Source organism: Bufo bufo, chromosome 3, assembly GCF_905171765.1.
Source record: "Bufo bufo chromosome 3, aBufBuf1.1, whole genome shotgun sequence".
Classification (NCBI taxonomy): Eukaryota; Metazoa; Chordata; class Amphibia; order Anura; family Bufonidae; genus Bufo; species Bufo bufo.
The window spans coordinates 580,542,048-581,118,763 of NC_053391.1; the positions used below are offsets into that span (position 1 = coordinate 580,542,048).

Genomic DNA, 576,716 nt, shown 5'->3' on the forward strand with positions numbered 1-576,716 from the left:
CCTCCCTCACTCCAAAGACCTACTGATAGGGAACTGAGATTGTGAGCCCCATTGGTGACAGTCTGATGCAAAGTCTGTAAAGCGCGCGGAATATAGTAACGCTATATAAGTCGTACAATAAATAAAAAAATAAACATATGCTGTGGGAGATTTACTAAGATAAACGCATCAAAACTTAAAGGGCTTCTGTCACCCCACAAAACTCTTCTTTTTTTTTTTTGGATAGTTACATTCCTTATAGCGCGATATAGGAGAATATAATCTTATCCCTTACTTTCATGCGGCCGTTTCTTTAGAAAACGAAGTTTTATAATATGTAAATCCGGTCTCTACCAGCAAGTAGGGCGTCTACTTGCTGGTAGCCGCAGCAGAAAACCGCCCCCTCGCAGTGTTGATTGACAGGGCCAGCCGCGATCTCCTCCTCCGGCCGGCCCTGTCAGTATTTCAAAAATCGCGCGCCTCTGTTCATTCGGCGCAGGCGCTCTGAGATGAGGAGGCTCGTCTCCTCAGAACTCCCTCAGTGCGCCTGCGCCGATGACGTCTTCTCTTTCGGTGATGTCATCGGCGCAGGCGCACTGAGGGAGTTCTGAGGAGACGAGCCTCCTCATCTCAGAGCGCCTGCGCCGAATGAACAGAGGCGCGCGATTTTTGAAATACTGACAGGGCCGGCCGGCCGGAGGAGGAGATCACGGCTGGCCCTGTCAATCAACACGGCGAGGGGGCGGTTTTCTGCTGCGGCTACCAGCAAGTAGACGCCCTACTTGCTGGTAGAGACCGGATTTACATATTATAAAACTTTGTTTTCTAAAGAAACGGCCGCATGAAAGTAAGTGATAAGATTATATTCTCCTATATCGCGCTATAAGGAATGTAACTATCCAAAAAAAAAAAAATGAGTTTTGTGGGGTGACAGAAACCCTTTAAGTTGTAACAAAAAACTGGCATATTTGCTTTGTACAAAATGTTTCAGATATTTTTAGCGCCTTGCTTGACATGTAGGCATGGCTTAGCAGGAAAGAATCATGACTTATAGAGTGGCTTAAGGTGCGCAAAATTATGCCAAAATTTTGGCGGAAAGTAAGGCTTCTTTCACACTAGCGTTTTTCTTTTCCGGCGCTGAGTTCCGTCCTAGGGGCTTTATATCGGAAAAGAACTGATCAGTTTTATCCCCATGCATTCTGAATGGAGAGTAATCCGTTCAGGATGCATCAGGATGTCTTCAGTTCAGTCTTTTTGACTGTTCAGGACGGAGATAATACCACAGCATGTTGTACGTATTTTTACCTCCGGCCAAAAATCCCGAACACTTTGACTGAACGCCGGATCCGGCCTTTTTCCCATTGACTTGCATTAACGCCGGATCCGGCGCCGTGTGTTCCGTCAAACCGGATCCGGCTTTTGCATGTTAAACCCGAAAAATGGGAAAGAAAAGTTAAAGTCCATAAATGGCGGATCCGCTTTTTCTAATGCATTTTTTCATTGTGATCAAAATCCTGATCAGGATTCAAATGTAATCTGTTTTCACACGTTTTTCCGGATCCGGCGGGCAGTTCCGGTGTCCGAATTGAACGCCGGATTCAAACAACGCTAGTGTGAAAATAGCCTAAACCAACCAATAGTTGGTGTAAGATTAGACAAAAGTGTCTAAAGATGCAACAAATGTATCATCCAGCCATAGAGCCAACATCTCTAGACTGTGTGGCCTGTTTACATTGTCTAAATATCAGACAGTTTTAATAAATCTGCCACATTGTGTTATGCCTATTGCAGGGCCTGAGGGCTGTGGAGCATGACACAGAGATTTAAAGGAGGTTTCCAGTACTCAGATATTGATGACCTATGTAAAGGATAGGACATCAGCATCAGATTGGTGGGGGTCCGACACCAGACATCCCTATGGATTGGCTGTTTTGGGCAGACACCATTACTGGAAACACAAAAGTGTTGTTTCTGGTGTTGGCATCCTGCAGCTCAGTCACTATTCAGTTGAATGGCAGCTGAGCTGCAGTACGCCGGCACAGCCTCTGCACAGTGGACGGAACTGTCTGCCTCCAGTTCTGTACACCAGGGGGCGGACTGGCCATACACCATAGAGGGAAATTTCCCGGTGGGCTGATTACCAGGGGACCGGAGAGCCCTCCTCATGGCTGCTGGCCGGGTACATACGATCTGATGCTCTCGGCATTAGGGCTCATCCAGATGACCGTATGCCGTCAGCAAAAATGCGGACCAGTTTTTTTTTGCGGATTAGATGTGGACCTATTCACTTCTGTGGCGCCCTTTTCTTCTGTTCTACGGCTCCGCTAAACAAATAAAACATGTCCTACACTTGAAAATCAAGACGTGGCCCATTGAAGTCTAGGGGGTCTGCAAAAATGTGGAATGTAATCCGTTTTTTTGCGGACATGCTGAACTGTCCATAAAACAACGGATCTGCATTTTTCCGGACAGCATACGGCTGTCTGAATGAGCCCTTAATTAATGCTAGGAGCATTAATGGCCAACGGCTGCAGGTGCCATCCTCACTGTATCACTGTCCTCAGGATGGTGATACAGTTGAATACTGTGGTGTGGGCGACAGTATTTTGTGCTGCACTGTAGTATTTGGTTCTGCTGGTGCTGCATTTTGTGCTGTACTACAGCATTGCAAGTCCCACCTACTTCTGTTGTATCGCCCCGCCTTCTGTCAATATGGACCCACTCACAACATGCGGCCACTTTTAGTTTTTTTTTTTCCAGGGCCACTATCAGTTCCCAGCCCACCCGTCCTGTACACTGTATAGTCTTGGGACAGCAAAAAGATAATCTGTGTGTCATGCTCCGCCTCCTTTATAACCTGTACTAGTGATAGCAGTTTTGCCTGGAGTCTTCCTTTAAGTCTCGCTCAATGGGTTTCCATTTCATTCACAGTTTTTAACATCTCTTTGCTGACGGTTAAAGGGAATGTGTCATCAGAAAAGGACCTATTGTTTACATCAGGTTTTTTATGTTATAAACTTTTTTTTTTTATTGTGGAAATGTAATTTTTAATATTCCATGTCACTTATATAAAAAAAAAAAAATAAGACCTGGCAATTCTCGCACTGGCCACTAAGCCTAATAATACAGTCCTGATCAAAAGTTTAAGACCACTTGAAAAATGGCAAAAAAAACATATTTTACATTGTTGGATCTTAACAAGGTTCCAAGTAGAGCTTCAACATGCAACAAGAAGAAATGGGAGTGAGAAAAAACATTTTTTGAGCATTCAATTTAATGAAAATAACGATTAAACTGAAACAGGCTGTTTTTCAGCTGATCCAAATTTTAGTACCACATGCCTTTAAAAGGCCAAATCTGTGCAAAGATGTGGATTCATTGTCATTTTCTGTCAGGTAGTCACACGTTGTGATGGCAAAGGCAAAAAAACTCTCCCTTTTTGAACGTGGTCGGGTTGTTAACCACCTCAGCCCCCAGTGCTTAAACACCCTGAAAGACCAGGCCACTTTTTACACTTCTGACCTACACTACTTTCACCATTTATTGCTCGGTCATGCAACTTACCACCCAAATGAATTTTACCTTCTTTTCTTCTCACTAATAGAGCTTTCATTTGGTGGTATTTCATTGCTGCTGACATTTTTACTTTTTTTGTTATTAATCGAAATTTAACGATTTTTTTGCAAATAAATGACATTTTTCACTTTCAGTTGTAAAATTTTGCAAAAAAAACGACATCCATATATAAATTTTGCTCTAAATTTATTGTTCTACATGTCTTTGATAAAAAAAAAATGTTTGGGTAAAAAAAAAATGGTTTGGGTAAAAGTTATAGCGTTTACAAACTATGGTACAAAAATGTGAATTTCCGCTTTTTGAAGCAGCTCTGACTTTCTGAGCACCTGTCATGTTTCCTGAGGTTCTACAATGCCCAGAGAGTAGAAACACCCCACAAATGACCCCATTTCGAAAAGTACACACCCTAAGGTATTCGCTGATGGGCATAGTGAGTTCATAGAACTTTTTATTTTTTGTCACAAGTTAGCGGAAAATGATGATTTTTTTTTTTTTTTTTTTTTTCTTACAAAGTCTCATATTCCACTAACTTGTGACAAAAAATAAAAACTTCTATGAACTCACTATGCCCATCACGAAATACCTTGGGGTCTCTTCTTTCCAAAATGGGGTCACTTGTGGGGTGGTTATACTGCCCTGGCATTCTAGGGGCCCAAATGTGTGGTAAGGAGTTTGAAATCAAATTCTGTAAAAAATGACCTGTGAAATCCGAAAGGTGCTCTTTGGAATATGGGCCCCTTTGCCCACCTAGGCTGCAAAAAAGTGTCACACATCTGGTATCTCCGTACTCAGAAGAAGGTGGGGAATGTGTTTTGGGGTGTCATTTTATATATACCCATGCTGGGTGAGAGAAATATCTTGGTCAAATGCCAACTTTGTATAAAAAAATGGGAAAAGTTGTCTTTTGCCAAGATATTTCTCTCACCCAGCATGGGTATATGTAAAATGACACCCCAAAACACATTCCCCAACTTCTCCTGAGTACGGAGATACCAGATGTGTGACACTTTTTTGCAGCCTAGGTGGGCAAAGGGGCCCATATTCCAAAGAGCACCTTTAGGATTTCACAGGTCATTTTTTACAAAATTTGATTTCAAACTCCTTACCACACATTTGGGCCCCTAGAATGCCAGGGCAGTATAACTACCCCACAAGTGACCCCATTTTGGAAAGAAGACACCCCAAGGTATTCCGTGAGGGGCATGGCAAGTTCCTAGAATTTTTTATTTTTTGTCACAAGTTAGTGGAAAATGATGATTTTTATATATTTTTTTTTTTCATACAGTCTCATATTCCACTAACTTGTGACAAAAAATAAAAACTTCCATGAACTCACTATGCCCATCAGCGAATACCTTGGGGTCTCTTCTTTCCAAAATGGGGTCACTTGTGGGGTAGTTATACTGCCCTGGCATTCTAGGGGCCCAAATGTGTGGTAAGGAGTTTGAAATCAAATTCTGTAAAAAATGACCTGTGAAATCCAAAAGGTGCTCTTTGGAATATGGGCCCCTTTGCCCACCTAGGCTGCAAAAAAGTGCCACACATGTGGTATTGCCGTACTCAGGAGAAGTTGAGGAATGTGTTTTGGGGTGTCATTTTACATATACCCATGCTGGGTGAGATAAATATCTTGGTCAAATGCCAACTTTGTATAAAAAAATGGGAAAAGTTGTCTTTTGCCAAGATATTTCTCTCACCCAGCATGGGTATATGTAAAATGACACCCCAAAACACATTCCCCAACTTCTCCTGAGTACGGAGATACCAGATGTGTGACACTTTTTTGCAGCCTAGGTGGGCAAAGGGGCCCATATTCCAAAGAGCACCTTTAGGATTTCACAGGTCATTTACCTACTTACCACATATTAGGGCCCCTGGAAAATGCCAGGGCAGTATAACTACCCCACAAGTGACCCCATTTTGGAAAGAAGAGACCCCAAGGTATTCGCTGATGGGCATAGCGAGTTCATGGAAGTTTTTATTTTTTGTCACAAGTTAGTGGAATATGAGACTTTGTATGAAAAAAAAAAAAAAAAAAATCAGCATTTTCCACTAACTTGTGACAAAAAATAAAAAATTCTAGGAACTCGCCATGCCCCTCACGGAATACCTTGGGGTGTCTTCTTTCCAAAATGGGGTCACTTGTGGGGTAGTTATACTGCCCTGGCATTTTCCAGGGGCCCTAATGTGTGGTAAGTAGGTAAATGACCTGTGAAATCCTAAAGGTGCTCTTTGGAATATGGGCCCCTTTGCCCACCTAGGCTGCAAAAAAGTGTCACACATGTGGTATCGCCGTATTCAGGAGAAGTTGGGGAATGTGTTTTGGGGTGTCATTTTACATATACCCTTGCTGGGTGAGAGAAATATCTTGACAAAAGACAACTTTTCCCATTTTTTTATACAAAGTTGGCATTTGACCAAGATATTTCTCTCACCCAGCATGGGTATATGTAAAATGACACCCCAAAACACATTCCCCAACTTCTCCTGAGTACGGCGATACCAGATGTGTGACACTTTTTTGCAGCCTAGATGCGCAAAGGTGCCCAAATTCCTTTTAGGAGGGCATTTTTAGACATTTGGATACCAGACTTCTTCTCACGCTTTGGGGCCCCTAGAATGCCAGGGCAGTATAAATACCCCACATGTGACCCCATTTTAGAAAGAAGACACCCCAAGGTATTCAATGAGGGGCATGGCGAGTTCATAGAAATTTTTTTTTTTTGGCACAAGTTAGCGGAAATTGATATTTTTTATTTTTTTCTCACAAAGTCTCCCGTTCCGCTAACTTGGGACAAAAATTTCAATCTTTCATGGACTCAATATGCCCCTCACGGAATACCTGGGGGTGTCTTCTTTCCGAAATGGGGTCACATGTGGGGTATTTATACTGCCCTGGCATTCTAGGGGCCCTAAAGCGTGAGAAGAAGTCTGGAATATAAATGTCTAAAAAATTTTACGCATTTGGATTCCGTGAGGGGTATGGGGAGTTCATGTGAGATTTTATTTTTTGACACAAGTTAGTGGAATATGAGACTTTGTAAGAAAAAAAAAATAATAATTCCGCTAACTTGGGCCAAAAAAATGTCTGGAGCCTTACAGAGGGGTGATCAATGACAGGGGGGGTGATCAATGACAGGGGGGGTGATCAATGACAGTGGGGGTGATCAGAGAGTCTATATGGGGTGATCACCACAGTCATTGATCATGCCCCTGTAAGGCTTCATTCAGACGTCCGGATGCGTTTTGCGGATCCGATCCATCTATCAGTGCATCCGTAAAAATCATGCGGACGTCTGAATGGAGCTTTACAGGGGGGTAATCAATGACAGGGGGGTGATCAGGGAGTCTATATGGGGTGATCACCACAGTCATTGATCATGCCCCTGTAAGGCTTCATTCAGACGTCCGGATGCAGTTTGCGGATCCGATCCATCTATCAGTGGATCCGTAAAAATCATGCAGACGTCTGAATGGAGCTTTACAGGGGGGTAATCAATGACAAGGGGGGTAATCAATGACAGGGGGGTGATCAGGGAGTCTATATGGGGTGATCACCACAGTCATTGATCACGCCCCTGTAAGGCTTCATTCAGACGTCCGGATGCGTTTTGCGGATCCGATCCATCTATCAGTGCATCCGTAAAAATCATGCAGACATCTGAATGGAGCTTTACAGGGGGGTGATCAGGGAGTCTATATGGGGTGATCACCACAGTCATTGATCACGCCCCTGTAAGGCTTCATTCAGACGTCCGGATGCGTTTTGCGGATCCGATCCATCTATCAGTGCATCCGTAAAAATCATGCGGACATCTGAATGGAGCTTTACAGGGGGGTGATCAGGGAGTCTATATGGGGTGATCACCACAGTCATTGATCACGCCCCTGTAAGGCTTCATTCAGACGTCCGGATGCGTTTTGCGGATCCGATCCATCTATCAGTGGATCCGTAAAAATCATGCGGACGTCTGAATGGAGCTTTACAGGGGGTTGATCAATGACAGGGGGGTAATCAATGACAGGGGGGTGATCAGGGAGTCTATATGGGGTGATCACCACAGTCATTGATCACGCCCCTGTAAGGCTTCATTCAGACGTCCGGATGCGTTTTGCGGATCCGATCCATCTATCAGTGGATCCGTAAAAATCATGCGGACGTCTGAATGGAGCTTTACAGGGGGGTGATCAATGACAGGGGGGAAATCAATGACAGGGGGGAAATCAATGACAGGGGGGTGATCAGGGAGTCTATATGGGGTGATCAGGGGCTAATAAGGGGTTAATAAGTGACGGGGGGGGGGGTGTAGTGTAGTGTAGTGGTGCTTGGTGCTACTTTACTGAGCTACCTGTGTCCTCTGGTGGTCGATCCAAACAAAGGGGACCACCAGAGGACCAGGTAGCAGGTATATTAGACGCTGTTATGAAAACAGCGTCTAATATACCTGTTAGGGGTTAAAAAAAACACATCTCCAGCCTGCCAGCGAACGATCGCCGCTGGCAGGCTAGAGATCAACTCTCTTACCTTCCGTTCCTGTGAGCGCGCGCGCCTGTGTGCGCGCGTTCACAGGAAATCTCGCGTCTCGCGAGAGGACGCGCCGGCGCGTCCAGAAGGAATAAATCAACCACCTCCAGGACGCGTCTGTGCGTACAGCGGTCCGGAGGTGGTTAAACTGCATAAGCAGGGTCTCTCACAGCGCGCCATCGCTGCTGAGGTGGGACGCAGTAAGACAGTCATTTGGAATTTCTTAAATGATCCTGAGGGTTATGGAACAAAAAAGTCAAGAGGAAGACCCCAAAAAATTTCATCAGCACTGAGCCGGAGGATCCAATTGGCTGTCCGTCAAGACACTGGACGATCTTCGACCCAAATTAAGGCACTTACTGGTGCTGACTGCAGCCCCATAACCATCAGACGGCATCTGAGACTGAAGGGCTTCAAAAACAAAAAATGTCTTCAAAGACCTCGTCTCCTTTAACGCCACAGAACTGCTCGTTTAGACTTTGCAAGAGAGCACCAAACACGGGACATTCAAAGGTGGAAGAAAGTTTTATTCTCTGATGAGAAAATGTAACCTTGATGGTCCTGATGGTTTCCAACGTTACTGGCACGACAAGCAGATCCCACCTGAGATGTTTTCTACGCGCCACAGTGGAGGGGGCGCCATAATGGTCTGGGGTGCTTTTTCCTTCAGTGGAACAATGGAGCTTTAGGAAGTGCAGGGGCGTCAAACGGCCGCTGGCTATGCCCAGATGTTGCAGAGAGCATTCCTCATGACTGAGGGCCCTCGTCTGTGTGGTAACGACTGGGTTTTTCAACAGCACAACGCTACAGTACACAATGCCCGCAGGACAAGGGACTTCTTCCAGGAGAATAACATCACTCTTTTGGCCCATCCTGCGTGTTCCCCTGATCTAAATCCAATTGAGAACCTTTGGGGATGGATGGCAAGGGAAGTTTACAAAAATGGACAACAGTTCCAGACAGTAGATGGCCTTCGTTCCAACCATCTTCACCACTTGGAGAAATGTTCCCACTCACCTCATGGAAACGCTTGCATCAAGCATGCCGAAACAAATTTTGAAAGTGATCAACAATAACGGCGGAGCTACTCATTACTGAGTTCATGTTTGGAAGTTGGATTTCTGTTTTGGGGGGGTTTAGTTTTTTTTTGGAGGTGTGGTCCTAAACTTTTGATCAGCTGAAAAACAGCCTGTTTCAGTTTATTCGTTGTTTTCATTAAATTGAATGCTCAAAAAATGTTTTGTCTCACTCCCATTTCTTCTTGTTGCATGTTGAAGCTCTACTTGGAACCTTGTTAAGATCCAGCCATGCTAAATATGATTTTTTACCATTTTTCAAGTGGTCTTAAACTTTTGATCAGAACTGTAAGAACCACTTCTTGGTCTGTACAGATCATTTTATGGCAATTATGTCATTATCATTACAGACAGGATTACGATAACAGATATTATATAGATAGATAGAGAGAGAGAGTGATAACACAGGATCCACCATCCACATTAGGTGATATCACAGCTTATCTACTCCCTCCTGACCTCTGCACAGGTCACAGAGCATGCCTAGAAAACTATCCCATAGAAGTCAATGAGGTCCTCTCCTGTCCATTGTGTCTACACAAAACATATGTAAAGCATATCTTTAAATGCCGTTAAGAAAAGCACAGGGAATTAGGATGCCCCCATAATCATGTTCAGGTACTTATGCACCTGGCCAACAGCTGCAGGTGCCATCCTGAACTTAAAGGGGTATTCCCATCTGGGACATTGGGGGCATATGGGTAGAATATGCCCCCAATGTCTGATAGTTGCGGGTCCCACCTCCCACCACTTATACTTAGAAAGAAGCCCGTAAAATGCCAGACGGCACACCACGCATGCGCAGCCGCCCTCCATTTAATCAATGGAGGGCAGCCATACATGCGCGATGCCCCCTCCGGCACTTTGCAGGCTCCGTTCTAAGTATAGGTGCCTCCAATGTCTGAGATGGGAATACCCCTTTAACTGGAGGTTACTGGGAGATTGCTTTGAGTCGGACCTTGCGCACCTGTAATTCGCACACTGGCTCCTGGTATTGCCCATACGGCCCAGGTAGGTTTAGCGTTAGGTTCCCGAGCTACTTGAGAAACCTTGGCGCGGTGCTCGGGCTCAGACATGTCCTCCAAGCAGGATATGTTGGCTAATTCTCAATTTTACACCAGTACAAGGGTTATTAAGACCGCATAGTGCACCTGTATTTGTTTTTGTTATGTCCCTTTAACAGTATCAACATCCTCAGGACGATGATATAGTTGAATAATGTGGTGAGGGCAGCAGTATTTATTGCTGCACTGTGGTATTGGGTTCTGATAGGGCAGTATTTAGTGCTGCACTGTGGTATTTGGTTCTAATAGGGCAGTATTTTGTGCTGCACTACAGCATTGCAAGGAAATAGAATACAAAAATCTACAATCAGGAAAAAAAATTTGAAAAATAGGAGATGTGTCACTATGTAGTTTTAACTGGCAGAAAACATTTTTGGTGACATATTCCCTTTAGGGCTCATGCACACGTGTGTGACCCGTGCCCTTACTGCGGACCGTAAATAGCATTCCGCAACGCACGGGCACCGGCCGTGTGCCCGCTGTTTGCAGATCCATTCACTTGAATGGGCCATCGATTCACAACATTCAGTCCGCACTGCAAAAAAAATAGAACATGTTCTATTTTTTTTTAGTGCGGAGGCACGGACCGAAATCCCATGTAAGCTCTCCACAGTGCTTCCGCTCTGCACCGCTCACCGCACATGTTCATGTGCATGAGCCCTTAATGTAATCACAAAAAAACTGAATTGTAAAAAAATGCAATAAATGACAAAAAGAAAGCATTTAACTCACTAAAACAGGAGGGGAGCGAGGAAGCATTAAAAAACTATAAAGAAAAATAGAATATGTAAAAGACAAATAAAAGCAGCCAAACTAGAGACCGAGAGATTAATTGCCAAAGAGAGCAAAACTAACTCTAACACCAGGTTCTTCACCAATACACCATTAGAGGCCCACCTGATATGGCCTTGGTCACTAGGGGCATTGTTACATACCAAACTCTCAGCGATACCCCCCTAATAAAACTGATTTTGTAAAATGGAGGGAAAAAGACATAAGAGTGGTGGGAGACTTGTGGAACAAACAGTGCAATCGCTTTTACTATTTTGAGGAGCTCCAGGAGACATTTCATCTGGGTCAGACTCAGCACTGGTTAGCTTACCTCCAAATTAGGAGGTTCATGGGAGATAGGGTGCATGATCCGGGAGGAGTCTTTGTCCCCAATCATCTGGATCGTGTGTTGGGTTCGGGTGAGAGGAAAAAAATCCTTATCAGAGCTATACGTGGAGCTCAGAGACTTCAAACAGAAAACGTGATGGAGAGGGTGTTTTTGCACTGGAAGAAAGATTTCCTTCACATTGACATTCCGTCCGCTTTACCGCGGGGGTTGGAACAAGATATGCAAAGTGGTCTTTAACGAAATCTGGAGAGAAACACACTTTAGAATGTTACATAAGGCCATATACAGGTTTCAACACTCTTCCCACAGCCAGGATCAATCCCGGTTAACAGGTTGTCCGAAATGTAACCTTAAGGGCTGTTTCACACGAGCGGATGCCGTGCGTGGCATCCGCTCCGTGAAAGAGTGCAAAGACCCGATGCGGACAGCAGAAGCACGGAGCATTACCATGACTGATAATGCTCCGTGCCTCTCTGTGATCTCTTTACTACGAAATCACAGTGACAACTGTGATTTCGTTGTAAAGAGATCACACAGAGGCACGGAGCATTATCAGTCATGTTAATGCTCCATGCCTCTGCAGTCTGCATCGGGTCTTGGCACTCTTTCACGGAGCGGATGCCACGCACGGCATCCGCTCGTGTGAAACAGCCCTAAGGGCTCGGATTTGTCCCAAGGGGTGTGGTCTTGTCTGAAAACGAGGGAATTCTGGAAATTGATCAAAAGCCACATCAAAACCCATCTAAAAATATCCATACCATTAACACCTGACCCTTCAGATGGCAAATATTATCCCCCATTAATCCACATCATTATCCTAGCAGCCAAACGTTGTCTGTTCAAAGTATGGCTCAGACCTCGAGTCCCGACGGCAACTGAAGTGTACCAACACATTAAAAGATACTTTGACATGGAAAGAGTTGAGGCAGAACAAAATAAAGGGAGATTTATTAAAATCTTTTTAACAAGATGGAAAAGCTTTATAGAAGTAGTATACTCTGATACAGAACTGAAAGTTCTTATGGAGCCCTTTACGTATTCCGAGTGGTACCTAAAAAAGAAAGTGGCAGGGAGATTGGGGAGACTTCAGGTTGATTAAAAAAAGAGAAACTGTACGGAATTAGTACCTAATGTGGGAGAAGAAGCATCTACAGTTGCAAGAAAAAGTATGTGAACCCTTTGGAATGATATGGATTTCTGCACAAATTGGTCATAAAATGTGATCTGATCTTCATCTAAGTCACAACAATAGACAATCACAGTCTGCTTAAACTTATAACACACAAAGAATTAAATGTTACCATGTTTTTATTGAACACACCATGTAAACATTCACAGTGCAGGTGGAAAAAGTATGTGAACCCCTAGACTAATGACATCTCCAAGAGCTAATTGGAGTGAGGTGTCAGCCAACTGGAGTCCAATCAATGAGATGAGATTGGAGGTGTTGGTTACAGCTGCCCTGCCCTATAAAAAACACACACCAGTTCTGGGTTTGCTTTTCACAAGAAGCATTGCCTTATGTGAATGATGCCTCGCACAAAAGAGCTCTCAGAAGAACTACGATTAAGAATTGTTGACTTGCATAAAGCTGGAAAGAGTTATAAAAGTATCTCCAAAAGCCTTGCTGTTCATCAGTCCACGGTAAGACAAATTGTCTATAAATGGAGAAAGTTCAGCACTGCTGCTACTCTCCCTAGGAGTGGCCGTCCTGTAAAGATGACTGCAAGAGCACAGCGCAGACTGCTCAATGAGGTGAAGAAGAATCCTAGAGTGTCAGCTAAAGACTTACAAAAGTTTGTTGCATATGCTAACATCCCTGTTAGCAAATCTACGATACGTAAAACACTAAACAAGAATGGATTTCATGGGAGGATACCACAGAGGAAGCCACTGCTGTCCAAAAAAAACATTGCTGCACGTTTACAGTTTGCACAAGAGCACCTGGATGTTCCACAGCAGTACTGGCAAAATATTCTGTGGACAGATGAAACCAAAGTTGAGTTGTTTGGAAGAAACACACAGCACTATGTGTGGAGAAAAAGAGGCACAGCACACCAACATCAAAACCTCATCCCAACTGTGAAGTATGGTGGTGGGGGCATCATGGTTTGGGGCTGCTTTGCTGTGTCAGGGCCTGGACGGATTGCTATCATCGAAGGAAAAATTAATTCCCTTCCCACGTTTATCAAGACATTTTGCAGGAGAACTTAAGGCCATCTTTCTACCAGCTGAAGCTCAACAGAAGATGGGTGTTGCAACAGGACAACGACCCAAAACATAGAAGTAAATCAACAACAGAATGGCTTAAACAGAAGAAAATACACCTTCTGGAGTGGCCCAGTCAGAGTCCTGACCTCAACCCGATTAAGATGCTGTGGCATGACCTCAAGAAAGCGATTCACACCAGATATCCCAAGAATATTGCTGAACTGAAACAGTTCTGTAAAGAGGAATGGTCAAAAATTACTCCTGACTGTTGTGCACGTCTGATCGGCAACTACAGGAAACGTTTGGTTGAAGTTATTGCTGCCAAAGGAGGTTCAACCAGTTATTAAATCCAGGGGTTCACATACTTTTTCCACCTGCACTGTGAATGTTTACATGGTGTGTTCAAAAAAAACATGGTAACATTTAATTCTTTTTGTGTTATTAGTTTAAGCAGACTGTGATTGTCTATTGTGACTTAGATGACGATCAGATCACATTTTATGACCAATTTGTGCAGAAATCCATATCATTCCAAAGGGTTCACATACTTTTTCTTGCAACTGTATGTGTTGGGGGTGGGGGGGTAATTAACTGTTAATTTCATTACTTTATGTGCACTGTACTATTTTGTTTAGTAGGGTGATTAAATCTCATGTCTGAGCCTTTCTGTTTCTGATGCAAAAATGTCTTGCTATATACATGTACGAATATGTCCATTATTTTATGTAAAATCTTAATAAATATTATATTAAAAAAAATAAAAAATAACTCTAAAATGTTTTTCAATTATATAAATGTTAAAAAGTATAAATCTGAAGGTGTCTGCCCTCTATAGAGTAATGAGGGGGGAGTTGGAGAGAGCCATGGGGAGAAAGCAAAGCTATTAAATATTTTTTTATCCACTGTATTAACTGATGAAAATAAACTGTCAGATAAAATGCAGAATGTAAAAGTAAATTCCCCATTAAAAGTGCCCTGTCTGACCCAGAAAGAAGTACAGCAGCATCTTAAAAAGATTAAAATAGACAAATCGCCAGGACCAGATGGCATACACCCCCGTATCCTAAGAGAATTAAGTAATGTCATAGCCAGACCCTTAATTCTGATATTTAAGGACTCTATATTGATAATGAGTGTTCCACAGGATTGGCGCATAGGGCTACTTTCCCACTAGCATTTCAGTTTTTCCCTGATGCATTCTGAATGGAAAAGGATTCACTCAGAATTCTTCAGTTTGCCTCCGATCAGTCTCCATTCTGTTCTGGAGGCGGACACCAAAACGCTGCCTGCAGCGTTTTGCTGTCCGCTTGACGAAACTGAGCCATCTGTAACATAGCCAAGACGGATCCGTCATGAACTCCATTGAAAGTCAATGGGAGACAGATTTGTTTTCTATTGTGCCAGAGAAAACGGATCCGTCCCCATTGACTTTCAATGGAGTTCATGACGGATCCGTCTTGGCTATGTTACAGATAATACAAACGGATCCGTTCATGACGGATGCATGCGGTTGTATTATTGTAACGGATCCGTTTTTGCAGATCCATGATGGATCTGCCCAAAACGCGAGTGTAAAAGTAGCCTTAGCAAATGTGGTGCCAATATTCAAAAAGAGTCCAAAAACAGAGCCTGGAAACTATAGGCCGGTAAGTTTAACATCTGTCGTGGGTAAACTGTTTGAAGGTTTTCTAAGAGATGCTATCTTGGAGCACCTCAATGAAAATAAGCAAATAATGCCATATCAGCATGGCTTCATGAGCGATCGGTCATGTCAAACTAATTGAATCAGTTTCTATGAGGAAGTAAGTTCTAGATTTGACAGCGGTGAATCAATGGATGTCGTATATCTGGACTTCTCCAAAGCATTTGACACTGTACCACATAAAAGGTTAGTATAAAAAATGAGAATGCTCGGACTGGGAGAAAATGTCTGTATGTGGGTAAGTAACTGGCTGAGTGATAGAAAACAGAGGATGGTTATTAATGGTACACACTCAGAGTGGGTCACTGTCACTAGTGGAGTACCTCAGGGGTCAGTATTGGGCCCTATTCTCTTCAATATATTTATTAATGATCATGTAGAAGGCTTGTACAGTAAAGTATAAATTTTTGCAAATGAAACTAAACGGTGTAAAGTAATTAAAGAGGACCTTTCACAACTGTACAAAATAAAAACTAACTAGATCAGTGAGCAGAGCGGCGCCCAGGTGTCCCCCTGCACTTACTAGTATGTCTGGGCGCCGCTCCGTTCGCCCGGTATAGGCTCCGGTGTCTGCGCTCCCTCTGACTGATTTTTTGTATGAGGCGTGTCTTGCTGCAGCGCTGGCCAATCGCAGCGCACAGCTCATAGTGCACTGCGATTGGCCAGCGCTGCAGCAAGACACGCCTCATACAAGAAATCAGTCAGAGGGAGCGCAGACACCGGAGCCTATACCGGGCGAACGGAGCGGCGCCCAGACATACTAGTAAGTGCAGGGGGACCCCTGGGCGCCGCTCTGCTCACTGATCTAGTTAGTTTTTATTTTGTACAGTTGTGAAAGGTCCTCTTTAACACTGAAGAGGACAGTATACTGCTACAGATGGATCTGGATATATTAGAGGCTTGGGCAGATAAGTGGCAGATGAGGTTTAACACTGACAAATGTAAGGTTATGCACATGGGAAGGAATAATGCAAGTCACCCGTACATACTAAATGGTAAAACACTGGGTAACACTGACATGGGAAAGGACCTAGGGATTTTAGTGAACAGCAAACTAAGCTGTAGAAACCAGTGTCAGGCAGCTGCTGCCAAGGCCAATAAGATAATGGGTTGCATCAAAAGGGGCATAGATGCCCATGATGAGAACATAGTCCTGCCACTTTACAAATCGCTAGTCAGACCACACATGGAGTACTGTGTACAGTTCTGGGCTCCGGTGAACAAGGCAGACATAGCAGAGCTGGAGAGGGCTCAGAGGAGGGCAACTAAAGTAATAACTGGAATGGGTGGACTACAGTACCCTGAAAGATTATCAAAATTAGTGTTATTCACTTTAGAAAAAAGACGACTGAGGGGAGATTTAATTACTATGTATAAATATATCAGGGGTCAGTACAGAGATCTCTCCCATCATCTATTTATCCCCAGGACTGTGACTGTGACGAGGGGACATCCTTTGCGTCTGGAGGAAAGAAGGTTTGTACACAAACATAGAAGAGGATTCTTTATAGTAAGAGCAGTGAGACTATGGAACTCTCTGCCTCAGGAGGTGGTGATGGTGAGTTCACTAAAAGAGTTCACGAGGGGCCTGGATGTATTTCTGGAGTGTAATAATATTACAGGATATAGCTACTAGAGAGGGGTCGTTGATCCAGGGAGTTATTCTGATTGCCTGATTGGAGTTGGGAAGGAATTTTTTTCCCCTCTAAAGTGAGGAAAATTGGCTGGTACCTCAAAGGGTTCTTTTTGCCTTCCTCTGGATCAACTTGCAGGATAATAGGTTGAAACTGGATGGACAGATGTCTTTTTTCAGCCTTACAAACTATGTTACTATGTTGCTATTACATCAAAAGTCTGAAGATCAGTACAGACATAATACTGTTTACAGCGGTATCCAGTCTAGGAAGATAATCCTGTGCAAGCTCAACAACCCGGCTATGAAGAGATAGTAAAAGGCACCAAACAGCTCAGTTCCATCCTTTAACTGCCACCAGCCATATCCTCTGTTAGAAGCTGTGACAGTAAGTTTACATTCACATGACCGCACCGTGTTTTGCGGTCTGCGGATCAGCAAAAGACGGATGCCGGACGTGTGCATTCCGCAATTTCCGGAACGGAACGGGACGCCCATTATAGAAATGCCTATTCTTGTCTGCAAAACAGACAAGAATAGGACATGTTCTATTTTTTTGTGGGGCCACGGAACGAAGCAAAAAATGTGGCTCAGATGCGGACTCAAACAACGTTTGTGTGCATGAGGCCTTGCAAGGAGAGAACTGCAATGGAAAAGCCAAGTCCCCTGAGAAAGGACACGCCACCTGGGCTGCCAGCTTGAAAGCTAAAAGGGGATGTGAATGCACCCTAAGTAGTATGCTGATATTAAGGGGTTAATCTAAATTTTCTTTGCATCGCCATTTTCTGATAGGTTTGTTTTTTTGCAGGACGAACCGTAGCTTTTAGTGGTACCATTTTTGTGGTTTATGCGACTTTTTGATCACTGTTATTCTGTTATTTCTATCTAGAACCTGGGATCTTTTGATCCCTTGTCCCATTCACCCTAATAGAGATCTATTAGGGTGAATGGCATTCTAACACGCTCCCTGCTGAGCTGTGCTTGGTGCACAGCTTAGCAGGAAGCTTACTATGTCAGGCCTGGGAAGATTCAGAAGCATCCAGGCTGCCATGGTAACCAATCGGAGGATTTTTATTTCACTGCAGGGGACCGGAAAGGGAGCCGCATCCAACTGCCTTAATTCATAGATACCGCAATCGACGTTGCGTTCCCCGTCATTGCGGCCAGGTGCCTGCTGTATTATACAGCTGGCATCCGCCACATATGGAGCAGGCTCACTGCAGCAGCCCGCTCCATACAATTCCCGGTGCATAATGCCGTACATGTATGGCATTATGTGTTAAAGGGTTAGAAAATCACAGCAAGTATGAAAAGAGGTCAAGCAGTGTCCAAGTCTACATATGTTACAATCTGCAACGACAAAGGGTAATACAAATAACAAAAATCATAACAAGCATAGCGCTTGCCCTCTACCTTAAATGACACATAAGGCCTTATTCACACAGTCAGTGTTTGCTCAGTGATTATGAGCCAAAACCAAGGCTACATGGAAAGATAAGGTATAATGGAAAGATTTGTAGCTGTTTACCATTTTTATTCTTGCACTAGCAACGTGATTTTTTTTCTGCTTTTTATTTAATATCTTATCCGTATTTTAGAATTTTTAGGCTTATAAACTGAAAGAATTGTATGTTTTTCTAGATTTTAGCTGTTTTTTTCTAGTAATAATTTAATATTACCATAAAAGAGACTTTTTATTTGTGTTCAATCTTGTCTACCGTAAATTTCAATATATTACATGTGCACTTTCAGGCAATGGTACAGTATGAGGACTATTCACGCAGGAAACTGTTGTCCCTCAACAGTCGGAAGAGACTATTGGCGGCTTTTATTTTTTCTTTACATTATACTTTTTCACTGGAACTGGGAACAGGGGAAATTTGCCTAGTTGTTAGACCCAGCAGCAGCTTCCAAGAACTGGAATCCCAGCAATCATGTAGCCCGCACATGACTACTGGGATGCATAGACATAGTGGCAGTGCCATCCATACAGACTATGTAGTACCGTACTGTACTGAACACAGCCGATCACTGCACTTCAGTAATACAGGTATTTTACTAGTGAAATGCATTAGGGACTGTAATTTGGGGTCCCCAAGGCACAGGCAACATCTGTGCGGAATCCGCAGACGGATCCAGACCTATTCAACTTGAATGAGTCCGTGATCCGTACGCACCACAAAAAAATAGAACATGTTCTATTTTTTGCGGTGCGGGGGCTCGGACAGAAAACCCACTGAAGCACTCTGTAGTTCTTCTGTGCCTCCTTTCTGCACCGCAGCTTCTGGACCCATTCAAGTGAATGGGTGAGCAGAGAGGAAGTATAGGTGTGCTCAAACCCCGTCACACCAAGCACGGACCACGCCGAGAACCACAGCGTTACTTGAAATAGAGAGAAAAAGGTCCAGCTTGGTTAAAAATATTACCTTGATTTTTCAGTGCAAATAAAAGCCAGTTACAGTCCAGTCTACGCGTTTCGGATCAGAGACAGTAGCGATCCTTACTCATGACAAGGAGGAGTAAGGATCGCTACTGTCTCTGATCCGAAACGCGTAGACTGGACTGTAACTGGCTTTTATTTGCACTGAAAAATAAGGGTAATATTTTTAACCAAGCTGGACCTTTTTCTCTCCATTCAAGTGAATGGGTCTGCATCCGTGATGCGGGGTGCACACGGCCGGTGCCCGCATATTGCGAACCTGCTGTTTGCGGGCTGCAGTACGGGCACGGCCGTGTGCATGAGCCCTTACAATGTACCTGGAAAGACCATTGTATGATGGATATATTGTAACCTGAGTGAGCGCTTATACAGTCCTATAGACCAAGGGCTTAAGGTTGAGTGTGCCCTTTAAACATGCATGTCAAGTGGTGTGAACTGCTGCATTGATTGATCTGGATCTATGAATGCAATTATTGGAGAATAGTGAATCGTTTCTCCTGATTCATTATTTGGACCGATTTGCATTTTTCCATACAATACAATGGGGGGAAAAAATGCACAAATCAGCACAAATGGTTCTGTCCTTATCTGGCTGTATATGCACGTAAAGCATCTTTATGAACAGCTATAGGACTTTTGGGGGAGTATATTCAGGTTGCGAACTGCAGACCAGCCGCTACTTCCGAATATACCACTGTAAAGGAAAACCGGACCGAGAAGAGTCCCCCCACAGGAAAGCTGACGCTTCAAAATGAGCGTTCCCTCAACCAAGATGGCGGCGTGGGTGTCCACTGCGTAATTACGTCACGTAGCGTCTCGCTTTCCTTTGCTGGAAAGACCTAGCGCAGCGCGCACGTGACCGCCTCATCCGGGTCTTCGCGTTCTTTCACAGTCGGCCCAACATGGCAGCTTCAGGTGAGTGTGTGAGAGGAATACAGGGTCGCGCCCGGTACCTCGTGCGGAGCTGTCCGCTAGACCCGACACTTTCCGTGCATGATGCTTAGTGTGCATCGATGCGGCCCGTGACTTTTCCGCCCGTCAGGACGCGCTGGAAGCGCAGTGCGTGGCTTTAGACACGCTGCAGTATAATCCCCGGCCTGGGCCAGGCCGCACCCTGTCTGCGTGCGGCAGTCGCCGCGGGACCCAGGCGGCTGTGGCCGGCATTCGGCTGCGTTTTATAGCTGTGGGTTCGGGCAGCTATGCCGTGTTCTCTCCGCTGCCCCCACTGCTGCCGGCCGCATTGTGCAGAGCAGCGGGACCAGGCTCACAGTGAGGGTCCGGGGCTGTGTCGCGTCGATTACATAAGGTGTAGGACACGTATCCCCCCTCCGTCAATGGTATGATCTGACTGGAGGCTAGGCGCTACATATCGGTACCTAGACCGGGGATGAACCACGTGGCTCTAGGAGGGGGGTAATCCTCGCTCATCTTGTTGTGGCGAGCAGGCCTTGGGATATAATGGCGGTAAAGGTCAGTGGCTGTGAGGCCTAGCACTGAACCCCCGCCTCCGGCAGCATACAAGTGACTGGACGTGAGGAGGACACGTCAACACTGGCAGGTCTCTGGAAGCAGCAGTCCTTCAACCTGTGCTCTGCCTGCTGTTGTGGAACTACAACTCTCAACGTGTCCTGGCAGCCATGGCATGCTGGGAGCTTCACAACATGTGAGGTCCCCTCTGCTGCATTGTGTCCTGTGTGTGCTCTACTGGGATCACTGACAGGAAGTGTAGAAAGAGGGTCTGCGTCATGAGGACCCTGCTCCTCTCTATGGACAGTGGGATGAGTGCAGACCTTTACTCTGACCACGGTAATGACCCGTTACGGATGGCAGGAATGTCACCCGTGGTCCTCTAGCTGTTTCAAAACTACAACTCCCAGCATGCCCTGATAGCGTTTGGCTGTGTGGGCATGATGGAAATTGTAGTTTTGCAACAGCTTGAGGACCACGGGTGACATCACTGCTTTAAGGCAGTGTATGACGCCAAAAAGAGCTCATTACTGTAAAATAAACTGAATTACTACAAACTTCAATTTTCTAAACTGCGTGGACGCTCAGATGTCGGGCCATGTCCACGTGGAGCTGCTCCTGTGTAAGGCCATGCCCCCCCCCCCCCCATAGGAGGAGCGCCCCCGTGTTGGTAGTAACATAAAGGGGGGTGAGCCGTCTGGATCCGAATAATATACAGGCCTCCAGCTTTTGTTCCAAAAATATCTCATTCTGTAAAATACATAAGCAGTGCTTTATCCTGTGAATGCATCATCACCTTTTAAAGGGGTGGTCTGACCCCAACTGTACGATCAGCTAAAACTGGGAGTGCTGTTCAGCGGCGTGCTGTCCCAGCTCTGAGGGGCATGGCTCCTGCAGACCGGCAGTGTGACATCCTGTCATTGCGTGCGCTGCTGCAGCAGCCTTTCACTGGCTTCAGCGGTCACATGTCCTCAAGCAGCACGTGTGCACTGAGGCCAGTGAATGGCTGCAGTGGTGCATGTGACTACTGTTGGCACTGGGAGCGCTGGAATGGAGCGCAGGTGAACAGGTAAGTGGCTCTTTATTAAATTTTTTATTTTTTACACACATTCCGGGCCTAAGGGGGTTTTAGCTAAAAAACATGCGGCTGTTCCGTGCATTGGGGACCGCAATTGCGGGCCCGACCCATTTTAACTTGAATGGGTCCGTGGTCAGTCTGCACCGCAAAAATGACCTGTCATATTTTTTTGCGGTGCGGAACAACGGAAAGAAACACCACGGAAGCACTCCGCAGTGCCGGCACCCGACCTCTCAGCGGTAGCTGCGATCCGCGGTAGTTAACCCCTTGGGTACCGCGGATCGCAGCTACCGCTCATAGGTCGGGAGCCGGCTATGTGATTCTGCAGCCAGCTCCCGCCTCCTGTATATGAATAAATGAGAGATTTATCTTCATTGGTGACGCAGTGCGCCCCCCACCACCATTAATCATTGGTGGCAGTGGCCACAGGGTCCCCTCCTCCGATCAGAGACCCAGCAGTGTAATCCTGAGGCTTCGATCGGTTACCATGGCAGCCAGGACGCTATTGAAGCTCTGGCTGCCATGATAAGCTCCATGCTGCTGTGTGCACAAAGCACAGAGCAGCAGGGACAGTGTGAGGTCCTATTCACCCTGATAGAGATCTATCCGGGGGAATAGGACAAGGGTTCTAGTCCCTAAGGGGGCTAAAAGTTAGTAAAAAAAAACAAACACCAAAATATTAAGTATAAATGAAAAAGAAAGATTTACAAAAAAAAAACTACACATTAACAATAAACATTCATTTTCAGCAGATTTGTGTAGGATTTTTTATTTTATTTTTTCAAAAATGAAAATTTACAGAATATCGGTATAAATTATCAGCTATCGGCCTGAAAGTTCACAAATTATTGGTATCGGCCCTAAAAAAATCAATATCGGTCGATCCCTAGTTAATATATATACGTCGCAGGGAAATGATGAAAATGGAGATTTGATCAAATCCCTAAGGGAGAAGATCAATTCACGGAAGATGTTTAAAATAACATCTCTGTGGGGTGATTTCCCTAAAGAAAGTAAGTGATTTGGTTCAAATCCCTTAACTGTCTTAGTGAAAAGAGGAAATAAACAAGTACGGAGTCCTGGAAAAAAAAGAAAGCAGTCGAAGGACCTTTGATTACCTCATAGACATGTGACCAGTAATATTGCTATGTTACTGGTCACATGGTGATGTCATCATCAAAGGTCCTTTATCCCATAGCGCTCACAGTTTGCTGATAAAAGGCCCTAGCGACGCCCCTGATTCTAGGTATATACTATTCTGACAGGGGGAACACAGCCTGGCATATTTCTGTGGGGGGCACACTTCTGGCCAAGGGTTTAGATATAGAAAAAAATCTAACTCTGAGCGAAGTTGTATCTGAAGAACAGTTTAATGAAACTATCAGGACGTTTTTGAACAAGCGGCATGATAAAGAAAAACCTTTGTGGACTCGCGAAAGGATAGAAGAAGCTATCACAGTCATTGAGCAATTACAATTAGCACCACTACTTACACTACGACGGACACATAAACAATACGATGTTATGGAAGTAGGTACTAAAAAATCTTTGATTTTGAAGAGAGAGTGACTCCGATCCAAATATCTAAACAATATAATTTCATATTATATTATCAAAAATATTAAACTTTTCAGTAAAACAGTTAAGGGATTTGATGATCAAATCACTTACTTTCATTAGGGAACATCATATTCCATGAATTGATCATCTCCCTTTGGGATTTGATCAAATCTCCATTTTCATCATTTCCCTGCGATATATCTATATATACATACACCAATCTGCGCAGCCCCTCCTGCTCTATAACATGCTGCCTTCAGCTTAGACACAATGTTCAACATGACAGGTTTCTGTAAAAAAAAAAAAAAACAGTATTTTTGAATTATTTTAAATAGAGCTGCATGGACTCTGGTGATCGCTTCATATCTGGATCGGATTATTAAAGGGGTTGTCTCATCATAGACAATGGTGGCATATCGCTAGGATATGCCCCCATTGTCTTATAGGTGCATATCCGGCACCATTGACTTTCACTTTTTTTGTGCCTGATGCCGTATCTTCAGTTTCCCTTGCCGCACACAAAAACGCTTTTTGTCCAGTATGGGAACGCAACAAACCGGAAGGGAATGCATTCTGATGCGCTCCGTTCCGGTTGGTTCAGTTTTGTCTCCATTGACAATGAATGGGGAGAAAACTGAAGTGTTGTGCTGCGGTTTTGAGACTCCGTGCTGGATCTCAAAACTGGACAGCACAACGCTGATGTGAAAGTAGTCTTAATTGTGTGAACATTCCCTGACACTGATCCGGATTCTGGTAATCTTCTGCATCATGACATCAGTAAATAGCCTAATTTGGCACAGAGGATTGATTAGGTGGGTAAGCACTTCTTACTCCTTTCCTTGAAAAAAATAAATAAAAAATACAAATCCCCATATTCAACATGCACAGACAGAAGTCTTGTTTTTTTTGCTCTCCAATGCCTCCCCCCATCCGGGGACAGGGACAGGACTGCTTTAACTCTTCATATCTTCGGCAGTGGGCCTGGTCTTATTTGAAAACTAACAATCAATGCTTAAAAACAAGACCAGGGCTGCAGCACTCGCTGCTATACATGGGGAGTTATAGACTTTAGAAATCAGGTCAGGAGTGAACTGTGGCCACGGCATTAAACACCAGTTCAGTAGAGGAGACTGGAGTTAACAACATCATACATCATTATAAAGTTGTGGAGCCACATTCGGGCTGTGAGGTAACACACACACACAAAGTGTTTTTCCCAGAATGAACACGTAATTTTCAACAGAGTTTCAACGGAGTTTTCAGCAGTCTTTGATGCAGTTTTTTGAGCCAAAGCAAGAAGTGGATCCAGCAGAAAGTATAATGATCCCGTTACATGGACTGATAGGCCACTTGTGTTCCGAGACTTGGCCTGTGTAAGGCCAGACACAAATGAACGAGTGGTATTATTCTGGCGTGTTTTTTTTCTGGTAAAAAATAAAACTCTAGGCACGGCTGAGCCCCCAGAAGTTAGGTGTGTCCATCCAAGAAAGCAGATGGGATGTCCAGATTTTGAGGAACAGGTTAGCCTTTTTTGAAGGTTATTTAGGGTCATCTGAAAAGTATCACCATCTTCTCAGTGGTCTAGTTCCTGGGATTTTTCATCTCTGTATAAGTATGACGTCTGTCTATAGACTCCATATTAAATTACAAGCTGGAAATATCATTAAAGAGTGTGTCATTCACAATAGGGATCGACCATTATAGGTTTTACCGATATTATCGGCCGATATTCAGGATTTTGAACGTTATCGGCATCTATTTTGCTGATATACTGATAACGTATGGGGAACAAGGATGACAGCGCTCTCCGTGTTCCCTCAGCAGCACAGGGGAGAAGGAAGCAGTGTTTCTCCCCCCTGTGCTGCTGCGCCACCAATGAAGATAACACTCTCATTCATTCAAATTCAACAGTAGGCGGGAGCTGGCTGCAGAATCGCATAGCCGGCTCCCGACCTCTGACAGCAGCTGCGATCATTGGTGGCGCAGTGCGCCGGCCCCCCAGTATTAATCCCCTCCTCCTCACTGGCTCCGATCTGTTACCATGGCAGCCAGGACGCTATTGAAGGCCTGGCTGCCATAGCTCCCTTGCTGCTGTGTGCACAGAGCAGCAGGGACAGTATGAGGTCCTATTCACCCTGATAGAGAGGGTGAATAGGACAAGGGTTCTAGTCCCTAAGGGGGCTAATAGTTAGTAAAAAAAAAAAAAACACCAAAATATTCATTTAAAATGAAAAATAAAGATTTACAAAAAAAAAATACACGTTAACAATAAACATTCATTTTCAGCAGATTTGTGTAGGAATTTATTTTAATTTTTTTCAAAAATGAAAATTCACAGAATATCGGTATAAATTATCGGCTATCGGCCTGAAAGTTCACAAATTATCGGTATCGGCCCTAAAAAATCAATATCGGTCGATCCCTAATTCACAACTGAAGAATGATCTAGTGCAAATGGAGAGTTCTTTTAAAAATACAAGCTTGTGAGGACATAGATGAAAAGCTGGATGATATTTAGAAGAGAATGTTTGTGTTACCCCTAATGGATAGTCCATGGGCAGGGCTTTATCTTGGAGTGTCGGCCATTGCTGGTCGCTTCAGATAAAAGCACAGAGATAATGTTCAGCTTTGTAGTTTCTGCTTCTTAGTATTTTCTCTGCGCCCTAACTGTTAAATTGGGAGTCTTCTGCCTTTTTCAACAAACATTCGTCATTTCTGTTCTGCTCAGTTTCGAAAATAACAAAATTGCTGGATTTGGCACGTAACTGACATGAACGGACTCAGCCCTATTTCACCTTAAAGGGCTTCTGTCACCCCACTAAACTCATTTTTTTTTTTTGGGTACTTATAATCCCTATCCTGCGATATAGCTATACATTATTTTATTAATCATTTTCGTTCTGTAGATATGCAAAAAAATGTACTTTTATAATATGCTAATTACCTGTCTACCAGCAAGTAGGGCGTCTACTTGCTGGTAGCCGCAAAAAACCGCCCCCTCCTCTTGTTGATTGACAGGGCCAGCCGCGATCTCCTCCTCCGCCCAGCCCTGTCAGCATTTCAAAAATCACGCGCCTGTGTTCATTCTGCGCAGGCGCTCTGAGATAAGGAGGCTCGCCTCCTCAGCACTCCCTCAGTGCGCCGATGACGTCACCGAAAGAGAAGACGTCATCGGCGCAGGCGCACTGAGGGAGTGCTGAGGCACGCGATTTTTGAAATGCTGACAGGGCCGGCCGGAGGAGGAGATAGCGGCTGGCCCTGTCAATCAACAAGAGGAGGGGCGTTTTTTTGCGGCTGCTACCAGCAAGTAGACGCCCTACTTGCTGGTAGACAGGTGATTAGCATATCATAAAAGTACATTTTTTGGCATATCTACAGAACGAAAATGATTAATAAAATAATGTATAGCTATATCGCAGGATAGGGATTATAAGTACCCCAAAAAAAAAAAAGTTTAGTTTGGTGACAGAAGCCCTTTAAGGACTAAAAAAATACCAAATTTACCAAAAATGGAAAAAATTGCAAATTTCCAAGTTTCAATTTCTCTACTTCTACTTCTATAATACATAGTAATACCTCCAAAAATACTTTACATTCCCCATGTCTACTTCATGTTTGGATCATTTTGGGAATGATTTTATTTTTGGGATGTTACAAGGCTTAGAAGTTTAGAAGCAAATCTTTAAATTTTTCAGAAATTTTCAAAAACCCAATTTTTAGGGACCAGTTCATAATAGAAACTAGGGATCGACCGATATTGTTTTTTTTAGGGCCGATACCGATAATTTGTGTACTTTCAGGACGATAGCCGATAATTTATACCGATATTCTGTGAAATTTTATTGAAAAAAAATAAATAAAAAAATCCTACACACCTGCTGAAAATTTATATTTTTATTGTTAATGTGTATTCTTTTTTTTTTTTTTTGTTAATCTTTCTTTTTACTTAATATTTTGGTGTTTATTTTTTACTAACTTTTAACCCCCTTAGGGACTAGAACCCTTGTCCTATTCTCCCTGATAGATCTCGATCAGGGTGAATAGGAGCTCACACTGTCCCTGCTGCTCTGTGCTTTGTGCACACAGCAGCATGGAGCTTTATCATGGCAGCCAGGGCTTCAATAGCGTCCTGGCTGCCATGGTAACTGATCGGAGCCCCAGACTTACACTGCTGGGGCTCGGATCGGAGGGGAGAGGTGACCCTGTGGCCACTGCCACCAATGATCAAAACTGGGGGGGGGGGGGCCCACACTGCGCCACCAATGAACATAAATCTCTCATTTATTCATATACAGGAGGCGGGAGCTGGCTGCAGAATCACATAGCCGGCTCCCGACTTCTATGAGCGCTAGCTGCTATCCGCTGCACCTGAGGGCTTAACTACCGCAGATCGCAGCTACCGCTCATAGAGGTCGGGAGCCGGCTATGTGATTCTGCAGCCAGCTCCCGCCTCCTGTTCAATTTGAATGAACGAGTAAGTCAACATCATTGGTGGCGCAGTGGCCACAGCCCCGCCCCTACTCTTGTCTTCTCTCCTCTAATTGGCGGCGGCAGCAGCATCATCACAGGGGGAGGGAGACACTGCTTCCTTCTCCCCTGTGCTGCTGAGGGAACACAGAGAGCGCTGAGAGCAGCGCGATCTGTGTTCCCCATACGTTAACGGAATATCGGCAAAATAGATGCCGATACGGATAACTGTCAAAATCCTGAATATCGGCCGATAATATCGGTAAAACCGATAATCGGTCGATCCCTAATAGAAACCAATTTTACAAACTTTGTTAACCCTTTAGGTGTTCCACAAGAATTAATGGAAAATAGAGATACAATTTCAAAATTTCACTTTTTTGGCAGATTTTCCATTTTAATAATTTTTTTCCAGTTACAAAGCAAGGGTTAACAGCCAAACCAAACTCAATATTTATGGCCCTGATTCTGTAGTTTACAGAAACACCCCATATGTGGTCGTAAACCGCTGTACGGGCACACGGCAGGGCGCAGACGGAAAGGAATGCCATACGGTTTTTGGAAGGCAGATTTTGCTGGACTGGTTTTTTTTTTTTTTTGACACCATGTCCCATTTAAAGCCCCCCTGATGCACCCCTAGAGTAGAAACTCCCAAAAAGTGGCCCCATTTTAGAAACTACGGGATAGGGTGGCAGTATTGTTGGTACTAGTTTAGGGTACATATGATTTTTGGTTGCTCTATATGATACTTTTTGTGAGGCAAGATAACAAGAAATGGCTGTTTTGGCACCGTTTTTTATTTTTTGTTATTTACAACATTCAGGTTAGATCATGTGATATTTTTATAGACCAGGTTGTCACGGATGCAGCGATACCTAATATGTATGCTTTTTATTTATGTAAGTTTTACACAATGATTTCATTTTTGAAGCAAAAAAAAAAATCATGTTTTAGTGTTTACATCTGAGAGCCATAATTTTTTCAGTTTTTGGGCGATTACCTTTGGTAGGGTATGATTTTTCCGGGATGAGATGACTGTTTTATTGGCACTATTTTGGGGTGCGTTTGACTTTTTGATCGCTTGCTATTACACTTTTTGTGATGTAAGGTGACAAAATTGTTTATTTAGCACAGTTTTTATTTTCAATTTTTTACGGTGTTCATCTGAGGGGTTAGGTCATGTGATATTTTTATAAAGCCGGTCGATACGGACGCGGAGATACCTAATATGTATACTTTTTTTAATTTATTTATGTAAGTTTTACACAATAATATAATTTTTGAAACCAAAAATGTTTGTGTCTCCATATTCTGAGCCATAGTTGTTTTTTTTTTTTTTGTTTTTTTTTTGGCGATTTGTCTCAAGGGCTCATTTTTTGCGGGATGAGGTAACTGTTAGATTGGTACTATTTTGGTGGGCAAACGCCTTTTTGATCGCTTGCTGTTGTACTTTTTGTGATGTAAGGTGACAAAAAAAAATGGTTTATTTAGCACCGTTTTTTATTTTTTTTTACGGTGTTTATCTGAGGGGTTAGGTCATGTGATATGTTTATAGAGTCTGTCGATACGGACGTGGCGATACCTAATATGTATACTCTTCCCCCCCCCCCCCCCCCCCCCCCTATTTTTTACCAATTTTTTTTTAACTTTATTTGGGGAAAATGACGTTTTTGTTTATTTATATTTGAAACTTTTAATTTTTGGGGGGGAAACTTTATTTTTTCAACTTTTTTTTTTTTTTTTTTTGTCCCACTTTGGGACTTGAACTTTGGGGGGTATATTCCTTTACAATGCATTCCAATACTTCTGTATTGGAATGCATTGGCTGTATGCTTAATACTGTGTGTATTACTCATACAGCTTCCGGCCTGTGAGATCCAGGGGGCTGGATCTCACAGGCTCTTCACCGGAAGGCAGTGCGATGCCTTCCTTAGACATCGCGCTGCCTTCCATGCCATCGGGTCCCACCCATAGCCGCATGTGGACCCGATGGCACCGCCGCAACCGCAGGTCTGAATTGACCTGCGGTTTGTGGCGATCGCCGATACTCCCCCCGGCGTTGTGACAGGATGTTCCCATTAACCCCTGCCACGCCAAGTGATCAAAAAAGTCGCATGTACGCCAAAATAGTACCAATCAAACAGTCGTCTCATCCCGCAAAAATCATACCCTCCCCAAGATAATCGCCCAAAAACTGTAAAAACTATGGCTCTTAGACTATGGAGACACTAAAACATTTTTCTTTGTTTTAAAAATTAAATCATTGTGTAAAACTTACATAAATAAAAAAAATTGTATACATATTAGGTATCGCCGCGTCCGTGATCTAACCTGTCAGAAGAATGTTGTAAATAACAAAAAAAAAGTGCCAAAAAATCTATTTCTTGTTACCTTGCCACACAAAAAAGTGTAATATAGAGCAACCAAAAATCATATGTACCCTAAACTAGTACCAACAAAACTGCCACCCTATCCCGTAGTTTCTAAAATGGGGTCACTTTTTTTGGAGTTTCTACTCTAGGGGTGCATCAGGGGGGCTTCAAATGGGACATGGTGTCAAAAAAAACAGTCCAGCAAAATCTGCCTTCCAAAAACCGTATGGCATTCCTTTCCTTCTGCGCCCTGCCGTGTGCCCGTACAGCAGTTTACGACCACATATGGGGTGTTTCTGTACACTACAGAATCAGGGCCATAAATATTGAGTTTTGTTTGGCTGTTAACCCTTGCTTTGTAACTGGAAAAAAAATATAAAAATGGGAAATCTGCCAAAAAAGTGAAATTTTGAAATTGTATCTCTATTTTCCATTAAATCTTGTGCAACATCTAAAGGGTTAACAAAGTTTGTAAAATCAGTTTTGAATACCTTGAGGGGTGTAGTTTCTTAGATGGGGTCACTTTTATGGAGTTTCTACTCTAGGGGTGCATCAGGGGGGCTTCAAATGGGACATGGTGTCAAAAAACCAGTCCAGCAAAATCATACGGCGCACCTTTCACTCTACGCCCTGCCGTGTGCCCGTACAGTAGTTTACGGCCACATATGGGGTTTGGCTGTTAACCCTTGCTTTGTTAGTGGAAAAAATGGGTTAAAATGGAAAATTAAATTCTCAAATTTCATCCCCATTTGCCAATAACTCTTGTGCAACACCTAAGGGGTTAACGAAGTTTGTAAAATCCGTTTTGAATACCTTGAGGGGTGTAGTTTATAGAATGGGGTCATTTTCGGGCGGTTTCTATTATGTAAGCCTCGCAAAGTGACTTCAGACCTGTAGTGGTCCCTAAAAATTTGGTTTTTGTAAATTTCTGAAAAATTTCAAGATTTGCTTCTAAACTTCTAAGCCTTGTAACATCCCCAAAAAATAAAATATCATTCCCAAAATGCTATAAACATGAAGTAGACATATGGGGAATGTAAATTTTTGGGGGTATTACTATGTATTACAGAAGTAGAGAAACTGAAACTTTGAAATTTGCTAATTTTTCAAATTTTTTGGGTAAATATGGTATTTTTTTATGCAAAAAAATTTGCTTTTTTGACCCAATTTTAGTACAATATGTGACAAAAAAACAATCTCAGAACTGCCTGGATAAGTCAAAGCGTTTTAAAGTTATCAGCACTTAGTGACACTGGTCTGATTTGCAAAAAATGGCCAAGTCCTTAAGGTGAAATAGGGCTGAGTCCTTAAGGGGTTAAGGACTCGGGAAACATGCCGTACCGGTACATCATGCGTCCCTAAGGGGTTAAAAATACCCCAGTGACTATATTGGGGTTCGCTGGCTTTCCGTTCGGGACACTACTACTTTACCAAAGTCCTACATATATGATTTTTTTGTCCCGCCTTTTTGAAGGAATCTCCGACGCAGACCTCGAACAGGGCCTCCAGTGCAGGCGTTCTCAAGTCCTAAGCTCCATATTAGCTGCTGACTGGGGGGAAAGTCTGGTCCATAGCTGTATCAAGCCAAGTAGTGTAGTCTGAATAGACAAGCTCTTGCAGGGGGTTGGCATACTTTCTTGCTTAGTGATGCTTTTTGAAAGATCAGATGTGGAAGTGCTGATGGGCTTTTTGTATGGCATGCTGCCCTGGACCTCATGTGGTAGGCACTCTGCGTGCCAGTATACCATGCTTTGTTGTGATCTGTATATCAGGTAGGTACTGTCCCCTAGAAGCAATGATTCCAAGGGAGAGTAGTGAGCATAGTTCCATACTTTTTTTTATTTTTTATTATTCGTATTGAATAGCAACCTTTTGTGAGTCAAGCAATCAAAAAAAAAAACTTTGTGTACTTTCACAGTAGCCTTTTTCTTTTCCGGCACGGAGTTCCGTCATAGGGGCTCAATACCGGAAAAGAACTGATCAGTTTCATCCCCATGCTCTCTGAACGGAGAGAAATCCCTTTATGATGTCTTCAGTTCAGTCACTGAACGGCGTTTTGGACGGAGAAAATACCGCAGCATGCTGCGGTATTCTCCGTCCAAAATTCCGGATCAGTTGCCAGATCAGGCAATAATTTACATTGAAATGTATTAGTGCCGGATCCGGCATTAAAAATACTGCAATGCCGGGTCCGTCCTTCCGGTCTGCGCATGCGCAGACCGGTAAAGATGTGAAAAAAATAATAGAAACAGATCTGTTTGTCCGTACGACATCCGGAGGGACGGATCCATTCTTGCAATGAATTTGTCAGACGGATCCGATTCATCTACAAATGCTGTCCGCTAACATGCAGATTGTCGGATTCGGCAGGCAGTTCCGGCGACAGAACTGCTTGCCGGATCACTCTGCCGCAAGTGTGAAAGTAGCCTTAATACTACTGAGTGCATGTGGTCTTTGGGTGAATGCAGATTAGGCATCACAGATCCACAGCAATTTGCAGTATATGTGTGGTTGCGAATTTGAAAAGCACATCCATTTATAGTTGGAAAAATCTACATGGAAAAACTAGCATGCTGCGGATTTTCAAATCAGATTTTTTTTTTCTACCTCGTGTGGTTCCAAAAAAAAAAGAATGTATCTAGGTGCTGTGGATTTTTCCACTGTAGGAAATATATTGAGCCAAATGTGTGAATGTGACCTTAAATGGTCACTTTCAACAAATGTGTAGATCAATAGTGCAGGTGACTATAAGGAACTTTGTAATATATCTATCTTATTAGAGATAAATGTCTTTTTCCGTTCACATAGCTGTATAAAGGCTGGCAGTGATCGGAACCCGGATTTCTGAAAAATTTCAAGATTTGCTTCTAAACTTCTAAGCCTTATAACCTCCCCAAAAAATAAAATTACATTCCCCATATGTCTACTTCATGTTTGAATTGTTTTGGGAATAAGTCATCACAATTTTTGGGGGTATTACTATGTATTACAGAAGTAGAGAAACTGAAACTTTGAAATTTGCAAATTTTTCAAATTTTTTGGTAAATTAGGTATTATTTTGAGCAAAAAAAATTTTTTTTTTGGACTTCATTTTACCAGTGTCATGAAGTACAATATGTGACGAAAAAACAATCTCAGAACGGCCTGGATAAGTCAAAGCGTTTTAAAGTTATCAGCACTTAAAGTGACACTGGTCAGATTTGCAAAAAATGGCCAAGTCCTTAAGGTGAAATAGGGCTGAGTCCTTAAGGGGTTAAGATGGCATACAATGCAGGAATAACAATTTGGAAAAAAAAAAATACAATTCCTCCACCGTTTTATGGGTTTTGTTCCCACGGCGTTCCGTTTGTGGCAAAACTGACCTGCACTTCATTCTCTGGGTCAGTACGATTACAATGATACCACATATGTATAGCTTTTTATGTCTAAATAGTGTAAAAAAAATATTAAACTTTGGAAGAAAATAAATAATTTTTTTTCACCATATTCTGACCCCCCCATAACTTTTTTTTGTTATATCTACTGAGCTGTGTGGGGGCTAGTTTTTTGCAGGACAATCTGTAGTTTTTACTGATACCATTTTGGATTGTGTGTGACTTTTTGATCACATTTTATAAAAAAAAAATTTGGTAAGAGAAGCAATGATAAATGGCAAATTGGCCATTTTGACCCTTTTTTCCGTTAAACCATTTGCCATATTGGAAAAATATTTTTATATTTTAATAGTATGGGCGTTTTTGTTCGCGGTAATACCCATAATGTTTATATATATATATATATATATATATATATATATATATATATATATATATATATATATTTTTTCTATGGTAAGGGGGTGATTTAAACTTTAAAAAAAAAATTTTTTAGATAAGATTTTTTTCTAACTTTTTTTAAATGATTTTAAAGCTTGTATTTGAGCCTTCAAAATCCTTTTTTTTTTATTCTGAACAATCATGTATTTTTTATTTTTTTAGATCCATTATTTGTACATAATTACTTATTTCTTATGTTGGTTTCCCACCTGCTGGCCAAAATAAGAATTGCAGCCTCAATACCCTAGGTCTCTTCAGAGAGACCCAGCACATTGGAATCAATTACCGACATCCTCATTGACCACACCCTTTAATTGCTGTGATCTCGGTTGATCACGGTATCTAAAGGTTTTAATGACCACGATCGTGATTGGCCAGGGGTCTCTTCTGTTTGAAACAGCGGCGACCCACCGGCCTGCTGCACGCACGAGTGGGCTTTGTTTGCACTTGGCTCCAGCGCCGTACATGTACAGCGCTGGTAGCGAAGGGGTTAAATGTATGTGTGCCCAAGTGGCCATCAGAATTCTGAACAGAGCTTTATTGCCCCCCGACACACAAAGCAATATTTCCCATATTGTATATTTTCCCATTAACATGAAGCTGTAATAGTATGGTTCAGAGGTATATTATATAGTAACACCTTAGTGCTTGTCTGTATTTATTGTATATGTAGAGTGATGTCCTCTTCATCAGTGTCAGGATTTTAGTGCCACTTTATAGAGGTTTGTTTTCCTGCTATAAATGACTTATTATTCTCTAACCCTCCAGCTAAGAAGAAGAACAAGAAGGGGAAAACTTTGACCCTCACTGACTTCTTGGCAGATGATGGGAACAGTGGAGGAGGAGGAGGAGGAGGAGGCGGTGGTGGTGGCGGCGGCGGCGGTGGTGGTCTTGGTGGTCTAGGCGGTGGCGGCAGCAGCAGCACCTATGCCCCGAAGCCAGTCAGTTGGGCTGATGAGACTGATGATCTTGAAGGAGATGGTAAGTGTTTCTGCATGATCTGAGCAAAGAAACAGACTATCTACTGTGTAAAACACGTAAAAACATGTTCATCCACTAGATATATACACTGAGGTTAACAGGAGCTGACCAAAAGCCTTAACCCCATCTACTCTTGGCCCCAAAATTAGTGACCTTGACCTCTCCACTCCATTAAACACCATGGTAGGTTTGATAAGAAAAAAGTTTTTTTTGCGTTGTCTAAAACTGGGGTGCGTCTTATTATTATTTTCATATACTGTATGCCCGATTAAGGATCAGAATTGAAAGTGACCACCAAGTGCATGTCCTGGTCTGCATTACACATGTCCCATTGATTTCTGTGGGCACTGTGTAATGCTTACTTTCACCTTGTTGTTGTGCTGTAGAGGAATTGAACACTTAAAGAGGTATTTCAGTTATTATAATATATCACATATACACAGAATAATGGAATAAACGGAGAGAACGGTTGGGCATGCTTGGAGCCTCTCTATCCGAGCTCTGTACTCCTGACAGCTCCCTTCATTTGGGGGGCTCCATGGAGTACAGCAGGCATCCTCAAACTGCGGCCCTCCAGCTGTTGCAAAACTACCATTACCAGCATGCCCTAACAGCCTACAGGTATCAGCCTACAGCAGGGCATTGTGGGAGTTGTAGTGTTACAACAGCTGGAGGGCCGCAGTTTGAGGATGCCTGGAGTACAGGGTCCCCCTTCTAGTGATGGGTGAGCATTACATTCGTAGGACTCCCACTGATAATGGGCTAATAGTTAACCCCTATCCTGCCGATTAGGGAATACCGTTACATAACTGGAATATCTCTTTAATGCCTTGTTTCCCCACAGATCCCAGCTGATCGCTGGGGGGTCCCATCAGGGGGAGACTCTGTGATCATCTTATTAATGGACCTTGAAGGTTTCCATGGATTAGAACAACCTCCCCCCCCCCCCCCCCCCCTTTAAAGAGAATCTCTCTATTTTCATTTTACTCAAATGTTTTGTGTATAATAGGTTTTTATTTCATTAGTAGTCAACCCTATTTTCAGGCATTTGCAGTTTAGTCATGGGCATGTTATGAAGAAGCAGCCTAGCATTTTCTCTACTGCGCTGGTGTTCAGGGCAGTAGTGGTAGAACGACAACATCTTTGATGCTGTTGTGTTTTTGCCCCTACAATGTGTTACCATGGCTGCCAGGGGGACTAACAAATTCCCCATGCCTGCCATATGTGAAGGCCTGTTTGGCCATGGCAGAGGCATTGCCAATATACCGATTAGGAATACTTCGTAGTATAGAGCAATCAAATGGTTGCAGCCCCCAGTCCCCCTAATAGGACAAAAAACAAACTCAAAAGCATAATAGAGACCCCTCCCAGACCCGCATGGTCTGCAATCCTAAGGACCCTTACAAATGAAGAATGGATTATTTATAAAGTTGTGAGCTGATCACTGAGGATTCAGCTTCTCTAACCCCCTGCGGTCTGCCGTTGTCACTAGTACGTTTCATCCACAGAAGCCAAGCAGGAGATGTTACCTTACAGGGTGGCCACTGTACAGAAACCCAACTTGATACTGTAAACGGTTGGTATAATTTTTTAAGGGGCATCTACCACCAACTTTATGCTGGCCTCCCTGAGGACTCCCTCTGTGAGGACCGGATCATGTTATGCCGATTCCAGAATGTAGTTCTCCCATTTATAAGATACTGGGGTGGCGTCATGCTGACAGGGGGAGTCCTCGTATTCATGAGCGGTGGATTTCGCTCCCCTCACCCTCCTCCTGATAATAAGCTTTATTTATAGAGCACCAACATATTCCACAGCGCTTTACAATTTAGAAGGTTCATGTACAAATTAGACATCACTGAGTTACAAACTACAGTAATGCACAGATGTGTACCTGAAGTTGCAAAAACGAAGTTTGATGATATATTCTAACGATGTGCAAGTGCTTATGGGCATTCCCTATTGCTGTAAGTGCCCATGCCCTCCGGAGACTGCTGTTGATCTGTCCTCCCATTTCTCGCTGTAAGACAGCCCATTGTGCTTACATCGCTTGCTCTGCTCCCTGAAATCCCACTCCAGCTCACTTCACTGCTAAACCCAAGCATACGCCGAACACTGCCCACTGTGCGTAGCTGCATCAATGAACTGACTGCGCACGCCTGGGTCCAGCAGTGAAGTGAGCTGGCGCAGGATTTCATGGAGCAGTCAGTGACGTAAGGACAATGGGCTGTCTTACAGCGAGATATGGGAGGAGAGATCAATGGCAGTCTCCTGAGAGCATGAGCACTTGCATGTATGGGGAACGCCCCTGAGCACTTTCAGGTCATTAGAATATATCATCAAACTTCTTTCAAAATCAGATACACAAAAAACAAATTGCCTACAGGGCAATGATGACTGTTTAAAGGGGTTGTCCAGGTTCACAGCTTCTTCTCCCACTCAGCCGCTGTGACTTGAGCATCGGAACATTTCATGCTCTGATGCTCTTCCTTGCCCTGCACTGTATCGCGCTGGGCTGTCTGTTTTGCCTAGCAGTGTTCCCGGTAACGCCACTGGCAATGATGGGCAGGCTTTAGTGCTGCCATAGCCATTTTGCGGGCTAGGGCAGCGCTAAAGCCCGCCCATTAGTGCCGGTGACGTCACCGGGCACACTGCTAGGCAGAAGCCTCCACCTAGCTTACCCATGGAGAGCCCGGTACGTCACCAGATCTCCAGAAAATTCCCTTGCCCTGGGGCCCTTGGAGCTAAGTGGGGGAAGGGGATATGTCCGGGTTCTGTTCTGAACCCACACAACCCCCTTGATATGTGTAAAGTAGGTGACAGACTGCCTTTAAAGGGGTATTTCCATTTGTCACTTTCATGGCATATCTACATGATATTCTGTAAAATTCCAATAGATGTGGGTTCCATCTCCAAGACTGTCATGTACCTTGAAAATACATCCATGTTTGCTTGCTGCAGTGTATGGAGAGGTTAGCCATGCATGTGCGGCTCTCTCCATTCACTTCTAGTTCCAAGGACAGGCGAGCAACTTTTTTTTTTACTTTGCATACCCCGAATAAAGCTAAAATAAGAAGAAAAATATTTCTTAAAAAAAAATTATGAAAAACCCTATGTCATGAAAAAAAATAACAATTTATTTTGGTATCCGCAGTGTGCGAATTAAGGCCCTTTCAGGCCTGATGATTAAGGGGGATACATTTTACAGATTTTAATTTTTTTCTCGCCAATTTTGGCAAATTTAATTTCTTTTCAGTCTCAACCACATGGCATAGCAATGATGATGATGGATACAGAGGACACGCAATTGATCGCTCCATCCTGCCTACGGCTCCTCGAGCTGCACGTGAACCTAATGTGGACCGAAGCAGACTCCCCAAAAGTCCTCCTTTTACGGCTTTCCTTGGAAATCTTCCGTATGATGTTAGTGAGGAATCCATCCAAAAGTTCTTCAGGGGACTTAATGTAAGTGCTGCCTCTTACAAAACGTAGCGTTGCCTAATGATGTAAAGTGGGGATGTTTCTGAAAGTTCACATGTGGAGTAAATTGTCCGTAATCTGGAATTTGTTCATCTTTTGAAAAAAACGTAATTAAAAGGGGAATGATGTTACTCTGTAGAGTAATGCATCCCTGTAAAGTGGACATGTTGGTTCTCAATGGGAAAAATGACACTATGCACATTTAGATTTAGTATACCAATAAATATATAAATTTTCTACATCTCTTATGCAGACATTGTTTTTATGGTGTCATGTAATCCTGCAGTTTTATACTTTCTTTCATTTGTCCCCTAGTTTCTGCTAACATACATTTGGTAAGTTAGCCAGAAGTTGGACATATAGAAGGTAATATCACTGCACGACAACAGGGGTGTGGAAATAAAATAAATAAAAACTACTTGTCGAAGGACTAAAGCGGGGGCTCAATCTACTTGTCCCTCATGACAATCTACTTGTCCTGATACAAAAAATAATTTTAAATCAAAACCATATTTCAATGCACCACCACGCTTCCTTATGCAGGGAGGTGGCTGGCTTGCGTTCCAGTCTTTGTGATGTGAAATGACTCTAAGTTTAGTCCTCGTTCACACCAGATGATTCTGTCCAGAATGCACATCGCGGCCGGCTCACTATGTTGTGGGGCAGGAGGGGGCGTGACGATCCATTGAAATGAATGGCACCACAGCCGCAGGCGATCGGATGCATGGGAATCGTAAGGCACAATTATGCCTGAGGTCCGGTCAGAATGCTGCTTGCTTGTTTGTTTGGACTGGACAGCAGGCATAATGTGCCTTGCGATCCTGTGCAGCCGATCGCATTGCAGCCGTTGGGCATGGTTATGGTGCCAATCACTTCAACAGACCACTACGCCCCCTCCTGCCCCACAATATAGTTAGCCGGCTGCAATGCGGTGCAGTGCATTCTGGACAAAATCAGGCCGGAGCGCACTGCCTCGTGTGAACGAGGCCTTAATGTGATCACAGCTCCCTGTCAGAGGTCGGATGCCGGGAATGTTTCTACAATGTTTGCATTGGTGGGCAGTGCGCCCTTCCCCTCGCCCATCATTGGTGGCAGCGGCAGTTCCAATCGGAGTCCTAGCAGTGTAATGCTGGGGCTCCGATCGGTTACCATGGCAGCCAGGACGCTACTGAAGTCCTGTCTGCCATGGTCAGTTACTCAGCAGCATTATACTTACATTCGCTGTGGCCGCCCGGCGCTCCTTCTTGTAACTCACAGGTCTGTGCGGCACATTGCTTATGCTTATAGCAATGCGCCGCACAGACCTGTGAGTTACAAGAAGGAGCGCCAGGTGGCCACAGCGCATGTAAGTATATTGTTGCTCAGTAACTGACCATGGTAGACAGGACTTCAGTAGCGTCCTGGCTGCCATGGTAACCGATCGGAGCCTCAGCATTACACTGCTGGGACTCCGATCGGAACTGCCACTGCCACCAATGATGGAGGGGGGAGGGCGCACTGCCCACCAATTATTTTAATACTAGGAAAGGGGGGGGGGGTAGGCCGCACTGCCCACCAATGCAAACATTGTAGAAACATTCCCGGCACCCGACCTCTGACAGGGAGCTGCTGTCTGCCATTAACCCCTCAGGTGCCGCGGATGGCAGCGCCTTGTCAGAGGTGCGTCCCCATCACCATGTGAACACCTCGGGTTTTGAATATACCATCGGATCAGAGTTTTCTCGCCCAGTTTCCTTGGGGGACACAGAAGACCTTGGGTATAGCTCATCTCCCTAGGAGGCGTGACACTAAGTGAAGACTGTTAAGCCCCTCCTCCACAGCTATACCCTCAGCCTGGAGAGAGAGACTGCCAGTTTTTGCTTAGTGTCCAAGGAGGCAAGACACTCCCTGCTCTGCAGGGCTGCTTTCTCCTTGTTTCAATTTTAGTTTTTTTTTACTTTTTTATTTTATTTTTGTTCCAGATCATCAGGGATAACAGAGACGCACTAGACCTCTCTGTTCTCCCGGGGTTGAGCTGCGCCAGTGCCGGTCACCCGCACTGCTGCCTCCCCCACAGAAGGCAAGGTGGATCAGGGCAGCCTCGCTCCCCTACATCCCGCCAGCGCAAGGGTCGCCCGCACGCCAAGTCCCTCTCCCAGCGTCCTGCCACTACGGTGCCAGTAGCTGAAGGGGCGACCCTGCTGGAACGGACCGAGGGTGAAGACGACTATGGTGAGAGAGAGGCTTCTCCAGCCCTACGTCCCCCGTCCCCCCCGGTCTCCTGCGTGCCTGACCCTATACTGGGCCTATGGACCCTTCTGCCCATGCTAGACCTAGGCTGGCTCCTGGGCTGTCGCAGAGCGACATTCTGCTCCCTCTCTCCTGGCCTCCAGGACATTGGCACCCTTCTCCCTACAAGAAGAATGCCTAGGGAGCTGCGGAGGTCCGCAACTAGCTGCCCCTGATGGAGGGGTTATGCAGGCGTCCACCCTCACAGACCCGGTCTCAGGGTCCCCCTCCCTCTTACCGGCCACTACTTCAGGGCTAGAGGGCCCGCGCCTTGCTGCCACTGACCCTCCCTACTCTCACGGACACCGTTCCAGGGGAAAGGAGGTTGTAGCTGCCGGCCATATGGAGCGCTGTTCTAGGCAGGTGCCCGCTCCAGGGGTGAAATGGCTGCCGGGTGCAGGGTCCTCACTTCCGGACAGCTGGGTGGGCACCGCGGCCGGCAAAATGAGCGCTTCAACAGCCCCGGCCGACCGTCGGAACAAAACTTGTGTTCCACTTCAAGGCCGCGATCCCGCTCTATCCGGGTCCCCGGCTCGCGGGGTGGGCACCCGCGGCCGGTATGTGCCGCTCCGTAGGCCCGGCTGGTACTTTAAGTACTGTGCGGCCCCGGTCATCCGGGCGCCGCTAAAAATTTAGGCCCCGGCTCTTACGGCCCGCGGGGTGGGCACCCGCGGCCGGTATGTGCCGCTCCGTAGGCCGGCCGGTACTTTAAATACTGTGCGGCCCCGGTCAGCCGGGCGCCGCTAAAAATTTAGGCCCCAGCTTCACGCCCTACTAGGCCGCAAATTCAGGCCTCTGTTGGAGGGGGCTGGAACTTCTCCAGGCGCGAATTCTTCCCGCCTGGAGGTTCCCCCGCCCCCAGAGGATCGCAGTGCCGCCCCCCAGGCCGGATCCCTGTTAACCCTTTGGGTACAGGCCGGCTTCCGATGGGCCTGTATGGGTGGATCTGTGCCCTGTAGGTGGCCCCCCCCCTTTTTATTTTATTTTTTTCTGCCTCAGTGAGGCTGTGTGTTAAAAAAAAAAAAAAAAAAAAAAAAGAAAGTTTTTATTATATATATGACTTGTGGGCTGCGCAGGACGCTGCAGCCTCATCTCAGAGTGCTGCCTGTATACATGCCCCCCTTCCATAGGCGGCATGGTGTCGCGCTCCCCGGCTGCGGCGCTGCCAGGGTCTTTTTTTCCCCTTCTAGGTGGTTTTCTTGCCCTTTCCGCGCTACGGCGCTGGTCAAGTGCATGCCTTTTCTGTAGGCAACATTCGTCACCCTCTCCAGTTATGGTGCCTGCCATGTGCAGGACCCCCCTCCTGGGCGGGATACTGCACTCTCCCTAACTGCGGGTTGGCCTTGTGCATGATCCCCCTTTCATTGGCGGCCTACTGCAGTTTCTCCGGATACAATGCTGGCCATGTGCACGACCCCCTTCCATAGGTGGAACACGGCACTCTCACTGGGTTCGCTGCTGGCCATGTGCGTGCCCCCCTTCCATAGGTGGAACACGGCACTCTCACTGGATTCGCTGCCTGCCATAGGCATGACTCCCTTCTGTGGACGGCATTCGGCACTCTCACTGGATTCACTGTCAGCCATGTGCATGACCACCTTACATAGGCGGTATGATGTACTCTCATTGGATTCACTGCCGGCCTTGGGTATGCCTCCTTCCCGGGTGGCGGCATACATACACTCCCTCGGTCGGTGGTTGTTCTCTCGCCGGTACATTGTTGGCCATGTGCATGACCCCTATACATAGCGGGGTGCTTGCACTCTCTCTGGATCCGCGGCCGGCCATATGCATGACCCCTCTTCTGTGGGCGGTGTACGCACTCTCACTGGATTCGCTGCCGGCCATGGGCATGCCTCCTTCGGTGGCATACACACTTTCTCACCGACTGCTCGCATTCTCCCTGGATGCGATGCTGGACATGTGCATGACCCCCCCCCCCCCCCTTCCTTTTCTGGGCGGCATACTACACTCTCACCAGATACGTTGCTGGCCTTGAGCATGGCCTCTAACATGGGTGGAACGCTTGCGCTTCCATTGGATACGGTGCTGGCCTTGTGCGTGACCACCCCTCATTCCATGGGTGGAATTTTGCACGCTCACAAGATTCAAGGCTGTCCTTGTATGTGCTGTACTGGACTTGCACATGTTCCCCTTCATTGGCGGAGTAGTTACACTCTCACGAAATTTCGGGTTGGGTGAATTGTTGCACACTCACTTAATGCTAAGATAGCCCTGTGCATGCCCCCCTTTTTCACTAGGTGGACCTCCTGCGTTCCTGCTGGATACTGTGTGGCCATGTGCATGGCGCCTTTCTGGGCGAAGTATGGTATGCCCTACTTCTCTGACGTAGGTACGGCCTTGGGCATCACCCCCTTTTTGGGGCAGGCCTTTGCATTCTTGCCCACTGCAGTTTGCCAGGTACATTTCCCCCCTTTTTCGGGGCGGTCAGTTTGCGTTCCATCGCATACCATACTAGTCTTGTGCATAACTCCTTTCAGTTTGCACTCCCGTAGATACTGTGGCACTCTGTGGCTGGCCCTCTTCGCTGAGTGATATTTTTGCAGTGAGCGGACGTTCTTGTGCGTTGTTTCCTTCTCGTCCCGTAGGTGGGTTGGCCTTCTCACTGCTTACGGGGCTACTCGTACGTATGCCTCCTTTCCTCCTGCGACATACTTTTTCTCTTGGGATACGATGATTGTCGCAAGCCTTGCACTATTCTCTAAGGAGATCATTCTGTCCATCTGTGTAAGCCTAAGGTGTTGTCCAATAAACAACAAATGAATACCTTATATTTAAGTAGACGGGCTCTACTGTTCGCTACTGCACAGAGCTGGGTGGTACTCATTCATTTCGTTGGCCCATTTGTCCTTCCGCGGCATTGTTTCCCTGTGCTAGTGGTCGCATGGTCGAGAGCGCTGTCTGCAGCGCCCTTCGCATTTTATGTTGGCTCTGGCGGGACTACGGTCCCCTCGCCTAATACCATTTCCTCCTCTTCGGGTGCAGTGTGGTATGATTCTTTCCGGATTGGCGCCCTCGGTGCTTCAGTCTGATCTGCTACCAGGTTCGGGCCGCTATTCTTGGGAAGGTCACCCAACTTCTCTTGGGTGCTCGCTTATACAGGTCTGGGGGACCTCCACCTTGGGTTCTTCAGGGTATTCGCCTTCTGCGAGGCGGTGAACCGGGCGTCTCTGTGTAGCGGTGTTCTGCTTTTGAGCTGTCCTATGGCCTCTCTGTTGCCCACTCCCCCTTTCGGTTGGAGGGTGTTATACCGGCCTCTGTCTCGCCTGCCTTTTCTCGCCGGCTCTGTTTGGCTCCCACTCGGTACAGATCATTCCGATGTGGCATCTGTTCCGGCCACGCTTCAGAGGCTGTTCCTTCACTGCCCTTCCCTCTGGGGAAAGCATGGTTGTTCATGTGGATGGTTCTGGTGTTCCTTTTGAGTCTCCCTTGTCCACACTGGCTGTACTAGCTGTGTGCCTAGTTACCGGGTCTACCGTTTTCTGTCCTCCCGCTGGGTGCAGATTGCGTTTTTTCCATTTTAGGCAATGTTTCTGCTTTGGATTCACCTTCTCGGTAACTTGGGAGGACTACCATTTGGTCAGGATTGTCTTTTAAATCTCCCACACCGGAACTGTAGTCCGTCTTCCTGTGGTGGCTACATTGGCTTCGGCTTTAGCCTGTCTTGTCCTGGCGGTTGCTGGGCGGACCCTTCGGTTCCTGTCCGTTTGTCCTTCTGCTTCCCCACTCTGGGGGGATACGGGACAACCTTGCTCGGGGGCCGACGGGACCAGTTCTACCGACTGTTCTACCCGTGTTACGGGTCTGCGCCTGATCATTGGGTTTTCACCCGCTTGCCCAGGCAACTCTAGTGGGCTCGCTAGTGTTCGCTTCTAGCCGAGTTTTTCGTCCAGGATCTGTGGTAGGACTTAGGGTTTTACCTGGGGTTCTGTGGGAAGCTGGGCGTTCCCCCACTCTGCCTTTCTCCATGGTTCTGTCTTTCTCCAGTCCGGCCTGGACCTGGGGCTGGGACTCTGTTGCTTGAAGTATCAAGTGTCATTCCTGTCCTTCCTCTTTCAGCGTTCCCAGGCCCTCTGGGCCTGTCAGGAACTTCTTCCATGGAGCGGCTCTTGGGTTCCTTTGTACTGTCCTCCGGTACCGTCCTGGGAACTACATACTAGGCTCTTGGCGCTCCAATTTTTCCTTGGAGCCGTTACAGAAGTTCCCTCTACTAACAGTTGGGTTTCTGTAGCCATCGTGTCTCTGATGGGTGCCTGAGTGGCGGCCCTTCTTGTTCCGAGCCTTCTGTCTTCCCCCAGGACAGGGCTGTTCTCCATTCCGTCTCTTCCTTCCTTCTGAAGATGGTGTTTGTCTTTCATTTCATTGAGGCAGTCGTCCTCCCCTTCCCACCCCAGGGAACGTTGGAGATCTCCGACTCTTGTCGACATTCGGTCTCTTGTGTTTCCAGGAGGTCCGCGCAAAGGGTTGACGGCCTCCAGGGTGGCTTTCCTCCGCTTTCTCAGAGTGGCTCTTGTTGTGGTTGCCGCACCAAGGGCAGGGTTCTGCTTTTGGTGTCACCATTCATTTGGCCAGAGTTGTCGGTTTTTTCCTGGGCCGGAGGCATTAGGCTTCGGCCATGCATTTGTGCAAGGCGGTCACTGATCTTCCTTGCACACCTTACCGAGTTCTACAGGGTGCATACTCGGGCTTCGGCGTATGCTGTTTCGGGCCGCCTGGTCTGCAGGCGGGGGGTTTTTTGATGCCTTCGGGTGCTTCGCCTTGGTGCTGTGGTCCCTCCCCCTTTGGACTGCTTTTGAACGTCCCAAGGTCTTCTGTGTCCCCCAAGGAAACTGGGCGAGAAAACGAGATTTTTGTATAACTTACCAGTAAAATCTCTTTCTCGCTCTTTCCTTGGGGGACACAGCACCCACCCATTCTTTGTTCTTCTCTGACTGTTTCCGAGTTTGTTTTACCCTTTGGGTAGTTGGCTTGTTGGTTCCAATTTTTGGACTTTGCCTTTTCTCACTACTTGGACACGCAACTGGCAGTCTCTCTCTCCAGGCTGAGGGTATAGCTGTGGAGGAGGGGCTTAACAGTCTTCACTTAGTGTCACGCCTCCTAGGGAGATGAGCTATACCCAAGGTCTTCTGTGTCCCCCAAGGAAAGAGCGAGAAAGAGATTTTACTGGTAAGTTATACAAAAATCTCGTTTTCTCCAATCCGATGGTATATTTAAACTACAAGCGTCCCCATCACCATGGGAACGCCTCTCCACGCCCAGCTAGTCGCCGATCCACTGCTCCGGTAAACCAAGCCATCTCAGCCCTGCTACTTGCCCGCAGCAGGGCTAAGCTACTGAACAAACTACGTGCCCGGCGCCCGGAACTGCATGTCCCAGGCGTCGGGCGATACGATTTTCACACCCCTGCGACAAGTTTTTTTTTTTCCCCTCTGTTTCCATGGAGAGATACAGGGGGAGACTTATCATGATCGGCACTGTGCTCCGGACATGATATCCCCTGCACTGTTGGAAGATGCACCAGATTTATGGCGAGGAGCAGGCCTTGTCATGAATTCGATGCATCCTTCACCAGTCTGTGCGCCTAAACAGAAATATGACAGTTCTTCTGGCTTCATTTTTGCGTATATGAAGATAAATTTGTCATGGCTGCTGGCCACTTTTCAGGGGGATGATAAAGGAGCTGTAGAAACAAAACAGTTGGTAATAATTAGAAGGGTTGACCAGCCTTGGAGCATGTGGCGAAACCAACCTCGCCACTGGGTTTTCGAGGGGCCTGGCTGCTGGCCTCTTGCCCCAGGATTATGGGCCCTCTCATCAGCCAGGCCTCATTTGACAAATTCCACAAAGGACTTGAACTAACTTGAACTCCTGGTCTAATTCGTGCCTATTTGGGATGTTAAATGTCTGTGTATTGAAAAGGATTGTGACATTGTATGTTTAAATGGTGATTTCTGTCCTGTTGTTCCCACATGTGTATTGGTGATTTCCCTTTGTCCTGAGAGATAATTGAATTGCTCCTCGGGTGTCTCCAGGGCAGAGAGGAGGAAACCATGATGCATTGTGGGGATGTGTTGTGTCTGTGTGTCCTGAGTGCTGCATATCTGTCCTGTGTCAGTCTTCATTCTGGTCCCCTAGGGGTGTGTACACCAGATGGGCTTGGTTGTTTTATACCTCCCTGTGGGCGGACCTGTATTTGCAACAACTGTAATAAAAACCAGGCTGGGTGTGCCAGCACCTCAGACCACTGCTTGACCCTCAACACAGAGCCTTGTCTCGTTATTGGGGGGATCCGCTGTATGCTGTTAGAGACTGATTGCCAGGAGTGTAAGCTGATTCCTGTTAGTCCCCTAGCAGCTATTCGTGAGGTTCCAGTTTGGAGTGCTATTTTGTATCCAGTTCGGGAGTTTGTTGTTCTGCAGTAGCTGTGCCTGTCTCTCAGAAAGGGGCGTATCTCCTAAACGGATTTTAACCCCTTGTCTGCTGAAACGGTCCGTAACAGAGCAGACAACCCCTGCTGCCCTGGGCATTGTGCACACAGCAGCAGGGAGCTGACTATGGCAGCCATGGTTTTAATAGCGTCCTGGCTTACACTGCTGGGGCTCCGATCGGAACTGCCACTGAGGAGGAGGGGAGAGGGAACCCTGTGGCCACTGTCACCAATGATTAATACTGGGTTTGGGGGGGGGGGGGGGGGGGGCGCACTGGACCACCAATGAAGATAACTCATTAATTCATATACAGGAGGCGGGAGCTGGCTGCAGAATCACATAGCCGGCTCCTGACCTCTATGAGCGGTAGCTGCGATCCGCGGCACCTGAGGGGTTAACTACCGCAGATCGTAGCTGCTTGTCATAGAGGTTGGCAGCCGGCTATGTGATTCTGCAGCCAGCTCCCGCCTCCTGTATATGAATTAATGAGTTATCTTCATTGGTGGCGCAGTGGCAATAGCCCTGCCCTTCCTCTTGTCCTCCCTCCTCTCATTGGTGGCAGCAGCAGCACAGGGGGGAGAGAGAGAGACACTGCTTCCTTCTCCCCTGTGCTGCTGAGGAAACACGGAGAGCGATCCGTGGTCCCGATTCGTTATCGGAATATCGGCAAAATAGATGCTGATACCGATAACGTTCAAAATCCTGAATATCGGCCGATAATATTGGTAAAACCGATAATCTGTCGATCCCTAGTCCGCAAATCTGGAGATGCGGAATGGTACGGAACCCTACGGGAGGACTACGAAGTGCTTCCGTAGGGTTTCGTCCCGTACTTCCGTTCCGCCAAAAAATAGAACATGTCCTATCTTTTTGCAAAACAGCAGGATCGCGGACCCATTAAAGTGAATGGGTCCGCGATCCGCGGCAGCTGTCCCTCGGACGGTGTTCGTGCATTGCGGGCCGCAGCACGACTATGGGGCACACACATTCGTGTGCAGGAGGCCTTATACACACGTAGGCTCGGCTGAACATGTACAGTCGTGGCCAAAAGTTTTGAGAATGACACAAATATTAGTTTTCACAAAGTTTGCTGCTAAACTGCTTTTAGATCTTTTGTTTCAGTTGTTTCTGTGATGTAGTGAAATATAATTACACGCACTTCATACGTTTCAAAGGCTTTTATCGACAATTACATGACATTTATGCAAAGAGTCAGTATTTGCAGTGTTGGCCCTTCTTTTTCATGACCTCTGCAATTCGACTGGGCATGCTCTCAATCAACTTCTGGGCCAATTCCTGACTGATAGCAACCCATTCTTTCATAATCACTTCTTGGAGTTTGTCAGAATTAGTGGGTTTTTGTTTGTCCACCCGCCTCTTGAGGATTGACCACAAGTTCTCAATGGGATTAAGATCTGTGGAGTTTCCAGGCCATGGACCCAAAATGTCAACGTTTTGGTCCCCGAGCCACTAAGGGCTCTTTCACACTTGCGTTGTCCGGATCCGTCGTGCACTCCGTTTGCCGGAGGTGCCCGCCGTATCCGGAAAAACGCAAGTGAACTGAAAGCATTTGAAGACGGATCCATCTTCAAAATGCGTTCAGTGTTACTATGGCAGCCAGGACGCTATTAAAGTCCTGGTTGCCATAGTAGTAGTGGGGAGCGGGGGAGCAGTATACTTACAGTCCGTGCGGCTCCCCGGGCGCTCCAGAATGACGTCAGAGCGCCCCATGTGCATGGATGACGTGATCCATGCGAGCACGTCATCCATGCGCGTGGGGCGCCCTGACGTCACTCTGGAGCGCCCGTGGAGCCGCACGGACGGCAAGTATGCTGCTCCCCCGCTCCCCGCTACACTTTACCATGGCTGCCAGGACTTTAGCGTCCTTGCAGCCATGGTAACCATTCAGAAAAAGCTAAACGTCGGATCCGGCAATGCACCGAAACGACGTTTAGCTTAAGGCCGTATCCGGATTAATGCCTTTCAATGGGCATTAATTCCGGATCCGGCCTTGCGGCAAGTGTTCAGGATTTTTGGCCGGAGCAAAAAGCGCAGCATGCTGCGGTATTTTCTCCGGCCAAAAAACGGTCCGGAACTGAAGACATCCTGATGCATCCTGAACGGATTTCTCTCCATTCAGAATGCATTAGGATAAAACTGATCAAGATTCTACCGGCATAGAGCCCCGACGACGGAACCCTATGCCGGAAGAAAAGAACGCAAGTGTGAAAGAGCCCTAAGTTATCACTTTTGCCTTATGGCACGGTGCTCCATCGTGCTGGAAAATGCATTGTTCTTCACCAAACTGTTGTTGTATTGTTGGAAGAAGTTGCTGTTGGAGGGTGTTTTGGTACCATTCTTTATTCATGGCTGTGTTTTTGGGCAAAATTGTGAGTGAGCCCACTCCCTTGGTTGAGAAGCAACCCCACACATGAATGGTCTCAGGATGCTTTACTGTTGGCATGACGCAGGACTGATGGTAGCGCTCACCTTTTCTTCTCCGGACAAGCCCTTTTCCAGATGCCCCAAACAATCGGAAAGAGGCTTCATCGGAGAATATGACTTTGCCCCAGTCCTCAGCAGTCCATTCACCATACTTTCTGCAGAAGATCAATCTGTCCCTGATGTTTTTTTTTGGAGAGAAGTGGCTTCTTTGCTGCCCTTCTTGACACCAGGCCATCTTCCGAAAGTCTTTGCCTCACTGTGCGTGCAGATGTGCTCACACCTGCCTTCTGCCATTCCTGAGCAAGCTCTGCACTGGTGGCACTCCGATCCCGCAGCTGAATCCTCTTTAGGAGACTATCCTGGCGCTTGCTGGACTTTCTTGGACCCCCTGAAGCCTTCTTAACAAGAATTGAACCTCTTTCCTTGAAGTTCTTGATGATCCTATAAATTGTTGATTGAGGTGGAATCTTAGTAGCCACAATATCCTTGCCTGTGAAGCCATTTTTATGCAACGCAATGATGGCTGCACGCGTTTCTTTGCAGGTCACCATGGTTAACAATGGAAGAACAATGATTTCAAGCATCACCCTCCTTTTAACATGTCAAGTCTGCCATTTTAACCCAATCAGCCTGACATAATGATCTCCAGCCTTGTGCTCGTCAACATTCTCACCTGAGTTAACAAGACTATTACTGAAATGATCTCAGCAGGTCCTTTAATGACAGCAATGAAATGCAGTGGAAAGGCTTTTTTGGGATTAAGTTAATTTTCATGGCAAAGAAGGACTATGCAATTCATCTGATCACTCTTCATAACATTCTGGAGTATATGCAAATTGCTATTATAAAAACTTAAGCAGCAACTTTTCCAATTTTCTATATTTATGTAATTCTCAAAACTTTTGGCCACGACTGTACATGTCCTGAAAAGGTGTTTGGGAGAGTTGGAGGCCCCATACACTTAAGCTGGTCGTTCGGGCCTGTCTAAGCTGGTTTGGCTGACATCTGGTCAGCCTTGCCATAGGACACTTACTAAATACTCTAATATAAAAGGTGTGAGTTTAACATTTTCTTTTCCCCCATTTCATGCCTTAGGTAGAGCTTCCCGTGTGAATAATTTCTATAGCGGGAGATTTTGTAGCTTTGCCTTCAGTTCTGTGTATTTTAGCTTTGTATGAATGAAAGGAATGATGTACACTACATGATAGGCCTTCATCTAAAGATCATGGTAGTGCTTAAAGGATTGAAGCCACGTTTTTCATTTGGTACCTAAATGACTTAAGTGTTTTTCTTCCTCACATGCAGATTAGCGCTGTCCGTCTACCCCGGGAGCCAAGCAATCCAGAAAGATTAAAAGGTTTTGGCTACGCAGAATTTGATGACCTGGATTCTCTTCTGCAGGCTTTGAGTCTTAATGAAGAAGTAAGTAAGGAATTGATGCAGTTTTCAGAATTCTCTACAAGGAAGATAACGTGTGCCAATTTGAAACTAACTAGCGGTGCTCTAAATGAATCGTGGCATCTTAGAAAATGTGTAGGAGCGATGACTTCCTTTTTCTCCAGATCTAATTCATAGATGCAGTAACTTAAAGGTGTCTCCGTTCATTTAAAGTTCATTCAGTTCATAAAAAAAAACTATAATGGGTTTAAAAATGAGGCTAGTTTCACACAGGATCAGCCTGCGGGGGTTTATCCTGCCTAGGTACGCCGGAGCCCAAGGATTATAATAGAAACCGCTGGGGATCTGGCCAGAGAAAAAAACGGTGCAATGCCGTAAACAGGCTGGATCCCTGCCTGGTCCTGTTTTATTCTATGGGGCCTGGCTATGCCAGATACGATGAACTCCAGCAGGTTGTTCCTGCAGGCTGATTTTAACGTTAGTGTGAAACTAGCCTACTAAACATTACCTCGCCGATTCCTGCTGCTCTCCACCTCCTGTTCTCAGGCTTGACACACAGGAAATGGCTTGGATTGCCTGCTCAGTATTTGGAATATGTGAGTTGGCCCTTTAATATTGGGACTACCAACCTGAATATACCCAGTCAGAGTTTTGTGTTATTATGTGGACACCATTTAGGTGAACTGGCATCCATACATGGAGGTCTTCCATCGGCATTCTGGCTCTTGGGAGTAGAGGTAATGGTTGAGTGGGATTATAGGGACAGTGGGACTGGCATGTCCTGACTGGACTAACCCGTTAATAGCTGTATTTAGCATAGTAGCTTCCACTTTGTGGAAATTACTGGTAGTCTGAACTCGTGAACTAAGGAAATCTCCTTCCACGTGTCGGATCATTTTTGGCAGGATCACCAACTAGTCAAAGGGGCCCAACTGTGCGTTAGCTGTATAAAGATAGAACTGCTGAGTAGGCGTATGGCAGAGATAAATGCATAAATCATGAGTTTTACTGAATCCTCTTCCACAAAACTATATATCTGCTCAGCTTCTCCTGCTCTATAACATGCTGCCTGCAGGTTGCACTACATTTTGTGTTCACAGGTCCTCTTTAAGAGTTTTTTGTTTTTTTGGGATCGACCATATGATTCCCTCTCAGTAAATAATTTTTTGTTGGATTTCAGACTCCCAGATGGTAAAGCGTCCTCCCTACATTTCTAATGGACTTGTCTCTTACAGCCCTGCAGCTGACATCTGACCTTGTGAATGATGTCTTAACTGCCCAGTCATGGAAACTTAAAGGAAACCTGTCACCTTGATTCTGTGAATAGAGCTGAGGACATGGGCTGCTAGATGGCCGCTAGCACATCCGAAATATCCAGTCCCCATAGCTGTCTGTGCTTTTAATGTTTATAAAAAACGATTTGATAGATATGCAAATTAACCTGAGATAAGTCCAGCGTGAAGGAGCCCAGCACCGCCCGCATCCTCAGAATCTCCTCCTTGTTCCCCGACGTCACAAAGCTAGAGTGCTGTAAAATCGCGATGCGTGAGCTAGCGCATGCGCAGTGTCGGCATGGTGTTCCTTCCCTGTGCTAGCATCAGACTCAGAGAACAAACTGCGCATGCGCTAGCTCGCGTATCGCAAGATCAAGGCGCTCTGGCTTTTGGACGTCGGGGAGCAAGGAGGAGAGTCGGGGGATGCGGGGCGGTGCTGGGCTCCTTCATGCTGGACTCATCTCAGGTTAATTTCCATATGTTCGTTTTTTTGACACAATAAAAGCACAGAGAGCTATGGGGACTGGGTATTGCGGATGTGCTAGCGGCCATCTAGCAACCCGTGTCCTCAGCTCTATTCCCAAAATCCAGGTGACAGGTTTCCTTTAATCCATGATGCTCCTGACTGCCTAAAGAGTTTGCAGCTCAGTAGTGAGTGTTTCAACTAAAAGACTCAACTCCAGCACTCACGTCAGAGGTCACGTTCTGTGGGCTTGTGTGTAGGGGTGGGCGATATGGCCAAAAATCTATATTGCGATATAATTTTAAGCATGTGCGATATATATCGTGATATATTGTTTTCTATATTGGGGGGGGGGGGGGGGGGGTTTAAACTTTTTAATATTTTTTTACTTTTTATTTAATAACTATTAGCCTCCTTAAGGGCTAGAACCCTTGTCATATTCACCCTAATAGAGCTCTATTAGGGTGAATAGGACTTTACACTCTCCCTGCTGCCCTGTGCTTTGTGCACACAACAGCAGGGAGCTGACCATGGCAGCCAGCCACTCATGTGCCCCCCAGCCTCTCCCTCTTATCAGCCCCCTCTGGTAACTCAAACCCTCCCTCCCCACTATTAATCATTGGTGGCAGTGGCCACAGGGTCGTCGTCCCTATCATTGGTGGCAGTGGGCAGTTTTCGATCGGAGTCCCAGCAGTGTAATGCTGGGGCTCCGATCGGTTACCATGGCAGCCAGGAGTCACGCTACTGAAGTCCTGGCTGCGATGGTATGTTAGTGAGCAGCATTATACTCGTGGCCGCCGGGCGCTCCTTCTCATAGGTCTGTGCGGCGCATTGCTAATGCTATACGCATTAGCAATGCGCCGCACAGACAGAAGGAGCGACCGGCGGCCACGGCGCACGCGAGTATAATGCTGCTCACTAACATACCATGGCAGCCAGGACTTCAGTAGCGTGGCTCCTGGCTGCCATGGTAACCGATCGAAGACCCAGCATTACACTGCTGGGACTCCGATCGGAACTGTCCACTGCCTCTAATGCAAAGACTGAACGACATTGCCGGCACCCGACCTCTGACAGGACGCTGTGATCCGTGCGATTAACCCCTCAACTGAGGGGTTAATTGCGGCGGATCGCAGCGTGCAGTCATAGGGGCCAGATATGGCCAGTGTTCTGCCACTTTTCTATACCCGGACAAAAGTCTATACCCGGAAGTGATGTAGCTGCACCGGAAGTCACGTGGACGCGTTGGAATCAGTTGGAGGAGGGGGTGTTCTGCCAGATTACTATACTTTAGCCGAATGCGCTTGCGCTGCGTGCCCACCCCCTCCTCCAGCTGATTCCAACGCGTCCACGTGACTTCCGGTGCAGCTACATCACTTCCGGGTAGCTCCGTGGTCATATCGCGGTTCGGCGATATGCACAAAATCCATATCGTGGCACAAATTTATATCGCATATCGCCTATATCGCCCACCCCTACTTGTGTGGCTTTTCGGGAGCCCCGTCCCTCTGAGTGACACCTGTAGCGGTCTCCTTTTAGGACGCTAGAAGCAGGGCACTTGACATGTGGGGATCTCCTGAGCACTTGTGATCACAGTGCCAGGATTATGAACACTTTTGATTTCTGTAGGTATGTCTGCACCATTCTCCCAGTCACCTACACCCTAACTGCTGACAGACTCCCTTTAAGGGTATGTCTACATGGGTTGGATACACTGCAGATTTGTGTGTGTAAAATCCACACTGTTTTCTATTACTATCTCATTATATGCAATTTTAAGAACTCAAATGCTGCGAAAAGAAGTCTGCAGCCTAAATTGACCTGCAGTAGCAATTCTAAATCCATAGCATGTCAGTTTATGCTGGAGACGTTCACCACGGGTTTCACCCTTTGCAATACAAGGCATATCCATGCTGGTTACCTATTAAGCAGGGTTAGCCTTGGTAGATAGATTTTTTATTTTTTTATTTTTTTGGATTAAGCCTCATGCACACAACTGTATGTATTTTGTGGTCTTTTTTAGTAGTCCAATAGTAGAAATGCCTATTCTTGTGCGCAAACAGACAAGAATACGACTTGTTTTATAATTTGCGGGACAGTGAAAAAGCGTAATTTAAAATTTTGTGTGTGAACAACATCTTGCTGTTTTTTTATAACCTAAAGCCAGGATATGTCTGACTTTGCACACTGACCAATCTCTTATTGCAGTCTCTTGGAAACAGAAGGATACGAGTGGACGTGGCTGATCAATCACAGGATAAAGGCAAGTGCTTCCACTTTTTTTAGAATTAGGTATTTGAGTTGTTATAGAACAGTTGACAGGTTTTTAAAGCAGGTTTACCATGAAAATGAATACAACATAGTTGTAGTTAAAATCTCAGAAAACCTCTTAGGCAAAAATTTGTCATGTCATTAAGGCTACATGCACACGAACGTTGTTTGTTTCCATGTCCGTTTTGTTCCGTTTGCGGATAGGATGCCGACCCATTAATTTCAATGGATCCTCAAAAAACGCAGACAGCACACCGTGTGCGCCAGAATTATTAAGAGGCACGCTGCTCGTTATAATTGTGGCGCATCTCACACTAGCGAAGGGCAAATTAAGACATACGCATACATCGCCAGTCTTAATAAATGTCCCCTCCGTTTTACTCTGAAATGCTGCGGTACTTCAGAGTTGAACTAGTTTGAAAGTAAACTGGGCATGGGGAAAGTCCGCTTTGTGGTGTCTCGTTCTGCTTGGCTTCCTCCCTGTACACAAATGGAGAGAGGTTCGTTAGTCAAGAGATGCAGAGGGTTAGAAGCCACACAGCAGACCCTTCTCGTGCCGAACTCCTTTTTAGACCAGTGTTTAGCACTGCAGCAATTTAACAGGTTCACTTTAAAGGGATTCTGTCACCAGATTTAAAGGGAATCTGTCACCTGCTTTTAGCATTTCAAGCGGTCACCATCGCTATGTTCACTAAAGTACCTTTTCTCGCCCAGTTTCCTTGGGGGACACAGAAGACCTTGGGTATAGCTCATCTCCCTAGGAGGCGTGACACTAAGTGAAGACTGTTAAGCCCCTCCTCCACAGCTATACCCTCAGCCTGGAGAGAGAGACTGCCAGTTTTTGCTTAGTGTCCAAGGAGGCAAGACACTCCCTGCTCTGCAGGGCTGCTTTCTCCTTGTTTCAATTTTAGTTTTTTACTTTTTTATTTTATTTTTGTTCCAGATCATCAGGGATAACAGAGACGCACTAGACCTCTCTGTTCTCCCGGGGTTGAGCTGCGCCAGTGCCGGTCACCCGCACTGCTGCCTCCCCCACAGAAGGCAAGGTGGATCAGGGCAGCCTCGCTCCCCTACATCCCGCCAGCGCAAGGGTCGCCCGCACGCCAAGTCCCTCTCCCAGCGTCCTGCCACTACGGTGCCAGTAGCTGAAGGGGCGACCCTGCTGGAACGGACCGAGGGTGAAGACGACTATGGTGAGAGAGAGGCTTCTCCAGCCCTACGTCCCCCGTCCCCCCCGGTCTCCTGCGTGCCTGACCCTATACTGGGCCTATGGACCCTTCTGCCCATGCTAGACCTAGGCTGGCTCCTGGGCTGTCGCAGGGCGACATTCTGCTCCCTCTCTCCTGGCCTCCAGGACATTGGCACCCTTCTCCCTACAAGAAGAATGCCTAGGGAGCTGCGGAGGTCCGCAACTAGCTGCCCCTGATGGAGGGGTTATGCAGGCGTCCACCCTCACAGACCCGGTCTCAGGGTCCCCCTCCCTCTTACCGGCCACTACTTCAGGGCCAGAGGGCCCGCGCCTTGCTGCCACTGACCCTCCCTACTCTCACGGACACCGTTCCAGGGGAAAGGAGGTTGTAGCTGCCGGCCATATGGAGCGCTGTTCTAGGCAGGTGCCCGCTCCAGGGGTGAAATGGCTGCCGGGTGCAGGGTCCTCACTTCCGGACAGCTGGGTGGGCACCGCGGCCTGCAAAATGAGCGCTTCAACAGCCCCGGCCGACCGTCGGAACAAAACTTGTGTTCCACTTCAAGGCCGCGATCCCGCTCTATCCGGGTCCCCGGCTCGCGGGGTGGGCACCCGCGGCCGGTATGTGCCGCTCCGTAGGCCCGGCTGGTACTTTAAGTACTGTGCGGCCCCGGTCATCCGGGCGCCGCTAAAAATTTAGGCCCCGGCTCTTACGGCCCGCGGGGTGGGCACCCGCGGCCGGTATGTGCCGCTCCGTAGGCCGGCCGGTACTTTAAATACTGTGCGGCCCCGGTCAGCCGGGCGCCGCTAAAAATTTAGGCCCCAGCTTCACGCCCTACTAGGCCGCAAATTCAGGCCTCTGTTGGAGGGGGCTGGAACTTCTCCAGGCGCGAATTCTTCCCGCCTGGAGGTTCCCCCGCCCCCAGAGGATCGCAGTGCCGCCCCCCAGGCCGGATCCCTGTTAACCCTTTGGGTACAGGCCGGCTTCCGATGGGCCTGTATGGGTGGATCTGTGCCCTGTAGGTGGCCCCCCCTTTTATTTTATTTTTTTCTGCCTCAGTGAGGCTGTGTGTTAAAAAAAAAAAAAAAAAAAAAAAAGTTTTTATTATATATATGACTTGTGGGCTGCGCAGGACGCTGCAGCCTCATCTCAGAGTGCTGCCTGTATACATGCCCCCCTTCCATAGGCGGCATGGTGTCGCGCTCCCCGGCTGCGGCGCTGCCAGGGTCTTTTTTCCCCTTCTAGGTGGTTTTCTTGCCCTTTCCGCGCTACGGCGCTGGTCAAGTGCATGCCTTTTCTGTAGGCAACATTCGTCACCCTCTCCAGTTATGGTGCCTGCCATGTGCAGGACCCCCCTCCTGGGCGGGATACTGCACTCTCCCTAACTGCGGGTTGGCCTTGTGCATGATCCCCCTTTCATTGGCGGCCTACTGCAGTTTCTCCGGATACAATGCTGGCCATGTGCACGACCCCCTTCCATAGGTGGAACACGGCACTCTCACTGGGTTCGCTGCTGGCCATGTGCGTGCCCCCCTTCCATAGGTGGAACACGGCACTCTCACTGGATTCGCTGCCTGCCATAGGCATGACTCCCTTCTGTGGACGGCATTCGGCACTCTCACTGGATTCACTGTCAGCCATGTGCATGACCACCTTACATAGGCGGTATGATGTACTCTCATTGGATTCACTGCCGGCCTTGGGTATGCCTCCTTCCCGGGTGGCGGCATACATACACTCCCTCGGTCGGTGGTTGTTCTCTCGCCGGTACATTGTTGGCCATGTGCATGACCCCTATACATAGCGGGGTGCTTGCACTCTCTCTGGATCCGCGGCCGGCCATATGCATGACCCCTCTTCTGTGGGCGGTGTACGCACTCTCACTGGATTCGCTGCCGGCCATGGGCATGCCTCCTTCGGTGGCATACACACTTTCTCACCGACTGCTCGCATTCTCCCTGGATGCGATGCTGGACATGTGCATGACCCCCCCCCCCCCCCCTTCCTTTTCTGGGCGGCATACTACACTCTCACCAGATACGTTGCTGGCCTTGAGCATGGCCTCTAACATGGGTGGAACGCTTGCGCTTCCATTGGATACGGTGCTGGCCTTGTGCGTGACCACCCCTCATTCCATGGGTGGAATTTTGCACGCTCACAAGATTCAAGGCTGTCCTTGTATGTGCTGTACTGGACTTGCACATGTTCCCCTTCATTGGCGGAGTAGTTACACTCTCACGAAATTTCGGGTTGGGTGAATTGTTGCACACTCACTTAATGCTAAGATAGCCCTGTGCATGCCCCCCTTTTTCACTAGGTGGACCTCCTGCGTTCCTGCTGGATACTGTGTGGCCATGTGCATGGCGCCTTTCTGGGCGAAGTATGGTATGCCCTACTTCTCTGACGTAGGTACGGCCTTGGGCATCACCCCCTTTTTGGGGCAGGCCTTTGCATTCTTGCCCACTGCAGTTTGCCAGGTACATTTCCCCCCTTTTTCGGGGCGGTCAGTTTGCGTTCCATCGCATACCATACTAGTCTTGTGCATAACTCCTTTCAGTTTGCACTCCCGTAGATACTGTGGCACTCTGTGGCTGGCCCTCTTCGCTGAGTTATATTTTTGCAGTGAGCGGACGTTCTTGTGCGTTGTTTCCTTCTCGTCCCGTAGGTAGGTTGGCCTTCTCACTGCTTACGGGGCTACTCGTACGTATGCCTCCTTTCCTCCTGCGACATACTTTTTCTCTTGGGATACGATGATTGCCGCAAGCCTTGCACTATTCTCTAAGGAGATCATTCTGTCCATCTGTGTAAGCCTAAGGTGTTGTCCAATAAACAACAAATGAATACCTTATATTTAAGTAGACGGGCTCTACTGTTCGCTACTGCACAGAGCTGGGTGGTACTCATTCATTTCGTTGGCCCATTTGTCCTTCCGCGGCATTGTTTCCCTGTGCTAGTGGTCGCATGGTCGAGAGCGCTGTCTGCAGCGCCCTTCGCATTTTATGTTGGCTCTGGCGGGACTACGGTCCCCTCGCCTAATACCATTTCCTCCTCTTCGGGTGCAGTGTGGTATGATTCTTTCCGGATTGGCGCCCTCGGTGCTTCAGTCTGATCTGCTACCAGGTTCGGGCCGCTATTCTTGGGAAGGTCACCCAACTTCTCTTGGGTGCTCGCTTATACAGGTCTGGGGGACCTCCACCTTGGGTTCTTCAGGGTATTCGCCTTCTGCGAGGCGGTGAACCGGGCGTCTCTGTGTAGCGGTGTTCTGCTTTTGAGCTGTCCTATGGCCTCTCTGTTGCCCACTCCCCCTTTCGGTTGGAGGGTGTTATACCGGCCTCTGTCTCGCCTGCCTTTTCTCGCCGGCTCTGTTTGGCTCCCACTCGGTACAGATCATTCCGATGTGGCGTCTGTTCCGGCCACGCTTCAGAGGCTGTTCCTTCACTGCCCTTCCCTCTGGGGAGAGCATGGTTGTTCATGTGGATGGTTCTGGTGTTCCTTTTGAGTCTCCCTTGTCCACACTGGCTGTACTAGCTGTGTGCCTAGTTACCGGGTCTACCGTTTTCTGTCCTCCCGCTGGGTGCAGATTGCGTTTTTTCCATTTTAGGCAATGTTTCTGCTTTGGATTCACCTTCTCGGTAACTTGGGAGGACTACCATTTGGTCAGGATTGTCTTTTAAATCTCCCACACCGGAACTGTAGTCCGTCTTCCTGTGGTGGCTACATTGGCTTCGGCTTTAGCCTGTCTTGTCCTGGCGGTTGCTGGGCGGACCCTTCGGTTCCTGTCCGTTTGTCCTTCTGCTTCCCCACTCTGGGGGGATACGGGACAACCTTGCTCGGGGGCCGACGGGACCAGTTCTACCGACTGTTCTACCCGTGTTACGGGTCTGCGCCTGATCATTGGGTTTTCACCCGCTTGCCCAGGCAACTCTAGTGGGCTCGCTAGTGTTCGCTTCTAGCCGAGTTTTTCGTCCAGGATCTGTGGTAGGACTTAGGGTTTTACCTGGGGTTCTGTGGGAAGCTGGGCGTTCCCCCACTCTGCCTTTCTCCATGGTTCTGTCTTTCTCCAGTCCGGCCTGGACCTGGGGCTGGGACTCTGTTGCTTGAAGTATCAAGTGTGTTTCCTGTCCTTCCTCTTTCAGCGTTCCCAGGCCCTCTGGGCCTGTCAGGAACTTCTTCCATGGAGCGGCTCTTGGGTTCCTTTGTACTGTCCTCCGGTACCGTCCTGGGAACTACATACTAGGCTCTTGGCGCTCCAATTTTTCCTTGGAGCCGTTACAGAAGTTCCCTCTACTAACAGTTGGGTTTCTGTAGCCATCGTGTCTCTGATGGGTGCCTGAGTGGCGGCCCTTCTTGTTCCGAGCCTTCTGTCTTCCCCCAGGACAGGGCTGTTCTCCATTCCGTCCCTTCCTTCTGAAGATGGTGTTTGTCTTTCATTTCATTGAGGCAGTCGTCCTCCCCTTCCCACCCCAGGGAACGGACACTTCACCGATTTGGACGTTGTTTGGACCTTGCAGTTTTTACTTGGAGATCTCCGACTCTTGTCGACATTCGGTCTCTTGTGTTTCCAGGAGGTCCGCGCAAAGGGTTGACGGCCTCCAGGGTGGCTTTCCTCCGCTTTCTCAGAGTGGCTCTTGTTGTGGTTGCCGCACCAAGGGCAGGGTTCTGCTTTTGGTGTCACCATTCATTTGGCCAGAGTTGTCGGTTTTTTCCTGGGCCGGAGGCATTAGGCTTCGGCCATGCATTTGTGCAAGGCGGTCACTGGTCTTCCTTGCACACCTTACCGAGTTCTACAGGGTGCATACTCGGGCTTCGGCGTATGCTGTTTCGGGCCGCCTGGTCTGCAGGCGGCGGGTTTTTTGATGCCTTCGGGTGCTTCGCCTTGGTGCTGTGGTCCCTCCCCCTTTGGACTGCTTTTGAACGTCCCAAGGTCTTCTGTGTCCCCCAAGGAAACTGGGCGAGAAAACAAGATTTTTGTATAACTTACCAGTAAAATCTCTTTCTCGCTCTTTCCTTGGGGGACACAGCACCCACCCATTCTTTGTTCTTCTCTGACTGTTTCCGAGTTTGTTTTACCCTTTGGGTAGTTGGCTTGTTGGTTCCAATTTTTGGACTTTGCCTTTTCTCACTACTTGGACACGCAACTGGCAGTCTCTCTCTCCAGGCTGAGGGTATAGCTGTGGAGGAGGGGCTTAACAGTCTTCACTTAGTGTCACGCCTCCTAGGGAGATGAGCTATACCCAAGGTCTTCTGTGTCCCCCAAGGAAAGAGCGAGAAAGAGATTTTACTGGTAAGTTATACAAAAATCTCGTTATTTCCAGCAGTCTTCTTTTTACTTGATTTTGTTTTGTCCTTTTGGTATAAAAGCGCTTTTTATGATATGCTAATGAGGGTCCAAGGTGCCCAGAGGGGCGTTTTTTCCCCTCTCCGGTGCCCAGTGACGCCCCCCTGCAGTGCCCAAGAACGCCTCCTGATCCTGAAATAACCTCCCATAGCCCGGCAAACGGTTCCGCCCCCTCCCCACGTCATAGTCTACCTTCTAGAAATGCCCCGTCCTTTCTGTTGGAGGCCAGAAAACTCGCGCAGTACCGCCTGCGGCCTGCGCGATCATCAACTTACTCAGGGCAACAGCGCTCAGGTTACATCACTGGGCTCAACGCATGCCCAGTGAGACTTTTGAGGCTGTTGCCCTCAGGAGGATGATGATCGCGCAGGCGGTACTGCGCCTGCGCGAGTTTTCTGGCTGCCGACAGGAAGAAGGACGGGGCATTTCTAGAAGGTAGACTGACGTGGGGAGGGGGCGGAACCGTTTGCCGGGCTGTGGGAGGTTATTTCAGGATCAGGAGGCGTTCTTGGGCACTGCAGGGGGGTGTCACTGGGCACCGGAGAGGGAAAAAAACGCCCCTCTGGGCACCTTGGACCCTCATTAGCATATCATAAAAAGCGCTTTTATATCAAAAGGACAAAACGAAATCAAGTAAAAAGAAGACTGCTGGAAATAAGGTACTTTAGTGAACATAGCGATGGTGACAGCTTAAAATGCTAAAAGTAGGTGACAGATTCCCTTTAACCCTATTAAACTTCCTGACATTAGCGATGTGCTAATGTCAGCTGAACCTAACTAGCCTATTCCTACTTTTATCTATGCCCCGGTTACTCCAGAAATATAACTCTTATAATATGCTAATTAGCCTCTAGGTGCAGGGGGGCAGCGTTGGTCTCCTACTGCTGACCCGGTCTGCCGTGTAAATCTCGCGCCTACGCCGTCCCGTTCAGTATTCGGCGCAGTGAGTGAAGGGCGCTCATTTTTTAGCCTCAATAAATTTCCGCTGTTTCCTCATATCAGAGTGCCGGTCTATACTTTCACTTGCATTATATTCTTTCTGACTGGGTGAGTCAGCCTAGACCTAGAGCACCTTACATATTGCAATAACAGGTGAGCCACCACATTTTTCTGTTTCAGCTTCCTCACTGCACCTGCGCTGAATACTGAACGGCGCAAGATTTCCCCAGCGCACAGGGCTGGTGTTCTGTCATTCTGGTGGACCTTATCGAGATGTGAGTCTCCTCTAGCTGATCTCACACCCCTGGAAATCCACCATTTAGCAGCCTCACACACAGTCGCACACTCCTGCAAATCCTCCAATCACTATCCTGCGGGTGCAAATGTAGGCCGGAGGAGAACTGCATGCAGCTTAACCCGTCCTTTAAAGGCATCGCCTGCAACTCCCTCATGGCCGTAGATATCGCCATGTCTGAGGCTCGGAGTCTGTGCCCACAGCACTTCGTCTTGGGGCAGCGCCTGCTCCATGGTCAAGCTCATCGGCATAACCAGCCACGGCTTCCCCTGGATCCTGGGCACAGTGATCTGCTTTTCTACAGGCAGAGGACATGCCCAGGACCCGCCTACATTTGCACCTGCAGGATAGTGATTGGAGGATTTGCAGGGGTGTGTGACTGTATGTGAGGCTGCTGATTGGTGGATTTCCGGGGGTGAGAGATCAGCTAGAGGAGACTCGCATCTCGATAAGGTACACCGGCATTAGGAGACCAACGCTGCCTGGTCCTGTCAATCTAGTGTGGCAGGGCGTGGCCAGGGGTGGGAGAACGGAGCCTCTAGGAGCAGGGGCGACGCCCCTTCCCCTGCACCTAGAGGCTAATTAGCATATTATAAGAGTTATATTTCTGGAGTAACCGGGGCATAGATAAAAATAGGAATAGGCTAGTTAGGTTCAGCTGACATTAGCACATCGCTATTGTCAGCTAATTTAATAGGGTTAATTCTGGTGACAGAAGGAAACCCTTTAAAGCTTTTGTCAGGGACTTAAAAAAAAAATAGCTAAGACAAGGCGAGGTGATAAAGGAGAAATAAAAAAAATACTTGTTAAATCTTCCTTGGTCATTGTCATTGTTTGTCCTGTAGTGATAACCTACAAGTGACCAGTGCAGCCAATCAGTGGCCTTGTGCTGTACATGCTAGCAATACCACCAATGACTAGCTGCACTGGTGGCGCTGGAAGGACGTGAAATTGAATATGTTTTGGGGGGTTGCTTTTTTTTAATTCCTGTTACAACTGGACAACCCTTTTAAATATGACAGTCCACCCTAAGGCCTCTTTCACACTTGCGTTGTCTGGATCCGGCGTGTACTCCATTTGCCGGAAGTGCCCGCCGGATCCGTAACACCGCAAGTGAACTGAAAGCATTTGAAGACGGATCCGTCTTCAAAATGCGTTCAGTGTTACTATGGCACCCAGGACGCTATTAAAGTCCTGGCTGCCATAGTAGTAGTGGGGAGCGGGGGAGCAGTATACTTACAGTCCGTGCGGCTCCCGGGGCGCTCCAGAATGACGTCAGAGCGCCCCATGCGCATGGATGACGTGATCCATGCGATCACGTCATCCATGCGCGTGGGGCGCCCTGACGTCACTCTGAAGCGCCCCGGGAGCCGCACGGACGGTAAGTATACTGCTCCCCCGCTCCCCGCTACACTTTACCATGGCAACCAGGACTTTAGCGTCCCGGCAGCCATGGTAACCATTCAGAAAAAGCTAAACGTCGGATCCGGCAATGCGCCGAAACGACGTTTAGCTTAAGGCCGGATCCGGATCAATGCCTTTCAATGGGCATTAATTCTGGATCCGGCCTTGCGGCAAGTGTTCAGGATTTTTGACCGGAGCAAAAAGCGCAGCATGCTGCAGTATTTTCTCCGGCCAAAAAACTTTCCGTTCCGGAACTGAAGACATCCTGATGCATCCTGAACGGATTTCTCTCCATTCAGAATGCATGGGGATAATCCTGATCAGGATTCTTCCGGCATAGAGCCCCGACGACGGAACTCTATGCCGGAAGACAAGAACGCAAGTGTGAAAGAGCCCTAAGACTTTCTTACTGTGTATGGTGGGGGTGATTTTGTAAAGCATTCAGCCTCTGCAGTACTGTATGGGATCAGTGTGCCTACTTGCAACATTTCAGCATTTTTCAGATTTAGCTGGTGCATCCATCTGGTTTACACTGCCACCTTTGAAAACCGTTTTGGGTAGTGGTTTAAAATATATTTTCTTACATGTTTTCATTAATCCTGACTTGTCATGTGTACAGAGCGGGAGGACCGTGGTGGTTCCTTTGGCAGGGATCGAGATCGCAATAGAGATTCTGACAAGACAGACTCTTCTGATTGGAGGGCACGCCCCACCACAGACAGTTTTGATGATGGTCCTCCTCGCCGTGGAGACGATAGCTACGGAGGAGATAGTAAGTTGGAATGTAATTGAACAGTTTTGGTATTCGCCTGCTTTGCCAAAGCACGAAGACATAAATTTTTATTTTATTTTTTTACAGGGTATCGTAGTGACCGCAATGACCGCTATGAGTCGTCTGATCGGTATCGTGATGCCCCACGTAGGGATGATCGATTTGATAGAGACAGGGGAAGAGACCGTTATGATGACCGTGATCGCAGAGATGTTGACAGAGGTGAGTGCCGTTAAGGATTCTTGATTTTATTGTGATCGACCTTATATTTTATCATTGTCAAATGAACCTTTATAATACCCTATAATGGTATTCATCAGTTCACCCTACAATCATGATGGTAATGGTGATTATCGGGTCAAAATGTTTTAATGTTTTTATCAGATTTCAAATTCGTATGCCTATAGTACCACTCCATTCAATTTCTGTGGTACTAAGAGAAACAGCTAAGCACCAGTCCCAGAGGCTTTGAATGGAGCAGCATCGCACATGGCCGACAACCTCTGCATTCGAATTCCTGCTCACTGCTGTTGAGCAGTGAGGATTAGATGCTTGGGACCCCTGGTTTAGTGACTGGTGAGGTTCCAGCTGTGGGACCCCAGCAATTAGACAGGATAGGTGATTATTAGTGGGGAAAACTCCCTTAGTGTCCCTACACACATGAATTTGCACTGGTATGGTTTTTTTTGTGGTTTGTAGCAGCGTTTTGTGGCAGTTGAAGGATGGAGCTGAGCATGTGCTTCCATCTCAATGAGCTCAACAAATTTTGAAAAAGGAACAAACGGCAGGTGGCGCTATACAGATGATTTCAGTTAATAACTCTGGCTATACTACATTGTTAATTATATACTGATAATAATTATCTGTAGTTACTTAATAATAAAACGTAGCTTTTAATAGTTGCCTAAGGGCTCTTTCACACCTGCATTGTTGTGTTCCGGCATAGAGTTCCGTCGTCGGGGCTCTATGCCGGAAGAATCCTGATCAGGATTATCCTAATGCATTCTGAATGGAGAGAAATCCGTTCAGGATGCATCAGGATGTCTTCAGTTCCGGAACGGAACGTTTTTTGGCCGGAGAAAATACCGCAGCATGCTGCGCTTTTTGCTCCGGCCAAAAATCCGGAACACTTGCCGCAAGGCCGGATCCGGAATTAATGCCCATTGAAAGGCATTGATCCGGATCCGGCCTTAAGCTAAACGTCGTTTCGGCGCATTGCCGCTTCCGACATTTAGCTTTTTCAGAGTGGTTACCATGGCTGCCGGGACGCTAAAGTCCTGGCAGCCATGGTAAAGTGTAGCGGGGAGCGGGGGAGCAGTGTACTTACCGTCCGTGCGGCTCCCCGGGCGCTCCAGAGTGACGTCAGGGCGCCCCAAGCGCATGGATCATGTGATCACATGGATCACGTCATCCATGCGCATGGGGCGCTCTGACGTCATTCTGGAGCGCCCGGGGAGCCGCACGGACTGTAAGTATACCGCTCCCCCGCTCCCCACTACTACTATGGCAACCAGGACTTTAATAGCGTCCTGGGTGCCATAGTAACACTGAACGCATTTTGAAGACGGTTCCGTCTTCAAATGCTTTCAGTACACTTGCGTTTTTCCGGATCCGGAGTGTAATTCCGGCAAGTGGAGTACACGCCGGATCCGGACAACGCAAGTGTGAAAGAGGCCTTATAATAAAATAATTGGCCCTAAAATAGTTACTGATAATACGTATACTCAAAGTACAATATATGGAGCTACTGTCGAAGTAAGCCCCCACTATATAATCAAATCCTGGAAGACAAAATCACATCGTGGAGTAGGAATAGAAGTGCACGGCTGCAATTTGGATGGAAGACCATTTGTCCTACCACTCCGTAGATTGGTTCCTGTGTGCAGCAGTTTCTTCTCGGAGACTTGATGTAAATAATCCTCGGGAAAGTGGAATTGCTGCAAAAGGATAGGGGTCCGGACTACATCTCCCTAATGCCCTACAGGGGGGTGCTATACTGGCCATGATGGCCTAACCACGGAGCACCCGCCCTGACAAGTAAGACCCTGTCCGAAACCTAACCCTGGAATTGATTGACCCTGGTTAGCCCTCTCCTACTGGATCCCTACATGCATGTTTCGCTTTGAGATGAGTACAAAGCTCATCAGGGGAAACATAGGGGAGCTAGGCAAATCACCAAAAGGAGAATTGGTTAGCCGAGGTGCAAACAAAAAGATACTAACTGTGCACCTTGGAAATCAAAATGATGAGCCCCGAGTCCTGATATGGCTTGGGTTGGCAAATCTAAGAGGAGGAGTGGACAATAGATGAATGCCCTCTTCCTCCTAACAGGGAATTGCAGTCATCCGCGGGCTCTATTGCGGATGACCAATTCACTGTTAGGAGGAACAGTGCTTTCTGAGTGTGAGGTGAGCTGCAGGGAGACAGTCACCCTCCCTCCCACCCCTGCAGCTGACAGAAGTTGATTTTTACCTTTTTATTTTTTTAATCCCCTTTGGCTGCGTAGTGGGAGGGGGTATGACCTAACCGGGTCAGGGGCGTCCATTAGCGTGGGTCTGAGGGTGGGTTGTTTTAGGTCTGTCTTTTGAGTATGGCCTGAATTGCCACCCTACCTGCCCCCTTAACTGTGACATCCACAGCACCCTGCCCCTTTAAAGCTGACCTACAGCAGTGAAGAAAAATGGCTGGGTTGTTAAGGAAACCTGGTGTAAAACTGTGTATGTGGAGACTAAGGGTCTGCGAGCTTCTATTGGCTGATAAGGGTCATGTGACCAGGCTTCTATTGGCTAATGCATTTTTTTGGGGAATATATCAAGAACGGTACGTGCTAGAGAGCTGAGACCCGGTCTCAAACCTTCCTGGACACCTGATGTACCTGTGTGCCAAATTTCGTGATTGTAAATGCGATGGTGTAGGGACAACCCCTTTTAAATTTCAGCGCTTGGATTTATTTTTATTTTTTAATCCTCTACTGTATGTGTGGCAGCAGCGTTCTCCTCTCTCCTGACTGAAATCAGATACCAGCTCAGCTGAGCGTATAGAACGGAAATATAGCTTTTGGCAGTTATTGGTGTGTGGGCACCTTGGATGTCCAGCCTCGTATCAACTTTTAAACGGTCCAAACACACTGATGCGGTGTTCCGTCTCCTGAGGTCACCACTGTCTTTACCATACTTACAGCTCCACAGGTAAACATCTGGTATGGATGGGGGTTACGTGTGCTGCTGCTACCAATAACTGTCCACAGCAGTGACGTGTCCCCCAAGAAGCAGGTCACTAGATCATATGCTGGTTAGGGGGACAAGGCACCTCTGCGTCCCTGTTTCTCATAATCCGTCAGGTTTTAGATTTTCGTACTGCTGATCAGAACATGAAAGAAGGTAACTTATAATTGATACTGATATTTGTGCCTGATGTATATATGGAAATGTGCTTATAAGCATGGATTTGTATCGGTGTTAGCCCATTAAAACAAGAAAAAACATTAAAGCATAGATTAACATTTTACTGTCCAATAAAGGTAATTTCGTAAATTAAATAGGCAAATTGTATTAATTCATCAATTGTTGTTGATTTTTATAGGTTATGATTCCCGAGGAGGTGGCAGGAGAGCATTCGGGAGTGGATACCGTAGAGATGATGATTACAGAGGAGGCGGCAGCGGTGGTGGTGGTGGTGCTGGTGGTAGTGGTGGAGGAGACCGGTATGGTGATAGGTATGATGACAGAAGAGATGACAAATCAGACAAGTGGAATGGCTTCTCCAGAAATGAAGATCGGAGGGAAGAAAGAGGAGGTATGTTATACTGCATGTCTTTGTTAGCTATCCTTAAAGGGGTTGTCTCACTTCAGCATATGACATTTATCATGTAGAGAAAGTTAATACAAGGCACTTACTAATGTATTGTGATTCTCCATATTTCCTCCTTTGCTGGACTGATTAATTCTTCCATCACATTATACACTGCTCATTCCCAGTGGTTATGACTAGGGATGAGCGAATCATAAAGCTGAGCGAGCATAAAACTTTGTTAGAATACTGTACTGAGCGAGCACTCCGGACAGTGTTAGTGTATTGGCTCAGATGTGCTGGACTTATTGCTTCGCGAAGTCTTGCAAGACTTTGTGTAATAACTTCAGAAATTAATTTCTACTGTCAAAAACCTTTTACCGAACTTTCGGTTCCAAGTGGTACCTTGGAACTGAACCGGAGTTCGGTAAAAGGTTTTTAACAGTAGAAATGAATCGGAGCGTGTACATTTTAATGCTGTACTAAGTCGGATCTCAGTACAGTATTATTCTGAAGTTTTGAATGAAGAGACTTCGGATGTAGCATCCGAAGCTTGGTCATCCCATCACTAGTGACTGTATTTGAGTTATCCCCTCCCTTCTGATCCTCAGCTGTGTCATGTGATCAACACTCTGACTTTCCAAATGCCACAACATCTTGTGTAGACAGGAAGCCAGTTACTCTTGTATTCCTATGGGAACCTCAATGTCAGTCTCATAGGAATGAATAGAGAAGTAACTGTCATCCTTTCATGTGCCAGTTGGAGATCAGAGTGTTGGTCACATGACACAGCTGATGAACAGGAGGGAGGTTATAACTTAGAAATAGAGTCACTGATTAGAAGATTACATTCACTACAGATTACATCATGGACCTTTCTAACATGTCTGAGTATGAAAATTTTCGTGGGAATGTGTCTTTAATGGCTTAGCCGGCTGTGCTATCCAGGCTGTAATTCTGCTCACTGTTATAGTAGCAATTAACCATCTCTTGTCTTTGTATATATTAGGTCCAACTCAGAGGCCAAAGCTGGTTCTCAAACCACGTACTGCTCCAAAGGAGGAGGAAACCAGTGGAGCTCCTGCACCAACTAGTCGAGCAGCTTCTATTTTTGGTGGTGCCAAACCTGTAGACACCTCTGCTAGGGAGCGTGAGGTGGAGGAACGTCTGCAGAAAGAGCAGGAGAAACTGCAGCAACGTCATTTGGATGATGATCGGCCTCGACAGATAGAGAGGAAGCCAAGAGAAAGGTGTGGAGTGAAATAAGACCTGTTCATTGTGGATATTTTGCGTGGTGTAAATTTGTTTAGACTTTATTCTGGGCAATAGTTAAATTTTTTATTTTTCTTACATTATAAAAGTTCTTAGGCTACTTTTACACTAGCGTTTTTACTGGTTCAGGCAGGGTTCAGCAAAAACGCTTCAGTTACTGATAATACAACCATCTACGTCCGTTATGAACGGATCCGGTTGTATTATCTTTAACATAGCCAAGACATATCGGTCATGAACTCCATTGAAAGTCAATGGGGGGCGGATCCGTCTTCTATTGTCAGAGAAAATGGATCCATCCCTATTGACTTGCATTGTGGGTCATGATGGATCTGTCTTGCTCCGCATCCCAGGACAGAAAGAAAACTGCAGCTTGCTGCGGTTTGCCCTCTGGTATGGGAACGCAACCAAGCGTAACGGAATGCATTTTGGAGCATTCCATTCTGTTCAGTTACATTTTGTCCCCATTGACAATGGACGGGGACAAAACGGATGCATTTTTTTCCTGATATTGAGACCCTATGACGGATCTCAATACCGGAAAAGAGAAACGCTAGTGTGAAGGTAGCCTTATTCATGTATTCCATTATGTAGGCATCCAAGTTGGCGCAGTGAAGATAACCAGGAAAGATCTAGGACTGGAAGCGAGTCTTCTCAAACGGGCAACAGTGGACCATCTTCAAGAAGTTAGTAAACTGTATTGGACATAAATTGGTTCACCAGTTTGGTCATTTTCTATCTGTAGCTGGTGCTGAATTGTACCTCAACATTACACTCCAGTGCATTTAAATGACAGATCTGCAATAGTCATCTGTTGGTAAGAAGTAGATAACAGTTGGGACTACAGGTTTAGACTACACTGTTTGTAGTCTGTTACCATGGAGATGTGTAGGCTTGCACAGGAGCAGAAGGCACTTTTAATCAACCATCAGCAAAGTTGCTTCTTTCATTTTAGATGCACGAGGGCAATAAGAAAAACTGCCTGTCAAAGTGCACAGTCTCTAAATAATTATTTTGAGCAAAACTGAAAAATAAAAATCAGTAATTCTGCAGCCCCTGTGTTCTTCCCATCACTAGGTGCAGATCCCACCTCTGGAACCCTGAAATGAAGAAGAGCACAGGGCTTGCTCTCCATTCATTGCTATCGGACATCCAATAGCAGACAATGGAGAGCAAGACAAACAAGCCCAGCCACCTACCTCTCAATTCACTGCTATTGGACAGCTGAGCCAGCGCTTTGCTATTTTCGGAACTACCACAGCAGTGAACGGAGGGTGGCCATGCCTGTGCGGCTTCTCTCCCTTCATTTCATGGGCACCATTCTAGAGTTAGGTGCTGGTCCCACCTCTGGGACCCGCACCTATATGACATTGATGTAATATCCTAGTGATATGCCATGAATGTCCCTGATTGCTGTTACAGCAGTAGTAGCACCAATGGTTTTATTTGAAGATGTACACCAATAAAGCTAGAGTTTTTAACAGTTGGAGCTGGACATTCTACTTCTACTTGGGGAGAAATATATCTTTAACTGGTTCAATTCTTTGCTCCACAGTCTCACGAAGAAGGGAAAGTGAAAAATCTGTAGAAAATGAAGTGTTTGGAAAAGAGGAGGAACCTTCTAATACAAAATCCAATAAATCTGACTCCCTTGTCCCATTAAAAGTAATGCCTGCTCCTCCACCAAAGGAGAATGCATGGGTGAAACGTAATTCAGCGCCTCCTTCCAGTCGCTCCCTCAGTTCAGAGTCCTCTCAAAGGCAAGTATTACAAATGGCTGCCACAGCTTCCTGTCTTAAAGCAGATTTTTTTAATTTATTTTTTACTTGCATTAGGCAATTAACGGCTATGTACACCTTCAGGAACAATTTTTTATGATTGCATTTTACTCATTTTGGAGCTAAAATCATTGTAAGAAATAAAATTTATTAAAAATATTCGGCCATTCTGTCAAAAAGGGTTAACTCTCTAGCTGTGTGAATCATACTTTCAGTTTGTGCTAGTCATAAACACTTAATTAAGCCACATTCTTATCAGTAAGATAGGAATTGAGCTATAATGAGTTCTTTATAAGTTGGAGAGAGCGAGCCTTTGGCCAAGCTGCCTGACAGGAAACGGTAAAATACAGAGCCTGCTACTAGAGAATATCAACGCTGTACAGAGAAATGGGCTCCAATTTTTTATAAAGACAAATTGAAAAAAATCTTTTTAGCTCAAAATGAGTGCAGTGCAATAATAATAAAAACTTGTCCCCAAAGCTGTACATGGCCTTTAAGCTTCAAAAATTCAACATGTCCTGAAATACTAGGATGTAGGAGCTGTAGAAGATGTGTGAACTGACGTAAATTTATTTTTTAGTAGAGGAGAAAGAAACGATTCGGACAGGCAGCAGCCTGGGACAGGGCAAAGAGGAGGTAATCAGGCTTCTCTCTACCTTATTGTTTATTGGTGTAAAGTGTAAATGGGTGAAACAATGTGTGCTTATTATGTTACAGCAGATGAGAACAAAGACGATGATGATGATCTGGAGAATCTATCGAGCACCAGTGGACGGCCCATAGGAGAACGCGGTAGATCAACAGAGCGGTGTGTAGTCTTCTTTTCTTTTTTTTTTTTTTCTTTCTAATTTTAAGTCTTTGTTACAAGTAGTGTTAGTGGTACATTGTCCATTGCTGAAAGCATAGCGAGTGAATGATAAAGAAAAAGTTAGGGGCACAGAGTAAGGGAATGGATGCATACACTGATCAGCCTTAACGTTGGGTCTCCTGAAAAGCACTGATTATCTCACCTGTCAAGAGGTGGGATTTATTAGACCGCAAGTGAAAAGTCCTATTTTTTAAGTTGATATGTTAGAAGAAGGAAAAAGTTTAAGGATCTGAGTGACTGACAAGGGCCAAATTGTGATGGCTAGACGAGAGGGCTTCTTAGTTGTGCAAGTGCTGCTTCCCCCTAGTTTTTCTGATCACCGGGGGTCCCTATTAATGCTTGGTCACCGATGGAAAATCCTTTTGATCATCTATGTAAATTTGCTCTTACATTGATGTGAACTTCAGTGTGTGCAGAGTACTATGTAACCCTGTACTGTGTTGTGCTGATATACTTGTGTTAACATACCACACCTCCATGCAGCACCAGTCTTAGGCTACATTCGCACGTCAGTATTTTTCTATATCCCGATTTTCGGTCCGTTTTTTTGCGGATTTGTTGTTCCTGAAAATGTTTCCGTATGTCATCCGTTCTTTGCGGATCCGCAAAAAACGGAAACATGTATAAATTTCAATAAGCAAATAAAGTTGTTTGGATTTCTTTGAAAAAAAAAAAAAAAATATTAAAATGTAATTTCCAGGAACGGAATCCGCATAAAACGGATGACATACGTAATGACATCCGAATGTCTTCCGTTTTTTGCGGATCCATTGACTTTGTATTGTACCAGGATCCGAATTTTGCGGAAAAGAATAGGACATGTTTTATATTTAAACAGACATGCGGAACGGAACAACGGAAACTGACAGCACACATTGTGCTGTCCGATTTTTTTTTCCAGGACCCATTGAAAATGAATGGGTCCAGATCTGTTCCGCAAAAAACGGAACAGATCAGGAAAGAAAAAACGGACGTGTGAATGGACCCTTAAATAGAGTTCAGATCACCGTTATTTTTCTGCTCTTCTGATCCGTTAGAAGAACATTAGAAAAATAACAGTAAATGAATTGATACTGTGCATCAGTTATGCACATTTGTCATCCGTTTGATCCATTTCCATCTGAGATCCATATTTTTTTTAAGATGGGGGGGGGGGGGGGGGGGAAGTACAGCGTTCAGGACTTTTTTTTTTTCATCTAAAAAAAAAAATCTCGGGTGGAAATGGCTTAAACGAATGCCAAATGTGCATGACTGATGCAGAGGATCCGGTTTCTTTTTTTTCTGTTGCTCTGATGGATCAGAACGGAAACATAACTGTGATGTGAACTCTCCCTTAAAAATTACAGACTACTACTAAAAAAAAAAACAAGGTCCAGTGCTCGTTCATATCACACCATCATAACTATGTAGACTATAGATTGTGTTATCCATGTCAGTAGTATAACAGTAGTGTGAAAGAAATGGCTGATATAGGACAATCCCCATGCATGTTTCTGTGATAGGTTAACTCGGGTTTTGCTTTTTTTTTTATTTCCAGGAAAGAAAAGGATCCGGATTCAATGAACAGAGATGAGCAGGAAGCTGTAAGTTGTTCCTGGTGATGCCACCCGCCCTGCTTCATCCTATAGATATCTAAATGCATAGTTAATTAACTGGTTAAAGACTGTCCGCTATATATTTACAATGTTCAGTCCAAGTCCCTGAAGCTTGCACCATAGTATATTTACATTGCTGCCTGATGGCTTACTCCACTGTTGCGGACCCTGGTGAAGACTGAAGCTGGAAATGTTCACTGCTTCTCTATTCTCATGAACACATTGCTCAATAAGTACTGGGTGCAGAACAGAGGCCTCTGCTTGTCCCAGTGATCTTGATTAAACCTTCAGACATCAGTGGCAGTAGTTTAATAATGCTTATTACTAGCTGCATGCAGAAGCTGTTACCAGCACCTGTGCAGATAGTAATAGACACTGGCCAACCCCTTTTAAGTTTTGTGTTGAGTAACCTTCATCAAGGTTAGAGTTTAGGTAAAAGGACTCTGTATAAATCTGTGTGAAGTAAGATCCACTGAGTGGCCATCTGATGTCTGATCTTTAGGATAGGCTATCAATATCAAATCAGTTGGGGTCTGACTCTCGGCACCTCAATCGATCAGCTGATTGAAGGTGCTGCAGCGTTCTGGTGTTTACCAGGAGTGGCACTGTACATTTTGTAGTGACTGTCTGGTATTGCAGCTCTGCCCTTCAGTCTCACTCAAGTGAATGAGCTGTAATACCATTCATAGTTGCTATAAAATGCATGTAGAAGGGTGCTGATATAAAGCAGGCACCACATACAAATCTAAACATACTGGGTGCTTCCCATGTGCAACAAGCAATCTGTATTAGCAAACCACAGTACAAATGAACATGCAAAGCACACCAGGCCAGAAAACCTTAAAAAAATACAATTTTGTTAATGTCACTGGAGACAGAAATCAGCAAGTTAAAACACTTTAAAATACAGAGTTCATAAGGAGCGTCAATTAATAAGCAACTCCTTCAAATACCACAGCACAAGTCCCTGATAAGGCAAAAATCTATGCAAGGCCTAGAAGTGCCCAGTGCAAAATGTGCTGACAAAACATCATAATAATTTGACATCAATGGCAGATGCTAGAATATCCCAAATCTAATAAATGGTCCTGTAATATAAAGACAGCAAAAATAAGTTAAACCGTGATACAAGCAGAAGAAATAAAAAGTAAAGAGCAGCTTTATATAAATAGTGTATCGATGCTAACGCAGCTTCATCAGGGGTAAATCAACAATGGAAAGTGATATATATATATATATATATATATATATATATCACATACATGTACATACACACACACTGTATAGGCACATAAAATCAGATACAGAGAGGCCAATGGATGTGGCCGATTGCGTCCGTATCAGAAGACAGTATGCACAAGCTCATCACATAATGAAGATGGATAGTGCTGTGTAAGGGACTCGGACATCCACCAATCTAGTATTGATAGCCTACAAGTCCCAGGAAATCCCCTTTAAAGAGGACCTTTCACCACTCCTGACGTGCCTTTTTAAATAGCAGGAGGAGCTGAGTGAATTGGTTATATAGTTTTATGGGAAAAGATTCAGTAAACCTCATTCTGAGCTTCAAAGTCCAGGAGACGGTCCTATCGGTGATTGACAGCTATCTCTATATACACAGTCATAGACGGGAGGCTGTGAATCACTGATAGGACCGCCTCCAAACTTCAAAGCTCAATTAAGTGCAATTAAATGTATAAATTACAAGTTCTACTGACTTTTCCCACAAATCTATATACCAATGTGCTCAGCTCCTTCTGTTGAAGATGGATAGTGCTGTGTAAAGATCAAAGCAAAGCTTGGAGTTCTCAAGCCTCACTCTGGCTGTATGTATTTTGCAAAGAAGTACTATTTGCCCTTTAAGAGTAATATTGTGAGATACAGCTACGTCTGGGATGGGTCACAACAGTGGCCCCTTCAGTTAGCCTATAAGTCCCAGGAAATCCCCTTTAACCGCCTAACGCAGGATCGCGTTCCGGAGGCAGCAGCCCTGCGCAGAGTCACGCATATACGCGTCATCTCGCGAGACGCGAGATTTCCTGTGAACGCGCGCACACAGGCGCGCGCGTTCACAGGATCGGAAGGTAAGCGAGTGGATCTCCAGCCTGCCAGTGGCGATCGTTCGCTGGCAGGCTGGAGATGTGATTTTTTTTTAACCCCTAACAGGTATATTAGACGCTGTTTTGATAACAGCGTCTAATATACCTGCTACCTGTTCCTCTGGTGGTCCCTTTTGTTTGGATCGACCACCAGAGGACACAGTTAGCTCAGCAATATGTAGCACCAAACACCACTACACTACACCCCCCCCCCCCCCGTCACTTATTAACCCCTTATTAACCCTTGATCACCCCATATAGACTCCCTGGTCACCCCCTTGTCATTGATCACTCCCCTTGTAAGGCTCCATTCAGACGTCCGTATGTTTTTTACGGATCCACGGATACATGGATCGGATCCGCAAAACACATACAGAAGTCTGAATGGAGCCTTACAGGGGGGTGATCACCCCATATAGACTCCCTGATCACCCCCCTGTAAGGCTCCATTCAGACGTCCGTATGTTTTTTACGGATACATGGATCGGATCCGCAAAACACATACGGACATCTGTGGAGCCTTATAGGGGGGTGATCAATGATAGGGGGGTGATCACCCTCCTGTCATTGATCACCCCCCTGTAAGGCTCCATTCAGACATTTTTTTGGCCCAAGTTAGCGGAATTTTTTTTTTTTTTCTTACAAAGTCTCATATTCCACTAACTTGTGTCAAAAAATAAAATCTCACATGAACTCACCATACCCCTTACGGAATCCAAATGCGTAAAAATTTTTAGACATTTATATTCCAGACTTCTTCTCACGCTTTAGGGCCCCTAGAATGCCAGGGCAGTATAAATACCCCACATGTGACCCCATTTCGGAAAGTAGACACCCCAAGGTATTCCGTGAGGGGCATATTGAGTCCATGAAAGATTGAAATTTTTGTCCCAAGTTAGCGGAAAGGGAGACTTTGTGAGAAAAAAAAATAAAAAATCAATTTCTGCTAACTTGTGCCAAAAAAAAAAAAAATTCTATGAACTCGCCATGCACCTCATTAAATACCTTGGGGTGTCTTCTTTAAAAAATGGGGTCACATGTGGGGTATTTATACTGCCCTGGCATTTTAGGGGCCCTAAAGCGTGAGAAGAAGTCTGGGATCCAAATGTCTAAAAATGCCCTCCTAAAAGGAATGTGGGCCCCTTTGCGCATCTAGGCTGCAAAAAAGTGTCACACATCAGGTATCGTCGTACTCAGGAGAAGTTGGGCAATGTGTTTTGGGGTGTCATTTTACAATATCTTGGTCAAATGCCAACTTTGTATAAAAAATGGGAAAAGTTGTCTTTTGCCGAGATATTTCTCTCACCCAGCATGAGTATATGTAAAAAGACACCCCAAAACACATTGCCCAACTTCTTCTGAATACGGCGATACCACATGTGACACTTTTTTGCAGCCTAGGTGGGCAAAGGGGCCCACATTCCAAAGAGCACCTTTAGGATTTCACAGGTCATTCACCTACTTACCACACATTAGGGCCCCTAGAATGCCAGGGCAGTATAACTACCCCACAAGTGACCCCATTTTGGAAAGAAGACACCCCAAGGTATTTCGTGATGGGCATAGTGAGTTCATGGAAGTTTTTATTTTTTGTCACAAGTTAGTGTGGAATATGAGACTTTGTAAGAAAAAAAAAATCATCATTTTCCGCTAACTTGTGACAAAAAATAAGTTCTATGAACTCACTATGCCCATCAGCGAATACCTTAGGGTGCCTACTTTCCGAAATGGGGTCATTTGTGGGGTGTTTGTACTGTCTGGCCATTGTAGAACCTCAGGAAACATGACAGGTGCTCAAAAAGTCAGAGCTGCTTCAAAAAGCAGAAATTCACATTTTTGTACCATAGTTTGTAAACGCTATAACTTTTACCCAAACCATTTTTTTTTTTTAGCCAAACATATTTTTTTTATCAAAGACATGTAGAACAATAAATTTAGAGAAAAATTTATATATGGATGTCGTTTTTTTTGCAAAATTTTACAACTGAAAGTGAAAAATGTCTTTTTTGCAAAAAAATCGTTAAATTTCGATTAATAACAAAAAAAGTAAAAATGTCAGCAGCAATGAAATACCACCAAATGAAAGCTCTATTAGTGAGAAGAAAAGGAGGTAAAAATCATTTGGGTGGTAAGTTGCATGACCGAGCAATAAATGGTGAAAGTAGTGTAGTGCAGAAGTGTAAAAAGTGGCCTGGTCTTTCAGGGTGTTTAAGCTAGGGGGGCTGAGGTGGTTAAAGAGGACCTGTTACCACTCCTGACATGCCTGTTTTAATAGCTTCATTCGTCCACTATGTAATAATTCTGGAGCATCTATTCTTATGACTCTATAGTTTGCCATTCCTTTATTTCTGCTAGAAGTTATCAGTGAATTGCTAGCAGTCTGCAGTAAGGGTACAGAGGGGTGGTAAGAAGTTAAGGGGCGTCCCTGCACAGACTCACTCTATCCAATCAGTGCTGGTTACCACATCTGTGTACCCTTACTGCAGACTGCTAGCAATTCATAACTTCTAGTAGAAATAATAAAGGAATAGCACAACATACAGACATAAGAATAGATGCTCTAGAACTGTTATTACACGGGGAATGCATGAAGCTAATAAAACAGGCATGTCAGGAGCGGTGACAGCTCCTCTTTAAATAATGAACCTAAGTACCTAATAGTTGCAGTTTCACAGATCATAATAGTTCTGTAAATTTTATAAGCTGTAATTATGGAGAAAGGTTTGCTCTCCTTTACAATACCCAAATGGAGCTTAAATTTCCCTCCTCATCCCTTTCTCATTTCACAGTTCAAAACAATTTGTGCCTTTCCTCCATACAGATCGGTGGCCATACTTGAATGGCGTTACATTGTGCAAACTTGTCATGTAGCGAATAATTCCTTGGCAGCTTTTTACGGATTCACTGTGTCAATGACGAAAAGGAATAACCTCATGTTTTGTTTAATTTTGCAGAAATTCAGCCAAGTAAGCAAGTACGCAGCTTTGTCCATGGATGGGGAAGAGGAAACTGAAGAATACGCCGACTAACATGGAAAATGTGTCCATGGATTCCTTACTCCCTTCTCCTTTAATCTCCCATATGTCCTTTTCCATGACAGCCATTGGCATAAGCCAGAGCAAGACAAGTGACACCCCTTCCGGCTCTGTCCCCCCTCAGAAATCGAAATCCAACTTTGACTCTTCAGACAATGATCTTCAGTTAGAAACGCAATGAGCTGTTTGTTCTCTTGCATGCTGCTGCAGCTTTATACCGTGTGTGCGTGAGTAAGGAAGGGGCATAAATGCAGTGTGTGTTGTAGGGGAGCTCGATCACAGTTACCGCTTTAATCAGGGAGGGCAAGTAATCCAGATCATAACGAGGAGTGCTGCTGATACAGAGCACTTCCCAAGCCAAATCTGCCGCATAATACACATGTTATTAATTTTATGCCAGTGAAACCATTTATTTTCAGGCATCAAAGATGTTTCAGTATCAATCCTAAGTGGCTACCAGAGCTCCCATTTTTAAGTCATTTACCGGCATCCAAAAGAGTCAGAGTCAGTGGAGTGGATGTGCTGGAGGTGAATGGCTTTTTTTTTTTTTAGTACGATATAGTAATATAAATCTGATATGAAGCCCTATTTTACAGCTTCATTAGTGACTGGGATCTCTTCAGGTCCATGGTTTGCACGCAGTTGCCCGAATCCCGTCATCCTCGGTGCACCAGAGACAAGTAAGGAGCAAGTGCAAACCTGTTCTTTCCCTATACATAGGAGACTTCCCCTCCCGCCCAGGCTTTGTGTGATGCTGTGGATTTCAAGGAGGCTGCTGTAGCAGTGAACATTTTGTCCACAAAGGAAGTAATTTTTTTTAATATATTGTACCTGCAGCAGGCAATGATGCATCTGCATATTGCCTTTCACACTTTTGGCAAGCCCTATTTGGTCAGTCCTCTATCCCTCCTCCCATTCCCTTTTCATCAGGCCTTCCCTAATTTATAACTAACGTTCATCAAGAAGCTGCGTTCCCCACTCACGAACCAGCTCGAGATAACTTCGTTTAACATTTTACACTTCAGAAAGGAGTGTTACTCAAACAAAATATATAATAAAAACTTGTAATTTGTAATCTGCTTTCTGGGAGATGTTTTATTATCATGTAAAGTACCTTACCAGCCCTCTCATTTTTTATTTTTATTTTTTTTCTGTTTCTCAGCTCTGTCCCCCTACCCTCAAATAAACTAATCTTTAAAGTACGTTGTCTGCTTTAACCATTTTGTCTGCTGTGTAGTTTTATCTGATCTGTTCTAACATGTTTGTTTTTTTTTCACAATATATACTGTATGTAATATATGTACATATGTTTGACGTTGAGCTTTTAATAATGCATGTACTAGCATGATGATGATAATGGGGGGGGGGGTTTCTTCTGTATTCCCTGTAAAGAGAGACCTGTCCACCCTTTTGATAAGGCTCATTTTAGTAAATACATTCCCCGTTCTACACTATGCTGATCCTCTGTATTTCCTTTTGGAAATCCATGAATGAACTGGCACCTGGATATTACTATTCCTCTTGCCCATAGGGCATGTCCCTATACAGTTTGGCGCTGTCTGCAATAATTGGCAGTGTCGGGGTTCCTAGAGACAAAACGCTTTGAGAAGGGCAATGGTTGTTTTCATACATTTCCAGGAGGAATAATAGGAATGCTGCCCTGCAGAGTTCTTAGAGATGGGAAGTATTTACTAACAGACATGTCAGTAGATCTGACCGATCCTCTTAAAGGCGTTTCACCAAGAATAAATATTTATAGTTAGAAGGAATGTCATCAGAAAATGACCTATTGTTTAAACCAAGTTTTTGTTAAACATTTTTATTTATTTTTTCTATGTCACGGTCTGTATTTAAAAGGGAGCCTGTCACATTGGACGTGGTGTCTGAGCTGCAGGCAGTATGTTATACAGCAGGAGGAGCTGAGTGGATTAATATATATTTTTATGGGAAAAGATTCAGTAAACCTCATTCTGATCCTTGAAGTCCAGGAGACGGTCCTATCGGTGATTGACAGCTATCTCTATATACACAGTCATAGAGGGGAGGCTGTCACTGATAGGACCGCCCCCTGGACTTCAAAGCGCAATTAAAAATGTATAAATTACAAGTTTCACTGAATGTTTTCCCACAAATCTATATACCAATGTGCTCAGCTCCTTCTGCTCTATAACATGCTGCCTGCAGATTACTTTGACAGATTCCCTTTAAATAAAATCCTGTATTTTTTTTTGCCTAGAATCGGCTGGACAAATACCGCTGCGCATCTATACACATCCCTTTTCATCATTATCACAGGCTGGATTATAATGACAGATAACACAGGATCCACCATTCACAATAGGTGATTTGTCAGAGCTTATCTATTCCTTCCTTGTACAATGACCTCTGCACAGGTCACAGAGCATGCCTACAATACTCTCCCCTAGAAGTCAGAGTCCCCTCCTGACCACTGTCTGCCGTAAAGCATACCTTTAACTGCTAAGAACAGCTCAGACAAGATGGCTGCCCCCAGGATCATTTATTAGGAAATAGTGTAAGAAAACTTATAACCAGAAAATAAAAACAGATTAGAAAAAATGCTTTCTGTCACGATCTGATTAGAACAGGCAGAAAAAAATTATAGGCGACCCATTACCTTTAAAGAGGACCTGTCACCACAAAATGCAGTATGTGGGCAGCATGTTATAGAGCAGTAGGAGCTAAACAGATTGAGATGGTTATTTGGGAAAAGTTTAAAAAAATTTGTTTTGTTATACATTTTATATCACTGCCCCATGTACAGTTATCTGTGTATACACGCTTACACAGAGAAAGCTATTAATCACTGTGCACAGGTGAAGTCAGAAAAAAATGATGTTGAAATCACATGTTTTACTGAATCTTTTTCCTCAGCTCAGCTCCTCTTGCTCTATAACCTGCATTTTGTGGTGGCAGACCTGGGTAATTAGTTTTAAGCTTAGTGTCTGTACGAGGCAGAACTCTCTGCCTTTGTTATATCAGTCTATTATTTCTTGGAAGCATGTGACCTACCCATCCTTGGCAACCCCCTGTTTTTGCCAAACTGGGTGGATATTCATTTCAAAACTCCTATTTCTAGCCTGTCATTCTGCCTCGTTGTCCACAGGACCTAAGTCTTCCTTCTGCTAATTCAAGGGTCAATTTCTTGCTCTTTTTTTTTTTTTTTTTTTTTTTTTTGTATTGCTTCAGGTTTTATTCTTTCTCCAGTGGGGGTTGGTGGATTTTTTTTTTTCCTTGCAAACTTGACCATTTGATGGCCTTGCAGTCACTCCAATCCTCTTTGGCATTTCTACCTGGTCCTTGAGCTATATAGTCTCTTCTCTTAGTTTTCTTGGCAAGTTTTCTCCCTGGCTCCTGCTTGGTTGGTAGCCCATTTTGTTTGGTCTCCATTTGACATGTGCCTGACTGGGCAGTCCTTCCCGCTATCATGCATTCATGGGGGTGCAAAGAAAAAGGGGGTCAGTTAGCACATCCCAATGCGCAGGGGCACGTTGCTATGGCTGAAAACAACACTGTAAAACAAAACATGCAATGCAACAGCTCTCTGCAAACCAAATAAAGTACAAAAATGCATAATAATTGCTAGTGCTATACTTATAAATTAGACATGCTTGGCAAATACATTTTGTACTAAATTATTTGAACCCGTCAAGGCGATCTCTGTAAGACTGGTTCCTAACATTAAATTCTACCTGTTATGTGCCACAACGGCTACCATACAATTCAGGGAGTGTTGGTTCCACATGCATGCTGGGCCTGCTTTAATTTCTGTCATCTTTGGTGCCAAAATGGCCTCCATTATATCCAAGGAATGCAGGTACCAACATGCATGCCGAGCCCACTCCACAACACTCCTGGTGCCAAATGTATGGTAGCCGTCATGGCACATAACAGGTAGAATTTAGTGTTAGGAACCCGTCTTACAGAGATCGCCTTGACGGGCTCAAAAAATCTTGTACAAAATGTACTTGCCAAACATCTCTAGTTTATAAGTATAGCAATTAGGCATTTTTGTACTTATTTGGTTTGCAGAGAGCTATTGCATGTTTTGTTTTACATCCATGGGGCTGATCTGCATTCTGTTTGTAGCTTCAGACCTCTCGGTCTCAATCAACGCCGTCCCCTAGTCTGACTGTCCTTCCCTCTTTCTGTGCAGGGTTCGGGGCAACTATCTGATTGGTTTTGCTGAGTAAGGCAGGGCTCATCCTTGTTTTATATTTTGGGGTGCCAATGTGCCTATCCTCTACAGGTGTCAGGCCACTCTGCAGTGTCCCCTATGACATGAACAAATATTCATTTTGTACTTGCCTGTGAAATCCTTTTCTTGCTACGTTCATCGGGAGACACATCTTTCACCTGGGTTTTATTTATGGTCCAACCTTTTTGTGGCTCTGACCCTATCTAGAGTTTTATATGGTTTTACTGTCTGCCTTCTGTTAGATTCTCCCGGCTTGCAATACAAACTGACTAGTAGCAACCACTATACCCATGATCTTCTGTTTCCCCTAATGCAGTGAGAAAAGGATTTTTTATAGGTGATTCACAAAAACTTATTTTTGTATTTACACTTATTACAGAAATGCTTTTATCTGTAAATGTAAGAGTAATGTTAGAATAGATAACAAATATACCGTGGCTCACCCAAATCCAAAGTATGGTTAAGGTGCTCTGCTTTTTGATTCAACTGATCATCCCAATATAAATGCAGTATATAATTTTAAAAACAGGCACTCACCATCTAACAGTTTAAAATTATTTAAAATTTATTATGATAAAATTACACAAATATTTACCCCTACAATATTCTGCGATTAAATGTTTACAATATTCGGCGATAATAAATATTCTGCGATTGTTTCAGTATCGAATTTCAACTCTTTGCAATCAAGGAAATTAAAATTTCGAACTGTGCAATGTGAATAAATCAATATAATATACAGGGTGGGCCATTTATATGGATACACCTTAATAAAATGGGAATGGATGGTGATATTAACTTCCTATTTGTGGCACATTAGTATATGTGAGGGGGGGAACTTTTCAAGATGGGTGGTGACCATGGTGGCCATTTTGAAGTCAGCCATTTTGAATCCAACTTTTGTTTTTTCAATAGGAAGAGGGTCATGTGACACATCAAACTTATTGGGAATTTCACAAGAAAAACAATGGTGTGCTTGGTTGGTTTTAATGTAACTTTATTCTTTCATGACTTATTTACAAGTTTCTGACCACTTATAAAATGTGTTCAATGTGCTGCCCATTGTGTTGGATTGTCAATGCAACCCTCTTTTCCCACTCTTCACACACTGATAGCAACATCGCAGGAGAAATGCTAGCACAGGCTTCCAGTATCCGTAGTTTCAGGTGCTGCACATCTCGTATCTTCACAGCATAGACAATTGCCTTCAGATGACCTCAAAGATAAAAGTCTAAGGGGGTCAGATCGGGAGACCTTGGGGGCCATTCAACTGGCCCACGACGACCAATCCACTTTACAGGAAACTGTTCTAGGAATGCTCGGACCTGACACCCATAATGTGGTGCACCATCTTGCTGGAAAAACTCAGGGAACGTGCCAGCTTCATTGCATAAAGAGGGAAACGCATCATCATGTAGCAATTTCGCATATCCAGTGACCCCCTTAGATTTTTATCTTTGGGGTCATCTGAAGGCAATTGTCTATGCTGTGAAGATACGAGATGTGCAGCACCTGAAACTACGGATACTGGAAGCCTGTGCTAGCATTTCTCCTGCGATGTTGCTATCAGTGTGTGAAGAGGGTTGCATTGACAATCCAACACAATGGGCAGCACATTGAACACATTTTATAAGTGGTCAGAAACTTGTAAATAAGTCATGAAAGAATACAGTTACGTTAAAACCAACCAAGCACACCATTGTTTTTCTTGTGAAATTCCCAATAAGTTTGATGTGTCACATGACCCTCTTCCTATTGAAAAAAAAAAAAAAGTTGGATTCAAAATGGCCGCCATGGTCACCACCCATCTTGAAAAGTTTCCCCCCTCACATATACTAATGTGCCACAAACAGGAAGTTTATATCACCAACCATTCCCATTTTATTAAGGTGTATCCATATAAATGGCCCACCCTGTATATTCAACAAAGTGTCCCTTAGTGCTTAGGCCTCTTTCACACTTGCGTTGTCCGGATCCGGCGTGTACTCCACTTGCCGGAATTACACTCCGGATCCGGAAAAACGCAAGTGTACTGAAAGCATTTGAAGACGGAACCGTCTTCCAAATGCTTTCAGTGTTACTATGGCACCCAGGACGCTATTAAAGTCCTGGTTGCCATAGTAGGAGCGGGGAGCGGGGGAGCGGTATACTTACAGTCCGTGCGGCTCCCGGGGCGCTCCAGAATGACGTCAGAGCGCCCCATGCGCATGGATGACGTGATCCATGCGATCACGTGATCCATGCGCTTGGGGCGCCCTGACGTCACTCTGGAGCGCCCGGGGAGCCGCACGGACGGTAAGTACACTGCTCCCCCGCTCCCCGCTACACTTACCATGGCTGTCAGGACTTTAGCGTCCCGGCAGCCATGGTAACCACTCTGAAAAAGCTAAATGTCGGCTCCGGCAATGCGCCGAAACGACGTTTAGCTTAAGGCCGGATCCGGATCAATGCCTTCCAATGGGCATTAATTCCGGATCCGGCCTTGCGGCAAGTGTTCCGGATTTTTGGCCGGAGCAAAAAGCGCAGCATGCTGCGGTATTTTCTCCGGCCAACAAACGTTCCGTACCGGAACTGAAGACATCCTGATGCATCCTGAACGGATTACTCTCCATTCAGAATGCATTAGGATAATCCTGATCAGGATTCTTCCGGCATAGAGCCCCGACGACGGAACTCTATGCCGGAAGACAATAACGCAGGTGTGAAAGAGCCCTTAAACATATTAATAATCAAATAATTCTGTGTGTACAGATAATATAAATCTTATCCTATCAAAACATACAATGATAATATAAAGTGATAAATTTCTTCCCAAAATAATTGTCACTGATAAGTGATGATATGGGAAATTACTTATGTGACGAAAAAGTTATTTGCAAATTTGATGTATAAAATTCGATGTAAGCGGATAAATCGCTTGGGAGGTCAGGTATCTAAAATAAGGCTGGCGTCTGGGGCGTCCCCCTTGCACAGCCTCTTACCTGTTCCCTCCGTTCACTGCTCAGCAGGCTGGGTCTCTAAGTATCTGTGCTCCTGCGATAATTGCGGTATATCGATATGTCACTTATTGTTCACCGACACTCGAATTTTCCAGCTATATGGAGCATAGACCTTAATGTCTTCGCTGCAGGATAGCAGCTGTAGCATAACTTCAGCCCAAATCAGATGCTGGTTTCACTCTGGTTCAAGTGTAAAGTGCTCAGTGCTCTTAAAGGGCCCAGTGTCCTATATAGAGTCTCAATCAGAATATAAAGTATAATCACTTTGTGGTGGTCTTAGGTGGGTAGTTGTAGATCCAAACACGACCAGACGTGTTTTGAGGTAACAACCTCTTCCTCAGTGGCTCTATTTTCAAATGCAACTACCCCCTTCTTATATAGTCAGTGACTTTCTATCCCACCTAAGACATGGTCTGGAATCCAATGATTTCCATCCAATCACCGAAAATTTATTCCTCACCTGTTGTGGGGAGATTTTTGCTCCATACGGAGGAATTTGTTTTAAAACAGAAATATTCTTTCGTCACGATTATATAGAGGTTCAAAGTTCATATCTCTTACATTTGTAATACATTTTCCATTTAATAAAAGTATATATAGGGCCTGTTCTTCAACTCAGTACCATATATATATATATATATATATATATATATATATATATATATATATATATATATATATATATATATGATGAAAAAGGGCAGCACTCCACTGGATAAAAATAAAACAAACTTTATTTACCCATAAGGCTGTAGCCTTATGGGTAAATAAAGTTTGTTTTATTTTTATCCAGTGGAGTGCTGCCCTTTTTCATCTTCTATAATTCGTTGGATTGGCTTTTATCCACACTGGGCCTGTGCACCCTTTTTTCTAATTTTCATTGTGACGGTGCTGCCATCCCCTTTTTTTCTTTATATATATATATATATATATATATATATATATATATATATATATATATATATATATATATATATATATATATATTATATTTCATACAATATACCCCTTTTATATACATATCTATATGAATTTCTCTTTAAAAACTTATAAAAATATAAAATAACTCTAAAACAATGGAAAGGAGCATCAAATAAAACATTTTCCCCAAAAAACGCACTTGCGTTTTTGATGCATTTTTTACCTAATGTGGGTTGTTGTTTTTTTGTTTGTTTTTTTCTCTTAAAATTTGGTCCATATTGTTTACCCTAACTTCTTTAAGGAATTTATCAATCGCCAATCATCATAATATATCGTCCGATACTTATAGTTTTGTTATAGCATCAATCACAATTTAAAGCAGCATCAAATACAACAATTCCCCCAAAAAACGCACCTGCGGTTTTTCTCCGTTTTTGATGTTTTTTACTTATTGATGCGTTTTTTCTTTTAAATTTCAATCCATATTATTTGCCCCTACATCTTTAAGGAGTTTATCAACCGCCCATCATTATAATATATCATCCGATATTTTTAGTTGGCATTTAGCAGCAATCGCAAAGTAAGGGAGCAAGGAGGAAATTGTCCACATCACTGATGTTTATTCTGGACTATACTTTATCTTGACTTTATATAAGCTCTCAATTTTGTGTTTTATATTTCAGTTGTGTTGAATTAGGGGAGGGATCCCCCAGCCGAGGAGAAATCCTGGTGCTGATAAAACAGCCAGACTCAGGATGTCTCATCAGCTGAGGGCACCCATCCCCATTCATAGGAAGCCAAATATTTCGACATCAGAATTTAGGCCTTTTGGTACAAGCGTTTCGAAATCAAAGATACGTCTAGATTCTTGGCGCGACATCCTAGCCGTATGGTCTCCGCCTCTCCAGTGTGTATCTATTTTTTCAAACGCTGCAAAGATCATACCACTAGGGTCTTTATTGTGAACTTGTTTATAATGTAACGACAAGGAATGTTTGTCGTACCCATTCTTAATGTTAGTTACATGTTCTGCAATTCTTTTTTTGAGAGAACGTTTTGTTCTTCCAATATATTGTTTTTTGCACTGGCATTCTATAATATATAAGATGTTTGTTGAACTGCAAGTCAGGAAATTCTGTATCTTCCATGTAAAGTTGTTACTATATGATTTGATTGTCTTTTTTTTAGGGAATTGGCTAATTTTGCAAATATTACATTTCCCACATCTAAAAAAAAACGTTCAGTCTCAACCAATTTTGCAGATTTGGGCTCTTCTTTTTATTTTTAATAGTTGGAGCTATTTTTAAGGACAGATTTGGTGCTCTTGTATATGTGATTGTTGGTTAGTCACTCAACAAAGGTCCCACTAGTTTGTCCTTCAATAGATGATGCCAATGCTTGGCTAGAATTCTCTCTATTTTCTTATGATCTTTATTGAATGGTAGTATCATTCTTAATTTATCTTCCTTACTCTCATTTGCGTTTGGTACCATTTTATCTTCAAAAAAGGCCCTTCTTTCCATATTCTCCACTTTTGTGATTGCCTTATCCAATAAGTCCTGAGGGTATTTCTTTTCCAGAAACTGTTCTTTCATACAGAGTAATTCCGTATGAAAGTCATTTTCCTCTGTACAGTTTCTTTTAATTCTCCTGAATTGTCCTACTGGGACCTCCATCAGCCATCTCGGCAGATGACAGCTCGAGAAGAGGATGGAGCTATTTTTAGATACTGCTTTTTGATAGGTACTACATATTAGTCGATCTATTTGTACTTTAATTAGTAAGTCCAAGAATTCTACCTGTACTGTACTAATGTTAGCAGAAAATTTAAAATTGTATGTGTTACTATTTATATCCTCAAGGAATAGATCCAATTCTTCTTGAGTATCTCTCCAGATAAATAGAACATCATCTATAAATCGGTGCCAGAGTACCAGGCTCGACCCCAGCCTTGGTGATATGTTCTCCCACTCCCACTGTGCCATGAATAAATTTGCATAGCTGGGGGCGAACCTGGTACCCATAGCTGTTCCCCTTATCTGGAGATAATAATCCATACTGTAATGTTAGAATAGCACGACTGAATGCTTCTGTAGCGGCCTCTTCATTACTGCAATTGCACTTGCTCAACATCTCCTCTCACAAGCAGGTGAGACATTGCAGCTTCAGCAGCAATCGGCTTATCACAAAAGGGTGCACTTTGCATATTGAAAGGAACAGAGGCAAGACTGAACATGTGTGTCCACCTTAGCACATTTAGGAAGGTGGACACAAAGATTATTTAATAGAGACAGTAGGTGGCGCAATTCTGGAATATCGCAGTAACGCAATTTAGTATAATCCATGTGTGCGCATGGAGCAGGATGCTGCTACATAGTGTTTTGCTATTTTATAGTTTTAAAACAAAAAAGTTTATAATCAGCTGGATAAACAGCCAGGTCCATAAATATTGGGACATCAACACAATTCTAAAATTCTTGGCCTTATACACCACCACAATAGAGTTGAAATTAAACGAACAAGATGTGCTTTAACTGCAGACTGTCAGCTTTAATTTGAGGGTATTTACATCCAAATCAGGTGAACGGTGTAGGAATTACAACAGTTTGCATATGTGCCTCCCACTTGTTAGGGACCAAAAGTAATGGGACAATTTGCTTCTCAGCTGTTCCATGGCCAGGTGTGTGTTGTTCCCTCATTATCCCAATTACAATGAGCAGATAAGGCTACTTTCACACTTGCGTTCGGGGTTCCGCTTGTGAGTTCCGTTTTGAAGGCTCTCACAAGCGGATCCGTACAGCTCCAATGCATTCTGAGTGGATGCGGATCTGCTCAGAATGCCTCCGTTTGGCCTCCGTTCCGCTCAGCAGGCAGACACCCGAACGCAGCTTGCAGCGTTCGAGTGTCCGTCTGGCCGTGCGGAGCCAAACGGATCCGTCCAGACTTACAATGTAAGTCAATGGGGACGGATCCGTTTGAAGTTGTCACAATATGGTGCAATTTCAAACGGATCCATCCCCCGTTGACTTTTAATGAAAAGTCTGGACGGATCCGTCTGACTAACTTTTACACTTAGATTTTTTCAGAAATATAATGCAGACGGATCCGTTCTGAACGGATACCATAGTTTGCATTATAGGAGCGGATCCGTCTGTGCAGACACGAGATGGATCTGCTCCGAACGCAAGTGTGAAAGTAGCCTAAAAGGTCCAGAGTTCATTTTAAGTGTGCTATTTGCATTTGGAATCTGTTGCTGTCAACTCTCAAGATGAGATCCAAAGAGCTGTCACTATCAGTGAAGCAAGCCATCATTAGGCTGAAAAAACTAAACAAACCCATCAGAGAGAAAGCAAAAACATTAAGCATGTCCAAAACAACTGTTTGGAACATTCTTAAAAAGAAGGAACGCATCGGTGGGCTCAGCAACACCGGAAGACCACGGAAAACAACTGTGGTGGGTGACTGAAGAATTCTTTCCCTGGTGAAGAAAACACCCTTCACAACAGTTGGCCAGATCAAGAACACTCCAGGAGGTAGGTGTATGTGTGTCAAAGTCAACAATCAAGAGAAGACTTCATCAGAGTGAATACAGAGGGTTCACCACAAGATGTAAATCATTGGTGAGCCTCAAAAACAGGAAGGCCAGATTAGAGTTTGCCAAACGACATCTAAAAAAGCCTTCACAGTTCTGGAACAACATCCTATGGACAGATGAGACAAAGATCAACTTGTACCAGAGTGATGGGAAGAGAAGAATATGGAGAAGGAAAGGAACTGCTCATGATCCTAAGCATACCACCTCATCAGTGAAGCATGGTGGTGGTAGTGTCGTGGCGTGGGCATGTATGGCTGCCAATGGAACTGGTTCTCTTGTATTTATTGATGATATGACTGCTGACAAAAGCAGCAGGATGAATTCTGAAGTGTTTCGGGCAATATTAACTACTCATATTCAGTCAAATGCTTCAGAACTCATTGGACGGCGCTTCACAGTGCAGCTGGACAATGACCCAAAGCATACTGCAAAAGCAACCAAAGAGTTTTTTAAGGGAAAGAAGTGGAATGTTATGCAATGGCCAAGTCAATCACCTGACCTGAATCTGATTGATCATGCATTTCACTTGCTAGAGCCAAAAATGTTAGAATTGTGTCCATGTCCCAATATTTATGGACCTGACTGTAGCTACAGACTGTATTCTTTGTGGTTTTGTCTTTGATTAAACTCCCCCCCCCCCCCCCCCCCCCCCCCAAAAAAAAAAAAGCTCAGAATAGTGTAATATTATATTATACATTATACTTTACCAATCCCCAGTGCATTGGACATAGTGGTTATCTATCTCAGGCAGTTATTGGCTGAGCTGTCATATTTCCATGTTGAGGGGGATTGGTACTCAGAGACTGGCAGAGGGCAGAAGGAGTGTTGTAAGAACTGTTAGTTGACTTTTTTTACACCATTTGGAGTCTTTTAAAAATTAAAGTCAACAGATACACCCCCCTTTAAAAGCTAGCCATACAGATACAATTCAGCTTATTGAAGACTATTGCACCATTGGTGACAAAAAAAAATTGTCCCAAGGCAGCGGACTTGTGAGACTGAAGAAGGCATGGTGCTGTTAGCTGTAATGTCTAGGGCTGAGGGACATAAGAGAAAAAATTTAAATTTACTCACCGAAATTTTTGTTTCCTGGAGTCCGTAGGCAGCACATAACGAAAGGGTACAACCAGGATAGAGACACATTAGAAAGCAGTAGACTAATTAATTGGCAATTAGCAGGCTATATAGGATAACACATGACACCAGAGCCTTGTATTTGTATGCAGCAATGAATTTATTAAAAGGGGGGGGAAGTTGTGCTGCCTACGGACTCCAGGAAACGGTGAGTAAATTTTCATTGTCCTGATTGTCCTTGGCAGCACATAATGAAAGGGACTTGGTAAGCAGTACTCATTGGGAGGGAGCACTGGCCGCCACTTATAGCACCCTTTTACCCAAATGTTGACCCTTCAGCTGCTAATATGTCAAGTCTGTAATGCCTCATAAATGTGGACCACGTAGCCGCTTTACAGATCTGATCAAGAGAAACCTGTGCCAATTCTGCCCAAGATAAAGCTGTAGATCTCGTAGAGTGTGCCTTTAACCCGATAGGGCACTCTAGGCCAGCAGCCCTATAGGACTCTTCAATTGCACGCTTGATCCATCTTGCTAGTGTTGCTTTACTAGCTCTCTTTCCTTTATTTGGTCCTTGAATCTGTAAGAATAATCCTTCTGATTTTCTGAAGGAGGCAGTACTTTGAAGATATGCCCGCAATGCTCTTTTGACATCCAATAAATGCCAATGCACTTTTTCTTGAGGATCTGAGTGAAGAACTGGAAGAGAAATCTCTTTGTTAAGGTTTACCACTGATGCTACTTTCGGGAGAAAACCTGGCATGGTTCGTAGAATAATACAGTCGCCCATATCTTTAAAATATGGTTCTTTATGTGAAAGAGCTTGTAGTTCACTAACACGTCTGGCCGAAGTGATTGCGACCAGAAAGAGTGCCTTCATAAATACATGCTTCAGAGGAGAGGATTCTATTGGCTCAAAGGGTTCTTTTGACATAGCAGACAATACCACAGACAAATCCCAGGAAGGGACCGGCACACTGGCAGGAGGTCTTAGATTTTTCAAAGCTTTAAAAAAAATGTACGCATTATTTGATTATTTGAAAATTTCCCTTTGTAACTGAGCATTGATCGTAGTGAACTGTACTTTCAAGGTGTTTGTTTTTAAACCTTTACTAAAACCTTGAAGGAACTGCAGAACAGATTTTAAATCTTCAGGAAGAGAAGAAGTTCATTGGCACCAGTCGTTAAAGGTCTTCCATACTCTATTGTATATTTTAATAGTTGTTGGTTTACGGGCTGCTAGCATGGTATTAACTAGCTCAGAAGAAAAATGTTAATGACTGCCGCTCAGCCTCCAAGCTGTAGGCTGTTCGGATTGTGGTGAAGAAATCCTCTTTGGATCAGCAAGTCTGGGTGAGGAGGGATTTTCCAGATTCTGCCCTTGGAGAGAGATCGGGCTAGAGCAAACCATGTTCTTCGGGGCCAAAAAGGAAGAACTGCTATGACTTCTGCATGATCTTCCCTTATCTTTTTTTTTAGGACTTTCGTTATAAGGGGAATCGGAGGAAATACATAAATCAGGCCCTTCTTCCAACTGGTTGACAGTCCGTCTATTGATAATGCTTGGCAGGACCGATGAATGGAACAGAATTGGTTGAGTTTCTTGTTCTGATCTGTTGCCATGGCGTCGAGACAGGGTTTCCCCTAGAGAGATACAATGCTGTTGAAGACTGTCGGATTTAAGCTCCATTCCCCTGGCTGTAGAGGGGTGCGGCTGAGTAGATCTGCAGAGCAATTCAAAATTCCCCTTATATGGATAGCTGAGATGTCTTTCGTGAACTTCTCTGCCCAGGCCATGAGGATAGCACATTCCTTGGAGAGACTGTGACTCCTTCTGCCCCCCTGTTTGTTGAAATAATAGACAGTTGGTAGATTGTCTGAGTGAATCAATATTTTGAACCCCGAAAGATGTGTTTGAAAATGAAGAAGGGCTAGCCTCGCTGCTCTCAACTCCCTCCAATTGGAGGACATTAATGCTTCTTTCTTTGTCCACTTCTTCTGTACCCATAAATTGTCTACATGAGCACCCCAGCCCCAAGAGGAGGCATCCGACGTGAAGATTTTTTGGGGATGGGGATTCAGACCCCTGCTTTGCTTTAGGTGAGGAGACGAAATCCACCACTTCAGGTCCTGGCGTGTTGCGGTTGTTATTACCATCTTTTTGTCCAGGGAGCTGTAATTTTTGTTCAAGCTGGTTAGAATATTGTTTTGTAAACTTCTGATGTGAGCTTTGGCCCAAGGGACAGCTTCTATAGATGACGTTAGGAGACTTACCACCTTCATTGCATGACGGATAGAGATCTTGTGATTGGACAGAAGTTGATGTACTCCCCTGTGAACAGATGATATTCTTTGCGGAGATAGTTTGATTGTCATTTGATTCGAATTCAGAACATATCCTAGAAATTGTATTTGTTGAGATGGTATTAGAGAAGATTTTTCTTTGTTTATTAGGAATCCATGAGACTGGAGCATTTGTATCGTGGATTGTAGATGGAGGTTCAGTTGTTGGCTGGAACTTGCTATTAAAAGCCGATCGTCCAGATATGGGATACACATTATACCTTCCAACCTTAGCCCTGCTGTTAGGACAATTGACACCTTCGTGAATACTCTCGGAGCAGAAGTTATGCCGAAGGGGAGGCATGTAAACTGGAGATGTGTAATACAAGTTGTCGTCTGAACTGCTATTCTCAAGAATTTTCTGTGGCTGGGGTGGATCAGAATATGTAAATAAGCGTATGCCAGGTCTATTGATGCCATATAATCTCCCTTCTTCAGAACCATTAGAACTGATTTTATAGATTCAATTTTGAATTTCTTTTTCACCAAGAACTTGTTCAGGAACCTGAGATCAATGATTAGCCTCCATTTCTTCCCTGGTTTGGGTACAGGAAATACTTTGGAATATACCACCCTGAAATGCTCTTCTGAAGGCACTGGTTCTAATGTTCCCTTTTGGATAAATTCTTGAAGTAGATGGAAGACAACTTGATCCCTGGGATGATTTATGTAGTATCGAACTGGGGGAAAATGTGCGAACTCTAGTACATATCCGTCTGTGGATGTGAGAGACCAGACGGGATAGAATAGCTTCAATCTTGCGCCAACTTTTGGCTTTAGGGTGGCGTCATAATTCAGAGGTTTTTTGGTTTGATTTCTTCTTATATTCACACCTTTCTTGTTTGCCCCGAAATCTTCTTTGTTTAGAAAACTGTTGTCTGTTTCTGAATCTAGGAGATCTTCTCCTTTGTGAGCGAAAGGGCCTAAAAGATGGTCTCTTTTTTGACTCTGGAAAAACTGAAACTTTCCCTTCGTTCAAGGATTCAAGAATTTTTTCAAGTTGCGGACCAAACAGAGATGTTGGCTGAAAGGGAAGACTACAGAAGTGATTTTTGGATAATATATCCCCTGGCCATTGTTTAATCCAGAGCGCTCTCCTTGCAGTATTGGAGAGGCTCATGGAGCTTGCTGAGGATTTTACAATATCCAGAGGAGCATCACACAAAAAATCTGAAGCAGCTTTCATTACTGGAAAACTTTTTAAAATCTCTTCTCTAGACACCCATCTTCCAGATCATGTGATAGCTGGAATAACCAGATTCTTAAAGCTCTGGCCACTGGTACTGAAGATAGGCCAGCTACACAGGCCGCTGAAGAAGAAGCATAATCTCTTTTTAATAAGGTTTCTATTTTTCTATCCATGGGATCTTTTATGAGGGATGCTTCCTCCACTGGAAAAATTGCTTTTTTAGACAGACGGGCGACTGCTAAATCTACTTTGGGCACCGAAACCCATTGCGCAGAAAATGTTTCATCCAATTTATAAATGGACTTTTGTCTGGAACCTGGATTTGATTTTCTATCAGGTGTATACCAGTCCTGTTTAATCCATTCATCCAGGACTGGATGCCCTGGAAACACATTCCCTTTAGTCTTGGGGAAATAAGAGTTTATCTGATTTGGATTTTCCTGAGGTGTCTTTATCAGACTCTAATGTATGTTTTACTGCTTTAATTAATTCATGTATTTTTTCTTTATGAAATATAAAAAATGCATCAGGATCATTAGAAGACTTGTCAGAATAGATTTCTCCTTCAGACAGATACTTGTCTTCAGAGGAGGAAGAAATTATCTGTGGAGGTGGAGACTTGTTTGTATGTCTAGGCTTTTTATTTATAGACCTGACTTCATCAAATACTGAAGTAAGTTGCTCCTTAAACCACAGAAGAAAGTTCCCAGACTGGATAGACGTAGTAGGTGGCAGGCAATCAGTGCAGACATTAGTGTGTACTTCGTCAGGAAGAGGCTGTTCACATTTCTGACATAAACGATGCCTAGTTTTTCTTTTCCTTTTGCTGGATTCCTCCTGTGAGGCAGACATCTATAGTTAAACATACAAAGAGTCAATTAGGATGTATACAGCCAGATCCCTGATATATGCAAGGACAAAATCAACATATAGAGAAATTAATCCTGCAGAGTAACCATAGAGATGCAGAGCAATAAAAGAATGGATCACTCCTAAACTCAAAAGAGTCAACAGCCTAATAGCAGGAAAAACAGGCACACTTAGTAACCTAGATGGCTGTGAGTTAAAACACAGCCAAACACATGCTTAATGGTTGTAGCAGCAGAGGCAGAAACACTGGTTAAAAAAAAATCCTCTACTCTAACATCCTGCAGCTTGCAAACAATACTTCAAGCAGTCGACCCCGGGATCCCAAGAGTCACCATACTTACTGCAGTAAGCAGCGGGTGAGAGGTTCTGGCTCAGCGCACAGGCATCCCGCCAGAGTAAGCTTAAAAGCCTAACTTCCAGGACGCGCTCGTTGGGTGTCACGTGCACGGCCTTAGCTTCCCCCAGCTGCCCCTGCACATAGTAAGACACCAAGCCGGAATATACATCGGCTGTGGAACGAGGCACTGACCGCGGGGATCAGAAACTTCAAATAAGCTTAATTTTAATGTTTAACGCCCCCCCCCCCCCACTGCCCTCTTTGTTATCTGCCGGCGGGTGCAGGGAGTGCGGCAGAGAGGGCGGGCAGTGCTTGGGGCAGCGGGCAGGCATGTGATCATCCGCCCGCCCCCTCTCTCAGGCTGCTGTGCCTTTTGAGCCCCCGATGGGAGAGGGAGGGGGCCCCCCTCCCTCCCCATCACCCACTGCTCTGCTGTGGCAGCGAGTAATGGGTACCATGGCAACCGGACGTCTTCACAGGCGTCCGGCTGTCCATGGTACTGATCAGAGGCTGTCCATGGTGCTGATTAGACTTCTGCTAAAAGCAGAAGTCTAATCAGACTTCGTAAAGTGAAAATACAGTACAGTACATTATATAGGGTACTGTACTGTATTATACAGACATCAGACCCACTGGATCTTCAAGAACCAAGTGGGTCTGGGTCAAAAAAAGTGAAAAAAATGTAAAAATCAAAAAACACATTTATCACTGATTAAAAATGAAAAAAAGAAAATTCCCTACACATGTTTGATATCACAGCGTCCGTAACAACCTGATCTATAAAACAGTCATGTTACTTTACCCGAACGGTGAACGCCATAAAAATAAAAAACTATGATGAAATTGAAATTTTGCCCACCTTACTTCCCAAAAAAGGTAATAAAAGTGATCAAAAAAGTCGTATGTACGCCAAAATAGTACCAATCAAACCGTCACCTCATCCCGCAAAAAATGAGACCCTACCTAAGATAATCGCCCTAAAAACTGAAAAAACTATGGCTCTCAGAATATGGAGACACTAAAACATGATTTTTTTTGTTTTTGTTTCAAAAATGAAATCATTGTGTAAAACTTACATAAATAAAAAAAAATGTAAACATATTAGGTATCGCCGCGTCTGTAATAACCTGCTCTATAAAAATATCACATGACCTAACCCCTCAGGTGAATAAGTTACATCACAAAAAGTGTAATAACAAGTGATCAAAAAGTCATACACACCTCAAAATAGTGCCAATCAAACCGTCATCTCATCCCGCAAAAATCATACCCTACCCAAGATATTTGCCCAAAAACTGAAAAAAACTATGGCTCTCAGACTATGGAGACACTAAAACATGATTTTTTTTTGTTTCAAAAATGAAATCATTGTATAAAACTTACATAAAAAAAAAAAAGTATACATATTAGGTATCGCCGCATCCGTGACAACCTGGTCTATAAAAATATCGTATAGATGAGCAGGCACTCTATTTATGGGCTCATGGCAGGCAATTTTATTAAATATTAAAATGGAGTAAAATAGGCATAAAAACTCACAAAATAGCAACAATTGAATACAAATAAATATTCTAGCAGCAGTATCAATATATATAACAATTCATAAATAACAGTATAATCAGTTGATAAATAACGATTGAAGGATAATAGCAGATATACGCAACATTAGTATTATATAAATATAAATATAAAATGCAGGATTATCCTTTAAAATGAAGCTGGTGGAATATAGTTCAATATAGCAATCCCCATGTAATGTGATCCACTTTTTGTTCAATGAACAATTGGCTATATGATATAGCAGCAGTGTTCAGTTTTGGCTGTTTGAGCGCAACTGTGATTAGTCACTGAGTGACTCTTTAGTCTTTTTCTACCTCTTCTTATACAAAAAGATGCAGTCTCATTTTTAGTGCACATTAGGATGTTTTACTCACGGTTCAGCTGTGGATAGAGGCGGCGTCCCGCTCTTGTTCTAAGTACAGACTGACCTTTCTAGTTCGGGACCTCCGGTAATAGCTTACTTCAAAAGTCGGCGTGCCACATGGTATGGCGGCGTCTCTGTTCAATGTTTGCAACGCCCCTTCAGTGTTCCGATCGCCTTATCACTTTTTTAGCTGCCGGGGTTCCGCTTTATAGGTATTCGTGAGTATCTTTAAATGCAATTCCTCCTGAAGCGCTCCAGTGATATAATTTCAGTATTCATATGCTTGTTCACCCAAACATGTTTCAGAGCTTAAACTCGCTCCTTCCTCAGTGGTCAAGCATATTGTTCGTCATGATTCCCTTTTAACCTGTGTCGGTCTATCAGAAAAGCCGGATTTTAATCCGGAATAGTGTCTTTATTAAGTCCATTGTATGAATTGTCATTCTCTATTTGGAAATATTTGAATCATTTATTAGTTGCTCCTATTCTTAATACTGTTGTTCATAGATTTTAGTTTCATATATAGTCATTTTGTAAGTATAAAAATATACATTTTTATTTAAGGAAAATAAAAGTATTAAAACATCGCTATAAAATATCACTATAAAAATATCAGGGGATATGTCAATATATTCATTATTAAGAGAAACATATGTGGCCATGAACGAATATAATCTATGAGTTATAAAATATATAAAATATGAAAATTAATTTATGCATATAAAAATTAGTTTTGCATTTTATAAAATAGGTATACATATAAATTTTATAAAGTAGGTATATATATAGATTTTCTAAAGATGTAAATAAACTTCTAGATCCTGTGTTGTTTTATGGGGGACCCCTAGTTAAGGGAAGACGGGGCTACTAATTTAAAACAGAAACCACCGTCGTCCATCAACCAGGGGCACCCCATTTTACAGGAAACCAAAAATCTCGAGTTCAGCATTCAGGCCATTAGGTTGAATGGAATCGAACTCAAAGATTTTTCTTGATTCCTGTCGGGACATTCTGGATATGTGGTCCCCTCCCCTCCAGTGTTTGTTAATTTTTTCAAATGCTGTGAACACTAGGCCAGCGGGGTTCTGATTATGATATTGTTTAAAATGTCTCGACAGGACATGTTTTTCGTAACCTTTCTTTATATTACTGATGTGCTCAGCTATCCTGATTTTCAAAAGTCTTTTCGTGCGGCCTATATATTGTTTGCCACAGGGGCACTGGATCAAATATAATACATTATCTGAATTACATGTAAGTACGTCATTTATTTCAATTTTAAAATTATTTTGTGTGGACTGTACTTCTATTGTTTTTCTTGGAAAAGTTGTTTGTTTGCAGTTTGAACATTTTCCACACCTAAAGAACCCTTTTAGGTGGTCCCAATGTTGTAGAATTCCTTTCTTTTTTGTTATAATTTGTTTTGTCGTCGGTGCTATTTTACATCCTAGATTTTGTGCCTTTGTATATACAAATTGTGGATTTTTTGATATTAATGCACCTATTGTTTTATCCTCTAGGATATGATGCCAATAGCGTCTAATGATTCTTTCCACTTTTTTATATTCTGGGTTAAAGGGTAGAATAATTCTTGGTGTTCCATCTTTTAAGTTGCTACTGACACCATCTTTATTTATTTTATTTTTATTTTTATCAAAAAAGGAATTTCTCTCTTTTTTTCTTATTTTGCATAGTGATTCTTCCACTGTCTATTGGGTAATTCTTATCTAGGAAACAAATTTTCATATTCTCAGCTTCCTTCTCAAACTGTTCCACTTTTGTACAATTCCGTTTAAGCCTGCCAAATTGACCTGTTGGAATATTTAGCAACCATCTAGGAAGATGGCAGCTGCTGAATAAAATATAACTATTCCTCGATATTGGTATTTGGAAGGTGCTAATTATGTATTTTCCCTCTTCATTCCGTATTAATAGATCCAGATATTCAATTTCCATATTATTCAAATTACTAGTAAATTTTAAATTAAGTGTATTCATATTAATATCATCTAAAAAATTTAAAAGTTCCTCTCTTCCACTTTTCCAGATAAAAATAATATCATCTATAAAACGTTGCCAGAGCACCAGATCTGTCCCCAGTCTTGGACCAATATAGGTGTCCTCCCAATCTGTCATAAATAAATTTGCATAACTGGGGGCAAATCTGGTGCCCATGGCAGTCCCCCTTGTTTGGAGATAAAAATCGGATCCGAAATAAAAATAATTATGTGACAGGATAAAATTTACCCCGTCTTCTAAAAAACCTATCTGTTCAGTATGTAGTCCACTGTTTTTCTCTAATTGACTTTTCATTGCTGCCACTCCCTGTTCATGATTTATTATAGTATATAGGGAGTTCACGTCTAGCGTCCCCATAATCCAATCAGGATTACATTCCAATTTTTCAAGGGTTTCAATAATTTGTGTACTATCTTTTATATATGACGCGCTTTTCTTTACTGATGGTTGCAGCATTCTGTCTATGTATTGTGACAGATTAGAGGTTAAGGATCCGATCCCTGAAATTATGGGATGACCAGGGGGATTTTTAGGGTCTTTATGGACCTTTGGGAGACAATAAAATACTGGCAGTCTCCGTTGTGTTTTAGTAATAAAATCATATTCCTGCTGTAGTAAAATATTGCTATTTAATCCTTTTTTGCAATACTGTAGGAGTTCCTGATAAAATTGTTCTCCTGGGTCCCCTTTTAGTTTGGTATAGGTGTTTGAGTCTGTCAATTGTCTCAGACATTCGTTATTATATTTTTCTGCATCCATTATTATTATAGCTCCTCCTTTATCGGCTGGGCGTATTACCAGATTTTCTTGTTTTTGGAGCTGTTTAATTGCCTGTTTTTCTTGATTCGTTATATTGTTTTTAGTGTTTCGTCCAATTTTCAGTTTCCTTATATCTGAACTAACACACTGTCTAAAAGCTGCAATTTCCTGACCTATTTCTTGTCTAGGAAATTTTTTTGAAGTCTCTTTTAATTCTGTGTGTATATACCTATAATTTTTCTCCACCTGTTCTAAGATCGGATTTTTTAGAAAATATTTTTTCAGACAGATTTTCCGTATGAATTTTTCTACCCCAATGTAAGCCTCAAATTTATTCATTTTCGGTGTAGGTGCAAATTTTAAACCTTTATTTAGTACCTTAATTTGTGCGTCAGATAGTTTTATATCACTCAAATTAATGATAGCATCTGCTCCTTTTATATCCTGTGGTGATAGTTTCCTTCGTCCTCTCCGTGTTTTCTTCTGTTTTTGTGTTGTGTTTTTTCTTTGTGATAATGCGTGTCCCCATTGTCCCTTATCGGTGTTAACCACTGTGTATCCTGTGAATATTGTGTTCTGTTCGGTTGGTAATTCCTGTAATGTTGGTGTCTGTGACGTAGGTTGTATTGTTGTTTCAACGGTCTAGAAGTTTATATACATCTTTTTAGAAAATCTATATATATACCTACTTTATAAAATTTATATGTATACCTATTTTATAAAATGCAAAACTGATTTTTATATGCATAAATTAATTTTCATATTTTATATATTTTATAACTCATAGATTATATTCGTTCATGGCCACATATGTTTCTCTTAATAATGAATATATTGACATATCCCCTGATATTTTTATAGTGATATTTTATAGCGATGTTTTAATACTTTTATTTTCCTTAAATAAAAATGTATATTTTTATACTTACAAAATGACTATATATGAAACTAAAATCTATGAACAACAGTATTAAGAATAGGAGCAACTAATAAATGATTCAAATATTTCCAAATAGAGAATGACAATTCATACAATGGACTTAATAAAGACACTATTCCGGATTAAAATCCGGCTTTTCTGATAGACCGACACAGGTTAAAAGGGAATCATGACGAACAATATGCTTGACCACTGAGGAAGGAGCGAGTTTAAGCTCTGAAACATGTTTGGATGAACAAGCATATGAATACTGAAATTATATCACTGGAGCGCTTCAGGAGGAATTGCATTTAAAGACACTCACGAATACCTATAAAGCGGAACCCCGGCAGCTAAAAAAGTGATAAGGCGATCGGAACACTGAAGGGGCGTTGCAAACATTGAACAGAGACGCCGCCATACCATGTGGCACGCCGACTTTTGAAGTAAGCTATTACCGGAGGTCCCGAACTAGAAAGGTCAGTCTGTACTTAGAACAAGAGCGGGACGCCGCCTCTATCCACAGCTGAACCGTGAGTAAAACATCCTAATGTGCACTAAAAATGAGACTGCATCTTTTTGTATAAGAAGAGGTAGAAAAAGACTAAAGAGTCACTCAGTGACTAATCACAGTTGCGCTCAAACAGCCAAAACTGAACACTGCTGCTATATCATATAGCCAATTGTTCATTGAACAAAAAGTGGATCACATTACATGGGGATTGCTATATTGAACTATATTCCACCAGCTTCATTTTAAAGGATAATCCTGCATTTTATATTTATATAATACTAATGTTGCGTATATCTGCTATTATCCTTCAATCGTTATTTATCAACTGATTATACTGTTATTTATGAATTGTTATACATATTGATACTGCTACTGCTGCTAGAATATTTATTTGTATTCAATTGTTGCTATTTTGTGAGTTTTTATGCCTATTTTACTCCATTTTAATATTTAATAAAATTGCCTGCCATGAGCCCATAAATAGAGTGCCTGCTCATCTATACTTTATTTTAAACCTACTTTCAAAATTGACTAGGGTGAGTCAAATTGAGCAAGAGCACCTTCTCCAGAAAACCAGTGGAGAGCCGCCTCCTTCTGTTATATACCTATAAAAATATCACATGATCTAACCTGTCAGATGAATGTTGTAAATAACAAAAAATAAAAACTGTGCCACAACAGCTATTTCTTGTTACCTTGCGTCACAAAAAGTGTAATATAGAGCAACCAAAAATCTTTTCCTTCTGTGCCCGTACAGCGGTTTACGACCATATATGGGGTGTTTCTGTAAACTACAGAATCAGAGCCATAAATATTGAGTTTTGTTTGGCTGTTAACCCTTGCTTTGTTACTGGAAAAAATTTATTAAAATGGAAAATTTGCCAAAAAATTTTAATTCTCAAATTTCATCTCCATTTGCCAATAACTCTTGTGCAACACCTAAAGGGTTAACAAAGTTTGTAAAATCAGTTTTGAATACCTTGAGGGGTGTAGTTTGTTAGATGGGGTCACTTTTATGGAGTTTCTACTCTAGGGGTGCATCAGGGGGGGCTTCAAATGGGACATGGTGTAAAAAAAAAACAGTCCAGCAAAATCTGCCTTCCAAAAACCATACGGCGCACCTTTCCCTCTACGCCCTACTGTGTGCCCGTACAGTAGCTTACGGCCACATATGGGGTATTTCTGCAAACTACAGAATCGGGGCAATAAATATAGCATTTTGTTTGGCTGTTAACCATTGCTTTGTTACTGGAAAAAATGGATTAAAATGAAAAATTTGCCCAAAAATCTAAATTCTGAAATTTTATCACCATTTGCCATTAACTCTTGTGGAACACCTAAAGGGTTAACGACATTTGTAAAATCAGTTTTGAATTCCTTGAGGGGTGTAGTTTCTAGAATGGGGTCATTTTTGGGCGGTTTCTATTATGTAAGCCTCACAAAGTGACTTCAGACCTGAACTGGTCCCTAAAAAGTGGATTTTTGAAAATGTCAAGATTTGCTTCTAAACTTCTAAACCTTGTAACATCCCCCAAAAATAAAATCTCATTCCCAAATTGATCCAAACATGAAGTAGACATATGGGGAATGTAAAGTAATAACTATTTTTGTAGGTATTACTATGTATTATAGAAGTAGAGAAATTGAAACTTTTAAATTTGCAATTTTTTACAAATTTTTGGTAAATTTGGTATTTTTTTTATAAATAAAAATTATTTTTTTTAACTTTATTTTACCAGTGTCATGAAGTACAATATGTGATGAAAAAACAATCTCAGAATGGCCTGGATAAGTCAAAGCGTTTTAAAGTTATCAGCACTTAAAGTGACACTGGTCAGATTTGCAAAAAATAGCCTGGTCCTTTAGGTGAAATAAGGCTGTGTCCCTAAGGGGTTAATGACTGCAATTGGCATTATTGCCAGTCACGGTGATTAGCAGAGGGTCTTTGCTGTTTGAAACTGAGGAGATTTGCTGGCCATGGCGCCCGCTGCAGGCGTAAGTGGGCGCCATGTTTACCCAGCGCTGTACATGTACGACGCTAGTAGCGAAAGGGTTAAAGGGAATCTGACACCATGAACTTGGACTATTATCTTCAGTATAACATGAGTAGTGTTGCAGATAAAGAGTCCAGAACTCCCATAGAGGTCAATAGAGAGGTAGCTGTGCTTGCGTGGTGTGCCCTTGTTCACTTTGGGGGCCATATTCTAGAGGTATCTGACATTGGTTGCATATTCTATATTTAAAAGGAACTGCATCATCAGAAAACAACCTTTTGTTTAAATCACATAAACTTTTTTTTATTTTATTCCAAATGGGGTGAAATTGCAAAAAAAAAAGCAATTCCACCACAGTTTTACGTTTTTTTTTTATTTACGATGTTCGATGTGCAATAAAACTGTCCAGTTACTTTTATTCTACAGGTACAGTACGAATCCGACGATACCTTATATGTATAGTTTTTCTTGCGTTTTGATAGTGATAAAAACATTTAAAAGTGGGAAAAAATCTGTTTTATTTTTTTGTTGCCATATTTTGACCCTTATAACTTTTTTGTAGTTATGTGTACAGAGCTGAATGGGAGCTCATTTTTTGCGGGGCAATCTGAACTTTTCATTGATACCATTCTGGGGTGCGTATGACTTTTTGATCACTTTTTATTGAATTTTTTGTAGAAAATGAAGCAACCAAAAAAGGCGAATCGGCCATTTAGATGCTTTTTTCCATTTTGCTGTTTGCCGTATGGGGAATATATTTTTATACTATGGGCGTTTTCGCACATCGCGACACCCATGATGTGTACTTTTCAAATTTTTTTTTTTTATTTTTATTTTGGGAAAAGGGAAGTGATTTGAATTTTTATGTTTTTTTAATTTATTTTTTTAAACTTTTATTTTTATTTTTAGCGCGCTCAGATGCGGTGGTCAAGATTGACCATGGTATCTGAGGGGTTAAATGTCCGCGATCGGCATTACTGTCGGTTGCGGACATGAGCCGCGGGTGTCTGCTATAAAAAGCAGGCGGCCACCCGTGGCTATGGCGCCCGCAGCGCTCAGGAGCGGGCGCCATCTTTAAAGACCAGCCCGATGACGTACATGTACATCATCGGGCGTGAAAGGGCTAAAGGGGTTTTCCAAGATTTTACTACTGAAGACCTGTCCTCTGGATAGGTCATCGATATCTGATTGGTGGGGGTTCGACACCCGGGGGGGTTCGACACCTCGGCAGGATCAGTTGTTGGGAAGGCATCGGCGCTAACAGTAGTGCCGTAGCCATCTCTCAGTTAAGTCTAGGTCATGTGACATCAGGTTCATCGGTCACATGGCCTAGGCACAGCTCAGCCTCATTGAAGTAAATGAGGCCAAGCTGCGATACCAACCACAGCCGATATCAAGTGGACGGCACTGTGCTTGTTGAGGACAGAGAGAGCTACTGTAAGTACCACTGCCTTCTCAAACAGCTGATCAGCAGGAGTCTCGGAGTATCTCGATCAAATACTGATGACCTATTCAAAGGATTGGTCATCATCAGTGGTAAAGTCTCGGAAAACCCCTTTAAATAAATGTATATAATCCTGCAATTTACTTGCTGGTCACTAGGTCTAATAATAGGTCATGATTTCCTGTTCTGTACAGGTGATTTGTTATCACAGGCAGAATTAGGCCTCTTGCACACGACTGTATGGCTTTTTTAGTGTTTTGCGGTCCGTTTTTTACGGATCCGTTTTTGTTTAAGTAGTGTTTCTGTTCCTCTTGCGTTCCGTTTGGTTTCTGTTTGTGATTTGTTTTTTGCAGATCGGAAATGGAAACATACAATAATGTTTAAACAGTAAGTACATAAAAAAATTGGGCTGGGCATAACATTTTCAATAGATGGTTCTGCAGGAACGGATACAGAAGACATATGGATGCGTTCCGTATGCATTCCATTTTTTTGCGGAACCATTGACTTGAATGGAGCCACGGAACGTGATTTGCGGGCAATAATAGGACATGTTCTATGTTTGAACGGAATGGAAATATGGAAACGGAAGGCATACGGAGTACCTTCATTTTTTTTGCGGATCCATTGAAATCTGCGGGAGGCTTAACAGAGACAAGTAAAGATCCCCTTACACAGATTATTGCAAATGAATGTTCGTACTTATGCTCGTTCATGATTATAATCCTGTATAAAGGTGCTGCTGATCACCCTGTGAGTGCTCGTTCATTGGGTGAAATCATTGTTTATGCTGACATAAATCATCCTTTCTGGGCAGCAGATTGATGTTTGCACAGCATGAACAAGCATTCGACCAGAAACAATGAATCTGTATGGGGACGAGTGATTGCGGTAGAGATAATTCATCCCCATGCAATGGAGGTGATTGCTGTGTGTAAATGCAGCTCTCACCTACCCTGATGAGCAGGCAATTAGCATGAATGATCGGTTATTTTATGGTTCAATAAGATTTTATTATTATTATCAATTACAATCATAAGAGAACATCCCAAATTGCAGTATACATACCGCATACAAAGATACATTGCGACATGCAATCATGAACAGCAGTACAGCATAAAGGACAAGGTATAAGCACGTATCTGTATCTGTATAACAAACAGTCAGCTGACAAAAAGTCAGCGGAAACAAAGGCCCTAAAGGGCTTAATAAGGCCTCAAACAAATGATGTATAGGCCAATAATTCTAGACAAACTTGACATAAAAGGGGGGAAGACAGGGTGACACACAAGAGGAGGGGGGGGGGAGAAATCATGGGTCATATCTAGAGAATAGCTAGGTACTATTAAGGAGGAGAATCAGGGAGAACCCCAGATGCCAACCAAACCGAAAACGACATAGATGATCTAAACCTGGACCATGGCTCCCAACTCCTAAGAAACGCCGGAATCTTGTTGTGATCAGAGGCATACATCTCTTCCCTGTGTAACAGCTCATCCAGTGCAGAGGCCCAAGTGATCCTTTTAAAACTCTCGGTTGACTTCCAATTGCGTGGGATAATTTGCCTCATGGCCAGCATAAAGAGCCGCAATGAACCTTTCTTAACATGTGAGATCCGCCCCGGGAAAATAGAAAGCAGAGCTATGGAAGGGGAAAATGCAATGGAGGCCCGGAATAGAAAATTATAAAGCTTGAAGACATCTTTCCATAATGGGTTAAGCCTCGGACAATCCCACCATATATGGGTCATAGTCCCCCTAGCACCATGGCATCGCCAACATAGTTCAAAAACCGAGGGGTAGAACCGATGCAGTTTCTCCGGTGTCCGATACCATCTGGTAAGTATTTTATAGTTGAGTTCTTGTAAATTACACGATATAGAGATCTTATGCGTGAAAAGCAAAGAGCGTTTCCATTGATCCCCAGTAAAAGTATCACCTAATTCTGTCTCCCAATCAAGCATAAACTTGAGTTTGGGGTAGGAATCTCCAGATTGGCTGCCCTCAGTCTGATCGGTTATTTTAGTTAAATAATCGTTAATTTCTAACGATAATTTGTTTTCCCTTAGTCCTAACAGCAGCACAGATGGAATTTTTAATGAGCCCAAGTAATAAAACAATAAAACATTTAAGTATCCCCTATAAAGGAGGGAATCAACCCCAGCCCACTGTGTTATAGCAAGAAGAAAACTAGCCTTACTAGGGTGGGATATTTGTGTGCTGCTGTTAGGACTAAGGGAAAACAAATTATTGTTAGAAATTAATGATTCCCTTACGTCCTACCAGCAGCACAGATGGGAAGATAGCAAGAAGAACCCCTAGGGAGGGCCCTCATGCTTGGCAGAATCAAGTATAGTCTGCCCAAAGGCCGAGTATTCAGCTAATCTGGCATCCAGTCTATAATGTTGATTCAGAGCTCCGGGAGGCAGACTTGCATATCATGTCGAGAGGAAGAAGACTCCTCTCATCAAAAGAAGTAGCTACGGCCCTGGTAGAATGGGCCTTCACAAACTCCGGAGGGTCTAGAGATTGGGAAACAAAAGATTCCCTAATAGCCTCCTTAATCCAACGACTGATGGATGGTTTAGATGCCTTATGACCTTTAAACTTACCGGCGCACAGGATTAGAAGATTTCCATCTTTCCTGAACTCCCTTGATCTATCCACATAGATCCGGAGGCATCTCGAGACGTCCAGAGGATGTCTAACAGGTTCCTCGGAGGGAGTAGAAGGTGTAGAAAGAACCGGGAGGGATATCACCTGGTTGATATTCTTGAACAAAGGAACTTTAGGCCTAAAGTATGGGAGAAACCTTAGAAGGACCCGATCTTGCAGAAAGATAGTATAGGGCTTGTGTGCTGAGAGAGCTTGAAGCTCAGAGAACCTCTTGGCCGAAGTCACTGCAAGGAGAAAAACAAGTTTCCATGTGACGAACTTGAAATCCACATCCTCCAAAGGCTCAAAGGGGGGAGATTCTAACCCCTTGAGAACTACTCATAAATCCCATTGAGGAATGGGTCTCAGTACTGTAGGCTTTAATCTTTCAGCTCCTTTAAGGAACCGTTTGATGAGCGGGTCCTGAGAAAAAGACCTGTTGAGGCAAGCTGAGATGGCTGAAACTTGAACCCTCAGAGTACATGGAGCAAGGCCCTTGTCAAGGCCATCTTGCAGGAACTGAAAGATAGCAGAGAGGGGCGGATCTGCAGACACCACCTCCTTTGAGGTACACGAGGATGAGAATATCCTCATAATCCGTGAGTAGGCTCTCTTGGTAGAGTCCGCTCTTGAATGAGACAGCGTTCTCAGGACCGACTTTAAAAGCCCTTCTATTCTAGGAAGGGACTGATGAACCTCCAGGCTGTCAGATTGAACCTGTGCAGATCTGAGCAGAGGTGAGTGTCCCACGACACCAGGGTCTGCTGAGGGGGGAGCTTCCAATATTGCCCTCGACTAATTTGGGTGAGCTGGGTAAACCAGGATCTCTTCGGCCAAAACGGTATGATGGCTATCACTGAGGCCTGATCCTGACGGATTTTCATCAATACCCTCAGAATCATGGAAGATGTAAGCCAGCCTGAACCTCCAGGATATTGACAGAACATCTATCGCCAGGGGGTTGTCCTCCTTGTAAAGGAAGTAAAACCTCTCTACCTTGGCGTTGAACCTTGTTGCCATAAGATCCACCTCTGGCACCCCCCACTTAAGTACTATCTGCTTGAATATCTCCGGATGTAAAGACCACTCCACTGTTGGAAGACCGTGGCTCAGCCGATCCGCTATCATATTGAGGGAGCCTCGAATGTGGATCGCAGATAAGTGGAAAAGGTTCGACTCTGCCCAATCCAGAATCACCCCGATCTCTGATAAGAGGGGAAGTGATTTTGTGCCTCCCTGCTTGTTGATCTAAAGCACCGCAGTCATATTGTCTGACTGGACTTTCACCGCTTTGCCCCAATTTAAGGGGCGAAGTGAAGGAGGGCTAGCCGGATAGCTCGAATCTCGCGGAGATTGGATGAGAGAAGTTGCTCCTGAGGAGACCAGGTTCCGTGGACTGGAGAGTCGTTTAGGTGAGCGCCTCAGCCTACTTGGGACCAGGGCCGTCTTTAACGCAGGGCAAAAGGGGCAGCTGCCCCAGGCCCAGTTACTCCTGGGGGGCCCAAGGCAGCTGCCTCTTGAGCCCTGCTGGCCACTGGAGGACCTTTCATGGGTCCATATTTTATTAACTAAGTAGCAGGACATGTAGGGCATACATGGGGGATGTCCCTGCACTTACTATTATTTCTGGGCGCCACTCCGTTGCACCGCTGTGGCCCCTGTTACATTCTCCTGCATTGTATGCTAAGTAACAGCATCGGAACACCAGGGAGGAGACATCAGATTTCCTCCCTGGGCGTTCCTTCTCCCTTGTAGGAACAAGTAGCAGGACATGTAGGGCATACATGGGGGATCTCCCTGCACTTACTATTATTTCTGGGCGCCGCGCCGCTGTGGCCCCCATTACATTCTCCCGCACTGTATGCTAAGTAACGGCATCGGAACACCAGGGAAGAGACATCAGCTTTCCTCCCTGGGCTGTGTCACATCCAGGGAGAAGGTGAGTTTTTTTCTCCCTGGCTGTGACGTTCTGCGCTGCGATTGGACAGCGCTACAGGGAGAAGGAACGCCCACAGAGAAAAGCTGATGTCTCCTCCCTGGTGTTCCGATGCTGTTACTTAGCATACAGTGCGGGAGAATGTAATGGGGGCCACAGCAGTGCAACGGAGCGGTGCCCAGAAATAATAGTAAGTGCAGGGAGATCCCCCATGTATGCCCTACATGTCCTTCTACTTAGTTAATAAAGTATGGACCCATGAATGCGGCAGCGGCACTTGTGCTCTCCCTCTTGCCCAGGGTCCAATCAATATTAAAGACGGCCCTGCTTGGGACACATCTGTTGTCAATATGATCCTGGTTGGCTGGGTCATAGACTTCCCGTCTGAAAGATGGAACCACCATCTGAGGGAATACTGAGTTCGCTAAGACAGGGAGCACAGGGAGTTTAGCCCGGCGAGCTGCCATTCCATTTGGAGAGGACCTCCGACTGTAGCGGGCGGAGGTGCCAAAGAGCCCAGGGGACTGCTTCCACAGACGCTGACATGAGCCTCAACATCTTCAGGAGGGTCCGAATTGGGACTCGCCGAGGAACGGATAGAAACTCTGCCGTGTTCTGTATTCGGGATCTTCTTTCTGGAGTCAACTGGAGAGACATCCCGACGGAGTCGATTATGAAGCCTAGATATCTTATTGAAGTTGACGGGCTCACGCTCGACTTCTGCCAGTTGATAGTCCAACCCAGGCGGAACAGAAAGGAGATTGCTACATGAAGATGGTGGGCTAGGACCGCTAGAGAAGAGGCTTTTAAAAGCCAATCGTCCAGATAAGAAATTATGGTCTGTCCTTGAAGTCTTAAAGCCGCCACCACAGAAACCACCACCTTGGTAAAAGTGTGAGGGGCAGAAGAAATGCCAAAATGACGGGCAACAAATTGAAGGTGTCTAATGACACCCAAAACCTGGACCGCGATTCTGAGATATCTCCTGGAAGCAGGATGAATCGTGAACCACTGACCTGATGGTCTCCATACGAAACTTCACCTTCCTTATATATCGATTGAAATACCTCAGATCGATAATTATCCAGAGATCCCCTGACGTCTTGGGAACCAGAAAAACTGGTAAGTAGATCCCTAAGCACCGTTCCCATGCCGGAACCTCCTCCAGAGCCCCCTTGCAGATGTAGTCCTTAATGTAAGCCTCCAGAACCGACTGCTTGGCAGCCTGTAAGAGCTTGGTCTTGATGAACCTGTCCGGAGGAAGAGAGATAAGACTGATTAAATACGGGACCCCCAACGGGAAGATGAGGCAGAAGAATGGGGACGTTTTCTGGCAGGAGTAACTGGAGTCATCCAAGAGCCTCGAGTAGGCCCTTAGTCAGGAGTTGGATCTTTTATCCTTGGCTCCTTCGCGAGAGCGCCTCGAACCTCTTCGCTGCGCTCCCCAGTCCCTTTGGGCTCTTGACTGCTGCCCAGACCTACCACCACGGTTATCTGTGCCCCGCCCTCGAAAAGACTGCTGGGGAAGACTCTTCCCCTTCTTATCCAACAGGCCTTTCATAATTTTATCTAGCTCCGAGCCGAACAAACGGTTGGGCTCAAAGGGAAGGCCACATAAATTATACTTAGAGGAGTTGTCAGCGACCCAAGGCTTAAGCCACAAAGGCCTACGGGCCGCTGACACAAGGGCCATGGATTTGGCCGCCAATTTCAGCTGAAGCTGCGCGGTATCAAACAGGAAATCCGTTGCCAGGTTAATAGTCTTGAAAGCAGCCAGAATGTCGTCACGAGACACCTTCTGATCGACGTCCATCTGAATCTGGTTCAGGCGAGTCCAGAGGAACTTAGAGACCTCAGTAGCAGCAATGGCTGTAGAAGCGGAAGCTGCGGCTGCCGTATAACCTCTCCTCAGAGTGCACTCTGCTCTCCTGTCAAGGGGATCCTGCAGACTAGACCCATCGTCTGCTGGAACCAGAGTGCGTTTGGACAATTTGGCAATAGCCATGTCCACCTGGGGAATGGAACCCCATGATTCCACCAAGGATCTAGCCATCGGAAACATGGTTCTAAATTTCTTGGTTAGAACCGGACCTTTTTCAGGTTTCTTCCACTCTGTACGCATGACAGAGAGGAGGGTCTCATCCACTTTAAAGACACAAAGTGCCCGACTGGCGGGATCGGAGGGCTCCCCGGGGTCAACATCATGGTCCCCCGACCTGATGGATTTAAGTAACTTTTGTTACTTCTCTGGAGTAGGGACAGCTATCCTCCAAAAGAGCGCTACAATCGTAGCAGGATAAATGCTTCCTCTTGGAACCCGTCTTTCTGCCTTCCGAATCCCGTGGAGAAGACATCAAATTGCCTGTTACAATTACCTGTAAATGTTAAGGAGAAAAGGCAAAAAGGCACACCGGCGGAAGCTGAACATGAGGACCAGAAGTATAAGGCACCAATAAGTGGAAAAACACTGACTTATAGAGACTCTGGGAGCTAGCTTGAGAAGCATGTGCAGCCAGAGACCAAACTGGTGCACAATGCTTCCTTAAATAGGGAAGGGGTTGGGCCCAAAAACAAGCTCCCGCCCCCAGATGGAAAAACTCCAGATGAACTAAATAAAGGTTTTCCCCAAACCAGATAATCACTCTAAATCCCTCAACAGGGGGAAAGAACGCCGAGTATAACATAAAATCCTATGCGAACGCGAAACCGGGAAAGCACTCCGTCACTTCCGGAAGATGGCGGTGCCCAGTGGCTGCAAGAAAACTGGACCGAGGACGTCGCCAATCCCACCGCAGCAAAGCGCAGCTGCCCTGAGCCGGCAGCTTTCTCAGGTTGCTCAAAGCAAAAGAAAGGGCAACAGCCCGCTGACAAAACGAAAAAAGATCCCCCCAAGAAAAAAGCGTGGATCACCGCCTAGTCCACCTGTCCGGGAGGACAGAAAAAAAAACAGTGGGCTGGGGGTGATTCCCTCTCTTATTGGGCATACTTAAGTGTTTTATTGCTTTATTACTTGGGCACATAAAAAATTTGGCTGGTCCTACCAGTCCACGGGAAGGGGGGGAGGGGGGGGGGGGGGGTTAAACCCATCTGTGCTGCTGGTAGGACGTAAGGGAATAGGTCATTTTATGATTACACATTCCCCTTAGTTACCTTAGTTGTGTCCTTAGTGGATTAATTACATAGTAATCAGATAAACAGCCAAAATTATAAAAAAATATATATATATATTTTCCATAAATATTGGGGGTCATTTACAAAGATTGGCTTTTCCCCCCTGCGCTGGCAGAGAAAGCACCTAATTTCTGATGAGGCCACTGGCAGTCCGGGCGCCTGGAGTAAAAACTACTCTAGCCCCTGACCGCTTTTATGCCTGTTTTTAAGTAGTAAACGATAGTAAATGTGTTGAGTCTGGTGTTTTGGCCCCCGTCACTCCCAAGTGGCGAGCATGGTGGAAAAACACCCGTGCAACAAAATATTGTCGCATAGGCATTTAAAAAATTCCCAAAATGTCTTGCAACTTTTTTACACCAAAAACTGGCATGGCGCACTTTGTCATTTTTTTGTAAAATGATCCCTTTCTGACAGGTGGATCCCGTTGATAGATTTGGTGCACTTCACTCCAGTGCAGATTTAGATAAAGAGTGGCATGTGAAAAACCAGGCTTCATAATTCCACCCCCACCGTGTTTTGTCTGTGGCTCGCAATTAATAATTGAGAATGTGTGATATTTCTGTGCATTTGGAGACAGAAGTATACCGACATAGTCATACTTCATAATTCCCAGATTATAAAATCTCAGACGGAGCACTGACCCTCATTGAAGAGACACAGCAGTGTATGGAATCTTACAAAATGCCAATCTTTGATAAATGACCCCCCCAGAGACTCTAAAAACAGTCAACAAGTGCACTGCCGTGTTTGGCCACAAGATGGCATCTTATCACTATCATTCATATCAGAATTCAGGTTGTGGTCATGCAACAGAATGATGTAACATGCAGAGTCGCCGTGTCACTTTTCTATTTGGAAGTGCCCTCTACACCATGCTACGCCTGCCCAGTTTTCAACCACAGGTTGCCTCATCTATAGACATCATGCAGGATCCCCTGGCTTCCGTCCTACCAAAACCTCATTGGCACATAGCACATTTTAAGTAATGAAAAACAGATTTTCTGTGCAAAGATGGGAATGATCTTCATTTGTTCTCAGAGGCAGATAAACTGTGAAATATGTAGAAGGCCTCATGCACACGACGTCAGTGATTTGGCTTCAGTGGTCCGTGTCTGATTTTGCTTCAGTTGTGTTTCCTTGTGTCTTCCTTTTTTTTGTCTGACAGGGGGAAAAAAAGGAAGGTTAATGAAAAGTGTAATTTTATTGCACCAAGGTCTTGTAGAAAAAAACGCGGACACGGATGACATACCACGACATTTTTTTTTTTTTACGGACCCATTGACTTGAATGGGTCCGTCCTCCGTTTTCCACTGACAAGAATAGGACAGGTTATATTTTTTTGACGGACTAGATCACGGATGCGGAGAAAAAAAACGGAGGACTATCAGTTTTTTTTCACAGCTCCATAGAAATGAATGGGACCTCTGCTAAACTGTGAAAAATGACGGAACGGACGTGGATGCACACAATGGTCGTGTGCATGAGGCCGAAGGCTCACAAAGAAAGGAAAGGCAACAGCCAGGGGCGGACTGTGAACTTAAAGTGGCCCTGGAAAAAAAACTAAAAGTGGCCCCATATTGTAGGTGGGTGCAAATTGACAGAAGGAAGGGCCAACACAAGTAGGCGTGGCCAGCAATACCATATTGCCCACAAAATACCAACCCAACAGGGCCAAATACCTCAATGCAGCACAATATACTGACCCAGCAGCACAAAATACCTCTTCAGAAGCTGCACCTCTGTGGTGGCCAGTGCCAGCTGCCACGTTCTGTCCTCCTACTCCAGTTGCCTAAAGATGGCAACACAGTTGATTCCAGAATCAGGAGGACACCTGTTACCCGCCAGGTACATAACTACTTGACGCCTCCAGCTTTAATTTACTCTAGGAGCGACAGATCCAGACTCCTATTTCTAGCCTGTCATTCGGCCTCGTTGCCCACATGTCCTAAGTCTTCCTTCTGCTGATTCAAGGGTCAATTTATTGCTTTTTTTTTCTATTGCTCTAGGTTTTATTTTTTCTACAGTGGGGGATGGTGGATTTTTTTCCCTGCAAACTTGACCATTGGATGCCCTTGCAGTTACTCCAATCCTCTTTGGCATTTCTACCTGGTCCTTGAGCTATATAGTCTCTTCTCTTAGGGCTCTTTCACACTTGCGTTATTGTCTTCCGGCATAGAGTTCCGTCGTCGGGGCTCTATGCCGGAAGAATCCTGATCAGGATTTTCCTAATGCATTCTGAATGGAGAGAAATCCGTTCAGGATGCATCAGGATGTCTTCAGTTCCGGAACGGAACGTTTTTGGCCGGAGAAAATACCGCAGCATGCTGCGCTTTTTGCTCCGGCCAAAAATCCGGAACACTTGCCGCAAGGCCGGATCCGGAATTAATGCCCATTGGAAGGCATTGATCCGGATCCGGCCTTAAGCTAAACGTCGTTTCGGCGCATTGCCGGAGCCGACATTTAGCTTTTTCTGAATGGTTACCATGGCTGCCGGGATGCTAAAGTCCTGGCAGCCATGGTAAAGTGTAGTGGGGAGCGGGGGAGCGGTATGCTTACCGTCCGTGCGGCTCCCCGGGCGCTCCAGAGTGACGTCAGGGCGCCCCAAGCACATGGATCACGTCATCCATGCGCATGGGGCGCTCTGACGTCATTTTGGAGCGCCTAGGGAGCCGCACGGACTGTAAGTATACCGCTCCCCCGCTCCCCGCTCCCCGCTCCTACTATGGCAACCAGGACTTTAATAGCGTCCTGGGTGCCATAGTAACACTGAAAGCATTTGGAATCCGGATTCATTAACTTGCCTACATGGCTGGCTAATAATATTTAGCTCTCCTCATGAAAACCAATTAGTAGGAAGGCAACTTCAATACTTTTCTAAACCTTAAAAGTCTATATGGTTAGTGGGATATATACGGCATAAAATATATATTCTAAATTATATATATATATATATATATATATATATATACACACATCGATACACTGTTATACATAGATGACATATTATATAAGTCATTGGTTAAGATATGTTGCAAATTTAAATACACCACACAGGAATATATAGAATATAATTATGAAGGCATGAATGGGACATTCATACACCCAATGCTTTCTACAAAGTAGACCTCCCTAATGATTTTGTAATGAAGTAAAATAATACATTGCTATTCAAATGGTTGTTTCTCACAGATACATGTCTGTAGGGCCCATTATAGTATTAACGGATATACTACATCTGCTCACTATAATTTTAAAAGACAATATACTCTATGTCCCCACAAACATGTTCCCAAACTGAACTCAGCATAACCTCATCTCGGCCTGTTTCAATCCTATAGAGAAATATCAGACTCTGGTTCAATCTGTGATTACACTTAAAGGCAATGGGCATTGCTATTTAGACCATAATATCTTTAGATAAGATTGTACATTTATGAAAATGCACGACAAATCCCCCTTCATTCCAAAATATTCCACAAAGTGAGAATATATTTGGAATGTCAAAACTTTTCATATGTCTTCTTCATGGCTCACGGCGCGCAGACTTTGTCTATGGTGTTTTAGCCATAGTTTACCTAAAGTCTTTTTGAATAATCTTATCCAACGCACTGTTTTGGATGGTCCGCAAACTCAACCATTCCATAGATCCTGCAAAACAGGATATAAGTTCGATGAATGTTTGTTTTGATTCTTCATCTCCGCATGTATACTTAGTAAGTTACTTTTCAGTGAACCGATCTCCAGTTCCAATGTTTTAATGGAGATGGAATTGGCAACGGTTACACCTGTGGCAATGACAGCGCCCACTACGCTAAAGATTATAGCGGCAACAATGACAGAAATAAACCGTCTCGGTCTTTGACTCGTAGAAAGCTGCTCTCTGGTCAAGGTCTTTCTCGCTTGTTCCAGTATTTGCGTAATCCGTTCTTGGGAATATCCGATATGCGTTTGGTACCAGGTTTGGATCTCCGGTGACAGGATCTCAGACATGTTGAATTGTTTTTCGATGAAGACGCGTGGATCCAGGCTGATGTAAATCTTCTGGGACAAAATCCTCTTGTTCGTCAGAATGAATCCCGCGGTGTCCTGCAGCATGATTCCGGATGAAGGACCTGGCACAACAATCGGTTCGGCGTGGAATTCTTTCCCCAAGATTAGGATGACATAGATGATGGCAATGATCTTAGTCGGCATCTTGCGCCTAAAATATTGTATGACAAAATATGAGTATATGCATCTTTCACTTTTTATCCTGTAAGAAAAGAGTTAATGCTATCATATATTTTTGATTGGCATAGGTTCTTTTCTTGAACAGGGTAAGTTCCTTATTTTAGAGGTTAGTTAAGAGATGTTTAGTTATAGAGGAAACACATGTGAGAATGGGTTAGTATACACGTTTGTTCATACAATACCAATCCTAATTTTCGTCTTTAGCTGGAACTGTAAAATCTCTTTACCTCTTCTCCTCAGACTCCTATCTCTCGAAGTCGTGAGCTAGGATGACAAACACGTAATTGATTAATGTGCACCCATTTTTCCACAAATTCATCCCCCTTAGGGATTTTTATCTTGTATACCACTGGTGACAACTTTTCAATAATGACATAAGGTCCTTTCCATGAAGGTAAGAATTTTCTCTCCTTCACTTGATCCCGAGCGAAGTTATAGAGATAAACCTGATCGGAAATTTGATACTCCTTCTGAGTTGTTTTCAGATCGTAGTATGTTTTAGCACTCACTGCGGCTTTCTCTATATTCTTCTGGGCAAACGCAAAAGCATGCTGAAAGTGCTTGCGTAAATTTTCCACATATTGATGCGATGTTGTAGCATTTATCAAATTATGATCTGTTGTCCTGTATAATAAATGCTGGGGTAACACCATCTTCCTTCCTGTGATCATCTCGAAGGGAGAAAGTTTGGTTGCTGCGCTTGGGGTGGCCCTGATGGCCATAAGAACCAAAGGCAGTTTGACATCCCAGTCCTTACCAGATTCATTGACAAATTTTTTTAGAACGTTCACGATGGATTGGTTGTAGCGCTCCACTCCACCACTAGAGGCTGGCCGATAAGCTATATGCAGCTTCCTTTTTACCCCCAGTATTTCCCACATCTTTGTCATCACTTCACTAGTAAAATGACTTCCACGATCGGACTCAATGCGTTGGGGAAGACCAAACCTGGAGAATATGTGGTTAATGAGCAGAGATGCACATACGCTTGAACTGCATGTTTTGCACGGCAAACATTCTACCCATTTTGTGAACAAACAAGTTACGGTTAACATGTATCTGTTGCCTTTTGATGATGTGGTTACTGGTCCAATGAAATCAATTTGGATGTCTGACCATGGCATGGACATCCCCCTTTTCATCAGTGGTGCCCGATGAGTGGGTCCTTGTGGCTGGAACTGAGGGCATATTAGACATCCTTGACAATATGTTCGCACGTCTTGTAACATATGCGGCCAGTAAGCGTAGTCCCGTAATAACTCGTATGTTAGTTTCTCACCTCGATGTCCAGCTGTTGGGGCATCATGGGCATGTTGTAGCATCAGACCTCGATACGCTGCCGGTACTACCCATTGCGTGATACCGTTCTTTGAGGTCCTTATCAGCAATCCATCCTGTAATGAGAATTGGGACTTACCCTTCATCAAAATCCGTAACTCCTCCTTACCATCACAGTCTTCTGTATTTATGGGACAATTCTGTGGATCCAGAATGTGGTTATAAAAGAGACCAATAACTGGATCCCCCTTTTGGCCTGCAATGAGATCCTCACTAGGGGAATCTTGGCTCCATTGCAACACATTAGCTTCAGTTCCCTTTTGGGCCTGACTTCTTGTCGTTGCATCCACTTGGATAGTTCCCATGAGGTCATCAACGTCAAAGACTTCTCCGTCAATGGCTGCTTGTTTGGCGAGGGAATCTGCTAGGTCATTCCCTTCTTTATCCATACCTGGATACTTTGAATGACCCTTTACCTTTTTCCAGTAAATTGTAAGACCGTGGGTGGTAACCATCTCGTCAATCTTACAAAACATCTTACCATGCTTGACTGGCTTGTTGTTGCTTCTCATCATGTTGGATCTTTTCCATCCGGGGAAATATTCCACAAAGCTATTACGAATATAATCAGAATCTGTGATGATTACAAACTCCTTAACATCATATTTGATAGCCATTTGTACGGCTTTGTACACAGCAGTAAGCTCTGCAACCTGGCTGCTTTTGGAACCAATTTTGTATCCAACGGATATCTCTGGGAACATATTATTCCACACGATTCCGACACCTGCAACCAGCGTGTGTTCGGATCCTACATCGGTATGGAAGGAACAGCCGTCTACATATACACACGGTAATGATTTGCAGTACTCCTCTTCGTAAGATTTATATGGGGATGATGATTGTTCCTCCAGGAAGTCATTCTCCTGCGACTCACCTTGATGTTCCGCATTGGTACAATCATGGAGTTCAGCTAATCCTTGAGCAACTGGGTTCTTATTATTTTGTTTATACCTGATCTCCAACGGCCATCCCATTAAGGACATCGTCCAGGCGGTTATCCTGCTATTTGACAGATTTCCATCCCTTATCCGATCACTCTGCAAGTATTGCAGCGGTTGGTGTGCAGTCTCCACAATGATTCTTTCACCTTGGATAAAACTCCTGAAATATTGTAAAGCCCACACAGTTGACAGTAAGGCTTTCTCACAGCTATTGAATTTTACCTCTACTGGTGACAAGGATTTGCTGGCATAGGCAATGATTCTGTTCCGGTTTTCCTGTTTTTGGAAAAGGACTGCACTCATGCTTTTGTCAGTGAAACCTGTTTCCACGAAGAAAGGTTTTCCCCCTTCTGGATAGGCAAGGCATGGAGCCTGGATAAGTTTGGCCTTGAGTTCATTCACAGCTTGCTCATGACGCTCACTCCATTCCCATTTTACTCCTTTCTTCAGTAACTGCAAAAGAGGTTTTGTAATTTCGGCATAATTATCTATAAACTTACGTGAATAGTTCATCATGCCCAAGAATGATCTCAACTCCTTGAGATTTGTAGGTGACTTGGTGTTGATCACTGCTTCCACCTTCTTCTTCTGTGGGTTGATTCCATCAGCAGTGATTTCGTGACCTAGGAAATTGACCTTGGCACGACACCATTGAGCCTTCTGAAAAGAAAGTTTCACACCAGCTTTCCTCAGCTGGGTTAGTACATGCCTCAGTTCTACAATGTGTTCCTCAAAAGTTGTGCTTTTGATTAGGATGTCATCCACATAGGATAAGGTACCTCGTTCAGTGGCATCAGGCATTGCCTTATGCATGAACACAGCAAATTCATGGCCCGCATTTATGTACCCGAAGGGCAGTCGGGTCCATGCATATTGTTGCTTTCCAAATGTGAAGGCCAATTTGTACTGATCCCTCTCGTCAATTTTAATCGTCCAGTATCCTTGTGCACAGTCAAGGGCGGTGAAGATTTTTGATCCTTGAATTTGTGCCAAACATTGGTCAATATACGGCACGGGCCATCCGGACATGTAAACACGTTTGTTTAATTGTCTTAGGTCCGAGCAGAGACGAAATTGACCATTGGGTTTGAGGACCCCAAGTATCGGATGATTGAACGAGCTGTGTATTGGACGGATAATGCCCCTCCTCTCCAGGTTTTTAACGATTTCCGATAGTGACTCGTAAGCCGCCAGCGGAAGTCGGTATTGTTTGACAAAGACAGGGGGTGCATCTGGATCTGTCTGGATCCTTGCAACATGTATGTCTGTTTCTCCACAGTCATAAGAATCCTTGGCGAACATGTCCTGGAACTCTGTGAAGAGCTCCTTTAGCTGTTGACGCTCTGACTCATCGGAGCATGCATCAGCTATAGAGACTTGTTCCTCCACCCGCTCCTGAAATTCTGAAAAGATTTCCGGCTGACTTAACTCGTAAGCTTCTTCAAGCTCACTGGTTAAGTCATTTTGGGTGTAGTGTACCTTATCCTTTCCTTGCTGGCAGGATTCGTATTCCCTCTCATCGATCTCATGGTTGAAAACCAATGATGATTCTTCGATGTGGCATGTACCTTCTTCAGAGCTGAAAGGATAAACAGAGTGTATATTGAATAACCCCTCAGGGGTTGAGGAAAAACTTTGTTCTACTACCTGTTCTTCCGTCAGGTATTCATCAGGAATAAGTCCAATAACATCATTCTGGAATCCAAAAGTGTAGTATTCTGATTCCATAGCTAAACCAATTACGGTGTCCTTTTGCAAAGATATGCTATGGGGAATCATATTATGGACTACCATCTGTAATGGAACCTGATGGACGTTTATCATAGGAGTAGGCTTTAACTTTAGGCCGAGTTGTTGCATCCGGTTGGATAAACAGATCAAGGCATCTGCATTCTTCAGTTTCTGTCCCTTCTTCACTTGAATGGGGAGAAGAAACGGTTTGCATCCTTCAGGGATTTCAACCTCTTCAGCAACCTCAATACTTACGGCGTAGGGCATCTGTTGTCCCCCTCTCAAAGCTTGCTCTACATCCTGGAATCCCTCTGGGTCTCCTGGTAATCTGGACCATAAGGTTTTATTCACCAGATCAATCTGTACAGCAAATCTGTGTAGAAGGTCGTTACCTATATACATTTGGTATCGTGGTCCATTTATCACGATGAAAACGTGTTCCGTGGTCTTATTTCCTATGGAGATAGACAAAAGACATCTTGCAACCACATTATGACTCTGGGAATTTCCATCCAGATCATGAACCCATTGTTCCTGTGGAGAGAAACTTTTAATCATTTTAGGATTGGGGACCTGTTTTAAGAGTCCTAAGCTTATGTAGCTGGCTTCGGATTTCAGATCCAGTTTGGCATATTTCACCCGGGTTATATTGTTCACTTGTATGGGAATCAATAAATTGTCATTGACCTTTTCAATCCGTACCATGGATTGAGTATGTTTGGTCAGGTCCGCGACTTTGTGATTTCCTCCTTCAAGAGAAATAGTTAATACATCATCATCCAAGGTTACCTTTTCGATTCTGTCCCTCTGGATGGTAATGATGTGAGCGGCACCGTTGACAGCTTCCTCGGGCTTACCATTGTTTAGGATCGTGACATCCGGCATTTGATTGTTCCTGAAATGAACTTCAATCGAGTTAGGCCTCTCTTCAATCACGTGACAACTGCGTTGTGTTTGTGCATTGCAAGAGAGTTCATATGCAATGGGTGTCTTCACCTGAGTCCAGACTGCTTCATTAATGAAGTCTATTATGGTACTCAACCTTTTCATAAGGTCAATTCCTATTATCAGCCGATCATATGGAAGATCCACAATCAATGTGGGGTGTCTAATGGTCTTTTTGCCAATTCTAAATGTCAACCATGATGTACCTTTTACCTGTAAAGCATCTCCACCTACACTTATCAAAGAGCCATCAAATGATCTTAATCTCGGCTTCTTTGTCGTCAGATCCAGAATCTTTTGGAAATAACTATATGATAAGATGGTGGCTTGTGATCCGGTGTCGAGTAAACTTTTGATTGGTCCGATAAGTTCATTTTGGAGATATGATTCCACAAAATATCGGCCGTCAACCTGGAATAAATCACACAAGAAATTAGAATGTTTACTCATATGATTCCTCTGTAGGGTTTGACCTCTCTGCAGCTTCGTGACCTCTGCATTCCTGTGTCTCACAGGAGAAGTTGGAGGAGCAGCATCGGCCCCCACCCTTGGGGAAAACTGGATTATATCACAGTTTACAGCTGATTCATGACTAGAGGCTGGAATGATGGGATCACACTCTGGAATAGACGCATGGTCGCAGGGATCGACACGATTAGACTGTAAGACAAATAAAACATTAGACACCTCCTCCCTGGCCCCAATCTTAGGGTCAGGGGTACTGCAAGGAGAAATGGTATTAGTAATCACATCAGATTCTTTCACATCCATCTTAATAGCCTTGCAGTGGCCTGGGTTCTGACCCGGCCCAAACTGCTTTATGATGTTGAGCTGGGACCTGGAGTTGCCCCTAAAAAAGGTTCAGGCTGTTTTCCTGGGGATACCTGGGACAACTTTCTCACAATGTCATTCAACTGGGCCACTTGTTCTGCCAGCTGATCAAACCTGTTTGGTTTGCGCATATTTTGGTTTTGTGAGGCGCCCTGATTATTGGTGGGTGACCTACTCCTAGGTGAGTTTAAGGGTTCCTGCCTATCTTCCCTCTGTTGTCTGGGCCTGTTATTCCAGCGTCTGTAACCCTGGGAATCCCTATTGTAATAGGACCTATATTGGGGACCATTATTGTAATATGGACGGTAGTTAGACCTCCCAGCACCAGAATTATCCCCCTCTGACCCGTTGGGATTTTGGGGCTTGGTTTGCTTGGGTCTTACCTGTTGTTGCTGGGTTTGTTGGACAGGACCTGTAGACTGAGAATACTTACGTGGCTGTGTTTCAAATCCCAAGCTAGGGTTTACCTTAGCTTCAGCTATATTTTGCTCTGGGGATTTTTTAAATCTTCTCTCACCTGTTTCATGGCATTCACTGATATTATACAGCGTGGTGGCAGCCGTCACCAACCTATCCAAGGGAGCTTCAATATCCAGATCTCTGGCTAGGCTAAGTTTGATCTGGGTTGGCATAGCATCATAGAACAACTGCTTAAACTCTTCAGATTCCCAGTTTGGGGATCTATATGCTAACCCATAGGCATTTTTAAGGATAGAGAGGAATTCACGGGGACTTTGATTGGGCCTACATGTAAGCTTATATATGTCTCGTTTTGCAGCAGTAATGGTTCGGTAAGGTCCGAATTCCAGTTTAACTTCATGCAAAACACTTGGCCAATCTTGAATTCCTCTCTCCCTAAAAGAGGTAAAGTAATGACGATATTTATCATCAAATGCCCATGGAAGGAATCTGATTCTGTCAGCATCAGAGTATAATTTTAAAGAATCCATAGTGGATTCATACAGTTCTAAGTGATTCGCTATCTGAGAAGAACCTTTCTTAGAGAACTTGGACACAGTGGTATTTAAAAACTTAATTATGCTGGATGAATTTTGATCCTTTTCTGAATATTGGTAATTTTTCTTCCTAGAGACCACCTCAGCATATGATGGTCGCCTGGGACCCTGATCCTCTTTGTGGGTAAACACCTGTCTGCTTGGCAGGGAGTAAGATACATGCTTTCCCACATCACTATCAGACTCACATGCGCTTTCCCCACTCTCATGAGACACATATTGCACAGGTGATTTAACCCTAACCCTAATATGTCTATCCAAGGGAATATGAGGAGAGACACTTCTAGGGGCTTCCATATTACTGGCACCTAGTAAGGTGGTTACAGTTTGCAATGCCTGGTTCAATTGGGTTAATGCCTCCTGTGTTATCACACCAACACTTTCAGGTTGCTGAGTGTCTTGGATGGGGCCTGCTTTAGGAGCATGTGATGACATGTCTGGATGTTGGGGAGTAAGACATGGAGGGTCAGGAGATCCCACAGCGTTAGATGGATCCCTTTCAGCATTGACTATATTATGGGCTGATCCATCTGTCTGCTTAATTTTGGAATACTGACGATATAAATCCTCTAAATCATTTTTTGCCTTTTGGTATGCATCATGGCTGTGACTAAGGTTGTACTCTAAGTCTTTGATCATCGCTTCTGCGGATTTTAGTTCTGATTCCATCTTGGATACGTATCTTTTTGTACCCATTATAGACTCATACCTATCTTTAGAAAGAGTACTGACCTCAAACAATGCATACAAAACAGGTGGCAATGCAGATAAGAGGTGTTGGTCCCTCTTGGAATTATCATTTGCCAAATCCATATATGTCAGGTAACTATCAACCATGCCACCTAACTTCCATATATCCCCACGTTCTTCATAGGCTCTTGCCTGCAGCTCATTAGTCCATTCATCTATATTTTTATCTAATTTCAAACGGGAATAAACATATCCGATAACCTTAGATATTATCTTTCCTGGGTCAGATGGACTATCTGCTATAGCCTGGCTATTACCTGGGCCGCTGCCTGTTACACTCATTATTCTGATCAATAAGCAATACAGATAACAATGACAAGCTAAGAAGAAGTGTAGAATTTTTCACTATTTGCATAAATAATTTATAGAAATATCTCAAGTTCTCGCTGGGGCCTCCATATATGTCAAGGTATATCTTTTATATAAAATATAAATATTTTATATAAAAATATAAAAATTAATAAAATAATAAAAAATGGAAATCAGTCAGGAAATCCACTAGGCGGACATAAAACGCCTTTCTTTTATCTTGAGACTCTAAATTTAATTTATGCAATTAATGAAAACAAAGGGGCAATCAATTATGCAAAATATATGTAACAATTTATTTATAAATGAGTAAAATTCCAATATAAAACTGACATAAGATCAATGGATAGACAAATTGACGCAGTACCAATAAACCACCACTAGATGGTGGTATAATCCACTATCACTTTCTCACCAGCACAGAATTATTAAAAGTAACATATGATAAGAAATAAATGATAATTTCTTTATCAAACAGACCAATACTTAATACATCAAGACAAGCTCAGGATTTTCTGTTTACCAACAGGTTATAACATGACAAAATACAGATTAATACAAGAACAATAAATGTTGTCCCTTGACTCTGTCTCAGCCTATGACAATCAAAAATATAAATGATATTAATATGATATTATATCCCACTCAGCAACCAGACTATGGAAATATAATTTCCCAGAGTTTTCCTCTACTCAGATAATGTCTAATCTCCCATTAGCAATATGCATCTTTGCTAAGAGGACAACTAGCATTAGGGAGGTGATTAACACTATACGTTCCCACAATATGGAAACACTTGACTATACGCTGAGAGGAATATCTTAATAATATCACAAGCAAAATATAACATACGTTACCAAGTCAAGGATGGACAGGTTTCGGGTGTAATCAGTTCTCAAAACTCTTCCAGTGAACAAAAATTAATCCAAGTTTCTTTTTGTTGTTGAAGTAAATTGTTAGTTGCAGTTGTTTCAGTTGAAGAGTGTAGATAGATGGATAGATAGCTAGATAGATAGATAGATAGATAGATCCCCCCTAACCTCTTACATGCATAGTTTATACCCCATGTTATCTAAGAATTCCTCCCCTTTTAGATTAGGGATCTCCAATCAGACAAGATGGGTGTGTTCGTATGCAGATACCAATGATGTCATTTTAACCCTTGGAACACTGGTGAAAATGCCATACTATTATCAATTTACCTCTAGATGGCACTGTTGTACCACATGACAATTTCAACATTAATTCTAAATACCTAATAATATATTCAGATGACCCTTTTGACCTCCCCCAATATGCATCAGTATTAAGGGTTTCTTCCTGACATTTTAATTACCCCTAATCTAGACATGTTGGAGTCACCATCTCCTACTGTCTTCTTAGGGACAATGGACAATGGTTCCTTTTACTTAACATCCGGATTCATTAACTTGCCTACATGGCTGGCTAATAATATTTAGCTCTCCTCATGAAAACCAATTAGTAGGAAGGCAACTTCAATACTTTTCTAAACCTTAAAAGTCTATATGGTTAGTGGGATATATACGGCATAAAATATATATTCTAAATTATATATATATATATATATATATATATATACACACATCGATACACTGTTATACATAGATGACATATTATATAAGTCATTGGTTAAGATATGTTGCAAATTTAAATACACCACACAGGAATATATAGAATATAATTATGAAGGCATGAATGGGACATTCATACACCCAATGCTTTCTACAAAGTAGACCTCCCTAATGATTTTGTAATGAAGTAAAATAATACATTGCTATTCAAATGGTTGTTTCTCACAGATACATGTCTGTAGGGCCCATTATAGTATTAACGGATATACTACATCTGCTCACTATAATTTTAAAAGACAATATACTCTATGTCCCCACAAACATGTTCCCAAACTGAACTCAGCATAACCTCATCTCGGCCTGTTTCAATCCTATAGAGAAATATCAGACTCTGGTTCAATCTGTGATTACACTTAAAGGCAATGGGCATTGCTATTTAGACCATAATATCTTTAGATAAGATTGTACATTTATGAAAATGCACGACAGACATGAATAAATAGCAATTTTGTGCTTGCCTGTGAAATCCTTTTCTTGCTACGTTCATCGGGAGACACATCTTTTACCAGTTTTTTTTTATGGTCCAACCTTTTTGTGGCTCTGACCCTATCTAGAGTTTTATATGGTTTTACTGTCTACCTTCTGTTAGATTCTCCCGGCTGCTCCTACGGCTTGCATACAAACTGACTATTGTCCAACTCTTAGGCCTCTTTCACACAGGCGTCCCGGATGTTCCGGATGCGTCGCGTGTGCATTGCAGGGTGCGGGATAAAAGACTGAATGTGGTACCCAGACCCGAACCCGGACTTCTTCACTGAAGTTCGGGTTTGGGTCAGATGTTCTAATAATTTTATTATTTTCCCTTATAACATGGTTATAAGTGAAAATAATAGCATTCTTAATACAGAATGCTTACTAAAATGTGGATTGAGGGGTTAAAAAAAAAATATATAAATAACTCACCTCATCCACTTGTTCGCGCAGCCGGCATCGTCTTCTTTCTTCTTTCAGGACCTGCAAAAGGACCTTTGACGTAATCGCACTCACCACGCAGATCCTTCTATCTTTATTCAGCAGCACCTGCGCTGACGTCACCACATGGTGAGCGCGCTTACATCATCAAAGGTCCTTTTGCAGGTCCTGAAATAAGAAGAAAGAAGACGATGCCGGCTGCGCGAACAACAGGATTAGGTGAGTTAATTTTTTTGTATTTTTTTTTTAACCCCTCAAGGCACATTTTAGTAAGCATTCTGCATTAAGAATGCTATTTTTCCTTATAACCATGTTATAAGGGAAAATAATACAGTGAATAGACTTTAATGGGCTCCGGAGTTGCTCATCCCTATCATCTCCTAGCAACCATGCATCTCGCTTGCGGATGCTTGTGATTTTCACGCAGACCCATTCATTTCCATGGGGCCTGCATTGCGTGAAAAACGCTGAATATAGAACATGCTGCGATTTTCACACAACGCACAAGTGATGCGAGAAAATCACCGCTCATGTGCACAGCCCCATTGAAGTGATTGGGTCCGGATTCAGTGCGGGTGCAATGCGTTCACCTCACGCATTGCACCCGTGCGGAAAACTCACCCGTGTGAAAGGGGCCTTAGTGGCAACAGCTATACCCATGATCTTCTGTTTCCCCTAATGCAGTGAGAAAAGGATTTTTATAGGTGATTCACAAAAAACTTATTTTAGTATTTACACTTAAATAAATGCTTTTATCTGTAAATGTAAGAATAATGTTAGAATAGCACGACTGAATGCTTCTGTAGCGGCCTCTTCATTACTGCAATTGCACTTGCTCAACATCTCCTCTGACAAGCAGGTGAGACATTGCAGCTTCAGCAGCAACCGAATTATCACAAAAGGGTGCACTTTGCATATTGAAAGGAGCAGAGGCAAGACTGAACATGTGTGTCCACCTTAGCACATTTATGAAGGTGGACACAAAGATTATTTAATAGAGACAGTAGGTGGCGCAATTCTGGAATATCGCAGTAATGCAATTTAGTATAATTCATGTTTGCGCATGGAGCAGGATGCTGCTACGTATAGTGTTTGCTATTTCTGGAAGATTTACGGATAGAAGCATTTTATAATAATTTTTAAAACAAAAAAAAATGTTTATAATCAGCAGGATATAGCTACAGACTGTATTCTTTGTGGGTTTGTATTTGATTAAACTTTTTTGCCCCCCAAAAAAGCAAAGAATAGTGTAAAATAATAAATGATACTTTACCAATCCCCAGTGCATTGGACATAGTGGTTATCTATCTCAGGCAGTTATTGGCTGAGCTGTCATATTTCCATGTTGAGAGGGATTGGTACTCAGAGACTGGCAGAGGGCAGAAGGAGTGTTGTAAGAACTATTAGTTGACTTATTTCACACCATTCGGAGTCTTTTAAAAATTATAGTCAACAGATAAACCCCCTTTAGAAACTAGCCATAGAGACACAATTCAGCTTATTGAAGACTATTACTTTGCACCATTGGTGACAAAAAAAAAAAAATGTTATCCCAATGAAGAAGGCATGGTGCTGTTAGCCGTAATGTCTAGGTAGGAGGGCTGAGGGACATGAGAGAAAGATGATGAATTCTGTTTTCCCCATGTTGAGTTTTAATAAGTGGGAGGAGAAGAATGAAGATATAGCTGATAGACCAAGAATCACTACATGAAACCCTGTGGGTCTTCCAAAACTGGCTTGGATTTGGCCGTAATCACCATTTTTCATGGTCATTTGTAAACACGCAGATTCCTCTACTTGAATAGTTTCATGTTCCAGAAATCAATTCTAATGAACTACACTCCGTGCTTGCCCCACAATGGATATTGGTTGCTGAAGGAACCAGTGATGACAAAAGACCACAAACACGACCAGTAAGGCCTCTTGCACACAAACGTTTTTTTTTCCCGTTTTTTGCATTCCCTATACGGAACTATTCATTTTAATGGATCCGCAAAAAAAATGGAAGGTACTCCGTATGCCTTCCGTTTTGTAATTTCTATTTTTACGTTCCAAAGATAGAACATGTCCTATTATTGTCCACATAACGGACAAGTGTAGTGTACGGGAACTGTAATACCCGTCACTACCAAAGTGTCACTTGGTGTGCTGTCGTCCCTCCTTAACTATGGAGAAGTTGGTATATGTCAGTTTTATAAAATGTCATGTAATGTAATGTTATGTATTTCCCTGTTACTGTGAAACTTGCATGTACAGGCCTGCAGGGGTGTCATTCCAGCTTCTAGTCGCTAGAGGGAGCTAGAGAGCCCTAGTTTATATAAGGCCCAGACAGGGAAGCAAAGGCCAGTCTAGACCACAGCTCAGAAGTTTCTAGAGCCTGAGGAAGTGTCCAGAAGTTGAGAAAGACAGAGGAGGTACTGATTAAAGCTATAGCCAAGGATATAAAGCCAGAACTAGGTTATTGGGCCTTGGTGAAGATATGCTATATTCCAGGATCAGACAGAAATAGAGTGCAAGCTCCTGTGCTGCAAGTCCTGTGTTCAACACTCTGTAATCACCTTGCTGTAACTGAATTGCCTGCATCGACCGAATTGCAAAATCGACTGTATGCCAAGGAACTGCGATTCCAATATTGTCTCTGCTTGAAAATTACTAAAGTTGGAGTTCTGTTTTAATACTACGTTTCCTCAACTTATTCCTGCATCCGCAAACGGCGTGCCACCGTTTACTTGGCACTGGCGTCACAAACTATTTCTACCTATACCTGCCCTTGCAGAGAGTCAGCTGTACCCGGTTAGTGTATATTGCACTACATCACCCAGAAACACCTATTGCACCCAACTTGAGTACGCTGCACCTCTCTTTTGGCGTTCCACGAACAGGATACGCACGCTTTCTAGTGCAAGAAGGGTGAACTTTGTGCCTTATACAGTTGCCCTGTGACCAAAGTGACAATTTGCCTTTTTATTGCAAGTGGACTGTGGACTGAAAATCCTACCCAAAGTGTACTCAAAACCTCTAAAAAGCGCTGTGCAGTATTGCGCTATCCAGAGGAAGAAAATCGCCGCATTGGAGTGTGGTTTTGTGGACTTTTAACAATCCTGCTTGCTGTCAGTGAATGGACAGCGTTTTGCTAAAGATGGCCACCAGCTGCCTGGAGTAAAGTTTCCCGCGCCGCTGAGAACCTTCGTGGGCGGATCCCTGCAAAGACATAGAGAGTCCCGCCCTCTTCATCATCGCACCGCCGCGGCCCTGTTTCTTCTACGTCATCGGGTGCTCAGGACGTCCGGAACCTCGCGAGACTTGGCCTGCCAAGACCAGCGATAACGGTAAGCACTGGTAACCGGAGGGAAGGGGAGTGTACCGGCCCCTTTAGTCGCCAGCGGCCACCTCTCAATAGACTACCATGTCAGAGCCAGGAGTGCCTGAGCAGCCGGCCCCAGGAGAGCTTGCGGCTCCTAATCATCCTACAGCCCCCAGCATGATGCCCTTTACCATGCCTTACTACTTCGGGGCCCCATGGTTCCCTCGTTACAGGGGAGAGACCCATACCCTAAGGGACTTTAAAGAAAAGTTGCTGGCACTATTCCGATTGTACCCTATAAATGCCGACCAGCAAATGGAAATCCTGCTGGCACAACTGGAGGGAGCTGCCCGTAGAGAAGTGTTATCCTGGCCGGCTCCTGAGCGGAGTACTATAGAACAGATATTCACCCGCCTCAGGGCCACTTTTGAAACTAGGACTGCCTCAGAGATAAAGATGCATTTCTTTGGCAAGAAACAGAAGTCCGGTGAGTCCCTCCGTGACTATGCCCTATCACTTCAGGAGGCTTTAGGGGCTGTACTCCAGATAGATCCCAAAGAGGCTGATAATCAGGACCAGACCCTAAGGGAACAATTTATCAACGGGGTGTCTAGTGAACAAATAAGGACCCAGTTAAAGATGCTGTCTGCCCAGCACCCTAACAGTACCTTTCTGGACTTCAAAGAACTGGCTATAAAAATTCTGGGGTCCGCAGTATCTCCTGAGTTGAGCACCCCACCTGAATCATCAGCCTGCAGGCCAAAACCGCTTATCACTAACCGAGCTGAGGCCGGCCAAGCTGTTCAAGTGTCAGCTACTGATACTATTGCCATGCTGACAGAGCAAGTAAATCACCTCACTAAAAGTCTAGAGAAAGTGTGCAGAAAAATAGAGGAATGGGAAAAACCCATAATGCTAGAAGAAGAGTTCCTGTCACCTCCTAGGCCGTTCCCACCTCCATACCAAGAGACTCACCCCAGGGATCCTGGGAGGCGTAATAGAGGTCGCAAGAAGCCCGTGTGTACATACTGCAAAAAGCTGGGACACACAGAATCCACGTGCTGGCAGTTAAACGGGCAACCCCTGAGGCTGAGGACCAACCCTCGGGAGGTAGAACACTAGGTCCAGAGGATCCAAATTGGATGCCACGTTATGTAGGATCCCATCCTAAAATCAATATAGAGATCAACGGGATCCCCTTTGAAGCCCTATTAGATACTGGGTCTCAGGTCACTACTATTCAGCTGCCTGCATTTGAAAAGTTCTGGGACACCAACCAGTTGACCCAACCGCCTGAATCCTGGGTGGAAATTATCGCCAGCAATGGCAAACCAGTAAAGGTTCATGGATACTGGGAACCCACCCTGCAGGTGGGAGAAGTAACCCTGCCTCAACAGGGAGTGATCGTAGTGCAGGCCGGTGACAGAGGAGGACATCCTGTCATTCTAGGCACCAATGTCTTCAAAAACTGTTATTCAGAAATACTTGCTGTATTACATCAGACTTTGCCCACTGCTTCCTCTGCATCCAGGAGGGTGATTCAAAAGACTATTACTGTGTTAAGTGCCCAGCAGAGGTTTGCTAATGGGAAAGGAGAAATTTGTACTGCCAAGATCCGTGATAATAAACCTGTGACTTTGCCTCCTAATTCTCAAACTCTTTTATGGTGTCGTGCTGTCCTGGGAGTCCAAGGCCGAGATTATCCAGCCCTGGTGGAACCGATCCAGATGGAGGATTATCCTTATGTGAGAGCTGCCAAGTGCCTGGTGAACGTCTCCCAAGGTAAAGTACCTGTCCGTCTGATTAACCTGAGTAATCATCCTGTTGCGCTTACTAAGCATTGCAGTGTTGCCCAGCTGTCCCAGGTGTCCTTCCAAGACGTCATTCGTCTTCCAGTGACAGAAAAGCCGCCAGCTGCAGTCAGCGGATGTTCGCCGGTGACCCAGCCACAAGTGCCCTGGTGGGAAGAGCTCCATGTAGGGGACGAGACTACCCCCCAACATCAACAAGAAGGGATTCTACAGCTTGTCAAGGAGCACCACCAGGCCTTCAGTAAGCATGCTACTGACTATGGAGAGGTTAGTGCCATACAACACACCATACCTACTGGCTCTCATCCTCCTATCAAGGAGAGATACAGACCCTTACCACCTACTTCATATCAGACTGTAAAGGAAATGATCCAAGAGATGAAAGACTCTAATGTGATCCGGGACAGCCGTAGTCCGTGGGCTGCACCCCTGGTTCTTGTAAAGAAGAAGGACGGTAGTATCCGTTTCTGTGTGGATTATAGGAAAATTAATCAAATAACCCACAAAGATGCATACCCACTGCCCCGCATTGAGGAGTCTCTAACTGCTCTGGGCTCTTCTGCCTATTTCTCCACATTGGACTTGACCAGCGGCTACTGGCAAGTACCCATGGCCCCCGAGGATAGGGAAAAGACTGCTTTCACTACTCCCATGGGCCTGTTTGAATTCAATTGTATGCCGTTCGGGCTATGTAATGCCCCAGGAACTTTCCAGAGACTAATGGAACGGTGTTTGGGTCACAAAAACTTCGAAACAGTGCTGCTGTATCTAGATGACGTCATTGTGTATTCAAAAACATATGAAGACCATCTGAAACATTTGGCAGAAGTATTTGAAATCCTTATCAAATATGGCTTGAAGGTAAAGCCATCCAAGTGTCACCTGCTCAAGCCTGCAGTAAGATACCTGGGGCATGTAGTAAGCGGAGAGGGAGTGCAACCTGACCCTGATAAATTAGCAGCTGTCCGTAATTGGCCGGTTCCTACTACCGTCAAAGAGGTGAGGAGTTTCCTTGGTTTTGCCGGCTACTATAGACGTTTTATCCCCCATTTTGCTCAAATAGCTGATCCTATCCAGGAACTCTTGAGGGGGCAACCCAAAAAGAGTCCTAGAACTCCTGTGCCCATTGAGTGGAATGAGAAAAGAGAGATCGCGTTCCAATTGCTAAAAAAGAAACTGACCGAGCCTCCAGTGTTAGGTTATCCAGATTATAGCAAGCCCTTCCATCTCTATACTGATGCTAGCAAGCGAGGCCTGGGAGCTGTGTTAGCCCAGATCCAAGAGGGAAAAGAGAGAGTGATAGCATATGCAAGCCGCTCCCTGAAAGGAGCTGAGAAAAATGACCAGAATTATAGTTCCTTCAAACTAGAGTTCCTGGCATTAGTGTGGGCGGTGACAGAAAAATTCAAGGATTATCTAGCCGCCACCCCGTTCATTGCATTCACTGACAATAACCCTCTGGCGCATCTAAATACAGCTAAATTGGGGGCCTTGGAGCAGAGATGGGCCTCTCGCCTTGCCAACTATAATTTCTCTGTAAAGTATCGTGCTGGACGTACTAATGATAATGCTGATGCTTTATCCAGGCTTCCCACAGAGACAGCTCCTGATGATGTGCGAGATGCTTGGGAAGATGTAGAGATGCCGGCTTTCTATAACAAATTTGCTCAACAGGATCAGGCTCGAGCTACCAATAACAGAGCTGCAGTTCCTTCACCCTCCAGTAGGCCTGATCCTAAAGAAGAAAGGTGGGTGAAACTACAGTCTGAAAGTAGAGTGCTGGGTGAGTTGTTGGACTTCATTACTAGTGGCAGAGCCCCTGAGAGGATTCGGCGGAAGAGTGCAGATCCTGAGCTCATCAAACTGTGGAGACAGAGCCATCAACTCTTCATACAAAAGGGCCTATTGCTACGGAGAAGCCTAGACCCAGTGTCCAACTAGAGAGTGCACCAGATTCTCATACCCCGACGAGATGCAGGTATGGTGTTGGAGATGTACCACAATCAATCCGGTCACTTTGGGGTCCAAAAGACTGTGCCTTGAAACGAAGTGAGCACCATGATCAGAGGGCACCACTGAGACCCATTGTAAGTACCCGTCCTCTTGAACTTGTCGCCATCGACCATGTAAAACTGGAGCCTAGTCGCTCAGGGTATGCTTATGCCATGACTATTATTGATCATTTCACAAAGTTTGTTGTAGCAGTGCCTGTGAGAGACCAAACAGCCAAGACTACAGCCGAAATGTTCTGGAAGCACTTCCTCCTGCCCTATGGATGTCCAGAAAAGATCCTCACCGATCAAGGACCTGCTTTTGAGTCCCATCTGTTCCATGAACTGTGCCGCTTACACAACTGTAAGAAGATCCGGACGACGGCCTACCATCCTCAAGGTAACGGATTATGTGAAAAAATGAATCAGACCTTGATAGAGATGCTGAGGGCCGTGCCTCCTGAGAACAGAGGAGATTGGCCCAGTCTGTTGCCACAGCTCATGTTCACATACAATCATACCATACATTGTTCCACCGGGTATACCCCTTTTTACTTGATGTTTGGGCGCCAAGGGACATTGCCTGCTGATCATTCATTGGACATACATGTACCTGATTGCATTAACCCATTACCTAACACCGACTGGGTTGCTGAGCACCAAAGGCGATTGGATGCAGCCAAAGCCATTGTTCAGGAACGTATGGACCTTGCTAGAGACCGACAGCAGAGAGACTATGATCAGGCAGCCCATGCAGAACCCTTGACCATAGGGGCCGTGGTATGGTTAAAGAATAACCGTCGTACCAGCAAATTGGACAGTAAGTGGGAGCGAAGTCCCTATGTTGTCACTGCAATCCCAAATGTTGGAACTCACACTTATGAGATCCCCCGGGAAGACAAGGGATCCCAAATTGTACACCGAAACCGGTTGAAGCTCTGCCTGACACCAGAACCTAGAGCCGAGAGTTCCGGATCTGAATATCCTGTGTCAGAGTCAGCAATACCGCCCGAGGATCCTATGCAGGCTGTCAGTAATCTCAGGTATGACGCTGATCCCATGCATTGGCTTCTGACACCGTGGTTGAACTTGCTGGTGCCTGCTCCGGCACCTACTGTAGTTTCACCTCCAGAAGAGCCGGTTCAAGATGCCCTGGATCCAGTTCCCCCTGTAGTGGATATTGTTGTTCCTGTTGTTCCAGTTGTTCCTGTTGTTCCAGTTGTTCCTGACCGAGGTCTCACAGATGGAGACCCTCCTGTTGCTCCTCTCCCTTCTACCTCGTTGCTAAGGGAAGAGGAGACCCCTGTGTTGAGAAGGTCTACCCGGATGACCAGGGGACGCCCGCCAGTCCGTTTAGGAGACTTTGATTATTCTGGTGGTGTCTCCTCCCAAACAATTGCCACGGGCAATACCTTACTTGACATTTGTGCACAAGAATGGACTCCTCCACGTGAGCCCTTGCCTGTGATACACCCACGGGAAACTCCTGGGTAGTTCCGTTATTTTGCTGTCCTTTTATTATGCAACTTCATACTAAGGAACCGTGCCCGGAGACAGACTCAAAAGTACCTGAGCCTCTGAGATTCTTACTCTTTTAAAAGTAATGTGCCCAGAGATGGACTCCACCGCATGAGAGCCTCTGTGATTAATAAGAAATAACCTGGGTACGGACTCATGTTTGTTCTTTGAGCCTCCAAGAACTTTTATACTGTTTTATCCATTTTGCTGTTCTATTATGGACTTATTCATTGTCATGGACTATCCTGGTTATAATGTTACGCTGTGCCAGGTCAGCGCCCCCGTTACATTCACTATCCTGAGAGAAGAGAACGACGCCCCTTGTCACTACCCTTCACCTTTGCCAATTGGACCTGATGTAAATGTAAATGCAGATGAATTACATGTATGTATGCCTGCATGTCTCTATTTTCTATTTCAGGTAGAGATTCCAGTTGGGCGACCCATGATGGAGTACGAGGTCGTACTCCGCTTAAAGCAGTGGGGTATGTAGTGTACGGGAACTGTAATACCCGTCACTACCAAAGTGTCACTTGGTGTGCTGTCGTCCCTCCTTAACTATGGAGAAGTTGGTATATGTCAGTTTTATAAAATGTCATGTAATGTAATGTTATGTATTTCCCTGTTACTGTGAAACTTGCATGTACAGGCCTGCAGGGGTGTCATTCCAGCTTCTAGTCGCTAGAGGGAGCTAGAGAGCCCTAGTTTATATAAGGCCCAGACAGGGAAGCAAAGGCCAGTCTAGACCACAGCTCAGAAGTTTCTAGAGCCTGAGGAAGTGTCCAGAAGTTGAGAAAGACAGAGGAGGTACTGATTAAAGCTATAGCCAAGGATATAAAGCCAGAACTAGGTTAATGGGCCTTGGTGAAGATATGCTATATTCCAGGATCAGACAGAATTAGAGTGCAAGCTCCTGTGCTGCAAGTCCTGTGTTCAACACTCTGTAATCACCTTGCTGTAACTGAATTGCCTGCATCGACCGAATTGCAAAATCGACTGTATGCCAAGGAACTGCGATTCCAATATTGTCTCTGCTTGAAAATTACTAAAGTTGGAGTTCTGTTTTAATACTACGTTTCCTCAACTTATTCCTGCATCCGCAAACGGCGTGCCACCGTTTACTTGGCACTGGCGTCACGAACTATTTCTACCTATACCTGCCCTTGCAGAGAGTCAGCTGTACCAGGTTAGTGTATATTGCACTACATCACCCAGAAACACCTATTGCACCCAACTTGAGTACGCTGCACCTCGATAGTGCTGTTCTATCAGGGGCCAGCTGTTCTGTTCCGCAAAAAAACGGAATGCACACGGACGTCATCCGTATTTTTTGCGGACCGCAAAATACTGAAAAAGCCATACGGTCGTGTGCAAGAGGCCTAAGAGTGTTGGGAATGGAATAAATATCTTTTCGATGAATACTACTGTATTCTTCCCTGTCCTTCAAACCACACATCCAAACCGTTACCATCATCTGCCACTTTTAACTCCCTCCTTATGCGCTCCTCATCCCTGAGTCAACTAAAATGCTAGTACACATCCTCGTCATCTCCGGCCTGGACTACTGCAACATCCTCCTCTGTGGCCTCCCTTCTAGCACTCTCACTCCTCTCCAATCTATCCTCAACTCTGCTGCCCAGTTAATCCACCTCTCCTCTGCCAGTCCCTTTACTGGCTCCCCATTACCCAGTGAATTAGGTTCAAAATACTAACAACATATAAGGCCGTCCACAATCTGTCGCCTCCTTACATCTCCGACCTGCTTTCCCAATACACGTAATTTCCCATCCTCACAGGAACTTTTCCTCTTGTCTGTTCCTTGCACTATCGCTTACAAGATTTCTTCCCCTCACACTCTGGAACTCTACCCAAGAACATCGGACCCCCCCCAACACCAAACCTTCAAAAGCAACCTGAAAACCCAACCTGGGGTGGACTTGCCATAGAAATTACAGAGAATTTTCCGGGTAGGCTGATGCCCATAGGGCCGCCAGAGCCATCCTCACTGCTGCTGGGTACATACTACTGGGGTAACTATTGGGGTCATTAGTAGGGCTCATGCACATGGCGTGCCCGTATTGCTGTCCGCAAACAAAGGGTCTGCAATATACGGGCATCGGCTGTTTGTGCACCGCATCACGGATACGGACCCAAGCACTACAGAGTGCTTCCATGGGGTTTCTCTCCGTTCCTCCGCAACGCAAAAAAATGTAATTTGTTAAATTTTTATGCGGTGCGGATGAATCACAGACCCATTCAAGTTGAATGGGTCTGTCTGCATTCATCTGAGGAAACCGCATGGATGTTGCCTGTGCATTGGGGACCACCAATTGCGGGTCCAATAGGTGAGGATCCTAAACAGGGGACCCCCTCTATTAACTAGAATTTATTAATGGTTTATAAAAATGTTTTTTCTAAACTGGACAACCCTTTCTATTCGTTTGTTTAGTCATCTATGCGCCCTCCCCCAGTTTGGAAATGACCTTTTATATATAGTGCAATCTGTCTAGTCGTTTGTGTGAAGGCCAAACTATGTTCTTGTCACGAGAGTCCATGTTTCTTAAACCCCTGGCTATGAAGTAAATGCACTTTATTGATGGCATTGCTTAAAGGCTTTGTGAAGTATACAAAAGCCAAGACAACATGGGCCCTCTCTTTAAGCCCTTGTATACCTGAGGTTTTTTCCTTTTTGTGTTTTCATTTTTCTTCCCTATATTCCTTGAGCCATAACTTTTTAGTTTTCCGTTCACATATCCATATGAGGGCTTATTTTTGGCGGGACAATAAGTATTACAACGATACCACATATGTATATTAATTCTGTACCATCATGTTTCTTATAGATCCATGATGAGAGCAGAATTGCTAATTTCTTATGTTGGCCTGCCACCTGCTGTCCAAAATAAGAATTGCAACTCCATTACCTGTGTCTCTTCAGAGAGACCCAGGGTATTGAAACCAATTACCGGCAACCTCATTGGCCCACAGAGGATGCTGTTAAGAAGCCCAGAAGCACTTGCTACAGAGTTTTCGAGCTTTTAGATGCTGGGATCACACTTGATCATGGCACCTACAGGCTTTAATGACCGCAATCGGCATTATTGCCGGTCGCGGTCATTAGCGGAGGGTCTCTGCTGTTTGAAACTGCGGAGACGCGCTGGCAATGGCGCCCGCTGCACGTGTGAGTGGGCGCCATGTTTACCCATGGCTTTAGCGCTGTACATATACGACAATTGTAACGAAAGGGTTAAAGGGAATCTGACACCATGAACTTGGACTATTTTCTTCAATATAACATAAATAGTATTGCAGATAAAGAGTTCAGAACTCCCATAGAGGTCAATAGAGAGGTAGCTGTGCTTGCATGGTGTGCTCTTGTTCACTTTGGGGGCCATATTCTAGAGGTATCTGACATTGATGGCATATTCTATATTTAAAAGGAACTGCATAACTGCATCATCAGAAAATAACCTTTTGTTTAAATCACATAAACTTTTTTATTTTAGAATTTTTTCCCCTGTTACTATCTATATTTAACCCTTTCAGCCCCAGAGTTTTTTTTTTTTTTTTTGCAGTTTGGTTTTGCGCTCCCTGCCTTCCCAGAGCCATAACTTTTTTATTTGCCTGTTCACATAGCCATTTGAGGGCTTGTTTTTTGCGGGACAAGTTGTACTTTCTAACGCAACCATTTAATATTGCATATGATGTAGTGGGAAGCGGGAAAAGGATTCCAAATGGGGTGAAATTGCAAAAAAAAGCAATTCCACCACAGATTTACGGGTTTTTTATTTACGACGTTCGATAAAACTGACCAGTTACTTTTATTCTACAGTTCAGTACAAATCCGGCGATACCTTATATGTTTAGTTTTTCTTGCGTTTTGATGGTGATAAAAAAATGTTAAAGTTTTATTTATTTGTCGCCATATTTTGACCCCTATAACTGAATTTGGACGCTTTTTTCCATTTTGCTGTTTGCCATATGGGAAATATATTTTTATGCTATGGGCGTTTTTTTTCTTTTCTTTTTATTTTGGGAAAAGGGGGGTGATTTGAATTTTTATGTGTTTTTTATTTATTTATTTTTTAAACTTTTTTTTTTTTTTTTACACTTTTTTATAGTTCCCATAGGTAACTATAACATGCAATCATCTGATTGCTAATATCATAGACTCCAATGCACAAGCATTGGAATCTGTGATGATTTTACTAGTTTCCTATAGAGCCCTATTACAGGTAATGGCTCCATAGGAAATACTATGCAGCAGCCTCCTGTCATTCACAAAGACAGGGGCTGCTGCACACAAGCTTCGGTCCCACCGATCGCCACACGGGGGAGCCGGAGCATAACCTAAAGCGCACGCTTTCGGTTTTCAGCGTACTTGGATGCCGTGGTCAGGATTGACCACGGTATCTGAGGGGTTAAATGTCCGACATCGGCATTACTGCCGGTTGCAGACATGAGCCGCGGGTGTCTGCTATAAGAAGCAGGCTATGCACCTGCAGCGCTCGGCAGCGGGCGCCATCTTTAAAGACCGGCCCGATGACATACATGTACGTCATCGGGCGTGAAAGGGTTTATGGGGTTTTCCAAGACTTTATCCTGAAGACCTGTCCTCTGGATAGGTCATCAGTATCTGATTGGTGAGGGTTCGACACCCGGGACCCCTGCCGATCAGCTTTTGGGAAGGCATTGGCGCTAACAGTAGTGCCGTAGCCATCTCTCAGTTAAGTCTAGGTCATGTGACATCAGGTTCATCGGTCACATGGCCTAGGCACAGCTCAGCCTCATTGAAGTAAATGAGGCCAAGCTGCGATACCAACCACAGCCGATATCAAGTGGACGGCACTGTGCTTGTTGAGGACAGAGAGAGCTACTGTAAGTACCACTGCCTTCTCAAACAGCTGATCAGCAGGAGTCTCGGAGTATCTCGATCAAATACTGATGACCTATTCAGAGGATTGGTCATCAGTGGTAAAGTCTCGGAAAACCCCTTTAAATAAATGTATATAATCCTGCAATTTACTTGCTGGTCACTAGGTCTAATAATAGGTCATGATTTCCTGTTCTGTACAGGTGATTTGTTATCACACACGACCGTATGGCTTTTTCTGTATTTTGCAGTCCGTTTTTCAGGAATCTGTTTTTCCGTTTTTTGTTTCAGTAGTGTTTCTGTTCCGCTTCCATTCTGTTTTGCTGTTTTGGTTTCTGTTTGTGATCCGTTTTTTGCGGATCGAAAACGGAAACATACAATAATGTTTAAACAGTAAGTACATAAAAAAATTTGTCATAAAATTTTCAATAGATGGTTCTGCAGGAACGGATACGGAAGACATATGGATGCATTCAGTTTTTTTTGCAGAACCATTGACTTGAATGGAGCCACGGAACGTGATTTGCGGGCAATAATAGGACATGTTCTATGTTTGAACGGAATGGAAATATGGAAACGGAAGGCATACGGAGTACCTTCCATTTTTTTTTGCGGATCCATTGAAATGAATGGTATGTTAAAGCCTTACACAGACAAGTAAAGATACCCTTACAAAGATTATTGCAAATGATGATCCGTGGATCCACAAAACACACACAGACGTGTGAATGGACCCTAAAGGTGCCACTGATCACCCTGTGAGTGCTCGTTCATTGGGTGAAATCATTGTTTATGCTGACATAAATCATCCTTTCTGGGGGCACTTTACTCCAGTGCAGATTTAGATAAAGAGTGGCATGTGAAAAACCAGTCTTCATAATTCCACCCCCACCGTGTTTTGTCTGTGGCTCGCAATTAATAATTGAGAATGTGTGATATTTCTGTGCATTTGGAGACAGAAGTATACCGATATAGTCATACTTCATAATTCCCAGATGATAAAATCTCAGACGGAGCACTGACCCTCATTGAAGAGACACAGCAGTGTATGGAATCTTACAAAATGCCAATCTTTGATAAATGACCCCCCCAGAGACTCTAAAAACAGTCAACAAGTGCACTGCCGTGTTTGGCCAGAAGATGGCATCTTATCACTATCATTCATATCAGAATTCAGGTTGTGGTCATGCAACAGAATGATGTAACATGCAGAGTCGCCGTGTCACTTTTCTATTTGGAAGTGCCCTCTACACCATGCTACGCCTGCCCAGTTTTCAACCACAGGTTGCCTCATCTATAGACATCATGCAGGATCCCCTGGCTTCCGTCCTACCAAAACCTCATTGGCACATAGCACATTTTAAGTAATGAAAAACAGATTTTGTGTGCAAAGATGAGAATGATCTTCATTTGTTCTCAGAGGCAGATGAACTGTGAAATATGTAGAAGGCTCACAAGGAAAGGAAAGGCAACAGCCAGGGGCGGACTGTGAACTTAAAGTGGCGCTGGAAAAAGAAAAAACTAAAAGTGGCCCCATATTGTAGGTGGGTGCAAATTGACACAAGGAAGGGCCAACACAAGTAGGCGTGGCCAGCAATACCATATTGCGGCACAAAATACCAACCCAACCGGGCCAAATACCTCAATGCAGCACAATATACTGACCCCGCAGCACAAAATACCTCTTCAGAAGCTGCACCTCTGTGGTGGCCAGTGCCAGCTGCCACGTTCTATCCTCCTACTCCAGTTGCCTAAAGATGGCAACACAGTTGATTCCAGAATCAGGAGGACACCTGTGGTTACCCGCCAGGTACATAACTACTTGACGCCCCCAGCTTTAATTAACTCTAGGAGCGACAGATCATTACTTGCCTGGTATCGGCCCACCGGTGAATTTCCCTGCAGAGTCTATGGCCAGTCCGTCCCTGGCAATAGATTCTTGCAATAGCTTCATGAGAATGAGAGGTCCTACACAGTGATTGACAGCTAGCTGCGCTTAGTCAACACCCACATGACTCCTAAACATAGTAAAATCTGAGATTTAAATGAATAAATCACAGGTTTTACTGACTCTTTTCCCAGTCTGCTTAGCTCCTCCTGTCTATAATATGCAGCCTGCAATATGCACTGTACGTTCAAGATGACAGGTTCCCTTTAAGGAAGACTTACAGTAATGACTTAATTGAACTCCAAACTTGTGTAAAGAATGTCTTCTGGACAACCACAGTGAATTAGCCCTACATAAGGTGAAGCTGAGAGCTGCATCTGCTCAGTTCTTGGACTGCAAGAAAACAAAACACGTCCCACGGCGCGAATTACCGTCTACCAGTCACCAGGGTCAAGAAGGAATCTTTTAATGCAGCAATACAACGATTTGAGATCTTTTTAAATGGACTGTTATTAGTGCGTTTTTCTGCTTCATACAGCATAGATGTGGTTGGAATGTGCACATCGGCGGTCTATTATGAGAACCTGCCAATATGCACATTATATGTGTCATTGTTCATCTAGACAATATCCAAAACTCCTCCCTTCTGACCTTGTGACCTCCTTAAGGCGGTATGTTTGTATGTATAAATGTGTGTAGCTTTGTGCTGTTACACTTGTGCAGCTCTTTTGTACCTGATGAAGGGGAGTGATTCCCCGAAACGCGTTGTATTGCTGCATTAAAAGATTCCTTCTTGACCCTGGTGACTGGTAGACGGTAATTCGCGCCGTGGGACGTGTTTTGTTTTCTTGCACTACTATCTTCTTGGGGGCTCCAGGCTTCTCCTTTTGAAGATCCCTCGTGGTCCCGAGGCTGCAGACCGCCATATCCAGACGTCCAGGCTTGTTTGAAAATACCTACAATAGTGTTGTGCCTATATCCACACAACCACACAAGGTGCGCCTTGCCAATTCTTTTTGTTCACCATTATACACCCACAGAATTACCCTATGGTGCGCCCATCTGTTTCTCTACAGATTTAAAACCAGCCTGCTACATCACAGTTCTTGGACTGGTACACTAAGGGCTCATGCACATGACCGTTGGTCCACATCCGATCTGCGTCTTTTGCGGATTGGATGCGGACCCATTCATTTCAATGGGGCCGCAAAAGATGCAGGCAGCTGTTGCATGGAAGACTATGGGAAATATTACTCCCAGGACAAACAAGCATTTTCTTTTGCAGTGGCGTTTTTCACCCCTGAGTCAAAAATTCTTTTCTTTTATTGCAGCATGCTCTGGTTCTGGCTTTTTTCTCCCATAGATTTTCTTTTCTTTTTTTTTTGTAGCCACAAAAAGAAAAACATAAGCAATGTGTGTTGGCATTTTTCATGACATCAGCATTCATTATGTACAGCTCTACATAGGAAGTGGCACATACTTTAATCTAAAAAAAAAACTAAGCAGGCAAAAAATACCATTAAAAATGTCAATTGGTAAAACACACTATATGGGTAAAAATGCATTAAAAAAAAACATACAAAAAATGCTCAAATCAGGTGTTTTTATGGTTTTCTAATTCTTAGTCCAAAAAAACCATTAGGAGCCATTCTTCAGTGAAGTTATCTGTTGGCGCTGCACCCCTTACCTCCGCAGCAATCATCTGTGACTCAATTACACCGACAATACACGGGGATAATACTGACCCATTGGTCACAACTACACAGCACTAGGGCCAGAGCCTCCCAGCATCAGTTAACCCTTCATACGGCCTAGAATACTCAGGGGTCACAAGGGAACCTTGTTCAGGAAGGCTGCATCATATTTCTTATGACAAGAAATGCAAGTAGTAGTGCAAAAATAAAATAGGTGGTAAGACAAGCCAAGCACTGTACTGATTACCGCCCTGTCATATTATCCGAAAAATCTTGTGTGTAATCCTTAGCAACCAAGACATGCTTACATGTTTCCATTTACCAGATTATACTGGAATGATTGCAAAATGTGATCGCCTGTCAAGGGTCAATTATACTAAATATCCCCCTTTCTAGGAAACAGGCGCTTCTTTGTAAACCAACTACTTATGTCTCGCCTGTATCCATGTTGAGGACTGGGACGATGTCTTGTGTACAGGCAGGGGAAGATGTGACCATCTGTGAAGGAGGAGCGGTGGCTTTTGTGATAGCAGAGGATGCCATGGATTCTTGGCTATGGAGGAGAGTAAAACAGCTGTGGAATTTGTTCTGTCAGCCCCCCCCCCCCCCTTTCTAAATCTGTACCTTGTCTTAATCATAAGGGGCCCAACTGTGTCAAAGGATACTCGTATATCAACTCACTCCTGACAGCTTCTGTTCTAATACCAATGCTTAATACAGCGGGGAAGTCTTTACTGTGTTTCTGCTCATTGGAAATGATGTGATCACCATAGAACAGCTGCAGGTAATACAGGGATGATTTATTATGATATAATACACATATCCCACCTTTCAGCAAGTGGATCATCTGAACAGGACACATCTGGAAAAACACACGAGTAGCTCCTCACCAGGGCAGATCCGTGTGGTTTATAATAAAGATAATAATAATAATAATAATCATTATAATCGGGCCCAGTTAGGAGAGTCGGGGGACTTCTCCCCCTGCTCCGATCCTTTCGGCCAAGTCTGGCCACATGTGACAAGACCTTTTTCTGCAGCAGAGTAGCCAAGAAAAGTCATTGGGAAGTAGAAAGTTATCAATTAAAGGGACATTTCCGACAGAAAGGGGTATTTTTATTCACTCAATATTCATAGAAAACAATTTCTAAAGAAATTTTAGGTACCACATGGAACGGAAACCGAGTTCGGTAAAATGTTTTTAAAGGGAGTCTGTCACCACAATTTGCCCTTATAGACCACTTACATAGCACTATAGCATAACTATAGATCAGTCAAATGGTACCTTTGTCTTTTTGTTTGGATGTTCACCAGGGGCAAAAACAGAGTTTTATTCCTATGTAATTGAGGGCTCGCAAGTGCCCAGGGGCGGCGTTCGGGCTGTAAGTGCCCAGGCCGCTCTGCCTACTTCTTACATAACCCCTCCCCAGCCTGTTGCTTGGCCCGTCCTGTAAGCCTCTTACGTCATCCAGTGTACTGGCCGATATCCCGCCGGCGCATGTGCACTGCATGGAACGATGCTGCTGCCCACAATGGTCATCACAGTGCGCATGCCGAATCAACTTTTACACTCCAGAAATACATCCAGGCCCCTCAGAATCCTCTTCTATGTTTGTGTATAAACCTTCTTTCCTCCAGACAACGCAGAGGATGTCCCCTTGTCACAGTCCTGGGGATAAATAGATGATGGGAGAGATCTCTGTACTGACCCCTGATATATTTATAGATAGTTATCAGATCTCAACTCAGTTGTCTTTTTTCTAAAGTGAATAACCCTAATTTTGATAATCTTTCAGGGTACTGTAGTCCCCCCATTCCAGTTATTACTTTAGTTGCTCTTCTCTGGACCCTCTCCAGCTCTGCTATGTCTGCCTTGTTCGCAGGAGCCCAGAACTGTACACAGTACTCCATGTGTGGTCTGACCAGTGATTTGTAAAGTGACAGGACTATGTTCTCATCACGGGCATCTATGCCCCTTTTGATGCAACCCATTATCTTATTGGCCTTGGCAGTAGCTGCCTGACACTGGTTTTACAGCTTAATTTGCTGTTCACTAAAATTCCTAGGTCCTTTTCCATGTCGGTGTTACACAGTGTTTTACCATTTAGTATGTACGGGTGACTTGCATTATTCCTTCCCATATGCATAACTTTACATTTGTCAGTGTTAAAGAGGACCTTTCACTAGTTTAAAAACTAACTATATCAGTGAGCAGAGCTGCGCCCAGGGGTCCCCCTGCACTTACTACTATGTCTGGGTGCCGCCCGGTATAGGCTCCGGTGTCTGCAGCTCCCTCTGTTGTACTGGGCGGAGTTTTTGTATTAGGGTTGTCCCTTGCTGCAGCGCTGGCCAATTGTAGCACACAGCTCATAGCCTGGGCCTGAGACTAAAAATCCATTGATATGCAACACATTTATCAAACAAAAAAAAAAAAACAAGCACAAGACATGACAGACTCTCCAAAATTGAGTCAGATGTTAATACATCACCCGCATAAGCCACTTTCACACATCAATAAATTTAGACAGGCGCTGGATACACCGAAGTTATGTAGAGTCCGGCGCCTCTCCATAACTTCGGGGAACCACCACCATCTATAGGGGTTGTTAAGACCAGCGTCTAAAATGCCGGTCTTAATAAATGACCCCCTAAATTTGTCATAAGTGCCTACTCCACCAAGAAAACAGGACAAATCACTCCACATTTCTGGTGCATGCCATTTGATACATTATATCCTTAGATAAGTCATCTAAAGATGCGCCAAATTTATCACAGGGGCTTAGGATGATAAATGTGGTGCAGGGATAGACACTTTGTCCAACTTTACCTTTTGGTCCACCCTCTATTAGGCTAGGTCTACACGACGACATTTGTCGCGTGACATTTTGTCGCACTAATGTCGCGCAACAATTTTTATAATGATAGTCTATGGTGTCGCACTGCGACATGCGACATGCTGCGACTGCGACACGACAGTCGCAAAAAATCCATTTGAGATGGATGTTCCTGCACAGTCTGACATTATCCAACCAGTGGTGCCAGTGTCAGACTGTGCAGGGACAGACCCATCTGTACCCTTACTGCAGATTGCTGCAAATTCATTTATAAACTGCTAGTAGAAAAAAAATGAACAAAAAGCTTAATAAAAAAATCTATGTGTGCATGAACCCAGAATTGTGGTATTACATGATGTCTAGAAATAAGCAAAGTATTAAAAAATTTGATTTGGCGGCGGCCGGCCTGTCGTGAGCAAATGGATTAGGTAAGTATGATTTTTATTTATTTTTTTTACACTATCTCAGGGAAAATCACAGCCATTATTGTCTAAACCGCTGGTAGCAAAAGTGAGCACACCTCTAAGTGAAAATGGCCAAATTGTGCCCAAAGTGTCAATATTTCGTGTGGCCACCATTATTTTCCAGCACTGCCTTAAAGGGAACCTGTCACCGGGATTTTGTGTATAGAGCTGAGGACATGGGTTGCTAGATGGCCACTAGCACATCCGCAATACCCAGTCCCCATAGCTCTGTGTGCTTTTATTGTGTAAAAAAAACAATTTTATACATATGCAAATTAACCTGAGATGAGTCCTGTGTGTGAGATGAGTCAGGGACAGGACTCATCTCAGGTTAATTGCATATGTATCAAGTCGGTTTTTTTACACAATAAAAGCACACAGAGCTATGGGGACTGGGTATTGCGGATGTGCTAGCGGCCATCTAGCAACCCATGTCCTCAGCTCTATACACAAAATCCCAGTGATAGGTTCCCTTTAACTCTCTTGGGCATGGAGTTCAGTAAATCTTCACAGGTTGTCACTGGAATCCTCTTCCACTCCTCCATGAGGACATCACGGGGCTGGTGGATGTTAGAGACCTTGCGTTCCTCCATTTTCCATTTGAGGATGTCCCACAGATGCTCAATAGGGTTTAGGTCTGGAGACATGCTTAGCCAGTCCAGCACCTTTACCATGGCAGAGGTTGTCTTGGAGGTGTGTTTGGGGTCATTATCATGTTGGAATACTTCCCTGCGGCCCAGTTTCCGAAGGGAGGGGATCATGCTCTGCTTCAGTATGTCACAGTACATGCTGGCATTCATGGTTCCCTCAATGAACTGTAGCTCCCCACAGCCGGCAGCCCCAAACCATGACACTCCCACCACCATGCTTGACTGTAGGCAAGGCACACTTGTATATCTCACCTGGTTGCTGCCACACACTCTTGACACCATGTGAACCAATACGTTTATCTTGGTCTCAACAGACCACAGGACACGGTTCCAGTAATCCATATCCTTAGTCTGCTTGTCCTTAGCAAACTGTTTGCGGTCCTTCTTGTGCATCATCTTTAGAAGAGGTTTCCTTCTGGGACGACAGCCATGCAGACTAGTTTGATGCAGTGTGCGGTGTATAGTCTGAGCACTGACATGCTGACCCTCCACCCCTTTAACCTCTGCAGCAATGCTGGCAGCACTCAAATGTCTATTTTGAAGAGACAACCTCTGGATATGACACTGAGCATGTGCACTCAACTTCTTTGGTCGACCATGGCGAGGCCTGTTCTGAGTGGAACCTGTCTTGTTAACCCAGTGTATGGTCTTGGCCACCGTGCTGCAGCTCAGTTTCAGGGTGCTGGTAATCTTCTTATAACCTCGGCCATCTTTATGTAGAGCAATAGTTCTTTTTTTCAGATCCTCAGAGAGTTCTTTGCCATGAGGCGCCATGTTGAACTCAAGTGACCAGTATGAGCGAGTGTGAGAGCGATGACACCAAATGTAACACACCTGCTCCCTATTGACACCTGAGACCTTGTAACACTAACAAGTCACATGAGACCAGGGAGAGAAAATGGCTTATTGGGCACAATTTGGCCATTTTCACATAGGAGTGTACTCACTTTTGTTGCCAGCGGTTTAGACAGTAATGGCGGTGTGTTGAGTTATTTTGAGGGCACACCAAATATACACCATTATACAAGCTGTACACTGACTACTTTACATTGTATCAAAGTGTCTTATCTTCAGTGTTGTCCCCTGAAAAGATATAATAAAATATTGACAGAAATTTGAGGGGTGGACTCAGTTTTGTCAGATACTGTATATGTGGATTTGATTCGGCATTACATCTCACCATTTACCAATCTGGAAGAAAGCCATCCGCACTGATTCTTTGTAAAACTCCGTTCACATACGATGTTCTATCCTGTGTTGCTGATTTTCTTTTGCACAATTTGTTCTGTAAATCCACAATATATTTTCAATGATGGAGATTGCATTAATTTCCCAAATAAAATGAATGAATGAAAAGTAAATAATGAAGATAGGCCTGAATTTTACAGGTTATTATGTATGGAGATATGAATGCAATCTGCCCAAGACCTAGGTGCAACGACTTTCTTAAGATTTGAAGGTCGCCAGGAAATAAATCTGATATCCTGGAGACATGAGTTCTCCATAGAACTGGAAAAGACTCGCTAAATGGGTGTAGCTGGCAATTGTGTGCCGACGTCATGTAAAACAATGCCCTTCTGACAAATCAGGACAATGCGGCCTAATTATAGAAGCTCAGACAAATGGACTTTTATGTGGCCAGTGTCATAATATTACAACACTATGAAATTAATTCCGAAAGTGTATGTCAGCAAGCAGGCAGCAGAGGACAATGTGACAATTGTCCATACCAATCTGCGGTTCTCCTTTCCCGTGAGACAATAAAACATATTAGTCAACATAAGGAATACAAATTAAGCAGTAAAGTCACTAATTCCAAGGAAAATATTACAATCCATTCTGCTCCAGTGCACCAAATGCTGACCCGGCACTGCGTGTAGTTGGCAGATCTACGTAAGAAACTGGCAGTCACTACTGGAAACACATTAAAATGCCATACCTTACCAAGTGCCTCTAAATCCTTCTCAGTCCTTTTTTTCCTTTAGAACTTTTTATCTTGGACCGTTCTACATATAACAACCTACATCGGTAACTATCTCGCCACTGGGCTAAGAATTGACGGCTGATGGCCATAGGATGTCACTATAGATGTCACTGACGTCATTCACACAATGGTGAAGGAGAAGGTGGGGGACTTCACAGAGGGTAAACCCTGTAGCAGTTGCTATGACCCAGCACTTAAAGGGATTGGGGATAAGGGAATAACAACCCCTGTCCATATTCCCTATCCGGTAAGAGTTACTCCTACTGACCTCACCTCCCGCTGCTCTCCTTGGCTTCCCTGCCAGTCCGCCCGGCATCTTCACAGCTCCGCATGCTGGCTGATATGGATTGCAGCCTCCTGTGACAGTGTTGAGCTATTACTGCTGTTCTCTAGCATATTCCCTGTAGCCCAAAGTTACTTGAGGCTCCATTCACACGACCGTATTTTTGCTATGCGTCCTATTTGCGTTTTTTTGCGGATTGGATGTGGACCCTTTCTTTTTAATGTTGCCCAAAACAATGTGGCAGCACACTGTGTGCTGTCCACATCCTTTGCTCCGTTCTGTGGCCCCGCAAAAAAGACAGAACATGTCCTATTCTTGTCTGTTTTACGGAATAGGCATTGTTACAATGAGTCCACAAAAAAACGGATGCCACATGGACATCACACGGACAATATCTTGACCTTTTGCCTTCATTCCACCAGCCATGTCCTCTTCCTGTCTGACTACGAATTCAGAATATAGATTTTTTACTGTGTCCAGGTGTCACCAGCTAGTGACTTGACAGCTGTTTCTCTTCCCCGTGGCGAACACCAGATCCCTCCACAGGGGTTAAAGGATGAATACCAGGGATACCCTTTGACTCCTCTCCCAGGTTTAGGCCTCTTTCACACAACCGTATGGCCATTTCAGGCCCCTTTCACACGGGCGAGTATTCCGCGCGGGTTGCGATGCGCGAGTTGAACGCATTGCACCCGCACTGAATACCGACCTATTCATTTCTATGGGGCTGTGCACACGAGCGGTGATTTTTACGCATCACTTGTGCGTTGTGTGAAAATCGCAGCCTGCTCCTCTTTGTGCGTTTTTCACGCAACGCAGGCCCCATAGAAGTGAATGGGGTTGCGTGAAAATCGCAAGCATCGGCAAGCAAGTGCGGATGCGGTGCGATTTTCACGCACGGTTGCTAGGAGACGATCGGGATGGAGACCCGATCATTATTATTTTCCCTTATAACATGGTTATAAGGGAAAATAATAGCATTCTGAATACAGAATGCAAAGTACAATAGCGCTGGAGGGGTTAAAAAAAATAATAATAATTTAACTCACCTTAGTCCACTTGATCGCGCAGCCCGGCATCTCGTCTGCATAACATTTTCAATAGATGGTTCCGCAAAAAACGGAACAGATATGGAAGACATACGGATGCATTTCCGTATGCATTCCGTTTTTTTTGCGGACCCTTTGACTTTAATGGAGCCACGGAACGTGATTTGCAGCCAAATATAGGACATGTTCTATCTTTTCACGGAACGGTGATACGGAAACACGGAAACGGAATGCATACGGAGTACATTCCGTTTTTTTTGCGGACCCATTGGAATCAATGGTTCCGTATATGGACCGTATACGGAACGCAAAAAACGGGCCGCAAAAGTGAAAAAAAAAACGTAGTGTGAAAGAGGCCTTAGTCTGAGGTTTGATTAAGCTCTATTCACACAACCGTATTTTTGGTCCGCACCCGATCCGCATCTTTTGCGGATCGTACGCGTTCCTATTCAGTTTGGTGGGGCTGCAAAAAAAAACGCAGACCGTACGCCGTGTGCTCTGCGCATCTGTATGGCCATCCCGCAGCCAGGCAAAAAAGAAAGAACATGTCCTATTCTTGTCCATTTTGTGGACAAGAATAGGCGTTGTTACAATGGGGCCTGCGAAAAGTGTTGGGTGCACACGGACGTCATCCGTATTTTACGGATCAGTGATTTGCGGACTGCAAAACAGATACAGTCATGTGAATGCCCCCTAACACAGAGGGTTCGCACCCACTTGATAACCGTGACAGTGGCCATTCATTTGAATGGACCCTATGGTATATAATGTTACACTTCCTATGTAACAGCTGTTATGGAGAGTTAGAAACGCCTTGATTTAAAAAGGTGTGGTCTTCACGAGACAAGCGTTTTAAGTTCTCCGTCCAACTCTTCACGTCAGCAATGGAGTGAGTCACAGTCTGCTCAACTTTCAGGGACCATCAGCTAACACAGTATCTCACAGGGAATGACCTCAGTGCTCCCAAATGGTGACGTCACTAGAGATGGCCTTGCGGTTCGCCCAGCAGTCGTTTCGTGGCGAACTTTGCTCATTCACTATTCGCCGAACGGGTGATCCTATGGCGATATTCGCGCCCGCCACATTCTTTTACATTGTGAAGAACTTTGACCCATGACACATCCATCAGGTGGGACAGGACAGCCAATTGAGACATTTCAGCACATGGACATACCCCCTACCTTATAAATAGACCTGATCTGGGCGCCATTTTACATTCAGTCTTTTGCCAGTGTAGGGAGAGGTTGCTGTGTGGAGCAGGGACAGACTGTTAGGGACACCAAACGCTAGCTAATAGGGCCACAAAAGTCCTTTTAAGGACTGGTATAGGTGTGCTATTGATAGGTGTGACTTACTGAGGGGTGTAATATACTTATAATATACTTTCTAACATAGAAAGTATATTTTAGTGCATTTGTATTGTGCAGCAGTTGTGTGCGGTTCTGCTGCGATACTGCAGCTACACAGAGTGACAAACGCTATTGGAACAAATAATTTCTACTGGTGTGATTTACCAGTTGCCCCCAAAAAAACTGATTGAAGCAGGGGTGTGATATACCAATTACAGTCAGGTCCATAAATATTGGGACATCGACACAATTGTAACATTTTTGGATTGGAAATAAAACAAACAAGATGTGCTTTAACTGCAGACTGTCAGCTTTAATTTGAGGGTATTTACATCCAAATCAGGTGAACGGTGTAGGAATTACAACACTTTGCATATGTGCCTCCCACTTGTTAAGGAACCAAAAGTAATGGGACAATTGGCTTCTCAGCTGTTCCATGGCGAGGTTTGTGTTATTCCCTCATTATCCCAATTACAATGAGCAGATAAAAGGTCCAGAGATCATTTCAAGTGTGCTATTTGCCTTCGGAATCTGTTGCTGTCAACTCTCAAGATGAGATCCAAAGAGCTGTCACTATCAGTGAAGCAAGCCTTCATTAGGCTGAAAAAACAAAACAAACCCATCAGAGAGATAGCAAAAACATTAGGCGTGGCCAAAACAACTGTTTGAAACATTCTTAAAAAGAAGGAACGCACCGGTGAGCTCAGCAACACAAAAAGACCGGGAAGACCGCTGAAAACAACTGCGGTGGATGACCGAAGAATTCTTTCCCTGGTGAAGAAAACACCCTTCGCAACAGTTGGCCAGATCAGGAACACTCTCCAGGAGGTAGGTGTATGTGTGTCAAAGTCAACAATCAAGAGAAGACTTCACCAGAGTAAATACAGAGGGTTCACCACAAGATTAGAGTTTGCTAAACGACATCTAAAAAAGCCTTCACAGTTCTGGAACAACATCCTATGGACAGATGAGACCAAGATAAACTTGTACCAGAGTGATGGGAAGAGAAGAGTATGGAGAAGGAAAGGAACTGCTCATGATCCTAAGCATACCACCTCATCAGTGAAGCATGGTGGTGGTAGTGTCATGGCGTGGGCATGTATGGCTGCCAATGGAACTGGTTCTCTTGTATTTATTGATGATGTGACTGCTGACAAAAGCAGCAGGATGAATTCTGAAGTGTTTCGGGCAATATTATCTGCTCATATTCAGCCAATTGCTTCAGAACTCATTGGACAGCGCTTCACAGTGCAGATGGACAATGACCCAAAGCATACTGCAAAAGCAACCAAAGAGTTTTTTAAGGGAAAGAAGTGGAATGTTATGCAATGGCCAAGTCAATCACCTGACCTGAATCCGATTGAGCATGCATTTCACTTGCTGAAGACAAAACTGAAGGGAAAATGCCCCAAGAACAAGCAGGAACTGAAGACAGTTGCAGTAGAGGCCTGGCAGAGCATCACCAGGGATGAAACTCAGTGTCTGGTGATGTCTATGCGTTCCAGACTTCAGGCTGTAATTGACTGCAAAGGATTTGCAACCAAGTATTAAAAAGTGAAAGTTTGATTTATGATTAGTATTCTGTTCCATTACTTTTGGTCCTTTAACAAGTGGGAGGCACATATGCAAACTGTTGTAATTCCTACACCGTTCACCTGATTTGGATGTAAATACCCTCAAATTAAAGCTGACAGTCTGCAGTTAAAGCACATCTTGTTCGTTTTATTTCAACGAAGCAAATGCTGACCGGGTGAAGGCGTATGCTCCAAAGACAGGATCCGTTTTTTGTGGGTTATTGTTCTGATGGATCAGAGGAAGGGCAAATTAATCAGTGACGTCCACACAAACCTACTGCTGACACCCTCTCCACTCTGTCGGGGGCTCTACTTGTATAAGCGTGTAATAGAACAGGCATCTATGTGGAATCAGCTGACAAGGGTGTAAAAGGAGTGCACTTCCTCTTGACACTAAAATCGACCTATTAGGGCTGTTTCACACGAGCGAGTCCATTGCGGGAATCACGCTCCGTGTGCGAGTGTGATCCTCCGCTCTGGACTTGCAGGAGCGCACGGCATTATCATGATTTATAATGCTATGTGTCTCTGCATGGCCTTTTTTCCACAGAATCATAGTGACATAAAGCCGTCACTATGATTCTGTAGAAATAAGGTCAAGCAGAGACACATAGCATTATAAATCATGATAATGCCGTGTGCTCCTGCAAGTCCAGATCGGAGGATCACACTCACACAGAGAGCGTGATTCCCGCAATGGACTCGCTCGTGTGAAACAGCCCTAAGGCAGAGTTCATACTTGAGTTATTAGGCCAGTTTTGGCAAATTTAACTATACATTCTTATCATTTTAATCAAGTTTTGGTTTAATAAAATCAATGCTAAAATATTTAATAAATTTAATAATAAACATTATTCGCGTTCGCGAACCGTCCGGGCCGATATTCGTCCATCACTAGACGTCACTAGTTCTGAGCAGCAGGTCTCCATTAACCATGCCCGATTTCTCGAATTGCCTTTAAAAGGGTTTTCCAAGATTCTATTGATGACCTATACTCAGGATTGGCGGGGGTCCAGGTTATCGGCTGTTAGAAGAGGCTGCGGCCCTCCAGTGAGTGCTGTGGACTCTTCCTAGGAGAAGCCCAGTTGCATTCAAGTGAATGGGGTTGAGCAGGGGCGTAGCTATACGGGAAGCAGGGGAAGCGGCTGCTTTGGGGCCCGAACTCAGAAGGGGCCCACCCAGGAGAAGGTCTAATAGATTTTATTGTCAAGGCCGCCTCAACAATATTATAAAATGAAATTATATACAGAGACACTATAGAAAAGTGACGGAGCGGCTGCTGGGCATCTGAGAGAGCGATCTTTACTAGACACGGGAGTCATGGGGCTGCGAAAAAGTTGCTCGGGATGGGCGGGGCCCATTAAAAAATTTGCTATGGGGCCCAGTCATATCTAGTTACGCCACTGGGGCTGAGCTGCCATACCGAGCACGACCACTATCCAAAGAACAGCGCTGTGCTTGATAAACTGGTGAGTGAGGAGGCTGCGGCACTCACCTGGTAAATTTTCCCCATTGCTTACACATACATGGTAAAAAGTGGTTTGTAAGTTACATGTGTAACATCCCAGAGTTATGTTACTAAACTCTTTTTCCCCAATACATCCTGTTAAGTGTATGTATAATGTCATCCTGTGTAATTTATATCACATCCTCAGTAATGTGCATTATCCAAGCCTGTTACATATAATTTGCTGCAATTTTCATGTTCACCAGCAGGTGGCAGCAATGTATTCAGCAGGTCTTAGTTCAGTTTAGTATATCTCGACTGGAATAGTTCATTCTAGTCTAGCTCCCCCCTCTTTGAGCAGAAGTGGGCTGGCCCATGTCCTGTCTCATGGGTAGGAAAAGGAAGTTTAGTTAGTGTACCAGCTACCCCTGCTAGGGAAATGCTGTGTTGGTAGGAGCTCCCAGAAATAGGGATCCCAACCCAGGATCTGTCTCGGCTGAGACCAAAGATCTTCACCCCCAGTCTGAGCCTTCAGCCTCAGCTGGTTGACAAGCAAGCAGCACCTCCAGAACTACAGATCTCCAGCACGAACCATTCCCTGTGAGCTGAACTGTGAGTAATTATCCAGAGACCAGGAGAAGCCAAATTCCTCCTCAGCTTGTCAGGCCCACACCAAGCAGAAGATAGATAGAGCAGAAGACAGATTCCTGCCATATTCTCCAGGCACATAGTATAGGAGCAGAAGAGATATTGATCCCTGCCATACATTGCCAAATATCTGCTGGGACCTAAGACTAATGCTGTATCTCATATGGATTAAAGCTGCAACCAGTAAAGACAAGTTGAACTTTATTACAAGTCTGGATCTCATTCATTATTACCAAAATCCCTCAATTACTCCTACTAGCAACACTCATTTATTGCAAGTGAGCCAGGATCCAGGAGTCCAGCCGTACCAAGGTAGGAGACACCGTTGACACTACACAGAGACATTACCCCCAGTCTGGCATTCCTCACCTGGTACGTGAGTTGCAACACCTTAAAGGGCCCTGTGTTAGTACCCTGCGCACGCTGCAATTGGCGTCACGAACAAGAACTATAGACTATTATACCCATATCCGGACCCATTGCATATTTTGGCGCCCGTGTAACCGTACCACGGTCCTGCTCATTGCATTAAGTGGCGTCACGAACAGGATCGGATTAAATTGTGTGCCTACCCCTGTCCAACAGAAGCGGATCCAATTCTGCGCTAAAACGGACCTAATCGCATGTTTCACAGTATTGCAAGAGCTGCAGATTGTGCAAAAACATTGAAAATGGACTTTATTACTTTTATTGCGGGACCAGAAAACGCTGCATTGTGCGCGTCAGCATTACAAGGGTTAATCGGCCATGTTTCCCTCATGGTGCAGCATCTTTATGACTTTCAAGAGCGCGAAGATATCGAATACATGCCCCTTCAAGAAGTTATTCTAACCGCCCCCAAGAGATGGGAAGAGAAAAGAACACCCTCTCAAGAGCGCGAAATTAGCGAATACGCCCCCCAGAAGCAGGAAAACGTAGTAACGCCTCCTCAAGAGCGCGAAGATGTCGAATACACCCCCCTAGAAGTGGGAAAACTAAAGACTGCCCACCATGAGCTTCCTATTGTGAGCCAAGGGGATAAAGACTCCTCCCTCTGGGCTCCACCCTTATCTCTGGCATTCTGCTTGATCAAGGAGGCAGCAAAGATGGCGTTTCCCCAGCCCAAGTGGAATCAAAAGGCTATTGGTGGAGAGCCAGTCTATGAAGAGTACCTGCCAGAGATCCAAGTCTCGCAACTGGTGAAAAAGAGTGGACCCTCCGCCTTTGCCACAAGCCAGGAGGCAGTGGATCCCTCCGCGGCCAAAAAGACTGCATCACTTACCCTGAGCAGCGCTCCTGATGTACCAGAGGAGACCGCTGTCACAAATCCAGTTCCCGCGGAGGAAGACAAGACTCAGATCAAGTCCCTGGAGGCTGTGGATCCCTCCGCTTCCAATCCTGTCAGCACAAAAGGAGAGACGTCATACCAGATGGCTGCCGACGCCGAACCTGCTCCCGCGGAGGACGCCGCTGACGTCGCTGCGCAAGCCTCTGACCAGCCTGCACCGCAGACGGAGATGGGACCCCTTGATGACTACCAGGAGGCACCGGAACCGGCCGCGACAACAGGTAGGAGCTGCCGCGCTCCCTGAGGCCCCGGCCCGGTCCGCATCTGCCCCTGCACTGCGTCCCTCGGCTCCGGAAACTACCACCAGGCCTAGGCCTGCTCCGCCAAGGACCCTTACTGGTGCGGCGGAGGCGGCTGGTGTTTCCACTCCGCCGCCCAGCTCCACTCCCATTAAGCCAGGGAGCCTGAACCCTGAGGTGCCCCGTGAGATAACTGCCTTTGCCCAGACGGCTTGGGAGTATAAATCCGCCGTCGAGGAATGGGTGAAACAGGTAGTGGATGACCCCCAGCCAGGAGACCCCAAGCTGACTAGACGGACTGGAACCGTCCTATGGTTCTCCGTTGAGAGGGGAGTCGGGTTCCTACAGGACAATTACTCCGGATCGGAGGTTTTCGTGGGCCGTCGCTCAGTAAAGCGACACTACCTGCCGCAGGCCCGTCATAACTTGTATGTGGGGGACCAGGTGGAGTATACCCCCATGCGCTCCGTACAGGGTCCCTTTGCCGCTGGTGTGACCCTATTGGACAAACCACTCACCCCTGCAGTCACCCCAGAGACCTGGCAGGAGGACCCAGGCTCTTCGGGCAAAGTGAGATGCCTACAAGAGACCCCGGATGGCAGAATGCGATTTAGAGAGCAGCCCCAGCCTGAACCTGCTCCACTTATACCTGACCTGGCCGCGCCACCAACCCTGCGGGTAGGCCAGATTAATAACTCTGTATTAACATTCAACCCCAAGGTGCAGCCGTATATACTGCCTTGGAAGCAGCCTCAGGCACCTACTACATACTTGCCAGAGCCCCTTCAGCCAGAGGTGCTGACTCCCTCTGTACCGGCTAGGGATTCCGGGTTACAGCTGCATTTTCTAGGCTGTCTGCACAGCCAATTCAACAAGCCACCACTAGAGGTCAGTGGCGCACTACCACAGCTGCTACAATGAGCTACCAGAGGCAGGAGCGCCCTCTTATGCGCTTTAGTAGCTCAAGCAGCGAGGAGGACATGGACTCCCTCCTCTAAAATGTGTCCTACTACAAAATTAATGACATTTGGGAGCCACGTCATGGACTACTCCTGACGGGTGAGGACCTGTTGGCGGTTGTGTGTTTTAAAGTTTTTTTTTTCCAGGTTGCCTAGTTAGTCCTCACCCTGATGGTCATGCTCTGTAAGGACTCCCCCCATCACCATTTAACCCCCGTATGCCCAAGTTCATCGTTTTATCCCCTTTCTCAGGTTACTTGATAGCCTTGTGCTCTTAAACATTTTATACCTCCTTGGATTACAATTAACTCTTTTAGGCTACTTTCACACCTGCGTTAGGTGCGGATCCGTCTGGTATCTGCACAGACGGATCCGCACCTATAATGCAAACGCTTAGATCCGTTCAGAACGGATTCGTTTGCATTACCATGAACCAAAAAAATATATATTTTTTATTTTTTTTTGTTCATGATAATGCAAACGGATCCGTTTTGACTTTACATTGAAAGTCAATGGGGGACGGATCCGTTTGAAAATTGAGCCATATTGTGTCAACTTCAAACGGATCCGTCCCCATTGACTTACATTGTAAGTCTGGACGGATCCGTTTGCCTCCGCACGGCCAGGCGGACACCCGAACGCTGCAAGCTGCGTTCAGGGGTCCGCCTGCTGAGCGGAGCGGAGGCTGAACGCTGCCAGACTGATGCATTCTGAGCAGATCCGCATCCACTCAGAATGCATTAGGGCTGGACGGATCCGTTTGGGGCCGCTTGTGAGAGCCTTCAAACGGAACTCACAAGCGGAGCCCCAAACGCTAGTGTGAAAGTAGCCTTATCCCTGTGGAGTACAATTGACTTTTAAAAGTTTCCAGAGGATTCTACAATTTCAAGCACTTCCAGGAAAAAGGACTCAAGTTATTGTTGAGCCTATCCTTGCAAAAAAAAAATTTGCACTACTTTTATAAAAATGTTTACCGCAACATAAAAGCTTGCATCCAAAGAAAAGACTCAAACGTGATACCTGAGCTCTTTGTGATGTCCTATTTAATATTTTTGCACTTACAGGGAGTGCAGAATTATTAGGCAAATGAGTATTTTGACCACATCATCCTCTTTATGCATGTTGTCTTACTCCAAGCTGTATAGGCTCGAAAGCCTACTACCAATTAAGCATATTAGGTGATGTGCATCTCTGTAATGAGAAGGGGTGTGGTCTAATGACATCAACACCCTATATCAGGTGTGCATAATTATTAGGCAACTTCCTTTCCTTTGGCAAAATGGGTCAAAAGAAGGACTTGACAGGCTCAGAAAAGTCAAAAATAGTGAGATATCTTGCAGAGGGATGCAGCACTCTTAAAATTGCAAAGCTTCTGAAGCGTGATCATCGAACAATCAAGCGTTTCATTCAAAATAGTCAACAGGGTCGCAAGAAGCGTGTGGAAAAAGCAAGGCGCAAAATAACTGCCCATGAACTGAGAAAAGTCAAGCGTGCAGCTGCCAAGATGCCACTTGCCATCAGTTTGGCCATATTTCAGAGCTGCAACATCACTGGAGTGCCCAAAAGCACAAGGTGTGCAATACTCAGAGACATGGCCAAGGTAAGAAAGGCTGAAAGACGACCACCACTGAACAAGACACACAAGCTGAAACGTCAAGACTGGGCCAAGAAATATCTCAAGACTGATTTTTCTAAGGTTTTATGGACTGATGAAATGAGAGTGAGTCTTGATGGGCCAGATGGATGGGCCCGTGGCTGGATTGATAAAGGGCAGAGAGCTCCAGTCCGACTCAGACGCCAGCAAGGTGGAGGTGGAGTACTGGTTTGGGCTGGTATCATCAAAGATGAGCTTGTGGGGCCTTTTCGGGTTGAGGATGGAGTCAAGCTCAACTCCCAGTCCTACTGCCAGTTTCTGGAAGACACCTTCTTCAAGCAGTGGTACAGGAAGAAGTCTGCATCCTTCAAGAAAAACATGATTTTCATGCAGGACAATGCTCCATCACACGCGTCCAAGTACTCCACAGCGTGGCTGGCAAGAAAGGGTATAAAAGAAGAAAATCTAATGACATGGCCTCCTTGTTCACCTGATCTGAACCCCATTGAGAACCTGTGGTCCATCATCAAATGTGAGATTTACAAGGAGGGAAAACAGTACACCTCTCTGAACAGTGTCTGGGAGGCTGTGGTTGCTGCTGCACGCAATGTTGATGGTGAACAGATCAAAACACTGACAGAATCCATGGATGGCAGGCTTTTGAGTGTCCTTGCAAAGAAAGGTGGCTATATTGGTCACTGATTTGTTTTTGTTTTGTTTTTGAATGTCAGAAATGTATATTTGTGAATGTTGAGATGTTATATTGGTTTCACTGGTAAAAATAAATAATTGAAATGGGTATTTATTTGTTTTTTGTTAAGTTGCCTAATAATTATGCACAGTAATAGTCACCTGCACGCACAGATATCCCCCTAAAATAGCTAAAACTAAAAACAAACTAAAAACTACTTCCAAAAATATTCAGCTTTGATATTAATGAGTTTTTTGGGTTCATTGAGAACATGGTTGTTGTTCAATAATAAAATTAATCCTCAAAAATACAACTTGCCTAATAATTCTGCACTCCCTGTATTGTACCAGTTACATGTTATGCAACATTTAAGATAACCTGCCCATTGTGTGTATTCTTCTCCTAGGTGCCGCAATGTGAATTTATGCACTTATTGTGATGTTTGCAGTTACCATTGCACTTAACAAAAAATGTAGTAACTTACTAAGTATGCCGTATTTAACAGCTCTTGTTCTCTCCCCCCTTTATACGGACTGTCTTCATACGGACGCTGAAAACTAATGGCCTACACCCGGTGATATATACCCATAGGTACCCAGGGTAGGACCAAGTGGTAAGTCCAGGCAGGTCCAGTAACTACACAGGTACCCCCACTGCTTCGGGAATCGTTAGAAGTCCTAGACTGCTCCTTCCCGCTTGTTTCATGTTCGGGATTGTTCCCATCCTGAGGTGTCTCATTTCCAGGAGATCCCTGGGATTGTACTACCCTCCTCCTGTGACATTGCCAGAAGTATACGGAGACGATAAATACCTCCCCTTCTGAGCCTTTTTGCCTAAGGTAAGGCGCCTAAAACCTTAGAGCCACAATTTAGCTACCCCTTAGTCACCATAGTGATCGTGCTTTAAGCCAAATTTCTCAGGCTTTGGTGCCGGGAAGGGAATACAGGATAAAGCCACCCTTTCATTTGCGGGCATTCCATTACATAATGGCGGGACTACAGAGTAAAGACACCCCCATGCTTTCTTTGGTGTTTATAGCGCAAGACACTTCAAAGTCAGTCAGTAAAGGTTTTGCTTTGTGCAGTATTTAGGTTACCTGGTTATACCAAGAGAAGGAAACTGTGTGTTGGACACCTTACTCTAGCGGGCAGGAACCTGGGGAAAGCCGTTTCATGTTTTGTCTATGTATGTCTTTATATGTAATTCACGCAGCACTTTGTATTTATTGGGTACCCAGAGCTGGTTCCTCACCCTCCTAAGCATAAGCCGAGGGCGGCTTAACTCAAAGTAAAGGGGAATGCAACATCCCAGAGTTATGTTACTAAACTCTTTCTCCCCGCTACATCCTGTTAAGTGTATGTATAATGTCATCCTGTGTAATTTACATCACATCCTCAGTAATGTGCATTATCCAAGCCTGTTACATATAATTTGCTGCAATTTTCATGTTCACCAGCAGGTGGCAGCAATGTATTCAGCAGGTCTTAGTTCAGTTTAGTATATCTCGACTGGAATAGTTCATTCTAGTCTAGCTCCCCCCTCTTTGAGCAGAAGTGGGCTGGTCCATGTCCTGTCTCATGGGGAGGAGAAGGAAGTTTAGTTAGTGTACCAGCTACCCCTGCTAGGGGAAGGCTGTGTTGGTAGGAGCTCCCAGAAATAGGGATCCAAACCCAGGATCTGTCTCGGCTGAGACCAAAGATCTTCACCCCCAGTCTGAGCCTTCAGTCTCAGCTGGTTGACAAGCAAGCAGCACCTCCAGAACTACAGATCTCCAGGACGAACCATTCCCTGTGAGCTGAACTGTGAGTAATTATCCAGAGACCAGGAGAAGCCAAATTCCTCCTTTAGCTAGTCAGTCCCATACCAAGCAGAAGATAGATAGAGCAGAAGACAGATTCCTGCCATATTCTCCAGGCACATAGTATAGGAGCAAAAGAGATATTGATCCCTGCCATACATTGCCAAATACCTGCTGGGACCTAAGACTAATGCTGTATCTCATATGGATTAAAGCTGCAACCAGTAAAGACAAGTTGAACTTTATTACAAGTCTGGATCTCATTCATTATTACCAAAATCCCTCAATTACTCCTACTAGCAACACTCATTTATTGCAAGTGAGCCAGGATCCAGGAGTCCAGCCGTACCAAGGTAGGAGACACCGTTGATACTACACAGAGACATTATCCCCACTCTGGCATTCCTCACCTGGTACGTGAGTTGCAACACCTTAAAGGGCCCTGTGTTAGTACCCTGCGCACGCTGCAATTGGCGTCACAAACAAAAACTATAGACTATTATACCCATATCCGGACCCATTGCATATTTTGGCGCCTGTGTAACCGTACCACGGTCCTGCTTATTGTACATGCGTCTAACGTGAGTGTGAACACTGGTTTGTACATGCACATTCTGTCTATGGAGAAATCTCTTCTCTTACGACATCCCATTTGCAGCCCCCTGACGGTATTTTCCCATTAAAGGAATATCTGAACTGATCTGCGATGCCTGCCTGGAACCCAGAAGCCAGAAAATAACTGCATGTTATTTCATCCTAAGAAACTAAATAGTTATTTTGGGTTAAATCCAATGTACAAAGTAGCCAAGGACTGGATCTGCAGAGATGGTGTAAACTCCCATGCTGTGAGAGAGGGCACTGAGAAGACAGGAGGGTACACACTGGAGCTACAGGACCGCTGCCTGGAAAATGGGCAGTCTGTGTTTCCTGGCTGCTGAATTCCTTCGAGTTCAGTAAAGGTCTTATTGCACACTTTTTAATGTATTAATGAATTTTACGGCTAGGACACCCGAACAATTCAATCACCCTCTATACATACTATGCGGCTGTTTGGTACTTACACATTGGTTTATTCAGCATATTTCAATAAATTTTGATTAAAAATCACGGAAAAAGATACAAAACATCCTGCACGATATGATAGTAAATATGCGGATGTGCATGGCTACATTTATAAAAGAAAAATATCCTGAGGATAGGTCATCAATATTAAAATCCTGGAAAACCACTTTAAACTTGTTTGTATTCCAGCCTGTGAACATGGATGCATTTTTATACAGACCACTCGCAGACAGTATTCATTTATTTTGCACACTTATATAGCGCTAGTATATTCCACAGCGCTTTACAGACATCACCATCAGACTGTCCACAATGGGGCTCACACTCTAAGGTCCCTATCAGTATGTCTTTGGAGGGTGGGAGGAAACCCACGCAAACACGGGGAGAACATACAAACTCCATGCAGATGTTGTCCTTGGTCGGATTCAAACCTAGGACCCCAGCGCTGCAAGGCGCCAGTGCTGCCCACTGAGCCCCCGTGCTGCCCGGTATCTGTGTACTGTCTGTTTTTCTGAAAGAAGATGCCTTTGGACTGTGCATTAGGCCTCATGCAAACAAACTTATTTTCTTTCCTTGCCTGTTGCGTTTTTCTTTTCGGACCGTATACGGAACCATTCATTTCAATGGGTCCGCAAAAAAAATGGAAGTGACTCTGTGTGCATTCCGTTTCCATATTTCCGTTCTGCAAAAAAATAGAACATGTCCTATTAGGCTCCATTCACACGTCTGCAAGTGTTGTCCGCACCCGCTCTGCAATTGTGCGGAACTGGTGCGGACCCATTCATTCTCTATGGGGTCGGAAGAGATGCGGAGAGCACACTATGCGGAGAGCATTTCCGGAGCGCGCCCCCGATCTTCTGGTCCGCAGCTCCGGAAAAAAATAGAACATGTCCTATTCTTGTCCGCAATTGCGGACAAGAATAGGCAGTTCTAATGGGGTGCCGGACGGGTGTATTGCGGATCCGCAATTTGCTGATCTGCAATACACTATGGACATGTGAATGGACCCTTAATCGTCCGCATTATAGACAAGGATAGGACTGTTCTATTAGGGACAAGCTGTTCCGTTCCGCAAAATACGGAATGCACACAGACGTCATCCGTATTTTTTGCAGATCCGTTTTTTGCGGACCGCAAAATACATACAGTCGTGTGCATGAGGCCTTACGTTTACTTTTTGCTGACAGCTATGTAAGGGCAGATTTAGATATTTTTATACACGCAATAAAAATTGCATTGAAAGCGTTTAAAAATGCTCTGCAGTTTTACCAGGTTTGCTGTGCTTTTGTGGTGTTATTTACTGTGCATTTCACTTGTATAAATTGCACTTCCAATAACTATATCACTCACTGTGCGTTTCCAGCAGTGTTTTTACCACATGGTCAAAGTCATTTTATGTAGCTGCTGTATACCCTCAAGTCAATAGGCAGCTATAGCCAAATTAATAGGGGGCCTAGGGGACCATAAATGGTTGTGGACCACTTCCTGTGTGCCTATATTTCTGGATGGATGGCGGTCGTGCTGCCCGTGACTAAAAAAGTATGGCCAAGTTGTATGCCTAGTAGAGGCTGTAACTACTAAGTTGTGTGCCATTACTTGATGCCACCACTGGCCGAGCTGTGTGTCAATACTAAAAGCCAACAAGCTGTGTGCCCAATTGTGGACTGTAACCACCAAGCTCAGTGCCCCGTTTGTAACCATTATGCTTGTAGACCCACTCAGAATAAATGGGGTCATTTATCAAAATGGTGTAAAGTAGAACTGGCTTAGTTGCCCATAGCAACCAATCAGATTCCACCTTTCATTTTGGACAGTTCATTTGGAAAATGAAAGGAGGAATCTGATTGGTTGCTTTGGGCAACTAAGCCAGTTCTACTTTACACCATTTTGATAAATGACCCCAAAAATTGTGTTACTTTAAACTTTGTCTCAAGTACTGTGTCTGCTATAAAATGTGCTAAATACATTAATATAAATGTATTCGCCTGTCCACATTCCTTTTTTTCTTTTTCTTTTTTTTTCTTCTATCTTTGGCTAAATATAATGCATCAAAAACTGTGGGGCAGATTTCCTAGTGTTTTGGGAATTTTGATGCCATCTTAGTGCTCTGAGATGTCAAGCGTTGGACGAAAAGCTAGCTCTAAAGCACGTGGTCCCTTTAAATAACAACCTCAGCTCTGCTACATCTGTCATACTAACACATGACAACCCTGATAGTACAAAAGGATAGCTTTATTCCAGTGACTGCTACACATCAGGCTGTAATGAGGTGACTGCGCCTCTAGACCGCCCCCAGGAGGAGCTCTGCCCTCTGCTCGCAGCACATCTAGCACACACACACACACACGGCTCTGCTGTGTCGCACTGCTGCGTGGTGGCTTGTGTCCTGCATGGGCTGTGCGGGGAGCTGTGAGTTGGAGGGACAGGGGACTGGTCGTGCCAGGAGGACGATGCATCTGACTGAGGTACAGCTTGGCACCTCTGCCAATAAGAACTAACTCCTAATTTTAACCTGTTTAATGCTGACAAGTTCTGAGGAGGAGAGGGAATGGCAAGAATTGGATGTTACATGGACTGTGCATGAAATTCTGTGTTTTCCATAGGACTGCAAGTAAACCTACTACATAAAATCAACAGTTTTTATGGCATTCAGCTCTGCTACATCAGTGTATGGCATAATGTATGTCGTTAATTACTTTCGTCATCCATAATACAGCAGATTCCAGTAAAAAGAAAATGTAGCGTTTAGTAAGGCGGCACGGGCTGACGCGTTTCGAATCAGTTTAGTAATTCTTCCTCATAGCATCATTCTGCGTCCTCAATAAATTCCTGCGCTGGAGCCCAAGTGCCAGGTCATGGATGATGCTGTCTCCACTACACCAAGCGTTTCGTGCACTGACGACTACTGGGGTGTAGTGGAGGAGCTAACGCATTCTGGTGGGGGCTGGTCTGTGCCCCCACGGCCCCCCTTCCCCCCCGACTCGCAGGTGATAATTTAGCCAGTCCAACCAATAATAATTGCTGAGTAACTGGCGATAACCAATAAAAATCTGTTTTAGGCCTCCTGCACACGACCGTAGGTTTCCCGTTGCCGTATTGCGGACCGTATTTGCGGATCCGCAATATACGGGCACCGTTCCGTGTGTATTCCGCATCACGGATGTGGACACATTCACTTCAATGGAACGGAGATGCGGAACGGAACCCTACGGAAGCAATACGGAGTGCTTCCGTTGGGTTTCGTCCCGTACTTCCGTTCCGCAAAAAGATAGAACATGTCCTATCTTTTTGCGGAACGGCCGGATCGCGGACTCATTAAAGTGAATGGGTCCGCGATCCGCTGCGGCCGCCCCGCGGACAGTGTTCGTGCATTTCAGCTCGGCCTTATCAGTCAGATAACTGGAGTCATTTTTGGTCCTAAAATTTCCTCACAATCAGCAAGAATTTTCCATTTAGGACAAAGCAGATAAAATACGACTTCCCGTGTGGAGATGGTTGTGGTCATAGCAGAAGTTTTCTTTTGGTCATAGGTGTTACATGAGATAATTGTATATGTACTGTGCTGTATATGTATGGCACAGCGATCTCTCCCGATCCTGCCGTACGTATGCATGCTCAGCTTGGCCGAGCATGCGTACGTATGGGAAGAAAGAAGAAAGTCACTGCCAGCCCACCTCTGTCAGCGGCTTATCCTCTGAGAGCGAAAAGATCGGGCAGTTGAAATCCAACATGCCTGATTCTGATTCCTCCGACCTCGGTGTCGGGGGAGAGTCGGCATACCCCATACACATTAGATGGTCAGCTGAAATGAGTAGGTGTGCCGACATATAGTTACATAGTTAATAAGGTAAAAAAAACATAAGTCCATCAGGTTCAACCAAGGGATAGGTGGGGATGTGAATAAACACATTGGGGTCGTTTATCAAACTGGTGTAAAGTAGAACTGGCTAAGGGTACTTTCACATTTCACACTAGCGTTAAAGTTTTCCGGTATTGAGTTCCGTCAGAATCCTAATGCATTCTGAATAGAAAGCATTCCGTTCAGGATACATCAGTTCAGTCCCTCTTACGGTATTTGGCCGGAGAAAATACCGCAGCATTCCAGAACAATTGCCATTGGAATGTATTAATGCAGGATCCGATACCAAGTGTTCTGGAAAACCGGATCCGGTTTCCCGGTCTGCGCATGCGCAAACCTTTAAAAATGTGACAAAAATAAATACCGGACCCGTTTTTCCGGATGACACCGGAGAGACGGATCCGGTATTTCATTGCATTTGTCAAACAAATGCTATCCGTATGCATACGGATTTCCGGATCCGGCAAGAAGTTCCGGCAATGGAACTTTCTGCCGGAATCCACTAATGCAAGTTGGAAAGTACCCTTAGGCTACTTTCACACTAACGTTTCTTTTTTCCAGTATTGAGATCCGTCATAGGGTCTCAATACCGGGAAAAAAAAAACGCTTCCGTTTTGTCCCCATTCATTGTCAGTTTGTAACTGAATTGACAATGAATTGTCAAATATAACTGAACAGAACGGAGTGCTCCAAAATGCATTCCGTTCAGTTCTCATACTGGAGAGCAAACCGCAGCATGTTGCGGTTTGCTTTAAGTCCTGGGATGCGGAGCAAAACGGATCCGTCATGACCCACAATGCAAGTCAATCCGTTTAACTCTTACACAATCTGACACAATAGAAAACGGATCCGTTCCCCTATTGACTTTCAATGGAGTTCATGACAGATCCGTCTTGGCTATGTTAGAGATAATACAACCGGATCCGTTCATAACGGATGCCGACGGTTGTATTATCAGTAACAGAAGCGTTTTTGCTGAACCATGACGGATCCAGCAAAAAACGCTAGTGTGAACGTAGCCTTAGTTGCCCTTAGTAACCAATCAGATTCCTTCTTTCATTTTCCAAAGGAGCTGTCCAAAATTAAATGTGGAATCTGATTGGTTGCTATGGGCAACTGAGCCAGTTCTACTTTACACCAGTTTGATAAATGACTCCCATCTAATGTGTATGGATGCGTTTGATCTAATGCAGGGATGGTCAACCTGAGGCTCTCCAGCTGTGGCAAAACTCCAACTCCTAAAAATGAAGAAACTTTGCATGCACTTCAGCCACTCGTACAGCGCCAAGCACAACCTCCATGAGCTACAGTGGCAGAACGGCATCCCCCGACATAGGCTGATATGCGAAGTTTCCACCCGTTGAAATTCCACCCTCCATATGTTGGACCAACTGTACGAACAGAGAAAGGCGCCTACATCTCACGGCCTAATGAGCCCTGTGGGGGCTGAACTGGAGGAGCAGGAGGAGGAGGAGATTGAAGCACAAGCAATGTTTAGCGAAATGGGTGTTTTTTCTACACAGGTGACAGGAGAGGAGGAGCAGGAGCAGCCAGAGGAGCAAGAGGGAGATGAGGAAGATGAGGCAGATGATTCAGACACACCATGGCAGTATGCAGTGGAGATAGAGGCAGGGAGTCCCTCCGAGTCACTTGCGCAAAAGGCCCGCTGCATGCTCACTTGCTTGCGTAGTGACAGCCGAATTGTCACCATCCGGCAGAGGGATGACTACTGGCTCTCCACCATGTTAGACCCTTGCTACCGGTCCAAAATGGGGGCCTTTTTTTTACAGAGGGAGGACAAACTGAACTACTATAGAGACATCCTATGTAGTCAGTTGGCCGCTGCCTATCTGCGCCACCGTCCATCCTCTCGCAGGTCTGACCGGGGGCCCTCTGCGCTCACGTTCCACTGCCATGGCAGCCTGAGTCTAGAGTCGCTGATGAGCAACTTTCTTCTCCAGCATAGTGAAGAAACTACTCACCAGCTGCTAGACATAGAGCAGAACCTTAATCAGCAGGTGGTGGCATACTTGGAGGGCATCCTACCAGCCGTCACTGAAGATCCACTGGACTACTAGGCAGCCAAACTGGATTTGTGGGAGTAACTGGCCAAGTTTGCCCTGGAAAAGCTGTCCTGCCCGGCCAGTAGTGTGGCATCAGAGCGGGTGTTTAGTTCGGCGGGGTCCATAGCTAATCCAAGGACAACTCGCCTGTCCACACAAAATGTGGAGAGACTGACCTTTGTCAAGATGAATCAGGCGTGGATCAGCCAGGATTTCCACCCACCAATGCCTGATGCATCAGATTAGATCATCCATGCTGCCTCACCCAAACCTTGACAAAAGAGACCGGTATCTTCTGGCTACCTGCCTCAGCTACTATTCTGATGCTGCCACCCGCCTGATGCCACACATCTGATGCCAAGTTCTCCTTCTTACACCCACCATCGTCAGCGGGTACTGTTATTGCCACCCACCTCCCCACTCTGTCACCGGGTCACTCTGTGGTCTCCTCATGCTGCTGCTTCTGCCACCTCCACACTATGTCACCTTGCCACTCTGTGGTCTCCTCTTGCTGCTGCCACCGCCACACTATGTCAACTTGCCACTCTGTGGCCTCCTCAAGCTGCTGCTGCCACCTCCACACTATGTCACCTTGCCACTCTGTGGTCTCCTCATGCTGCTGCCACCTGCACACTATGTCACCTTGCCACTCTGTGGCCTCCTCATGCTGCTGCTGCTGCCACCTCCACTCTGTCATTGTGCCACTCTCTGGCCCCCTCATGCTGCTGCTGCTGCCACCTCCACACTATGTCACCTTGCCACTCTGTGGTCTCCTCATGCTGCTGCTGCTGCTGTCACCTCCACACTAAGTCACCTTGCCACTCTGTGGTCTCCTCATGCTTCTGCCACTTCCACACTATGTCACCTTGCACTATTTATTTGACCCTTCTTCTGATCTGTCAGAAGGAAGGAAAAATTAGACGCACAACGGATCCTGTCTGTGTAGCAGCTGTAAGGCCTGTATGGTCCTATCAGAATTAGCTTATGATTTGGAAGCCAAAAGCAGGAGTGGGTACAAAACACAGAAGACATGCAAATATTTCCTTCACGTGTCCTGTTTTTTTGGCATTAGCAATACTGATGGATTACTGACCAAATGCTGACCGAGTGAAGGTGGATTCTCAACAGACAGGATCATTTTTTGGGGGGTTACTGTTCTAACGGATCAGAGGAAGGACAAAATAATCAGTGATGTCAACACAAACTTACTGCTGACACCCTCTCCACTCTGTCGGGGGGCTCTACTTGTATAAGCGTTTGATAGAACAGGTTCTGTAGACATCTATGTGGAATCAGCTGACGACGGTGTAAAAGGAGTGCGCTTCTTCTTAACGCTAACATCGACCTGTAAGGCTGAGTTTATATTTGCTCATCTCTAATTATAATTAAAAATCTAACAGAACATATTAAAGGGGTTCTCCGGGAAAGTAGCAAAATTAAAAAGCATCCCATACACTATTAAAGGGGTTGTGTCACAGCAACAAGTGGCATTTATCATGTAGAGAAAGTTAATACAAGGCACTTACTAATGCACTGTGATTGTCCATATTGCTTCCTTTGCTGGCTGGATTCATTTCTCTATCATATTATACACTGCTCATATCCAGGGGTTACGACCACCCTGCAATCCAGCAGCAGTGGTCGTGCTTGCACACTGTAGGAAAAAGCACTGGCTTCTCTTGTGGCTGGAACCATGGGAATGCACATAGGCTGGTGCTTTTTCCTATAGTGTGCAGTCGACCACCGCTGCTGGATTGCAGGGTGGTCGTAACCCCTGGATATGAGCAGTGTATAATGTGATGGGAAAATGAATCCAGCCAGCAAAAGAGACAATATGGACAATTACAATACATTGGTAAGTGCCTTGTTTCAACTTTGTCTACTTCACGGCCGCTGGCTGGGTACATCTGATCCTATCAGCATTAATTAACGCTAGGAGCATCAGGTACTTTTGCATCTGGCCAGTGACCGCAGGGGCCCTCCTAAATTCAACTTTGTAACTGTCCTCGGGATGGTGATACAGTTGGATGCTACAGTGGGGTGGCAGTGTTTTGTGCTGCACTGTGGTATTTGGTTTTGCTGGGGCAGTAACCCAGCTACAACATAGGGGCCACTTTAAATTCCCCCTGGGTGAGTTGCTGGCTTTGCCCCTGCAGCCACGGGGTTGTGTCCTCATGAGATAATAAGAAGTGATGCAACATCCTGTGTCACATGACTGAGCAGTGTATCGGCACAAGGGGGTTCGGGAGGATGGAGGATGCAATTAGACATGAAGATCTCAGCAAAACTGACTGTACTATTTAACGAAATGAACTTTTACACCCTACTTAACTCTTTCAAGGGGTTGTCCCACCACTTAAAAGTAAAAAAAAAAGGTTCAGAACGTTTTACACATAATAGAAGAAGTTGAGCTCCCCTTCCTGATCCAGTGCAGCTCCCTCTCCTACACTTCCCGTCCTCCACCGATCTCTACTTCCTGGTCTCACCTGACATTGAAATTTGACTTCCCAGCCAATCAAAGGCTGAGATGGTTCCACTGCGGCAGATGATTGGTTGAGAGCTCACACTTCCACCATGTTGACAAGGAGCAGGAGGTACAAATAAGAGCAGTGCTGGAACGGGAGTGTTTTTATAAAAATTGTAGGCCACCAAAGCTCCCCAACCTTTGCATCTCATGTGAAAGAAACATAGCTCCAAAGGTCCTGGTGTGTTCTTAAAGGGGGCTCCTATCCCAAACATTTAAGGCATAGCCACAGGATATCAGCTCTGAAACATAACCATCCAACTCATCCAGCCATAGACTGGAGAAGTGACCAGTCTATGTGTGGATATAGTCAAGTAACCCACACAAGCCCCCCAAAAAATCTATGGACCTTGACTATGACATTATTATTTCTTGATAATGTTTCAACTTCATGATTTGTTCATTCCATATTTGCTTCCGGGTTCAATGATGGGATCCAACCTTTTTTACAGTGTCACCCATTCATTTTGGGATTTCATCAATACTTCCCAACCGGGACCATGATGTTTTGTTTTATTGGCAATTAATTTTTGCGGGACAAGTTGTACTTTATAATGGCACCATTTACGGTTGCATACCATGTAGTAGGAAGCGGGAAAAAATTCCAAATGGGGTAGAATTGGGAAAAAACGTAATTCTGATACAGGTTTTTATTTTATTTTTTTACATTGTACACTATGCAGTAAAATTTACCTGTTATCTTCATTCTCCAAGTCAGTACGGTTACAACGATACCACACTTGTATAATTTTATTTGCGTTTTACTACTGAAAAAAAAAATTAAACCTTTGAGGAAATTTTTTTTTAGAACCATATTCTGACCCCTATAACTTTTTTGTAGTTATGTGTATGAGGCTGTGTGAGGGCTAATTTTTTGCGGGACGATCAGTTCTTTTCAGTGATACCAATTTGAAGTGTGTGCGACTTTGTCATCACTTTTTATAAAAAAAAATATTGGGTAGTTAAAGTGACAAAAAATGGCAAATTGGCATTTTTTTTTCCTGTTACGCCATTTGCCGTATGCCATTAATATTGTTATATTTTAATTGTATGGGCATTTTTGCACGTGGCGATGCCCATGATGTTTATTTTTTTTTATTAAAGTATTTTTATTTTTATTTTAAGGAAAGGGGGGTGATTTGAACTTTTTTTTTTTTTTATATTTGTAAAAACTTTTTATTACTTTTATTTAAGTCACCTTGGTTGATTATAACTGGCAATCATTAGATTGCCTATTGTGTTTATTGATGTCTATATAGACATCATTGAACACCTCATTTGCACCATACCAATACAATGCTGCCACCTAGTGGCCTGTATTGGTATAGTCATCTAATAGGCTCTGAAGCCTGCTTGAGGCTTTAGCCTATTAGCGCAAGGTAACAGGTTCCTCGATCTCTGCCGGGGAACGCTGTTACTGGAGCGGAAGTGCGTGACCTCCGCTTCCGGAATGCGCAGATGCAGTGGTTACATTTAACCATGGCAACTGAAAGGGAAAATGTATGAGATCAGCCTTATGGCTGATCGCATATACATGTACTGCAGGTCTCTGCTATTTAAAATTGCAGAAACCCGGCAGCTATGGAGCCCACTGCATGTGCGAGCGGGCGCCATGTTTGGGGACTGGACCTCCGCCGTACATGTACGGCGGAGGTCCTTAAAAGGTTAAAGGGGTTTTCTTGCACTTAAGGTGGGTTTACACTGCACAATGTAGCAGCCGATTCTCAGGAAACAAGCGTTCCTTTCGACAGTCAGCTGCTCGCTCAGTGAAGGAGACCTCTGCATTTACATGAAGCAATCTCCTTCACAGTATGAGGACGAGGGATTGCTATTACTTGTCCCCATACAGAATAACGGTTTCTGAGCAGCAGATTGCTGTTTAGACCGCACAAACTACTGCCCAGAAGCCATGATCGGTGGTGCCTGCACGAGCGACAGGATCACCGTTCATTCATCTTGTGATCGGCGGCACATTTACACTGACAGATTGTTGGGAACAAGCTTTCACAGGAATGGTCGTTCCCGATAATCTGCCCGATAATTGACTCAGGTCAATCCACCTTTAGATATTGAGGACCTGTCCTCAGGATAGCTCATCAGTAGTGTTGAGTAAAGTGAAGCATTCGAAGCAAAATTCGGTCCAAAGTTTTCCTAAAACAGTGAATCTGAATTTCCTTGTGATACGTGGTAATGAATCAGGTTTTCCTAAAATGGTGGCTGCACATGTTACAAAACTAAGTGTAGAGGAGACAAGCTTGGGAACGCAAGATCACCCATAATGTCATGCAGTCAGCCAATCCACAGATAGCGATCCTCTGTGATATCACAGCCCTATGAAACCCTCAATCCTGTGCGGTCTCCGCCATTGTCCTGTGAGCTGAGCATAGGGAGAGGCGTGGCAAGTGCTCATGTGCTGGAGACAGTGTTTCTGAAAACAATTGATAGAAGAATATTGGAGAGAGAGAGTGCAGGGAGAGTGCAGGGAGAGTGCAGAGAGAGTGCAGGGAGAATACAGGGAGAGTGCAGGGAGAATACAGGGAGAGTGCAGGGAGAGTGCAGGGAGAGTGCAGAGAGAGTGCAGGGAGAATACAGGGAGAGTGCAGGGAGAGTGCAGGGAGACTACGGGGAGAGTGCAGGGAGACTACAGGGAGAGTGCGGAGAGACTTATGCTGCGTCAGTTTTATTTATTTATTCCTACATTTACTTATTCCTACATCAGCCATAAACTAAGATATGTAATTCAATACCAATAAGATGGAAGCATTTATTATTCCTTTGCCAGCATACTAACCAATACCATCCAGGCTGCACCCCTTAGGGGGGGGAGGTCGTAATGATGACTATCCTCATCTTTTGGATTTACTTCTTCCCAATCATCCTTCAAAGTCTCCATGTCCTAGAAAAGTCAGCAAGATGCAGAGGAGAAACTGGATGTTCCTGATGACATATTCCCATCCAGGGGCGTAACTACCATAGCGGCAGACCATGCGACTGCTATGGGGCCCAGGGCAAGAGGGGACCCAGTTGGGATCATCCCCTCTTCTACTGGGGGTGAAAACTTTGTCAGGACTCTAAAGAAACAACTTTTAGCAAATGAGGCAGTGGAAAAAAAATTGCCCAAGGGTCTTTGAAAGGGGATTAGGCGGAAACCCTTCTATCCTGTGTGGGGGGCCTGGTTTGATCCTTGCTATGGGGCCCTTACTTCTCTATGTAGACCACATATTAGATGATGTGGAAAAGGAGGAAAAGCAAATGGCAAGAGAAGGGCTCCCACCTGTAGGACAGAGAGAAGTGGGTATGCCAGAAAATTGTGCCACCTAACCAGCCAAACCCCATACCAGCAACAGCCCCTGTTTAAAGGTGCTGCGCAGTTATTAACAATTAAAAAGGACTATACAGTGCGTTCTTCATTATTACATGAAAGGCATCTGTAGGCTAATTGGCCGCAGTTCACCGCAGCATGGCTGAAACCTACCTGTGTAGCCATACCCTAAGGGCTCATTCACACGGCCGTATGAACGGATCCGCACCCGTTCCGCAATTTTGCGGAAGGTCTGCGGATCCATTCATTTCTATGGGCCCTCAAAAGATGCAGACAGCACACCGTGTGCTGTCCGCATCCGTTATTCCGTACCGCGGCTCCGCAGAAAAGATGTCCTATTCTTGTCTGCAATCGCGGACAAGAATAGTCATTTTCTATTATGTTTGCGGCCATGTGCGGTCCTTAAATTGCGGAACGCACATGGCCGGTATCCGTGTTTTGCAGATCTGCAAGGCACTACGGCCGTTTGAATGGGCCCTAAGGCTGAGAGGCCTGAGCATAGCTGATTTATAGAGATTTGTGACAAATTAATTCGTAGCGAATCAAATTTCTTGGCAAACTTTGGCAAAGCTGCTGAATTGTATTTTTCACAACTTCGCTCATCTCTAGTCATCAGTATTAGGCCCCTTTCACACGGGCGAGTAATCCGGTGACCCGAACTTCACAGAAGTTCAGGTTTGGGTCAGTTGTAGTGCAGATTGTATTATTTCCCCTTATAACATGGTTAGAAGGGAAAATAATAGCATTCTGAATACAGAATGCATAGTAAAATAGGGCTGGAGGGGTTAAAAAAAGAAATAAAAAAATTTAACTCACCTTAATCGACTTGTTCGCGCAGCCGGCATCTCTTCTGTCTTTATCTGTGAGCAATAGGACCTTTGATGACGTCACTACGCTCATCACATGATCCATCACCATGGTGATGGATCATGTGATGGACCATGTGATGAACGTAGTGACGTCATCAAAGGTCCTATTGCTCACAGATGAAGACAGAAGAGATGCCGGCTGCGCGAACAAGTGGATTAAGGTGAGTTAAATTATATATATATTTTTTTTAACCCCTCCAGCCCTATTGTACTATGTATTCTGTATTCAGAATGCTATTATTTTCCCTTCTAACCATGTTATAAGGGGAAATAATACAATCTGCACTACAACTGACCCAAACCTGAACTTCTGTGAAGAAGTTCGGGTCTGGGTACCACAGTCGGTTTTTTTATCACGCGCGTGCAAAACACATTGCACCTGCGCGATAAAAACTGAACATCGGAACGCAATCGCAGTCAAAACTGACTGCAATTGCGTTCCTACTCGCGTGAGTTTGCCGCAATGCACCGGGACGCATCCGGACCTTAATCCGGACACGCCCGTGTGAAAGAGGCCTTAGATTGGTGGGCAGTGATGGTCAATTCGCAGCGTTCGCCAGCGAACACATGCGGGCTGCCATCTTTAGACTCACCCGTCTGGCGATGCACAGGTAAGCCCTTACCTGTGCCTGTGCCGGGAGCCGGTCTGAAAAAAAACGCAGTCACCGGGAGCAGGCAGTTCCGAGAACAGCCCGATAAAGGCCCCCGGGGGCTGTTCTCGGAACTGCCTGCTCCCTGTGACCTACCAATGAGATGTTTGGGGCACTGGAAACCATACAACGGATGGAAGGCTCTGTCCGCTGTGTAGTTTCCCGTGTCGTCACTTGAATGAGAACTGTGCTGCAGTACCCGGCATGACCACTACGCCGTGGACAGGTCCTTGTGCTCCCGGCTCAGTCCACTGTATAGTTTCTGGCAACGGGGACTCCACAAAACAGCTGATTGGTGTGGATGCTGGGTGTCCAACCCTCAGAGATCTGATATTGATGATATTAAATTCCAGGATGAACACAGATGTGGCCTCGGATAATGGGATAAATTCCTAATCCCTGCTGCAGCGGAGCTGTGTACTTTTTTTATTAGGAATATTTTTCTAGCGCTCACTTTGTTCTTATCCAGATGCCTGACATAAACATCTTACACAGAGAGGCCTTTTTAATAATCCCTCCGGCTCATAAATATGAATAACAAGAATGTGGATGGAGAAGCTCTATCCTGGTGGGTGTATGATTCAAAAATGTGGAGCATTCAGAAAGCTGAGAAAGAACTGAAGGCCCCTGTTTTTGGCTTACCCTCTGCTATTTCGTGTGTATACTTAGAAAGCCATTGCGGTCAGTGACGTTTTTGTAGGGGTTCTTCAGGAAGGAGCGAGGTTCGGTGGCAGCCCCTGTATATACACAAGTTTCCATCATCCTACATAAAACCTTGCGTCATGTTAAGCTTCTTGTCTTTCCTCTGTAAACACTCCTGGCAGAAGGTTGTGAGTAGATGAGATAGTCTGCTGTTCCCGGAGTTGACTTTCCTAGAGAATGCATTATAGGTCTATTACTTCTATGGATATCATTTATATTGTAATAACAGCTACCTCCCCAAAAAACGAATGTAGACTTTAGTTTCTTCTAGGTAGATCTATGCCTTTTATTCTATGCATGTAGAAATTTTGATAAATTGGCTTAAAGGGGTTTTCCGGGACTCACCCGCGTCACCTGCAATGCTAGGGATCCTCGTCCCTGTCACTGCCTGCCCCCTCCCGACACCGGATGTTTTAATCTGCGCACTGGGAGAAGCAGCGGCTGCCGTGCTGGGACCAGGAGCGACGTGGGGAGCCAGGTAGGTAGAATCAGTATGAGGGGCGGGGGCATATGGTGGGGCATTTGCAGGCTCGGATCACCCCTTTAACTGTCCCCAAGTTGTGTGGATCGACCGATTAGACACTTGGTCACGAAGCGCATTTATTTGTAAGTAGTGGGTGCAGTGACAGGGAGCGGCGATTGTGCCATCCCCCATGTCATTGTACCCCTCAGATGCCGCGTTAATAGATGATTGCGGCATCTGACAGTAATAAGACAGTGTAAAATAAAAAAAATAAAAATAAATCATACTTACCTCCTCCGTTTGTCTGTTTGATCACGAAAGTGGCCACCGCCTTGATTGGAGATCTAGCAGGAAATCTTGCGCGGCCCGTGATGATGGGTGTCACCGCACATGGGATTTCGTGCAAGATCTTCAATCAAGATGGTGGCGGCCGTCTCTTCGTGCTCAAACAGAGGAGTTAAGTATGATTTATTTTTATTTTTACCACCATTCAGGGAAAATCGATTCGCTACCACGAAGTAAGAGGAAATTCGGCAAATTGAATTTTACATGAGATTTAGATCAAAGTCAACACTAGTTATATCCAGAGACTAAAAACCTGATCATGTCCAAAGGACACATGCATCAGAGCAATCTCTTGTAATGAGCCGTCACTTGTAACAAGCAGTTTTCCATTCACTGACAGCAACCATATCTTGAAATGGAGAGGAGCTGAAACGAAAAGTATCATAATAACTAGGTTACATACATTTTCATAAGAAAACCTCTCTCGATCATAGATAGTGTCATTTAGTCACTATCGCGTTGAGTCATCTACACACAACCTCTGCCACTAGGTGAAATCAGAATCATAGCACGTGCAAGGACTTAACAGGGTTTTCAGAGATTTTCATTCTGATGACCTATTCTCAAGATAGGTCATCAGTATCTGATCGGGGGGTCCGCGGTCGTCTCTGTGCTTACCAAGCACACCGCCGTACGTTGTATAGCGGCTGTGCTTGGTATCGCAGTTCAGCCCCATTCACTTCTATCGGGGGCTGAGCTTCTCCTTGGAACGTTTCATCACATGTCCTAGGAAAAGCAGAGAGTAGGCCGCGGCGCTCACAGCCTGCTCAGACAGCTGATGACCTATCCTGAGGATAGGTCATCAGTTTAAAAATCTCGAAAAACCTCTTTAAAGGGAATTTGTCACCATAATCCTGCAGTAATACATGAGTAATACCGTACATAAGAAGTCCAGATCACCATCTTGTATTTTTTATTTTCCCGCTGCCACCTGTTCCACGGCTGTCAGCACTCAAAACTGTGCAGAAATACACAGTCCAGACTGCTGTGCTAACATAATAGAGAGGACTCATGTGCGCATGCACAGCAGTCCTGACAATGTATTTCAGCACAGCTTTAAGCCCTAGCAGAGGGTGAACGGGGCGGTGGGAAAATAAGAAGCAATGCAGACTCCTTATCTGCAGTAATAATCATGTATTACAGGAGATAATCGTCCAAGATCCTGCTTTAAACCCCTGTAACAATAAGGCCATACTGACACCACATTTAATCTTTCCATGAGAGGTATAATTAGATAGTATTTCCTTATGTACACCTCCAATGAAAGTCTAGTGCATGCCAGTGGATAGGCATAAAGTGGATTGAATGCTGTGGACACCTTCGGGGCAATTTTTTATGGTTGCATTTTACTCATTTTGGGCTAAAAATAGTTTTTAGTTTGGTCTTTATTAACAATTTTCAGCCATTTTGGAGATACAGGGTTTAAAAATTGGTCTGTGCAGAGAATCACTTCTCAGTCCCATCAGCTGTCGGCTCAGCCTTATCTCTGATCCCCTGACCTCACAAACACTAATTTAAGCCATATTCTTTCTTATCAGTTTGATAAAAGTTTAACTATATGAGCCGTCAGCTGACGGGTCTAAGAAGTGATACTCTACAAACAGACTGAGTTTTAACCCCTGTAACTCAAAAACGGCAGAAATTAGTTTTTTTATAGATTTTTTTTATAGATTTTTTTTTTTTGCCCAAAATGAATAAAATGCAATCATAAAAAAAATGCCTCAAAAGGTATCCATAGTCTTTAAGATGCCCACAGGTTCCCATTATAAAACTGCATGGTGTATTTTTTAGTTTTTTTTACTGGGTGCCTCTGTGTGGAACTGCATCAACTACTTTGTGCAATAAAAAAACAAAAGGTATGCTAGCACATACTGACAGTAGGAAATGTACACTGCAAATGTGTGAGCATAGCCAAATCTGATAATATTATAATAAATGACTCCTATGTTTTCCCTGTATCTACTCTTATCGTTGTGGGGGTGGCAGGTTATAAATGACAGGATGCAGACCTATGACCTGCTTCTCCAACCCATTGCTAACCCCATACATTCTCTAGTTCTATAGTTAGTTTACTTTACTGGTGATGTTACTGAGTATAGCTGTTTCTCACGTTTCAGCACATTTTATTTTTAAGCTGATAAGACAAGGAAAAATGCGATATGTTAGGGCCCTGCCTCGTTTCATGTCGGCTCGGTAGTTGCATTTACATGCAGCAATGATTGCTGCTATATGGGGATGAATGATAATTGCTGCGATTGTTTATCCCCATACAGGTTCACTGCTCAACGGCAGCACATCTCTATTTGCACAGGGTCATCTGCTGCAGACAAATGTGGGTATTCAGTGCCTTTGCTTGTTTGTCAGATGATTGACGGCACATCTGGGCAATTATCTGGAACAAGCGTTTGTACCTGCCTGATCCTATGGCCTTGTAAAAGGGTCCTTAAAGGAATTGTGGCGAGTTCTAAAGTTATCCGTGTCCACAGAATAGGGGATAACTCACGAATTGGTGGGGCTCTGACCACTGGGACTGGAGGTCTGACCCTAATGGAATAGCTGGTCGAGCATGCTGTTCCATTTATTCTTTGGGACTGCCAGATATAGCCACGTACAGTGCTCACCTATTTACAATAGTCCCCTAGAGAATGAATGAGTTCAACCTGCTGCGCCATTAGGGACACTCGTTCTCATGATCTGTGAGGGTCCCAGCGGTTGAACACCCATTGATCAGTTACTTATTTGCCGATCCTGTGGATAGCTTTGAAGCTTGACACAACCCCTTTAAGTGCAAAGACTTTTTCTTTTAACAAATGGAAGATATTAAGATTTTCTACGGTGCATTTTAGGGCCCATGGGGTATTTTGGAGCTACAGTATGCCCAGTCTCTGGCATTTCTGAGTCATTTTTACTCATTGACGTCAATGGGGGAAACTGTAGAAAACACATGCACGACTTGGAAGGCACATTACAGTTACAATGTAATATTAGGGTTCATGTGCAATACCCCAAATTTGGGGGTACCTGCAAATGTTTGTATCTATTGAAATGTTATGCATTTTTTCTTTTATTGGTCATGTGTTCCAACAAGAGGAGGTCATGGTTGGCAGGAACAGGGCTAATCACCCTGTTCCTCCTCTCTTGGTACAAGTGGGCTGTTCCTGCTCCCTGCCAGGAGAGGGAATTCCAGTTCAGCTAGAGAAGGGCGAGGTGATTTAATGATAGTGGGGGAGTGAGGAAGCAAATGTCAGAGCTCCTACTCCCAGGAACTGTATCTTATTCCCCTGTGAGACCAACACTCCATAGAGATCAGAAAATTCAGCTTCAAGAAAGCATCAAAGAGAAAGGACAGCAGAGTGATTAGCGAAATCCAGCTTTGCCGACACTGCTGCAAAGTGTAGGACAACAGCTCAGACACCACCACCTAAGCTAGACTAACAGCAAGCCTGTACTACAGTGGACACCTGTTTCCACCAGTGTTTGCTAGTGCCAACCTATGTCATCCAACTCTCCACCATACCTGCTTATCTGGTGCCAGAGAAACTACACTTCATTTTCACTGCTGCTGAATGTGCCACATTATATTTTGCACAAAGTAAAGAGTGAATGTTTACTCCTGGCCTGATTCTTCAAACTACACTTTCACTGCACCGATCCCCAGAAAGCAACATTCTTTGCATCAGCTCCTCAGGGGCTAAGCTCGCTGCACATGTACATAAAAATAATCTCAGGATGTATTCACATGTTTCTGCAGTTTTTAATGCAATTTTTTGAGCTACAGCCAGAAGTTGATCCAGCAAGAAGTATAAAGCTGGCCATACACTTTAGATAAATGTCAGCAAACTCCACTGATTTCAGCAAGATTGGCCGCCCATGTAATTGTAGGCAGTCCTCCTGACTCTTTACAAAGGCAGATTTGGGGGAGATAAGGATTGGCCCAATCCTTTTGTTCTTGAGGAGGTAATATGCTGCCAGAGGTCTCTGGCAACAGCACTCTCCCCAACTAGGACATATGCATGCCCAGCTGAGCCAAGCATGCATGTGTATGTGTTTGACTGATAACTATGGTCTGGTTAAGTCCTTCCTTTCACTTCCCCTTCCTTTTAAATCCACTTATGGCTTTGGCTCAAGGAATTGCAAGAAAAACTGCCCTACAAACACATTTCCCCCACCCCAAAGGGAAAAAAAACCACAAAACACAAGGCAGATTTAGGGTTGTATTACACCAACAAATTATCTGACAGATTTTCTGGCCAATCATTGGTCAGATGGCCTATTACACACACAGATCTTTTGTTATACACACCAACTATTGGTCTGATTGGACAGATATTGGTCAGATAATCTGTTGATGTAATACAGCCCTTACTAACCCTATAGATGTAAACTTAGGTTGTCTAGACATGCACAAGATTTATCACAGTAGAAAACTCTGACTCTGACCTCTGACTTTTTAACACTATGATACAATAGAACCGTGGATTTTATCTTAGAAGTCTCAGCGCCAGATTATCAGTTTGGATGTCTGGATGATCCTGTAAATTTGTGCAGGGAAATTTGTTTATATCAAACTGTTGGTAGGCTTAAGCTAAGACAGAATTTTATACCAGAATTTGGGGCTAAATATTGCATTATTAGACCACACCTCTTCATTTGAAGCCACACCCCTTTCAGTTAAGCCGTGCCCTGTCAGAATAGGAACAGGTGATTTTTCTAAACCTAGATGCATCAAATTGTGCCACATTTTGGTGAAATTCCTGCCAAAATGTAGGTGTATTGACATGTGGGCCGCTATGTATGAAACCACCCTATATTCCCATTTGTTGTGCCTGTTCTTCTACCTGGACTGTTCTTCTACCTGGACAAGACCTATAGAACAGTTCATCCGTGATCTTCCAGGTTCACAAGTGAAATGTCAGTGGAGACTGATAGTGGTTGTAACTCTACGTAACAATGCAGAATTATATGCTATTAGCGTCTATGGGAAGCTGGTGATACATGGGTACTGGGTTATGATTTTCACCCAGCTCTTTTCCAGCTATAGGACAAATTAAAGGGGTTGTCTCATGAAGACAAACCCTGCTTATATGTCCTATTAGAACAAATGGACCTGTTGTATGAGCGTGAATGGAAAGCCACTCTACAAGGGCACCTCTTGTTCTGGCAGATTCGAGCCATCTTTCTCAGTGACTGCCATGCAATACTACATTTCCCCTGCAGAGTCTGCTGCGGATATCCCAGCGAAATTAGTGCTGGCGACATTCTAGAGGGTTGTGTGTGATAAACCCACCCAAATACCAGCTGAATAGACTATCACAAGACTTCACACAAGAGAACAACTCATGGACTTATCTTTTTGGGTAAGAGATTGTACTGGCATGAAAAGTTGTTATATCCTACTTGACCCTACTTGAAATTCTGCCTGATGTCCCGGAATATACAAATCATATCTTCATTGTAAGGACAGCTTTATTGTAACTCTATACCGTGCAACGCGCTGGCTCTGCTACATTTGCTTGAATGTTCTCATTGTCTGCCTTCTGTTAATAGCGCATTTCATTTGTATATGCTTGACAGACTTCACATTTATAGTCCATTGACTTCTGCACATATTATGTGGAGTGTTGTAAGCAAAAGTTTGGGTTCTGCTTAAAGGGCATCTGTCGGTAGATTTGTACCTATGACACTGGCTGACCTGTTACATGTGCGCTTGGCTGCCCAAGGCATCTGTGTTGGTCCCATGGTCATATGTGCCCGCATTACTGAGAAAAATTTGGTTTTCATATATGCAAATGAGCCTCTAGGAGCAATGGGGGCGTTGCCGTTACACCTAGAGGCTAGACTTTCTCTGAAACTGCCATGCCCTCTGCACTTTGACAGGGCCAGGCGGGTTTACATTTTCACCGTCTAGCCCTGTCAAACAAAGTGCAAAAGAAGTGGCAGTTGCAGAGAGAGCAGAGCCTCTGGGTGTAACGACAACGCCCCTATTGCTCCTACAGGCTCAATTGCATATATTAAGCATAATTTTTCTCAGCAATGTGGACACATATGACCATTGGACCAACACAGATGCCTTCAGCGGCCAAGTGCACATGTAACAGGTCAGCCAGTGTCATAGGTACAAATCTGCTGACAGAGGCCCTTAAGTCTTAATTTCAAATATCTTAAAAAAATGTATTCATGGGACAGGACAGGAGTTCATGCCTGGCTTAGGCTACTTTCACACTAGCGTTCGGAGCGGATCCGTCTGATGTTTCATCAGACGGATCCGCTCCGATAATGCAAACGTTCGCATCCGTTCAGAACGGATGCGTCTGCATTAAAACTTAGAAAATTTTCTAAGTGTGAAAGTTGTCTGAGCGGATCCGTTCAGACTTTACATTGAAAGTCAATGGGGAACGGATCCGCTTGAAGATTGAGCCATATTGTGTCATCTTCAAGCGGATCCGTCCCCATTGACTTCCATTATAAGTCTGGACGGATCCGCTCGCCTCCGCACGGCCAGGCGGACACCCGAACGCTGCAAGCAGCGTTCAGGTGTCCACTCACTGAGCGGAGCGGAGGCTGAACGCTGGCAGGCGGATGCATTCTCAGCGGATCCGCGTCCACTGAGAATGCATTAGGGCCAGACGGATGCGTTCGGGGCCGCTCGTGAGCCCCTTCAAACGGTGCGCACGAGCGGACACCCGAACGCTAGTGTGAAAGTAGCCTAATTTAGATGCTTTTGTAGGGAAACTAGGACATATACATTTTATATGCAATTTATAAAAATAAAAAAAATCGCTATTAAAATGAAGAGGTCGACCAATGTACTTTATGTTGTACTTGCTGACCATTAGCAAGATTTTTTATTTTTTTTGCTGTCAATGAATGAAAAAACATGTTGAAAACTAGTGCATATATCTGAGAAACTGATACAACTGTAACCGGTGTAGACAATCCTCTGTGAGCAGAACACATCAACAGCATCTGTACACATCTCTCTGCCGGCTGGTTACAATGTATCACTATGGAGTGATACATTGGTAGCAAAATATTAAAGAGATTTGTGCAGGACTGCTGTAGCATCCTATTCCAGTAAGACCAGTAGATGGGTCTTCTTCCTTTCTTCTCTGGGATTTCTGGAGGCCTTGTCCCCCTGCAGCTTGTAAGAAGTTGTGGCAGAAGTCCCTGCAGCGCTCTGTATATTGTTAATCTGCTCCCCTCTGCTGTGTGTGTACAGTCCCTATAGCTCTGCACACTGTCACTGACCCTCCGCTTCCACTGGGGAGTGGACTTTCATTGACCTCACATCAGTGGTCTGCATCTTCTCACTTTACTGTCCACCCCCCAGTGATCTGTCCTGTGTCAGTATCCGAGCCTCTCCATATTAATGTTGCCTTTAATGGAAATATATTGAATTTTTAGGTTAAGAGATATTTTCCCAGTGTTTTCTTAGACAGGTGTTAGAAATACTCCTTACGGTTGTGTCACTAATAGTAATACATGAAAAGATGATCACTGTGAAAAGCGAGGATGCTGCTATTTCCCTAATATAAAAAAAATTATATCTATCTGTATATCTATTGAGGTCATAACTGTAGAGCAAGCTCTGGACCCTCTGCCCTGAGAGGACCCAAAGGCCCGTGGCTGAATCTACATCAGGTTTCTATCATCCTCTTAGTAGATCTGTTTAACAGATACCACAAACCAGGGCTGGGACAAGGCCATTTGGTGCCCAGGGCGAAGATGGCAAACTGCGCCCCCCCCCCCCCCCCCCCCGTTTTTAAGAAAAAAATTAGTTTGTTATTTGTATTACATTATTTTCTTACTTTTTACAGTCTGTGTGTGAGTAGCAGCTAGTGAAGGCAGGCTCCTCGTGGCTTGTTCTTCACGCGCCGACACAGCTCCCTGTAGGCTGCGCGAGTCCTCCCTCTCTCACCTCACACCTCGCCTCCGGCGTGAGCCGCGTGACGTCACACGGCGCACGCCGGTGGTATCAACCAAATGAATCCTCCATGGGGGGGGGGGGGCGAGGAAACGCAGAGGAGGAAAGGGAGCCCGAGCCAGGAGCGCAGTCGGCACAAAATTCATAGGGGGAGAGAAGGAGCAGCGCTGACATGGCTGGTGTGGACGGTGTAGGCGGGTGCAGGAGCGCACTCAGCACAGCAAGCACAGCAAGTGGCGCTTGGCTAATGTGGTACAGTGAAGCTGTACACTGCTGGCACTTCACCTGCGCCCCCCTCCTGTCCGCAAATGGTAGCGCCCAGGGCACCCGCTCCTTCGGCCCCTGCCTTGTACCGGCCCTGCCACAAACAATGTATGCCACCCATTTTCTATAGACCTCAGTGTTAAAAAGGTAACTGTCACAGTTTTTTTGCCAGACACAGACGTGTGATAGACTGCTCTTTTTTGTCTGCAAAAAACAAAACAAAACGGAGAGAGTGACAAGTACATTTTTTTTTAACATTGAAGTCTACAGGTGAAACTCGAAAAATTAGGATATCGTGCAAAAGTCCATTTATTTCAGTAATGCAACTTAAACGGAATTGCATTAATGCAACTTAAAATTAGAATTTTGTGAAAAGGTTCAATATTCTAGGCTCAAAGTGTCACACTCTAGTCAGCTAATTAATCCATACCCCCCGAGCAAAGGGTACCTCAAAATTGTGACTTTGGGGTTTCATAAACTGTAAGCCATAATCATCCAAATTATAACAAATAAAGGCTTGAAATATCTCGCTTTGCATGTAATGAGTCTCTCTCACATGTTAGTTTCACCTTTTACCGTATTTTTCGCCCCATAAGACGCACTTTCCCCCCCCCCCCAAAAGTGGGGGAAAAATGCCCCTGCGTCTTATGGGGCGAATGCTGTCATTTTACATCGCAGACTGCGATGTATCAGCTGGAGGGGGGAGGGAGGAGGGGCCGGTGTCATGCAAATGTGGTGGGGCCGGTGCGGTCACTGTACTCCGGCCCCACCGCTCACTCACTGCTTTATTACCTAAACCTTTTATAATAATAGCTTTCATTGAAGTTCCGATCCCCAGCCCCATCTGTACTACTTGCTAAATGTCCTGTAGCAGGCAGAGCAGGGCAGGCGGCCGGCCGTAACTCACTGACATCACGTGCCTGCGCCGCCTACTTCATTCATAAAGTAGGCGGCGCAGGCACGTGACATCAGTGAGTTCCGGCCGGCCGCCCGCCCTGCTCTGCCTGCTACAGGACATTTAGTAAGTAGTACAGATGAGGCTGGGGATCGGAACTTCAATGAAAGCTATTATTATAAAAGGTTTAGGCAATAAAGCAGTGAGTGAGCGCCGCGGTAGGGCCGGAGTACAGTGACCGCACCGCCCCCGCCGCATTTGCATGACACCGTCTCTCCACAGGTTTACCGTAGCTCCGGTATATTAGGGCATCTGTGGATGCCACTATTATGGGGTGGGGGATATGTGGATGACACTGTTATGGGGGGGGGAGATCTGTGGATGGCACTGTTATGGGGGGGTGATCTGTGTATGGCACTGTTATGGGGGGTGATCTGTGGATGCCACTATTATGGGGTGGGGGATATGTGGATGGCACTGTTATGGGGTGGGGGATCTGTGGGTGACACATATATAGCAGTGCCATCCACAGATCCACCCCCCATAACAGTGCCATCCACAGATCCCCCTCCATAACAGTGCCATCCACAGATCACCCCCCCATAACAGTGCCATACACAGATCACCCCCCATAACAGTGCCATCCACAGATCACCCCCCATAACAGTGCCATCCACAGATCACCCCCCCCCCCTTCATAACAGTGCCATCCACAGATCACCCCCTCCCATAACAGTGGCATCCAATTCCACAGATCACCCCCCATAACAGTGCCATCCACAGATCACCCCCCCATAACAGTGCCATCCACAGATCCCCCCTCAGATTCCCCCCCCCATAACAGTGCCCCCCTCAGATCCCCCCATAACAGTGCCATCCACAGATCCCCCCATAACAGTGCCATCCACAGATCCCCCCATAACAGTGCCATCCACAGATCCCCCCCATAACAGTGCCATCCACAGATCCCCATAGTAGTGTCATGCACAGACCACCATTTGTTCGAAACCCACCAAAAGCACACCTTTTGGTTAAAAAAAATTTTTTTTCTTATTTTCCTCCTCAAAAACCTAGGTGCGTCTTATAGGGCGAAAAATACGGTAAGTTGCATTACTGAAATAAATGAACTTTGCACGATATTCTAATTTTTCGAGTTTCACCTGTATATAAAATGGATGCCCTTCAGTTGTCATCCATTTTTTGTGCATCTGTTAAACGGATCTGCTAAGTGGATGATAGAAACATGATGTGAACCCAGCCTACCTGACACATTAGGGAATGTCACTGTTTATTAGATATGTACTTTGACATCACTGTGCATATTATATTGGTATTACGTCTGTGCAGTGAAACCACTGTTTATTATCCACTGACTGTGACATCATTATGTACAATAATCCTATCCTGTGAATCATTATGTGTATTATCCCTGTTGTTATGACATTGCCCCTGTTTTGTGATATCACTGTGTGCATTTATCTTGTATGAGTTTATAATGTCTGTGTTGTGACGTCACTGTGTTTTTTGTAGCCATTAGCTTAGTTTATTATCCCCATCACTGTATCCTTCCTATGGCTTCATAATGACCGTGTGCTGTGACAGCAGCGGGTGTGTAATTTCTGCACTGCTGCGTCACTGTGACCATTACTCCCCTGCTGTTACTTCACTTCTGTTGTGTGACATCACTGTCTTTATTATGCCTGTCATGTGACATCACTGTCTTTATTATGCCTGTCATGTGACATCCTTGTCTTTATTATGCCTGTCATGTGACATCACTGTCTTTATTATGCCTGTCATGTGACATCACTGTCTTTATTATGCCTGTCATGTGACATCCTTGTCTTTATTATGCCTGTCATGTGACATCACTTCTTTATTATGCCTGTCATGTGACATCACTGTCTTTATTATGCCTGTCATGTGACATCCTTGTCTTTATTATGCCTGTCATGTGACATCATTGTCTTTATTATGCCTGTCATGTGACATCACTTCTTTATTATGCCTGCCATGTGACATCACTTCTTTATTATGCCTGTCATGTGACATCACTGTCTTTATTATGCCTGTCATGTGACATCACTGTCTTTATTATGCCTGTCATGTGACATCATTGTCTTTATTATGCCTGTCATGTGACATCACTGTCTTTATTATGCCTGTCATGTGACATCACTGTCTTTATTATGCCTGTCATGTGACATCCTTGTCTTTATTATGCCTGTCATGTGACATCCTTGTCTTTATTATGCCTGTCATGTGACATCCTTGTCTTTATTATGCCTGTCATGTGACATCACTGTCTTTATTATGCCTGTCATGTGACATCATTGTCTTTATTATGCCTGTCATGTGACATCACTGTCTTTATTATGCCTGTCATGTGACATCACTGTCTTTATTATGCCTGTCATGTGACATCATTGTCTTTATTATGCCTGTCATGTGACATCACTTTTTTTTATGATATCATTGTAGAAAGTACATGGTGTGTGATTGCTGTGGTTCATACATTTTGCCATTTTCCCCCTATTTCGGCAGAATATAACGTAGTTTTTTGGTGCACAGATGTTTATGACTATAGATTACATCAGTTTCCCGGACAGAAGGTTCATTGATTAATATGACGACCAAATGTTCCAGAAGAGGTAACCAGCGGACGGAGGATGTGTGTCCACTCACTGCTATCTTCTTTTCTACAAAGTGACTGAAATGAATCCTTATGTCCCTCTTCATGTCCATGTCAGACGCAAGGGGTGCTGACAAGAACTTCTGACTATCAAGCATCACTCAACAGCAATTGCTTCAGAGCTGTGACTGATGTTAAAGGGGTTGTGTCACTTCAGCAAATGGCCTTTGTCATGTAGAGAAAGGACAGACTGAAGGGGGAGAGTTTAGTGTATTGTGATTAATGTATTTAATCAAGTAATTAATGTATTGCGATTGTCCATATTGCGTCCTTTGCTGGCTTGATCTATTTTTCCATACTTCTCATTTCCATTGTTACGACCACCCTGCAGTCCAGCAGTGGTGGACGTCCTTATACACTATAGGGAAAAGCACCTATTTCCTATAGTATGCAAGCACAGCCACCGATGCTGGATTACAGGGTTGTCGTAACCATGGAAATAGGCAGTGTATAATGTGATGGGAAAATGAATCCAGCCAGCAAAGGAGGCAATATGGATAATCACAATACATTAGCAAGTGCCTTGTATTAACTTTATCTACATGATGAATACAATTTGCTGAAGTGAAAGAACCCCTGTAATGATCATTTTCTTTTCTCATAGGGAAGGGTAGGCTCCACCATGTGCTGCAGATACCACTGACCAGAGTCCAGCTAGGCTTTCCTTCCTTCACTTGGCGTAAAGATTCAGTTTGTTGCCGTAGTCCTGTAGCTATATACAATGGCCAAGGCATAGTGGCTTGTTGGCGCCCCTCCTGGTACCCAGGACGCATGCCCCATCCACATCTCCTTAGGAGCATAGCATGGACAGATATCTGGCCTATTTCATTATCTAAATTTTCTTAATGTATGTATAATCAGAATCACTCCCTATATAAAATATAACTGAATGCCTGTTCAGCCAACAGCCACTCCTCTTGACCCCCCTGTACACATGCACAGCCAAGCATGCATGTGTTCTCACCGAGGAGATAGGAATAAACCTCTAAGAACCAAAGGATCAGGCATGTAGAAATCAATCTGAAATACACTTGCCAATGGTGAGAGTTGTGATACCTGCATACACTCTAGATCAGGGATCAGCACCTTCTAGCACTCCAGCTGTTCAGAAACTACAATTCCCAGAATCCTCCTTTCAATTCTATGGAAGTTACAAGAACAGCCGAGTAAATGTGCATGCTGGGAGTTGTAGTATTACAGCAGCTGGCATGCCGGGGGTTGCTGATCCTTGATCTAGATGGTCGGCTGATTGTGAAAAAATTGGCTGGTGGGCCAACGTGCATCCGATGTCTATGACAAGACTACCACAAGTTTCATATTTCGTAAAGCTGGCACATGTCCCATGAAGTTTTCCCTCTACGTTCCATGCTCACAGGCCAGGAACCTGTGATCTCTATGACGGCTTCCATTGAGTTATCTCCTGACACTGGAGCTTCCAGATGGAATGATGTAATAATGAGATGAATGAAGCCTGGAACCTGTGTTCTCAGACTCTACAGCTGTATTCCTGCTGGGCCTCGCAGGTCATGTGTAACACCGCCCCTATCTGCAGCTGGACTGGAGAACCATTAGGCCCCTGGCGGAAAGCTCAACACTTGAGTCTTCATCACTGGCAAACAAGATCCTCATTCCTCCAGGCCTCCCATAATACAGCACAAACCTCCCATGTATTAACGGAACGTAGATCAATTTTTTTTTACAAATCTGGATAACAAGATTTATAGTACGGTGAGACCATTATATAAAGCATTGTATTGCCAGCAGCTTGTAGTTGGTGATAATGGTGTTGTTTTTAGCAGATGTTAAAGACGCACAAATGAACATGATTTTTGGGGCAGATGTTATATATTAGCATACTTACCTGTTCCCCAAACACTTGGTTTTGGCTCCTTCGGTCCACCACTGTGCTCGCCATGCTCCGGTTCCCACTTGTAAACTTCCAGCATGGACGGGGGTCACGTGTTGCTGCTTCAGGTAAAGACTGGTCACAGCAGTGGTGTCCCCCCAAGTGGAGCATCACTGAGTCATGTGCATCACGTCACTTCAAAAATATTTTATAAACTGGAGAAGCCCTTTAAATTGAGCTTGTCACGTTGAACATGGTGTCTGAGCTGCAGACAGCATGTTGTAGAGCAGGAGAAGCTGAGCAGATTGATATAGAGTTTAATGGGAAAAGATTCAGTATAACCTGTTTATCATTGACTTAAAGAGTAACTAAACCTTTGTTCAATTTTTTTAATATGTTGTCCCTAATGCCCTAATAAAACTATCTCTAATATACTTTATTAATCGATTTTCTATTTTTATGACACTTTTACTTCCCCTAAAGCGCATAATTCTCTGTGTGCTTAAAACTCAGTACTCCGTACACGGCTGACAGTTCAGTGGTACAGAGTACACATTTTATCAATGGGGATAGCTGAGTGGAACAGGCTCCTGCTTCTGCCTGCTTCGCTAAGCTAAGCGCTGACATGCAGTTCTCTTAGCTTAGCGGAGCAGACAGAAGCAGGAGCCCGCTCCGCTCGGCTGACTGGCCACAGCAGGCAATGGTGCACTTTAGGGAAGTAAAAGAGTCATAAAAATAGAAAATCGATTAATAAAATATATTAGAAATAGTTTTATTAGAGCATTAGGGACAACATATAAAAAATTGTGGCAAAGGTTTAGTTGCTCTTTAAATTCCTGCTCAGTCTGGCCTTTAAAGTCAAGGAGACGGTCCTATCAGTGATGGACAGCCTTCATCTATGACTGTGTATACAAAGATACATTCACAGTACCGACTATAACCCGTCGGGGGGTAATATATCTCGTGATGATCTTCAATTCAAATATATTCGCAAGAAACCATCCTACAACTTAAAACTTAGCATTTATTCATGTTAATCAAATATAAAATTGCCCCAAATAGACCATAAGTTAGCAAAAATAAACAAACATCACACAAAAGGATAAAAAAAAGTTAATGCAAAATCAATGCTCCTAGTGGACAATGTAGAAACAGGATCTTTACCATTTAACAGAAACGTACCAAAGAAAACCAAACAATAACACAAGATACAATCCACAATAATAAATATAGTACTACAATACTAATGATATTCAAATAATGGGATGTGTGGAATCACCACTTCCCTGTCCCAACGCGTTTCGCCTGAACCTTTGGGGGGGCTCTTCAGGGGACACTAAACAAAGATTGTGGAAAATATTCCCAATCATTACAAATGCTCAATCACCTCCTTGGGCATATTATAAGCCTAGAGTTGAAAAAAAGACATATAAACAGTGGTCACTTGATAGGACCACAAACCCCTCCTAAATACATATGTGATCTCTACTTGCGTGTCCAGGGGCGGTAATCATAGGATGCTCCGCCAGCTGGATGTCACATATGGGCATAGCCTTATATAAGAGGCACCTATGTAGAGTTTCCTAGGAGGGCAAGGGAGCGGATGACCCTAATGAGAGGAAGCAGCAGCGCCCCAACGACGTTGCTGTGATGGCCCTGGTGTCCTGGCGTCCTGTATACATAGATAGCTGTCAATCACTGATAGGACCAACTCCTGGACTTAAAAGCCCAGAAAGAGCAGGAATTTGAATGAATAAATTGCAAGTTACACCCAATCTGTTCCACAAAACTATATATCAATCTGCTCAGCTCCTCCTGCTCTATAATATGCTTTCTTCTTGTTCAAAGTGACAGGTTCCCTTTAAGAGTTGCCTGTATTTGTGTTTGACTTTGGGATCTCTCTAATACCTTTTGTACTTTTTTCTTAAATGTCTTAGTTGCTTTCCCCTAAATGACTACAAAACTAGTACACAGTCAGGCATAAGTAAATGCTTCCCTGTGGGAAATCAGCTCCAATCATGTACTTGAACACTTGACCAGAAGCCTGCAGATGTCTTTTAAAAAACAAAACAAAAAAAAACAGACCACAAGGCCAAGTTCACACATCAGTCATTTGGTCAGTTATTTCCATCAGTGACTGTGAGCCAAAATAAGCAGCCTACTCAGAGGTAAGGTATAATGGAAAATGTCTGCACCTTTACTGCGTTTTTTACCCAAACCTGGTTTTGGATCCCAATTACTGATGGAAATAACTGACCAAATACCTGAAGTTTGAATTTGGCCTAAGAGTTTTAATGTGTCTATATGAGTAAGGCCTTGGCTACACTGTGACTTTTTGTAACACTACTAATTTATTTTAACTATTAAGTGACAGCTGAAGTCCATAAGATTGCAAACAGCCTTATGTTTTCCTTTGGACAGCAGCTGTGTCTAATGATGATGAGGATTAAATGATCTGCTTTAAAGGCATTGAATCAATCACTTCTTTGGATCTTACCCTTGAATCACATGATGTTTTTTCTGGATTTTAAGTGTTGTAAGAAGGTACAAGGAATCATCGTGGATGATAGGTACGTGTCACCGAGGTTCCTGGCCTCGGTGCAGTAAGAGACGGTTTTTATGTGTCAGCACCAGCAGCAGTTGCTGTTTGACACCTTGGTACTTAGCATGGCTGTAATAGCTGATTCGAGACGGCTCTTACTGGAAGTAGTCAAAGTGCTGGGTGGGTGACTACTCCCCACGTTCCAGGCTGGGATTTGCCAGGCATAAAAACCAGCCAGCACTGCCAGGTGGAGAGGATTACCTCCGACTGACTGTGGAGCTCAGGAGGTCTGTGTGCTGGGATCTGAGGCCTGTGCTGGGCTGGAGAGCGGAGACCCGTGTGTCAGGGGAACAGGCCGCCTAAAGCCTGTATTTGAACTTTCTGAGGTAGAACGGCCACCAAGGTGACTTTTGTTTTATTAACTTGCCATTGGGTGTGAAGTAACACCAACACTGCAAAGTGACGTTTTGTTTTTGGCATCATGTGTGAATAAACAATGAAGTTTGAATTCCGAACTTGTATTTTGCCTCTGTACTGCGCCCGCTTATGCTAACTACCAGAGCGAATCCCCACAGTGTATAGACCAGGAAACTCCCCTAATTTTATGTCTAACATGCCCATGGATTGTCATTAGCCAAATGTATTCCAAACAGAAAGTTTTTTTGGTATATGTTTGGCCGGGGTATCTCTATTCAATAATCTATATTCTATTCAGTATAACTGTATACACAATATGTATACCACATAATTGTGCTTAATGGAAGTGAATGACCGAAGTGTGCATCTTCACCATTTGCGCTGATTCACATGGCTGTATCCGTTTTTGTGGACCGCAAATTGGAGATCTGCAAAACACGGATACCGGCTGTGTGGGTTCCGCATTTTGATTATCCGAACATCCTATGAGAAAAAAGCTTATTCAGGTCTGCAAAAACAGACAAGAATAGGACATGTTCAATTTTTTTCCATTGAAATAAATGGGTCTGCATCCGATCCGCAAAATTACGGTCGTGTAAATGGTCCCTTTCAGAAAGTCTTACCAAATCTAAAGTGCAAAGTTATGTAAAGTTCCCCAAACTGAATGCCTATCACTGGTTGGGGAGCACAATATCTGTGAGCAATCAAAAGGAAAAAGTCGTAGCATCCATAGACTTATCATGTGGCTCCTTTATTCACCCAGATACTATGATTGTGATTTAACCCCTTAAGGACTCAGCCCTATTTCACCTTAAGGACTTGGCCATTTTTTGCAAATCTGACCAGTGTCACTTTAAGTGCTAATAACTTTAAAACGCTTTGACTTATCCAGGCCAAAAATCATTTTTATTAATAAAAAAATACCAAATTTACCAAAAATTTTTAAAAAATTGCAAATTTCCAAGTTTCAATTTCTCTACTTCTATAATACATAGTAATACCTCCAAAAATAGTTATTACTTTACATTCCCCATATGTCTACTTCATGTTTGGATAATTTTGGGAATGATATTTTATTTTTTGGGGATGTTACAAGACTTAGAAGTTTAGAAGCAAATCTTGAAATTTTTCAGAAATTTTCAAAAACCCAATTTTTAGGGACCAGTTCAGGTCTGAAGTCACTTTGCGAGGCTTACATAATAGAAACCACCCAAAAATGACCCCATTCTATAAACTACACCCCTCAAGGTATACAAAACTGATTTTACAAACGTCGTTAACCCTTTAGGTGTTCCACAAGAGTTATTGGCAAATGGAGATGAAATTTCAAAATTTAAATTTTTGGGCAAATTTTCAATTTTAATCCATTTTTACCAGTAACAAAGCAAGGGTTAACAGCCAAACAAAACTCAATATTTATGGCCCTGATTCTGTAGTTTACAGAAACACCCCATATGTGGTCGTAAACAGCTGTACGGGCACACGGCAGGGCGCAGAAGGAAAGGAATGCCATACGGTTTTTGGAAGGCAGATTTTGCTGGACTGTTTTTTTGGACACCATGTCCCATTTGAAGCCCCCCTGATGCACCCCTAGAGTAGAAACTTCAAAAAAGTATCCCCATTTTAGAAACAACGGGATAGGGTGGCAGTATTGTTGGTACTAGTTTGGTTGCTCTATATTACACTTTTTGTGAGGCAAGATAACAAAAAATAGCTGTTTTGGCACCGTTTTTATTTTTTGTTATTTACAACATTTATCTGACAGGTTAGATCATGTGATATTTTTATAGACCAGGTTGTCACGGATGCGGCGATACCTAATATGTGTACTTTTTTTATTTATTTATGTAAGTTTTACACAAAAAAAATCATGTTTTAGTGTTTCCATAGTCTGAGAGCATTAATTTTTAAAGTTTTTGGGCGATTACCTTAGGTAGGGTATGAGTTTAGCGGGATAAGATGACGGTTTTATTGGCACTATTTTGGGGTGCGTGTGACTTTTTGATTGCTTGATATTACACTTTTTGTGATGTAAGGTGACAAAAAATGGTTTATTTAGCACAGTTTTTATTTTACATTTTTTACGGTGTTCATCTGAGGGGTTAGGTCATGTGATATTTTTATAGATTCGGTCGATACGGACGCGGTGATACCTAATATATATACTTTTTTATATTTATGTACGTTTTACACAATGATTTCATTTTTGAAGCAAAAAAAAAAATCATGTTTTAGTGTTTCCATAGTCTGAGAGCCATAATTTTTTCAGTTTTTGGGCGATTACCTTGGGTAGGGTATGATTTTTGTGGGATGAGATGACGGTTTTATTGGCACTATTTTGGGGTGCGTGTGACTTTTTGATCGCTTGCTATTACACTTTTTGTGATGTAAGGTGACAAAAATGGTTTATTTAGCACAGTTTTTCTTTCAATTTTTTTACGGTGTTCATCTGAGGGGTTAGGTCATGTGATATTTTTATAGAGCCGGTCGATACGGACGCGGCGATACCTAATATGTATACTTTTTTTTTATTTATGTAAGTTTTACACAATAATATCATTTTTGAAACAAAAAAAAAATCATGTTTTAGTGTCTCCATATTCTGAGAGCCATAGTTTTTTCAGTTTTTGGGCGATTATCTTTGGTAGGGTCTAATTTTTTGCGGGATGAGATGATGGTTTGATTGGCACTATTTTGGGGTGCATATGACTTTTTGATCGCTTGCTATTACACTTTTTGTGATGTAAGGTGACAAAAAATGGTTTATTTAGCACAGTTTTAATTTTTTATTTTTTATGGTGTTCATCTGAGGGGTTAGGTCATGTGATATTTTTATAGAGCCGGTCGATACGAACGCGGTGATACCAAATATGTATACTTTTTTATTTATTTATGTAAGTTTTACACAATAACAGCTTTTTTAAAACCAAACAATTATGTTTTAGTGTCTCCATATTCTGAGCCATAGTTTTTTTTATTATTTGGGCGATTGTCTCAGGTAGTGCTCATTTTTAGATTGGTACTATTTTGGTGGGCAAACTCCTTTTTGATCGCTTGCTGTTGTACTTTTTGTGATGTAAGGTGACAAAAAAATGGTTTATTTATTTACCAATTTTTTTTTTACTTTATTTGGGGAAAATGATGTTTTTGTTTATTTTTACTTGAAACTTTTAATTTTTGGGGGGAAAACTTAATTTTTAACTTTTTTTTCACTTTATTTTTTGTCCCACTTCGGGACTTGAAATTTTGGGGGTCTTATCCCATTACAATGCATTCCAATACTTCTGTATTGGAATGCATTGGCTGTATGAGTAATACTGTGTGTATTACTCATACAGCTTCCGGCCTGTGAGATCCATGGGGCTCAGGAAGGCATTGCACTGCCTTCCATGCCATCGGGTCCCCCCTACAGCCCCATGGGGACCCGATGGCACCACCGCCGCCGCACTAGGTAAAAGTCGCAAACCGCAAGTCTGAACTGACCTGCGGTTTGCGGCGATCGCCGACACAGGTGGGGGTTCACGGGACCCCCCCCCCGCGCATTTAGCCGAGGTGCCTGCTCAATGATTTGAGCAGGCACCGGGTTCCGATCACCACCTGCCAGGCGGCGGTGATTGGAAATACACATGACGTACCGGTACGTCATGGGTCCTTAAGGACTCGGGAACCATGCCGCACCGGTACGTCATGGGTCCTTAAGAGGTTAAAGGGCATCTGTCAGCAGACTTGTACCTATGAAACTGGCTGACCTGTTACATGTGCACTTGGCAGCTGAAGGCATCTGTGTTGGTCCCATGTTTGTATGTGCCAGCATGGCTGAGAAAAATGATGTTTTAATATATGCAAATGAGTCTCTAGGAGCAATGGGGGCGTTGCGGTTACTCTTAGAGGTTTTGCTTTCTCTGCAACTGCTGCATCCTCTCCACTTTGATTCACAGTGCCAGGTGTGATCACATTTACACTGCCTGGCTCTGTCAATTAAAGTGGAGAGGATGCAGCAGCTGCAGAGAAAGCAAAGCCTCTAGGGCTGAGTTCACACGAGCGGATGCCGTGCGTGACATCCGCTCCGTGAAAGAGTGCCAAGACCCGATGCAGACTGCAGAGGCACGGAGCATTAACATGACTGATAATGCTCCGTGCCTCTCTGTGATCTCTTTACTACGAAATCACAGTGACAACTTTATCTCACTGTGATTTCTTAGTAAAGAGGTCACAGAGAGGCACGGAGCATTATCAGTCATGTTAATGCTCCGTGCCTCTGCAGTGTGCATCGGGTCTTGGCACTCTTTCACGGAGCGGATGTCACGCACGGCATCCGCTCGTGTGAACTCAGCCTAAGAGTAAGGCCTCTTTCACACAGGCGAGTTTTCCGCGCGGGTGCAATGCGTGAGGTGAACGCATTGCACCCGCACTGAATACCGACCCATTCATTTCTATTGGGCTGTGCACATGAGCGGTGATTTTCACGCATCACTTGTGTGTTGCGTGAAAATCGCAGCATGCTCTATATTGTGCGTTTTTCACGCAACGCAGACCCGATAGAAGTGAATGGGGCTGAGTAAAAATTGCAAGCATCCGCAAGCAAGTGCGGATGCGGTGTGATTTTCACGCATGGTTGCTAGGTGACGATCAGGATGGGGACCCGATCTTTATTATTTTCCCTTATAACATGATCTTGATTAATCTCTCTAGCTTGGTAGAGCTTGTAAAGAGCTATTATCAATTTGTCTGCCCGTGTACCTGACTGTTCATGTGCCACTTGCCCTGAACTTTGGATTGTTTGGCGGATTTGCACAAACCTCTACCAGCCCTGACCACTTCCTGTTTCCTGACTACATTTATTGCCTCATCCCTTTGGTGCTTTAGTGTATTTGACCCCAGTGTGTCAGCTGCCCACCACATAGGGACTATTCCAAAAAGGAGTGGCCTGTTGGCTCCACTGCAGCGAAGGCCAGATGTCTGCATAATGGTTAAAGGGTGAATATTAAGGGACTGCCAGGATAACGCCCTCAGGACTAGCCCAGAGTCAAACCAGTTAGTTGGCACAGTGGGACCACACTCTCTGCCCATAACAGTTTGCAACAATGTGTATATCCATGCAGGCCTGGACTGGTAATCTGCCCTACCAGGTAGTTTCCTGGTGGGACCGTCTGTCAGAGTGCTACCTGGCATAAAAGACAGGAACTGCATTGGCAGTTCTGAGCCTAGGAAATCTCAAGGACCTGGGATGACATCATCATCACCAGTTCTTAATTTCCTAAGAGAGTACAGAAACTGCACTGATAATCTGTTCAATTCGAGGTCAGGACAGTGCAGGGCCTATGATGATGTCAAGTATGGGAACTGCAAAAAAGAGAAATGTAAATGGGGACAGTGTTACTGCCAGAGTAGAAGGGATGTTGAGGAGGTCAGTTTTACTGCCAGTGAGGGAGGAGTGGTGAGTACCCAGGGACAATGCTGCTGCCAGTGGGGGAGGGATGGTCAGAGGACAATACCACTAGCATTGGTGTTAATGGTAGGGACAAAGGAGAATACCACTATGAGTGGTGGTGGTCAGGGGAAAATATTGTTACCAGTGGGGGAGGAATGGTCTGGGGACAAGACTGCTGCCCGTGGGGAGGGGTAGTCAGAGAACAAGACTCAGTGCCCTAGAAATTAAGCAAATCAATGAAACTGCCTGCACGATTGGGCAGTTTAGTTGACACTGTGGATGGTGGAATTGTTCATATGAACGAACCCACTATCTGCCGAATAGTGGCCGTTTGTTATCTTATGTGTATGGCTACCTTTAGTCTAACAGTTAGTCATATACAATATATTATCTTCTTGTTGACCCCATTCATTATAATGTCTTCTTGTTCCACCCATACATTATAGTAATGTCTCCTTGTGACCACAATGTGCCACACCATGTAATGAAGCCTGGACCGGGGAGTAAGTGGTGAACAGGGCTTTTACTCACCAGCATCACCGCTCTTAGGCTAAGTTCCCTGATCCTCTTGTGCAACATGCGCTGTGTCACATACCAACTTACTGCGCAGTGTAATGTGTGCCGGATACCCTGGCCGGGACATGTTGTGCATCAGCGCATATAACATAATGCCTACGCGGCACCTGTCAGTGCTTTCAAGTGTGACCGGTGATATTACCATATTGCGGTTTCTAAATACCATGGTATATCGTAGATACCGATATACCTACCAACCCTACACTGTAGTATTTATTTGGCCCTGTTGGGGATATATTCTGTGCTGCACTGTGGTATCGGATGCTGCTGGGGAGGAATTTTGAACTTTATCATGGTATGTGGTGCTATAATGGAGCTTAATGTATGTTCCTGACCATGTGATTAGGCAATCCTGTGTTCAATTCTTATTTCCTCTTTTGTATTGATGATTTAAGGGCATGACCAAGTAAAACAATGTCTGAGGCAACATGCATTACACATCACTATTTTTTACATGTGTGCGCTTGTGAGGTCTGTCCTCCAGGGTTGTATTGTAAATCCCAGTCCAGCCCTATGTCCATGTCTGCAAAATGATTGTGCAACTGTAGTTCAACCATCAACCAACTTTTATCCAACATTCTGAATATAGTTTTAAAGGGGTTGTGCGTTGCTTAGATCTAATATTGATCACCTATCCTGGGGATTGACCATCAGTATCTAAGCACTGCACAACCTCTTTTACTTCAGCAACACCATGAATCTTCGCACCATTATAGAAATTGGACCTCTGGTGATTGGAAAACTGTTGTCTTCTCTAATGAGTCACATTTTCTGCTTTATCGACGGTGAGAAAGATCAGAGAACAAACACCCTGCAGCCATTGCTGAAAGAACAGAAGCTGGCCGTGGCAGAGTTATGGTCTTGGGAATGTTTTTGTTGCATTCTCTGGGCCCACTCATCCATATGGAAGGCACTCTCAACTGATTTGCAAATGACTCCATACTTGCAGATCACGTACACCCATACATGCTGATTGTCTTCCCTGGGGCCGATTAGATCTTCCAGCAAACAATACGACATGTCACAAAGCTAGAAATGTCTGACATTGGTTGAAAGATCATAACTAATATTTTCAAGTACTACCCTGGCCCACTGATTCCCCAGACTTGAACCCAATTGAGCATCTGTGGGACCATCTCGATCATGGTGTTCGCTCTATGGATCCTTCCCCATGCACCCTTTAGCAGCAGTGGGATGCACTGTAGTCAGCATGGCTCCATATACCTGTCCGTGCTGCTGTTACTATGGATATTAGCTGGTGGTCATAATAATGTGACTCGACTGTGTAAATATGAGAAGTAGTAGTGTTTACGGTATGTTACTGCAGTAATGGAAATCCCCAAAGGTAAATTGGATTTAGAAACAGTTGGAAGCCTCTGTTCACATTTGTACTATAATTTCAGTTTTTCTGCTTCGAAATACCACAGCATTCTTGATTTTGGATGGAAATATTTTGTTTTGGTAAGCCACAATGGTTGCAAAATGAAAAAGTCAGAATTAGATCCACATTCTTTTTGGTGAACTGTACAGTTATTGTATAATTTTCAATGTTTCTGTCTGTCCTGACCTTGGTCACAGAGTCAGTGTAGTGCATCCAGTAAAGATCAGGCTGAGATGAGAAGCAGTCCCTTTATGAACTTTGAACCAGGGTTGCCAACCGTCCAGAAATTTCTGGATAGCCTCTAAAGCTAGGCAACTTTTTTCCTGTGTCTGTGAAGGAAATAGATGTGTCTGTGATATTTTTTGAGGCTGGTGGTACTTGATTAGAATATTTCAGTGGTAATTATCATCCTTTTACAACTCATAGTAAATGCTGGTAATGAGTTCTTATCTGTATATTGAGCTATAGACATGATTACTTATAATCTTTAGCAATCCTTATGGTTTTCCAGTTTGTCCGTAAAATATGCTGGCTGTTTGTGATTTGGGATAAGTTGTCCAGAAAATAGAAAAATTCTGCTTGGCAACCCTGTTTTGAACCCATAATGGGTCTGTTAGGTTTCCATTATGGTGGCCATCATTTTGGCTTTTTCCCAATAAAATATAACAGAGTTTCCAATGAAAATGTAAAGAGAGCCCACAAAGTATATATGAATGAACAATTCTGTTTACAACCTTGAAAACTACCAGAAGATGTATGTAAAGTGCAGACTACCTGGTAGTGGGTATTGTTACCAGTGATAGACTATCTTATATGAACCTTCCTCAGATCAAGCAGAGATTGAGTCCCTTATTTGTTTCTAATGTTCTGATAGAAATGTTTTGAGTACCGGCTCTATTTTGAGTGAAAGTCAGACATCAACTATATACACTCACCTAAAGAATTATTAGGAACACCATACTAATACGGTGTTGGGCCCCCTTTTGCCTTCAGAACTGCCTTAATTCTACGTGGCATTGATTCAACAAGGTGCTGATAGCATTCTTTAGAAATGTTGGCCCATATTGATAGGATAGCATCTTGCAGTTGATGGAGATTTGAGGGATGCACATCCAGGGCACGAAGCTCCCGTTCCACCACATCCCAAAGATGCTCTATTGGGTTGAGATCTGGTGACTGTGGGGGCCATTTTAGTACAGTGAACTCATTGTCATGTTCAAGAAACCAATTTGAAATGATTCGAGCTTTGTGACATGGTGCATTATCCTGCTGGAAGTAGCCATCAGAGGATGGGTACATGGTGGTCATGAAGGGATGGACATGGTCAGAAACAATGCTCAGATAGCTTGTGGCATTTAAACAATGCCCAATTGGCACTAAGGGGCCTAAAGTGTGCCCAGAAAACATCCCCCACACCATTACACCACCACCACCAGCCTGCACAGTGGTAACAAGGCATGATGGATACATGTTCTCATTCTGTTTACGCCAAATTCGGACTCTACCATTTGAATGTCTCAACAGAAATCGAGACTAATCAGACAGGCAACATTTTTCCAGTCTTCAACAGTCCAATTTTGGTGAGCTCGTGCAAATTGTAGCCTCTTTTTCCTATTTGTAGTGGAGATGAGTGGTACCCGGTGGGGTCTTCTGCTGTTGTAGCCCATCCGCCTCAAGGTTGTGCGTGTTGTGGCTTCACAAATGCTTTGCTGCATACCTCGGTTGTAACGAGTGGTTATTTCAGTCAACGTTGCTCTTCTATCAGCTTGAATCAGTCGGCCCATTCTCCTCTGACCTCTAGCATCCACAAGGCATTTTTGCCCACAGGACTGCCGCATACTGGATGTTTTTCCCTTTTCACACCATTCTTTGTAAACCCTAGAAATGGTTGTGCGTGAAAATCTCAGTAACTGAGCAGATTGTGAAATACTCAGACCGGCCCGTCTGGCACCAACAACCATGCCACGCTCAAAATTGCTTAAATCACCTTTCTTTCCCATTCTGACATTCAGTTTGGAGTTCAGGAAATTGTCTTGACCAGGACAACACCCCTAAATGCATTGAAGCAACTGCCATGTGATTGGTTGACTAGATAATTGCATTAATGAGAAATAGAACAGGTGTTCCTAATAATTCTTTAGGTGAGTGTATATTGTGACAAACTGAGAGGTTTGGTCTGGGAAAACAGGTATTTTCCTCCTAGCATGTACTGCTGGGCTGATTTACAGCCAGGTGAGGTCAAATACTGGACCGGATTTTAAATGCCGGTCTGGGTTTTGGCAGCACCTGGCTGTCCTTAAATAGGCAGCTGGGCTCAGAAGTCATGTCTCTGTGTTGGGATCTGGGAGCCTTGTGTCTGGATGAAGGATTGCTTCCTGTTTGGCGTTAAAACAGGTTGGTGCTGCTATAAGCAAGGACTCTTTGAGGCAGAATTGCTGTATGGTGTGAATTACCATCAACACCGTAAGGTGACTTTTTGTTTGAATATGACTGCTTGTTTTGTCACTTGCCTAAAGTGTGAATAAAACACTGAACTGTTTGATCCAAAGAACTTGTTGTTGCCTCTATACTGCGTCCGCTAATCCTGTCTACCAGAGCGAGTCCTCACAATATCCATAGGACAAGAGGTTGGCACCCTTATAAGCATGGTTGTCTTGTAGTACTGAGATCCTGGGTTTGATTCTACTAAGGTCAACATTTGCATGTTCTCCTTGTTCTTGGGTTTCCTCTGGGTTCCCAGTTTTTTTCTCACACGTCAAAAACACGCAGATAAGTTAATTGGTTTCTATGAAGTTGCCTCTTGTGTGTGTGTGTCTAGGATAGGGAAAGTAGATAGTAAGTCCCATTAAGGACATGGACTGATGTGAATTGTATTCTGTACTGTAGAATATGTTGTTGTCGGAAAGAGAGAAATCCACAGTTCATTGCTCTATATGGCAGATCAGGCTCAATCTGCCTAGTTTGTCCTGGGGAAGAATTGAAGATGGATAGTATCCAAAGGCATGGGCAGGCCTTTTGACGACACACTGCTGAGGGTATGTTTCCCGTCTCTTGACTTTATTGCTGTCACTGATGTATTTTTAGCATGTTGTGGAAATGTCCTCCTTGGAAAAAAAAACGGTGGTCTATAGTAGGAGCAGCTTCTATGCTCAGATGACTTATTTGCCATAATTTACTGTCCTAGGCCAAGTTTACTAATGTACTGGCCTACAGTATAATTGTTATTCAGTGACCGCCTAATGTACCGCCAGCCACATAATCACTTGTTCTTTTCTTTAAGGTGAATGCCTCATTTTTGGGGCCTGTACTCCCGTGGCCTAAAATAAAAATTTTCTAGACTCCAGCAGGGCACATTTTTGAGAGTTTCCCTTTAAGACACATAAAAATGGTTCCTGATTAAAATACATATTTCTTGTGGGAATTTTTGCCATTGTTCCCCCTCGGGTATGTCACTGTCCATGTTGTGGGACTATTTGTGCACTTCTAGAAAGTATTTGGTGACTGCAAATATGACCTGAAGGTTTTTCAGGTTCGCCTGCCATTAAAGTGAATGGGGCCAGCCGTGAACGCGCGGTTCGCGAACATTTGATCGAGAACGCTCGTTCGTGAAACTTCCCAGCCGATGTTCGTCCATCACTACTAATGTTTACAGAGAGTAGTCACAGGTGAGCTAACATATATAGCATTTATTATGGAGAACATCTTGTAGCTTCTGGAACAGGACCAGAACATCCGCGCCAGGAAGCAATTTTTTTCTATGTAAAAGCTTAATATTAGAAATATGGAGTAGGAGGTGTAGACCGGCAGGGCATTGACCCTCTGCAGATCCTTTAATTACTCCCCTCCTCTGGTGCAGGCGTGGGGACATAGGACAGACACGCTATTATCTGATGTTAATATAGAGTGCTGGAGTCAGCCCAGTGCCAGTTCTGAGGGTGATGACGAGGAGAGAGCTTGCAGCACGGAGAGAGCGACGTGGGAAGGAAAATGTGAAGGGGAGCGAGTGGAAAATCAAAAAGGGAGACAGAAGGAAATAATTAAAGAACTTATGAAAGGACGTTGTTGTGTGGTATGAACCCTGGAGGTGTGCTGCAATCTATGTGTGAAGGTGCGTAGTGTACGGTATATATACGCTGTATGTACAACTTTGTTTGCTTTTCCAACCTCTGCAATTTTTTAAGCAAACACCTTACATGCAAAAAGTGATGAAATCTTAATGTTTTATTTGAACTAAACATATTTGATAGTTTTTTGTTGGGTGGAGGGGGGTTACATCTACAGGTTTATGTGGCATTTCATGAAAGATAGCATTATGACATTTCCTACCATAACACAATTTAGACATGAGCTAATGGTTGTAGCTGTATACTGAAACCCCCACTGATTACCCAATGGGTCTTGAGCCCCCTGGTACTGAGGAGTTTAAGTGGAGTGATGGTCATGCATGAAAAACTACCACTCCATTCAGTGTCTATGGGACTGATGGAGATAGCCGTGTACATGACCATTGGAACATGATGGAGGGGGCTCTAGATGCCTGTTCTTGTGATCACTGGTGGTTTCATTAGTGGAGCCCCCGGCAATCATACATTTCTCACCTACCATGCAGAGAGATAACCCCTTTAGGGTCCATTGCGGATCCGCAATACACCCGGCCGGCACCCCCATAGAACTGCCCATTCTTGTCTGCAATTGCGGACAAGAATAGAACATGTTCTATTTTTTTCGGGAGCAGCGGACCGGAAGATCAGGGCCGCGCTCCGGAAATGCGGATGCGAACAGCACACTGTGTGCTGTCCGCATCTCTTCTGGCACCATAGAGAATGAATGCGTCCGGATTCTGCGGAACGAATCCGGACCCATTCTACGGACGTGTGAATGGACCCTTATGTTCACACCTCTAAAATCTGACACTGATGCTGAAGCCACATTCAAAACTTCATCAACGGTTTTCCCATTGACTCCAATGTAAAAATCTCAAGCATGTGCACACCTTGTACAAATGGTAGAGGTTTTTTCAGTAGCTGATTGGAAGAATGCTGGAGACATGTTACTTCACTGAACCAGATTTGATTGTGAATTCCATAGAAGTCAATGGGGAAGCAGAAAACCTCACTCAAAAACTCTTCCAAAATGCTTGTAATAACTCCTCTATAACCACCACCAAATTCAGATGTGCCACCAAAATACACCTGTTGTCAGCAAGTGATTCTGCTACAGATTTTTCTGCTTTGGATTTTAGCTGTGTGAACATACCCTAAAGGTGCCCATAGACAAACAAGTAAAGTCAACCAAACCTACCGAATTTGACAGGATCAGCTGACTATCTTTTGTGTATGGAGGTGTTCCAACTTTCCCCTTTCAGATGATATCAGAGGACTGAAGAACTGGGCATGCAGAATTTTGGTCTGAGTAGAGAACACACTCCACCCAATGTGCATATGTATTTGGGAATCAGGAACAATACATGAGCTCCAGCTATTAAAAGTGTATGGGCAATTTTTTTCTTCTTCTCCCGAAATTGTCCTCTTATCACAAGCACAGGTCTATAATTCACTGCATCTCATAAAACATGTGGACAGCTTATGCTTAATGATGGTAGTAAGAAGCACTGGAAAAGAAGGCGATAGATGACGAGCTTTGTTTTTTTACAAGTTTCAGTCCTTCTGGAGTTGTGCCCATCTGGATTATGTCAGCTCTGTAAGTGGACAGAGGTCATAAATCTAACAGGCAATACATCTTCGTGTAAAGTATGACTAATACAGCGCGGTTACACTATAAGGTTTACCTAATCCATGTTATATGGAAACATACAAAATAGTCTATTGCAGCAATTTGTCATCAAGAAGGGTGAGGAATTCATAAGCGCATTTGGATAAACATTCAGGTCCTGGTAAGAAATACAGATGATCAAACGTGTTAAAACCTTTAATTTGTCACTTATAGATTTATCGATATACTGTATGATGTGTTCAGCAGGGAACTGGAATCTGTATCTAGGTAGAGGTTAGAACTAAGCATACGTCAAGCAATGGTGTACGCTGATGACAGGCGGCCCCATAACAAAGACCAAACTGGACTCCCCCCATATCATGGAGCTGGTTTTTGACACCCAGTACGGTGTGACCCCTAGACACATTAATTCCATGACCCCCCTTGTTTTCAATGCAGTTCCTCAGTAGATAGGGGAAGTGCTGAAAGGGTTCTCGCCATGTATTAGAAAAGGGCATGTGACCAGCCAGAAGTGAGACCCCTTTGCCCGCTTGGCATGTGCAACCTCTATGGAACGTAGGTCCATGTGTCTAAGCTATATATTTAAAAGCAAAGATACAAGGGTAGTATATAAATGCTGTTTGTAGTGTTAAATGGTTGTTGCAGTGCTGAATCGGGAAAAGCGTTCCCAATAATTGCCCAGTCGTCAGCGGAGATGAAGCCACACATTTACATGCAGCAACCACTGTACGGGGACAATAGATCGTTCCTGCGATTAGTTGTCCTCACAGAGAATCATTGTTTTTGGACAGCTGATTGCGGACAATCTGATGCCCAGAATCAGTGATTTTCGTGCTGGCTGAAAAACACGGCTTGCACCGGTATGGTAGGTTAACATGGAAGTTTTTGTCTGTGACAAAATCTGCCACGTATCCCACGACAGAAACCACTGCGCTGTGAATTTCCATGTGGACCCACTCTAGGTTTTGCTCCATTGAATCCCGCTGGGGCACCACGAGGGGTCATGACTGTGCGTGGTAATCGTGCCAAGAATGGACCTGTACTTTCTTGAAGTGGTCTTGAAAACGGCACGGCAAATACCCTCAAGCCCCGAATGTTTTGACCTAACGACGCCCCTGGTCTGAACATACCCTCACAGAGGCCAATTATCGGGAATGAGCATTTCTACATATACTCTTGATATTTAGCCTGATGACCAATCTGTGTAAAAGAACTGTAAGGCTATGTTCAGACAGCAACATTGGCAGCATAAAAATCTGTGGCAGATCAGTATTGTAATTAGCCGCTGAAATCTTTTTGGGGATGTGAATAACTCCAAATACACTCCAAATACGCCTCCTACTCATCAATATATTTTACCTCCCATCAAATCTGCATGAAAAAAGTAAAGCCACTTCACAAGCGTTTCTAATCGCTTAAAGTTTTTTTACATGGAAGTTTTGTTGACGGTTTTTTGAATGTGAATTATGCAGCAAAAAAAAAAAACGTTTTCCGCTACTGGCAGATTTTGTTCACATTCACATGGTCAGTGTTTGGCCAGTATTTTACATCAGCATTCATAATCCAAAACCAGGAGTGGAACCTAAAGAAGAAACACAAATACCTGACGGTGTGAAAGTGGCCTTAGAGACTTTTTGGTTAGTGTGCAGTTCTGCGTTTAAGACAGGTAAGGGCTGATGCACAAGTCCTTATTTTTGGTCCGCATCAGATCCACATTTTATGCTGGTCAGATGTGGACCCATTCACTTCACCCCTGTACTGTCTGTATCCATATGTCCGTTCCACCGCCCCAGGAAGAAATAGAATATGTCATATTCTTGTCAGCATTGCGGATAAGGATGGGGCAGTTCTATAGAGGGCAGGACGTACCGTTCTGCAAAATGCACGAGCTGGAGAAGACACCGGACATGGAGCAGAGCTGCGGCGCAGGAGAGGTAAGAGAAGTTTTTTATTTTAGTCTGATGGGGGTCTGAAAGAAAAGGGGTGATCTGAGGTCTGATGGGGTCTGAAAGAAAAGGGCTGATCTGAAGTCTGATGGGGGTCTAAAAGAAAAGGGCTGTTCTGAGGTCTGTTGGGGGTCTGACATGGAGGGTTGATAGCGTTCTGACATGGAGGGCTGATATGGGGGTCTGAAGTGATGTCCAGATATTTATGGGGTCTGATCTAAGGATCTGATATGAGGTCCTATGAAAAATATTATTTTCTTATTTTCCTCTTCTAAAATCTGGGGTACGTCTTATCATCAGGTACATCTTATAAGCAAAAAATACAGTATTTTTTAATGCACTAAAAAGTTTTTAATTATATTTAGCAGTTCTCTAGACCTGGTGTCCTTCTCTCCTCTGATACAGCAGACTCCACTGCCCACACACCGTCTGCGGGCTCTTCTGCTCGGGTCCCGACTGTGCGCGCTTCTTTTCCTGTCAAGCTGTATAGTAGTAAACTAGGCAGAACAGGAAGAGAAGGGCACATACTGTATCTTTCCGGAACCCAGGCAGAAGAGCCCGCAGACCAGGAATCTTCCTTCCACAGGATAGTACAAAGAATGGATTACCTAAAATGCCTCTTTAAGCTGGCCATACACATAAGATTAAAGGGAACCTGTCATCAACTGTATGCTGACCGTACTGTGGGCAGTATGAAGTAGTGACAGGAATGCTGATCTCAGCGGTGTGTCACTCATCAGCTAAAAGTAAGTGGTTGCCGAGAACCAGCATCATCATCATTGCAGCCCAGGCCTTGAAAAGAGTCACATCCACCTGAGAAGAGTCCTGGTTATTCATGAATTCCTGCTCCCCTGCCCACCTGCTGATGATTGACAGTCTTCTACCTAGTTGTCTCCCTTTCTCTCTAGGAGAGAACTGCCAATCATCACCACATGGGCGAGAGAGCAGGAGATTATGGATAACCATGACTCTTCTCAAGTAGATTTGACTCTTTTCAAGGCCCAGTCTGCAATGATGATGATGCTGGTTCCCGGCAACCACTTACATTTAGCTAATGAGTGACACACGGCTGACATCAGCATTTCTGTCACTACTTTATACTGCCCTCAGTACGGTCAGCGTACAGTTGATGACAGGTTCCCTTTAACCACCTCCGGACCGCCTAATGCAGATTCGCGTTCCGGAGGTGGCAGCCCTGCGCAGAGTCACGCATATACGCGTCATCTCGCGTGAGCCGGGATTTCCTGTGAACGCGCGCACACAGGCGCGCGCGCTCACAGGAACGGAAGGTAAGAGAGTGGATCTCCAGCCTGCCAGCGGCGATCGTTCGCTGGCAGGCTGGAGATGTGATTTTTTTAACCCCTAACAGGTATATTAGACGCTGTTTTGATAACAGCGTCTAATATACCTGCTACCTGGTCCTCTGGTGGTCCCCTTTGTTTGGATCGACCACCAGAGGACACAGGCAGCTCAGTAATATGTTGCACCAAGCACCACTACACTACACCCCCCCCCCCCTGTCACTTGTTAACCCCTTATTCACCCTTGATCACCCTTGATCACCCCTGATCACCCCACATAGACTCCCTGATCACCCCCCTGTCATTGATTACCCCCCTGTCATTGATCACACCCCTGTAAAGCTCCATTCAGATGTCCGCATGATTTTTACGGATCCACTGATAGATGGATCGGATCCGCAAAACGCATACGGACGTCTGAATGGAGCCTTACAGGGGCGTGATCAATGACTGTGGTGATCACCCCATATAGACTCCCTGATCACCCCCCTGTCATTGATTACCCCCCTGTCATTGATCACACCCCTGTAAAGCTCCATTCAGATGTCCGCATGATTTTTACGGATCCACTGATAGATGGATCGGATCCGCAAAACGCATACGGACATCTGAATGGAGCCTTACAGGGGCGTGATCAATGACTGTGGTGATCACCCCATATAGACTCCCTGATCACCCCCCTGTCATTGATTACCCCCCTGTAAGATCCATTCAGATGTCCGCATGATTTTTACGGATCCACTGATAGATGGATCGGATCCGCAAAATGCATACGGACGTTTGAATGGAGTCTTACAGGGGTGTGATCAATGACTGTGGTGATCACCCCATATAGACTCCCTGATCACCCCCCTGTCATTGATTTCCCCCCCTGTAAGATCCATTCAGATGTCCGCATGATTTTCACGGATCCACTGATAGATGGATCGGATCCGCAAAACGCATACGGACGTCTGAATGGAGCCTTACAGGGGTGTGATCAATGACTGTGGTGATCACCCCATATAGACTCCCTGATCACCCCCCTGTCATTGATTACCCCCCTGTCATTGATCACCCCCCTGTAAAGCTCCATTCAGATGTCCGCATGATTTTTACGGATCCACTGATAGATGGATCGGATCCGCAAAACGCATACGGACGTCTGAATGGAGCCTTACAGGGGCGTGATCAATGACTGTGGTGATCACCCCATATAGACTCCCTGATCACCCCCCTGTCATTGATCACCCCCCTGTAAAGCTCCATTCAGATGTCCGCATGATTTTTACGGATCCACTGATAGATGGATTGGATCCGCAAAACGCATACGGACGTCTGAATGGAGCCTTACAGGGGCGTGATCAATGACTGTGGTGATCACCCCATATAGACTCCCTGATCACCCCCCTGTCATTGATTACCCCCCCTGTCATTGATCACCCCCCCTGTCATTGATCACCCCCCCTGTCATTGATCACCCCCCCTGTCAGGCTGCATTCAGATGTCCGTATGATTTTTACGGATCCACGGATACATGGATCGGATCCGCAAAACACATTCGGACATCTGAATGGAGCCTTATAGGGGGGTGATCAATGACAGGGGGGTGATCACCCCATATAGACTCTCTGATCACCCCCCTGTCATTGGTCACCCCCCTGTCATTGATCACCCCCCTGTCATTGATCACCCCCCTGTCATTGATCACCCCTCTGTAAGGCTCCATTCAGACATTTTTTTGGCCCAAGTTAGTGGAAATTATTATTTTTTTCTTACAAAGTCTCATATTCCACTAACTTGTGTCAAAAAATTAAATCTCACATGAACTCACCATACCCCTCACGGAATCCAAATGCGTAAAAATTTTTAGACATTTATATTCCAGACTTCTTCTCACGCTTTAGGGCCCCTAGAATGCCAGGGCAGTATAAATACCCCACATGTGACCCCATTTCGGAAAGAAGACACCCCCAGGTATTCCGTGAGGGGCATATTGAGTCCATGAAAGATTGAAATTTTTGTCCCAAGTTAGCGGAAAGGGAGACTTTGTGAGAAAAAAATAAATAAAATCAATTTCCGCTAACTTGTGCCAAAAAAAAAAAATTTCTATGAACTCGCCATGCCCCTCATTGAATACCTTGGGGTGTCTTCTTTCCAAAATGGGGTCACATGTGGGGTATTTATACTGCCCTGGCATTCTAGGGGCCCTAAAGCGTGAGAAGAAGTCTGGGATCCAAATGTCTAAAAATGCCCTCATAAAAGGAATGTGGGCCCCTTTGCGCATCTAGGCTGCAAAAAAGTGTCACACATCTGGTATCTCCGTACTCAGGAGAAGTTGGGGAATGTGTTTTGGGGTGTCATTTTACATATACCCATGCTGGGTGAGAGAAATATCTTGGCAAAAGACAACTTTTCCCATTTTTTTATACAAAGTTGGCATTTGACCAAGATATTTATCTCACCCAGCATGGATATATGTAAAATGACACCCCAAAACACATTCCCCAACTTCTCCTGAATACGGCGATACCACATGTGTGGCACTTTTTTGCAGCCTAGGTGGGCAAAGGGGCCCACATTCCAAAGAGCCTTTCGGATTTCACAGGTCATTTACCTACTTACAACACATTAGGGCCCCTGGAAAATGCCAGGGCAGTATAACTACCCCACAAGTGACCCCATTTTGGAAAGAAGACACCCCAAGGTACTCCGTGAGGGGCATGGCGAGTTCCTAGAATTTTTTATTTTTTGTCACAAGTTAGTGGAAAATGATGATTTTTTATTTTTTTTTCCCTTACAAAGTCTCATATTCCACTAACTTGTGACAAAAAATAAAAACTTCCATGAACTCACTATGCCCATCAGCGAATACCTTGGGGTGTCTTCTTTCCAAAATGGGGTCACTTGTGGGGTAGTTATACTGCCCTGGCATTCTAGGGGCCCAAATGTGTGGTAAGGAGTTTGAAATCAAATTCTGTAAAAAATGACCAGTGAAATCCGAAAGGTGCTCTTTGGAATATGGGCCCCTTTGCCCACCTAGGCTGCAAAAAAGTGTCACACATGTGGTATCTCCGTATTCAGGAGAAGTTGGGAAATGTGTTTTGGGGTGTCATTTTACATATACCCATGCTGGGTGAGATAAATATCTTGGTCAAATGCCAACTTTGTATAAAAAAAATGGGAAAAGTTGTCTTTTGCCAAGATATTTCTCTCACCCAGCATGGGTATATGTAAAATGACACCCCAAAACACATTCCCCAACTTATCCTGAATACGGAGATACCACATGTGTGGCACTTTTTTGCAGCCTAGGTGGGCAAAGGGGCCCACATTCCAAAGAGCACCTTTTGGATTTCACAGGTCATTTACCTACTTACCACACATTAGTGCCCCTGGAAAATGTCAGGGCAGTATAACTACCCCACAAGTGACCCCATTTTGGAAAGAAGACACCCCAAGGTATTCCGTGAGGGGCATGGCGAGTTCCTAGAATTTTTTATTTTTTGTCACAAGTTAGTGGAAAATGATGATTTTTTTTTTTTTTTTTTTTCTTACAAAGTCTCATATTCCACTAACTTGTGACAAAAAATAAAAACTTCCATGAACTCACTATGCCCATCAGCGAATACCTTGGGGTGTCTTCTTTCCAAAATGCGGTCACTTGTGGGGTAAATACTGCCCTGGCATTCTAGGGGCCCAAATGTGTGGTAAGGAGTTTGAAATCAAATTCTGTAAAAAATGACCAGTGAAATCCGAAAGGTGCTCTTTGGAATGTGGGCCCCTTTGCCCACCTAGGCTGCAAAAAAGTGCCACACATCTGGTATCTCCGTATTCAGGAGAAGTGGGGGAATGTGTTTTGGGGTGTCATTTTACATATACCCATGCTGGGTGAGAGAAATATCTTGGCAAAAGACAACTTTTCCCATTTTTTTATACAAAGTTGGCATTTGGCCAAGATATTTCTCTCACCCAGCATGGGTATATGTAAAATGACACCCCAAAACACATTCCCCAACTTTTCCTGAATACGGAGATACCAGATGTGTGGCACTTTTTTGCAGCCTAGGTGGGCAAAGGGGCCCATATTCCAAAGAGCACCTTTCGGATTTCACTGGTCATTTTTTACAGAATTTGATTTCAAACTCCTTACCACACATTTGGGCCCCTAGAATGCCAGGGCAGTATAACTACCCCACAAGTGACCCCATTTTGGAAAGAAGACACCCCAAGGTATTCGCTGATGGGCATAGTGAGTTCATAGAAGTTTTTATTTTTTGTCACAAGTTAGTGGAATATGAGACTTTGTAAGAAAAAAAAAAAAAAATCATCATTTTCCGCTAACTTGTGACAAAAAATAAAAAGTTCTATGAACTCACTATGCCCATCAGCGAATACCTTAGGGTGTCTACTTTCTGAAATGGGGTCATTTGTGGGGTTTTTCTACTGTCTGGGCATTGTAGAACCTCAGGAAACATGACAGGTGCTCAGAAAGTCAGAGCTGCTTCAAAAAGCGGAAATTCACATTTTTGTACCATAGTTTGTAAACGCTATAGCTTTTACCCAAACCATTTTTTTTATTTTTTTTTACCCAAACATTTTTTTTTTTCAAAGACATGTAGAACAATAAATTTTGAGAAAAATTTATATAGAAATGTATTTTTATTTTATTTTTAAATTACAACTGAAAGAGAAAAATGTCATTTCTTTGCAAAAATTTCGGTAAATTTCGATTAATAACAAAAAAAGTAAAAATGTCAGCAGCAATGAAATACCACCAAATGAAAGCTCTATTAGTGAGAAGAAAAGGAGGTAAAATTAATTTGGGTGGTAAGTTGCATGACCGAGCAATAAACGGTGAAAGTAGTGTAGGTCAGAAGTGTAAAAAGTGGCCTGGTCTTTCAGGGTGTTTAAGCACTGGGGGCTGAGGTGGTTAATATCGGCATAACCTGCCAATTTCAGCAGGACCTGTCAATCATCTAATGTATAGGGGCTCCCAACTCTCCCCAAATGACAGATTTTTGGGGGAAAAAAGGATGCGGTGGTTGAATTTCAACATGTCCAATCTTTTTGTTTTCAAGGTAAATAAGACACCACCAGAGGAGACTGGCAGTGTTACTGCCTTCTCTCTATTCAGAACGTGTGCATGCTCCAACATGTATGTGTATAGAGAGTCAGGAGTGTGGGAACATCTAAGGGTACTTTCACACTAGCGTTTTTCTTTTCCGGCGCTGAGTTCCGTCCTAGGGGCTCAAATCCGGAAAAGAACTGATCAGTTTTATCCTAATGCATTCTGAATGGAGAGTAATCCGTTCAGGATGCATCAGGATGTCTTCAGTTCAGTCTTTTTGACTGATCAGGCTTTTCAGAAAACCGTAGCATGTTGTATTTTTACCTAGGGCCAAAAATCCTGAACATTTTGACTGATCCGGCCTTTTTTCCCATTGACTTGCATTAAAGCCGGATCCGGCGCCGTGTGTTCCGTCAAACCGGATCTGTCTTTTGCATGTTAAACCCGACAAATGTGAAAAAAAAGTTAAAGTCCATAAATGGCGGATCCGTTTTTTCTAATGCATTTTTTCATTGTGATCAAAATCCTGATCAGGATTCAAATGTAATCCGTTTTCACACGTTTTTCCGGATCCGGCGGGCAGTTCTGGTGACTGAATTGAACGCCGGAATCAAACAACGCTAGTGTGAAAGTAGCCTAAGTGCATGGCCAGCCTTAAGTGAAGTTCTCAATGCAGAAATCTTGCTATAGCTGTCTGAGAATTTTATGATCTAGAAGAGGCTGGACCACACAAGAACAGTGTGTGGACCATAAAATGTAGGGTTCTAACACTTTCTGGGACTCACATATTTCAAGTCTTCAGAAACCAGATACAAAAAGCCCAGTGTTAGCTTCTATGTGTTCTCTGTCCATTCAGCACCTCTGTGTAACGCAGGCGGCAGGGACTGCACCACACCTATGGTCAGGAGTTATACTTACTAAAAATATTCTTGGGGGAACAATTATCCTTTATTAGATCTGAGCTTTCTTACAGTTCATGGTTACGGTTACATCTAGCCTTGCTTTTCTGATAGAAATGAGTCGTGAAATGCATCATTCTGATTTACTGCAAAAATTCTGTTTTGAATGGATTTTTACTATGAACAACCATTATATTCTGCTTTATCATTACCGTGCAGTATGTATAATGACCGTGATCAGCCGCAGGCAGGTATAAGTGCTCGTGCTCTGCACCTTGAGTATTATACTATATTATACGTATAGTGTTATACATACAAGCATCATACAAGTGTTTGTATTTGGTCAGTATTTTGGAGTGAAACCTGCAGAGATACACAGAACATTTGCACCTTTCGTATTTTGGACCCTCTCCTGGTTTTGACTTGCAAATATTGATGCAAAGTGCTGACCAAATACTGACCGTGGGAAAGTGGCCTGAACTAGGAAAGAGGCACCATGAAAGGCTTATTATAGTCCTACCACGTGGGACATCTTCAAAGAAGACCCAGGAGAGGTAGGAGTTACAGTAGGAGGGTAGAGAAGGAGTCACTGATACTGGGCAATGCTGAGAATTCAGTTTTGTCAAGATACCTTGTTTGATGCATTCATGAAATGTAAAATGCTCCTAAAAAGTAAAATGACGCTTTCCCTCAGCCTTAAAGGGGTCATCCAACCCTTTACCAAGTGAAGACTTATCCTCAGGATAAGCGATCACTATCTGATCAGTGAGGGTTTGACTCCCCGCACCACCGCCTACCTTCAGTAGGAGTAGCTCTAGAGCAGGGATGGTCAACCTGCAGCCCTCCAGCTGTTGTAAAACTACAACTCCCTCCATTCCCTGCTGTAGGTTGTCTGGGCATGCTGGGAGTTGTAGTTTTGCAACATCTGGAAAGCCGCAGGTTGGGCATCACTGCTCTAGAGTAACCAGCTCTGTCCACTGCACAAGAGACAGAGCTGTGTAGCTCTGGTGCAAACCTCTGGCACCAAAGCTACAGCAGAACAGTTCTTGTAATGAGATGGACAACCACTTTGATGAGGATTGAAAAATAACCACCTTCTAAAGCCAGGAGTCTCACCACAGAGAGAAGGTTGGTTTATTGGGATGGCCAAAGGGACACTTGCTCGGGTGTCGCCACCACCCAGTTTTCCTTTGTGCTCCTGCTCATATACTCTCATCGGCAAGACATGGGAGTATTAAAAGATTGAAAGTGTGCTAATCCTTATGACGTGAGGTATGAGCTCCACAGTCTTGCCTACACTGCTAGCTGTGCATGCTTACTACCTTAGGGAGAAGGACATAAGTAGCTGCCAGATACCTCTGACTCCACTTAACTCATGATTGAACCAAAGATCTTATGTTAAAGTACAACTCGCTGAACCCCAACAGAAGACATTGGAGGACAGTGGTGCTGTACCCATACACATCCCATCCTGGTATCAGATCCTGTTGACATCTGCAACGGGCACCTCTCCCCAGGACCCTCTATATCACGTCCCAGGTGTAGGAAATGCAGAGTGGTATGTTGTGGCCTAAAATGTCTCTTTATGTGTGTCACGGTGCTCCTACCTGGATACCGCTGGACCCCAGGCTTTTTGCTCCGAAGCAATAAATAAAAGGGATAATTGAGGGATTAAGGAAGAACTTGAGTCCAGACCTTGAGATGAATTTCAATGGCAGCTTTACTTGAGTAAACGTTTTTCCAAAGCAGATTTCAGGCTTTATGTTGGTTCCAGCAGCGTTTAACATTAAAATGGCAGGCAAACTCAACTCTGCTACATCTGTTTCTCTCTGATTCTGCTGTACCGACAGGCTGGCTGTATAACTCAGCTTCTTCTGTATGCTGCACTTCACTTTGTAGTCTGACTCTAGGTTATGCCAAGGAACTTTCCTCCTGGCTCCTGAGGCTTCAACCTTTGGCCTCAATGGCCAGCAGAGCTTAAGGTGCTCTGACTGGCGTGGGCACGTCCAGCAGAGACGTGCCCCTGCACACCCTTCCCCTAGCTCGGAGTAAACTAGACTGACTAGAACTTCTGCCCCACCCTTCCTGCAGGAAGTAAGACTCGTCCACCTCTCTCCAGAGGGGGGGGAGGGGGGTTAGAATAGAATGGAAGGTTCCATTCTATCTAAATATAGCTCTGCCATGTTTTCTGCCACCTGCTGGTGAACCAGGCACATTACATGAACAGTTACATACCATTAGAAATGCACAATATGGAGGACTTGGAATAAATGCATAGGATGACATGAGATTTGACCAATAAAGACAGTAGCAAGGTGCAGAGGGAGGCGTTACACATCTCGATTATTAAATGCAAAAGTTATCCATCTTATGGCACTACTCCACAGGAGGAGGCCTCCACTAAAGAATTTACCCCTTCTCCGAGCTTGATTTGGCCATGCACATATGAGCTAAAGACTCTACACAAGTAATATGACACATATTACTGGCAGGGGACGAGCACGTGAAGCCCTGGCTGTATGGTGGGTGCAAATGACATCTCCAGCTGGCTCTAGCCTAGAACTTTATGGAAGTTATGCATGATGTCCTATGGCCAGGTGTGCTATTATATTGCGCCCTACACAACCTGTCCATAGATTTAGATGTGACTTTACAGACAATGTGTAGCTACTGCTTATATCATGAAAAAGCATGTTATTATGGGGGCCATAGAGGAATGCAACCAAAGTTGTCTAGCTCCAGACCCAACATATACAGTAGTGTATTGTTTGCTGAACCCATCATTTTTGGCAGGACTAACCTTCAATCTAATGTGTATGGGAAGCTCCTGACTCAGATGATGTTGGGAGAGAGAATCCTTTTGTTCTCCTGGGAGACAAGCCACCACCAGAGGTGTCTGACGCCAGCTTTCTTCTCTCTCCACATTGAATCACTTTCATGCTTGGCAGAACTAAATATCTAAATGTATGAGAGAGTTGGGTGAGATAGAAGTTAGCCGACCGAATATTCGGTCTAAAACCATTGAATGTATATGGGCATCTTTAGGCTAGTCATACACATTAGATAGCTTTTGGCCAAAAATTGACTGGCAGCTATTCCTACCCAGCCCAATACACGTGCACAATTGTCCTGGCATGTTTGTTTTCTCAATAGGGAGAGAGAAAGTAGCCATTTAAAGTGGCATTCCTATCTCGTACATTGGGGGCATATCGCAAGGATATGCCCCCGATATCTGATAGGTGTGGGTCCCACCTCTGTGTGGACTTCCTCTATTAATTTCTATGAGACTGCCACACCTATTAGACACTGGGGACTTATATGTCCCCCAATGTATGAGATGGGCCAACCACTTTAGAGAAACCTCTAGCAGTGGCTTATCTCCTTTGAAACAAAAGGATTCTACATATTGAAATCCAACTGCCCAGTCCTTGTTTCCTCTGATGGGAAGGTTGGGACACCCCTCTAAATATTTGATGGTCGGTTGGGTCCGATGAAATCAGCGTGTTCGGCGGATATTCATAATATAGATGGCTGCCTTTTGTGTAGATGGAAAAACTGATGTAACAGGGTACAAAGATGTTGCACCCCCCTTCCATGAGTCAGAAATTGTGCTGCCAGTTCTCCGCACACAGACGACATCCTAGTTACTAATAGTAATACAGTTATTACTGCAGTATCAACTGCAGGAATACTTCAGAGCGTGTCCTTGTCCTAACATCCCTGGTATGAACTGGGCTAAAACTGGATTTAGCTGCCATGACCTCCATTCCTTCTCTGTTCTCTTGCACATTCCTTCTGTTCTCCATGTCTTCCCTGCCCCCTCCCGCTCTCTGTCCAGCTGCCGGACTCTCACAGAACATTCTTGTAATATCAGGGGACCTGTCTTTCGCTTATCATGAGAGTGACGTCCGGGAAAGAGAAGGAGGACGATGTTTCTTTCCTAATCCATGGGACAATGTTTGTGTCGTCCTCTGCTGTTTCTTCTTGTAATTCCCACCTTCACAGGATGACTTTCAGGAAGAGAAGTCTTGTATTTATAGCGAGCGGAAAATCCCTTCCTAATGCTTGCGGCCACTTTCCAGAAATATCCCTAGTTAATCAACAATTTTTAGGCACATATTCCAGAAATAAAAAACCTTCTCCTACCCATAAAGCACTGGGAGCAGACATATAAAATGTATTTCCGTGCTGGTTAGTCACTGCGGCTTGAGTCTTCCTAAAGTTACCCTGTTTTTTCGGTTTTCCTTTTATGACTGAGGAAATTACACGAATAGCATTTCCACAATATAGCCTTGAGAAAATAGCTGCTTTCCTTCTGTTGATTCGAAACGACATCCGTGTCCCCTCCTATCCCTTAATGGACTTATTAGTGTTGAGTGAATTTCAGGGAAAATTTGATTTGCCGCAAAGCCGAATTTTCTCGTGCTTCGTGGTAATGAATCGTTTCACCTGAAATTGCAGTAAAAAAAAAATCATACTTACCTCATCCGTTTGAGCGCGAAGAGCTGGCTACCACCATGACATCACCACGCCGGCCGACATCACGGGCCACACAAGATTTCACGCTGGATCTTCAATCAAGATGGCAGCCATTGGCTCTTTGCGATCAAATGAATGAGGTAAGTATGGTTTAATTTTTTATATTTTTTTATTTTACATAAATTTTTTCGATATTAATGTCAGATGACATGATCAGCAATGAACATGGCATCTGAGGGGTACAATGAGGGTGGGCGGCACAATCGCCATTCCCTGACATTGCCCTCGCTACTTACAAAGAAATATTTTTGGGGTAAAATTCGGCAAATCAGACAAATTGAATTTTCCAATACTTTGCTTATGTCTTACAATGTCTTATTACAGTTACAGCCAATAAAAGTTCAGCTGTTCATACAAATCAGACGTCAGCCGACAGCTATTCCTACTGACCCCCGACTCCTCATATACCTGCATACTCGGCTTGGCGTGCAATGGACAGAGAAAAATAAGCCACCGCCAGACACCTCTTACATATAAACTTCTCATAGGAATAACAGAAGAAACACTAAACATAAAGTGATAATAACAGATGCTCCAGAATTGTTATTACATGGGGAATGTGCAGTGAGCCCCCCAGGGGGACAGCCAGGAGGAGGGGAGTAGTAGTCATGGCACTGATAGGAATAGATTCACGGTAGCTGTCCGCACTCCAAGGCTCCCTGGAGCTATGCAGTGACTGGAGGACACAACCCTTCTTCTGCTCGGGGCACACACTGGTAATGGGGCTCCGGCCTGATTGCGGCTGGGGTTCCCTTGATGTTAAATGTGTGTGGTGATGGGGTGCAAGGCAGCAGTTGCAAGGCCGGCGGAAGGATGATGGAGTCAATGACCAGGCCCATTGGTTACATTAAATAAGTCTCTCTTTATTGAATAGAATTATAGGAGTTGCAGTATATTGGGCAGCTATAGGCACGGTTCTGAGGTATATCACAGAGTAAGCTCTTCCCAATAGCTGTGTATAGGCAGCAACAATAATGGTAGTATTCCCCCCTCCTCGAGTCTCCCTCTGTAGAAACATCTTTCCAAATAACCACAGGAAGGTAATTCCATTCTCATTATCTTTTTCTGCCATTCCCAGGTGCAGGGTACAGATCTTAGATCTGGAGGGCCAGTCCATCACAAAGTGTGGTGGGAGCCATACCTTTCCAAAAGGTGCCATTTAAGTGCCATTAACGAGCGAATACCTTAGCTGTCTGTCTCCAGGCACAGCCTCTGAAGTGCTTCTCTACCATCTGTGAATGTCTGTTCTCTTTCCCTCAGGGGTAGTCTTTCCGTGAACCAGGCTTCTCTCCAGGCCTACTTCTCAGGAGCTCACACAGGCACATGTTGCCCCGACACTTCCTCTACTGTACCAGCCAGGGAGTAGGTCCAGCCTGTCTCCTGGCAAACTAACTAGGACTGCCAGTGTTAACTACTTGTTGTCCATACAAAACTATTTGGGATATACATAATGCAAGGAGAAGAGTGCTTTAACAACAAATCCTAACATTTAACTCCTGCCATAAAATTAACTCTTAGCAGTGATTTGCTGGTTCACTGCAAATGCAAGTAGTTACTAAAACAGGCACGCTAGGAGAAGGGACAGATCCTCTTTAAAACTCATCAGTAGCAGTACACCGATTCTATGTGTAGCCATAGTTTTATTTTTTGTATAATTAAAGGCTCATGCACGCGGACCAAAAATACGTTCATGTGCATGAGCCCTAACAGTTAATCCGCTTTTCCAAAGTCAGTGCTTGGTCAGTGATTTTCATCAGTGATTATGAGCCAAAACCAGGTGCGGATCAAAAACACGAAACAGGTTTTCATTATACCTTATCTCTGTGCAGCCTCCACTCCTGGCTTTGGCTCACAATCACTGATGGAAATCACTGATCAAACCGTGACCAAACACTGACTGTGTGAATTTTCCAATACAGTTCCTCGCAATTTTAAAGATCTCTTCTTGCAGTGAGGTGATGTGCTGGATCATAATAGATTGATCTTCTTATCATTAGTAGGTTGGGTGCCAAAATATCAGAAAGGCTGAGATGCGGATACAGTGTAAATACAGGTATGCGTTCCCGTGTAAAACAGATCCATTTTATAGGGAATTGCCTGAACAGCTCCTTAATATGGCTTAGGGCTCATGCACATGAACATATTTTTTTTTCAGTTTCCATTCCGTTTTTTTACAGGTCTGTATGCGGAACCATTCATTTCAATGGGTCCGCGAAAAAAACTGAATTGACTCTGTGTGCATTTAGTTTCTGTATGTCCGTTCCGCAAAAAAATTGTCCGTTTTGCGGACAATGACAGGCATTGTTACAATGGATCGGCCAAAAAAGCGTATCCAACACGGATATCACACGGAAGTCATCCGTTTTTCTTTGCGGATCTTTGTTTTGTGGACCGCAAAATACATACGGTCGTGTGCATGAGCCCTTACTTAGTAGGCAGCGTTATAACAAGGTTCAGAGTGCTACCAGTTCTCCCAGTCCTGGCGGTCGTCTTCCCTTTTGTGGATTGCTGGGAAGCATCAGTTGTGGTTTGGGGCTCATTCATAGGCCTGCATACGGCGGGTCCGCAATACACGGAACACCGGATGCGGATCAATTTACTTGAATGGGTACACAAATCCGGACAAATGTGGTGCGGAACGGATCGGAACCACGGAACGGAAGCACTACGGAGTGCTTTCGTGGGGTTCCATTCCGCAAAAAGATAGAACTTGTCCTATCTTTTTGCGGAATGGACGGATCGCGGACTCCGTTCAAGTGAATGGGTCCGCGAACCGCATGCGGCTGGCTCACGGTCGGTGCGCGTGCATTGCGGACCGCATTTTTCGGTCCGCAGCACGGACACGACCATCACACGTTCGTGTGAAAGAGGCCATATTTGCACAGTGTAGTGAGTGGTCTGATCCTCTAATCGAATCCTCTAATGACTCCATGTTTCAGCGAGACCAGTAACAATGACTCCTATCAATAGAAGTCATCAGTGCCGCTACATATCGAACAATTAATGAAGTGCTTCCTGTCACTGCGTGTAGGAGAGGGATCCCATCAACGACTTCCTATCAGAAACTGATTCAGTGTTGTTGAATGATTTCCTGTTTGGAAACTGCAGAGTAGTCCTCCTTTATCTCTTCCTGCTGGAACCCCGCTGCGATCCGCTTGGTTGTCACATGCAAACAACGCACAAGACACTTTCAAATCTGCAACATGTCTCAGAAACCATTAATGACAATGATACCATCTTGAGCACCCTTGATCACGTCCCAGAGCTGTATATTTATGGAACTTTACATGCTCCAATTGAAAAGATCCTCTCAAAGATTATGAAATGGGTTTGTAATTAAACGTTGTATACTTTATTATATTGGGAAAAGTTTTCTAATATGACCCTGTGGAGGCAAGATAGTTTTGTCAGTACTAGCCCCTCCGTCAGGCCGCCGATGCTGACGTCTCTGCTGCAGGCTTTTCCGCTCAGGTCCCAACTGGATGTGTTCTCGAGTCTTACCATTCAGCTAAAGGCTTATGCACACGACCGTATGTATTTTTCGTTCCGCAAAACATCCGTTGTACATGCAAAACGGACAAGAATAGGACATGTTCTATTTTTTTGCAGAACAGTCTTTGGGACATACGGATATGGAATGCACACAGAGTAATTTCCATTTTTTGTGGCCCCTTTGAAATAAATAAACGGAACGGACACAGACTAAATATACATTCGTGTGCATGAGCCCTAAACTTGTTGCCTCCACAAGATCAGAAAACTCATTTTTTTTTTTTAAAAGCCTGGAGAACCCCCTTAAAGGGAACCTGTCACCAGTTTTATGGTGTCCTAAGGGCAACATAAATAAGTGACTGATTCTCTTAGCACAATGCTGGGTCACTTTCTTTAATTGACCCAGTCAATCTGCCAACATCTTGTATTGAAAAGCTCCAGCTGATAATGATGAGTCCTGAATATTCATGAGCTCCTGACTCTCCCCACCTACCTGCTGCTGATTGACAGTTATTTTCCATATGACTCAGCAGCAGGTGGGCAGGGGAGTGGCTATAGTTCTGAATTAAACACTGGACTCAATGACATCACGCTGGACTCAAATCAGCTCATTAGCATGCGGCATGCGGCATCTTTGTGTGTATATTATGAGATAACCATCTGTCACACCAGTAAGTGAATACATCTAAGGTACTTTTTAGTAGTTAATGATTGTATATAATTAGTTAGATTATAATCAAATATCCACATGACAGGTTCCCTTTAAATTCCTCACCCTTTTCAAAATGTCTACTTGCCGTCAGTGAATTTAAACATTCTTGTTTGCATCCAGAGGCTAAGGCTACTTTCACACTAGAGTTTCTATTTTCCGGTATTGAGATCCATCATAGGGTCTCAATACCGGAAAAAAAACGCTTCCGTTTTGTCCACATTCATTGTCAATGGGGATAAATCGTAACTGAACAGAACAGAACGCTCCAAAATGCATTCCGTTCCGTCGCATTCCCATACCGGAGAGCAAACCGCAGCAAGCTGCGGTTTTCTTTCCGTCATGGGATGCGGAGCAAGAGAGATCTGTCATGATCCACAATGCAAGTCAATGGGGACGGATCCATTTTCTCTGACACAATCTGACACAATAGAAAACGGATCCGTCCTCCATTGACTTTTAATGGAGTTCATGACGGATCCGTCTTGGCTATGTTAAAGATAATACAACCGGATCTGTTCATAACGGATGCAGACGGTTGTATTATCAGTAACGGAAGCGTTTTTGCTGAACCCTGCCGGATCCAGCAAAAACACCAGTGTGAGAGTAGCCTTAAAGGGGTTCCACAGTTTTTTTTAAACTGATGATCTATCCTCTGGATAGATCATCAGCATCTCATCGGCGGGGGTCCGACACCCGGGACCTCTGCCGATCAGCTGTTTGAGAAGGCAGCGGCGCTGGCAGTAGCACCGCAGTATTCTCGGTTTTTACCGCAGGCACAGTGACTTCACGACTAGTATCAATGGCCTGGGCGCGGCTAAGCTCTGTTCCCTTGAATGAAGATTAGCCCCGCCCAGGCCATTGATACTAGTCGTGACGTCACTGGTTTTGCGGTAAACAGCGAGAAGGCCGCGGCGCTACTGCCAGCGCCGCTTCCTTCTTAAACAGCTGGGGCGGGGGTCCTGGGTGTTGGATCCCTGCCGATCAGATGCTGATGATCTACCCAGAGGATAGATCATCAGTTTAAAAAAACTGCAGAACCCCTTTAAACTAATGGCATCTTAGGGGGTCACACATTTGTATCCAGGGAAGAGAATTGTCATTGAGACAAAGAACAAGGGTTCAGATTTACTAACTGTGTAGATGGCGCGCCGTCAACTTAGACAGGCTACCTAGAATTATCAGAGTGGTCCGACTGGATTTTGCTGCAGGAATAGACTCTTTTGTCCAGCGACGTGTACGGTATATACTATTGCTTGGCTTACCTTGAGACAGAATTGTAGTGCAATTTTGATGCAAAATGTTGACTTTTAGGCCATGCCCCTTTCACACAAAGCCACAACCCTTCCTGGTAAGCCCTGCCCCTTCCAAGTAGGTGTAAAAAATTGATGAAACCCTAGTTTCGCACAAATGCGCCAATTTGCAACACTTGTTAGGCTAATTACACACTAGGCTACTTTCACACTGGCGTTTCTGGGTCCGCTTGTGAGATCCGTTTCAGGACTCTCACAAGAGGACCAAAACGGATCAGTTCAGCCCCAATGCATTCTGAATGGATAAGGATCCGTTCAGAATGCATCAATTTTATGCGTTTGGTCTCCGTTGCGTTTTTTAGACAGTCATTAAACGCAGCTTGCAGCGTTTTGGTGACCGTCTGACGATGCGGAGCCAAACGTAATGTAAGTCAATGGGGACGGATCCTTTTTTCACTGACACAATATGGTGCAATTGAAAACGGATCCGTCCCCCATTGACTTTCAATGTAAGTCAAGAGGGATCCATTTTGACTTAGACTTTTTTTTGAATGAATAATGCAAACGGATCCGTTATGAACGGATACAAGCGTTTGCATTATTGGTGCGGATCCGTCTGTGCAGATACAAGACGGATCCGCAACGAACGCGAGTGTGAATTACATTTCTGACTCTGTGTGGCTGTACCCTTACAGTAGAAGCAAAATGGATGAAAATTTTCACAATCTCATCCACACACTGTCCCAAAAAAAAAAAAATCTGCAATGGAAATGGTGGCTGAATTGCAGCCAAATCTGCGGTGGAAGTTCTGGAGGAAAATGTGCCCATACCCTGAAGGAGTATTTGAGTATCAAATTTTAGCAAGCAGAGATCTTGAAAACTGTTAGAAATGGATACATAAAGTATATTTGAAAATTGCTTACTTTTTCATTATACAAAAATAAATAAATGTATTTTGCGAAAATTTGCTGAGTTTTTGTTTCATGGAAGTAACGATTTCATAGTGATGCCAGCCTGATATATCTTACAGCTGCCCTGGTGAGAGTATCTTCTGACAACGCGAGGCAGCTATAGTCTAATAGGAAAATCCGTACATGTGTATTTAATGACTGTTCCGTGCGGCAATGTGCTCCACATATGTTTTCAGTTTATACTTTGAGATCATGATCTCCTGTAGATATGTCTTCTAGTGATAACTCAATTTTCATATTAATACTCTGATTTTATAGGTAGACACTTGTGATGTTCTCCATGATTTACTGTATTACAGAGAAATTCTGTGAGGCACAAAATGGTGGAAATGGTGAGTGTCTACCGATCCGCCCATAGGTCTTAAAGTGTAACTGCCATTTCCGTTTATTAATAATATTGTGTACGGACGGCAATATTTTTGTAATATACTTTTGTAGGGAAATGTGTTTCTTTGTACTAGAAAACAGGGTGTAAAAGAGTCTTCTCAGCAAAGCTCTGACTGAGCCTTAGGGCTCATTCAGACGGCCGTATGCTGTCTACAAAAATGTGGATGCGTTATTTTGCGGATTAGACTTAGGCCTATTCACTTCTATGGGGCCCTTTTCTTCCGTTCTACGGCTCCGCAAAACAAATAAAACATGTCCTATACTTGTCAGTGAAAATCAGGACGTGGCCCCTTTGAAGTCTATGGGTCCCCAAAAATGCGGAAAGAAATCTGTTTTTTTGCGGACATGCTGAACTGTCCGCAAAAAAAGCGGATCCGCATTTGGCCTTCTGAATGAGCCCTTAATAAGGAGAGTCTTTCTTCAGTCTTCAGCGGTTTACTGAGCACTAAAGACACCTGTGTGGAACAGGTCAGATAGGCACGGGCACATGTACATAGTCAGGGCCTGGGGTAGTGACAAGAGACAGGCTGGAAGCCTCTGCATGTTACACACTGGTGTCTTCAGCGCTCAGTAAAATGCTGGACAGAGGGCCTGGTCAAGTAAAAGATTGATATAGTAGCACCAGTTGCATCGGTTAGGATCCATTCTCTATCCTTTCATGACATCTTTCATTTGGTAAAGTATTTCTTATAATAACTGATTCACTTTATCCTCTAGCAAAGGGCTCCTCAGCTCTCCCTATGTTAGGACATTGGTATGCTATGATTTCATGACCTGTTTTCTGCGTGGGAAATGTTTAGAGTCCCTCATTGGGATTTTTAGCCAGATTCAGGTCAGCTGGCCTGAAATTTTTGGAAACCACTACTACACTATAAGATATAAGCTCAGTCTGGTGCATGGATTAAAATATTTTATCAAAATGTATGTAGGTAAAAAAGATGTGCCATTAATTATGCAAAACTTTTCCCACAATCAAAAAGCATTAAAAGAGTTAAAACAGCTCATAAAGAGCTAAACAGGTGTAGAATAGTACATGGCCATGACATAGTCTGTAGGCTAGGCTGACAGCGAAGTTCTTAACGGGATAGTTAGAGATATCACGCCCGCTGTTGTCCTTGTCCTGGAAGCAGCCTGTCTGCCCCGGCTGGTGGTATGACGGCTCTTTGCTGATGCGCTTGTTGTTGTGTCAGCCTGAGGAGAGGAAGCCTTGGATGGCCCTCATGTAGGTGATTCAGGGCTTGTCGGAGGTTTGGCAACCCCTCTTCAGGGAAAAATATCTGGGAGAATGTGGCGGCCCAGAGGAACAAGTTTAAAAACAAACCATTTGACAATTTCTTAACAGATTTGTCACCTTGAGTCAGCCTGGTGTGATTCTGTATTCAGCTACCTTGGTACTACCTTGTAAAAAACAGGGGTGGGGAACCTTTTTGCTGCCGAGGGCCATTTGGATATTTGTAACATTGTTTGCGGGCCATACTAAATTCTAAACTTAAAAATTGGACTGCTATATTTGGATAAGCATATAACTGACTTAGGGGTAAGTTAGGGGTAAAAATTGTGCTTCAATAAAAAAATAAAAATCTAGAGCGCTGTATTTTTGCAGCACAAAATGGCGCCTGCCCTATATATACATTACATATTGTACAGGCGTCATTTTGACCACACATAGCAGTCGAATCTTTAAGTTCAGAATGTTATTTATTTAGTTCTTTATTTGGCATTAATGACAGGTAGCTTATCCCAGGGGGGTCCAGAGAGGGGTTCACCCAGCTTCCACTCTGCCACTGTCCCTGCCTCTTCCTTCGCAACTGTCCCTGCCTCTGTCCCTTTCTCAGTCTCAGATCTGCCCCCCCACCTCCATCAGCCTCCTATCAGAACTCCCAGTCTCAGATCAGCCCCCATCAGACCCCCCTCCAGCCTCAGATCAGACCCTCCCCAGCCTCAGATCAGCCCCCATCAGACCCCCAGACTCAGATCAGACCCCCAGCCTTAGATCAGACCCCCATCAGACCCCCAGCCTTAGATCAGACCCTCATCAGACCCCCCCAGTCTCAGATCAGCCCCGATCAGACCCCCCCAGCCTCAGATCAGACCCTCATCAGACCCTCCCCAGCCTCAGATCAGCCCCCATCAGACCCCTCAGCCTCAGATCAGACCCCCCCCCAGCCTCAAATCAGATCCCCAGCCTCAGATCAGACCTTCCCTACCCTCAATTAGCCTCAGATCAGCACTTATCAGACCATCCAGCATCCAATCAGACGATTAAAAAATAAACTTACCTCTCCAGCTCCAGACGGCGCTGCCTCTTGGCAGATTCACTTACCCTCCCTGGTCTTCTTCCCGCCGTGCTGTAAGTGGTCATTAGCATTTTCACTATATGTTATGGCATTGGGACGGGGACCACATGAATTGATCCCGGGGGCTGTATGTGCCCCGCAGGCCAGAGGTTCCCTACCCCTGTTGTAAAAGGTTCTCTAAGACCTCTCTGGGGACAGTTGTTTTGGTATCATAGACCTCGCCATTACTGTTATCATGTAAATGTTGGGATCAGTTATGATTATTATGTCTATGGCTAATAGCAGGACCTAAGGCACCTCCAAACTAGTAATAACCAAGTGTCTGCTGACTCCATCTCTTTACCTAAGGATGCAATACATCACTCATAAGAAAGGAAAAAATATTTTTTAGATAACAAATATAAAAAAGCCCTCATTATCTTCATCCAATGATGGGTTTATCTCGTCGGGTTTTTGTTTAATTGCTAAAATCCATTACCAGCAAGTTTTTGAAGAGTTGTTTGTTTTACTAACCTCGGCCATCTAAATTAAGTACTGGAAGAGAGCCCTCGACACATGCCTTCCATAAGTATCCAGTGCACCAAAAAATAGACATCCCAGTAATGGTTCTAATTAAATACAAAGACTCTCTGTATATAATAGAGAGCGCTGTCAGATAGGAAATAGAATCTGGACACAAAGACTGGGCAAGAACATACGCTAAGAAGACTACTTCAACTCAAGAACATACACACATGCTAGATGGATGGATGTATAGATACAGTAGATAGATTTTTGATTTTCTGCATTTGATTGAATACCTTTAGACTGGGGCCACACAGCAAAGTGTCAGGTGACAGCAGATATCAGAAAAGTCGTGCAGTAAAAAAAAACATTTGTGCGACTTGTTTGCAACACTTTGCATTGTGGTCTATGATAGCAAAGTCTTGTGTGACTTGCATCTTGCAATAAAAAATACAACAATGTTGGATTTTCAAGCAGTTTTGCAGTAGGTCGTGTGTCGCACTGCAACAGCAATCACAATCTTCAGATGCCAAGTCGCCCAACACATGTAGCCGCAGCCTAAAATCCCGCACCTATATCGGGAATAGAGCCCCACAAGGTGGTGGCTGGAGGACTCTGGTCTGGCCACCACCAAGTGTGCACCGCGCATGACCGGCCACCGCTCCCATTTAGTTTTATGGGGCCAACGAAAAATAGTCAAGCCAGCGCTCAGCTTTTTTCGGCGGCCCCATAGAAAATGTATGGAGGGCGGCTGTGCATGCGCAGTGTGCCCTCCAACACTTTCGGGGTTCCATTCTCGATATAGGTGTGGGTCCCAGAGCACCTATAAAACAATGGGGGCATATCCTAGAGATATGCCCCCATTGTCTGTGACAAGACAACCCCTTTAAGTCTTACCTTTAAAATACTTAGATGCCTGCGTAGGGAAAATAGGACATATAGCAGCCATGGCTGACAAGTGTCATTCCGTGGGGGTCGTTTAGAATCTTCCATGTATCTAAGCCCCTTCTCTGCCCTCAGATCACAGTCAGGTTGGTCATGCGCTGAAGAAGACCTGAAGAAACTAACCAGTCTGGTTGCGTCCTGACAATCTGCATAGAACACTGTAAGTGTAGTGGTGATTCCATAACCACTCTCCCTGTGTTCTTAATAAAACATAGAAAAGGAGCTTGTATAGAGAATTCCTTTAAGGCTACTTTCACAGTAGAGTTTTTGCTGGATCCGGCAGGGTTCAGCAAAAACACTTCCGTTACTGATAATACAACTGTCTGCTTCCGTTATGAACGGATCTGGTTGTATTATCTTTAACATACCCAAGACGGATCCGTCATGAAGTCTATTGAAAGTCAATGGAGGACGGATCCGTTTTCTATTGTGTCAGAGAAAATGGATCCGTCCCCATTGACTTGCATTGTGCATCATGACGGATCATCTTGCTCCGCATCCCATGACGGAAAGAAAACCGCAGCTTGCTGCAGTTTGCTCTCAGGTATGGGAATGCAACCAAACGGACCGGAATGCATTTTGGAGCATTCCGTTCTGTTCAGTTACATTTTGTCCCCATTGACAATGAATAGGGACAAAACGGAAGTGTTTTTTCCCGGTATTAAGACCCTATGACGGATCTCAATACCAGAAAATAGAAACTCTAGTGTGAAAGTAGCCTAAGATGACAAAGTATTTACGTGTTCAGCATAAATGGTAACCTTATCACCTGAGGAAACAAGGGCTAGGTCTGGGAGGATGAGACATTTTACACGGCTCCTTAATCTTAGAGACGGTTCTTTCCTGTTGTATGAAGGCTATGTGCTTGTAAAGTGCAGCACAAGTCCGTTTCTTGTGGCTTCTAAATGTAGTTTTACACAGTATACTCTCCAGAGATGATCTGATATTGATGGGCAGTACTTGTTCTTGTTATGTAATGTTATTTAATGTTATTTAATATGTTAATGTCTTGTAATGTAACAGCATATCACTGTATGGATCAGTCAGGGGTTAATGGATTTAGAGGAAGAGTAGTAAAATCCCTGTCCTGACCTGTATACTGTACATACATTGCTATCTGAGATTTGAACTGTCAATTGTTTGAACTGTGTTTTGGTTGCACTACAACTCACACTCTGCACTTTAGTAAGGGGAGACTTATTTTCTACATTTGGTCTGGCTAATGTCTCCAGCACCTAACGCTGGCCACTGCACCCACATCTCCTGCCTTGCACCCTCACCAAACTCACAACACCAAGGGCACCCCAACTACCATCAGGTAGGAGCCCCAACATCATGGTGTGCTCTGGGGGAAGAAAGGGTGTGCACTTCTATCACTGCCTGGCCCCAGGGAGCATTGCTGTGAGGATTGCCACTGTGATTAATTATTGCTGCCACTACCACTCCAATCCTCCACACTGCTCCTTGGGGCTTGCAGCAGAAGATCTAGCCTAAGAATAGGCCTTCAATAGTAAGGTCCCGGAGAACCCCTTTAAATTCTTCTGTTATACTAACTACTCTATTTTGGAAGGTGCAATTCAGTGAATAGAAAATCAGATTCCACTAATCTGCCCAACAGACGCCATCAGCAATTGCTAAATAGCGTTTCGAGTGATAGTAGAGTGCAGTTTTGAGGAAGTTGAGTTCTCTACAGCTGCCCTGCCACTATCACTACTTTTCCAACAAGCTACATTCTCTAAAGGAGGCAATCAGAGGGGCCGGTGCTGCTGAGGTGAAGGCAATACAGCCCCTGTAAGTGACACCTATAGTAACAGATAGCAAGCACGTGGAATTTGATTTCCCCTGTCTCCAGTAAAGTACATTTCTGAATATTTACCATATTATTGTCCATAAGACGCACCTAGGATTTAGAGGAGGAAAATATGAAAAAAAGATGTTTCATCAGATCTCAAATCAGACCCCCAATCCACACCAGACTTCAGATCAGACCCCCAATCTTCATAAGACCCCCAAATCAGACCACAGATCACACCCCTAATACAGACCCCGATTCCTCATCAGACCTCAGATTAGACCCCATCAGACCTCAAATAAATTAACTTACCTCTCCTGCTCTGGACGGAGCCGCCTCTTGTGAGATCCAGCGCGTTCTTCCTGCACTCACCGCTCCCTGGTCTTCTGTCGACGCTGCAGGTCAGAGTGCATTACATCCTGACACTGTAAACAGTCAGGACATAGCACAGTGGGTATCCGGCAGAAGACCAGGGAGTGGTGAGTAGAGCCAGCACCAGGAGCGCTATATTCACCGCTCCTTGATCCTACTGTGTACTAATGAGCGCTTCCATAATGGAAGCGCTCATTAGAATTCGCTTTATAAGACGCACTGATATTTTCCCACCACTTTTGGGGTGGAAAAGTACATCTTATGGAGCAAAAAATATGGTATTTTCATTTTGGTTGTGCAGATCGACAATAAAAAGTTAGTTGTAAGTTGTCAACTTAGTTTTTGGCCTGAATATCACGTCACCTTATGGCCACAACAATTTTTATAGATCCAAACATTGGTATTAAGATGGATGATGAGAAATGATAAGTTTAGTGCAGGTTAATGCTTTGTGGTCAGTATTTCATCAAATAGCTGTCACACCTGTGAAATGAGTGGAAATGTAAGTTCACGGTTTTTCCACCTGAGTGAAGCCCATTAGTATTCTATGTGGTCATTTCTGAGTTAATTTGCCTCTTATAATGCTAATGTCAATTGCAAAACCCTTCTCCTGCTGCTTTGCCTTTATATCAGTCTTTACTGTAGTTCTCGCATTGTATTTATAAACCATAAAGACTAGAATATACGGTTCAGCTGGTCCCTTTGTGCCACACTTTACGCACCCCGCTCTTATCTTCGGTAAGAAATGCTCGTATACTTGTCCGCAATGTATGGGTGCCTGGTGGATGCAGATGTTATATTTAAGCCGAGCATACTGGGGCAGCATGCAAAGCATTGCTGCATTATTTTTAGAAAATGCTGTTGATTGATACTTGAGAACCTTTTGTTAGGTCCAAGAATATGTCATTACAACCTTCCAGTGTGATCCCCCACGTAGCTGCATGTATGGAAATGGAGATGGCAGTGCAGTGGTTAAGTTCCATGCTTAAGTTTAGGTGGGGAGGAAATGTGAGCTTTGTCTTTCAGGAAAGGCTAGTTCCCCCCATCATGTCCTTCCCCCCAACATCACATCCTCTGTCCGCCCTGATCGGCCACCACTCCCTGCACAGCCCCCCCACACTGACTACACACACAGCTCCTCCAGAGCGCAGCCTGAGGGGTGCTGAACATTAACCATGAAGCCTAGGAGGTCTTTTCAGGAGGTGCTGAGAGGGCTGAGCAGGAGTTTCAACTGTGTCACGGTATGGGGGGGGTCTGTAACTAAAACCTAAGGGCACAATGAGCATGTACATGTGTTTGATGCGTTTCTGGGATAGAAGTGTGAGAGGAGCCTAAGAGATGGAGATGGAGAGTCATGAAGTGTGCAAGGACATAGTTGTCTCCAGTAGGCTGCATGCATCTCAGCGCCTTTAAACTTCTAACAAAGTGGCTGGGAAAATGATGCTCTAGAAAACTGATGGAAGGAGGGATAACGGTATGTGCATGTAATGGGATGTATTCGAGCAGTCTCATCGTAGCTTGTGTTCATGGCTGCAGTGTGTACTACTACTACAACTGGCTTTGTAATATATGTTATAGATGCAGACTTCAAATTTTTTTTTGCCTGTGGTTAAGGGAAACAATATGGGTTTGGCACGCTGTTTCCATACATTCAGTCACGTAGACGTCATACATAGTTCCCAGTGGACACACAAATCCCACATCCATGTGACACCACACCACCCTCCAACTACAGTCCATAGATCAGCACATGCTGACCATATTGAGGTCTATCGTGGCCATAGCTGGGAGAAGGAACTGTGGGAGTATATCCACCAGGTGCTGAGAGCCAAGGCATCACCATACCACTTTGCGTTGGCCAGGGTATTAATTTAGATACAGGTTTAGGGCAGAAAAACAAACCTTTGCCCCAGGTGAAAGAAAGTCTCTTAGTCTATGATAGTATTTATCATGCTCATCACATAAAGGACTGCAGTTATGTCATGTATCACCTGCCTCAATGTAGAGCAAATATCTTTTTTGAGGACTATACTGCATGGGGGTGTATGTGTTTATGTACACACGGCAATGAGTTTATGGTAGATGTCATACAGTAATATATCTCCATCATATGTTCCAACATCTGGACCTCCCAGGGTTCTTCTGGATTAAATCTAGATCGCCATAGGAGTATGGACCCCTAAAATGAGATCATATTCTGGTCATGTGAAAGTGGCCTCAGGGAACTGCTTTTAGAGACTTCCATGTAAGTAAGTCTTAAAGGGGTTGTCTCGCTTCAGCACATGGCATTTATTATGTAGACAATCTTAATACAAGGCACTTACTAATCTACTGTGATTGTCCATATTGCCTCCTTTGCTGGCTTGATTCTTTTTTCCATCACATTATACACTGCTCATTCCCAGGGGTTACGACCACCCTGCAATCCAGCAGTGGTGGCTGTGGTTGCACACTATAGGAAAAACCAGCGGCATCTGTGGTGGCCGGGACCGTGGGAGCCCACATGTGCAGCAGCTCCTGCCCCGGCCACCTCGTATCTCCTAGAAATGAGCAGTGTATAATGTGATGGAAAAAAGAATCAAATCAGCAAAGGAGGCAATATGGACAATCACAGTACATTAGTAAGTGCCTTGTATTAACGTTATCTACATGATAAATGCCATTTGTTGAAGTCAGATAACCCCTTTAAGACTTTAAAAAGTTTTTCTTAAGATTCCTGATTTTGATGACTATTGTCTGGATACAGCATAAATATCCAATCGGTGGGAGCCTGATACCCTGCACCCCCACTGATCAACTGTTCCCTGCAGCCTCTGGCACTGGAACTAGCACTTTGAATGGAGCCAGAAGCACAGTTCAGTTGAAAGTGTAGTAGCTGTGCTCCTGGCTCCATTCAAAGTGCTAGGTCCAGCACCGGAGGCTGCAGGGAACAGCGGATTGTGGGCATGCGGAGTGTTGGACCCCACATATCAGATATTGATGACCATCCTAACCCAAAGATAGGTCATCAATATTAGATGCTGGAAAAAACACTTAAAGTGGCTATACACCTTGCCCATTACAATTGTTCAAACTGGCTTTGTGTATTCTATGACATTGGGCATTGGACAAACGATCCTTGTGGGAATAATTTTTCTCAGGAAGATCATTTGTGAAATCCAAATATTGGCCAAAAACATGACCGAATGCTCTCCAGACAATGACAGTGTGTCATTGGCCAGCTAAAGTGGCCACTTTTTGCGGATTCCACGTCTGGGATTCGCTTTTATCTGAAGAACAGGACCGCTCTTATACCCAAGTGGTGTCAGCCCGTCTTCTGTCTCCTTTGCTCCTGAGACAGCACACCAAATTGCAATTTGAATGAAATAAAGAGGTTCTCTGGGATTTCCATATTGATGGCCTATCCTCAGAGGACAGGTCATCAATATGAGATTGACGGGGCTTTTTGAGGAGGCCGTACACTCACAGTGAATTGGTGAGCTCAACGGCCTCTCCACAGTTTACCAAGCATAGCGCCATCCATTGTATAGCGGCTGTGCTTGGTATTGCAGCTGAGCCCCATTTACTTGAGTGGGAATGAGCTGAGCCTAGGCCATATGACTGAAGAACATGCTCACGGAGCTCCACAGGCACTTCATACAGCTGATTGGTGGAGTTGCTGGGAGTCAGACCCCAGTGAGTCTGATATTGATCACCTATCCTCAGAATAGGCCGTCAATATGAAAATACCAGAGAATGTATTGGTCCAGCTGCACAGTGCATCATAGACTATAAACTCGGTATATGCGGCTTTGAGATTAGGAGGCCCTTTATCAAGCTCTACTGAGTGCTTGTGCGGCTTCTCAGTCCACTTCGAGGGAGGTGCCACATATGCACTGAGTAGATTTTGTAAGAGGGCTTCCTATTCTCAAAGCCCGAAGCATTGCATATACCGTAATTATTGTCTTTGCGCTTATGCACTGTTCAGCTGGACCAATAAATTAGGGATTCTCTGGGATGCTCTTATTGGTGTCCGATTGGACCAATAGATTCATTCATTCAAATTGCAATTGGGTGTGCTGTCACATATTGGATTATCAAAAATGGGACCCCATCATATGCTGCAGTGAATGAGGTATGGCTCTCTTCATTCACTGCAATAGAACTTCCAAAAATAGCCACAAAATAGCTTAACTATTTTCGAAAGACCCCTAGAAGAGAATGAAGAAAACCATGCATGCTCGGCCACCATTCAGTGGAGCGTGCCAGCGTCCCAATCTTGAGATAGGAACAGGTTCAACACCTATCGGATGGGAAAACCCCTTTAATGGGGTTTCCCAGGATTTAAAAAAAAAAAATCAGCAGGGAGCAGGGGACTGTATAAAATAAAGAAAAAAACGTACTTACCTGTGGCCAGCAGTGGTCGCGTGCCATTTAGTGTCCGGGTCACCACTACAGCCAATCACTGGACTGAAATGGTTGAAGTCATTCTTTCTCATCACCTTTTCTCTGGATGAACACCTTAAGGGTTATACATTTGCTGTATGAACATATGAAACTAAGTGGCAAGGATAACTACAAGCTCAGCTAGTTATTCATAACGATTTAGGGACTTTTCTGTTAAGAGCAACTTCTGTCGGGAAATCTATGAAAACTGGGTTTATCCTTTAAAGTATTTTACAGCTCTCAGAGCCTAGAGCAGAGCAGGGTATAGGAGAATATAACATTGACAGCATGGTATGTGTCAGGGAGCTATGCAACATATACCGCTGCACTCTCCTTATTCTATTTATCATTTTTGATGCAGATAAACTAGGATCTTAAAGGGGTTCTCCAGGATTTCAGAACTGATGACCTACCCCTAGAATAGGTCAACAGTATTCAATAGGCTAGGGTCCGAGTCACTGCATAAGCACCCATGGGCAGTTTGGGAGTAGCTATAGCTTTGGAAATGGGTGCCAGAACTGCATAGTGTAGTGGACTGGTTAAAGCAGCGCTGATTCTATTCACTTTAATGAAAGCAGTGCTGTAGTAACCAGCTCCATCCACTAGGCAATGGACAGAGCTACTCCCGATCAGACACTTGCCTATCTGATATTATTGACCTATCATAGGGTAATGTCACCAGTTGTTAAATCCTGAAAAACCCCTTTAAGGCCCTTTCACACTTTCAGGATTTGATGATGGGTTAAGTGCAGTTTCTGTACCTAAATTCCCACCAAGTCCACTAACATTCCACATCCAGGGGATATTTTACAGCCATCCACATGTTCCACAGATTTTTGCCTGTCCGACAGGAAAAAAAAATGCAATTGTGCATTCTTCTGGCAAATCCAAGTCTTGCAATAGCCCCATGAATACTCTTGCAGCTCTGCAAGCCTCAGATTAGCCTCAGATTCCTGCCACAGATCATCTTGGAAATACACTGAACCTGGGAACATACCATGTATTTTGTGTGGATGGTATGATTTTTTTTTAATGTGAAGTACCCAAAATGTAGTGATGGAATGGAAATATTGGGAGACCATCAGATTCCTTAATACACTGGATTGTGACAATTTCGTTCCTGTCCAGTTTTTCTTTCCATGGTGAGGGAAGTTGGTGCATGTTTTGCTCTCTGATGCCCTGATCAACCATAACTGTAAGAGGCATGTGACCTCCACTACTAGACTGGACTTTGTTGTCTGGGTTGAGAAGCTCGATCAAGTCCCTAGTACACTTGATGCCAAGCAGCCTCAATTAATACATGACTATGGAAATGGCTGCCTGCTTAGAGAAAGAGCCATGTACTACGCGTGTGAGCTTTTTACAGGGCCATTTAATTTGCAACTTCTTTAAGCCAAAACTTCATCATATAGATTCCTGGGCAGTATGGTGCACACGTGTCGAGGACCGCCTGATGTTCTTTTTATAGATGAAATAGCTGAGAGGTCAGAAGCAGTTACTCAATAGATTTTCCTGTCCAGATGATGGCAGAGATACCTGTGCGCGTCTTATATGAATACTTTCTGACACGTCAAGCCCATCATGCGTGTTATTGCCTTCCAGTCTAATGTTTATCACTGACACATTAACCAAGGCTCCCCGGCAACGCAGCCTCCAGGTTCATACAGAAGTTATCTGTTAACTGCTTCTAAGATCAACAAGGCCAAGGGGGGGAAGGTTTATACGATGTTACTTTCGTTTTTAAGAGTCATTTAGTATCACACAAGGATGTCTGGTCCACCAAAACTCAATAGACGATAAAATAACCCATCAAAAATTACTGTCCTTTTATTAAAGGGGTTCACTGGGCTTTCTGAAAATCCTCGAGTCTTTAGACCCAGTGGATGACAAATTGATTCCTCTTTTCTTATCCTTGTGTTGTGCCCCTGATGCCTCCGTCTCCGCTGTGCTCGGACTGGCTGTGGGCTCTTCTACTTGGGTCCTGATTGGATGTGTTCCTTAGTCTTCCTGTTCAGCTGCGTTTACATTATGCCAAATGTTCCTACAACCATTCGTTCCCGATCATTGTTATGTGTAAACATGCCCCTCGATCAGTAGACCAACAAGTTAACAAAAAATTATTGTTTCTTAGCAGCATTTCTCCTTGTGCAAAAAGGAGCTGCTACCAACCAATGGGGATGAACCATTGTTGGTCCTACTACACTATGCATGCTAAAATGATTATTATGTTTAAATTGGGCTTATATGGTTTGTTCCAAGATATTAACATACCCCTATCCAAAGGATAGGAAATAAGTATCTGATCAGTGTGGGATCCAACTACTGGGACACCACTGATAAAGAAAATGGGTATCCTGCACATATGCCCAACCGCCACTCAATTTATTCAGCCAATTTCAGAGCAACCAGTAGTCATACCTCCACCAGTCAGTTACCAATTCCATGTTCTGTGAGCAGGGGGTAAGTTTATATCTTGGGACAACCAATTTAAATAAGCACCAAACAAAATGCTGTATTGTTGATTATTGGTCGTTACGGGCAGGAATTGCCTGTGTAAAAGCCTAGAATCACCCTTTGTTTCCCACTAATGTTAAGAAGAACAATTCTACTCTGTTCTCTGCAAATAAGTGAAAATATGGGAAAGAAGGAAAGATTTATATGACAAGAAAAAAAACTGAGAACATCTGTTGGCCATGCTTAAAAGATATTCTTAGTCACTGCATGTTATTGGAACAAATGTAACATTTAACAAATTCAGCTGAAGGTCCCATGTGGATCGGTGTTGAAGCGCAATTATTACAATTTCATAAATTGGATTGTTTTTGTACCCGGGGAACGTGAGGTCCAGAAGAACCAATGTGTGTCTGTTCTTAGTGAATTTAATGTGTCCCCAGGGCAGGTTTTTCTTGTATACTGTGCAAATACATGGGGAGCTTCATTGATGCATTTATGCTAGTCTTCTAGTTTAACTACATAAAAAAAATATGGGCCAGGCGAGATGACTGTGCAGGAACTTGGCCCTGTCAATTGAAAAGGAGAGGGAGGGGATGGCAGAGGAATCGGGATCAGCAAGGGTGTACAGAGTGGCTTGGACCCGCCCTCAGTGCACTTAACTGCTCATCTGCATGCTGGTTAAACGTATATTATCTCCAGAATGAAGGGATGGATGACTAAGTGAAAAGTATTATTACATTCAACTGAGCTAGCCCTACAGGGCATTGTGCCTGGGTTGACAGTGAATTTCCTCATGACAGGCTCCATTTAATAAATGTCCCCCAGTGTTCCTTGGGACTTTGAAAGTTCTCAAGTTCAGTGGGTTCATAAGAAATCACTTTGTAAAATAAACTTTATATCGATTTTGAACACAAACCATGGATGTTGTCATCTTGGTTTTCCATGGCTACCTTAAAGGACATGTAGAGATCTTGGGATCGATTTACCTAGGTTGGTGTTTCATACACCAGTATAAACCCGATACATACTGGAGTGAAATAAATTTGGCACATCTTTTGGCAATTCAGAAAATCAAAACTAGATTTGCACTATCATTTACACCAGTTTCTAGAGTAAATTATTGTAAATCTGTTTTACCAGTGGCCACTAAGCCCAACCCTCATTTAAAATAATGGTGAGAGCGGCCCACTTTTTTAAAATAAAAAGTACTAAAGCAGTGGAGAATCACAAAGTCAAACATTAGGTAGCTCTTTGCTGACCAGTTATTCTAAAAACAGCTATGTCTCCCAACCCCACCATGAACATGCATGCTCCAATCAGCCAAGGTATGTATGCTACATCAATGACCTCTCTCCTAGCCAACCAGTACCTTGTCCTGCACTGACAAGGGGCAGGAACCCCAAAACATCTGTCAGCAGCTGTCCATGGTTCCAGGAGCCTAAGCCCGCCTTCTTCAAGAGCACAAGCCTACCTCTTCACTTGTTCCCAGTGGGCGGACTGGAAGGCTCAAGGAGAGGTAATGGGAACAAGTGAAGAGGTGGGCTTGGGATTTTGAAGGAGTCAAACTTGGGCTCCTGGCATCGTTAATCACACGGCTCTGGGCACTTTGAGTCTTGTTAGCATACCAAAGTTCATTTTATGGCGCTCAGAAAGATGGATAACCCTGACAAAGGTATAGTTTTAATGATGGTGGACAGAGCTACATTGCATTGCCCTTGGTTAAATACAGTGAAAATAAGTGACAGGTTCTCTTTATGCCTAGGGAGAGGGGACACTTCTGGCCATAGCTTATCTCCCTGGGACATGTAGAAGATCTAGAATGGATACCCAGTTTTTCTTTCCTGTGATGGAACTAAGAAGCTTTCTCAAGCACAATATTTCTTCAGCTGACTTCAGCCTACTCTGTATAGCTAGCCTAACGGTACTTGTACATGCTTACTAAAGTTCATGCATGTATAATGTGTTTATTAGCACACGTAGTATACACTGCTGCTGACAGTGTTTTTACATGTATACAGGAGTAAAACTATTAGGCCCCTTGCAGACGAGCGTGTCCGGATTAGGTCCGGATGCGTTGCATCTGCGATCAGGGAAAATCGTGCAAGTAGGTACGCAATGCGTTTTGCACGCGCGTGATAAAAAACCTTAGGTGTTCTGTATATTTTATTATTTTCCCTTATAACATAGTTATAAGGGAAAATAACATTCTTAATACAGAATGCTTACTAAAATGTGGCTTTAGGGGTTAAAAAATAAAATAAATTTACTTGCCTCATGCTGTTGTTCGCGCAGCCGGCATCATCTTCTTTCTTCTTCTTTCAGGACCTGCAAAAGGACCTTTGAGGACATAAGCGCAGGTCCTGCTGAATGTAGATAGAAGATTTCCATCTTCATTCAGCAGGACCTGCACTGACGTCACCACATGGTGAGCGCGATTACATCATCAAAGGTCCTTTTGCAGGTCCTGAAAGAAGAAGAAAGAAGACGATGCCAGCTGCGCGAACAAGTGGATGAGGTGAGTTAATTATTTTTTATTTTTTTAACCCCTAAAGCCACATTTTAGTAAGCATTCTGTATTAAGAATGCTATTATTTTCCTTTATAGCCATGTTATAAAGGAAAATAATACAGTAAATTGACTTTTATCAATTTACTTACATCATCTCCTAGCAACCATGCATGAAAATCGCACACTGCATCCGCACTTGCTTGCGGATGCTTGCGATTTTCACGCAGACCCAATTATTTCTAGGAGGCCTGTGTTGCGTGAAAAACGCAGAATATAGAACATGCTGCGATTTTCACGCAACGCACAAGTGATGCGTGAAAATCACCGCTCATCTGAACAGCTCCATTGAAGTGAATAGGTCTGGATTCAGTGCGGGTGCAATGCGTTCACCTCACGCATTTCACCCGCACGGAATTCTCGCCCGTGTGAAAGGGGCCTTAGGCCTCCTGCACATGAACGTGTGCACCCTGTGGCTGTGCAGCGGCCCACAAATCACGGGCCGCAAAGCATGAACACCGACCGTGGGGCAGCCGTAGCGGATCGCGGACCCATTCACTTTAATGTTTCCGCGATCCGGCCGTTCCACAAAAAGATATGACATGTTCTATCTTCTTGCGGAACGGAAGTACGGGATGAAACCCCGCGGAAGCACTCCATAGTGCTCCCGTAGGGTTCAGTTCCGTGCTTCCATTCCGCACCATTCCTTATCTCTGGATTTGCGGACCCATTGAAGTGAATGGGTCCGTATCCGTGATGCGAAATGCACACGGAACGGTGCCCATGTATGTGGTCCGCAAATGTGGTCCGCAATACGGCAACGGGATACCTACAGTCGTGTGCAGCAGGCCTTAGTCTTATGTTCAGTTTAATGCATTTTCTGGTTTCCTGAATGCATCTTAAAATGTTATGCCTCCTTTACAATTGCATATGAAAGTATGGATCAAATAGAGATGTGCAATGTGTTCATTTTTTGTTCCAAATTGTATTCGTTTTTGTTCCACACTGTTTTAGTTGCCCTTTTTTTGTCTGTATTTGTTACCTTTTTTGTGAAGAGATTAACAATTTTTTGCTGTTGTAACGTCGCTAAAATATGGATATAAAAAAAATAATGGAATGTGTGCATGGCAACTATAAAAACACGGAACATGGGTTTTTAAATTCAACCCAGTGACTGCTACGGTCCAGTATCTGTTGGAACATGCTGTGTATTGAAAAAAAATCCCATGCAAATAAAAAGGCATGTCTAAAAAAAAACAGAAATGTCAAATACATAAGAGTGAATGAGCCATTGTCTTACTTTACAACTACACAGCTCAATTTATGATTAGGCGCTCTCTATAAGGAGATATAGTGTTCCCAGAAGAATGTATTAAAACGTTTTAACAGGGTTTTTCGGCAGAATTAATTTGTTTCTATATGACTCACAGTGGGTTACTAATAAAAAAACAACGTATTCCCCCTTACCGTTCCCCCACATCTGCGGTTCTGATTTCTGCTGGTTCCTGTGGCTCTCCACTTGTCCTATCTCAACACAAAGGAAATGCTCAAACATATCCCCTGACTTATAAAAAGCGCAAAAAGGGACAGAATATTTTTTTTTACTTAAGCAATGCCTCTAATGGCTCCCAATTCTGATCTATACATGCCCAATCTAGCTTTGTGGTTCCCTACAAAGTACAGGTGAAACTCGAAAAATTTGAATATCGTGCAAAAGTCCATTTATTTCAGTAATGCAACTTAAACGGAATTGCATTAATGCAGCTTAAAATTTTAATTTTGTGAAAAGGTTCAATATTCTAGGCTCAAAGTGTCACACTCTGGTCAGCTAATTAATCCATACCCCCTGAGCAAAGGGTACCTGAGATTGTGACTTTAGGGTTTCATCAGCTATAAGCCATAATAATCCAAATTATAACAAATAAAGGCTTGAAATCTCTCGCTTTGCATGTAATGAGTCTATCTCATATGTTCGTTTCACCTTTTAAGTTGCATTACTGAAATAAATGAACTTTGCACAATATTCAAGTTTTTGAGTTTCACCTGTAGATATGTCCCCTTAGTGTCACTTCACAATAGCTCCTTTAGTGCCCCCTTTGCAGTGGAATTCTCCCTTAATGCCTCCTTCACAGTAGTGATGCCCTCTTAGTGCCCTCATAAGTAGTTATGTACCCTTAGTGCTCCCTCTCAGAAAGAATGCCCTGTTAGTAGTTCTGCTCCCTAAGTGCCTCCTTCACAGTAGAATGTTCTTTTAGTACCCCCTCACAGTAAGAATGTGTCCTCATACAGTAGAATGCTTAATTTGTGCCCCCAGACAGTAAGATGTCCCTTTAATGTCCCTTCACGATAGTGCGGCCCCCTTAGTGCCCCAAATTACAATAGTTTGCACCCTTAGAGCTCCCCTCACAATAGTGTTGCCCCATTAGTGCCCCCTCACAATGGTGCTGCCCCCCTTACAATAGTGAACTCCCTGTAGAGTTAATAAAATGAAAGAAATAACAGTCTCCTAGCCCCTCTCTTCTACAGGCCAGTGAATGGTGGAGCAGGGAGCTGATAGCATCCCTCCTGGACTGTCCCACTGGATCGGGAATGGTGACCCAGCAGTGACCCATCTCTGTTGGGCCGTTCATCCAGTGTGTCGAGCTGGAACCAAGAAATGGAGCACAGCAGGGACTAGTGACAGGACAGCACCAGGTGAGGTTAGGTGTGGCTTCTTTTTTATTTTTAACCCGACTGTGAGCTGTTTATAAAAAAAATATATATACATTTTATATCCCTAGACAACCCCTTTAACAAAATAAAGGTGTATATTAAGGCAGGGGTCATAATCTTGCAGAACTCCAGCGGTTGTGTAACTACAACTCCCAGCATGCTTTATTCACTTATATGGTAGTTTAGAGAACAGCCAAGCAAATGTGCATGCTGTGAGTTCTAGTTTCAGAGCCGCTAGCGTGCCAGCGGTTGCTGACCCCTTGTTTCAAGCTTCATGCACACAGCAGTATCCCATTTTTTGCTGCATGTAGTGCTATTCTTCACAAACATGGCCAAGAATAGGACCTGTGCAGATCAGGCACACGGATCTGTAAACAAAATACGAATGTGTGCATGGCCCCTTAGAAATGAATGGGGAAGGGGGCTGCCACATGTTCAGGTTTTTTGATGCAAGTTTTGAAGCAAAAATCAGGTGTGGATCTTTAAAATAAAAGAAAAAGCATTAAAGGGCTTCTGTCACCCCCAAAACCCTTTTTTTTTTTTTATGGCTTGTTAAAATCGCTATTTAACGACTATTCCCTATATAGGGATCTTACCTTTGTCTGTGGCTTCTTTTCATAAAAAAAGGAGGAGGGGGCGTTTTTTTTGCGGCGGCTACCAGCAAGTAGGGCATCTACAAAAAAAAAAAAAAGGGTTTTGGGGGTGACAGAAGCCCTTTAAGGACATATCCTACTTCTCTTTTTTTTATTCACTCGTGATTTTGGCTTCAAAAACAGCATAAAAAGAACCTGAACGTGTGGCAGCACCCTTAGTTTTCAATCCATAAAAAATACAGCAGAGTTAAAAAAAAAAAAAAGTGCATACCTGCTTCAGAAAATTCTATGGAGATTTAAAAGTGGAGTACAACTGATGCACCCTAGGGCCAGGGCAGTGACTAGAGGGTGCCCCCTTTCTTACTTTGGAGCACATCCTTATGTCAGTGCTCCTGCCTAATGATAGGTGTGGTGCCCTTGGTCTTATGAGTGTTGTATAGGTGCAGGGCAGGAGGTGTAGGTGCTGTGGCCAGCGAATGGTGCTGGAGTCAGTAACCAGGCTGATTGCTAAAAATTAATATCTTTCTTATCAGAGTTTTAGTACATCCAACGAAATCAAGGCACAGTTCCAAGGCAAGTCACAGGGCAGTCTCTTCCCAATAACTGTATATAGGCAAACAGTAATAATGATGATAATAGGAGTAGTAGTCCCTGCTCTTCTTCCAACCACCTTGCAACCTTTCCAAGATGATCACAGGTTCAAAAATGTGATAGGCGTCCCAAACTACAAACCATCCACACACATAGCAAGAAAGTGTGGTAGGTGCCAGAGACTACAAACCATTCACATGCAAAAGGTCTCACAATCAGCTCTGCAATTTCCATCTGAGGGATGCAGATTGTCAAATGGTCGGCCAAACAATTATGTAAGTGTGAACGGTGCTGTTATCTGTTAATACTTTCACAAGCAGTAAAGTCTATAGCCATACACAGCGAATAACTTGCTAGCACGCATAGCTTAGTTCTGGACAGTCTTTGGATATCTGTTCCTCCTTCCCTCAGGCATTCTCTCCTGGTTCATTTGATGTTATAGTTCCTTGCTTTCAGCTTTTCTCACCAGCAACAGCCAAAAGGGATGTTCAGCCAGGCTGTGAGGCTGCTGCTTCTCACAAGCAGACCCATACTGGAATGGCTGCTGCCTCTCTCTCTTCCAGGCCAAGCTAAAACTGAAGTGACTGATGCAATACTGACTAGAAAGCTCCTCCTTCAGAGGGGAAAGCCAGTTCCCTCTGCTGAGTCTACATAGTGCCACATACAGGCAGCTTTTGAGAATGCATACAAAGCATGAACAGGTTAAATAATGTCAAATCAAGAACAATTTGCAAGTACCCTGCTCTCGGGAACTGCATATCTCATGCAGATTTTTCAGCTTTGCTGTGGTTTTCACTTATTGATATGCAATAGGTTAAAGTTGCTAAGTCTGCATTGATATTTTTGGCCATCTCTGCAGGGGAAATTATTCCCTGTTCTGAGCTGCCAGTAAAAAAGTAGTTTTGCAGAGTATTTGTATAAAACAATTAGTACTTGAAGGCAGGATGTTATGTCTATACAAGATCTTGTACACCTGCCATCTCACACTTGACATAGTCCATAAGCATACATGAGTAGAGTCACGCTCAGTGATTTTACGTCCATTTTCTATCAGATTCTGTTGAATGGGCTTTGGTTATCTGAAGCAGTAATTTATAATCACAACTCGTCTGCATTTCTGATGGGGATCAGAAGAGAAGATAAGGGACAGTGCAAGTTGAGGGGACTTTAAGGGCTGTTTCACACGAGCGGATGCCGTGCGTGACATCCGCTCCGTGAATGACAGCCAAGACCCGATGCAGACTGCAGAAGCACGGAGCATTAACATGACTGATAATGTGATCTCTTTACTACGAAATCACAGTGACAACTTTATCTCACTGTGATTTCGTAGTAAAGAGATCACAGAGAGGCACGGAGCATTATCAGTCATGTTAATGCTCCGTGCTTCTGCTGTCTGCATCGGGTCTTGGCTGTCATTCACGGAGCGGATGTCACGCACGGCATCCGCTCGTGTGAAACAGCCCTTTACTTTTCCTGTGGTACTCAGGTGCATGTATTAAATACCTTTAGGCTACCTGCACGTTATGTATTTGTATGCAGAAAATCTACACCAAAGCTGCTGAAAAGACACACATAAATCCACACTATTTATTGTGGTATTGGTGAGTTTTTTTATGACTTTTTTTTTTGCAGATTTTCTATTTATGTTAACAACCCCATTGGAGTCTATGGAGAAAACCATTATGTATAAAGTGTGGAATCACGCAAATTATTGACATGCTGCAGATTTTAAAGAGGACCTCTCATCTGGATATCTATAATCTAGTTATTATACTACCTTATAGTGCGTCCCTCAGTGATGTCTTGGCAATTATTTTTTTTTCTTACGAACCCCATTGTTCTCTCGCGAGAACTTGAGCTCCTTCTCCCTGGCTAACATTGGGGCAATCTGATTGGATGCGCTCGCAGCCAGGGAGAAGATAACCGCGCCCAGGAGGAATACAAGTCCCCGCCTAGTATAACCGAGCATATAAGGCGCCAAAAGATACGGGGACCACAGCAGACGAACGGGGGGTTCTTTATAAAAAAAATTGCCAAGACATCACTGGGGGACGCACTAGTATAGTAGTATAAGGTAGTATAATAATTAGATTATAGATATCCAGGGGAAAGGTCCTCTTTAAAATCCACACAGCAGGTTAATTTGTTCACATAAGTGAATGGCAAATCTCATTCACTTTGCAGGTACTGTATTATGCTGTAGTTTTACTGCACAAAATCCACATGGAAAAAAACACACGTGCTCCACATCTCAAGCAGTTACCCTAAAAGGGACTGATCGTATTGAACCCGCTGCTCTGTCTTTGATTGATGAAGACAATGATAATTTTAAAGAGGACCTGTAACCTCAGCTGAAATGTCTGTTTTAGTAACCACTTGCATCTCTATGCAATAACAATTTTAAAACATCTATTCTTATGACTCTATGTCGGCCCGTTCCTATATTATTCCTTCTAGAAGTTATGAATGAATTACTAGCAATTTGCAATGAAGGTATAGCTGGATGTTTCCAGTTAGGGGATATGCCCCTGCACAGTATGACATTAACTGGTCACTGCTATCAGTGGCACACTACGCAGGGACACCACCCAACTGGTAACACCTATCTGGACTTTCGCTGCAGACTGCTAGCAATTCATTGATAACTTCTACAAGGAATAACAGAGGAATGGCACAACATACAGTCATAAGAATAGATGTTCCCGATTTATTACATGGGGTTTGCAAGCAGTTGCAGAAACAGACATGTGAGAAGAGGTGACAGCGCCTCTTTAGACAGATCAGTCGAAGAGACAGTGGAATGTTTAGTCAGTTTTCCTGGAGTCTGCATTGCTGTATTTTTCACCGGATGTCTCAAGTGTTTACAAGGTTTCGGGGATCAAGGTTTCCCCTTCATCAGGAGCAAGAATGATGAAGGGGAAACCTTGATCCCCGAAACGCGTTGAGCCATATATTATACAATAAGGGTGATTTGATCAGAAGCGCTGTGCCTCGCTGCCATCATTCACTGAGGCTCTACACACGATCCTGGCCAGGGGGGAACCGTCACAGGTGTCATGTGCTTATCCTGCCGATGACCCCCCAGTGAAGTAAGTGCCTACTGGATGTTTCCCATCCATTTTATCTCATATTTCTTGTTTTTAACCTCTTGTTTTTAACCACTTGTTTTTAATCTCCTGCTGATACCATTGCGGGAAGTGACCTTTGTCTGTCTGTCTGTTTTAATCTACCTTGTATTTTGATTTTATATTGTGTACTACTGTACCACCAAGACATTACATTTTCCACCCACTCTCAGCTTGGTTTGGCGCTTTCATACATTTCTCCATCTCCCTTGGTCAGTTGAACTCCGTTCAATTGACCTCCCCCCTTGTGTATCTCATTTTTACATAGAGTGCCTTCATTGGACACTTCTTTAGCTGCCTTCCTTGCGCTACTCGGACTGTACCACCCTGTACCACCACTGTCGGCGCCTACTTTCACACACTCTGGGGATTTTTCCAGATCCTTGAGTGGTTGAATAAACTTCCCTTTTTTCCCTTTTTTCTTCCTATTGTTCTCAGATGGAACAGCCTGCCAGAATCACTAACTCCGATGTGAAGGTAGCCTAATACAGCGCCACATACCTCTTACATCCAGTGACGTCTCCTTTGATCTAGATGTTCTCTTTCTTCATCTTCTCCATTCAGACCAGACCACCATGATGATTTATTTCAGCCATCTCTCATCTCTGCAGAGTTTGACAGACATCTTAGTTTCCTACTTTTCCTCCCACCTTCTCAACATCCCATCATGCACCCCCAATACTGAGACACTGTACCCCCCAAAACTATACTGTAGAAACAGATAAACCCCCAGAAAATACTAGTTACACACAGATAGCGCCCCCTTCAATAATTATTGGAACACAATGCTCTAAAAAGTAACTGCACCTACCAAATAGTGCCCCTGACACTAATATTGTAACCATAATGTGCCCCAAAAATACCTCTGCTAAGCTGATATTGTGCCAGGGTGCCCCCACAGTAAAGGTGCTCCCCAAAATCCCAGCAATAGTATTAATAATTATGTGCCAGAGTGTACTTAGTAGTAATAGTGCTCATACAGTGCCCCCAACAGTAATTGTGTCCCAAAAGTAATAATGCTGCCATAGTCCCCCAGTTGTAATAAAGCCCCCTTATAATGTGCAGTACAAAAAATGCCCTATTATGTGGCAGTAAAAAAAAAAACTCCTCTTAGTGCCCCCAGTAGAGCCAATGTCCCCAGAGTGCCCTCATGTGATCAAATGACCCATACTGTGTGCCACTACAAAAACACTTAGTGCCCCCAGTTGAGATAAGGTGCCCATAGTGCCCCTATAATTTGTGAAAGTATAAAATACTCCTATATAGTGCCCCCAGAAGATGCCCCCATAGTGCCCTTCATAATGTGCCAGTATAAAATGCCCCTATAGACTGCCCCACATAGATGCCCCCATAATGCTTCTCTCCCCACTTCCCCATAGTGGCACCAAAATGGGTGCCCCCCATAATGTGTGCCAGTATATAGGGCCACCAGTAGAAGCCCCCATTGTGCCCCCCATAATATTTGCCAGTATATAGGGCCCCCAGTAGATGCCCCCATTGTGATCCTTCCCCCACTTCTCCATAGTGTCCCCCCACAATGTGCCTTTATATAGAACCACCAGTAGATGCCGTGATAGTGCTCCTCCCCCTTCTCCATAGTGCCCCCATAATGTGCCAGTATATAGGGCCCTCATTAGATGCCCCCATAGTGCTCCTTCCCCCACACTTCTCCATAGTGCCCCCCATAATGTGTGCCAATATATAGGGCCCCCAGTAGATGCCCACATTGTGATCCTTCTACCCATTCTCCATGTGCCAGTATATAAGGCCCTAATTAGATCCCCCATAGTGCTCCTTCCCACCTTCTCCATAGTGCTCCCCCATAATGTTCCAGTATATAGGGCCCTCATTAGATGCCCCCATAGTGCTCCTTCCCCCCCTTCGCCATAGTGTCCCCCCATAATGTGCCAGTATATAGAGGCCCCCAATAGATGCTCCCATAGTGCTCTTTCCCCCTTCTCTATAGTGCACCCCCATAATGTGCCAGTATATAGGGGCCCCCAATAGATGCCTCCATAGTGCCCCCCATAATGTGCCAGTATATAGGGACCCCCATAGATGCCCCCATAGTGCTCCTTCCCCCCTCCTTTTCCATAGGGCCCCCACCCACCTTCTTGCAATACTATACTAAAAATAATTAAAACAATAAACACTTATACTTACCTCCATGACACTCTCAGTGATGCGATGCAGGCCTCTTCTGGCCTGTGTCCTGCTCTGTACGGCTCAGGCGGCGCGATGATGTCATCGCACCGCCTGAACCGGCCTCTGATAGGCTGCAGACGTAGTGCCTGTAGCCTATCAGAGGAACGGGCAAGGGAGACGCCTCTCCCCTGCTCCCCACCGTTCATCTGTATTGCCGTCCGGACGATGGCGATACAGATGAATATAGACATGAGCGCTTCCACAATGGAAGCGCTCATCTCTGCCTGCCACTGCCACCGCCACTGGGCCCCATAGTGGCCACGGGCCCTTGGTCCATGACCGAGTGCCTGAATGGTCAGTCTGCCCCTTGTAATACTCGAGAACAAAGGTACCCATTTTTTTTATACCTGTAAGTCACCCTCCATTGGTTAAAATATGGGCTTTTTTTGATCACTATGTCTTGTACTTTTTGTGGCGAGGAGCTGATCTTTTCAACTCCCTGTCACTTCAGTAGGATCGGGCTGACAATATGCTGGCCCATTCTGAGTAATGGCAGAGCACTATATCGTGAGATTTGTCATTAAAGCGGAGGACGCATATATACGTCCTAGCAGCACAATGCATTGACAGGACATATAAAAACAGATGGTGGGTGTGAAGGGGTTAAATGTTAATTTTATTTATTTACTTATATAGCACTGATTTATTCTGCCTCACTTTATAGACATTATCATGGCTTGTTGCCCCCAGTGGGGCTCACAGTCTAAGTTCCCTATCAGTATAGGTAGATTTACATGGCCCAATTTTCAGGCAGATTATCGGGAATGAACGTTCCTGTGAATGCACACCAATTATCGTTTCTGGACAGTAGAGATGAGCAAAGTTTTGAAAAATTCGATTCGGCAACTTCGCCGAAGTTCAACAAGAAATTTGATTCATTCCAAATGAATTCATCATGAATCGCTATAAATCAGATATAACCAGGCCACTTTGCCTTAGGGTACAGCCACACAGAGTGGCCGTGCTGCGGTAAAGAACCGCGCGGCCAATTAGCCCGCAGCTGCCTTTCATTTAATAATGAAGACCGCACTGTATAGTTGGTCTTCATAGTTAATGGCCACGCGGTACCTTTAATGAACTTTTAAACAGGTGCTATATCCACTTCTCGAACCCAACGCTCTTAGCACTATGGGTGATCTTGTGTTCTCTACACTTAGTTTCACTTTGTAACTCATGCAGCCGCCATTTTACAAAGACCTGATTTGTTACCACTAAGCGCAAGGAAGTTTGGATTAGTTTAGAATTGACGTTTTCCTAAACTTCGGACCGAATTCTGCTTCGAATGCTTTGCTTCGTTCAACATTACTGGGCAGCAGATCATACTGTCTAAACAGCGATCTGCTGCCCAGTAACAGTGCAACTGTATGGGGACAATCGATGGCGATAGCGACCCCCTCGTCCTCATACTGTGAAGGAGATTACTGCATGTAAATACAGAGTTCTCCTTCACTGAGCGAGCAGCCGAATGTCGGGAAGGAACGCTTCCTTCCCAACAATCAGCTGTTGGATCGGAGCGTCTATACCCACCTCATGTCTTTCGAGTGTGGACGGAAACGAGTACCCGGAGGAAACCCATACAAACACGTGGAGAACATAGAAACTCCATGCAGACCATGTATAGTAATTACTAGTATTATGTCTGTCATTTACTTCATTAGTTATACAATAGGGATGGATAAATGAATGTATAAAATACAATAAGAACTCCCTTAGAAATGTTATTGCTGTTAGGTACCCTCGTGAAGAGTTACCTGACTTATTCTCCTTGGTTATATATTACCATATGGAAAGATTTAGCACCAGCGAGGTTGAAGGAGGTCAGGTCAAGACATTAAAATATGCCTGGCAGTTTTATAGCATTCATGTGCCTGCGTTTCCCTACCAGAATTTCATAAAGTACGTTCACAAGAGCTTAAGAAACCAGATCCTGAAAAGCAAAGCACTGGAAACATTTCAGAGGTTTTGGGGTTATTTTTTCTTTCTGAGATAAAATTCTGTATAAAAGTATCCAAAATTTTTGCTCATGTAAAAGCATATGATGAAAGGCACATTATGCTGTGAATTTCTTCTATTTATTTTGGGTCATTTACAGGATTTTTCAGGTTCAAAATTTCCACTTGCGTAAGGAACAACAGTTCATTTCACATAACACTTTGATGTATAAAATGTGCAGGAGAAGTCTCCCGACATTTCTCATATATAAATTGTCTCTGTCAGGATGGTCTGTTGTTCTACATTGCCCCAAAAGTGTTCATAAGTGTTGGTAAATGTCACTTACCATGTGTTCTACAAACTGAAAATACTCCTAATGATTATTGCCAGATTTACTAAGGCTACTTTCACACTAGCGTTCGGGTGTCCGCTCGTGAGCTCCGTTTGAAGGGGCTCACAAGCGGCCCCGAACGCAGCTGTCCAGCCCTAATGCATTCTCAGTGGACGCGGATCCGCTGAGAATGCATCAGTCTGCCAGCGTTCAGCCTCTGCTCCGCTCAGCAGGCGGACACCTGAACACTGCTTGCAGCGTTCGGGTGTCCACCCGGCCGTGTGCGGAGGCAAGCGGATCCGTCCAGACTTACAATGTAAGTCAATGGGGACGGATCCGTTTGAAGATGACACAGTATGGCTCAATCTTCAAACGGATCCGCCCCCATTGACTTTCAATGTAAAGTCTGGACGGATCCGTTCAGACTACTTTCACACTTAGAAATTTTTCTAAGTTATAATGCAGACGGATCCGTTCTGAACGGATGCAAACGTCTGCATTATAGGAGCGGATCCGTCTGATGAAACATCAGACGGACCCGCTCCGAACGCTAGTGTGAAAGTAGCCTAACAAAGTATTGTAAAAGCCAATTTTTTTTCTAATGTCCAGTGTCTACTGCTTGGGAAAAATAGGATGAGCTATGTCGTATTCTAACATGCCCGATCATTTGTTCCCCTAGAGGTAAGTAGAGTGGGAGGCTTCTGGCAGCCACTTACCGCTTCTACTGTCACGGATGGTGTACAGGAGACAAGACAATACCAAATAAACAATGTCTCTCTGGATCCACAACTAAGGGACAAAGGGAGACCCCTGCAATAGACCTGCCGCTCTCCCTCACTGCTCAGCCTATGCGAACACCCCAAAGGTGGATGGGCGCATATCCACGTTCCTCGGCTATCTATTACCTGAAGACCCTACAATAGTGAAGGGACACGACCACCGGCTCCCTACACTGACACGGAGGGAGTCAGGGTCTCCTGGATCCAGAAAAGACAAAATCATAAATACATAACCAGCACTTATCTTGCAGACGACTGAGGACTTGAGGACTGGAAACAGCATGCGCACACACTCCAGGAAGTTGTATCAGCCGCACACTACTGCATTATGGGGAGGCATTTAAAGGGCAGCAATCAATCCGACTGCATGACAGCTGAGATAGACTAACGAGATGAGAAACTAAACCAAAACAAAGAAATTCAAGGAGGAGGATCTGAAAAGCTCCTGTGAGCGTTTCTCAGCTGTCTGGCTGTGACAGTACCCCTCCCTCTAGGAGTGGACTCCGGACACTCAGAGCCCACCTTCTCAGGATGGGACCTATGGAAAGCCCTGATGAGACGAGAGGCCTTAATGTCCGTCACTGGGACCCACATCCTCTCCTCAGGACCATAACCCTCCCAATGAATGAGGTACTGGAGGGAACCGCGGACAAGACGAGAATCCACAATCCTAGAGACCTGAAATTCAAGATTTCCATCAACCATAATCGGAGGAGGAGGCAAAGGCGAGGGTACAATAGGTTGAACATAAGGTTTCAATAGGGACTTATGAAAAACATTATGGATCTTCCAAGTCTGAGGAAGATCAAGACGGTAGGCAACAGGATTGATGACAGACAGGATCTTGTAAGGCCCAATAAACCTAGGACCCAACTTCCAGGAGGGAACCTTCAATTTGATATTCTTGGTAGACAACCACACCAGATCACCAACATTCAGGTCCGGACCAGGCACACGTCTCTTATCCGCCACACGCTTATATCTCTCACTCATGCTCTTTAGATTATCCTGAATCTTTTGCCAAATAGATGACAAAGACGAGGAGAATCTGTCCTCATCAGGCAAACCAGAAGAGCCCTCTCCCGAGAAAGTCCCAAACTGCGGATGAAACCCATATGCACCAAAAAATGGTGACTTATCAGAGGACTCCTGACGACGGTTATTTAAAGCAAACTCAGCAAGGGACAAAAAAGAACACCAATCCTCCTGATTCTCCGCCACAAAACAGCGCAGATATGTCTCCAGATTCTGATTGACGCGCTCCGTCTGGCCATTCGACTGCGGATGGAAAGCAGAAGAGAATGACAACCGAACCCCCAAGCGAGAACAGAAAGCCTTCCAGAATCTGGAAACAAACTGCGTGCCCCTATCAGAGACTATGTCTGAAGGAATCCCATGCAATTTGACAATGTGGTCAATAAATGCCTGCGCCAGCGTCTTAGCATTGGGCAAACCAGGAAAAGGGATAAAATGCACCATTTTGCTAAAACGGTCCACCACCACCAGAATCACAGACTTCCCCGAGGAACGAGGCAAGTCCCTTATGAAGTCCATGGACAGATGTGTCCAAGGACGGGAAGGAATGGGCAAAGGAAGGAGAGGACCTGATGGCCGTGAATGAGGGACCTTGGCACGAGCGCAAGTCTCGCAAGCTGCCACAAAACCCTCAACCGACTTACGAAGCGCAGGCCACCAGAATCTCCGAGCAATGAGATCCAGTGTGGCTCTTGCCCCCGGGGTGCCCAGCAAGGACCGTATCGTGGTGTTCTTTAAAAATCTTGTGTCTCAAAGCGAGAGGCACAAACAACCTCCCAGGAGGACAAAGATCAGGAGCTTCTGACTGGGCTGCCTGCACCTCTGCCTCCAATTCAGGAAAAAGAGCAGAGACCACCACACCTTCAGCCAAAATGGGACCCGGGTCTTCAAAATTCCCACCTCCCGGAAAACAATGTGACAGGGCATCTGCCTTCACATTCTTAACCCCAGGGCGGAACGTAACAACAAAATTAAACCTTGAAAAGAACAAAGACCATCTGGCCTTTCTCGGGTTCAGACGCTTGGCTCCCTCTAGCCAATAGTGCCATTCCTCAAAAGCCAACTTGATGGCCAACAATTCCCTATCTCCCACATCATAATTTCTCTCTGCGGAGGAGAGTTTCTTTGAGAAAAAGGCACACGGTTGCCATTTGGCAGGAGAGGAACCCTGAGACAAGACCGCACCCACCCCTAACTCAGAAGCATCAACCTCAACTATGAAGGGTAACGAAATATCAGGTTGTACTAGGATGGGAGCGGAAGCAAAACTCTCCTTGATATTAGAAAAGGCCTTACGCGCCTCTACCGACCAGGAAGAAAAATCTACCCCCTTTCTGGTCATATCAGTGAGTGGTTTAACAACAGAGGAATAATTCAAAATAAATTTCCTGTAATAATTAGCAAAGCCCAAAAAACGCATCAGCGCCTTCTGATTCTCAGGAAGCTCCCACTCAAGCACAGCGCGGACCTTCTCGGGGTCCATGCGAAAACCAGAAGCGGAGACAAGAAAGCCCAGAAATTGGATCTCTGGAACCGCAAACACACATTTTTCCAGTTTCGCGTATAATTTATTCTCCCACAGGATGAGCAAGACCTGACGTAAGTGTTCCTTATGAGTCTTGAAATCAGGAGAAAAAAATCAAAATGTCATCCAAATACACTAATACAAATTTTCCCATTAAATGATAAAAAATGCTGTTGACGAAATGCTGAAAAACGGCTGGGGCATTCATCAAACCAAAAGGCATAACCAAATTCTCAAAATGGCCCTCAGGGGTATTGAAAGCCGTCTTCCATTCGTCTCCTTCTCTGACCCTAACCAGGTTGTATGCCCCTCTTAGGTCTAATTTGGAAAAGACTTTAGCCCCAACAACCTGGTTAAACAGGTCCGGGATCAGAGGAAGCGGATAAGGATCACGAATAGTGATACTGTTCAGCTCCCTGAAATCCAGACAAGGTCTTAAAGAACCATCTTTTTTCTTAACAAAGAAAAAAACAGCGGCAACAGGTGACTTCGAGGGTCGTATGTGTCCTTTTCTCAGACTCTCAGAGATATAAGCACGCATAGCGACCCTCTCAGGTTGGGAGAGATTGTATAAACGAGATTTAGGCAGCTTGGCGCCTGGGATGAGATTAATAGGGCAATCATACTCCCTGTGCGGAGGTAAACCCTGAACTCCACTCTCAGAGAAGACATCCAAAAATTCAGAGAGGAAAGGTGGTACAGTCTTAGTAGAAACCTCAGACACAGATGTTATGAGGCAATTCTCTCTGCAAAAGTTACTCCAACCATTTATTTGCCTCGCTTGCCAATCAATGGTGGGGTTATGTTTAGTGAGCCAGGGTACCCCCAACACTAGAGGAGTAGGCAAATCGCTAAGGACGAAACATGACACATCCTCAACATGAGCATCACTCACAATTAAACGGATATTGTGAACTATGCCCTTTAAGGATTTCTGAGAAAGTGGAGCTGAATCAATAGCAAAAACAGGAATATCTTTTCCCAAAGTGCATACCTGGAAACCATGAGTTATTGTAAATTGATTATCAATGAGGTTGACAGCTGCTCCACTATCCACAAAAATCTCACAAAAAATGCTCTTGCTCTCTAGCGCCACCCTAGCAGGCAGGACAAAACGGGAACTACAAGCAAACGGAAAACCTTCAATTTCCACCTCAACCCTGCCAATAGTAACAGACGGAACATTTTTAAAAGATTTTTTCCTTTTTGTCTCTTTATTACTCCCAGAAAACTGCCTGAATCTCCTAGAGGGACAAACATTTGCCAGATGATTTATACCTCCACAACAAAAACAAACTCTCCCCTGCGGGCTGAATCTTCTATTGTCAGAGGCAATCAACCCCAGCTGCATGGACTCCTGCTCAGAAGGGGCTGACAGCGACTGAGACCCCTGTGCACAGAATGAGACCGCTGAACTGTCCCGGGACTGAGTATGACAGGAAGGAGAGATCTCTCCTCTCTCTCTAAGACGCCTGTCAATACGAACAGCCTGAGACATAGCAGAATCCAAGGAGGTAGGTCTTTCATGAAAGGCAAATGCATCTTTCAATCCCTCTGAAAGACCATAGCAAAATTGACTTCGGAGTGCAGCATCATTCCAACCCGTATCTGCTGCCCATCTCCGAAATTCTGAACAGTATATCTCTGCGGATTGTTTACCCTGGCATAACAGACGTAGTCTAGACTCAGCCAGAGCAATACGATCCGGATCATCATATATCTGACCCAGGGCTAAAAAGAATTCATCCACTGAACGAAGGGGCCGTGCCCCCTCCGGCAGCGAAAAGGCCCAGGACTGAGCGTTACCCCTGAGCAGCGATATAATGATCCCCACCCTCCGTTCTTCATCACCAGAAGAATGGGGAAGAAGGCAAAAATGGAGTTTGCAAGCCTCTCTAAAACGCACAAAATTCTCACTACCCCCGGAGAACGTATCCGGAAGCGAGATCTTAGGCTCATCACAAACTCCATGAACGCAAGCTGAACCGGTCACTTGAAACTGAGAAAAAGTCTTACGGAGATCAGCTACCTCCAAAGAAAGACCCTGAAAGCGTTCAGCCAAAAGTGAAACCGGATCCATGCTTGAGACGGTTTTGGCGGCTGATAATGTCACGGATGGTGTACAGGAGACAAGACAATACCAAATAAACAATGTCTCTCTGGATCCACAACTAAGGAACAAAGGGAGACCCCTGCAATAGACCTGCCGCTCTCCCTCACTGCTCAGCCTATGCGAACACCCCAAAGGTGGATGGGCGCATATCCACGTTCCACGGCTATCTATTACCTGAAGACCCTACAATAGTGAAGGGACACGACCACCGGCTCCTTACACTGACACGGAGGGAGTCAGGGTCTCCTGGATCCAGAAAAGACAAAATCATAAATACATAACCAGCACTTATCTTGCAGACGACTGAGGACTTGAGGACTGGAAACAGCATGCGCACACACTCCAGGAAGTTGTATCAGCCGCACACTACTGCATTATGGGGAGGCATTTAAAGGGCAGCAATCAATCCGACTGCATGACAGCTGAGATAGACTAACGAGATGAGAAACTAAACCAAAACAAAGAAATTCAAGGAGGAGGATCTGAAAAGCTCCTGTGAGCGTTTCTCAGCTGTCTGGCTGTGACATCTACCTATTGCAGTAGACATGAAAGCTTGGCCATAGCATTTCATCAAGTGTAAGAGCTCTGAAACAAAGAATGACATTTCAAGTCCAATTTCTTGCTGATGAGAATGTCTGAAAAGTGCTCAAGAAAACGAAAGGTGGAGAACTCAAGGTGTTCTGGGGATGGGGGGGGGGGGGGGGTTGTTGTGTATTTGGCTAATTTGCCCTCCCTATAATCCAGACTTGTATACGCTCCTCCCCTATGTGAACCTACCAGCCATTCAGCATAGCTAAGAGGGGTCATCTGACACAGTCACCTCCTTCCTTGACTACCTTTGAAGAATGACTGCTTTGAATGAATCATACTAATAATGCACACTTCTTCAGTCTCCCTGATTTCACAGTTCATTCGGCAAAGACAATTATGCCCCCTTAGTTAATTTTTAATATTGCATTATTTTAACCCCTAATCCACAAAGAACTTGTCTTTGAAAACAATTCCCTTAAAGAATAGCTGTGGGAGTGTAAAGTTTAAATCGAAATTACTTTTGAATAGACCATGCAACTCTTTTGTATATATTACTATGGAAACAATGAGTACAATTAAACCAGTTTATAAGGGTATTTACAAGCCCATATTAAATGCCTGCCGCACCTGAAATATGTATTGTTTTCTGTAAAAGAGTTAGATAAGCAAGCAGTATGACGTTTTATTCTGCTTCTTTAAGTGGCCAGGGCAAGGCATAAATGGGTTGTTCGTGTTCAGAGCTGAACCCGGACATATCCCCTTCTTCACCCAGGAAGCCCCTCTGAGTGGAGCATCGGGGCATTTCAGGGTCCTGGGCTTTTTCAGCAGATCCAGTGACGTATTGGGTCTCTCCTAGGCGGAGCGATAAAGCCTGCCCATTAGTGACGGTGAACTGGTACAGTGCCAAGTGATTGGCGCAAGGCAAATGTGGTGTCCATATTCAAAAAAGGATCTAGGTCCTCCACAGGTAATTATATACCTATAGGCTTGGAAAGTATAGTTTGTAATTGAATTTAAAACTAGTTGAAGGACCGTGTCCAGAGAGTTGTGGTCAATGATTTCTATTCAGAATGGTCCGGGGTTATAAGTAGTGTACCCGAAGGTTCAGTGCTGGGTCCTCTATTATTAAATTTATTTATTAATGATATCGAGGACGGGATTAATAGCACCATTGCTATTTTTGCAGATAACACTAAGCTGTTTAGTACTGTGCAGTCTATGGAAGATGTCCATAAAATACAAGCTGACTTAAACACTCTGAGTGATTGGGCATCAACTTGGCAAATGAGGTTCAATGTGGACAAATGTAAAGTTATGCATCTTGGTAGTAATAATCTCTGTGCTTCATATGTCCTAGGGAATGTAACACTGGGAGATTCGCTTATAGAGAAGGATTTGGGTGTCCTTGTGGATGGTAGATTAAATAACAGCACACAATGTCTATCAGCTGCTTCTAAGGCCACCAGGATATTGTCATGCATTAAACGAGGCATGGACTCGCGGGGCAGGGATGTAATATTACCACTTTACAAAGCGTTGGTGCGGCCTCATCTGGAATACGCAGTCCAGTTCTGGGCACCAGTCCATAGAAAGGATGCACTACAGCTGGAAAAAGTACAGAGGAGAATGACTAAACTGATAAGGGGCATGGAGGGTCTTAGTTATCAAGAAAGATTAAAATAATTAAATTTATTTAGTCTTGAGAAGAGACGCCTAAGGGGGGACATGATTAACCTATACAAGTATATAAATGGACCATACAAAAAATACGGTGAAAAACTGTTCCATGTAAAATGCCCTCAAAAGACAAGGGGTCACTGCCTCCGATTGGAGAGGAAAAAGTTCAGTCTCCAGAAGCGTCAAAGCTTCTTTACTGTAAGAACTGTGAATCTGTGGAATAAACTTCCTCAGGATGTGGTCACAGCAGGAACAGTGGACAGTTTTAAAAAGGGTTTAGATAAATTCTTAAAAGTAAATTACATTAATGCTTATGAAAACGTGTAGAAATCTGAGTCTCACTTCCTTCTGGGATTCGCGTCCCCACCTATCCCTTGGTTAAACTTGATGGACTTATGTCTTTTTTCAACCGTATTAACTATGATACTGCTAGGCGGAAGCCTCTGCGTAGCAGAGACCCGATACGTTGCTGGATCTGCTGAAAAAGCCCTTGCCCTGCGCGATTCAGGGCAGGGCATGGCAGAGCATCGGAGCATGAAATGCCACGATGCTCCACTTAGAGGGGCTGTATGGGAGCCCACTCTGCTGTTTCTGTAACCCCAGCCACCTTTGGCTGCCACCATAAATGGCTGAGATGGCCCTTTATTGGAGCCTTTCAGAGTTTCATCATAAATCTTATTACAGTGAACATTATTGTTACCATTTAAACCAGCTTAAAATAAAAATGTGAACAAACCCTTATGTGCACTTTATCCAATGGGCAGACTCTACTGCGGCTACCTGCCAGGGAGATACAGGGCAAAGTGTTTCCTAGTGTGGCTATTTACAGATAGAACAGAATATAGCCGTCATTCCGTTGACTTGCATTATTTGTTTTTTTAGCATTTCTTTAGCAGTTAGTTTTTTAGCATCTGTACACTTTACTTTGATGGAAACAATCAGTAACTGCAGTTTTGCTGTCCCAGCTTTTATTGTCAGTTTAACTTTCGTGATGAATACGTTGTGCTCTGCTGCAGCCAAGAGAGTAAAATGATTGTGATGTCATCTTGTGCACTCAACGTGTTGAACAGCTGTCCCCAGGAAAGAGATTTCCAAACCGCAGAGCTGGATGGGTTGTTCTGACATGAGCACCTGCTCAGCAGAGATCACTGCTCCTTCTGACTCCATTCACATGGTGTCAGAGGTGTCCATTCATGCTGCTATTTGTTAACGTGAGAGGAATAGGTCCCAGAAGAGGAAGAAGAGAAAAATGATTTCCTTGTTGTTACTGCTGGGACAGGTTACCATAAGGGATATGGACTAGTGTGAATTTCATCTTAGCTGGCGAGTCCCTATTTTTTTTGTTTGTGATGGGGCCACTTGACAGTGAGAGCACTCATTAGAATCTGTAATTCCTATTTGTTTCAATGGTGACTGTGAATGCTCAAGCACTTAAAGGACCAGGACTAGTATATACACAGCATACATAGCCTAACATGTTCAGGGTTTTTTATGCAGTTTTGGAAGCCAATATCAGGAATGGATCATAAAAGGATGGAAAGTATTAAGGACAGATGTTACTTTAATCCACTCTTGGCTTCAAAAACTGCATGAAAGAACCTGCAACCTTTGAGGAGTAGTGGCCATTCACATGTGCACTGCCCTCTCGTGGAGTGGGCCACATGGTCAGGTTTCCTGATGCAGTTTTGAAAGCCAAAACCCAAAGTGAATTAAAAAAAGAGAAGTCATATCTGCCCCTTTCATTTCTCTACATTTATGATCCATTCCAGGTTTTGGCTTCCAAAACTACATCAGGAAACCGGAAAGTGTGGTCATACCCTTAAAGTCTTAGGAGTTATAGAAACAGCTGACTCAGCTTGCTCTGCTTTTCAATAGCCTTTTTAGACTCCAGTAAAGAGAGACATGTGGCTGCTTCTCCTTCACTTTCTGCCTGGAATGTGCCTGGCAGTCACCCATAGCAGAACAGGGGACACCTGTGCTCCAGACAAGTATGGGTCCCAGAGGTACTGTAGGACTTAAGTGTCTAAGATGAAGAGTTACACAACATAATCTGTTTCATTTCCTCACCATTTTTAAGATTTCAGTAAGATTTCAGTATGGAGCTGTGCCTTGTAAACAGTTCAGTCATCTGATCGGAGGAAGTTAGACCCCCACCGATCTAATATCCATGACCGATCCTAAAGGTTCCTTTAAAGACGATGATTATAGGACCGATTTTTTTTGTTACAAATTCTCCTTCCCAGGAATCGTTCATTCGGAAAAGACAACACTGATGCGGATGTCTAAATCATCATGTCTGGGTAGCAGATCTTACTCTTGCTGCTGCTCTCACCTCCTGTGATGAGTAGACAATTATTGGGAGTGGTGGTTCATTCCCAATAATTACCTGCTTCGTGAGCCTTAAATAATGTTATTCCTTCTGGTAATTAGAGGTCACTAGCCATTCCCTAAGTAAAATCCAAAATTAGACTATTTGTATTATAGTAACATAGTAATAGTTTATAAGGCCGAAAAAAGACATCTGTCCATCTAGTTCAGCCTGTTATCCTGCAAGTTGATCCAGAGGAAGGAAAAAAAAACTATGAGGTGCAAGACAATGTTCCTCATTTCAGGGGAAAAATTATTTCCAGACTCTAATCAGGCAATCAGAATTACTCCCTGGATCAACGACCCTTATGTTCATGAAGACTGAAGACTTCCTACATCCGTACCAGTAAGGCTACGTTCACATCACCATTCAGCCTTTCCGTTCTTCTGCTCCGTTTAGGAGCAGGAGAACGGAAAGGACAGAAAAGGCACATAACTGATGCCAAACTGAGTCAAACGGAGCCCTTAGGACCCCATAGATTATAATGGGGTCCGTTATGTTTCCGCTCAGAAGATGATTTTTAAGCGGAGACAAAAGTCCTGCATGTACTACTTTTGTCTCCGCTTAAAAATCTTCTGAGCGGAAACATAACGGACCCCATTATAGTCTATGGGGTCCTTAGGCTCTGTTTGACTCAGTTTGGCGTCAGTTATGTGCCTTTTCCGTCCTTTCCGTTTTCCTGCTCCTAAACGGAGCAGGAGAATGGAAAGGCTGAACGGTGAAGTGAACGAAGCCTAAGCAGTAGAAGCAAAATACCAATCATCCTGTACAAACAATGCTATACATGTAAAAATTTACCATTGATATGGCACATGAGTGATACCAGTATGTGTACAAACATGCTGAGAAGATTAAATGATATCTGTGCCTTCATTGTGATATGGATTATATCATAATTTATGCGTTCTACTGTCATCACTCTAGTTTAAAATAAAAATACACGTATGTTCTAATGGAGGACACACCTACATCTGTAATGCATTGGAAACTGGTAATGTGATCTGCATAAAAGGACTTATATCCTCAATGCATCTCCCCTAAAGCGGTCTTCCTGGAGTACAATATTGATGACCTATCCACAGAATAGTTCATCAATATCTGATCGGTGTGGATCTGACTTCTGTCACCCCTGCCGATCAGCTGTTTCAGTGCTGCAGCCCCCTCTCATTATAACAAGCACGGCACTGTACATTGTATAGCGGCTGTACTTGGGATTGCAGCCCAGATCCATTCACTTGAATGGGACTGAACTGCACATAGACCATGAGACCAATGAACGTGATGTCACTGGCCTAGGAAAAGGCTGCAGCCTCTTAAAACAGCTGATTGGCGGGAGTGTCGGGAGGATTCCCCCCTGATCTGATAATGGTGACCTATCCTGAGGATACGTCATCAATATTCTGCTCATGGGAATCCAATTTAAATTACATCACTGGGGATAAAAAAAATTTTTTTATGAAAAATGATCATCAGAGAGTGATATGACTTTTTTGGTGACCAGGCAACAAGAACTTTCATAGATATTAACAGAAAACCATCCAAAAAGTTTGTTGCTGATACTAAATGCATAACAATATACCTAAAAATGACATTCAGAATACCATAAGATACTAGGGTAAACCTTGGTTTCTTTGTTCTCTTCATTAGCTATTGTCTACTTCCTTGTCATAAACCTGATTGGCACCACATTGAGATGGGTCCACAGGCATAATGATGGCTATTTAAACACAGAGTCCCTATCACCACATTAAAAAGATTACAGTTTCTAATACCCACTCTGATGTGATGAGGAACTGTGTATGCACTGTGTATAAACTTCAGAAATAATAACCTTTAATATCCATGGGCTAGGATATTAAAAGCATTGTCTATTTTTGAGTCTGCCATTTGGTTTCGAAGGTCTCCAATGATAAGTTGACCACAGGGATGTCCCACTGCTCAGAGAGGTCCAACTCCTAGCACTTCCCCAATCGGCTCTTTTCACAAGTGGATGGAGCTGTACTGGCGCCAGAGCTTGTGAAAATAGATGATTGGCAGAAGTGCAGGTAGTCAACGCTCGGCTGATCTGAAAAGTAAGTCTCGGTTACCCCATTTAATATACTGTTTCGGATGCATGTCAGTGGCTTTTCTAGTGATTAGTGATTATGTGGGGTGTATGAAGTGGTCATTTTTGATGCATGTGACCTCATCAGGTCCAGACAAAACTCAGCCATTGCTTCCAAGAACGTATTTGTGGTGTCTTCCCTTTAAGAATCATCTTATTTAGGCTACATGCACACGAACGTTGTTTGTTTTTTGTGTCCTTTCCGTTTTTTTTGCGGATAGGATGTGGACCCATTCATTTCAATGGGTCCGCAAAAAATGCGGAAAGCACAACGTGTGCGGTCCGCATCAGTATGTCCGTTCCGAAGCCCCCCCAAAAAAATAAAACACGTCCTATTCTTGTCCGTTTTAGGCATTGTTACAATGGATCCATAAAAAAAACGGATGGCATACGTATTTCATGCGTTTTTTTTTCTGTGGATCTGCAATTTGCAGACCGCAAAACACATACGGTCGTGTGCATGTAGCCTAAGGGTCCATTTACACGTCCATGAATGTGTCCGCACCCGTTCCGTCATTCTCTATGTCCACATCCGCATTTCCGGAGCACTCCCCGATCTTCCGGTCCGCAGCTCTGGAAAAACATGTCCTATTCTTGTCTGCAATTGCGGACAAGAATAGGCAGTTCTATGAGGGTGCCGGCTGGGTGTATTGAGAATCCGTAGTACACTACGGACATGTGAACGGACCCTTTTTTTTGCGGGGCTACGGAACGGACATACTGATGCGGACAGCACACGGTTTTTTTCGGACCCATTGAAATGAATGGGTCCACATCCTATCCGCAAAAGAAACGGAACAGACACGGAAACAAACAACGTTCGTGTGCATGTAGTCTTAAACTGTGAACATTCCTTAGGGTCTTCTAAATTTATGATAAACTGTATCATAATTTGTAAACCTATAATTTCAGCATGATGTTGTTACAGAAATTCCAATATTTTGTCTCCCACTGATGCTGTTAGACTTGTGGTCTCTGGTCTCATGTTTAATCTTGATGTTGTTTCCTCTGCAGCCCACGGGGGGTGAGCGTCACATATTCTATGAGAAAGTCCTGAAAAAGAAGAGGCTGTGCGCTGCTTGTAGTGAGCCCGTCGTATCCCAAGGCAGTGTCTGCAGAGGTAAGTAGTGACAACTATTACTAATCTGGGGGTGACGTCACATTTTGGCACAACTGGTGAAACTATACAAATGAGGTAAACCTCTGGTCCAACATTTGACACAAAACTGACTTGAAACCAGAATCTTGGAAAACCTGGAAAAGAAAATGGTGAAATGAGATGACAGAGACCCCTACAACTATTCGTTGGGGTTTATTTTTCTGGAGAATATTTACTAATGTAATTTTGATGAATAATCTGAGCACCCAAGTCTTTTCTACTGCTTTTTGCTAAGAGGTATCTCCCTCTTGGAAGCGGCTCTCTATGAGTTTAAAATCCAACTCTCCAACAAGCCTTTGGATTTGACAAGAGAAAACAGCCAAGCCAGATATCCAACCACAGACAGCTGTTTCAGGGTACTTGCCCCTCATCAGTACGGAGTAAGATTTTGGCTGGGTGCGATGCTTTGAATACGGCTTTGGCAGGGTGGTGAATCTCTTTAAAGAGACCAGTTCCAAGAGCTGGAAACATCTCCTTGGGAGATACCTCTTTCCATATTTGTTTCTCATGGCACATTGCCAATAAGTCTCCATACAGGGCTGGTCTCTTTAAGGAGATTCAGCATCCTGCCTTTAAGCTACTGCTTTTTGAAAAGAAACACAAGATGGTGCGATATGTCATTTATTACTGAAATATGTTCCCTTGTGATTTCTACCCATGTGAGCATCCTTTAATGCTATGATTCTGAATCAGGGTTCTCCGAGAGTACAGAGGGGGGGTGGGGGGGGGGGGTTCCCACATGAACATTGAATACTCCTACAATTGTGATGTTAGCAGAATTCTCCTGGATATCCCCATCTTGATCCTTTATGGCAATTCCAAAAAATGAAGGTCCAACTTCTGAGACCTCATCTATGTGGAGTATGGGACCCCTGTTTGCTGGACGTAGTGTAGAGGAGAGGAAGTCACGCATGAATATCTCTCTGTTAACTTCTATGGGAGTCCCAAAGACAGGCGGGCAACAGCACTTGGCTGTTCTTGGAACTCCCATAAAAGTGAAAGAGAAATACTGCCTATATATTTTATAATTCAGCCATATGACTAGGCTTTAAAGAGGCTGTCCACTTTAGGCATTCTCTTTTTACTAGAAGAATTCAGATACGAAGCTGATATGAGTGATCATATTAAGTTATTGAAGACGTGATGTGTAGCACTAATGATGTGTGTATCCATCCCACTTACAGTATGTTTTCAGCACATTTTAATAGATTTACTTCAATGTTTTTAGCCAAGAATTGTGTTCAACTGTATAAAACGGGAATGTGCCCCACATGTGAAGTGGTCCCTCGGGTCAGAATATTTATTCCATGAAGGGTTTCAAGCGGAAAACAGTGTACTTCTCCACCTGTTTTTATTTATCTATATTCTTTCCTGGACCTCAATGTACAATGAATGAAAACCATTCTCATACATTTTCTCTGGGGCTTTACCTCACCCTTCCTGCAAGAGTTAGAATTCAACTGTTGGGGATGGAATTGCCTAATGTTTCCAAATACCGTTTTTTGCTAAGCAGCCTTGTAATGCTTACACAGTCAAACGGCTTGTATAAATGATCAGTAGGCAATCAAACCACCACCAAGTCAGATAAAGTTGGTCTAACTGAGCTGAGATGGTCAACCATGCCAGTACCATGGTGTTACATTGACCAGCTGTATGAAGAATACCCCTAATGGCATTCAGTTTGTCATTAAAGGTGTCCCAAAAGTTATAAGGAGAACTGATGAGTGTCAGAATAACATTCTCAATGCATCGTCATTGCCAGTATCCTATACCACCATTGCTTGTGGCCTCTTCTAGCCCTTCTACCAACAGTTTTCAGAAGGGACTGGAATTTATCACATCAACTAAACTTTTTCCAGTTCTCAGTGGTTTAGCTAATTGCAAATTGTATGTAACTGCAATCACATGATGTGTGACAATTAAACCATCAATGTAGACCATAGGTACCTCACCTGCCTCTCTACCATGTGACTATACTTTTAGTTGAAGTGTAATGAAGGAATAGGCACATGTGAACATTTACTTCAGTTTCTCTTAGACCAGTAGAGAATAGTTGTGTGAGCAAGAAAACACCAAATCATATCCATTACCAAAGCATGCAAGGGTTTCTTTAAAGGTTTTGTGTGTACTAATAGGATGGTGGCCATTTTCTTTTCTCCTAAAGATTGCTCCCCAGACAAAACGAGACATTATAACTAATAAAAGGTATTTGGGAATATATTTATAATAAAGTAATATTTAAGTATTTTAATTTTCTTACTGTAGTTCCTGGAGAACCCCTTTAAGATGGCCATACACATGTATATGGGTTGAAACTTCCAATTTAGGCAGGACCAGCTGCCCATCTAACGCCAGGGGGGGATACGAATCAGGAAGTTGGATTATAACTGCCTGATCCTTTGCTCTAGGGGAGATAAGTCGCTGCCAGTAGAGTGTCTTGATGTCAGCACCTTGTAATACTTTCTTTTTATATACTATGTCAGAGATAATTTTTGGTCCTGGCCAGAAGAAGGTTGGGAGGGTCAGGTAGACCAAATTGCTGAATCTACTGATAATGCATCAATCAATCTCCTTATGGACCTAAATAGCAAACCTGTCAGTGATAATGTTCAGGGTTTATTCTTCAGGGTCTAACTATTTTAGATGTATATTTGGTGGAATGTCCTGATGACCTCCCTCATGACTTTGTCCTTAGCTTCGCAGTTTGGAAGTGCAGCTAAACCTCAGTTAATGAGTAGCACTGAGATTTGTAGGACTCCAAATTTAGGTCAGTCAGTCTCAATTGAGCCCTTTGTGAGCCAAAACCTCTGTGGTCAGTAATACGAGCAGGGAGTTCATATTGCAGGGTAATGTCACAGTGTCACATAGAATAGCGACTCATAGTTAAGTTGTTGACTTTTCCTGTAAAATATAAATGAGGAGTTTCCAGTTTTCCCAGTAAACCACATATAGGTATGACTCCTAGCTTTGGGGATTTTAATGTTCGGCTTTACGTATGAGACACAAATAGTAATACCGAGGCTTTCCTTTAGCAACAGATGACATTTGTGCCTCACACTAAGCGCTCATGCACATGGCCTTAGCCATTTTTGCGGTCTGCAAATTGCGGAGCCGCAAAACATGGATACCGGCCGTGCACGTTGTAGATCGGTATGTCCTGCCCTCTGTTAGAACTGCCTATTCTTGTCCGCGAAACGGACAAGAATAGGATTTTTTTTGTTTCGAGACTGCAGAGCGGAATTACAGATGCGGGCAGCACACGTTATGCTGTCTGCATTTTTTTGCGGCCCCATTGAAATGAATGGGTCCGTATCCAATCCACAAAAAATGTAGATCGGATGCGGACCAAAAACACAGTCATGTAAATGGGGCCTAACACAGTAATAGGTCCCTGTATAGACCATTCATTTATGTCAGTGAGAATTTGAGGTTCATAGCCATAGAGCATCTTGGATATCAGGGTGTATTTTGTCAAAGCTCGTCACTTTACTGTGAAACTTGTCGTATACCTTAATCTCTTTATACATTATTATTCTTGAATGATATTTGACAATATAATGGTTCTTCCATCGAGGGAAGAATCAAAATGTATTATAATGGTGGAAGTACCATCTCGTGCTGTCTCTGAATTCATCATGACTTCCAATTGTTTTTAGCTTAGGATACGTTTACTGGTTCCATATGGTTTACTTGTACCTGCTAGGCCCCGAGGCAAAATCTGTAACAGGATCCCCAACTATGATATATCTGTTAGGCTGACCAGCCATCATGCATCTCTCTTGACAACTACCATACACATACAAGCCGGGCCTGGCTGGGCAAGCGCGTGTCATGAAGAGAAGAGGGGAGAAAGTCTCACAATGGCTTATCTTACCAAGAGCAAAAGGTTGAAATCCAATGTGTGCGGCCAGGTTTAAAGTTTTAAGGGCAGATTTATGAAAACTAGTGTAAAGTAGAACTGGTTTAGTTGCCCATAGCAACCAATCAGATTCCAACTTTCTTTTGTTGGAGCTCCTTGGAAAAATGAAATGATCAAGCTAATTGGTTGGTATGGACAACTAAACCAGTGTCTCTTTACACCAATTTTGATAATTCTTCCCCTATGTCTCTTCCTATGGCGTAGAGTGACTTTTAAGTGCCTCAAGACAAATACAAGCTCTGCACCCCCTTTATTTAAACCAGGGTTTCCCAACTCCAGTCCTCAGGGCCCACTTGCAGGTCAGGATTTAGGAGTATCCCACAGAATGAACACCTGTGGTAAATCCTGATGGATGGACACTAATTATATCAGCTGCCCAATACTAAGGAAATCCTAAAAACATGACTGGTAGGGGGGCCCTGAGGACTGTAGTTGAGGACCACTGATTTAAACCACTGCTTGGTGTATTGTAAAATGTCAGATATGAAGACTTTGGGGAAATTTATCAAGTCCTGCACTCCAGAAATCTGTATTCAAAAAGTCACAAAACAGGGCTTTTATGACCTTTGAGGTCACTTGTGCCACATTTTTGCTAATTTTTGCATTTTTATATCACTCACTCCAATTTTTGAAAAGTAGGTGGGAAAGTGGGTTTGGTTAGCTATGTTAATGGGTTTTACTCCAGATTTATGACTGGAACATTCTTAAAAAGTCCTAAAGTCACTCCAGTAGGGGTTTGTGGAGTCATATTTAACCAACAATGGCCCTGATTTATATAGTATATTTATATGACTTATATAGCACTGACATATTCTGCAGTGCTTTACAGACATTATCATCACTCGCTTTCCCCAATGGGGCTCACAATCTAAGGTCCCTATCAGTATGTCTTTGGAGCGTGGGAGGAAACCCACACGGGGAGAACATACAAACTCCCTGCAGATGTTGTCCTTGGTCAGATTCAAACCCAGAACCCCAGCGCTGCAAAGCACCAGTGCTAATCCTTGAGCCACCATCACTCCATAATTCCGGCTTCAAAAATTCACACAACATGGGTTTTGTTGCATATGATCCACATTGTGTGACACAGACTTTTAAACACAGTACAATGTAACAGCAATGTCTATATAATGTGTCTTATGCTCTGCTTTTCTCTTTCTGTTTTCCAGTCTGCAAGATTACAAGTCACAAGAAATGTGAAGGAAAGGTGAGGATGATGGCCTCCAGACTGTCACATTTTCTTCTTAAATAGGACATGTCACCTCTCCTGACATGTCTTAGGGCTCTTTCACACTTGCGTTGTTCTGTTCCGGCATAGAGTTCCGTCGTCGGGGCTCTATGCCGGAAGAATCCTGATCAGGATTATCCCCATGCATTCTGAATGGAGAGAAATCCGTTCAGGATGCATCAGGATGCCTTCAGTTCCGGACCGGAACGTTTTTTGGCAGGAGAAAATACCGCAGCATGCTGCGCTTTTTGCTCCGGCCAAAAATCCTAAACACTTGCCGCAAGGCCGGATCCGGAATTAATGCCCATTGAAAAGCATTAATCCGGATCCGGCCTTAAGCTAAATGTCGTTTCGGCGCATTACCAGATCCGACGTTTAGCTTTTTCTGAATGGTTACCATGGCTGCCAGGACACTAAAGCCCTGTTTGCCATGGTAAAGTGTAGTGGGGAGCAGGGGAGCAGTATACTTACCGTCCGTGCGGCTCCCGGGGCGCTTCAGAGTGACGTCAGGGCGCCCCACGCGCATGGATGACGTGTCGCATGGATCACGTCATCCATGCGCATGGGGCACTCTGACGTCATTCTGGAGCGCCCCGGGAGCCGCACGGACGGTAAGTATACTGCTCCCCCGCTCCCCACTACTACTATGGCAACCAGGACTTTAATAGCGTCCTGGCTGCCATAGTAACACTGAACGCATTTTGAAGACGGTTGGGGGCCACATTGTCAGACTGAAGGAATCCCAAGGGCCGAAAATAAAAGTTAAAAGGGTATTACCAACTAAGATACTGTATTTATGGCGTATTGTACATACAGTATATACTATAAATGTCTGGTTACACCTCCAGGTTTCCCATCTAATGAGACAATGCATGAAAAATGCATACGAGCAGCCAGAAGACATAGACATACATGTCTGTCACCAGATGGTTGGGGGTCACTCAGAATGATATCGAGGGATGCATGTGGCCCCCGGGCCGCAGGTTGTGGACCCCTGCACTACAGTCACTTATCTCATCTTGGTCCATGGCTGAATTGTAGCTAAAATTGTACTGTATACAGGGCGCAGGTTCATGTCCAGCTCAATGTGACATCTGCTTTATTTCTACCTTCTTTCTGTGACGTATATCCAGAATAAGTAATCGCCTGGTATGTAAAACCCCATCCTGTTCCACAATACCCCTCTATCTGTGCTGCTGCTGACTTTAGAGAGCTGATGCATGGCATGTTAGAAAACGTACATTACACATCCAGTCTATTTGATGCCTTGTACACGTCCAGCACATTTCTTAGTATTTATGAGTATTCCTCCCTATCAGGATAAGGCGGAGAAGCTGGACACTCTCTATAGGGAGAGCTGCTGTGAATGGCTCCTCTGTCCGAGCCAAGGGTGAAGGGTTCCCCGTCTGCCCATAAACCTGCGCCCTGTGGGTCTGAACTCACCTAGTAATACGCCCGTTTATACGTTCTGCCAGATAAAGATCCTTTGTGGCAGCTACAGGAGTCTTATATATTGGTTTTCCCAGGGCCGTCTATATATAAACTTGAGACCTGTGAAGTTTCAACCCCCTGAAGTTTGTATGTGTCTGGATAAAGATCTTTTGTGCCATTTTTCCCAGGGCTGTGACTCCTTCCATACGTTAGTTTTCATACGTATTTACATGATTCGTTTCGGTGGAATCCTAAAGAGATGTGATTGCGTTTAGTGTTAGAAGAATCCCTCTAAAAGTGTCCCAGGATCATAAAGACACATGAGACTCATGAAGCAAGGATTCTTCATTTTTAGATTTTAGTTACTGTTTCATTTGGAATACTCTTTACCTTGGTTTTCGTAATTTCCCTTTATTGTGGGGATTATATAAGAATAAGTAAATATGCAGTTTATTGCCCAGTGATTGGGTACATTATCATATATTGTTTCTAAGGCTACTGGTTTATGAGATGTCCACACAGGACAAAAAAATGCTGCAGAGTTGACCTGCGGTGTGGATTCTTTGCGTGTTTTTTTGTGTAACTTGCCTCAAATCTGCATCATATTTTCCAGAGGATTTTACATCCTGTATGGACGTACCCTTAGGCCTCATGCACATCACCGTATGTGTATTGCGGTCCTCAGACCGTGTGCATGCCACCATTTTTTTTGTTGCCTTCTTAGAAATGTCCGATACTTGTCTGCAAGACGGACAAGGATAGGATATGTTCTCTTTTTTTGCAGGACCGCAGCACGAACGTACGGATGTGCTCAAATGTGCGTAGTGCTTCAGTAGGCTTCCGTTCCGCATCTCCATGATTGCGGACCCATTCAAGTGAATGGGTCCGCATCCATGATGCGGAATGCACACGGCCTATGCCCCTGTGTATTGTGGACCCGCTGTATGCGTGTCCAAGAGGCCTTACAGAGGACATGTCGGGTTTCTGCATGAGAACTACTCATGAGCTCTCTGTCTTACGATGCTGCTTTAAGTGTCATCTAGAGCCCCACAGTGCCAAAGCTAATAAAATGCTTGGTAGAAGGTGTAAAAAGTTGGTTTGATTTGTTTGGCTCTATTGTTCGCTAAATGGTATAACAACGTTAGGGTTTTATGTGTCTATCGTATGCGAAAATTCAGGATTCCCAAATGACAACTTAAAGGTCATCTGTCAGCAGATTTGTACCTATGACACTGGCTGACTTGTTACATGTGCACTTGGCAGCTGAAGGCATCTGTGTTGGTTCCATGTTCATATGTGCCTGCATTGCTCAGAAAAATGATGCATTAATATAAGCAAATGAGCCTCTAGGAGCAACTGGGGTGTTGCCGTTACACTTAGAGACTCAGCTCTCTCTGCAACTGCTGCGCCCTCTGCGCTTTGACAGGGACAGGCAGTAAAAACATCATAACACCTTGTCCTGTCAATCAAAATGCAGAGGGCGCAACAGTATTGGTTGGTACGCTGGCACCGGAACAATAAAGGCTTCCTTCTTATTGGTATTTAATTACATATCTTAGTTTACAGCTGATGTAGGAATAAGTAAATATAGGAATAAAAAAAAACTGAAGCAGCATGTCTCCCTGCAGTCTCCCTTCTCTCTCCCTGCAGTCTCCCTGAACTCTTGTCACGTTCCCTCCCACACGTTCGGGTGTGGGAGGGAAACACCACACCGAACATAGGAGGGAAAGGGGTGGGGAATAAGGCCTGGAAACTAGGGAAAGGAGATGGACACCTCCTAGAGAAAACCCTAATAAAAATCCTGACTAACTACCAGTAACAGACCCCAGAGGTAGGTGAGTTCATACACCGGAATACCTAGTGTCCTAACTCACCCTATAGGACCCTGATACTAATGTCAGGACTGAGACAACCTGTTCCTCCAAAAGGAAGGACGAACAGGAGTCTTCCTCAGGCCTTAATACAAATAACAGGGAAATGCAACACACAAAATAACCCAAACAAAATACAAAAGGGAAAGAAAACACTTAACTTTAAGTGGCTATGGCAACAACAGGAACTCAGCCGAGATCCACACACCAGCTATTCACAACTCCAACCAAAGCAATGAACTGCATAGCATAGTGGGAGAAATAACAATAAATAGAGAAGGTTAAATGACCATAATAGCCACACCTGGGGAAAGAAGGTGTGGCAAGCATTAGAAACACAGACGTCATTTGATCCAAACGGAAAACATGTCAAACCACGTGTTGCTAGTCTCACTGATCTCCTGCCACCTGTCTCAGGAACGTCCATGACAACTCTCCCTGCAGTCTCTCTCTCCAATTTTCTTCTATTAATCGTTAATTAATATTGATGACCTATCCTCAGCTGGTCGAAGAGGAGGCCATGCTCCATGCGAGCGCAGCTTTTCTTTGTTTGTTTACCTGCTCGCCGTCGACATCGCAGTGGTGAGCAGGTGTAATTACAAGCCGTCCCATTCACTTCTATGGGACGGCTTGTTCCTATTCAAGTGTAGAAGAACGAGCTGTCCCATAAAACCAGCTGATCGGTCATCAGTATTAAAATCACAGAAAAACCCTTTAAGATAATCTAGAAAAACAACTGGAACAATGAATGGGGAGATCTCTGAACCCATGTGAAGTACAGGGCTGGTTCTAGATTTGTTAGAAAAATATCCTATGTGATGTCTGATTTTAATTTTTTACATCAATCATGGCATAACCCCTTTAACCACTTCATTACTGGTGAGTTTAGTCATCCACCCGCCTTCATTACCAAGCCTATTTTGCCAGAATTTCTGAAAGTCATAACTTTTTCTATTTTTCAATCAATGTAGCCATATAAGAGCTTGTTTTTTTCACAAGATGAATAGTATTCTTTCATGGCACCATTTTGGGTACATACAACTTATGGATTTATTTTAAAAAACTCTTTCTTTGGGAGAATGGCAGAATAAAAACTACAATTCCACCATTGTTTTCTGGGTTTGAACCTAGCAGTGAAATAATGTGTTGTGTTGTTAAGCCCCTACAATAACGGTAAAATTGGGACACCTCGATTGCATCCAGGGGGAGCAGATGGAGTGACAGAGGGAGCTACATTCCTCTCTCTAACTATTTGGATGTCCCATTTGCAGTAGACTGCAGCCTCTAAGGGGTTAATTTAGAAGAGCTGTCCAGCTCCTACTCCCCTGTGAACACTGATGTAATTCAGCAGCGTACAAAAGCCATCACAGAAACTTCAGCTGCTGTTTACAAAAGGCACTAGAGAGCGAACAGGAGACCACGCCAATGCTTTCCCTTTCTCCAGCACTGGTCCATTCCTTCCGCCGCTGTTTCTTTACTAACGGCACCGGTGACATCAAGGTAAATGGAGCCCACTGCAGCCAAACACTATCCGCAGTCGTCTGCCGCAGAGGACAGGGATTGGCTGCAGTGGTCACAAGCTGTATGCTGGCACATCACCTCTGCAGTTTGTAAACAATCTGCAGCAGAAGGACTGGACCAGCAGCACAGAGATTTTGAATTATCTCAGACAACCTTTTAACTTGACTTTTTCAATGCCGTTACAGCTAGAGGCTCTGCCCTCTCTGCAACTGCTGTGCCCTCTTCGCTTTGATTAACAGGACCAGGTGTGATGATTTTTTTTACTGCCTGGTCCTGTCAATCAAAGTGCACAGGGCGCAGCAGTTACAGAGAGAAATATTCAATACCAATAAGATGGAAGCCTTTATTATTCCAATGCCAGAGTGCCAACCAATACCATCCAGTCTGCACCCCTTAGGGAGGCCAGGTCTTAATGATGACCATTCTCATCTTTTGCTGGATTTGCTTCTTCTAAATTATCCTTATTGGTCTCCATGTCCTAGAAAAGTCAGCAAGATGAAGAGAGAGGAGGAGCTGGGTGTTCCTGATGACATATTCTCATCGATATTAGATGATGTGGAAAAGTAGGAAAAGCAGATGGCAGAATAAGGGCTCCCACCTGTAGGGCAGGAGAGCGCTGGGGTTGGAGAAGTGGGTATGCCAGAGCTGATTAATATTTTGTGTTTACTGATATATAACCTGCAGGGGATTGCAGGCAAGAACAGCAATAATATGCATATTGTTCCCCCAACCTAACCAGCCAAAACCCATACCAGCAACATGTGCATTAAAGGTGCCGCGCGGCCATTAACAATGAATGAGGACTATACAGCGCGGTCTTCATTATTACATGAAAGGCAACTGTGGGCTAATTGGCCGTGCGGTTCTTCACCACAGCATTACCACAACACGGCCGCTCTGTGTGGCCATACCCTAAGGCAGAGTGGCCTGGGTATATCTGATTTATAGCGATTTGTGACAAATTTAATATTAACAAATAGAATTTCTTGGCTAAGGGTACTTTCACACTAGCGCTTTTCTTTTCCGGCATAGAGTTCCGTCACAGGGGCTCTATACTGGAAAATAACTGATCAGGCATATCCCTATGCATTCTGAATGGAGAGTAATGAAGACTTGCCTGAATGCTGGATCCGGCATTTTTCCCCATAGGAATGTATTAGTGCCGGCAATCAAAATACGCAGACCGGTAAAAATGTGTAAAAAGATACAAGACGGATCCGTCTGTCCGCATGACAAGCGGAGAGACGGATCTGTTCTTGCAATGCATTTGTGAGACGGATCCGCATCCGGATGCGTCTCACAAATGCTTTCAGTCACATCCAAACCGCAAGTGTGAAAGTAGCCTAACTTTGGTGAAGCTGCCGAATCAAATTTTTCTAAACTTTGCTCATCTCCACTGGCAGGTTAGGGGGGGGGGGTTCTTTCTGCTGCAGCTCTCTCCCTGTAACCGCCACAGCTTCTAACAGAACATATGGCTGGCGGGCAGTTCAAGATTTAAACTGAGCGCGTTCAGCCAGACTGCGAGACGGACCAAAAATAAGGAAAAGAAAAAACAGCAGGTGGCGCTATACAGATACTATTTATTGAATAACTCACTTGCTAAACAAAATTTTTAATTACATGCAATTACAAAAGTATTCACATCCAGGTGCTGGTTTGAAAAATGTAACATGTTTCATGCCACAACCCCTTTAAGTAGAAAATATGTTTGTTTCATAGCATCACTCTTACTCCCCGCTTGCAGGTACCCCCAGGTTGCTCCTCTCCCCCACCAGCTGACATGGTGAGTAGTTTACCCTTTTATCTCTGTTTTATAGAAACTTGTAGTCCAGGATGGCAGAGACGTCATGCAGCTACACGCTGAGGCTCTTAGAATTAGGCTCTGCCAATAATATAAAGGGTATTTGGGTTTCAGCAAATACATATTCTTTGTATAATGAAAAGCTATAAAACTTTCTAATACACTTTATTTATTAGTTCTTCACAGTTTTCAAGATCTGATTGTTGTCATTGAGTAGGAATACTTACGGTACGGCCACATGTGGCGTAAATTATGTGGATTCTTCACAGTGGAATTTCACGTGGAAAATCTAGCGCTGCCGTCCAAATAGGGGTGGTAAGCCCGCACAATGTCAGACTAAATGTGGGCTGCGTCGCTGCAGGGTTCCAATATGGGGTTAATTGCCAAAAACACCCCAATAAAATAGGGAAAACCTAATAATAAGAGAAGAAAAACAGAACCCGCGCTGACTTGTTGAGTGGTTTAGTGAAATAGGGTAATAACACAATAATGTGAAGTTTGTTTGGATACCCAATATAAACAGACTAAATATTCGCTGACTCCTCGATTCAAATAGTTAAATGTCTCAATAGTCTATGGCAGATAAGAATCCAGTAGTCGGATACAGTGTATGCATAAAAATAGGCAACGGACACTTACTGGTATGCGCACTGCCAGGCACGTATGGTGCTATATTTAGATTCGTACGGGATCCCTGAGGAAGGAATACGCTTATTCCGAAACGCGTCAGAGGTATTGTGGACCCAAGAGGCTTCCCTAGCTTCGGGTGTGACGTCACACGAAAGGTTTCCAGGACGACGAGTAACCATCGCTTCCCTGCGCCCGAGCTACCGGCCGGAGCTACGCGCGTGACACGAGGTGAGCAGAAGATAGGACTGGGAGAGACACCAACAGGAGAATTGTAACCAGGGACATACGACTCTAACTATAGCACCACGCGTGCCTGGCAGTGCGCATACCAGTAAGTGTCCGTTGCCTATTTTTATGCACACACTGTATCCGACTACTGGATTCTTATCTGCCATAGACTATTGAGACATTTAATTATTTGAATCGAGGAGTCAGCGAATATTTAGTCTGTTTATATTGGGTATCCAAACAAACCACATATTGTGTTATTACCCTATTTCACTAAACCACACAACAAGTCAGCGCGGCTTCTGTTTTTCTTCTCTCATCTATTGGAAAAGTGTATGTGAGATGTGCCTAATTTATTAAGAGGCAGATGTCTCTTAATACAGTATATTAGGCGCATCTCTGCCCTGCCGTGCGCCAGAAACTCAAATCTATGCCAGCTATGGGCTGCTGTAGACTTCAGCTAGAACTTACCCCAACTAACTGGCTTAAGTTATAGTAAATCCAATGGGCCGCGCTAAGCCCTGGCCATCCAGATAAGTCCCACTCATATGTTATGATTATTCTGATTTTATTTGTTCCCATTAGACTTAGCAGTATGTGAATTGCAACTTTTTAGCCAGGGAAACATCAGGCCGTGTCATATTTGCAAAATCCCTATGTGAAATCCCTCAGATTGGGATGCAAACTGCCATGTATGTACTAACATGTGTCCTGTCATGCAGAGAAGAAGAACGGCTCCCGGCCCGTGCATCCAGCACATGGTAAGGAGGAAGGGGATTAATCAATACAGGGAAAGCGGAGGGGCTGGCAAGGAAAGGGTGATGGAAATGAGCAGGACGTGGCTGCGTTTCTGTGTCAAGTTTATGTTGGCTGAAAGTAAGGAGAAAGTGACACAGCCAGTTCTAGAGAAGACGATGAGGAGGAGGAGGAGGGGTGGGAGGAAGGAAAATTCAGGGACGCACTCTGGAATAATATTTCTTAAATCTATATATATTCTACACATGTATATATGATATGGATATTTACTACACCCCTGTAAGACGCCTGACTTAACCACAGCATGACTATGTATTTACATGGTTACATAGTTAATACGGTTGAAAAAAGACATAAGTCCATCAAGTTCAACCAAGGAAGAGGTGGGGATGTGAATTTAAGATAAAAGGAGCAAGACCCAGATTTCTAGAAATTTTCATAAGCATTAATGTCATTTACTTTTAAGAATTTCTCTAGGCCCTTTTTAATACTGTCCTCTGTTCCTGCTGTGACCACGTCCTGAGGAAGTCTATTCCACAGATTCACAATTCTCACAGTAAAGAAGCTTTGATGCCTCTAGAGACTGAACTTTTTCCTCTCCAGTCGGAGGCAGTGCCCCCTTGTCTTTTGAGGGGGTTTTACATGGAACATTTTCTCACCATATTTTTGTATGGCCCATTTATATATTTTTGTATAGGTTGATCATGTCTCCCCTTATATATTTCTTCTCAAGACTAAATTTAATTCTTTTAATCTATCCTCATAACTAAGACCCTCCATGCCCCTTATCCGTTTAGTCGCTCTTCTTTGTACTTTCACCAGCTCCAGGGCATCCTTTCTATGGATTGGTGCCCAGAACTGAACTGCATATGAGGCCAATAAGGAACGCTATTTTAATAAAAGTGCAAATGGTGCAGCGGGGGTATGCCCATGACATAAATTACCCTACCACATTTGCTATATTGAAAGCTCAGAGGTTTAGAACCTGTTGAAGCCTCTTTGGATCAATAATGAGCTCCTCTAAACAGTGAACAGCTGCTTTTGTCTGGTGAAAAATCGGACTGTCACAAAATATGTTCCCATTTAAAGAATACAAAAAAATCCACACAGGGAAACATTTCTTTGCTTCCAGAGATCCTGATGTGTATAACAAGGGGGATATATGGGGTGGTATGTAAAAAGAAAAAATTACACCACATAAAGTTTAAAAAAATAATGAACCCTTTTAAAGAGGTTCTCCGGGCTTTTAATATTGATGACCTATCCTGATCGGCACCCACGTCTTCCCTCCATACAGCTGATCGACGTGGGTGCCGGTTGTCGGACCCCTGCTGATTTGATATAGATGACCTTTCCTGAGGACAGGGCATCAATATTAAAAGCCCGGAGAACCCTTTTAAGTACCACTCTTTGCCACCATTTTACAATTTGCATAGAATTGATTATCTTTTGTAAATACATATCATCATTGATATTGACTGACCCTGATTACAGCCTGATGTATTGCCCAGAGCTGCATTCACAACACTGCAAGCTTCAGAGCTGAAATCTTCTTGCATTTCTAATGGGCTGCCCAGAGCTTGTTCTAGTGATTTTCTTTCTGGAGAGAATTGTTATCACCAACCCTGTACTGTACAGTAATATTATGTAGGTAAAACTACTGCTGGCTATAGACATTAGATAGCTGTTGGAGGCCCTACATACACATTAGAGTGTCGGCCTGTTCCACTCAAAGCAGGGGATTCAGCCAAAATACATCTAATGTGCATGGCTAGCTTATCGGTCCCACTACATTATAGTTTCTTTGACTATTTCCAATATCATCCGACAGAAGTGCGAATGCAGCTTGAAGTACACTACAGAATGTAATTTAGGTTTAGTTCAAGATAATGAATGAAATACATTTATAAAGTTACCAAATATTTTTGTGTGTATACCTGTAACATTATGTTCTGGGTTGAACATATTCTTTCCTGACTACAGCTAGTTGTTATTCAGGACCTCCTGGATTTATTCCACTTTTTGTGCTGTTGTTGCTCCTGGATAAACACCACAAACCACTTTTCTCATTAGAGTTTTGCAATCCTGAGCTGAACAAGAGAGAAACAAGGGGAGTGGTGGCTCCGCTGAGAACTGTATAGCTTATTCACTGTGGAAATAAGAAACAGCATTACTGTATGTTACAGCACCCCTGCCAGCCTTTATATGCTGTGCCATCTGAGAAGCTTTATATGATTTGATATGAACTAAACCATTATAAATCCACACTCATGCTGGGCTTCTAAGGCAGTAGGAACCAGTGCCCAGCCTGCCCTGCTCTCAACCAGAGGTTGATGGTCATCCCTGCATACAGGCACAATCACTGAGTGAACAAATAATGGATAGATTAGATAGATAGATAGATGCATGACACAACCCTGACTACATTTGCAGTGATCACATACCTTTTTGTTCATGTGATATGCTGAGTTGCTATGTTGTTGTATTTTTCAGGGTTCCACCAAATCTCTCAATGTCAAACAGAGGAGCTCTCTGCCAAGGTGAGGGTCGATCCTTCTTAAACCCCTGGGGGTTGATCACTGATACTGCTCTGAAGGTAGATTGATCCTTATTACTGCTGTGAGGGTAGATCCTTCTTACTGCCCTAAGGGTTAATTCTTCTCTCTGTTCTGAGGGGTTTTTTTTGTTTGTTTTTTGTGTCTCTGAGGGTTGCTAATTCTTCTCTCTGAGGGTTGATCATTATTACTGCTCTGAGGGATGATCCTTCTTAATGCTCGGGGATGGGGGGGGGGGGGGGCTAGATCCTTCTTGCTGCACCAAGGTTTAATTATTAATGCTCTGATGGTAGATACTTCTTTCTGCTCTGAGGGTTCATTCTTCTTTTTTTTCTGATGGTCGATTCTTCTTACTGCTTTGGGGGTAGATCCTTCTTACTACACTGAGGGTAGATCCTTCTTGCTGCTCCAAGGTTAGATGCTTATTACTGCTGTGATAGTAGATCCTTCTTACTGCTCTAAGGGTAGATTTTTAATTCTTTTTTTTTGCTCCGAGGGTTTCTCATTCATACTTCTTTGAAGGTAGATCCTTCTTACTTCTCTGAGGGTAGATCCTTCGTACTGCTGTGATGGTAGATCCTTCTTACTTCTCTGAGGGTAGATCCTTATTATTGCTCTGATGGTAGATCCTTCTTTCTGCTCTGAGAGTAGATCTTTATTGCTGCTCTTAGAGTAGATCCTTACAGCTCTGGGGGTGAGTCCTTCTATCTGCTTCGAAACTAGACCATTATTACTTCTCTAAGGGTAGATCCTTCTTACTGCCTTAGTCCTATAAAAGAAGCAGTCTACTTATGTTTGCAGTTCTGCTTGTAATGCTAAATTCCACCATTATAATTAGGGATTGAGGATCATTCTGCTGTGATCTCTTCAGGCTCCTTGACTTCCTATTTCTAAAAATAAAGTGTGACAGGTTTTTACTGGAATTAGTAAATCTACTGTACTTTCTTTAATACAGAAGTTTTAGCTTGGACCAAGTGATTCAGCGCAGCTATGACCTGGACCTGACGTATATCACTGAACGTATCATTAGCGTCTTCTTCCACACCATCCTGGAGGAACAGCGATATCGAAGCAATCTGCGGGAGGTGGCAAGCATGCTGAGATCCAAACATGAGGATAAATACCTAGTAAGAGCTTTTGGAGCCCATCACATATAAAACTTCACCCCTCGGTATTTGTCCTTGAGATACGACCTTCAGTAGAACCTGATCCATTAACACTAGGTCTCTGTTTAGGACGCCACCTCGACTGAGATTTCACATAATATAACTATTGCAGCGAAACATGGCACAGCCCTTATAAATGCAATGTTATGGTAGTGCCATGTCATGATTTGCTGTCACAGTTATGCATTTTGATGTCTCAGTGGAAGCCACGCAATGACTCTACTTTATATAGAGGCTTGGCGTGGATAAGGAGAGGTTTTTTTTCTGCCTCGTGGTTTTTGCCTTCCTCTGGATCAACAATGTAGGTTGTATTCATTTATATTATCAGATACAATTGCTAATATTTTACTTTTTCATTCTTGATTCAAATTATTTTTTTTACAGTTTTTCAACCTGTCAAGAAAACGACATGATATTAGAAAGCTCAACCCAAAGGTAAAGGCATGACGCTCAACTGGCCGAGGGTTGTCACAATTTACAGAAATGCTATTCACATGAACTGTGATAAAAGATACTGGGGCAGATTTACTATCGTAGTTGAGATGGAATTTTGTTGCAAATGAATTTATCCAAATTTATTATTGATTTGCACCAAAAAAGAACAGATGGTGGTATAAGGTCCCATACACATGACCGTATCCATTTTGCAGCCCACAAATCATAGATCCACCAAATACGGATGCGATCCGTGTGCTGTCTGCATTTTTTGCGGACCCATTAACTTCAAAGGGTCCATTTGCTGAAAATTTCTATCTTTTTGCGGATCAGACATATGGATGAGGAAAGCACATGGATGATCTGTGTGCTTTCTGCGTCCGTTTGTCTGTTACTAGTGTTGATCGAGCACCAAAGTGTAGAACACCTTTGGGATGCTCGGGTACTCTACCGAACACCCAAGCACAATGGAAGTCAATAGGATAACCCGAGCATTAAACCAGGCACCCCCTGCTCTGAAGAGGGGAGGGTGTCTGGTTCACATGAAAAGTTCAGAAATTCTTGGAAACCCAACTGAAATGGTTCGGGAACAGCATGGGGAGGATGTCTGGATGCATCTTGGACTCCCAGGTCGCTGCTGGAAACGATGAAGTCCGAGTAGTAAGCCACTTTTACAGACTGGCAATAATATGCACAAAACCGAAGATAAAATAGATTTTAGAGGAAAAATTGTTATGAAAGATTCTTTCCTGTATATTTACTTGTATATAAAGTGCAAGTGCTGGCAAAAATTACAAGGAAGAGGCACTCCGATATAACCTGTATATCACATAAAGGAGGGCCTCATTCACATTGTGGTACAATTGTTCAGGTAGTGGGACTCCTACACTCATAAAGCCTATGCACTAAGTGAAAGGGCTGCCAAAAATTACAAGGAACCGGCACTCCAATACACCCTTTATTACACATGAAGGAGGGCATCATACACACCCTTGAAAAATGATGATTGATGGCCTGCTCGTGACCCTCAAAAACATTAGGAGCAAGGGCCTGCTGCTGACCCTCTAAAATATTAGGGGCGAGGGCCTGCTGCTGATCTGACCATCTAAAACATTATGGGTGAGGGTCTGCTGCTGAGCTGACGATCTAAAAAATTAGGGGTGAGGGTCTGCTGCTGAGCTGACGATCTAAAAAATTAGGGGTGAGGGTCTGCCGCTGAGCTGATGATCTAAAAAATTAGGGGTGAGGGTCTGCTGCTGAGCTGACTATCTAAAAAATTAGGGGTGAGGGTCTGCTGCTGATCTGACCTTCTAAAACATTAGGAGTGAGGGTCTGCTGCTGATCTGACCATCTAAAACATTAGGGGAGAGGGTCTGCTGCTGATCTGACCTTCTAAAACATTAGGGGTAAGGGTCTGCTGCTGAGCTGACCATCTAAAAAATTAGGGGTGAGGGTCTGCTGCTTATCTGACCTTCTAAAACATTAGGGGTGAGGGTCTACTGCTGATCTGACCTTCTAAAACATTAGGAGTGAGGGTCTGCTGCTGAGCTGACCATGTAAAAAATTAGGGGTGAGGGTCTGCTGCTCAGCTGACCATCTAAAAAAATAGGGGTGAGGGTCTGCTGCTGAGCTGACCATCTAAAACATTAGGAGCGAGGGCCTGCTGCTGATTTGACCTTGGAAAAAATTATGGGTGAGGGCCTGCTGCTGAGCTGACCATCGAAAAAATTATGGTTAAGGGTCTGCTGGTGAGCTGATTCTTTAAAACATTAGGGTCGAGTGCCTGCTGCTGATCTGACCATGGAAAAAATTATGGGCAAGAGCCTGCTGCTGAGCGGACCCTCTAAAACTTTAGGAGCGAGGGCAGCCTATTAAGCATGTTGATATGATGGAGGAGGAGGAGGACGAGAAAAGGATGATACCATACACCCTTTTTTGTGGTGGAAGAGGTGCATGGAAATACAGTGTATTCAATACATCATAAAAGCCAAATTTAAAGTGCCTTTATGTTCAGCCGCTTTCCTCTGGTGGAAGTGAGAAGTCAGGGGCAATCCAGGCCTTGTTCATTTTTATAAGAGTCAACCGGTCAGCATTTTCAGTTCACAGTTGGATGCGCTTATCAGTTATTATGCCCCCAGCAGCACTAGATACCCGCTCAGACAAAACGCTAGCGGCAGGGCAGGCCAGCACCTCCAAGGCGTAGAGCGCCAGTTCATGCCACGTGTCCAGCTTGGACACCCAGTAGTTGTAAGGCACAGAGGGATCATTGAGGACCCAGACACGGTCTGCTACGTACTCCTTCACCATCTTCCAAAATGTTTCCCTCCTTGTGACAGTAGGCCATGCATCAGCATGAGGGTGCTGGCGGGGTGTCATGAAACTGTCCCAGGCCTTGGAGAGTGTTGCCCTGCCTCTGTTGGAACTGCTGTGTGTTCCCCTCGTCTCGTCTCCTCGGTTGCCCAAGGAACTACGTACTCTGCCGCCAGCGTTGTCAGCTGGAAATTTTTGGAGCAATTTTTCCAAAGGACCTTGTGGTATTGCACCATTTTGCTAGTCCTCTCCACCACAGGAATGAGAGATGAGAAGTTCTCTTTGTAGCGGGGGTGAACAACCAGTAATCGGTGTTGGCCAAAATGCGTTCACATGTCCACAAGCCTAAATGGCAACATTTCCAGGGCCAGCAATTTGGAAAGGTGCGCATTTAGAGCTATGGCCTGTGGGTGGGTGGCTGGGTATTTGCGCTTTCGTTCAAAGGCCTGGGGTATAGATATCTGTACACTGCGCTGGGACACAGAAGTGGATGTGCTAGCTGATGGTGTTTGCGAAAGTCCAGGTGCAGGGCGGGAGGCATCCGGGCCTGCGTCTTGGACAGGGGATTGGCCAGCACGTAACACGGGAAGAGGAGGCAGTGGTGTGACCCGCAGACACTGATTGTGGACCCAGGCGTTCAGCCCACCTATTAGGGTGCTTTGATGCCATGTGGCGGATCATGCTGGTGGTGGTGAAATTGCTAGTGTTCACGCCCCTGCTCATTTTGGTACGGCACAGGTTGCAAATTACAATTATTTTATTGTCCGCACTTTCAACAAAAAAGTGCCAGACTGCGGAACACCTACCCCTTGGCAAGGGAGATTTTCGCAAGGGGGTGCTCCGGGGAACAGTTGCAGGCCTGTTTGTTGCGGCCCGCCTTCTTCCTTTTGCCACCACACTGCCTCTTCCAGCCTGTTGCGTTGCTGCGGATCACTCCACCTCTGTACTGCTGTCCTCACTCGGCTTGCCACCTTCCCAGGTTGTGTCAGTGATTTCATCGTCCACCACCTCCTCTTCCACTTCCTCACTCTGATCATCCTCCTGAGTTGTTCACCTAACAACCTCACTTATTGACAACTGTGTCTCATCCCCATCATCAACCTCTTGAGAATAATTGCGGTTGACTTATTGGCAACTGTGTCTCATCATCATCATCCAACTCGTGAAACACTAATTGCCGTTCCCCACCGCCATCTTCTTCTGACTGTGGATGCTCAAGAGTTTGGGAATCAGGGCACAGGATCTCCTCATGTCCCTCTTCAAACGGGCTTGGCGAGAGGCCCAAATTAAGGAATGGCGATGAAAAGAGCTCCTCGGAATATCCGAGTGTGGAATCACTTGTTTGCAAAGACTCTCTATGGTGGGAGGAAGAAGGATCAGGGCAAGGAATCTGTTGATCAGACTCTTGGCTACTGAGACTGGACTTTGTGGAAGACAGGGTGGTGCTTAACCGACTGGAAGTACTATCTACTGCAATCCAACCGACCACCTGGTCGCACTGGTGTGACGTCGAGAGTGGTGTCCTACGCCACCCTGCAAACTGGGACATAATGCTAGGTATTGTGGATGAGTGTGTTTCTTGTGCTCTGGCAGCAAGCACAGTTTCACCGCGCACAGGGCCACGGCCTCTGTGTGCATCAGCAGCAGCATGGCCACTTCCCCGTCTCTTACTGCTTGCCTTCCGCATATTAAATGGTATATATGCTTGCAAGTATGTCACACGTACAGTAGCGCAGGTTTTGTAAGTGTATGCGCAAATAAATTAGACTGAATGTCACTGATATTTAGGATGGGCAAACGTTATACAGGAGATGTAGCGCAGGTAATGTCGCTGTCACCAGCAGAGAAAAAATTAGACTGAATGTCACTGATATTTAGGATGGGCAAACGTTATACAGAAGAAGTAGCACAGGTAATGTTGCTGCCACAGCAGCAAAAAAATTACACTGAATGTCACTGATATTTCATATGTGCTAACGTTATAGTGGAGATGTAACGCAGGTAATGTTGCTGCAACCAGCAACAAAAAAATTTGACTGAATGTCACTGATATTTAAGATGGGCAAACGTTATACAGGAGATATATATAGCACAGGTAATGTCGCTGTCACCAGCAGTGAAAAAATTACACTGAATGTCACTGATAGTTTGGATTCGCTAACGTTATACTGGAGATGTAGCGCAGGCAATGTCGCGCCGGTAATGCAGCGGCCAAACAATTGCACGCAATTTAGCGCAGGTTGCGCTAAAAATATATATTGCTGCCAGATACAACAATAGTCCTTAAAAGGACTTTTGGGTCTCTAACACCAACCCTGCCTAACAAAAATATAAAATTCAATTGAATCAATTCCCTACACTATCTGTCCCTTCTACAGCACAGTTCTCCCTGACTAAGGCCTCATGCACACGACCGTTCAGTTTTTTGCAGTCCGCAATCCGCGGATCCGCAAAAAACAGAAGCCTCCCATGTGCCTTCCACAATTTGCGGAACGGAAGGCCCATTGAAGAAATGCCTATTCTTGTCTGCAAAACGGACAAGAATAGGACATGTTCTATTTTTTTTGCGGGGCCACTGAACGGAGCAACGGATGTGGACAGCACACGGAGTGCTGTCAGCATTTTTTGCGGCCCCGTTAAAGTGAATAGGTCCTCACCCGAGCCGCAAAAACTGCGGCTCGGATGCGGACCCGAACAACGGTCTTGTGCATGAGGCCTAACACTGAGCCAAACCACGTGTCATCGGTGCTTTATAGCACCCGATGACTCGTTTTGGCCAGCCAATCACTGCAATGCCAGTAACCAACATGGCTACGGCATTACAGTGAGTAGCAGTACTTACCTGCATGTTTATTGGCTGCGTAGCAGACAACAAATGTGCGGGGAGGAGACTCAAGCATCGCGCTCGAGCACACGCGGTATTCGGCCAAACACCGCGATGTGCCGAGCATCGCGATTCTCGAGCCGAACTGGTGTTCGGCTAAGCATGTTCGATCAACACTATCTGTTACGCAAAAAGATAGAACATGTCCTATACTTGGCACAAAATGCTGCTGATGTAACTCAGACGTTATTTTTAATTTGCGAACCATAAAGTTCATATGGTTCTGTGCAGATAAAAGAGTGTAACATGCACCAAGATGTGCCAGATTTATCGAACACCACTCACCACTGTAACAAAATTTTCTGCTTTTTCTTACTGCCAGGTCTACGTTTATGTTGGCGATCAAATAGACCGCATTAATAAATCTTACCCATTGTGTTTCTCTTTCATTAGTATTACTCAATATATTTTATTTCTTGTGTTTTTTTCCCATATCCCACCAGCCCTCCACCCTTCAACATAATCCCCCAGCCTCACCACCACGTCCTCCCACTCCCACATACCGCCACTACCACAAAAACACATTCACATTCGTCAATAGGTTTTCATACAGGAAATATGTGAGCTGCTATATGAGACTGATCTGCCTGTGAACCTTGTGGTGGCTGCTTTATCTTGAATTGATGCCAAATCAGCTCTTTGTGGTTGACCAGCCGGCCTTGTCTGTGACCTTGGCTCCTGCACCTTCTTCAGACACAGCACCTCCTGTCTTATGTTGCCTTTATTGCTTTTGACTCCACCAAGTCTCTTCTTTCTCAGAATGGGAACACCTAGAGCTGAGAGCTGCTTTAGCTTATAGTAGGTGGTCCATTGTACCAGTGATGGTTTGGCAGTGATGGTGGGATTCAGACAGTCTCTTTTCTTATCCAATACAGTATATGTTGTATATATACATACCAATATATTGTAATGTTTTTCAGGCAACACCACCTCAACCAATACTCGGAATAACTACATAAGTAAACTTTCTTTATGGTCTCTTAGGTTCAGGAGTTTTTCTGGCCAGACTGCCATGCCCCACCTCTCGATGTGATATGCTCCATTTGTAAAGCCATTGAGGCCTGGCTCAACAATGACCCACAGCATGTGGTTGTCCTGCACTGCAAGGTATTGACTAGGATGGTACAAATGTTATCCATAGACAAATAAATATAGGTCACTACCGTCACTTTGCTGTAGAATGTGTCACTATGAATTGGTAACTTCCTTTTCTTTCTTTTGCCAGGGAAATCAGGGGAAGACAGGAGTGGTAATTGCATCCTACATGCATTATAGCAAGGTGTCTGCAAGGTATTCTTTGGTTGATTTCATTTGTAACTAAATTTAAAGATGAAATTACATCCAATTTCAGAAGGTTTCTGATCATTCAACAATATGTAATATAAGACAGAAGAAATAGTGGTAGGTTGTGGTGGCTCACTAGCAAGTAGTTAAGGTATGGTGCTGCAAGCTCATATAGAGGGAATCACCCCACCCTCTTTTAAAAGGCAAATGTAACAATAGAATAATGAGCGGGCACTCATACACTTGGCAACCAAATTGACATATGCAGAAAATATTTATTAAATCCCCATAAAATACAAGTTATAAAATTTATAAGAACAATGTAGCAATAATATACAATATTACAATCACATATATTGTGGTAGATATAATCGATACTAGTATTCGATAAATTGAGTGGTAGAAAATTCAATGTTAAAATATTCAATAGAATATTCGATACCACTCAATAGTGTCGATAAATTCAATAATATATATCACACCAAGAACTTCAAGTATATGCTGTTGTTTGGGAAAGAGGGGGTATTATCTTCTAGCGCTCTATCCCAATTTGAGAAACTGAATGTCACTGAAAATGTTGTAGGTGTATTCACTGGGAGCGCAATATGTTCATAAAGTGTCCACAGGAATCCTGATAATGTGAAAAGTCTCTTATAGCATATCCTTTTAAGGTCGATATGAGCTTTGAATTGTAGAAAACTTTAAATCGATATTTGGCTTACCGTCTAGCGTCTGCTGTCTCCCTATTGCTTCAATGGAGCTTTAAATATTTGCCGGCTTATTCAGTCGCTCCATACAGCAAGCTGGTTTGAATTTCATGGGAGTTCCAAAGATCGCGGGAGTTGCCACTCTGTTCCGCAATTTCCTTAGGGTACAGCTTTCGACGATGAGAATAGTTGATCCTCTACTGTAGAAATTTTCTTCTGTATGGCCATACAGTATTATCGGAGGCTTTTCAATGCAGGTACATCACTTGTTTCACCATACGCGTTTCGGGTAGATTCACTCTCCCTTCCTCAGAAGAACCCAGAGTAAACGTGTAAGACAGAATATGAATTATTACTACATTTTTTAAAAGTTATCCAACATCCTTATCTCATTCACCCGCATACAAAACTGAATATCCTGCACCATCTTTAGCATTAGCAGATCAAACTAAATGACTCTGGCTTCTCAGGCTTCTGTGTATGAACTGTTTTGTTTCAGGCATTGTCACAATATATTTAGTTGATTCTATTGGGGACATATTGTTTCTCCTCAGTCTTTCAGATGTAGACTTGCTTTTGGGCTTTACCTTGATACAAGATCTAGCTTTGGCTTATGAACATATGATCGGACAATAAGGACCCCTTCCATAATGGCAGGTTTTATGGGTCATGAATTAGCAAAGCTTCTCCACACCATCACACTACCACTGTAGTTTATCTTGATTTTGCCAGTCGGTACAATATTCTTCCTGTTATCACCCAGATAATTCACATTTGACTCATTTGTCTATAGAACATTATCCCAAGAAATTTGGAGACCAACCAACTGTTTTGTTTTTAGAGATGTGAGATGAACTTTGATGTTACTTTTGGATAGCAATGGTTTCCACCTGGCTACATTCCCATAAATCCTGTTATGAATATTCTTGTTTTGGTGTCACGAGCAATGACCATAGCTGAGGTTTTTGCATGTTCTTTTGTGATGTTTTTGTGACTTCCTGAATGAAATGTTGTTACACCTTCTGAATAATTTTGGCAGGCTGGTCAACTACCCTTTCAGGACACTTGTTCATCATGTTATAATATGCAGTCGGGTCACATTACTATGACCACCAGCTAATATCCAGAATAACCATTGTATGCTGCATGGACAGCAGCTAGACGGGCTGGGAGTGACTCAATAAGGTCCTGGTAGGTGGGTCACAGGTATCTGGAGCCTTGCTGACTGCACTGCAATGACTACTGGTGGGTGCACAGGGGAGAATCCATAGAAGGAACACGACAATTGAGATGGTCCCACAGATGGTCAATTGGGTTCAAGTCTGGGGAATTAGAAAGCCAGTATTATACTTGGAAATGTTTTTCCTGCTCTTCCAACCAATGTCAGACATTTCTAGCTGTGTGACATGTTACTTTGTCTTGCTGAGAGATCTCATCCACCCCAGGGAAGACAATCAGTATGTATAAGTGTACATGATCTGCAAGGATGGATTCACACCCAAATCAGTTGAGAGTGCCTTCCACATGGATGAGTGGGATCAGAAAATGCCATGTAGACATTCCCCAGACCAGAACGCTGCCACTACCAGCTTGTGTTCTTCCAGCAATGGTTGCTGGGTGTCTTTACTCTCCATCTTCCATCAATGTAGAAGCACAAAATGTGACTCATCGGAGAAGGCAACCCTCAGCCTCAGTGGAGGTACAATTCTGACACTGCCATGAAAATTGAAGATTGAAGCATTTTCTGCCGATACAACTTCGTTTGCAGAGATGCAGTGACCATCTGTCTCCTTCAGAGCATGCCGCTTATTCACATTGGTGTCATTGGTCCACACACAATACACTTTCACCGATAGTGTTCCTCTGCCCCCTTTCTCCATATAAAATACCCCTTCCTTTGGCCTCAGTAGATGCCCCCATAGTGCTCCCAATAATGTGCCAGTAAGAAGTGCCCCCATAGATGCCCTCATAGTGCCACCCAATAATGTGCCAGTAAAAAGTCCCACCAATAATGTGCCAGTAAGAAGTGCCCCCATAGATGCCCCCCAATAGATTGCCCCCAATCATGTGCAAGTAACAGGTGCCCCCATAGATGCCCCCCAATCATGTGCCAGTAAGTAGTACCATATAAAATAAAATAAGCACTTATACTTACCTCCATCAGACTGGCAGCAATGCGATGCAGGCCTCTTCCGGCTTGTGTCCCGCGCTGTACGGCTCAGGCAGTGCGATGACGTCATCGCTCCGCCTGCCCCGGCCTCTGATAGGCTGCATGGCCTGGGGCCATCGCCTCACTTTGCCTAATTGGCAGTGCAGCCCTGCTAGCGCTACCTGGAATTTTGCACCTGGGGCAATGCCCCCCCCATGCTACGCCACTGGCCAGCGGTGCTCAAGAGGCAGCTGCCTTGGGCCCCCCAGGAGCAACTGGGCCCAGGGCAGCTGCCCTTTTTGCCCCGCGTTAAATACGGCCCTGGATGTATATGGCCAGCTAAATGTTTTTTTTTGGGGACTTTACATTCACATCGATGTGTAGAATACTTAGCATTGCAGCCACTTTGCACTGCTAAGCAAGGGTGGTCCCACAGATGTAACCCCCGCCATGTATACAGGGGAGCTCCTGACTCTCCACTGACAGATCATGTCGGGGGAGAGAAGGATTGGACAAAGTGAATATGTTCACCCAATCCTTTTGTTCTCCCAGGATTTAAACTGCCATTAGATGTGTCTGACAGTGTTCAGTTGAACCTAACATAGATGTGTATGAGGGAGTTGGGGGAGATAGCTATCTGCTGAACAAACGTTAGGCTGATAGCTATTGATTGTGTATGGGGGCTTTTACACAAGCCAGTTCCACCTCTGTGAAAGTAGTTATTGTATATCTGGATACTGGCCTCAGGGTTATTTTCATGTGATTTTACTCACAACTAGCTACTGTTTTCATTTGACTCTAGTTGTTACCATTGTAAATTAAATTAATCTGACATGTTAAAATGTCATCCGAGGTCATCAGCATCAGAATGAATGGCCTCCCATTGTCCAACTATTATCATTATCATGAAAGAATGATATGCTGTGTATCACCACTCTGTACTATCATAGGCATAATAATCACATTGCAATTTGAACCTTTGCAAAAGCATAGCATGTAAACCCAGACCTGAACGGAGTTATAGTTGGGGGAACCCCAGGGAGCATTACCTTTAAGACTGCTGGATTTACTTCAAGAAGAAACGGCACTCCCATAGCTACATCAAAGGCCTCTCACCCAGGCAACCAGTGCCCCTTCTTGTGTAGAGATGGGTGTCTCTTCCTTTTGGAGGACAGTCTGGGTCAGACATTGATTTACAGGGAAGGTCACATCAGAGAGACAGATTTCGTCCTTTTTTTAAGGAGAGCTGATTTGCTGCCTACCTTTTCTTAGGAAGCATTGCCTGTAAAACTCCCTACTCCAACTGAATCTCCATAAGCTGATGTACACACTATACCAGATGCCATGAATTAATATGTATCTAAGGTCTATTGCATACTGTATAATAGTCATTGGCAAATGTGGTCCTTCTGCTATTGTATTTCCAAAAATGCCTTGCCAGCAGCTGGAAGATATAGGTTATACATAGAGTCAGCGAAAATCCTAGATGCCAAGTAAATGAACAATTTCATAACCGCATGGACTGTTTTTCTTTATAAAGTAACATATTCTATTTCCATGATGTTGCAGTTTGTGTTCATTTTGTCATTTTACTTTATGAATTGTTTCCACTTCGTGCTTCGTCCTGTATCTCCCTTCTTCCCTTCGCTGTCAGTCACACGCATGGTTTCCGTTTCCTGTTTGCAGTGTGGATCAGGCACTCAGCACTTTGGCCATGCGAAAGTTCTGTGAAGATAAGGTCTCTTCATCGCTTCATCCATCCCAGCGCAGGTCAGTGCAGAAAAACTGGTAATGTCAGTAAACCCGAGAACCGTAGCATTATTCACGACTCACACCCAATTGCAAAACACTTCAATAATGTTTTTCTACCGTGCATTTGGGAAATCAGGACCTTTTCCTGTTCTAGAAGAGAAATATTCACTTGCCCGATTTCCTGTTATCAGAAGCAGCAGAATGCTTTTCACTGAACTGGTTTCCTGTGATACAGATTGGCAGAATAAATCTTGTTTCCTTACAGGAATGACAAGGAAACTTCTAGTCAAATGGTGTAATATTAATCTGATCTGATGGCAGTTCTCTCAGACCTGAAGTCTAAAGAAAAACTAAATGAATACCCCATAGTACTATATGATTCCTAGTTTTTTCAGTGTAGGTGAGAATATCAAGACATTTTGATCTTCAGAAGAGTTGGATATTACCCAATGAGCCTCTCAACATGTCTCATAGACCTTATGAGTTGGCAGGGGCACACATACCATTGTTGAGGTAACTAGGAGCAACACACTATATGTGCAGGGTCTGCTCTCCTGAATATAGATGCCCATAAGGCATAGGTAGGTTTAGAGTAGGACCTGCCTGACTGATACCATCTTGGTGTGGGTAGGCGAGCACAGATGTGTTTTGATCAAAATATATTAGCTGAGAGTCTCAGATTTTAGTATTAGAGTGAGGGTTTAGTCCATATATTATGTTTGCATCTATTGTTTTAGTGCATTATTTTTTGTGATTTTTCTTTCATTAATGTAGCCATGCACATCCGCATATTCAGCTATCATATCGTGCAGGATGTTTTTTCTCTTTTTCTGTGATTTTTGATTAGAGTCATATAAAGAAGTAAGGACCACTATGATGAGCCCCATACTCTCGATAAGTTACGTGATAAACTGGCCCACATACTATTCCCGCACAGGGGCTCCCCACTGTCTATGTCTGTCCCATGAGTTGGTGATATATCTACACATTTGGTCAACTTATAACATACAGCATCAAGTTATCATCTTTATCATACATGTTTATCCACCCTTAAAGGAGATTTATGAGATTTGAAGAAACATGGTGCTCCTGTCATATTGACTGTTGCCCAGGGACTGTCGCTGAAATTTCAACAGTCTCATTTTAGGTAATAAGCCGGAGCTGCAATATTAGACACAGTTCATGGGACTTTGGAAGGAAGTAGCCATGTTTATCTTGTCTTGTACCTGCCCTTTAAGCCAACCATTTTGGAAAGATGTGTTGTCGATGTCAAAGGTTGCTGAGACATTTGCCAATTCTAAGACCTCATCTACACAAGTATGGTCACCTGATTCCCATGTAAAGATATACAATAGTGTTATATGCAGACTTCAGCAAATGTTTTATTCACACCCAAGGTTTGTGAGATATCGTAAGACCTTCAACAACCTGTGCTAATATTGCAACTCATGCTTAATGGTTGCAAACCTTTTATTGTTAATGTGAAGGTGAAGAACCAGGTACATTGCACAAAGGCTTTCCAACCTATTAACCATTTTGTTTTGCTTGTGAAGAAACTGTGAAGAAAACAGTAATATTTATTAGCTTTCTAAGTGTAGAAAACCACTATTCTCAACATGGTAGGACTATAGCCTGGAGGTGTTTTGCATTCCACATAGATGGTCTCAGGTTCAAATCCCAAAATATTTATTTTCTTCAGTTAATTTTTTCTCCCTCATTTAACAAATAATAAAATTTATAGAAATACAAATATTATGTGTATGGCAAAATAGTCTGATGAAAGTAATGCTGTACCTGCTAGGCTATAAGTAGTGTATATTATATCATGCTATGAAAGGGAGGAGGTAAGTGTACAGAGCACAGGGGCATTACAAAAGCAGTGCTCCAAGGACTCAGTCCGGCCCCCTGGTGCTCGAATTTGCTAATTTGCATATGAATAAAAACAAACACTTATCTCTACAGCTGTTTAGCATACGGACAAAAGAAAGGTATTATGCTATGACAACAAGAGATGAGTGAATTTTTAAAAAATTCGATTTGGCCGGTTCGCCAGATTTTTCTGAAAAATTTGCTTCGATCCAAATTTAATCGTGGCGAATCGCGTAAAAAAACAGTTATTTCCAGGTGCAGAGAGCCTTTAGGGTGTAGAACACTGCGCCTTGCAGTAACACGCATAGGGAGTGTGCGGTGGTAGTAAAACAATACTGTGAGTCAGTATGACAAGCACATGACAGGCGTCGCTCTTAGAATCACTGCACACTTCACTTATTTGGGCAGTCACGGGTCCAACACTGACCAAATAACTCAAGTATGAACTCAGCCTTACAGGTCGATGTTTGCACCAAGAAGAAGCGCACACCTTTTACATTGTCGCCAGCTGATTCCACATAGATGTCTACAGAACCTGTTCTGTTACACGCTTATACAAGTGGGGCCCACCCGGACAGAGTGGAGAGGGTGTCAGCAGTAAGTTTGTGTTGACGTTACTGATTATTTTGCCCTTCCTCTGATTCGTCAGAACAATAACCCACAAAAAACGGATCCAGTCTGTGGAGCATACTCCTTCGCTCGGTCAGTATTTGCTCAATAATCCATCAGTATTGCTAATGCCAAAAAAACAGGAGTGGATGTAAAACAGAGATGACACGTGAATGGAATATTTGTATGTCCTGTGTTTTGTACCCACTTCTGCTTTTGGCTACCAAATCATAAGCCAAATATGATGGGACCATACAGGCCTTACAGCTGCTACACAGACAGGATCCGTTGTGCGTCTCATTTTTCCTTAATACTGACAGATCAGAAGAAAGGTCAAATAAATAATTATGTTAGCCAGGCCGAAAGGCAAAATAGCGGCCCAGTCTTGAATTGGGGAGGGTGGGAACAGCATGAGAAGTCCACAGAGTGGCCCTATGACATAGTGGTGAGGTGGAAGTAGCATGAGTAGGCCACAGAATGGCACAATGAGAGAGTCTGAAGGTGGCGGAAGCATCAGGAGGCCACAGAGTGGCAAGGTGACATAGTGTGGAGATGGCAGTAGCAGCAGCAGCATCATCAGGAGACCACATAGTGGCAAGATGACATAATATGTAGATGGCAGTAGCAGCAGCAGCAGCAGCATCAGGAGGATACCATAGAGTGGCAAGGTGACATAGTGTGGAGTTGACAGCATCAGGAGGATACCACAGAGTGGCCAGGTGACATAGTGTGGAGTTGGCAGCAGCAGGATACCACAGAGTGGCAAGGTGACATAGTGTGGATATGGCAGCAGCCTGAGGAGACCACAGAGTGGCAAGGTGACATAGTGTGAAGATGGCAGTAGCAGCAGCAGCATCAGGAGGCCACAGAGTGGCAAGGTGACATTGTGTGGAGATGGCAGCAGCATGAGGAGACCACATAGCAAGATGACATAATGTGTAGATAGCAGTAGCAGCAGCATCAGGAGGATACCACAGAGTGGCAACGTGACATAGTGTGGAGTTGGCAGCAGCATGAGGAGACCACAGAGTGGCAAGGTGACATAATGTGGAGATGGCAGCAGCAGGATACCACAGAGTGGCAAGGTGACATAGTGTGGATATGGCAGCAGCCTGAGGAGACCACAGAGTGGCAAGGTGACATAGTGTGAAGATGGCAGTAGCAGCAGCAGCATCAGGAGGCCACAGAGTGGCAAGGTGACATTGTGTGGAGATGGCAGCAGCATGAGGAGACCACAGGGTGGCAAGGTGACATAGTTTGGAGTTGGTGGCAGCATCAGGAGGCCACAGAGTGGCAAGGTGACATAGTGGGGAGTTGGCAGCAGCATGAGGAGACCACAGAGTGGCAAGGTGACATAGAGTGGAGATGGCAGTAGCAGCAGCAGCAGCAGCATCAGGAGACCACATAGTGGCAAGATGACATAATGTGTAGACGGCAGTAGCAGTAGCAGCAGCATCAGGAGGATACCATAGAGTGCCAAGGTGACATAGTGTGGAGTTGGCAGCAGCAGCAGCATCATCAGGATACCACAGAGTGGCAAGGTGACATAGTGTGGATATGGCAGCAGCAGGAGGATACCACAGAGTGGCAAGGTGACATAGTGTGGAGATGGCAGCAGCATGAAGACCACAGAGTGGCAAGGTGACATAGTTTGGAGGTGGCGGCAGCATCAAGAGGCCACAGAGTGGCAAGGTGACATAGTGTGGATATGGCAGCAGTATGAGGAGACCACAGAATGGCAAGGTGACATAGTAAGGACATGGCAGTAGCAGCAGCAGCATCAGCAGGATACTACAGAGTGGCAAGGTGACATAGTTTGGAGATGGCAGCAGCAGCTGCATCAGGAGACCACAAAGTGACCCAGTAACAGAGTGGGGCGGTGGGTGGCAATACCAGAACCCGCTGATGAAGGTGGGTGAAATAAGGAGCACTTGGCATCAGATGTGTGGCATCAGGCGGGTTGCAGCATCAGAGTAGTAGCTGAGGCAGGTAGCCAGAAGAAACCGGTCTCTTTTATCAAAGTGTTGGTGTTGCACCATGGATGATCTAGTCTGATGCATCCGGAATTGGTGGTTGGAAATCCTGGCTGATCCACCCATGATTCATCTTGACAAAGGTCAGTCTCTCCACATTTTTGGTGGACAGGCAAGTTCTCCTTGGGGTAACTATGGCCCCCGCTGCACTAAAAACCTGCTCTGATGCCACACTACTGGCCAGGCAGGACAGCTTTTCCAGGGCAAACTCTGCTAGTTGCGGCCACAAATCCAGTTTGGCTACCTAGTAGTCCAGCGGATCTTTAATGTTGGGTGGCAGGGTGCTGTCCAAGTATGCCACCACCTGCTGGTTCAGGTCCTGCTCCAGGTCAACCTGCTGCTGGTGAGTAGTTTCTTCACTATGCGGGTGAAGAAAGCTACTCATCAGTGATTGTAAACTCAGGCTGCTGCTGATGGAGCTGGTACTGCTCCTGCCACCTGACCCCTCCCCAGAAGCCATTGCAGTTGAACGTGAGCGCAGAGGTCCCGGTCAGACCTGCGAGACAATGGATGTGTCACGACCGCTAGCCCAGCAGCAGTCGTGTCGCACCAGACGGAGGGGAAGGGGGACCCTTATCTACTGATGGGAAATAGAATGGCCACCCCTGACTAACCCTAAGCTGGCACCTGTCTGCCCTGATACCCTAGACGGGGTGTGAACCCGTGCGGCGAGCAGGATGCCTAAACCCTCAGTCGCCCTAACAAGACTGGACTGGGGAAAGGCCGATGGGAGTGCTAGTCACCATCACTCACGTCTAGGAAAACAACAGGGGAAGACAGCAACAAACAAACAACAGCAGAGATAGACTTATCCAGTCACGAGCAGAGAAGGCGATCCCAAACACGACAGTCCACGCCGGACAAGAGCTCCACAGCAACACCATCAAACGATCTCCTTCCAAGGTCAGAGTAGCACTGGAAGTAAGGACTATATCTGGCAATGACTGCAAGTGAAACTGAAACTAATATAGTAGCTGGGAGTGGCAGACAGGACTCACCTGAGAAGGATGCCTACAAACTCCCAGTCAGGACAAAAAGGTTCACAAGGCAAAACCTGGATGACATACCCTGAACCACGGAGCAAACTCACAAGCTATCGCGAGTAGCAAGTCGCTGCGACCTTCTCCTCCCAGACCTGTCTGGATCAGTCACAGTCGTGACAGGATGATGGCGCAGCGGCCAACTGACTACATAGGATGTCTCTGTAGTACAGTTTGTCCTCCCTCTCCGTGGGTGTAAAAAAGGCCCCCATTCTGGACTGGTAGCGAGGGTCTAACAAGGTGGAGAGACAGAAGTCATCCCTCTGCCGAATGGTGACAATTCAGCTGTCACTACGCAAGCAAGTGAGCATGCATCTTGCCATTTGTGCAAGTGACTCAGAGGGAATCCCTGTCTCCATCTCTACTGCATACTGCCACGGTGTGTCCGAGTCCTCTGTCTCGTCTTCCTCATCGCCCTGTAGCTCCTCTGGCTGCTCCTGCTCCTCCTCTCCTGTCAGCTGAGTAGAAAAACCACCCATTTGGCTACACATTGCCTGTACTCCAATGTCCTCCTCCTCTTCCAGTTCAGCCCCCACAGGGCTCATGTGGCTGTGAGATCGAGGCGTCACGTCTCCTGTCCCCTGACCAGCCATAGTTACCAGCATCTGTTCCAGGACATGAAGCAGTGGAATGACGTTGTTCATTCCGTAGTCCTGGCGACTGACAAATAACGTGGAGTCCTCAAAGGGCCTGAGCAAACGGCAGGTGTCACGCATTAGCTGCCACTGGCTGACATCGAAGTTACACAGTGGAGTACTCCTGTCTGCTTGGATCATCAAAAAATCATTGATGGCCTTTCTCTGTTCATATAGTCAGTCCAACATATGGAGGGTTGAATTCCAATGGGTGGAAACGTCGCATATCAGCCCATATTGGGGGATGGCGTTCTGCAGCTCAAGGAGGTTGTGCTTTGCAGTGTACGAGTGGCTGAAGTGCATGCAAAGTTTCCTGCCCATTTTTAGGATGTCTTGCAGATGGGTGGAAGACTTCAGGAACCGCTTGACAACCAGATTGAACACGTGTGCCATGCAGGGCGCATGGCTCAGCCTTTTTTTTGACGCAGCACAGACACCATGTTCTTCCAGTTGTCGGTTAGCATGGTTCCAATTTCAGTTGAAGCGGAGAAAGCCAGGATTCGATTTCTTGATGCATCACATGGAGCAGTTCCTCCCCTGTGTCACTCCGTTCGCCAAGGCAAACCAGGTGCAGAACAGCGTGACACCGCCGAGCCCTGCACATGTGATATGCTGGAGGGGCACTTTGACTTGTCCCTGCAGTGGAGGCTGAGGACACGGTGGAGGATGAGGAGGCAGAGGCGGACATTGTCACAGGACCAAGGGCGTGACAACCTGGAGGCGGAAGCGGCGTGTCCTGGCCAAGTTGCTGGTGTGGCTGTGCAGGAACCACATTTACCCAGTGGGCCGTAAAGGACATGTACTGTCCCTGACCATAGTTACAGCTCCACACGTCGGCGCTGCCGTGCACTTTGGCAGACACCGACAGGCTTAAGGACTGGCCCACCTTCTGTTCGACATATTTGTGCAGGGCTGGTACTGCCTTTTTCGCAAAGAAATGACGGCTTGGGATTCTCCACCTTGGCTTGGCACAAGCCATCAGTTCTCTGACAGGTGCAGAGTCCACCACTTGGAAAGGGAGGGACTGCAGGACCAGCAACTTGGACAGTAGCACGTTCAGCTTCTGCGCCGTTGGATGCGTGCACGCATACTGCTGTCTCTTGGCAATCACTTCGGTGATCGATTGCTGACGGAATGACTGATGCGGAGTAGGAGCAGGAGCATCTGGACCAGCAGAAGATGGGAATGACAGACAGCTCCCTTCGGCTGAGATGGAGCCTTGACTGGCTGAAACCGGGTGCGTGCCAGCGGTAGCTGAGGCAGGCTGGACCACCACATCGGGGCCATGGCTCTCCCAGGCCACTGAATGGCGATGCTGCATATGTTGACGCAGGGCCGTAGTGCCAACATTGGCACCCTGGCCACGCTTCACCTTCTGCCCACATATTCTACATGTGGCCAAGTTAACCTCCTCTGGCAGCTTAATAAAAAAACTGCCACACGGCTGAGTAGGTGATTTTTTCCCCCAACAGTCCGGACTGACTGACTGCTACTGCCGCTGCCTCCGTGAACCCCTGCACCACTACTTCCCGGGCAGGTAGGCTGCTGCAAAGCAGGTGGTCTACCCCAGGCACTTTTGGCTCCCGACCTGCAACTGCTGCAACCCTGCTGCTCCCAGCCATGCTACAAGGCAGCTGGCTCAGCCTCTGCCTCACAGACAAGCTGCCACCCTCTTTTCCTGATGATGATGAAGCCCCTTCTGCACCCGGCTCCAAAGTGCAATCGGCGTCATCATCATCAAGTAGTGTCTGCACGTCACTGATGTTCTCCTCAACGGTCTCTGGGTCAGGAGCCTGACCGCTCGCAACACAAGCTCCTGCGCCACTCTCCTCATCACTACTTGCCCTCCTAGCAGAGGAAGCAGCGGATGCCTCCTCCAGATATTTTTCTTTTTTTATTGAAATACGCCCCTATACGCTTTCACCAGAAATAACTACAACGGTGAAGTGCGTATATATTTTTCTATTTTTACTGTAATACGCCCCTATACACTTTAAACAGAAATAACTGCAACAGTGCAGTGCGTATATATCTTTCTTTTTTTTACTGTAATACGCCCCTATATGCTTTCAACAGAAATAATTGCAGATGTGAAATGCGTATATATTTTTCTTGTAGTTCAGAAATACGCCCCCTATACGCTTTTACCAGAAATAACTGCAACAGTGCAGTGCGTATATATTTTTCTTTTTTTACTGTAATATGCCCCTATATGCTTTCAACAGAAATAACTGCAACAGTGCAGTGCGTATATATATATATATTTTTTTTTTTTACTGAAATACGCCTCTATACGCTTTCACCAGAAATAACTGCAGAAGTGAACTGAGAATATATTATTGTTGTTGTACTGGAATACGCCCCTATACGCTTTCACCAGAAATAACTGCAACAGTGCAGTGCGTATATATTTTTCTTTTTTTTACTGAAATACGCCCCTATACGCTTTCACCAGACATAACTGCAACAGTGCAGTGCGTATATATTTTTCTTGTTGTACTGAAATACGCCCCTATTCGCTTTCAACAGAAATAAGTGCAGAAGTGAAATGCGTATATATTTTTCTTGTCGTACTGAATAGGATACTAAGATATAAGCCACTAAAGACTTTTCAACATAACACTTGCAGCCCAATAACAAAAAGCTGGAATGACAGAGCTGTCTAATGACCATTTGGAATCCCAAATAATCGTTCCCTGCACTTGTAAATCACTTTCCTATCAATGTCCCTAGCGCCCTCGAACATCTCTCCCTGCACTAAGATGCTGTGAAATGATTCCTCCCTATCCTTTCCCTGCACTTATAAATAGTTTTTTCTGTCCTTTTTTTTTCCACAGTGAGGTTTTTCCAGTTGCTGTCCCTAGCGCCTTCACACGTCTGTCCCTGCACTCTGAACGCTGGAAAATTACAGAATCTAAAATGACTGCCGTATTTATAGGGCTGTGACATCACAGGGCTGGCTGGCTGCTGATTTTCTGCATGCAAGGTGATCCCGCCTTCCCAGAGTTCCTTACCCCATGTCCTCAGTCCTCACACGTGTAGCCGCCATTTTAGGAAAATTGCGATTCGTTACCATGAAGCGTGAGGATATTTGCATTAGTTGCGAATCAAATTTTTCCTGAAATTCGGATCGAATTCCACTTCGTCAGCTCCAATTCGCTCATCTCTAATGACAACCCTAGGGTTGATCATGCCGACAGAGGCTTTTTAATTTCTGATCATCATAGAAGCCTAATACAGTATATTCTCATACATAGTCTACTTTTATCTGCCTGATCTCCAGCAAAAAGCAGCCCATACATGGCTACATTTAAACAATAGATTCATTTGCACTTGCAACCAAAAAGTTCCTAGTAGGGTAGCAGGCAAGGGGCGATATTTGAAATATCCTGACCAAATCACTGGGCCAATAATTGTCCTGTTTACCTAGAAATTTGTGCACTTTGTAACTGTTAAGCAATAAAAACTCAAGGCACAATTTTTTCTCAGTTTTCTTTTATTATTTTGAGCTTTAATGGAATATCTTCTTGATCGATATTTTTATATAGTTGTCTGAACTTTTAATGGTCTGAACTCTTACATCGATTACTACAGGGAACATAGGATTAATTGTCAAAATTTTCTGACAATGCTAGGAATATTCAGAGTGCTGCATCCAGGCCGAAAACTATGAGAAATTTTGGTCATACCTAGTGCAGCGCCTGAAGGGACGCTGCATGACTTCTGTTTGCAGTTGTTTGAATCTCTGTGTTACGCACCATCCCCTGTGGCCCTGCACTAGGCATAACATAATGAAGCCGTTATATTGGCCAGCCTTGTAAGGATCAATTTAACCCAAACCAAGAAGCATTGTGATATATATATTTTTTGCTAGATGGCCATATATTGTAATAAAACTGATGGGTTGTACTGATATTTCCTATAGCAAATTGTTAAATTTATTGGAAATATGATGTATGTATGTTGTACTTGTATCGTCTTAAGAGACTGTTAAAGCAAGTCCTCAGCCTGTTACACCACATGGAAACAATTTCATCTTTTGGGACTATAATTTAGTTAATAGCCTCTCTGTGTAAATTGGCTAATGTCGAATTTTTCCTCACTTATTAGTTTGCGCGCTCATTTTGGAATATCTTATTACTGTTTTAAAGAAGGTCTGGCTGTTTTAGATGGAGTCTCTCTCTCCTTTTTAAAAATGTTTAATTTGTTAAATATTTTATTTGGCTTTATTTTAATGATCCTAAAACTTTTTTATTTTTTTATTTACATATCGCCATGAATTAAGCATGGGATTTTCTATACTTCTGCAATGATTTTTCTATATGTCCCATATTCTCCACAAAGTATTATTTTCCATCTAAAATAATGGATCTCAGATGGAAATAGCTAAAACAGGTGCAAAATTAGCATAACTGAGCATAATGGATGCTTAAAATACAGGATCCGTTTTTTTTTTTTTGTCCTTCGCCGGATCAGAAGAAAGGAAAATGAAACAGTGATGTGAACCCGAACTTACCATGCTGAATAGCTTAGATTGTTGTCACCCACTTTCATTGATGTCTTTTCCTGCAGGTATATCAATTATTTTGGAGGATTGTTATCAGGGACCATAAAAATCAGCAGTGACATGTTATCATTACAGTATGTGCTGCTACCCGTTATCCCAGCACTTCAGAATGATGGAGGTAAGTTTCCGTAGCATCAATTCTAACTGACAGATCATAGTATAAAATATTACTGTCCATAAATATATGTTATTTCACTAAAGCTACAGAGATCCTCTTTTAATGACTGAATGCCTTTAGAATATATTTCTAATGTTCCATTGAATATTAGAGGGGTTGTCTTAACTGGATAAACCCATCTCAGGACGAAGACGTATTGTGATTAGGGTCTAGCTCCTCCAGCCTTTGTGATCAGATGATATCACTGGAGAGAAGCCGCATGTGGTGGTCAGAACATGTCGCATCCATGTAAAATATGGTTATTGTGACTCCACCAGTGTAGAAGCTACACTTTGGCAGCAATCTGATCAGGCTCCTAGAAGGAATCTCAATAGGCAATGTAGGTAAATTGTAAATCTTACTGTGGCAGGCGTAGCACTATGAAGTGCCTTTTGTGCTGTGGCATTAGAAAAATGTTGGTATCTCTGACTTTTAGTCTAACCAGACTGTCTATTACTCTGTAATTCCTCTAGCATCGTTCTATAGAAACAGTAGGTTTAAAGAGCACACCAAATGCTTGAAATAACTTCTTTATTAACTTCAACTTTTCTTCATATAACACTGCTGCCTCCACAGCAGATAGTCCATGTACATAACACGTGTTGAAAAGATATCACAAAATGGTGGTATGATTAAGATGGTGGTTCAACTGTTCAATATTGTCATTCAACATAAAATGGTGGATATATTTCTCTCTTGAGTATCTTACTCTCACTTTAAGTTATTTAAGCACTTTATGATCTCTCTGAGAGGTATATCTGAGTCTAACAGTTCTACTAACTAAACTGGGTTTGCAGTTTGCAGTAACTATTTGCAGATTGGTTGAGTATGATCTGGTATGGTTGTATGCAATTTGGATTGCAATATGGAATTTGAATTGTGAACTTTGTAGTTTGCAATTGTATGTTTGCAATTGGTGGAACTGTAAGTAAACACATATATATCTAGTTCAGTATACAGTTCTAAACACAATACTAACAATATGAACATTATATAACAGTTTTAAATACCTTTATTGGCCTCGTGTTCCCATAAAACTCAGCTCTCAGTGGAGTGAATGTCTCTTCAGCACCTGTCTCTGGTGAATAATGATTCTAGCAGCAGGAGCTGGGGGAATTCCCAGACAGGCTGTGTGTGAGGCTGGCTGTGACTGGTGAAAACTCTTGCTGTGTGAGAAGCTGGCTGTGATTGGTCTAGACTTCTGCTCAGCAACAACAGATTAACACTATACTTTCTGTTGTTTCTGCTGTGTCACTGAGCTTACCTTTCATTACCAAATGAATATTGAAGGCATATTATCTTTTTCTGCTTCTGTGAACACAAAATATATAACAGTTAAATGACATCCAAAACATGATGTCACAGTAAATAACTCTGCTTTTGTCTTTAACACATAAACATAGGAACTGTATTAAGGTTATTAGCAGGTTTAGCTGTATACACATCTAAGCTATACTAGCAACCTAGGACAGGTCCTAGCTGGGCAGCTACACTTACTAATAATATAATACCTGACTTATATGTAGCTTCTCCTCAGGGGCGTAACTATAATTCATAGGGTCCCATAGCAACAAAAAAAAAGGGGCCCCACCACCTGGTCTAAGAAAATTAAAACAGCAGCATAAGGAGCATTAATAAATGTATGTATAATAGCACAGTATATCAGAAAACTCACATTATAACAAAAAGCCACTGTATTCTTATTCCCCACAAAAAGGTACAATGCTCTTATCTTGCACCTGATGGGTCCCCCAACTTCTGGCCACCATAGCAAATGCTATGGCGACTATAGTTACGGCCATGCTTCTCCATTTATTTCTATGGGAAATAGCTGGGCAACTTTAGATGCCATGTGATGCATCTGTTGGGAAAAGTTACAGCATGCTGCAAATCCTGGATTCTTTCACAGGCAGGACAACCAGTACAATAATGCCTTATCGGCAGTGCTGCCAGAATGGATGCCCAGAGCAATGGCAACTTTTCTCCCACAGCATTAGGGTACATACACACTCCGCTGGTAGATTTCCCAACAAATCTGTAGCAAATTCACAGCAAAATCTCATCCATTTTGCGTCTACTGAATTCCCTCAGGAGGTCTATACGGAAAAGCATTTCTACTCCATGTGGATGCACCCTTAGGCCCCTTTCACACGGGCGAGTATTCCGCGCGGATGCAATGCGTGAGTTGAACGCATTGCACCCGCACTGAATCCTGACCCATTCATTTCTATGGGGCTGTGCACATGAGCGGTGATTTTCACGCATCACTTGTGCGTTGCGTGAAAATCGCGCATGTTCCCGCAACGCACCCGCACCATTTCCCGCAACGCCCGTGTGAAACCAGCCTTAGTGCTCCTGGATAGCAGAAGTTAAATCTATTGTGCCAGACTGCTGCAGGGCATCAGCGAATTTTGTCTGGCTGCACGCTCTTTCACATTGGTTGGTTTCCTCCCTTAGGTATAAATGCTATTCTTACTTGAAATAGGTAAAAGCATACATCTATAAATACTTATTCTATTTAGTCTTTTATTTTCAGCCTTTTAGTTTTATTTGCTTCTATTCTCACTTTTTTTTTCCAAAAATGACTGTAGAAATTGGACACCGTTGTCATCAATATCTAAGAACAATTCTACCTCACAGACAGCTTTTGTTTTTTCTCGTTCATGTCATACTATGCAGTGTTCGGGTACTTTCATAATGCATTTTGCAGTGCAGAAGTTTTAGGCAGGTGTGAGAAAAATTCTACAAAGTAAGAATACTTTGAAAAATAAAAGTGTTAATACTTTATTTTTTATCAATTAGCACAATGCAAAGTGAATGAATAAAAGAGAAATTTATATCAAATTAATGTTTGGGGTGCCCATCCTCTGCCTTCAAAACATCATAAGGTCTTCTAGGTATAGTTGCGCAGAGTTTCTGAAAACACTCAGCAGGGAAGTTGTTCCAGTCATCTTGGAGAACTAACCACTAATCTTCTGTAGATGTAGGCTTGCTCAAATCCTTCTGTCTCTTGATGTAATTGGATAATATTGAGATCAGGTCTCTGTGAAGGCAATGTCATCACTTCCAGGACTCCTCGTTATCCTTTATGCTGAAGATAGTTCTTGATGACATTGGCTGTATGTTTGGGGTTGTCCTGCTGCAGAATACATTTAAATGTATGAAATGTTTGAAAACATTCTTACTGTGCAGTATTTTTTTCATGCCTGCCTAAAACTTTTGAACAGTACTGTATACATTGGGAGAATTTCCCAACATATACCTCCTACAGAGGCTTACAACGGATGATACTATAGCCACACATGTTAAAAAAAATATGTATACTGTATGAAACCACCTTTAGGTAGGCAGGTTATTTCCATGGCATTGACTTTGTTCATTCTTCTATATCTATCAGATTGCCAGGGAGGTGCCTGCATGTTTTCATGGCTGGACTATTGGGAAACTAGGTCTATTCTGCATGCGGTGCTAAGTTTCTCTGTAATTGTTCCACTATTAATTTCGGCTTACATGGTGCTCATTATGCATTTGTCTTAGGCACATATGTTTCTCATAAATCCTGCCTTCCCTTGACATCTGCTTCCCAGATCCATAGCGTTAGCCTCAACCGTATTAAAGACTCCACCTTGGCCATTGGATGTTGTGCCAGACATTGACTCCCTCTGCTCATTGCCATGTGGAATTGAATACTTTCTAGCATCCAAAATTAGTTTGGAAAAACAAAACCCTAAATGAATATCACCATGCCAAATGTAATCCAAACATATGCAGCTAAGGCTTGTTTCCATACAGCTAGAATATAGGATGAGGGAGCAAGTTCCAGACCTGAGTCACTCCACTTCCCTTGTGGTCCACGCATACCAATCATCTTCATGCAGATGTCAGACATCTGCTTAGTGTTAGCCTAGCATGCAGTTCAGCAGTTGCTTCTTTTTTAATCTCATGGTCATGAACTAATTTGCCATTTAACATAATTTTTTGACTTTTTATTTATATGAGTATTTGCTATTCATGGCTCTGTATTATCTTGGAACCATCCTTACTCCATAACTATCGAATTTATTTGTTATTTTAGTTCAGATATCCTCCCAACTCTCTAACAGGCCATTTTGTTTGGCTAGTTATTGGGGTTATTTCTAAGAAGTAAAGGAAAGCACCTGCCAAATATTTCTGATGCTGCTTATCTCGGGTAGAAGGAACAGTGTGTCACCTAACTGTAGACAATGGAATTCCTTTATCATGACCCACTGCACCCCATTTTGTGAATTTTAAAAGACTGTGCTACTAAATCTAGGCATATGCGTCATTTTTACGCCGTCCTCACCACTAGGGAGTGAAGTGATGGGCGTTGGGAGAGATTAAGGTGTAAGTGGGGCCATTGAACCCGGCAAATTCACATTTGTGCCTGTTTCCAGCAGTAAAGGAGGATTGAGATCTACTCTAGTCAGGGGCTGGAGTAAATTTCAGTCTAGGCACACAGACTGCTGGAGGATGCGCCTAATTTGCAACAAGGCTTGCACCTCGTCATAAATAAAGTGCAACCTCTAGCAGTGTAAAATGCTGGTCTTTAATAAATGACCTCAATTAGACAAGATTGATTAAAATGCCAAGAATAAGCTTATGTCTCTGACCGACTTTAGACAAGATCAATAAGGAGGTATGGAGACTTCAAGCAGTGTCTCTAGGGTAGAAATGTGAATAATAGCAGTAAAAATGAAATGGGTAGCTATGTAAATGGCACATTAGAGGCAGTTTTCTTACAGGGGTTGGCCGGTTCAAGGAGAGAACTGGATAACACAGGGGATTTGCCTTTAATAAAGAAGTGATCATTACTTACTGGACAGATCCCGGCCAGGCTTTGTTTACCCAGCTGCAGAGGTGATGTCACGTTGACAACACATGACCACTGCAGCCAATCACTGACCTCAGTGGTGGACCGAAGAGGTCAGTGATTGGCTTTCGGGGTCATTTGTTGTGAACATGATGTTCTGCTGCATCGGGAATACAGATCCAGTTATAAGAAGCGGAACAACAGCGCAGGATCTGCAAGGTAAGTAATGATCACTTCTTTATTACAGGCAGATTGTTCCTCCTGCCTAACCGACAGGATCAGTTAACAGGTTGCTGTTTTCTATGGATAATAAACTTGCAAACACAAGGCACCTTAAGGTCTCATTGACATGACTATATTACAGGTCCCAGATATAGTAATGTTCAATGATCTCCTCATAGAAATCAATAGGCTTTACCTCCATATGCCTCCAATTTGATATAAACGCATATGGAGTTTTTTCATGTACTTACTTAACTTTAGTTAAAGTCGCGCTATCCCGTGTACTACTACTTACTATCAATTTCCCGTACCGTAGCAGGCAGAGCGGCCGGCAGCGTAACGTCACTCACTCAAGTCACGCTCCTGCTCCGCCTGCTTTATTCATAAAGTGGGAGGAGCATGCGCGGGATGTGAGTGAGTGACGTTACAGCTGCCGGTCGCTCTGCCTGCTACAGGAGCTTGATAGTAAGTAGTAGTACACGGGATAGCACTACTTTAACTTAAGTTAAGAAGAGGTTAAGGATTACAGTTGACATATGAATACTGCTGTGAGCGGCAAGGCCCGGTGTAGGAGTACAGTGACTGCACCAGGCCCCACAACGATTCCAGCAGTTGCCTGCCTGCAGCCCCTCCTCCCTCCCCCTAAAACATCGCCGCGCTGTGCAGCATTGCAGCCGGCGATGTATCAGTGTTAGCAATGTAAAAAGGGCAGCATTCGCCCCCATAAGACCGGGAAAAAAGTGCGTCTTATGGGGCGAAAAATGCGGTATGTGCAGTGCTCCGGCCTAGCCCCATTCAATTGACTAAAGCTGAAATGCAACACCAGGCACAGCCTATGGACAAGAGTGGTGCTGTTTTGGAAAAGGGTAGCTCTTTTTCTAACTCCTCTAATTGCTTGTTCTAGAATATATTTCAGAAAATAAAAAACTACCTTATGACTACACTAAGGCCTGACTTATTTCTGATGCAATTACATTTTTATAATGTTATATTGACCCAATCTAAGGCCCGATTGTCCCTTGTGCAGGTTACTCGTCACTGTATTCTGCTATTTCCTATTGATGCCGGGAGTGGTAATGTCTGTATTATCTATGTGATCAGTGATTGACTGAAAAATAATGGTGGGAATCACTGTACTGTAATGGTTACAGGAAATTCTCATCCAGTGGAAGAAGTCAAGACTCCTGGCTTTCTTAGCTACATTTTCAGAGCAGCTTTATGTACTTAGTTCCCACAGAAAATCTGATAAATTCAGAAAATAGCTTCCCCAATACATCAAATGTATTTCTGATTACCCATGATTTCCGCTTCCTGACTGTTTTAAGCCACATGTGCACAGGGTCACTAGAGTGTTTTATGTAATGGAGCCATAGGTACTCCATCTGACGCTACATACTTCTAGGAATATCTCCATCATTAACCCCTTCAGGACCCTGCCATTTTTCACCTTAAGGACCAGGTCATTTTTTGCAAATCTGACATGTGTCATTTTATGTGGTGATAACTTTAAAACGCTTTTACTCATCCAAGCCATTCTGAGAATGTTTTCTCGTCACATATTGTACTTCATGACAGTGGTAAATTTGAGTCAAAATATTTAATTTTTATTTATAAAAAAATACCAAATTTACCAAAAATTTTGAAAAAAATCACAATTTAAAAAATTTCTATTTCTCTGCTTTTAAAACAGATAGTGATACCTCCTAATATAGTTAAGATTTTACATTTTCCATATGTCTACTTCATGTTTGGATCATTTTGTAAGTTACATTTTCTTTTTTTTTGGGACGTTAGAAGGCTTAGAAGTTTTGAAGCAAATCTTAAAGTTTTTAAGAAAATTTCCAAAACCCAATTTTTAGGACCAGTTCAGGTCTGAAGTCACTTTGTGGGGCTTACATAATAGAAACCACCCATAAATGGCCCCATTTTAGAAACTACACCCCTCAAGGTATTCAAAACTGATTTTTACAAACTTTGTTAACCATTTAAGGTGTTCCACAAGAATTAAAGGAAAATGTAGATGACATTTCAGAATTTCACTTTGTTTTGCAAATTTACCATTTGAATTAATTTTTTCCAGTAACAAAGCAAGGGTTAACGGCCAAAGAAAGCTCAATATTTATTACGCTGATTCTGTAGTTTACAGAAACACCCCATATGTGGTCGTAAAATGCTGTACGGGCACACAGCAGGGCGCAGAAGGAAAGGAACGCCATATGGTTTTTGGAAGGCAGATTTCACTGGGATAATTTTAAGTTGCCATGTCACATTTGAAGCCCCCGTGATGCACCCCTAGAGTAGAAACTCCCAAAAAAGTGACCCCATTTTGGAAACTATGGGATAAAGTGGCAGTTTTGTTGGTGCTATTTTAGGGTACATATGATTTTGGTTGCAAGGTAACAAAAAATAGCTGTTTTGGCACTGTTTTTATTCTTTGTTTTTTACAATGTTTATCTGACAGGTTAGATCATGTGCTATTTTTATAGAGCAGGTTTTTATGGATGCGACAATACCAAATATGACTTTTGTTTGTTTCAGTTTTACATAAAAAAGCATGTTTTAGAGTCTCCATATTCTGAGAATGTCTTCGGTAGGGTCTCATTTTTTGCGGGATGAGATGACGGTTTGATTTCGGGGTGTGTATGACTTTTTGATTAATTGGTAATACACTTTTTGCGATGTAAGGTGACAAAAAATGACTTTTTCACACAGTTTTTATTTTATTTTTTACGGTATTCAACTGAGGGGTTAGTTCATGTGATATTTTTATACAGCAGGTTCTTACGGACGCGGCGATACCTAATATGTATACTTTTTTGTTAGTTATTTAAGTTTTACACAATAACAGCATTTTTTAAACAAAAAAATTATGTTTTAGTGTCTTCATATTCTGAGAGCCATATTTTTTATTTTTTTTTTTTTTTTTTTGCACGATTATTTTATGTAGGGGCTAATTTTTTGCAGGATTAGGTGACGGTTTGATTGGTACTATTTTGGGGATAAATCACTTTATTTGTATTATTTATTATTATTATTTAAGTAATAAAAAATGGGGGAAATGAAACGTATTGAGCTCTTTTAGACGCTGTATGTGGGAGTTTCAGAAATGCTGGGGCAGTTGGTTTAGGTCTTTGGAGGACTTTTATTTTTTTTTGCTGGGTTGGTCATCAGTATTATTGACCGGTATATTCTGCATTTTGTTTTGTGGTCAGTTCTCTAGACTGGTCATGTTCCAGCTATTGTGAGTTATTCCATCTACCCATATTTTTTGCACATTCGCACTAATTATCCGATCTGGACTACCAGTCCCAGTCGGTACGGCAGGCAATACTGCATAGTTGTGTGATGATTTTTTCTTAATATGTTGTAATCGTAATACATTTCCCCCGTTTTTAATTACGTATTAATAAAGTCATTCTTTTAGTGCCTTTACTCTCCATGATTTATCTATAATTGAGAAGTATACCTTTGATATAATTTCAGCAGCAGTGAAGTACTATTTTGGGGGGCATACACCTTTTTGATCGCTTGGTGTTGCATTTTTTGTGATGTAAGGTGACAAAAAAATAATTGCTTTAGCACAGTTTTTATTTTATTTTTTCTATGGCGTTCAGGTGAGGGGGTGGATCATGTGATATTTTTGTAGAGTCGGTCGTTACGGACGCGGCAATACCCAATATGTCTGGTTTTCTTTTTTTCTATATATTTTTTTTTTATGTGTTTTATTTTGGGAATTTTTATATATTTTCTTTACTTGAAACTTTATTTTTTCTATTATGAAAAACACTTTTTTGTACTTTTTTAACTTTATTTTTCTCCGAAAAAATGGTGGATGGAGTTGTAGAAATTTAAAGATAATGGCGCTCTCACTAACAATATGATAAACAAATAGAAAAATTTGAGAGAGCTTAAAATATAACTTTTACTAATAGTTTATATAAAATATATAGCGCCACAAACAGATACTTGAGATATGGCTAGAATGTATGGAACAGTCTTACCATTCAGACGCCCCCTGATAGGGATCGGCCTAGCGTGGTGGAAATAATACCGCGTCTGGGCCGAAGGTTAGATGTAGTCGTGGGTAAGTTCAGCTGGTAGACTGGTGCAGGGAACCGTTGTCCCGAATGTGCCCTAATGGGGGAGGGGGCAGCGCTGTTGTTCACCTGCCTATCTACACAGAGTTCCTACCCCGCAAGGGGCGGCCCTGTCCGGATACCTTACCCTAGATAAGGCGGGTATCCCTAATGTTGCCCTATAGGGCAACATTAGGGATACCCGCCTTATCTAGGGTAAGGTATCCGGACAGGGCCGCCCCTTGCGGGGTAGGAACTCTGTGTAGATAGGCAGGTGAACAACAGCGCTGCCCCCTCCCCCATTAGGGCACATTAGGGACAACGGTTCCCTGCACCAGTCTACCACCTGAACTTACCCACGACTACATCTAACCTTCGGCCCAGACGCGGTATTATTTCCACCACACTAGGCCGATCCCTATCAGGGGGCGTCTGAATGGTAAGACTGTTCCATACATTCTAGCCATATCTCAAGTATCTGTTTGTGGCGCTATATATTTTATTTTTCTCCCACTCTGGGAATTTAACTTTTGGGGTATGATCCTCTCTGCAATGCATTACAATACAACCTGTATTGTAATGCATTGGCTGTCAAATTTTATGCTGGCAGCCTGCCTGTGAGACCCAGCCTAAGGGCTGGATTTCACAGGCTTCCATAGAAGGCAAGCTCTGATGCCTATGGAAGGCTTGCCTTCTCTGCCATCGGGTCCCCATCACTGCAGCGCGGGGACCCGATGGGAAGCGAAGGGCACCCATCAGCTTTGACCGCGGCATACAAGGGGTTAACACGCTGGCATCTGTGTTTTCACCGATGCCAGTGTATGCAGCAGGGGCCCGTCTGTCAGTGACTGCAGCGTCCGTGCCGCTGAACGGGCAGGCGCAGCTGCACCTGCCCGATCAGCCCGCCGTACATTTACAGCGCTGGTCCTTAACTCATGTCCACCAGCGCTGTACATGTACGGCGAGGGACCTTAAGGGGTTAAAGGTGCCCATACACATTAAGGGCTCATGCGCAAAAAAACAAATCCGCAAAAAATACGTATGCATTCCGTATTTTGTGGAACAGAACAGCTGCCCCCTAATAGAACAGTCCTATCCTTGTCCATAATGCAAACAATAGGACATGTACTATTTTTTTGCGGAACAGACATACGGAAACGGAATGCACACAAAGTAACTTACGGTTTCTTTTTGCGGACCCATTGAAATGAATGGCATATGGTCCACAAAAAAAAATGGAACGGACACGGAAAGAAAATACATTTATGTGCATGAGCCCTAAAGTTGATCGGAAGCACAATTTCAAACAAAATGTTCGCTGGATGAAACAAACGTTTTAGCTGACCGGATGACAGACCAGCATTGTCTAGAAGGAAGTTGTCTGTGTTGTGAAATGTTTGTCTGATGAGAGATTTTTCGTTCAAAGAAAGATCATGGGCAAAAGATGTTTCTTTGAAAGAAAGATATTTCATCCATCTCCCAGTTTCGTTGAACGTGTACGACCAAATTGAACAACTGTAATGGCCAATATGGATTAAAAAGTGTATGGCTGCATCTGCAAAGAGATTGTTCACCAGGTATTTGTTTCTTGAACGGCTGTTCAACCATCAACCAACTCCAGCTGCTGCTGATCAGACATGACCTTCACAACTGTATATCCACTGGGAACATCTTAGTCACTTTGCCCACTGAGATGGCCTTGTTTGAACCCAGATTCGTCCATTATGAATTCCAGCATCAGATCTATATGCAGCCAATATCTTCTCATATGTTTGCCATCTGCAGCAATAAACCAGTGTTATTTCACTTGTGTCATAGTCATTCCTTCATTCTGCTGTATCAGTCCAGCACATTCCTGTCCATGCCACATAAAATAACAGGAATGCCAGGGATTGTCTGTCTCTGCCTACAGTACAGTAAATCCCCATTCCATTGATAATGTTTTTGCCATTCTCTTCCTCAGGATATTGCCCCTTTCTGAAGATCTATCAATCCATGCAGCTCGTCTACACCTCAGGAATTTAGTAAGATTCATTTCTGTATCTTGGTACTGTGCAGTGTATAATACCACCCAGGACTAACGCTCCCTGTCTTGTCTCTAGCTTAAGTCAAGGAGATGGCACTAATAAGAAGCGCCAGCTGTGTATTAGCTTGGAGCCTGCCTTGCTTCTTAAAGGTGATATCATGGTATGTTTGAGTCACGCTATGTATTGTGGAATGTATGGTTACGGATAGTTTAGGCTCTGTTCACATGTGCGTTGGAGAATCCGTCACAGAAAAGAATAGCATAGCATGCAGCACTTTTCTCCTGGCACAACAATAGACAACATGACAAAGACAATGGACCCTATTATAAGTCAGTGGGAGCTATCAAGCACAATCGAACTCCATCGAGTAACAGATCCATGGATCCTTCTTCCTTCCTCTTTGTCTCCCCATGACAGCTTGAGTTCCTTTTGTCTTATCCTATGACAGAGCGGATAAACTGAATTCACAACACAGATGTGAACTGAGCCGTACATCTTATTAGTGATGGGGTTTTCTGAGATCTAATCATTTGTATTCATTATATACAGGTGAAATGCTATCATAAGCGCTGCGAGCCTCACGAGAGGGAAGTCTTGTTCAGACTTCAGTTCCATACATGTACAATTCACAACACTCATCTCTGCTTCAGTAAAGACCAGCTGGACTGCGCCTGTACAGGTGAGAAGTAGCGCCTAACATCCCGTTGATATGGCTGTATACCATCTCTTAAAGGGACCCTGTCATCAGTTTTGACAATGCTAAGCTGCTGACAGTAGTAGTTATGGGAGAGCAGTCCAAACATACCTTTTTGTGGAGCTTTCATTATCAGGAGTAGTGAGAATATTTACCTTTTATTCTGCTAGATTCTGCTACTCAGGTGCAATGGAGGTGGAGCTTCATTATGAAGTGATTTCTGCATCGAGCTGCTTCAAAGACGGTCCCTTCTGCTCTCGGTGACAGCTGTAGTGGTCTCCTGGTTGGATACTACAGCTGTCAACCAGACCAGGGAGGAGGGGGGTTCTTAGGCAGTTGATTGCAGAGAGCAGATTAAACTTCCCAGTGATTCTGCACTTCCAGTGCACTTGTAGGAGCAGAACCTGGCAGAATAAAAGTACATATTCTTACTATTTCTGATAATAAAAACTCTAAAAAAAAAAAAGGTATGTTTTTACTGCTCCCCCTGGCTGCTACCTAGTGCTGTCCTTTAAAATGACCCTTTGATTCTTCATAAAAAAAATCACATGAAATACTTAATGCAAAGTTAAAATACCTGGTATACTTGCTTTTCATCTTTCTGCTGCGGTTCCTCCAATTCTGTCGCCTCTTCATTTAGGTAGGTCCCTTGCACCGGGTTCTGGCTGAGTCTGCATAACCCAGTCAAGGAACCTGCAGGGAAGAAACAGGATGGACACGGTGTCATGACCAGTGCAGGTCTATCTGACAACAGGGGCCTGTATCTCAACATTTAATATTAAACGTTTATGGAGCACCAGAAGGGCGCTTTAAAGGGAACCTGTCACCTCCCAAAAACATCCCAAGCCGGCAGCAGTACCTGAGAGTAGCCAGCAGCGGGTTTGTAAAGATCATTTTCTTCCTGCAGGCAGATGAAGCAAAAGCTGTAAAAACTTTCTTTAATCCCCTGCCGACGCGCTTCTCTAGTCAGACTTGAAGTCAAGGGGGCAGCGGCCTCCTTGCTTCAAGTCACGGTAACCGCGCCCCCTTCCCTGCCCCTTCGCTGTGACTGACAGCCGGTAGTTCGGCAAAGCCAGCCGAACTGTCGTGCATAAGGGCTGTCAATCACAGCGAAGGGGCAGGGAAGGGGGCGTGGTTACCGTCACTTGAAGCAAGGAGGCCGCTGCCCCCTTGACTTCAAGTCTGACTAGAGAAGCGTGTCGGCAGGGGATTAAAGAACGTTTTTACAGCTTTTGCTTCATCTGCCTGCAGGAAGAAAATTATCTTTACAAACCCGCTGCTGGCTACTCTCAGGTACTGCTGCCGGCTTGGGATGTTTTTTGGAGGTGACAGGTTCCCTTTAAATAATTTCTTCCAAAAGTGGATTCCACAGAAATTTGTGGTTCTAGGGCGAGGTCTCAGGGCTCTGGGGCATATTAAAAAAATATATATATTTAAAGCAACCGTCCCAGTACCTCAATCTCAGCGTCTAATCTTCTCCACAGCCCACTCCCTCTACTTGCGTGTGGCAACTGTAGTGTCTAACAAGGAGACTACTACACCCAACACTCACAGCAGAGGGGAGGGACTGTGGAGCTGATCATGCACTGAGTCTGCAGTACTGCAGGCCTGCCCCAATGCACTTTTTCAGTCCACTTGTGGGAGCAGCACCTGCGGGATTCAGATTTCATTTTTCCAGCACTATAAGCTGGGAAAGAGGGATGTTTTACATACCTCCCAACTTTAGAAAATTGCAAAGAGGAACAATATGTGCAACGCATATCGCGGCAGTTTTTTACATACCAGGCCACGCCTCTAACTCCACCCAATGCATAATTACTGACTCCGTCACAACTGCAGCAGCTGGGGATCGGTTAGGTGACTATAAGTTTCTTTATTTGTTTACAGCAGGTGGAGCCCCTGGGACAGTTTTCTTCTTGTGCTTCACTGTCCATATAAATATTAGCACATAAATCATCAGATTGTAGATATTCTAAGGTCCAGATTGCACCAAATAATGATGTTATGGTCTAATATACAGGTAGAAACCATACAGATAGTTTAGTAAGGAGCAATTTAGTAAATTTATTAATGCACATTTATGCATTAATTCCCCAGGTCAAAAAGAGGGACATTTATGGATAAAAGAGGGACAGAGGGACTTGGGTCCAAAATATGGGACTGTCTATCCAAAAGAGGGACACTTGGGAGGCATGGTATTACCTCCTGTACCTTTGTCTGTCAGCAGTTTTGCATTAACAAATCTGCTGACAGGCTCCCTTTAAAGGGAACCTGTCACCATGAAAATGTACATTAATCTGCAGGCAGTGTGTTATAGAGCAGGAGGAGCTGAGCAGATTGATATATAGTTTTGTGTGAAAAGGTTAAGTATATCTTGTATTTTATACATTTAAATTCCCGCTCATTCTGGGCTTTGAAGTCAAGGAGGCGGTCCTATCAGTAATTGACAGCCTTCCCTCTATGACTGTGTACAGATATAGCTGTCAATCACTGATAGGACCGCCTCCTTGACTTCAAAGCCCAGAAAGAGCAGATAAATACTTATAAGTGAATAAATATAAGTGAAATACAAGTTATACTGAATATTTTCCCACAAAACTATATATCAATCTACTCAGCTCCTCCTGCTCTATAACATGCTGCTTTCATCTCAGATACCATGTTCAACCTGACAGGTTCCCTTCAATAAATAGTAGTGGAATTATTCAATGGAATAGGTTTCCACATAGGCCTCATTGACATTTGCACCTCTTTGGGCCCACTGGTTTTGGTCCTGATACTAAATACTAAAGTACGTTAGTGTGAAGCCGAGAGTTTTAAGATCAACAACTTAATAAACCGTTGGCCATTTCTGTAATCCTGAAGTTAACTGTGTTTACAAAGGGATATCCTTAAAATGGAACGCAGACTTCGGAAGAGAGGATGTGGATCAGTGACAACTGTGGGATGTGAGCTGGATACCTCTATGTTTTGCAACGTCATATGGAGAATTATATTAGATAGACAAAACTGCTGTAGTGGTTGGGATTATTAAAGTCTATCTACTGCAGTATTGTACTGCAGCTGAGATATGGGGAGATGTTTGTTTAGCAATCCCTGTGATTTCCTGATAGCTTTCTGCTGATCTTCTTGGTATGGTATGACAGCACATTCCTGAGTGGTCCTTTCCCATATAATTAATGACTGCCATTTATTTTCCAAGATGACAGATTTCCAGATGATGCAGTGGTAGAATTTATATTTTCCTCTGGACAAGACAAAGTTAAAGGTAAGGATACCTCTTAGTCGTAGTGTCTGTTTCCATTTGTTCCTTCTTGGTTCCAGACATGCACATGTCCTTCCTGTATAGATGACTTCATCATATATGATTAGACCATGGAAGCCCCCAATATTTCTTTATGATCAACTATGTAGCATTTCTAAAAACATCTGTCTCCCACCTCCTCACCACTTAGATGTCTGTCTGCCTTCTAATTCCCTCCTTTGTCTCTCTATCTCCCACATTAAAGGGCGAGAGGTTTTCCGCAAAGACCCCAGTGTTACAGTGGATTACGACATCACAGATCCACTTGTCCGTTATGACTCCTATGAGAACCTCAACATAAACCACGAGGACAGTCTGGAGGGTGAGTGCACCGCATGTCATATGGAACATCTGGGCCAAATAAGTGTTTAATGTGAAGGTCAGAGGTCTCATTATTCCATGTCACTTGTAGATATTATCTCGGGGGAGCAAGGCGACATGGATTAGTCACTTCCTTTGTAAGAGTTTGCACTGAAAACATTCCCATAGACTGCTTTACATGATAGTTCTGGTTAATATTAGTGACGTAAAACTGCTGTGGGTTTTCGTTAGACTAATGGGTCCAAGATTTTTATGTATGTGAGACAAGTCAATGACTCGAAGACTGGACAAGATGAATGTGATTTACTGTTATTATTGAGTACAGAGGTAAAACCGGAAGTGAATAGATCAATCTTGAGGCATAGCTTGAAGTTTCTAGGCCTGATGGACAACCTGTACTATGGCCTCCTATATATCACATGGTATCTGTACCACTATCCTAACACAAGGGTCCAGGACAACCTGCATCACATGCAACCTCTGCCTCCTATATGTAAGCTACTGATGTCAGCAATCTATATTTTACCAGAAATATATACATTAGCAGTTTCATGTAACTATCATGTATTGCATGTAAATAGGTTCTCTACCCAAAGGAGAACTATATCATATATGTGATATATTTCTAAATCAGATATTAGAGTGGAGGCCTCATTTCTGCAGTTAGAAATTTTTCAGTTTTGTTTTGATGGACATTTTTCACAGGACAAGAGGAAGTGTCACCGTATTGGTGATTTGCCTTAAAAACTGATCCTTTTGTCAGCATGTTCTCTCAATACCAAAGTCAGAGTTCTACTATCAGTTGCTTAGAGAGGATAATTCAAAGCTGACAACCAATATGGTTGTAATTCTTTTTTAAAGGCTTTTTTGATTTTATATAAATAATGCTTATAGGGTTTGTCTCATGAAGACAACCTCTGTCCATATGTTCTATTAGGCTCCGGGATCCCCTGAGACCCCTCTGTATGAATCAGGATGGGGCACCCAACTGTGGTGGACTCAAGCAGTTCTTGTATTAAATGGATGGCTCGTCATCTGAATAGCCGTCATATGATGATACATTTTCCCTGCACGGCCACTGCAGGGAAAATACCCGGCAGACCATGGCTTCCTATGGCAAAAACAACTGTTTGCTGGAGTTGGCTGGAGCAAGACCACTGCAAATTTTGAAAGGGATTTTCAGCTGATTGAAGTACTGGCTATGTCCTTCTGAATGTAAGCAAATGTATTCTCATTCATAGACAGGAAACAAAGGTATTGAACACAGTGAGGAATTGATTCACAAAGTATAGTTCATTCACCGAGTGATAAGCTGTATTTATCACCCTCTTAACAACTGTATCATATGCCGTAACTGTATACAATAATGGTAATGAATAAAAAATTACCAAACTTTGTCTACTGATTTACTAACATGTGGTAGGTTTACATTTCAGGTGGAAATGTATTTTCGTACTAAATAATGAAATGTATGACTTCAGTAGGGACAGTACACCCTAAGCTCCATGCCAGTTTCAGTTTTTTTTTAATTCTCTCATTCTTTTGTCTAGATCTAAGTCACACTCGCGGCCCATTGGATGGTAGCTTGTATGCCCGTGTGAAGAAAAAGAGCATGCCTTTGACTTCTACTAATGGAAGCCCCGAACAGCATGGACGTCTTCTGTCTGTTAGTAGTGATTCTGGACACTCTTCAGCCCCGACTGAGAGGTTGGAAGAAACTCCACAGAAGTCTTTGCCAACAGCAGCCGAGCAAGAAGACCTAGAAAAACTTTTGGGCGGATTTGGAGTTAATGTAAAGAATGAAAGAGAGCCACAGTACTCACAAGTGGTGAAATGTGAGGACATGGGGATCCAAAATGGACATCAAAGGCAAAATATAGAGGAAAGACCTAGAGATTTGCAGCATCAAATGCACCAGGAAGGAGTAAACCAAAACTTCCATGCAAAGATAAATGGGGATTCAAGGTTTCAGTACTCACCTCAGTGGTCTGGGCCATCTGATGAAGGAGCATCTCAAAGTTTGCCCTTAACCTTAACATCCTGGGAAGAGCAGAGAGAATCCCCGTGTGAAGCTGTCATTTTGGAAGATGAAATAGGACAGTTTGGTGGCCTGGCTGTTTATCCTGGAAGGAGAACTTTATTGTCCAGACATTGTTCCTGCAGAGTAGGCTATGCTGGCCCTAATATTGAGGGACCACCTAACAGATCTTTTTTCAGGCCAGAAGGCATCCTTGATCCTCGGGGAGCCCCAGGAACAGGTGCAATGCTGCAAGGCCACTATCCAGGCATGTATGCAGATCAGGAGAGACGAAGACTATATCGCTCATTGTCTGAAGGACCACAACATTACACCAAACAGACGCAAAGCCCACCAAAGAGAGGAAGTTTAAGAGAAAATCGCCAGTACATGTGTCAACCTATTTCACATGAACCTCTTTTGCCTCCAATGTGCCCATGTTCTCATTGTCAAAGTTCAGCTTGCTATCCTGTGCCTAACATGTGGCCCATGGAGGGAGGCAAGATTTCAACAATGCAACCTTTTCATCGAGGAGAGTTTCCGTTACATGTATCACAGTCTTATGGGCAAAGTGTACAGCCCAACCATGACATTCCACCTCCTTTTCAGGTTCCTCCTGCTAAAATGCAGTATGGATTCACAGTTCCTCATGGTGAAGACTCGCTACACTTTAATCACTTTGCTGATACTGGATATGGGCACGCCTACCCACATTTCTTGCACCCTTCTTATCTCCAAGCTCACTGCCCACCTAATGGTTATGGCATTCATCCTTTTCCTAGCTGCATGCCCTCATGTAATCAGACAGGTGGGCAGTCCCCTCCAAACTCTGTATCTCCCATTGTTCCATCCAATTACACCCCTCGGAGAATTAGTGAGGATACCATGTCTGCAGGGAGCCCTGGTGAATTGCCATCCCCAAAGCAACAGCAGCAAGGTAAGGGTGATATGTGATGCACCACATAAAACCACCTTATACATGTTGGCCAACTAGAGGATTCTCCAGAGGGACCATGCTCAGATATAGTATGTGGATTAAAGGAGTTGTCCCACCTTGCCATTTTCAGGTGGCCGGGCTTACGGAAACTGCTGAGCGGGCCGGCACTCCACTGTTTCAATAGCAACCATTGCAGTGAATCTTGTTCTGCTACACTGTTTACGTAGCTCACTATAGCGCACCATTTACTGCAATGGAAGCTATGGAAACAACAGAACGCTAGCCCGCTCAGCAGTTTCTGTAGCTGTCAATGGTTAGTCCCATCATCCCATGGAAACAGCAAGATGGGACAACCCTATTAGGCTACTTTCACATCTGCGTTTTCCTTTCCGGTTTTGAGATCCATCATAGGATCTTAAAACCGGAGGAAAACGCATCAGCTTTGTCACCATTCATTGTCAATGGGGAAAAAACTGAATAAAAAGGAACGTAGTGGACCAGAATGTATTCTGTTCCATTTTGTTGCGTTCCCATGCCGGACACAAAACCGCTGCAAGCAGTGTTTTTGTGTGCATCATGGGATATTGATCAAGACGGATTCGGCATGAAACACAATGAAACACAAGTCAATGGTGCCGGATCGGACACGAAAACAACGGATCCGGCGCCCATTAACTTACAATGTTTTAGTGCTGTCTTGTTCATTTTGGAGTACATTATACATAGTAAAAAAAGTATGGGGGACAAACAGGCACCTTCTATTGACCTATTTAAAGGCATTGTCTGGTTTTATCAGCACTCGTTTTGTCATGGAAAAATGAACCTAACTCCAGAACTGTACGGCCTTGAACTGCAGATCCTGCAAATCTGTCAAATGCTATAAAGGAAAAATTTCTATAACCCAGATTTTGGGGAAATGTTGATTCTCCCGTCCGTAGTGCAAAGTCTGTAACAGGCCCCCACCTACCATGTGGCATTTATACTGTTGTCCTCTTCTGTGGCAAAGGGACCTTTGGGTCTCCATTTACGAGGAACCTGGGGCAACTGCTACCTCTGCGCCCCTGGTCACAGCATGACAGGTAGCATTGTATTAGAGTTAGTCTGTCTGCCAAATACAGGTTCCTGGACATCCCATCAGTTTATGGACTGTAATTTATTTACATTATAATAATGATAGAAAGAGAGAGAGAGTTTTAAAGGAACTGAACTGAATTTCCATACAACAGTATGAGATCATGCTTAAAATTGTCTTGATTCATATTTCCAGAAGATAAACAGACCACTGTGAGGGCAGGGAGCTCGCAGAAATGATAGAGAGCCTAAATTATTCCGACAGTTCCAAAAACCGCATGGAGTAGAATGTCAGGATCAGGCAGCTGGATTGTGCAGACCATGTCCTGCATCTCCAAAGCATCCTGCAGGTTTGAGGGTTTGGAATAAAGTCAGCGCAGCAGAACACATTACAGTGAGGATTGTTCAGTAGGGATTTGGAAAGAGGTGAAATGCAACAAAGTGGAAATGCAGAGGTAATGTATGAGGCTGAGACCTTGATCTTCGGGTCCTTCTGAGGGATAATTTATAGAGTGTGCAGAATACCTAATTTTAAAATGCAGCTTTTCTCTTATAAGTCAATAAAAACCTAGTCTGGCAATTAAAAAATATACATATTAAATACAAAAGTGCACAATATGTGGGTAAAATGCTCTGTTCCTTTATGGAGGGGTCCAGGTTGGCTATATACCTAGCAGATTCCTATGTATTCAGCAGGCTCTGTACTGATATCTATCACCTCTACAAGAGCAGGCTGCCCTAGCTGTTGGTATTGTAGCTGGGCACCTATTCTAAAATAAATTAGATCACTGGAACCTAATCCTATACAGGTCCTCTCCTACATGTTTCACCGCTTCTTCAGGGAGACATTTAGCAGCAGTCTAACATACAAGGCATCAGAATGATAGTGGTTGTTCTGTAGGCACTATAGGTCAATATTATATGGACTCCGTAAGGCACTTTTAGCACTGCCTGGTAGTACTATGTAGATACGGTATGGCACTAATATTTGAGAAATGTTATAACGTTTGTTACTCTTCAAAACCACAAAAAGTGGAGAGGGGCACCTTAAACATGTTTTACTTTACAAGTCTCCAACTGACATTGATCTGACCCTTAAAATCTGCATGGTGCTTTATAACTTCTAGTAGCATTAACACACTTTTTAAAAAGACTCAATGGACCTCATGTTCTAAAACTGTCTCAGGAAAAATGCCTTCCAGATTATAGCTCAATGCAGTTTATATAACCTGAAATAATATTGATACAAGAAGTAGAAGTTGAGTTCTGATGTTAAAATTTAGCAAAAAGAAAAGGGCAGAAGAAAATCCTCAGTATAACTGTATGTTGAGGTTCAGACTGGCCAGACAGAGTACCAGAGGATTAGTCCCCATCCATACATTGGGCCCCAGCTCTAATGCAATAATGGGCCCCAAAGGTCCAGGAGAAAAATACCACATGGAGCTTCCTTTGGAGATAATTACTTGCCACTAGAGTCTATTTCTTTGATTGAGAACCTAATCAACATTATTGATGTTATAGGGGTTGGACCCTGAGAATAATTTCCTTTGGTGGTCCCAAGGAACCCCCAGTCCAACACTGTGTATATTCATCATAGCCTAGCGGATGGCAGTGAATGTATAGAATGAGACAGCTATACACTGTGTAATGGCATGCGGTATTAAATATAGGACAGGAGACGTCTCCCGCTGCCACTTACTGAGAGCAATTTACTCATTTACTCTGTAAACCAGAAAACATGACTCCTGGAAATTTCCTCTCCTCCTGTTTGCCAGTTTATTGTGTCAGTGTCCAATGTGAAATTTCTTTTCCAAGCCTAGGGATTTGCCAAACCATGGAGCATTTATTTCCCTCTGAGGATCACTGGAGATCTGTTCTCTTTGGCATGATCACATAAAATAACTGTAAGTTGCCAGTTCTGTGATGTGTAAAATTCTGGCCCAGGGTGTTAAATAGCGGTTCAGGGCGTATTGCTCAATAGACTGTTATTAAAGGTCAGCACATTATAGTGACACACTTACAGCGCCTATAATTACTGGTAATTGACTTGAATTTTTCTAATTCTGGTGTAATCATGCATATACTCAATGGTAGGATTGATATTTTAATGATATTTTCCAACATTTGCCATAATTATGGAAAGAGTTGTTCTCTTTAACTCCTTCACAGTCATTAAAAATGTAAAAAAAAATGTAAATATCTCACGTGAATATACTTGCTGTATAATTCAGGTTCTCCAAGTAGAAATTTAGGGGTTGTCCAGGACAAAGAAAAACCTGAAAAGAGGAAAGGAATGTGAGCAAATAATTATTACTCACCCAGAAAATTCTATGCCACTACAGTGCTCCTGACGGTCTCTGTTGCTCAGAGGTGGAGCTTTACAGGGGCCCAGTAGGTAAGGTGGCCAAATGCCACCCCAGAGGCATCTAACTACTGTTCATTAGATTGCATGTAACAGGTATTCCAATTTTTTTTATATGGATGACCTATCCTATTAGCTACTCGGTGGGGGTCCAACAGCTGGGACCCCCGCTGATCAAATACTGATGAACTATCCACAACTGTGGTGTTGTTAACGAGAAACTTGGACTACTATGGATCTTCTGCGATGAATCCAGGTCCTGTTTGGAATCTGACGAAGGTCTGGTTTGAGTATGAAGGTCTGGTGGTGAGCTCTTCAATCCTGCCTTTGTGGTGGAGTGACACACTGCCCCAACTGGTGGAGTGATGATCTGGGGAGTCACCCCTGGTAGTGATGCGAGGGACACTAACATCTCAGTTATATGTGCAGGACATCCTGCAGCCACATGTGTTGCCTCTAATGGCAGAGGCTCCAACTGGCAGAATAATGCTCGCCCACACACAACAAGGGTTTACCAGTAATGTCTCTGCTTGAATGTAACACCTCCTGGGCCTGACAAGTCTCCAGATTTATCACCAATTGAGGATTTATGTGTCAAATTAGGTTGCCAGCTTTAGCTACCTAGGAATGTCCAGGACCACCTACAGGCCTAGCTGCCTGTAGGGCAGATGTGCTGCAGGATCCCATACCGAACCTGTATGCCTCCATGCCAAACAGTATTTCACCTTGTATCCAGGCTAGAGGCGGCCCAACAGGGTACAAGAGCCTCCTTTCAATTGTACCCTTTCTTTCCAATATTAGACACAAATAAAGTTTCTGTGCGATATCAGGAGCGGTTAAAGCAGCAATATTGTAATCACATCTATCATCATTACATTCACACATAGAAAGTTTCATTCCATCCCAACAACTTCTTCTTGGTGCGAGATGCCCAATCATTGGCACCAATAAAAGGCGATAAATAATCAGCTGATGTTATATTTGGATAAAAACGTATATTGATGCTGACAATAATGTACAGTAGATGAAATGTGTTCATGTTGAAGATCAGTTGGGCAAATATCTGTAAACGAGCCCAATTGACTTGCTATATTGTCGATCAGCGCTTATTACCAGTAGAAATCTGCTGATGTAGAAGAACCCTTAGAAGTCCATGGAGAAGTAATATGAATAAAATGACAATTGCTTGGTTGGATTTATTTTTTTCTCTCTGTAAATTTTCTACATAGTCGACATGTTCAATACGGACGTCAAAAACATTATAGTTTCCACAGTCATTCCCTGTTCTGCCAACCTTCAACCCATGACTCACCCGTGAGCTGCCAAAACCATTTACGAGTCCCATGATCTGTCCAGCACTTTTCACTGTAAAAACTCCCTCCCTCCCATTAACTTTATGCTGTCAGCTTTACCATTAGCTCCACAGCAGGGGTGCATGCAGCACATTTTAAGAGGGTTGTGTACCCCGACCAAAGATCTTCTCTTAATTTAAACATTTTTTTCTAGATTGTTTTTGTGTAGCTATTCGGAGAAGGTAAGACGATTTGGATAAAAAGCTTAAAGGGGTTGTACAGGGTTAGATTAATATGGCCACTTTCTTTTAAAAAAAAAAAACAACTAAACATTGCCACACCTTTCTACAGGTTGTGTGTGGTATTGCGCAGTTATATGAAGCTGAGCTGCAATACCAGACAGGACACATAGACAGGTGTGGCGCTGTTTCTGGAAGAAAGCAGACACGTTTCTCCAACCCTTGACCTTCTCTTTAACTTCCTCCTCTCACAAATGGTGGCACTAGACTTATAGGGCTTAACAAATATTAAAGTGAAAGCAATGGCAGTGTCTGATCTGTCACATATCAGACACTAACCGTGCCAGATGGAGACGGTAACTAAAATGCATTCCATCTGGTTTCCATCATTTCTGCATGGTTTTTGTGATGGAACATGTGAGTGAGGCTTCTATTACAGGTGAGGATACAGGCTATAATGAAAATAATTATGCAGCTTTCGGACTGATATACTTTTAGTTTAAACCATTTTCAGGATTCCTGCTTGCTGTCATTTGTTGAAAATGTTGCGCAGAGGTTGTGATCCCCCAAACACAAGGCCCGCGGGCCAAATCCAGGACCAATCACGTCCCGGCAGCTCAGCAATCACGACGACACAGAGCGCCACAGCTAGCCTCCACGCTATGTAGTGCTACCGTAGCAGGGGCGTGCTGCTTCGACATGACTGCTGAGCGGCCGGGATGGTATTGGTGAGTTCAGATCATTGCTAGGAACCATTTTCTTTTTGTGCCCACGTGGAGCAGGAGTGTTGAAGGAGGTAAATACAACTGGTGGCAGTAGGCTCTGTGGGGGCAATATGGCAGCAGGTTCTGTGGGGTCAATATGGCTCCAATATGCTCCACAGTACAATGAGAATATTAACTCAAAAAAACACGTGACATATGGTTCTGACGTTTCGATCCAAACTCGGACCTTGGTCACAGAGTCACCGGAGGAAGAAGCTGGAGGAGTAGAGAAAACCGGTGGAACAGTGATGTGGCGCTGTGGGGAGACTGGAGACTCCAGCATGACACACGCTCCTCCCCGCAGCTCCACATCACTGTTCCACTGGTTTTCTCTACTCCTCCTGCTTCTTCCTCCGGTGACTCTGTGACCAAGGTCCGAGTTTGGATCGAAACGTCAGAACCATATGTCACGTGTTTTTTGAGCTGATATTCTCCTGATATTGCAATTGTTTGTATGGAGAACTTGCAATAAAAACATATTTTACTTGCATCGAACCAAAGAGTGTGCAGTGGTACTTCAATAGTATTATACAGCTGTGTACTGTAGGTTGAATGGCCGAGATCTGACTTTGATTTTACATGATCTTTTTGTTGTTTTTGTTCTCCACTTCAGCCTCTGAAAACTTTAAAGGGGTTGTCCGAGATTTACCTATTGATGACCTATCGTCAGGATAGGTCATCAGTGTCAGATCGGTGGGTGGCCGACTCCCGGCACCTCCAATGAGTAACACAGCTTTTTCCTAGGCCAGTGACATCACGTTCATCGTTCACATGACTTAGGCGCAGCTCAGTCTCATTCAAATGAGATTGTCATTTTGGCTGGAGCTACCCGGAGACTTTGGTCGCAGTGACTAAAGATTGCTGTGTAACACTGCAGCCTCACAACATAATAGAAGTGACTGAGGTCACAGTGTGCCCAACAAGTTCCCACGACCGCAACCCCAAAATCGCCAAAACTTCACTTGCATTAGGTTATGAGGCTGCAGTGCTACACAACGATCTTTGGCCAGGACAAGTGCTGTGTGATCACGGTCGCTGTGTAGCTTCAGCCTTACACAACGTATCCAGTATTAAACCTCCCAGTGATGTGACATCTGCAGAATCAGAATGTGCTCTATAAATAATGTATTGCATTTGTGACACTATTCCTGTCTTAGTCACAGCAATTCTGGTAGTTATGTTGTTATAGTGTTGCAGTCATGGTATACTTATCAGTAGGCTTCGGTGTAGGCCTTACACATCAGTATGCCCCCCATTATACACAGGCTGCCCATGCATACATGCAGCAACTCCAACGTGTTACCTGGTAAATCCTCAGACAAACTTTGTAGCCACCTGGTTCTTTAGCTGTGGATAGGGTTCCCAGCCCCGTCAACTTTATGTAGTAAAATCACAGCAAGAGTATTTGGTGTCACACCATCTACTCCAGGTGGCCTTTATGCCCCCTTCTGCCCCAACTGGTGTTACTTCCTCTGAACTTCTCCCCTCCAGCGGCACAGTGCCTGACGAGGGCTGAATTATCGTTCGAAAACGTTCGCACTAAGAGAGCCGCATTTTTACGTTTTCTAAATAAAAATACAATCAACTTTCGCAAATGCTCTTGCTGTGATTTTACTGGTAAATCCTGTGATAATACCCTTACTCTGCAAATATGGCTGACTTAACATTAAAGGGGTTCTCTGGGTTTAGATATTGATGATCTGTCATCAGGATAGTTCATCAATATGACATCAATGGGGGGTCTGACTTCTGGGACCTACGCCAATCAGCTGTATTAAGAGACTGAAGTGCTCTGTGAGTGCTTAGCCCTCTTTCTAGGGCACTTGATGTTACGTCCATCGGTCGCGTGTCCTTGGTGTAGCTCAGCCCCTTTCACGTAAATGGAGCTGAGCTGCAATACTAAGCACAGCCGCTATACAGTGTACAGCGCAGTGCTTGGCAATCTGCGAGCGCCACGGCCCCCTCAATCAGTTGATTACAGGGGTGCCAGGAGTCGGACCCCTACTGACCTCATATTAATGACCTATCCTGAGGATAATACATCAATATGTAAATCCCAGAGAGCCCCTTTAAAGGGGTTATTCTTTAAACAGTATTTATAACCTATCCACGTTGAGACCCTCCATTCTCAGGACCACTGGTAGTCCACAGAGATCCCAAGAATGGAGGGTCTCTGTGCCCCATCTCTGCATAGAGCAATAGTTTGCTTGTCTATCCAACACTTCACTAACTTCTTTTGGAGTGACAGCACTCAGTCCCGTCAGTCCCACAGAAGTAAAGCTTCGGGCCGACATGCATACGACCACTTCATTCAAGACTTGAGGACCTTCCATGCTTGGGAACTCTGTGAGTCCCAGTGGTCAAACCCACAGCAATCCCACATTTATCACCCATCTTGTGGTTAGATGATAAACACTTTTCATGGGATAGCCCCTTTAAAATGTAAATAGTAAATACCAAAGTCTGTGATCTACAGGGTGGTCATATCGACATATATTGTAAACCCAGAAAATGTCTACATCCTCTGTGCATTGGTGATTGTTTGACATTTAGGGTACGTCTACATGGCCATTTTGGTTGTGACAGCTGTCGTGCGACCAAAGTTCACAGTGTAGAGGGGCTGCCATAGGAATGAAAGGAGTCACAGCCTAACTCGCACATTTGCTGCCACGCCCCAAAAATCCAACATTGGTGTGTTTTTTTTGCGATTCACGTTTCATTGTCGCAGCAAATGTGCACTGTGACCCCATTCATTCCTATGGAAGACCTGCTACACTGCAATACTTGAGCATGACACGGACGCCTAAACGCATCGTGCAGCCGTACCCTTATACTTAAAGGGCTTGTACAAGATTAGAAAAGCGTGACCGCATTCTATAAACAGCGCCACACTTATCCACAGTTTGTCTGTGGTATTACAGCTCAGGCCAATTCACTTCAGTGGAATTGATCTGCAATATCAGACACAGCCCGTGGACCGGTGAAAGATTTGGGCAAATAATAATAAGACTAAAATGTACCCTACTATTCTTTGTTCTTGCAGATGTCCCTGACCGTGGTGTGCCAAGAGACACCCCATCATTTCAGCAGCAGAACCCAAGAGGGGCAGCGCCTGCTGTCAGCGGCTCAGTAACAGCACACGCTAACCCCGCCATTCATGTGCAGAGCCCACTTCACACCAGCTCACCAACAAGCATCCAAAGTTCAGGACCCAACACGAATCCTCATACACAAAGTTCATTACAGGGACACAGCACTGTGCCAGCTGATGCCTTTGTGTACCCACAGAGTCCTTTACATGCCAGCACCCCCATAAACCCATATTGTCAGCCACTGCAAACACAACCTAATCTTATCCACATGCAAAATACAGCTGTGCAAACCCATATTCCTTTGACGTCACCAACACATAGACCATTGATACAAGCCGACCATGGAACACAACCAAAGAGTCCGCCTGTACAGCAAAGCACTATTCAGATTCAGAGCTCGGGCACGCAGAAGCAGAGCCCTCCCCGTGCACACGTGCATTTTCACAGTCAAGTCAGCATTAGTCCAGTGCACCCTCAAAATCCTGTGACACAAACAAATGGCTATGGGCCAAAACATAGTCCTGTGCAGTCCCCCAATCTGGAACACGCGCAGAACACATCAGTGCAATTGCCTGACAATGCAGTGCCACAGGAGCAAAGTGTACAGACGCGCAAGGTTGCGCACACGCAGAGCTTCAGTTCACCAGTACGCTCACACAGTGAAGTCACAGCACCCAGTAATGGGCAGGTACTGGGTTCAGGTCCACATTCTCCTTTAACCTCTCAAAGTCCTGGGACCCAAGCCCAACCTGCTGCGCAGACACAGTTCTCACCAGCCCATTCGCCTGTGCACACAAACAACTCTGTGGCTCAGGCAACCGGTGTTGTACGCACACAAGGTGGATTTGCACAGGCAAATAAGCCAAAGCAGACTTCATTAAATCAGCAAGGTCCTATCTGCACAAGCACTCCATGTATTCCTACAAATGGCACTGTGCAAACTCAGGGTCAACATGCGCCTCCAGACACCACGGTGCATGCCCCCAGCACAGTGCACACCCAGATGCCTTCTCTAACGTTACATAGTCCTGTTTATAAGCAGGGCCCCCAACTGCACAATGCTGTGCACATACAAAACGCCACCCTACAGACATTCAGAAATCCTTGTCATCAGAGTCAGCCAGCTCCAAACAACCACCTGGTGCAAGCACAGAGTCAGTCTACACATCCATCCAGCGCCGGCAGCGCAGACAGGTGAGCTTATTGACATATGGAAGTGCTGACCACACTGATATATTGTGTTTTGTATTAAACGAATTGTCAAAAATTTTGAGGGGTTATGCCATGATTGCTGTAAAAAATTTAAATCAAACATCATATACAGTAGTACATGTCAATCTCTTTCTACCAAAGCTAGAACCAGCCGTGTACCTCACATGGATTCAGAGATCTCCCCATTCATTGCACCAATTGTTCTGCTAGACTAATTTCAGGCGAGAACTGGTTATTTTTGTTATATTTTATCACATTCACAATTTTAGGTATTTTTTTTAATCATGGATGAGCCCTTTAGGGTATGACCACACAGTGCGGTCATGTCCGGGGTGTGCTGCAGTTGGGCACAGTGTGGCCACATGGGCAACAGCGGGCTCTGATTAAACTAATGAAGACTGCACAGTTTAGTGTTAGTGCATTGTTAGTGGATGCATGGCACCTTCATTGTTATTGGCTCCACGGCCATTATCCAAAATGCAGACTGACTAAACAGTGCTGTCTTCATTAATTTAATCAAAGCCTGCTACGGCATGTACAGCTGTGCAGTACTCAACCACAGCGCGGCCGTGCCATGTGGTGGTACCCTGAATCTTGCATTAATCATGTTAAAGTTTAGAGCTGCATTCACCATTCTGCAGGCTTCAGAGCTGACATTGTCCAGGATTTCCTGCTGTCTCAGTGTTTGCACTGCTGTGGTGATTAACGTTCTGGAAGATGCAGTCTTTACAGAAGCAGCGCACAGTAATCTGATACAGTGTATGAAAAAATAATTCTTTACCCGCATTATAAGGGGCCTTCACATTTTGGCGTAGAAAATGTCTGCAACTGGAAATCGGTTCCATTTACCTGAGTGGAGTTTGCAGAATCCTTATGCTTGCCGCCAAAGCAACTCCATTCAAATAACTGGAGCTGAAGTTGGAGAAATTTCTGCAACACAATTGCACGTGTGAATGCACCGTACGAGCTGATCTGTGCCGTAAATGCTGTAACTATCAGCAAGCTAGCTAGTTTCCAACCAGGAGAGTTATGCATAGAATTCTAGACTATGATACAGTCAATAACTCAGATAAGCAACAAAACATATTTACAAAGTTACTCAATGTTTTGTCCAAATGAAATCTGTATATAGTAAAGTATAAGGACATGAAACGGTTTACTTTAAGACCATGGAGAAAGAGAATAATGAAAGGGCCAACAATGCTGCTTGACCTAAGAGACAAGCAATAGAACAACCTTTATTTGGCCATTGAAATAGACTCTGATGCCATACAACATTTCATTTTTCCCTCTAGCAGGTCACCACGATATTTACAATGCTGCAACTGGGAGGGGAGCAACCCCAGAGCGGGCACAATATTTACATTGACTCACCAGGGAGGGTAAGACAGTTCATCTTTTATGCTACATTTTTTAAAGTATAATTTCCATATAATATGGAATTAATTTACCGTGGTGGTAAATGAATTCCATATTATATGGAAATTATACTTTAAAAAATGTAGCATAAAAGATGAACTGTCTTCCCCTCCCTGGTGAGTCAATGTAAATATTGTGCCCGCCCTGGGGTTGCTCCCTTCACTAGTGCAGCAGTGTAATTGTGCCCGCCCTGGGGTTGCTCCCCTCCCAGTTGCAGCATTGTAAATATTGTGCCCACTCTGGGGTTGCTATGGTAACATCAGTTGACTAACTCTTCATCAGCATCCTGTTATTTGACCTGCACTCATAAGAACGTAGTCATAACACATGAGCTCACATGATGGAAAGTTTATACATGGAAGAGTTGATGCTGTCATGGGAACCTCCAGGTCACGTGTCCATTGAAATTGGACATCCCTGATCCTTCTTTGCTGTTGGTGTTGGGACATCACCATACACATGAACAATCCCATGAAATCAGCTGGTTGGGCAGACTTTCATCTTATGTGTCTACATTACTGCAGCAGTAAATGGGGTTCTCTGGCCAATAAACATTTGCTCACAGTTGTATCAGAGCTTCCATTCTGTCAGATTTAAAGGGGTTGACCCCAAGGACATGCTGTTAACCACCTCTTATGGCCCTTGAACCACACTAATCTGTATCAACCAAATGGGTATCTTTGGTCCTTCCAATCCTTATGACCATGTGTATGTAAGGTGATTATCTGACACTTACTAGCCTTTGTTGATATTTTGGGCTGTTTGCTATATTTCATAAGCAGCCTTGTTGGGCAGATCTTCTGTGCTCTCTGCCTAGAGATCCTGTCCATGAGATAGCTGCTGATGGAGGGTCGTGTGGCCAGCCATTTTAGCACTTTTTACAGTTTAAAAAGCACAGCATGAAGAACTACCTTTGCTGTCAAGACACTGGACACCATGGTAGACTCTCCTAGGCACCATTGCAAGTCAGTGGGATGCAATGGACACTATAAGTATCTGTCGTACAACAGGTCTGGCAGAGGATTGAGGTTTCTCTTATAAATGGAAGCTGCTATTCCATTGGCTTCACGTAGATCATGTAGCAGGACTCTATAGTGACCAGTAACTGTGGGGTTCTTAGTTTGGGCTCCTGCTCTGCTCCACAAGAGCGGTGCTTTAAAAAAATCTTCTATATTACAGAGCGGATTCCAATGTAAATCTCACTTCAACCAATCCTGAGGGAATGTCTTCGCATTCTGCCTCCCCACCCTGGGTATCAAAAGTTTCCCCACAAATGCCTGTACATCCTACCACAAGGACAATAGAAGAAGAAGCTAAGGGACAGTCATCATTCAATCCTGCACCAGTCCCTACTGAGACAAGCCCCCAAGCTGTCCAATACGGTGAACCCACCGAAGCTACCTGCCCTCCACATCTGCCCCCAATGTTAAATCCTGTTACTCCACAGAAAAGGAGCATTACCATGTCCCTGCCTGAGAATCCAGTCACCTGCCACGGAGCTGGAGTTACAACCAGTCCTCCGCTGTCACCAATGGGAAGTCAATCTGAGCTCCTGTCTCCTTCTCCCACCCCATTATTTCCCATCAGTACTGCGTATTATTCCAGCAGCCCATGCCCTCCAAATGCCCAGCCACCTACTTTACCTGAAAAGTGCCACGCTCCAACTGCAGTGGACAAGACAGGCACCCTTGGGAGATCAAGTGAGCATCAGGTGGATAAATCCCCCTCTGCAGTCAAAGGTTAGTACATGTGTACTGCTATCAGTCTAGGTCTTCTACTTTTTGCATTGGAAAGTGACCATTTTTTCTTTAAACCAAAATTTAGATGTACAACTGGATATTCCTCCGGCCTCCAACTTTGTGCAGGACTCTTCACGATTTTGGTATAAGCCAAATATCTCCAGGGAGCAAGGTAATGAGCAGTCCAGGATATTCTGTATGCTGTATTTTTTGTTACATTGTGCCTTCAAAGTGGTGGTCATTGCATGGACATGCTGTTATCCACCTCTTATGGCCCTTGAACCACACTAATCTGTATCAACCAAATGGGTATCTTTGGTCCTTCCAATCCTTATGACCTTTACTTTACCCAGCATTGTCTTCTTGTGTTACTTTTCCAGCCATCGCCCTTTTAAGAAGTGCAGAGCCAGGCTCCTTCCTGATTCGGGACAGCAACTCTTTTCGAGGGGCATATGGTTTGGCTCTGAAAGTTTCCAGCCCACCTCCAAATGCAATGACGCAGTCATGTAAAGGTGATGCATTGGTTTAACATGTTTGACGCTGTCTTCAATAATTACTGTAAATTGTCTGTAACCTGAAGATATTCCCGTCTGCAGATCCCTCAGAGCAGTTGGTCCGTCACTTTCTCATAGAGACAGGGCCTAAAGGAGTGAAAATTAAAGGCTCCCCTATAGAACCCCACTTTGGTAAGTGAGAAACTGATTAGCCTCTTTCCTTGGTTTTGGCACAGACCACATATGTACTGTATGTTAGCTTTCATGCAATACTTAATTATGTCTTATTAATTGGGGAACACACCAGATCAAACAGCACTTGCATGTTTTATCTTGCTGGTTAAATTTTAAGGAGAAAATTCAGTTTAAAGGCTAAAATCATATGAAAATCTTTTAGGTACTAATGCTTTAAGGCGACTCTCCGGTTCAAGAAAAAAAATTCATGTGAACTGGGGAATGAATAGAATGCTTCCCCGGTGACCTCCTTTTCATCTTTTTAGCTGTACGCAAATTTCTGGGCTCCTCTTCTGTCATCCAAGATGGCCGCACCTCTTCTCAGACTGCCTGGTGTACACTACGCATTTCGTAGGCTAAGACATTTCCTGTTGCCTTTGGGTTGGCCAGCACTGCTCACATGAACAGCAAAGGCCAATCCAAGAGCAGGGCTGAACTAGAAGGAAGTGTCTTGGGCTAATAAAATTATACTCTTTATTCAGTTACCGAGCACTTATTTTCATTTTAATATATTTATTTTCACCTCAACTTATTTTGGGGGACCAGGCCGACCATCTGATGTTTAGGAGGGACTCCCAGCTCTCCCTCGGCAAATCTCAGGAATGATTGGGCATTTCTGATTTCAACATGCCCCATCCTTTTGTTTTCAAGGGGAGATAAGCTGCCGTAAAAGAGGTTCTGGTAACAGCTTATTCCTCCTTCCTATTCTACATATGTATGTGAGTGGGAGGTTAGAAGGAATAGCTGTGTATGGCCATGCAGTTTAGGTAGCTGTCAGCCGACAGCTACTCCTCTTGACTTGGCCGAGCATGTGCATGTCTTCAGTAGGGAGAGGAGAGTAAATATCTTATCTCCCTTGAGACCAAACAGGAGAGTGAGGAGACCATCATAAACATTAGATGGTTGACCAGTTGCGGTAAAATCGGCAGTTTTGGCCGATATTCAGTTAATATGTGTGTGGTCATCTTAAGACTTTTTAGATTTGTAAGTGACCTCCAAATCTATGTCTGCCTAGGTTTGATGTTTTAGCTATAGAAAATGATCTTAGTAGTCAGTAGATGATGGCTGTGGTTATCTTGAAGAAGGAGACCTGGACTAGCAATACATCTTAATTCTTAAAGGGACTGTTGTCTTATGGCCATTTCCAATATTTTGGCTGAAGTGCAAATCTGTTCATAAGGAATAGACTTCCTGTCATGTAATCCCTAACTGAAATCCCTGTGCAAGATGCCACCATATTTTCTTTGAGTGATAACAACTGAAAATGAACAAAACCCTTTCACTATTTGTCTCATCTTGTAATCTACTTCTACACAAGGGCTTCCTCCGAGCACCATGTTCTGCAGTGTGCTTTATCCTCTTATTCCATCCCCTGATTTATTCTTTTGAGGTTTCTTTGAGCTGGTTAATCTGTCTTGACTGCCTGGAACCATGAATGAGTGATTCTGTGTCTCAGTGGTGTGTTAGGGGCTGTCCGGGCATAATTCTTTGGGCTGTGGAGATTTCCTGCCTGGCATGGATTTCTCGGCCATATCTGCGTGGGCTGCACTGCTTTTTCCTTCTCCATCCCAGGTTTTGTGGCTTGATGAAATTTTCTGTGGTTTTGTTAGCTCAATGGTGGGAACTACGGCTCCAGACAAAATAATCTTTAGTCCCATATCATATAATGTAATCCGGTATGTTGCTTTGTAGTTATTCATAGTTTTCGTCAGCCATTTTTATAGTTCTTGAAAAAAAAGAAAATGATGTGGGAAAAATACCACCATAAACATGTTATGTGCGAATCCAGCCTTATAAAGTAGAACCAGATCAGTCCTCATCATGAATATGATCAGCCAGTAATGGTGATAGTCACAGTGTCTAGGGTTGGGTACCATTTGGGATTGTGTCTAAAGACTTAAAAAAAACATAATGGCTAGGACTGGTAAAGCTGGTCATTGATATTGCAGAAGCATATAGCACAAACTGCTGTCTAAAACACAGATGAGACAGAAGATGCCAATTTTTATATGTTCAACCAGTGATCTTGGGGTCTAGCAGCATCTTATTCCCTATTGGAATAGATATACGTGCTTCCTGAGGGTGCAGGTTTATGGAGGGGTCGGGAGAAATAGCTGGCTGTTATTCGATTGATGTGGTGGCTGCAAAACCTAACTCCTAAAATAAGGGGAATGATTGTATTATTTTGCTTAAAGGGGTTGTCCCACAATTAAAGATTACATTTCTCAGTTTGCTCACACAAGATCTGTTCGTTTTTCAACTGGAATCAGTAAAAAAAGAAAAGAAATGCTAGTTATTGCTGTAAAAATACTTGTTATGGTGCCCTCTGGTGGTTGTTTGATTCCCTTGCAGAAAGTCCACCTAATGAGTCAATGCTTGTGGTCACACATGCTCAGTAGCTCAGCCCTATTACTCCAATCCCCTTGTACACAGTGGCGTAGCAATTCTCGCTATTGGGCAGGCAGTCAGTAAGAATCAGTTCGGCTTCTACTTACATCAAGTGGATGTTCTGAAAGGAAATAAAAAAATAACAGCAGGGGGCGCCATAACAAGTATGTAACCAATATCTAGAGATAAAAGCACTTAAAAAAAATATATATAAATCCAATTGAAAACTTTTATGTTTTGTGTGATATAACAGAGTAAATTAATATTTCATTGTGGAACAAACCCTTAAAGACAATGATTCCTCTGCTTTCCATAGAATTACCAATCTCTTTCTGGATCTTGTGGTAAGACACTTCCAGACACTTATCTTCTTCTGTGAAATAACAGTTTTTGCCCAGATAGATGTGGTTTTATCTCTTTGCTTAATGATTGTTACCCCAGTATCTCATGTATGATCAGCTTTTGGTTTCAATGGTTTCTTTCTGTTCTGTGGTTAGGAAGCCTATCAGCCCTGGTGTCTCAGCACGCGGTCACTCCTCTGTCTCTGCCCTGTAGGCTTCGCGTTCCTGAAAAAGGTAAGTTGCTGTTTAGTCCTGCATCTCATCTCTACAACCATAACAACCTATTCTGATTTGCTTGCACTTCCTTTATTCATTGTCGTGTGCCTCTGACCTTAAAGGCTATGTACGCCTTGAGAGGCAGTTTATTTTTATGATCGCTTTTTTTCTTATTTTGGGCTAAAAAATCTTTTTTCAATTAGTCCTTGCTCATTTATATGTGGGTTATAGAGGATGGGACAAAGCTACTCCCTAAAAGCTACTTCTGTGCTTAGATACAGTAATTTACAGTGCAGAATGTTAGGCCCCAAACTGGAAGCTGCACTACTGAGACTCTGCTCTGAATTATGCTATGCGCCGTGAAATACATTGATGTCCCCACATGTTACGCAAACCAAGAGGGTGTAGACCAGGGGTCAGCAACCTCCAGCACTCCAGCTGTTGTGAAACTACAATTCCCAGCATGCTCCATTCATTTCTATAGGAGTTCTAAGAACAGCCAAGCAAGTGTGCATGCTGGGAGTTGTAGTCTCAACACAGCTGGAGTGCCAGAGGTTGCTGGTGTAAGAGAGCACCAAACAGGGTCTGTAGGCAGGGGTGCACCTAGCCTTTCTGCTGCCTGAGGTGAAAACTGAAACAGCGCCCCTCCCTCCCCAATGCCAATTTCTTGACCTGACCCCTTTCCTTCAGCCCATGGCCCTTTGGCTGCCCCCACCTTGTGCCGCCTGAGGCGATGGCCTCACCTGGCCCCATTGGTGGTGCACCCGTCTGTAGAACAACACTGCATGGACTCTTGACATCAGGGGGGTAAATGCGGTGAGACTCATCCTTCAGGCTTTTGGCCTTGTACATGTAAGCGGTGATGTCTCTCCTTAGAAGAAGGAGGTTAACAAATCCACTTTGTGAAATGTCATATTTTTATGGATAGTCGTTAAATATGAAAATGATGACATTGTATTGTGCCTGGCTCTGTGTAAACTATGCCTCTGTCTTCTCTCTCATGTATAGATCTGGCCGAGCAGAGTACAGAGGTTGTCGTTCCCACAAATATGAGCACAGCAGCTGACCTACTGCGACAAGGAGCCGGTGTGTACGCCGCTGACAACAGCCTGTAGACGTAGAATGAGCAGAAAACTATGGGGGAAATTTATCAGACTGCTGTAAAGGAAAAATGGTTTAGTTGCCCATAGCAACCAATCAGATTCCACCTTACATTTTCCAAAGGAGCTCTGAAAAAAGAAAGGTGGAATCTGCTATGCACAACTAAGCCAGTTCTACTTTACACCAGTTTGGATAAATCTCCCCTTCCGTATCTGCTGCCACATTAGTTAAGGCAGTTTTTTATTTTTTATTTTTACAAGCTGCGCCACTTGCGTCCTTTCACGGTGTCTGGAATTGCAGCTCGACCCCAGTCATTTAATAGCCCATTGAATAGAGTAGCACTTTTTCTGCAGACCTTCTTTCTAATCTCATACAACTCTTTTAAAGGGGTTGTCCAGCATAAACAATATAATGTCTAAACTTCTGAGGTCGCTGTTCAGACACAAAAAAAAGCAATAATACAGATCCCCTACCGTTCCTGTACTGAGACAGCCCAGTCCTCTGCCAGTCTCTACATGGTCCAGTGATGATGTTCCAGTATAGGGTCATGTGAACACTGCAGCCAATCAATGGTTTCTGCAGTCACATGACCCTGTGTTGGAACGTCACTACTTCAGGAGGCAGAGCGAGGCAGGGAACCAGGCAGTGACAGGGCGGGAGCGAGGGGGCATAGAGGAGGTGGGTATTGCCGTTTTTATGTTTGAACAGAAACTGAAGAAGTTTATTTATATTTTTTTGTCTGCCGGAAGACCCCTTTAAGACTACTCTACCAACTAAGATACTGAGAAATATGTTATGTATGTTAGTGTCATAGATGTCGTCTTATCCGTTTTCTCCACCTCCAGCCTGCAGTGTCCTCTACCTTGGCTCTGTGGATACAGAATCTCTTACAGGCCCCCAGGCTATTTCTAGGGCCTCCAGTGCCATCTTAACTCCTCCAAGGTCTACTGCAACTACTGTCCATTTCAAGGTGTCTGACCAAGGCATCACACTGACCGACAGCCAGCGCAAGTAAGTTTGGGCAAGTGCTTGCTTTTGTCTGTGCAGCTAGGTCCACGCATTGATGTAATATGGGTTTGGTTATGTTTTATAGACTGTTCTTCAGGCGCCATTATCCTGTTTCCAGTGTAACGTACTGCAGCGCTGACCCACAGGACCGCAGGTACCAGTCCTTACCTTCATTCTCTACTATTAATGTCTACTACCTGTCACCTCTCCTGCCATGTCAGTTTTAGTTACTACATTTATTCCCCATGTAGTAACAATCCTGGAGCATCTATTCTTAGGACTCTAGATGCCATTATTCTGTTATTAATGCTAGAAGTTAAGAATGAATTTCCAGCAGTCTGCATTAAAGGTCCTGATGGGTGTTAGGAGTGTGTCCCTACCCAGTCTGACACTATGCAATCCGTGCAAGGACACACTCCCAACTGTTAACACCCATCAGGACCTTTATTGCAGACTACTAGCAACTCATTCTTAACTTCTAGATTTAAAGAGTAACTAAACTTTTATTCAACTTTTTATTTTTATTTATTTTTTTAAATGTCCCAAATGCCCTAAAAATAATTTTATTTAGTATACATTATTAATTGATTTAGACTTTTTACAAAATAAATTTTCACCTAAAATTGCAATTTCAATCACGCTTAAAATTCACTATACTTGCACATGGCTGACTTCTCAGCGGTGTACGGAGTACAGACTCTGCATTGTATTAATGGGGCCGCAGAGAACAGAGTATAGGAAGGAACACACATTTCTCTTGCCTGTGCCCCCTGAGGTCGGCTAAATGCTGGCACAGTACATGGGTACCCTGTAACAAGTGTAACAATGTGCTATGCCAGGATTAGGGAAGCGGAGCGGGCTCCGGGTTTGTTATTACATGGGAAATGCACCAGGAGAGGTGACAGATCCTCTTTAAGACACACATACTTTGACATTTTGGGTTTATTTATTTTTTTATTTTTTTGTCAAATTGTATTACAGGTGGACCAATCCAGACAAGACAACCTCAAAGTATGTATAATCGGGAATAGACGTTCATGCTCCTTGCTCTCGGTTGCTGCTCTATGGATTTCAGAGAGAACATTTCATCTGACCGCAGTCAGAAGCCCTAAAGGCTCATTCAGACATGTAGCAAAGCCAAGAAACATACAGGGTTCCTCCACAGTCCGCTACACCCCTGATCCAAGTGACTTCATAGGGACTGGTGCACATTATTACACTGTCCAAGATTTTCACTTTTTTAGCCAGATTTACATTTTTGGTGATGTCGTATACAAAAATATTAGGACCGTTGTCATGAATACACAACACTAAAAAGAAGACATTCTATAGGCATATGTAAAATTACTTTAAATTTAAAGGAATACTGCACCATAAAGCATTAAATATACACAGGGTGGATTAGGATGGAGAGTAACACTGGAGGGACACAGTATAGGTCAGGTATGCTCAACCTGCGGCCCTCCAGCTGTTGCAAAACTACAACTCCCAGCATGCCTGAACAGCCTACAGCTATCAGCTTACAGCAGGGCATGGTGGGAGTCATAGATTTATGGTTGAGCATCCCTGGTATAGGTGAATTTGTTTGCTTTCCTTTTTGATGATTTACTGAGTCTTATAGTGCACCCAGTCTGCCATTTCCTCCTTGACACCCCAACAATCAGGTGTTTTTACTAGCTGCAGTACCGGAACCAGATAGCGGATCTACACAGCGCCACCCACTGGGTAGTGGTAGTGGCTGCGCCTGGGGGCGGACTAGGAATGTAAAGAGGCCCTGGAAAAAAAAAACTAAACCTGTTGTAGTTGGGTCCAAATTAACAGAAGGCAGATCCAATATGAGTATGCAGGGCCAACGATACTATAGTGCAGCACAAAATACTGCTGCAGCATTCAGCTCTATCACCGTCCTGAGGACACTGATACAGTTGAATTCAGAAGGGCACTTTTTTTTTGCCAGCCGGGTGCATGAGTATCTGATGCTCCTAACATTGATTAAAGGGGTTGTCTCACTTTAGCAAGTGGCATTTATCTTGTAGAGAACGTTAATACAAGGCACTTACTAATGTAATGTAATTGTCCATATTGCCTCCTTTGCTGGCCCGATTCATTTTTCCATCACATTATACACTGCTTGTTTCCGTGGTTACAACTACCCCATCAGTGGTAAAAAAAAAAAATGCACCACCTTCTCTGGTGGCCGGGACTGTGGGAGCTCACATAGGCTGGTGCTTTTTCCTGTAGTGTGCAAGCACGGCCACCACCGATGGATTGCAGGGTGGTCGTAACCATGGAAATGAGCAGTGTATAATGTGATGGAAAATTAAATTCAGCCAGCAAAGGAGGCAATACGGACAATCACAATACATTAGTAAGTGCCTTGTATTAACTTTATCTACATAATAAATGCTATTTGCTGAAGTGAGACAACCCCTTTAATGCTGGGAGCATCAGATAGCTAGGTACCCAACCAGCGGCCGTAAGGAGGCCTTGGATGTCTCCCTGTGCATTGGCCCACTGGGAAATGTCCCTGTAGGGTCTATGGCCTGTCCACCCCTGGTTGTGACTGCAGTGCTGCTCTCATTCAAGTAAATGTACAGGGTGGGCCATTTATATGGATACACCTTAATAAAATGGGAATGGTTGGTGATATTAACTTCCTGTTTGTGGCACATTAGTATATGTGAGGGGGGAAACTTTTCAAGATGGGTGGTGACCATGGAGGCCATTTTAAAGTCGGCCATTTTGAATCCAACTTTTGTTTTTCCAATAGGAAGAGGGTCATGTGACACATCACACTTATTGGGAATTTCACAAGAAAAACAATGGTGTGCTTGGTTTTAATGTAACTTTATTCTTTCATGAGTTATTTACAAGTTTCTGACCACTTATAAAATGTGTTCAATGTGCTGCCCATTGTGTTGGATTGTCAATGCAACCCTCTTCTCCCACTCTTCACACACTGATAGCAACACCGCAGGAGAAATGCTAGCACAGGCTTCCAGTATCCGTAGTTTCAGGTGCTGCACATCTCGTATCTTCACAGCATAGACAATTGCCTTCAGATGACCCCAAAGATAAAAGTCTAAGGGGGTCAGATCGGGAGACCTTGGGGGCCATTCAACTGGCCCACGACGACCAGTCCACTTTCCAGGAAACTGTTTATCTAAGAATGCTCGGACCTGACACCCATAATGTGGTGGTGCACCATCTTGCTGGAAAAACTCAGGGAACGTGCCAGCTTCAGTGCATAAAGAGGGAAACACATCATCATGTAGCAATTTCACATATCCAGTGGCCTTGAGGTTTCCATTGATGAAGAATGGCCCCACTATCTTTTTACCCCATATACCACACCATACCATCAATTTTTTTGTTCCAACAGTCTTGGAGGGATCTATCCAATGTGGGTTAGTGTCAGACCAATAGCGGTGGTTTTGTTTGTTAACTTCACCATTCACATAAAAGTTTGCCTCATCACTGAACAAAATCTTCTTCGTAAACTGAGGGTCCTGTTCCAATTTTTGTTTTGCCCATTCTGCAAATTCAGTGCGCCGATCTGGGTCATCCTCGTTGAGATGCTGCAGTAGCTGGAGTTTGTAAGGGTGCCATTTGTGAGTAGCTAATATCCGCCGAAGGGATGTTCGACTAATGCCACTCTCCAGTGACATGCGGCGAGTGCTACGCTGTGGGCTCTTTCTGAATGAAGCTAGGACAGCCACTGATGTTTCTTCATTAGAGACAGATTTCATGCGTCCACATTTTGGCAAATCCAACACTGAACCAGTTTCACGAAACTTAGCAAGCAGTTTGCTAACTGTAGCATGGGAGATGGGTGGTCTCGTAGGGTGTCTTGCATTGATATCTGCTGCAATGACGCGGTTACTGCGTTCACCAGACATCAACACAATTTCTATCCGCTCCTCACGTGTTAACCTCGGCGACATGTCAATGGCTGTAAACAAAGAGAAACTTGTAAATAACTCATGAAAGAACAAAGTTACGTTAAAACCAAGCACACCATTGTTTTTCGTGTGAAATTCCCAATAAGTTTGATGTGTCACATCATGGTCACCACCCATCTTGAAAAGTTTCCCCCCTCACATATACTAATGTGCCACAAACAAGAAGTTAATATCACCAACCATTCCCATTTTATTAAGGTGTACCCATATAAATGGCCCACCCTGTAGTACCCAGCCATGGCCACTCCACAGTACACAGAGCTCTGCTGCCTAGTTCCAGTACAGCAGCTAGTTAAAACTAGTGGAAAATGTGATCCTAAGGGCTCATGCACACAAACGTTTTTTTGTGTTCCGTTTACGGGCCGTATTTTGATTCCGTATACGGAACTATTCATTTCAATGGGTCCTCAAAATATGCAGACTGTGTGCTGTCTGCATCCTTTGCTCCGTTCCGTGGCCCCGCAAAAATTATGAGGCATGTCCTATTCTTGTCCGTTTTGCGGACAAGAATAGGCATTTATATAATGGCCTCCTGTTCCGTTCCGCAAATTGCAAAAGGCACACGGGTGGAATCCGTGTTTTGCGGATCCGCAATTTGCAGACCGCAAAAAAAGGCACGGTCGTGTGCATGAGCCCTGAGGATGAGTAACTAAAAATTAAGTCCTTTAAGTAATCTGTAATGGGTAAGGTGTGATTATTACAAGATTGTGGTACCAGCATAGGCACTACTAAGTATACTAGACACCCAAACTGCTGGCACACCTCCGATTGACATGAATCCTCAATTCTAGTCTGTTCGGCAGAAACCTTATAACGTTCTATAAGGCCCCTTTCAGAGGAGTGAGTTACACACTCCGGACTCGCAGCCTGAGTATCAGACAGCTCCCGTCCTGAACTCCCAGCACTGCTGGGGTAGCATAGTATTATATTGATTTATGATGCTATATAACCCTTAGAGGTCTGGAATGTACTGGATAACACTGACATAATGCTGCCAGTGATATTCAATACATTCCAGAACTGTAAGAGCTACATAGCTTCAGAAAACAATATAATGCTATGCAACCCGGTCAGGACGGGATCTGCCGCATACTAACTGCAAATCCGGGGAACTTGCTTGTCTACAAGAAGACTAAAGGAAAAACCCATAGCAACCAATCAGATTCAGCCTTTCATTTTTCAGAGCTCCTCTGGAAAATTAAAGGTGGAATCTGATTGGTTGCTATGGGCAACTAAGCCAGTTTTCCTTTACTCCAGTTTGATAAATCTCCCCAGGTATGTTTTAATAAGAATATTGCCTCATTGTCTGCAGAAACTACGCCGCCTCTATGAGAAGGGGGTGCCTCGTGTTAATAAATGACGTCTATTTCAAGGTATAAAGTATTGTATACTGTAAATTATAAGATTACAAGACACTAAGGTGTTCCATGGACATATAAAAGATCTCAGGTTTTATATAGCCATGAAACGCGTCAATAACTTATAATTAGTAACTAGTGCATAGTATCATATATAAAAAACCCACACCTTCTTCTGGATCACACAGGAGGAATTAATCTGACCAAACCCCATAAACCTTGCCATTAGAGAAGCTTCACTGCTTTTATTTGCTTCACAGGGTGTTCGGTTTTGTGGCTCGGAAAGCAGGAAGCACGGCGGAGAACGTCTGCCATCTGTTCGCAGAGCTAGATCCTGAACAGCCAGCATCAGCCATCGTCAACTTCATCACCAAAGTCATGCTCGGCACACATCGGAGATAAAGGGGAAAGCAGGGACTAAAACTGGGGAAGACATGGTTTAAGAAGGTCAGCTGGTGGTTCCTAAAAGATGTATGTGCTATAGAACCGAACTGTGAAGAGTATGTGACAATCAATGGTCAGATCGTCTACGCCACCAATAAAGTGAAGGACTCTATGATGGCCACGGTTTCTACCTAGAGTATAATGGATATGGCTAGAGGTGAAGGGAGAATTTGTATTGAGTATTTCTACTGTAATATCAACGTGAGGATTATTGTGAAGCATTGAAAACTGGTGTCCCTCATATATCCTAAAGCTTGCTTAGTTCTTCCTACCATGACATGAATGAAGTGGGGTCTTGTCTAGAGGGACTATACCTACAAAGTGACCATACCAACAAAGTGACCCTAGAATAAAAGGATGCAGAGCAGGAAAACCAAGATTTGTAAAGTAGATGGTGGTCCTGTGAGGCCACAGGCAAATCTTTTTATTGATTGGGATTATTTTTTAGTCCCATAAAAAAAAATATGGTATGGTACACTTTTTATTTTATTTTTTTGGTATGGGAGTCTATAGGTGACACATATACCATTGAAATGTCACATAATAATGCATACTGGAATGCTCCACTACGGCATCTGCCATGGACGCCGCCTCCACGGGAAGCAATGTTGCCAGGAAGGTTATTTTATTATCTATTTCTTACTTCATCTCAAGACAAGCATCTTATATTATTGAGAATTGGAATTATAACTTGTAACTGGTACATATAAACCTGTAGTCCGTCCAGGACCTTTCATAACATACGTATAAGGGATATCCAACAGAACCCCTCTCTATTGTACGATGCTGGGGGGCGACTTATGATCAGCTGGTGGCAGGGAGACCCATGACCTACTCTGTCCACATGTGGCCTTACTGCAGCCTATTTGGGAACACATTTCCTACCACCCGAAGTTTGGAAACCATATTGTCAGGGAATATGGCTGTAAGACCTCCAGCTTGGGTGGAGTACTAAAGACAACAGTGCCCCATTGACTTCCTTGGATGTCATAATATTACTGAAGATTGACATCCAGATCAAAACCATACAACTGGTAGTTAAAGGGTTATTGCAGCCATAAGTAATTATCACTTATCCACGGGCGTCTGGTAATTCCTGTGGGTCCCAGTCGTTGATCCCCAACCTATTCTGCATTACAGGTGGTAATATCTTTTGTAAACTTTGTCCCTTATAATACCTATCATATTTGAAAGTGGTTTTGGGGCCAGATTAGGTTGATGACCTCGGCATTACTCAGTAGCAATTCTAAGCTTTCTTAAACACCAACTAGACAGAAATCCGTTCATCAATATTGTTGGGCAGAGTTCACATTATTGGTGTAGGAGGGCTGCCTTTGACTGCGGGATGTTATATCCTCACACCCCCAGAGTGCAGTTACTCTCCTGCCACCGATCCTCTACAAGTACTTGTCACGTTTTCTAAAAAGCATGTTGGCTACAGCATATAACAGTAGAAGGCCATATGAAACCAGTCTGATGGTCCAGACTGGTTAAATGTAGATCTAAGATCAACTCACAGGAATATGGTGTAAGGGACACATCTGCCAGTTAACCAAAGGAGACCAAGATCTTGTGAAGCCATGTAGCCAACTAATGCCCCTTTATCGTGTTGCTTTATCTAGTGTGATTGTTTGGCTGCTGTTAAGGGGATCGCAGGTCTCAGTGGATTTATAGACTTTTTGTCTATGAGGTTATATCCACATCTGCATTTAGTAAATCTGGCAGAGGAGTGGAATACTGGCATTATTGCATCTGGCACTATGATGGGATCCATTGGGTGCCCAGCGAGAATGCTGGATTTCTACTGCAGCGGCATTTGTTTTGGCAGAAAACCAGCATTCATGTCAGAAACCAACGGATTCCATTATAGTCAATGGGGATCCGGCGGTGTCTGGCTATACTGGATACGGTAATTCCGGTAGTCCACTCCTCTGCTGGAACATACTCCTGGATTTAGTGAACACAAATGTGAACCTAGCCTTACACAAGTCTTTACGTGAGCCGACTGATGGAATACTCATGCCTGATCATTCTCTTTGTGAACAGATCAGCAAACAACCAAAAATGAGCAAATGCTCATCATAGGCTGATCAAAACTATCAGGCCTCTTTCACACGGGCAAGATTTCCGTGCGGGTGCAATGCGTGAGGAGAACGCATTGCACCCGCACTAAATCCAGACCCATTCATTTCTATGGGGCTGTGTACATGAGCGGTGATTTTCACGCATCACTTGTGCGTCGCGTGAAATTTGCAGCATGCTCTATATTGTGCGTTTTTCATGCAACACAGGCCCCATAGAAGTGAATGGGGCTGCGTGAAAATCGCAAGCAAGTGCGGATGCGGTGCGATTTTCACGCACGGTTGCTAGGTGACGATCGGGATAGGGACCTGATCTTTATTATTTTCCCTTATAACATGGTTATAAGGGAAAATAATAGCATTCTTAATACAGAATGCTTAGTAAAATGGGGCTGGAGGGGTTAAAATAAATAAATAATTTAACTCTCCATAATCCACTTGTTCGCGCAGCCCGGCTTCTCTTCTGTCTTCCTCTTTGCTGTGCAGGAGGAAAAGGACCTGTGGTGACGTCACTGTGCTCATCACATGATCCATCACCATGGTGACGGATCATCTGACGGACCATGTGATGAGCGCAGTGACATCACCACAGGTCCTTTTCCTCCTGCACAGCAAAGAAGAAGACAGAAGAGAAGCCGGGCTGCGAGAACAAGTGGATTATGGAGAGTTAAATTATTTATTTATTTTAACCCCTCCAGCCCCATTTTACTAAGCATTCTGTATTAAGAATGCAATTATTTTCCCTTATAAGGGAAAATAATACAATCTACACAACACCTAACCCGAACTTCTGTGAAGGTGGTCGGGTTTGGGTACCAAACATGCCGATTTTTCTCACGCGCATGCAAAACGCATTATGTTTTGCACTCGCGCGGAAAAATTGTGCATTTTCCTGCAACACACCCGCATCTAATCTGGCCCAAATCCATGACGCCCATGTGAAAGAGGCCTTATGCATTCAAAAACATGGTTGCTGGTTGGTGGCACATCTCCCCCTTACGTGCCGCCAACATAATGTAACGTAAATGAGAGAGGTGTACAAGCCATTGCACGAAAGCGGTTATTCTATTAAATAATGTAAAAAGTTAAAATCACGCAGAACATGACAGACGATCTCTTTCTGACAAAGCTAGAACCAGCCCTGTATCCCACCCCGATCCAAAAATCTACCAATTAATTGTTCCAACTGCTCTGCTGGATTTAGATCAAGCTGGTAGCTCAGAGATGTACTGTATCCTTTCCGCGGCAGCTCCCCATCAGCTCAGTAGGCAATTGAAAGATAGAACTGCACATGTGCGTCCACCTCAGCTAGGTGGACAGAGTTTTAAGAAGAATAAACAGCAGGTGACGCTAAACAGACTTATTGGCTATAATACATTTTTGATTACATGCCATTACAAGTATTCATATCCAGGAGTATTTTTCGTGGGACAACCCCTTTAACGATTGCTCATTCACACCCAATGAAAATGATAACAATTGCAGATCAACTAGATTATTGATCAGAGCTGGTTACGGGCAGAAAATCTGACCATGCAAAAGGACCTTTAGTTTGTAAATCAGATGCATATTATGCGATCTTGGCTCCATGTTATGTCCAGTTTACAAAACCCATTATCGAGGGATCATCTGTTGAGGATCTTCATATCTAGACGAGACTGGACACCTGACTTGCATTAGGGTACGTTCACATGTCTGACAAGCATTTGCTGCAAAATCAGAGACTGAAATCTGAAGCCAACGTTTGGATTTTTGCTGCAGATTTGTAGTTTGAGTGCCACCGATCCAACTGCGGATTAGTCCCATTCAATTGAGTTGATCCACGCGAGGATATACGCCATGGTTCTCATGTAGAAATTGCACCAAGAAAGGCCACGTCTACTCTGGGAAAAAATAAATAAAATCTGTGCAGAATTCCAGTTGAAATCAACAGGAGGCAGACTCCATGTGGATTTCAGCGCAAAATACAGCTAACGTACCCCAGCAAGGAGAACCTGTTGATATTAATGAGCACGGTGTAATGCTCCATTTCCCCTGTGGAGGCGCTGCAGAGAAATGTGACACTTTCTGCCAGGTTTCCTACAGATTACATCTGATCACTGGGGGTCCCAGCCGGGGGAGACTTTGTGATTGGCTTTTTGTCAAGGGACCCTTTTAACAAGTAGGGTTTATCCAAAAGTGAAGCAACCCCTTTAAGAGAAATTATTCTACAAGTTAAAGTGCCAAAAAAAAGTCCCAAAGCTTTCTATAGAGAAGTATATGTTCTATTTATAAAAAATACATAGCACATGTAATATATATGTAATAAACTTGGCAAAAAGCACTTGCGCTTTTATATAATATTAGAAATTGAAACAGATATTTTAATTTTCTATGCAAGCTTGAGAAATCTTTTATGGAAATGTGTATATCTTATGTAAAAATGGACCAGAAATAAAACCAGACGTTTTATTCATCCGCGTTCGTCTGTGAATTACTGCCGTTCAGATCATGCCGTGAAGGCGGCCCTTTAAGGAAAGTGCACAGACTCAAAGACAACCAGTTAAATAGAGATCTGTCTTTTAATATATGTATATAAACATGGATACTGATTATGTACAGACATTGGGATAGGTTTTAGTGCAATTCGGCTGAACCGTAACAGAATCAAAATGGTCAGAGGTGTATGAAAAGAAATGAGTAGCATAGGCAGCAGACAAGAGAGCTCGGAAACAGGACCTGAGAATACCGGAAACCGCCCAACTTCCACCAATTCCTCCTACTCCAAGCACAAACTGGACAGACACGACTTATGCAGGTAAGTGCAAAACCTTCTGCTTCCCAAGGTTTCCCAGTGTAAAGCCTCATTCACAGACGTGTGCTGTACGTGTTCTCCACGGACGGCACACGTCCCCATTCATTTTAATGTGTGTATTCAGACATCAGTGTTTTGAGCACGGATGCATGCTCTAGTGTCCATGTTCACCGATCCTTCACGTCCATTAGTCTATGGGTCTATGGGTCCATGAAAACCACGGATGCAGCACGAACACGCGGACCCTTCACGGATGCATCACTGACCACCTGCTCACGGATTTGAGCACAGACACAGACGTGTGAAGCATTCAGACATGTAAAATACACCTTTGTATAGTAGTGCTAAACCAAGATCCCATTAAAGGGGTTCTCCAGGACTTGAAGGGGTATTCTGGTTATGTTAAGTTATCCACGGGACAGAATAACTAGATCTTTATACAGCTCTGTCCCATTCAAATCAGTGGAATTGTACTGCAATACACAGCACGGCCACTATACAATTTACAGCACTGTGCTCGGTATATTATGAAAAGGCTGCAATGTCCATCCAAGTGCCACGGCCTCTTCAAACAGCAGATTAGCACCAGGCTGGAAGTCTGGCCTCCTACTAATCCCATATTGAGGACCTATCCTGATATATGAATATTTAAGCCTCGGACAACACCTTAAAGACAGAAAACAAAAATGTTCGGGTTTACTATTCATTATCCTATTGAGATCTGATCCAGAATTTTGGAACTAAATAAACAGCTCCCATACAAAGCTTTATTACTGCACTCTGCATCCATCCTAAAACTGATCAATGTGCGCCCACTGTTGGGTCAATACCCCTCCCCCATACTGTATTCATCGATTATGGCTTGGGAAACTGAAGCATTGGCAGCTCACCATGAGATTAATGGATGCACTATCCATTCTTCCTACAACTAAACAGCAGCAATAATACAACTGGACAATGGTCCCAAATACGAATGCGCTTGTTACCAGATGAGTTTGTAAATGGGAGCAGCCCGTCCTTCTGCTTGTATAGTATGGGGAAAACCATCCCTCAGATTGTCAGTAAAGACTATAGGGCACTTCACTATGCATCAATGCATAGGGCTGGTACCATGGAGGCTTCAAAGAGCTCATGGGCTGCCAATTCTAGAAACAAATCTTAGGGCTCATGCACACAAATGTATTTTCCATTTGTGTCCGTTCCGTTTTTTTTTTTTTGCGGACCATATGCAGAACCATTCATTTCAATGGGTCCGCAAAAAAAAAAAAAAAAAAGGAAGGTACTTCGTGTGCATTCCGTTCCGCAAAATACGGCATGCACACGGATGTCATCCGTATTTTTTGCAGACCGCAAAATACATACGGTCGTGTGCACGAGCCCTTAAACTGGCAACACACAAAAAAGTCGACCAAAACAGCAGATTTTGACCATTTTAGCGTTCCTGAACAGCAGCCTATTGCCTTCCAAGTGGTGTATTTTTTTTTTTGGGGGGGGGGGGGGCATTGTTAGCCTAAACTACATTCGCAGGGCAGTTTGGCCAATTATAGCTGATAATTTGCCAGTTTCTGCAAGTTGGTTAAGCCTGGCTTCACACCAGCGTTGGATCCATCATAGCTGGTAAGCGCATCCTGCCCACCAGACCCCATTGACTATAATAGGAACTGGTGGAGATTTGGTCGCTCCCTGGCATATATGCCAGTATTTGGCATGACAAATGTTGCTGCACACCACAGGTTTTTGTCTGGCCAAATCCTGGAAAATATACCGGAACAGCCTGCTGGATGTCTCCTAACACTAGTTCGAAAGCCTTACACTATTTTTTTAACCATCTCCCTGATCAGCCAGTTTAGTCTGGCATGTCGACGGTTGGATCATTTGTACAAATTATCTAACATGTGACGGTTCGCCCACATTACATGTGACGGATCTACCCAGTCTCAGCTGTCAGAAAGTGTCCAGCATCAGGGATGCCGTTCTCTTCATGGATAGGACTTGGTCTGCTGTGGGTAGTGTGACTTTACCAACGTCCATATGGAATGTACTGTAGCAGCGTTAACTAGCACAGTATAGAAGCATTTTGGTCGGCAAGTTCCCATCCATCTTCTGTTGGGCTTCCACAGATTTGGGGTCAATGCCAGGACAGCTGGTCTGTTCTGGCCATTTACAGACAGGGATATTCTGCTTATGTCAGCATGGGGGAGGTTTAACAGAATTAAGGGTCGCGATATAGGATAATAACACCTTTGCCAATGCTAGCAATAGCATGGCTCTCAGAGATTACAATTGATTATCACAGTCCTACTGATAACGATCTTTGCAAGCGATTTCTTTTACAGTTAAAGGCATTGTGCAATGAAGACAAGTCCTTTATAAAAATAAAAAAAAGAAGCTGATTGGAGTAGATCCATTTGGTCTGGAGCTGCAGGGATAATGTAGTGTTATATGGCAGCCCTCCAAATGAATGGCTCAGCATGCAAAGCATGGATGCTTTGAACCAGGGTAGGATCTGATTTTACCAGCTGATGGAGGGGGTCCCAAGCGGTGGACTCTACCTCTATGATGTCCATATGCTTTCTAGGGCCACTGCCAGTATAAGCAATACAAAGCTGAAGTCATAAAGGTAAGGCTCATCTCCGCAAACTTTCTCTATTGTTTCAATGCATCTAAAAGCTCTAAGCACCTCTGCAAACAATCTGCAAATAATAACTATTTAAAACATGCTGTCTGTGGGATAACCCTTTAAATTTAGAAGACTATCTGCAAAGTGTTTCTTTAATTTTGGATGCATTCAAACAATAAAAATGTGTTTAAAAAGGGGACCTCCTGTTTAAAAGCAGTTGTTCAGCTGGTAAAAAAATATCTTAAAAGCCATGGCAACCTTTGGTTTATGACTGCATTTTGGACTGAAATCGATTTTTACAATTGATCTTTATTAAAAATTTTCAGCAGGTTTTGAGCTATAGGAGTTAAAAAAAATCACTTCTGAGTCAGTTAGCCGACGGCTCATGTGAAGCCTTGTCTCTGATCTCCTGACCTTTATTTTTTTTAACCCCTATATTTCAAAAACAGCTCAAAATTCTTAATAAAGACAAATTGCAAGAAGGCTCTTAGCCCAAAATGAGTTAAATGCAATCATAAAAGATAGTTCCAAAAGGCGTCCTTAGTCTTTAATGTTTTTGACAGCCGGTTTCTACGTCCTGGTCCGCCTCGACCACTCAGCAAATGACAGGTCACAGCAGTGACTTGCCTCAGCCAACAATTGGCTAACCAGTCACATTCCCTGTGTCAAAAGGGACCAGGAAGTAATGACCGATGAGAAAACAGTATTACAATTTTTATTTTCTTAACCAGCCAGACACCTCTTTCAGGTATTGCTCCTATTTACCAGACCTGATATAAGTAATCGGTATCCCCTTTTAGTGGACAACCATCTCCTGAAAATCCATTAGAAAGCCCATTAAAACGCCACATTACTGAGTTTTGCAAGTAAAACAGGATATAGAAAAGCCTCAATTACCTAGTGATCGCTAGTACAATCCCACTACAGATGTCAGTACAATACGGTCCTTTCTGCTTCTTAAACCAACAAAACAGTCAGTGAACGCATTTAAAAGTGCAGACGCTGCAGGAAAAAGTGACTTAGAAAGACCAGGCTGCCGTGTAGGTGCTGCTCCGGAAACAATGGCAATTACTGAAAGCCAAGTAGAGATTTGGCGATCTCACAGTGACACAGAAGAATTAGCAGCAGAAATAGGAGGTAGTTATGCCACGGTACAGGTTCACGAGACATCACATGGACATAGAGCTCTCTTTTCAGACTGCACCCAGACACCGCTCTAATTACTGTAATGTATCGCAACCGTCCAGAAAAGAAGCTTAAAGCATGGTAAAGAAATAAGTGCTAATAAGAGGAGACTGCCTGGCAGCGTTCTGGCGCTTTCATGATGGATAGGCATCGGTCATTTCAGACAGGGAGCACTGTGTGTCCTTGCTCCATTTGGGATGAAACCAATTCGGACATTTGTGACATGTTTTAAAACACTAGGCTGCATTTTATAAAGGTCATGCAACCCAATTTGGGTTAAAGTCCAGTCTAGACTGCTTTTGTATGGAAGCCATAAATAGAGGAATAAATACGTAGAAATATTGCACGATATATGGACCTGGCAAAACTGCAGCAATATTGGGCAAATATCACTGAGGACCGATGCACGATTCCTTCCGGTGCAGTGGGGTATCCGATCTAATGCAGCGGGAATCTCTGACGTATAAACTGGATGCAAGGGATTCATCAAAGACTGCCAAAGGATGCGCCTTGCCTTAAATTAGGCGCTTCCTCTGGCTGTCTGTGCGCTTAGTCTAAAAGATTTCAGACATCATATTTACGCCTGGAAAAATGTCACAAACTGAGGTCTTGCAGCTTTTTTTTTTTATGACAAAAAATGAAAGTGATCTTAGTGAATGACCCCCAATATGCACTCTAACCAGATGTCTGACAGATTTGCATACGCATAAGGGTACTTTCACACTAGCGTTTTTCTTTTCCGGCATAGAGTTCCGTCACAAGGGCTCAATACCGGAAAAGAACTGATCAGGCATATCCCCATGGATTCTGAATGGAGAGTAATCCGTTCAGTTTGCATCAGGATGTCTTCAGTTCAGTCGTTTTGACTGATCAGGCAAAAGATAAAACCGTAGCATGCTACGGTTTTATCTCCGGCGAAAAAGACTGAAGACTTGCCTGAATGCCGGATCCGTCATTTTTCCCCATAGGAATGTATTAGTGCCGGATCCGTCCTTCCGGTCTGCACATGCACAGACCGGTAAAAATGTGAAAAAAGATACAAGACGGATCAGTCTGTCTGCATGACAAGCGGAGAGACGGATCCGTTCTTGCAATGCATTTGAGAGACGCATCCACATCCAGATGAGTCTCACAAATGCCTTCAGTCACATCCAGATTGGCGGATCCGGCGGGCAGTTCCGACGACGGAACTGCTTGCCGGATTACACTGCCGCAAGTGTGAAAGTAGCCTAAGCTAAGTAAAGGTGGTCAGCCTTAAGACCCCCCCCCATTACACAGGCCGATAATCAAGTCAAAGGTGAAAGCATCTTTGATGCGGACACCAAAATGAACATTTCTGGGCAGCAGATTGTGCTGTGTAAACAGCGTTTAGCTGCACAGAAACAAAGGTTCTCTATGGGGACGTGCAACTGCAGCAGCTCTGCACCTGAAACTGACCAAGGAGCCAAAAGGTACTCCTCCAACATCCTCTCTTGTTTCCTGTCACCTCATGTCTTCTGCTATGCCAAAATATACAGGCAATGAGCACTGTGGAGCCCACATTGACAAGCAAGGGCCACTGACACATTTCCAGACACGAAGAAGCACTATCACAAGCCCACGTGCAAATCGTGCAAGACCAGGAGGGAGGGGGGTTGATGTATGGGAAGATGGCAAATGAATGCAGTGTTCTTTCCCACTGATATCAATCTTTCACCCACTCAGTGGGTGCAGGTCCACTTTGACTTTCTCTCCACTGCTCAGCATTCCTATGGTAGGATAGAAGCCCCCCTGAGGCAAAATGGATTCCTTCTTTCCAATGATCTTCCCATTCCTTGTGAAGAAAACCTGGGGATAGAGAAACATCAATTTTACACAAATTTGCAAAAGGTCTAGCAAACACAGACCAGGCCAGTTTTCCTTAATCTGGCCATACACTTTAGATAGCTGCTGCCACATATACGCATGATCGGGGTTGTCCGGGTTCATTTATTAAGACCAGTGTTTTAAACGCCGGTCTCAATGAGCCCCTGCTCAAGTTATGTAGAGGCGCCGTCCTCTACATAAATCCGGCGGCTCCACCGCCGCTTCTAAATCTACACCAGCTCCCTTGCTGCTGTAGATTTAGACCATTTTCTGCACCTAAAAGCCTTTCCCCGCCAACTTTTTTTTAGACCTGGCGTGAGTGGAGAAAAGTCAGAGATTGCGGCGCATAGAACCTTTGTGCCGCAATCTGCGACAGAAATACACCTAATATAGACGTATGTCTGTTAGTAAATAACCCCCCACGTGTTATGCATATCTACTGAATGGCTGAGGACCTTACTAGTGAAGGTGGCGAGACATTCTCCCGCACTTGCAGAGTTCATTTCGTGGGAACGTTTGTACCCTAGCTCAGTCACAGTAAGGCTTTGCCTCCTACCAGTTTTGTTACGCTACTTTTCTCTCATGGTAAAAATTAGCCCTTAAAGCTGCACAAATAGTCTTTATGTTCATCTGAAGTCTTGTGTGACCACAGAACAAGCTCCACAGCGGACTCGCATTCTAGAACTGGGAACAAATGACTTCTTAGCATTTTTATTACAATAAGCCCCTTCGTACATTTTGGCAAGCAGGTTCTAAAGGGTGCAGGTAAGACTGGTCTTGGTCTGAGCTCATCAGTATAAGGCCTCATGCACACGACCGTTGTTTTGGTCCGCATCCGAGCCACAGTTTTGGCGGCTCAGACGCGGACCCATTCACTTCAATCGGGCCGCAAAACATGCTGTCCGCATCCGTTTTTGATTGCCTTTAAAATGCAATGCATCTATATCCATTATAGTGCAATGAGCTGTGCTTTGGCCATGTGTCCAGTGACAAACAGCTGATTAGCGGGGTACTGGGAGTCAAATCGCCCCCCGCCCCCAATCCAATATTGGATATCAGGTGGATAGGTCATTAATATGACAACTCTGCAAAACCCCTTTAAAAAGGTATCATGAGGTCTGCGGGTGGAAGTGTTCCATCACTTACCACAACTTTTCTGCCCTCATGATCCCGCTCAATGTCCTCCTCCTCTTCTTCATCTTCCTCCTCCCCATCCTCGTCTTGCTGCTGCTCTCGCCGGAGGTACATAACGTTCCTGATGCCACGAGGCTGCAGTCTAATTTCCTTCATGTCGCTGCTGTCATCACTTTCCCCTATGAAGGAGGCAGTAATAAATCAAGGGAACGGATCACATCTGGAGAGTGAACAAGAACTATCCATCCAGAATGTTTTTTTATACCTTCACTGTCAAGAATATAATCCCTTGGAAACATGATTCCACAGCCCATGATGTCCCCTTTATAGCAGCGTGGACCGAATGGATCCCCAACTCCACTTCCATGGAAAATCTTCCCATCATCTGTTAAGTGCAGTACATTTCATCAGCTTTGACACGTTACAGGTATTATGCAAATGATAAACTTTGGCACATGCTACATACGTGGGCAATCTTAAAAAGTGTTGTCTGAAACAAGACAGTGTGTATATATATATATGTATATATATATATATATATATATATATATATATATATATATATATATATATATATTACATTACTCTCACAGTTAGGAAAGTGACAGGAAGGTGTGTGCGCGTGTAGTGGTGGTGGCAGTACACGGTAATGCTTTTAAAATGAGATTGCGCTTCTAAATCAAGTGCTTACTGGCAGCCCCCTACACAGACCAACATACCAGGTACCCAGTTTATTTTTTTTTACACATTTTACACCATCACTCCAGTTTTGAAAAGCTGATTTACCAACTGACGCTCCAGTAAAGCGGTGGCATAGAAGGTGAAGTAACATCTCAGGCCTCTTTTACATGAGCAACTTTTCGTACGCATGTAATGTGTTGCATCATTTCAAATGGGTCTGTGCACACATCAAAAAACGCTTCATATCAGGTTCTATATCAGGAATGCCCAACCTGCTGCTGCAAAACAGCTGGAGAGCCGCAGGTTGAGCATCCCTGTTCTATAGTGTGCTTTTTTCACGCAGTCCTGGCTCCATAGAAGTGAATGGGGCTTGTGCAAAAAACAGAAGGTATCGGGATGTAATGCGTTTTTTTTTTCACGGATGGTTGCTAGGAGATGTTGTGTGCAAAATGCATCAAAAAGTATCAGTTTTTCCCTGAACAGATCGAGACTCATTTTTTATCGTTCCTGTGAAATAAGCCTAAGGGCTCTTTCACACTTGCATTGTCCGGATCCGTCGTGCACTCCATTTGCCGGAGGTGCCCGCCGGATCCGGAAAAACGCAAGTGAACTGAAAGCATTTGAAGACGGATCCGTCTTCAAAAATGCGTTCAGTGTTACTATGGCAGCCAGGATGCTATTAAAGTCCTGGTTGCCATAGTAGTAGTGGGGAGCAGTATACTTACAGTCCGTGCGGCTCCGGGGGCGCTCCAGAATGACGTCAGAGCGCCCCATGCGCATGGATGACGTGATCCATGCGACACGTCATCCATGAGCGTGTGGCGCCCTGACGTCACTCTGGAGCGCCCGGGGAGCCGCACGGACGGTAAGTATACTTCTCCCCCGCTCCCCACTACACTTTACCATGGCAAACAGGACTTTAGCGTCCTTGCAGCCATGGTAACCATTCAGAAAAAGCTAAACGTCGGATCCGGCAATGCGCCGAAACGACGTTTAGCTTAAGGCCGGATCCGGATTAATGCCTTTCCGGAACCGGCCTTGCGGCAAGTGTTCAGGATTTTTGGCCGGAGCAAAAAGCGCAGCATGCTGCGGTATTTTCTCCGGCCAAAAAACGTTCCGTTCTGGAACTGAAGACATCCTGAACGGATTTCTCTCCATTCAGAATGCATTAGGATAAAACTGATCAGGATTCTTCCGGCATAGAGCCCCGACGACGGAACTCTATGCCGGAAGAAAAGAACGCAAGTGTGAAAGAGCCCTAAGATGTACCAAAGTTATCAAACACTGTGCAACATTTGATACATTTAATGCTAACTATGGCAATGCAATACCTGCATGATATGCAACAGAACCACGGCTCCAGCCTGGGTGCCTATTTTTTGGGTAATCCTGTATAACAAAACAAAAAAAAAAAAAAAAAGTTATGCAATTTAATTACGAATGATCCCGCTAGACAGTGATCCGTGGCCTGGAAGACAGTTCTCACCAAGTAAAGACAATACAGAATCCTCCCAAAACTGGAAGGAGACATTGCCCAATATGAAGGTGCAGGACTGAGACTAGGGAACACGTCCTCAACCACTCACCTTTCTTGCTAGACCTAAAGCAATATAGCATTTCTCTCCCGGGTCGACAATCTCCACCTCAAAGTAATGACTCCGTGTGCTGAGAGAATGACGCGCCTGTGCCAGACCCACATCTATTATACTTTTTCCTTTCCCAACATATTCTAGTAGCTGAAAAAAGAAAAATAATAAAGGATATATGAGGTAGGTACAGTATATGATGAACCTACAGCTTAAAGAAGGACTAGTCAACTAGATGGACACCACCAGTGCATGCAAGGGTGTACTTCCTTAAACTATTATCAACACAGAGATCAAGTACCAAAATACCCAATATATCAAAGTTTATTAAATTCACATTAAAAACATACATACACATATACAAACATGTGGAAACAACATAAAGTGCCAGGAGCGACAGCTCATGTATATCCTGTAAGACCGCGTACTAAATATGGCATGGACTATCATCTAGAGAGCGTGACCATCTACACATCTATATACATCTCCTCACATACCTGGCATGCATACGGGAATCCCATACTACAGTGCATACTGACTAATAACCATACATTCCAAGTAGTAAACTGGAACACAATAGATACATCTAAGTCAATAACGACACAACTCTAAACTATGTCCAAGGAATGTGGTATCTCAATCTATTCCTCTTACCCGATGCCCCAGGTGTGTGTCAAACAGGATTGGCGGTCGCTGACTGGCGTGCCCCTCTACGCGCGTTTCGCATTTGCTTCTTCAGGGGGAGTGGCTACAATGTTTAGTTGGAGGTCTTTTTTAACTATCCTATGGCCAATGATTCGTTTCCCAACACTCACTTGATCTGCATGATGCCTGCTCCATTCTCGGCGCATCGTGAAAGTTCATGGGTATGGCTAGTACGGGACTTCCGCCCTTCCGTCTGCGTGATCCTGGCGAGGGCAGCACAACGTCTGACATCACAAGGAGCACTAGTGACGGGATGGCGCAAGTCCGCCCACCCATGAGCCGCGATGCGCACTGGAGTCGAGCGGTAGATATCATAGGTCTATATAAGAGTCAATAATGTAACTATATCCTATCGCAATCTTTCATAACATCAAGATCCCATGATTTTCGATCATATCAAAAACATATAATATATATATCATCAATCAAATATGATATATATTATATGTTTTTGATATGATTGAAAATCATGGGATCTTGATGTTATGAAAGATTGCGATAGGATATAGTTACATTATTGACTCTTATATAGACCTATGATATCTACCGCTCGACTCCAGTGCGCATCGCGGCTCATGGGTGGGCGGACTTGCGCCATCCCGTCACTAGTGCTCCTTGTGATGTTGTGCTGCCCTCGCCAGGATCACGCAGACGGAAGGGCGGAAGTCCCGTACTAGCCATACCCATGAACTTTCACGATGCGCCGAGAATGGAGCAGGCATCATGCAGATCAAGTGAGTGTTGGGAAACGAATCATTGGCCATAGGATAGTTAAAAAAGACCTCCAACTAAACATTGTAGCCACTCCCCCTGAAGAAGCAAATGCGAAACGCGCGTAGAGGGGCACGCCAGTCAGCGACCGCCAATCCTGTTTGACACACACCTGGGGCATCGGGTAAGAGGAATAGATTGAGATACCACATTCCTTGGACATAGTTTAGAGTTGTGTCGTTATTGACTTAGATGTATCTATTGTGTTCCAGTTTACTACTTGGAATGTATGGTTATTAGTCAGTATGCACTGTAGTATGGGATTCCCGTATGCATGCCAGGTATGTGAGGAGATGTATATAGATGTGTAGATGGTCACGCTCTCTAGATGATAGTCCATGCCATATTTAGTACGCGGTCTTACAGGATATACATGAGCTGTCGCTCCTGGCACTTTATGTTGTTTCCACATGTTTGTATATGTGTATGTATGGTTTTAATGTGAATTTAATAAAACTTTGATATATTGGGTATTTTGGTACTTGATCTCCGTGTTGATAATAGCTTAAAGAAGGACTTAAAGACTACACTTTTGGGGGCAATTAATTTTTTATTATAGCCTTATATACTCCTTTTATGCTAAAAATAATTTTTTAATTGGTCTTTACTAGAAAATATTACAATATGAACAGTTTTTCATGTACAGCTTTCACTAAATTACGTCAGGAGCTGCTCTAAAGGTCCCTTTACCCATAATGATATTACAGCACATTATCGGGAAGGAAGCGTTCCTTCCCGACAATCTGCTGCTCACTAGCGGAGTAGACCGGTTCATTTACATGCAGCGATTTCCTCCAGAGTATGGGGAGGAGCGATCACTAATGCCATCTCTCGTCCCCATAAAGACTCATTGTTTGCTGGCAGGAGATCGTGATTACCCAGCACAATATGCTGTCAGTAAACGATCATTTTTGTGGGCACACAAACTATCGGATTACCCAATGAACGGGCGTTTCTCTCGTTCATGGGGTAATCGGCAGTACATTTACACTGCCTGATCACTAAGGAGCATTACTATAAACGCTTATCAGTGATCATCGATGTGCGATTCTTGGCCCGTTTAAAGAACCCTTAAATGGCATCTGTCAGCAGATTTGTACCTATAAAACTTGTTGACCTGTTACATGTGCGCTTGGCAGTTGAAGACATCCGTGTTGGTCCCATGTCCATATGTGCCCACATTGTTGAGAAAAAATAATGTTTTAATATGTCTCTAAGAGCAACAAGGACGTTACCATTACACCTAGAGGTTCTGCTTTCTCTGCCACTACCGAGTCCTCTCCACTTTATGTTTTCACTGCCACTCTCTCAGTCTAAGGGCAGAGGACGTGGCAGCCTCTAGGTGTAATGGTAATGCCCCCGTTACTCCTAGAGGCTCATTTGCATATATTAAAGGGAACCTGTCACCGGGATTTTGTGTATAGAGCTGAGGACATGGGTTGCTAGATGGCCGCTAGCACATCCGCAATATCCAGTCCCCATAGCTCTGTGTGCTTTTGTGTAAAAAAAATGAGTCCTGTCCCTGGCTCATCTCACGTACAGGACTCATCTCAGGTTAATTTGCATATGTCTCAAATCTTTTTTTTTTTTTTTACACAATAAAAGCACACAGAGCTATGGGGACTGGGTATTGCAGATGTGCTAGCGGCCATCTAGCAACCCATGTCCTCAGCTCTATACACAAAATCCCGGTGACAGGTTCCCTTTAAAACTTCTTTTCTCAGCAATGCGGACACATATGAACATGGGACCAACACAGATACCTTCAGCTGCCAAGTGCACATGTAACAGGTCAGCCAGTGTCATAGGTACAAATCTACTGACAGATGCCCTTTAACAGCTCACTCTGTAGCGCTTATCGGTACATTCCTGGCAGCTCAAACAAACGTCTGAAATCAGGGTTTTATGAGCTGTCTGGAATTCAAAGATCAGGGCTGCAACCAGGGAGCGGGCCTGCTAGTCTGCAAATGCACAGAAAGTGAACGCTGTAGAGGGAGAAAAAAACAAAAAAACAAACACTGTTGAAAATTATGAATCAAGTCCAATAGAAAAAAAAGTTTTTTAGTCCAAAATGAGTAAAGCGCTGTAATGAAAAAAAATGCCCCAAAGGTTGTCAGTGTTTAAAGAAATATTCCGGTTATAACAAGTTATCCCCTATAAGCAGGTCACACCGCTGGAATCCCCCCCTTTTGTGAGAAAGAGGGCTCCTTACCTCATAGAGCCCCCCTGAAATGGATGGAGCATCTGGTCAGACAAGTGTGCCGCTGCTCCATTCATTTCATTTTGATGGGAGCGCCAGAGATAGCAAAGCGCTGTCCTTGGTTGATTAAAGCTACTGCTGATGACCGATTCCTTTAACCACCTCAGCCCCTATAGCTTAAACACCCTGAAAGACCAGGCCACTTTTTACACTTCTGCACTACACTACTTTCACCGTTTATTGCTCGGTCATGCAACTTACCACCCAAATGAATTTTACCTCCTTTTCTTCTCACTAATAGAGCTTTCATTTGGTGGTATTTCATTGCTGCTGGCATTTTTACTTTTTTTTGTTATTAATCGAAATTTAACGATTTTTTTTGCAAAAAAATGACATTTTTCACTTTCAGTTGTAAAATTTTGCAAAAAAAAAAAAAACTACATCCATATATAAATTTTGCTCTAAATTTATTGTTCTACATGTCTTTGATTAAAAAAAAATGTTTGGGTAAAAAAAAGTTTTGGGTAAAAGTTATAGCGTTTACAAACTATGGTACAAAAATGTGAATTTCCGCTTTTTGAAGCAGCTCTGACTTTCTGAGCACCTGTCATGTTTCCTGAGGTCCTACAATGCCCAGACAGTACAAACACCCCACAAATGACGCCATTTCGGAAAGTAGACACCCTAAGGTATTCGCTGATGGGCATAGTGAGTTCATAGAACTTTTTATTTTTTGTCACAAGTTAGTGGAAAATTATGATTTTTCTTTTTCTTACAAAGTCTCATATTCCACTAACTTGTGACAAAAAATAAAAAGTTCTATGAACTCACTATGCCCATCAGCGAATACCTTGGGGTGTCTTCTTTCCAAAACGGGGTCACTTGTGGGGTAGTTATACTGCCCTGGCATTCTAGGGGCCCAAATGTGTGGTAAGTAGTTTGAAATCAAAATGTGTAAAAAATGACCGGTGAAATCCGAAAGGTGCTCTTTGGAATGTGGGCCCCTTTGCCCACCTAGGCTGCAAAAAAGTGCCACACATGTGGTATCGCCGTACTCAGGAGAAGTTGGGTAATGTGTTTTGGGGTGTCATTTTACATATACCCATGCTGGGTGAGATAAATATCTTGGTCAAATGCCAACTTTGTATAAAAAAAATAGGAAGGAAAAGTTGTCTTTTGCCAAGATATTTCTCTCACCCAGCATGGGTATATGTAAAATGACACCCCAAAACACATTCCCCAACTTCTCCTGAATACGGAGATACCACATGTGTGACACTTTTTTGCAGCCTAGGTGGGCAAAGGGGCCCATATTCCAAAGAGCACCTTTCGGATTTCACCGGTCATTTTTTTACACATTTTGATTTCAAACTCCTTACCACACATTTGGGCCCCTAGAATGCCAGGGCAGTATAACTACCCCACAAGTGACCCCATTTTGGAAAGAAGACACCCCAAGGTATTTCGTGATGGGCATAGTGAGTTCATGGAAGTTTTTATTTTTTGTCACAAGTTAGTGGAATATGAGACTTTGTAAGGAAAGGAAAAAAAAATAAAAAAATAAAAAATAAAATAAAAAATAAAATTATAAATCATCATTTTCCGTTAACTTGTGACAAAAAATATAAAATTCTAGGAACTCGCCATGTCCCTCACGGAATACCTTGGGGTGTCTTCTTTCCAAAATGGGGTCACTTGTGGGGTAGTTATACTGCCCTGGCATTTTCCAGGGGCCCTAATGTGTGGTAAGTAGGAAAATGACCTGTGAAATCCGAAAGGTGCTCTTTGGAATGTGGGCCCCTTTGCCCACCTAGGCTGCAAAAAAGTGTCACACATGTGGTATCGCCGTATTCAGGAGAAGTTGGGCAATGTTTTTTGGGGTGTCTTTTTACATATACTCATGCTGGGTGAGAGAAATATCTCGGCAAAAGACAACTTTTCCCATTTTTTTTTTATACAAAGTTGGCATTTGACCCAAGATATTTATCTCACCCAGCATGGGTATATGTAAAATGACACCCCAAAACACATTGCCCAACTTCTCCTGAGTACGGCGATACCAGATGTGTGACACTTTTTTGCAGCCTAGATGCGCAAAGGGGCCCACATTCCTTTTAGGAGGGCATTTTTAGACATTTGGATCCCAGACTTCTTCTCAGGCTTTAGGGCCCCTAAAATGCCAGGGCAGTATAAATACCCAACATGTGACCCCATTTTGGAAAGAAGATACCCCAAGGTATTCAATGAGGGGCATGGCGAGTTCATAGAAATTTTATTTTTTTGGCACAAGTTAGCGGAAATTGATTTTATTTATTTTTTTCTCACAAAGTCTCCCTTTCCGCTAACTTGGGACAAAAATTTCAATCTTTCATGGACTCAATATGCCCCTCACATGTGGGGTATTTATACTGCCCTGGCATTCTAGGGGCCCTAAAGCGTGAGAAGAAGTCTGGAATATAAATGTCTAAAATTTTTTACGCTTTTGGATTCCGTGAGGGGTATGGTGAGTTCATGTGAGATTTAATTTTTTGACACAAGTTAGTGGAATATGAGACTTTGTAAGGAAAAAAAAAATAATTTCCGCTAACTTGGGCCAAAAAAAATGTCTGAATGGAGCCTTACAGGGGGGTGATCACTGACAGGGGGGTGATCAATGACAGGGGGGTGATCAATGACAGGGGGTTGATCAATGACAGGGGGTTGATCAATGACAGGGGGGTGATCAATGACAGGGGGGTGATCAATGACAGGGGGGTGATCAATGACAGGGGGGTGATCAATGACAGGGGGGGTGATCAATGACAGGGGGGGTGATCAATGACAGGGGGGTGGATCAGGGAGTCTATATGGATTGATCACCCCCCTATAAGGCTCAATTCAGATGTCCGTATGTGTTTTGCGGATCCGATCCATGTATCCGTAAAAATCATACGGACATCTGACTGCAGCCTGACAGGGGGGGTGATCAATGACAGGGGGGTGATCAGGGAGTCTATATGGGGTGATCACCCCCCCTGGAAGGCTCCAGGGAGACACCTGTATGTGTTTTGCGGATCCGATCCATCTATCAGTGGATCCGTAAAAATCATGCGGACGTCTGAATGGAGCTTTACAGGGAGGTGTTCAATGACAGGGGGATAATTAATGATGGGGGGTGATCAAGGAGTCTATATGGGGTGATCACCACAGTCATTGATCACGCCCCTGTAAGGCTCCATTCAGACGTCCGTATGCGTTTTGCGGATCCGATCCATCTATCAGTGGATCCGTAAAAATGATGCGGACGTCTGAATGGAGCTTTACAGGGGGGTGATCAATGACAGGGGGGTGATCAGGGAGTCTATATGGGGTGATCAGGGGCTAATAAGGGGTTAATAAGTGACGGGGGGGGGGGGGGGTGTAGTGTAGTGTGGTGCTTGGTGCTACATATTGCTGAGCTATCTGTGTCCTCTGGTGGTCGATCCAAACAAAGGGGACCACCAGAGGACCAGGTAGCAGGTATATTAGACGCTGTTATCAAAACAGCGTCTAATATACCTGTTAGGGGTTAAAAAAAAATCACATCTCCAGCCTGCCAGCGAACGATCGCCGCTGGCAGGCTGGAGATCCACTCGCTTACCTTCCGTTCCTGTGAACGCGCGCGTTCACAGGAAATCTCGCGTCTCGCGAGAGGACGCAATCCTGCGTACGGCGGTCATGAGGAGGTTAAATTCTAAACCTATGTTTTAAAAATGTGGAAAAAATAAATAATTTTTTTTAGAATATATATTTTGATAAAACTTCATGCCATGTGTCATGGTAGTCCAGCATTGCCATAGGGACATTATGGATCCAAGTAACCAACCACATGAAGATCTGCATCCTAAACAGCATCACTAATTGTGTAGATGGCATTTTGGATTGGCAGAAATGTCCCTATAAATCCCCAGCTGCCGGGGGAAGAAGCGCAGTCAAGGCGATACAGACGGCTAGTAATGAATGTCAGAGTTCGGCTTGGGAATAAGAGTTTTGCATTTCTTAAAGGATTTAAAAAGGTATGAAAATATAGAAAGTCTTAACTCTTGCCCAGGTTTCCTACCGTGCCAGAAACTCGGACATCATGTAGCCTTCCCCACTCATCTTCATAGCTGTCCACCATCATTATGCTGTCATCATCCTCGCAGCCAAGTTCTGCATTTAAATGAAGGCGCACCTCTTCACCTAAGGAGTGCATGCCCACTGCTGGGAACAGGCCATCGGGAGACAAGGGCATCACCGTGCTGCCAACCTGCACAGGGAAAGAGACAAGCACTCGCCATGATATTTAAAGGAAACAGCAACGGTTACTTTACAAGAACCGCCAACCTGCTACCCCTCACTTACCCGTTTTCCATTCTTTGTGAAGAAAATCTGCGCCGTCTGTACATGGAAAGAGCCGGGCTCTATACCACAACCGATCCGATCACCTGAACTGCACTTTGTACCAAACTGCCGTCCCTTTGCTCTCCCGTTATAAAGCCTGAAAGAATATATACAGTCAGATTTCTCATAAAACAGCAATACAAGACCACGCCAGAGCATTCTGCATCATAACATCAATCTGAGAGTTGCTTGCAAAGTACATTTTTGCCACTTTTTTGTCGGTTCTTAAATGCATAATCCATATTGTGCAAAACAGTCTTCTTAAAGGGCACCTGCCAGCAGATTTGTACCTATGACACTGGCTTGACCTGTTGGCAGCTGAAGGCATCTGCATTGGTCCTGAGGAGAAACGCAGTAGCACTGCGGCCTTCTCTCAGCTTTTCCTAGGCCATGTGATGACACGTTCATGTGTCCTAGGGGCAGCTCAGCCCCATAGAAGTGAATGTGGCTGAGCTGCGATACTAAGCACAGCCGCTATACAATGTTCGGCGCTGTGTTTAGTGAGCTGAGAGAGGGCCGCAGCGCGGTGTCTTCTCAGACAGCTGATCGGCGGGGGTCCCGGGTGTCGGACCCCTACTGATGACCAATCCAGAGGATAGCTCAGTTATAAAATCCTGGAAAACACTTTTAAGGCTACACACACACACACACACACACACACACATATATATGGGAAAAATGGTCATGTGATGGCCGTTTAAGTAACCGCCGACACAGCCATTTATAGAACCAATTGAAGTCTATAGGGCTATTCACATGACCGTAATTTTTTTTTTTTAAACGGACAGGGAATAGCAGCTGTCAAAACATAGGACATGTTTTTACGGCCAGACGGACCTAACTGAAATCAAGGGGACCGTTTTTTTTTTTAAAGGCCATTTTGAAAAGAGTGCACTGGTCTAAGAGCCATTAAAAACTAAACTAAAAAAAAAAAAAAAAAAAAAAAAACTCATCCACTGGCACATGTGGGGGCACTCACTCCTCACTGCAGGCTTTAACCTGGCACTCCCAGCGTGGTGACATCACATATATACTGGGGGCACAAATACTGTATATAGGCTGAGTGGCACTGAGGGGCCATTGTTCATAATTGGGGGGCATTGTTCCATGTGATGTCCATGATGTATATATACTGAGAGCAATGGATGTGTAAAAAAAAATAAAAAAAAAAAAAAAAAAAAAGCCAATGAACTACGGTTTCAAATGGCACACACCGATACAAAATGGACATGAAACACTCAGTTTTTAACAGACTTTTCTTCACAGATGCCTTTCGGAGAGGCTTAGACTCTTCAGACACTGGCATATTCCTTGTCAGATCTCTGGGCTGTGACTACATAAAGTGTGTGCCGTGTGCACAGAGAGACTAGTGACAGGCGATATTACAAAATGTTCAAGTCCAGACTGAAAATACGATGTAATGATTTATATTCACGTAATAAAAATAACCTGTCCGCCTCCACTCCATTGTCCAGGAGGATTTCCTGCGCTGGAATTACAAGGCTGCCGCTTCCTCAGACATTGGCTCGCTCAGAAAAGGGGATTTTTGTAAAACTTACCAGTAAAGTCTCTTTCTCGCTCTTCTTTGGGGGACACAGAGACCATGGGTATAGCTATGTCCTCTAGGAGGCGTTGACACTAGTAAAAGCTGTTAGCTCCCCCCTGGCAGCTATACCCCCTTCAGCCTGGAGAGAGCTTCAGTTTGTGAGAAGCAGTAGGAAAAGCAAGCCAACCAAGAAAAAACATATAACACCAACCATGCCGAAGGACCCAACAGGGTTCAAACCAGCAACTGCCACAACTGTGGCCAAACAGCAATACTGGGTGGGTGCTGTGTCCCCCAATGAAGAGCGAGAGAGATTTTACTGGTAAGTTATACAAAAATCTCCTTTTCTCGCCCATATTCATTGGGGGACACAGGAAACCGTGGGACGTCCTAAAGCAGTCCACAGGGAGGGAAAGGCCACAGACCCATGGAAGCCAGCGTCCCTGCAGGCATCTAAGAACGGTCGCCTGCAAGACCACGTGGTCCAAGGTAGCGACCGCCGATGCATAAGTATGCACCTGGTAAATTCTTGTGAACGTGTGTAAGGAGGACCAGTAGCCGCCTTACGCAACTGAGCGGCCGAAGCGCGATTCCTCAGAGCCCAAGAAGCGCCCACCGCTGTGTGGAGTGAGCCGTGACACCTAAGGGCGGAACCCTGCTTAGGGCGCGGTATGCTTCAGCAGTTGTAGACCAAATCCAACGTGCAACCGCCGCCTGGGAGGCCGCCAATCCCTAGCGAGGACCCTTTGGAAGACAATAAGGAGCACCGTACGCCAGAAGAGACTGAAGGCTGCCAAATAAGATCGGAGCTCTGACAACGTCCAATATTATAACTCCCTTCCGTAGCGTGTGAAGGGGAGGAACAGTGAAGGAGGGACAATTTCTTCATCGATATGGAAGTCAGAGACCACATTCGTGAGAAGAAGGAATGGGCTGGAGAACCGCCTTATCCTTGTGAAGAACCAGGAAGGGTTTTCTGCAAGAGAGCGCTTCCCCAACTCGGACGCCCGTCTGATGGATGTGATAGCCACAAGACTACCACCTTCTAGGACAGGAGCCGGCTTGAGATCTCCCGCAAGGGCTCAAGGGGAGAAGGCTGAAACGCTGAGAGAACCATATTCAGATACCAAGGCGGTAAAGGACGGAACGGAGGAACCGTATGTGCCAACCCCTGAAGGAAGGTTTCCATGCACACCAGGGAACCAGAGTACGCTGGAAGCTGCCCCAGGATAGAAGCGCCAACACCTGACCCATCAGGAGACTAAGGCCTCTTTCACACGGGCGTTGCGGGAAAAGGTCCGGGTGCGTTGCGGGAACATGCACGATTTTTCCACGTGTGAAAAATCACGCATGTTTGGTACCCTAACCCGAACTTCTTCACATAAGTTCGGGCTTGGGATCGGTGTTCTGTAGATTGTATTATTTTCCCTTATAACATGGTTATAAGGGAAAATAGCATTCTGAAATAGTATTAACCTCGGGATGGAGACCTGATCATTATTATTTTCCCTTATAACATGGTTATAAGGGAAAATAGCATTCTGAAATAGTATTAACCTCGGGATGGAGACCTGATCATTATTATTTTCCCTTACAACATGGTTATAAGGGAAAATAATAGCATTCTGAATACAGAATGCATAGTAAAATAGCGCTGGAGGGGTTAAAATAAAAATAATTTAACTCACCTTAATCCACTTGATTGCACAGCTGGCATCGCTTCTGTTTTCTTTCTTTGCTGTGTGCAGGAACAGGACCTGTGGTGACATCACTCCGGTCATCACATGGTCCATCACCATGGTGATGGACCATGTGATGACCGGAGTGACGTTACCACAGGTCCTGTTCCTGCACACAGCAAAGAAAGAAGACAGAAGCGATGCCAGCTGTGCAATCAAGTGGATTAAGCTGAGTTAAATTATTTTTATTTTAACCCCTCCAGCGCTATTTTACTATGCATTCTGTATTCAGAATGCTATTATTTTCCCTTATAACCATGTTGTAAGGGAAAATAATAATAATGATCAGGTCTCCATCCCGATCGTCTCCTAGCAACCGTGCGTGAAAATCGCACCGCATCCGCACTTGCTTGCGGATGCTTGCGATTTTCACGCAACCCCATTCATTTCTATGGGGCCTGCGTTACGTGAAAAAACGCACAAAATAGAGCATGCTGCGATTTTCACGCAACGCACAAGTGATGCGTGAAAATCACCGCTCATGTGAACAGCCCCATAGAAATGAAAATACTCCACCTAGAAGGGGGGTTCAATACCCACGGTGGGAACTAGTGCATATGGAGAGTCCTGTACCCGAGGGAGTGCAAATATTGCACCTAAGTAAGGGGGTAATGTCTACAGCACAAAATGCACCCAGAGATAATATCATCGCGCCACCTTTGAAAGGGGCTAATGCATACGGCAGGCACTGAACCCAGTGGAGATGCAATTCCACCACCTACAGAAGGGGGAATGTATACGCCCGGCACTGAAACTAGTGTACCGGTACGTAGTCCACCTATGGCAGGGGACAATGTATAAGGCAAGTACTGTATCCCAAAGTAGTGCAATTACTCCCCCATTGAAGGGGGCAATGCATACGACAAGTACTGCCGGCCACCGTAGGCGCAATCCTGGGAGATTGCTTCGGATTCATGTCAGGGTCTGAATCAGTGATTCAGTCCCCCCCCCGGCCTAGACTGACCCTCTCCGGGGAGAGAGGGTGTGTCTGAGCATGACCCAGGGAGGAAGGGTGGGGGTGCGGAGATATTCGAGGAGAAAGATGTCCTGCTGCGGTCCGCTGCACGTAGGTCTACCCCTCAGAATCTCGCTTCTGGCAGTTGCGGACTGCGCAGGTGGGGACTATCAACCAAACTACCCAGGGGGTGGAGTGGGAACTGCTAGAGGTCCGTCCACCGAATTGCGCCGTCGGTGCCTTATCAACCAAACAACCCCGGAGGGAGGATTGGGAAGTTCCACTGGATTGCGCGGGTAGAGAATTATCAACCAACGAGCCGGGAGGGTGGATTGGGAATGTCAGAGGTCCTTACGAATTGTACAGGTGGAGAATTATCAACCAAACAACCCGGAAGGGTGGATTGGGAAGTCAGAGGTCCTGTAATGAATTGCGCCGGTGGAAAAAATTAAAATAAAAAATAAAAAAAAATAAAAAACCAACCAACCGATCAAGAATGGTGGATTGGGAATGTTAGAGGTCCGCTATTGAATGGCGCAGGAGGGGAATCATCAACCAAACGACCCGGAGGGTGGAGTGGGAACATCAGAGGTCCTCTATTGAATTGCGCTGGTGGAGAACTATCAACCAAACGACCCAGAGGGTGGATTGGGAATGTCAGAGGTCCTTCTTTGATTGTGCAGGTGGAGGATTGTCAGCCAACGGCACCGGAGGGCGTATAGGGAATCCTTCAGGGTCCCCTGTATTGCGCAGGTGTATGGAGAAGTATCAACAAAGCAGCCGTGAAGGGCGGATTGGGACTATGAGAGGTCCTCCTGTGACCGGGACAGAGTACGGGCCCAGTCTGGCACCGCACGGTTATGCATAACCACTTTTCCCGAATGTGTGCTGAGGGGACCGGGCCTGTATTAAATGCTTTTTCTTTTTTAATACTGGTTCTTAAAGGGTATGAAGGGTTACTTCAGTAAGTAACTGCACTGTATTTTAACTCCTTGAAGACCCAGGGCCGGCCAGGAAGGGTTAAAAGTGCAGAGAGCAGGGGCGGTGCTCAGCTGGCTCTGGGGGAGGGGGAACAGCTAGGCGGGAGAAATTTGCGCTAGCTCACCGCCGCCCACCAGGGGAACAGTTGCGGCCTAGTCTACCACAAAAAACCGGGGCCCAAATTGAACACACGGCCGCAGGGAGCACTGCCGGACGGCCCGGGGGAAAAGGGGGCCTAAGCGGCGTACCCGCCCCCAGGAGGAAATAGACACTGCCGGAGGCGTCCGCGATTGTCTTGTCCTCATTAACCCTGTCGGCGCCCACACCCGATAGGGTCGGAATATGGAGCCAGGTATCGGGAGCCATGCGCTCCTCTTTCTCCCGCTGAGGGGGAGTAAGAGGGACTGTTTTAGGGGTCTTGGAATGTCCTCCACCCAAGATAATAAAAGCCCCTGGCAGCTTGTGCCTTGCTGTGTCCCCATGGGTTAACACTGAGGGCAGGAGAAAACTATGCCGAGAGGGAGGAGGGTTAAGGGCACCAGGGGAGAACCATGCCAAGAGGGAGATGGGGAGGGGGAAGAGGTTAATACTTCCCTAGTCCCGTGTACTCACCTCATCTTCTGTCCTGCCGTCATCTTCACCCTTCTGCTGGTCCAGCAGGGTCACCCCTTCAGCTACTGGCACCGTAGTGGCAGGACGCTGGAATTGAGGGACTTGGATGGGTGACCCCTTGGCTGGCGGAATGGAGGGGAGCGAGGCTGCCCTGGTCCACCTTGTCTTCTGTGGGGGAGCAGGTCTTGCCTCCTATTGACACGAAAAAACTGAAGCTCTCTCTCCAGAGGGGGTATAGCTGCCAGGGGAGGAGCTAACAGCTTTTACAAGTGTCAACGCCTCCTAGAGGACATAGCTATACCCACGGTTCCTGTGTCCCCCCAATGAATATGGGCGAGAAATTTTAACTTCTACATATATTGTCTAAATTTGCAGACACAAAGGGGGTCATTTACAAACAGATATCTGCCACTTTTTGGTTATTTGCGCGGCAATCTGCAACCTTTTCCCCTTTTCCACCACTCACGTCAGATCTAAAAAAAAAAAAAAAAAGGAGTGGCATGGGGCGGGGAAAGGAGCGGGTCGGCTGGCCCATCACATTTATCATTTCCTACGCCTGTTTTAGTCGTAGGAAATGGTTGTGAGGCAGAGACAGGCCTCATATATGAAGGAAGATATAGGTCTCCTAGAACGGTGCAGGAAACCTATTAGAGGAGATGTATGGTATATCTGCTGTGTTTTCCCCACAATCACCTGGTCTGAGGCGAGGCCTGGTGTGATAATCACTTGGGGATAAGGCAATTCTCAGAGTGAGAGGAGGAGTTAGGCCCCAGGGAACAGACCTGCAGAGGCTCTGTGTGATCCCAGCCAGGAGGGCTGGGCGGCCACAAGGCTGAGGAAGTCTGGGTTTGGGGGGGACCCAGCGACGTCTGAAGAGAGGTGTCGCACGGTCAGAGTCAGAAGGACTGCTGGACCATGTCCCCCAAGGTATTTCACTGCTTCCACCAGGAGGACTGGTTGTTTGCACTGGTCACAGATATTAGGCTGTCTGACCGAAGCCAAATACCGCAGTGTGAACACTGAGCTAGAGGAGAGTTAAGGAGACCTCTGTATGGTGAGTGCCTAGCTGGGCAAGGATTTATTGTTTGGTGTTGATGTAACACGTGGTGATGTAAAGCTGCGACTTTATTGTGCCAAGAGATGCCAAACTTGGAAGTGTGATGATCTGTGTGACTAAGGCTACTTTCACACTAGCGTTCAGAGCGGGTCCGTCTGATGTCTGCTCAGACGGATCCGCTCCTATAATGCAGACGTTTGGATCCATTCAGAACGGATCCGTCTGCATTATATTTTGAAAAAAAAAAAAAAAGTGTGAAAGTAGCCTGAACGGATCCGTCCAGACTTTACATTGAAAGTCAATGGGGGACGGATCCGTTTGAAGATTGAGCCATATTGTGTCATCTTCAAATGGATCCGTCCCCATTGACTTACATTGTAAGTCTGGACGGATCCGCTTGCCTCCGCACGGCCAGGCGGACACCCGAACGCTGCAAGCAGAGTTCAGGTGTCCGCTTGCTGAGCGGAGGCTGAACGCCGCCAGACTGATGCATTCTGAGCGGATCCGCGTCCACTGAGAATGCATTAGGGCTGGACGGCTGCGTTCGGGGCCGCTTGTGAGCCCCTTCAAACGGAGCTCACAAGCGGACACCCGAACGCAGGTGTGAAAGTAGCCTAAGGCTACTTTCACACTGGCGTTTTAGTTTCCGTTTGTGAGATTCATTCAGGGCTCTCACAAGCGGTCCAAAACGGAACAGTTTTACTCTTCATGCATTCTGAATGGATAAGGATCCGCTCAGAATGCATCAGTTTGACTCCGTTCCGCCTCCATTCCGCTTTGGAGGCGGACACCAAAACGCTGCTGGCAGCGTTTTGGTGTCTGTCTGACGAAACTGAGCCAAAAGGATCCGTCCTGACACACAATGTAAGTCAATGGGGACGGATGCATTTTCACTGACAATAGAAAACGGATCCGTCTCCCATTGACTATGAATGGTGTTCAAGACGGATCCGTTTTGGCTATGTTAAAAATAATACAAACGGATCCATGAAGTTGTATTATCTGAACGGATGAGTTTGTGCAGATCCATGACGGATCCGCACCAAACGCGAGTGCGAAAGTAGCCTAATAAAGCACTTCTTTGAGCTTGAAATCCCCCTGTTTGATGAGAAGTCTGCCATTGCTGACCCATGTGATCCCTTACATGGTATAAATCTACACCAGCAAGCTGGCACCTAACAGGCAGAAGGGATTGCTGGTCTTTATAAATGTCCCCGAAAAAGTTTTTCTCCTGTAATATATCAAAGGAGTATTCCCATCTGGGACATTAATAGATTAACAGTAGGACATGCCATAAATGTGACATAGGATGATAGGTGTGGGGCCCAACTCTGCCAACCTTTCAGATCTCAAATACAGGGCCCCAAAGTGACTCGGCAGTAACACAGCAGGTTTGGATTTCTGGCGACTTGAGAGCCACATTAACCTGTGGTTGGCAACTCAAACCACATTCACTTTCATTACGTTGTAACATGGCATGGCATGGCAATACTGTGCTCTTTGGCTGTGCAAAGTGTCGCACGGCCAAAATCAGCATATCCTAGTCTAAAGTACGTGCTAAATATAATCTGGGGTATTCCAGTTAGGCTACATGCACACGACCGTTTTGGTCCGCATCCGAGCGGCAGATTTTGCGGCTTGGATGCAGACTTATTTACTTCAATGGAGCCGCAAAAGATGCGGACAGCACTCCGTGTGCTGTCCGCATCCGTTGCTCCATTCCGTGGTCCGCAAAAAAATAAAATAAAAAATAACCTGTCCTATTCGGGTCCGTTTTGCGGACAAGAATAGGCAGTTATATTAGATAGTGGGGGTCCTACCGCCTGGACCGATACAGATCACGAGAACAGGGACTCTGCACTCAGTGGAGCCCCCTAAAATAAATAGAACGGCCGGCAGAGCATGCCCGCAGTCGCTCCATTCATTTTCAGGTGAAACTCGAAAAATTTGAATATCATGCAAGTTTCATTTATTTCAGTAATGCAACTTAAAGGTGAAACTAACATATGAGACTCATTACATGCAAAGCGAGATATTTCAAGTCTTTGTTATAATTTGGATGATTGTGACTTTGGGGGTTTTCATAAGGTATAATCTCAGAAAATTAGAATATTACATGAAATCAATAAAAAAAAAAAAAAGGATGTTACATAGAAAAATGTAGGACCTCTGAATAGTATAATCATGGATATGTACTCAGTACTTGGTTTGGGCCCCTTTTGCATCAATTACTGCCTCAACGCGGCGTGGCATGGATGCGATCAGCCTATGGCACTGCTGAGGCGTTATGGAAGACCAGGGTGCTTCAATAGCAGCCTTCAGCTCTGCTGAATTGTTTGTTCTCATGTCTCATCTTTCTCTTGGCAATGCTGGCCATAGGAACGCCACACCCCACGTGTGGTCACATCGTTCAGCCTCTGCTACTATGATACTGTACTAGGCTCTTGATGAAACTAAATGTGGAAATGCGTTGAGCCTGCACTTTGAATAATTCTTGCACTACTGCCCCAGCGCTGTTCCAGTGGGCACATTGTTTGGCCGGGGCAGAGATTACATTGCAACCTCAGCACTGTCAGCTGCATTATTCACTAGTCCTCAGGCAGTAGCTGAGATATTGAATATTAGGCAAGGGGGGAGAGGGGGGGTCTGATGTACTCCAGTGTGGTTATTAGCCAAGGGGTGTGAAGTAGGTGGATGTAACTATTCCTACCTATTTGGGACTCTGCATTATATTAGCTGGGATCAATACGGACCCCCACTATACACCATAGAGGTGTCGCTATTGAACACTTGGTGCTATAACCATAGGATGTGATGCTGAGTGCCAATGGTTAGCATTTTTATTTTCTCGTTATGTATAGGGATCGACCAATATAGATTTTTTTTAGAGCAGATATCGATAATCTGTGAACTTTCAGGCAGATAGCCGATAATTTATACTGATATTTTATAGATCTCCTAATATATATTATATTAGTTGGTAGTCACGGAGGTGGTGGAAATTTGCATTTGGCACTAGTATATTATAAATGTAAATTATTAATAAAGCCCTTAGTTGGTAGTCAATTTATAATTTACATTTAGAATATACTAGTGCCAAATGCCAATCAGACCTTTATTAAACCCCTATCAGACCTTTATTTAACCCCTATCAGACCTTTATTTAACCCCTATCAGACCTTTATTAACCCCTATCAGACCTCAAATGAATAAAAGAAAAAACTCCTCACCTCTCCTGCGCCGCAGCTCCTCTTCATCTCCGGGTCCAGCATCTCGCTCCCCTGACTTCTCCGGCCCGCGCTGCACTTTCACCTGACAGCATCAGGTCATATTGCGCGCACTACGTCCTGACTCTGTACGGGGTCAGGAGAGTGCAGCGCAGGCCCCATCAAAGACAACCAGGGAGGGAGAGTATTGAAAGAGCTTGCTGCGCTTCTTCCCCGCTCCCGGCACCCGATGCATACTAGTGCACGCTTCCATAATGGAAGCGCTCACTAGTATTCGCTTTATACAAATATCGGCAAGGTTAGATGCTGATAATGTACAAAATCCTGCATATCGGCCGATAATATCGGTACTTCCGATAATCGGTCAATCCCTAGTTATATACACCCACCTCTAACCTGTTAGGGTGATGGGTGTCGAGAGTACTCTGTATTCTTATACAGGCCTGTTATTTGGGTATCACCCCTTTTAACCTAAACTCGAATAAAGATTTGTTTATTTGTTAGGGTCTAATACAGGCAGTAATTACTCTTGGCAATGCCCCATAGATTTTCTATGGGGTTCAGGTCAGGTGAGTTTGCTGGCCAATCAAGCACAGTAATCCCCTGGTCATTGAACAGGTTTTGGTATTTTTTGCAGGTACAAAGTCCTGCTGGAAAATGAAGTCACCAACTCCATAAAGCGAGTCTGTGGAAGGAAGCATGAAGTGCTCCAAAATCTCCTGGTAGATGGCTACGTTGACTCTGGACTTAATGAAGCACAGTGGACCAACACCAGCAGATGACATGGCTCCCCAAATCAACACAGACTGTGGAAACTTCACTCTAAATTTCAAGCATCTTGCATTGTGTGCCTCTCCATTCTTCCTCCAGACTCTGGGTCCTTTGTTTCCAAATGAGATGCAAAAGTTGCTCTCATCAGAAAAGAGGACTTTGGACCACTGAGCTACAGACCAGTTCTTTTTTTCTTTAGCTCAGGTAAGACGCTTCTGACGTTTGTTGTTCAGGAGAGGCTTGACAAGAGGAATACGACATGTGAAGCCCATGTCCAGGATCCGTCTGTGTGTGGTGGCTCTTGATGCACTAACTCCAGCCTCAGTCCACTCCTTGTTAAAGTCCCCAACACTTTTGAATGGCCTTTTCCTGACAATCCTCTCCAGGCTGAGGTCATCCCTGCTGCTTGTGCACCTTTTTCTTCAACATTTGTCCCTTCCACATAACTTTCTATTAGTGTGCTTTGTGTACAGCACTTTGGGAACATCCAACTTCTTTTGCAATTACCTTTTGAGGCCTTCCCTCCTTATGGAGGGTGTCAATGATGGTTTTCTGAACAACTGTCAGGTCAGCAGTCTTTCCCATGATTGTGATTCCTACTGAACCAGACTGAAAGACAATTTAAAGGCTCAGGTACCCTTTAGTCAGCTAATTAATCCATACCCCCTGAGCAGAGTGTGACACTTTGAGCCTTGAATATTAAACCTTTTCACAATATTCAAATTTTCTGAGATTGTGACTTTGGGGTTTCATAAGCTGTAAGCCATAATCATCCAAATTATAACAGATAAAGGCTTGCAATATCTCGCTTTGCATGTAATCAGTCTATCTCATATGTTAGTTTCACCTTTTAAGTTGCATTACTGAAATAAAGGAACTTTGGCACATTCCGGAGACAACTCCCACAAAAAATTTATGGATAGCCTGCGGGCATGCCTGGCCGTCTCGGCGTTCATGTCAAGGCTCCATGGGGTACAGGGTACAGTCTTTTGATCAGCAGGGGTCCCAGCGGTAGGACCCCAACCAATCAATAGTTATCCCCTATCCTGTGGAGAGGGACTTCACAAACAAAATACGTTCGTGTGCATGTAGCCTTTTTGCGAATAGGATGCAGACCCTTTCATTTCAATGGGTCCGCAAAAAATGCGGACAGCACACTGTGTGATGTCTGCATCAGTATGTCTGTTCAGTAGCCCCGCAAAAAAATAAATAAAATATACACACACACACACACACACACACACACACACACACACACGTCCTATTCTTGCCCGTTTTTTTTCGTATCCGCAATTTGCATACACGGTCATGTGCATGTAGCCTAACTGGAGAACCCTTTTAGGCCTCATGCACAAGACTGTTCTGCATGTGCCCAATCCGCATTTTTCGCAGAATGCACACGGATTCATTTACTTATAAAAAAAACAAATCAAAATCGGACACTTTACAGGATGTCATCTGTGTGCTGTCGCATTCGGTTGTTTATTACGCAAATTATAGAGCATGTCCTATTCTTGTCCATTTAGCAGACAAAAATGGTCATTTCTAGTGATGGGAGAGAGAAAACTGCGGATTGCACACAGAAGGTAGCAGTATTTTACAGATCCGTGGTTTGCAGATATGGTCCTGTGCATGAGGACACTGGGAATAGCAACTTCAGAAAGGCCTGTATCTACTAGATAGCACAAGAAGGTGATCAGGCGGTTCCTCGAGCAGCAGACACCATCAGCAGTGGGATTCAGCATCGGAGGGCGACACTTCTCAGAAGATACAGTCACTCACTATAGAAGTGCTGGTAACTTGTACTGATACGTGAAAAGAGCATTTTTGTTCCACGGTAAAAAAAAATTAAAAAAAATAAAAATAAAAATGGCATACCACTTCTGGCTGCATTAGCGGCCTGCTCTGTGGCTGCTAATTATTTTAAGTAACACTTCACCCAGAAAATGTCCATGGGTTCGTCAATGATAATTAAGGTACTTACTTGCCATCATCCGCATGGTAGGCCACGGAATCCGGCAGCCAACCTGGTTGGTGATCCAGACTGTAATATTGTGGTACTAATCCCACAGCTATTGTCCCTCGAACACCACGATCCACAATAGACACCTGAAGAGACAGACACAATCAGGATCCAATTCAAAGGGGAAATAACAAAAACACTAAGGCAGATTTACCAATCCTAATCACAAGCCTTCACAAATTTTACTTGCCCTTTTTTTTTTAAGCAGAGGGAAAAAAACATTGATGTCTATGGTACAAAAATGCCAGCAAACAAGCCGAAAAAACCTATAGACAGAGTATGGTGCGATAAAAAAAACAAAAAAACAAAACACACGTTTGTACTGCGTTTCAGAATTCCGACTTAGAGCTAACATTTGGATGAAGGGTTGCACTGGATATAGAAATATCAATATCTTTTCGATACTTTGATGCCCAGTTCGATATGGATGTCGTCAGTATTTTGACAGTAAGCTGCACTATTGTTCAGCTTAGTAGAAGTTCCAATTACAGAACATAGCGCGTGTACAACGCAGTGCACGCCATGTTCTCATCAGCGGCCATGCGTCTATAGCAGGAGAGCCAGGGGAACGCATAGGTGCAGGGATCAAGAAGGCTGCGGAGGTGGCATTGATTTGGTATGGAGTACTGTAATATTGCACTTGGTATCGAAGTCCAAGTTCTGATGTCATGACCCTATCTGGATGTATAGGTTCAGGCTACATTCATATGACTCACATGGCGGTTACTTTAATAGCCAGTGAATACCGTCCATTTTCACGGCCAGACGGACCACACAGAAATCAATGAGGTCGTTTTTAACATCAGTTAGATAGAAATGCACCGATTTAACGGATGTTAAAAACACTACTCTAGTGCTATATGGCACTTGCCCGCGCAGAGGCAGTCGCTTCACTCTTGATTCTGAAGGACCTGCGCTGGGAGCGCGTGGTGATGTTCATCACACTTAAGCACAGGTCTTTCGGAATCAAGAGAGGAGCGACTGCCTCTGTGTCTGCAAGTGGGTAGTCATTTTGTTTTTATCATCCGCTCGTTGTTCTAAAACACAGAATTTTATTATTTAATCTGCTGGGTGTTCTGAAATACAAGTGGAATGTCCTGGAATCAGCAGAAAACATTCACCAATCTCTCCCCCTCTTGAGTAGTGGCTCTAGGGGTCTCCTGGATGGACGCCATGCAGATACTTGGCACTGCGGCACAAGACAGATTTGTTTCCTGGTCGCCTACTAGCCCTTTCAGCAGATTTGGGGGGTGAAAACTGCTGACCGACTCCCCTTTATTGAGTCTTTAAAAGGGAGCCTGCCAGCAGGAAATTTTTATCCATATACAAATAGGCAGTTAAGTGCAATGAAGGCAGACCCAAGTCACGCTGTGCACCCTTCTTCTCCCTGCCGGGTAGGTTCCTTTATAGTCATCTCACCTGGTCCTGTCAATCAGGAAGGAGAGGGAAGAGCTGGGAGCAGCAAGGGTGCACAGAGCGGCTTGGATCCACCTCAGTGCACTTAAAGGGAGTCCGTCACCAGATTGTGACCTTATAGACCGCGTCTCTGGTCCGCCTTCTCGCTGCTGTTTCTCGCCGTTGGCCGGCGCATGCGCAGTAGCTACTGCGATGCCGTGCCCATGCCCCGGCCAAGCAATGGATAGTGCAGGCGCGGGATCTCGCTGCAGAGAAGGAGGACTCAAAGGAAGAGCGGGGCGGGCAGAGGAAGAGGCTGGGGCGGGGATATGACGAAAAGAGGCAGAACAGCCTGGGCTCCAACGAGGTGAACGCCGCCCTGGGCACTTGCGAGCCCTAATTTACATATGAATAAAAGTCTGTTTTTGCCTTGGGGGAACTTCACAAGAAAACATCAAAGGTACCATTAGAATCATAGACTGCTATGCTAGAGCGCCATGTAAGCGGTCTATAAGGTCACAATCTGGTGACAGACTCCCTTTAACTGCTCATCTGCATATGGACTGAACTATTTTTCCTCCAGAATGAAGCAACACGTCACAAAGTGAAAGGTCTCATTACATTCAGTCTTTAAGACATTGTACCCGGTTAACAGTGATTTTTTGGTGACAGCTTCCCTTTAATGGCCTTAATGTAAGCCAAAGCCACTGCAACAAGAAGAATGATGAGCTTGGGCACCAGACTGAACAGCGGGCACAGTGCCCTGATTACAGGGATGGCAGTCTCCATATAATAACTGCTGCTTCTAATAGTAATACTAGTCATATAACTGTAGAAAGCCCCAGTTACCAGCACACATTACTGCCCATCAGGGGTGGGGAATCTCCTGCCCGGTCATTTCATGTGGCTCCCTGCTCCCCTGCCAGAGCATATAAGGGGCGCATGCAGGAGGCACAGGAAGGTGGGAACAGAGCTGCGCTAGCTTTACTCGCCTTCCCCGGTCTTATTCTGGGCCCCGCTCTGGATGTAGTGCACGTAGACGCGCACTATGGCACTTTGTGTGTAGTTAGGTCACAGTACAACGCGGCGGTAAGGCGACCAGGGAGGGTGATTAACTCTGCTGAGTAGCAGCACCGTCCGTCTGATCTGAGGTCTGATCTGAAGACAGGCTGGGGGCTCATTTGAGGTTGGGGAGGGTCTGATCTAAAGGCTGGTGTAGGCTGGGGGGTCTGATTGAAGGCTGGGGGCTCATCTGAGGCTGATGGAGGCTGGGGGGGGGGGGTTGATCTGTGATTAATGGAGGCTGGGGGAAGGTCTGATGGGGATCTCATCTGAGGCGGATGGGTCTGTTTGGAGGCTCATCTGAGGCCGATGGAGGCGGTGGGTTTTATCTGTGGGTAATGGAGGCTGGGGAGGGTCTGATCTGAGACGGAGAAAAGGACAGAGGCAGGTAGAGTGGAAGCTGGGTGAACCCCTCTAGGATGAGCCTGGCTGCCATTAATGCCAAATAAAGATATAGGGGGTCTGACATGGAGGGATGATATGGTGTCCTGATATTTGTGGGGGTCTGATGAAAAATAATTTTTTTTTATTTTCCTCCTCTAAACGCGGTATATCATATTCTCGACAGCATAAAGGTTCCCCACCCCTGCTCTACATGCTGCCAGTACAGAGGTGATTTTTTTGCATATCATCAGAACCGATGAGCAGAAGATTTATGGCCCCGGATCTCACTCCAAGGAACATTAACTATTTAAAAGGTAAACTCCCTCCGGCTCTGGAGACAACATCCATCCGATGACCACACAACCTCACAGTAAGCATCAATTAAAGAGAACTCACCTCAAAGTAGTTATTGTCTTTACTTAGCGGTCGTGGCGCAACGTAACAGCCGACCTCCCCTGAGTTTCCGTGGTAACTGGTGAGAAAAAGAAGCAACCAGTAATAAACGGGCTGTCCGTCAGATGATACACATGCTGCACGGACGACATTTACTTCAGACTTCACCATTTTTCTGCTTGTTCAAACCTCCACACACTGCAGCATTCCTACATCTGGGGTGAACTCCTGGTACCGCTCATCCAGAGCATTCCTGGTTATGCAGGAGTAGTCCACATAGAATGGCGCCAGGAAGTAGTACACAGAAGACTAATTGGTCACTCAGGTATAAGGAAAGCTGGATGAGGCTGTAATGGCTGTCATTAGAGATGAGCGAACTTCTGTTTTAAGTTCGGCGTCTAAAGTTCGGCTTCCGGTTAGCGGAGGATCCCGATATGGATTCCGAATTCCGTTGTGGTCCGTGGTAGCGGAATCAATAATGGCCATTATTGATTCCGCTACCACGGACCGCAACGGAATTCGGAATCCATATCGGGATCCTCCGCTAACCGGAAGCCGAACTTTAGTTGCCGAACTTAAAACAGAAGTTCGCTCATCTCTAGCTGTCATTAGAAGGCGTCACGTTTTTGGGAATCTAAATAACCCAGCTTTCAGCTGATCCCTACGGGTCCGGCTTCAGAAGCAGCGGCATTACATTTTCCCTGATTGGGTGCGTCAGTTTTATCTTTTATGTATTCACATTTAGAGAACTATGTAAGCCTATCTAACTCCCAGATCTTAAAGAGGCTCTCTCACCCAGATCAACCCTGTCCTACCAGGCATATAGCTTGGTAGGGTTGATCCAGCTGAGTAAAACAAGACCTTTCTTATGTCCATCAGTACTACGGTTCCAGAGAAAATTATGCAAATGATCCATTCGAGCACCAGGAGGCAGGCTTATGCGGTTCAGCACCGCACCAGCGACGCCCCTGGTGCTTGACTAGGACGCTCCTCTGCTTTTAAGTCAGAGCTGCCCACGCCGCCACTTCCGGAAGCAGTGACGTGGCAGCGAATGCACGCTGTACATCTTCACTCGTTGTATGAAGACAAAGATGTGCGCACACCGGAGAGGTCTAGCGCTGTCAACCTAATGTAAAGGGGGGCATGATTAAAAGCAGAGGGGCGCCGCTGGTGCGGTGCTGAAACCGCATAAGCCCGCCTCCTGGTGCTCAGATGGCTTATTTGCATAATTTTAAAAGTTCATATTTCTCTGGAACCGTAGTATTGACGGACATAAGAAAGGTATCGTTTTACTCAGCTGAATCAACCCTACTAGCTTATATGCCTCGTAGGTTAGGGTAGATCTGGGTGACAGAGACCCTTTTTAAAATTCAAGGTAAAACAGCCTGGCATGCAAATTAATGCACAACCAGGTACTACGTGGATGAGATATGGACGCCAGAGCAGAAGTCACTCGGATGGATATAAGGAAGAAACCATCCGTAAGACCCCTGCCCTCCAAAATGCCATATTGCAGCGTATAGAACGGGGTTATCACTAACAAAAGCTGCTGTAGTATAGTCCAGCTGACAACTTACATTGTGATTGACAGTGCTCTATTATCTGTTAAAGGGGTTATCCTGGAAAAGCCATTTATGACTAATCCTCAGGACAGGTCATCATTATCACATCAGCGGGGGTCCAAGTCCCACCTCCTGCAACTAGGCCTTGTGACCGACGTACAGTGATGTAAAGGAAGGATAAGCAGCACTACAGATCCCAACATGGGAACAAAAAGGTGCCATTAGTAAGGGTGGTGCTGCACGCAGATAGAAAACTGCTTGAGAAAGACCAGAGGAGGTCGAAACGTTGCTGCTGGTTTAATAAAAAAACAGATTTTTTTCACTATTGAAGGAGTTCTGCGGATTTCTACATGATGAACAGTAATGTCACAGGCCTAGGAAGAGGCTCCAGCACTCAAGGCCTCTTCTATCAGCTGAATGGCGGGGTTCCTGGGCGTCAGACCCCCGCAGATCTGATACTGATGACCTATCCTGAGGATAAGTCATAAACATCTTTTTCTGGAGAACCTCTTTAACGTACGATTTCCTTGTGATGGGACATTAGCTGAACCGTACATGCCGGCTTGTGACCATGTTTTCGGATCTCAGAACAGAGGGAGTCTTATAGGAAATCAGGCATATTCCACACACTTAAATCACAAGATAGGAGCTGAGTGATCGGTCAGCGTCCCCAGCCAAGATACCGGGCGGCCCACTCCCCGCAACTTCCTTCATTTATCACTGGAGACAATTTTAGGCAAGCAAAACACAATAGACCCATTCAGAACAGCAACACGGCTATGTGTATAATAGTCTGGGGGGGGGGGGGGGGGGGGGAGAGGTAACTGTATAACAATGAGTACAATAAAGCATGAGATTACTGACAGACGGCTACAAAAGGGGAGAGGGCCCTGTCTGGAGGTCTTGCCACCTATGAGGGAAAGAGACAGCAGGTGAGGGCAGAAGATGATCAGATGGCAGCAGCAGGGTTATTGCAGGGTGTAAGCTTTCTGCAAGAGGCGGGTTTAAAGGGGTATTCTATTGATGTCCTATCCTCAGGATGTGCCATCAATACCTGATCAGCTGGGGTCTGACACCTGCACCCCCACCGATCAGCTGTTCCTGACTAGCTCCATGGCGGGTGGTCAGTGACAGAATTGTACGGCTTTGCCCATTGTGTAGCGGTCGGAGCTGGTTACTGTGGCGCTGCTTACATTCACATCAGTGGGGGCAGTGCTGCAGTTACCAGCAATGTCCACCACACAATGGACGGAGTTGTGTAGTTCCGGCTCAGGAGCAACTGATTGGTGGGGGTGAAGGGTGTTTGACCTCCGCCGATCAGAAAAATCCTGGAATACCTCTTTAAAGGTTGTTTTTGAAGGTTTGGATTGTGGGCTTACAGTCTGATGTGTTGGGGTAGCACAGGAAAAATCTTGGAGACAGTGACCGGAAGAGCAGACAAGAGGAGAAGACCTCTTTTGGACTGGTGATTAGATGCTGGGAGATTAGGTTGGAAATGACAATCCAGTAAAGTTGAAGCCATAGATTCACAGAAAAAAAATAAAAATATTATATATATAAAAATCCCGAAAAGGTGTTGTTACAAGACCTCGGCCCGATTGTGGTGCTGAGAGCTGGGAAGTGTGTCTTGCTGATGAAGCACGGGCACGTCCAAATGTGAGTAGCGGTTAATGGGTTAATACTGCTAGGCTACGCACTGACTTTCTGAATGGTGGGAGTCTGACCTCTGAGATCCCCAAGATCCTGAGTATGAAGGGACTACAGCATTTAGTGCTGCGCTCCCGCTACTCAGCTGTGCAGGGAACTGGAGCCCATCTTATTCTGCCAAATGAAGGGGTCTCATCGCAGTTCCCTGAAAATCCAGGGAAAAACAGAAGGGCTCGCCGCTCTAAGGCCTCATGTACAAGAACTGATCAGTTTTATCCTAATGCATTCTGAATGGAGAGCATTCCATTCAGGATGCATCAGTTCAGTCCCTCTTACGTTTTTTGCGTAGAAAATACTGCAGCATGCTGCATTTTTCTTTCCGGCCAAAAATCCTGAACACTTGCCTGAATGTCGAATCTGGCATTAATTTACATAAAAAATGTATTAGTGCCGAATCCAGCATTAAAATTGCCGCATTGACAGATCCGTTCTTCCGATCCACGCATGCGCAGCCCTTTAAATCCGAAAAGAGAAACTCCACCTTCTAACAGCGTTTCCTATTTAGGGGAAATGTAAGAAAATGCCAAAAGCGAAGAAACAAGAGCTCAGATCCTCACTGATATCTACATCGAAGAGGCTGAAACGCGTTATAAAGCGTCTGAACTCAAAAACTGAAATACCACAGACTCTAGTAACCAGTTTCTTTTACTTGCCGGGGGCAACTTAGAAACTGCTGCCACAATCTCCTACCCCAAGGGTGTTCTGCCAACTTAAACTAAAAGAGAGCACTTAATGCATAGATCTGTACTTTCAGGCTGCTTGGCCTATGTTTCTTTCTCCATCCTTCCTGTAAGAAATCGAACACAAGTGGAATGTCTGGCGCGGCCAGCACCTCCACTGGTCTTTTGGCAATCTGTAAAAAGCGGAAAACGGAAGACGTGATCTCCTTATGGACTTGCCAACAGAGTGGTAATAACATCTTCAGAAAGCCCTCTCTCAAAATCTGCCAGCCAGGCGGGCAGGTGAAGATTTCTCATCTGTGGGTGAAAAACTGGACCCCGAGCAAGAAGCTCCTGGGATCCCGGTAGAATCCAAGGGGTGGCACCTGACATCTTGCGGAGCCAAGAAAACCACCCCCTCCTTGCCAAAAGGAGGCTATAACTATTACAGTTCTTTTTTCCCTGAACTTCCTGAGAACTCTTAGTACCAACTTTTAGGGGGGAGGGAAGGCGTATAGAAGGCCCTGCTTCCAGGATTGAGCAAAGGTGTCCTTTGGGGAAAAAATAAAATTCAATCTTCCTGTTTAACCTGGCGGCAAAAAGATCTCTTTGGGACGCCTCATAAGGCAGCTATCTGATCGAATACTCCCTGATCTAGGGACCATTCCCCCAGCAAAGATGATGATAGCTGAGAAAATCTGCTCCTCTGAGATGTACAGCTGAAAGAGGTAACAGAGAAGCCTCTGCCACACTGAAAATCTGATCAGTGAGGAACATAAGACCTGGAGCCCTGGTGCCTCCCTGTCGATGTAGGCCAGTGTCGTCACATTTTCTGAGTATATTTTCACATTGCTGCCTCTGAGGACTGGAAGACTCTGAACCAAGGCTAACCGGATGACATTCAGCTCTCTGAAATTGTAAGACTGACTCTGAGCATTGCTGTCCCAACTCTCCTGAGCAGAAGAGATTCCACATGGGCTCCCCATCCGGATGGACTGCAATTCTTCCCTTGACCAAGGTACACCTTTCTGTAGATTTCGGAAGCTATCCACCACCACAGATCCTTGAGGCAATAGAGAAAAAAAAAAAATACACTTATCCCACTCCTCCAGAATCTGAAGCTGGATTAGGCTACTTTCACACTGGCGTTTCTGGGTCCGCTTGTGAGATCCATTTCAGGACTCTCACAAGCGGCCCAAAACGGATCAGTTAAGCCCCAATGCATTCTGAATGGATAAGGATCCGTTCAGAAAACATCAGTTTGCCTCCGTTCAGCCTCCATTCCGCTCTGGAGGCCGACACCAAAACGCTGCTTGCAGCATTTTGATGTCCGCCTGACTATGCGGAGCCAAACGGATCCGTCCTGACTTACAATGTAAGTCAATGGGGACGGATCCGTTTTCACTGACAATATGGTGCAATTGAAAACGGATCCGCCTCCCATTGACTTTCAGTGTAAGTCAAAACAGATTTGTTTGCATTATCATGAACAAATGGTAATGCAAACGGATCCGTTCTGAACGGATACAAGCGTTTGCATTATAGGTGCGGATCCGTCTGTGCAGATACCAGACGGATCCGCACCTATCACAGGTGTGAAAGTAGCCCAAGTCGAATGATACTGGGCCCATTCTACCCCTGAAATAGCGGCCATCATGAGACCCAGCACAGACATGGCTTCCCTCAAGGAAACCGACTGACGGGAGAGAAGAACCTGAACCTTTGGCTTGATCAAAAGAGCTTTTGTAGAGGTAGAAGGCACCTCTGAGATCTGGAATCTAAGATCATCCCTAAGAATTTGCAAGTCTGATTTGGGCACAAACTGGATCTTTTAGATGATAACTACCTCCCACTCCCAGACATGGGCCATCATTTTTAACCACCTCAGCCCCCAGTGCTTAAACACCCTGAAAGACCAGGCCACTTTTTACACTTCTGACCTACACTACTTTCACCGTTTATTGCTCGGTCATGCAACTTACCACCCAAATGAATTTTACCTCCTTTTCTTCTCACTAATAGAGCTTTCATTTGGTGGTATTTCATTGCTGCTGACATTACTTTTTTTGTTATTAATCGAAATTTAACGATTTTTTTGCAAAAAAAAAATGACATTTTTCACTTTCAGTTGTAAAATTTTGCAAAAAAAAACGAGATCCATATAGAAATTTTGCTTTAACTTTATTGTTCTACATGTCTGATAAAAAAAAATGTTTGGGTGAAAAAAAAATGGTTTGGGTAAAAGTTATAGCGTTTACAAACTATGGTACAAAAATGTGAATTTCCGCTTTTTGAAGCAGCTCTGACTTTCTGAGCACCTGTCACGTTTCCTGAGGTTCTACAATGCCCAGACAGTACAAATACCCCACAAATGACCCCATTTCGGAAAGTACACACCCTAAGGTATTCGCTGATGGGCATAGTGAGTTCATAGAACTTTTTATTTTTTGTCACAAGTTAGCGGAAAATGATGATTTTTTTTTTTTTTCTTACAAAGTCTCATATTCCACTAACTTGTGACAAAAAATAAAAAGTTCTATGAACTCACTATGCCCATCAGCGAATACCTTGGGGTCTCTTCTTTCCAAAATGGGGTCACTTGTGGGGTAGTTATACTGCCCTGGCATTCTAGGGGCCCAAATGTGTGGTAAGGAGTTTGAAATCAAATTCTGTAAAAAATGGCCGGTGAAATCCGAAAGGTGCTCTTTGGAATGTGGGCCCCTTTGCCCACCTAGGCTGCAAAAAAGTGTCACACATCTGGTATCTCTGTATTCAGGAGAAGTTGAGGAATGTGTTTTGGGGTGTCTTTTTACATATACCCATGCTGGGTGAGATAAATATCTTGGTCAAATGCCAACTTTGTATAAAAAAATGGGAAAAGTTGTCTTTTGCCAAGATATTTCTCTCACCCAGCATGGGTATATGTAAAATGACACCCCAAAACACATTCCCCAACTTCTCCTGAGTACGGAGATACCAGATGTGTGACACTTTTTTGCAGCCTAGATGCGCAAAGGTGCCCATATTCCAAAGAGCACCTTTCGGATTTCACAGGTCATTTTTTACAGAATTTGATTTCAAACTCCTTACCACACATTTGGGCCCCTAGAATGCCAGGGCAGTATAACTACCCCACAAGTGACCCCATTTTGGAAAGAAGACACCCCAAGGTATTCCGTGAGGGGCATGGCGAGTTCCTAGAATTTTTTATTTTTTGTCACAAGTTAGTGGAAAATGCTGATTTTTTTTTTTTATTTTTTTTTTCATACAATCAGCATTTTCCACTAACTTGTGACAAAAAATAAAAAATTCTAGGAACTCGCCATGCCCCTCACGGAATACCTTGGGGTGTCTTCTTTCCAAAATGGGGTCACTTGTGGGGTAGTTATACTGCCCTGGCATTTTCCAGGGGCCCTAATGTGTGGTAAGTAGGTAAATGACCTGTGAAATCCTAAAGGTGCTCTTTGGAATATGGGCCCCTTTGCCCACCTAGGCTGCAAAAAAGTGTCACACATCTGGTATCTCCGTACTCAGGAGAAGTTGGGGAATGTGTTTTGGGGTGTCATTTTACATATACCCATGCTGGGTGAGAGAAATATCTTGGCAAAAGACAACTTTTCCCATTTTTTTATACAAAGTTGGCATTTGACCAAGATATTTATCTCACCCAGCATGGGTATATGTAAAATGACACCCCAAAACACATTCCCCAACTTCTCCTGAGTACGGCGATACCAGATGTGTGACACTTTTTTGCAGCCTAGATGCGCAAAGGTGCCCAAATTCCTTTTAGGAGGGCATTTTTAGACATTTGGATACCAGACTTCTTCTCACGCTTTGGGGCCCCTAGAATGCCAGGGCAGTATAAATACCCCACATGTGACCCCATTTTGGAAAGAAGACACCCCAAGGTATTCAATGAGGGGCATGGCGAGTTCATAGAAATTTTTTTTTTTTGGCACAAGTTAGCGGAAATTGATATTTTTAATTTTTTTCTCAAAGTCTCCCGTTCCGCTAACTTGGGACAAAAATTTCAATCTTTCATGGACTCAATATGCCCCTCATGGAATACCTGGGGGTGTCTTCTTTCCGAAATGGGGTCACATGTGGGGTATTTATACTGCCCTGGCATTCTAGGGGCCCTAAAGCGTGAGAAGAAGTCTGGAATATAAATGTCTAAAAAATTTTACGCATTTGGATTCCGTGAGGGGTATGGTGAGTTCATGTGAGATTTTATTTTTTGACACAAGTTAGTGGAATATGAGACTTTGTAAGAAAAAATAATAATAATTCTGCTAACTTGGGCCAAAAAAAAATGTCTGAATGGAGCCTTACAGAGGGGTGATCAATGACAGGGGGAGTGATCAATGACAGGGGGGAGTGATCAATGACAGGGGGGAGTGATCAATGACAGGGGGGAGTGATCAATGACAGGGGGGAGTGATCAATGACAGGGGGGAGTGATCAATGACAGGGGGGAGGGATCAATGACAGGGGGGAGTGATCAATGACAGGGGGGAGTGATCAATGACAGGGGGGAGTGATCAATGACAGGGGGGAGTGATCAATGACAGGGGGGAGTGATCAATGACAGGGGGGAGTGATCAATGACAGGGGGGAGTGATCAATGACAGGGGGGAGTGATCAATGACAGGGGGGAGTGATCAATGACAGGGGGGAGTGATCAATGACAGGGGGGAGTGATCAATGACAGGGGGGAGTGATCAATGACAGGGGGGAGTGATCAATGACAGGGGGGAGTGATCAATGACAGGGGGGAGTGATCAATGACAGGGGGGAGTGATCAATGACAGGGGGGAGTGATCAATGACAGGGGGGGGTGATCAATGACAGGGGGGAGTGATCAATGACAGGGGGGAGTGATCAATGACAGGGGGGAGTGATCAATGACAGGGGGGAGTGATCAATGACAGGGGGGAGTGATCAATGACAGGGGGGAGTGATCAATGACAGGGGGGAGTGATCAATGACAGGGGGGAGTGATCAATGACAGGGGGGAGTGATCAATGACAGGGGGGAGTGATCAATGACAGGGGGGAGTGATCAATGACAGGGGGGAGTGATCAATGACAGGGGGGAGTGATCAATGACAGGGGGGAGTGATCAATGACAGGGGGGAGTGATCAATGACAGGGGGGAGTGATCAATGACAGGGGGGAGTGATCAATGACAGGGGGGAGTGATCAATGACAGGGGGGAGTGATCAATGACAGGGGGGAGTGATCAATGACAGGGGGGAGTGATCAATGACAGGGGGGAGTGATCAATGACAGGGGGGAGTGATCAATGACAGGGGGGAGTGATCAATGACAGGGGGGAGTGATCAATGACAGGGGGGAGTGATCAATGACAGGGGGGAGTGATCAATGACAGGGGGGAGTGATCAATGACAGGGGGGAGTGATCAATGACAGGGGGGAGTGATCAATGACAGGGGGGAGATCAGGGAGTCTATATGGGGTGATAACCACAGTCATTGATCATGCCCCTGTAAGGCTTCATTCAGACGTCCGGATGCGTTTTGCGGATCCAATCCATCTATCAGTGGATCCGTAAAAATCATGCGGACGTCTGAATGGAGCTTTACAGGGGGGTAATCAATGACAGGGGGGGTGATCAATGACAGGGGGGGTGATCAGGGAGTCTATATGGGGTGATAACCACAGTCATTGATCATGCCCCTGTAAGGCTTCATTCAGAAGTCCGGATGCGTTTTGCGGATCCGATCCATCTATCAGTGGATCCGTAAAAATCATGCGGACGTCTGAATGGAGCTTTACAGGGGGGTAATCAATGACAGGGGGGTGATCAGGGAGTCTATATGGGGTGATCACCACAGTCATTGATCACGCCCGTGTAAGGCTTCATTCAGACGTCCGGATGCGTTTTGCGGATCCAATCCATCTATCAGTGGATCCGTAAAAATCATGCGGACGTCTGAATGGAGCTTTACAGGGGGTTGATCAATGACAGGGGGGTAATCAATGACAGGGGGGTGATCAGGGAGTCTATATGGGGTGATCAGGGGCTAATAAGGGGTTAATAAGTGACGGGGGGTGGTGTAGTGTAGTGTAGTGGTGCTTGGTGCTACTTTACTGAGCTACCTGTGTCCTCTGGTGGTCGATCCAAACAAAGGGGACCACCAGAGGACCAGGTAGCAGGTATATTAGACGCTGTTATCAAAACAGCGTCTAATATACCTGTTAGGGGTTAAAAAAAAACACATCTCCAGCCTGCCAGCGAACGATCGCCGCTGGCAGGCTGGAGATCAACTCTCTTACCTTCCGTTCCTGTGAGCGCGCGCGCCTGTGTGCGCGCGTTCACAGGAAATCTCGCGTCTCGCGAGAGGACGCGCCGGCGCGTCCACCCAGAAGAGCAGGGCCGCCGCAAAGACGCAATCCTGCGTACGGCGGTCCTGAGGAGGTTAATACAATGTTGGTGAAGACCCTCGGGGCCTGGGACAGTCCAAATGGTAGGGCTTGAAACTGAAGGAATCTTCCTTAAGCTGAACTGCAACCCTCAAAAACCTCTGATGTTTGGGATAGATAGTGACATGATAATATGCATCCTCCACATCTACAGTGGCCATAAAGCAGTCTGGAAAGAGATTGATTCCATCCGAAACCTCTCGGACACTAGATAATGGTTCAAACATTTCAAGCTTAAAGGGATACTGACAGGCCCTATAAATATATTTAGTTATTCCTATGCAGTCATAGATCTATTAAAGTGTATTCCAATAATATAAAAGAGTAACCCCTGTCCGCATTGTAAACCATGTAAAAACAACTTTATATTCATCTGTCAATCACATTTCTTTATGCCCAAGGGGCGTTTTTTCTCATACCTTTGTGCCCATCCGCGCCTCAACTGTCGATTCCTACCGCCGCCCAGCTCATTATTATTCACTGCGCTGGGCGGCTCTTACATTCCCCGATCCTGTCAGTTCCTGCGCATGCCCGATAGATACTTATGGGCACCGGCCTCAATCGGACCATCTGCGCATGCGCCGGCACCCTCCCAAGCCTGTAATTGAATGCGCCTGCGTCCGATCTCTCCTCCAAGGCACTCTTATCCAGCGCTTCAGAGCGCTGACGTCATCAGAAATTCAGATAGTTAATGCACCTGCGCCGGCCAAGAAACTCTTCTCTCCGCTGACAGGATCGGGGAATGTAAGAGCCGCCCAGCGCAGTGAATAATAATGAGCTGGGCGGCGGTAGGAATCAACAGTTGAGGCGCGGCTGGGCACAAAGGTATTAGGAAAAACGCCCCTTGGGCATAAAGAAATGTGATTGACAGATGAATATAAAGTTGTTTTTACATGGTTTACAATGCGGACAGGGGGTACACTTATATCATTGGAATACACTTTAATAGATCTATGACTGCATAGGAATAACTAAATATGTTTATCGGGCCTGTCAGTGTCCTTTTAATATAATCCGGAAAGAACCATACGTTTTTTTGACAAGAAATACATTGATTACTCTTAACGGTAATCCGTTTTCCATGAGCCCATGAGAGCACCTCCGAGAGATCCTTCCCCTTCCGGACAGGAAACAGGAACTTTCCAGATCTTTAAAAGGGTCCTCTGTACTCTACTGCTCAGTTTGAGACAAGATTCCAAGGACCGCAAAATCACCTATATACAGTGAAACTTAACACATCATCCATAAATATCTTAAATATATGCCTTTCAGCATATCTCCTCTTTAAGATAACTTCTATGAAATTAAATACAGTTGCAAGAAAAAGTATGTGAACCCTTTGGAATAATATGGATTTCTGCACAAATTGGTCATAAAATGTGATCTTATCTTCATCTAAGTTACAACAATAGACAATCACAGCCTGCTTAAACTAATAACACACAAAGAATTAAATGTTACCATGTTTTTATTGAACACACCATGTAAATATTCACAGTGCAGGTGGAAAAAGTATGTGAACCCCTAGACTAATGACATCGCCAAGAGCTAATTGGAGTGAGGTGTCAGCCAACTGGAGTCCAATCAATGAGATGATATTGGAGGTGTTGGTTACAGCTGCCCTGCCCTATAAAAACACACACCAGTTCTGGGTTTGCTTTTCACAAGCAGCATTGCCTGATGTGAATGATGCCTCGCACAAAAGAGCTCTCAGAATACCTACGATTAAGAATTGTTGACTTGCATAAAGCTGGAAAAGGTTAAAAAAAGTATCTCCAAAAGCCTTGCTGTTCATCAGTCCACGGTAAAACAAATTGTCTATAAATGGAGAAAGTTCAGCACTGCTGCGATACGTAAAACACTAAACAAGAATGGATTTCATGGGAGGATACCACAGAGGAAGCCACTGCTGTCCAAAAAAAAACCATTGCTGCACGTTTACAGTTTGCACGAGCAGCTTAATGTTCCACAGCAGTACTGGCAAAATATCCTGTGGACAGATGAAACCAAAGTAGAGTTGTTTGGAAGAAACACACAACACTATGTGTGGAGAAAAAGAGGCACAGCACACCAACATCAAAACCTCATCCCAACTGTGAAGTATGGTGGTGGGAGCATCATGGTTTGTGGCTGCTTTGCTGCGTCAGGGCCTGGACGGATTGCCATCATCGAAGGAAAAAATAATTCCCAAGTTTATCAAGACATTTTGCAGGAGAACTTAAAGTGCTTCTGTCACCCCACTAAACTCAATTTTTTTTTTGTGTACTTATAATCCCTATCCTGCCATACATTATGTTATTAATAATTTTCGTTCAGTAGATTTAGCAAAAAATGTACTTTTACGATATGCTAATTACCTTTCTACCAGCAAGTAGGGCGTCTACTTGCTGGTAGCAGCCGCAGAAAACTGCCCCCTCCTCTTGTTGATTGACAGGGCCAGCCGCGATCTCCTCCTCTGGCCAGCATTTCAAAAATCGCGCGCCTGTGTTGATTCGGCGCAGGCGCTCTGAGATAAGGAGGCTCGCCTCCTCAGCACTCCCTCAGTGCGCCTGCGCCGATGACGTCTTCTCTTTTGGTGACGTCATCGGCGCAGGCGCACTGAGGGAGTGCTGAGGAGGCGAGCCTCCTCATCTCAGAGCACCTGCGCCAAATCAACACAGGCGCGCGATTTCTGAAATGCTGACAGGGCCAGTCGGAGGAGGAGATCGCGGCTGGCCCTGTCAATCAACAAGAGGAGGGGGCAGTTTTCTGCGGCTGCTACCAGCAAGTAGCCGCCCTACTTGCTGGTAGAAAGGTAATTAGCATATCATAAAAGTACATTTTTTGCTAAATCTACTGAACGAAAATTATTAATAACATAATGTATGGCAATATGGCAGGATAGGGATTATAAGTACACAAAAAAAAAATGAGTTTAGTGGGGTGACAGAAGCCCTTTAAGGCCATCTGTCCACCAGCTGAAGCTCAACAGAAGATGGGTGTTGCAACAGGACAACAACCCAAAGCATAGAAGTAAATCAACAGAATGGCTTAAACAGAAGAAAATACGCCTTCCGGAGTGGCCCAGTCAGAGTCCTGACCTCAACCCGATTGAGATGCTGCGGCATGACCTCAAGAAAGCGATTCCCACCAGACATCCCAAGAATATTGCTGAACTGAAACAGTTCTGTAAAGAGGAATGGTCAAGAATTACTCCTGACCGTTGTGCACGTCTGATCTGCAACTACAGGAAACGTTTGGTTGAAGTTATTGCTGCCAAAGGAGGTTCAACCAGTTATTAAATCCAAGGGTTCACATACTTTTTCCACCTGCACTGTGAATGTTTACATGGTGTGTTCAATAAAAACATGGTAACATTTAATTCTGTGTGTGTTATTAGTTTAAGGGTACTTTCACACTAGCGTTTTTCTTTTCCCGCGCTGAGTTCCGTCCTAGGGGCTCAAATCCGGAAAAGAACTGATCAGTTTTATCCCCATGCATTCTGAATGGAGAGTAATCCGTTCAGGATGCATCAGGATGTCTGCAGTTCAGTCTTTTTGACTGATCAGGCTTTTCAGAAACCGTAGCATGTTGTATTTTTACCTCCGGCCAAAAATCCTGAACACTGACTGAACGCCGGATCCGGTCTTTTTCCCATTGACTTGCATTAACGCCGGATCCTGCGCCGTGTGTTCAGTCAAACCGGATCCGGCTTTTGCATGTTAAACCCGAAAAATGTGAAAAAAAAGTTCATAAATGGCGGATCCGTTTTTTCCAATGCATTTTTTCCATTGTGATCAAAATCCTGATCAGGATTAAAATGTAATCCGTTTTCACACGTTTTTCCGGATTCGGTGGGCAGTTCCGGTGTCCGAATTGAACGCCGGATTTAAACAACGCTAGTGTGAAAGTAGCCTAAGCAGAATGTGATGGTCTATTGAGACTTAGATGAAGATCAGATCACATTTTATGGCCAATTTGTGCAGAAATGCATATAATTCCAAAGGGTTCACATACTTTTTCTTGCAACTGTAACTCCGTATTTTCCACTTTGAACAGTGGCCTCCCCGCAAGATCTTCAGAGGAAGAATCTGAGCTTGTGATTACTCCCTATTCCTCTGAATCAGACTCAGTAGTGTCACATTCAATCACCTGAGCTTTCCTATGTTTGGACGAGCCTGGAAGGGACTTTTTAAAATTGTTCCACAGAGGAACGAACCTCCATTTTGACTAAATCCTGAATATTCTGGAATAAGGCTGGGGATTCCTCCTATACCAATTTATCCAGACAGGGTTGACAACAAGTTTTGGGGTAGGATGGGCTCAACTTTCTTTTGCAAATTCCACATTCTCTGGCTTTAGTCTTACGAGTAGCTTTTCTTGGGGCCTCCTTAACCTGTATTAACTTAACCCATAATCAGTTACCAAAAGGAAAAAAAAATTATCTCCTAAAATGAGATAGAGGGGATAACCCCACGAGTACCATGCTGGATTCGGAGTGTAGCTCCTGTCTTTCAGTGCGCTGTTGCATCTCCCCTTCTACTTGCATTTTGCGTGCATTCAAGGGTTATGGAAGGAAGATCTGGCCGCCTGCTGCTGCTGCTTCCTTCCATGCTGCCTGGACGGCGTCCCCTCTTCAAAAGCCGCGCACCGCCCGCCATGTTTTTTGGCCCCTTCCCTTCCTGTTCAGGTGGAACGCACGCGTCACTTCTGGTGCGTGCGCTCAGAACAGGCCTGCCATTAACCACAAGGAGAGGTAGGAACGCGCTGTAAAACGCTCAGGTGTGAACCTAGCCTAAGAGATCCCATATCTTCAAAGGGAAGCGCTGCCTTCCTGGAAATTTTGGCTTCAGAGGCATCAAGCTTAGGAGCCCTATCCCAAGATGTGAAAACCCGTTCATGAAAAGGATAATTTACGTTTAACAGAGGAAGGAATACATTATTTTTTTTTTTTAGCTGGTTTCTTCCACTCTTTGGAAATGACAGCCTGAATATTTTTATGGACGTCAAAAAACCTCTCTCTTTCTGGGACCTAGCTCCTCAAACTAAGTCCTGAACGGATTGTGATAATTTCTCATCATCTAAACCCATAGAAGCTCTAACTGCTTTAACCAGGACATTAGTGTTCGTTAGGAGATTGCCATTCTACTTCTTCCTCCAAAACAGATAATCCATCACTGTCACTGGAGGGGGGTTAGATGCGGCTAGTAGGGTGCTAGCAGGGCGCTAGCAGATTCTTTAACTTCATCGCAGGGGTTCGCTGCACCCAGGAAGGCCGTAACCCGCCCAGGCCGGGAAGGAGACTGGAGTGGGGTAGGAAGAGAAGAGAGCCCAGTCTTGTCGCAGCGACTCCTAGAGGAGGCTTACGCCGCCCCGGGGTAACCCTCCTAATAGTTGAAAAAGCTGGGGCCCCGCAGCTCTGATTCTTTCAAAACAGTGATTCCAACTCCACCTGTGCCTTAGGACAGGAAACAGAACTGGGCATAGAGGGGGTGGACCCTCTTTTAAAGCGATTCTGGTTCCTAATAAAGAATACTCAAGGTCAGGAGGTCTATAGTCGTGGCCCAGTGTATTATAACTCAGAGGTGTCTATAAATATAATTATTGCGCTGAGTGTACCTATATTATAGTTATTTTAAAACATAACTTTTATTTTGTCGATATTTAGATTCTGGTTCCTGTTTCCTGTCCTGAGGAGGAGGAGGAGGCGGTCTCTCCAGGGGTGCTGTCATAGGCGAAGGGGAAAAAATGCCAGCCTCTCTGGTGGCAGGAACCGTGGGAGCTCACGTAGGCTGGTGGTTTTTTCTATAGTGTGCAAGCACGGCCACCGCTGCTGGACAGCAGGGAGGTCGTAACCATGGAAAATTTCTCTGCATAATAAAGGCTATTTGCTGAAGTGGCAAAACCCCTTTAAGCTCACTGGGCGAATGGAACCTGCACTGAGCACCCGTCAATCACAGAGGTGCATGCGCAGCTGCGAGCCTTCAGAGCGGGTGTCATTAAGTCTAGCCTCACTGGCTCTGACAGTCAAAGCGATGGGTGCATAAAAATGAGTGGAGCCTCAGGTCCAACGGCAGCACCCTCATTGCACTAAGGGACTAATTTACATAAGGTTTAAAGGCTTATTTCTCCAGATTTTGGCCAAATATCACGATGGGATGGGACAAAGACCTTCAGAATCTGCTGACAAGTGCCCATCTCCCATGTCAGTTGTATTCTTTTTCTAGATATGTGGTGACAGATGAAAAATGATGGTGTACTCCCCTCTTTCTCCAGCACTGATCCCTGCGGACCTCCTGCTGTTGCTTGTATACAAACTGCAGAAGAGACGCGATTGCTACAGCCAATCATTTCGCTCAGGTGTAGGCCCTTGTGGGCAGTGATTGGCTGCAGTGAAACGTGCCAAATGCTACCACATTCTTGTCGCAGCTTGTAAAGAAGCAATGGAAGGAAGACCGGTGTAGCACTGCGGGGGTCCGCAGGAGAAAGGGGTGAATAAACCATCATTTTTCGTTTCAAGCAATTGTAGGGCTTGGTCAAGACTTAATTATCTCGGACAAGCCCTTTAACTAGACATTTAGCCAGTGATTGGCTGCAGCGCTGAAAAATGTCATGATTTTCTTACTTTAAGGGTCCATTCACACGTTCACAATTCTGTTCCGCATTCCGCAGGACGGAATTGCGGACCCGTTCATTTCTATGGGGCCGCACGATGTGCTGCCCGGATCCAGAAATGCGGACCCACACTTCTGGGTGCGCATTTCCGTTCCTGAAAAAAAAAAAAAAAAAAAAATAGAACATATCCTATTCTGCAATTGCAGACAAGATAAAGCATTTTCTATTAAGTGCTGGCGATGAGCGGTCCGCAAAACCCGGAACGCACATTGCCGGCATGAGGAACAACATTTTAGGCTAATCCCTTTAAATTTGGCTACATCATCAGATGAATAGGACCTGTACTGGCAGTGCTCCAGACTAATTTTTTTTTTTTTTTTTTTTTAATGACCAGGAGCCATTGGCTCCTAAACTAAAAAATCTAGGAGCCAAATTACATTTTTTAGTCGCCAAAATTAAAATGCATATAATAAAATAAATAATAAAAAAAAGGACTTGGAGAAGATGAGACGCAGGTCACAGTAGTGATCCAGCACTACATATAGGAGAATACAGCACCACATACCTCTCACATCCAGTGACATCTTCTGGTGGACAAGGTGACAAAACCGCGCAATTCACCATTTTTAGAGTTTTTTTTTTTTTGTTACGGCCTTCACCAAGCAGAAATATTTTTTTATATTTTAATAGCTCACACTTTTTGGGACATGGCGATATGTAATAGGTTTATTCTTCAGTTTGTAAATTTTATATGTAAAATTGGGAAAGGGGGCAATTTAAACTTTTAGTATTTTTATTTTTTTTACTTTTTATGTAATAACCATTTCTTCCCTTAGGGACTAGAAACTGGATCTTTTCATCCCTTGTCCTAGTCACCCTGATAGAGATCTATTGGGGTGAATAGGACTTCACACTCTCCCTGCTGCCCTGGGCTCTGTACACACAGCAGCAGGGAGCCGACTATGGCAGCCAGGACTTCGGTAGCGTCCTGGCTGCCATGGTAACGATCTGAGCCCCAGCAGTGTAATCTGCCACTGCCACCAATGGAGGGGATGGGACCCTGTGGCCACCATAAACCAATGGGGGGGGGGGGGAAGAGGCTTGTGGCAAGTGATAATGGGGGGGACGAGGGGGCTTTGGGAGGGAGCACTGCACCACCAATGAATGTAATTAGAGGACCTTTCGTGGGTCCAAAGAATATGAACTTAGTAGCAGGCTGCATAGAGTGGCGCCCAGGGATCTAAGTGCACTTACTATTATTCCTGGGCGCCGCTCCGTTCACCCGCTGTGGCCCCCGGTATTTTCAACATTCAGAGCAAGGATGAGGAGACGCCAGTGTCTCTCCTTCTCCCTGACAGCAGCGCTGTCCAATCACAGCTCAGAGCCACTGAGAAAAAAAAACTCCCTGGCTCTGCGCTCTGATTGGACAGCGCTGCTGTCAGGGAGAAGAAGGAGAGACACTGGCATCTCCTCATCCTTGCTCTGAATGTTGAAAATACCGGGGGCCACAGCGGGTGAACGGAGCGGCGCCCAGGAATAATAGTAAGTGCACTTAGATCCCTGGGCGCCGCTCTATGCAGCCTGCTACTAAGTTCATATTCTTTGGACCCATGAAAGGTCCTCTTTAACTCATTTATACAAGTGTCAGCAGCGGTATCACAGACTCTGCAACCGGCCTCAATAACAGGGCATGCGATCTGCGGCAATTAACCCCTCAGATGTGGCACCTGAGGGGTTAATTGCCGCGGATCGCATGCCCTGTTATTGAGACACTTTTATTCATGTTTCACATTCATTGGTGGCGCAGTGGCCACAGCTCCTCCCCTCCTCCTCCCTGCTATCTCCCCATTGGTGATAGTGGCGGTCACGTCACAGTGGAGAGATATTGACTCCTTCCTTAACTGTGCAGTGTGCTAGTGAAGAGAACGTAGGCTGCGCAGGAGTGCGGCGGTACAGTTGCAAATGGCGACAAGACTAAAAAGTCTTGTCGCCATCTGCAAATTTTAAGGCGCATTGGCGACCGTTTTGGTCTCATTTCAGGAGCCCAGTCAGGGCTCCAGATGGAGATCAGCCATTTTGAAAGCCCCTACGCCTTGAAGAGCTGTTGACTGACCTTCTCAATGGGGAGAGGGCAATAAACCACTGCAAGAATAAAGGATTGGACAAGCTGAAATCCAACATCTCCCATCCTTCTTACCCCTGACATCTGCAGTCGGGGTGAAAGTCATGACACAGTCAATTGAGCTGAAATCAGCTGATATAAGCACATGGCATGCATGGGTCTAGTATGTAAGTTCCACAGACGACCCATGACGCTCCAGTAAATGCCACCAGTCAGAGACAGAAGCCACGCCTTTGAGGAACATCATGTACATGTCAGCGGTGTATGCACATCCGCCGCACAACACGAGATAAAGTAAGAATCCATTGGGAAGTTTTCTGGACCGTCAAAAGTACCACTGAGGAACATTACACCCCTAGCCTGAAAATGGCTGAATTCATATGAGCAGCAAATGCAGAGAAGAGAAGAGTGACTTCAGGTTCACAGTACTCTTACTAACGGGAGGAAGCTGTGTGCATGATGGGAGTCGTTCCCCCCGTAAATAACATAAGTTTATCACATGCAGTTACAGAGAATTATTATCACCCTCAATCTCCGAGGGCCGTTCCCCACCTTAGGGTATCCCCATCTACCGTAATGTGCTTGGCCCTCTCCTGGTAACGCACAGCTCGCACCTCACGGATTTCACGGATTCGGCGTCTCCAGTTGAGGAATCGGTAGTGAAGGTTCAGGTCATCCATGTCTTAGCCTGGGAAGGGTAAAAAGGACGGTATTTAATGCAGGTGACCCCGCGGAACCATGAAGGCGCTAGTAGTAGTGCGACTGCCTCAGAGCTGCAGGCCATGGGGAACTCCTTTAAAAGGGTCTGTCCACAATAAGCACACGGTCTGCAAAGGGTTTTCTGGGAGAAAAAAATTACGGTCTAAACTCCGTGTTTGCTGTTCAAACACAAAAATAAAAAACACACACCTCACGCTTCCCTCTTGTACCAATGCTGCCCAGGCCCTGCCGATCTCCGCTTCCTGGTCCCGCGATAATGTTCCAAGGCAGGAGCATGTGACTGCAACAACCAATCAGTGGCTGAGGCGGTGACCTGATACAGATGGCGACTGGCTGCAGTGGTCACATCGCTGGACCAGGAAGCAAATTAGGGCAGGGGATTGGTACAGGAGCAGAAGGGGAACCGGGAGGCGATTTTTTGCTGTTTTTTGTTTGAACAGCGACCTAAGGAGTGGAGAACATTTTTGTTACTGAAAAAAACCTTTACTTGACGGGGGGCAGGTACATCTCCCGCCAGAGCCCTGGGATAAGACAGGGGGGTTCCTAACAGGCCGTAGAGCCACATATAGCAACCGGGCACAGGTAAGATGCCCAGTCAGTTTTGAGTGGCTGGAGCGTGGGAACATAGAGGGGTCAGAGGTGGAAATTTGCCTACAGGCTCCACGGCCCTGATGTCAAATCTGGCCAACACCATGGGGGCATTATAGGTGTTGGATAACCCCAACACACATCAGTGACTCGCAGACATGTGCTCTCCATGGCTTTAATGAGTTCATTCACACATCCTTTTCCCTCACTGGCATCAGTGTTCTGTCAGTGTTTTTTCACTGACCGTTGGTAGGAGATGCTCTGAAAAACCTCTTTCAGCCTAGCAGTGCTCATGGAATACGAATGATAGAGAGAGCAAAAAAGACACATGCAGCCTTAGGCCTCATGCACACGGCCGTTGTTTTGGTCCGCATCCGATCCATTCACTTCAATGGGGCCGCAAAAGATGCGGACAGCACTCTCTGTGCTGTCCGCGTTCGTTGCTTCGTTCCGTGGTCAGCAAAAAAAATATAACCCGTCCTATTCTTGTCTGCGCTTTGCGGACAAGAATAGGCAGTTATATTAAAGGCTGTCCCTGCCATTCCGGAAATTGCGGATCGCACATGGACGCCATCCGTGTTTTGCGAATCCACAGTTTGCAGACTGCAAAACACACAATGGCCGTGTGCATGAGGCCTTAATGGACATCTTCACTGATGGACCACTGACATCATCACTGACAAGGACGTGTGGAAGGTGCCTTAAAGGGTTTTCCCAGTTTTTAAAGGGGTTATCCGATAATGAAAGGGGATGTCTACTTCTATCAGGATAGGTCATCAATATCAGATCGGCGGATAGGTCATTAGACTGTGTTTTCTCAGAAGCCAACCGGGACCAGAAAACATCAGCCAGGTTCTCACCGACATCCGTATACGGCTGAAAAGAAGTCACCATGTGGCTAAAGCCTCCACCCTGTGAACGAAGGGTGAAATCACAGGAGCCGCCCCAGTGGTCACTGCACTGGCACATCCTGCTGTTGCTCGGCAACCACCAGGAATGTTTTCCTTAAAAAAATTAAATTAAAGCCCTAATACAATGTAAAATAAGAGAATCTAACGTAAGACGGTCCCAATGACAGACGCCATATTTACTTACAGTAGGAATCTGACTTCACTATAAACCTGGAGGAGGTGGATAAAGGGGCGGGCGCAGTGATCATTATAACTGTGGGGATGACTGTCATCACTTCTATAAGACACACTGAGGCTTCCCAATCACATGGAGAACCTGTATGTGCCACCTTACACCCAGGGCACCAGTCTTCAGTGCTGATCCACCATCCAGCGCCCAGGCTGCCATGCCCCCTGTTCACACTGATCAGCCTGCCTCGTCTCCGGCATGTCATCTAGTAAATCACATCACACTCAGCAACAGCCTTTCTCTATTGCCGCTAATCTCCATCATCCCTTCCGCATACTGGCGGAAATCTCTTACCGGCTCCATCTCCTCCATGATGCTCCGTCACCAGCTCAACACCCACACGTCCCCCACAGCATATGCCCAGAGCACGGCTCTCTTACCTTCCGCCATGGATACCATCAGTCACTTCTCCCTACTCTCGCCGAGGCAGCCAATCAATCAACAGTCTCCTCTCATCCAGCCAATCAGCTGCGCCTATTAAGATTGACGTACAGTTCAGCCAATCGGAGGCACTGTGTTGTCCAGGAAGGCGGGAAAAAGACGTGAGCTAACTTTTGCGCTATGTGTTCTAGAGAGAAAAATCATGTGTATTTGCAGTCCCACCTACCGGAGCCATTTTGTCTGCGCTGAGCTCTAACCTTAGGGTTACTGCTGAGCTACAGAAAAATGGAAACGAAGGTGTCCGAACCTGGTGAACACAGGAGACATTTACTTCAGAGTCAGAGAAAATATTTTCCACTTGTTAGGGAGCGGTTGTACTCTTTGCTTCTGCTTGATGGTGTGGGCTTTCCCAACTCCCAGCGTACATGAGTATTACGTGTTAGGGTTTTAGTATGGAGTGAGTGACTGCAGGATGAGTAAGGACGGCGGTGACGTGGTGTCTGTCATCTCTGTAGTTGTACTGTGCCTGTGGGCGAGGGCTGCTGAATGCGGACAGACCGGACTGACCATGTGTCAGAAAATGATTGGTTACTTTATTTGCATTCGACCCACTAACACGTGTTGAGACATAAATCTAAATCTTTTTACAGTTGGTCACTGGGACCATTGGTTGTCTCTGGGTTGACACGTGTTGCTAATTTACCAATACTAAAATTTAACGTTTATTATTTTACCCTTAAAATAAACTAGAACTCACATGGTTAAAATTATCAGCTCTGCCTGAACTGTAGCTGTTATTATTATTATATATATATGTATTTTATATGCAGTTGTGAACCATCAGGGGCAGCCTTAACTTATATCTCCTGGCTGCCTCTACTATCTCCACTTGGCAACAATGTGTATTGTATTTCATGCACACTGTTAGTTCCACAGTGTGCGATCTTGAGATAGCAAGCGTCCTCCTAGTTCACTCTACTGCTAACAGTCTAACCGTACTGTCTTGCTAGACATGGCATTCGCTGGCTAAAACAATATGTATCACTCTCTGCCCCCCGACATGTTTCGCCAAACACTTGGCGTCTTCAGGGGTTTGGGCAGTGAATGTGTTGGGGGCGGGACCAGGCTTTTAATACCTCGCTGCGTGTGTCATAACTGCACTGGCCAATCCACATCTCTTTTACTGCTCAAAGGGATGTTCGGCCAATCAATGTACAGTGGGGGAAATAATTATTTGACCCCTCACTGATTTTGTAAGTTTGTCCAATGACAAAGAAATGAAAAGTCTCAGAACAGTATCATTTCAATGGTAGGTTTATTGTAACAGTGGCAGATAGCACATCAAAAGGAAAATCGAAAAAATAACTTTAAATAAAAGATAGCAACTGATTTGCATTTCATTGAGTGAAATAAGTATTTGAACCCTCTAACAAAAAAAGACTTAATACTTGGTGGAAAAACCCTTGTTTGCAAGCACAGAGGTCAAACGTTTCTTGTAATTGATGACCAAGTTTGCGCACATTTTAGGAGGAATGTTGGTCCACTCCTCTTTGCAGATCATCTCTAAATCCCTAAGGTTTCGAGGCTGTCTCTGTGCAACTCTGAGCTTGAGCTCCCTCCATAGGTTTTCGATTGGATTAAGGTCCGGAGACTGACTAGGCCACTCCATGACCTTAATGTGCTTCTTCTTGAGCCACTCCTTTGTTGCCTTTGCTGTATGTTTTGGGTCATTGTCGTGCTGGAACACCCATCCACGACCCATTTTCAGTTTCCTGGCAGAGGGAAGGAGGTTGTCGCTCAGGATTTCACGATACATGGCTCCGTCCATTTTCCCGTTTATGCGAATAAGTTGTCCTGTGCCCTTAGCAGAAAAACACCCCCAAAGCAAAATGTTTCCACCCCCATGCTTGACGGTGGGGACGGTGTTTTGGGGGTCATAGGCAGCATTTTTCTTCCTCCAAACACAGCGAGTTGAGGTAATGCCAAAGAGCTCTATTTTGGTCTCATCAGACCACAGCACCTTCTCCCAGTCACTCTCTGAATCATTCAGGTGTTCATTGGCAAACTTCAGACGGGCCTGCACATGTGCCTTCCTGAGCAGGGGGACCTTGCGAGCCCTGCAGGATTTTAATCCATTGCGGTGTAATGTGTTTCCAATGGTTTTCTTGGTGACTGTGGTCCCTGCTAATTTGAGGTCATTAACTAACTCCTCCCGTGTAGTTCTAGGATGCTTTTTCACCTTTCTCAGAACCATTGACACCCCACGAGGTGAGATCTTGCGTGGAGCCCCAGAGCGAGGTCGATTGATGGTCATTTTGTGCTCCTTCCATTTTCGAACAATCGCACCAACAGTTGTCACCTTCTCTCCCAGCTTCTTGCTAATGGTTTTGTAGCCCATTCCAGCCTTGTGCAGGTCTACAATTTTGTCTCTGACATCCTTGGACAGCTCTTTGGTCTTTCCCATGTTGGAGAGTTTGGAGTCTGCTTGATTGATTGATTCTGTGGACAGGTGTCTTTTATACAGGTGACTAGTTAAGACAGGTGTCCTTAGTGAGGGTGACTAATTGAGTAGAAGTGTCTAACCACTCTGTGGGAGCCAGAACTCTTAATGGTTGGTAGGGGTTCAAATACTTATTTCACTCAATGAAATGCAAATCAGTTGCTATCTTTTATTTAAAGTTATTTTTTCGATTTTCCTTTTGATGTGCTATCTGCCACTGTTACAATAAACCTACCATTGAAATGATACTGTTCTGAGACTTTTCATTTCTTTGTCATTGGACAAACTTACAAAATCAGTGAGGGGTCAAATAATTATTTCCCCCACTGTATATGTTTCTTGATGCATGGGGTGGTTAGGTCCTCCCACTTCTCTCTCCACCTATCGGCGCTTACCTGCGCCGTCTACCCTTGCGCATGAACTTAGTAATGATTGCAAACATCCTCCGTCGCCGCACATGTCCGTGCACTTAAAGGGTTTCTGTCACCCTGCAAAACTCATATTTTTTTTTGGGATAGTTAGATTGCTCATAGTGCGATATAGCAGAATATAATGCTCTTACTTACTTTCATGCGGCCGATTCTTTATAAAACGAACTTTTATAATATGTAAATGAGGGCTCTACCAGCAAGTAGGGCGTCTACTTGCTGGTAGCTGCTGCAGAAATCCGCCCCCTCGCCGTGTTGATTGACAGGGCCAGCCGTGATCTCCTCCTCCGGCCGGCCCTGTCAGTAATTAAAAAATCGCGCGCCTCGCGTCATTCGGCGCAGGCGCTCTGAGATGAGGAGGCTCGTATCCTCAGCACTCCCTCAGTGCGCCTGCGCCGATGACATCACCGAAAGAGAAGACGTCATCGGCGCAGGCGCACTGAGGGAGTGCTGAGGAGACGAGCCTCCTCATCTCAGAGCGCCTGCGCCGAATGACGCGAGGCGCGCGATTTTTGAATTACTGACAGGGCCAGCCGGAGGAGGAGATCACGGCTGGCCCTGTCAATCAACACGGCGAGGGGGCGGATTGCTGCTGCAGCTACCAGCAAGTAGACGCCCTACTTGCTGGTAGAGCCCTCATTTACATATTATAAAAGTTCGTTTTATAAAGAATCGGCCGCATGAAAGTAAGTAAGAGCATTATATTCTGCTATATCGCACTATGAGTAATCTAACTATCCAAAAAAAAAAAGAGTTTTGCAGGGTGACAGAAACCCTTTAATACTTCGTTCCGCTCTCTTCTGACGCTGGTGCGCATGCGCCCGGACTTAGTTACTGGTCCCTCATATCATGTATTTCTTGCGCATGCTCGAATACTTGTAATTCATTCCGCTCTTTTCTGGTGTTAGTGCGCATGCGTCTGGACTTAGTGCCGGTCGCTCTTGTCATTTATTTTTCTATTTTTCACGCATGCTCGAATACTTAGTGATTCGTTCCACTTGTTACTGATATTACTGCGCCTGCGTAGGGACTTAGTGCTGATCACTTATCTTATCTATTTATTGCCCATGCGCAGATATTTACTGTTATTTTACACGCTCCTGGTATTAGATGCGCTCACATTAGAGCTTAGATGGATTCTCCCTTCTCTACAGCATTTTTTGTCAGCTTATATGCTTTTCTATATTTTGCAGGTGCCATAGACTACCCAGATCTCTCCATCTTGCCCAGCGTTCCTCAGGTATGTATATTGTATTTTTTGTATTTTATTTTTCTTGTTTTGTTTTCTTTTATATCTTAATATGTTTGATTTGCATCATTAGGATTATTTGAAGTCCTTTTACCGTCCCTCAGTTACATTTGCAGTATGGAGGTACACCTTTATTATGTTATAGGTTTTGTTTTTTTTAAAAAGACTGATTAACCGCCCTTCTTATCGTCATCATGTAGTTCTATAGAGAATCTATTTCTTACATGCTAAATTATTTACAAAATTTGTTAGAATCTCTCTCATAAGAACAAGGCATAAGTAAATCCCTCATTTAGACCGTGAGGGGCTAGACTACCAAGGCGGTATATCCACCGAGCTTCCTCTTGTTGTAGCCTTTTATCCAGGTTGCCCATTCTTGGGCCTAACTTAAGTTTTTGGATCCCCCATACTTTAAGATTCTGAACGTTCCCATTATGTTTATTTTGCACGTGTCTTGCAAGGGGTGTATCGCTGAGGGTATTAATAGTGCTAAGGTGTTTGGAAATACGCCTTCTGAGTTCTTGCGTGGTTTTACCCACATATATGACTTCTTTCTTTTGTCTTTCACGTTGTTCGCCGCTGCAAAGTAAGATGGTTCTATCGCTTTTTTTAGCTCTGTTGTATGCATAGTGCATTTTTTTTTTGGATAAATATTTTTATCCCAAAAAAAACTCTGCACTATGCATACAACAGAGTTAAAAAAAGCGATAGAACCATCTTACTTCGCAGCGGCGAACAACGTGAAAGACAAAAGAAAGTAGTACGATGCATAGGTAACTACGATGGACAGCACGAAAAAATACGCAAAATCCTAGGGCGACACTGGCATATATTGCTCTCAGATGATGAATTAAAAGAGATCATCACCCCTAGACCAGCCATCACATATAGGAGGGGGCAGAATATTAGAGAAAAACTAGTACATAGTCACTTCACACAAGGTAAGACACAAGAAAAACCTACCTGGCTCCATGTGATGGGATCATATCCACGTGGTGATTGCAGTTTCTGTGGGAAAATGATACCAAAAAAGGACTTTGTAAATCCAACTGATAACAAAAAATATCAGATTAAAGAATACATAAACTGTAAATCTATGGGAGTAATATATGCCATACAATGCGGATGTCCAAAAATATATGTGGGTAAAACCACGCTAGAACTCAGAAGGCGTATTTCCAAACACCTTAGCACTATTAATACCCTCAGCGATACACCCCTTGCAAGACACGTGCAAAATAAACATAATGGGAACGTTCAGAACCTTAAAGTATGGGCGATCCAAAAACTTAAGTTAGGCCCAAGAATGGGCAACCTGGATAAAAGGCTACAACAAGAGGAAACTCGGTGGATATACCGCCTTGGTAGTCTAGCCCCTCACGGTCTAAATGAGGGATTTACTTATGCCTCGTTCTTATGAGAGAGATTCTAACAAATTTTGTAAATAATTTAGCATGTAAGTAAATAGATTATCTATAGAACTACATGATGACGATAAGAAGGGCGGTTAATCAGTCTTTTTTTTAAAAACAAAACCTATAACATAATAAAGGTGTACCTCCATACTGCAAATGTAACTGAGGGACGGTAAAAGGACTTCAAATAATCCTAATGATGCAAATCAAACATATTAAGATATAAAAGAAAACAAAACAAGAAAAATAAAATACAAAAAATACAATATACCGTACAGACCTGAGGAACGCTGGGCAAGATATAGAGATCTGGGTAGTCTATGGCACCTGTAAAATATAGAAAAGAGGACGATGCAGAGTAAGATAAGGAGTCAGCATATAAGCTGACAAAAAATGCTGTAGAGAAGGGAGAATCCAACCCAGTGGCAGGAGATATTGGAGAGGATTCCGCAGCTCTCTCTCAGCGAGGCCCATAGGCTGTCGCACCTATACCTAATTCATAGGGTTTATAGAACTCCTCAGTTTCTGTTTAATATTGGACTTCGGTTGGACTCCAAATGCCCGCGATGCGGGGAGGAAGCAGGTATGCTACACATGCTGTGGTCGTGCTCGGCCCTCGAGGGTTTTTGGCACACAGTGCTGCATTTTATCAATTCTCTGTATGAAGTTACGCTGGATGTGACGCCATTTGTCTGTGTATTGGGGTATGTGGAGGACTTGCCAATCACTGAGCCCAGGAAGATAGCAGTGGCCAGAATGTTGTATATGGCTCGTAAGCTGATTGCTCAACATTGGCTGGATGAGGGTAGTCCTAGTAAAACCGAATATATAGCCAAGATTAATTGGTTACTTAATATGGAACGAGGGGTCTATAGGAAGAGGGGTGCCATGGCCAAATTTGAAAAGCTCTGGACTCCTTGGATTGATGCCCCCGGGCTGGTGTCCAGGGAACTTCAGAGATACCGTCTGGGATTAGTGTGAGGGTACTATCGCTGATTGTATATATATGGCTTGGTGATTGGCAGCTTCTCATAGAAGACATGGAATGCTTCTACGATATGCAATGTAATGTGGGGAGGTTATGGCCGATAACAAATGTATATTCCATCTTCAATTATAAGTTCACAAAGTTTTCTCTCAAGATTTTGTGGGATTGTTGTAGGGATGGGGCTTGTGCCTGTGTAACTTTTATGTGGATGTACTGGTGTAACCGAATGTTGAAGCTATGGAAGATGGAGGGCATCGCAATGATGGTTTGTGGGGGGAGGGTATGTGGGGGTTGGGGCCTTATGTTTGTATTATTATTAAAAAATGCTAATAAAAAATTACTTAATTAAAAAAAAAAGAGAAGGGAGAATCCATCTAAGCTCTAATGTGAGCGCATCAGGAGCTTGTAAAATAACATTAAATATCTGCGCATGGGCAATAAATAGATAAGATAAGTGATCAGCACTAAGTCCCTACGCAGGCGCAGTAATATCAGTAGCAAGTGGAACGAATCACTAAGTATTCGAGCATGCGCGAAAAATAGAAAAATAAATGACAAGACGACCGGCACTAAGTCCAGACGCATGCGCACTAACACCAGAAAAGAGCGGAATGAATTACAAGTATTCGAGCATGCGCAAGAAATACATGATATGAGGGACCAGTAACTAAGTCCGGGCGCATGCGCACTAACATCAGTAGAGAGCGGAACGAATCATAAGTATTTGAGCATGCGCAAGAAACAGATGACATGAGGGGCCAGTAACTAAGTCCGGGCGCATGCGCACCAGCGTCAGAAGAGAGCGGAACGAAGTATTAAGTGCACGGACATGTGCGGCGACGGAGGATGTTTGCAATCATCACTAAGTTCATGCGCAAGGGTAGACGGCGCAGGTAAGCGCCGATAGGTGGAGAGAGAAGTGGGAGGACCTAACCACCCCATGCATCAAGAAACATATACATTGATTGGCCGAACATCCCTTTGAGCAGTAAAAGAGATGTGGATTGGCCAGTGCAGTTATGACACACGCAGCGAGGTATTAAAAGCCTGGTCCCGCCCCCAACACATTCACTGCCCAAACCCCTGAAGACGCCAAGTGTTTGGCGAAACATGTCGGGGGGCAGAGAGTGATACATATTGTTTTAGCCAGCGAATGCCATGTCTAGCAAGACAGTACGGTTAGACTGTTAGCAGTAGAGTGAACTAGGAGGACGCTTGCTATCTCAAGATAGCTGTAATGACCGGCTTCACGCAAAGGGAAGGAAATGGGAAGGCCCTGTCCAAGGGAGAGGGAAAGGTGGTGACCCCTGACTCACCTTGCGGCTGGCACCTGACTGCCCTGACGTCCCTAGACGGGTTCCTCACCCGTACGCCGATCACGTGCCTAAACCCTGGCTTTCCCTAAGATGAGCCCTGTGTAGTGAACACTAGTCCGCACCACTGACACTAAGAGGAAAACACCACGGAGAGGACAGACAATACAGACAAACATATAATCCCAGGTGGGCGACAACAGCAGACCACCAAGGCCCAACAGGGATCCGGAGGGTAACGTTCTGGAACAACAACCAGGAATCACAGCTACACAGCTCCAGTGGGTCAGTATAGAAGTCCAGGCAGGAAGCTCTATATCTGGCAACCAGAGTAGTGGGAGAGGGGAATATAAGGAGGTTGGGATTGCTGGACAAGAAACAGCTGAGGAGGAGAAGCTACGGATCCCTGAGTGAGCCAAAAAGGGTTGCAAGGCAAACCCAGAAAGCTACCATTACGAAACAGCACTGTCTTTGTACATCGAGCGCGCAGCCACCCGCTGCGACTTCCTGACCGCGGGTATAACGGAGTCAGGCGTGGCTCTTGACACCCTCGTGACAATAGCACACTGTGGAACTAACAGTGTACATGAAATACAATACACATTGTTGCCAAGTGGAGATAGTAGAGGCAGCCAGGAGATATAAGTTAAGGCTGCCCCCTGATGGTTCACAACTGCATATAAAATACATATATATATAATAATAACAGCTACAGTTCAGGCAGAGCTGATAATTTTAACCATGTGAGTTCTAGTTTATTTTAAGGGTAAAATAATAAACGTTAAATTTTAGTATTGGTAAATTAGCAACACGTGTCAACCCAGAGACAACCAATGGTCCCAGTGACCAACTGTAAAAAGATTTAGAAAATTATTTGGTCTCTGTTTTTCCATTTCCTACAGTGGATATTGTATAGGACTAGAAACCTTTAGGCTGGGTTCAAAAGTGACTGAAAATCGAGCGTTTCCCTTAGGGCCAGTTCACACAGGGCCAGTTACTGCCTCAAAATCAGCTCCAAAACAGCCTCCCATTCATTTCAATGAGAAGCAGCATTTGCTCTTTTTCACACATGGGTTAGAGAGGACCTTTCACCGATTATGACAATGTGAACTAAGTATACAGACATGGAGAGCGGCGCCCGGGGATCTCGCTGCACTTACTATTATCCCCGGGCGCCGCTCCGTTCTCCCGTTATGCCCTCCGGTATCTCCGCTCACTAAGTTATAGTAGGCGGAGATTTCAGTCACTAAGTTATGGTAGGCGGAGTCTGCCCTTGTTCTGCTGTAGCGCTGGCCAATCGCAGCACAGAGCTCACAGCCTGGGAGGTTATTTTCTCCCAGGCTGTGAGCTCTGCAATGCGATTGGCCAGCGCAACAGCAGAAACAAGGGCAGACTCTGCCTACCATAACTTAGTGACCGAAGATACTGGAGGGCATAGCGGGAGAACGGAGCGGCGCCGGGGGATAATAGTAAGTGCAGTGAGATCCCCGGGCGCCGCTCTACATGTCTGTATACTTAGTTCACATTGTCATAATCGGTGAAAGGTCCTCTTTAAGAGCAGCAGCAGCCCTATCTTGAGACAGAATCAGAGCTGAATCTCCCATTGAAATGAATAGGAAGCTGAAAAAAACCCAGAAAGTCTATTCGTTTTGTGTGCTTTTTCCACCCCCGTCCCATCCAACTGTTGAACACAACGTAAAACCAGCTGTGCGACTAACTATTGTGCCACAACCAGTCGAAAAAGGGACTTGTGACTTGTGTTGCCCTTGATAAATGACACCCAGTGTTTGGTCAGCGACTGTGAGCCAAAACCAGGTGCGGATCGGAAACAGAATATGAGCAAGTACTTCCATTATTCCTTTTCTCTGTATAGCCTTCACTCCTGAAGACACACCCATTGAAGTCCATGGGTTCATGCAAATCACAGACACAACACGCATGGGACCCATGTTAGGTCCGTTTTTCACTGATAGGAGATGCTTTTGAAATTAATTGTCCGGCGAGCAGTGTCTATGGAACGTGGGGGGCAAAAAAGTGACCAAACACAGGTCCTTCACGGACATCTTCTAGCCTGATACATGAACTGATTTTTTTTCAAAGACATCAAACTGACACGGAAATGCGAACAAGGCCTAAGGCCTGACTGTGTGAAATAATAATAATAATCTTTATATAGCGCCAACTTATTTCTCAGCGCTTTACAGTTCAGGGGTTCATATACAAACAGTCAAAAATAACATAGCAACAAACAAATCAATAATTACAACAAGAGGAATGAGGGTCCTGCTCGCAAGAGCTTACAATCTACTGTATGAGGATATAGGGGTGACACAAAAGGTAGAAGTGCTTGTTTTGTACAATGGTCCAGCCATGTTGGCAAAATAGGGGAGTAGATATAAAGCTGCATGATCCAGTCACCAGCCGATATCTGTAGTGCTTCTGGGGGCTTTGGAGAGTTTGGTAGGGGATCAAGGTTCAGAAACTGATGATAAATGGTCAATATATGGAGAGGAGTTAGATCAGTGGATGTGATAGGATAAACAACTAGTAATCCTCAGACCAATATATGCATCATAACAATAAAAAGAGGGTAAGGTCAGTCTTGGTACAGTTTTCATAGACGTGTCCACACGGGCACAGAGAGGCAACAAGCTGAGAGAGCCTTTTCACTGCCCGGGTGAAACAGCACGTTCTCAGCCCGGAAAGACTGCCACCAGTTCCTTGTTTGATATAAGCCCGGTCCGCTAACAGGATTATATAGGGTAAGAAACCAACGCGCAGTAGCGTATAACTAGGCCGAAACACGGATGTGGGGATTCATGATCGAGATGGGTTAAGCAGGACAAAAGTCAGTTTACCAGATGGATGATTCCTTTTGGGTTGTGATGAGTTCTTAGCTGTATTCACATGGAGGGCAGTGATGTCAGCAGGTTGCAGGTCCCTCTAAACACATGGCATGATGTGACCCTCCTTCAGAGAAAAGACACGCCCGCTTGCTGGCACAAGCCTTTTAAACTGTAGCTGGCTCATCCTCTTCCCGACTCTGGGAAGGGTCCCCCCTCCCTGCTGATCCTGGTAGCTCAATGACCCACAAAACCCTTTAGGGTTCATAGCTCCAGACCAGAAGGTCACATGGAGATGGTTCCGGGACCAACAGACCCTCCTGGGTTCCGGCTACAAGTAGAGTCCAAGCATGGGACCGTTATTTAGTTTCTATAGGGAGATATGTATATCTCCCTTCCCTGGCTGTCACGGAACCATGAACCAGACGTACAACAAGGGATAAGTGAAAATAAGAAGGCTTTATTGAAAATAAAGCTGTAAAGCAAAAGTCCAAACGGATGGCGAAACCGAAGCAGAGTCTTTGCGAAGCCAGAGGTCAGGAACCAGAAGGGTAGTCAGACGAAGCCAGGATCAGGAACCAGCAGGGTAGTCAGACGAAGCCAGGATCAGGAACCAGCAGGGTAGTCGGACGAAACCAGGATCAGGAACCAGCAGGGTAGTCGGACGAAACCAGGATCAGGAACCAGAAGCAGCAGCAGTCTAGAAGCATGTGAACACAGGAGGACCAAGCAAGGAACTGAAGCCACAGACCTCCTATATATATGAGCTGGGCATCCAGCTCCTGCCAGTGGGAAGGAGGAGCCGCAGGGTGGGAGGCTACAAGAAACCCAGAAACCAAGATGGCCGCCAGCACATGTCAAACGAAGGAGAACAGCAAGAAGGTAAGACCATGACAGTACCTCCCCCTCAAGGGCCCCTCCTCCGCGGAGTAAAGAACGGTTTCTGAGGGAAGCGTGCGTGGAAGACTCGGAGCAAGGCAGGAGCATGGACATCTGCGGAGGGAACCCAGGAACGCTCCTCTGGACCATAACCACGCCAATGGACCAAAAACTGCACCCGACCGCGGACCAGGCGTGAGTCCAGGATATTGCTCACCTCATACTCCTCACGATTACCCACTTGGACCGGACGAGGCCGAGGAACCGAGGAAGTTAAACGATTACACACCAGTGGCTTCAACAGGGAGACATGAAACACGTTGGAGATCCGCATGCCAGGAGGAAGCGCAAGGGCATAGGCTACCGGGTTTACCCTGCGAAGCACTCGGAAGGGACCAACAAAGCGAGGCGCCAGCTTGGGAGTGGGCACTCGAAGGTTGAGGTTGCGGGTGGACAACCATACACGGTCTCCGACCTGGTAGGAAGGAGCAGGCGCTCGTCTGCGATCAGCCTGGAGTCTCTGGCGCTGCGCAGAGACCTCAAGGGACTTCTGGATCAGTACCCAAGAAGCACGTAGGACGGAAAGGTGATCCTCCACAGCCGGAATATCCTGGGGAGAGAATACCTCCGGTAACACGGCAGGTTGGAACCCATAATTGGCCATGAAGTGAGACGTCCCAGAGGAAGAGTTCACCGCCGTGTTCCTGGCAAACTCAGCCCAAGGCAGGAGGTCAACCCAATTGTCTTGGTGATCGGAGACATAGCAACGAAGGAATTGCTCCAAGGCCTGATTGGATCGTTCTGCGGCCCCATTGGACTGAGGGTGGTAGGCCGAGGAGAAGGAGAGATGAATCCCCAACTGGGAGCAAAAGGCGCGCCAGAACCTGGACACAAACTGACTCCCCCGATCCGACACAATCTCCTTGGGCAAACCGTGCAACCGGAAGACCTCCCTGGCAAAAATCGTGGCCAACTCTTGTGCAGAGGGTAACTTCTTGAGAGGAACACAGTGGCACATTTTGGAAAACCGATCCACAATCATGAGAATGACCGTATGGCCTCGGGATGCAGGGAGGTCCACAATGAAATCCATCCCCAGGTGTGACCATGGGCGCTCCCCGGTGGCTATGGGTTGCAGAAGGCCCAACGGAAGGTGCCGAGGGGACTTACTCTGGGCACAAACGGAGCATGCCGCTACATATGCGGCGATGTCGGAACGTAGGGAAGGCCACCAGAACAGACGTGAAACAGCCCAGGACAGCTGATTCTTTCCAGGATGCCCCGCGGTCTTGGAGTTATGGTAGGTTCGCAACAACCGAGTGCACAACTCCTCAGGCACAAAACATCTGCCGTTGGGTCTCCCAGAGGGAGCACCAGATTGAGCCGCCAAAATCTGCTCACCCAGGGGAGAGGTCAGGCTGGTGCGAATGGCGGCCAAGATCTGATTCGGAGGTATGACCGAAGTTGGAATCGACTCCTCCCTGGACAGCTCGGAGTACTGCCGTGATAAGGCATCCGCCCTGATGTTCTTGGAACCGGGTAGGTAGGAGACCACGTAATTAAAACGTGACAAGAACAGAGCCCATCTGGCCTGACGTGGTGTCAATCTCTTGGCCTCAGAAAGGTAGGTCAGATTCTTGTGGTCCGTCAGGATGAGGACCGGAACCACCGAACCCTCGAGCAAGTGCCTCCATTCTTTAAGGGCCTGCACGATGGCCAATAACTCCCTGTCACCAATCTGATAGTTGCACTCCGCGGAAGACAGTTTCCGGGAGTAAAACCCAGAAGGAAGCAGAGGACCCTCTGGTGTTCTACGCTGAGACAGAAGGGCGCCTACTCCCGTCTCAGACGCGTCCACCTCGAGGACAAAGGGCAACCCAGGGTTGGGATGCGACAGAATCGGAGCCGACACAAAGGCGGACTTTAGAGCCTCAAAAGCTCAGATGGCCTCGAGCGGCCAGACCTGGGAATTACTGCCCTTCCTGGTCAGATCCGTGAGAGGCTTGGCTAGCATGGAAAAGTCCCTGATGAACTTCCGATAATAATTGGCGAAGCCCAAAAAGCGCTGCAGGGAACGAAGACCACTGGGCTGGGGCCACTGTAAGACAGCCGAAACCTTCTCAGGATCCATGGAGAACCCCTCAGCGGAAATGATGTAACCTAAGAAGGTTACCTGGGATCGGTGAAATTCGCATTTCTCAAGCTTACCGAACAGCTTGTTCTCTCGTAACCGTTGCAACACTCGTCTGACATCCAGAATGTGGGCCTCCATGGATTCAGAATATACCAAGATGTCATCCAAATAGACCACCACACACTGCTGCAACAGGTCACGGAAAACATCGTTGATTAATTCCTGAAAGACTGCGGGCGCATTGCACAACCCAAAGGGCATAACCAAGGATTCATAATGACCGGTCCTGGTGTTAAACGCGGTCTTCCACTCATCGCCCGCCTTGATCCTTACCAGGTTATATGCCGCCCTCAGGTCGAGTTTGGTAAAGACCGTGGCCCCTTTAAGGCGATCGAACAGCTCGGAAATCAAGGGTATCGGGTAAGCGTTCTTGATCGTGATGCGATTGAGACCCCTGTAATCGATGCAAGGCCTCAACTCACCGCCCTTCTTTTTCACAAAGAAAAATCCAGCCCCTGCCGGGGACGAGGATTTGCGAATGTGTCCGCGTGAAAGCGCCTCCCTCACGTACTCCTCCATGGCCTCATTCTCCGCTACCGACAGTGGATAGACTTTGCCACGAGGAGGAACGGCACCAGATTGTAACTCTATGGCACAATCGTATGGGCGGTGCGGAGGTAGGGCAACCGCGCGCACCTTATCGAATACATCCCGGTACTCCTCGTATTCAGGAGGCAACAGAGAGTCCGAGGAAGTACACAGCAACTTGACAGACCCATGGATGCAACTAGCCCCACACTGCGGTGACCACGAGAGGATCTCGGCCGATCTCCAATCGAAAGTCGGATTATGCTTCCGGAGCCAGGGGTACCCCAAGACCACCGAGTAGTGTGGAGACGAAATAACCTGGAGGCAGACCGACTCTCTGTGAACGGCACCAATGGCTATCCCCACTGGAAGGGTCTCATGAGTCACGTGTGGCGGCAGAAGGGGTCTGCCGTCTATCGCCTCAAGAGCCAGTGGGGAACCTCGAGCCTGCAGAGGAATGGAATTGGCGGCAGCGAACACATTATCAATGAACAAACCACCAGCACCAGAGTCCACCAACGCCTGGGTCGTCACCGAGCCCCCGACCCAGGAGAGGACAACAGTGATCAGTGGTTTGTCAACACGGGAAACCGGGGACGAGGAGACTCCACCCAAGATCTGCCCCCGACAGGATCTCAGGTGCGAGCGTTTCCCGGACGGTTCGGACATGCCAACCGAAAATGCCCACCGAGACCACAGTACATGCATCGGCCCTCGCGTCTCCGGAGTACCCTCTCCCCCTCGGACAGGCGAGCAAACCCCAGCTGCATGGGTTCACCCCCAGACAAGTCATCCCCAGGAGGCGTGGGAGGAGAGGGAGGCACGGGTGGGACAGCAAACTTAGGCGCCAATCTGTTAGAAAACCTCCGCAGGCTCTCCTTAAAGGAAGGTCTCTCCCTGAGTCTGGTGTCAATCAAAATCAGGAAAGAAATAAGAGACTCGAGCTCCACTGGTAGGTCCTTAGCTGCAACCTCATCCTTCAAGGCATCCGAGAGACCATGAGAGAAAGCAGCGACCAGAGCCTCATTATTCCAGCCCACCTCTGCTGCCAGGGTACGAAACTCAATGGCGTATTCAGCTACGGATCGTGAACCCTGTCTGATGGACATAAGGAGCTTCGCAGCAGAGGCAGCACGAGCCGGCACATCGAATACCTTCCGAAGAGAAGCAACAAAACCGGAAAACTCGGCAACCACCGGATTGTTGTTCTCCCATAAAGGGCTGGCCCAGGCCAAGGCCTTGTCCGAGAGCAGCGAGATCAAGAAGCCCACCTTTGATCTCTCAGTGGGAAAGGCATGTGGCAGCAACTCGAAATAAATGCCCACCTGGTTAAGGAAACCTCGGCACTGAGTTGGCTCTCCCCCAAAGCGCTGTGGAAGAGGGGCAGAACCGGTCATACCCTGAAACACCGCAGGTGCAACAACAGGTGTCGGGGTAGACTCTGGCGCAACAACCAGAGCGGCAGTAGGAGCGGGCCCAGGAGCGACAACCGACCCATCGGCAACGGGAGCGAAATGAGCCGTGCGTTCAAGCAGGGTTTGCAACGCCACAGCGAACCGACCCAACAGGTGATCCTGCTGATCAAGTCTGGCAACCAGCGTGGGTAGCGAGGATGGCCCTGTACCGTCAGAATTCATGGCTTGGTCCTAGTGTCACGGAACCATGAACCAGACGTACAACAAGGGATAAGTGAAAATAAGAAGGCTTTATTGAAAATAAAGCTGTAAAGCAAAAGTCCAAACGGATGGCGAAACCGAAGCAGAGTCTTTGCAAAGCCAGAGGTCAGGAACCAGAAGGGTAGTCAGACGAAGCCAGGATCAGGAACCAGCAGGGTAGTCAGACGAAGCCAGGATCAGGAACCAGCAGGGTAGTCGGACGAAACCAGGATCAGGAACCAGCAGGGTAGTCGGACGAAACCAGGATCAGGAACCAGAAGCAGCAGCAGTCTAGAAGCATGTGAACACAGGAGGACCAAGCAAGGAACTGAAGCCACAGACCTCCTATATATATGAGCTGGGCATCCAGCTCCTCCCAGTGGGAAGGAGGAGCCGCAGGGTGGGAGGCTACAAGAAACCCAGAAACCAAGATGGCCGCCAGCACATGTCAAACGAAGGAGAACTGCAAGAAGGTAAGACCATGACACTGGCATCCCACCATCAAACCATGACCATGGGCCTGTTTATTGTGGCCATAGGAACACAAATATATATCCGGTTTGTGCCTGTGATGGCCGGGCGATTCATAATTTCTTATAAACTGTTGGCCCCAGAAAGTCTGATAATTTCCATTGAACTAGGGAATGGACTAGACCTCCTGCAGAGAGGTCTTTCCTGTTCCATTAGCTGGGTTCCTGGCTGGCTGAATAGAAGTGTGAAAAGTTGTAAACACTGGTGGACTGCTAGAGGTCCTCTGCCATCTGCTGGCTTTGAAGCAGGGCCCCCTTGTGGAGCTCACTACCTCTGCTACCTTTCAGCTGATGGCGGGGACATGGCTGACAGTAAATATTAATCCATATTCCTCACACCATACGTGAAACCCATGACACTGTCTGCGGTGTGAGGCCATTCACTGAGCAGATATCAGGTCACATTCCAAAAGGTTACAGCCCGTTTTCAGGATCTTTCTAATTTTGCCGTCAGTGGCTGTGACCCTTCCCTCATTGCGTAATTGGTAAATACATGAAGGGGGCAACTGTGACAGTACTTGTCATCACTTCATCTATATCATGTAAAATAATTGCAGCCACAGATAGATGCTGCAACCCATGTAAAACTACAACTCCCAGCATGTCTCACAATAGATAGATAACCACTGCTCTAGGTCAAATAACTCCTCACTAGCAGTAGTAATTTAGGCGGAATCTCACTAACCTCCACTAATCTCACTAACCTCGTTGCGATCAGATATGGATTCATAGATCAGCACAGTCCATCGGTACATATTCTCCTTTAAATCAGATAATTTGGACAGATGGATCAAAGTTCTCCTGGATTCCAAAGGTTAGAAAGCATACATCAGGCGTCAGTCTTTTAGAAATCTTAAGTGTTAGGGGGCAGGGGAGAAGTGAATACAAATAGGACAAGGGTTGTCATACACAGTTACTGTCACTGAAAGGGAGTTCATGGGACTTTGCCCAGTTTCCAAGTATGAAAGTAAGTCTTTGGGCACCATCTCTGCAGTGACACACCATGGCGTCCACTGAAGAGACAGCAGAACCCACGATACGCCAGAGAAAGACCAACCAAACTCAGGAAAAAGCCTTTAAACAGCACGATGGTAACTATTGGGGCCTGTCTGGTATGCACATGCATTGTGGTTTGGGCAAACTGCTGCAAAACAGGGACTTTATTTTAATTTTGGAGAAGGGTACTGAATGGGATATTAAACATGGTTAACTGCTTGGTCTACATGCCATATAGCCAGGGGGCATCAGGCCTGGCAAATAGCACAGTGTCAAAAATAAATCAGGGGTTGTATTTTTGTATTCTTGGTCCTATTACACCTGCAGATGTAGCAGCCGATTGTTGGGAAAGAAGCCTTCCTTCCTGGCAATTGCCCGCTCGGTAGTGGAGGAGAATGCTGGTATTACATGCACGATCTCCTCCACAGTATGGATAGGTGTGATTGCTAATGCCATCGCTCGTTGCCATAAAGAATCACTGTTTGCCGGCAGCAGAGTCATGTGTAGACAGCACGATCTGCTGCCGGCAAATGATTATATTTTAAAATGTTGAAAGACTGATTTTCCCATGAACGAGCACTCGTTCATAGGTTAATCGGCAGCAGTGTTACACTGCCAGATTATTGCTTATGAGCATTCATACGAGCGCTTGTTAGTGATGATCTTAGCGATTATCTGCCAGGGTAATTGGGTCTTAAGACCTGAGATGCACAGCTATTTGTGCAGTGCAATGCCCAGTGTGACTTGAGCATTACAATGCGATCAAATTTTTTTCTTTCATCAAATTCCAGTACAAGTAGATTGGTGAATATGACAGTAGAGATTGGTGAATCCACGCAATCCTTACATTTCCCGTCCTACGGTATTGAATTCATTGCATGGGTTGGTTGACATTGACTTACTAATTAGAAAAGTGTGAGAAAATGTTGTGGCTGACACATCATGAAGATCTGCCCACTTACTACAACACAATTTTAGATGCATGGGAAAAAAGAAGCATGCACTTCATAAATATGTCGTCAATATGCCTATTAGAAATGGCCTTGCGGTTCGCCCGGCAGTCATTTTGCGGCAAACTTTGCTCATTCGCGATTTGCTGAACATGCGAACATATGGCGATATTCGCACGTGCCATATTTGTTTTGCATAGTGCCTAACTTTGACCCATGACACATCCATGAGGTGAGACAGGAAAGCCAATTGAGACGTTTCAGCACATGTACACACCCTTGTGGTAGGCGCAGCACTATGAAGTACCTTTTGCGCTGTGGCATTAGAAGAATTTTGATATCTCTGACTTTTAGTGTAACCAGACTGTCTATTATGCTGTAATTCCTGTAGGTTTAAAGAGCACACCAAATGCTTGAAATAACTTCTTTATTAACTTCATCTTTTCTTTATATATAACACTGCCGCCTCCGCAGCAGATAGTCCATGTACAAAACACGTGTTGAAAATCAACTGTTCAATCTGGTCATTCAACATAAAATGGTGGATATATTTCTCTCTTCAGTATCTCTACTCTCACTTTAGGTTATTTAAGCACTTTATGATCTTTCTGAGAGGTATATCTGAGGTCTAACTAATAGTTCTACTTGCTGAATTTGGTCGCAATTTGCAGTATGCAGTTAGCAGTAACTATTTGCAGATTGGTTGAGTATGATCTGGTATGGTTGTATGCAATTTGGATTGCAATATGGAATTTGAATGGTTGCAATTGGTATTTGTAGCTTGCAATTTTATGCAATTTGCAATTGTATGCTTGCAATTTGTATTTGCAATTTGTATTTGATGGAACTATTTTGGCCTCTTGTTCCCATAAAACTGGACTGTGACTGGAACTGTGTGTCTGTTCAGCTCCTCTCTGGTGAGTAATGATTCCAGCTAGGGGAATTTCCCACACAGGCTGTGTGTGAGGCTGGCTGTGATTGGTGAAAACTCTTGCTGTGTGAGAAGCTGGCTTTGATTGGTCTACAGTCGTGGCCAAAAGTTTTGAGAGTGATTCAAATATTAGTTTTCACAAAGTTTGCTGCTAAACTGCTTTTAGATCTTTGTTTCAGTTGTTTCTGTGATGTAGTGAAATATAATTACACGCACTTCATACGCTTCAAAGGCTTTTATCGACAATTACATGACATTTATGCAAAGAGTCAGTATTTGCAGTGTTGGCCCTTCTTTTTCAGGACCTCTGCAATTCGACTGGGCATGCTCTCAATCAACTTCTGGGCCAATTCCTGACTGATAGCAACCCATTCTTTCATAATCACTTCTTGGAGTGTGTCAGAATTAGTGGGTTTTTGTTTGTCCACCCGCCTCTTGAGGATTGACTACAAGTTCTCAATGGGATTAAGATCTGGGGAGTTTCCAGGCCATGGACCCAAAATGTCAACGTTTTGGTCCCCGAGCCACTTAGTTATCACTTTTGCCTTATGGCACGGTGCTCCATCGTGCTGGAAAATGCATTGTTCTTCACCAAACTGTTGTTGGATTGTTGGAAGAAGTTGCTGTTGGAGGGTGTTTTGGTACCATTCTTTATTCATGGCTGTGTTTTTGGGCAAAATTGTGAGTGAGCCCACTCCCTTGGATGAGAAGCAACCCCACACATGAATGGTCTCAGGATGCTTTACTGTTGGCATGACACAAGACTGATGGTAGCGCTCACCTTTTCTTCTCCGAACAAGCCTTTTTCCAGATGCCCCAAACAATCGAAAAGAGGCTTCATCGGAGAATATGACTTTGCCCCAGTCCTCAGCAGTCCATTCACCATACTTTCTGCAGAAGATCAATCTGTCCCTGATGTTTTTTTTTTGAGAGAAGTGGCTTTTTTGCTGGCCTTCTTGACACCAGGCCATCTTCCAAAAGTCTTCGCCTCACTGTGCGTGCAGATGCGCTCACACCTGCCTGCTGCCATTCCTGAGCAAGCTCTGCACTGGTGGCACTCCGATCCCGCATCTGAATCCTCTTTAGGAGACGATCCTGGCGCTTGCTGGACTTTCTTGGATGCCCTGAAGCCTTCTTAACAAGAATTGAACCTCTTTCCTTGAAGTTCTTGATGATCCTATAAATTGTTGATTGAGGTGCAATCTTAGTAGCCACAATATCCTTGCCTGTGAAGCCATTTTTATGCAACGCAATGATGGCTGCACGCGTTTCTTTGCAGGTCACCATGGTTAACAATGGAAGAACAATGATTTCAAGCATCACCCTCCTTTTAACATGTCAAGTCTGCCATTTTAACCCAATCAGCCTGACATAATGATCTCCAGCCTTGTGCTCGTCAACATTCTCACCTGAGTTAACAAGACGATTACTGAAATGATCTCAGCAGGTCCTTTAATGACAGCAATGAAATGCAGTGGAAAGTTTTTTTTGGGATTAAGTTAATTTTCATGGCAAAGAAGCACTATGCAATTCATCTGATCACTCTTCATAGCATTCTGGAGTATATGCAAATTACTATTATAAAAACTTAAGCAGCAACTTTTCGAATTTCCAATATTTATGTAATTCTCAAAACTTTTGGCCACGACTGTAGACTTCTGCCCAGTAACAACAGATTAACACTATGCTTTCTGTTGTTTCTGCTGTGTCACTGAGCTTACCTTACATTACATAACGCTATCTAATAGGGCCACAAAAGTCCTTTTAAGTACTGGTATAGGTGTGCTATCGATAGGTGTGATATAGAGGGGTATGATATACTTATACTTTCTAACACAGAAATTATATTATAGTGTATTTGTATTGTGCAGCAGTTGAGTGTGGTTCTGCTGCGATACCACAGCTAGATAGAGGGACAAACGCTATTGGAGTAACTAATTGCAACGGGTGTGATATACCTGTTGCCCCCCAAAAAACTGCTTGAGGGCTGCGATATACCTTCTTCCACAAAATCCTGATTGAGGGGTGCTATATACCTGTTTCCGCCAAATACTGATTGAGGGGTGCTATATATCAGTTTTTCGCCAAATATTGATTGAGGGGTGCTATATACCTGTTTCCGCCAAATACAGATTTAGGGGTGCTATATAACTTCTTCCACAAAATACTGATTGAGGGGGGTGCTATTGCTATATACCTTCTTCTACCAAATACTGATTGAGGGCTGCGATACACCTGCTTCCACAAAATACTGATTAAGGGGTGCTATATATCTGTTTCCGCCAAATACTGATTGAGGGGTGCCATTTACCTTTTTCCACCAAATACTAATTGAGGGGTGCTATATACCTGTTTCCGCCAAATACTGATTGAGGGGTGCCATATACCTGTTTCCACCAAATACGGATTGAGGGGTGCCAGATACCGTCTTCCTCAAAATAATGATTGAGGGTTGCTATTGCTATATACCTTCTTCCACCAAATACTGATTGAGGGCTGCGATACATCTGCTTCCACAAAATACTGATTAAGGGGTGCTATATATCTGTTTCCGCCAAATACTGATTGAGGGGTGCTATATACCTGTTTCTGAGAAATACTGATTGAGAGGTGCTATATGCCTGTTTCCACCAAATACTGATTGAGGGGTGCCATATACCTTTTTTCGCCAAATACTGATTAAGGGGTGCTATATACCCGTTTCCGCCAAATACTGTTTGAGGGGTGCCATATACCTTCTTCCATAAAATAATGATTGAGCGGTGCTATTGCTATATACTGTAAAAGGATTAGCTCATGGGACCGCCATCTCCTGGGATAGACAGGCGCTATAGGCATATAAAACAAAGTCCAGTCCAAGCAAGTATGATGCAACTGGCCTCAGACAGTTTTATTGACTTTTGCAGATAAAAGTAATAAACAAAAACATTTCAAAACAAATGAAATACCTGGCCGTCTGGACACTACGGCTAAACAGGCAGTAGTCCCTAACTACATGAAACTGAGCCTTGTACCCAGCTCGATCAACAAAACACACTGTTGTTTTTACTGACACAGCAGCGTTCTTCCCAGGAGCAGAGACCAGAGCTAGTGAGCTGTTTACCCTTTTATAGCACACCCAGGTTCCAAGGTGATTAGCCACAGTTACCCTGAATACCTGGAGTGGCTAATTGGAGCAGGGACCCACCCAACTCTCCCTGCTCCAAGCAGCCAGGCCCTTCTAACCAGGTTTTTTAACAAAACCCTTGCAAAGAGAAAACCTAGTTTTCCTTGCTGTCAATTCCCTGGCTGCTTTTTAGAACGTATTGGACAGGAACCTAGGTGAAATGTAGACTCTTTCTACCACTTTTCCCCTGGTCCTGTCACAATACCTTTTTCCACCAAATACTGATTGAGGGCTATGATACACCTTCTTCCACAAAATACTGATTGAGGGGTGCTATATACCTGTTTCTGTCAAATACTGATTGAGGGGTGCTATATACATTTTTCTGCCAACTACTGATTGAGGGGTGCCATATACCTTCTTCCACAAAATACTGATTGAGGGTTGTTATTGCTATATACCTTCTTCCACCAAATACTGATTGAGGGCTGCGATACACCTGCTTCCACAAAATACTGATTGAGGGATGCCATATACCTGTTTCCGCCAAATACTGATTGAGGGGTGCTATATACCTGTTTCCGCCACATACTGATTGTGGGGTGCCATAAACCTTCCACTAAATACTGATTGAGGGGTGCTATTGCTATATTCCTTCTTCCACCAAATACTAATTGAGGGCTGCAATACACCTGTTTCCACAAAATAACTGAGGGGTGCCATATACCTGCTTCCGCTAAATACTGATTGAGGGGTGCTATATACCTCTTTCCGTCAAATACTGATTGAGGGGTGCTGTATACCTGTTTCCGCCAAATACTGATTGAGGGGTGCCATATACCTTCTTCCACAAATTACGGGATTGAGGGGTGCTATTGCTATATACCTTCTTCTACCAAATACTGATTGAGGGCTATGATACACCTGCTTCCAAAAAATACTGATTTAGGGGTGCTATATACCTGTTTCCGTCAAATACTGATTGAGGGGTGCTATATACCTTTTTCTGCCAACTACTGATTGAGGGGTGCCATATACCTTCTTCCACAAAATACTGATTGAGGGTTGCTATTGCTATATACCTTCTTCCACCAAATACTGATTGTGGGCTGCAATACACCTGCTTCCACAAAATACTGATTGAGGGATGCCATATACCTGCTTCCGCCAAATACTGATTGAGGGGTGCTATATACCTGTTTCCACCACATACTGATTGTGGGGTGCCATATACCTTCCACTAAATACTGATTGGGGGTGCTATTGCTATATTCCTTCTTCCACCAAATACTGATTTAGGGCTGCAATACACCTGCTTCCACAAAATAACTGATTGAGGGGTGCCATATACCTGCTTCCGCCAAATACTGATTGAGGGGTGCTATATACCTCTTTCTGTCAAATACTGATTGAGGGGTGCTGTATATCTGTTTCCGCCAAATACTGATTGAGGGGTGCCATATACCTTCTTCCACAAAATACAGGATTGAGGGGTGCTATTGCTATATACCTTCTTCTACCAAATACTGATTGAGGGCTGCGATACACCTGCTTCCACAAAATACTGATTGAGGGATGCCTTATACCTGTTTCCGCCAAATACTGATTGAGGGGTGCTATATACCTGCTTCCGCCAAATACAGATTGATGGGTGCCATATACCTTCTTCCACTAAATACTGATTGAGGGGGGCTATTGCTATATTCCTTCTTCCACCAAATACTGATTGAGAGCTGCAGTACACCTGCTTCCACAAAATAACTGATTGAGGGGTGCCATATACCTGTTTCCACCAAATACTTATTGAGGGGTGCTATATACCTGTTTCCAGCAAATACTGATTGATGGGTGCCATATACCTTCTTCCACTAAATACAGATTGAGGTGTGCTATTGCTATATACCTTCTTCCACCACATACTGATTGAGGGCTGCGATAAACCTGCTTCCACAAAATACTGATTGAGGGGTGCAATATACCTGTTTCTGCCAAATACTGATTGAGGGGTGCTATATACCTGTTTCCGCCAAATACTGATTGAGGGGTGCTATATACCTTTTTCTGCCAACTACTGATTGAGGGGTGCCATATACCTTCTTCCACAAAATACTGATTGAGGGTTGCTATTGCTATATAGCTTCTTCCACCAAATACTGATTGAGGGCTGCGATACACCTGCTTCCACAAAATACTGATTTAGGGATGCAATATACCTGCTTCCGCCAAATACTGATTGAGGGGTGCTATATACCTGTTTCCGCCACATACTGATTGTGGGGTGCCATATACCTTCCACTAAACACTGATTGAGGGGTGCTATTGCTATATTCCTTCTTCCACCAAATACTGATTGAGGGCTGCAATACACCTGCTTCCACAAAATAACTGATTGAGGGGTGCCATATACCTGCCTCCGCCAAATACTGATTGAGGGGTGCTATATACCTCTTTCTGTCAAATACTGATTGAGGGGTGCTGTATACCTGTTTCCGCCAAATACTGATTGAGGGGTGCCATATACCTGTTTCCACCAAATACGGATTGAGGGGTGCCAGATACCGTCTTCCTCAAAATAATGATTGAGGGTTGCTATTGCTATATACCTTCTTCCACCAAATACTGATTGAGGGCTGCGATACATCTGCTTCCACAAAATACTGATTAAGGGGTGCTATATATCTGTTTCCGCCAAATACTGATTGAGGGGTGCTATATACCTGTTTCTGAGAAATACTGATTGAGAGGTGCTATATGCCTGTTTCCACCAAATACTGATTGAGGGGTGCCATATACCTTTTTTCGCCAAATACTGATTGAGGGGTGCTATATACCCGTTTCCGCCAAATACTGTTTGAGGGGTGCCATATACCTTCTTCCATAAAATAATGATTGAGCGGTGCTATTGCTATATACTGTAAAAGGATTAGCTCATGGGACCGCCATCTCCTGGGATAGACAGGCGCTATAGGCATATAAAACAAAGTCCAGTCCAAGCAAGTATGATGCAACTGGCCTCAGACAGTTTTATTGACTTTTGCAGATAAAAGTAATAAACAAAAACATTTCAAAACAAATGAAATACCTGGCCGTCTGGACACTACGGCTAAACAGGCAGTAGTCCCTAACTACATGAAACTGAGCCTTGTACCCAGCTCGATCAACAAAACACACTGTTGTTTTTACTGACACAGCAGCGTTCTTCCCAGGAGCAGAGACCAGAGCTAGTGAGCTGTTTACCCTTTTATAGCACACCCAGGTTCCAAGGTGATTAGCCACAGTTACCCTGAATACCTGGAGTGGCTAATTGGAGCAGGGACCCACCCAACTCTCCCTGCTCCAAGCAGCCAGGCCCTTCTAACCAGGTTTTTTAACAAAACCCTTGCAAAGAGAAAACCTAGTTTTCCTTGCTGTCAATTCCCTGGCTGCTTTTTAGAACGTATTGGACAGGAACCTAGGTGAAATGTAGACTCTTTCTACCACTTTTCCCCTGGTCCTGTCACAATACCTTTTTCCACCAAATACTGATTGAGGGCTATGATACACCTTCTTCCACAAAATACTGATTGAGGGGTGCTATATACCTGTTTCTGTCAAATACTGATTGAGGGGTGCTATATACATTTTTCTGCCAACTACTGATTGAGGGGTGCCATATACCTTCTTCCACAAAATACTGATTGAGGGTTGTTATTGCTATATACCTTCTTCCACCAAATACTGATTGAGGGCTGCGATACACCTGCTTCCACAAAATACTGATTGAGGGATGCCATATACCTGTTTCCGCCAAATACTGATTGAGGGGTGCTATATACCTGTTTCCGCCACATACTGATTGTGGGGTGCCATAAACCTTCCACTAAATACTGATTGAGGGGTGCTATTGCTATATTCCTTCTTCCACCAAATACTAATTGAGGGCTGCAATACACCTGTTTCCACAAAATAACTGAGGGGTGCCATATACCTGCTTCCGCTAAATACTGATTGAGGGGTGCTATATACCTCTTTCCGTCAAATACTGATTGAGGGGTGCTGTATACCTGTTTCCGCCAAATACTGATTGAGGGGTGCCATATACCTTCTTCCACAAATTACGGGATTGAGGGGTGCTATTGCTATATACCTTCTTCTACCAAATACTGATTGAGGGCTATGATACACCTGCTTCCAAAAAATACTGATTTAGGGGTGCTATATACCTGTTTCCGTCAAATACTGATTGAGGGGTGCTATATACCTTTTTCTGCCAACTACTGATTGAGGGGTGCCATATACCTTCTTCCACAAAATACTGATTGAGGGTTGCTATTGCTATATACCTTCTTCCACCAAATACTGATTGTGGGCTGCAATACACCTGCTTCCACAAAATACTGATTGAGGGATGCCATATACCTGCTTCCGCCAAATACTGATTGAGGGGTGCTATATACCTGTTTCCACCACATACTGATTGTGGGGTGCCATATACCTTCCACTAAATACTGATTGGGGGTGCTATTGCTATATTCCTTCTTCCACCAAATACTGATTTAGGGCTGCAATACACCTGCTTCCACAAAATAACTGATTGAGGGGTGCCATATACCTGCTTCCGCCAAATACTGATTGAGGGGTGCTATATACCTCTTTCTGTCAAATACTGATTGAGGGGTGCTGTATATCTGTTTCCGCCAAATACTGATTGAGGGGTGCCATATACCTTCTTCCACAAAATACAGGATTGAGGGGTGCTATTGCTATATACCTTCTTCTACCAAATACTGATTGAGGGCTGCGATACACCTGCTTCCACAAAATACTGATTGAGGGATGCCTTATACCTGTTTCCGCCAAATACTGATTGAGGGGTGCTATATACCTGCTTCCGCCAAATACAGATTGATGGGTGCCATATACCTTCTTCCACTAAATACTGATTGAGGGGGGCTATTGCTATATTCCTTCTTCCACCAAATACTGATTGAGAGCTGCAGTACACCTGCTTCCACAAAATAACTGATTGAGGGGTGCCATATACCTGTTTCCACCAAATACTTATTGAGGGGTGCTATATACCTGTTTCCAGCAAATACTGATTGATGGGTGCCATATACCTTCTTCCACTAAATACAGATTGAGGTGTGCTATTGCTATATACCTTCTTCCACCACATACTGATTGAGGGCTGCGATAAACCTGCTTCCACAAAATACTGATTGAGGGGTGCAATATACCTGTTTCTGCCAAATACTGATTGAGGGGTGCTATATACCTGTTTCCGCCAAATACTGATTGAGGGGTGCTATATACCTTTTTCTGCCAACTACTGATTGAGGGGTGCCATATACCTTCTTCCACAAAATACTGATTGAGGGTTGCTATTGCTATATAGCTTCTTCCACCAAATACTGATTGAGGGCTGCGATACACCTGCTTCCACAAAATACTGATTTAGGGATGCCATATACCTGCTTCCGCCAAATACTGATTGAGGGGTGCTATATACCTGTTTCCGCCACATACTGATTGTGGGGTGCCATATACCTTCCACTAAACACTGATTGAGGGGTGCTATTGCTATATTCCTTCTTCCACCAAATACTGATTGAGGGCTGCAATACACCTGCTTCCACAAAATAACTGATTGAGGGGTGCCATATACCTGCCTCCGCCAAATACTGATTGAGGGGTGCTATATACCTCTTTCTGTCAAATACTGATTGAGGGGTGCTGTATACCTGTTTCCACCAAATACTGATTAAGGGGTGCCATATACCTTCTTCCACAAAATACGGGATTGAGGGGTGCTATTGCTATATACCTTCTTCTACCAAATACTGATTGAGGGCTGCGATACACCTGCTTCCACAAAATACTGATTGAGGGATGCCTTATACCTGTTAACGCCAAATACTGATTGAGGGGTTCTATATACCTGTTTCCGCCAAATACAGATTGATGGGTGCCATATACCTTCTTCCACTAAATACTGATTAAGGGGTGCTATTGCTATATACCTTCTTCCACCAAATACTGATTGAGGGCTGCGATACACCTGCTTCCACAAAATACTGCTCTTCTCTACTCTCTTAGGCGGAGGGTCTTTTAGAAAATGACAGGCAGAGGAAGAGGCAGACTGTTCCGCAGGGATGGTAGGGGTCGGGCAGGTGCACCAGGCCGGAGCCTAAGTGGGAAGTTGGAGAAGGTGCGTGCGATAACTTCAAAAGGCGCACCAGAGTTGGTTGAGTGGCTCACTCAGCCTTCCGGTTCTGCACCCTCCTCATCCTCTGTATCTGCACTCCCTTCACTCTGTGCTGTGTGCACCCCCAAAGACACCACCCCCATAGCCCCTCCACTCGATTCAGAGGAATTATTTTCCCATCCATTCCCAGACCTTACCGATGCGCAGCCATTCTAGGCCTCAGATGAAGAAGTGGAGGTAGCAACGGCCCCTACCCAGCGGTCTGACGACAGTACCCAGATCAGCCCAAAGATGGTCGTCCCCGCTGTTGCCTACTCCGAGATCTATAATGTCAATGGTGGTGAAGGTGACGATGATGACGTGTCGATGGACGTCACGTGGGTGCCCACAAGAGAGGAAGAGGAGGGGAGTTCAGAAGAAGAGACGGAGCAGCAGATAGGGAGGAGAAGCAGGCAGAACCCGCAGTGCACAGGAGGCAAAAAGCAGACTGTTAAAGTATCTGGAGTGAGCCATCCACCATGCACGGTCACATCTTGCACTCCCAGGACGCCGGCAAATGGCAGCAACCCGTCAGAACCCACAAAGCCACACACCCGGTGCTCCACGTCCTGCCTCTTCTCCTTCTCCTCTCTCCTCCCATTTGTCCTCCACTCCACCTTCCACCGTGCCGTCGTCGCGTTCATATGGCACAAGGCAGGCTTCCGTAGACCAAATGTTTGAGCGTAAAAAAATGATGACGCTGGATAATCCTCTTGCCCAACGGCTGACCGTTGGCTTGTCGAAACTGCTAGCCCGCCAACTACTGCCAAATAAATTGGTGGAATCGGAGGGCTTTAGAAAATGTGTGGCCAATGGCACACCCCATTGGAAGGTAGGTCCCCAGAAGGAAATATTTCTCCCAGAAGGGCATCCCTGAACTATATTGCCACGTTCAGCGGCAAGTTAATATATCTCTGGCACACAGTGTCGGTGCCAAGATACATCTGACCACAGACACATGGTCTAGCAAACACAGGCAGGGAAGGTACATAACTTTTACTGCCCACTGGGTGAACCTTCTGACGGCCGTCAAGCATGTAACCCGTGGCACCCGTGTGGATTTAATGTTACCGCCACAGATTGCATGCAGGCCTGCCTCTTCTTCTACTCCATCCTCTGTCTCCTCCTCGGCCTACTCCTCCTTTTCCACTGCTACCGCCTCTTCTGCTGCACCCCCCAAGCTCCCCAGAACCTATTAGACGTGCCAGGCGAGACGTTGCCATGCTGTGCTGCGGCTGTTGTTCCTGGAAGCCAAGAGCCACACTGGTCCTGCACTCCTTTCAGCTCTGCGGTCACAGGCTAAGCCCGCTCAATTTGACAGTTGGTAAACTGGTGTGCGACAACGGTGCCAATCTGCTGAGCATGCTGAAACAGGGCACAAAGACACACGTGCCGTGCATGGCACACGTCCTGAACTTAGTCGTGCAGCAATTCGTTACCAAATACCCCGGGGTCCAGGACGTCTTGCGGCAGGCCAGTAAAATCTCTGGCCATTTTAGAAGATCTTACACAGCCATGGCTCGCCTTGCTGACGTTCAGCGGCGACACCACTTCCCCGTCAGATGTCTGATTTGTGACTTCCCCACGCGCTGGACCTCCATCTTGTATATGCTTGATCGGCTGCTCCAGCAGAAACGTGCTGTTAACGATTACCTGTACGAACTCTGTGGCAGGACAGGTTCTGGGGAGCTTGTTTTTTTTTCACCGCGCCAGTGGCTGCTCATGTGCGACGCATGCAGACTTCTGCGGCCATTTGATGAGATCACCAAACTGATCAGTCGCAGCTAGGTCACCATCAGTGACAACGTATCTTACGCCTTCTTTCTGGAGCATGCATTGCATCGTGTCATTGATCAAGCCGTCGAGGAGCAGGAGCTGGAAGATGAGGAAGTCGCAATGCTAAATGAATTCCCAGGGGGGCTACTCCTTCTGGGACAAGTCAGCAGGAGTCTGAAGAGGAGTCAGAGGAGGATGGTGGCTGGGTGGGGGGGGAGCAAGAAGAGTAGGCTTTAAACTTGGGGGGAGGAGACCGAAGACAACATTCTCCTGGGCGATGAGCAGGAGCCAGGGCGCTCCACCGCTTCCAATTTAGTGCAAATGGGAAATCGGGGCCTTCATGCTCCAGTGTTTCAAGAGGGACTCCCGTATAAAAAGCATAAAGGTCAAGGACCTGTACTGGGTGGCAACGTACAAACACAAAATGGTGGACATGTTACTAGCATCACAGACGGCTGTCAGAATGCAGCATTTCCCTTGCTTTGCTGCGAGAGATGCTGCATTCTGCTGTTGCAGGCACTGGCAGGGGAATTTCCACCCACAGCGAAACAGGTGCAGGTACCAATCCTACCGCGCCTACAAAAAGAGGGCGGTTTGAGGATGTGTTGGTCACTATGGATATGAGATCATTCTTGCAGCCAACCCATCGACAGCTGCCCTCCGGATCCAGCCTCAGGGAACGCCTAGACCGACAGGTGTCCGACTACATCGGGTTAACGGCCGATATGGATGCTTTGAGAAGCGAGGAACCCCTTGACTACTGGGTGTGCAGCCTTGACCTGTGGCCAGACACAAATAAAACAGAAAGTCAGTCCTGCGTCTCAACACGGACAGTTACTTGCGCTGCTGCTGGTCCCGGGTTCGTGTGGTAGGTTTCGCACTGGCAAAGTCAAGTTCATAGGTTTTGGAACCGTGCTGCTGGGAGCTATGTATTCCGGTCACAGGTGGATAATACAAGGGTGTCAGCCCCTCTCCTCGACAACCAAAGGATATGGTCCTCCCAGACCTCCTCCTCTACAGGGTTTAAGGGGATAGGCAAGATAGTGAAGCACCCTTGAGAAAGTTGTTCTAAAAGGTTTTATTCTACTTACAACAGGTCAGTAGACAAAAGGCATAAAAATACAAGATGATCGTCACGTTCCTGCCCGACCCGGGTTTCGCTACCTCGCTTCTTCAAGGGCGATGACTGAGCATGCTCACAAACGAGCCCTATAAATAGCCCAGCCCTCTCATTCTTATTCAAGCGGGTGTGGTTCCCATCCGTATAGGACATTTTCAAAATAACAGTTTTACAACATATAACATAAAATCACACTGATGCAATCATTTTTAAAATACAAACATAAGAATATAAAATTATACACGGGAGTGGATTGTTACTCCCTATTGCCAATTTGTGTAAAGACCCTTTCGGGTTACCGCTGTTCTCAATAGTCAATATATACATTCAGCCTCTTAATAAGAATCTATCCCCCACTTAATCCTCTCTTGTCCTAGGTGTATCCCAACTCAATTTATTATAGTAGTTCTATCCTCATATACATTCCATCCACTCCTCGGATATTATACCGGTATTCTCCACCTACTCCCGGAGCGTCATTCAGCTAATTTCCACTCCTCCTGGAACATCCCTCCACAGGACGCCATCCGATTCTGGGACGTCACACAGGTAATCTCCGCCCACTCTTAGAACGTCACTCAGGAGGGCGCCACCCACTCCGGTAGCGTCATTCAGGTGTTCTCGACCCCGCCTCCACCCCTGATGTTCCCATCACAAGGCATCATTATCCAATGGAGCAGCCAGGAAACCTGACGTCATCCAAAGGTCCTTAGGAGGCCAGGTAGAGAACAGCCGAACGTCGCCACCGGTGGGTCATTTTACAGTAAACATGGTTTAAGGTCAAATTCAATGTTAAGCCCTCTGGGTTGTAGGGTTCCTAGCTGGTAAATCCACTCCACTTCCTTTCTATTGATTTGTGCCAGCGAGTCCCCCCCACGCCAGTGTGGCTTAACAGTTTCAACTCCAGCGAATTTTAACCCTTGTGGGTTTTTTCCATGTGATAATTTAAAGTGTGCTGATACGCTATGGGTCATTAGGCCTTTTTTGATGTTCCATAGATGCTCTTGTATCCTAACTTTCAGCTTCCTAATTGTCCGTCCCACGTACTGGAGCCCACAAGGGCATTCCAGTACGTAGATGATGCCCTCATTTTCGCACGAACAATTGTTCTTTATACGGAATTCAGCCCCATTCTTTTTAGACACTATCTGTTTAATATTCACCTGTCGATCTCTGGAGTTCCGATTTTTACAGCCTGCACAAAAGCCACACCAGGTAAATTTTCCTTCTTTTTTCTCCTTCACATTAACTGGGGGTATGGCACTACGTACGAGTTTCTCTCTAATGTTGGTCGCTTTTTTAAAAATAAAAGAGGGATTTGCAGGTATTATTTTTCCTATTGTAGGGTCGTTTTTTAAAACTCCCCAGTTCTTTTTCACCATTTTCTTAATGTTATCTGACATGGAGCAAAATTTGGTCACAAATGAAAATCTGTAGTCCCTATTTTCTTTTATCACTATTCTTTTTGTATGTTCCTTTTTTCCTTTTGTTTCCATCTCTACTTTCTGTATGCATTCATCTAAATTGGCCTCATCATATCCTCTCTCCACAAACCTATTTTTTCACACCCCACATTGCGTTCTATATTCATCCACCTCTGTACAATTACGGGCCATCCTCTTGAACTGTCCTTTCGGAATGTTCCTGAGCCATGGGCCGTAATGACAGCTCTTCATATCAATAAAGGAGTTCACGTCTGTTTCTTTAAAATAGGAGCTAGTAAGGAAACGCCCATTTTCAACCCGAATGCATAGGTCAAGAAAATTAACGCTTGTGTTGCTGATTTCCCCCACAAAACGTAGATTCCAACTATTGTGGTTCAATTGGGAGATAAAGGACTCGAGTCCCTCCTTTCCTCCTTCCCACACCAGGAGACAGTCATCAATATACCTCCTCCAGGAGACAGTCATCAATATACCTCCTCCAGAAGGTCAATTTGCCTCCCGGAGTGTCCGCTCCTAGTGTGGGAAGGATGAAATTCTCCTCCCAGGCCCCCATAAAAATATTTGCGAAACCCAGAGGGCTTAACATTGAATTTGACCTTAAACCATGTTTACTGTAAAATGACCCACCGGTGGCGACGTTCGGCTGTTCTCTACCTGGCCTCCTAAGGACCTTTGGATGACGTCAGGTTTCCTGGCTGCTCCATTGGATAATGATGCCTTGTGATGGGAACATCAGGGGTGGAGGCGGGGTCGAGAACACCTGAATGACGCTACCGGAGTGGGTGGCGCCCTCCTGAGTGACGTTCTAAGAGTGGGCGGAGATTACCTGTGTGACGTCCCAGAATCGGATGGCGTCCTGTGGAGGGATGTTCCAGGAGGAGTGGAAATTAGCTGAATGACGCTCCGGGAGTAGGTGGAGAATACCGGTATAATATCCGAGGAGTGGATGGAATGTATATGAGGATAGAACTACTATAATAAATTGAGTTGGGATACACCTAGGACAAGAGAGGATTAAGTGGGGGATAGATTCTTATTAAGAGGCTGAATGTATATATTGACTATTGAGAACAGCGGTAACCCGAAAGGGTCTTTACACAAATTGGCAATAGGGAGTAACAATCCACTCCCGTGTATAATTTTATATTCTTATGTTTGTATTTTAAAAATGATTGCATCAGTGTGATTTTATGTTATATGTTGTAAAACTGTTATTTTGAAAATGTCCTATACGGATGGGAACCACACCCGCTTGAATAAGAATGAGAGGGCTGGGCTATTTATAGGGCTCGTTTGTGAGCATGCTCAGTCATCGCCCTTGAAGAAGCGAGGTAGCGAAACCCGGGTCGGGCAGGAACGTGACGATCATCTTGTATTTTTATGCCTTTTGTCTACTGACCTGTTGTAAGTAGAATAAAACCTTTTAGAACAACTTTCTCAAGGGTGCTTCACTATCTTGCCTATCCCCTTAAACCCTGTAGAGGAGGAGGTCTGGGAGGACCATATCCTTTGGTTGTCGAGGAGAGGGGCTGACACCCTTGTATCATCCACCTGTGACCGGAATACATAGCTCCCAGCAGCGCGGTTCCAAAACCTATGAACTTGACCTGTGGCCAGAGCTGGCACAATTTGCCATGGAACTCTTGGCTTGCCGCTCGTCGAGTGTCCTGTCCGAAAGGACGTTCAGTGCAGCAGGGGGGATCATGACCGATAAGTGCACTCGCCTAGCTCACGACAGTGTGGACAACCTCATATTTTTAAAAATGAATGAGGCATGGATCTTTAAAAATGAATGAGGCATGGAATTCAACACCTGTGATGACCACGTGTAATTGAATTTCCTCATGTCAGCCCACACATATCCGCCACCACCCAGGACAAAGAATGGTCCTTGCCTTATGTATATACAGCAGCATAAAAGGCCTTTTATGTCAGATGAATGCCTAATTTTTGGGGCCTGTACTGGACGACAGTTACATTTTTAACCTTTGACCGCCTAATGCACCCTCAGCCACAGAATCCAAAGTTCTGTGCTGTCAGGTGAATGCCTATTGGCTAATTTTGCGGCCTGTACTGGCCGACAGTTAAATTTTTATCCTGTGACCGCCTGATGTACCTCCATTCACAGAATCCAAAGTTCTTTGCTGTTTGGTGATTGCCTATTGGCTAATTTTTTTGGCCTGTACTGGCCGACAGTTACATATTTATCCTGTCACCGCCTAATGTACCTCCAGCCACAGAATCCAAAATTCTTTGCTGTCAGGGGAATGCCTATTGGCTAATTTTTGGGGCCTGTACTGGCCGACAGTTACATTTTTATCCTGTGACCGCCTAATGTACCTCCAGCCACAGAATCCAAAGTTTTTTGCTGTCAGGTGACTGCCTATTGCCTAATTTTTGGGGCCTGTACTGACCTACAGTTGCATTTTTATCCTGTGACCGACTAATACACCTCGAGCCACAGAATCCAAAGTTCTTTGCTGTCAGGTGAATGCCTATTGCCTAATTTTTGGGGCCTGTACTGGCCGACAGTTCAATTTTTTTATCTCTAGCCACATAATCACACTATTGTTGGTGAGATTGTCGGCTCTTTTAAAAACTACAGGAGGCCTCACTGGCAAATCTTTACCAAGTACAGGATCATTCTGAAGAATATGCCAATTTTTTTGGATCCTATTTTTAATACAGCCCATTTTGCTGTTATATTGGGTCAAGGACAGGGACAGATGGTCAAAAATAGATTTCTAGAAAAAGGATATGAAAAAGAATTTTTAGATCACTGTAAGGATGAAATAGAACAAAGACGCACTGATATTAAACCACAGACCACTAGCAATAAAAAAGAACTCAAGAAGGATTTTAGATATACATTCTTGACCCAATATAACAGCAAAATGGGCTGTATTAAAAATATGATCCAAAAAAATTGGCATATTCTTCAGAATGATCCTGTACTTGGTAAAGATTTGCCAGTGAGGCCTCCTGTAGTTTTTAAAAGAGCCGACAATCTCACCAACAAATTGGTTTGTAGTGTCAGTCTCGCCACTAGCAAAAAACATGTTAGTACCAATGAAGGCAGGTTCACATGGTGCGGCTTTTGCTTACCGTGTAAGAACCGTATCCTAAAAGACCGAGAAAGGTTTGTAGACACAATCACAATCAAGAAAACAAACGACACTACTCTGAAAATCAGAGGTTGTTTTTCCTGCAACAATGTTGGTGTAATTTATCTTTTAGAATGCCCTTGTGGCCTCCAATATGTCGGTAGGACCACACGGAGTCTGAAGACTCGGGTGCAGGAGCACATTCGCAACATTAAAAAGGGTCTCGAGACCCATAGTGTCTCGCTACATTTTAAGATCAATCACAATAAAAATCCTAGAGGTCTGCGGTTTTTTGGATTAGAATTAGTTCACACCCCTACCCGAGGAGGGGACTTTATTGCCTTAATAAATAAAAAAGAGGTGGAATGGATGTTCCTTCTGGGCACCATTCAGCCTCAAGGGTTAAATATTGAGTGCGACGTTAATGCTTGTCTATTTTAATATATATTTGCCACTAGCTTATGAGGTTCAGCTTTGCCCTTTTACCGCATCTGCATTTTGTTCAATTTTAGTCTGTTTGTATGTGTCTGTCCTAAGCCTTGTATTTTTGGATTTGCTTATGACGTGGGATAGGGGAGGTTCTCCTGCCAATTTAAACCCAGCGGTATTCCATTACCTATCAACGCCCCAGACGAAGCATCACGGCGAAACCCGGGTCGGGCTTTACAGAGATATTTTAATATGTTTTTTTAGCTGTAATTTTTGTTTTTATTAAATAATTTTTATCTGAGCCTTTGGTGCGTAATATACCTGCGTATCCTTTTCTGAGACCTTTTGGAAGCTGCGGTTCGTTGCCATCCAGGTGTCGAGGTATTCAATCAGCTGGATCGGTGTTTGAGATCACTCACCCTGAGACTTCTTGATCCCCGCCTGGTCCATCCGCCCAGCTGTCTGTGAAGATTTCGTTAGGATCCTTTTCATGCACCTTACCAGTGAAGTTCTGTGAGTACAATCTGTTTGCAGGCGTGCATAGTGCCTTGACATACTACACTATAGTTCTCTTCTCTCAGCAGAGTTCTATTGGAGATACCATCTAGTTTTCTACGTGCGTTCACTTATCTGGAATCTTGTGAGTATACCTTATTCACATGGTGCGTTAGGTGCCTGAACTCGCTACACCATAGTGCGTTTTTCTTCACATTACAGGTTTCCATACCAGTGTTGGATTGTGAGGTTGGCATGTGATCCCATTAGTTGAAGACTACAAAAAGGGAACTTTTATTCACAGAAAAGATTTCTCTCCTGCAGCGCAATCCTTTTATACATTTACTCATATAGCGGACTTCTCCCACATTGTCTTTTGGATTTGCAGCGCCTGAGAGAACAAGTATTTTCAACAGAGACTATATCTATTTTATTCCCCATTAAAGTGAATGGGGCCCGCCGTGAATGCGCGGTTCGCGAACATTTGATCGTGAATGCGCATTCGCAAATTGTCCCGGCCGATGTTCGTCCATCACTAATGCCCATGTTCCATCTGCATAGTACTTGCCTAAAATGGCAGCAGTGAAAGACTACTTACTTTCCTTTGTTGGTCTGGAGTCTAGCAAGAATTAGGCAGAAGGAAGAAATATGACACACACTTAAAGGGATTCTGTCACCTCATATAACACAAATTCAGATTTTAAACCAGTCATGCTCCACAGCTTACCTTGAATCGGCTGTGCTGTTTTTTATTGTAATCCGTCCAGCAGTTTTGCAGAAAAACGACTTTTATAAAACCCTGAAGGTGCCCAGAGGGGCGTTATGTTCCCCTTTGTGTGCCCAGTAACGCCCCTCTTACAGTGCCAAAAACGCCTTCCTCCAGAATCCCTAACCGCCCACAGCCTCTCATCCCTCTCCTCCCCCTCCCTGACGGCCGAGCGAAGTCTCGCGCGAGCATCGGACGTCACTGGGCTCGGCGCATGCCCAGTGACGACGATGAAGCTCCTGCCCTCAGTCTCCAGCAAATCGCACTGGCGCAGCCCTCAGTGGGTACTGCGTCTGCGCGAGACTTCGCTGGGCCGTCAGGGAGGGGGAGGAGAGGGATGAGACGCTGTGGGCGGTTAGGGATTCTGGAGGAAGGCTTTTTGGGCACTGTAAGAGGGGCGTTACTGGGCACACAAAGGGGAACATAACGCCCCTCTGGGCACCTTCAGGGTTTTTAAAAGTCGTTTTTCTGCAAAACTGCTGGACGGATTACAATAAAAAACAGCACAGCCGATTCAAGGTAAGCTGTGGAGCATGACTGGTTTAAAATCTGAATTTGTGTTATACGAGGTGACAGAATCCCTTTAAGGGTGTTGTGCAGCCTGTTTATATTGATGACCTATCCTCAGGATAAGTCACCAATATCTGATTGGTGGGGGTCTCCAGGACACCCGGCACCCCTGCCGATCAGCTGTTTGAAGAAGAGGAGGTGCTCCATGCAAGCTCTTCATCCTCTTCATTACATTACTTGTCGTCTCTCCTGTATCTGCAGCGTAGTGTAATTACAAGTACTCGCTTCATTCAAGTGAATGGAGCGAGTACTTGTCATTATGCTGCACTTTCAAGACGTCGTGCAGTGTAATGAAGAGGAAGCAGTGCTTGCATGAAGCGCTGCCTCCTCTTCATACAGCTGATTGGCAGCCTTACCCCTGCTGATCAGATATTGATGACCTATCCTGACGATAGTAACCAAAAAGAAAGCAATGGCAGCATCTGCAATTCAACAAAGTTTATTCACACATGGTGCATGAGACAGTACAAACGGTCCAGGTACAGCAACGTTTCGGGTTTACCACCTGTGACTCCGAATCTACTCATGATTCCAGTAAATCAGTTTTTTTAGGTACAACCAAACAAAGAGGAGGAGGACATTTAGAAGGGGCAGAAGGAAACACCATAGGCCCCAAAAGTAATATTTCTCCCCAGATGTATCCGGGACGCAGGGGCGTACATAGAAATCATTGGGCCCCATAGCAAGAATCTGAATTGGGCCCCCTAATTCCACCCGCTACCCATCCCACCACCTGCTCTTGCGTGTTTTCCATTTTTTTTTTTCCGTTGTTCATTTTTTCTTTTTCTTTCGTTAAGGCGTTTACTGTACAGGTTCTTTTTTAAAATATTTTAACAGTACAGACATTTTCGGGTGCAGCAATACCTAATATGATTTTTTTTTATTGTTTATATATTATTATATGTAAAATTGGGGTGATTTAAACATTTAATATATCAGTGTTTTTTGTTTTATATTTTTTTCACTTTCTTTTTTACTATTAATCTATAAAAAAAATTGCTATTAATTGTGGGACCTGAGGGGTTAAATTACGGGGGGCGGTGCACTGTCCTGAGTCCTCTATATAATAATAAGCCTTATAGAATAGTGTTCCCCAACCATGCTTTCTGCTGCCCTCTTCCCCCCACTAACCATCCCCCCATGACACAGTACTCTAAATTAGCAATTTAACAGCAGAGTTCATTGGGGGGGGGGGGGTACTCCTCCTGAGTCCTCTATATAATAATAACCCTTATAGAACAGTTCCCCCCCAACCCTGCAGGAACTCTGTTTGCTGCTCCTGCCCTTTTCCCACCAATAGCCATCCCTCACCACCCCCCATGAACTTTTTTAAACGTAGAGTCTGTCACTCACTGCTGTGAGTGTACAACTTACTTTGTCCTTGGTGGCAGACTGGCAGCGGCACACAACAGGCCAGGGGCAAGCCGACGATGCTGGGGGCTGGTTGGAGTTGGGTCTCAGTGGAACTGGTGGCAGTATGAGGCAGGTGGTGAGCGCGGTAAGCACAAGACTGCCACCCTGCCCAACCACCCGCCTGCACAGTTCTTCTCTGATCTGTCTGCTGAGCCTGTGACTCGCACACTGGCCAATCAGCAGCAGGATCTTTGTACCACTAAATGCCGATTGGCCAGTTCAGTGCGAGCGCCCAGCAAACCGAGGAGAAAGAGCGGCGTTGCAGTGTGTCACTGGGTCGGGGTGGGGAGCCTGAGCAGAGGGGAAGCGGGGCCCGCCCAAGCTCCAGATAGGGACTTGGGAGTCGGGACAGAAGACTGTAGCATTGATAAATACATAACTACAAACATAGGGGCGGGGCCTTCCATGCACTTCGGGCCCCCCCTTGCCACGGGCCCCATAGCAGCTGCGTGCGCTGCCTATATTGGCGGTACGCCACTGCCGGGACGATCGAAGGAGACACAAGGGAGGATGACAAGACGCAACCTGAAGAAGGGAGACTCCTAGTGGTCAATATTTCGTCCGTCTAACTAACTAGGTTTTGAGCCGTGGATTGACCTTTTGTCCATCAGCTCCCACTAACTGGTTTGACATTGAACTGGACTTACAATTTTTTTTTTTTGCTACTAGGGAAGTAAATAATAAAACAACCATTGATGATAAGGATGTTAATAAATTGCGGTTGAAGGATTTTGACCTTAGGAAGAAAAGCAATTTTTCCCCATCTAAGGCTACTTTCACACTAGCGGCAGGACGGATCCGACAGGCTGTTCACCCTGTCGGATCGGTCCTGCCGCTATTTCGCCATGCCGCCGGACTGCCGCTCCGTCCCCATTGACTATATACAGTGCTGCATGTCCGACTTTTTAGTCCGGCGGCCTCTCACGACGCACTGCCGTGCTGCGCCGGAGCTCCGTTCCCGTCCCCATTATAGTCAATGGGGACAGAGCGGCGGTCCAGCGGCACAGCGAAATAGCGGCAGGACGGATCCGACAGGGTGAACAGCCGCTAGTGTGAAAAAGTACCCTTAGAATAACCATGTTATTGAGTTATACATAGACAGATTAATCAATTAAGGGAAACTGGAAAGGGGTATTGTCCATACATGATGTCTAGACAAGAAAAATGGCCTTAACAGTACTTGAGCAGAATAAGAAAATAATGGTGAAACCTGCTGATAAGGGGGGTGCTGTTGTCGTTATGGACACATGTAAATATGTGGAAGAGATACGCAAGCAGTTGGCTGGCAGAGATGTCTATAAGGTGCTTGTACGGGACCCGAAAGGGTGACATAGCGAAGTGTATAAGTGACATCAGCCCTTGAAGGGGATGTCATTAATGAGGAATTAGGGGAGTATTTGAGGGTAGAACACCCCATTACTACCTTATTGTATACACTTCAAAATATACATAAAAGTCTGAGTGACCCCCCCCCGGGTAGACCAATTTTCTCAGGGAGGGGCTCAATATCAGCACAATAGCCATCTTTTTATTTTGTGAGTTTTGATGTGGTTTCACTCTACACATCTATTGAGCATGATTTGGGTTTAACCACTTGCCATCTGGGCCATTTGCCCCCTTCCTGACCAGGCCTAATTTTGCAAAACTGACATATCTCACTTTATGTGGTAATAACTTTGGAACGCCTTTATTTATCCAAGTCATTCAGAGATTGTTTTCTCGTGACACATTGTACTTCATGACACATTGTACTTTATGAAAAAATCCCAAATTTCAATTTCTCTTCTTTTAAAACAGAAAGTGATACCTCATAAAATATTTATTACTTAACATTCCCCATATGTCTACTTTATGTTGGCATCATTTTGGAAATGTCATTTTATTTTTTTAGGACGTTAGAAGGCTTAGAAGTTTAGAAGCAATTCTTCAAATTTTTAAGAAAATTGCCAAAACCCACTTTTTAAGGACCAGTTCAGGTCTGAAGTCACTTTGTGGGGCCTACATAGTGGATACCCCCATAAATGACCCCATTGTAGAAACTACACCCCTCAAGGTATTCAAAACCGATTTTACAAACTTTGTTAACCCTTTAGGCGTTCCACAAGAATTAAAGGAAAATGGAGATCAAATTTTTAAATTTCACTTTTTTGGCAGATTTTCCATTTTAATAAATTTTTTTCTTTAACACATCGATGGTTAACAGCCAAACAAAACTCAATATTTATTACCCAGATTCTGCGGTTTACAGAAACACCCCACATGTGGTCATAAACTGCTGTATGGGCACACGGAAGGGGACAGAAGAAAAGGAACTCCACATGGTTTTTAGATGCCATGTCCCATTTGAAGCCCCCTGATGCACCCTTACAGTAGAAACTCCCAAGAAGTGATCCCATTTTGGAAACTAGGGGATAAGGTGCCAGTTTAATTGCTACTATTTTTGGGTACATATGATTTTTTGATCATTCATTATAACACTTTATGGGGCAAGGTGACCAAAAAATTGGTTGTTTTAGCACAGTTTCTATTTATTTATTTTTACAGCATTCACCTGAGGGGTTCAGTCAAGTGACATTTTTATAGAGCAGATTGTTACGGACGTGGCGATACCTAATATGTATACTTTTTCTCATTTATTAAAGTTTTACACAATAATAGCATTTTTGAAACAAAAACATTATGTTTTAATGTGTCCATGTTCTGAGAGCTATAGTTTTTTTTATTTTTTGAGGGATTTTCTTATGTAGGGGCTCATTTTTTGCGGGATGAGGTGACGGTTTTATTGGTACCATTTTGTGGGACATACGCATTTTTGATCACTTGGTGTTGCACCTTTTGTGATGTAACGTGACAAAAATGGCTTGTTTTGACACAGTTTTTTTTTTTTTTTTTTACGATGTTCACCTGAGGGGTTAGCTCATGTGATTTTTTTTATCTAGCTGGTTTTTATGGCCGCGGCAATACCTAATATGTATACTTTTTTTTATTTGTTTCACTTTAATACAATAATAGCATTTTTGAAACCAAAAAAAATGATATTTTAGTGTCTCCATGTTCTAAGAGCTATAGTTTTTTTTATTTTTTGAGAGATTTTCTTATGTAGGGGCTCATTTTTTGCGGGATGAGGTGACAGTTTTATTGGTACCATTTTGTGGGACATACGCATTTTTGATCACTTGGTGTTGCACCTTTTGTGATGTAAGGTGACAAAAATTGCTTGTTTTGACAAAGTTTTTTTTTTTTTTTTTTACGGTGTTCACCCGAGGGGTTAGGTCATGTGATATTTTTATAGAGCTGGTTTTTACGGACGCAGCAATACCAAATATGTCTATTTTATTATATTTTTAACATTTTTTTTTTATTTCTTAGGCTACTTTCACACTAGCGTTCTGCTGTCCGCTCGTGAGCTCCGTTTGAAGGGGCTCACGAGCGGAGCAGAACGCTTCCGTCCAGCCCTGATGCAGTCTGAATGGATGCGGATCCGCTCAGACTGCATCAGTCTGGCGGCGTTCAGCCTCCGCTCCGCTCGCCTCCGCACGGCCAGGCGGACAGCTGAACGCTGCTTGCAGCGTTCGGGTGTCCGCCTGGCCGTGCGGAGGCGAGCGGATCCGTCCACACTTACAATGTAAGTCAATGGGGACGGATCCGCTTGAAGATGACACAATGTGGCTCAATCTTCAAGCAGATCCGTTCCCCATTGACTTTCAATGTAAAGTCTGAACGGATCCGCTCAGGCTACTTTCACACTTAGAAAATTTTCTAAGTTTTAATGCAGACGGATCCGTTCTGAACGGATGCGAACGTCTGCATTATCGGAGCGGATCCGTCTGATGAAACATCAGACGGATCCGCTCCGAACGCTAGTGTGAAAGTAGCCAAACTTGGGGAATTTTTTTTTTTACATGTGAAACCTTTTTTCTATTTTATTTTTTCAACCCTTTATTTTTTTATTTTTTATTTTACACTTTTCTTCCCCCATAAGGTCATACAAGACCTCTGGGGGACATTTACTTCACTTTTTCTTTTTTTTTTCACTGTTGATTTCTCCTGTAACTGGGGCTGACATAGTAGCCCCAGTTACAGGAGAAATACACCCCCCCAGAGAGGCTGTACAGCATAATACTGCGCTGTACAGCCTCAGTGCAGGGCTGATCGCGGTCTGTGAAAGACCTCACACAGCTCCTGCACTCTCCGGTCACGGCGGTCACATGACCGCCGGGCCGGAACAGGAAGCACATAGCGCTTCTTGCTCTGCTCTGTATGCAGCGATCCAGAAGGCAGGGACCCTGGGCACTGTCCCTGCCTTCTCTCTGGGTTGCCCTGCTGTCACTGACAGCGGGCAACCCGATCAGCAGCTGCACGATTAGCGTGCAGCTGCACTTTCTGAACGGACGTTCTGGAACGTCCGTTCAGAAATAGAGAACCACCTCCCGGACGTTTATAGTCTATGGGCGGACGGGAGGTGGTTAAGAGCGGTCGATGTGGTGCTATCCAGTGCACGGTTCTCTCCGACTGGTGCACAGTTTTTCCTCCAGCTCCTGGAGGTGGTCCTCAGGAGGAATTATTTATCTTTGGGGATACCTTTTACCAACAGAAATGGGGGACAGCCATGGGGTTGAATGTGGCCCCCACTTATGCTAACATCTACATGGCCGGAGTGGAGGACAGACTAGTGTACCAGTCATCATTTAAGGAGAGTGTCCTGTGCTGGTGGCCCTACATTGATGATATTTTTTTGATTTGGTGTGGTACTCTTAAAGAACTTGAAAGGTTTCATCACCATCTGAATACAGGGGTACCTGATTTACAATTTACAAAGGTAGTGTCACGGGAACAATTATAATTTTTGGATGTTATGGTCTATATTGAATATGGTCATACTAGAACTGACTTGTACCAAATACCTACAGACAGAAACAATCTACTTAGGTATGATAGTTGCCACCTACAACGAATGATAGAATCACTTCCATGGAGCCAATTACTTCGAGTTAAGGAGGATAGTGTCTGATGAACAACGATCTGTCTTGAGAATAGATGAAATGTGCAGTAAGTTTAAAAACAGGGGTTATCCATATAGATTGCTACAGAGATCCTGAGAGAGGGTAATTAATACAGCGAGGGAAACCACTCTATTAGGGAATCCTAAAGTGAGTGATACACAAAAGATTCCTTTTGTGTCTACATATGGTACCCTTAGTGGCCAAATACACGAATCATAAAAAATGAATGGCATATTCTACAGAAGGGTTTACACTTAGTGAAGGAGTTTCAGTTACAACCGGTGATGGCATATAAAAGGCAATCTGATCTACCGGATAGATTGGTGAAATCTGATGTGGGAGGTGCACAGGGGGAAAGACAACGATATCTAGCCCCAGGTAAGCAATTTTCCGTGTCTGGGTTGCTGCAATTGTGGCAATATGATTAAAGGGAATACCTTCGGGCATCCATATACTGCACAAGTATTTAAGATAAATGGTTACTACACTTGTAGATCAAGGAATGTGATATATATGATCCACTGCCCATGTAGTTTAATCTATGTTGGGGAGACCATTATGGAGGTCAGGAAAAGAATAAATAAACATAAGAGTACCATCAGGAAGAAGAATGTGGATAAACCGGTGGCTAAACATTTTGTGGAGAGTGGACATTCAATTATTCAACTCAGATTCCAGGTGATTGATTCTGTAGGAATATTGAGGAGGGGTGGAGATAGAGAGGCAATACTTAGGAAGAAGGAATTGAAGTGGATTTACCTTGAAGGCGTTACAACCATATGGATTGAATATAGATTAACTAATATGTTTCTAATAGACTTTATGGTTTGTTTATAGGGAATATTTCCTAAAGACATTTAGTATAGTTATGATATGGATAATTTGGTTGGACTTTGCGCACAAATCTCCAGTGCACTAAAAGGTACACTTCAGTATTAAAGTGCGCCCAGCACAAACAATTCCGTAGCTATTATTCAGTTCTTTCTGTATAAAGGATGAAGTACTTCTTTAGCCCAGGAAGAGTCAGACACAATTCTGGTTCAAGCTGGAATCCGTGTAAAAAGCTCCCCAATAGACCCCAGACTCCTTCTTTATTAAGTCAATAGAATGACGCCCAGTGGGAGACGGCTTTACAACTTCAGCCAGTCAGCCCAGAAAGTACAGGTACATATCAAAGGACAGGGGAGGGCACTAACATGGCCGAAAAGTGCAATGCACACACCTCATCCCTGTATACAAGGAAGGATGAGTCATGTCCATTGTCCGATTAGCCAGGTGGCTGCCCATTCCCCATCACTGTCAGCATGGACCCCATTCAATACTGCTCAGAGTGACCAGTATCTAGTGAAGATCATTCTACTGGTTCTTATAAATTTGAGACTATCTGCGGGACATTGCTACGGCTATTGTCAGTATACGGTACGAGTATACCGACAAGGCAGATATGCATGTCTTAAAAGCAGATATGTATCCAGAAAGGGATAGTGAAGCCGCAGCAGAGGTATAATATGTATCTCTCGTTATGCAGACTTCACTTCTCTAATAAGAAGCCCAGCGCATTGCACTTAGTGCTCACAAACCGGCAAATGCCCCCCCCCACATACACACACTGAGAACACGTCTCCAAGCCCATGAGAACGTCTTCATACTGACGGTTTTACCACTGGTCCCGATTCAACCCAAGTACCCTCTGCTAGAGTGTTCCTCGGTTAAATCCGACACAGGGAGACAGATGACAATCTATAAAACACACACATATCCTAAAATAAAATGTCCGCATAATTCCATATGATAAAATTTCCACAACAGTTATTATATCCATTACCCGTGTGGATCAACTGATACACTATATGAATCGTCTGGTCTATTTGGGGATGGAGACACTTCCAGTTTGAGTAAGTTCTAGGTGAGATCACGTGAGCGGAGTTGTACGATCATGTGGTCTACGTGTAGTCACATGATTGCGATACGTCATAATGCACATTGGGAATGAGAGAACGCCAAGCTGACATATTTGCGAGCACGATGGGGCGTCCAGCGGCAGCCATCCCTTTTAAGGTAATATGCTTTTACTGATTGGTTATCGGTAATGATGTTTGGTATTTGCATAGAGCTCACTAGTGGACACATTTAACACAGATTTTAGTAAGATGTAATTAGGCATTTTATTGGCTTATTGGGATGGGAGGAGGGAATAAATATGCTTTATATACTCCTGTCTTACACTTCAGAAGTAGCTTAAAAAAGGCGACTATGTAGCCGAAATGTTGCTGTACCTGGACCATTTGTACTGTCTCATGTACCATGTGTGAATAAACCTTGTTGGATTGGAGATGCTGCCATTGCTTTCTTTTTGGTTATTATCGTATTGACCCCCATGGATCTGGGGCTTTGGATTGGCTGATGCATTCCTGAAATTCCACATTAAGGTACTGTTGTGCTGCTCTATATAACACAGTATCTATCCTGACCATAGGTCATCAATATAAATGGCTGGACAACCCCTTTACAGGGGTATTCTGGATTAAATTTTTAATTCTTTTTGGTTAATATAATTATTTATACCATTTTCAAATATACATATATTTGAAATTTTGCTCACTTAGCTCGGGTTCACATCAGCGTTGAGTTTTCAGTTCTTCTGATTCGTCAGAAGATCAGAAAAATAAACAAAAAAATGGATCCTATATTTTAAGCATTCATTATGCTCAGTTGTGCTCATTTTGTCTGCGATCCGTTATTTTAGGCAGAAAAAAATTGTTTGTGTAGGACTTTTGATTGTGAACGCTGCTTCTGACCGCTGCCTGCACTGTGCAAAAGGGCCCGAAGCCAGTTTCACACAAGCATAATATGGGTGCACTTCCTGATTTAGACCTCTTGCACACGACCGTGGTTTGGTTCCGCATCCGAGCCGCATTCACTTCAATGGGGCCTCAAAAGATGTGGACAGCACTATACTTACCTCAAAGTAAATGGCAAGCCAAGTGCTCTATATGACTTGAATGTGGTCACATTGTGCCTCCTAAGCTGGCCATACACATTACTCCCCTTTTACTTTTTAGAACACGTGCACACTGGGCTTATCTGTCTGTCAGTAATCTCTTGTATTGGTCCAGCCTAGAGGTGTCCATACACATTAGTAGCTGTTGACTGAAAGCCATTCTTCCTGACCCTGCTAAACACATGCACGACAATGCATTCATGTGTTCAGAATGGAGGGAGGGGAATAAGCCACGGCCAAAAAATAATTCTTCCTTCAGAAAACAGATTGGGCATGATGAAATTCAGCATGCCCAACCCTTCTTTCCCTTCACATTTGTGAGGGAATAGTCGGACACCACCTGTCACGGATGGTGTTGCAGAAAGCTGGAACTTATAAATAAACATCCGACTGGCTTGATCCTAAACTAGGGAGCATATGAGTGAGCCCTATAAAACCCCTAGAGCTCTCCCTGACTGCTATGCCCATGCAAAGGTCTTTATGGTAGACAATTGCATGCCCGCAAACCTTATACTATGTGACACCTGAAAACCCTATAATAGTGAGGGGACACGACCACCGGCTCCCTGCACTTAATACGGATGGAGTCAGGGTTACCTACAATCAAGCCAGCAAGGAAACACAAATAAAGGAAACAGACTTATCTGAGGAATCAGGAGAAGCAGTATCCAGCAGTGAACAACTCATCCAGGAAGAAGTATAAACCGCAAAGTGAGGCAGTATGGGAGGGAATATAAAGGGAGACAATCAGTGCAAATAGGTGACAGCTGGGAGAAGGAAAGCAGATGACAAAGTGAAACCAAAACAAAGAACGTCATGCAAGAGGTAGCGAAGAACATCTAACAGACCTTCTCACAGAGCTGGCAGTGACAGTACCCCTCCCTCTACGGGTGGACTCCGGACACTCAGAGCCCACCTTCTCAGGATAAGACCTATGGAAAGTCCTGATGAGACGAGTGGCCTTAATGTCAGCCACTGGGACCCACATCCTCTCCTCAGGACCATAACCCTCCCAATGAACGAGGTACTGGAGAGAACCGCGGATAATGCGAGAATCCAGAAACCTAGAGACCTGAAATTCAAGATTACCATCAACAACAATAGGAGGAGGAGGCAAAGAGGAGGGTACAGTGGGTTGGACATAAGGTTTTATTAGGGACCTGTGAAAAACATTATGGATCTTCCAAGTCTGAGGAAGATCAAGACGGAAGGCAACGGGATTGATGACGGACAAGATCTTGTAAGGCCCAATAAACCTAGGACCCAACTTCCAGGAGGGAACCTTCAGTTTGATATTCTTTGTAGACAACCACACCAGATCACCCACATTCAGGTCCGGACCAGGCACACGTCTCTTATCCGCCACACGCTTATATCTCTCATCCTCTTCAGATTACCCTGAATCTTTTGCCAAATAAATGACAAAGACGAGGAAAATCTCTCCTCATCAGGTAAACCAGGAAGCCATTTATATGTCCTGTGTCCACATACTATGTATATGTTTTCTGGAACAGAGACCACTGTACTATTGAACAAACGAGTGATTAAGTGGGCTAATACAACACCTTCTGCTAGTTTTTGACCTTCTTTTTGACCTTCTGTGGTGTTACTAGTTATCCCTGTTACCAGGTCACCTATACTGCGGTGGACGCAGGCTAGATCACCACTTGCTCCAGCATATATGCCAATGCACTGTACTGGACTGTCCGGGTTGGAATCATTGCAACCTGATTTGTTATGGGAACTAAAGACCATACCTTGGGTCTGTACCTGTAGACAGTGACAGTGAGTCCAACTTGGAAAGCAGGATACATTGCTCCACATATTGTCATTCCAGGGCATATTGCTATACTCAGCTGAGGGTCCGGTTCTGTTTATCATTAGCCATGGGGACCCATCCCATGCTACCACCATTAGGGAAGCTTTCGTGTTGCCATCTTTAGAATTTACCTCTTTTATACTAGAAAGGAAGATAGCTGATCCTGCTAAAACTTTTAACTCTAGAAGGGTTAGGGGTACAGCTAAATAAGGCATAGCCCTAGCATTTACTGGGCCATGTGTGCATATCCAACAATCTTTTAGTGGGGAGGTGGTGTCAGAGTCACCTTCCTTCAGGCTCTCATACAACACCTGATGATGTTTGACAAACTTATTGTCCCACCCGTCATCCTTTCCTGGGGGGGGGGGGGGGGGGGTGTATGCACTGGTGAGTGTTAATAGTGCTAACAGACAGAAGAAAATCATTTTATTAGCTCTGGATCTGGCGGGTTCCTTATCCTTTTGCAGTGAGAGGCGTGGATCCAGGTGGATCTTCCTTCGAGCTTTACAGAAGTCGGAGTGGTCAGTAGTACTTGGTAGGGCCCCTCGAAGCGTGGTTCTAGGGTACTTCTGACGTGTTTCTTGACCACTACCCACTCTCCTGGTTTCAGAGTGTGGCTGCCTTCTAGTGAGTCAGGATCTGGAATGGAAGAAGAAACTTGTGCATGGATGTTAGACAACTGTTTGCTCAAAGCTATCACATATTTTGCAATAGATTCATAATGCATTTGCAATTGTTGTGGGAAGTACAGCCCCATCCGAGGTCCTGACCCAAAAAATATCTCATGTGGAGTCAGCTTGTGGGGAGGTTTGGGAGTGTGCCTGACTGCAAAGAGTGCTATTGGTAAACACTGAACCCAGTTGAGCCCTGTCTCCCTAGTCATCTTCAGCATTTTTGACTTTAATACCCCGTTCAGTCTTTCGACCTTGCCACTACTTTGGGGTCTGTATGGGGTGTGAAATGCCAGGTGTGACCCTACCATCTTCCAGACCTCTTGGGTTAGGTTAGCAGTGAATCCTGGGCCCTGTATCAATTTCTTAGCAGTAGTTGTTGCTGTCTGATTCCTGATCGGGTAGGCTTCTGGCCACCCAGAGAACATGTCTACCACTACTAACACGTATTGAAACCCTTGGCACATTGGCATCTGGATATGATCGATCTGGATCCTCTGGAAGGGGTATAAGGCTTTTGGGAGACATCTTTTGGGCGTAGGCTCAGTCCTACCGGGATTGCATTGGGCACAGATTAGACATGACTGGACATATTTCACCAAAACAGGGGTGATTCCTGGGGATACCCATATTTTATCAATGAGCTCCTTCATTATTGTCTTAGATTGATGAGTGGGTCCATGGGCCACAGAGGCAATGCTAGGATAGAGCGCTCTAGGCAAGCACACTTTCTTCCCTTGTGTCCAGAGCCTGGATTCTTCTTCAAGGGCTGACTCTTTTAGCCAGGTTACCTTTTCTGAGCGAGTGGCTTGCTTCTGCATCTGTTTTAGTAGATCCCATGATACTTCTTGTTGTTTGAGATCCTTTTGTGCCAGCATGATTTTATCTGGCTGTGCTCCTTCCTTTTCCATTGCTGCCTGTTTGGCTGCTTGGTCAGCCACAGCATTTCCTTTGGCTTCAAGTGTGTCAGCACGGGTATGCGCCTTTACTTTGATTACTGCCACTTTGGTGGGCAGTAGTACTGCAGCCATTAAAGCCTCTACTGCTGAAGCATGCCGAGAGCTGGGGCAGTGATAATGGCTTGTTTGAGAGATTCGAATGCTTCTATGGCCTCTGCAGTCATTTGGAAAGGAACAGTAGCAACACGGGGTATGCAGTCATACAGTGGTTGCATCAGAACGGATGCATCAGAGATCCACGGCCTACAGTACGAAATTAGTCCCAGAAAGGTCTGCAGTTGGTGAGGGGTATCTGGCAGTGGGATGTCTGAGACTGCTTTCTTTCTGGCATCCGTAAGGTGCTTACTGCCTTGTGAGACGCAGTGGCCTAGGAAAACAACTTTTGGAAGACACAACTGCAATTTGGAACGTGAGACTTTGCACCCAGCATCTGCCAGGAATTGGAGAAGTGAGGTAGATGAGTCCAGGCAGACGGGGTGTGAGTCAGCACAAAGAAGTAAATCATCCACATATTGTAAGAGTTCCACCTCAGGGTGATCTGCTTGCCATGGGTGTAAGATAGAAGCCATTGCTTTGCTAAAGCAGGAAGGACTATTCTGAGCTCCTTGAGGCAAAACCGTCCAGGTGTATTGTTTTCCATCATGTGTAAAAGCAAAGAGAAATTGGGAGTCATCATGCAATGGGACAGAGAAAAAGGCATTTGCCAGATCAATGACTGTGAAGATAGTGGCCGTAGGAGGAATGCTAGCAAGCAAGGTGTGGGGATTTGGAACAATGGGGGTTTCAAAGACCGTAGCTTCATTGATTGCTCTGAGGTCTTGGACCATGCGATACACAAGAGGCTGTCCTTTTTCCCTTTTCTTTTTGACTGGATATAAGGGCGTGTTACACGGTGAAGTGGTAATTTTGATAGCCCCATTTGTGAGAAGAGCCTGTATCTGGAGAGTGATAGCATCTCTCTGGGAAATGGAGAGAGGGTATTGTGCTCTGTATGGTAGTAAGTTGGGATTCTTCAAGGTTACAGTGACTGGCGGGACCTTGAGACGCCCAATGTCCTGGGGACCTTTAGTCCAAAGGGTATCAGGGATGAGGTGCAAAATGCTTTGTAGCGTATCCCCTTGTTCGGGTAATTCAGAGGGCTGGGCTGCTAATGTCATCATGAGGCAGGTTTCTTCAGGACACAGTGCTGTACCTAGGACAACTGTACCATTTTCTTTAAATTGAATGTTGGCCCGGATTTTCTGAAGAAAATCTGAACCTAACAAATTAAAAGGGCATGTCTGGCTTACAACAAATTGTGACATTACTCCGGTGGGTAGATGCAACTGTGGGGATTGGTCTTGGGACTTAGTGGAGGGAGTAATCAGGAGAGGCTTAGTAACAGGGTTGTGCTGGGTGACCCCTTCTAAACCAGAGCAGGGTAAATGTATATCTGTGAGCCAGGAAGGGAGTATGGCAGTCTCACATAACACACTGCTGGTTGCACCAGTGTCTACAAGGAATGAGAGTTCCTTCCCTGCCACATCGAGGGTGATTCGAGGGGCGGGGCCAGCAGGAGGGGAAGAGACTGCCATACACGGAGTGTCCCCTCCCAGCAACACTGGTTTGCCAATGTCCTATTGGGGTGGAGCTGGCCATGGAGGAGGAGTTCCTCTTTGGCTTTGGGCTGTTGGCCACAGATGTCTGGAGCGGCAGTTCCTCTTTATGTGTCCTGGCTTGCCACACCCATAACAGACACGGGGTGGGGGCCTCTCCTCTCCTTCTTCCCCCGTCATGACAGCCATAACTGCTGTGCGAGTTTTCTTGGTATTGCTCTCCAGCCCTTTTGCAACTTGTTCTAGGATTTCTAAGGTTAATGATTTCCATTCTGGGCGGCAGGTAACAAGAGCTTTGTTCAGGTCTGGCCTAAGGCCATCTACAAATGATCGGGCCAGAAGTCTCAGGTGCACAGGTTCATTTGGACTGAATCCCATATCTTTATAGTTTTGTCTAACTCTCTGAACAAACTTCTCTACTGACTCTGCTTTATCCTGTACCATATCTTGCAGGGTGGTGGATTGTTCTGCTAACTTATCCTTTGCCCATTTATACAATTGTTGGATGAAAGGGTAGCCGGATTCTGGATCTCGAGTCTCAAAATTCGCTCCAGGAGGCTCTGGTTGGCGTATATGATCCATTATAAGTGAAGAATATTCGCCAGTCTTATTTTCTACAATACTTTGCAAGTCTGACCAAGTACACCCATATGTTTGATATACTTGTGACAGTTTTCTGTAGAAGGGCATAGGGTGAGTATCTGGGTCTGGCATGAGGTTCACTATGGTGAACAACTGCTGGGGGGTGAATGACACATACTTAGGTGGCCCAACTGGGCGGGTGTTTAACAATGCCTCCTTTATAACTTCAAGATTCCCTCTTTCTAAGTTATGAAAGTCTCTTTGCAACTGTTCAATCTGATTTTGGAAATAGTCATTCGCTCCCTGGCTAATTGGGGAAATATCAGAGAAAGCATGAAGATCCAACCTACGTGCCGGAGTTGGTTCTACGTCAGATGGTTCTGCATAGTCCAATGTCTGCTGTGACTCTTCCCCTGCACCCTCTTTAAATTCCTCTTTATCCTGATCCTCCTGACCTACGCCCTTTCCTCCTACCATTATATGAGCAGGCACTATGGGTTTTCTGGGTGGTGGCATGTAGGTGCCGTCAGAATTTATAATGGAGTATAACACCAGTGACATGGGGCTTGACAGACGGGGCCAGTTTGGGGGAAATTACAAGTCCGGCCTTGGGCGTTGGCTGAGGACAAGATGGCGCCGTTGCTTGGACTGGTGGGACGTGCTGGGGAGCTAAAAGTGTGTGGTCATGTGGGCGTGGAGCACCACAGGCTAAGCACGTATCACGGAAGGCGGGGTTCTGTTGACCACACACTGTACAAATCCAAACCCTTTTCTTTTCAGCGGCGCCATTATAGGGCGGTGGCTGTTCCCGCGCTAAGACTGGGCCAGGCCGATAGTAATGGTGTCCTGATTTTTCATCAAACATTACATCTCCTTTTGTCTGTTCGAATTCTCTGCTACAGTCCAGCCACACCCTAACTGTATCTATCAACTTGTCATCTGTCAATTCGCCTCTCTTTTCAGTCAACAATGTCTGCCATGTAGCGGAACACAATATGCCCCCTTTTGCAATATCATAACCTTTTTCTAACTTGCTTAATCCTTTGACATGACATTTTCCTCTCCAGTCTGCCACGTACTGTTCAGGTGAACAATAGCCCTTCGGGACACTTTCTTGGTTACCCATTTTGCAAGAAATACGTTCTGGAGCCTTCACTTATTGTCTCTGATAATTGGATAGCACAGACACTGACAAACAAACGCCTTGAGCTTGAGATTAACACACACCGGCTTATCAGCAAGCCGTCTCCCTCCCTTCTACTATTTCTTGGGGTCACACACCAGGGTTACCCCTCAATGTAGGCACTTCGGGAGACTTCTTTCAGCTGTTCTGTCAGTCTATGCCTCTCCTCACAGAGAAACCAACCATACACACAAAAATAATAAAACACAGTACATCAAGCTTTATCAATACAATATGGGGTTCTTACTCTCATGCCCCTGAGGATGCCTCACTGCCGTTTCACCCCTCGCTAGAGCGAATATGGATAGACTAGGCCAAGGGACACAGATAGGTAATATGAATATATTTTCTCACCTCTTATTACGGGCCGCGGTCCCGGTGTCCGTTGGCTCGTCTCTCCTGGTCCAGTCACTGGGGGTACGCCAGCAGGAGGTCCAATCCTTCAGGCCCCACGTTGGGCGCCAAATGTTCTTTCTAGAGAATGTCCCAAACTGCAGATAAAAACCCATATGCACCAAAAAATGGTGACTTATCAGAGGACTCCTGGCGACGGTTATTTAAAGCAAACTCAGCAAGGGACAAAAAAGAACACCAATCCTCCTGATTCTCCGCCACAAAACAGCGCAGATATGTCTCCAGATTCTGATTGACGCGTTCGGTCTGACCATTCGACTGCAGGTGAAAAGCAGAAGAGAACGACAACCAAACCCCCAAGCGAGAACAGAAGGCCTTCCAGAATCTGGAAACAAATTGCGTGCCCCTATCAGAAACGATGTCTGAAGGAATGCCATGCAATTTAACAATGTGATCAACAAACGCTTGCGCCAGCGTCTTAGCATTGGGTAACCCAGGAAAGGGAATGAAATGCGCCATTTTGCTAAAACGGTCCACTACTACCAGAATCACAGTCTTCCCCTAGGAACGAGGCAGGTCCGTAATAAAGTCCATGGACAGATGCGTCCAAGGACAGGAAGGAATGGGTAACGGGAGGAGAGAACCCGATGGCCGTGAATGAGGGACCTTGGCACGAACACAGGTCTCGCAGGCTGCCACAAAACCCTCAACCGTCTTACGAAGAGCCGGCCACCAGAATCTCCGAGCAATGAGATCCACTGTAGCTCTGCTCCCCGGATGCCCAGCAAGGACAGTATCGTGGTGCTCCTTAAAAACCTTGTGTCGTAAAGCGAGAGGCACAAACAACCTCCCAGGGTGACAAAGATCAGGTGCCTCTGCCTGGGCTGCCTGAACCTATGCCTCCAAATCAGGATAAAGAGCAGAGACGACCACCCCTTCAGCCAAAATGTGACTCGGGTCTTCAAAGTTCCCACCTCCCGGAAAACAACGTGACAGGGCATCCGCCTTCACATTTTTAACCCCAGGGCGGAACGTAACAACAAAATTAAACCTAGAAAAGAACAAAGACCATCTGGCCTGTCTCGGGTTCAGACGCTTGGCCGATTCCAAGTAGGCCAGATTCTTATAGTCGGTAAACACGGTAATAGGGTGTCTGGCTCCCTCTAACCAATGGCGCCATTCCTCAAAAGCTAATTTGATGGCCAACAACTCCCTATCTCCCACATCATAATTTATCTCTGCAGAGGAAAGTTTTCTTGAGAAAAAGGCACACGGTCGCCATTTGGCAGGAGAGGGACTCTGAGTTAAGACCGCACCCACACCCACCTCAGAAGCGTCCACCTCAACAATAAAAGGTAAAGAGACATCAGGTTGTACCAAAACTCTCTTTGATACTAGAAAAGGCTTTAAGCGCATCTACCGACCACGAAGAAAAATCTACCTGCTTTTTAGTCATATCAGTGAGTGGCTTAACAATAGAGGAATAATTTAAAATGAACTTTCTGTAATAATTGGCAAAACCCCAAAACCGCATCAGCGCCTTCTGATTCTCAGGAAGCTCCCAATCAAGCACAGCGCTGACCTTCTCAGGGTCCATGCGAAAACCAGAAGCGGAGAGAAGAAAACCAAGAAATTGAATCTCCGGAGCCGCAAACACACATCTTTCCAGTTTAACGTACAATTTATTATCCCGCAGAATCAGCAAGACCTGACGTAGGTGGTCTCGATGAGTCTTGAAATCAGGAGAAAAAATCAAAATGTCATCCAGATATACCAGTACAAATTTCCCTATTAAATGATGAAAAATGCTGTTCACAAAATGTTGGAAGACGGCTGGAGCATTCATCAAACCAAAGGGCATAACCAAATTCTCGAAATGACCCTCAGGGGTATTGAAGGCCGTCTTCCATTCGTCCCCTTCCCTGACCCTGACTAGGTTGTATGCCCCTCTTAAATCCAACTTAGAAAAAACCTTAGCCCCAACAATCTGGTTAAACAGGTCCGGGATCAGAGGAAGCGGATATGGGTCACGAATCGTGATATGGTTCAGCTCCCTGAAATCCAGACAAGGTCTTAAAGAACCATCTTTTTTCTTAACAAAAAAACCCCCAGTGGCAACAGGTGACTTTGAGGGTCGGATGTGTCCCTTTCTCAGGCTCTCAGAAATATAAGTACTCATAGCGACTCTTTCAGGTTGGGAGAGATTGTATAAACGTGATTTTGGCAGTTTGGCGCCTGGGAGGAGATTAATAGGGCAGTCGTACTCCCGGTGCGGGGGCAACTCCTGGACACCACTCTCGGAAAACACATCCGAAAATTCAGAGAGAAAAGATGGCACAGTCTTGGTAGAAACCTCTGAAAGAGACGCCGTGGAGGCAATTCTCCCTGCAAAACTCCAACCATTTATTTGCCTTGCTTGCCAATCAATGGTGAGGTTATGTTTAGTGAGCCAGGGTAGCCCCAACACTAGAGGAGTAGGTAATCCGCTTAAGACGAAACATGACATATCCTCAACTTGAGCGTCACCCACAGTCAAACGGATATTGTGAACTATGCCTTTTAACGATCTTTGAGAAAGTGGAGTGGAATCGATAGCAAAAACAGTATATCCTTTTCCAAAGTGCATACCTGGAAACCATGCATTATTGCAAATTGATTATCAATGAGATTGACAGCTGCTCCACTATCTACAAAAATCTCACAATGTTCTTGTTGTCTAGCGCCACTCTGGCAGGTAGGAGAAAACGGGAACTACAAGTAAATGGCAAACCTTGAATTTCCGCATCAACCTTGCCAATAGTAGCAAATGGAAAGTTTTTAGAGGGTTTTTTTCTTTTTGTTTTTCTTTTATTACCCTCAGAAAACTCCATGAATCTCCTAGAGGGGCAAACATTAGCCAAATGATTTATACCCCCACAACAGAAACAAACCCTCCTCTGAGAGCTGAATCCTCTACTATCAGAGGCAAGCAAACCCAGCTGCATGGCCTCCTTCTCAGAGGGGATTGAGAGAGACTGAGACCCCTGCGCACTGAATGAGACAGCCCCACTGTCCTTGGACTGAATATGACAGGAAGGAGTAGTCTCCTCTCTCTCTCTAATACGCCTGTCAATACGAACAGAAAGAGACATGGCAGATTCTAACGAGGCTGGTCTCTCATGAAAAGCAAATGCATCTTTGAATCTTTCCGAAAGACCATGGCAAAATTGACTTCGGAGTGCAGCATCATTCCAACCAGTATCAGCTGCCCATCTCCGAAATTCTGAACAATATATCTCTGCGGACTGTTTACCCTGGCATAAAAGACGCAGTTTAGATTCAGCCAGAGCAATACGATCCCGGTCAACATATATCTGCCCCAGGGCTACAAAAAATTCATCCACTGATCGGAGGGGCCATGCCCCAACCGGCAGCGAAAAGGCCCAAGACTGAGCGTTATCCCTGAGCAGCGAGATGATGATCCCCACCCTCTGCTCCTCATCACCAGAGGAATGGGGAAGTAGGCGAAAATGGAGTTTGCAAGTCTCTCTAAAGCGAACAAAATTCACACTACCCCCGGAGAACGTATCCAGAAGCGAGATCTTAGGCTCGGAACAAACTCCATGAACGCAAGCAGAACCGGTCACCTGAAACTGAGACACAGTTTTACGGAGATTTGCTACCTCTAGTCAAAGACCTTGCATGCGGTCAATCAAGGCTGAAACCGGATCCATGCTTAAGACGGTTATGGCGGTTTATAATGTCACGGATGGTGTTGCAGAAAGCTGGAACTTATAAATAAACATCCGACTGGCTTGATCCCAAACTAAGGAGCATATGGGTGAGCCTTATAAAACCTCTAGAGCTCTCCCTGACTGCTATGCCCATGCAAAGGTCTTTATGGTAGACAATTGCATGCCCACGTAGCTTATACAATGTGACACCTGAAAACCCTATAATAGTGAGGGGACACGACCACCGGCTCCCTGCACTTAATACGGACGGAGTCAGGGTCACCTACAATCAAGCCAGCAAGGAAACACAAATAAAGGAAACAGACTTATCTTAGGAATCAGGAGAAGCAGTATCCAGCAGTGAACAACTCATCCAGGAAGAAGTATGAACCGCAAAGTGAGGCAGTATAGGAGGGAATATAAAGGGAGACAATCAGTGCAAATAGGTGACAGCTGGGAGAAGGAAAGAAGATGACAAAGTGAAACCAAAACAAAGAACGTCATGCAAGAGGTAGCGAAGAACGTCTAACAGACCTTTTCACAGAGCTGGCGGTGACACCACCATTCACAATACATATAGGGGCGTAGCTAGAAATGCATGGGCCCCATAGCAAAAAAAAATGTATGCCCCCCCCCCCCCCCCCACATATCTATCGGGCCTACCACCACCGTTCCAGAGCTCCCACCCAGTCAGGCAAGCGACTGAGCAGAGACCAGAGCAGCGGAGCGGCCGAGCCAGGAGGCGGAGCGGGGAGGGAGCACGTAAGTCAGTGCCAAGTGCTCACTACTTCCTCCGTCCTCCAGCGCGGCCGACAGTATATTCTAAAACAGAGGCGTTCCCATAGTTAGAATATACTACGAACTGTGTACATGACTGCCCCCTGCTGCCTGGCAGCACCCGATCTCTTACAGGGGGCTGTGATCTGCACAATTAACCCCTCAGGTGCTGCACCTGAGGGGTTAATTGTGCATATCAACGCCCCCTATAAGAGATCAGGTGCTGCCAGGCAGCAGGGGGCAGACCCCCCTCCCTCCCCAGTTTTAATTTCATTGGTGGCCAGTGCGCCCCCCGGCCCCCCCTCCCTCTATTGTAATATCATTGGTGGCCAGTGTGCGGCCTCCCCCGGCCCCCCCTCCCTCCCTCTATTGTATTATCATTGGTGGCCAGTGTGCGGCCCCACCCCCCCGGCCCCCCCTCTATTGTATTAATATCATTGGTGGCCAGTGTGCGGCCCCGCCCCCCCCCGATCATTGGTGGCAGCGGAGAGTTCCGATCGGAGTCCCAGTTTAATCGCTCTGGGGCTCCGATCGGTAACCATGGCAACCAGGACGCTACTGCAGGCCTGGTTGCCATGGTTACTTAGCAATATTACAATATTAGAAGCATCATACTTACCTGCTGCGCTGTTTGTGACCGGCCGGGAGCTCCTCCTACTGGTAAGTGACAGATCATTAAGCAATGCGCCGCACAGACCTGTCACTTACCAGTAGGAGGAGCTCCCGGCCGGTCACAGACAGCGCAGCAGGTAAGTATGATGCTTCTAATATTGTAATATTGCTAAGTAACCATGGCAACCAGGCCTGCAGTAGCGTCCTGGTTGCCATAGTTACCGATCGGAGCCCCAGCGATTAAACTGGGACTCCGATCGGAACTCTCCGCTGCCACCAATGATCGAGGGGGGGTGAGGGGAGGCCGCACACTGGCCACCAATGATATTACAATAGAGGGAGGGAGGGGGGGGGGCGCACACTGGCCACCAATGATAATACAATAAAGGGAGGGAGGGGGGGTCGGGGGAGGCCGCACACTGGCCACCAATGATATTACAATAGAGGGAGGGAGGGGGGGCCGGGGGAGGCCCCACACTGGCCACCAATGATAATACAATAGAGGGAGGGAGGGGGGCCGGGGGTGGGGGCCGCACACTGGCCACCAATGATATTCAAACCGGGGAGGGAGGGGGGTCTGCCCCCTGCTGCCTGGCAGCCCCTGATCTCTTACAGGGGGCTATGATATGCACAATTAACGCCTCAGGTGCAGCACCTGAGGGGTTAATTGTGCGGATCACAGCCCCCTGTAAGAGATCGGGTGCTCCCAGGCAGCAGGGGGCAGTCATGTACACAGTTCGTAGTATATTCTAACTAGAAGCATCCCCATCACTATGGGAACGCCTCTGTGTTAGAATATACTGTCGGATATGAGTTTCACGATCTAACTCATATCCAACAGTATATTCTAACATAGAGGCGTTCCCATGGTGATGGGGACGCTTCAAGTTAAAATATACCATCGGATTGGAGAAAACTCTGATCCTGTGGTATATTAACTCCTGACTTGACTCCGTTTGAAAATGCACCATATTGTGTCAACGTCAAATGGATCCGTCCCCATTGACTTGCATTGTAATTCAGGACGGATCCGTTTGGCTCCGCACAGCCAGGCGGACACCAAAACGACTTTTTTTTCATGTCCGTGGATCCTCCAAAAATCAAGGAAGACCCACGGACGAAAAAACGGTCACGGATCACTGACCAACGGAACCCCGTTTTGCGGACCATGAAAAAATACGGTCGTGTGCATGAGGCCTTACTCAGTGGCCTGGCTGCCTGTGTGTAGTGTGTGTGTGTAAATAAAAAATAAATTAAAAAAAATCAACAGAAGGTGGCCCGGACGGGCCCCCAGTGGCGTAGGGCCCCATAGCCACTGCTATGGTTGCTATGGCGATCCCTACGTCACTGAATACATAGTTGGCCGGTTCTCACTGTAATTGAACAAGATTGATATGATGAGTATAATTACTATAAGATACCACTCATTAGAAGTAACTAGTGTATGTAATGAATGGATGTTGGATACATAAACTCAGATACACCAACCTCAAGGCATCTATCTTGGTGGCAGAAACCTTTTAAAGGGATCATCTGATTTCTAAAAATTCTTCCATGCTGGCACAAAATTGTTAAACTAAACAAAACCATTCTTATATTGTCATCACAGGTGATGTGTCCGATAACATAACAGGTCTAATAAAATGGAAGAGACACATGGAGGTAGGTGGGCTGTTGTATCTTTTGTACACTGGATATACACATACTTTATGTGGTGACATTGTGGTGATGAGATAATGAGTTAAAGGGGTTGTCTCACTTCAGGAGATGGCAATTATCATGTAGAGAAAGTTAATACAAGGCACTTACTAATGTATTGTGATTGTCCATATTGCCTCCTGGATTCATTTTTCCATCACATTACACAATGCTCGTTTCCATTGTTATGACCACCCTGTAATTCAGAAGCGGTGGTCATGCTTGCACACTAATGGAAAAGTGCCGGCTTACACACACTTTCATGGTCCCGTCTACATGGCCACCGCTGATGGATTGCAAGGTGGTCGCAACCATGGAAACGATAAGGATTAGGCAGTGGCTGAGGGACAGAAAACAGAGGGTTGTAGTCAATGGAGTATATTCAGACCATGGTCTTGTTACCAGTAGGGGTACCTCAGGGATCTGTTCTGGGACCCATATTGTTTAATATCTTTATCAGCAAAATTGCAGAAGGCCTCGATGGTAAGGTGTGTCTTTTTGCTGATGACACAAATATTTGTAACAGGGTTGATGTTCCTGGAGGGATACACCAAATGGAAAAGCATTTAGGAAAACTAGGGTAATGGTCAAAAATCTGGCAACTAAAATTTTATGTTGGGGCGTAAAAACCCAAGAGCAGAATATAAAATCAGTGATACAGTCCTAACCTCAGTATCTGAGGAAAGGGATTTAGGGGTCATTATTTCAGAAGACTTAAAGGTAGGCAGACAGTGTCGTAGAGCAGCAAGAAATGCTAGCAGAATGCTTGGGTGTATAGGGAGAGGCATTACCAGTAGAAAGAGGGAGGTGCTCATGCCGCTCTACAGAGCACTAGTGAGACCTCATTTGGAGTATTGTGCTCAGTACTGGAGACCATATCTCCAGAAGGATATTGATACTTTGGAGAGAGTTCAGAGAAGAGCTACTAAACTAGTACATGGATTGCAGGATAAAACTTACCAGGAAAGGTTAAAGGACCTTAACATGTATAGCTTGGAAGAAAGACGAGACAGAGGGGATATGATAGAAACTTTTAAATACATAAAGGGAATCAACAAGGTAAAAGAGGAGAGAATATTTAAAAGAAGGAAAACTGCTACAAGAGGACATAGTTTTAAATTAGCGGGGCAAAGGTTTAAAAGTAATATCAGGAAGTATTACTTTACTGAGAGAGTAGTGGATGCATAGAATAGCCTTCCTGCAGAAGTGGTAGCTGAAAATACAGTGAAGGAGTTTAAGCATGCATGGGATAGGCATAAGGCCATCCTTCATATAAGATAGGGCCAGGGGCTATTCATAGTATTCAGTATATTGGGCAGATTAGATGGGCCAAATGGTTCTTATCTGCCGACACATTCTATGTTTCTATAAGCCATCAATGTCAAATATCTCCAAAACGGGACCCCCCACGAAGTGAGCGGAGAGCACCCATGCATGCTCGACTGTCCTCCATTCATTTCTATAGGAGTTCAAAAAATAGCCGAGCGCTGGCTCAGTCACTTCCAGCAGCCACATAGAAGTGAATTGAGCGGTGGCCACACTTGTGCGGTGCGTTCTACATTAATTTCTACAGGACTTGGATTTTTTTTCCCGGAACTCTCATAGAAATGAATAGAGAGCGCACTGTGCTCTCCTTCACTTTCAGGGGCCCCGTTTAGAGATAGATATGTGTCTCAGAAGTGGGAGCCACACCATTCTCACTTTGATGGCATTGTCCAAAATGATAAAACCCCTTTAATGGACTCTTAGTTCACTATACTAAGTAGCATGTCTAGGCTGCTTCAAAGAAGACAGTGATTTAAGGGATCCCTCTCTATCCGGTAAATGTGATATTATGTGGATTCATATTTTTCCAATGTATGTATGCCTGACCCTTATGTAACAACTTTCTGACATTAGGAAGTAAAAGCAGAACTTGTGGAGGACATGAACTGCCACCTGAGGATTCTCCTGGATAAAGCCATGACAGAAGCTGTGGAGTCCTACACAAAGGAGGATGAGACTGTACCATCTGGTTTAAAAAAGAGGCAAGTTAAATTGGGGTGCAAAAATAATTGCATTTTCTACTGTAATTATCAGTGACATCCGTTTAGATCAACTGTGGTATGAACAAAGCCTTGCAAGAGATGTGTCCTGAAGGCCCACTGTCACTTAGAGCTGACGGATACCCTTGTTCTTCATTTCGAATGCTGCTTTATTGGAGTGAGTGATAAGGAGTGGCTAGAGAAAATGATTAACAATAATAATTTCCATTGCAAATATGCATAAGAGGCTCAGGAATATCCCATTACTTATTACTTGTTGGTGGTATAGCGCCAACATATTCCGCTTTGCTGTAGAATGATGTCATCAAACCCTGTCCCCAGTGGAACTCAATCTACGTCATTTCCCTGTCCCATGCACACTATGGGCAACTTTATAGGAAGCCATTTAACCTATGACAATGTTTTTGGAATGTGGGAAGAAACCAGAACAACTTCAGGATCCCATGTAGACATGGGGACAACATGCAAACTACAGGGAGATTCAAAAAGAACGGTACAGAATTATTTAGCCACGGTATTCATAACCGAGAGAAGATAACACACAGTGTATCTTTTCATGTGAATAAATATCTATCCAAGTTTTATCTTCACACTACAGATATTTGATATGAGGTCGACTGGTGACACAGAAGATATCTAGGTGGAAGTCCAGTTCTGTCCTGACACGTGCCACCATGTCCTCGGATATGATCATTCAGATCCTGTGGCTGGGGGGCATATACACCGAATTAATTCTTCATGTAGCCTCACAGAAATTGGCGAATTGTTCATTCCAGCATGGCTGATGCAACGTTCTGGTAGGGTTTTATTCAGGTATTGGTGAACATCCAACGGGAAATGAGGAGGAGCACCATCCTGCTGATAGACTTCCTCTGTCTTTGGCATAAGCCATTCCCTTAACATGTCCAGGTAGGAGAGGCCCGTGACAGGATCCTTGGCAAAAAAGAAGGAACTGTAGACTGTGCACCAGCTCATTGCACACATTTACTTTGCTTGATAAGGGCACATGGGTTTTTAAGCCCCAGATCTGGAGCTCCTGGTTGTGACAATTGTCCTTCCCACTGAGGTGAAAGCCTCATCTGTGAACACCAGCCAGTCAGTGAATTTGTCCTCTTCCAGTTGCCCCCTGCAAGACAATAGAAAAGTCATAGCATTTTGGTTTGTCGCCTGGTTTCAGCTCCTGGATGTTTTCATAAGATACACCATGCCGTGGTTTGAATCCTGTTCACTGTCTCTTCTGAAGCCTTTGTTTGACCAGAGGTTTTAAATTGATTTACCCAACGCTAAATGCGGAGCACATTTACCAAATTTATTTGAATATTTTCACAATAGTCTCCATTTTGGCAAATTCCAATATGCAAAAAGCTTTTTATTGCTGCAATCACAGCACAACTTTCATAGCAGCCAATCACAGCACAGCTTTCATAGCAACCAATCACAGCACAGCTTTTTTTTTCAAGAGCAATTACTTTAACTACAGGCCTTTACTACAGGCACCAACCTTTTTGAATCACCCTGTATATACAGTGACCCAGCACTATCTATCTCAGAGATCCCAACCTGCAAAAACTCATTTCAGGGAGGTGCACTTCTCATTTCAGGGAGGTTTTCTTTTTTTTTCTTTCACAAACTTTTTATTACATTTTCCAAACATATGCAGTATCTACACACTTTGCTCTATGGTGTGGAGAACTGGGCTCATTACCCTGCCCCAAATTATCATATTTATGTATATGATTAAAGGGATTCTGTCCCCACCTATAAGCCCTGTGAGCTAAACATATGCTCATGTCCAGGGTAGCATTCTGATTTCTAAGGTGGCCTTATAAAAGCTATTTGTGGCTTTATTCTGCGGAAAAACAGGTTTTACTAACCTGTCAATCATTGAATTAAGGTGCCCAAGCAGGGGAGGTCTGTGGATGCATGGTGCCCGGCCGCACGCATCGCCGTTCGTGCCCAGCGCCGCCTTTTACTCCTCAGTGCCGCCTCTCCCTCCCTCCCTCCCCCTCCTCCCGCTTTGAGATCCCGCGCGTGCACACAGGCTCAGCCTGATGCGCCGTTGCGGACTGCTGGCATCGGCTTCTTCTTGCACTGTGCGCACGCGCCGAGAAGGGGACACTCAAATGAACCGATTCATGAATCGAATCTTCGGTTCACTCGCTGAGCTGTCAAGAAACAAGTGAACCGAAGCTTAGGTTGCGAAATGCGCATGCGCGGATGCTTCCATTCACTTGCTGACTCGCTGAGTCGGCTCTTGGTCTGAGTCAGGAAGTTTATTCTTTAAAACCCTGTGTGTAATTATCTACCCCACTGTAGGAAAAAAACAAGCATCCAGGGGGGGTAAATTTAACACTGGGGTAAATAGTATAATTAAAATGGAGGGTTAAATGTGTAAATGTATTTTTAAAAAATTGATCTCTCTAAATAGTTATATAGCTACTGAATGAGACAGAAGAAGGGATGCCTTTAACATATATATCTCCTTGAGAAGCCAATTTGACCCTAAAGGGTTAATTCAACCTGTAATCTAAACTCTGTGTCCTGTCACTTCTCTTATCTCTCTGCTCTGCTATCAGTAAACCTTTATTGTTTATAATATATATACACTGCTCAAAAAAATAAAGGGAACACTTAAACAACACAATGTAACTCCAAGTCAATCACACTTCTGTGAAATCAAACTGTCCACTTAGGAAGCAACACTGAGTGACAATCAATTTCACATGCTGTTGTGCAAATGGGATAGACAACAGGTGGAAATTATAGGCAATTAGCAAGACACCCCCAATAAAGGAGTGGTTCTGCAGGTGGTGAACACAGATCACTTCTCAGTTCCTATGCTTCCTGGCTGATGTTTTGGTCACTTTTGAATGCTGCCGGTGCTTTCACTCTAGTGGTAGCATGAGACGGAGTCTACAACCCACACAAGTGGCTCAGGTAGTGCAGCTTATCCAGGATGGCACATCAATGCGAGCTGTGGCAAGAAGGTTTGCTGTGTCTGTCAGCGTAGTGTCCAGAGCATGGAGGCGCTACCAGGAGACAGGCCAGTACATCAGGAGACGTGGAGGAGGCCGTAGGAGGGCAACAACACAGCAGCAGGACCGCTACCTCCGCCTTTGTGGAAGGAGGAACAGGAGGAGAACTGCCAGAGCCCTGCAAAATGACCTCCAGCAGGCCACAAATGTGCATATGTCTGCTCAAACGGTCAGAAACAGACTCCATGAGGGTGATATAAGGGCCTGACGTCCACAGGTGGGGGTTGTGCTTACAGCCCAACACCGTGCAGGACGTTTGGCATTTGCCAGAAAACACCAAGATTGGCAAATTCGCCACTGGCGCCCTGTGCTCTTCACAGATGAAAGCAGGTTCACACTGGGCACGTGTGACGAGTCTGGAGACGCCGTGGAGAACGTTCTGCTGCCTGCAACATCCTCCAGCATGACCGGTTTGGCATTGGGTGAGTAATGGTGTGGGGTGGCATTTCTTTGGAGGGCCGCACAGCCCTCCATGTGCTCGCCAGAGGTAGCCTGACTGCCATTAGGTACCGAGATGAGATCCTCAGACCCCTTGTGAGACCATATGCTGGTGCGGTTGGCCCTGGTTCCTCCTAATGCAAGACAATGCTAGACCTCATGTGGCTGGAGTGTGTCAGCAGTTCCTGCAAGACAAAAGCATTGATGCTATGGACTGGCCCGCCCGTTCCCCAGACCTGAATCCAATTGAGCACATCTGGGACATCATGTCTCGCTCTATCCACCAACGTCACGTTGCACCACAGACTGTCCAGGAGTTGGCAGATGCTTTAGTCCAGGTCTGGGAGGAGATCCCTCAGGAGACCATCCGCCACCTCATCAGGAGCATGCACAGGCGTTGTAGGGAGGTCATACAGGCATGTGGAGGCCACACACGCTACTGAGCCTCATTTTGACTTGTTTTAAGGACATTACATCAAAGTTGGATCAGCCTGTAGTGTGTTTTTCCACTTTAATTTTGAGGGTGACTCCAAATCCAGATCTCCATGGGTTAAAAAAATTTATTTCAATTTTTTTTTTTTGGTGTGAATATGTTGTCAGCACATTCAACTATGTAAAGATCAAAGTATTTCAGAAGAATATTTAATTAATTCAGATCTAGGATGTGTTATTTTTGTGTTCCCTTTATTTTTTTGAGCAGTGTATATTGTTTCACATGTGGGTGTCAGGGAGCTGCTATCTAATAGCGGGAGACTCCCTGAACGTCCGGGAGACTTGAGATCCCTGCTGTCTATCTATCTATCTCTCTGTCTGTTTGTCTGTCTAAGGGCTCATTCACACGGCCATGGTGTTTTGCGGATTCGCGTACGGCACATGGCTGGCACTATCCTAGAAAATGCCTGCTCTTGTCTGCAATTGCGGACAAGAATAGGACATGTTCAATCTTTTTTTGCGGTTCCACGGAACTACAGATGCGGACAGCACACGGTGTGCTGTCCGCATCTTTTGTGGCCCCATTAAAATGAATGGGTCCACACCCGCTCCGCAAAATTGCATACGGCCGTCTGAATGGGCCCTAACTCCGTCTGTCTATCTCTTAAAGGGTTTTTACAGAATCAGCATGTTGATGACCTAACCATAGGATGGGGCATTAATATCAAATTGATTGGGGTCTGACTCTTGACATCTCCACCGATCAACTGTTGGGGCTACAAGCATTGTGTGAGTGCTGCAGCCTCTTCTCCATGGTCGATTCATTTGCCTTCTCTACATATGGTAGCAGCGTAGTGGATGCACTGCTAGACTATTGACCATATCCATGGAATAGATAATTAGAATTTAGTGAAGATGAGAATTAATTGTTAAAGGGGTTTCCGGGGATTTTAATATTGATCACCTATCCTCAGGATGCACTGGAATAGGAACGAGCTTCTTGTAATTACACCTGCTCACCACTGCCATGTTGACAGCGAGCAGGTAAACAAGGGGAGGCAGCGTTCGCATGGAGCGCAGTCTTCTCTTCAACCAGCTTATCAGCAGGGGTGCCGGGTGTCAGACCCCTGCAGATCTGATATTGATGATCTATCCTGAGGATAGATCATTTATAGTGGTGCATGCAATGAATACATTGCTGTTATATCAGGTCTTCAATATATAGTTTGTATATAATAGTACTGCCTTCATTGATTTCTTTACTTTTCAGACCCCGTGGTTCACTAACAGATAGAAGGAAAGTGTTTCTGCATCAGGCATCAATACTGGAGTAAGTTTTATTCTTTTGCTATTAGTTTTTTTCATAATGTGATCCTTTTAGGTCTGTTTCCTCATATATTTTTCTTGAGGGTAGTGATATTTTGAAGGTACTCTAGCTGATGATACAAATATACCTATGCCTTAGGCTAGGTGCACATCACATTTAATTTACATTCTTCTGATCTGTCAGAAGAACAGAAAGCAAAAAAACAAGGCATGCCCGTGCTGAAGATTGCAAATTGTGGTCTGCGATGCATGGGCACCAACCTTGTGCCCGCTGTCTGTGGACGCTGACCCCTTCGCTTCAATGGGGTCCATGATCCGCATCCAACAGTCCGCACCACAAAAAAGGAATGCATGCACTACTTTTTTGCTGTGCGGAGGCACAGACAGAAAACCCATGAAAGCACTCCGTAGCGCTTCCGATCCGTGCCTCCCTTCCACACCGTATCCCTTGGATTGCAGACCCAATCAAGTGAATAGGTCCGCATTCTGTGATAGAGTGCGCACACCGCCGGTGCCTGTATGTTGTGGACCCGCTGTTTGCAGGCCGCAATACGGGCATGGACCTGCTACGGTCGTGTGCATTAGGTCTTAGAAGGGGGAAAAAGTCCTCCACTAAGGACTTTTTTGCCGCCTAAAATAACGGATCTCAAATGGAAATGGCTAAAATGCATGCAAAATGAGCACAAAGGATAATTTTTTGTTTTTGTTTTCTTCTTTCTGATGGATCAGAAGAACGGAAAACGAAACAGTGAGCTGAACCTAGCCTTACTCACCATTTCCTTTATAAATAGAATTGAATGGCACACAGGACTGCAAAGAAAAAGGGGGTCAGTCAGCACATCCCAATGCGCAGGTGCGCGCTGCCATGGGTAGAAACACAAAGAAAAAGACACAATGCAACAGCACTCTGCAAACCAAATAAAGTGCAATAATGCCATAGTAATAGAAAATATTCTGGTGCTAATGCTACGCTTATTTTGTAAATTTGAGATTCTTGGCAAATACATTTTGTACAAAATTATTTGGGCCCGTCTGCCACACTTCACGGCGATCTCTGTAAGATGGGAACCTAAAACTAAATGCTACCTGTTAAGTGCCATAACGGCCACCATAAAATTCAGGGAGTGCAGGTTCCACATGCATGCTGAGTCCACCCTATACCTCTCCTGGTGCTAGACGGCTTCCAAATGCAATGAGAGTCTTCTCTATACCTCTCCTGGTACCAAAAGGCTTCCAGTGAGTGCAGGGAGAGCAGGTTACAGCTTTATACTTACACTAATTAAAATCAGCCTATGGGGCAGACAGGCTGGTCAGGGGTTCAAGACTAGATGGAGTCAGACACAACTCCGGTACAAACTGCATAGAAAAAGGAGGTCAGTCAGCACATCCCAATGCTCCAGGTGTACGCTGCCATGGCACACAGGACTGGACATATGGTTCATGAAGGCAGGGGTGTAACTACCATAGCAGCAGACCATGCAACTGCTATGGGGCCCAGGGCAAGAGGGAGCCCAGTTTTAGTTGGGATTATCTCCTTTTCTACTGGAGGAGAAAACTTGGTCAGGACTCTACCCTCTAAAGGAACAACTTTTAGCAAATGAGGCAGTGGGAAAATGGCCCAAGGGTCATTGAAAGGGGTTTAGGCAGAAACCCTTCTGTCCTGTGTGGGGGGCCTGGTTTGATCCTTGCTATGAAACCCTTACTTCTCTATGTACGCCACTGCATGAAGGCCTACTACAACAATCTTGCCATGGTACTACAGTCCCCTTCACTCTATTGTGTTGTCTTTTTTTTTGCACCATATTCCTCACCGCACTCAATAGAAGCAGTAAGGGTATGGCAGTAAGAGTACATTCACACTGACTGACAGGAACTTGAAGGGGGGACATACTGATGTTATCATTTAGGCTTGTAAGCTGAGATGGAGACCAGGAGAGGCTGCAGTACGATACCATTAAAATAACACTACCCGTATAACAGACTTATGTCTCATAAAGTAATAAGGAGGTATTTTTTTGATACGGAAAGATTTGGAGGGTTGGCCTTTTTATTGTACACTATCCACAGTGTATGCCAACACTTTGTAATTGTTTGTATCTAAGATGATGTCCCATGGTGTTTTACAGTGAATTAATGGAGGTGGAACACTTCCAAACCATCTACCACATGTTTGTGGCTGCTCTTCTTGTTTTTGTGATCAGCACAGTTGCTGTGGATATTATTGACCAGGGGAGGTAAGTGAAGATTTGCGACCTAACATGCCATCCAAATATCGAACCATCCACTTATTGTCACAAATAGGTAGGGATAAGTGCAGCCCTATCTCCACCCACACTCCTATCCCTGCCTACTTGCACGGTTCGCCCTAACCGACGGGGTACAACTGTGCGGCAGTCCCTAGCTTACGTACGTGCAGGGGGCTAAAAAAAGGAAAACAATGAATAAGACAGATCACACACAAGCGAGAGCTTCCCAGGCCGGTACAGATTAGCAATAGAAGCAAGGGGGCCGAGGTCAAGGTTCAGAAGGTAACACAAGCACAAAGGGTTACTACAATATCAAGTAATACTAGCCGAGGTCAAGAGCCAGGAGATAGTGTCAGTACAAGGGGTAACACCAAGTCAGAGTCAAATACAAGCAGAGGTCAAAAAGACAGAAGTTGCATATGCAGGATACGCTAGTGAGGTAGTAAGACCAATCACAGGCAACCTGTGGCCAGCATGTTACCTGTTTAAATAGGTCCTCTTGATGGGTCACGTGAAATGGCCAGCGTCACATGACCCATATCCAGCATGTCAGTACACCTGAGCGCCGACTCATTAACATCGGCACTCACTTCCCCATCTGCTCATTGTCTAGGAGATGGAGGCCGCAGGCCGCACTGAGGAGACGTGAGCGCCTGGGTCCTCCCCGCCCTGAGCCCTCTTGTTACCATGGAGATGCCTCCTCATGAGTGGTATGCCAGCGATGCTGTCGAGGGAGAGCGTGTCGCCGGCTCCCCGTTACACTTATCTCAGTGTAGCCCTGTGCTGCATAAGTGTCTGTACAATGTTCTCTGCTGTAGTGCATTGTGGAAGATACAGGGGCATATTTACTATAGAATTTGCGCTTGTTTTTGGTTTAAAAAAAATGCTGTTTTACACAGTTTAATTTTATTAGTCGCATTTACTACTGTTAGAGTAGCTTCCTCTAATAAAAATGAAGTTGTCGAGGATCAAGCGATTTACCGGCCAGGGGACAATAAGCACACACAGAGTTGGTGTACATTAGGCCAAGTTCACACTTCAGTTATTTGGTCAGTTATCTCCATTAGTTATTGTGAACCAAAACCAGGAGGAAATATTTTCCATTATAGGAAAAAGTATAGGGATGGCACTCTAGTCATAGGTAATGCATGGAAATGAGTATTTTATTAGTATTAACTGGCTGGTTTATGCCAGCTGTTGACAATGGATACAAGTATAAAAGTTGTCTGATTAGATCATGTAATAAAACTTAGGTATGGAATCTAGGTATAGAATAGCGTTCTCCTAGAGGTATAAAATGTAGACAGTATAATATCAATGCATAAATAGTGGATATATAACAACAATGCATAAAAACTATATTGCTGGTATGAACCAATAAATGACTGGTCTATGTCAGCTGGACATGATATAGATAATGGTATTAGGCCTGTTGGCGTTATCTTTGGAGGTGTAAAATTTAGACAATGTACAAAATATAGACAATAGGATATCAATGCATAGGAAGTAGATTTGCAATAAATACGGTGGAAAAAGAAGTCAGATAAAAATAAATATATAAATATAAAAGTCAAGTGAACCTAATGGAGGTAGGTGCAGGTATCAAGTCCAATGAGGTAATAAAGGGAACAAATGTGGGTGAGAACTGGGGACATCCCTTTTGTGGGAAATGGTAGTTCAATCCGATCTGAGTTTGCCCCCTTTGTTTTAGATCAATAGGGTGTTTCACCTCCGATTGGTAGTTTTGTTTCCACAATTTCTCCAACAGTAGTATTATAATAAGGTGCTGCTGCTTTAGCAGATACGTTACCCTCCTGTAGATCAGAGGCACCAACCTGCCTCTGATCTACAGGAGGGTAACGTATCTGCTAAAGCAGCAGCACCTTATTATAATACTACTGTTGGAGAAATTGTGGAAACAAAACTACCAATCGGAGGTGAAACACCCTATTGATCTAAAACAAAGGGGGCAAACTCAGATCGGATTGAACTACCATTTCCCACAAAAGGGATGTCCCCAGTTCTCACCCACATTTGTTCCCTTTATTACCTCATTGGACTTGATACCTGCACCTACCTCCATTAGGTTCACTTGACTTTTATATTTATATATTTATTTTTATCTGACTTCTTTTTTCCACCGTATTTATTGCAAATCTACTTCCTATGCATTGATATCCTATTGTCTATATTTTGTACATTGTCTAAATTTTACACCTCCAAAGATAACGCCAACAGGCCTAATACCATTATCTATATCATGTCCAGCTGACATAGACCAGTCATTTATTGGTTCATACCAGCAATATAGTTTTTATGCATTGTTGTTATATATCCACTATTTATGCATTGATATTATACTGTCTACATTTTATACCTCTAGGAGAACGCTATTCTATACCTAGATTCCATACCTAAGTTTTATTACATGATCTAATCAGACAACTTTTATACTTGTATCCATTGTCAACAGCTGGCATAAACCAGCCAGTTAATACTAATAAAATACTCATTTCCATGCATTACCTATGACTAGAGTGCCATCCCTATACTTTTTCCTATAACTACTCCTCACACACGAGCATTGGGTACGCTCTGTTCGGATAGAGCACCTTATTCCATCTCCTGGGCTTTAGTGAGCCGCCCTCTATATATACCTCTAGCTATTTTCCATTATACCTCATCTCTGTGTAGCCTTTACTATGGGTTTTGGCTCACAATAACTGATGAAAATATCGGATCAAATAACTGAAGTGTGAACTCAGTTTTAGAGTCTGGGTTTCCCCTTTTTCCGTGTTTATTTATACACAAAGACACAAACACAAAACCAATCAGATGTTTATGGTATATAGTAGAGATGAGCGAAGCGAGCTTCGGATGATACATCCGTAGCTGCTTCGCAAAAAAAATTGTTATAATACTGTACAGAGATCCGTCTCCGTACAGTATTAGAATGTATGGGCTCTGATGAGCCGAAGTAAGTTATTCACGAAGTTGTGCGAGACTTCGTTGAATAACCTCTGAAATTAATTATTACAGTGAAAAACCACTTTATAACTTGGAACCGAATTCGACTTCGGTCCCAAGTGGAACCTTGGAACTGAAGCCGAGTTCGGTTCTAAGGTTTTGGAGCCTGAACATTCCAAGGTACCACTTGGAACCAAAACCGAGTTCGGTAAAAGGTTTTTAACAGTAGAAATTACTTTCTGAAGTTATTACCCGAAGTCCAGCGAGACTTCACAAAGTAATAACTTTGTCTCATAGGAACCAATACATTCTAATACTGTACGGATCGCTCGCTCCGTACAGTATTCAAACGAAGTTTTATGCGAATCGACTTCGGATGTTTCATCTGAAGTTGATTCGCTCATCCCTACTTACAGCCTAGCACCTGCCAACAGAGCAAGAGAGAGTTAACCTGTGCAGTGCCGCAGAGTGCTGTGAGGGACAATGCATAGACACTAATTCACACAGAATACTTCAGGTAATGGGGCTTGGGAAAAGAATAAGGATCTATATATAGCTCCCACATATGAGGTGAGAGCAGAAAGTAACATTTGCATCTATGGTACAAAATACCATCTTGGGGGGACGACCCCAAAAAGAACCTCATGGGACTAATGCTTGTTTTCCTATTGGGTGGTTCTTCCTGAGCAAAGACCAATAGGGAGACATTCAGTCCAGATTTTTCTATTCTCTGCTATTGCGTTCTGAATTTTGAGCTTCAGTGTGGATGATAGACGGTGTGTGAGCCTATTCTGTCTCCAATGCTCCTAGTATGTCCTGTCCTACTGCTGGGAAGTGTGTACCTCTATCATGTTGTATAGTTTGAGGAACCCAATACCTACATACCAGGAGAGAAGCTTCTTGGACACGGTCCTTGCAGTTAACCTTGATAACAGACCATGCTTCCATCCACCCTGAGAAGATAAAGTTATTGTTTTTCTGTATTATTATTTTTTATTGTTTTACCAACTTTTCTTGATGCAAATCTCTGTATATCTTTGTCCTCTGAGTTTTGTTTTCTATCATCAGGTTAGTTCTGGAGTTTGATCTCCTGTTTTATTCATTTGGGCAGTTTGGGACTGTGGTTTGGTCATGGATCTGCCTGTTCATATATTCGCTCCTGGTGCCCTACAAAGTGTTGTCTTTCTGGGGCTCCTGGTATCACAAGTCAAAGCACAAGCTCCTGCTATCCACCTGTCTGGGGACATTCCTGCTTGTCAGCCAGACGTGTGTACTCTGCATTTTCCCCATCTATGTGGTAAACCATTACCGGCTGCCTCCAGCTTCGAGCTTAATCGTCATTATGGAACAGGTGAGTTCAGAGACCAAGCAGGTGTGTAACCTTGGTTCACATCTTTTCATGGCCACAGGGAAGGGCCTATGAAGAAAGAATTTGTAACTGCTCCCCCAAATTCACCACCAAGATGATAAAACAATTACTGTATGCTGTCTGCAATTTGCATTTTGATGCAGTACAGGACCACACCACTAGAACAGAAAATGTCAGTGAGATTTTTAGATCATTGCACATGTAACATCTGGAGATGTCAAGCATAGTGTGAACTCTAAGACCAAACTGTTATTGTCTCCTTACATTTTATAGCGTGAAAATGGATCCAGCTGTAGTCTGCTTTTGGCCCCCTCGTCCTTACCCTTACCCTGGATTGCTGAAATAATACACTGCTCAAAAAAATAAAGGGAACACAAAAATAACACATCCTAGATCTGAGTAAATTAAATATTCTTCTGAAATACTTTGTTCTTTACATAGTTGAATGTGCTGACAACAAAATCACACAAAAATAAAAAAATGGAAATCAAATTTTTTAACCCATGGAGGTCTGGATTTGGAGTCTCACTCAAAATGTTAGAAAATGTGTTTTTCCACTTTAATTTGGAGTGTGACTCAAAATTAAAGTGGAAAAACACACTACAGGCTGATCCAACTTTGATGTAATGTCCTTAAAACAAGTCAAAATGAGGCTCAGTAGTGTGTGTGGCCTCCACTTGCCTGTATGACCTCCCTACAACGCCTGTGCATGCTCCTGATGAGGTGGCGGACGGTCTCCTGAGGGATCTCCTCCCAGACCTGGACTAAAGCATCTGCCAACTCCTGGACAGTCTGTGGTGCAACGTGACGTTGGTGGATAGAGCGAGACATGATGTCCCAGATGTGCTCAATTGGATTTAGGTCTGGGGAACGGGCGGGCCAGTCCATAGCATCAATGCTTTCGTCTTGCAGGAACTGCTGACACACTCCAGCCACATGAGGTCTAGCATTGTCTTGCATTAGGAGGAACCCAGGGCCAACCGCACCAGCATATGGTCTCACAAGGGGTCTGAGGATCTCATCTCAGTACCTAATGGCAGTCAGGCTACCTCTGGCGAGCACATGGAGGGCTGTGCGGCCCTCCAAAGAAATGCCACCCCACACCATTACTGACCCAATGCCAAACCGGTCATGCTGGAGGATGTTGCAGGCAGCAGAACGTTCTCCACGGCGTCTCCAGACTCTGTCACGTCTGTCACATGTGCTCAGTGTGAACCTGCTTTTATCTGTGAAGAGCACAGGGCGCCAGTGGCGAATTTGCCAATCTTGGTGTTCTCTGGCAAATGCCAAACGTCCTGCACGGTGTTGGGCTGTAAGCACAACCCCCACCTGTGGACGTCGGGCCCTCATATCACCCTCATGGAGTCTGTTTCTGACCGTTTGTGGCCTGCTGGAGGTCATTTTGCATGGCTCTGGCAGTGCTCCTCCTGTTCCTCCTTGCACAAAGGCGGAGGTAGCGGTCCTGCTGCTGGGTTGTTGCCCTCCTATGGCCTCCTCCACGTCTCCTGATGTACTGGCCTGTCTCCTGATAGCGCCTCCATGCTCTGGATACTACGCTGACAGACACAGCAAACCTTCTTGCCACAGCTCGCATTGATGTGCCATCCTGGATAAGCTGCACTACCTGAGCCACTTGTGTGGGTTGTAGACTCTGTCTCATGCTACCACTAGAGTGAAAGCACCGCCAGCATTCAAAAGTTACCAAAACATTAGCCAGGAAGCATAGGAACTGAGAAGTGGTCTGTGGTAACCACCTGCAGAACCACTCCTATATTGGGGGCGTCTTGCTAATTGCCTATAATTTCCACCTGTTGTCTATCCCATTTGCACAACAGCATGTGAAATTGATTGTCACTCAGTGTTGCTTCCTAAGTGGACAGTTTGATTTCACAGAAGTGTGATTGACTTGGAGCTACATTGTGTTGTTCAAGTGTTCCCTTTATTTTTTTGAGCAGTGTAGTTAATTTAGGGCCTACATATACGATATAAAATGAATTATTGATGCATTGTTATTCTGTCTTTTTATAGGTTCGCTTCCTAATGAAGACTTACTCTTTTTGTAGAGAGACAATTCCAGTTGTGCTACAGGATGAAAGTAAAGGTAATAGCATGTCGGCCATACTGACCATCCTTCCTCACTGCACATCATGTTTAGTTTCGGTATGAGTACATGAGTTTGTACTGTCTCTCTTAGCTTTGCTAATTTTGACACTGCAGTTTTTCCCTTTTGCTCTTTATTAGACTATTCACGCTCTATCACTGTGCAATGTCTCCAAATTCTTACTTGGATAGGAGTCTAGCACAGAGGCTTACCAGAGCATTGCAAAATCAAACAGCTGATCAGTGGTGGGTGCTGGGTGTCATATACTGATGACCTATCCTCAGTGGAGGTCATGACCACCACACAAACAACGCAATTGAATGGGGCCCCCCCCTGTCAGGGTGCCCCTCCAGGCCCCCTGACAGGCGAGTCAAACAGCGCCACGTCTTCCCCAGGCAGCGCTGTTGGTTCTTATAGTCTTTAGGCCACTAGACCTGAAGTCTATGCAGCAGTACAACGGTGCAGGCTGCTGTGATCACCATAACCCGCTGCTCCTGGTATTAGGCGGCATGATGATGTCACACCCCACTGTGTCCTGGCACAGGCAAATTAAATTTTTTTCCTCACTGCTGGCCAAAGTACAGAGGGGAGGGAATTAAAGGGTGCACTTCTGGGAAACATTACAGAAATTGCTGGGGGCGTGAAAATACAGGGAACACTGCTGGGCGGACATAAAAATACAGGAAGCACCACTGGGGGACATACAAATAACGAGGCCACTGCTGGAGGACATACAAATACAGAAGGCACTGCTGTGGAACATACAAATACCAGGAGCACTGCTGGGAAACAAAAAAAACAGAGGCCACTGCTGACTGACATTAAAATATTGGGGTCACTGCTGGGAGACATTATAGTAATTTCTGGAGATGTAAAAAGACAGGGAGCACTGCTGAGGGACATAAAAATACAGTGTTCACTACTGGGGAACATTACAGTAGATGCTGGAGACCTAAACATACAGGGGGTACTGCTGGGGGACAAAACATACAGGGGCAGTACAGAGAGGAGAGCATTATAATTAGAGGGGGCAATGCTGGGGGACATTATAATAAAACATGAGGCAATATTACAATACAGAGAGGGACATTATAAATACAGGGGGCACTGTTTGGAGACATTAAACATACTGAGGGCCCTACAGGGGGGCAATTATAAATATTGAGGGTATTATAGTAATACAGCAGACACTGATGGGGGCATAATACAGGGGGCACTACTTGTACATTATAGAGGGGAGAGCATTATAAATAAAGGGGGCACTTCTAGGGGACATTATAATAATACAGGGGGCAGTACAGAGAGGGGGAATTATGAACACAAGGTGTTTTGGTGCATTAAAAATACTGGGGGCACTACAGCAGAGCAATTCTAAATTTGAGTGGTATTAAATACTACTACTGACACTACTGGGGGCAATAAACATATGAGGGCACTACTCGGGTATTAAAAATACTGGGGGTATTACAGGGGGGGGGCATAGCTGCTTTAATACTACTGGGGTTATTGTAGGGGCATTATTATTGGGCACAATTTGAAGGACACTGCACTCTTGGAGAGCATTTATTACTATTGGGGGGACTGTATGGGACACTATTATTAATTAGGACACTCTGGAAGAGAATGATTACTATTGGTGGGACTTTTGGGAGCACTTTGGAGAATTTCTGTATGGAACTATTATTTTGTAAGTATTGTATTTGGGGGCATTTAGGAGGACAGTGAGCACAGTATTGGGGGTTGCAGCAGGATAATACTGTTGGGTCACTATCGGAAGAAGGATGATGGAAAAGTCAGGAATCTAACATGTCTGTGTGGCAAACTCTGCAGAGATGAGACACATCTGAAATACTTTGTCATGACAGTCTGGTCCGAAGAGGTAGTGCTGTGGGTAGGGCGCCATTTCTGTTTTCACCTCAGGCAGTAGAAGAGGTAGATTTGGCCAAGGCCACAGCTTTCAACTGTATCAGCGCCCTGATGATGTGGATAGACAGGGCTGTCCTTATTCAGGTCCCCGACCTAACTTTGCTTGGGGCCCCATAATTGCCAAGCCCGCCCCTGCCTATCCTGGGGATAGGTCATCAGTATTAAACACTTGGACAACACCTTTAAATGACACATAAAAGATTCTGTACAGGAGAAGTTTCATATGGTTTTATGACTTTGTTTTTAATGATTTTCTTCATGTTGCAGAGAAAAATGCCAAGACGCCTTCACTTTCTAGTTATCTTTATTTTCTCTTCTGTCCAACCCTGGTTTACAGAGACAGCTATCCCAGGTAAATCCCAAGACAAGTTGTGTTTAATAACACCCATACACATTAGAATATTGCTGGCTGAACCCACTGTTTTCAACAATCATAGAACTGAAGGAATTTCCCTGTGTTGCCAGCGCTCTTGGACAGCACAAAAGAGTTGTACAAGGCAACCTGTACCAAGTAGAACTCAACTTTTTTGTACCATGCCCGGGTTTTGCGCATGGCGTTATAAGGCTTGAGGACTTGATCAGAGAGATCAACGCCTCCCATATACCGATTGTAGTCGACGATACAATCGGGCTTCAGGACCGTTGCCAGGGGTGATGCCGTGGACAGGGGTGATGCCGTTACCGTGAATTGTGGACAGTACAAAGACAATTCACAAGGACAATGGTAAGGGCACGGGTCTCACCCCTGGGGATAGGTACCTGGAGGGGTGGGTAGGGAGGCCGCGTTGATTTTTCCGCACAGTCCCACAAGCGGACGTAGATCTGGCGGCGAGGGACTGGAACAAGGGGATACTAGTATAAAAGTTATCCACGTACAGGTGGAAACCCCTTATCTAGCAGTGGGTGCATAAGGTCCCACACAAGTTTCCCGCTAACACCCAGAGTGAGGCGACATTCTGTGGGTTGAATACAGGAATCTCGCCCCTCGTACACACGAAACTTGTAAGTGTACCCTGAGGTACTCTCTCAAAGTTTGTACAGCCTCAAGCCATAACTCGCCTGCTTAGAGGGAACATACTGGCTGAAAATGAGTCTCCCCTTGAAAGCAATGAGAGACTCATCAATCGCAACCTCCCTTCCAGGTACATAGGCCTCCAACAATTTGGCCCCAAAGTGATCAATGACCGGCTTGATTTTGTACAGGCAGTCATAGGCAGGATCACCTTGGGGGGGACATGCTGCATTATCTGCATAATGCAGGCATTTCCGAATAGCCTCAAAACGGGAGCGTATCATGGCCGTACTGTAAAGTGGGGTCTGGTAGAGGACTCCAGTACTGCCTGACACTGTTTTTTTTGACTAGGCCCATGTGCAGCACGAGGCCCCAAAACATCCTCATCTTGGCTGCACTGACTGGAGTCCAGCCTCCGGCCCAAGCCAAAAAGGAGCCCGGGTGTTGAGCAATGAACTGTTGGGCGTACAAGTTTGTTTGCTCCACCATCAGATTCACAAAGTGGTCTCTGAAAAAAAGACTAAAATAGTCATATTCACTGAAGCCCACTGTGAGAATCTGGATTCCTGGTTGGCCAACAAAATCAGGAATCACAGGCTCAAAATCCTCTGGGGTACACCATGCAAGTTCACTGGTAGGGGGCTCAGGTGGACTTATCTGGTGGGCTGGAAAACTAGTAAGAGCCCCAGAGCGGCTCTTACTAGTGTGGGCCACAGGGTCCCTGGCATGGCGGTCCCCTTGCTCCGCCTGGCGGCGCCTCCGCCGCCTTGGGGGCTCATCATCATCGCTCGATGATGAGGAGGACGCGGATGACAAGAGGTAAGTGGTGTCATCCTCGTCCTTACTGGGGCTCTCGGACTCGGAGGCAAGCAGGGTGTATGCCTCCTCGGCCGAGAACGTCTGGCGGGCCATAGGGGAGTGTGTGTGTGTGTGTGCGTGCGTGGAAAACTTTATTTAGTGTGCGTGTCTGTGGGGGCACGGGTGTTTGCAGACTTTGCCCTAAACCTAACATAAAAAAAAATGTAAATTAAAAAAAGTGAAAACCCCAAAAAAGGCAAAAAAAAATATAGATTCAAACTGGCTGATCAGCCATCTGAAGCCGTCTGGGGTGGGCGCTAACAGTGGCCGTACGTTAAGAGTGCTGGCCACAGTCAGCGTATGCAAAAAAAAAAAATGTGTGTGTGTGGGGGCGGGGGGGGGGGGGGGGGGCAAGTTGCAGCACCCCTGGGTGGTCTAGGGTCACACAGCTGTGCTGTGGACCCCAAACACCCGATCAGGGTGATGCAACAGTGAAACTTTTTTCCCCCCCTAAACTTTCCCTGAATATCCCTGCCTAACCTAACCTTTCCCTAACCTGTCCCTAAAGTAGCTTTTAGTGCCAGATGGCACTGTGGAGGGTCAGAAGATGTGCTGGGCAGAGATGGGGGTGCTGGGCACAGATCCGACGCTCTCGCTCCCGGACACAGAATGGAGGAGGAGAGGAAAGCTGGGGGGAGTTAACCCCTGCCTGCCCGCGCAGCCAATATCAAGCGATCCTGAGAGGTGGTGCCACCATCACCTCTCAGGATCACAGGATGGTGATTGGTGGTGTATTATCACACCACCGATCACCATCCTATTTCGGGTTATCGGGTCACTAGAGACCCAAATAACCCGGAAACGCAGCAAACCGCAGGTCTGAATTGACCTGCGGTTTGCCGCGATCGCCGATACGGTGGGGGTCACAGGACCCCCCTCGGCATTGTGACATAATAAATCACGGTGATCATAAATAAATACACATGACGTACCGGTACATCATGTGTCCTTAAGTGCCAGGGCATCATGACATACTGGTACGTCATGTGTCCCCAACAGGTTAACTTGCGCATCTTATAAATGTAAGATGACTCTGGTCATTTTGTCCCAGTATACAGTAAAGTTGAAAGTTTAATTCAGTAAAACAGGATGTGTCATATCCATTAATCTGCATGGGAGATATATGCTGGTCCCTACATTTTAATGCTGGACCCGAAACATAGAATGTGTCGGCAGATAAGAACCGTTTGGCCCATCTAGTCTTCCCAATATACTGAATACTATGAATAGCCCCCGGCCCTATGTTATATGGAGGATGGCCTTATGCCTATCCCATGCATGCTTAAACTCCTTCACTGTATTTGCAGCTACCACTTCTGCAGGAAGGCTATTCCATGCATCCACTACTCTCTCAGTAAAGTAATACTTCCTGATATTACTTTTAAACCTTTGCCTCTCTAATTTAAAACTATGTCCTCTTGTAGCAGTTTTCCTGCTTTTAAATATTCTCTCCTCTTTTACTGTGTTGATTCCCTTTTGTCAGTATGGGATCTGCATCTCCACTGCAGGGTGGCAGATCGCTGTCTACACATTGCAGCACTATGGGTCCCAGTACTGGCTTACCTTGTAGGAGACGCAGGTGCCCGCCAGCATACCGCCGCATCCGTCCTCTTTGCCAGGTGTCATCTGATGCGCTATAGCATGCGCGCGCGCACCTCTCCCTTTCTTATAGGAGTAGGCAGCTGGTTCCTGATTCCCATCCCCACCCGGAGGCGGGACTATTTGTATTTAAGGCAGCTTCACTCATCATGAAGTGCCCAAGCGTGGTTGTTGTACCTCTTGACTCCCGCTGAAGCATTCCTCTGTGTCTGTTTATTGGATTTCCTGGATTCTGACCTCTGCTTCGTTTGACTATGCATCTGCCTGCTGTCTGTTTATTGGATCACCTGGATTATAGACCTCTGCACTGCCTGACTCCTCGTCTGCCCATCTCCTCCTGTAAGTCTGCCTGGATCCAGATCCTGCACTGCCTATGAGACTGCTTATATCTGCACTGCCTGACTACGCATCTGCCCATCTCCTCCTGTAAGTCTGCCTGGATCCAGACCCTGCGCTGCCTATTAGACTGCTTATATCTGCATGCTATATTGCTCTGAACTTTGTGTTGCCTGTATCTGTCAAGTGACTTTTGAATACTGTCTGCCAATAAAGACCATCTGTTCCTTTATTCTGCCTTTGTTGGACTCTGTTCACACTACTGCAGGTAGCTGCATTCAAGGTAACCAGTGCAGACACCAGGGTCCTGTCTCTGAGAGTCAGCAGTCAGCAATATTGGACTAATTCCCAGTCCTCTATCAGCTGACACAGAGGATCCACATCCTCTGGTCGTAACACCTTTATGTATTTAAAAGTTTCTATCATATCCCCTCTGTCTCGTCTTTCTTCCAAGATATACATGTTAAGGTCATTTAATCTTTCCTGGTAAGTTTTATCCTGCAATCCATGTACTAGTTTAGTAGCTCTTCTCTGAACTCTCTTCAAAGTATCAATATCCTTCTGGAGATATGGTCTCCAGTACTGAGCACAGTTATCACCGCCAGTTCTGTGAGAAGGTCTGGCAGACGTTCTTCTCTACCTCTTGTATGACGTTCTTTGTTTTGGTTTCACTTTGTCATCTCCTTTCCTTCTGCCAGGTGTCACCTATTTAGACTAATCGTCTTCCTTTATATTCCCTCCCATACTGCCTCACTTTGCGGTTTATACTACTTCCTGGATGAAGTGTTCACTGCTGGAGGCTGCTGCTGCTGTTTGCTCAGATAAGTCTTTTCCTTTATTGTGTCTCCTTGCTAGCTTGATTCTAGATGACCCTGACTCTGTCCGTATTAAGGGCAGGGAGCCGGTGGTCATGTCCCCTCACTATTATAGGGTTTTCAGGTGTCACACAGTCTTAGGTACATGGGCATGCAATCGTCTACCATTGAGACCCTTGCATGTGCATAGCAGTCAGGGAGAGCTCTTAGGGTTTTAAAGGGCTCGCCTATATGCTCCTCAGTTTGGGATCAAGCCAGTCGGTCGTTTATTTATACGTTCCAGCTATCTGCAACTTCATCCGTGACATTATAACCTTAACCGTCTTAAGCATGGATCCGGTTTCAGCCTTGATTGACCGCATGCAAGGTCTTTCGCTGGAGGTAGCAGATCTCTGTAAAACTGTGTCTCAGTTTCAGGTGACCGGTTCTGCTAGCGTTCATGGAGTTTGTTCCGAGCCTAAGATCTCGTTTCCGGATCCGTTCTCCGGGGGTAGTGAGAATTTTGTTCGCTTTAGAGAGGCTTGCAAACTCCATTTTCGCCTACTTCCCCATTCCTCTGGTGATGAGGAGCAGAGGGTGGGGATCATCATCTCGCTGCTCAGGGATAACGCTCAGTCTTGGGCCTTTTCACTGCCGGTGGGGGCACAGCCCCTCCGATCGGTGGATGAATTTTTTTGTAGCCCTGGGGCAGATATATGATGACCCAGATCGTATTGCTCTGGCTGAATCTAAACTGCGTCTTTTATGCCAGGGTAAACAAACAGTCTGCAGAGATATATTGTTCTGAATTTCGGAGATGGGCAGCTGATACTAGTTGGAATGATGCTGCACTCCGAAGTCAATTTTCCCATGGTCTTTTGGAAAGATTGAAAGATGCATTTGCTTTTCATGAGAGACCAGCGTCGTTAGAGTCTGCCATGTCTCTAGCTGTTCGTATTGACAGGCGTCTTATAAAGAGAGAGGAGACTACTCTTTCCTGTCATATTCAGCCCAAGGACAGTGGGGCTATCTCATTCTGTGCGCAGGGTTCTCAGTCTGTGTCAATCCCTTCTGAGGAGGAAGCCATGCAGCTGGGTTTGCTTGCCTCTGATAGTAGAGGATTCAGCTCTCAGAGGAGGGTTTGTTTGTGTTGTGGGGGTATAAATCATTTGGCTATTCATGGAGTTTTCTGAGGGTAATATAAAAAAAAAAAAGAAAAAAAAAAGAGAAACCTTATAAAAACTTTCCATTTGCTACTATTGGCAAGGTTGATGCGGAAATTGAAGGTTTGCCGTTTGCTTGTAGTTCCCGTTTCCTCCTACCTGCCAGGGTGGCGCTAGACAGCAAGAACATTGTTTGTGAGATTTTTGTAGATAGTGGAGCAGCTGTCAATCTCATTGATAATCAATTTGCAACAACGCATGGTTTCCAGGTGTGCACTTTGGAAAAGGATATACCTGTTTTTGCTATCGATTCCACTCCACTTTCTCAAAGATCGTTAAAGGGCATAGTTCGCAATATCCGTTTGACTGTGGGTGACGCTCATGTTGAGGATATGTCATGTTTCGTCTTAAGTGGATTGCCTACTCCTCTAGTGTTGGGGCTACCCTGGCTCACTAAACATAACCCCACCATTGATTGGCAAGCAAGGCTAATTAATGGTTGGAGTGAGTTTTGCAGAGAGAATTGCCTCACGACGTCTCTTTCAGAGGTTTCTACCAAGACTGTGCCATCTTTTCTCTCTTAATTTTCTGATGTGTTTTCCGAGAGTGGTGTCCAGGAGTTGCACCCTCACTGGGAGTACGACTGCCCTATTAATCTCATCCCAGGCGCCAAGCTGCCAAAATCACGATTATACAATCTCTCCCAGCCTGAAAGAGTCGCTATGCGTACTTATATCTCTGAGAGCCTGAGAAAGGGACACATCCGACCCTCGAAGTCACCTGTTGCCGCTGTTTTTTTCTTTTTGTTAAGAAAAAAGATGCTTCTTTGAGACCTTGTCTGGATTTCAGGGAGCTGAACCGTATCACGATTCGTGACCCATATCTGCTTCCTCTGATCCCGGACTTGTTTAACCAGATTGTTGGGGCTAAAGTTTTTTCTAAATTGGATTTAAGAGGGGCATACAACCTAGTCAGGGTCAGGGAAGGGGACGAATAGAAGACGGCCTTCAATACCCCTGAGGGTCATTTCGAGAATTTGGTTATGCCCTTTGGTTTGATGAATGCTCCGGCCGTCTTCCAACATTTTGTGAACAGCATTTTTTATCATTTAATGGGGAAATTTGTACTGGTGTATCTAGATGACATTTTGATTTTTACTCCTGATTTCAAGACTCATCGGAACCACCTATGTCAGGTTTTGCTGATTCTGCCGGAGAATAAATTGTACGCTAAACTGGAAAAATGTGTTTGCGGTTCCGGAGATTCAATTTCTTGGTTTTCTTCTCTCCGCTTCTGGTTTTCGGATGGACCCTGAGAAGGTCCGCGCTGTACTTGATTGGGAGCTTCCTGAGAATCAGAAGGCGCTGATGCGGTTTTTGGGTTTTACCAATTATTACAGAAAGTTAATTTTGAATTATTCCTCTGTTGTTAAGCCACTCACTGATATGACTAAAAAGGGGGTGGATTTTTCCTCGTGGTCGGTAGATGTGCTTAAAGCCTTTTCTAGTATTAAAGAGAGTTTTGCTTCCGCTCCCATTTTGGTACAACCTGATGTCTCTCTACCTTTTATTGTTGAGGTGGATGCTTCTGAAGTGCGTGTGGGTGTGGTCTTATCTCAGGGTCCCTCTCCTGCCAAATGGCGACCATGTGCCTTTTTCTCAAGGAAACTCTCCTCTGCAGAGAGAAATTACGATGTGGAAGATAGGGAGTTGTTGGCCATCAAATTAGCTTTTGAGGAATAGCGCCATTGGTTAGAGGAAGCCAGACACCCTATTACCGTGTTTACCGACCATAAGAATCTGGCCTACTTGGAATCGGCCAAGCGTCTGAACCCGAGACAGGCCAGATGATCTTTGTTCTTTTCTAGGTTTAATTTTGTTGTTACGTTCCGCCCTGGGGTTAAAAATGTGAAGGCGGATGCCCTGTCACGTTGTTTTCCGGGAGGGGGGAACTTTGAAGACCCGGGTCCCAGTTTGGCTGAAGGGGTGGTCGTCTCTGCTCTTTATCCTGATTTGGAGGCAGAGGTTCAGGCAGCCCAGGCAGAGGCTCCTGATCTTTGTCCTCCTGCGAGGTTGTTTGTGCCTCTCGCTTTACGACACAAGGTTTTTAAGGAGCACCACGATACTGTCCTTGCTGGGCACCCGGGGAGTAGAGCCATAGTGGATCTCATTGCTCAGAGATTCTGGTGGCCGGCTCTTCGTAAGACGGTTGAGGGTTTTGTGGCAGCCTGCGAGACCTGCGCTCGTGCCAAGGTCCCTCATTCACGGCCATCGGGTTCTCTCCTCCCGTTACCCATTCCTTCCCGTTCTTGGATGCATCTGTCCATAGACTTCATTACGGACCTGCCTCGTTCCTCGGGGAAGACTGTGATTCTGGTGGTAGTGGACCGTTTTAGCAAAATGGCGCATTTCATTCCCTTTCCTGTGTTACCCAATGCTAAGACGCTGGCGCAAACGTTTGTTGATCACATTGTTAAATTGCATGGCATTCCTTCAGACATAATTTCTGATAGGGGCACGCAATTTGTTTCCAGATTCTGGAAGGCCTTCTGTTCTCGCTTGGGGGTTCGGTTGTCGTTCTCTTCTGCTTTTCACCTGCAGTCGAATGGTCAGACTGAACGCGTCAATCAGAATCTGGAGACATATCTGCGCTGTTTTGTGGTGGAGAATCGGGAAGATTGGTATTCTTTTTTGGCCCTTGCTGAGTTTGCTTTAACCGCTTCCCGACCGCCTAACGCAGGGATGCGTCCTGCGGGCGGTCGGTTTGTTCCTCGTTGACGCTTCGGCGCGTCATCTCGCGAGACGCGAGATTACGCGCATAGCCTGCCCGCGCATGCGCGGTGCGGGCTGGCAAAAGTTACAGGAGAAGTTCGTCACCAGCCTGCCAGCCAATGATCATCGCTGGCAGGTTGGTGATTTTCAAAAAATCGAATCACAAGCCATTTAACACATTATATTTATAAATATAATGTGTTAAATGGCTTCTGTGCTCTTTGCTGGTTCCTTTTCGTCGGTTGGTCCCAGCAGAGAGCACACATCACTGAGTACACCAAACACTTTACATTTAGCCCCAGATCACCCCCCCCCATCACCCCAATTAACCCCTTGATCACCCCTGTCAATCACTAGTGAAAGGGAAAAAAGTGATCAGTGTAAACTGTCACTTTTTATTTTCCCCCAGTATTGACTGTTAGGTTTAGATTAGTTTTGGCCCCTTTGGTAGGTAGCTTCAGTTAGCGCCCAGGCCACCGCACCACAGTCACCGATTCGCTGATTAGCGTATCGCTAATCAGCATTGGTACTTTTATAGTATCTGTAAGTGATCAGAACTGATCACAGTCAGATCTATAATAGTATTAGTGTCACCTTAGCTCGCCCTCCACCCAAAACGCAGTGTTTGCCCGATCGGTCGCCCACATGTGTGTTCACCCACACCCGCCCCGCCGCAGTGACAAAATTATATATTTTTTTTTATCACTGCACATTCACTACACAAGCGCTGCGGCGATAAAAAAAAATCTGTTTTGATATTTTTTATCAATCGCAGCGGCTTCCTGTACTTCGCTAGCCTCCCATTTGTAAGACAGGCTTGCTTTTTTTCTTGGGTAGTCTCAGGGAATACCCCCTAAATTTAGTTGACCAAATGGCAAGGAAGGGGTATTCTTCTGAAGAGGCCTACAGGCTTCTGACCCAGTCGGATGAGGAATGGGAACCCTCATCTGACGAATCCAGCGGGTCAGAATACGAACCTGTAGAAAGCAGTGGCAGTCTGACCCAAAGTTCGGACGATGAGGTTGAGGTCCCTGATACCACCAGGTGTACCCGGCCCCATGTTGCTAGACCACAGGTTGCGCAGGATCTGCTTCAAGGGCAGAAGAGTGGGGCTGGCGCTGTCGGATTAAGTGGTGAGGCATACACCAGCAGCGCAGCCCATCCTGGACCTAGTCCCAGCACTGCCGTAGAACATGGTGAAGTGGCGAGCACCAGAAGGGCAGTTGAAGCTGGTACGGTGGCACGTGCAGTAGTTTCCCCGTCGCAGCCACCGCACAGACAGAACCGTAGAGTCCCTGAGGTGCTGGCAAACCCTGATTGGCAGCCCCATCTTCAGCCGCACCAGTAGTTCCCCCCCTTTCACCACCCAGTCTGGAGTTCGGGTTGAGACAGCTCAGATCGGATTGGCACTGGGGTTTTTTGAGCTGTTCTTCACTGCGGAGCTCTTGGACTTAGTCGTGGCAGAAACAAAACGGTATGCCACTCAATTTATAGCCGCCAACCCGGGAAGCTTTTATGCCCAGTCTTTCCAGTGGAAACCCATCCAAGTTTCCGAATTTAAAACTTTTCTGGGCCTTCTCCTCAACATGGGTCTGACAAAAAAGCATGAATTGCGGTCATATTGGTCCACAAACCCAATTCATCACATGCCCATGTTCTCTGCTGCCATGTCCAGGACATGATTTGAGATCATCCTGCGTTTCCTGCACTTTAGTGATAATAGCACCTCTCGTCCCAGAGGCCACCCAGCTTTTGACTGGCTCCACAAAATTCGGCCCCTCATAGACCACCTTAACACCAAATTTGCAGATTTGTATACCCCTGAGAAAAACATCTGCGTAGACGAGTCCCTGATACATTTTACCGGGCGCCTTGGCTTCAAACAATACATCCCAAGCAAGCGCGCCCGGTATGGGGTCAAATTGTATAAGCTCTGTGAAAGGGCCACAGGCTATACGCACAAATTTCGTGTCTATGAGGGTAAAGATCAGACCCTGGAGCCGGTCGGTTGCCCTGACTACCTGGGGAGCAGTGGGAAGACAGTCTGGGACTTGGTGTCACCCTTATTTGGCAAGGGGTACCACCTTTATGTGGACAATTTCTACACAAGTGTGCCCCTCTTCAGGCATTTGTTTCTAGAACAGATTGGCTGCTGTGGCACTGCGCGACCTAGTCGCTGTGGCTTCCTCCAACGGCTCATTATCACCCGTCTTGCAAGGGGGGAGAGGGTTGCCTTGTGTAACGAAGAACTGCTTACGGTGAAATGGAGAGACAAGCGTGATGTTTACATGCTCTCCTTCATTTACGCAGACACGACAATCCAAATTGAACGAGCAACTGGAGTCATTGAAAAGCCCCTCTGTGTCCACAACTATAATTTGCTCATGGGAGGGGTGGACTTCAATGACCAGATGTTGGCTCCTTATTTACTCTCCCGCAGGACCAGATGCTGGTATAAGAAGGTGTCTGTATATTTAATTAAATTTGCTTTGTATAATAGTTTTGTTCTCTACAGTAAGGCTGGGAGAACAGGATCCTTCCTCAAATTTCAGGAAGAGATCATCGAGAACCTCCTGTATCCAGGAGGTTCCGTGGCCCCATCCACCAGTGTAGTGAGCCGTCTACACGAGCGACATTTCCCCAATGTCGTTGCTGGTACCTCGAACCAACCGCCACCCCGAAAAAGATGTCGTGTCTGTAGCAGGAGTGGAATAAGGCGTGACACCCGCTATTTCTGTCCTGACTGCCCTGACCACCCTGCCCTATGCCTAGGGGAGTGTTTCCGGAAGTACCACACACAGGTACATTTAGTATAGGGATTGCGTGACATAGGACAGGTACACAGGGGTCTTAGGGCCCTTTCACACAGAGCTGCTGCAAACCTCTCCTTTCACCTGGGACAAAGTGCATAATGTACTCCCATTTTGGAAAGAAGACACCTCAAGGTATTTCGTGAGGGGCATGGCGAGTTCATGTAAAATTAAATTTTTTGTCACAAGTGAGTGGAATATGAGACTTTGTAAGAAAAAAAATAATAATTTTCCGCTAACTTGTGCCAAAAAAAAAAAAATTCTAGGAACTCTCCATGCCCCTCACAGAATACCTTGGGGTGTCTTCTTTCCAAAATGGGGTCACTTGTGGGGTATTTATACTGCCCTGGCATTTTAGGGGCCCTAAAGCGTGAGAAGTAGTTTGGAATCCAAATGCGTAAAAAATGCCCTGTGAAATCGGAAAGATACTCATTGTAATTTGGGCCCCTTTGCGCACCTAGGCTGCAAAAAAGTGTCACACATGTGGTATCGCTGTACTCAGGAGAAGTAGGGCAATGCGTTTTGGGGTGTATTTTTACATATACCCATGCTGGGTGAGAGAAATATCTCTGTAAAATGACAACTTTGTATAAAAAAATGGGAAAAGTTGTCTTTTACAGAAATATTTATCTCACCCAGCATGGGTATATGTAAAAATACACCCCAAAACACATTGCTCTACTTCTCCTGATTACGGCGATACCACATGTGTGACACTTTTTTTGTAGCCTAGGAGCGCAAAGGGGCCCAAATTACAATGAGTATCTTTCCGATTTCACAGGGCATTTTTTACGCATTTGGATTCCAAACTACTTCTCACGCTTTAGGTCCCTAAAATGCCAGGGCAGTATAAATACCCCACAAGTGACCCCATTTTGGAAAGAAGACACCCCAAGGTATTTTGTGAGGGGCATGGCGAATTCATGTAAAATTTTATTTTTTTGTCACAAGTTAGTGGAATATGAGACTTTGTAAGAAAAAAAATAAAAATAAATAAAAAATCATTTTCCGCTAACTTGTGACAAAAAATAAAAACTTCCATGAACTCACTATGCCCATCAGCGAATACCTTAGGGTGTCTACTTTCCGAAATGGGGTCATTTATGGGGTGTTTCTACTGTCTGGGCATTGTAGAACCTCAGGAAACATGACAGGTGCTCAGAAAGTCAGAGCTGCTTCAAAATGCGGAAATTCACATTTTTGCACCATAGTTTGTAAACGCTATAACTTTTGCGCAAACCAATAAATATACACTTATTGCATTTTTTTTTATCAAAGACATGTAGAACAATAAATTTAGAGAAAAATTTATATAGAAATTTAGTTTTATTTGAAAAATTTTACAACAGAAAGTGAAAAATTTGATTTTGTTGCACAAATTTCGGTCAATTTTGATTAATATCAAAAAAAGTATGTCAGCAGCAATAAAATACCACCAAATGAAAGCTCTATTAGTGAGAAGAAAAGGAGGTAAAATTCATTTGGGTGGTAAGTTGTATGACCGAGCAATAAACCGTGAAAGTAGTGTAGTGCAGAATTGTAAAAAGTGGTCTGGTGTTTAAGCTAGGGGAGCTGGGGTGGTTAAATAACCGTTGCCAGGAGTCCTCTGATAAGTCAACATTTTTTGGTGCATATGGGTTTCATCCGCAGTTTGGGACATTCTCTGGAGAGGGATCTTCTGGTTTACCTGATGAGGAGAGATTTTCCTCGTCTTTGTCATTTATTTGGCAAAAGATTCAGGGTAATCTGAAGAGGATGAGTGAGAGATATAAGCGTGTGGCGGATAAGAGACATGTGCCTGGTCCGGACCTGAATGTAGGTGATCTGGTGTGGTTGTCTACAAAGAATATCAAACTGAAGGTTCCCTCCTGGAAGTTGGGTCCTAAGTTTATTGGGCCCTACAAGATCTTGTCCGTCATCAATTCCATTGCCTTCCGTCTTGATCTTCCTCAGACTTGGAAGATCCATAATGTTTTTCACAGGTCCCTATTAAAACCTTATGTCCAACCCACTGTACCATCCTCTTTGCCTCCTCCTCCGATTTTTGTTAATGGCCATCTTGAATTTCAGGTCTCTAGGATTGTGGATTCTCGCATTATCCGCGGTACTCTTCAGTACCTCGTTCATTGGGAGGGTTATGGTCCTGAGGATAGGATGTGGGTCCCAGTGGCGGACATTAAGGTCACTCGTCTCATCAGGGCTTTCCATAGGTCTCATCCTGAGAAGGTGGGCTCTGAGTGTCCGGAGTCCACCCGTAGAGGGAGGGGTACTGTCACCACCAGGTCTGTGAGAAGGTCTGGCAGACGTTCTTCTCTACCTCTTGTATGACGTTCTTTGTTTTGGTTTCACTTTGTCATCTCCTTTCCTTCTGCCAGGTGTCACTTATTTAGACTAATCATCTTCCTTTATATTCCCTCCCATACTGCCTCACTTTGCGGTTTATACTACTTCCTGGATGAAGTGTTCACTCCTGGAGGCTGCTGCTGCTGTTTGCTCAGATAAGTATTTTCCTTTATTGTGTTTCCTTGCTGGCTTGATTCTAGGTGACCCTGACTCCGTCCGTATTAACTGCAGTGAGCCGGTGGTCATGTCCCCTCACTATTGTAGGGTTTTCAGGTGTCACACAGTCCTAGGTACGTGGGCATGCAATCATCTACCATTGAGATCCTTGCATGTGCATAGCAGTCAGGGAGAGCTCTTAGGGTTTTAAAGGGCTTGCCTATATGCTCCTTAGTTTGGGATCAATCCAGTCGGTCGTTTATTTATACGTTCCAGCTATCTGCAACTTCATCCGTGACAACAAAACTCCAAACGAGGTCTCACTAGTGCTCTGTAGAGCGGCATGAGCACCTCCCTCTTGTCAGAACTATTGGGTATAAATAAAGTCTATAAGTATAAGGCCTATATAAGATGTCTGGACATGAGCCTAAAAGACAACCATTTTGTCTTATTTTAAGAGTGCAGAGTGAGTTCAGGATTTTAACTCAGAATTACTAACCTAAGATTAACAATCTGTACCAAAGTGTTTACCCAAGTCTGTTTTTGTGAGAAGGAGACTTCCCAAGGTCTGATGAAAAGTAATTGCCTAGATAAGACAATGTATTAGACATGTGCTGAGTCTTGATGATTTTCAGTGTATAGAAAGACTCTAATCTTTCTTTGGGGTTTTTATATTAAGCAATGCATGAGTAGATTGATTTTTATATCATCAATTTAAATACGTGTGCTGTACTGTATATATAAGAGTGTGGTCCTTATAGATATATTCAGTTTTAAGGTTTGAAATGAGGTACAGATTCCTCTGTCATTTTTAGAATTTCTCTCAGTATAAAACACAAGTTAATTATTTCTTTCCTTAAGGTTCTCTTGAAAGGAGAAATGTGGACACAGGTGATCATAAACAAACCCTGTCTTTTCCTAAGACAATGACTTGAGTATGGTCATGTGTATCTTGATTTAATTAGGGCTGGTCAAAAGATTAAGGGATATGCGAGGTGTTTGACTAAACACAAGTCATTGTCTATTCAAGATCTCCTCAAGGTTTTGTCTGAAACCTTAGTTAAAATTTATCGCTAGTAAATGAATAAGAGAAATAATAAGTGCCTCGATTTTTGTATGGAGTACTAGTGCAATCTAGTGTTAGGGTAACAAAGATCTAGGGTGTATTTTCCCTAGAGGGAGGTTCTATTAATTATAAAGTGAGGTCACAAGTTAATGATAAAACTTGGCCAAGCCCTTTCTAAGATAGTAGTATAAAAAGATGGTCTGGGCTGACAGAAAGGAGCTATCTCTAGAGCTCTCTCTCTAACTATCATCAAGGGACGATCCTCAGGAAACCATCAAAAGGGAAAAGACCAGATCCAGCCCTGACCACCTTTTCAGTCATTGGAGGCAGCCATCTTAGAACCATTGAAACTGATTTCTGCTAGCTGACATTTTGGTATAGTATAACCTTACTTATATTTTATAGGATAATTAATTAATATAATACATATCTATATATATATATTCGATTAATCATTAACCATACCTTGCGTATAGTATATGTTTTGGAATAAGATTGGGGTGTACCTGCAGCATCATCCTGAAAATTAATCCAATACAGGGAGATTGAAAATATACTGGTGAAAACACGGTATTATCTCCAAGGAATTGAATTCAGTTCTAGACCGGTATGGTTGATTATATATGTATAAATATCTGTATAGATAAAAGATAAACCAGATTTGGGTTTAATCGGACATTTGTCGGCTGAGAGAAATCAAGTATTAAATTGATTTAAAATATAATTGAGGGGTATCATTATAAGAAGGCATAATTGTGTAGATATATATTCTCAATTATTTTTGACTTTCTCACTATTTTGCATATCATTGATTGAATTTCAATTGTCAACAATTTTATTATATATTATTTTGTACTAAAATTTGTATTAATAAATTACATATATATTTTGTCTGTAACTGGGTTTTGTCTTCAATTCAACGCAGATCACGAGCTTGTTTTAGCTTGATATTTATGATAATAAATTAGAATCTCCTTTATTACAGATTTTAACTTATTCACATAAATAATATAGACTGTCAATCGGAGACAGCATAAATATTCCGACACTCTTTCTACTGGTAATGCCTCTCCCTATACACCCAAGCATTCTGCTAGCATTTCCTGCTGCTCTATGACATTGTCTGCCTACCTTTAAGTCTTCTGAAATAGTGACCCCTAAATCCCTTTCCTCAGATACTGAGGTTAGGACTGTATCACTGATTTTATATTCTGCTCTTGGGTTTTTACGCCTGTTACATGCTGTTTTTCATCTTTTAATCCATGGGATTTTAGATGTTCCACAATCCTCTCCTTAAGTATGGTTTGCATTAATTTCCCCACTATTGATGTCAGGCTTACTGGCCTATAGTTGCCCGATTCCTCCCTACTACCTTTCTTGTGAATGGGCACAACATTTGCTAATTTCCAATCTTTTGGGACAACTCCTGTTACCAGTGATTCGTTAACTAAATCTGTTAATGGTTTTGCTAGTTCACCGCTAAGCTCTTTTAATAGCTTTGAGTGTATCCCATCAGGCCCCTGTGACTTATTTGTATTAATTTTAGACAGCTGACTTAGAACATCTTCCTCTGTAAAGACACATGCATCAAAAGATTAATTAGTCTTCCTTCCTAACTGAGGTCCTTTTCCTTAATTTTCCTTTGTAAAAACTGAACAGAATTATTAATTGAGGCAGTCAGCTAGTTCTTTATCTTCTTCCATATACCTTCCTTCTTTTGTTTTTAATTTGGTAATTCCTTGTTTTAGTTTCCTTTTTTCATTTATGTATCTGAAGAATGTCTTATTGCCTTTCTTCACTGACTGAGCTAATTTATCTTCTGCCTGTGCTTTAGAAGCTCTTATAACATGCTTGCCCTCTCTGCCTAATCTTTTTTTTTATTTTTATAATTACTAAATGCTATCTTTTATTTTTTAATGATTTTGTCCACTTCTGCTGAGTACCACAGTGGTCTCTTCCTTTTTTTGTTGCTTTTACTGACAAGCCTAATGCAATTATCTGTTGCCTTCAACAGTAGTAGTTCCATTTCTCCTGGACTCCATTGAAACTATTCCAATCTTATAGGGACTCGTATACCACTAATCTAAAATTAGAAAAGTCAGTTTTTCTCAAATCTAAAAATTTTGTTTTTGTGTGGTGTGACTCAGTCACTATACTTATAGTAAACCACACTGACTGGTGATCACTAGATCTCAAGCTTTCCCCTACAGTAATATCAGATACCAAATTCCCATTTGTGAATACTAAATCTAAAATGGCCTCCTTCCGGGTTGGCTCCTCAACTACTTGCTATAGAGATAATCCCAGTAGGGAATTTAGAATATCTGTACTCCTGGCAGAACTAGCTATTTTGGTTTTCCAGTTATAATCAGGAAGATTAAAGTCTCCCATAATGATAACTTCCCCTTTCAATGTCATTTTACCTATTTCCTCAACTAGTAGATCATCTAATTCTTTGACTTGGCCAGGTGGTCTATATATCACACCTACACAACTTACCTTATGATTATCAAGCTGCAACGTAACCCAAACTGACTCTAAATTGGTCTCGCTAACTTGTATTAAATTAGATACACATACAGGGCCATCCCTCCCCTTTCTTGCCTTCTCTGTCTTTCCTATATATAGAGAACCCTGGTATTGTTATATCCCCGTCATTACTCCCATTAATCCCTTAAGGACTCAGCCCTATTTCACCTTAAGGACTTGGCCATTTTTTGCAAATACTTTAAGTGCTGATAACTTTAAAATGCTTTTGACTTATCCAGGCCATTCTGAGATTGTTTTTTATGCCACATATTGTACTTCATGACACTGGTAAAATGAAGTAAAAAAAAAAATCATTTTTATTTATAAATAAATTGCAAATTTCCAAGTTTCAATTTCTCTACTTCTATAATACATAGTAATATTTACAAAAATAGTTATTACTTTACATTCCCCATATGTCTACTTCATGTTTGGATCATTTTGGAAATGATATTTTGTTTTTTGGGGATGTTACAAGGCTTAGAAGTTTAGAAGCAAATCTTGAAATTTTACAGAAATTTTCAAAAACCCAATTTTTAGGGACCAGTTCAGGTCTGAAGTCACTTTGCGAGGCTTACATAATAGAAACCACCCAGAAATGACCTCATTCTATAAACTACACTCCTCAAGGTATTCAAAACTGATTTTACAAACTTTGTTAACCCTTTAGGTGTTCCACAAGAATTAATAGAAAATAGAGATACAATTTCAAAATTTCACTTTTTTGGCAGATTTTCCATTTTAATAATTTTTTTCCAGTTACAAAGCAAGGGTTAACAGCCAAACCAAACTCAATATTTATGGCCCTGATTCTGTCGTTTACAGAAACACCCCATATGTGGCCGTAAACCGCTGTACGGGCACACGGCAGGGCGCAGAAGGAAAGGAATGCCATACGGTTTTTGGAAGGCAGGTTTTGCGGGACTGTTTTTTTTTTAAACCATGTCCCATTTGAAGCCCCCCTGATGCACCCCTAGAGTAGAAACTCCATAAAAGTGACCCCATCTAAGAAACTACACCCCTCAAGGTATTCAAAACTGATTTTACAAACATCGTTAACACTTTAGGTGATCCACAAGAGTTATTGGCAAATGGAGATGAAATTTCAGAATTTCAATTTTTTGGCAAATTTTTAATTTTAATTCATTTTTCCCAGTAACAAAGCAAGGGTTAACAGCCAAACCAAACTCAATATTTATGGCCCTGATTCTGTAGTTTACAGAAACACCCCATATGTGGTCATAAACTGCTGTACAGGCACACGGCAGGGCGCAGAAGGTAAAGAATGCCATACGGTTTTTGGAAGGCAGATTTTGCTGGACTGTTTTTTTTTTTTGACTCCATGTCCCATTTGAAGCCCCCCTGATGCACCCCTAGAGTAGAAACTCCAAAAAAGTGACCCCATTTTAGAAACTATGGGATAGGGTGGCAGTATTGTTGGTACTAATTTAGGGTACATATGATTTTTGGTTGCTCTATATTACACTTTTTTTGAGGCAAGGTAACAAGAAATAGCTGTTTTGGCACCGTTTTTATTTTTTGTTATTTACAACATTCATCTGACAAGTTAGATCATGTGATATTTTTATAGACCAGGTTGTCACGGATGCAGCGATACCTAATATGTATACTTTTTTTTATTTATGTAAGTTTTACGCAATGATTTCTTTTTTGAAACCAAAAAAATCATGTTTTAGTGTTTCCATAGTCTGAGAGCCATAATTTTTTCAGTTTTTGGGCGATTACCTTGGGTAGGGTATGATTTTTGTGGGATGAGACGACGGTTTTATTGGCACGATTTTGGGGTGCATATGACCTTTTGATCGCTTGCTATTACACTTTTTGTGATGTAAGGTGACAAAAAATTGTTTATTTAGCACAGTTTTATTTTTTTTTATTTTTACGGTGTTCATCTGAGGTGTTAGGTCATGTGATATTTTTATAGAGCCAGTTGATATGGACGCGGCGGTACCTAATATGTATACTTTTATTTATGTAAGTTTTACAGAATAACAGCTTTTTTAAAACAAAAAAATGATGTTTTAGTTTCTCCATATTCTGAGCCATAGTTTATTTTTATTTTTTGGGCGATTGTCTAAGGTAGGAGCTCATTTTTTGCGGGATGAGGTGATGGTTAGATTAGTTCTATTTTGGTGGGCAAACGCCTTTTTGATCGCTTGCTGTTGTACTTTTTGTGATGTAAGGTGACAAAAAAATTGTTTATTTAGCACAGTTTTTATTTTTTATTTTTCACGGTGTTCATCTGAGGGGTTAGGTCATGTAATATGTTTATAGGGCCGGTCGATATGGACACGGTGATACCTAATATCTTTTTTTCCCTATTTTTTCCCTATTCTTTTTTACTTTATTTGGGGAAAATGACATTTTTGTTTGTTTTTACTTGAAACTTTTATTACTTTATTTCTTGTCCCACTTTGGGACTTCAACTTTTGGGGTCTAATCCCTTTTACAATGCATTCCAATACTTCTGTATTGGAATGCATTGGCTGTATGAGTAATACAGTGTGTATTACTCATACAGCTTCCGGCCTGTGAGATCCAGGGGGCTGGATCTCACAGGCTCGTCACCGGAAGGCAGCGCAGATGCCTAAGGAAGGCATCACGCTGCCTTCCATGCCATCGGGTCCCCCCTACAGCCGCATGGGGACCCGATGGCACCGCCGCCCGCCGGATAAGGTAAAACCGCAAACCGCAGGTGACCGGCGTTGTGACAGGATGCCCGCTGAATGATTTCTGGCATTGTTCCGGGGGGCAGTCGGACTGCTGGATTATCACTCTTTTGCCCCCCTTTCTTGTACAGTTCTTTTCCATTCCAACGAGAGCTAACATGAGACACAAAGCCAGACACCATTCACCAAGCCATAAATTGAATTCCTTAAAGGGGTTATTCGAGTTATTTTTTTGTTCTTTCTATGTTCCTAACTGGGCAAATGTAACAGCTTTCCAATTCACTCACTTTATCTCCAGTGGCTGCTTTCTCAGATTTCACTGAGGGTAACATGACCTGTGATGTCAGCTTCTCTCCCTGCTCTGATAAAGGTCGTTTACAAGCCTGTAAACGAAACGTCACTGTGCTGGCTACGCCCCCTTCACTGCCGGCTGTGTGCTCTATCCTAGGAATCTTAACCCCTTCAGCTGCACAAACTCAGGGCTGAAGTGTTTACTGTGTAGCTGCAGGCAATGAGGAGACAAATGCTGGGCACAGGAGCTGAAAGAGAAGTTCTGCAAAGCATTACAGGTAGGGGGAAGATCCCGTGTGTATTAGCAGTGTCATTATATAAGTGGGACTTGTAGTTCTACACTTACAAGTTGCTGTTTTCTCACAGCACTCATGGCAGCTCTTGTATCCACTCCCTTAGCAGTGTCATTAAACAGCTGGGATTTGTAGTCCTACACATACAACAAGCTGCAGAGTCTCCCAGCAGGCAGACATTTCACTCAGGGCAGCTCTTGTATTCACTCCATTAGCAGAGCAAGGGGAGGGGCAGAGGTTGTTTTTATTGCATGTAAACAAAGGGCCAGAAAAGAACCAGGGAAATGAGGAAATATATATATTTTTTTTACATAAAACTTGCTTAGCTCAGTTATATATCAGATATTCAGTGCTATATTATTTTTTTTCAGAACTCGGACAACCCCTTTAATGCGCATCTTCCTGTCATGCTGTAGGTTATGCACAGGCAAAACTGCAGAGAATGAAACAGTCGATGCAACCTCCCTTATATCATTACCAATTGTGTGAAAAGCTTCCTTCACCTTTGAAACCTTATTGTAAGCCAGATCATTTGTCCCAAGATGGACAATAACATCTACCTCCCTTTCCTGCTTTGCTTTCCTAACAATATTAAGGATACGTCGTCTATCCCTGCTAGCGGTAGCACCAGGGAGACATCTCACAAAACCATTTTCCTCACACCTCTTATGATAGTAAGCAGCTCTTGGTGGGTGATTCTATCATTCCTCACCTTATCCTTTTTGTCTTTGGCTGCAGTCTCGCATACCGTATTTCTCGCCCCATAAGTCGCACTTTTTCTCCCCCCAAAATGGGGGGAAAATGCCCCTGTATCTTATGGGGCGAATGCTTGCAGTTTTACATCGCAAGCTGCGATGTACGAGCGAGTGGGGACTCGGGGAGGGACTGGGAGGAGAAGCTGGGGGCCGGCAATAGTGGCGGGGCGGTGCAGTCAGTATAGTATAGCCCCGCCCCGCCACTCCGGTATACTAATATAAGATGTCTTATTCAATTAATAGTTATTAAACATGCCCCCAACTCCTAATAGTACCTTACATCCTAACCGCTTCTGTAGAATGCAGGCCGGGCGGGCGGCAGCGTAACTCCCTGATGTCACGTGCCTGCGCCGCCTACTTTATGAATGAAGCAGGCGGCGCAGGCAAGTGACGTCAGTGAGGGACGCGCCGGCCGCCCGGCCTGCCTGCCGGCATTGTACAGAAGCTGTTAGGATGTAAGGTACTATTAGGAGTTGGGGGGCATGTTTAATAACTATTAATTGAATAAGACATCTTATATTAGTATACCGGAGCGGCGGGGATCTGTGGATGACATTTTTATGGGGGACATCTGTGGATGGCACAGTTATGGGCTGGGGGGGTCTGTGGATGGCACAGTTATGGGCTGGGGGGGTCTGTGGATGGCACAGTTATGGGCTGGGGTGGTCTGTGGATGGCACTGTTATGGGGTGGGGGGGTCTGTGGATGGCACATATATATAACAGTGCCACCCACAGACCCCCCCCCCCTGTAACAGTGCCACCCACAGATCCCCCCCTGTAACAGTGCCACCCACAGATCCCCCCTGTAACAGTGCCTCCCACAGATCCCCCCTGTAACAGTGCCACCCACAGATCCCCCCTGTAACAGTGTCACCCACAGATCCCCCCTGTAACAGTGTCACCCACAGATCCCCCCCTGTAACAGTGCCACCCACAGATCCCCCCTGTAACAGTGCCACCCACAGATCCCCCCTGTAACAGTGCCACCCACAGATCCCCCCTGTAACAGTGCCACCCACAGATCCCCCTGTAACAGTGCCACCCACAGATCCCCCCCTGTAACAGTGCCATCCACAGATCCCCCCTGTAACAGTGCCATCCACAGATCCCCCCTGTAACAGTGCCATCCACAGATCCCCCCCTGTAACAGTGCTATCCACAGATCGCCCCTGTAACAGTGCCATCCACAGATCCCCCCTGTAACAGTGCCATCCACAGATCCCCCCTGTAACAGTGCCATCCACAGATCCCCCCTGTAACAGTGCCATCCACAGATCCCCCTGTAACAGTGCCATCCACAGATCCCCCTGTAACAGTACCATCCACAGATCCCCCCTGTAACAGTGCCATCCACAGATCCCCCCTGTAACAGTGCCATTCACAGATCCCCCTGTAACAGTGCCATCCACAGATCCCCCCTGTAACAGTGCCATCCACAGATCCCCCTGTAACAGTGCCATCCACAGATCCCCCCTGTAACAGTGCCATCCACAGATCCCCCCCTGTAACAGTGCCATCCACAGATCCCCCCCTGTAACAGTGCCATCCACAGATCCCCCCCTGTAACAGTGCCATCCACAGATCCCCCCCATAATAGTGTCAGTCATCCGAAGATCCCCCCATAACAGTGTCAGTCATCCGAAGATCCCCCCATAACAGTGTCCGTCATCCACAGATCTCCAGTAATAGTGCCATCCACAGACCACCATTAGTTCCAAACCCACCAAACACACAGCACACCTTTTGGTTAAAAATATATTTTTTCTTATTTTCCTCCCCAAAAACCTAGGTGCGTCTTATGGGCCGGTGAATCTTATAGGGCGAAAAATACGAGTACTTTAGGCATAGAAGATGATTGTTCCTCACCCACTGTGCCTGAGCCATACTTCATGTTGCTCTTGCGCTCTGAAAGTGCTACAAATGAATTATGGAGAGCCACAGACTGTGGGACATGTCTTCTATCCACAACTTTAAGTCTACCAGAACCTGCAGTAACCCATCTTCCATTTCTAGGGGGCCTCTGTGGCAGTGGCATTGCAACATTCCCAGCCTGAGTTTGTTTAACAGTTAATTTACAAATCTGAGATTTCAAAAATGCGTTTTCCTGCTGTATTATGGAGAGCTGTCTACAGATCAGACAGCATCCAAACTACCGAAGAGTGGAACCTGAAATAAAAGCGCAACAATTCCTGCACAGAACCATGTCTGCCATTTTAAAGAGGGGAAAGATTTTAAACAAACAAATCTTACTTTTTTAGGTTGTATCCACCTCCAGATTACCTCCTGAGTATCTCCTGCATATCAAAGCTATCAAGACAATAGCAAAAACCTGTCTAACAAATTTCTTACCTGTTTTGAAGCACAGTGTCTGAGTAGCCACCTAAAACACAGCTGAAGTTCTGCTACAGTGGAAAAGCTCTAAGCTAGTCTCCTATTGGGGGCAACTGAACATCTGAACTTAAATAGAGATACACGTGTGGTTCTCTGTAAAGTGATATTTCAAGCTAGACTTCTTATACTTAAGAAATGGGTAGAAGTAGATCCTCCGACAGTGGGTCAGTGGAGAAAAGCAGTTGATAACCTGATCAAGGAAGAACGGGTGATGGAGGGCCATAGTAAAAAAAGTAAAAAAATATCGATGAATTATGAAAAAACTGGTTACTTTAGGGCTGGATCGACGAAGGATTCTTTATTTTTATAATGTAACTATTCCCTGCGGATATTGAAGTATGTGATTATTGATTTGATATGTTTGGAATGAATATGTTTTTTTACGAAATGAAAAAAAAAAAGATAAAAAAAAAAATAAGTTAGTCTCCTGAATATCTCAGATGCACTTAGTAATGCTGCACTTTAAGAATGCTGCAAGCTATAATTAGGCAAGCTAATACTATGTTGCTATATATAAACACACTCCCACAAGAGCTCCTCCCCCAACAACAAATTTAACACCTTGATCACCCTATGCTCATTTGCAATCAGACAATAGCAAAAACCTGTCTAACAAATCCCTTACCTGTTTTGAAGCACAGTGTCTGAGTAGCCACCAAAAACACAGCTGATGTTCTGCTGTTTTGAAGCACAGTGTCTGAGTAGCCACCAAAAACGCAGCTGAAGTTCTGCTGTTTTGAAGCAGTGTCTGAGTAGCCACCAAAAACACAGCTGAAGTTCTGCTACAGTGGAAAATCTCTAAGTTAGTCTCCTGAATATCTCAGAGTCACTTAGTAATGCTGCACTTTGAGAATGCTGCCAGCTATAATCCATGCCCCCAATGTGGAGACATCAGCCTTTTATTTTTATGCAAATTAGACTCTAGGTGCAATGAGGGCATTGTCATAGGACATAGAAGCTCCGTTAATTCTCTTCCCGGCTGCACCCCCACCACTTTGACTGACAGGGCCAGGCAGTGAAGACTTAGTCACATGGCCCTATTGTTTTACGGCAGCATGTTCGGCGGACTACATGGCTGAAGATTGCCCATCTGCCTGGCTGAACACTATGAACATGTATATACATCTGGGCAACATTGTGAACATTTGTTACATATTATGATGCCTTGTGGAGTATATTTTCAGGACACTTTGAAACTAAAAAAGCTATAAATACATAACATATTATCTATATGTTATCTCAAGATAAAAATGTGCAAAGTGTTCTGTAATCGCTCAGGTTCACATTGTGTCACGCTCTTCTGTTTTGCCTCCACACAGGACACCATACATAAGGTGGAAATATGTGGCTAAGAACTTTGCCCAGGTAAGGTATAAGTTGAGACAGGCCTTAGATGGGAAGAACTGGCTCTGTACCAACCAGTGTCATGATATATTTAATGATTGGGATGCTGGTTGCTCTAGAGCAGGGATCAGCACCTTCCAGCACTCCAGCTGTTTTGAATCTACAACTCCCAGAATACTCCTTTCACTTCTATGGGAGTTACAAGAACACCTGTGTAAGGCCTCTTTCACACGAGTGAGTTCCATGGATTGGACTTGCAGCATATGTCAGCGAGAGCATGCGTCCTGACCTTCCATCACTGACGGGGTCGCATAGCATTATATTAATTTATGATGCTATGTAACCCCTACAGTTCTTTAATGTATTGAATAACACTGACATAATGCTGTCAGTGCTATACAGGACGGGATGTCAGGACGGGTGCTCTCGCTGACACAGGCTGCGAGTCCAATGCGTGGAACTCGCTCATGTGAAAGAGGCCTAAGCTGCATGCTGGGAGTTGTAGTATCCCAATACTTGGAGTGCCAAAGGTTGCTGATCCCTGTGCTAGAGATAATCCCATATCTTTAGTTACATGTATTGTAATGGCGTTAATCTTTTACTAAATGAAAAATGGCTCCCACTGTTGCATAGGTTTATGTGCATTGCTGTGGTCCATTCAAATACAACAATGAAATAGTTTAATCAGTGAGGGCCAAGGCAAGGAAATCCTATTATAATTAAACCCCATGAGTAACGTGTGCAATGTATCTTTATAGCATCTAGTACATGACTGTATTTTGAGGGGTTGTCTCATTTCAGCAAATTACATTTATCATGTAAACAAAGTTAATACAAGGCACTTACTAATGTATTGTGATTATCCATATTGCCTCCTTTGCTGCTCTTTTCCAGCGGTGATGACCACCTTGCAGTCCAGCAGCGGTGGCCGTCCTTGCACACTATAGGAAAAAAAAACAGCCTCTCTGGTGGACGGGACCATGGGAGTGCCAGGACTTTTTCCTATAGTGTGCAAGCACGGCCACCGCTGCTAGACTGCAGGGTAGTCTGTCACGGTAGGTAAGATAAGGGAAAGAAACAGAACACGGCAAAGCAAACAAAACCACTGACTAGGCCCCAAATGCTAGGGAACAAAGGGGTCACCTCCTAGCAATCCCTAAAACACTTTCCCTAAGCTGCTATGCCCATGTGCATATCTCAATGGTAGATATGCACATGCCCACGTACCTAAGATTATAACACACTGAACCAAACCCTCGGCTGTAGGGAAGAGGGAAAGAGACACCCAGCTCCTTCTAAAACTGAAGGAGCCAGCGTCTCCCTTGAGGCCCAGTCAAATCAGACACAAAAGAAAAAGGGAAAAGGACTTATCTAGAGATGTGCTTGAGCAGACGATCCACCAAACCTCCAGAGCTCACACAAGGCAGAACTTTAACCCGCAAAGGCTATAGGGAGAGAGAGGAATAAATGGCCTCACCAATTACCTACAGTTGTTTTCAAAATTATTCAACCCCCACTGAAATTGAGTGTTTTGGCCAGTTTGACATTGATTTTCATCATTTCAGTCATCTTGTTTACAATTAAATCAAAGAGGCACTTGTAAGTCAGACAAATATAACATAACATTTATAATGAAATAACCACAAATGTCTTTTCTGTGCTCACATCATTATCAGTTTTATTCAACCCCCAAGTGACATTAAATCTTAGTACTTAGTACAACATCCTTTTCCAGTTATAACAGCTTTTAAACGTGAAGCATAGCTTGACACAAGTGTCTTGCAGCGATCTACGGGTATCTTCGCCCATTCTTCAATCGGATTTAAGTCTGGTGACTGCGATGGCCACTTCAAAATGTTCCAGCCTTTAATCTGCAACCATGCTCTAGTGGACTTGGAGGTATGCTTGGGATCATTGTCCTGTTGAAAGGTCCAACGAGAAGTCTCCCAAGCCTCAGGTTTGTGACGGACTGCATCACATTTTCATCCAATATCTCCTGGTACTGAAGAGAATTCATGGTACCTTGCACATGCTGAAGCTTCCCTGTACTTGTAGAAGCAAAACAGCCCCAAAGCATTATTGACCCCCCACCATGCTTCACAGTAGGCAAGGTGTTCTTTTCTTCATAGGCCTTGTTCTTCCTCCTCCAAACATAGCGTTGATCCATGGGCCCAAACAGTTCTAATTTTGTTTCATCAGTCCACAGAACACTATCCCAAAACTTTTGTGGTTTGTCCACATGACTTTTGGCATACTGCAGTCGACTCTTCTTATTCTTTGGAGACAGCAAGGGGGTGCGCCTGGGAGTTCTGGCATGGAGGCCTTCATTACGCAGTGTGCGCCTTATTGTCTGAGCTGAAACTTCAGTACCCACATCTGACAAATCTTTTTTCAGTTCCTCAGCAGTCACACGGGGACTTTTCTCCACTTTGCGCTTCAGGTAGCACACAGCAGTCGAAGTCAGCATCTTCTTTCTGCCACGACCAGGTAGAGTTTCAACAGTGCCCTTTGCCTTGAATTTGCGAATGATGCTTCCTATGGTGTCTCTTGGTATGTTTAACATCTTTGCAATCTTCTTATAGCCATTGCCCTTCCTGTGAAGAGAAATCACCTCTTCTCTTGTCTTCCTGGACCATTCTCTTGACTTCACCATGTTTGTAAACACACCAGTAAATGTCTAGAAGGAGCTGAGTATCACAGTCCTTTTAAATCTGCCTAATTGCTGCTTATTATGCTTGATTGCTGCTCCTTGACATCCACAGGTGTTTTCAATACCTGATCAAAAACACTTGAATGAACCTCTGTTCTTAAGAGTGGTAGTCTTTAAGGGGTTGAATAATTGTGTCAATGAAGAAATCACAAAAAAAAACCATTTAATACTGTATTCCAAAAACAATTGATGTCATTTTAGTTGCATTTGGTTCTTTAAAAAGTCCTTGTAAGATTTCATTCTGAACACAATTACAAATGTACACTAAATTCCCTAAAACCCTTTACAGCATTGGGGGTTGAATAATTTGGAACACAACTGTAAGTAACAACACCTGGGAGGAGGTGGGGTTCTGCTCAAACCCACAACAAAACAAACTGTCAGATCGAGTCATGTGCAGCAATTCTGACAGATCTCCTCAGAACACCCACAGGGCAGGGCGTGACATAGTCATAACCGCTGGAAGTGAGCAGTGTATAATGTGATGAAAAATGAATCCAGCCAGCAAAGGAAGCAATATGGACAATTACAATACATTAGTAAGTGCCTGGTATTAACTTTATCTACATGATAAATGCCATTTGCTGAAGTGAGGCAACCCATTTAAAGCACCTTTGTTATATGGTAAAGGCAGTTTACTTACTGAAGTTACATTATTGTCTCAGTTGTTAAAGGAGCCATTATTGTGAATATTTTCTTGGTTCCCTCTTCTTTTTTTCCCTTTAAAGGGGTTTTCTAGGAGTTAGATAACCTGTCTTCAGGATAGGTCTAGATTGGTGTGGGTCCGACACCCGGGACCCCGCTGATCAGCTGTTTAAGAAGTAACCGGTGCTCCTGTGAGTGCCGTGGCCTTCTCTCTGCCCACCAAACACAGTGCTGTCCATTTGATAGCTGCTGTGCTTGGTATCACAGCTCAGCCCCATTCACTTCAATGGGGCTGAGCTGCACCTAGGCCATGTGACCGATGAACGTGACATCACATGGCCTAGGGAAAGCTGCGAGAAGGGCATGGCACTACTGCGAACACTATTGCCTTCTCAAACAGCTGATCAGATACTGATGACCTATCCAGAGGACAGTTCATCATTATAAAAGTCTCGGAAAATCCCTTTAAGGTGACGATAAAAAGAATGTATGGTGTGAAATATAATAATCTGTTTTTAATTTTCTCCATATCAATAGTTTCTTGGCGGTATGTTTTTTGGGTACTTTATCATGGTCACACTCTGCATCCCGGTATTCAAAAACATGAGCAAGCAGCCATTCAGTACCAAGACCTTGGTGCTTTCCATCTTCCATGCCACCCTGCCTGGTAAGACTAAGAGCAGACACAGTCCATGAACAAGAGAGGTGCTGTTTCTGGAAGTAAAGCAGATCCTTTTCTCTAACCTCATACAACCCCTTTACGTACTTGTTACTGATTTTGCTCCTGCTAATAACCCTACACGCATTCAGTTATCTCTTATTTCAGCCCCTAAGTCTGTGTTTTATGGCTGTACTATTAATTGGAAACTGCCTGTATTAACTTGCTGATGGTTGACAGATGGCATAAAGACCTGGGTTGGCTGGCATGTATTTAGATTGCATGCATTTCTGCAAGAAATATTTTTATATCTCACGTACAGACTGAAGTATTCTACTAGACATGTCACTGGAAAAAGTACAATGCCAAGAGGTGAAGAAAAGTACATCAGTATTAGCAGGGCCGGATTAACGTAGGGGCGGATGGAGCTGCAGCTCCAGGCCCCTGCATGAAAATAGGCCCAGCAGCCCGCATAGGCCAACCGGAGCTAGGCCCGCATGGGCCGCCTCGCTGAGGTTGCCTGGCGGCCGCCCCGCAGCCCTTTAGTAGGACCGAACCGTGCCGACTGTCAGATGATGACAGGGCCGGCGCGCAAGGAGAAATCTCCCAGGCCGGCCCTTTACAGAACTCACCAGGACAGTGTCAGCTGACAGATCAGGTCAGGTGACAGGTCAGCTGTGCACGCCGCGCTGCGTCGTCACGTCAGACTCCTCCCCTGGGGCCTAGGCCATGCCGTAAAGTGAAAGACCGTGATGGCTGCTGCGCGCAGGAAGTTCAGAATTCTTCCTGCGTGGAGTCAGGGGTGCTGCCAGCGGTGAGTCGCGTTCAGCAGCCTTCAGTGTACTGCCCAGAAAACAACTCATAGGCGGTAAGTAAATCAGCATTGGCTCACCTCACCTATTATACTGTATAATTTATACATGTCATTCAGGAGCATGGAAAAGCTGGGTGATGATTTTTTTCACCTAGCTTTTCCATGCTCCTGAATTGCATATCTGCTTATAGGCATATATATCTTTATAATAGCTGAGCCTTATCTACTATAAACAGATATGCCATCCAGGAGCATGGAAAAGCTAAGTGAGAAATAGTCACCTAGCTCTTCAATGCTCCTGAGTGGTATATCTGCTTATAATAGATCAGGTATTATAAACAGATATGCCTATAGGCAGATTTGCAACTCCGAAGCATGGAAAAGCTAGGTGACTATTTATCACCTAGGTTTTCCATGCTCCTGAATGGCATATCTGCTTATAATAGATCAGCTATTATAAACAGATATGCCTAAAGGCAGATTTGCCATTCAGGAGCATAGCATGGAAAAGTTAGGTGAGAAATTGTCACCTAGCTTTTCCATGCTCCTGAATGATATATCCGCTTATAATAGATCAGCTATTACAAACAGATATGCCTAAAGGCAGATCTGCCATTCAGGAGCATGGAAAAGCTAGGTGACTGTTTCTCACCTAGCTTTTCCATGCTCCTGAATGGCAGATCTGCATATAATAGCTTGGCTATTATAAACATGTATGCATATAAGCAGATATGCCATTCAGGAGCATGGAAAAGCTAGGTGACTATTTCTTGCCTACCTATCTTTTCCAAGCTCCTCAATGGCATATCTGCTTATAATAGATTAGCTTTTATAAACACATATGCCATTCAGGAGCATGGAAAAGTCGTGAATAGCTTTTTCATGCTCCTGAATGACATATCCAGCAGCACTAGTTAACTCCTTGGGGGGTGGCTATACATAATACAGCCATCTATATAGATGGCTGTATATTTAAACTGTGGCCAGAGATGTACACTTAGGCTAAGTTCACACAGCAGATTTTTCACAGGCTAAGTTTACACAGCAGATTTTTCACACGCAAACCCGTGCGTAAATCTGCTTCAAAATTACGCATGAACTTTAGTCCAATAGACTTGAATGGGATTACGTAGACCCGTTCACACTTCAAACTTTATGCATGCGTATTTTCACATGTGTAATTTTGCGTAAATTCACACTTTATTTGTGCTATAAAAAGTTGCTCTGTGTTGTGTTTTCATTTTCTATAAAAAGGCCCATTAAAATCTTCTGCACCAGGCCCATGATGCTCTTAATCCGGCCCTGAGTATTAGTATCATTAAAGGGATTTTTGGGACTTTAATATTGATGACCTGCAATGAGCAGGACACTGGGTCATTGGGGCTGCTATGCAGTGGGTCAGATTTAGGTGTAACTAAGTTCGTGACGCCAGTTGCAGCTTGCGCAGGTACTGTAAAAGGGCCCTTTAGGATGGTATGAGCACACGTACTAGGTTAGGAATGCCAGAGGGGGATATTGTCTCTGTATTGTGTCAACGGTGTCTCCTACCTTAGTACAGCCGGACTCCTGTATCCTGGCTCACATGCAACAAAATTGAGTGTTGTAAATAGGAGTAATGGAGGAATGATGGAATTCCACACAGAGAATAGGGTCCAACTTGTCTTTACTTGATATCATCTTATGCAGCTTTAGATCCATACAATTACAGCAATAGTCTAGGGTCCCAGCAGGTGTTGGCAATATGTGGCAGGAATAATATATATCTATTCTGCATCTGAACATGCGCCTATAGATCTGGCAGGTATCTGTCTTCTGCTCTGTCTTGGGTTCTGCTTAGTTTGGGCCTGACTAGCTATGGAGGTACTTATCTTCTCCTTGTTGCTAGAATCTGTACTTACAGGACTGCTCGCAGGGAATATTCGTTTCGTCCTGGAGATCTAGAAGTTCTGCAATTGCTGCTTTCTTTGTTCATCCAGCTGAGGTAAGGAACTGAGGCTGGGGATGTTGCTTTAGGCCTCAGGTTAGGCCTGAATCCTTTGTTGGGATCCCTGTTTCTGGGAGCTCCTATTCACGCAGCCTGCCCCAACAGGGGGTGGCTGGTACACTGCCTAGAACCTTCTGTCCTCCCTCTGAAGTAAGAGTGGGCACATTCCACTCCTCCTCAGATGGGGGAAGCTAGCCTGGAATGGTATATTCCAGCCTAGGTATACTAACTTTCCTACAGACTATCTGCTACATACTGCTGCCACCTGCTGGTGTACATGGAAATTACAGCAAATATATAAAATACAGATAAATACATGGCAATGCACAGTGAGATTACATCAGATATTAACACATTCACATCTTAACATAATGAAGCCGGGTGTCAGAGTTTAGTGACATACTCTGGGATGTTACATACCCGCTTACTTTAAGTGAAGCCGTCCTCGGCGCAAGATAGGCGGTAAAGGAATAAGCTCTGGGTACCCAATTAATACAACGTGCTGCATGAATTTACATATAAGACATTACATAGACAAAACATATAACGGTTTCCTCGAGGTCCCTGCCCGCTAGCATAAGGTGTCCAACACCAGTTTCCTTATCTTGGTATAACCAGTGAACCTATAACTGCACAAAGCATGCATCGCTGACTGACTTTGTATGTTCTGGACCCGTCAAACATCAAAGAAAGCATGGGGGTGTCTTTACTCCGTAATCCTACCATTGTGTAATGCAAAGCCCGCAAATAGAAGGGTGGCGTTATCCTGTTGTCCCTTCCCTGCATCATAGCCTGAAGAAATTTGGCTTATAGCACAATCACTATGATGTCTAAGAGGAAGCTAAGTAGTGGCTCTAAGGCTTGAGGCGCCTTACCTTAGGCAAAAAAGGCTCAGAAGGGGAGGTATGCTTCGTCTCCGTGTCTTCTGGCAATGTCACAGGAGGAGGGTCTTTAATCCCGTGCACTCCTGGAATGAGACACCTCCGGATGGGAACAATCCGGAACATTTAACAAGCGGGAAGGAGCAGCCTAGGGCTTCTAACGATTCCCGAAGCAGCAGGGGTACCTGTGAAACTAGACCTGTCAGGACTTACCATTTGGTCCTACCCTGGGTACCTATGGGTATACTTCACCGGGTGTAGGCCATGGTGTACAACGTCCGTATGATGACAGTCCGTATAAGGGGGAGAGAACAAGAGCTGTAAAAAGAGACACTTTAGTAAGTTGCTAAATTTTTTGTTAAGTGCAATCATTTGGATTAGTGCATAAAATCACATTGTGGCACCTGGAGAGATAATACACACAATGGGCAGGATATCTTGAACATTAAATAACATTTGTAATCTGGTTACAATGACATAAGTTATAAAGTGCAAGCTTTTATGTTGCAATAAAACATTTTTATAAAATAGTGCAATCTTATAAGTGCAAGGGATAGGCTCAACAATAACTTGAGTCCGTTTTCCTGAAAGTGCTTGAAGTAGAATCCTCTGGAATCTGAAAAAAAGGTCCTTTGCAATCCACAGGGCAAAAGAGTTCATTGTAATCCAAAGGGTTAAAAGTTAATAGCAGCAGGCTATCAGGTAACCTGAGAAAGGGGATAAAACATTAAACTTGGAGTTGAGGGGGTTAAGTGCTAATGGGGGGAGTCCTAACTGACATGACCATCTGGATGAGGACAACACTGGCAACCTGGAACAAAAACGGTTAAAACATCACACAACATGCCAACCGGTCCTCACTCGTCAGGTTATCAGTCCATGGCGTGGCTCCCAAACAATGTCATTTGTTGACTTTCTTTACTGATGGGGACACCCTACAGGTAGGTGTCTATCTCCTCGTCACTGCTGGAGCTTCTGAACCTCATAAGAGGAACATCTTGCCTCTGCTGGTGGCTAAGAGTGGTGTTGACGGTGGTGCGCCAGCGACCTCTACCGGTGACTGTAGGTATAGGCCGGACAGTCAACCTGGAGAATGTGGCTGTGGCTTGCTGCAGACCGGGATCCACAGCCGGTGCAGGAAGGGGTAACACTTCTGGCTTCCGTGGCTCAGGGAGTGCTGGAACAGTTGACTGGGACTGCTTCCATGGGAGTACATAGGGGGGTACGAAACATGGCTGCACCTTAGGATTGAAGGTAAGAACTGAATTATTTATTTGTCCTACCCTCAGGGTTGGTGGAGGTGACAGATCTGGAATTAAAGGTGCAGGAGCTGGTTCTGCCTTTTCTTTGAAGACCAGCCTGCCGTCTGGGGTCTCCTGTAAACATCTTGTTCTAGCCGCAGAGCCTGGCTCTTCCTGCCAGGTCTCTGGGGTGATGGCAGGGGAGAGAGGTTTCTGGAGCAGAGTTACTCCAGCCGCAAATAGTCCTTGGATGGACCGCATGGGGGTGTATTCCACCTGGTCCCCAATGTATAGATTGTGCCTCTCTTGGGGCAAATAGTGGCGCTTTACAGATCTGCGGCCCACAAATATCTCAGTTCCTGAGTGGTTATCCTGGAGAAAACCCACACCTCTTTCAACAGAGAACCATAGGACGGTTCCTGTGCGTCTGGTCAGGACGGGATCTCCAGACTGGGGGTGGTCAAGGACTTCCTTCACCCATTCCTCTACGGCCGACTTGTACTCCCAAGCCGTCTGGGCAAATGCGGTGATCTCATGCGGCACCTCGGGGTTGAGGCTGCTGAGCTGGCTGTAGCTGGGCGGTGGAGTGGAATCCCTGGCCGCCTCCACCGCACCAGTAGGTGGCTGTGGCTTGGTAGGCCTCAAGCTGATTGGCGGTGATGGGGTCTCTGGACGTGGCGGTGGAGCGGACATGGACTGGGCCTGGGCCTCAGGGAGCGGGGTAGCTCCTACCTGACGTCGCGGCCGGGTGGCCGGTTCCAGTGTCCTCCGCTGGTCCTCTCCGGATTCAGGCGCCATCTGGATCACAGGCTTCTCTTCTGCTGAAGGAGTGACGTCAGCGACGTCCTCTGCGGGAGCGGGTATCACATCAACATCCATCCGGACAGGTTCTTCAACTTCTGCCGGTGCGCTATATACAGCAGAGGGATCCACGGCATCTTGGTATTCGATGACCACATCTGGGACACCGCTGTCAGGAACCGGGACTTCTTCACTCTCCTCCGACATCTCTGGTAGCTCCGGTAAGCTAGATGCAGCAGGGGTCTGCAGCACAGGGGTATCCACGGCCTCCTGGCGGGCAGCAAGAGCTGAGGGTCCGCGTCTCTGTACAAGTTGAGAGACCCGGATCTCCATGGGCTGTTCTGGGTACACTTCCTCCCCAGCGATGGACATGGCATTCCACCTTGGTCTTGGATAAGCCATCTTGTTCTCCTCCTTCTCCTGGCAAGTAGTAGGTTTTGAGGGTGCAGCCCAAGGGATGGAGACTTTATCACCTTGGTGCACAATAGAAAGTTCAAGGTGGGCAGGCTCAATTTTTCCCGCTCCTGAGGGGGCGTTTTTCGCTATCTTCGCGCCGCTCCTGAGGGGGTGTAGTCACATTTTCCCGCTTCTGGGGGGCGTATTTCTCATTTTCGCGCTCCTGGGAGGGCGTTTCTTGATTTCTTTGTCTTTCAGCATAAGGACGCCGCGCCATTTTGGGATGAATATGGCGAATCTTTACAATGCCGAATTAACACTTGACGTGCTGCAGCGCACGTGCAGCGCTTTCTTTGGCACAGCAATGTAAGTAAGCAATTCACTTTATAAGCGGTTTTGGTGCAATCTTCAGCCCTTTTGATATACTGTGCAGCATGCAATTTTTTAAGTCCGTTTTTGCGCAATTAGATGTGATTTTGCTGGTTAGGGATGGACACACAATTTCAATCGTGACGCCACTTGAATGCAATGAGCAGGACACTGGGTCATTGGGGCTGTTATGCAGTGGGTCAGATTTAGGTGTAACTAAGTTCGTGACGCCAGTTGCAGCTTGCGCAGGTACTGTAAAAGGGCCCTTTAGGATGGTATGAGCACACGTACTAGGTTAGGAATGCCAGAGGGGGATATTGTCTCTGTATTGTGTCAACGGTGTCTCCTACCTTAGTATGGCCGGACTCCTGTATCCTGGCTCACATGCAACAAAATTGAGTGTTGTAAATAGGAGTAATGGAGGAATGATGGAATTCCACACAGAGAATAGGGTCCAACTTGTCTTTACTTGATGTTATCTTATGCAGCTTTAGATCCATACAATTACAGCAATAGTCTAGGGTCCCAGCAGGTGTTGGCAATACACTGCGTGCAGAATTATTAGGCAAATGAGTATTTTGACCACATCATCCTCTTTATGCATGTTGTCTTACTCCAAGCTGTATAGGCTCGAAAGCCTACTACCAATTAAGCATATTAAGTGATGTGCATCTCTGCAATGAGAAGGGGTGTGGTCTAATGACATCAACACCCTATATTAGGTGTGCATAATTATTAGGCAACTACCTTTCCTTTGGCAAAATGGGTCAAAAAAGGACTTGACAGGCTCAGAAAAGTCAAAAATAGTGAGATATCTTGCAGAGGGATGCAGCACTCTTAAAATTGCAAAGCTTCTGAAGCGTGATCATCGAACAATCAAGCGTTTCATTCAAAATAGTCAACAGGGTCGCAAGAAGCGTGTGGAAAAACCAAGGCGCAAAATAACTGCCCATGAACTGAGAAAAGTCAAGCGTGCAGCTGCCAAGATGCCACTTGCCACCAGTTTGGCCATATTTCAGAGCTGCAACATCACTGGAGTGCCCAAAAGCACAAGGTGTGCAATACTCAGAGACATGGCCAGGGTAAGAAAGGCTGAAAGACGACTACCACTGAACAAGACACACAAGCTGAAACGTCAAGACTGGGCCAAGAAATATCTCAAGACTGATTTTTCTAAGGTTTTATGGACTGATGAAATGAGAGTGAGTCTTGATGGGCCAGATGGATGGGCCCGTGGCTGGATTGGTAAAGGGCAGAGAGCTCCAGTCCGACTCAGACGCCAGCAAGGTGGAGTACTGGTTTGGGCTGGTATCATCAAAGATGAGCTTGTGGGGCCTTTTCGGGTTGAGGATGGAGTCAAGCTCAACTCCCAGTCCTACTGCCAGTTTCTGTAAGACACCTTCTTCAAGCAGTGGTACAGGAAGAAGTCTGCATCCTTCAAGAAAAACATGATTTTCATGCAGGACAATGCTCCATCACACGCGTCCAAGTACTTCACAGCGTGGCTGGCAAGAAAGGTTATAAAAGAAGAAAATCTAATGACATGGCCTCCTTGTTCACCTGATCTGAACCCCATTGAGAACCTGTGGTCCATCATCAAATGTGAGATTTACAAGGAGGGAAAACAGTACACCTCTCTGAACAGTGTCTGGGAGGCTGTGGTTGCTGCTGCACGCAATGTTGATGGTGAACAGATCAAAACACTGACAGAATCCATGGATGGCAGGCTTTTGAGTGTCCTTGCAAAGAAAGGTGGCTATATTGGTCACTGATTTGTTTTTGTTTTGTTTTTGAATGTCAGAAATGTATATTTGTGAATGTTGAGATGTTATATTGGTTTCACTGGTAAAAATAAATAATTGAAATGGGTATATATTTGTTTTTTGTTAAGTTGCCTAATAATTATGCACAGTAATAGTCACCTGCACACACAGATATCCCCCTAAAATAGCTGAAACTAAAAACAAACTAAAAACTACTTCCAAAAATATTCAGCTTTGATATTAATGAGTTTTTTGGGTTCATTGAGAACATGGTTGTTGTTCAATAATAAAATTAATCCTCAAAAATACAACTTTTGCTGTGCTGACAAGATAAGAGGGATCCTCGGTAAGCATTGGCCTATCTTGATGATAGACCCAGATATTAAAGAAGCTGTACATGACTACCCTCAAATTACATTTAGAAGGGGCAGCAACTTGAAGGATCTCCTTGTTCACAGCCATTTCACACCTGTTCCTAGGCAAGGCACTTGGCTCGACCGTAGGCCAATAGGCTGCTTCAGGTGTAGTGGCTGTGTAGCCTGTGGGCTCATTCAACCAGGCAAAACCTTTTACAGCTCCAATTTGTCAAAAACATTTCCTATCAGAGATTTTATCAATTGTAAGACACAGGGCGTCATTTATAAGATCACCTGCACCTGCGGTTTGGAATACGTAGGAAAAACAAAACGTGAGCTACGTAGACGCCTTGGTGAGCATCTTGGCGACATTGCCAATAACAGGGACACAGCAGTGTCGAGGCATGTACATGATTACCACCAGGGGAATCCAAACTGCCTCAAGGCAGTAGGAATTAAGCAAGTTGTTCGTCCGGCCCGTGGGGGAGACTGGGACCGCACGCTGCTCCAGAAGGAATCCCGCTGGATTTTTACGCTGGGCACAGTCTCACCCATGGGGCTCAATGAACAGCTCAATTTCGGCTGCTTCATATAGCCCAAGGATTGATCACCCATTGAATATATGTGGGGTGCCCTCTACTGCCCCCATATATATTCATAGTTACATTTTGTGTTTAAGTATATACCATCTCCTTCCCCCTCCCCCCTTCCTCGTTTACCTGTCCCTTCCTTCAATTTTACCATCTCCCCTTATGCCCCTCCTATATGTGTCCATATACTGCCAACATAGTCTTGAATCATATATTACTTTATCATTTTGCCATATAATACCAGGTTCATATTGAGCGCAGCAACATACCCGGAGCTGCGCGGCCCGACGATGCCTGTGAACGCGTCCCGTTGGCTTGGCAACCGTCGCGTCATCTCGCGTGTATTTGCGAGATGGGACGTGATGACGTCATCTCTGTCATACGTCCACCTCCCTGCCTTCCTCTCTCTGTGCGTTGTATCGCTCCGCGCATGCGCGGGCGTTCATCACTCGCTCGGACTGAGGTGGGCGTGTTCTAGCCAAGCCTCATTCTGAGGCTGGCTTTCACTTTAAAAGGTAGCGCCTGTCAACGGCTACCCAGGCTACATCAGCCCATGCGTCTCAGCTGTTAGGAGAGGGGCTCCATATCTTGATTCCCCTTTCCCCTCATAGCTAATTTGCCCACTTAAGATCCATATCTGGATTGTGGTGTTTCTTGTCTCTGTGCAGAGTGCACTTTTGACATTATTGTCAGTGCACCTAGCACAGATTCAGCCCAAGCTCCCATGTTTCCCCTGATGAGCTTGTTACTCATCCCTCCCCAGCGAAACATGCATGTAGGGATTAGGTAAGCAAGGGCTTCTCTAGGGCGCATTAATTCCAGGGTGAGGTTCCTGTAGGTGACTGGTGGCGGGTCTCCGTCATCCGGTCACATAGGCGAGTGTAGGGCTCCAGGGCTATTCTAGGGCCAGCCAGTTCTACTAACCTCCCTGTGCTACGTGATTACCGTCTTCAACTGTGTGAATATCTATCAACACCGGCCGGTCAATTGCTGTTTCTGGAGTACCCCATCTGTGCGGTAGGACCAACCGGTTTTTTCCTGGTGCCGCCGAGCACTTTACATTATTGCTTTTTTGGTTTTGGCACCATCTACATCTGTCTGGTAAACCGCCGTGGTGCTCCGCGTGTGTATATTTATATAAATTGTTCATCTCTTATCTTGGGACCCATTTATTCTAAATATCTTTATTAAACGTTAAGTTTTATTTTTGACCACTTTCCATATAATTCTTCTGTTTGACTCAGGTGGTCACCCTCATTATCTATATTGTCTGTTTGTCAAAAATACAACTTGCCTAATAATTCTGCACTCCCTGTATGTGGCAGGAATAATATATATCTATTCTGCATCTGAACATACGCCTATAGATCTGGCAGGTATCTGTCTTCTGCTCTGTCTTGGGTTCTGCTTAGTTTGGGCCTGACTAGCTATGGAGGTACTTATCTTCTCCTTGTTGCTAGAATCTGTACTTACAGGACTGCTCACAGGGAATATTGGTTTCGTCCTGGAGATCTAGAAGTTCTGCAATTGCTGCTTTCTTTGTTCATCCAGCTGAGGTAAGGAACTCAGGCTGGGGATGTTGCTTTAGGCCTCAGGTTAGGCCTGAATCCTTTGTTGGGATCCCTGTTTCTGGGAGCTCCTATTCACGCAGCCTGCCTGAACAGGGGGTGGCTGGTACACTGCCTAGAACCTTCTGTCCTCCCTCTGAAGTAAGAGTGGGCACATTCCACTCCTCCTCAGATGGGGGAAGCTAGCCTGGAATGGTATATTCCAGCCTAGGTATACTAACTTTCCTACAGACTATCTGCTACATACTGCTGCCACCTGCTGGTGTACATGGAAATTACAGCAAATATATAAAATACAGATAAATACATGGCAATGCACAGTGAGATTACATCAGATATTAACACATTCACATCTTAACATAATGAAGCCGGGTGTCAGAGTTTAGTGACATACTCTGGGATGTTACAGACCCATCCTCAGTCATCCATATCAGATTGGCGGGGTCTGACATCCGGCACCCCCACCGATCAGCTGTTTGAAGAGAAGGCTGTGCTCCGTTCAAGCGCTGCCTTCCCTTCACTGTTTACCTGCACGCTGTCGACATCACAGCAGGTATAATTACAAGCCGTTGCATTCAGTTCTATGGGGCGGCTCGTTCCTATTCAAGTGTATAGGAACATATATACACCTGCTCGCCACTGCGATGTCGACAGCAAGCAGGTAAACAATGAAGGGAAGGAACGGAGCACAGCCTTCTCTTCAAACAGCTGATCGGTGGGGGTGCCGGATGTCAGACCCCCGCCAATCTGATATGGATGACTGAGGATGACTCATCAATATTAAAGTCCCATAAAATCCCTTTAATGATACTAATACTGATGTACATTTCTTCACCTCTTGGCATTGTACTTTTTCCAGTGACATGTCTAGTAGAATATTTCAGTCTGTACGTGAGATATAAAAATATTTCTTGCAGAAATGCATGCAATCTAAATACATTCCAGCCCACCCAGATCTTTATGCCATCTGTCCATCAGCAAGTTAACCACTTTCCGTCCGCCCATAGGATATAAACGTCCTATGGGTGGACCTCTATTTCTGAAAGCACGTTTTAAAACGTCCTTTCAGAAATCGCAGCTGCATGCTAATCGTGCAGCTGCTGATCGGGTTGCCCGCTGTCAGTGACAGCAGGGCAACCCAGAGAGGAGGCAGGGACAGTGCCCAGGTGTCCCTGCCTTCAGGATCGCTGCAGACACAGCGCTCACCGAGCGCTTCCTGTTCCGGCCCGGCGGTCATGTGACCGCCGGGACCGGAGAGTGCAGGAGCTGTGTGAGGTCTCTCACAGACCTCGATCACCCCTGCTCTGAGGCTGTACAGCGCTGGATTGCTGCTGTACAGCCTCTCTAGGGGTGCATTTCTTCTGTAACTGGGGCTACTATGTCGGCCCCTGTTACAGGAGAAATCAACAGTGAAAAAAAAAAAAAGTGAAGTAAATGTCCCCCAGAGGTCTTGTATGACCTTATGGGGGACGAAAAGTGTCAAATAAAATAAAAAAAAATAAAATAAAAAAAGTTTCACATGTAAAAAAAAAAAGTCCCCAAGTAAGGAATAATTTTTTTTTTAAAAAATAGAAAAAATAAAATAAAATAGACATATTTGGTATTGCCGCGTCCGTAAAAACCAGCTCTAAAAAAATTTCACATGACCTAACCCCTCGGGTGAACACCGTAAAAAAAAAAAAAAAAAAATGGTGTCAAAACAAGCAATTTTTGTCACCTTGCATCACAAAAGGTGCAACACCAAGTGATCAAAAACGCGTATGTCCCACAAAATGGTACCAATAAAACCGTCATCTCATCCCGCAAAAAATGAGCCCCAACATAAGAAAATCTCTCAAAAAATAAAAAAACTATAGCTCTCAGAACATGGACACATTAAAACATAATGTTTTTGTTTCAAAAATGCTATTATTGTGTAAAACTTTAATAAATGAGAAAAAGTATACATATTAGGTATCGCCACGTCCGTAACAATCTGCTCTATAAAAATGTCACTTGACTGAACCACTCAGATGAACGCGGTAAAAATAAATAAATAGAAACTGTGCTAAAACAGCCAATTTTTTGGTCACCTTGCCCCATAAAGTGTTATAATGAATGATCAAAAAATCCTATGTACCCAAAAATAGTACTAATAAAACTGGCACCTTATCCCCTAGTTTCCAAAATGGGGTCACTTCTTGGGAGTTTCTACTGTAAGGGTGCATCAGGGGGCTTCAAATGGGACATGGCATCTAAAAACCATGTGGAGTTCCTTTTCTTCTGCGCCCTGCCGTGTGCCCATACAGCAGTTTATGACCACATGTGGGGTGTTTCTGTAAACCGCAGAATCTGGGTAATAAATATTAAGTTTTGTTTGGCTGCTAACCATCGATGTATTAAAGAAAAAATTGGATTAAAATGGAAAATCTGCCAAAAAAGTGAAATTTTAAAATTTGATCTCCATTTTCCTTTAATTCTTGTGGAACGCATAAAGGGTTAACAAAGTTTGTAAAATCGGTTTTGAATACCTTGAGGGGTGTAGTTTCTACAATGGGGTCATTTATGGGGGTGGGGTATCCACTATGTAGGCCCCACAAAGTGACTTCAGACCTGAACTGGTCCTTAAAAAGTGGGTTTTGTCAATTTTCTTAAAAATTTGAAGAATTGCTTCTAAACTTCTAAGCCTTCTAACGTCCTAAAAAAATAAAATGACATTTCCAAAATGATGCCAACATAAAGTAGACATATGGGGAATGTTACGTAATAAATATTTTATGAGGTATCACTTTCTGTTTTAAAAGCAGAGAAATTGAAATTTAGAAAATTGCAAATTTTTCAAATTTTGGGGTAAATTTGGGATTTTTTCATAAATAAAGGTGAAATATTTTGACTCAAATTTATGACTATCATGAAGTACAATGTGTCACGAGAAAACAATCTCTGAATGACTTGGATAAATAAAGGCGTTCCAAAGTTATTACCACATAAAGTGAGATATGTCAGATTTGCAAAATTAGGCCTGGTCAGGAAGGGGGCAAATGGCCCAGATGGGAAGTGGTTAATACAGGCAGTTTCCAATTAATAGTACAGCGCACCCTTCTCTTCAAACAGCTGATCAGTGGGGGTGCTGGATGCAGGAACCCCCGCCAATCTGATATTGATGACCTATCCTGAGGATAGTTCATCAATATTAAATTCCCGGAAAACCCCTTTAAATCGTTATCTATCTCTATATCATTAAAGTGAGACTTCAGGGTTTATAGGTGATCTCTTGGTTTAGTATGTAAGACAAGGACCTCTGCTCCTCCTATTTGGTACATTATATGAGAAAACTCATATCAATAGTGCAGATATCTGCGTGCCAAAAACTTTCACATGTAAAACAATAACATATGACTAAAATGTCACCTACACTGATAAATTAGACAACAAACAAATGGACATTAAATATAAATTGTATTTATTTATTCAAAAGAAAAATCCAGATTGGCAGTAAGTACCGTAAGTTGTGCTTGTAATAATAATCGTAATAAAAATCATATTTACTGTCATAAATCTCAAGATGCTGCAGTGCTGTGGCCTATTAGAGCATATGGATAATATAGTGAGGGTGATCCCTGCTACTGTCAGAATGGAGAGATTTTAAAGGGGTATTCTAACCTTAGATATGTATGGCATTTCCACAGGATATGCCCAAAACATCTCATAGATGTTCCATTCTAGGACCTGCGTCTATCTCCAGAAAGGGTTTTCCCCCTGTCTGTATCACATTTAGCCAGGTAGGCACTGCACCCAGGCAGAGAATGAGTGGAAAGGTGGCCATGAATGTTCACGGCTCTCTACATTCACTTCTGTGGGGTAAGCATGCCCAGCTATGTCAAACTAATTTAATCAGTTTCTATGAGGAGGTAAGTTCTAGACTTGACAGTGGTGAATCAATGGATGTCGTATATCTGGACTTCTCCAAAGCATTTGACACTGTACCACATAAAAGAATTTGACACAGTACCACATAAAAGGTTAGTATATAAAATGAGAATGCTCGGACTGGGAAAAAACTTCTCTATGTGGGTAAGTAACTGGTTCAATGATTGAAAACAGAGGGTGGTTATTAACGGTACACACTCAGATTATGTCACTGTCACTAGTGGGGTACCTCAGGGGTCAGTACTGGGCCATAGTCTCATCAATATATTTATTAATAATTTTGTAGAAGGCTTGCACAGTAAAATATAAATTTTTGCAAATTACACTAAACTGTGTAAAGTAATTAACACTGAAGAGGACAGTATACTACTACAGAGGGATCTGGATAGATTAGAGGCTTGGGCAGATAAGTGGCAGATGAGGTTTAACACTGACAAATGTAAGGTTATGCACATGGGAAGGAATAATGCAAGTCACTAGTACATACTAAATGGTAAGACCCGGTAACACTGACATGGAAAAGGACCTAGGGATTTTAGTGAACAGCAAACTTAACTGTAGAAACCAGTGTCAGGCAGCTGCTGCCAAGGCCAATAAGATAATGGGTTGCATCAAAAGAGGCATAGATGCCTGTGATGAAAACATAGTCCTGCCACTTTACAAATCACTAGTCAGACCACACATGGATTACTGTGTACAGTTCTTGACTCCTGTGAACAGGGCAGACATAGCAGAGCTGGAGAGGGTTCAGAGGAGGTCAACTAAAGTAATAACTGGAATGGGTGGACTACAGTACCCTGAAAGATTATCAACATTAGGATTATTCACTTAAGAAAAAAGATGACAGAGGGGCGATCTAATAACTATGTATAAATATATCAGGGGTCAGTACAGAGATCTCTCCCATCATCTATTTATCCCCAGGACTGTGACGAGGGGACATCCTCTGCATCTGGAGGAAAGAAGGTTTGTACACAATCATAGAAGAGGATTCTCTACGGTAAGAGCAGTGAGACTATGGAACTCTCTGCCTGAGGAGGTGGTGATGGTGAGTTCACTAAAAGAGTTCAAGAGGGGCCTGGATGTATTTCTGGAGTGTAATAATATTACAGGATATGGCTACTAGAGAGGGGTCTTTGATCCAGGGAGTTATTCAGATTGCCTGATTGGAGTCGGGAAGGAATTTATTTCCCCTTAAGTGGGGAAAATTGGCTTCTAACTCACAGTTTTTTTTTTTTTTGCCTTCCTCTGGATCAACTTGCAGGATAACAGGCCGAACTGGATGGACAAATGTCTTTTTTTCGGCCTTATATACTATGTTACTATGTTTTTCCATGACTATCATAGAAAAGAATGAAGAGAGCAGAGGACATGCGTTACTATCTGTCCACTCACTCTTTGCCTTGATGTGGTAGCCACCTCAATATGTAGGATGAGGGGGAACCCCTGTTCTGGAGATAGGTTCAGGTTCCAGAAGAGTGACCCGCACAGTATTGAACTGTGGTTCCTTGGGCCTACCAGAGGAAATTATTCTTGGGGCCCAACTCCTATATCTTCAATAAAGTCAAAAAGTTTTTAAAACAAAGAAATAGACCCTAGTGGCAAGGGATTAGCTCCAAAGGTAGCTGCAAATGTGTCAGAGCCTGGAGGATCCTCTGGTACTGTGATGGGCCATAAAAACTCTGGAGCCACATCTATTAGTCATTTATGGCATATCCTGTGGATGACGGTGGGATAAAACCCTTCACCAGCTACTCATGGCTTGATGACCTTGAGATGTCCATGTATTCATTTGAAGGCTGCCTGTGCTATATTTCCTCTGTAGTGTTCACTGCAGTGGAAGCTGATTGTAAATTCAACTGGCAATATCAGCTGGTTGCTGGGGGTTGTGGCAGCCAGACCCGTGGCTCTCATACTAAAGGCTTGTCTGTGATGAGACAACCCCTTTAACTCCTAAATTGTTATAGGACGGGACCGTAACCAACAGTATATTATTCTATGATGATAAGAATAGAAATGTGGGTGGGATTGTGACAACTTCCCAATTGTTTTTATGATGATAAGAGCAGTTATCACTGAGGCCTGAACATTAGATAAAACATAAAGGGGGTCATTTAGTAATCTGAAATATGCCTAAATTAGGCGTATTTCAGGCGCAGCTAACTGTTGCGCTGCTATCTGCAACTTTTCCCTGCTCACACCAGGTTTAAAATTGTGGGAAGGGGACTCATTCATCATTTTCTAAATGGTCTAAATGTAAGACAACTCATTAGCTGGCTTATATTTAAAAACTGGCACTGGATGTGGCAAAGTTATGAAGAAGCCTGCGCCTCTTCATAACTTCGGCGGATCCACTGCCAGTTATGGACCTTTATTAAGACCGGCATCTAAAACGCCGGTCATAATAAATGTTTCCCAAAGTGTAATGAACTTGGCTTTGATTTTGTCTTTATTGTTCTATTTTTCAGGTGCCTTTGTGCTGCTAATCTCATTCTTTGGATTTCTGCACTGCTGGTTGAACGCATTTGCTGAGATGCTCCGCTTTGCAGATCGCATGTTTTATAAGGTGACTGCACCTTTCTTCATCTTACACAAAGGTTTCGTGCATTGGATTGCTTTACAATAAAGCCTCTGTTTCCATTTTCTACAGGACTGGTGGAATTCCAAGTCCTTCTCCAACTACTACCGCACATGGAATGTGGTCGTCCATGATTGGTTGTATTATTATGTCTACCAGGATCTGCTATGGGTGAGGATTTCATCAGAAGAGTATTAGGACAATCTGGAGGTGTGAACCTGCACTCAACAACTGAAATATTCTTTATCTTTCAGCTGCTCAAGAAGCGTTTTCGCACAGGAGTGACGCTGGCTGTATTCCTGATCTCTGCCACTGTACATGAATATGTTTTAACAATGTCTCTTGGTTTCTTTTACCCGGTCATGTTCTGCCTTTTTGCTCTTTTTGGAGGTATATATGACCACCATTTTCTTCTATGTCTTTTTCATAATGTTAGCAGTTGCAGTAGCATACATAGCAGAAAATGGGTCCCCATTATGTTTCTGGTTCATGACACCCAAAACGGAGATGTCTGGTGAGTCGATATCCCACCTCCTTTCCTCAGGAGATGTAAACCCTGAACAAGTTCTCACCCCCCAATAACAAAGAGAATGGGTCCTAACCAAGAGTGGGCCCCATCCTCTCAAGCATCCATCTGCCTCTATGGAATATATTTCCTTGGTTAGCTGAAAATATGTCATTACTACAGAGACATTTATTCATGTGCATGTTTAGTTACCCACATACATCTAAAATTCACCATCACGTTTGGCAGCTCCAAAGCTGCTGCACCATTTCTGGTAAGACTCAATAATCTGTCAATGTCCTACCGTAAGTACCATGGACCAGCACTAAAAAGTACAGTAACGATAATGCAGACCAGTGCATTTCAGTTGGTTAAACTGTGATTGTATGTTTCTTAAAGGGGTTGTGCAGGGTTGTCCTCAGGATAGTTCATCAATTTCAGATCAGCGGGGGTCCGACAACCAGGACCCCCACTAATCAGCTGCTTGAAGAGGAGGTGGCGCTCCATGCTCGCTGCTTCCTTTTCATTACACTGCAGTTCGTCTCCCTTGCAGCGGTGGAGTAGTGTAATTACAAGTACTTGCCCCATTCAAATGAATGAAGCGAGTACTTGTAATTACAGGTGAAACTCAAAAAATGTGAATATCGTGGCTCTCATATTTCGTACAGAATAAGTCCATTTATTTCAGTAATGCAACTTTAAAAGGAATTGCATTAATGCAGCTTAAAATTAGAATTTTGTGAAAAGGTTCAATATTCTAGGCTCAAAGTGTCACACTCTACTCAGCTAATTAATCCATATCCCCTGGGCAAAGGGTACCTCAAAATTGTGACTTTGGGGTTTCATAAGCTGTAAGCCATAATCATCCAAATTATAACAAATAAAGGCTTGAAATATCTCGCTTTGCATGTAATGAGTCTATCTCATATGTTAGTTTCACCTTTTAAGTTGCATTACTGAAATAAATGAACTTTGCACCATATTCAGATTTTTCGAGTTTCACCTGTACATTCGCTTCTGAAATGATGGGCAATGTATTGAAGAGGAAGTAGCAATTAAAGGGGTTCTCCAAGATTGGTAACCCATGTTCAGATGGCCAGGTAGGGTGCAGCAATTGAAAAAAAAAGTCTCACCTGTCACCAGCCCTCTGGGTCCAGCACCTAGCTTTCTTCACTGCCCCCCTGCTTTTTTCTTATTCTTGCACTTTGCCAGGCCATCTGAACATTAGTTTTCTGTCTTCTTTATTTAAAGTTGTCTGGGTAGGTCATCAATATCAGATCAGCAGGATCCAACTCCTGGCACCCCCACCGATCGCAGTTTACCAAGCATAGTGCTGTCCATTGCATATCGACTGTGATTGGTATTGGAGCTCAGACCCATTTATTTGAATGAGATTGAGCTGCACATATGCTATGTAACCAATGAAAGTGATGGCTAACAGCTGATAAGCGGGGATGCTGGGAGTCAGACCCCTACTGATCAGCTATTGAAGACTTATCCTGAGAATAGGTCAATACTAAACACCCAGAAAACCCTTTAAAAGAGAACTTGTCAGGAGTTTCATGCTGCCCGAACCATGGCTCCCTGTTACAATTTTTTAAAAATTTTAAAACCGGCTCTGCACAGTAAAATAAGTTATTTTTACCTTTGTTCCCCCACTGCTCCCGTTCTGACACTTCACAGTCTCCACTGGTCTGTGCTTCAGACAGCAGAAACTGATGGGGGACCATGAAACATCAGAATGAAAGCAGTATGGGATCAGAAATCAGTGGGGGACTGCAAAACATCAGCAACAGGAGCAGAGGGGATTGGAAAGCAGAAATCATCAGAGGCCCATGAAGCATCAGAACAGGAGTGGCGTGGGATCGGAAAGGTAAGAATAAATTACTTTATTCATTTACACTATATGGAGCCTTTTTTTTAAATGGCCGGACAAGCCCTTTAAAACAAAAAGGCACACTTAGCCAATCCAAGTGGGCATATTTGTGGACATGCTTTTATAATAATAAGATAATGTTACAGTGGCTCACTTTCCTAGACCTCTGGATCAAGGTGCACTGTCCTTGGAGCACCCAAAGCCAAATTAATATCTAGAATATAAATAATCACTTTGATGACAGGCACTCTATCATCTAGTATGGCATGAAAAATAGTCTGTGTTATAATAGTTGTACATTATATCCTTTTGATACTCAGTGCACAATACAAAAAAAAAAACAATATAAAAAATACAATGGAATAAAACAAAAAAAAAAAATCTAAAAATAAAATGATGTATAAAAAGTCCACTCGTTTGGATTCTAATATGTTCTCCTATTCATCAAACTTGATCCATCTATTAATCATGATATTCATAAATCATTAAATGAATAAATTATTGAACCATGATTCATGTGACAGATAAATGGATATTTCCCTCAAATCAATGGTTAAATCACAAAAAAAATGTTATTGCAGAAAAATAATGAATAAATTAGTTCTCCTTTGAAGTTGATTCTGCATATTACTGCATATAATCCATAATGTTCAATTAAAAAATATGAAAAATATAAGAAATAGATGGGAAATACCGGTAGTCATTAGCTCATATCCTCTTGTTCAAGCTGTGTGTATATATATTTGTATTTTGTTTCTTCAATAATTAACTGGTAGTTCATATATTCTTATTCAAGCTGTGTGTGTATATATATATATATATATATATATATATTTGTGGTCGGATCGGCTATCAGAAATGTGAACCTAACCTATCTAACCCTATCTACAACAAGCAGTAGAGTTATGCCATAACTGCTGTGGTAGGGCAACCTAAAGGGGGCCACCCTAATGTGAAGTGACTGTAAGAAGGTGTGGGTGGGTGGGTGAAATCAGCTGAATCGGTGTCAGTCTGAGCCCACAGGTGCCTATAAATAGCCTAGTAATCAGCCAGCCTGGGCCCACAGGTACGTATAAATAGCCTTGTAATCAGCATCCCTTCCCACAAATGCAGCAATATCTTGCTTATATATATATATATATATATATATATATATATATATATATATACACTGAACAAAAATATAAACGCAACACTTTCGGTTTTGCTCCCATTTTGCATGAGCTGAACTCAAATAACTGAAATATTGTTCACAAATCTGTCTAAATCTGTGTTAGTGAGCTTTTCTCCTTTGCCGAGATAATCCATCCCACCTCACAGGTGTGGCATATCAAGGTGCTGATTAGACAGCATGAATATTGCACAGGTGTGCCTTAGACTGCCCACAATAAAAGACCAGTTTGAAATGTGCAGTTTGATCACACAGCACAATGCCACAGATGTTGCAACGTTTGAGGGAGCGTGCAATTGGTATGCTGACTGCAGGAATGTCTACCAGAGCTGTTGCCCATGAAATATTTGTTCATTTCTCTACCATAAGCCATCTCCAAAGGCGTTTCAGAGAATTTGGCAGTACATCCAACCGGCCTCACAACCGCAGACCACGTGTAACCACACCAGCCCAGGACCTCCACATCGCATGTTCACCTCCATGATCGTCTGAGACCAGTCACCCGGACAGCTGCAACAACAATCGGTTTGCATAACCAAAGAATTTCTGCACAAACTGTCAGAAACCGTCTCAGGGAAGCTCATCTGCATGCTCGTCGTCCTCATCGGGGTCTGGACCTGACTGCAGTTCGTCATCGCAAGCGACTTGAGTGGGCAAATGCTCACATTCTATGGCGTCTGGCACGTTGGAGAGGCGTTCTGTTTACGGATGAGTTCTGGTTTTCACTGTTAAGGGCAGATGGCAGACAGAGTGTGTGGCGTCGTGTGGGTCAGTGGTTTACTGACGTCAACGTTGTGGATCGAGTGGCCCATGGTGGCGGTGGGGTTATGGTATGGGCTGGTGTATGTTATGGACAACAAACACAGGTGCATTTTATTGATGGCATTTTGAATGAACAGAGATACCGTGACGAGATCCTGAGGCCTATTGTTGTGCCATTCATCCACGACCATCACCTCATGTTGCAGCATGATAATGCATGGCCCCATATTGCAAGGATCTGTACACAATTCCTGGAAGCTGAAAACATCCCAGTTCTTGCATGGCCAGCATACTCACCGGGCATGTCACTCATTGAGCATGTTTGGGATGCTCTGGATCGGCGTATATGACAGCGTGTTCCAGTTCCTGCCAATATTCTGCAACTTCGCACAGCTATTAAAGAGGAGTGGACTAACATTCCACAGGCCACAATCAACAACCTGATCAACTCTATGCGACAGAGATGTGTTGCACTGCGTGAGGAAAATGGTGGCCACACCATATACTGACTGGCGTTCTGAAACCCCCCCTCCCCCAGCAAGGCAAAACTGTGCACATTTCAGAGTGGCCTTTTATTGTGGGCAGTCTAAGGCACGCCATTAGTCTCTTCAGTAATTAACCACCTGCCATCTGGGCCATTTGCCCCCTTCCTGACCAGGCCAAATTTTGCAAAACTGACATATCTCACTTTATGTGGTAATAACTTTGGAACGCCTTTATTTATCCAAGTCATTCAGAGATTGTTTTCTCGTGACACATTGTACTTCATGATAGTCATAAATTTGAGTCAAAATATTTCACCTTTATTTATGAAAAAATCCCAAATTTACCCAAAAATTGGAAAAATTCGCAATTTTCTAAATTTAAATTTCTCTGCTTTTAAAACAGAAAGTGATACCTCATAAAATATTTATTACTTAACATTCCCCATATGTCTAATTTATGTTGGCATCATTTTGGAAATTTAATTTTATTTTTTTAGGACGTTAGAAGGCTTAGAAGTTTAGAAGCAATTCTTCAAATTTTTAAGAAAATTGCCAAAACCCACTTTTTAAGGACCAGTTCAGGTCTGAAGTCACTTTGTGGGGCCTACATAGTGGATACCCCTATAAATGACCCCATTGTAGAAACTATACCCCTCAAGGTATTCAAAACCGATTTTACAAACTTTGTTAACCCTTTATGCGTTCCACAAGAATTAAATGAAAAGAGATCAAATTTTAAAATTTCACTTTTTTGGCAGATTTTCCATTTTAATCAATTTTTTTCTTTAACACATCGATGGTTAACAGCCAAACAAAACTCAATATTTATTACCCAGATTCTGCGGTTTACAGAAACACCCCACATGTGGTCATAAACTGCTGTATGGGCACACGGCAGGGCGCAGAAGAAAAGGAATTCCACATGGTTTTTAGATGCCATGTCCCATTTGAAGCCCCCTGATGCACCCTTACAGTAGAAACTCCCAAGAAGTGACCCCATTTTGGAAACTAGGGGATAAGGTGCCAGTTTTATTAGTACTATTTTTGGGTACATAGGATTTTTTGATCATTCATTATAACACTTTATGGGGCAAGGTGACCAAAAAATTGGCTGTTTTAGCACAGTTTCTATTTATTTATTTTTACCGCGTTCATCTGAGGGGTTCAGGTTTATTGGTACCATTTTGTGGGACATACGCGTTTTTGATCACTTGGTGTTGCACCTTTTGTGATGCAAGGTGACAAAAATTGCTTGTTTTGACACAGTTTATTTTTTTATTTTTTTTACGGTGTTCACCCGAGGGGTTAGGTCATGTGATATTTTTATAGAGCTCGTTTTTACGGACGCGGCAATACCAAATATGTCTATTTTATTTTATTTTTTCTATTTTTAACATTTTTTTTCATTCCTTACTTGGGGACCTTTTTTTTTTTTACATGTGAAACTTTTTTAATTTTTTTTATTTTCAACCTTTTATTTTTATTTTTTTTATTTTACACTTTTTTTTTTCACTGTTGATTTCTCCTGTAACTGGGGCTGACATAGTAGCCCCAGTTACAGAAGAAATGCACCCCTAGAGAGGCTGTACAGCAGCAATCCAGCGCTGTATAGCCTCAGAGCAGGGCTGATCGAGGTCTCTGAGAGACCTCACACAGCTCCTGCACGCTCCGGTCCCGGCGGTCACATGACCGCCGGGCCGGAACAGGAAGCGCTGTGTCTGCAGTGAGCGCTGTGTCTGCAGCGATCCTGAAGGCAGGGACACCTGGGCACTGTCCCTGCCTCCTCTCTGGGTTGCCCTGCTGTCACTGACAGCGGGCAACCCGATCAGCAGCTGCACGATTAGCGTGCAGCTGCTATTTCTGAAAGGACGTTTTAAAACGTGCTTTCAGAAATAGAGGTCCACACATAGGACGTTTATATCCTATGGGCGGACGGAAAGTGGTTAAATACTAATTCGTATATAGATCATGTATCTTTGATTAGTAGGATACTTTATGTGTTATTACATTACCACCCTTTGGACAATCTGTGTTTCTCTCTGTGTGCTCTTCCTCCTGCACTGGCCTCGTTGTTAATCGAGGCAGAAGCTTCTCGGATGGCGCTGCTCAAGTTCTTTCAGAGTCCCACGTGGTCTTTAGCTTTCCGCTTACCCACCTGATCGTTGCATTCAATGTGCGGTCTATTGTGCTATCCGATGCGAGTTGGAGGCTTGAATGTATCTTTACAGCGGAGATGGTAATAACTGGGGTTGTTTATACTGTATGTATCCCTTCAAATATTTGTGGACATAGCTATGGCTTGTATAACCAGCTTTATGCTTGAATGCGCAAAGGTTCTGTGGTTTATTTGTAGGTTCCTTACAGCATGTGTACAGTGTATATGTTATGTATTGGTATAAGTAAGGCTACTTTTACACTAGCGTTTTCAATTCCGCTATTAAGATCCGTCATAGTGTCTTAATAGCGGAAGAAAACGCTTCAGTTTTGTCCCCATTTATTGTCAATGGGGCCAAAACTGAACAGAACGAAACGGAGTGCTCCAAAATGCATTCCGTTCCGTTTGGCTGCGTCCCTATTGCGGACAGAAAAACGCTGCTTGCGATGTGGTGCGGAGCAAGACGAATCTGATACCATGTAAGTCAACGGGGACAGATTTGTTTTCTCTGACACAATAGAAAATGGATTTGTCCCCTTTTGACTTTCAATGGTGTTCAAGATGGACTGTCATGGCTATAGAAGACATAATACAACCGTTCATGACAGATGCATGCGGTTGTATTATTGTAATGGAAGCGTTTTTACAGATCCATGACGGATCCGCGAAAAATGCTAATGTGAAAGTAGCCTAAGACTTCCTTCTTATGTTTTCCAGTCATATTTAATTTCATGATGAATGATAAACGGACCAGCCCAATTTGGAATGTGATGTTATGGACCTTCCTCTTCATTGGTCAGGGGATCCAGCTGTGCTTATATTGTCAGGAGTGGTACGCCCAGATCCACTGCCCCCTCACAGAGGTAAATCTGAATAGTGATTAATGTACTAAATACAGATCAGGGATCAGTAGGAGAAGATGACCTATTCTAGATTCTACTAATACAATAGATGATTCCTGACTGACACATTCTGGTTGGTTTTCAGCCATGGACGCACAGACACATAAATGCTTGCTGTAGCAAGAAAGGAACATTGTATTCAATGTAATATTTATAGTGCAAATACAAAATACATGAATGGGACATTCTGTGCCCTGACGCTCAGTGTTCCCAGTTCACATCCCTTTCTACGTTTACCACACCTATAAAAGTATTGATATACAGAACACAAAAGTGTGTGCAGTCTTAGAATCCCTCGTGGGCTTATGCCCAAGCAATTATGGGGAACGAGCCAAATGTTCCCGATAGCTGCTGATCGCTTATGCAGGATAATGTGCTTCCAGCAAATGATGATTTTAAGGGCTATGGGCACCTTTGGGGACACGGCGTCAGAGCAGCTCTCTGAATTGATTCACTGTAGTGAAGAATGCAATCGTCTGAAAATGCACTGAAACTGAAGGCTGTAGAGGAAAAACTGTTGAAACTTTTAAAAAAAGACGGGCTACAAAAATAGTGGAGGGTCTTAAAGGGGTTATCCAAACCCTATAATGCCCCCTCTAATGTACAGGAGAGGGAAGAAAAGCAAGAGCATGTCGGGGATCAGACGCGCTCTTTTCTTCCCGCGCCGAACTCTGACAGGAATAAGACAGTTGTAGAGATAGAGTCGGAGCAGGGAGCGCGCCAGTGGCAGGGGCAGACTGGGCATGCACTGCTCTTATTAGGAAAAGCAGCGCATGTGCAGTTAGAATAAAGCCATGGACGAGCTTTCTCTAAAGCTCCTTCATGTCGCGTGCAGCCATGGACGAACTGGCTGCACGCAGAGCGGGGCTGAGGGGGAGGGGCTCATTATAAAAAAAAATACTATTCAGATTTTTTTAATAAAGTATATTAGGAAACGCTTTTTTTACCCTACCTCCCACTATATAGTGGAAAGTACTTATATAGTGGCCAACCCCTTTAATCTGTATAGCCTTGAGCAAAGAAGGGAAAGGGGGATATGATCAAAACCTTTAAATAAGTAAAAGGGGTTATCCAAGATCTATAATGCCTGCCCATATATGCCTGGTTCTCTCACAGAGGTTGTACTTACCTCGCTCCCCAGCACCCGCGACACTTCTCATACTGGCATGGCCGCCGCTGCATCTCACCATCACGTGGATGAATGAAAACATCTGGCTTCGGCGGGGGGGGGTTAGCCAATAGCAGGCCTCGACCCCCGCACGGCCGCGACACTTCTCATACCGGCATGGCCGCCGCTGCATCTCACCATCACGCGGATAAAAACATCTGGTTTCGGTGTGTGTGGGGGGGGGGGTTAGCCAATAGCAGGCCTCGACCGGTCCCTAGCATCACCCGCAATGCCCGCACGGCCGCCGACGGGGAGATGCAGCAGCGGCTGTGTCGGTATGAGAAGCAACGAAGGTGCCACGGAGTGAGGTAAGTACAACCTGTGTGAGAGGCCCGGGCATATGGGGAGCATTATAGATCTTGGATAACCCCTTTAAAGGTTTAAATAAGGGTCTGGAAGAAAGTGTTCTCAATAAGAAGCTAAACACAACAACTAGGGGCACAATGTGAAATTAGTTGGGGGTATGATCAGGAGCAATGTCAGGAAATATTATTTTACTGCAACAGTGGTTGAAGTGTGGAACAAACTTCCAGCTGATGTGGTTGGGAAATCTACAGTAAGTGAATTTAAACCAGCCTGGAATAAACACATATCTATCCTAAGATAAAAGAAATAAAACAAAATAATACAAGCGTAGTCTAGATGGACCAGGTGGTCTTTTTATGCCTTCAATCTTCTATGTTTCAAAAAAAAAAAATGAGTAAAATGCAATGATAATAAATATTGCCCCAAAGGTGTCCATAGTGCCAGAGTAAAGATGCAGCAGAAAGGACACACCTCCTGATCTGCCAGGTTGATATAAATCTAGCAGAGCATCTGGAACTGTGAATAGAGAGACCTCTGGTTCTAGCCTTGTTAGAAACAGATTGTGATGTACTACATGATGTAATCATGGGATAACCTCTGATGTATTTTTCTTTTGCAGAAAACATTCTGGGGACTGGTTACTCCACGCTCATGGTCATGCCGTTTATGATTGGGACTATAGTAGCTGCTTAACAATATATCTCTATCTCCAAACATCTGTGATGACCACAGTATGTTCTAATGTTCTTCCAGATATAGGAAACTGACATCCGAGAGGCTGAAATGATGACATTATATGTACCTGTTGTCATACCGCTTTCTAGAAAATATACTGTGTAAATAAAATATCAGATGACATAAATTTTCTAAAAGTGTCTGAGAGAACAAATATTCTGGTTACCTCAGAGAAGGATCAGTAGTTACATTCAAAGTTAATTTAAAGTTAAATTCAGTGGTTGAGATGTAACATCTGTAAAGATATCCCATGGTTTAAATGGGTTGCCCCAGTACAAAGTCTTATCTTCAATCTAAAGGATAGCGGATAAGTGTCTGATTGGCAGGGGTCCCACTGAGAACGGGGGCCCTGCTTTCCCCAGGTCGAAGGAAGTGGCGGTCATGCATATGCGCTGCCTCTACATTCAGCTCTATGGAACTGCTGAAGCTGGCCAACTATAAAGGATTTTCTATCTCTGGCAGAGTTTAATGGGAGATAGCGTATCCATGAAACTAGGCAATACAGGATCCCAGTTCTCAAGATCGAAGGGTCCCAGCAGTCGGACCCCTGCTGATCAGACATTTATCTCCTATCCACAGGCAATCAGTGTACTTCAATAATACAGGTGTTTTACCAGTGAAATGGCAGTGCTGCTTGGTTGGATCTGCCAGCCATCACACATGCCCCAATTCTGGACTGTTGGATGTTTAGTGTGGTTTCCAATTAGAGTAGATCAGAAAAGATGATTCTATGATGAAATATTGTAACCCGAGGCCATTGTAACTTAAAAGATCACTGGACCATTTCTCAAATCCAAAAAAGCTGTTCTCCATAAGGAAGAAAACTGTCCATTAAGTGTCAGATATAAGTGGCTACCAAGTCATTGTTTGACCCTTTGAAGAACCTTGAAACATGACTCTGGGTTAATAGCCAAACAAGGACAACCATCTGTACACAGTGGCCCCCACTTACTATTGTGAATGCACCTTGACCTTGATGTAAATTGCACCAAAATTTGTTCTATTCTTAGATATGTCCACTATGCCAAGCTCATCCAAGACAGCGTGGTGTTAATGGAAAAGGCTTGTGACAGAATGAAATGGTACAAAATTAGACAAGTGTCTATCCCTGCACCAGATTTATCATCCAGCTTGTGATAAATAAGGTGCAGGTCTATACAGACTGGCTAAGTTTGCCACATCTACAGGATTAGTAGATCTGTCCCAATGTTTCAGAATTGTTGCTCAGCAGATTTGGCTAAACGTCATGTTAATCTTTGCATTATGTAAAGTTATACATTTTCTAACATGCACTCATTGAGAAAGAGAATAATGCACCAAAAAGGAGTTGTTGGAATGGAATTACACTTTCTATGTGTGAATGTAATGATGATATACTGTGCATTTGGAAAGTCTACAGACCCTTTCACTTTTTTACATTATGTTACATTGCTGCCCTGTGATTTAAAAAAACGTAAATTTTTTCCCCATCATTCTGCACTCAGTACCCACAGTGACAAAGTGAAAACAGAATGTTGGAAATCTTTGCATTGACATAAGTGTTCAGACCCTTTACTCAGGACTTAGCTGAAGCACTCTTGGCAGCGATTACAGCCTCCACAGCCACTAAAGCCTCTTAGGTATGATGCCATGAGGTTTGCACATCTGGATTTGGGGATTTTCTCCTTTTTTCACTGCAGATCCTCTCAAGCTCTGTCAGATTGGATGGGGACCATCGGTAGACAGCCATTTCAGGTCTCTCCATGGATATCCGATTGGGTCCAAGTCAGGGCTGTGGCTGGGCCACTCAAGGAAATTCACAGAGTTGTCCCTAAGCCCCTTCTGTGTTATCTTGGCTGTGCACTTAGGGTCATTGTCTTGTTGGAAGGTAAACCTTTTGCCCATTCTGAGGTTCAGAGCACTTTGAATCAGGTTTTCAGTAAGAATATATCTGTACTTTGCTCCATTCAGCTTTCCATTATCTCTGACCAGTCTCCCTATTCCAGCTGCTGAAAAACACCGCCACAGCATGATGCTGTGACCACAATGCTTCAATGTAGGGATGATTTTGGGCAGTGCCTGATTTCCTTCAAATGAAGCTTACAACTGAGGCCAAAAAGTACAATCTTGGTTTGATAATTTCCGAGAATCTTGATTCTCTGTCTTAGGTGCGTCTTTGCGAACTGCTATGTGTCTTTTACTCAGGAGAGGCCTCTTTCTGGCTACTCTGCCATAAAGCTCAGATTGGTGAAATGCTGCAATGATGGTTAATCTTCTGGAAGTTTGTCCCATCTGCACACAGGATCTTGAATTCTTGGTCACCTCTTTTACAAAGGCCCTTTTTCTCCAATTACTTAGTCTACTTTCACATTCGCGTTTTGGCTTTCTGTTTGTCAGATCTGTTCAGGGCTCTCACAAGCGGTCCAAAATGGATCAGTTTGCATTCTAATGCATTCCAAATGGAAAAGGATCCGCTCAGAATGTATCAGTTTGCCTCCGATCAGTCTCCATTCCGCTTGGCAGTGTTTTGGTGACCGTCTGATGAAACTGAGCCAAACAGATCTGTCCTGGCACACAATGTAAATCAATGGGGACGGATCTGTTTTCACTGACACAATCTGGCACAATAGAAAACGGATCCGTCCTCCATTGACTTTCAATGGTGTTCAAGACGGATCCGCCTTGGCTATGTTAAAGATAATACAGACGGATCCATTCTGAACGGATGCAGACGGTAGCTTTATCTGAACGGATCCGTCCATGACGGATCCGCACAAAACGCGAGTGTGAAAGTAGCCTTAGTTTGGTGGGGCGGACAGCATGAGGAAGAGCCCTGATTGTTCGAAACTTCTTGTCACGGCCACGGTTATGGCCGTGACTCCTTGGGAGCCGCATACTGTTGCCCGCGGTTTTGGGTTGTAGTGTCAACCGCAGCTTGAGGCATAATGTAGTTAGCCTCAGGTGCGGTTGCCGCGGACAACAGCTATGTGTGCGGTTCCCTTGGAGTTATGTGCACGTTTGTAGCACTTTTGTATGTCTGTGTGGTGTGCACTGACATCTTCCCTTCACTGTGGTTGCCCGTGGCAACGTTTGGTTGTATGTGTACATGTGGTGGCAGTGTCCCGGCCTTCGGGCTGACTCCCAGGACACGCTTGCCACCCATGTTGTTGCCTGCGGCAACAGCCACAGTGTGTTTGTAGTTTTGACACTTCCCCTTTAAGTTATGTTTTCCTTCTGTGGTATTGGAAGGGTTAACTCCCTTTCTGTGTGTCTGAGTCACGGGGTGTGTCTGACTGTTGGGTGTGGCCTCTTGGCCCTATAAAGCCTCAGTTGTAGGCAGTAGCCAGAGAGGGTGTTTCAGCCATGCTGGCTGTAGACATCCTCCTGGTTACTTACCAACTGCCAGTGGGGGCCAACCTTCTGGTCATAAGCTTATATATGTCCTTTGGTGTCTGAAGATGTGTTTGCTTTATGTTGTTTTATTGCACCTGTGGTCCTGGGTTCCCGTGTGTTGTATGTTTGTGTGCTGAGTCCTGCTGTCTGTGGGCAGTACACCCACATGGGTTCCAGGCTTGGTTGCCTGTGGCAGGTCAGTGTGATGTTTGTGGCAAGTACCTGCCACTGCCACAGGTTGCACTTGTTCTCCCTTCCTTGCAGCTTGGCCAGTTAGACTCCTGTTCCTCCGTATCCAGAAGGAACAGGATGTCTTACTCTGACTCCTAGCCTAGGGACCGGCGGAGGGCGAGTAGAGATCCGAGGTTCCTGCGCATGGGTCCTCCTACCTTCAAGGTCGGCCCATGCAGGTAGGAGTTAGGGTCAGGTTAGGGACGCTGTTAGGAGGTGACCTGCTCCCTAATCCTGTTCGTCCTGGTCAAGCAGCGACCATCATCCTCCGGCACACGGCTGAGGGTTTCCCCCATCCTCAGCCGTGACACTTCTTATATTTGAGAATTATGGAAGCCACTGTGTCTTTGGGAACTTCAGTGGGGTAGAACATTTGTTGAATGCTTCTCCAGATTTGTTCCTCCACACAATCCTGTCTCTGATCTCTACAGGCATTTGTTTTCTCCTCATGGCTTGGTTTTTGTTCTGATATGCATTTTCAACTGTAACTTTATATAGACAGTGGTGTGTCCTTCCAAATCATGTCTAGTCAACTGAATTTACCACAAGTGGACTCTAATCAAGGTGTAGAAACATCTCAGGCCTCATCCACATTTCCGTGTCAGTGTTGAAGTTGCTTTCTTTTTCTTTTCAAAATCTTTTTATTGATTTCAAAGGTACATAAATGAAAGAACGTACAGAATACAGTGCGGAGGAAATGACATGTCCTGTCAACACATGAACACTAAATGACATATTGACGGGGTCAGGAAATCCTGAGGACACATCATAACAGTCTGCCCCAACCTGCAATTACGTGACTCAAAATGGTGCTAGAGTATACCATATGTTACATAAGGTGGTTACAGCAGCTATACTGTATACAGTAACATAGTTGAACTAAGTATGGCTAGATGCAGGTCTAATTGAACCAAAGAACTGCAAAAGTAAGAAAGGTAAAACAGTGAAGTAATAACAGGCAATACAAAGCAATGTAAAGGGGGAGGTAATGACAAATGACATATGACATAGGGAAAAAACATGAGGGAAGGAGGGTGGGATAAGGATATTAAGTTGTATTCTCGTAGCCTGGCATGGGGGAGATAATTCCCAGATAAGAAGCCTCACATATACTTGAAGGGACGAATCAACCATCCATGGTATGTTGAAACTTCGAGGGATCTCAATTAATAAATATAAAAGTGTGTTGTGCAGAACTGATAGAATCTGTGTATATCAACCAGCTGTACCCATTCCCATTTTATTCCTCCAGAGTCTCTAGCTAGACCAGATAGATACATATTTACAATGGGATCTTCGTTCCCAGTGGGATAATTCTTCCAGTCTAGCTAGGGACTCCACTTTGTGACCGATGGAGTCAAGTCTGATTTCCAGTTAGAGGCGATCAAGACTCTTGCCGCTGATAATAATTGTCTAGTTAAACGTTTCTGTGTGTGGGGGATAGTGTCTGGGAGTTAGTTTAACAGGACTATTTTGGGGCAAAGGAGTATTTTACGATACTTATCGTTAAGAATGGTGTTGATAATATCTACTATTTGTGTCCAGAAGCCACTGATTCTAGGGCAAGACTACCAGATGTGCAGGTAGGTGCCCCTATCAGTGTGGCATCTCCAACAGAGATCAGAAGTGGAACCATACATTTTACATAATCTGACAGGTGTTAGGTACCATCTCGCTATTACTTTGTAGGTGTTTTCTTGTATTGTTATGCACCTGGAGGTTGCTTTTGGAGAGGAAAGTATGATATTCATGTCTGTTTTGGAGAATTTAGTCTCTTTCCTATTCTCTCAAGAAGTACAGAGAGGTAGGGGATTCCAATGTGAGTAAATTCTTACATATAACATACACTAATTTAGAAGGTTGTTTAATTTGTACAAGTAGATCTTTGAATCAGGTGGTTTTGTTGGACCAATTCGCATTAGAGTATATAGGTTTTAACGAGATACGTAAATATATACAGTACAGACCAAAAGTTTGGACACACCTTCTCATTCAAAGAGTTTTCTTTATTTTCATGACTATGAAAATTGTAGATTCACACTGAAGGCATCAAAACTATGAATTAACACATGTGGAATTATATTCATAACAAAAAAGTGTGAAACAACTGAAAATATGTCATATTCTAGGTTCTTCAAAGTAGCCACCTTTTGCTTTGATTACTAATTTGCACACTCTTGGCATTCTCTTGATGAGCTTCAAGAGGTAGTCCCCTGAAATGGTTTTCCCTTCACAGGTGTGCCCTGTCAGGTTTAATAAGTGGGATTTCTTGCCTTATAAATGGGGTTGGGACTATCAGTTGCGTTGAGGAGAAGTCAGGTGGATACACAGCTGATAGTCCTACTGAATAGACTGTTAGAATTTGTATTATGGCAAGAAAAAAGCAGCTAAGTAAAGAAAAACGAGTGGCCATCATTACTTTAAGAAATGAAGGTCAGTCAGACGAAAAATTGGGAAAACTTTGAAAGTAAGGGCTATTTGACCATGAAGGAGAGTGATGGGGTGCTGCGCCAGATGACCTGGCCTCCACAGTCACCGGACCTGAACCCAATCGAGATGGTTTGGGGTGAGCTGGACCGCAGAGTGAGGCAAAAGGGCCAACAAGTGCTAAGCATCTCTGGGAACTCCTTCAAGACTGTTGGAAGACCATTTCAGGGGACTACCTCTTGAAGCTCATCAAGAGGAGGCCAAGAGTGTGCAAAGCAGTAATCAAAGCAAAAGGTGGCTACTTTGAAGAACCTAGAATATGACATATTTTCAGTTGTTTCACACTTGTTTGTTATGTATATAATTCCACATGTGTTAATTCATAGTTTTGATGCTTTCATAGTCATGAAAATAAAGAAAACTCTTTGAATGAGAAGGTGTGTCCAAACTTTTGGTCTGTACTGTATATTGGAGATTGTTAAAGGCTGAAAGTTAAAATTTGTCCCTAATCGTCTTTATATCTATAATAGCTCCATCAGAATCTAGTAATTCTGTTGGGGAGACTTGTGAATTTCGAAGTTGGGGTGGTAAAGACCGAAAACCTTCTTCGGACGTTCTGAGACAATCTCCAATAGTTAACAGTGGAGATTAATATTTTGAACATAGGTCCCTTAGTTCTGGACGTTTCCAGATATAATAAGTAGCTATGGGTAGGGTATTGTCTCTGGGAATAAGAATGAGGTCTGATTGATCCGAAAAGATCAGTTTCCCCAAAGGGTGTTCCGCTAGACTTTCTTCTAATGCAACCCAATGTTTATGAGCTGGTTTACGGATCCAATCCACTATACGGCTAAGATGGACAGCTTTGTAAAACCTTTCTAAAGATGGAAGTCAATTCCGCCCTTGCATAGAGGAAGCAGAAGAATGTTTTGTGAAAGTCTGGGTTTTGTAGAGCCCCACACATAGGATGAACAGATTTTGCGGAAGGAGGTAAAAAAGCTACGTGGTAGTTTTAACGGGAGCACTTGCAGTAGATATGTTACTTTTGGAACTATTAGGGAGTTAAATATATTCCTGTGGCCAAGCCACGATATAAAAGTAGGCAACCATGAGCTAAGTGTCTCTGGAATGGACTTTAGCAGTGGTCGGTAATTGAGCTCATATAATTTGTTGTAATCCGCTGAAATGTTAATCCCTAAAAATTTCAGAGCTGAAGAGGTCCATTCAAAAGAGGAGATGGCACGTAAGGTTTGGTTTTCCTTAGCTGTAATGTTTTTGCCTAATGCTTGCGATTTTGTAACATTAATTTTAAAATTGGAAATGTATCCAAAATCACCAAACAGGTTCATAATCGCTGGAAAAGCTTGTGTGGGATTAGTGATCATTAAGAGTAGATCATCTGCATAAGCAGCTTGCTTGAATTCTAATCCATTGCACATTAAGCCTCTGATCTCATGGGTTTGTCTTATGAATTGTAGAAGGGGTTCCACTGTTAGTATAAACAGAATTGGGGGATAATGGGCAAACCTGTCTAGTTCCATTATTAATATTATCTGCAGAAGAAAGAATGTCGTTCACTTTAATAAATGCGCTCGGTTTTTTCGTATATTGTGAAGATTGCTTTGATGAAAGAAGATGAGAAACCCATCTCAGACATGGTGCATTTGATAAAGGGCTAGGCCACTCTATCAAAGGTCTTTTCGGCGTCTGTACCTAGTAAAACCATAGAATAAAACCATTATTTTTTTCACCAAAGCATAGAGTTTTACTATTTTGTAGTATTGTCCTTCCCTCCCAGATATGAACCCTGTCTGGTCTGGGTGTATCAGATCTCTTAATAAGGGTTTTATTCTCGCAGAAAGAATACGTGCATATATTTTCAGGTCTAGATTCAACAATGAGATAGGCCTATAACTGGAGCACAGTGTGGGGTCTTTCTGCGGTTTGTGAATCAGAGTTATATGAGCATTTAGAGTTTGGGGTGAGAAAGAGTCTCCAGACAAAGCTGCATTGTATGTTTTGAGCATAAATGGCGTTAGGGTATCTCTAAAGGAGATGTAATAAAGGACGGGAAGGCCATCTGGGCCAGGGGACTTTCCTTTGGCTATTTGAGATAAAGTGGAGGCAATTCTGTCTCTGTGATAGGTTGGATGAGTTTGGAGGGCTTGCTCCTTGGTGATGGATGGTAAGTTAACTCTCTGTAGAAATTCTCTTGTCAGAGCTAGTTTATTGGCTTTAATGTTTTCAGAGTCAGATTCATTTATGTTGTATAGGTCGGAATAGAATTTCCTAAATGCTTCTGCGATACTTTTGTCATCTTTTGCTAAGGTATGACCAGGAAGATTAATAGCTGATATTCTTTGTTTACGTCTAAGTTGGCGCAAAGTGGCTAACATGAATTTTGTGGATTTATTACCATGTGCAATTTTTTTTTGCCTTAATGAAAGGTAGATTTTAGCCAATTGGGTGTTTGGGATTTTTTTTTAGCTCATTTCTAGCTGACAATAGTTCCTCTAGTTTTTTATTATTCAGCGATCTTTTATGCGCATTTTCTAGTTTAGACATCTTAACATAAAGGTGTGTTATTGTCTTCTTCATTTTCTTGTTCAAGTGGGACGCCAAAGAGATAAATTCCCCTCTTATTACCGATTTATGTGTCTCCCAGACAGTGTTGGGAGAAAGGTCATCCGTTGCATTTATAGAGAAGAATTCCTCAAATTTATTTTTGATCTTTACTTTTATATCTGTACTGTCTAGAAGTGTTTCATTTAGTCTCCACAAGAAGGTTTTGGGATAGGAGTTTGGTTGTTTATGGGACATAAAAATTGGGGCATAGTCAGAATGTAATATTGTGCCTATATGAGCCTCTGTACATAAATGTACTTTTTCGGAAGATAAAAATATGTAATCTATTCTATGATGAGAATTATGCGGAGAAGAAAAGTGAGTGAAGTCCGCGGAAGTGGGATTGAGAGAGCGCTAAACGTCTATAAGAGAGCTTTTTTGCAATAGTTTTTTTATGCTGACCAATGTTGATTTTGGTACATTTGATCTACCTGAGGACGTATCAATCCTTGGGTTGAGACCTATATCAAAGTCTCCTGCCAAAATCAGTATGCCTTCTCTAAACCCTTCCAAATGTTCCCAAAATAAGTTGAACCACTGTCTATGCACCGAATTCGGAGCGTAAATATTTGCAAAGGTATACAATTGCATATTGATTCTCCCTTTCACAAGGATGAATCTACCCTCACTGTCAGATTTAGAGTCTATTAGATCGAAGTCTAGGTGTTTATGAAAACCTATACTGACCCCTAGTCTGTTAGAATCTGATGATGAACTATGGAACCATAAATTATAATAGGATCGGGATAGGTTGGGGACTTTCTTATGTTTGTAATGTGTTTCCTGAATAAATATAACGTTAGTTTTTCTTTATGCAGTCGTTTTAGGATTTGACAACGTTTAGCTGAAGTTTTAAAGCCTCTTACATTATATGAAGCTATCCGTGTCTCAGCCATAAACTGAGTGCAAAGGTTTAGAGGGTGGACTGCATACATATAAGTAGATTGTATCTGTCATCTTCTCAAGATGGGTGAGGTTTGAGGAACTTGGATATCCTTGGACACGTATGGGAAAGGGGGGGGGGGGGAAGAGCTAGAACATCTAAGACACAACAAAAACAAATCAGAACATTAGCAAAGACATAAAAATAGCCGATCCTTCTGTTTGCTATAACTGCAGGAGGTACAGTTAGTCCTAACCGGGACTATCAGAAGAAAGCAGTTCTTTCACGGGTAGAGTCACAGGAATCAAGTAAAAAACAGGGCCTATCTGGCTTGTCTAGGATTAAGGCGTTTGGCCGCCTCAAGAAACACTAAGTTCTTATGATCAGTGAGAACAGTAATACGGTGTCTAGCCCCTTCTAAAAAATGCCTCCACTCCTCAAATGCCCATTTAATGGCCAGTAACTCGCGGTTTCCAATATCGTAATTTCTTTATGAATTTACAGTAAAAATTGTCGAATCCTAAAAAACGTTGGAGTGCCTTTAAGGAGGATGGTCTTACCCAGTCTTGGATAGCCTGAACCTTACCGGGATCCATTTTAAATGAATGAGTAAGAATATAGCCAAGATAGGGGATCTCTTGAACTCCAAATACACATTTCTCTAATTTGTGCTCGGATCGGCTCATGCTGAGAGGGTACCCTACCTAAGCCTATACTCCACCCCCCCAACCTAGAAGCAGCAGAGTTATGCCGGAACTGCTTATCGAAGGGTAGCCTAAAGGGGGCTACCCCAATGATGAGACCTGAAAGAAGGGAGGGCTCCTGGGTGGGTTGAAATCGTTCGAACCGACAAGTGGGGGGAGGAGGGCCAGGTTTAAATAGTGAACGCCCCGCCTCCCCTCACACAAATACTGCACTCTTAATTGCCTACCACTTGTGCTCGGATCGGCTCATGCTGAGAGGGTACCCTACCTAAGCCTATACTCCACCCCCCCAACCTAGAAGCAGCAGAGTTATGCCGGAACTGCTTATCGAACGGTAGCCTAAAGGGGCCAAAAGAACCATGCATAGGAGTTTGAAAACTAGATAACAGAAACTACAGACCAAAACTCGAAAGCCAATGATATTTCGTATAAGGATCCGGGATATTACGCATGGAACACGTGGAACTGCGACGACCCAAATGTTTGATGACATGTACTGGCACCTTATGCATGGACGCCGCTGCTGCCGTGCCCATGCGGAAGGAATGTCCTGTGATCCAGCGAGGACCGACCCCTGAACCTGTCAACTAACCTGAATGTACGTAAGAAAGGCCGCGGTGGTTAGCCGGGCATTGCCTAGTTCGAGTACGGGAGAACATGCCGCTTGGACTAAATACTACGCAGCCAAGCCTCCAAGGCCTGCACCGGACACCATCTGCTGTCCGTGGGAAAGTATCTGACCGCCACTGATTGCCCCGGCCGTGACGTCTTGGACGAGGCCAAGGTGAGGACATAGATGGACCCGCGCCGGATGAGCTGACCTTTCCGCAAGCACCCAGCCAGCGTATTGGTGCCCATGAGCTCGCCTGACCTGAGGAATCCATGGAAAGCCAGGTACAAGGCTGTTTCTACCAGAGCGCTAACCTGCGGCCCGAACGGTTTGCCCCTGCAGTTTGCCTGTCACGGCCTGAACAAGCTACCGGTAAATGGCTGACGCCCATATCGTTTCACAACAGACATCTTGCGCAAACCCTTCAACGCCGCTTTGATCGGGTGGGCGGAGAAGAGTGACGGTAGGTCCGGATGTAGCCTGTACCAATGGTGCTGAATACCTGCCATGTATAGTTAACAATGATATAGCACAGGTTTAATTGAGAGTGGCAAAAACCCCGACAAAGCCCAATAGGTGAGTGATAGGCCCCCGGCCAGCGGCCGGGTAGGTGTTCTCATATCTCTGAAACAGGCGCCAAGCTGTCTTGTGAGCCCTCAGAGTATTACTGGCCAAGGAATTGGCAATCAGTCTCTTAGCTATGGTGAGATGAGAGACTAGTCCCTGCGCAGCTGGGCCTGGTGAGGAATTATTATTTTTTTTTTACCTCCATGCGTGAGAGACTCTAATGGCGGAGTCCTGTGTGTAAACCTAAAGCGGAGAAGCCATGCGCGAGAGACTAATGGAGCCATGCGTGAGAGACTAATGGCGGAGTCATATGTGTAAAACTAAAACGGAGAAGCTCTGCGTGAGGGACTCTAATGGCGGAGTCATATGTGTAAAACTAAAACGGAGAAGCCATGCGTGCGAGACTCTAATGGCGGAGTCATATGTGTAACCTAAAACGGAGAAGCCATGCGTGAGAGACTCTAATGGCGGAGTCATATGTGTAAACCTAAAACGGAGTAGCCATGCGTGAGAGATTCTAATGGCGGAGTCATATGTGCCAACCTAAAACGGAGAAGCCAGGCGTGAGAGACTCTAATGGCGGAGTCATATGTGTAAACCTAAAACGGAGAAGCCATGCGTGAGAGACTCAAATGGCGGAGTCATATGTGTAACCTAAAACGGGGAAGCCATGCGTGAGACTCTAATGGCGGAGACATATGTGTGAACCTAAACGGAGAAGCCATGCGTGAGAGACTAATGGCGGAGTCATATGTGTAACCTAAAACGGAGAAGCCATGCGTGAGAGAGACTCTAATGGCGGAGTCATATGTGTAAATCTAAAACGGAGCAGCCATGCGTGAGAGATTCTAATGGCGGAGTCATATGTGCCAACCTAAAACGGAGAAGCCAGGCGTGAGAGACTAATGGCGGAGTCGTATGTGTAAAACTCACACTGAGAAGCCATGCGTGAGAGACTCTAATGGCGGAGTCATATGTGTAACCTAAAACGGGGAAGTCATGCGTGAGAGACTCTAATGGCGGAGTCATATGTGTAACCTAAAACGGAGAAGCCATGCGTGAGAGACTCTAATGGCGGAGTCATATGTGTAAACCTAAAACGGAGAAGCCATGCGTGAGAGACTCTAATGGCGGATCCGTATGTGTAAACCTAAAACGGAGAAGCCATGCGTGAGAGACTCAAAAATGTATTTTTTTTTTTTTTTATTTATTTTTTTTTTTTTTTTCACTATCAACCACTTAAGCAGCTCCCGTATGGGCACAGCTCTGAGTACGAGCATGAAGAGCATGGTATAACGCAGGTCACCTGCACGGACTAACTAACATCTTGTGCCTAAATAACCCCCTTGGAACCTTATGTACGGCCGGCAGCAGGAAGCCAGCCACCGCCTATGATCTTCTCCCTCTGACCGAGCCTAGTACTCCTTCCCCTGATCCCTGCCTACCTAACGGCACGGCGGCCCGTGCCAGACTTTATTGAAGATGAGGAGCCTTACCCCCCAGCCGCGTGGGGAGCTCACGCTGCTCCCTGGCAGAATGCACCAGTGCGGGGGAGCCCCCCTCCTCAGCTAGGGCCGACCCACCGCCGGCTGGACACTCGTACCACGTGGGGAGCAGCGCCTCTCCCTGGCAATGTGCACCGGATCAGAGGGAGCCCTTCCTTTACCGTGGGCCCCGGCCCCCGCTGGTTTGAAGAGTGTGCCGCGTGAGGAGCCGCACAGCTCCCTGGCATTGTGTGCCGGTGCGGGAGTGCCCCCCCCCTCACCTAGGGGCTGGTTATTGTGACTGGAACCCGCTGGGAGACTGAAGCCTAACTGGACCTACCTGTGACCGTGAAGGCTGACCTCCCAGGCCGTGGCTGACCCACGTGCGTAGTCGTGACGCAACTACCCGTAGATGCCCACCCAATGCCTGTAGTTAACGGGAGTGCGACCGAGTCTGTGGATGTGACCGACTACCCCCTGTAGTCGTGAGGGGACCCTACATCGAGAGTAGCGGTAACGGACCATCGCCTGTTGACATGAGACTAATGCCTGCAGTCGTGGCTGGTCTTAATAATGAGTCTGTAGTCGTAACGGATTTGTGCCTGCAGTCGTGGCAGGGCTTTAGAGCGGGTCTGTAGTCGTGACAGACTGATGCCTGCAGTCGTGGCAGGACTTTATAACGAGTCTGTAGTCGTGACAGACTGATGCCTGCAGTCGTGGCAGGGCTTTATAACGGGTCTGTAGTCGTGACAGACTGATGCCTGCAGTCGTGGCAGGACTTTATAACGGGTCTGTAGTCGTGACAGACTGTTGCCTGCAGTCGTGGCAGGGCTTTAGAGCGGGTCTGTAGTCGTGACAGACTGATGCCTGCAGTCGTGGCAGGGCTTTATAAGGAGTCTGTAGTCGTGACAGACCTGGCAAAGCAACATTCCTATCTATACCATTATATATATATATATATATATATTTATTTATTTATTTTTTTTTCCCCACCAAAGGCCACTACTGTAGGCGCCACCCTGTAAGAGATGCGCCAGAGGCCTGGACATAATAGTCCACCATCCCCCGTCCCCCAAGCCTATGCAGGAGAAAAGAGGGGGTTGGCCCCCGCATGCACCACCCCTGACTCACCTGGCGGCCATGACAGCCACGAACCCCACAGTATCGTAAGTTAGCCCACCACCTGTGGACCTGAATAACCAAGGACAGACGTGTGAGTGAGCGCACGCCGGCTGGGCGACCCTTCACTCATGCCACCGCTCCCTAGCTAACCACCGGATTATTGTGACTGCGCCCGAACCAACCCCCTGACTGACCGTATGGGCTTACGGGCGGCCCGGCTGCGTGCGCAAAGTGACGTGGCCAGCCCCCCTCCTTGAAGCCCTCTTTATATTTGATCCTTGAACATATTCCAAATTTATTTAAATATTATTATTATTTTTTTTTTTTATACTCCTGCCTTAGTACCTAGCCACTGTGCCTGAGCAGAGGAGCCCTGCACCAGGACTGCAGTACCAGTATGGGCCTGTAGGTGTCGCCCTCTATCAGTCAGGACCTGCTGGAGCGCAGCAAGCCAGTGATTCCCTTCTAGGTTAGAATTAACCATTGAAATCATAACTTGTTATACAGTGCACATGTCTGAGTATCTGCTTATCTTGTCTTGCCTGAGTTTGGCTCAGTAAAGAAGACGAGTTTATTCTGCAGCGGATTCCTAGACATGACTGAAAGTCACATAAGCATGTCCACCTTCACAGCCTCGCTAATTGTAATTACCAGGAGAACGTGCATCAGGATCGGCTGTGAGGGATTTGCGCTCCGCCATGTGGAACATTGCATCCCGTGCCCACTGCTATCGACTATTTGTACAGGGAAAGCCGCGGCGTATTAATCGCCTATAGGTTTCGGCTTCCGCCCCCTGATCCTGCAGCTGGACCTCCACTTACTGATTGCAGCTAATGAATAGATCCCTGTGTGAGCGGACGGCGTTTTCCTCTACGGTGGAACGAATGTTTATGTTCTGATAAGGGAGTGAGTGATATATAACGCTGCGTCGTGGAGCCGACGGCCGGCGTGACCGATGCTCAGGGTATGCGAGCGGACGTCGGGACCCGTCGCTGCTGAGCCACAGGTGAGGGGTGCCCGCCTGGGGGACGCTGCATGTGGGAGCGGGGGTGCTTAGCGCAGGGCCTGGAGCAGATCGGGGTGCCTGTCTCGGGGTGCCGGAAGCGATCAGGAGTGCGGGCAGTCTCCAGCGCAGCTGGGGACCGGCGGCACGCTCGGCAGCCCCACATGTTATACATAGCGAGACGGGTGTGCAAGTCACCCTGCCTACCTAATCACCGTAGCGACGAGCCCGACGCAGCCGATCCCCCGATCCTCCAGTGACGCACGCCCTTCTCTGGCACCAACCCACAAGCCGATTCGAAATCGTTCGAACCGACAAGTGGGGGGAGGAGGGCCAGGTTTAAATAGTGAACGCCCCGCCTCCCCTCACACAAATACGGCACTCTTAATTGCCTACCACTTAACTGACAAATGGTTCTCCCTGAGGATTTTAAGAACCATTCTGATGTGAGACACATGAGAATCCCAGTCATGTTAAAAGACAAGAATATGACTAAGGCTACTTTCACACTAGCGTTCGGAGCGGATCCGTCTGATGTTTCATCAGACGGATCCGCTCCGATAATGCAGACGTTCGCATCCGTTCAGAACGGATGCGTCTGCATTAAAACTTAGAAAATTTTCTAAGTGTGAAAGTAGCCTGAGCGGATCCGTTCAGACTTTACATTGTAAGTCAATGGGGAACGGATCCGCTTGAAGATTGAGCCATATTGTGTCATCTTCAAGCGGATCCGTCCCCATTGACTTACATTGTAAGTCTGGACGGATCCGCTCGCCTCCGCACGGCCAGGCGGATACCCGAACGCTGCAAGCAGCGTTCAGGTGTCCGCTCACTGAGCGGAGCGGAGGCTGAACGCTGGCAGGCGGATGCATTCTCAGTGGATCCGCCTCCACTGAGAATGCATTGGGGCCAGACGGATGCGTTCGGGGCCGCTCGTGAGCCCCTTCAAACGGTGCGCACGAGCGGACACCCGAACGCTAGTGTGAAAGTAGCCTGAGATAAACAATCATAACTTTGCCAATAAGTTCTCTAAAAATATCATTCATGAAATTCTGAAACACAGCTGGGGCATTGCAAAGACCGAATGGCATAACCAGATACTCAAAGTGTCCCTCTGGAGCAGTGGTGGGCAACCTTTTTTTTCAACTGAGCCAAATCTCGCCAAAACCACGATTGAAATTTATTTTGAGAGCCACATTTTTAAAACCGAAAATACATAGGATGGTACACTGTTTTTAGTTTCAATAAGTTTTTATTGAGAATATTGTGCATGCAAGTATACACATAGGTCGGGTACTGTGGGACTCTTTGCACCGGCCCTGTCACGTGGACGTGACCAGAGCCTGTGCAAGGATTTTTTGGCAACACAAGCGAAGCTACATCTCGGTGCCCCCCCCCCCCCTCCCCCCGCCCCGCCCGCAGCTCACCTAGTCCTGGCTCTGTCTGCAGCAGCTGGCTTCTCCTCTGTGTGGTCCTGATATCTTCGCTCTGCTTCAATCTGGTTTGAGGACTGTACTTTTCGCCCTATAAGATGCACATAGGTTTTAGAGGAGTATAATAAGAAACAATATTTTCCATTATACCTCAGGTCAGACCACCAATCAGACCCCCAATGTTAATCATACCTCAGATCAGCCCCCCATATCAGCCGTCAGCATCCCATCCATCATGCCCATGTCAGCCGTCAGCCCCCATCCATCATGCCCCCATGTCAGCCGTCATGCCCCTATGTCAGCCGTCAGCCCCCCATGTCAGCACCCCATCCATCATGCCCATGTCAGCCGTCAGCACCCCATCCATCATGCCCATGTCAGCCGTCAGCACCCCATCCATCATGCCCATGTCAGCCGTCAGCACCCCATCCATCATGCCCATGTCAGCCATCAGCACCCCATCATGCCCATGTCAGCCCCCATCCATCATTACCCCCCATGTCAGCCATCAGCCCCCCATGTCAGCCATCATGCCCCCCATGTCAGCCGTCAGCACCCCATCCATCATGCCCATGTCAGCTGTCAGCCCCCATCCATCATGCCCCCCATGTCAGTCGTCATGCCCCTATGTCAGCCGTCAGCACCCCATGTCAGCCGTCAGCCATCAGCCCCCCATGTCAGCACTCCATCCATCATGTCCATGTCAGCCGTCAGCCCCCATCCATCATGCCCCCATGTCAGCCATCATGACCTTATGTCAGCCGTCAGCCCCCCATGTCAGCACCCCATCCATCATGCCCATGTCAGCCGTCAGCACCCCATCTATCATGCCCATGTCAGCCATCAGCACCCCATCATGCCCATGTCAGCCCCCATCCATCATTACCCCCCATGTCAGCCATCATGCCCCCTATGTCAGCCGTCAGCACCCCATCCATCATGCCCATGTCAGCTGTCAGCCCCCATCCATCATGCCCCCCATGTCAGCCGTCATGCCCCTATGTCAGCCGTCAGCACCCCATGTCAGCCGTCAGCCATCCGCCCCCCATGTCAGCACTCCATCCATCATGTCCATGTCAGCCGTCAGCCCCCATCCATCATGCCCCCCATGTCAGCCATCATGACCTTATGTCAGCCGTCAGCCCCCCATGTCAGCACCCCATCCATCATGCCCATGTCAGCCGTCAGCACCCCATCCATCATGCCCATGTCAGCCGTCAGCACCCATCCATCATTACTCCCATGTCAGCCATCATGCCCCCCATGACAGCCGTCAGCCCCCATCCATTATGCTCCCTAATGGGGGACAATGTTGGAGTCTGCACCATCGGGGGGGTGACATGATGAGGGACAATGTTGGAGTCGGTACCTGATATATCACTGGGGTCTGGCTGGAGTGGGGTCGGTCTGGTCCTGGCTCCAATCTCAGCTGGCTCTGCCTTAAGGTGTCTTCTCCAGAGTCCAGACTAGAGTCCAGCAGGGTCGGCCAAGTTCCAACAAGTCGTGCCTCAGTGTTACTCTGTGACTGTGTTCTTCTGCTGCCAGCCTGGAGGGGCAGCTTTTACAGGCCATAGCAGACAGAGCAGCTCCGCCTCCTCGCCTCCCTCCGCCGCGGCCCCACTGACAGTCAGTGACGCCTCCTTTGGCCTGAGCGCCGCACGGCACACATGTAGGCAGGACAGCCGCAGGCTGCCGCCCCCGAGAGGAGGGAGGGGAGCGGGCGCCCGGCACACAGAACAGTGCTCCAGACTAAAAAAAATTCCTAGTAGCCATTGGCTCCTGAACTGAAAAATTTAGGAGCCAAATCAAATTTTTAGTCGCCAAATCGAAACTGAATCAAAATTTTGGTATCGTGACAACGCTACGCCGATCAGATCGGCGTAGGGTTGTTTTGAAACCAAAATTTTGATTCGCTTTCGTCACCATAAAAAAGTATTGTGATACTCAATACCGTGCAAAAAAAATAAACACCAAAAAAAGCTGCGTGCATTTCGCATTTTATGAATCATTCGGCCCATAATAGAACAGTCCTATGCTATTTTTTGGGGTGACAAGGTGACTAAAAAGGCTATGTAATATGTTTATTTATTTATTGTTTATATATTTTATATGTAAAATTGGGAAAGGGGGGATTTAAACTTAATATTTTAAAGTACTTTCACATTAGCGTTTTTCATTTCCGGCACTGAGTTCCGTCACAGGGGCTCTATACCGGAAAATAACTGATAAGTTTTATCCCCATGCATTCTGAATGGAGAGTAATCCGTTCAGGATGCATCAGGATGTCTTCAGTTCAGTCATTTTGACTGATCAGGCAAAAGATAAAACCGTAGCATGCTACGGTTTTATCTCCGGCGAAAAAAAATGAAGATTTGCCTGAATGCCGGCTCCGGCATTTTTCCCCATAGGAATGTATTAGTGCTGGATCCGGCATTCAAAATACTGGAATGCACCCGCACTAAATCCGGACCCATTCACTTCTATGGGGCTGTGCACATGAGCGGTGATTTTCACACATCACTTGTGCGTTGCGTGAAAATCGCAGCATGCTCTGTTGTGCGTTTTTCGCGCAACGCAGGCCCCATAGAAGTTAATGGGGCTGTGTGAAAATCGCAAGCAAGTGCGATTTTCACGCATGGTTCCTAGGATAAAAGTCTATTCACTGTATTATTTTCCCTTATAACATGGTTATAAGGGAAAATAATAGCATTCTGAATACAGAATGCATAGTAGAAGGTCAATATAATAAACATTGGTGGCGCAGTGCGCCCCCCTCAATATAATAAACATTGGTGGCGCAGTGCGCCCCCCTCAATATAATAAACATTGGTGGCGCAGTGCGCCCCCCCATCACCCCAATATAATAAACATTGGTGGCGCAGTGCGCCCCCCCTCAATATAATAAACATTGGTGGCGCAGTGCGCCCCCCCCCCCATCACCCCAATATAATAAACATTGGTGGCGCAGTGCGCCCCCCCAACACCCCAGTATAATAAACATTGGTGGCGCAGTGCGCCCCCCCATCACCCCAATATAATAAACATTGGTGGCGCAGTGCGCCCCCCCTCAATATAATAAACATTGGTGGTGCAGTGGGCAGTGCCAATGAGGGTTAAAAAATAAAAAAATAATTAACTCACCTCCTCCAATTGATCGTCTCCTGTTCTTACTTCTTTCTAGTTTCTTCAGGACGCAGGACCTGTGGTGACATCACTGTGCTCATCACATGATCCATCACCATGGTATAATGGGCCATGTGATGAGCTTCAGTGACGTCACCACAGGTCCTGAAGAAAACTAGAAAGAAGTAAGAACAGGAGACCGGCAGCTACCTGATCAACTGGAGGAGGTGAGTTAATTTTCTTTTATTATTTTTTAACCCTCATTGGCACTTCCCACTGTGGCCACCAACGTTTATTATACTTGGGGGGGGCGCACTGTGCCACCAACGTTTATTATACTGGGGGGGGGGGGGGGGCGCACTGTGCCACCAACGTTTATTATACTTTGGGGGGGGGCGCACTGTGCCACCAACGTTTAATATACTGGGGGGGGGGGGCACTGTGCCACCAACGTTACTTATTACAAATACAGGAGGCGGTTGCCGGAATCAAATAGCCGGCACCCGACCTTTGTGACAGGGAGCTGCGATCAGCGGCAGTTAACCCCTCAGGTACCGCACCTGAAGGGTTAACTCAACTGCAGCGGATCGCAGCTCCCTGTCACAGAGGTCGGGTGCCGGCTATTTGATTCCGGCACCCCGCCTCCTGTATTGTATTAACAGGTCAGTTTTCTTCATTGGTGGCGCAGTGGCCACAGCCCCTCCCCTCCTCCTCCCGTCTCTTCTTATTGGCAGCGGCGGGGGCAGCAGCACAGGGGGGAGGGAGAGACTCCTCCTGCGCTGCTGAGAACGATCATCTCCTGTGCCCGCCGCTGTATTGAGGCAGAGCTGCGGCGGCGGGTCCAGTCGCAAATGGCATCTGGAGCCCTGCCAGAAGAGCCGCATTAAAGTGTGTAAAGAGCCGCATGTGGCTCGCGAGCCGCGGCTTGCCGACCACTGCTCTTGGAGTAATTAAAAGAAGTTTTCCACTCATCTCCCTCCTTAATACGAACAAGTTATAAGCTCCTCTCAAAATCAAATTTAGAAAAACCAAGAAGCACCCTAAATCTGGTTAAAACAAATCAGGAATCAAATTTGGACTCAGGTATCAAGTCAATAACACAGTCATAAGACCTATGGGGAGGGAGAGTATCTGTCTCAGAGGTGGAAAAAACATCTGAATAATCAGCAATAAAATGAGGAATATCTGATGTGACCCCAGCTTGAACTACGGTTAAGCAAGAATTACAGTTAGGCCCCAATCTCTCTACTCTCCCGAACTCTCCAGTTAATGACCGATTGTGTTGCTGAAGTCAGGCATACCTAGGACTACCTGAACTGGAAGATTCTCTAAAAACAAAGAAGAACATTTCTCAGTGGCAGATTCCTACAGATAGGGTAACCTCCGGAGTACGGAGTTTTACTGTGCCCCATAGCAGGGGGGTAGAATCGATGGCGACAACCTGATCGGGGTGGTAATTCTAGTATAGGACTTCCCATCTGATCAACGAATTTGTAATCAATAAAACTAAAAGCTGACCCTGAATCCACAAAGGCATTTCCTGACCCCTTTAAGACAACAAAGGCAATAGAAACCGGCAGCAATAGTTTACTTCTTACCACCGCCGGGAGTATCTTGTCCTTGAATCCCTCAGACTTGGCTGATTTCCCAGAAGGTGGAGCTTTAGGACACTGACGGATCCAGTGTTCGGGATCCCCACAACAACAAAAAAGAGCCGCGACGATGACGTAGTTCTCTTCGCGTCATCCGAGTTGCATGGCTCGTCCGAGTGGGCTTCCATCCTGGGTTCAAGGGGGGGAGTCTCAGGTTGAAGAAGGGTATGAGGAGAAAACAAATGCTCCCGCTGTCTCTCTCTGATCCGTCTATCTAGTCTGATGGCTAGCATCATGGTCTCCTCTAAAGAGTCAGGACAGGGATAACAAACCAACATATCCTTTAACTTTTCAGTCAAGCCTGCCCTAAATTGACATTTGAGCACTGGTTCGTCCAACCCGAAGGAACACACCACTTGCGAAACTGCGTACAATAATCCTCCACGGGACGATTTTCCTGAGTGAGGGCCTTAAGATTGGATTCTGCCACAGAGGCTCGGTCAGGTTCATCATAAAGAACCCCTAACGCCTGGAAAAAGAGATCCACAGAGCTAAGACAAGGGGAATCTGGTGGTAAAGAAAAGGCCCATTCCTGGGGGTCGGTCCCCTTGAAGCAAGGAAATTATAATACCAACCCTCTGTGAGTCAGGGCCGGAGGAGTGGGGTCGAAGTCGAAAATAAAGTTTACAGCTTTCCTTGAAAGCTAAAAAACTTCGGCGGTCACCCGAAAACCTATCGGGCAATTTAATGTGAGGTTCCACCTGAACGGTGGCGGGAGCAAGAATAGGGGGAGTTCAGACGGTCTCCTGAACTTGTAGTCTCTCCCCAAGTTCCTGTACTATTTGAGCAAGACCCTGCACATGTTCGGTGAGGCTCTGTATAGGGGCCATGCTGAATTTGGGCCTGTGATTCTGTCACGGGTAGAGTCACGGGAATCAAGATAGAGCGGAGGTGCACCCCCTGAGCTGCCACCCGGTCCCCTGTCCCTTTCTACTTGCACCACCCGCCCTAGGTGACAGAGCGCAACTGGTCGACAGTCCCTAACCTACTAAATGCAAGCAGAGAGAAAGAGACAGCAGGGAAGAGGACAGCCACTGAGAAGTTACAATAAGCGGACAAGAGGCGGGTCAACTAGCCGAGGTCAGTCCAGGAGGTCACGTCAGAACAAGGGAAGAGGCAAAGAAAAATCCGTAAACAAGCCGAGGTCAAAATCCGAGAGGTAGCGTCAAGGTACAGGGAGCAGGCAGAAGAGGTGTCAAGAGGCGGATAGAGGTTCAATTCCAGAGGTAGCTTAATAACAATAAAGTACACAGCCTATAGGACAAAAATCACAGGCAACCTGTAGCCAGCAGGCCGCCTGTATTTATAGTGGGGAGTGAGGGTCATGTGATTTGGCCAGCGTCACATGACCGACAGACAAACAAGTCGAGCACCGAGTGATCAGCTCGGCGCTCAAGGCAGACCTAGGAGCAGGGAGCCTCCCAGCTAGCAAGGCCGCCCTGGGAACGAGGCCAAACACAGATCCTCGCTCCCGAAGCTAAGCAGCAGGTCTGCGGCTGATGGGAGACCGAGTGCGCCTTCGGCGCCCCGTTACAAGTTCGCTATAATTTTAGAGAGCTGCATAGTAGTTACAGCAAACTATGAAGAGGCCTATATTTTATTGAACAAGACTAAGCTATAAACATAGTTAGATAAGTTAATCAATAAGACAAAGGTATATTTCTGGACACAGACTGAGACCAAAGTGAACCCACTGCCAGCTCATATCTCCCCTTAAGGTAAGGATCTATCTATAAACTGTTAGATGAGCATGACATGTGAAGAAAAACCTGTGAGAACACATAGTCATATATAAGGCCATGTGAGGCCTAGATTGTGTTGTTGGGTTGCCCGCCAATGTGCAGGCCTATAAATGGCTCAGTTGATAAGATCCTCTTCCATGATGATGCAGCGTGGAGTCATTTTCCCTTGCTTTTTTTTTGTTCCTCTGAGCTTTGCCCATTAGTACTGTCTCCCACGGGGTAGAAGGAGGGATTTCCATGGGAATGTTAACATCATTTGAGATGGACCAGTCAGATATGTCCACATCTTCAATGCTCATAGCGGAGAGGACATCTGGTAAGTCCTTCGGGGTTCTGATGATGAACTTTTTTTCACGCCATGATATCAGCAGGCCAAATGAAAACAGCCAGTGGTAAAGGATGTGTTTATGTCTCAAATAGTCAGCCAAAGGCTTGAGGGTGCATCTTTTATTAAGAGTGGCTAGAGCTAGATCCTGAAACAACAGAATTGTCGAGCCCTCGTATTCAACTTGTGCGCCTTCTCTTGATTTCTTCATAACTTGTTCTTTTTGAGCAAAATTAAGGAGTTTGCAGATGACGTCTCTAGGTGGTTCTTAATTTTTGGTTTAGGCATTAGAGCCCTATGTGCTCTTTCAATAGTTATAGGGTCAGAGTAATCTTCACCCAGTAATGACAGACAGATCTCGGAAACAGCTTTTGGTATTGCGTCTGCCGCTACCGATTCCGGGATTCCTCTTAGGCGGATATTATTCCGTTTACCCCTATTGTCTTGATCTTCGATGTAATCGTAGAGCTGGTCTATATGTTGTTTGTAGACTGCTAGAGCTTCAGAGTTTTGTTTTGTATAGTTTGTTATTGTAGTCTGTGTACATAGCTTCCAAAGCTTTTACTCTGTGGCCAATCTGTCTCATTTCATTTTTTATTACAGTGAGTTCTTCCATCACTGGAATTAAGGCCTTCGACAACGCTTGAGAGATGAATGACCTGGAGATAGGTAGGTCTGATTGAGTCTATATTTAATCATCTCAATCACTATCTCTTTCAAGTTGTTCATTTTCTGAACGAGACAGAGTGCCTTTTAGCGAGGCCGATTGCACCGATGCTTGTGATTGCGATTTTTTTCATGACGTACTTGTCACGGTCAGATTGAGCTAAAGCCGAATTTTTATAGGGCTTTTGTGATTCCTGAGTGTGGCCCTTGTATTTGCCTATTTTCACCATAAGTGCATATGTGTAAACTCCTTTTCAGCGTCTAATTGCCTCTTCTGATGTGCAGGGTTAACACATTGACATGTGTAAACTGACTCTCGGTATTGAAAAGGGGGAGCACCTGTTAGATACCCTTCACAGGGGTAATAATCTACATTATAGCCCCCTTGAGAGACCTCTTGTGCAGTTGTAGAAGGTCCTAGAAAAATTGGGACTATGGCCCTTTTAGTTTATTGCTTATAGAGTGTATTCTACCAAAGGTAAAAGAGTCAAGCTTCCCTGAATCAGGTGGGGCAATACCCCTTTAAATACAGTCACGGTATAGACCTCCTGTAATGGGTATGGAGGTCCTGAAAAATTAAGGCACAGCCTATAGGGGGGGCCGGCTTAAGGAGTGGTGGAGATGAAAGGCCCACCTCTACAAAATGAGAATGTTTTCCAGGCAAGTGTTTTCCAGACAAGTAGGTGGCGTGAAGAGTGGGACGCAGCACAGAACAAGCCGCTGACTCACTTCGCAGCCCTTGTACGGATCTCCGTGCCAAGACTTTCCAGGCAGGAGTGAGGGCCCAGTAAGTAGCAGGAGTAGAGTCTGTCCGGTTATCCGGTTATTATAGATCCTGAACAGTGAGTGATTTTATGCAGGGCAAGGGGCTAGGGAAATAACTAGAGTTGAGCGAACACCTGGATGTTCGGGTTCGAGAAGTTCGGCCGAACTTCCCGGAAATGTTCGGGTTCGGGATCCGAACCCGACCCGAACTTCGTCCCGAACCCGAACCCCATTGAAGTCAATGGGGACCCGAACTTTTCGGCACTAAAAAGGCTGTAAAACAGCCCAGGAAAGAGCTAGAGGGTTGCAAAAGGCAGCAACATGTAGGTAAATCCCCTGCAAACAAATGTGGATAGGGAAATGAATTAAAATAAAAATAAAAAAAATAAAAATTAACCAATATCAATTGGACAGAGGTCCCATAGCAGAGAATCTGGCTTCACGTCAGCAGAGAATCAGTCTCTTCATGCCATAGCAGAGAATCTGGCTTCATGTCAGCAGAGAATCAGTCTTCATGTCATAGCAGAGAATCAGGCTTCACGTCACCCACCACTGGAACAGGCTACTGTTACATATTTAGGCCCAGGCACCCAGGCAGAGGAGAGAGGTCCTGTAACAGAGAATCTGGCTTCATGTCAGCACAGAATCAGTCTTCATGTTATAGCAGAGAATCAGGCTTCACGTCACCCACCACTGGAACAGGCCACTGTCACATATTTAGGCCCCGGCACCCAGACAGAGGAGAGAGGTCCCGTAACAGAGAATCTGGCTTCATGTCAGCAGAGAATCAGTCTTCATGTCATAGCAGAGAATCAGGCTTCACGTCACCCACCACTGGAACAGGCCACTGTCACATATTTAGGCCCCGGCACCCAGGCAGAGGAGAGAGGTTCCGTAACAGAGAATCTGGCTTCATGTCAGCACAGAATCAGTCTTCATGTCATAGCAGAGAATCAGGCTTCACGTCACCCACCACTGGAACAGGCCACTGTCACATATTTAGGCCCCGGCACCCAGACAGAGGAGAGAGGTCCCGTAGCAGAGAATCTGGCTTCATGTCAGCAGAGAATCAGTCTTCATGTCATAGCAGAGAATCAGGCTTCACGTCACCCACCACTGGAACAGGCCACTGTCACATATTTAGGCCCCGGCACCCAGACAGAGGAGAGAGGTCCCGTAACAGAGAATCTGGCTTCATGTCAGCAGAGAATCAGTCTTCATGTCATAGCAGAGAATTAGGCTTCACGTCACCCACCACTGGAACAGGCCACTGTCACATATTTAGGCCCAGGCACCCAGGCAGAGGAGAGAGGTCCCGTAACAGAGAATCTGGCTTCATGTCAGCACAGAATCAGTCTTCATGTTATAGCAGAGAATCAGGCTTCACGTCACCCACCACTGGAACAGGCCACTGTCACATATTTAGGCCCCGGCACCCAGGCAGAGGAGAGAGGTCCCGTAACAGAGAATATGGCTTCATATCAGCACAGAATCAGTCTTCATGTCATAGCAGAGAATCAGGCTTCACGTCACCCACCACTGGAACAGGCCACTGTCACATATTTAGGCGCAGGCACCCAGGCAGAGGAGAGAGGTCCCGTAACAGAGAATCTGGCTTCATGTCAGCACAGAATCAGTCTTCATGTTATAGCAGAGAATCAGGCTTCACGTCACCCACCACTGGAACAGGCCACTGTCACATATTTAGGCCCCGGCACCCAGACAGAGGAGAGGTTCATTCAACTTTGGGTTGCCCCGCAATATAATGGTAAAATGAAAATAAAAATAGGATTGAATGAGGAAGT

General features: G+C 44.6%; 5 protein-coding genes and 1 long non-coding RNA gene across 15 annotated transcripts; 3 read left to right on the forward strand and 3 right to left on the reverse strand.

The window, feature by feature from the left end:
- The first annotated feature begins 20,213 nt into the window (after positions 1-20,213).
- EIF4B (eukaryotic translation initiation factor 4B) lies at positions 20,214-80,687 on the forward strand. Of its 7 annotated transcripts, none has more exons than XM_040425777.1 (15): positions 20,214-20,241; positions 34,854-35,066; positions 38,323-38,531; positions 51,014-51,130; positions 55,052-55,106; positions 64,897-65,049; positions 65,137-65,274; positions 68,632-68,844; positions 69,848-70,088; positions 70,705-70,796; positions 71,666-71,870; positions 72,469-72,524; positions 72,606-72,696; positions 74,294-74,339; positions 79,405-80,687. In XM_040425777.1, the coding sequence occupies exons 1-15, from the start codon at positions 20,229-20,231 to the stop codon at positions 79,477-79,479; spliced, it is 1,917 nt and encodes a 638-aa protein (XP_040281711.1). In that variant the 5' UTR covers positions 20,214-20,228; the 3' UTR covers positions 79,480-80,687. The 7 variants fall into 7 exon arrangements, with proteins under 7 accessions (XP_040281711.1, XP_040281713.1, XP_040281714.1 ...); XM_040425779.1 differs by having other exon boundaries at positions 72,609-72,696; XM_040425780.1 differs by having other exon boundaries at positions 72,472-72,524.
- A 32,730-nt stretch (positions 80,688-113,417) lies between these two features.
- LOC120993918 lies at positions 113,418-125,833 on the reverse strand. Its single transcript, XM_040422381.1, has 4 exons — positions 124,497-125,833; positions 124,065-124,272; positions 122,523-122,624; positions 113,418-113,567 (listed from the first exon to the last, which is right to left on the reverse strand). The coding sequence occupies exons 1-4, from the start codon at positions 125,831-125,833 to the stop codon at positions 113,418-113,420; spliced, it is 1,797 nt and encodes a 598-aa protein (XP_040278315.1).
- Positions 125,834-168,400: 42,567 nt separating this feature from the next.
- Positions 168,401-355,009, forward strand: TNS2 (tensin 2). Of its 3 annotated transcripts, none has more exons than XM_040425785.1 (29): positions 168,401-168,517; positions 271,030-271,135; positions 276,263-276,300; positions 282,889-282,927; positions 284,526-284,564; positions 287,053-287,099; positions 288,070-288,241; positions 288,665-288,715; positions 294,894-295,016; positions 295,135-295,199; positions 299,736-299,819; positions 310,560-310,672; positions 321,804-321,864; positions 321,943-322,027; positions 322,417-322,546; positions 325,764-325,829; positions 326,071-326,187; positions 327,737-329,140; positions 337,912-339,154; positions 341,771-342,330; positions 342,416-342,502; positions 342,711-342,842; positions 342,927-343,016; positions 345,944-346,021; positions 347,012-347,089; positions 347,950-348,115; positions 348,198-348,266; positions 349,094-349,123; positions 353,693-355,009. In XM_040425785.1, the coding sequence occupies exons 1-29, from the start codon at positions 168,443-168,445 to the stop codon at positions 353,832-353,834; spliced, it is 5,490 nt and encodes a 1,829-aa protein (XP_040281719.1). In that variant the 5' UTR covers positions 168,401-168,442; the 3' UTR covers positions 353,835-355,009. The 3 variants fall into 3 exon arrangements, with proteins under 3 accessions (XP_040281719.1, XP_040281721.1, XP_040281720.1); XM_040425787.1 differs by lacking the exon at positions 168,401-168,517 and adding an exon at positions 208,732-208,925; XM_040425786.1 differs by lacking the exon at positions 168,401-168,517 and adding an exon at positions 238,124-238,248.
- Positions 355,010-363,577: 8,568 nt separating this feature from the next.
- SPRYD3 (SPRY domain containing 3) lies at positions 363,578-414,007 on the reverse strand. Of its 2 annotated transcripts, none has more exons than XM_040425788.1 (11): positions 413,945-414,007; positions 411,669-411,804; positions 392,028-392,103; positions 388,752-388,876; positions 375,841-375,976; positions 375,557-375,745; positions 367,803-367,952; positions 367,548-367,605; positions 365,801-365,920; positions 365,548-365,714; positions 363,578-364,383 (listed from the first exon to the last, which is right to left on the reverse strand). In XM_040425788.1, exons 2-11 carry the CDS (start codon positions 411,794-411,796, stop codon positions 364,249-364,251), a joined length of 1,284 nt encoding a protein of 427 aa, XP_040281722.1. In that variant the 5' UTR covers positions 411,797-411,804; positions 413,945-414,007; the 3' UTR covers positions 363,578-364,248. The 2 variants fall into 2 exon arrangements, with proteins under 2 accessions (XP_040281722.1, XP_040281723.1); XM_040425789.1 differs by having other exon boundaries at positions 413,859-413,952.
- A 17,358-nt stretch (positions 414,008-431,365) lies between these two features.
- On the forward strand, positions 431,366-550,226 carry SOAT2 (sterol O-acyltransferase 2). The gene is made up of 15 exons (XM_040425790.1): positions 431,366-431,558; positions 475,673-475,725; positions 477,661-477,788; positions 482,982-483,041; positions 485,164-485,271; positions 489,319-489,601; positions 491,648-491,720; positions 493,914-493,998; positions 518,825-518,870; positions 522,742-522,871; positions 540,003-540,100; positions 540,185-540,283; positions 540,367-540,502; positions 547,784-547,929; positions 550,062-550,226. The coding sequence occupies exons 1-15, from the start codon at positions 431,471-431,473 to the stop codon at positions 550,110-550,112; spliced, it is 1,584 nt and encodes a 527-aa protein (XP_040281724.1). The 5' UTR covers positions 431,366-431,470; the 3' UTR covers positions 550,113-550,226.
- LOC120996089 lies at positions 464,018-469,077 on the reverse strand. Its single transcript, XR_005777724.1, has 2 exons — positions 468,962-469,077; positions 464,018-464,256 (listed from the first exon to the last, which is right to left on the reverse strand). It is a non-coding gene; the product is annotated as an uncharacterized LOC120996089 (long non-coding RNA).
- Positions 550,227-576,716: the final 26,490 nt, after the last annotated feature.

Coding starts and splice junctions, on each gene's coding strand:
- EIF4B (XM_040425777.1), top strand. Junction 38,532..51,013: donor AGTTCTTCAGGGGACTTAAT/GTAAGTGCTGCC, acceptor CCTCACATGCAG/ATTAGCGCTGTCCGTCTACC. Junction 72,697..74,293: donor CGCGGTAGATCAACAGAGCG/GTGTGTAGTCTT, acceptor TTTTATTTCCAG/GAAAGAAAAGGATCCGGATT.
- LOC120993918 (XM_040422381.1), bottom strand. CDS start 125,833: ATGTCATCACATGCTCCTAAAGCAGGCCCCATCCAAGACACTCAGCAA. Junction 122,625..124,064: donor CTGCTCCTCCAACTTCTCCT/GTGAGACACAGG, acceptor TCTTTGCAAAAG/GACACCGTAATTGGTTTAGC. Junction 113,568..122,522: donor AATACCTGACGGAAGAACAG/GTAGTAGAACAA, acceptor TAACATTTACAG/GTAATTGTAACAGGCAATTT.
- TNS2 (XM_040425785.1), top strand. CDS start 168,443: ATGGGCTGTGCGGGGAGCTGTGAGTTGGAGGGACAGGGGACTGGTCGT. Junction 342,331..342,415: donor ATCCCCCTCTGCAGTCAAAG/GTTAGTACATGT, acceptor ACCAAAATTTAG/ATGTACAACTGGATATTCCT. Junction 346,022..347,011: donor GCTTCGCGTTCCTGAAAAAG/GTAAGTTGCTGT, acceptor TCTCATGTATAG/ATCTGGCCGAGCAGAGTACA.
- SPRYD3 (XM_040425788.1), bottom strand. CDS start 411,796: ATGGATGACCTGAACCTTCACTACCGATTCCTCAACTGGAGACGCCGA. Junction 365,921..367,547: donor TTCTGTTGCATATCATGCAG/GTATTGCATTGC, acceptor TGCACTTAACAG/ATGATGGGAAGATTTTCCAT. Junction 365,715..365,800: donor TTATATTCTTGACAGTGAAG/GTATAAAAAAAC, acceptor CCTCCTTCATAG/GGGAAAGTGATGACAGCAGC.
- SOAT2 (XM_040425790.1), top strand. CDS start 431,471: ATGGCGTCCACTGAAGAGACAGCAGAACCCACGATACGCCAGAGAAAG. Junction 475,726..477,660: donor AATGGAAGAGACACATGGAG/GTAGGTGGGCTG, acceptor TTCTGACATTAG/GAAGTAAAAGCAGAACTTGT. Junction 483,042..485,163: donor CATCAGGCATCAATACTGGA/GTAAGTTTTATT, acceptor GGTGTTTTACAG/TGAATTAATGGAGGTGGAAC.